Source organism: Ictidomys tridecemlineatus, chromosome 10, assembly GCF_052094955.1.
Source record: "Ictidomys tridecemlineatus isolate mIctTri1 chromosome 10, mIctTri1.hap1, whole genome shotgun sequence".
In the NCBI taxonomy this organism is placed as follows: Eukaryota; Metazoa; Chordata; class Mammalia; order Rodentia; family Sciuridae; genus Ictidomys; species Ictidomys tridecemlineatus.
This window is the reverse complement of record NC_135486.1, coordinates 29,967,129-30,505,104: the sequence shown is the minus strand read 5'-3', so window position 1 is coordinate 30,505,104 and position 537,976 is coordinate 29,967,129. Positions and strand designations below refer to the sequence as shown.

At 46.3% G+C, this 537,976-nt stretch overlaps 8 protein-coding genes, 1 long non-coding RNA gene and 1 pseudogene across 22 annotated transcripts; 4 read left to right on the top strand and 6 right to left on the bottom strand.

The window, feature by feature from the left end:
• Window positions 1-55,431: 55,431 nt before the first annotated feature.
• On the bottom strand, window positions 55,432-62,844 carry Elf3 (E74 like ETS transcription factor 3). Of its 2 annotated transcripts, none has more exons than XM_078022578.1 (9): window positions 60,277-62,844; window positions 59,710-59,876; window positions 58,964-59,185; window positions 58,721-58,816; window positions 58,408-58,527; window positions 58,204-58,293; window positions 57,970-58,086; window positions 56,883-57,078; window positions 55,432-56,208 (listed from the first exon to the last, which is right to left on the bottom strand). In XM_078022578.1, the coding sequence occupies exons 2-9, from the start codon at window positions 59,870-59,872 to the stop codon at window positions 56,094-56,096; spliced, it is 1,119 nt and encodes a 372-aa protein (XP_077878704.1). In that variant the 5' UTR covers window positions 59,873-59,876; window positions 60,277-62,844; the 3' UTR covers window positions 55,432-56,093. The 2 variants fall into 2 exon arrangements, with proteins under 2 accessions (XP_077878704.1, XP_005330402.1); XM_005330345.5 differs by having other exon boundaries at window positions 59,710-59,880; window positions 60,277-62,837.
• A 2,464-nt stretch (window positions 62,845-65,308) lies between these two features.
• Window positions 65,309-85,536, bottom strand: Rnpep (arginyl aminopeptidase). Its single transcript, XM_005330346.5, has 11 exons — window positions 84,935-85,536; window positions 81,023-81,163; window positions 80,304-80,452; window positions 76,271-76,387; window positions 75,385-75,620; window positions 72,042-72,155; window positions 70,817-70,929; window positions 70,557-70,665; window positions 68,856-69,080; window positions 67,073-67,215; window positions 65,309-65,773 (listed from the first exon to the last, which is right to left on the bottom strand). The coding sequence occupies exons 1-11, from the start codon at window positions 85,376-85,378 to the stop codon at window positions 65,615-65,617; spliced, it is 1,950 nt and encodes a 649-aa protein (XP_005330403.1). The 5' UTR covers window positions 85,379-85,536; the 3' UTR covers window positions 65,309-65,614.
• Window positions 85,537-97,132: 11,596 nt separating this feature from the next.
• Window positions 97,133-108,471, bottom strand: Timm17a (translocase of inner mitochondrial membrane 17A). Of its 2 annotated transcripts, XM_078022579.1 has the most exons (6): window positions 108,360-108,471; window positions 104,012-104,111; window positions 103,808-103,871; window positions 102,221-102,349; window positions 101,377-101,487; window positions 97,133-97,645 (listed from the first exon to the last, which is right to left on the bottom strand). In XM_078022579.1, the coding sequence occupies exons 1-6, from the start codon at window positions 108,383-108,385 to the stop codon at window positions 97,560-97,562; spliced, it is 516 nt and encodes a 171-aa protein (XP_077878705.1). In that variant the 5' UTR covers window positions 108,386-108,471; the 3' UTR covers window positions 97,133-97,559. The 2 variants fall into 2 exon arrangements, with proteins under 2 accessions (XP_077878705.1, XP_077878706.1); XM_078022580.1 differs by lacking the exons at window positions 103,808-103,871; window positions 104,012-104,111 and having other exon boundaries at window positions 108,360-108,428.
• Window positions 108,472-117,581: 9,110 nt separating this feature from the next.
• Lmod1 (leiomodin 1) lies at window positions 117,582-156,724 on the top strand. Of its 2 annotated transcripts, XM_005330349.5 has the most exons (3): window positions 117,582-118,078; window positions 153,304-154,830; window positions 156,007-156,724. In XM_005330349.5, exons 1-3 carry the CDS (start codon window positions 117,818-117,820, stop codon window positions 156,031-156,033), a joined length of 1,815 nt encoding a protein of 604 aa, XP_005330406.2. In that variant the 5' UTR covers window positions 117,582-117,817; the 3' UTR covers window positions 156,034-156,724. The 2 variants fall into 2 exon arrangements, with proteins under 2 accessions (XP_005330406.2, XP_040133169.2); XM_040277235.2 differs by having other exon boundaries at window positions 153,304-156,724.
• A 4,621-nt stretch (window positions 156,725-161,345) lies between these two features.
• On the bottom strand, window positions 161,346-164,943 carry Shisa4 (shisa family member 4). Its single transcript, XM_005330351.5, has 5 exons — window positions 164,580-164,943; window positions 164,053-164,224; window positions 163,026-163,159; window positions 162,084-162,251; window positions 161,346-161,861 (listed from the first exon to the last, which is right to left on the bottom strand). The coding sequence occupies exons 1-5, from the start codon at window positions 164,650-164,652 to the stop codon at window positions 161,815-161,817; spliced, it is 594 nt and encodes a 197-aa protein (XP_005330408.1). The 5' UTR covers window positions 164,653-164,943; the 3' UTR covers window positions 161,346-161,814.
• A 19-nt stretch (window positions 164,944-164,962) lies between these two features.
• Window positions 164,963-167,672, top strand: LOC120887288 (uncharacterized). Its single transcript, XR_005730459.2, has 2 exons — window positions 164,963-165,483; window positions 166,655-167,672. It is a non-coding gene; the product is annotated as an uncharacterized LOC120887288 (long non-coding RNA).
• A 6,371-nt stretch (window positions 167,673-174,043) lies between these two features.
• Ipo9 (importin 9) lies at window positions 174,044-222,817 on the bottom strand. 5 transcript variants are annotated; one of them, XM_013360807.4, is made up of 24 exons: window positions 222,597-222,816; window positions 212,108-212,169; window positions 211,822-211,908; window positions 210,661-210,862; window positions 206,630-206,718; window positions 205,145-205,231; window positions 203,872-203,991; window positions 203,678-203,778; window positions 203,437-203,495; window positions 202,584-202,735; window positions 201,758-201,856; window positions 200,011-200,117; window positions 199,486-199,625; window positions 196,686-196,845; window positions 183,193-183,419; window positions 180,931-181,079; window positions 180,321-180,449; window positions 178,669-178,944; window positions 178,225-178,391; window positions 177,509-177,642; window positions 176,250-176,372; window positions 175,758-175,865; window positions 175,476-175,552; window positions 174,044-175,059 (listed from the first exon to the last, which is right to left on the bottom strand). In XM_013360807.4, the coding sequence occupies exons 1-24, from the start codon at window positions 222,757-222,759 to the stop codon at window positions 174,949-174,951; spliced, it is 3,129 nt and encodes a 1,042-aa protein (XP_013216261.1). In that variant the 5' UTR covers window positions 222,760-222,816; the 3' UTR covers window positions 174,044-174,948. The 5 variants fall into 5 exon arrangements, with proteins under 5 accessions (XP_013216261.1, XP_005330409.1, XP_040133167.1 ...); XM_005330352.5 differs by having other exon boundaries at window positions 175,758-175,862; window positions 222,597-222,815; XM_040277233.2 differs by lacking the exon at window positions 175,476-175,552 and having other exon boundaries at window positions 222,597-222,817.
• A 2,332-nt stretch (window positions 222,818-225,149) lies between these two features.
• Nav1 (neuron navigator 1) lies at window positions 225,150-477,740 on the bottom strand. Of its 7 annotated transcripts, none has more exons than XM_021729867.3 (32): window positions 477,306-477,740; window positions 402,043-402,789; window positions 397,520-397,623; window positions 379,417-380,205; window positions 326,070-326,172; window positions 321,277-321,642; window positions 263,391-263,529; window positions 262,438-262,735; window positions 261,397-262,090; window positions 260,226-260,669; window positions 259,625-259,666; window positions 258,735-258,883; window positions 256,805-256,975; window positions 255,629-255,681; window positions 254,875-254,898; window positions 254,687-254,764; window positions 251,552-251,635; window positions 251,202-251,313; window positions 246,423-246,544; window positions 242,412-242,608; window positions 241,975-242,167; window positions 241,714-241,882; window positions 241,313-241,410; window positions 240,729-240,824; window positions 240,318-240,477; window positions 239,672-239,907; window positions 238,684-238,838; window positions 238,484-238,555; window positions 237,894-238,090; window positions 237,138-237,256; window positions 233,046-233,243; window positions 225,150-231,653 (listed from the first exon to the last, which is right to left on the bottom strand). In XM_021729867.3, exons 2-32 carry the CDS (start codon window positions 402,756-402,758, stop codon window positions 231,558-231,560), a joined length of 6,474 nt encoding a protein of 2,157 aa, XP_021585542.2. In that variant the 5' UTR covers window positions 402,759-402,789; window positions 477,306-477,740; the 3' UTR covers window positions 225,150-231,557. The 7 variants fall into 7 exon arrangements, with proteins under 7 accessions (XP_021585542.2, XP_077878700.1, XP_040133160.2 ...); XM_078022574.1 differs by having other exon boundaries at window positions 379,417-379,878; window positions 477,306-477,738; XM_040277226.2 differs by lacking the exon at window positions 254,875-254,898.
• A 14,553-nt stretch (window positions 477,741-492,293) lies between these two features.
• LOC101974012 (elongin-C pseudogene) lies at window positions 492,294-492,581 on the top strand (annotated as a pseudogene).
• Window positions 492,582-506,537: 13,956 nt separating this feature from the next.
• On the top strand, window positions 506,538-527,933 carry Csrp1 (cysteine and glycine rich protein 1). The gene is made up of 6 exons (XM_005330355.4): window positions 506,538-506,804; window positions 516,752-516,864; window positions 521,505-521,673; window positions 522,598-522,727; window positions 526,153-526,246; window positions 526,681-527,933. Exons 2-6 carry the CDS (start codon window positions 516,753-516,755, stop codon window positions 526,755-526,757), a joined length of 582 nt encoding a protein of 193 aa, XP_005330412.1. The 5' UTR covers window positions 506,538-506,804; window position 516,752; the 3' UTR covers window positions 526,758-527,933.
• Window positions 527,934-537,976: the final 10,043 nt, after the last annotated feature.

Genomic DNA, 537,976 nt, shown 5'->3' with positions numbered 1-537,976 from the left:
GATCTTGCCCCATCCCTACTGACCTCCTCAAGAAAGATGGCCCTTGGTTTTTCACAGGACCCAAGCTCTATATCACTCAGTCCAGGCCACTGAAAATAGAGTCTCCTGTCACAGGACAGAAAGGGCTCTTCTGGGTCGATCACCCCTTGAGCCCTATTGCCCAGAGCCCAGGGCACCCCAAAGGCCCAGCCCTGCCTGGCTTCCTCCCATGAGTACCTCTGACCCATTAGACTCCCTGCCCAGGTCCCTTATCAGCAAGGCAAAATTCCGGCCCGAGGAATACCTGTGGGCAGCAGGAGCTGGACATTAACTCCTCAGCCTGCCATCTCCACAGTAACAAGCTGGAGGGAGCAGGCCCGGAGGAGAAGACAGGGTGGTCAGCCATCTCCAGCACCCCACCCCATCTTTCTGGATGCCTCTATGGCCCTCCTCAACACAACCCCCATTGCCACCCTGTCCTTGCTCTTCTCTGTCCCTCACAGACTCTCTTAGGTTGCTGTTCCACCTGCTTTAATCTCTTTTTCGAAAAGGGTCAATAGAAAATTACTCTAAAATTTTGAAATGTTAGGGGTTGTGGATGTAACTTAGTGATAGCACTCTTGCCTAGCAGGCACCAGGCCCTGGGTTCAACCTCCAGCACCACAAAAAAAAAAAGGAAAAGAAACTGTTGGTATTAGTTTTGAACACATGCGTACACACATGGGTGCATTCATACATTCTCTGTCCCCCTGCTCTCCTTCCCATCTCTGTCTCTGCCCTTCTCTCTGAACTGGCTGCCTGTTTCTTCATCTCTCTCTCTCTTTCCTCCTCTTACGGATGGATGGTTGCCGCCTCATCTCTGCAGCAAAGATCGGATCTGAGCTTCCCTCTCAGCATGGGTAGGAATGAGATGCCTGGATAGCCCAAGGGGATGCTGCCAAGTGGCACAGCACAGTTGGTCTTTGAAGCTCTAGCCTTGACTTTGAATTACTTCCCATCTGTTCAGTGGAGGAAGCTCTCCAAGCCTGCTTCTTTTTTTGGGGGGGGAGGGGGCAGGGGGGTTACTGGAATTGAACCCAGGAGCTCTTCGTGGAGCCACATCCCTAGACATTTTTTTTTTTTGTATTTTATTTAGAGACAGGGTCCCACTGAGTTGCTTCTCACCTCTCTAAGTTGCTGAGGCTGACTTTGAACTCAAAATCCTCCTGCTTCAGCCTCCAGAGCTGCTGGAGTTACAGGCGTGCACCACCAAGCCTGTTTCCCAGCCCTTTTGAATTTTTGAGACAGGGCCGAGGCTGGCCTTGAACCTGGGATACTCCTGCCTCAGTCTCCTGAGGCATTGAGATGATGGCCACCCCACGTGCGCTTCATGCCCGTTTGTTTATCTATGAAATGGATGATTCAGCAGTGCATGTGTAGATCTCAGTACCTTGTAGCTGTACCATAAGAGAAGTTCATAGGATGAGAGTTGATCACCCAAAACTCATCTTCCCTCTCCCCCTGCCTTCTCTTTCTGGGTCTTCGGTCTGAGACCAAGAGGCCATTCATTCAGTCCTGTCCTCCGGCCCTGGCTCCTCCCGAAGAGTTCCAGATACTAGCCCTCTCTGGAGCAGCCTCCCTCCCCCAAACACTTGGCCAGCCCACTTCTCTGCCAGGGCCCAGCCTGTAGCAGCCAGCCTGAACAGGACTGGGCTGGGAACATCTCCAGCCCCCAGCAGGGCCCAGTGTCAGTTTCAAGCCCTTCTGGGGTAGGTGGAGGCTCTGGGTGGGGCTGCCAAAGTCAACAGGCAGCCAGTTTCCAAGGGCAGGGACCTGTTTGGCACCTGCAGGCCTGGTTTCCAGCCCACAAGCCTGGGTCTTGGCCTCTTTTGGGGTCAGCCCAAGTTCCTCTCCCTCTCTAAGTTCAAAGCTTCAAAGTCTCCCTTTTGCTGTCTGAATGCTCTGCGGGACCCCAGGCCTGTCCCTGCTCTCCATCCCAAGCCCCAGAGCAGCCCCCAGAAAGCTACCATCATACCCACTAAGCTTACACCTAAAACACCAACTACCTACCCCTCCCACAGTCAGGGTCACATCAACAGGACTTCAGTCTTCCCTTGTCTGCATTAGCATACTTTACCATACCCATAAACTCTCACCCAGGAGAAAGACTTTAGGAACTTTCCAAAAGGCACATCAATTCTTCAAATGGAGGATTCAGCAAAACTTTGGCTCCTTGGCATTCAAATCCCTTGCTGTTTGCTCTGACTCCTGACTGTTAAATCATGATCCTTACCCAATCCTAATCAAAGCACCTCCCATTGAAAGGTTTTATTTTATTTTAATTGATGTACTTGGGGTTGAACCCAGGGGCCTCACACATGCTGGGCAATCACTCTCGCCCTGAGCTACATCCCCAGTCCCTTTTTAAAATTTTTTAAAAATCTGAGACATGGGCTCTCTAAGTTGTCCAGGCTGACCAACTTGCAATCCTCCTGCCTCAGCCTCATGAGTAGCTTGGATTATAGCTGTGTATCACTAGACCTGGCTGAAAGGCCTGTTTTGCAACCAACTTTCGAGGTAGCATCTCCCTCACCAAGGCGGATGACAAACTGGTTGTACTGGTAATATCCGGGGAACCTGGGTTTAACACCTTCTACTTATCTTTATCCAAAATGAGTCATTCTGGTCTCCACGTGGGCCGCCCCAAAGATCCTAAGCCTAGTCCTCGTCCCCAAAACAGATGGGTTTCCTAAATCCCTTAGGGTCGCACCCAAGCTCCCTGTCCTCCAGCCACCTCTGACTGGGAGGCCCCTCTAGGGCTGACCCCGTGCCTCCTCACAGGTGCTTACAGACAGAAAGCATGGCAAGAAGTGAGAGGCTGAATTTAACTAACAAATGGGCGAGGGGTGTAGCTGGGGTTGGGCAGAAGCCTCACCAATACACACCTCTCTCCCTGGCTCTGGAAAGAGGGCAAAGCTCTCACCCTCTGCCACAGCCTGATTTGCTTTGCAAAATCTGAGGGTGTTCCATGGCCAGACCCCAGGGAAGCCTGTGAGAGCAGGTGCAGAAGGCAGGACAGCTCCAAACTGGTTGGATGCTGCTGCACCCCCCCCCCAGCGGCCCCCTCCTTCATTCCTAATCCCAAGTGTTCTCCGAGTTCTAATGCTGTGCCCCAAATCCCCCTCCCTATTCTGACACCTGTTTGCTTAGGTGTGGATTCTTGGCAATGAGGAGCCAGCCCTTCCCCCAAACTGAGGGGGGGGGGCAGCAGGATACCCCACCATGGGCCCTACCAGGGATAAAGACTGTGTATTTTGAGCTGGAGACTGGAGCGATTCAGAAGGGAGCCCCTTCCACCCCCATCAGAGCCTGGGCGTGCACCTTGGGCGGAGAACGGGGACGTCATTAGTGCCCTTTGCCCATGGGGAGCAGGCTCGGTGGGAGCCACGCAGGTGCCTCGCCCAGCACTGCCCTGCTCCAACACCCTCCCTGCCCCGGGCGAGGCTGTCCTTCCTCTCCCCCAGAGAGGCTCCCGGGGCGCAGGTCCCAGGGCTGTACAAAGAGTCCTTTGTCCGCTCTGGAAACAATTGTTCTCCCCTTTATGGAAACATGGGCTGTGTCTCATAATCAAGCGTTCAGAGGCTGGATCAAAGGGCACTGCAGCAGCTCGGGGTGCAGGGGATTATGGCAGTGTCCTCGGAGGGAGCCTCTGACAACCTGTCATCAGCCCCTAACCCTTACCTGTCCCAAGCCCGCTGAGAGCACCCTTTCTTCCCTGGCTTGGACCTGTGTGAGCCTTGGGGTGCGAAGGTAGCTGGGGGAGACCGGACAGGACGGGGTGGGTCTGTCCCCCTCCTGGCACCCAGGGCTCAGGTTACAGCCCCTGCCAGCGCGGCACTGGGTGTGAACGTGCAGAGAGGCACTAACTGGTGAGAAAGGGTGGTGTCTGGCTTGGCCCAGGGCCACCCCCCATCTTCCAGATCCTCAGTCAAGCTGGGACTGCCCCCCCCCCCATCGCAGGGGCCTCTTCTCCCCATTCGCCCAGGTTCCTGGGAGTCTCCGCCCAGACTCATGGGCCCAGGTTCCCCATTCTGCCCACAGCTCCCAACCCCTCTGCCTGTGGCCACCCCACCCCCTTCCCACATCCCCTGTTCCACTTCTCCTCCACCCACCTATGGCCCTCCCCACCCTCCCTGCATCTCCCACGTGAAAACAACTGGGTGGCCCCCAATTCTGGTGGGCCTCCCCTTCTCCATCATGCCCACGTCTCCAGGCCTGGAGGCTGAGGACATGCAGGTTCCAGACCACAAACTCCCTCTTTGCCTCCAGAAATGTATCCTACATGATTTTTTAAAGAACCCAACAAAAACATGTCCTAAATCACTCATGTGAAGATTAAAACCAATCTCTCCGGCAAGACTGCAACCTCTCTGGGCCAGAGCTATAATCAGAGCATAGAAAATCACATTATCAAAACTGGAAGAGTCCTTAGAGACAGATTTTGAGGCTTGTGATCCCGATTCTCCCAGTTGCATGCCAAATTTTGTGCACCTGTTCATTGTTGTGGAGAGAGCTGTAGGTATCATTGGTATTTCAAAATAATTTACAGAAGTCACTGATCTAGCCCAGTCCATACATATACGAAGCTACATCCTGAGCTACATCCCCAGTCCTTTTTATTTTATTTTTCTGTTCTGAGACAGAATCTCACTGAATTACCCAGGCTGGCCTCAAACATGTGCTCCTCCTGCCTCAGCCTCCCGAGTCACTGGGATTCCAGGTGTGCACCCCTCCACCCAGCTCCAATCCTAACTATTTTGCAGATGGGAAAACTGAGGTTCACAGTGTGGGAAATCATTCAGCAAGTTTAATGGTTCCACGGAGGCTAGAGGTGAAGTCCTGAGACTAGAGATGTGGATCCCTGTAAGGGTTTCCCATAAGGCTTATCTCCTTGTCAGTGGCCACAGGGACTTATGTGTCCTGTGGCCACTGACAAGGACACATAAGTCCTTTATAATTTTATTATAAAATAAAATTTAATATTTTTTAGTTGTCAATGGATCATTTTTATTTTATTTATTTATTTATATGTGGTGCTGGGGATCGAACTCAGGGCCTCACACATGCCAGGCAAGTGCTCTACCACTGAGCCACAAATCCAGTCCCAAAGGACTTATGAATTTTTAAAAGGATGAAGATGAAATGTTTGGGAGACCCAGCTCGCTCCCTGAGGAAGATTAGAATCAAGCAGAGACGGACTGGTGAGACTTGGCAGGCAGGGAAATGAATAAACACAGTGGTTCAACCCTTCGCCCTGAAATAACACCCAAAGACACTCACCACAAAGACACCAGTAAGCTGGTCCAGAAGAAGGAAGGCCACCAGGGCCTGTATGCTGTCCCCAAGAGGGTCAGGCTGATTGTGGGCATGTGAACAAGCGCAGCCCGGGCTCTGGTATATGGTCTGTGGTCCTGTCTCCAAGAAATTCAGCGTCCTGCCCAAGAGACAGACACAAGGGCCCTCCCTACACTCTGTGCCCCACACAGCAGCAGGACAGTTGAGACCCTCCGTGGCTCCCCATCTTACAAAGTAAAGGCCTCCCACCTGCCAAGGCCCTGTGGCCACGTTGCTGAGCCACACCTCCTCCCCGCCCTCCTCTGCTCTGTTCCAGCTGTGCATGTCACCTTGCTATTCCCCCAGGAGCCTCAGGTTCTGGCTCTGTAGCCCTGCAAGCGGCTCTCAGGCTGACCAGCTCTTCTCCGAGGCGGTCCCTGACTCACATCCTCAGCTTCTGATCCTTTCTGATTCCTTTAACCCAGAGCCCTTGTGTGCTGAGCCATCAGAGCTAACTGCACCCCAGCGGAGGGCTCCCCCTGCCTTTACATCAGTGCCTGACGTGATTGTCTGTGTACTTATTTTTAATTATATTTGCGTTGTCTGTCTCCCCAGGTAGAATATCAGCCCCGCGAGGATGGAATTTTTGTCCGTTTTATGCTCCGCTGTGTATTGAGTGTGTAAACAGCACATAGTAGGAGCTCAAGAAATATGGTAGTGACTATTCTTGAAAGAATATAGAAAAAGGGATATTAGATTAGGTAAACCACAAGGCTTCAGCTTCCCATAGGGCAGAGGGTAGGGGGTGGGGGCATTAAACTGGGTCTCTGGGACCCCATCGGCCTCCAGCAGGCAGGCTAAGCTGGGGTGGTCCAAGGGCGCTGTCAGGGAGTGACTGAGGAGGATGGGCCTGCAGGGTGTGGGCATGGCACGGCTGAGTGAGGAGGGACCAGAAGGACCCTGCTGAGGACGTATCCAGAAGACTCTAAAGTTCCTGAGAATGCAAGAGGGCACGAGACCCTTCCAGGCAACAGCAAAGCCTCAACAAATAGCAGCTCCCCAATCTTGTAGAGCCAAAGCCCTAGGAGACTTCTGGATTTCTCTTTTTCCCTCAGTCCCCACCTATGGTCAGCTTGCAAACCCAGTTCTTCCCAAGTCTCTCACAGTAGTGATCTTTAGGAACAGGGACGTCTGCTGAGCACTCGGTTACCCCTGACCGCCCTGTGAAACTGATCCCTCAAGCCCCTTCCCTCCTCAGCTGGGCTCTTCATAGCTGGAAGGTCCCTTTCTGTCACTGGGGTCTCCTCGGAGTGGTCTTCTCTAACCACACACAGTCATCTTCCAATAATCGGGTTTTTTTTTATTTTTTTAAAAATATTTTTATTTTTTGGTACTGGAGATGGAATTCAGGGTCTCCCGCTGAGCTGCATCCCTGGCCCTTTGGAATTTTTATTCTGCGGTAGGGTCTTCCCAAGCTGCTCAGGCTGGCCTAGAACTTGTGATCCTCCTGCCTCAGCCTGTCAAGCCTTAGGGGTTACAGGTGTGCCTCACGGTACCTGGTTTAAGCTATTTTTACCTATTTTAATTCCCCACATAACATTTAGCACTCCCTGTGGGTTTTCTGGTTAGATAGCTGGACTTTCCCCGTGAGAATGTAAATTCCAGCCAGGTGGGGGTGTGCTCCTGTAGTCCTAGTAAGTCAGGAGGCTGAGGCAGGAAGATCTCAAGTTCAAGGCCAGCTGTCTGGGCAACTTCCCAAAGCCCTATCTGAAAATTAAAAAGCAACAACAACCAACTGCTGTAACATAGTAGCATAAAACCCCTCAGTTCAATCCCCAGGACTACAAAAAAGTCCCACGAGGGGCACACTCCACCCAAAGAAGGATCAGAGCACAGCGGGCACTCAGCAAGCTTAACAAAGACAGGGTGAATAAAACCCCATTTAGAGCCATGAAGGCAAAAGCACAGAGAGGTTAAGCAACTGATCTGAGTTGTAACAGTAAACAGCAGAGGCTGGATTCACCTTCTACATCTGCTGTGTTTCCTGCGTATCAGCCTGTCCCTTCCATCCAGTCGCCACATAGTAGCCCAAGCGAAATGTTCAAAATAAAAGGAAAATTCCTCCTGACTCACCTTCCTGTGGCTTCCCTTGCTGCACTTATCTCTAAACTTCTCGTGGAGACGTAATTTTCTATTATTATTATTTTATTATCATTTTCTATTATTATTATTATTATTATATTATTATTATTATCATTTGCAGTACTGAGAATGGAATCACAGGTGCTCCGGCACCGAGCTATGCCTCCTTTATATTTTGAGACAGGGTCTCACTTAATTGAACTTGCTATCCTCCGGCCTCAGCCTCCGAAGTAGCTGGGATTACAGGTGTGCAGGGCCAAGTGCAGTGGCACACACCTGTGTGCTACTTGGTTTTCTTTTGTTATTGTTTTTTTTTTTTTTTTTTTTGCAGCACTGGAGACTGAACCCAGGAGTGTGTGCTCTTCCATTGAGATACATCCCTGGTCCTTTCTTTAATTTTTTATTTTGAGTCTGGGTAATTTGTCTAGGCTGGCCTCAGACTTGCACTCCTCTTTCTTCAGCAACCCCGGGTTGCTAGGAAGCCCGGCCCCACCATAATTTTCAACCACTCTCACCAACTCCCAGCCTCTGTTCTCCCCCAGGCAGTCCTCCCTCACTCCTACCCCAGGGCCTTTGCACTTGGTCTCTCCTCTCCAGAAACGTTTTGCCTTGGCTCATTTTTACTCACCAAGTCCCCTCGGAAAGGCCAGCCTGGGTAACTTTGCAAGACCCTCAGCAACTTAGCAAGATCTTGTCTCAAAAAAAAAGTGCTGGGAATGAAGGAAAAAGTCATCTGACCACTCTAAAGCCACCCAGCCTGCTCTGCCTAGTTACTTTCTACCGCATCCCCTTAGCATATCCTCACCACCTACTTGTCACCCATTACAATGACTCTTCTATTGTTTGTCCCCAGCTACCCAGATCATAAGCTTCATGAAAGCAAAGACTGTGCCTCCTGGCTTCCCTACCGTGTCTCGGGTGCCCAGAACAGTGCCTGGCATAAAGAGAACCCTTGTGGGGCTGGGGATGTGGCTCAAGCGGTAGCGCGCTTGCCTGGCATGCGTGCGGCCCAGGTTCGATCCTCAGCACCACATACCAACAAAGATGTTCTGTCCGCCGAGAACTAAAAAATAAATATTAAAAATTCTCTCGCTCTTTCTCTCTCCTCTCTCATTCTCTCTTTAAAAAAAAAAAAAAAAGAGAACCCTCGTAAAACATTGTTAACTGAATGAGCCCAGGAGCCAATGCACTGGGAAGAAGGTCTAAGGGGCAGGGAAGAAGTGGGGTTGGGAAGGCAGGGCGGGCTGCAGACAGCTGTCCGGGGGGCAGGAGCAGACCCCGCAGGCCCAGGCACTCATACCAAGAACCATGCCCAGACCACCTGTTAAAAGACTAATAACACGGAGCCCTCCCTGCTGGTGACTCGGGAGCAGAAGACTCTATTGAAACTGGCAAACAGCAAGGCACAGTGGTGTGCATCTGCAACCCCAGCTCCTTGGGAGGCTGAGGAGGGAGATCTGAGAATTGGAGCCCAGCCTGGGGAACTTTGCAAGAGCTCATCTCAAAAACAAATCAATGAATAAAAACTGGCAAAAGGCAGGCAGGCACCACTGGTGGCTGAACCCAGTGCATCCCGCTCCTCTTATCGACTTTCTCTGAAGCTGTTATCTCTCTGGACTTCAAACAGCTGCCTCTTATCTTTGGCCCAGCCCAGGCAGTTATCAGGTTCTAGAATAACAGCTTCCCGGGCTGCTAGGATCCCAGCGCCAGGTCTCCTGCCTGGCATGAGGAGGCCCTGGGTGTCTTTCTGCCCTGTGCTCACCAAGGTCCCCTTCATTCCCCTCAGGGGGGTGTCACAGCACAGAGGGAGGGGACAAAGTGCAGAGACAAATCTCCAGAAGCCACCTTGGGCAGGGTCAGAGCTAAAAAAAAATTAGCCCAGAGGTCCAGCTGGTCTCATCAGGGACGGGCACGAGGCCTCCTCTTACAACCTGAGCCGTGAGTTCACGTCTTAAATGAACCTTGGATGTTAGGCCTCCTCTGAGAACGTTCCAGTCTAGGCGCCCTCAGGACAAGAAGCTCACCAGAAAAGAAGTGGGGCAATGTGCCGCGCTGTACCCTCCCCCAGAAGCCACCTGTCACTCGCCCAGAGCCAAGTCACCTTCAGGACTTGGAAGACAGATGGGCAGGTCACTTTGCAGGATAGACCCGGACCTCAGGTTTCTGCCTCCTCACCCTCCCCAGGAGGGCACGGATGCTTCCAGGACTCAGTCAAATCCAGGAAGCCACAGGGTGACCCCCACCTCCCTTTACTTCACATCAGGTGGCCCACACCCCATTAAGCCAGAGAGCCAGGGCCATCCTGGAGGGTAGGGCACAGCATGCCCTGAAGGACTTGTGCCAACTGCTTTCCCCCTTGCCCCCTCTCTATTTGCTCCGTAGGTATACCGTGAGGGGCAGGGCGGGACTCCTAAGGAATATTTATTGATTTATCTTAATTTTTTATTTTCCATGTTTATTTTGAGATGCCACCTTGCTACGTTGCCCAGGCTAGTGCTGAACTCCTGGGCAAAAGCAATCTTCCTGCCTGAACCTCCCACGTGGCTGGGGCTTTCAAGCACGCACCACTGTGTCCAGCTCCTAAGGCATCTCTAAAAGTTGGCCAGGCCCCCACGGGTGCAGCTCAGCAGTTGAGCTATGAGGCCCTCCAGCTCCACTGGGGGCGGGGGGGGTTCAATGAAAAGTTGGCCAGACTCTCACCTCCTGCTCCGTTCTGCCTTGAAGATCAGCAGGATGCCAAGGAGGAAGAGGCACCTGGAGAGGTGGCACTGGGAGCAGCACGTGGGTGCCCAGGCAAAGCATTTGTCAATAAGGAAGGGCGACGGCAAGGCAGGGCGGAGAGGAGGCTGAAGGGTGGCAGGTTTCCCATCATGGACGGCCCCCTGAGCTGAATGACAGACCCTGGACTTAACCCCCAGGGACAAAGGGAAACTGCTGAGGGGCTTTAAGTAGGGGGTGGCCAGCATCAGATTCACAGGTTTGAAGACACCTGGCTGCATCTACAGGAAGCATCGGAACTCCTACCCAACCTGCCAAATCTCCCAGGCGGTGCCAGCCTCTATCTCCAACCTTGTGCATCTCAGTGACCAGCCCAGTGCCTCACCCGCAACCCCCACTCTCTGCTCCAGGGACCACCGCGCCCCAGATCTCCACACCGTGACACTGCTCCTCCACATAAGATGCCCCTCTCCCCTTGTGTGTTGTTTAACACCCAGGGCAGGTAGTGCCTGACTCGTGGTAACCCTCTCAATCGATGCATGTTTGTTTTACACACAGCAGAACTAATCCTCCCTCTTTCCCTCCCACTGGTCAGAGCACACACCTTTAATACAGCACTTAGGTCGCTCTGCAATAACCTGTTGACTTCACTTCTCCACCCAGACTGTGAAAATCCCTGAGTGTTTGGACTTTCGCATCTCTGTGTCCCCACCACGTGGTAGACAGTAAGTTCGACCCGTGCTCTGTATCCGCAGGCTCTGCATCCTCAGATTCTACCAACTGGGGATCAGAAATATGTTTTACAATATTACATGGCAACTGACATCTATCACAGACCCAGGATGGCCATGACTCTGCTGAACAGGTATAGCTTTTGTTTGTTTTTTCCCCTCACTGGGGATTGGACCCAGAGTCTCCAGCATGCTGGACGAGCGCCCCACCACAGGGTTTCATCCCCAGGCTTTTGTTTTGTTTGAGACAGGGCCTGGCTAAGTAACCCAGACTTGAACTTGGGATCCTCCTACCTCAGCCTCCTGAGTAGCTGGGATTAGACACCTGCATCACAGCACCTGGCTAAAATGATTTTTCTTGTCACTATTCCCTAAACAATACAGGTTAATACTATTTACATAGCAGTACACGGTATTAGGTATTATAAGTAATCTATACATGATTTTGAAGTATACGGGAGGATGTGTGTGGCTATGTGCAAATACCACACCGTGTATTATATATAAGGGATTTGAGCATCCATGGATTTTGGTATCCACAGGAGTCCCAGAGCCAATCCCCCGCAGATACCAAAGGGACACTCACTAAATGCTTATAAAATGAATGAATGCATGACACCTCTCTGAAACCTTCCCTAATTGTGTGTGTGAGTGTGTGTACGCTAGGAAGCAAGTCCAGGACCTCAAGCACCCGAAGCATGCACTTTATCACTGTATCACACTGCCCCACTGAATAACCATGGCACATTTACACTCCCTCTTCCATACCCCTCCCTCCACTCTTGCAGGCCCGTAGTTAATCCACAGCCCTCAGTCAAGTCCAGGTCCAAACCCTGGCTGCACCTTTTGAGGGCCTGGGGCACTCAGTTTCGACTTAGTAGGTAATTAATAACGGGGGCAAGATCTGTACCTATTCCTTTATGGAAGCAGAAGAACTCCATCAGGTAATTCATGATAAGAGTTGAGCAAATGTCAAATCAATGGCAACTGGGTTATTCTAGCATCAACATGGTTTTATCACTTCCAGAATCCCAAAGCCAGATGTGTGTGCCTCAGAGGTTCCTAGGGAATAAGACGCCTTAGCTGTGGCTGGAGAACAAGAAGACACAAAGTGAAGATAGTATTTGTAAAAGTTTGTAAAGTGACAGAATTAAAAAAAAAAAAAAAAGGAACAGAAAAGTAGAGGAAGGCTGGCCAGGGCAGTGACAGAGTCAGGAGGGATCTTGAGGCCCTGGGAGTGCCCGTCTGTATTGGTGTGGCAGGGCCAGATGACAGGCTGCCCGGCAGCTGGGCTCTGGAGCTCCTCTGGCCTGAGCCGGATGCAGCCCGCCACCACCAGTTCTCCTGGCGCTCCTGGTTCTCCCAAGGAGCCTGCTGAAATCTCCTGGAGTTGCTCTCCAGTTAGGCATGGGGGGGCCTGGGAAGCTAAAGACAAACTGACCTCAGCGGCTGGATGCGGCTCAGTGGTCGAGAGCTTGCCTAGTTTGCCTGGGTTGGATCCCTGGCACTGCAAAAACCCAACCACATCAAAATTGTCATCAGGAACCCTGACAGATCACCCTGCAAATTAACAGCATTCCCTGGGCCTCACAAGCCATAACTTGTACAAATATTATTTACAAATATTTGTATATTGGGATAGCATTATCTAGCTCATAGACTTTTTCTTGCAGTACTAGGGATGGAACCTGGGAACTCGGGCATGCTATGCAAGCACTCTCTCCCTGAGCCACATCCCTAGCCCCTCTTTATTTATTTATTTTTTATTTTGAGACAAGTCTTGTTAAGTTTCCCAGGCTGCCCTTGAACTTGAGATCCTCCTGCCTCAACCTCCTGATTAGCTGGATTACATGTGTTAGCCTGGTACTCATAGCATTTTAATGATTCAATTTGATAATGTTAGGGTGGCCATATAACTTATTATCCAAACTGTGGTACATTTGAAAGTGAAAGGGATCACTGGTAGTATTCACCCTGGGACAATAGGCTAAAACCAGGATTGTTCCAGGCAAACTGGGAGGTAAGGTCCCTGGTCCTGTATGTAAGCACCTTGCACTAGTAACAATGATAGTAGCTGGTGCTCACTGGCTCTGACTATGTGTGGTGTCTGGTTCTAAGGGATTTCCCTAATTTGATCCTCACAACGGAAGTGCCTATTTTACAGTTGGATATCCACCATTTTATAGGTGAATAATTCAAGACACAGAACAGTTAAGTAATAGCAATGACTGAACTAGAAATTGAACTTGGAGTCTATGTGCTAAATTACTGGACCATGTCTTTTTTTTTTTTTTTGGTATGAGGAATTGAACCCAGGGACACTCAACGGCTGAGCCACATCTCCAGCCCTTTTGATGTTTTATTTAGAGACAGGGTCTCACTGGGTTGCTTAGGGCTCGATAAGTTGCTCGGCTGCCTTTGAACTCATGATCCTCCTGTCTCAGTTCCCAAACTGCTGGGATTACAGGTGTGCGCCACTGCACCCAGCTCGACCATATCTGTTTTGATAAAAACTGTTACAGTTCCTCGCTTTCTTTTTTTCACTTTTAAGAGATAAGTTCTCTCTGTATTGTCCAGGCTGCCCCCAAACTCCTGGGCTTAAGGAATCCTTTGCTTTAGTTCTGGAACAGCTGGAACTATACATAGGTGTCCACCTCTGCTGCTGCTTCTTCTCCTTCTCCTTCTCCTCTTTGATTGCAGTGCTGGGGATTGAACCCAGGGCCTTAGGCATGCTAGGCAGGCGTTCTCCCACTAAGTTTATCCCCAGCCCTCTCCCTTCCTTTTTAAACCGTCCCACACTGATCCATGCACATGAGCCCCAGCTGGAGCAGAGGTGTCCTCTGTAGCATGGGCCCTCCCCTCACTGTCCACGCTCGTTCCCTGGGTGACCCTAACCCCACATGCTGAGCTATAGCTGTGGTCACCAGCCCACTGTCCTCTGCTGAGCTCCAAAACAGCAGAGTATATTCAAGAGCTGCCTGGACACCTCTGACAGGCATCATCTGAAACCCAAGCCCACTGAGAAGGAGCCAAGGTGACCTCCTGCAGGGCCCGGGGTGCTCCGGGGCCGGTTATCTAGACTAGAGAAATAGAGGAAGCCATGTGCTTGAAATAAAAATAAGTAAATAATTTAAGACCAGCTGGGCACACCTGTAATCCCAACCGTGTACGAGGCCGAGGCAGGAGGATCTCAAGTTAGAGGCCAGCCTGGGGAACTCAGTGAGACCCTGTCATGAAATAAAATAAAAAGGACTAAGGATGAAGCGGAGTGCTGACCTCCCATGTGCAAGGCCCTGAGCTCAGTCCCCGGGAGCACAGAAACAAAAGCCCTGCCTGTCGCTGGATGGCTGATAGCTCCTGGGCAGCCAGAGAAGGAAGCTGTTTTCTGACCACGCCCACGTCAGCACGTCACAGGTGGGGTTCTTCAGAAGCAGACGCTGAGTCAGAGTTTGGGGTGTAAGATGTTTCCCAATGACCAGAAAGGGAGGAAGCAGGACTGGTCACAGGGAGAGGCTGACCTGCAATGTAGGCCCAGCAAGGCCTCCACCCACCCAGCATGGAACCAGGATGAGTGGCCTGTGGGGGCTGAGGTGGTCAGGCCTTTATACCCAGCGTGCTCAGTTCCCAGATGTGGGCTGTCTTGCAAAAGTGTGAGCTCAGAGAAGTCCCTCTGCAGGTGGCTGACCCTTGGCAGCTCACAGTGGGAGCTGTCTGGTGTCTGTGCTCCCCACAGACGGGTGCCAGATCCTGCCCCCGAGGGAGATTTCACCCCCATGTCCCTCACAGCCCACCTGGTCTGCCTCTCCAACTGTGGGTCAGGTTCACAGCTCCACATCCGTCATCCTGCCTCTTTGATAGGAGTCCATCGAAGGGGACAGGGACAAACTGAAGACCTCACAGCTGTCACAAGCTTGTGTGTGTTGGAGGTCCTTATCTTCTCCCTACTCTGACATCCATTCTAGACTCCCTGCCCACTGTGACTCACCCGGTGGTGTGACCCCAGCTCCTCTAGACCTGGTGTGCTCCTGGCTGGGGTTGCTGTCCTTACTCGTGTATGTCAAACTTGGACAAAGGAACACCAAGAGGCACTCTCATTGATCACCAGGGTCCCACACAAATGTCTGTCTGTCTGTCTTAGCAGCAGGCCAATTTCCTCCTGATGACCAGAGTCAATTACCCCTGGAAGGTGGCGACTCCTCATCCTGCCTGCTGGGCCCTGGACACAGTGAGGCCAAAGCATGCAGCTCAGCCACAGCTTAGGGGTCAATGGAGGACTTGCTGGGTGTCCTCTAACAGCAGGGCCCTGAGAACTAGCTCATCTCCAGAAACGGGGCCATGGACGAGGACTTTTTATTTTGGCCACGACTCCCAGCCTTCTAGTCACCCTTGACTTCTTCCACTGTCACCTCCAAACATTATGTTACCGTCATCATTCATGCAACCCTCTGCAGGTCGGCCTTCCCCTCCCTGGCCGCCATTCTGACCTCCCCAGCATTGACCGTGCCTGCCACAGTCTGGTGTCTCGTCCTTAGTGCAGTCACCTGGTCTCCATGGTTCCTGGGTAGTCCCACCATCTCTACTGACCTCAACAAGTCTCTCTTACTGGGCCCTCCACCTAGAGGACAGCCACCACTGAGCTCCGGTGCTGCTGCCCCTCTTGACACTGCGGGTCATGGTATAAATGGCGTGTCCTCAGGGCCTCCCGCGGGGCCTGAACGCCTGGGGGTCTTCTGACAGCACACAGTGAACCAGGTCAGCCTTTTCCCTTCCCTGCCCATTCTGCAGCAGCCACTCTGCCTTTGCAACTTCATCGATGTGGTCAATCACTTTTGCCAGCTTCTGCAAGCACTGGCTATAGCAAGTTCCTACGCATCTCCTGGGGTCCTCACTTCAAATTCTAAATCCTGTACCTCAGATCTCACTCCAGTCAGAATGGCAGTCATTCAGAATATAAGCAACTGTAAGTGTTGGCGAGGATGTGGGGAAAACAGTCCACTCGTACATTGCTGGTGGGACTGCGAATGGGTGCAACCATCCTGGAAAGCAGAATGGAGATTCCTAAGAAAACTGGAATGGAACCACCATTTGACCCAGTTATCCTACTCCTAGGTTTATACCCTAGGACTTAAAATCAGCACACTACAGGGATGCAGCCACAGCAATGTTTATAGCAGCTCAATTCACAATAGTTATACAATGGAGCTAAACTAGGTGCCCTTCAACAGATGAATGGATGAAGAAAATGTGGTACATAGATACACAATGGAATATTACTCAGCCTTAAAAAAAGAATGAAATTATGGCATTTGCTGGTAAAATAAATGGAACTGGAGAATATTATTCTAAGAAAAATAAGTCAATCTCAAAGAACCAAAGGCCATGTGGAGTGTAGGCCCTTCTCTTCCTTGAGAAAGACAGAAAAATTAGACCCAGTACTTTCCCAGCTGGGTCACCGTGAGTACAGATGATGTGATGGGTCCCCTTGTGACCGGCTTCCCAGGGAAGGAGACAGAGCTGGACTGTAAGGAACGGATTAAGCACCAGCACTTCCTAAGGAAGGGCGAGGAAGCGAGAGTGGGTAGAGGGGAAGTCCAGGTGCGGCGTGGGCCTGGGAAGCCCAGCCCCAGCAGCCGAGAGCTCTGGAGTGAGTATTGCCGTCAGAGTTGTCCTGCATTAGGCCAAGATGTCCAGGTGGCCATACCCACATCTTGCTCAGTCCTTGTAGCCTGTGGTTTATGAAGCTAAGGCGGATGCTGACGGTGCTGATGACTGGAGCCGTGACCTCACTCCCCACACCTGGGCAGCAGGCCTTCCCCTGAAGAAGGCTCTAGGCAGCACATTACCACGCCTCCACTCACCTGCATTGCTCCTGGTAACAACCTAAGCCCTGTTCCAGGCGAGAGACTAAGTCTCTCTGAGCTGCAGGACTTAACACAGTGTTCATCTAGGGATCAGGCTGACGCTACCCTATGAACTTGAGGATTCAAATAAGGCCAGAGTCACATAGAGGACCATCCACTCAGAGGTGCTGAGGGGCAGCGTTCTTCTGAAGTCAACTGCCACGGGTCTGCTTTCATGTATAAATCATGGAATTAGGTGGGGTGGGGTGGGGTGGTGCACACCTGTAGTCCTAGCGGCTGGGGGATCACAAGTTCAAGGCCAACCTCAGCAACTTAGCAAGTCCCTGTCTCAAAATAAAAAATAAAAAGGGTTGGGGAGGGGCTGGGATTGTGGCTCAGAGGTAGAGCGCTCACCCAGCACGTGTGAGGCACTGAGTTTGATCCTCAGCATCACATACAAATAAATAAATAACAGTAATGTGTCCATCTACGACTAAAAAGGTGGGTGAGAGCTGGAGATGTAGCTCAGAGTTAGAGAGCCCCTGTGTTCAATCCCCAGTGTCAGAAAAATTTTATAAAGAAGGAATCAAGTTCTCAAAGTTATACTACATGCAGCATGGCCTTGGCCTTGATTTCTTTTTTTAAAGACAGGGTCTGTCTAGTTGCCTAGGCGGGCTTGAAACTTGAGCTCCTCCTGCCTCAGCCTCCTAAGTAGCTGGGATTACAGGTGTGTACCACTGTGCCCCAAAACAACAACAGCAACAAAACTTGACTAAAATTTAATTCAGATGCCACATAATTTACCTATTTAAAGTATACAATTCACGGGGCATGGTGGTGCACACCTGTAATCCCAGTGGCAGGAGGATCACAGTTTCAAAGCCAACCTTAGCAATTAGCCAGGCCCTGGGTTCAGAGCAACCTAAGCAACTTAGGGAAACCCTGTCTCTAATTAAAATATTAAAAGAGCTAGGGATGTGGCTCAGTGGTTAAGCACCCCTTAGTTCAACCTTTGGTACAAAAAACAATTTAAAAAAATAAGTTACACCACGGAGCTTTAGTGTATTCATAGAGCTCTGCAACATCACGACAATCCACTGCAGAACATTCTGACCATTCCGCAATGAAACCCTGTGCAGATTAGCCATGATGCTACTCTACCCCACCCTAGCCCTAGGCAAGCACTGACGTACTTTATGTCTCTTGCGTATTCTGAATATTCATAAAAATGAACATTTCATATGAGGACAATATACGGCCACTTGTGTTTGTATTTTGTGATGCTGGGTTGCTCACACTAGGCAAGCACTCTACCACTGAGCTTCATCCCCAGCCACTCTGTGATGGTTCCTTAGCATGAGACCTTCAAGGTTCATTCTGATTGTGACATGTATCAGAACTTTTTTTTTTGTATGTGTGTGTGTGTGTGTGTGTGTGTGTGTGTGTGTGTGTTTGTGTGTGGTGCTGGGGATTGAACCCAGGGACACTTTATTTTATTTTTTTTTTTAATATTTATTTTTTTTTTTAGCTGTAGTTGGACACAACACCTTTGTTTTATTTATTTATTTTTATGTGGTGCTGAGGATCAAATCCAGGGCCTCCCACGTGCTAGGCAAGCGCTCTACCCCTGAGCCACCATCCCAGCCCCCAGGGACACTTTAGTCTTGCCTCATCCTCTGGAGTCACTGGGATTACAGACATGCACTACCGGCCCAGCATTTCATTCATTCTTATAGCTGAATAATATTCCATTGTATGACTGTGCCACATTTTATTCTTTCATTCTTCAGGGGAAGGATTTGGGGGTTGCTTCTCGGTTTTGCCTATTATTCGTAATATTGCTGTGAACATTTGTGTACAATTTGCATGAGATCGTTTCTTTTTCATTTTTAGTCCTGGGAACTAAACCCAGAGCCTTGCGCATGCTAGCTGAGTGCTCTCCCACCGAGCTGCATCCCTTTTTATTTTTGTGTTTGAGATAGGGTCTCAGTAAATTGCCCGGGCTGGCCTCAGACCCGTAATCTTCCTGCCTCCGCCTCCTGAGCAGCTGGGATTACAGGTGGGTGTCACCAGGCCCAGCAAGAAGTGGCATTTACACCGAGAGCAGGAAGACTGGAAGGCAGAGGGACGAGCAGACGCAGGGGCCCAGGATGGAATAAGTGACGTGTTCACAGAGCTCCACGGAGACCGGAGCAGAGTGGCCAGGGACAGTCAAGGGAGCAGGACTGGGAAGGTCATGCGTAGCTAGGTTTCGTTGGCCTCTGTGGCCGGCACAAGGCGTGTAGATTTTATCATAAATGTGATGGAAAGTCATTGAGGTATTAAATGAGAAAGTGACGTAACTTATTTATCTTTCTTATTTTGTAATAAACTTATTTTAGTACTTGATAGTACTAAGAGTTCTCATATACCTCACACCTGGTTTCCTGTGATTTATTTATTTATGTATTTGTTTATTTATTGTGGTATTGGGGATTGAACCCAGAGGCGCACTGAACTGCACTTTACATTTTTTTTTTTTTTTAATTTTCAGACAGGGTCTCACTAAATTGCTCAGTCTGGCCTTGAAATTGCAATTATTATTCTCCTGCCTTAGCCTCCCAAGTACCTGGGATTATAGGTGTGCTCCACTGTGCCCAGCTTATTCTCTTCTTTGAACACCCCGTAGTTTTATTCATTTATTCATTCATTGTTTGTTCTTTATTTTTTCCTACTTAATGTTTATTGAGTAACCAGTATGCTCCAGGCCCTGGGATTTAATGGTGATTAATAAAGACACAAAATCTCTTACGGTACTTAGATGGTGTCGTATTGTCAATCATGCATCTAATTTATTCATTCAACAAACTTTCATTGAGCACTTACTAAGTGCCAAGCATGGTATTAAGTGCTGTGACTACAATGGTACCCATAATCCCTTATAATTTACGATGGAGGAGGCAGGTGCGCCAACCAAGAACGATGAAACAGTAGTTCAAGGGCTCTCTTAGCTTTACTCACCTCTAAGCTCCCTAAGGACAGAATCTGTGTCTGATTCAGATTTGCTTTACATATTAAGAAGCGCTCTGTAGGTGTTCACTGAATTCATGTAAATCCACAGCTTCTCTAGCGGTGACTAGATTCCCCAGGGTCTCCCCTTCAAGCTGCCCTGGCCCTGACCCAAATGACTTTGGGCTCCATGCTCCCCTCCACTTCTGCAGACCTCAGAAAGATGCGTCTCCCCCCAATCCTCCCCCCGACCCATGCCATCATCTTGCTCCTTGTGGAATTATCTGGACTGTCCAGATGTGGGGAGGGAGACCAGAAAAGCAGCTCCTCCCTCCCCCCTCCCTCCATCCCCCAGATGGGCTTCCAGGGAGGCTCCCAGGGACCCCAGTCTGCTCCCGCCAATCTTGCTCATCTGCCCTCACGGGGAGCCTTTCTCCTGGCATAACCCTGACCAGATCAGAGCAGAGCCGCTTTGGCCCCCAGCCCCGCCCTCTGCAGCTACGGTTGCCCTCCACGCTGTGGCCACAATGACAACCCAACCGAACGTTTTGTTGGGTTCGTGACTTGAGTCTGTTTGCAGAGTGCTGGCACCCGGGGCAGCTGACGAGTTGAAATTCTGCTCCACTCTCTGGCCCTGGGCCCACGCAACCACGCCCGCCCACACAGCACCGAGGCCAGCATCTCAGGTTACACCAGCGCACCCATGGTTACCCGGGGCAGGACTGGGCAGGAGGCCTCCCCCACCCCCCAGGTGGCTTGGGTGCCTGAGAAACACAGCAGGGCCCCATTGGACGTCTCCAGGACAGCAGAATGGGCATGCAGCAGCCCTGGTTGTCCTAGTCACCAGAATCAGGGGACAGCCCCACTTGCCTTTCCCTGGGGATTTTTTTTTCCTGTTGCTGTAGTAGGGACTGAATCCAGGGTGCTCTAACCCTGAGCCACACCTACAAACCCCTCCCCCCCTTTTTTTATTATTTTGAGACAGGGTCTCACTAAGTTGCCCAGGCTGGCCTCAACCTTGCAATCCTCCTGCCTCAGCCTCGCCATACCTAGGATGAGAGGTGTGCACCACCACCCCTGGGTTCCCAGGTTTCTCTGTGCGGAGCCTCACCAAGCCACTCTGGGCTTGTTCGTACTTGCCTGGGAAACCTGAGTCTAGCCTCCCTATCATGCCCCTGCTAGGCCTGAGAAAAGCGCTTCAGGTAATGGTAGGGACCACGTGTCACCTATGAGCGTGATGTTGCTCCCACCTGTGCTCATCACCATCCCCATCCCCCAAGCAAACACCTTGACACCTCGGCTGATTCCTTCACTTCTTGTGCCTCACGGCTAATTCATCAGCAGATCCTATCAGCTCTACCACCAGGTATAGTTCTAATCAGTCGGTTTTCACTATCTATGGCTGCTCCACCCTCGTCCAATGTACCATGATGTAAAACATTCCAAACAAGGGCTTCCCGTCACTCTTAATGTGACCCTCCAGCTCTCTGTTCTGACCTTTAAGACCCTGTGTGCTCTGGTCCCTGGGGTCTCCCTGCCCACCGCTTGTCTGGTTCCACCATGGATTTTGGCTTTAGCACACAGCTTTCTGCTTGTCCAAATCACCCAGTTGGCTCTCATTTCCAGGCCCTGCTGTTCCCTAATCCCATGGCTCACTACTTCCCATCAGCCAGGCCTTAGCTGTCATCGCATCTCTGCAGAGAGCCTTTGCCCAATGCCCCATTTAGAACAGGGCTCCTCCCAACCCCTGCTCTGCGCCAGCGCAGTATCCTGTCACCTGTCTTCAGAGCACATAGTGCCCTAAGATTTTTTGTCTTTCTTTACTAATTTACTGGTTTTACTGATTACTGTCCCTCGCCAGCTCCAATGCCAACACCTGAGGACAGGTATGTTGAACCCAGGGGCAGCTTAACTACTGAGCCACATCCTCAGCACTTTTTAATATTTTATTTAGAGACAGGGTCTCACTGAGTTGCTTAGTGCCTCATAGTTGCTGAGGCTGGCTTTGAACAGTTCTCCTGCCTCAGCCTCCCAAACAGCTGGGATCACAGGTATGCACCACCGTGCCCAGCCCCATCCCAGGATTTTATTTAGAGATAGGGTCTTGCTCAGTGCCTTAGGGCCTTGCTAAGTCACTGAGGCTGGCTTTGAACCAGTGATCCTCCTGCCTCAGCCCCCCAGAGCCACTGGGATGACAGGCGTGGGCCACCACCGTGCCCAGCTTTCCTGTTCTCTTGAGTGTCCTCAGCACCACTAACAAGAGATGCTCCATAGAAACATTTTTGAGGAATGAATGATGCTAACAATCTAGTTATCTACCCTAACACTTACACCAAACTCAAGGCCCATAAAAGTTTGTAGTAGTCCTGGTTTGAAGATAATTTGATGAAAAAAAAAAAAAAAAGTTGGAGTGCACACACCACCGTGGATGAACTCTGGAAAAGGTATCCAAGTGAAAGAACTCAGTCCTAAAAGGCTATGTGTTGTATGACTCCATTTATATGAAATGTCCAGAATGGACAGTCTGTAGAGACAGAAAATGAATCAATGGATGCCTGGGGCAGGGTGGGGGGTGGGAGCGTGACTGCCAATAGGTACTTTTTAAAATTTTTTATTTATTTGGTGTTGGGGATTGAACCTCTGGATGCTTTACCACTGAGCTACATCCCCTTACTTTTTGAGACAGGGTCTCACTAAATTGCTGAGGCTGGGTTTGAGGTTGAGATCCTCCAGCCTTAGCCTCCTGAGTAGCTGGGGTAACAGGCACGGTGCCCCCGTGAACACAGACTTTCTTCTTGGAGTGATGCAAATGTTCTGAGGTTGAGTAGTGGTGATCGTTGCACAATTCTGTGAACATACTAAAAACCACGCAATTATATTCTTTAGAAAGGTGAATTTTGTGGTGTGTGAATTAGATCTCAATATACCTGCTATTTTATAAAAGTTATTCTATGATTGAAATAGTGGCCAAACAGTAAAAAGAGGGATTAAAATGCATCTTAAATGGCAACCGACGAACTGCTGGTGGTTGACTTTCCAGATATGTGGTCACCAGGGAGCACATGTATAGACGGCTACTGTCAAACCTGAGATCAAATCACCTATAGACCATGACATTCTCCCTTGGGAACCTGGGATAAATTTTGGAGTAAGTCTTTCCAGGATCATGCTCTGCGAAGGTTATAGAGGGTGGTGAACACCAGAGCTCTACACCAACCCTTTAACCCTGCCTAAGAGTGCCTGTATAGACACTGCGTGCCTTGCTTAACAGTCCCCTGGGAGAGGCCGCCTCTTCTGGGAAGGTTTTGGCTCACCCACACCATGTGGACTACCCCCACCGCCTCTCTAAGTTCTTCATTGATTTTTTTTGGGGGGTGGATTAAACCCAGGGGTGCTTACCCACTGAGCCACATCTCTAGCCCATTTTTTATATTTTATCTAGAGACAGGGTCTGGCTGAGTTGCTTAGGGCCTTGCTAAATTGCTGAGGCTGGCTTTGAACTCACAATCCTCCTGCCTCAGCCTCCCAGGCCCCTAGGATTATAGGCATGTGCCACTGCACCCGACTCTTCCATTGATTTTTCTCAGTGGAAAGTACACCAAGGACAGTGGGACCCTAGTGTGCCTGTTCTGCTGCCTTTGCAACCTGAAACTCCAGGCTTGAGCAGAGAGCAAACACTATGAGATAAATATGTATGAAATCAAGTTTTAAAATAAAGAATTAGGAAATGATCTGCGTAGATAATGATCTGACCCTGGAGCCCCTGAGATTGTGAATAAGAAACACTCTTCCTTCTACATTCAGATATTTTAGGATTTGTAAAGCATTTTCCTGTGCACCACCATCTTTTTGATTTCTTAAACATCTACTGAACACCATAGGTAAGAAGGCATCATCATCCTGGGGCGGGGGCGCAAGGGCAGAGTGCTGGCCAGCATGCGCATGCCCAAGGCCTGGGTTGTATTCCCAGCTTAGGGGGGAAAGGTATCATTTACTCACTCTATTCATGCGTTGAATGGACTAAGACCTGAGCTCCTAAACCGTCTCCATAATGGTGTTTGCTTCAGGGAGCTCAAAGTGTGAAGATGGGTCTTTTATTCCCTGACATAATGCATCATGATCATCAAAGCACAAGTAATATGAGTCCTGGTTGTCCAGGTCCCATCCATCATGTCCCAGAAATGGGAAAGATCCCTAATGTGAGATAGCAGAGCCTCCCATGATTCCTCCCTCCCGCAGGCTCTGCTCTCCTCTGAGCCCCTGGCCCCTGGCATTACCCTGCAGCACTGCTGGTGCAGGACTGGGCTGAGGGCCTTGTCCCTCCGGCCTCTGACAAGGTCATTCCTGAGGGAACGGCTCCCTAAGTAAGGGACCCCTGGGAGATTCTCTTCAGGCAGTACATGATGGGGTCCATAGATAGGTGCAGGTCCATGTTAGAAATGGCTGGTATAGCAACGGCAGAAAACTCTTTTATTGAACCCAATAACAATAAGAAGAATGGCTTCTACTTTACGCATCTTTAGCAGTAATAGTAGTAGTAGTAGTAGTAGAAGTAGTAGTAGTAGTAGTAGTAGTAGTAAGTAGTAGTAGTAGTAAGTAGTAGTAGTAGTAAGTAGTAGTAGTAGTAGTAAGTAGTAGTAGTAGTAGTATTTTTATTTTTTTAGTCATTCGTTTTTATTGTTTTGAAACAGATTGGAAATTAAAAACAAAACAGAGCAAAGCCACCTCGGGCACAGTGGTACACTCCTGTAATCCCAGTGGCTCAGGAGGCTGAGGCAGGAGGATCACGAGTTCAAAGCCAGCCTCAGCAACAGTGTGGCACTAAACAACTCAGTGAGATCCTGACTATAATAGTGTTTGCCCTCTGCTCAAACCCAGAGTGCCCCTGAGTTCAATCCCCAGTACCCCCCACCAAAAAAAAAAAGAAAGAAAGAAAGAAAGAAAGAAAGAAAGAAAGAAAGAAAGAAAGAAAGAAAGAAAGAAAGAAAGAAAGAAAACAGAGCAAAGCAAAACAAAATTGGTCCTTGACACCAAGCTCTTGAAGCAGCTCTGGGCTGGAAGGGCTTGGCTGGTCATCAGACCCCACCCTACTGCATACGACTGGGCTCTGGGGGAGTGACCTAACCTGTGTGGCTCTTCAGTTCCTCATAAATAAAAAGGGATAATAATAGCTCCTACCTGAAAGGGTTGTTCCAAGAATTAGATGAGAGAACATATGTAAAACGCTTCTAGACTAAGAGCTGCTGGCTCTTCCCGCCCTGAAGTTCCCCTCCCGTCCCTTCTGCTGACTGTGGGATGACGTGTGCTAGAGACAAGGAGAAACCCAGGGGAGTCAGAGACGTGGGGCAATCATGCCTGCAGACAGGTGGAGCCGCGGGACTAGGGCATCAAAGGACAGTAAGGGAGTTGGAAAGTCCCCTCTAGAGAGAGCAATACGGACGGAGGAACTGGGTCTCCAGTGTGCCTTTGCTTAGAAATGCAATTAACCTGGGAAGGGGACCAGAATATCAGAATACGCTACCCCAAACCATGCCACTGTGGCTTAAGGAGTGTCTTGAGCTGAAGGAATTTGAGAAATGGCAGACCCAAGAGGAGGCTCCCCCTAATCTGCCTAGAAGCAGGGCATACATTTCCCTTGGCAAAAGTGACATAAATTTCCCTCACCAGGTGTCTACCAGTGGGAGGAGAGCGACACTTACCACCAGGGTCAGAGAAGGTACCAAGATGAGTCTGGATCAACAGGCCGTATTAAATCATTCTTCTCGGTCATGGGGTGTGACTCGGGGGGTAGAGCACTGGCCCAGCATGTGCAAGGCCCTGCGTTCAATCCCAGCACAGCAAAAACTAAATATGTAAACAAATAACCCCTATCTATTGTTAGTGTCCCCCACCCCAAATATTTACCTTCCCACAACTGACCAGCTCTAGGAACCCGAAGCTCATTTCTGTGTCCAGTCACTCCTGCACAATTTATTGCCCCTGTTAAAATGATACATAAACCCCTGAAACTAACTATAACTAATCTATTCTTTAGGTGTTCATGTCTTTTCTGTGTAGCCCCCATGCATGTAAATAAAATTTAAAACATCTATTAAATCCATGTGGCTTTTCTCCTGTTTATCTGTCTTTTGTCAGTTTAATCGGCAGTCCCCAGCAACAGAACGTAACTGGGTAGAGAAGTTTTGCATGCTGTACTCTTGTCTTTATTACATCCTGCCTCTCTTGAAGACAGAGACCCCACCCCTAGTCACCTCCTTGGCCTAGTGATTTGCCTGCCAGTCAGCATCCTTGGGCTCCTCCAGAGAGCCCTGCAGCTTACTCAGTGACTGCCAAACAACTGGGCTCCGGAGGAGCGGGCGATGGAGTAGGTGTGGGAGAGCCGCCGCCGCTCTAGGGGAACAGCTGAGGGCGGTGGATTCAGCAGGAGTGAGTCTGGAACACAGGAGGCTGGGGGGGGGGGCAACAGCAGGCTGTTTCCAGCTCTGGTGACATGCTCCACTAGACACTGGCACTGTGAGTTTGGGCAAAGTGGCAATAGGCAGTGGGCCATGGAGTTGGAAGACCTTGAACGATGCCTTCCACGGCCGACACAAACGGGCTTGGGGGCAAAAACCAGGGAGCTGGGAACCTAGACGGATAGTAAATGTCATGACCTGGGAAGGAGACTGGCAGCTGGGAGCTGGGGACCCTGCCACTTGGTTTAGTCAGGAAACCCCTGGCCCAGGCTGCCTAAGCACCAAGCCTCACTGTAGAGAAAACAGGAAAAGCCCCCCGACACTCACACACACACACACACACACACACACACACACACACACACACACACAGATCTGTTGAGGAAACCCACCGTGACAGGATCTATCGATGCCCATAAAGATGGAATGGAGTTGCCGTGTCCCAGGACATTCAGGGTGCAGTCGGGGCTACCCGGCCACGGCAGAGGCATCCCAGTGCAGCTGAGCCAGCCCTTCTCGGCTGGGGATCATGGCCCCTAAAGTAGGACACCCCTGGTGCTCAGAGCTGAACCTCTCTGGGTTAGCCCCTGGCCCTGAGGAGCTGGGCAGGGATGGGATCCCTGCTCAGGGCCTGGGTCAGTACCCCATCCACCCCGCTGGAGGGAAGGTGGGGTGGTGACAGCTCAGCAGGACAGGAACTGAAAGAATGTGCTGTTTGAGACCCTGACATCCTAGCAAGATGGTCAGCAAGGTGTGGATGTGGAGACGCAGGAGAGGAACTCAGGCGGATGGAAGGAAGAGGGACAGTGCCCTACCGAGAAGGAGGCCACGGACTGTGGTCACCAAGAGCCCAGCTGGGATCTGAGCACCCAGCCAAGGGCTGGGCACGTAGTAGGCAGTCAGTACATACTTGGTGACTGAGTGACCAGTCACCACTGTTGACAGAGACAGAGAAGAGACCAGGTGGAAAACAATTTGACATGAACTCGGTCAGCTAATCCTCTGGTGGAGGAAGAAACTTCTCCCCTGAGTCACACCTACCCACTCCTCCCACCCGGCGCAGTCCTGCCCAGAGGAAACCTGGGGCTGCAGATGCCCCGGGGGACGGACACCAGCACCCTCCTCCTCTGGGACAGAAGCTCTTCTCTGGCTCAGGCTGGCCAGCCCCGGCCCGCTGCTCCTCCCACCACACCTGCCCGCACCTGCCTTCTCCCCTGCTCCTGCCAGAGACCCTGTCTCTAGGTTCATCCTCTTCCTCACTGACTTAGCTATGGAACGAACGAAGGCCAGAGTCCCCCCACCCCGGGCACCAGGCAGGAGAGAGTCCAACCCCAGTGCAGCCACCTCACCCCACAGGTCACTATTAGGTCTCTCTCAAGGGGACATTGGCTCAAGAGCAGACCTGATCAGGGATGCAGCTCTCGGTCTCTAGGCAATGCCCACTGAGAGGGAAGAGTCTCGGTCCTCCCCGCTCTGGGGACTTGCCAGGAAGGCCCCCTGGGTGCATCCCATCCCATTGGAGTCAGCCAAGAATCCTTGGCCCACGGCACAGGAGCCTGGCACCAGTGCTGCCATGGGAAGGACCAGAGTTTGTTCCCCAAGGGCCTGAATCACCTGCCAGGTCTGCCACCAGCTCCCCACCCCCAAGCGCTCAGCCCAACCTGTCCTACAGGTGTGTCTGGCTGGCGGCCAGCGGGGCCCAGTGCCCAACTCATTTACGGGAAGGGAGGATGTAAACAAAGGACAAGGGGCGGGCAGAGGACAAAGGCAACCCCTGAGTCTTTTGTGAGCACCCAACTCAGCTCAGAGGCGCTTCATATCACACCACAGGGGGCTGGCACCCTGGGCCCTGCCCACCAAGGGGCAGCACACCTTGCCAGGAGCTGTCCTCGCTTGTCCCCCAAGACTCCCCTACCTGTTGACGGGGTGGGGGTGAGGCTGCCCTAGCCCACCTGTCCTCCCTCACGCCAGGGTTCCTGCCTCAGGCCACACCCAACCCGCCTGTGGCCAGGGCTCAACCCCAGAGCTGCAGGCACTGAGGGATTGGCCAGAGCCGGCCGCGTGGCTGCTCAGAGAGAAGGAGGCCCTTTAGGTTTCGTTTTCACACTTTGAGGTGTTGAGAGGTAGAGGCTGAAGGCCAAGGACATCTGCAGAGGCCTCCACTGTGGTGGAGGATCCCGCACAGAGTGAGAACAAAACCAGCTGCCTCAGGGCTGACCGCTCAGGAGACCCTCCCCAGCACCTGGTGCCTAGGAAAGTCAAACCTTCTGTGCACTCAGAGCAGGACTCTTGGCCCCCACCAGGTCCCAGGCACCCTCTAGGAGCTGAGATACGTCACAGAACAAGTGAGGACCATGCCTGCCACCTTAGCCTCCAGTCTAGGGCACAGACAGTCACCAAGATAAACACATGTCCAGTACCTGGGGCCATGGGAAGTCAGGGGGTGGGAGATGCAGCGAGGGCCTGCGAGGCTTCCCCGGACGGCCTTCCCCAGAGAGGTCACCTGAAGACAGCGAGGGAAGGACTGTTCCAGGCAGAGCAGAGACCATACAGGGGACCTAGGTGTGATCATGTGGACTGGGGGAGGACAGCGAGGAGGCCAGGCTCAGGGCGAGGGTGGACAGGAGCCAGGGCCCGGCAGAGAGATGCAAGTTTGGAGGTTGGGGCGGAGGAGAATCATGTTCCACTGGGATCCCCCTGGGTACTGGGGTGAATGATATGATTATTGAATATTAACTATTAGCTTCAAATTGTGGTAAGATATATATGACCTAAGATGTTTAAGTGTACCACGTTTGAGAGTACCATCTGGTGGTATAAAGGACAGTCACGTTGTGTGACCATCGCCATCCCGGTGAAATCATCCCAGGCTGAAACTCTGTGTCCATGGATCTCCCATCCCTCCCCCTCCCCCAGCCCCTGGCGACCACCATTCTACAGCCTGTTTCCATAGATTGGTGTCTACCTTGGGCAAGCGGAATCCTACAGTATGTGTCCTTTGGTGTCAACTTAATGACGTAGGCATTCTATTTTATTTATTTATTTATTTGGTACTGGGGATTGAACCCAGGAGAACTTGAACACTGAGCCACATCCCCAGTCATTTTTTTTTTTTTATTTAGAGACAGGCCTTGCTGGGTTGCTTAGGCCCTCCCTAAGATGCTGAGGCTGCGTTTGAACTTGCAATCCTCGTGCCTCAGCCTCCCTAGCACATTTTTTAAGAAGACTTGCTCTGACTACTTCAGAGTCGTGGTGTGAGGGTGATGACCGTGAAGGTATGCTGTAAATGCCTCAATTCAAACATTAGGAAGATCAACGTCATTCTTCCCACCCAGGTGGGTCTGCCCAGCTGGAGGTGAAAGGTCATGGGGCACTGAGGGGAATTCTGGCTTCCTTCTAGATATTACAAGGACAGTGGCAGGTCACCAAACGCTGGGCAAATGGTAGCTGCGGTCCCTGGGTCAAGTTGGGGTCTGGTAGAAAGGGTTCTCAGGCTGCTATCTGCTAACCGCTCTCCCAGGGCCTTACTTGGCTGGGGTGAGGCGGACCTTAACGATGGGCAGACATCTGGTGCCAAGCCTCCCTCGCCTGTTGAAGCTGTGTGGCTGAGCTCACCGTGAATTCCTGGGCCACTGCCATAGTGACAGAACTTCCCACTGCTCCCGTCTCTGAAGGAACTGGCCACCCTAGCGCCACGCCAGGGCAACAGCCCTGTGTGCGACTGTACCGGTCCCGTCGCCAATGTTCTGATAGAGGTGGGAGTTTGGGACCTCAGGGGAGAGGGATGTCAGAGAAGACTTCCGGGAGGAGGGGGCCAAGTTACTTCACCTTCTACTGGGAGACTCTCAGCACCCCACCTTCTATTGAACGAAGTGCTCAGAGAGGTGCAGCCACTTGCTCAAGGTTACACACCCCCATAAGGCCATGGCAGCATGGGATCCGAGGTCTACTGGCCTCCACACTCTGCACTTTGTCACAAGGTAGACTGCCTTTGGGGACGCAGGGCAGCCCAGGTGTGGAAAAGATCACTTACTATTGGTGGTTTGACGTCATTTACAAGGTGAACTTTGGTGGTCCAGGGACAAACATTTCTAAAACGTTCAGACATGAAAGTGTTTCAGGAACATGACAAGCGGCACGTCAAACTCTTGATGAGTGAGAGATGAAAAATCTTCGAATTGTAGTTTAGTAAAAAAGGGGAGTCTTTTGTGTAACTTATTTTTCTCCTGTTTTACTTTTGAGACAAGTTGTCGCTGTGACCCAGGCTGGCTCAACCTGCTGGCTCAGGTGATCTTTCTGCTTCAACACCCTGAGTAGCTGGGACAGCAGGTGCCCATACCACCATGCTTGGTTGGGATTCCCTTTTTAAGGTCTCAATGCACTTTTTAAAAAAATTTTGGCAATACTGGGGATGAACCTGGGGTCTTGCACCTGTCCGGCAAGCACTCTACCACTGAGCCACATCTTTGGTCCTTTTAATATTTTTATTTTCAGGGTCTTGCTAAGTTGCTGAGGCTGGCCTTGAACTTGCAATCCTCCTGCCTCAGCCTCCTGAGTAGCTGGGATCATAGGCTTGTGTCGCTGTGCTCCTCTGGTTGTTCTTTCTTTCTTTCTTTCTTTTTTTTATTTTTCATTGTAATAAGATTGCAATTTTTGCTGGGTGCCGTGGCACATGCCTGCAATCCCAGTGGCTCAGGAGGCTAAGGCAGGAGGATTGAGAATTCAAAGCCAGCCTCAGCAACTTAGTGAGACTCCAATCTCTGAATAAAATATAGAAAAGGGTTGGGGATGTAGCTCAGTGATTAAGTACCCCTGGGTCCTGGGTTCAATACCTGGTGTGTATATATATATATATATACATATATTGCAATTTTTATAATTATAAGTGCAATTTTACCATTTAACCGTTTGTAAGTGTACAGCTCTGTGCATTAAGTTCAGTGATCTTGTTGTACAACGAACACCAACAGAGGTCTCGTCATCCCAAGCTGAAACTCGCCCATTAAACAATAGCCTCATTCTCCCCTCCTCCATCCATAACCAATACTCTGCTTTCTGTCTCTATAAACTCGCCTAGTCTAGGTGCCACATATAAGTGGATCATATAATACTTGTCCTTTGGTGACTCACTCATGTCAGTTGTAATGCCAAGGGGAGCCTACTTAAATAGAAGAAATTAAAATAAATGATAGGCCAGGCGCAGTGGTGCACACCTGTAATCCTGGCGGCTTGGGAGGCTGAGGCAGGAGGATCGCAAGTTCAAAGCCAACCTCAGCAAAGATGAGGTGCTAAGCAACTCAGCGAGACCCTGTCTCTAAATAAAATACAAAATAGGGCTGGGGATGTGGCTCAGTGGTGAAGTGCCCCTGTGTTCAATCCCTGGTACCCCCCCCCAAAAATAATAATAAAAATTAAAAAGTAAATGACAGTTTAGGAGATCTGCGGATGTGGCAATGGTCTAGGGGTGACCAAAGATGGGAAATCTCAGAGCAGAGCACTTCCCACACTCCTGCCACTCCATCTGCCTTGCTGAGCAACTCGGGACACCTGTTGGGAGAACTGGGGATGAGAAGGAGGTAAGAAGGGGACAGGAGTCAACTGTAGTAAGCTCCTCACCCCCAAAAAACAACCAGGTGTGACTCTGCTACTCTGGGAGACTCTCTGGGCCCAGGGCTGGCTGTCCACTCTGCAATGTGCAATGGGCTGCAAGCTGGCCCTCTGGAAAGGATCCTGGCTCCATACCAAGGCTCCTGGTGCCATTTTCTCACACCTGTTTGACTGGGCAGTGTCCAGGCATCCAAGGGACTTCGCACTGCTGCTGGCCCAGATATGTCCCAGAAACCAATGACTAGACACCCCGTATCTCCAGGTTCTGAGTCAACAGGTGACATAATAATATTCAGGGCAGGACGTGAGCAGAAAGACGGAGGCTGGGAAATCCCCAGAGATGAGGGATTCTGGGATTGAAACAAAGAAAGGAATTTCCAGAATGGAGCGGGGAGACAGTCCTCTTCTGAGGATTGGAGTCCTAGCAGAGAATAAAGACTCCAGGCCACAGCAGGCAGGCTCCTGACACCCTGCTCTCCAGGCCCAAAGAACCAGAAAGGTCAGGGTATAGTTTCTTTCCAACCAGCACATTTGATGCCCAGCCTCTGCCCTGCCACCCCCACCACTCAGGATTGAACCCTCTTTATTTTTTAGACTGGCCTCTAACTTGCGATCGTCTGGCCTCAACCCACCGAGTAACCGGGATCACAGGTGTGTGCCACGGTACCAAGATCACGGTGTTCTTTCAAAGTTTATATTTATACTTACACATATGTACATGCGCATAAATGCTTTGTTAGCTTTATATGCTTATTTTTTTAAAAAAATCCCAAATCTTTTGACATTTCTTGAGGAAAAAAAATAGTTTTCTAATAGCTTTGCATCTCCATTGGTAGAGGATTATTTACCAACTCCTGAGGTCAGGACATTGATTTCTGAAAACAGAAAATATGTCCCATGATCACATAGAAATGTCCTAAAAAAAATTCTTTTTGAAATACAACAATCGCAAGACATTCTTTTGAGAAAGGGCACAATTCAAACATGAATGAGATCTTTATGGATATATATAGAATCATAGAATGTTTCTATGCAACATTCCCCTTAGCTGCACCTCTTATGGAGAGGAATTCAGGATTTTTTGTTTTGGTTTGGTTTGGGGTTTTTTTGGTACTGGGGATTAAAGCCAGGAGTGCTTAACCACTGAGACACATTTCCAGCCCTTTTTAATATTTTATGCTGAGACAAGGTCTCACTGAGTTTCTTTAGGACCTCACTAAGTCACCAAGGCTGGCTTTGAGCTTTTGACCCTCCTGCCTCAGCCTCAGAGCTGCTGGGATTACAGGTGTGTGCCACCATGCCTGGCCAAGGAGTTCATTATTCTCCTGTACTGGGGACTGAACTCAGGGGCACTTTACCACTGAACTAGACCCCAGCCTTTTAAAAAACAATTTTAATTTTCAGGCAGCAACTCACTAACTTCCTGAGAGTCTAAGTTGCCCAGGCTGGTCTCAAACCCTCCTGCTTCAGCCTCCTGAGTCACTAGGATTGTAGGCATGTGCCATTGTGCCAGGCTAAAGAGTAATTCTTTTTTGGGGGGGGGGGCGGGGCAGGGGTGTACCAGGGATTGAACTCAGGGGCATTTGACCACTGAGCCACATCCCCAGCCCTACTTTGTATTTTATTTAAGGACAGGGTCTCACTGAGTTGCTTAGGGCCTCACTTTTTGCTGAGGCTGGCTTTGAACACACGAGCCTTCTGCCTCAACCTCTTGAGCTGCTGGGATTACAGGCTTGCACCACCGTGCCCGGGGAGAGTAATTCATTTTTTTCCTCAATCAAGAATATGCTGCTGCAGGGTGCCATGGTACACACCTGTAATCCCAGTGACTAAGGAGGCTGAAGCAGGAGGATCCCGAGTTCAAGGCCAGCCCAGGAAAGTTAGCAAGATGCTGTCTCAAAATAAAAAATAAAAAGGACTGGGTATGTAGCTCACTGGTAGTGTAAGGGACCGGCGAAACGTCGGAAGAAGAGACCACAAGAGACTGGCTTCATGCAAAACACACAAGGGGATTTTTATTTAGGATCCAATTCAGCGCGCTGAGACTCTAGGCCCATTCAAGAAGCAAGAGCAGCCCAGAGCCCAGAGCAGGGGTTGAACAATGCTTAAGTACACCTTTGTGGGGGGGGGGGCTTTGCATACCTCACAGTCTCCTTTAACAAATCACCTTACACCGCGGGAAAATCAAACAATAATTCTTAGACTTGATTAGTACATTTATTGCTGGGAACAGGGCTGGCTGGAGTGATAGGTCTTTCCTAAGGAGGGGGTTACATTTAAACTGATTGGTTCGGACCCTGAATATCTACGAGAGGAATTGCACAGGACCCCAGGCCATAATTCGACTAAATGGCCAGTGGGGCCTTGTCCTAACTGCCTCAGGAATTTAACCCATGCTTTGCAGTTTAGAAGCAGGTTTACAATGCCTGGTCCTTTACATTTTAACTCAGGCTTTGCAGCTTAGAAGCTTTACCCTTTCAGTAGAGCCCCCCTGGGTTTAATCTCTAGCACTAAATAAACAAAACAAACAAATAATTCAAAACCAAAAAGAATAATCAATTCTTTAGTCCACTTCTGGCTTTGGAAATATTTTTAGCTTTTGGTGTTTTTATATGTATATGGTGCTGGGGTTTGAACCCAGGCCTTGTGCATGCAAGGCAAGCACTCTACCACCTGAACTATATCCCCAAAACTATATACTTTTGGTGTCTTGAGACTGATGAACATCTTAATTGGTAATAAGTGGTTTTTACTTATTTATTTACTTACTTACTTACTTTGTGGTGTAGGGATTGCATCCAGGGCTTCGTGCCTACTAGGCAAGTACTCTACTACCTAGCTGCATTTCCAGTCCTAAAAGATGGTTTTTAAATATATAACTTAGTTGAGATGCAAATAATACTTTTCAACAATGCTAGAGGAATAAAATCCACCCAAGATTGCACAAAATGTAAAATGTTGTTTTCCATCAAGAAGCCTTCTGGGCCAGGTCAGTGGTGCACGCCTGTGATCCTAGTGACTCAGGAGGCTGAGACCAGAGGATCAGGAGTTTAAAGCCAGCCTAAAGCAATTTAGCCAGGTCCTAAGCAACTCATGGAGACCCTGTCTCTAAGTAAATACAAAAAAGGGCTGGAAATGTGGCTCAGTAGTTGAGTGTCCCTGGTTCAATCCCTGATACCAAAAAAAAAAAAAAAAAAAAAAAGCCAAGCCTTCAACGTCACCTGTATGTTTATGCTATGGACAAATTTTTTTATGATACTTGTGAGCAGTAATGCAGATAATGAGGCAGTGACCAAGGACAGGGCCACCACACGCCCCAGCTCTGACCAGGGTCCACTCTACTCCCTGCCCTGAGGGTGTGCGCCCCAGGCTGGCCCTTGAGGCCCTGCGAGGAGGCTGGTTAACCATTCCCTCTGGTCGGGGTGAGGCAAGCCAGCCTCCCCAGGGAGAGGCAAGAACTTCCAGGTAAACCAGCCCAGCCTGCGGGGCAGGGCTGACGTCACCCGACCCCCAGAAGTTGCTGCCAGCCGGCCAGGCTGAGTGGGTGGGGAGCCAGGGTCCCGGCCTTCTCTGGAGCTAAGGGCACATTCCTGACTAAGTGTTTGCCCCTGGCTGTCCCTGTGGAAACCGCCAGCCAGAGCCAGAGCCCTGGGGCAGCAGGGAGACCCACAGGCTGAAGAAGAGCCATGAGAAGGAGCCTAGCAGACTAGTGTGGGGTACATGGAGGTGGGGACAGGCTGGGTGGCTGGAAAGTAACTCTGCAGCTGTCATGGGAGATCATCTGTTAGGACTCGCAGACCCTTAGACCTGGCCATGACACGCCACACCAGAGCCCAGCTGGCCTTCCTTTACCCTGCCCTCCATATAAGGACAAATGTAAGTTCCTTAGACCCTTCTCTCTGTCCCTCCTCCCAGCATATACTTTTGGGGACCAAACCCAGGGTCTTGCATATGCTTGGAAGCACTAACCACTGAGCAACACAACCAACCCCCACAATCACCTCCAATCCATCTGCCTTTAAGTGCCCACTATAAGCCAGAGTCTCTGGTAGATTATCTTATATGATTCTCTCTCTCTTTCTCTGTCTCTCTCTGTCTCTCTCTCTCTCCTCTCCCCCTTTCCGGGGTATGTGTGTATGTTACTGTGAATTGAACCTCCAGGGATGCTCTAACACTGAACTATACTCTTCGTCCTGTTTTATTTGTTATTATGAGACAGAATCTCACTAAGTTGCCCGGTCTGGCCTCAACTTTCAATCCTGCTGTGGAGATTGATTCAGTCCAAGCTTGAAACCAAGAAAAATCCATCAGTAGCAAAAGGTCAACCTTTTACCCACTGATAGGAGCTAAAGGTCCTCAGCCTTGCCTGAGGTCACCAATTAAGGGTTCAAAGATGATAAGCAGTGGCCATTCATTTATTTACAAAGTATGAAGTGAGTCCATTTGTTTGCTCAGTAAATGATATGTTGAATGTGCCGGGAGAGACATTGTGAACGAAATGGGCAACATGTCACACCTTCTTGGGGCTTGTATTTTACTGGGGGAGAAAACAATTTTTAAAAATTAAGACACATAGCCAGGTGCAGTGGTGCACTTTGTAACCCCAGTACTCAGGAGGCTGAGCAGAAGGATCGCAAGTTCAAAGCCAGCCTCAGCAACTTAGTGAGACCCTGTCTCTAAATAAAAAATGTAAAGGGCTAGAGATGTAGCTCCATAGTAAAGCACCCCTGGGTTCAATCCCCAGTACAAAAGGAGTACAAAACAATTAACATAAATACATCTTAATTTTAATTAATAGTATGTTTGATCATGATCAATACTGTAAGAACTTATAAAAAGGATGGAAGCCGGACGAAGTAACATACACCTGTTAATCCCAGCTGCTCAGGAAGCTGAGGCAGGAGAATCGCAAGTTCAGTCATTTTGTGAGAGATCTTGTCTCAAAACAAAAAAAGTAAAAGGGTCAAGATGTGGCTCAGAGGCGGAGGACTTGGCTAGCATGTGCAATGCCCTGGGTCTGTCAACAGATAGGAGTCCCACTAAGTCCCCCAGGAGAGAGAAGGGGACCTCAATGAAGCCCTGTCAGGCTCCTAACTTACACTACAGAAAGGAATTCAGGACACGTTCTAACAGGCACAAAGATTTATTTAAGGAAAACAAAAGATATATTCAGAAAAGCAAGCCATGGAGCAGGGTACACACTCCAAGAGAGGAGGGTGGGCACTTGAGTGGGCCGCGCTTGGGGGTCTTGGGCTGTTCTTTTAATGGCCACTAAATAGTGACCATGGGAAGTACATGGGGTGACCGGGGCCTGGTGAGCTCCGCTGTCTTAATGGTGGAGCACAGAGTGGGTCACGGTTGTCTGGTTCTTTGGATCTCCAGGTTGACATCACCCAGTCAATAGACCATGTTTGGAATATTCTCATATCCTAAGTCTCTAACAATATTGCCCCTTGGCTTTGTTGTGTAAACTAGCAACATATGTAGGCATTCATCATCTGAACTCACATGACTCCAAGAATCAAGGGCTTTTAAGAATTTAGGCCTGAAGGAAAACAGGGCTGGGGAGGGAAGGTTGGGGTGCTCATAAACCTCTTTTTTTCCTTTCTCTGTTGGTCTCTTCTCTACCTATCCTATGTCTTCTCTCCTACCTCCGTTTTGAACCTCAGTTCCAGAGGGCAGGTGGGAAAGACCAGGTGATAAATGGGCTGCAGTTAGGTAGATCCATGGTCAGCAAAGAGGAGGTGCTATTTAACAAAAGAGGTGAGAAATTAAAGCTTTTGTATCTGAGGAGGGTTCAAGGTGAAAGAAGTGCTTGTGTGATTTTTTCTTTCCCATCCAGTGCTAGGGCTGGAAGCCAGAGCCTTGGAGATGCTAGACAAGCAGTCTACCACCGAGCTACACCCCCAGCCCAGGGCTGAATATGTTTTGAGTGTAAAGACAACAGAACCTGCTGCCAGATGAGATACTCAACGTGAGAAACAGAAGAGCCAGGGATGACTCTGAGTTGCTTATCTTGAGCATTAGAAGGAAGAGATTTTAATTGGTGATGGGAGAACTGTCAGGAGGGAAGTGCAGAGTTGGCTTTGAGTGTATCAAGTGGGAGTTGCAAGGAGAGATGTTACAGAGGCAGTCAGACCCTCAAGTCTCTATGACAGGGCATCCCTCAGTTCTCAGGTGGCATTTAATGCCATGGAGCAAAGGAAGGTCACGGTAAAGGTGAGGGGAGATAGAACAGAGAGGGTGCTATGTGTTTGGAGCACTCGAACACAGAGAGCAGGGAGCTAGGAGGCACTGGCCAAGGAGTTTGAGAAACAGTGGTCCCCAGTAGTCGAGGGAAGAAGTATCCCAAGGCAAAGGACGTGGTCAGGGTTCCATGTCTATTGCTAGATCAAAGGCTGTTGAGAATCAGCAGGTGGATTTAATGTGATGGTCATCACTAACACACATGCAGAGTGGTGGCAGGCACCTCTGGGTGTGTGTGTTGAGGAAATCACTCACACAGACAGGACTTTGCCGTAAAGGGGAGTAGGGGAATGGGCAGTAGCTAAAAGGGAAGGAGGACCAAGAGAGGGTTATATTTTTTTCTTTTCTTTTTTTTTCCAAATGAGAAAAGTTGCCCTGGATGGTGGTACACACCTGTAACCCCAGCAACTCAGGAGGCTGAGGCAGCAGGATCTCAAGGCCAGTCTGGGCAACTTAGCAACTTGGCAAGACCCTGTTTCAAAATAAAAACTAAGGCTGCAAATGTGGCTCAGTGGTAGAGTACTTGTCTAGCATGTGTAGAGCCCAGGGTTCAATCCCCCAATAGAAAGAGAAGGAGAAGGAGAAAAATATGAAATAATCCTCTAGCAAAATAGGAGATTGAGCCGGGTACAACAGCATATATCTGTAATCCCAGTTATTCAGCAGGCTGAGGCAGGAGGATCACAAGTTCAGAGCCAGCCTAGGCAATTTAGCAAGACCCTTCCTCAATACAAAACAGAACAAGACAGAGAGAGGTGGCGGGGAGGGAGGGAGGGAAGAGAGGGAGGAAGAAAGGGAGGAAGGAAGGAAGGAAGAAAAGGAAGGTCTGGGATGTAGCTCATGTAGAGTGCTTGCCTAGTATGCCTGGGTTCAATTCCCAGGATCAAAAAATGAATTAAAAAAAAAATGGGGGCTGGGGATGTGGCTCAAGCGGTAGCGCGCTTGCCTGGCATGCGTGCGGCCCGGGTTCGATCCTCAGCACCACATACCAACAAAGATGTTGTGTCCTCCGAGAACTAAAATATAAATTAAAAAAAATATTTAAAAAAAATGGTAGTGTGAGCCAATAGAGAAAGGTCAAATGATTGTCAACTAACACTGCAGCCCAGTGGAGACTCATGGTTGTCATCTAAACCAGGGTTTATCAATCTTAGCTTGGTTGACATTTTAGGCCAGACTTCACTGTGGGGGTTACAGTGTATTGCAACGCTTGCCACCCTGTCTCCACCCACTGACAGCCAATAACAGCACCCTCTCCCAGTGGTGATGGTCATAATGTCTCCAGACACTGCCAAGTGCCGCGGGTGCAAAGTTGTTCCCCACTAAGAAACAAATTTAGGGGGCTGAGCTTGTGGCTCAGGGGTAGAAGGTTTGCCTAGCACATGTGAGGTGTTGGGTTCCATCCTTCGCACCTCATAAAAATAAAAACAAATAAAAATAAAGGTATTGTGTCCAACTACAACTAGAAAAATATTTAAAAGAAAGAAAGAAACAGATTTAGGGGCTGGGGCTATAGCTCAGTGGCAGAGTGCTTGCCTGGCACATGTGAGGCACTGGGTTTGATCCTCAGCACGACATTAAAATAAATAAATAAATAAGGGTATTGTGTCCATCTACAACTAAAAATATTTAAAAAACAAACAGATTTAGACTGAGAACCATCAGGACTGTGAATCTTTCCAGGCACCAGCTTGGAATGTCTGAAGGTTGGATTTTAATAAGATTGTGATTTTACCAAGAGAGTGGGACAAAGTAAAAAGAAGCGGGAGGGTCAAGGGTTTCTGAATGGAAGTGTCAATAAGACAGTCCATAGAATTTCAGCTGATGAGGAGGGAGGAGAACCGTTCGTCTTTTCTCTGACCCTTAGATGCCAGTGCTCAGGCATAGCGAAGGATTTAATGATCGACAAACCACTCAGCCCCATTTGTGCCCACCCCTTCTTGGACAATCGTACTCCTGTCCAACCCCATGTCTCCCCTTCTCTGAGTCAATGGTCCCGTGTCACGTACACTCACCTTTGCCTCTGACGGCCTTTCTGGCAGGATGACCTGCCTCTCTGCCCTGGTGAGTTCCTGCTCATCTTCCCAGAACCCTCCCACCCCTGGTTCCTGCCTCTGTGTCCTGCTCTGTGGTTTCAATGTCACTTTTCATGTACTTTCATCATACTACCAATCCCAGTGTGTGGTAAGCATCTGCTTAGCTCATGAGGGAGAGTCCTGTCTTGGCTTCCTTTACATCATCAAAGCCTGGCACAGAGCACATTCCTCAATGAATCACCATTTTTAAAGGATGCATAGTATTCTATATTATAAATACATGAGCCTACTTTAATTTATTCCAGAAATCAGCCATATTGTTTATTTCACTTATTTATTTGTTTGTTTGCTTATTTATTTATTTTGGTAGAGGGGTTTGAGCCTAGGGGTGCTTAACCATGAGCCACATACCCAGCCCTTCTTATTTTTTATTTATTTAGATAGAGACAGGGTCTCACTAAGTTGCTTAGGGCCTCACTAAGTTGCTGAGGCTGACTTAGAACTCACAATCCTCCTGCCTCAGCCTCCTGAGCCGCTGGGATTTCAGGCATGCACCACAGCACCTGGTGTACTTCACTTTTCTTGAATTACTAATATTTATTTTTCAAAATGGAGAAAGAAAGAATTTGTATTTTTTATTTTAAGAGAAGCAAAGGCTTATTACAAAAGAAAATTCAGATAATACAGAAAGGTATAAAAGCAAAAGTCAGAACTAGGGATGTAACTCAGGGGTAGAGCGCTTACCTAGCATGTGCAAGCCCTGGGTATGATTCCTAGAAACACACACACACACACACACACACACACACACACACACTCACACTCACACACAAAGGAAAAATTATATATAATCTCACTATCTGAAGTTGGTTACAGTAATCAAGCTGATATAAAGCTGGTACATGTCCTTTCAGTCTTTTTTTTTTTTGAGGAGGGGATGGAACCCAAGGCCTCACACTTGCTAAGCACCACTCCACCACTGAGCCACATTCCTATTCCCAGCCTTCTTTGTTTGACAAAAGGTCCCACTAAGTACCCAGGCTGTCCTTAAGCTTGCCATCCTCCTGCCTCAGCCTCCTGAGTTGCTGGGATTACGTGTGTGTGACACCATGCCTGGCTTCCAGGCTTTTTTCTGTAACTATATATAACCACGATTGTCATTGCATTTCTTTTTTCCTTTGAGGTACATACGATCAAACTCAGGCCCTGTGCATACCCAGCAAATGTTCTACCACTGAGCTACATCCCAGGCCTATCTCTACATTTTAAATCAAAATTGAAATACATTGTCCACCCTGTTATATAGCCAGCCTTTTCCTTTAATATATATACCATGATATCATGAACATTCCATGCCACAAATATTCCCATCTCATCATGTTTAATGAGTGTATGATATTACTTTTTTTTTTTTTTTGTACCAGGGATTAAACCCAGGGGAGCTTAACCACTCAGCCACATACCCAGCCCTTTTTATGTTTTATTTTGAGACAGGGTCTTGCTGAGTTACCAAGTCTGGCTTTGAACTTGTAATACTCCTTCCTCAATCTCCTGAGTGTCTGGAATTACAGGCATGCGCCACCGTGCCCAGCTGCATCATGTTTCATGGAATAAGTATAACAAGATATTTATTTTTATTATGTTTTGTTAGTACATCATAATTATATATAACAGAGGAGTTTATTGTGACATAATCATACATGAATATAATTTGCTCATTTCATTTCCCAGTACTACCCTTTCTCTTCCCTTCTCCCTTCTTCCCCTGATCCCTTTAATCTATTCTATTGATCTTGCATCTAGTATGATCTTGCCTAATTATACATGAAAGTAAGATTGTTTGTGATACATTCATACATGCACAAAGCCTAATTTGGTCAACTTTAATCCACAATTCCTCCTCTTTTCCTTCCCTCCTCACTCCCTAATAATATATTCAAGCAATCCCCTTTCTTTGGACATTTTGATTATTACCAATACACCTGAATCTCCTGATAGATACATCTCTGATCCCAACTAAGTTGTCTGATTATTTGCTAAAATTATATTCCTTGAAGTTGAATACTTCACTTAGGATGGGAACTTGCACGTTTTTAAAGCTTTGGCCAAATTGTTCTTCAGGAGGATTATACAATGTTATCTTCTGCTAGTCATGAAAGGTGTCTCCTGACACTCTTGACAGAGTTGGGTATTACTATGTTTCATCTCTGTCAACTGGGGAGGAGAAAGGTACAGTTTCTATTCCCTTTGAGAGAATGCTGAGCAGCTCTGAGGCCATTGTCTCTACAGATAATCACAGTTAGGTGCTTAGTAGGCATTTTATGAATGAAGAATGAATGAACAAAGACAAATATATGGAGAAAACTCATTGTACGGATAAGCTCTGGACCTGAGTCAGACACACTGGGTTCAAATCCCAGTTCTGCTGCCTAGAGTTTGTGCAATCATAGACAAGCTTGTGACTATTTTAGAACTTGATTTACCAAACTGTGAATTAGATATCACGATTCCTACCCAATATGATTATTGTGAGGTTAAGGAGACATAACGTGTCTTTAAAAATGCAAAAAGCTGGAGGATCTGTTGTTGTAGCTTAGTGACAGAGCACTTGCTTAGCAAGTGCAAGGCCCTGGGTTAGGTCCCAGCACCACAAAAAAAAAAAAAAATTAAATTAAATTAAAAGAAATATATGGTTAAAAATTCTAATAACATCATAGATTATATTATATAAAAGTTTCCTCACTCACTCTGACTCCCATCCCAGAGGTCGTCAATTTCTTTTGGGTCCTTCCAAAATTGTCTCTCCTCTCCTGCACTGGGGATTGAACTCACCGCCCCAGCCTTTTTAAAAAAAAATTTTTAATTTTCAGACAGCGTCTCATTAACCTCTTGAGAATCTCTCTAAGTTACCTAGGCTGGTCTCAAACCCTCCTGCCTCAGCCTCCTGAGTCACTGGAATTATAGGCATGTGCCACTGTGCCAGGTTAGAGAGTGATTCTTTTATTTTTTCTGGGGGGGACAGGATACTAGGGATTGAACTCAGGGGTACTCCACCTCTAAGCCACATCCCCAGCCCTATTTTGTATTTTATTTAGGGACAGGGTCTCACTGAGTTGCTTAGTACCTGACTTTTACAATCTCTACATACTATTCTGCCTCTGCTTTATCTGCTTAGATCTGCTTTGGAGATTGGTCCATATAGACTAATGCAGAATCACCTCATTCTTTATAATGAGCTGTGATTTATTCAACAACTTTAGATGGTGCCCCATTTAAGCACATAAACTCTGGAGTCAGGCTGCTTGGCTTTGAGTACTGGCTCCATAATTTACTAGTTGTGAAATCTTGAGCAATTGACCCAAATTCTTTGTGCCTTGGATTTCTCATCAATAAAATGGGGATGATCTAAACTCACTTGGCATAGTGCCAGCTCCTCAGAAGGCAGAGGAAAGGGCAGTGAACCGATTCAGAATTGGTACCTGTAAAATACTAACGACACATAATAATCATTCGGTAAATTAACTTATATTTGTTTCCAGCATGTTATTACTTTCCAGAAAATGCTGCAAGGATTATCCTTGCATTAATATAAAAGTATATCTGGAGACTAAATCACCAAAATCAAATAGCATATCTTTTTGTTGTTTATTTCATTTATTTTTGGGTTTTTATTTGGTTGGTTGGTTGGTTGGTTTTGGTTTGGGTACTGGGGATTGAATCCAGGGGCACTTAACCACTGAACCACATCCCAGCCCTTTTTTATATTTTATTTCAAGACAAGGTCTTGCTGAGTTGCTTAGGGCCTCGATAAATTGGTGAGGCTATCCTTGAACTCACAATCCTCCTGCCTCAGCCTCCCAAGCTGCTGGAATTACAGGTGTGTATGTTTTTGTTTGTTTTGTTTTGCTTTAATGCTGTGCTGGGGATCAACAGGGCATAGAGAATGCTAGGCAAGGGTTCTACCATTGAGCTGCGTCCCTCCTGAACATGCACTTTTTAAATTTTGGAGCCCTCCTAAGAGGCTGATCTAGTTAACCCGCCTATGAAAACTGTGGGAGAAGGAGTACATTTACTCCCATTTCTAGGCCAAAATCATGTGCTGTCCAACATTTTCTTCAACTGTGTCAGTACAATAAGACAAAACCAGTATCTCATGTGTGTTTAGTGCATATTTTTTTAATATTTAGTAAATTGGAGGGAGCTACTTTATCTTCAGCACTAAAAAAAAAGATGTTTTGGGGCACTAATGGAGAATTCATTGATTGGCAAAATTATATGCCTTTTGAAATAAGAATGGAGGAAATGTTTGTTTTTTAAGAATTTAACCTTTATTTGTTTTTATTTTTGTTTTTATGTGGTGAAGATGGAACCCAGTGCCTCACCCATGCTAGGCAAGCGCTCCACCACTGAGCGACAACCTGGAGGAAGAATTTTTATTCTTTTAATGCTGTCAGAGGGGTTGAGAACTCCCCTAAGAGAATCCATATACACACAATGTGACAGAGAGTAATCCTCCACGTAGATAAAGAATGAAAGGAGGTTGTGTTTCCACCACTTAGTCTATCCAAAGAGATCTGCTCTCAACCTAATAGCAAGAGGTCAGACAAACTACCAGTCATAGCCCCTGTTGAATCTGTCAGAGAGATGGGGTCACATCGCCAGCAGATAACCTAGAACTCAGCCACCAGGAGGGCGCCTCTGAGCACAGATGAGATGTGAACCAGTTCTGAAAGGCAGAGCAAGGAAGGAAAACACCCTGGGCAGGAAGAATTTTGCAAATATGTTTTCTTTGTGATGCTGGGGATGGAACCCAGGGCTTTGTACAAGCTAGGCAAGCGCGCTCAACCACTGTGCTACATCCCCAGCCCCTTTAACGTTTTTATTTTATTTTTGAGATGGGGTCTCACTAAGTTTCCCGGGCTTTTTGATCTTCCTGCCTCAATCTCCTGAGTTCCTGGGGTTACAGGCGTGCACTTCTATGACTGGCATTTGCTACTATTTTTCACAAACAGCTGAAGACTCGCTTGGCAGAAGATCCTCAAAAGCTGACACTCAAGGTGTCAGCATTCACTTGTGAACTCTTCCCGGACAGGCCTGTTAGGGGGCTCAGGAGGACAATGAGGTGGCTGGAGACAGCCTCCCTGGGTGGTGCCCTCTGGAGGAGTGCTGGATGCTGCTAAGGGAAGACAGGAAGCCTCACCTGGACCCTTCTCCCAGGAGAAGGACAAGGAGGGGGAGGAGGGGGAGGAGGAGAAAGAAGAGCAAACAACTGAAGCTACGGCGGGGGAGTAACTAACCCTGCCCGCCCCCCACCCAGAATAGGTGAAGATCCCTGCAGGAGGGAAGAAGTAAGAGATGAAGGCTTCTTACCTCCAGAAGGGCCACGAAAGTTCTGGATTCAGGATCCTGTTTCAGCCCTGGTTCTAGGGACAGGGAGTTTTGCCACCCAGGGGACATTTGACAATGTCTGGAGATATTTTTGGCTGTCACAACTGGAGGAAGTGTGAACTGTATACAAGACTCCATGGTAGAGACCAAGGCTGCTACTTGGCATCCTAACTAGCTGAGCGTGGAAGGAAGGCACAGAGAAGGGCTTTCTGTGGCCCAGGTGCATGGGAAGGTTGAATGCTTAGGGTAGAGCCTCCACATTGGAAAAACCCAGGACCAAGCAGAAGGTAATGCTAGAATGATCTGAAGCCAGGGGTACATGGAAGGTAACCAACCATAGCAACAGCAAAGCCCAAGCCCAGGCAAACTCCTGACCTGGCTGACCCCACCCTCCTCCACCCCACCACCCACACACAGAGCCAAGCACAAGAAAGAAAGACGTGTACCCATTTCTAACCACAAGTACTACTGTCTCCACTATTCTACCTAAGACAACTAGCATTTATTTTCTTTCCTTCTTTCTTTCTTTTTTTTTTTTTTTTTTTTTTTGCTGCTACTGGGGATTGAACCCAGGGGCACTTTACTTCAGCATCCCCAAACCTTTTCTTTTCTTTTTTTTTTTGACACAGGGCTCTCTCTAAGTTGCTGAGGCAGGCTTTAAACTGTGATCCTCCTTCCTCAGCCTCCCAAGTCCCTGGGATTACAGGTATGTGCCACTATGCCCAGTTAAGATCCCCAGAATTTGGGGCTGGGGTTGTGGCTTAGTGGTAGAGCGCTTGCCCGGCATGTGTGAGAGACTGGGTTCAATCCTCAGCACCACATAAAAATAAATAAATAGAATAAAGGTATGTGTCCATCTACAACCAAAATAAAAATTTAAAAAAATTTTTTTTTAAAAAAAGATACCCATGGGGTTGGGGATATGGCTCAAGCGGTAGCGCGCTTGCCTGGCATGTGTGCGGCCCAGGTTCAATCCTCAGCACCACATACAAACAAAGATGTTGTGTCCGCCCAGAACTAAAAAAATAAATAAATAAATATTAAAAATAAATAAAAAAATAAGAAATAAAAAAAGATACCCAGAATTTAATTTTAAAAAATTGTGAGAATTATTTTTTTTAAAAATTGAAGAAAAAGTAAAAACCATTACCCACTGTCAAGGAATGAAATAACCAGAGAAGGAGCAAAGATGACGGAATGAGGCATGCCTTGGCTGTCTGTCTGTCTGGCCTGTGGGCCTGGGGCAGGCGGCCCCTGGGAGGCTGATTGCATCTGCTGGATCATGTGAGGATCCTTAGCCAATAGGAAGAACATTTCCTGACATTTAGATGCTTTTATATTCATCTCAAAATAAAATTCTGAACTCAGGACGTGACAGGTAGAAATACCTGTCTTCTAGCGTGGGGAGCCCTGCTTTTATCCAGCCACTCTCCCTGTTGACATGTGTGTACCTTTCTATAATGACCTCCATGGTTTGGAAGGTGAGACTGTTTTTCTTGTGTTCCACCTTTCAGATCCAACACAGAGAGAAGCCCTTAGGATGCAGTTATCCTGCTGACTTCTCCAGGAAGAAAAGAGTAACTGATAGGCGTCTTATGATGCAATCTGCTTAATTATCAAGAAATCATTTGGCAACCTGAAAGCTGATGTTGAATTTGAAACAGGTGTTTGTTTAGGTCGTGATATTTGTGAATTCTTTGCCTTTTCTCCAAACAAGAAAACTAAATAAATGGCAGATACAGATGACTCCAGAGTTTTAAAAAAAATTTCTTCCAGTTTCAGCCACTATTATGATAAACCCATTCGAGACTGCAGCCGTAAGTTTCAAATATTTGTTGTGCTTGGAAAAGAAAGAGACGTTAAAAAGTTACATGTATCTCTAAATCCCGGTTCATCTTGTGACATAGAATTACTGGACAGAAACAAAGGCCCAATTTTGCAGTTAACTCTTTGATATGATAAAGAAGCATAAAGACAGATATCAGGATTGATTTCGTATCTGAATAAACCCTCAGGGTTTCTGTACAGATACACATTTTTTTAATGAAAGGAGGGATTTTTTTTTTCCTCCTGGAAAAAGAAACTTGTTGAATTTCTCAAAAGTCTTGGGATATCTGCTACTTTAATTTTTTTTTCATTCTTTTAGGGAGGGACCCACTGTGCAGCAGCTGACCCTGTGAACAAGGCTCATATTCAGTGGAAAGAATGGCAAAAGCAAACAACACAGTTCGAGTCCAGTGGTGGAACCTTGCCCACCTGTCTAGGTTGGGAGGCTGCTTATTACAGTTCTGTTCGTCCTGTTCTGTGGACTAAAGCATGTAAGACACTTCTCCATGTGACCAGGGCTTGGAAAAAGTAGCACGACTGTGATGGACATTTACTAAAAGTAAGAAGATGGGATGGATCCTACTGTATAATCTGCCTTCAACTTTGGACATAGGAGTGGAAGGAAAAAAATGAGAAATTTCCATATAGAGAGAGATTATATATGAGATTTCTCAGGCTGGGGTTGTGGCTCAGTGGTAGAGCATTTATCTTGCATGTGTGAGGCTCTGGATTCTATCCTCAGCACCATGTAAAAATAAAGATATTGTGTCCATATACAACTAAAAAATATTTTTAAAAAGATTCCTCTTAGGAGAAAGGAGTAATATCTATGTATATATATTAATTATTAAGAAATCATTTTGCAACCTGAAGGCTGATGTTGAATTTAAAACAGATGCTTAGGTCATGATATTTGTGAATTATTTGCCTGTTTTCCAAACAAGAAGAATAAATAAATGGCAGGTATAGATATTTATTATTTATAAATAATAAAATAATATATATTAATATATAATATTATATATATACATATATATATATATTTTTTTTTGCTCATCTCTCCTAAGAAACAAACATTTCTTATGAAGCACCTTCTGACTTCTTTGGAATTTCACATTCCATAGTTCCATTTTGTTAAAATCATAAATAACTTCCTTCAACTCCAGTGGGTACTTGGATTTGTTTTTCTAGGTCCCAGGTGTAAGGTTAAGCTGTAAAGGTTGGGACTCAGGTAAATTTCTCCAGTTGGAATTGGACTTTCTTCTCAGCAAATGGATCTTTCAAGAAATGTCACCAATCCTGTGGTTGGATTATTGCAGATTTAGAAGAAATTCGGGATCTGAAAAAAAAACTTAAATAAGAAAAATAGTCTTAATAAGAAGTGTGAATCTTGTGTTTGGTTCATTATAGATTTAAAAGATATTCAGAGCTTGAAAAAAACTCAAGAAAAATGGATCTTCCTTTAAAAGTTATATTAGATGATAAACAGACGAGCATGAAAACCTGTCCTTTCTTCCAAGTAAACAGAGGCCCATTGTATAAGAGCAAAAAGAAAGAAAGAAAGAAAAAAAAAACCAACAAACCATACTCATAGATAACGCCACTTTAAAGGCTATACTGGAAAATGTAGACAACCGGAGAAACAGAATTTTAGCACAGAGTTGAAAACTGTAAGACTCAAATGGGGATTCTAAAATAAAAAAAAAAAAAAATAACCTGGTAACAGAGATAAAGAATCTCTTCCATGATCTCATCAGTAGACCTGACATAGCTGAGGAAAGAAAGAATTAGAAAACCCCTACAATTTGTTGTGAATCTTTGGACATATTAATCTTTCAGAGCCAAAAGTTCTTATCAAACTGAAAAGAATAATTTTGTTGGGCAAGGTGGCACATGCCTGTAATCTCAGCCACTCGGAAGACTGAGGAAGGAGGATCACAAGTTCAAGGTGAGCCTGGGTAACTTAATAAGACCCAGTCTCAAAATAAAAATAATAAAAGGCTGGAGACGTAGTTCAGTGATAGTGTGCCCTTGGGTTCAATCACCAGGGCTGCAAAAAAATAAAACAAGTAAGTAAGTAAGTAAATAAATAAATAAATAAATAAAAGGGGCTAGCGATGGAATTCAATGACAAAGCACTTGTTGAGCATGCAGAAGACCCTGGATTTCATCCCATCATTCTTTCTTCCTTCCTTCCCTTCTTTTCCTCTCCTCCCCTCCCCTTCCCTCTCCTCCCCTCCCCTCCCCTCCCCTCCCCTCCCCTCCTCTTCTCTTCTCTTCTCTCTCTCTCAAGCACTTGACCACTAACCTACATCCCCAGTCCTCTTCATTTTTTATCTGGAGACAGGATTTTGCTAAGCTGCTCAGGCCCACCTCCAACTCTCTACCTTCCCGCCTCAGCCTCTTGGTCTCTGGGATTACAGGGGTGCCCAATCGCACCTTACTAGGGGGAATTCTCTTTATTCTTGACAGGTTTGGTATATGAAGAATAGTATTTCCCAAGGCCTTAAGCTGCTTGCACTTCACCGACATCAAGCGAGCCAGTACATGCACTCTCTGCATTAAGGTAGAGATTCGTTTTCCAGCCTTAGTGTTTGCTCTGGAACATCTTTCTGCAATCAGCCGGGGAACAGAACTTGAGATACAAGGACTCTAAATCCCAGCTTGCCTTGCAAACTCATGAGGATGGACCAAAGGGTGCTGGGACTTTCCCCTTGGCATTGTGGCCTGGGTCACTGAGGCTAGCAGGTGTGGAGGTGGGCAGGTGAGACTGAGTCATGCGGGACACTGGGCGTGGCTTCCTGGATCAGCTCCAGAGTTGACTTGCAGGTTCCAGTAACGGGCGGGCGGCTGAGCTGGGCTAATTGCTGCTGCTGCTGCTGCTGCTGTTGCTGCTGTTGCTGCTGTGCCGCCCCAGCCCAACCCTGCACGTAGCAGGAGAAGGAGGAGGAGGGGGTTCTGGGGCAGGGATGAGGAGGCCTTTCCCAAAGGGTGGAAACTTGAGGGTCTCATGATCTGAAAACTCAGTCCTCAACCTTCCCACAGGGTCAAGGAGTCCCTGGAAAGCAACACACTAATTGAATCCACCTTCACTCACCCCAGGTGTGTCTTTATGTCAATAGGGCAATTCTCAGCTGGAGAGGTGGCACATGCCTGTAATCCCAGCAACTCCAGAGGCTGGCACAGGAGGATGAAACTTAGCAAGACCTTTTTTTTTAAATAAAATAAGAAGGGCTGGGGGTATAGCTGAGTGGTAGAGCTTTTGCCTAGTGTGTGCAATTCAATCCCCAGCACCGCCAAAAAAAAAAAAAAAAAGACAGGGCTCTTCTCAAACTGCACCTCTGATGGTAGAATTTCAGGCGCCAGTGCAGCTGTAAGATGTGTAGGCTGCTTAGCACCTTTCAAAGGAGAGTCAGATGTGAGCTTGAGGAAAGAGGGAAGCCAGGTTCAAGTGCTGGTTTTCTAAACTTTCTAGCTCTGAAAACCTGAGCTGTTTCTTGAGCTTTCTAAAACCTCAGTCTCCTCATCTGTAAAATTAGGCACTTGCCTGGAACTAGCAGACTTGGTGGGAGGTTTTAGGTGATGTTTTTGGAATTTCTTAGGCTCCAGCCTAGGCCTTAGTTTCCCTGGGTGACTTCTTCCCTTCTGGGTCACCTGTCTCTACTATGGAGCCAGGTGCACAGCAGATAGTGAATGAACACTGAGAGAATGAATGAATGATGGGTGTAAATAGCTGGGCACAGTGGTGCACACTTGGAATTCCAGTATCTTGGGTGGCTGAGACAAAAAAAGATTACAAGTTCAAAGCCAAGTTTAAAGCCAGCCTGGGTAACTTAGACTCTGTGTCAAAAATAAAAAAATAAAAAAGGGTTGGGGATGTAACTCAGTGCTAGAGTTCAATTTCCAGTGCCACAAAAATAAATAGCAATAACTTGACACGTAGCCTATTACCTAATAGGTGCTCAATAACGGACCAGCTATCAATATTAAGCCCGGGCTCTGTATCAGCATTCTGAGTGATTTTGAATGAATCATCTTCCTTTAAGGAGACTCGTATTCCTCAACTACAAGATGAAGGTTGTTCTAGATCTAGTTCTCTGTTCTCCAAACTGTTGGTAAACGGTTATGATGTAGGGACTCATATAAGGTATTTGTTCTGCCTGACAAGAGATGAGGTAGGGGAAAAAATAACTGAAGAGCTATTGTGTAGACACATGAGGTTCGGCCAATTCTCCTCCATCAGCAGGCAGAGAGTTATAGAGACTGGACAGACTGCTGGACAGTGGTGCCATCTGTGGGCCCTCTCCTTAGGCAGTCTTGCCCAGTCCAGAAAGTCATACAGATGATCCACAGTGTCTGTAAGGGTCACAATATGCCAGGCACTGAACTGAGCTACAAATGGTCTTGCAGGTGAGAAAATGTAACACTTCCCAGCAAATATAGGGGGCCTCTGATCCCCACTGCAAACCTTCAGAGCAGAAGGAGCTGGCTGGGCTTCCAACCCACGAGCATCACTACTCCCAATTCCAGACCCCATCATCCATTTATTTATTAACATCCTCGACAAGCCATCATTTTCCAGGTAGAGAGGGAATCAAACATTCTCCCAGGAAGGAGCAGCGGTGGGAGGCAGGCACGCTCCCTGGGGCCACCCAGGTGTTGTGTGGTGGCAATGGTGGTGAACTCAAGACCCCATAGAGAAGGGCATGATTCCACCTCCGTCTTTTGTGACAGGGTCTCACTGTGTTGCCCAACATCAGGCTCAAGGGATCCTCCTGCCTCAGCCTCCCAAATAGCTGGGACGGCAGGTGCTACCACTGCCTTGGGCTTGGCCTGGTTCCCCCTCTGCAGACTGGCCCCGTGGAAAAACTCACTGGCCACGGCCAGGGCTCCTGAGCTTTTAAAGAGAACCACAAAGTTTTTTTTCATGAAAATTTTTTCCAATTTAAAAATGTCAGCAAGTTCCTCACTGTTTGGTGCTCATTGCTGACATATCTGTAGTAAAGGGCGTGGTGAGTGGCCAACAGCCCACAGGACACTAGCCAGTGTTCCCTTTGTCACACAGGGCCCTGCACTCAGGGGACAGAGCCCCGTGCTTGAGCTTATGCTCTGTTGAGGCAGTTTTGAAATTATAAATAACTTAAACAAGGGCTGAAGTTTCCTCTTTGTGCTGCAAATTATGTAGCTGGTCTCAACTAGAGGGAAGGGCTGAACCCACCTGTGGAGGAAGGGCAGAGTGGAGGCCACGCTTCAAAGACAAGGCCAGTTGTCTCCCAGCCCAGGGAGGACATGGACAGTGTAAACAAAAGGCTGGTCGCAGCAGGGGTTGAGTCTGGTTGTGAGTGGTGTAGTTGTGTGAGACTGGTGTATGTGTGTGTGTGGTGTGATTGTCACACAGAAGCATATATGCATATGTGGGTTAGAAGTGTGTTTTGGGCAGGGGTGTGTTATATGTAGCAGCGGGTGATGGTGCTTGAGTCATGTGTGAGTTTGGCACATGAGCGAGTGTGGGTGTGTTCTGGTGTGTGGTGTGAGTGTGTGGAAGGGGTGGCCAGGGCAGGGAGAGTCACAGGGCAGTTTGACAAATATTTATGGAGCACCTTCTGTGCGCGCCAGGCGCTGTGCGCTGTGCAAGGCGCGGAGTTGAGCAAGCCCAGCACTCGCCCCAAGGCGCTCAGGACCCAGTAAGGGAGGGAGATGTGTAAACAGATAACTGCAGCAAACTAGCAGACTGATACAAACCCCTTTATAAAAATTCCAGCTCTGCCCCCACTTTGTTGACCAGCCTTGTAAACTGGGTTTCTCCCAAGTGGTGAGAGGGGTGGAGCTTTGTGGGATTCTGGGCACCAACCCCGGGGAGGCCCAGGGCAGCAAACTCAGCCCCCCTGGGCCTGGACCCAGCCCCCTCTGGGCACACCCAAACACGGGAGGGGTGACCTCCCTCTGACCTGCCTAGCAACACACCCAACCCTGGAGAAGTCGATAAGAGGTGACCAGCAGCTCAGGGCAGGATATAAACAGCTCAGCCCCACCCCCAGTCCAGGACACACCTGAGGGGACCCAGGGCAGGTGGGCAAGAGACAGGGCCACCTCTGAGGGTGAGTCCATCCCAGGGCTCCCAGTTGGGTAAGGATAACTGGCTCCTAACACAGAGAGCTCTGGGGGAGGGGCCGAGAACAGCTGGCCAGGTGTATGCGGGCGCTCTGGTTTTCTGAGGATGGGAGGGCAGAGAGCAAGATATCTTGGGTAAGGGGAGAAAGATATCTTGGGTAAGAAACGTGTCCCTGGTCCAGGCTCTGCCCCAGGCACAGGCAAGCACATTGAGTTCTGGTCCCTACTCTCCTCTGGCCAGTGACCTTGTGCTAGGCTCTGGCTTCATCAGAGAAATGGGACGCCCAGTCTCCTCAGAGGCTGTGGGGCGGATCCAGTGAGATAATGGGATGAAGAAAGTGCCTCATAACAGAAGACAGCAGGACAGAGGTCAGCAGGCGGTGTGGGCCTCGCAGCTGCTCTCAAGCCCTTCTGGAGGGCTTGAAGGTACTGGGCGCCATATGCTCAGCCCTCCAGCCCTGCACATGCTCTCTGGTTGAAACTCATTGCTGGGATCTCCTTTGGGACCTGAAGAAATGGAGGATCTAGGGAGGCCTATCAAGTGTGTCTTGGTCACTTTTGGCTGGGTGATCTTAGGCAATTTTGGGTCACCTCTCTCAAGCTTGAAAAGGACCCTGGAGATAATATGGTAGAGCAAATAGCACAGGATAAACTGCCTATGAAATTTCGAGAAATGAGGTTGCTGTTATGCTAAGTGGTTACCAAAGTTCCCCAGCTAAGTGGCCTTCTCGTGGGAGCCAGGCCTGCCTGAACCGGAGCCCTCGCCCACCTCTTTCTTTGGCTAACTTGCTCACTATGGTCTCCAAGCTCCCCACTCTCCTTTCCACCACTTGCTGTTTCTCCAGAGCAAGCTCTGTGCTCACGAGCCCACCACCATGTCTAAGAGCCCTTCTTTGTCAACACCCCTTCAGCAAATAATGTGATATTTCCAAGACAACTGAGCAGTATTTCAAATTTATAGAATGGGTTATTCATGTGCCCTGTGGAATCCAAAGCCTTGAACTTAAGTAACTTTCCACCTGGAAAAGGATAAACTGCCTATGAAATTCTTCGTAAGTAGACCTATGGACAGTCCCATTAATGAAATGTTCTCCCTAACACCAGATACATGCTAGGCATGGGGAACTCAGGAAGCTAAGGCAGGAGGATCTCCATTTTGAGGTCAGCCTGGGCATTTATCAAGACCCTGTCTCAAAAAAAAAAAAAAAAAAAGACTGGGGATGTATTCAGTGGTAGAGTGCCCCTATGTTCAATCCCAATACCATAAATCAATAATCAATCCATCCAGAGTCATCATTGTGGAAACAGTAATGCAGTCCTGGAATCTGCTGAGGATTGGATTAGAAGTTAGTGAGGCTGGAGAAGCAACCTGGGGTAGGGTAAAGGACAGAACCCATGTGCATCGACCAAACCTTGTGCTCTGCAACTGTAAAATGAGAACCTTAAGTCTCTCTTCTTAGGAGAAGACGCAGAGTGGCTTTAGCTCAGTGCCTGGAAGAAGACTCAGTTGTCAATAAATCTCAATTCCTTCCCCTATTCTTTCTCAGCAAGCATCCTCTCCATTTTGCTTTGCTTTCTCCCCTTCACAAGATCTTAACTCTGATTTCATATCAGGCACAGAAGCTAGGATTCATGTTACAGACATTCAACTTGCAGCCAACTTAGCTGGAATGCAGAGGCCCCTCTTTATTCCACAAGGCTGGACATGCAATTCTCGATGTCTTGGAGAACATCAGGTCCAAACCCCTGTCCTTCAGGAGGAAGCAGCCCCAGAGGGCAGATGTGGCCGAGGTCACTGAGCACACATGTGGTGGTGGCAGCCTCTGAAGCTCATGTTCTTGATTGTGTGACCATCTTGCACACCTTCCCTGTCGTGAACGGCCTTACCTGTCCTCTTTGCCCCCAGTCAGGGTCTTATAAGCCCCACTCTCCTGCTTCCCAGCCCCCAGCTGCTCTGTCTTCCCCCTCTGTCCCTTAAGACCCCTTTCCCAGCTCAGGCCTATCTGATCCAGAGGCCTAGATGTCAGTACACAGAGAGCAGAGACAAAGGTTAGAAAAACCTAGAAGGCGCTTTATTGGAGGTCTCGGCCTCCATTCACAGGAGATAGGAGCCAGGACCCCCATCTTGAGGGGTCTGGCTGTAGCCCTCCTCTCACTGGCCAGGCAGGGTGACAAGTCTGGCCACAAGTGCTCAGTGAGAGAGGAGGGGGGAGGGGAATGCCTTAGAAAAAATAGATCTCTATGTACATCTGACGTATTTATAACACATAAATTAGGGATACTCTGACCCCCCGCCGTGGAGCCCAAGCACTGAGCAGAGAGGTGGAAGCCAGTCCAGAAAGGAGGGGCTGGAGGACACTGCCTGTCCCCTCTGTCCCAGGGCTCCCCAACAGTCTCCATGGCTGAGTCCAAGCATCTGCCAGGGAAGGTGTCATCGGCAGCAGCGTTGGGATTGGAAGCAGCCAACCAGCAGCTGTAGAGTCAGCGAGCAAGTCGCTTCAAACCCCAGGGCTTATAATTCCAGAAGGAGGAGAGAGGAGAGGCTGCAGGCCCCGCTCCAGGACAGGCCTGACCACACACCAGACTTCGGCTTCTCCACAGCTCCGCAGGGAGCACATCCAAATGGAGGGGCTTCCAAGCCTGCCTGGCCTCCAGGAGGGCTGCAGGCCTCAGTCCAAGTCCATGAGTTTGGTCCTGATCTAGTTCAGCTCCTCAGTTCCGACTCTGAACCACCTCTTCTTCCTTCCAGCCACTGGAGTTTTTGCCAAACTTGTAGACCAGTCGGCGGCCATCCACCCGTTCCAGGATCTCCCGTTTGTAGTAGTACCTGGACCAGAGGCAAGGTGGTCAGAGGTGCGCAGGCAGGAGACGTGGCCTGCGCTGCAGCACGTCCCAAATGGCCCAAGTCCTCGGCTGATCTGTCCCCTCCGGTCTGCAGCCAGACCCACCTGAGCCTGCCCCATACTTCCTGGACTGCTCTTTCCATCTGCTGAGGCCACACCGGCCTATCAATGTCTGCAGGGCACCTGCTTCTGCACTGGTTTGTTTATAGCTTAGGGCTACGTCCTGGGCCTTTTCATGAAGGCACATGGTGCAGGCTGAAGGGAGCCTAGACATGAGCGAGGCCATCATTGTGGCAACAGGAGGAAACTGAAGCCCAGAGACAAGCAAGCAGAGCCCTGGCCCAGGCACGGCCGTGGTCTTTCCAGAACTCTCCAGGTGCCTTTCTTAGGACCACCTTGCAAATAACACATATGTCAGCTGAAGTCACGGTGCCTGCAACGTGCCAGGCTAACACTTTCTCCGTGCTACCATTTGACCCCCCAGGTCAGTGGGCAACTTCACCGTCCTCACTCCACAGGATTAACACTTACTACATGGATCCCAGGGGTGACAGAGAGGGTGGGGAGGCGGGAGGGGAACACAAACAACCGGTCAGATCAACAAGTCCCCGGATGTCCAGCTCAGTCATGAGCCCCATGACTCTCATGAGCGTCTCACCTCATGGCCCGGCTCAGCTTCTCATAGGTCATGTTGCTGTTTTTTTTCTTTTGGCCCCACAGTTGGGCCACGGCCTCAGAGCGCAGGAACTTGAAGACACCCTCGTGCCGGTTCTCCCACTTCATGAGGCCTTCGTTGAGCTCAGGGTGGATGAGGATGTCCCGGATGAACTCCCACAGGTGGGTGCCTCTGGGGGCTACAAGGCCACATCCCTTCAGTCAGCAGGCCAGGGCAGCCCCTCTCACCAAGCTGGCTGACCTTAACCATAACCCTGCACACTGCTGACTAATGGCCAGAGCAGGAAACCAAACTTTCCAGAAACCGGCTACAGTGCCCTTGGAGTATGTATTGTAGCGAGCACTTTCCTCCTCATGTCCTCCTAGATGAGGTGCTCCAGGAAGACTGGACACCTCTTGCACAGCACAGATGTTTCACTCTTGACAATACTGATCAAACGTCTGGCTGGCATGGATGGTGACAAGGACCCCTATGGCCTCTGGGGGCTCATGGCTTGGTGGGGGGCCTACAGAGAAACCCATGGTAAGAGCTTGCTGAGTATGGGAACAGATAAGTAGCCCCAGGCTGGGGGACCAGGGGACAGCTTCCTGGAAAAATACACTCCCCCACAGAAACCAGCTATATGTGCATGCAAGCAAGCACGCAGGCAAGAGAGGCCTTCAGGGCAATCTCCCAGGGGCTCAAAGCTGCTGGAGCACACAATGCCTGAGGCCCCTTCCCCACCCTTAGCAGGCTGGTGTCCAGTGTCTCAGCCCAGTGGCTCTAGGGTCCCCCCCAGGCACCCACCAGCTGCCTCCACCCACCACCTAGGGTGTCCCAGCAGGCAGGACAATGGCTAAGTGCAGACAGAATTGGAGTGGGTGGACTGGAAACCTGAACACTCAAGCCACCGGCCTCCCTCTGGAGCCTCGGTTCCCCTCCTCATCAAGACCACATGGTAGTCCCTGCAGTGAGGGGTGGACCAGCGCCATATAGCCCTCCTCCTCCCCGGTGGCGCAGCAGCAGGGAAGCAGAGCAGAGGTGGCCTGCCGCCCACCAGCTGCCCGCCCGCAGGCCAGGGCTCACCCACCGTGCTTGCTCTTCTTGCCCTCCAGGCACTCCCAGTACTCCTTGCTCAGCTTCCGTGGGCGGCCCCGTTTCCGCTTTCCGTGCTTGCTTTCCCCCTTCTTATAGTCAGGAAATCCATCTATGGGGAGCAGGTGGAAGGTCAAGAGGGTGGTCATTGGGGAAGCAGCTCCTATCCAGAAAGCCCTGCAGGAGCAGGGAGGAGGGAACGGGACGCCCAGGGCCTCCCTCTGCTCACCTCTGGGGAAGAGCTTGCTGTCAGTGGGGTCCAGGTCCACATCACTTCCACCGGAGTCTGAGGAATGGAGGCTCTGGGAAGTACCGGTCCCTGGGTGGGGAGGATAGAGTGAGTGCCTGGCTGCCACACAGGACCCAGAGGCCTGGGTTCCAGTACTGGGACGGAGGCCCTGGGGGCCCTGGGGGAGGGAGGCTGCGCTCTCACCTGCGGTGGAGACGTCAGAGCTGCCAGGGGAGGGGGCTCCTGCGCCATAGCTGCCTGTGTAGTAGGGGCTGGCCTGGTGGCCGTCTTCCAGCAGCTCCTGGGTGAAGGGGCTTCCTTGATCTGAGGAGAAGAGGAGAGAGGGCTCAGGGGACCAGGCAAGGGCAGGTAAGGCTCCGGGGCCTGATGAGCTGCTGCCGGGACTTTTCTTGTTGGGGTAGGAGGCCTGGGGAGGGGCCGTTCCTCTCACTCTAGGTAGGGCCAGGGATGGGACAGGACAGGTAGACCTGGGCATGGGGGAGAAAAGGAGCCTCACCAAAGGGGCCGGGGTCTCCTAGGGTGTCCTGGAAAGCCATGCCGTCCTTCTCCAGCAGCTCTATGATCCAGCTGAGTTCGTCAGAAGAACTGGAAGCTGAGGAGAAGGAAAGAGGGGTCACTTCCCTTGCCCCTCCCTCAGGGCCCTCTCCGGCTGCGCCCTCCGGCCAGGCTCCAGGTCTTGCCCAGGGCTGACCCTCTCCTCCCCTCCAAGGCCCCTGTGGCACCAGTGGCCTGGACTCACTGAGGTCCCGCAGCTGGGCATGGAGGTGGTCCCCCAGAGGCCCAAAGACCAGACGCAGCTCGTCAAGGGCACAGTTGCAGAGGGTGGCCCCGTCCATGTCACACCGAGAGAAGTCAATGGAGCTGGCATCGTATTTGTTCTTCTCCACTTGGTAGCTGATCCAGTCCAGAACCTGGGCCTTCGACCAGAACTGGGGCTGCTCCCCCAACCAGCTGGCCTTCTCTGCAAGGGGCCCAGCACAGCAACCGGGTCAGCACAGGCCCCATTTCTGGTGCCCCTTTGGGATTCTTTTTTTTTTTTTGTACCAAGTATTGGACCCAGGGGTGCTTAACCGCTGAACCACATCCCCAGCCTCTCCACTTTTTTTTTTTTTTTTCTGAGACAGGATCTCACTAAATTGCTTAGGGCCTCAGTTGCTGAGTCTAGCCTTGAGCTTGTGATCCTCCTGCCTCAGCTTCCCAAGTTGCTGGGATTAAGGCCTGTGCCACAGCTCCCAGCCCCTTTGGGATCCTGTGTGCACTCCCACCTCATTTCTCAGGAAGCTTCCCCAGGAACAGGGGGAGAATGTGGCTTTCACAACACCCTGGTCCCAGTATCCTCTCTTGGCCCATCACGGTCCCCACAATCCCCACCACCTCAGCCCTGGAATTCACTTGGAAACCCTCCTCCCGGTCCGGTTCCCCATTTATCTAGCAGAGATCCGTGTCTCCTTCCGTCCCTGAAGGCACCCCATCCACGTCACACACCTGTCCCCTCCAGCGACATCTGTGGGTTGCTCAGGGTTAGCACCAAGTCATCAGCCCCAAAGGTGGCAGCAGGGGGAGCAGAGGCCAAGCTGGGGTCCTCGGAGCTGTACATAGCACTGAAGTAGTTGCTGAAAACGTTGCTAATCTCACAGGTTGCAGCCATGAGGCTACCTGGAGAGAGGGGACAAGGTTGGTGAAGGTTCCAGACTTCTCCCCTTACACCCTGGCTGCTCTCTTCTGGCCAAACCTGGGCAGGAGCCACCCAAAGGGGCAGCAAGGTCGGCAACTGTGTGCGCCCTCTCTTCAAAAAGGGCTTCTAGGTTCAGAGCAAAGTGTGGCTACTAGACCCTCCTGCTGGGGCTCCCTGCTCCGATGGCCCAGAGCCCTTAAGTGGGAGCTTCCAAGTCCTTGTCCCTCGTACAGACAGGATACTCTGACTCTCAGGACCCCCCTACTGCCGCACACTCCTGCTGGGAAATTCCAGGCTAGAGGGGGCAGGTTCAGAGCAGCAGATCCACTAAACCATCCCTGGTTTCCCGGATGGGAACGGACAGGTGGGGGTCCTACCGGGTGGCAAGGTACGGGCGTCAGGCAGGCAGGCAGGCTTCGGAGGTCACAGGTGGAAGAGAAATCCAGGTGGCCAACAGCTCGGCCAGGTAGCAGTGAGAAGTCTGGCCCCTATGCTCCCCCACCCGTCCTATATAGAGCCGCAGGAGCTCCTCCCCACACCAGGTCTTCGGAGTTTGTCCCAGCGGTAACCTGAGCTGGTGGCTCATTGGATGGAGGGGATTTCCTGGCCTTCAGACTGGGCTCCTGGCCCCAGGTGATTTGCATATTCTGTGCCACTTGGCCCGGATCCTAGCAGGCGGTGCTGGGAAATCAGGCCCGGCTGGTTTAATGATTGTCAGACTCTGTCATCCTGCACCCTCTGGGGTTGGGCCCAGGGCTCTGACCTGGGCAGGTGGCGGGAATGCCGCTGGGGTGGGCATCTGTGCTTCTGGCCACCCTTTGGCTCAAGAAATTCCTCCTGGGGGCCAGGCCAGGCTGGGAGGGGAAAAGGTAAGTGGGGAAACCAGAACCCCTGATTGAACCCTGGCCCTGCCTCTAACTGTCCAGAGAACTGGGGACAAAGGAGCCTAGGAGGAGAGAAGTTATTGAGGTTTAGGGATTTTCTCCACAACACCCAGGATTTGGAGTGAAGGAGGACTCTCCAGACTCCTTGCAAGGCAATATTCATGGGCTAATGGGTGTGGCCTGTCCTGCAGGTGTAGCCCCAGGCTCCAGGGTCCCTAGCCTCGGAACCCATTCACAGGGTCCACTTCATTTTTTGCCTGCCTAAGCCCCACCCAAGCATCAGGGTTTCTGCAGCCACTTATGGTGAGATGGGGCTGTACTTAACAGTCCTCCCTCCCTCAGCCGGGCATGGTGGCCAAAGCCTGTAATCCCACCCTACTCTGAAGGCTGAGGCCGGATTACAAAAGTTTGAGGCCAGCCTCAACAATTTACCTCAAAAAAAGTTAAAAGGCCAGGGGGATGTAACTCAGCGGTAGAGCACCCCTGGGTTCGATCCCCAGGACCACCATAAAACAAACAAGCAAGCCAAACACCTTCCTCAGGTGCCTAATTTAGTAGCCCTCCCTGTTTACCAGCACCTGTCTGCTGCCCTCTACTGGTCAGAAGCCTGACTCCTGGGTCATGTCATTCAGAGAAGGGAATCCTGTGGCATTAGTTTCCTATTTTGTCAAGCTCTTTGTTTTTGCAGTACGGAGATTGAACCCTGAGCACTCTGCCACAGAGCCACATCCTCAGCCCCTTTCATCTTTTATTTTGAAACAGGGTCTTCCTAAGTTGCTTAGAGCCTTACTAAATTGCTGAGGCTGGCCTCAAATTTTCCATCCTTCTGTCTCAGCCTTCCAGGTCACTGAGATTGCAGGCATGTGCCACCACACCCAGCTCTCCAATACTTTTTATTTTTTGAGTCAGGGTCCCACTAAGTTGCAGAGCCTGGCCTCAAACTTATGCTCTTCCTATCTTAGCCTTCAGAGAGGCTGGGATTATAGGTTTGTACCACTTGCCCAGCTTACCAAGCACTTTTAACAAAATCTTCACACACAAAAATCCAGTAAGTAATGTGCATCTTCTTTTATTTTATTTTGCAGTGCTGGGATTGAACCCAGGGTCTTGCACATGCACTGCGCTACCACTGAGTTACATCCCTAATTTTTTGAGACTCACTAAATTGCCCAGGCTGGCCTTGAACTTGCAATCTTCCCCCTCAGCCTCCCAAATAGTTGGGGTTATAGGTGCACACCACTGCACCTGGCTAGTTACCTTCATTTAAAGAAAAATCTATTTTTTAGTTGTAGGTTGACACAATACCTTTATTTATTTACTTATTTTTATGTGGTGCTGAGGATCGAAACCAGTGCTTCACAAATGCCAGGCATGCGTTCTACCTCTGAGCTACAACCCCAGCCCTACTTACCTTCATTTTATAGGTGAGAAAAATGCAGCTCAGAGGGGTGGAATGGCTTACCCAAGCCAATGAACTACATAGGCTGGGAAAGGAACCAGATCCCTACACTCTGAGCCTCTGGTTGCAGTTCTCCCCCTCAGTCTTGGATGGAACCCTAGCCTCCCCTGTGGCAGAGAGAGTCCCACATACCTGTGCTTCTATGAATTGAGCTCCAAATACAAGAGACTGGGTCCCACAGACCCACCCCTGGAGACCCTGAGCAGAAGTAACAGGATGGGAGGAGGTGGGAGATTAATGTTCTAGAGTCTGTACTAAGTGATCTTGGGCAAGGTGCATGGATTCTGCACATCTCCTTCTTTAAAAATAATGTTTGGGGGGGGCTAGGGATGTGGCTCATGCGGTAGCGCGCTCGCCTGGCATGTGTGCAGCCCGGGTTCGATCCTCAGCACCACATACAAAGATGTTGTGTCCGCCGAAAACTAAAAAATAAATATTAAAAAATTCTCTGTCTCTCTCTCTTTAAAAAAAAAAAATAATAATGTTTGGGGCTGGGGTTGTGGCTCAGTGGTAGAGCACTTGCCTCAGTAGTAAAGCACTTGTTTAGCATGCAGGAGGCACTGGTTTCTATCCTCAGCAGCACATTTAAAAAAAAAAAATTAAACTAAATAAACAAAATAAAGGTATTGTGTCCATCTACAACTAAAAATATTTTTAAAAATGATAATGTTTGGCTAAGTGAGGTGACACACGCCTGTAATCCCAGCGACTCTGGAGGCTGAGGCAGTAGGATGGTAAGTTTAAGGCCAAGCTGAGCAACTTAGCAAGACCATGTCTCAAAAAGCTGGGAAGGGGTTGGGGATGTAGCTCAGTGGTAGAGTGCTCCTGGGTTTAATCCCAAGTACCATGCCAAAAAGAAAGAGGTTGTTTGGAATAAATAATCCTTAAGGTCTCTTCTAGCTCTTTGTTTTGTGTGGTGCTGGGCCTGGAACCCAGGGCCTGGTGAGTATCCTACCACTCTACACCCTCAGCCTCAAACTTTATTCATGCATCTGAGATAGAGGGTGTGGCTCTCCTCCCCATTCCCTTAATTTACAATACAATAGTGGGGGAGGGGATATTTTCACAGGTCACTTTAACAGAAGGTGACTCATGATTCCACATCCAGGTACCCCTCTCTGACTTGATAGCTGGAGGATTTGCTTCTCATCTTTCTTGTCTCTGAAACTACTGGGTGCCTAGGAGAGAGGGTTCTTAATGTCCAGAGTCCCCTTCACTGGGCCAGGGGTGGCAGGAGAGCCAGGGGCTCTGGGCAGGATTATTTTCAGCCCTTCAGGGGGCCACCCCCAAGGAGCCCAAGGCAGGCACACCCTCTACCCAGTCACTCACCCTGGAATGTGGGAGAACCGGCTGCAGCCCCAGGGCTGTTCACATGCTCCCGCCTGAAGAGCACCTGGCCAGGGCTCCAGAGGCAGGGTGAGGAGGAGGCACAGAGCATAATGAGAAGGCCACCACAACCCTGCCTTCATGAGGCTTCTCCACAGAAGAAATGGAGCTGAGGAAATCCTGCAGGCTCGCACCTGTCCAACCATTAGTGCCTTCAATAACCAAATGAGGCAGGAAAATAGAAAAGACTTGGACTTGGGGTCAGTGCCTCAGAGGGCTGAGGAGGTTCCAGGACTGTGGTCAGACCAGCTATGGAGCAGGAAGCAAGGGGCCTTCCAAATACCACAGTGGCACAGCCTCACCCTCAGGACGGGAGGATGGCAAGAGGATAGCCCCCAGCCCTTTAAAGGACAGACACATTCAGCAAGACAGCAGGGAGCAAAGGTGGCGTGCCCAGACTATGAAACAGAAGGACTCACAAAGCCAGTGCGACAGAGAAGGCTGCAGAGGAAGCACTCCCAGCCTTGGCTTCCAGGACCCTTCGTATTTACTGGGCTCATCCATGTTACAGGGTTTTAATACAGAACAAGGCTACTGGTCTCAGCTGATATGCTAAACACTAGGCTGGGGATATGAGGAGGCATCTAGACAAGCCCTAAAATAGTGTTGGCCCGTAACATATTGCCAGGGGCATCCTGAAAGAGCTTGGGAAACAGTTTGGTATCAAGTTGCCAATGTCTAGGGCTGAGGCTAAAGCTCAGTGGTGGAGTGCTTGCCTAGCATGTGCAAGGCCCTGGGTTCAATCCCCAGTACTGCCAGGAAGGGGGGGAAAAAGTCAGTGCTCTGAGTAGCTGCCCCAATCCTGGACCTCCCAAGTCATTCTATGATCCACAACTGGCCCCCTCTTCGGGGGAGGCTCTGAGCTTGCCATGGGGAAGAGGTGCTCTCCTGCCAACGGTCGGTTATTACTATTCTCTTGCTTTGGCTAAGACTGAGAATAAATCAACCGAAGTACTCTTTCTCAATCCCTGTGCAGGGATGGCCACATGGATAACCTAAAGTAAGGGATAGAACCACAAATGGATATTGGTTCAGGGGTCCCTGTAGTTAAAAAAGGTAATCTAAATATAATTTTTCTTTCAATCCTCCTCTCACCTCACTCTCAAACCCAAGTTACTCACTGCTTAGCCTACAATGAAGCCAAGAAGTCAGAATTTAGTACCAAGTTTTGGTTTTGGAATGCTGGGGATAGAACCCAGGGCGTTGCACATGCTAGGCAAGGTTCTACCTCCCCGAGTCCAAGTGCCAAGTTTTGAACAGATTCGACCCATCACCACACCATTAAAATATAGTTATCGAAGAGCACAGGCAGGTGAGGCCCCGCAAAGGGCAGGGACAGGAAGGAAGGGGAGAGAGAGAGAGCACTAGATCAAACTTGAGTTTAAGAGGTGGAGGAGGAGAGCACTGGACTGAGGCTGCAGCTAGGGAACTGGGCTTCGCTCCCTCCCACAGAGCAGGATGGAAGGCTCTTCATCCCCATGCTGTCCCTGCAACAGCCCTGCCATGTGGCCAATCATTTTTTCATTGGCCTGTGTGGGCCCCACTCCTCAGTCTGGCAGTTCCCTAAAGACAGGGAGACAATGTCCCCCGCTGGCCCCGCAGTGATGTTCTCTTATCACTCACATTGCGAAGGTACACCTTGTAGAAGAAATTAACAGTTACTCAGTGAATCACTCCAACTTACCTTTTTGCTTAAAAACATTTATTTAAAAAAAGAAAGAAAAAAGAAAGGAAAACCTCTCTGCTTCTCCCCAGAAACTTAAGTGGGAAGGCAGGAGAAGACCGACTGCCCCCACCAATGCCAGCAGCCTGTATGGAGAGGAGCTCCTGCCAGAGCACAGGCCCAAAGTGACAGATACCTAAGGTCAGAAAAAAGATCATCCCGAGGGGACCAAAACTTCAGGATGTTGACTGGAAAACTAGAATTTGAGAACAATTATTCTGAAAGCCTGGGCAGTCCAAAGAGACAGGCCATGCACATGACCTCTAACTGCCCTTGGGCTCCAGGATTTGCTGGACGTAGTTGACAACATTGCTGTGGAGCTGGGAGGCAGTGGACGCAAAAGTCTCCTTGGCGAGGGTCTGGGCCACTTCACTGCCACTCATCATGGCGTGGTACAGCGGAAGGGTATACTTCTGCTTCCCCTGCAGAAACACATGCACGGGCTCTGAGCAGCTTGCTGTTGTCTTCCCAGCCCTCTTCCCCTGGAAGCAGTCTAACAGGGATCATGGTCAAGTGCCAAGAGGGATGTGGGACCAGAGTTGAAATAGAGAGCTTCCCAGTCAGAGGTGCTCTGATTCTGGCATCTTCTCAGGTGGCAAAGATCCATGGAGATAAATCTCAACATGTATCCAAAGCCAGGATAACATAGGGACCCCTACATCCACAGAACAAATGAGATGGGTTAACACAAAGGGATTGCCAACTTTTGGAGAGCTGGAGGTGGTCAGCTACCAAAGTAGTGACAGACATCAAAGGCGGCAGCACAGGGCTGGGGTGGGGCTCAGTGGTAAAGCATCCCTGGGCTCAATCCCTAGTACCATTAAAAAAGAAATAACTGGGCTGGGTTGTGGCTCAGTGGTACAGCGCTTGCCTAACACGTGTGAGGCCCTGAGTTTGATCCTCAGCACCACATAAACATAAATAAATAAAGGTACTGTATCTATCTACAACTAAAAGATTTTATATATATATATATATATATATATATATATATATATATATATATATTAAAGACTGTAGCACATAAAACTCAGGACCACATAAGGTCAACTACAATCAAGCAAAAGAAAACCCCTAAGTCAAATTTGCATAACTGTCTACCTCAGAAGAAGTGGTCAGAGGGCTCAGAACACCCCCAACAGACATGCAGCTCCTGCTTCATGCAGATCAGAGAAGCTGAGCATTGCTTTGTATCCAACCCACTCTTCCCTGCTCTGCAATCAATGACATTCAGTTCCTGGGGAAAGCCCCACCCTTACCCAGGAGGCAGATTTCATAGCTGATGGACAATCTTTCTGTCCATTCTAATCCCAAGTCCTGCAGCTTTCCCATGAGGCAGGGATCTATATAATCTAGCCTTTGCTCACCTTGCTTGTCCTCTGGCCCTCTCTCATTCTCCCCATGACCAGAACCATGCTATGTGTTACCCTCCTTACCAGTTTTGAGTGAGGGTTAGCTGACTACCTTTTATCCCTCAAGCTTCTACCAGATTATCTGCAAAAAACCCCCTAAGCTTGCAGGCTTTCTCTTTCCCTAGGACGATGTTTCCAGCGGCCACATTATCAACACAATGAGGAGTAAGATCCTCTGGAGGTCCCAGGCCCCTCATCCTCTGTAGCTCTGAGCTCAGACCATAAGACACTTTGCCCACAGGATGACTTCAAGTATGGTAGGTAGACCACATCCCACCTTCATGGGACAGGGAGGTGGGGGTCACCCACCTGGCTCTGCAGGAACTCTTTCACTTTCCAGAAATCCTCCTGATGGTCGTTCTTAAGTACAATTTGACCCCATCGTAGCCGCAGCTCTGCATTCCGGGCATTTGAGACCTTCGGGTATGCCTCTCCAAGTTTCTTCACATTCCCTAGAAAAGAGAAAGAAATGGATTGTTTTGTTTTTTTGGTACCAGGGATTGAACCCTGGGTGCTTAACCCTGAGTCACATCCTGAACCTTTTTTTTTGTATTTTACTTAAAGACAGGGTCTCACTCAGTTGCTTAGGGCATCGCTCAGTTGCTGAGGCTGGCTTTAAACTCGATCCTCCTATCTCAGCCTCCAGAGCTGCCGGGATGACAGGCATGTGCCTCCATACCCAATGGTATGCGTTGTTAATGACCAGCAGGGGAAGCCAAGAAGCCCCATTCTCAGGGACACTAAGTGCTTGCCTACTTTTTGCTTAAAAACTACTTTTTAAGTAATAAAACATAAAGTAATAAAACTTAAGTGGTGGCCACAACCACCCACTGTATCATTCATTCTTATGCTCCGGAATGGTAATATTCTATTATCACAGTTACTTGAACTTCTTTTTTTTTTTTTTTCCATTTTTTTGTAGTTGTAAATGGATAGCATGCCTTTATTTTATTACCTCATGCATGCTAGGCAAGCGCTCTACCACTGAGCCAGAGCCCCAGCCCAGTTACCTGAACTTCTAAGGCTCTGCTGTCCAATGTGCCTTACTGTCCAGTCACCTAACCCCAAACTAGTAATATGGGTGCAGGTCACAGACATGCTCTTTTCCTGTAATCATCCTATTTTCCTTTATGGATTATAACACATGTATACCCCCTAAATATGCTTCCCCACTTTTTTCCTACCATTAACCTGATCAATTCATCTGAACTTTACCTGCATCCCCCCAATATTGGAGACTAAACCCAGCATCACTTTACCACTGAGCTACACCCTAAGCCCTCTTTATTTTTAATTTTGAATTAGGGTTTCAATAAATTGCTGAGGTTGACCCTGAACTTATGCTCCTCCTTGCCTCAATCTCTTGAGTAGCTGAGATTACAGCCAAGCACCATTATGCTTTAGCTTTTTCTCACCCCTTGGTGAATATTATCTCTCTTTCTTTCTTTCTTTTTTTTTTTTCTTTTTCTTTTTGGTACCAGGCCACCAAGCCTGGGGAGCCTTTTTAATTTTTATTTTTTATTTAGAGACAGGGTCTTGCTAAATTGCTTAGGGCTGCCCTAAATTGCTGAGGCTGGCTTTGAACTCATGACCCTCCTGCCTCAGTCTCCCAAACTGCTAGGATTACAGGCATGCACCACCACACCCAGTGGTGAATATCATTTCGATCAAGCAGCAAGCATTAATGGCTAAAAGCTTTGGATGACTGTATTCAAATTCCAGTCCATTTATTGGCTGTATGAACGATGTGTGCCTCAAGTTCATTTTGTTACATAGGGATTAAAATCACAATTCCTCCTTCACAGACTAGTTGTAAGGATTAAGCCACCTCACAGATATGCAGAGCCTAAAAAAGTGGCCTGCAGCGCCTGAAGCATTGAGGAATGCCAGGCTTACTCTACTCCCCATGGCACCAGGGACTGTATTCTTCTGATGACAGGTTTCTCATGAAATACTTGCCTCCCTGATGTATCTGGCACTGCCTTGGGCCAAGATCTCAACTCCTCCTGACTCTCCTTCTGGACCAGGTTAAAAGCTGTTACCCAAGGAGACTTGATTCAGCATATTGAAGAAATAACCCACTTATTCTTACCAGGAGGGAGAGGGGATTTCTGGAGGATCTTATCTAGGAAGTAGATCAGCTGGTAGGTCTTCCAGGAAGAGATGGCCACAGCCTCAATGGCTGGCATGTTTAGCTCCTCAGTCACCCACAGCTGGGCCAGTTCTTCAGCTGGCTTCATGAGTGAGTCCCCAGGAGAGAGATCAGGAAGGTAGGGGGGCCAGCCAGGAGTATTCAGCCATCGATCAAACTCAAAACCTGTTGAACAAAAGGAGAGAAGATACCATCAGAATACTCTGGCCAGGTCAAGGTCAATTTTCCCAAGCAACTCCTAGAGACCTCAAGCCCTGCCTCTCTTCAACCCAAACTCCTTCTCCAGTACTTAATGTCACTTTCCCAAACAACAATTTGTCCAGCAAGGTTGCAGTTAGGTGATACCTGGAGAATATCATAGTAAGGCTGGACTGTGACTATTTCTTCTGTGAAAGTGTTCTGTGCATTTGTTTTTCAGTACTAGGGATTGGACACAGGAGCACTCTGTGAGCTCATCTCCATTCTATCTTTTATTTTGAGACAGGGTCTTGCTAAGTTGCTGAGGCTTGTTTTCAATTTGAGATTCTTGCTGCCTCAGCCTCTTGAGTGGCTGGGATTCTGGCAGTGAAAGTCTTTTGTTGTTTTGCTCTATAATTAACCTTATGTTGTCAGATGCTTTCCTAGCTGTATTCTTCTCTTGATCACTGCAACAGCACCGTGCTTAAACACCAGGGCTCCAAAACAGGGCTCCCTGGGTTACTGTCCCAACTCTTCCCTTAACTAGCTGGGAGACCACAGGCACATTACTTCATGTCTTGGCGCCTCAGTTTTATCTGTAAAACGGTGGTGACAGGCCCTACCTTGTTTGACAGCTGTGAAGATTAAATGAGCAAATACACATTAAAAGCTTAGCACACTGCCTGGTGCATAGTAAGCACTCAGGAATTGTCACCTAGTGATAGCTACAGAATCTCATGACCTTCAAATGCAGGCCTCTGTCTAGAGAGGAGGTGCTACCCAGGGCCTGACCAATCCAGCTGTCATAGGAGACTGACGTTAGCAGGCCCAAGAGAGTGACTCAGAGTTCACAGCAGGACCAGGGGGTGTGTCTAATGAACTATCTCACCCATAACAGGACATTCTCTCCTCTCTGAGGAGGCAGAACCTCCCAAGCAGATCAGCAGGACAGCTGCTGGCATTTTCCTTTGCTCAGAGGGCCATAGAAGGCCAAACCATGAAGTTAAGGCAGGGGCTGCCCCTGTCCTGCCCTGAGACTGTTCATATGGGCAGTGGCAGCAACTCTCTGGGGAGAGAGAAGGGAATGATCATGTATGTTCAGGTGTGAGGAAAACAAGACACAGAGGGAAGAGTAGAGAAGCAAAATAGTTGAAAACGAGGCCAAGTGGAATTGAGAGAAATCTTTTACAGTGGAATTGAGAGAGGTCTTTTTGCAGTCATTGCTAGTTCTGAGCTCAGGGCCTGGCACACACTAAGCATGTGCTCTCCCATTGAGCTGCATCTTACATCCAAGAGAATCACTTTTGTGGAACAGAGCTGGGACCTGGGCTTGCTCCCCACAAAGGGCCACTTATCAGATAACTTTTATCCACTGCCTTCCCACCCACCTTGGTCTTCCAAACATAAACTAGATATAACTCTCCATTATCTCCTAGAAGCCTGTGAGCCAGTTCCTCCACTTACCTGGGATGGAATCTACTCTCTTCTTCTTCAGCTCAGGGAAATATTCCAAGTAGAATTCCAGAAAGTCATCAGCTAAGATACTTTGGAATTTAAACTCATCCACATAGGCCTGTGGGAAGGGAGGTGCCTTTTAGCTTCTCTGGATGGCTTGGGCCTTCTCCAACCCCTTACCTCTTATGCCCTCTGCCTCTACCCTTGCATTCCTCCCAGCTTCTTTATCTGTTCCTTGTCCTTCTCCCCTCATTGAAAGTTGACTATACCTTGAGAAACTTGTCAAACTGATCCTGATCACCCACCAAGTGGGCCAAGTATGAGACAAAGCAGAAACCTTTCTCGTAGGGTGTCTCATTGTAGGTATCGTCTGGGTCAACACCTAGCAGAGGAGAAAGCAGACAGGATTTGAGCATCTATAATCTATTCCCCTCACTGTCCCCATTGCTCCAAATTCAAAGACTACTGTTGCAAAACATCAAACCACTTCCCCAGGGACAGGAAGACCAAGGTTTCTAGATCCATTCTGGCCTCTCCCAAAGCACTTCAAAGGAGATCTTAGAGGGTCAGAAACTATGGACTTAAGAAGAGGCAAAGGAAACCAGCCACCCAGAGGAACTGACACATTTCCTTGTTCCTGAGGTATGCTTTGCTTGGGCAGGAACCATCGATTCTTAGGATGGAACATGGAAACATGGAGCGCAGTCTTTTCCAGCCATATTGGTCACCACCTACCTACTCAACCTCCCCTCCCAGAATGCATCGTTTTCACAAATGTTCTAGACTAAAACTAATTTACCAATGTACAAGAAGTTCATTTCCATAGTTGGAGGGACCAAGGAACATGAGCTTCAGCTGAACAAAATGGTTTTACATTAGTCACCCATGGAACATTAAAAAAAAAAAAAAAGTAAAAGCCTCTGAACCTAAAAATGATTAGGTTCATGACCTTGGACAAGCCACTGAACTTGTCTAATTTGTCTAATGTTTCTCTGTTTACAAAAAAAAAAAAAAAAGGCTGTGTTCTATAGAATTCACAGGTGGCGCACGCCTCTAATCCCAAAGGCTCTGGAGACTGACGCAGGAGGATCACGAGTTCAAAGCCAGCCTCAGCAATCTAGGATAGCCCTAAGCAACTTAGTAAGACCCTTTCTCAAAATAAAAAGGATTGGGGATGTGGATCAGTGGTTAAGCACTCCTAGGTTAGATCCCTGGTACTTAAAAAAAAAGAAAAGAAAAGAAAGAAAGAAAAAAGAATAAGAAAACACCTCATAAAACAGCACGGACCTGTGAACTGCGCAGGGCTGGCCTGAACTCCAACCAGGCTGAAACGGTTGGGTTGTCAGTCTAGTGGCCAGGGACAGCTAGAAAGTACTCTGGAGGCTCCTCCCTCCCAAAAAAGCGATTCTAAGTGCACAATGATCAACATGAAATTCTAGCTTGGGGATACAGTGCAATTCAGGGGAGAGGGGAAGGCTGAGCAAGCTCCCAGACCTGGTTCAATCTTCACTCGCAGCTTGTTGAGCGGGTTTTCCTCTCCGGTGATGTCCATGTGCTGCCGCAGCAAAGCTCGCCCAGTAGCAGCTTCCAAACAGGTATAAGCAGCCCCTGGAATGGACAAAAATGGACAAATTTTTTGAAACCCAAAAGCTGGTCACCACTTCCAAGCGTATTTTCCTGGAGAAAGCACTGTGCTGCCCCCTTGTGGCGTGAATCCTAATAAGGTCCCTTCCTGGAGTTAGAAGGTAAATAGGGTCGCAGAGAACGTGACTCAGCTCTGAGCTCCCTGTTGCTCCAGGCTATAAGGACTAGGCTAATTAAGTTGTAGGTTTCTCCCAGGAGGACTGGGAGAACCACACCTTCTTCCTGACAGTTACCTTTTCCTATCAATCTATTTTCATTTTTAGATAGCAATTGGATCTTCTATGAAAATTTAAATATTTTTCGTTTGTTTGTCAAACAAGAGAAACAGTCACAAGATTTTTAAAGATCTCTGGGCTGGGAATGTAGCTGAGTGGTACAGCTCATGCACAGCATGTGCAAGGACATGGGCTTGATGTTCCACAAAAACAAAGCAAAATAATCCTAGGGACTTAGGAGGCTGAGGCAGAAGGATGGTAAGCTAGAGCCCAGTCTCAGCAAATTAGCAAGACCTTATCAAAATAAAAAATAAGAAGGACTGGGGATGTGGTTCAGAAGTAAAGTGCCCTTGGGTTCAATCCCCAATACACCCCCCCACACACACACACACACAAATTCTTTTAAAAATCTCTAACTCTCCTTATGGCTTTAAACATAACTGAGAGCCTAGTATAGTGGTGTACACCTATAATGCCAAGTACTTGGGACGCTAAGGCAGGAAAGTTGTAAGTTCAAGGCTGGCCTCAGCAATTTAGCTAAGATCCTGACTCAGAACAAAAATAAAAAAGGGCTGGGGATGTAGCTCAGTGTTACAATACCTGCGTAGGTTCAAGTGAACCCTGGGTTAAATCCCCAGTACCATAAAAACAAATGAAACAACACAAAAACGCTGAAGGAGTGGTGGAGAGGAGGGGACTGAGTGTTTCAATCAGCCAGCTCTGCCATTTACTAGGTACTCTGACTGGAAGCCTCTCTTAGCCTAGGTCTCTTCCTCTAAACAATGGGAAAGTATCATTTCCCTTAGGATTCTTAGAGGCTGATTAAGACATTCATAAACAGGCTTTTACTCTATCTACTCTGAATTGAAGTATAAATTTGTACTAACTTTCTGGGAGGTTAGGGACAATATGTACTAAAAAGTCTCTAAAATGTTCAAAACCAAGTGGTGCCTAGTAGTGCACATCTACATGTAATGCCAGCCACTCAAGAAGCTGAGGCAGGAGAATTCCAAGTTCAAGGCCAACCCAAACACTTTACCAAGACACTGTCTCAAAACAAAAATAAAAAAGGGCTGAGGATGTAGCGCAATGGTAGAGTGCTTGGTTGGCAAACAGGAGTCCCTGGGTTCAATCCCCAGTACTTCCCAGCACACACACACACACACACACACACACACACACACAGACACACACAGATTTCAGATCCAGAATTACATTTCTATGAATTTATCCTTATTGAAGTTGTATTAGATGTGCATCAACATTTCTACAATAATTTCCACAATATTTCAGTGGAGAGCTGGGGATATAGTTCAGCACCAGCACTTGCCAAGCATGCCCAAGGCCCTGGGTTTGATCCCCAGCACCACTAAAAACATATTTATAAAAATGTCAATAGATGTTATATAAACAATGGAATTTTAACAAGCAATTAAAAGAGAATAAAATCATGGCATTTGCAGGTAAATGGATGGCACTGGAGAAGATAATGCTAAGTGAAGTTAGCCAATCCCAAAAAAAACAAATGCCGATGATGTTTTCTCTGATATAAGGAGGCTGACTCATAGTGAGGTAGAGAGGGGGAGCATGGGAGGAATGTCCTCATTTGGATAATGAGAATATCATTATCCAAAGTACATGTATGAAGACATGAATTGGTGTCAACATACTTTATATATAACCAGAGATACGAAAAATTGTGCTGTACATGTGTAATAAGAATTGTAATGCATTCCACTGTCATTTATTTTTTTAAAAATTTAAAAAAAGAAATACAAAAAAATAAATAAATAATGAAGCATTTTTTAAAAATATCAATAGATAGGAATAACTTACCTAACAAGTGGAGATTGATAAATCATGAAACATCCACACTATACAGCCATGTGTGTATACATATATTTATATATTATACACACATGTATACACATACACACAGGCCTTCTGCATGCTAGGCAAGTACTATACTTCTAGGCTATATCCCTAGGCCCTTGGACAAAATTTAATGACTTAACAAGCTTTTAAGACTCTTTTAAATTTTAAGTTTAAATAGCAAGACAGCTGTAAAACCATGGAGAGTTTGATAACTCATACACACATACTACATATATACACATAAAAACAATTTGAAAGAATATACATTCATTAATCTTGAATAATGAGATTATAATTTTTTCTTCCTTTTTGTGTTTTTCCACATATACCAAATAGTTCTTCTTTTTGAGACAAAATCTCGCTAAGTTGCCCAGGGTAGCTTAAAACTTGTGGCCTGTGTCAGCCTCCTGAGTCACTGGGATTATAGGTGTGCTCCACTGCACACGGCAAATTATGGTTTCTTTCCTCCACTCTCCCCAGTACTGGGGATTGAACCGGGGCACTCCATCACTTAGCTACATTCCTAGCCCTTTTCATGTTTTTTATTTTGTGACTGAGTCTAAGTTACCCACGCTGGTCTTGAATTTGTAATCCTCCTGCCTCAGCCTCCTGAATAGCTAGAATTATAGGTGTGCATCACCATACCTGGCAAATTATTTTTTGCAAGGCATCCAGGACAAAGTTGGCATAAAGGTGATTAAGATAATGATGACAATGATTTTATGATTCATTCACAACTTAGCCAGCCACCTGGATGATCAACCCTGGGCAACTCTCCTTCAGGGGTTGCCTGGCTCAGGGAGGAGTGTGCCTGGTGTGTGGCTGCAGCTTAGATGGGGGAACTTTCATTGTGAGTTCACCTGTTAGTCCATTCGGTCAGTATAAACCACGGCTGCCACTGTCTCTGTGGCAGGCAGTGGAGCAGGGATTACCTACTTTAAATACAATGTTTATCCACTAGCCCTATATCATCTTTCACCTGAATTTTCTGCACTGTGCCCTCCTCTCCACGCCCACCTGTATCCTAAACCCCCAAAGGAGACAGCATTGGCCTCACAGTGGGGAATGGGGGCAGATTGCCTGGGGGGAGGGTGGCACCTTACCAAACAGGATGGTGGAGATCCTCCTCTGGGCATACATGGTGAAGCCTTCGTTAAGCCAGAACTCCCCCCAGTTGGCATTAGTGACCAGGTTCCCAAACCAACTGTGGGAGATCTCATGAATGATGACGTCAGCCAAGGAGCGGTCCCCTGCTAGTAGGCAGGGGGTGACGAAGGTCAGACAAGGGTTCTCCATTCCTCCAAATGGAAAGGATGGTGGCATGAAGAGCAAGTCATACCTGCCAAAAAACTGAAAGGTCACAGAGACGTCCTGGCTTCCTGCAACACATCTTACTTCCCTGAAGTGGCCTTCCCATCTCGCTGTAAGCCTTAAGGGTTGCGGTCGCTAGACAGGCAGAGCGCGATCTCAGGCAGAAATGAAGTCCAGCTCCTCAGTCTTCTCCAGAGGGCAGGGCTCCCGTGTCCTCGGCCTCCCCTTTCCTAGGGCTCCAAATCTCTCTCCTCCAAAGCATGGGGTGAACATACTCCTGGCCCTGTCACACTCAGCTCACACCCTCACTCCTCTAGGAGGCCAACTTGCAGTCTCAAATACCAGTGAATATCTAAGAAGCCTGTAGTCTAAAGATGTAAAAGGACAAAATGGCCAGTGGATAACTTCCCACCAGGATCAAAGGCCCTAGCTGAGTCTCCCCGTCTCTAACATGGCAGCAGATTTTTACCATCTAAGATCCTTCCCTCCTGGAGTCCCCTCCTCAGCCACTCCCAGGGGCCTGGCTCACCCCTTTCTCTTCTCTACCTCCTCTCCTTCACTTCTAGGATCAAGGAAACCTTGCTCTAGGAGACACAAGGAAGGGAAGTAGCCCCAGAAGGCAGAATGGAAAGCAAAGACTCAGTTTGACAAAACACACTTGTCAGTGTGATACCACACCTTCCCCAAACATAGGGTCCAAAAAGCTTCTCTCCTGTAGCCAAGAATTCTTCTATCACTCCGTCGTATTCCTCCTTGGCAGCGTCAATCAGGCAGGGTTCTGCCCACACCCGGCTCCTTAACGGTAAGAACACAGAAAAAGCAGAGGGTGTGTTGACACTCCTACAGAGACCAAGCCTTAAACCACCTGTAAAAACCAGTGTTGGTCCATATCTGAGTCAAATAAATGTGACCGTGTGGTCAGCCACAGAGTCAGAAGATGCAAGATCAGATCACCTGCACCTACTGCCTTGAGGTAATGGGAGGTAACCTGCAGTGCTGAAGTCTGTGGCTTCAACACTGTGATCTTGCAAAAGTTATTTGACCCCCCTGAGCCTCAGTTTTCTTGATCATCTATAAGAGATGAAGATTAGCTAAAGCAGCATACAAGCTGGACACAGTGGCCTATAATCCCAGCTACTCAGAAGGCTGAGGAAGGAGGATCACAAGTTCAAAGCCAGCCAAAGAGAATCTGGCAAGATCCTATCTCAAAATTAAAAATAAATAAATAAATAAAAAGGGCTGGGAGTATAGTTTGGTATTAGAGGGTCCTGGGTTCAATACCCAATGTGGGAGGGGGGAGGGAAGCAAAGCATGTGGGGCTGGGGTTGTGGCTCAGCGGTAGAGAGCTTGCCTCACATGTGTGAGGCCTTGGGTTCAATCCTCAGCACCACATAGAAATAAATAAATAAATAAATAAAGGTATTGTGTCCAACTACAACTAAAAAAAATAAATATTTTTTTTTAAAAAAAAAGCAAAGCATGGGCTGGAGATGTGGCTCAAGTGGTAGTGCGCTCGCCTGGCATGCGTGCGGCCTGGGTTCGATCCTCAGCACCACATACCAACAAAGATGTTGTGTCCGCCGAGAACTAAAAAATAATAAATATTTTTTTTAAAAAAATTCTCTCTCTCTCTCTCTCTCTCCTCTCTCACTCTCTCTTTAAAAAAAAAAAAAAGCAAAGCATGAGAAAGGTCTTCATACAGTGACATACAAATGTTAAGTTTCCTTTTTCCTATTTACAGGACAGATGAAGAAACGGTTCTTTTTTGTTTTAGTGCTACTGGGGATTGAACTCTGGGGCCTCCTCCACTGGGTTATATTCCCAGATCTTTTTATTTTTAAATTTTGAGATAGGGTCTTGCTAAATTGCTGAGGTTGGCCTCCAATTATGATCCTACTGCCTCAGCCTCCAGACTGGCTGGGATTACAGGCGTGCACTAGCAGGCTAAGAAAGAATTCTAATAATAGCATCTTTGGAAATGAAAGAAACCTTAAGAGATAAATTTATTAACGTTAATATAAAGTTGCTATTGTCCTAGGTGCGATAATGGTATGGTGCCTTTATTCTTCACAATTAAGGAAGAATGGTTTTACTCTTAACAGAGGCACTCTAATTTACTTTAAATGGTCTACAACAAATGAAAACAAACCCACACAGAAATAAAACTGATAATGACAAAATGAATGAGCATACAGATATTTAGTGCCTCATCCTTTCAATTTTCTGTACATTTAAAATTTTCATAATAAAAAATAGGAAAATAAAAGGAAAAGGCCAAGGCTGAGAGGTGACTGTCAGCACAAGACCATTTACTGAACCCAGGAAGAAGCTGACTCGAGAATCCAGGGCTCCTGTGCAAGTCAGTGTCCTAGAGCCTTGGTCTGCCTAGCTACAAACCAGACACGATAAGACCGTCCCCATGGAATCTGGGTGAGCACTACAAGAAGTCATGCACAAAAGGCCTTCTGGGGTATATCACCAACCCCTTTCTGGCTAGGACTCTCTTCCCAAGGTAACAAGACTGGGGACAGGTGGCACATTTTGCTAGACCTTCACATTTAATGTACTCCACGAGACCTTAAGATGTGACCCATGAGGCAGGGAGCATGCATCTGAGAAGGGAAGGAAAAAGTCACCACCAGAAGTTAAATAGATTCTGTCACCTAGTTTGATATACTGGTTGTAATTTTCTTACAAAGCTTCAAAAGATAAATAAAACGTTATCATTCCGTATGTTTAGAATTTGTTTTTCTCTCATTGCCCATTAATAGTTCACATTCAGCTAGGCACAGTGACACATGCCTGTAATCCCAGCTACCCAGGAGGTTGGGGCAAGAGTTCAAGGCCAGCCTTTGCAATTTTTCAACTCTGTAGAATGTTCTTGGGTTCAATCATTAAGTACCAAAAAACAACAAAAACAACAACAAAAAAAAACACCTCACACTTTTATTAATAGAAACTTAGTAAGGGTAAATACATTCTCAAAATGACATTCCTTTATTTATTTATTTATTTCCCTGTCTATTGCAAAGATGACATCCCTTAGGTTATCTTTTCTTTTTATCCCTTAGGTTATCTACGGCACTGCCTATTAGGAAGAGGATAAGACCTTGTCTTTTAAGGCTGACATTGTTTTGAGTGTGTTTATTAGAAGCAGACACCAACAGAATCCTATCTATTATTCCACCCGATACCCATGAGCCTGGCAGTGTTACCATGCCCAGTTACAAAGTCTGAGGCTTGTCATCACAATCTTGTTGAGGACACCACCACCTCCAGGAACTGAGAGCAGGGCCAGAGATAAAAAGCAGCAGCAGAGCTAGCAAAGGGCCTCAGCTTTGCAGTTCAATCTTTGATCCCGTCACAGCAAGAGCAAGCTGCTGTGGTAGATGATATAACATCCAGAAAACCTATACTCCTGGTAAAATTTCTTGTTTCAAGAAACCTTACAAAATCTGTCTCCACCAAATCCATTTAATTTCACGGAGGCATTGTGTCACCCTAAGTTTAGATACATGCATCTGCAGCAGTAGAGACCCCTCCCTCTCTAGAAGGAAATAATGAAATCAAAATTGTGTATTTTTAGGAATAAAGTGTTAAAGAAAAATGAGAAGATTTGATACAAAAATTATTTTTTTTTAATTACTACAGTAGCAGGATGCAGTGACACAACACACATCCATAATCTCAGCATCTAGGGAGGTTGAGGCAGAAGGATCATGAGTTCAAGGCCAGCAACTTAGCAAGGCAACTTAGCAAGGCCCTCAACAACTTAACAAGACCCTGCCTCAAAAAAAATAAAAAATAAAAAAGGGCTAGAGATGTGGCTTAGTGGTTGAGTGCCCCTTGGTTCAATTTCTGGTACCAAAAAAAAAAAAAAAAATTACTATAGTAGCTGGGCACTGTGACACAGGTCTGTAATCCCAGTGACTCAGGAAGCTGAGACACAAAGATTGCAAGTTAGAGGCCAACATTGAGAACCTGTCTAAAAATAAAAATTAAATTAAAACGACTGGGAGTAGCTCAGTGGTAGTGTGCCCTTTCCTAGTACTGCCAACAAATAGTGAATATAGTTGCTAGAAGACATTTAGAATTTAAAGACACTATTAAAGATTAATCTTCTAGCCTGACATGGAGGCGCATGCCTATAATTCCAGTGGCTTGGGAGGATGACAGGAGGATGGCGAGTTCAACGCCAGCCTCAGTAATGGCAAGACACTAAGCAACTCAGTGAGACCCTGTCTCTAAATAAAATGCAAAATAGGGCTAGGGATGTGGCTCAGTGGCCAAGTGCCCCTGAGTTCAATCCCTGCTACCAAAAAAACAAACAAACAAAAACAACAACAAAAAAAATAGGGCTGGGAATATGGCTCAGTAGTTGAGTGCCCCTGAATTCAATCCCCAGTACCAAAAAAAAAAAAAAAAAATCAATCTTCTAAAACTGTCACCTAAGTCTCAACATGACTCTAAAATGCAGCCTAGGACAACTGTTACTGCTAAGCAGGACTGTGATCTCATTCCAGACAGCAGGTTTAGAAGTAGAGAAAAGGGTGCCTCCCCCAGCTGTACTCTGCTTCTCCACTGCAGAAGGCTCTAGACGTAGATATAGGATCCCATGCTGTCCCAAGAACCATCCCAGTGGTACACTGGTCAGAGTCCTCCTTGACTCCAAGATCAAACCAACCTTGCCTGTAGCGTCTTTGTCTCCTACCTGGGTCCAACTTCAGCTGAAACCAGATCTCCGATGGCCAAAGCTATCAGATAGGAGGGGACAGGCTGACACATCTGGAAGAAGAACTTATTTGGACCTCTCTTCTCCCAGGTACTTGCACTCATCACAGCTGTGAAGCCATCTGGGACCTGGCAACAGAAAAAGCTTATAGGGCCAACCCAGAGTCTCCTGTGACTAGCTTGAAGAATAGTGTGTCCAGCGACCTGCATGGTGATACTAATGACCTAGAATCCATTTTAGAGAACACAAAGGCTTCAAGAAAGTAAACCTGTGCTAAATTTATGGGATTTAGAAAGCTATATAAAACTTCTGTAGGTAGAAGAGTTAAAGAGGATTCAATCTTTCAGAAGTACTACTGGATGGATAATAATTTGTCAACTAAAATGTAATCTGAAAGGTCTGAAATTATACATATATATACATATGTGTGTGTGTGTGTGTGTGTGTGTGTGTGTATATATATATATATATATATATATATATATATATATATTTTTTTTTTTTTTTTTTTTTTTTTTTTTAAACAGAGAGATCTCACTATGTTGCCCAGGCTGGCTTCTGCTTTGAACTCCAGTGTTCAAGCAATCCTCCTACCTCAGCCTCCCAAGTAGCTGCAACTACAGGTGCACATCACCATGCCAGGCTGAAATTATTTTCTGGTCCCTGAGGGCAGGTGCACCTAACCTTAATCTCCTTACCTCAACAAGAGCTGAATATTTGCATTTCACTGCAGGAGTGTCGAAGCAAGGGAAGAAAGCCCGATTTAGAACAGCTTGACCCTGGGTATAGACAAAAGGCTTCTTCTTTCCTGCTGTCTGCTCAGGAGACAACCAGCAAACCTAAAGGAACAGAAAAGCATTTTGGAACTGACATCCCTCAGAGGAACTCAGTCCAGCCAGACAAAAGAGCTGGCTGGCATGGGAAAATCTCAGGGAATTCTTCCAAGTAATTCAGGAGGCAAGAAGATTGTACATTTGAGGTCAGCCTTAGCAAGATCCAGACCAGCCTAGACAAATAAGTGAGAACTGGTCCCAATATTTAAAAAGGGGAAGGGGACAGGGCTGAGGATATAGCTCACCCCTGGGTTCAATCTCCAGTACACACATAAAAAAAAACCCTCAGGTAATTCTTAAAATCCTTCTGCCAGTTGATTGGGCTCTGACTGGAAAGTTCTCTTCTACTATGTATTTACTCTCTCCTAAAATCCACACCATGGTATGACATCCTCTTCACAGGGCAGAACTACCACAAAGGATTCATTTCTTATTGCATCCCGGGGGTCATCTCAGGAATCCTATACCTAGCCCCTGATCCTGTCACTTTGTCTTCTTCCTGTGTTCTTCTTACTGTAGTAGTCAACACTGAAGCAACTGTATTGGGACTTGTCATGACACGGGAAAGCAGAACCAAACTATGAATCTATGAATCGGTGATTAACATGTGCTCTCTATTGCTGAAGCTTATCTTTTCAGCATAAATATATTTTATAAATTTTATATTGTATGCATTGGTTGTATGATATTATTATTATTATTATTTTGAGATGAACTCTTGCTATGTCCCCAGGCTGGCCTTGAACTCCTGGAGTCAAGCAATTCTCCTGCCATAACTTCCCAAGTGCCAGGACTAAAAGTATGCACCACAGTGCCTGATGACTATTGCGAGACAAGCACTCTACCGCTGAACTACATCCTCAGCCCCTTTTTAAAACTGTGAGACAGGGTCTGGCTACAGTGTCTAAGTAGGCCTCAAATTTGTGACCCTTCTGCCTCAACCCCTGCAAGTAGCTGGGATTACAGGCCTACACCACTGTAACCAGCACTCTTGATTGTTTTCTGTTAGCTCTTAAACCAAGGAGAAATCTGAATAATGATAAACCTAATTTCTGCCCACAGTAAAAGGTCACTTACAACATAGATATATCTGGGTGGGTGGGAGGGAATGTACAGCCATCCCACTCCTGCTTGTCTTGGCAGTAGGCTTTGCTACAGAGTGGTAGGAGACAGGCCTGGGCAGGTATAATGAATGGTTTCAAATACAGAAGCATTTGAAACCTATTTTCAAGAAAGCCACATTGGGATGTCAGATTTTTTTCTCTGCTTGAGTTTTTATTTGTAAATGTGAAAAATTTAGTCTCCTTCTAACAAACACAGTATAGTATGGAAGTGGGGAGGTAACTTTGCAGTAGAGAAAACTGAGATATACTACTTCAGCTATGCAACGGAGGTCAACATCAATAGTCAGAAATCATGGCAGTACTATGCAACCTCAATATGATGTGAGGAAACAGCATCTTACCTATGTGAATTTCTGCTCAAAAACTCATGATCCTAATTTAATCATGAGAAAAACATCAGATAAATTCCAGTGGAGGGTCACTCTATAATATATCTGACCAACACTCCTCCAAACTGTCAAGGACATAAAAAACAAAGTTTGAAAAACTGTCCAGTGCCAAGAAAGATGTAAGGCTACACACCAGCTAACTATATGCGGTGTTCTGGATGGTGTTCCTAGAAGAGAAAAAGAAATTAAGAACTAAGGAGGGCTGGGGGTATAGCTCAGTTGGTAGAGTGCTTGCCTTGCCCTGGGTTCAATCCCCAGCACCACCAAAAAAAAAAAAAAATGAACTAAGGAAATGGAAAAAAACTATAGTTAATAATAATAATATACCAGTATTGGCTCATTAATTTTATCAGAAATGTCATACAAATGTAAAATGCTAATAGGAGAAATTGTGTGTATCGATGGGAACTCTGTACTATCTGCTCATTTTTTCTGTTTTAATCTATTTTTTAAAATAAAGTATATTAATTAAAAGATGAGTTAGCAATAAGAGTAAATACTCCTAAGAGTACTCACTATGTACCAGGTACTATACTGGTCTCTTATATAAAGACATCTCACTTAACTTTGTGAAGCAATTAGACTAGAGCCTGGCACATCTTAATAAGTACTGGCCATCATCCTCTTCTCCAAAATTCCTTTTTTATCATCTGCATGAGTTTTGGGGGTTTCTTTTTCTTTCTTTCTTTCTTTTTTTTTTTTTTTTGGTGACAGGGTCTTGCAATATTACACAGGATGAAAGGGTGACCTCAAACTTTCAATGCTCTTGCCTCGGCCCTCACTAATCAATGGTATTTCAGGCATGTTCCACTGTGCTGAGTTTTTGTTGTTGTTTTTTGTTTTTTTGGGTTTTTTGGCAATGGAATGAAGAAACCTAGCAGTTCATATATTATATAAAGTCATAAAGTCAGGGAGAGGGTCCTGGGGTGATTAATATGAGAACCTTCATCAGAATGATAGTGAGGATCAGAGGGGAAGGAATACATACAAGTGCCGTTAATGCAGAACTTCACAGTGCAAAGGATAGCTCCTTGTAAAGCACAGACCTCTGCCATTATGTCTTAAATGAAATTCAATTCTGCCACTTTTAGTAGGCAAATTCAGGAGGGTTTAATTTTTCCATTCATCCTGTTTAATTTTTTGTTCCTGCCAAAAAGCAAGGAACCAGGATATAACAGAGGAACCAAAGACACTAAATAAAGGTTACATTTCTCCACAGGGCACTGGGGTTTTCTTTCTCCTTCTAGGCTAGTTTGCATCAAGTGCTTTGGACTTTCATTTTTCAAACAAGTCCTATCACAAGATTAATTTTTTTCCTCCAGTTTTTAACCACAAGAACAGAACTTCTCTTTGGGCCAGTTCTAAGAGCAAAGGGGAACTGCTAGCTAGATGAATAAGTTTCAACTGCCCACTGTAAAACTTGTAACCCACCCTCAAAAATAACTAGCAGCCACAGCCTAAGGCCACCAAGGAATACCTGACTAAAAAAAAGGTACACCACATAACCTTCCATCCTCATATTTCCAATATTTGCTCCCCAAAATATAAGATTTGCGAGTCAACCAACAGTGAGAAGTCCAAGTTATTATAAAGCCTAGAACATTCTAATCCCACTTCTCACTTTCACTCAAACTCTTCTGTTAATCAAATCCAGAACTACGTAGGAGGAAACAAAACTAATTATCTGGGCTTCAAGCTTGTTCAGCCTGTGGAACTAGAAGAGCACACAGAATAAAGGACAGAGTCAGCATCTGGCTAACTAACCAGCACTGTCCAGGGTCCCATAACACAGAAATAAAGTCCCTAGCTGACAATAGGACATAAATCCAAAAGTCCTATAACAGCATTAAGTTCGGTGTATGAACAGTTCGTTATCCAGAAAGGCACATGGAATACTGGATGTGGGGTATGTGATGAGAGGGAATGTGGGGTGATCTAGACAAGCCTCTACCGGGCCAGGGAGGAGAGACAGGAAGGATAGTAGAAAGGCCAAGCGTAGTACACAGTGGCTGCAGACTCCAGGAGAGGAAAACCTGGGTCCAGGGAGTTCAGAGGGAACTGATGGTCACTAGGGGAACTGGGGGAGCTCCAGAGTAGCGCTGTGAAGCAATTAGACTACAGCCAACTTAACCAACTTATCTCTTCCTTTCCCCTCCCTTGGGTTTGCGTGAGTGTCTCCAGGCGCGGCTCCGAGGCCGGAAGAGCGGCAGGAAGACACCGGGCAAGGCCAGGGACCAGGGCTGGACACCGGGGGGCGCACTCACCCCGGGTCCCTCTCCGACGCGGTAGGTGAGCACCACCTGGAAGCGCTCGGCCGTGTGGCAGGGCTGCGGGAAGTCCAAGCACAGGGCTTGGCCGTAATGTGAAAAGGGCAGCGTGTGGAAGGGCACGGGTTCCGTGGGCAGCTCCTCCGATTCGGGCCGCTCTCGCCGCAGCATTGCCGCCGTCACTTCGAGGCAGGGGTGCGAGTCGAGCCGCAGCTCGGTGGCGCCCTCCGGAAGGAGGCAGCGCAGATCCAGGATCGCAGTGCCATTCAGCCCCCGGCTCCCCGGGCCCGGCCCCGGCGGCCCGAACTCTACCCGCAGGTCCAGGTGTAAGTGTAGTATCTCGAAGGCCCGGAAACTGGAGGCCGAGGCCACGTCCACTGCCTGGGCCGAGTGCAGCGGCCGCCGAGCTGCGCCGCCGGCCGGAGGCCCACAGCTAGCCATGGCCCAGTAGCGCCGTTGCTCGTTGCTCGACCGCGGGCAAAGCCGGCCGGCTCCGCTGGGGTCACGGGAAGGCACGCCTCGTGGCGACGCGCCGCCGCAGGCCACGCCCCCGCCCCTGTCACGCCCCCTGGATCCGGCCGGGCCACGCCCTCTCCATGCTCCTCATAGCCCACTCTAATAGCTTCACGCAGAGGCTTCAGCATTCTGGAAGGGAGTGGTGGGACCAACTTATCCCACTGGAATGTTACAGTTGTCCGCGGGAGACACCTGTCTCTGCTGACACTTCCTGGTTCCTCATTTTCCACACAGGCAGTGGGATATGGGGACAGAGTCCTGGGTTTAAGGTCTAGTTCAAAATCTCATGCTGTGTGCTTGCTCAGCCAGTTATTAGGACTATGTGTGTCACCTTGGGGAAATTGTCCACGAAAGGTAAATCTTTCCGAATGTCTTTCTGTCTGCATCTGTAAAATAGGAGTCAGAATAGCTTTCTATTTCACGAGGTAGTGGTGAGAACTCAATCAGGCAAGGCATCCAATACATTTGGTACAAACAGCAAACATCTATATAGCTGCAAGGAATTTCACAAAAGATCAAGGTTCGTCCCCTAGAGACATCAAGCACGCCTATCTCTCAGTCGTTGTGCAAAGGACAAGGAACCAGCACCGCACAGTTTGATGCTTGACTGTCCATTAAGTCACTTTTATTACTCTATATGGTACAATTTATAGAACTAGTTTATACTTTGTTTCTCTTCTATACCAGTGGGTTGCAGTGGCCCTTCTGTGAATAGGAGCCAATCAGTTGTTTTACTGATTAGCTAGAAAATCAGATTTTTAAAAAAAGAACAATGTAGGCAGTTTTTCATAAAAGGAAATAACCTTATGTGCTTTATCGGTTTTTTGTGGTGGTGGTGGTGCTAGATATGGAACCCAGGGCTTTGTGCATGCAAGGGAAGCACTCTACTGACTGAGCTATATTCCCAGCCCTGTGCTTTTTGTAGTTTTATAGAATTGAAATTTATCTTATGAAATGGTGCTTAAGGTAAATAATTTTAAAGTCCTCATCAATTCAATACAATTTCCTTCCTTCCTTCCTTCCTCCCTCCCTCCCTCCCTCCAAAACCTTGGGACACTGCTTTTCTATAGCTTTGAACACAGTGCTTGGTACTTGTTAGACATTCAATACACCTATCTTGAATTTACTCCATTTTGTTAAGTATCTACTCTATGCCAGCAGTTAGGCTGAGTGCTAGGAATACAACTGAGTGTGAAACACACCCATCCTTGTGGTGCTTACAGCCCAGATCATGCACAAGAGAGAGTCATGACAGCGGTGCGGCCCGGGTTCAATCCTCAGCACCACATACCAACAAAGATGTTGTGTCCACCGAGAACTAACAAATAAATATTAAAAAAAATTCTCTCCCCCCCCCACTCTCTCTTTAAAAAAAAAAAAGAATACATGGACATGAACAATAGTATCAACCAGCTAGACCTAATTGTTATCTGTAGAACAACATCAAGGGCTGGGGGTGTAGCTTCAGTGGTAAAGCACTTGCCAAGCATGTTCAAGACCCAGAGTTCAATACCCAGTATTGCCAAAAAAAAAAAAAAAAAAATCTCAATACCCATTCTTTTCAATCATATGTAGAACATTCATCAAATATACCATATTCTGGGTCATTAAAAAAAACTAACATATTAAAAAGAATAGAAATTATACAAAGTGTGTTTTTCAGACCATAATAGAATTAAGCCAGAAAACAAAAGCAGAGAGATATTTGAAAAGTTCTCATACATTTGAAGATTTTAAAACAATCCATGGATCAAATAGGATGGGTCAATGCATTTAAAGGATATTTTAAATTTTAAAAATATAAAAATTTGTGGACTACACTAGTACAGTGCTTGTGGGAAAATTTACAATAATAAATAGTTGTATTAGAAGAAAAAATTCTCAAATCAATAATCGAAACTTCCTTCTTAAGAAGCTAAATAAAGCTGGGCATGGTGGCACATCTGTAATCCCAGCTACTTGGTAGGATGAGGCAAGAGAACTGTTTGAGCCCATGAGTTTGAGACCAGCCTGGGCAACACAGATCCCATCCCAAAAAATAAATAAAATAAATTATATACAGAGAGAAGACACAAATTACCCATATCAGGAACAAGAGAGAATATTGGCATAAATCCATAAATATTAAAAGGATGCCCAAAAGGAAAATGACAGATAATTCTGTTCATAAATTTGACAACTTACACAAGTCCTCAAAGACAAAACCAAAACTCACTCAATTAGAAATTGATAATTAAAAGTCCTGCATCAATTAAAGAAATTGAGTTTGTACTTAAAAACCATTCAGTGAGGGGTTGGGGTTGTAGCTCAGCCATAGAGTGCTTGCTTAGCACATGCAAGATCCTGGGTTCAATCCTTAGCATTGCATAAAAATAAATAAATAAAATAAAGACATTGTGTCCAACTACAACTAAAAAAAAAAAAAAAAAAAAAAACATTCAGTGAAGATTGAACCCAGGGTCACTTTACCACTGAGCTACATTCCCCCAGCTCTTTCTATTGTTTATTTTAAAACAGGCTCTTGGGTTGGGGATGTGGCTCCAGTGGTACCGCACTCATCTGGCATGCGTGAGGCAATGGGTTCGATCCTTAGCACCACATAAAAATAAAGATATTGTGTCCACCTAAGAAAACTAAAAAAAAAATAAATATTTAAAAAATAAATAAATAAATAAACAGGCTTTTGATAAATTGCCCAGGTTGGCCTCAAACTTACCATCCTCTTTCCTCAGCCTCCTGAATCACTAGGATGACAGGCATGCCCAGCTCTGATGATTTCACTGATGAATAATGATGCCCACATGATTTATTTGATGAAGTCTATCAAACATTTAAGGAAGAAATGCCAATTACATACAATCTGTTCCAGAAAATAGAAGAGGTGAAAATTCATTTTAATGTCAGTATTATTCTAATACCAACACTAGACATTAAAAACTACAACCAATATCCTTCACAAATATAACTGTAAAAATCATCACCAAAATATTAACAAATCAAATCCAAAAACATATATGAAAGATAATACATTATTACTTAGTGGGGCATATTTGGGAATTTAAACCTGGTTCAGCCATTGAAAATCAATCATGTAATTTACCATGTTAACAAATTTAAGAAGAAAAACCAAGGGCTAGTATGTAGCTTAGCTCAGTGGTAGAGCACTTGTCTAGCATGTACAAGGCCTTGAATTTCACCCCCAGCTCTGCAAATAAAAAAAAGAAAGAAAAGAGAAAAATAATGCACTAATCTCAATTAATCTCAATAGATGCAGAAAAAGTATTTGAGAAAACCCATTCATGACCAAAACAAACAAATTGTTAAAATCCCTCAGCAAATTAGAAGGAAACTTCCTCAACCTTGTAAAGAGAATCTATAAAAATTCTATAAATATACTTAATGCTGAGGATGGAATACTCAATAATAGGAAATAAAGTTGGATGTTCTCTCTTACCACTCCTATTAATAATATACATGAAGTTCAGGGCCACAAGGACAAATAAATAAATAAATAAAAGACACATATACTAGAAATAAATTAACTGTTTCCATTCCATAATATGATTATTATAGATAAATAACCTCAAAGAATCTAGAAAAATCTCAATCTAAAAAAGCTACTATAACTACTAATTGATTTCACCAAAATCAATAACTAAAAATAAGTTGGGGGGCTGGCGATGTGGCTCAAGTGGTAGCGCGCTTGCCTGGCATGCGTGCAGCCGGGGTTCAATCCTCAGCACCACATACAAACAAAGATGTTGTGTCCGCCAAATACTAAAAGAAAAATAAATAATTCTCTCTCTCTCTCTCTCTCTCTCTCTCTCTCTCTCTCTCTCTCTCTCATTCTCTCTTTTAAAAAAAAAAATAAGTTGGGCTGTGGGTGTAATTCAATGGGAAAATGCTTTCCTAGCATATATGAGGCCCTGTGTTTGATCCCCAGCCCTGCAAAAAAAAAAAAAAAAAAAAAAATTAATTGTATTTGTATTTACTAGCACTGAATAATGGAATTATTCTCCTTAATGGAAGATGCTAGTTTATTTAGTGATGCTGGAATTGGGGCCTTGCACATGCTGGGCAAGCACTCTACCCCTGAGCTACACTCCAGCCCTTAACAATGGAATTGAAAATTTTAAAACCAACACTATTTACAGAAGCATGCCCCAAAATGAAATATCTAACAAATTACATGCAGGATCAGAATGCTAAAAATTACAAAACATGATGAAACTCAAACCCAGTAAAAATTCCATCAGGCTTTTTTTTTTTTTTTTTTTTGTAGATATCAACAAGTTCATTGTAAAATTTACAGGGAAAAGCGAAGGGACAAAGACGAACGAAATCAGAGGACTCATACTACCAATACCAAAATTTACTGTAAAGCTATAGTGTGATACTAATTATAGGCAGACACAAAGGTCAAAGCAACAGAATAGACACCCCAGAAAGACCGATTTTTGACAAAAAACATTTGCAAATCATATGGCTTCCGTGTTTGTAACACAGAGCAAGATGGAGCACACCAGTAATCCTAGCCACTCAGGAGGCTGAGGCAGGAGGACAGCAAATTCAAAGCCAGCCTCAGCAATTTAGTGAAGCCCTAAGCAATTTAGTGAAACCCTATCTCAAAAGTAAAAAATAAAGGGCTGGGATTGTGATTCAGAGGTAGAGCGCTCGCCTACCATCCGTGAGGAGCTGGGTTCGAGCTCAGCACCACATAAAAATAAAATAAAGATATCATGTCCACCTATAACTAAAAAATAAATTTAAAAAGTGAAAATGAAAAATAAAAAGGGCTTGGGTTGTGACTAAGTGGTTAAATACCCTGAGTTCAATTCTTTGTACCCCCCCAAAAAATAAGATTTGTATTCACAATATATAAAGAATTCTCAAAACTGAATGATAATAAAAAGAAATAATAGGTGATGTATTTGAACAGTCAGTTCAAAAAAGATAAATGGCAAAAAATACGAAAAGATGTTCCACATTAGTCATTAGAAAATATACAAATTAAAACCATAAGGAGATGTCCCTATGTATCTACTAGAACTGCTAAAATTAAAACAAACAAACAAAAATTGGCAACTACCAAGTGCTGATGAGGATAGAGAGCAGCTAGAACTCTCATATGTTGCTAGTGGAAATGCAAAATGATACAATAAGTTTGGAAAACATTAGGCAGTTTCTTGTAAACTTAAACATATAATTACCTTATAACTCAGCAACCCTATATATTTACCCAAGAGAAATGAAAATATGTTCACAAAGAGGCTGGGGTTGTGGCTCAGCGGTAGAATACTCACCTAGCACCTAATGTGAGACCCTGGGTTTGATTCTCAGCACCACATAAAAATAAATAAAATAAATGTATTGTGTCCAACTACAACCAAAAAACAAATATTTCTTAAAAGATGTTTACACAAAAATCAATAAGTGAATGTTTATAGCAAGTTATTCACAATTGCCAAAAATTGGATACAACTCCCATGTCTGGTGAACAGATGAAAAAACAATGGTACATTTGTATGATGGAATACTCAGCAATCAAAAAGAACAAACTTGGGCTGGGGTTGTGGCTCAGGAATAGAGCACTTGCCTCGCACCACATAAAAATAAGTAAAGGTATTGTGTCCAATTACAACTAAAAAAAATCAAAAAACTTAATCTATTTTTAAAAAAGAACAAACTATTTATTCACACAATATTATGAATGAATTCCAATTATTATATGTGGACTCAAATTGTATGATTCCATTTGAATGACATTCCTGAGAAGATAAAACCTAGAAAGTTTATAAGCAGTTGCCATGGGTTAGGAAGCTAAAGGGAGAGGTTGACTGTAAAGGGGCAATATGAGGAAATTTTGGGGGGATGCAACTAGTCTATATCAAACCGTGGTTGTGGATATCCCTCTCTATGCATTGTCAACATTTATAAAACTGTACTCTACAATGAACAAATTTTACTGATTGTAATTTCTAAAATATTGGCCAGAACATGGAGAAAAAATTGGAATCAAGACTGGGAAAATGAATACAACTGAATTACAAATGAATCACAAAACTAGATTGAATGGCCAGATGGAATGTGGGATGCTGGATTGGACTTGGAGGGACTCATTATTTTCATTTTATAAACACATGAATAGAGCCTGGCTCTGTGAGGAATGCTGCAGTCCCAGCTACTAAGGAAGCTGAGGCAAGAGGATCACTTGAACCCAGGAGTTTGAGGTCCAGGCAACATAGTAAGACCCTGACTCAGAGAAAATTAAAAAAAAAAAAAAAAGAATAATAAAAAGCTCACATGAATAGTTGCAGAAATAAATGTAAATATGTGAGTGTATGGATTAGATAGTATGTGAATTTCCTAGTTTTATATACTGAAAGGAACTAGAAGCAGTGGCTTCCAGTAGTGATGGACCTACCTAGCTTCCAGATTTTGGTATCTAAATACCATTCTTCAATAATCTTGCAGAGACAGATTCCAGGACTTGGACAGGGAAAATACAAGTTGAGCCTAGAGCATTTTGTGGTCTAGAAAGTCTAGAAGTGCTAAGATCCAAAAACCAAAATCAATGAGCAACACTGAAAGGGTAAAGGTCAATCAGAAAGAGTTTCCAATGGGAGTTAGAACAACCTGAGCAAATAAATAATGACAGTAATGGATTACAGCTCCAAATTAAATGAAAACTCATGAATCCATACTGATAAAAATAAGAAAATAAATAAACAAATTGGAGAGAAGATTCTTTCCAGCAGCTGAATTCCAATTAGTACATCTAGAAGGAATGAGATAAACAGAAAATTACTATTAGAACACCACATGTCAAAATTAGTGGGCAAAATTAAAGCAAAGACAAGGTATTTGAGCCAGACACAAGTGGCACATGGCTGTAATCCCAGTGACTCAGGAGGCTGAAGCAGAAGGATTGCAAGTTTGAGGCCAGACTGGGCAATTTAGAGTGAACCTGTTTCAAAATAAAAATGGCTGGATATATCTCAGCGCCTCCCCGCTAAAAAAGGATATTTTCAGTATTTCACCAAAACTATTTATTAATCACATAAGGAAAGTAGTAATTGTTCCACTACTAGAGAAAACCAGAAGATGCCACTGTAATTGAGAGGTCCAAGTTAAAATCACAGGGCTGGAGTTGTGGCTCAGCTGTAGAGCTGTTGTCTACCATATGTGAGTAGGGTTTAATCCTCAGCACCCCATAAAAACAAAATAAAGACATTGTATCCACCTATAACTAAAAAATATTTTTAAAAAGTTGAAATCACAAGTGATAAATGTAGATACCATCTATCCTTTGCTGTGATGTATTGAGAAGAGCATATTGTCTCCTTCCTGTCCAATGATGCATAATCTTAATTATGAGAACATAGCAAACTCAAACTGAGAAACACCTCAAAATAACAGAGCACTGGTCTTTAAAAAAGCATCAAGGTTGGACTGGGGGTGTAACTTAATGGTTGACCACTTGCATTGAGTGAGACCCTGGCTTCCATCCTCCATTAACACAAGTATCAAGGTCACAAAAGACAAAAAAACCGAGAAACTGTCAGACTAGAAACTAAGAAGACATGACAATTAATTGAATTTGGAATCCTGTATTTGATCCTAAAACAAACAAACAAAAAAGAATATTTTGGGAAAACCTGGAGATCCAAATAAATTCTGTAGTTAATGTATCCACTGTGAATGTCTTAGTTGTGAGATAGATAGATAGATAGATATTTGGTACTAGGGATTGAACTCAGGGTGCTTAATCACCGAGCTACAACTCAAGCCTTTTTTTTTTTTTTTTTTTTTGTATTTTGTATTTTGAGACAGGGTATCCCTAAGTTGTTGAGGCTGACCTCAAACTTGCCATTTTCCTGCCTCAGCCTCCCAAGTTGCTGGAATTATGGGCACACACCACCACACCCACCAGATTTGATAATTATTTTATGGATATGTAAAATATTAACACGCAAGGGAGCTGACTGAAACATGTACTAGAACTCAATTTTTGTAATTTTTCTGTAATTCTAAATTTACCTCAAAATGAAACAATTGGGGGGCTGGGGATGTGGCTCAAGCAGTAGCGTGCTCGCCTGGCATGCGTGCGGCCCGGGTTTGATTCTCAGCACCACATGCCGGCAGAGATGTTGTGTCTGCCAAGAACTAAAAAATAAGTATTAAAAAAAAATTTCTCTCTCTCTCCTCTCTCACTCTCTCGTTTAAAAAAAAAAAATGAAACAATTGGGGTGAGGGTATATAGCTCAGTGGCAGTGTGGTTACCTAGCATGTGAGAAGCCCTGGGTTGGAATCCCAGCACAAGAAAGAAGACAGGAAGTTAAACGAAGGGAAGAGAAAGGAATGAGGAAAGGGAAGGGTAGGGAGAAAGAAAAAAGGGAGAGAGAGAAAAAAATTCATAAAATAAAAGATACAAAGAAATACATGAGGGCTGGGGTTGTGGCTCAGTGGTAGAGCACTTGCCTAGCATGTGCGAGACCCTGGGTTCGATTCTCAGCACCACATAAAAATAAATAAGTGAAATAAAGATATTGTGTCCAAACTACACTAAAAAATAAACATTAAATAAAAGAAATACATGAGAATGATAAAAATCAAACTCAGGATAATAGTTAACTCTTATGGAAAGTAGGTGAATGAAATCAGAAACTTCAACTATAGGAGGAATGTTTATTTCTCATGCTGTGTAGAGGGCACGTTAGACATTTAGCATATTTTTGTTACATTTATATGCCTATCCGACTTTTGAATTGGTTGACACTTTCACCTATAATTTATTCATTCAGACAATATTTATCAAATACCTCTTTTAAAATGTGGTTCCTGACACCAGAAAATTCAATTTCGTCATCTCCTGAGATTCCAACTTACTTTTGTGTTGGCTGGGGACATAGAATCTCTGTGGCAAACTCTGCTATGGTGCTAAGAAAGCTGTGTACATGAATGGGTGTGTCTGAATTCCAACAAGTTATTTATAAAAACAAGTGTGAGTAGCCTTCTGACCTGGGGCCTAACAGAATCTAGACTGTGTTTTAACTACAACTAACAGACCACAGGATGGAGCTCTGAGTACATTTTCATTACTGGCGGATATTCCATATGTGAAATCAGATGCACTTCCAAGAGCAGGTGCAGCTGAACCCACTCTTCCAAACCCTCCCTCAAAAATCCACTATTACATGCTAATTTCACATTAGTCAGATGCTAGGAGAAAGGGAGAAACAGATGGGATCTTCTGATGAGTACTGAAACCCCAAAATTGAAAATCTTCACTATTCCAGGAAAAGATCTAGGGAAAACCTCCTTCCCACCTACTAGTTTCTCCAATTATTTATTTTAACATGATTTTGATGTTTATCACACACTCTACTAAACAACAGTTAGTTCTAGAATATTTACTAAATACTTCATATTAGTATTTTAATGGGTATTTCGTAGAATCTAAACTACCCAATTTCTCTCTGTAGAGCTCTAAAGTGGACCCTCTCTTGACCACAGGAGAAAAGGAAAGAGGCCCCAACTAGGTAGAGACAGGAAGCCTGGGAAACACAACTGGAAACGTTTCCATAGGAGTTCCCACCTATACCTACTGTCGTGCATGTGGTATGAGAAAATGTAAAGTCCCTTTCACCTCTTCCCATCTTCCTCTTTTCTACCCCATCCCTGATTCAAGAAAATTCACCTGTAATGAAGAATTGCCTTAGATATGCTGGGCTGAGGACACCAGAGTTAAATGGTAAAAACACACCAGCATCAAAGAACTAGAATTCATATGAAAGCCTCAAAGAAATAGAATTCATATGAAAGGAATTTTCCAAATTGTTGCACCATTTAAACAATGATAAGGAATTTAGGAAACCTTAAGTGTTTTCTTTTAAGAAAACACTGCTCTTCTGATACTGCATCTCCTTGAATTTATGACTAAAAATCGAAGAGGCATAGACTTAAAAACAAATTATCCCCAAACAAGATATATGTGGGTTAGGGCATAAGGCCTTGGGTGTGGTCCCTAGCATCACACACTCACACACACACACACACACAAAAAAAAAAGGAAGCCCATAAACACATGACAGTTCTCAGGATCATGTCTCTTGGGAAATGCAAATAAAAGCCATAATGAAATACCACATCACAAACATTAGAATGGCTAACTTAAAAGAAAAAGGGAGGACTGGGATATAGCTCAGTGGTAGTATGCTTTCCTGGCACGCGAGAAGCCTTGGGTTTGATCCCCAGCATCACATGCAAAAGAAAAGAACAAGTGTTGGCAAGGATTTAGAGAAACTGGAACCCTCATGCATTACTCTTGGGAATATAAAATGGTACAGCCCTTGTGGAAAGCAGTTTGGCATTTTCTCAGAGTTAAACATAGCACTATCATATGACCTAGCAATCTCACTCCCTAGGTAAAGATCCAAAAGAACTGAAAATATGGGGCTCAAATAGACTTCTGTACACCAACGTTTGTAGTGGTGTAACTCACCACAGCCAAAAGATGAAACAGCTTAAGTGATCAACAGATGAATGAATAAGCATTATGTGACACACGCATACAATGGAGTATTCGTCATTCGTAAAAATGCAATTGTTTTCTTGGTACCCAGGATTTAACCCAGAGGTGCTTCACCACTGTCACCTACCCAGCCTTTTTAAATTTTGAGACAGGATCTTGCTAAATTGCTGAGGTTGGCCTCGAACTTGCAATTCTCCTGCATTAGCCTCCTAAGTCACTGGATTACAGGCATGCACCACCAACCCAGCAATAAAAATTTTGACATATGCCACAATTATGGATGGACTTTGAAACATGCTAAGTGAACTAAGACACAGGACAAATACTGTATGATTCCACTTATAATAAGCTACCTGGAAAAGACAAATCCAGACAAAGCAGGATTGTGGTTACTAGGGGCTGGAGAGAGGGAAGAATGGGAAGTTACTGTATAAGGGGTACAGTTTGTTAGTGATGAATACACTTTGGGTATACATAGTAGTGATGGTTAAATACCACTATGCCCATATTTAGATGCCACGGAATTGTATACTTATAAATGGATAGAATCCAGCCAGGGCCTTGCGGCTAACAGGCTAGAGTCCTACTTTTTTTTTTTTTTTTCTTGAGATGCTAGCAATTGAACTTGGGAGCTTGTGCACACCAAGTGTTCTACCACTGTTATAATCTCCAGCCTGATAAATATTATGTATATTTTACCACAATTTAAAAAACCCTAAATCATCCACTGTAATTAGTAATTAAAAGCTCACTATTGTATGGCATTGCACTAAATAATAACTGTTTTCACAGTACCCACATGGGTTTGTCTTGTTTTGTGCAGATGTTTAAATAGGCAAATGGGCAATCACTAACATCATGCCTTCTAAAGGCCACATACCACTTCCAATAAAATCAGGAAAATTGCCTGTTCTGAAACTCTCATACATTTTCCAGGCCCAACCAGACCCCACAACACACCCCTTATGGAGATCAGCTTCAGGGGACTTGGAACACATTAAAAACAGCATATATTTTATTTTCAAGCACACAACACCAAAATTTTCTCTGCATGAATTCTTCTCATACAGATAATTCTTCTTATACATAATTCACTTCAAGTGAGATGAGGGACGAGTATAAAACATGCATTATTTGAAATATGCTCAGTATGAAAAGGCAGAACTTTATAATTTATCTTAAAAGAAAGAGTAAGTTCCAGGAGCTTTTTATTGTTTGAATAATAGAACACATAAAACCAGGCAGAGAAGTCCCTAAGGAAATGATGGTCATGTTCCACTGTTATTTGCCCTTTGGTCCTTCATCTTCTAAGCACTTATTATATTTTCTTTTAAGGACATTAGATATTTATTTTGATCACAAATGCAATCCGAGTGTGAATACATAAATGTGGCATCTTTTATTCCCCCCCTCCACGTTCCTTTAAATAGAAAAAAGTGCTAAATGTCTCTTCATAGCCTATTTGGCCACAGTTGTTCCACCTATGGTTTTAAAAACAGACTGCAACTTGATCTTCTGAAATCTTTCTTGAACTACAGCTCATTCTGTTAAAGAAATCCTGGGAAAAAAGTTCTACTGATATTGTCGATAGTCTCCAAAAGGTGAGGATGGTAACTGGGTGGAAGGCAACTGGGAGGGGTCTTCAGCAAACTGAGGACCTGCAATTAAGAAATAAAAATGATTCTTAAATAACCTGAATGTTATATAATTAAAAAAGAACAAGTCTCTGTATAAAGTAAACCAATCAACTAAAAAATTATGTGCTACACTAGAGCTGTAATCTGAATTTCTTTTTAGACCTGCCTATTTCCCTCAAGAGGTCTGGAAAACCTTCAAATTTGTTGTAACATAACAGATGTCTTCCATTTTTTTCCAGAATGAACAGCTCTCAAATGTTATGCCAGAAAAATCAGATGGATTCATTATAGCAAAAAGCAATACTCAAGATTTTATTTTGGTTGGGGAAGGTAGAGGTACAGGGGATTCAACTCAGGGGCACTTGACCACTGAGCCACATCCCCAACCCTATTTTGTATTTTATTTAGAGACAGGGTCTCACTGAGTTGCCTTAAGCCTCGCTTTTGCTGAGGCTGGCTTTGAACTTGTGATCCTTCGGCCTCAGCCTCCCAAGCCACTGGGGACTACAGGCATGCACCACTGTGCCCGGTAATACTCAAGTTTTTAAAGCAATTGTAATAACAAGCTGACATGTATCAATATTGGAAAAATCTCTCCCACCTCTTCACACATTTTTCAGTAGCTATTTAAAATTATTTTACAAACTGGGAGCAGTAATGCACGCCTATAATCCCAGAGATTCGGGAGGATGAGGCAGGAAGATCACAAGTTCAAGATCAGCCTGGGCGCCAATCCCAAAAAACCAAAGGCCAAATGTTTTCTCTGAGAAGTGGATGCTGATCCATAAGGGAGAAGAGGGGAGGGGATATTGGGAGAGAAAGATGGTGGAATGAGATGTGCATTATTACCCTAAATATGGGTATGATTGCACAAATGGTGTGACTCTACATCATGTACAACCAGAGAAATGAAAAGTTGTGCTCCATTTGTGTAAAAAAAAAGATCAGCCTGGGCAACTTAACAAGACCCGTCTCAAAATAAAAAATAAAAAGGGCTGGGGATGTAAAAAAATAAAAAGGGCTCAGTGGTAAAGCAGCCCTGGGTTCAATCCCCAATACCATACACACAAACACTCAGAATTATTTTCACCAAGTTTAAGTACTTAGCCATGTTTTAAAAGAATTCAGTAATCCAATTTATATAACCAATTAAGTATGGAATAAATGAAATAGGAAGCTATCCCCTAGCTTGCTATAGAACTAAGTCTTAGTTTAGTTTTCAAAGGATGAGGGGGCCTGGGAACTAAGAAAAAATGTGACACAGTGGCGCATGTCTGTAATCCCAGAGGCTCAGGAGGCTGAGGCAAGAGGATTGCGAGTTTAAAGCCAGCCTCAGCAAAAAGCGAGGGTCTGTGCAACTCAGTGAGACCCAGTCTCTAAATAAAATACAAAATAGGGCTGGGGATGTGGCTCAGTGGTCGAGTGCCCTGAGTTCAATCTCTGGTACCACTCTCCCCCCCCAAAAAAATATTTATAGAGGAATAAACAATCTTTTTTACTTTAGGGAAACTGAAACAGGCAAAAACATATCTAGGGGGGGAAAAAAGAAGTAAAATGGTAAAATTCCCTGAATCTTTCTAAGTACTTCTACTCTAATGATACATTTTTATTTCACTATAAAAGCAATATCTGTTCATATCCAAAAACCTGAGAAGACACTGGATGGAAAAAGACAAAAATAATCACTGTTATCATGTAGATACAGGTCTAGCTAATCTCTTTTTCATTATTTTAAGAATTTACTTTCTTTTTTGGTTTTGTTGTTTTGCAGTGTTGTGGGTTGAATAGCCAGGGATTTGTGCCTGTCGGGCAACTGCTCTACCACCGAGTTACATCCTCGGCCCCCGACCTTTTTAAAATTTTGACTTTGAGCCAGGGTCTTGTAAAGTTGCCCAAGCTGACCTTATACTTGCAATCCTCACAAGTTACTAAGATGTGTATTAGAAAAATATGATTACTTCTCAAAGATCTTCCCCCTATACAACATTTTAAAAACATATCTCTTGTCTAAAAATAAATGTGCCACTTTTAGGTTGCTTCTATATAAATGCTGAATTTTGATTACTCATGAGGAGATTCCCTCTGAGGAAAAAAGCTTAAAGCAAAGTAACCAAGGCTAATCTCTTATCTATAAGAGTTTTGTTATATCCACATCTGAATTTCTGAAAATATCAAATTCTCCTGATGTTTCATGTGAAGTCTTTTTTTTTTTTTAATCTTATTTTTTTAGTTGTAGGTGGACACATACCTTTGTTTTATTTTTATGCGGTGCTGAGGATCGAACCCAGTGTCTCACGCATGCCAGGCAAGCGCTCTACCTCTGAGCCACAACCCCAGCCCTCATGTGAAGTCTTTTACACACAAAAAAACTAAAAAGCAAAATTAGAACATGACCAACATAATAGAATGTTAAAACAGAAACATAAAGTGAGATGGTCATCTAGATCATCCCACTGGTAACTAATGAGCAGTGCTCTCAAAAACTGTGCCAAAAAGATACTAATCTCTCCCTCAGTGCTTCAGGGAAATCAAATCAAATTGGGAGGTATGATCTATTCCTGATTCTATGCTGATTCTTTTCCAAGCTCCAAAAATAATTTTCATCATGTCTCACTATTCTGCCCATTTCCTTCCCCAAATGCCAGGTCAAGTTTTTTACTATCACAACCCTCATATCTCTGCTTCCTTCCAATATCAAGGAATATTTCCATTTTGACCCTGAAATTTTTAACAGTTATAATAAACTGTACAAGTTAATGGCTGAGTAGATATTCCATGACCATGTAATGATCACTGAATCCACAATTTAACTTTTTCCCTATGCAACAGACAAGAGGAACAATCAGCAACAAATTACATGACCAATTTCTCAAAGAGACTTTCCTTACAATCCCAACGCTACCCTCCAAAATATAAGCTACCTTCTACTACTCTACATTTTATTTTCTTCAAAACAAGCAATATTGTTTTAAATAATCCATTGAACTGTTAATGTATCACCCCATGAGAATGTAAGTCTTCAAGAGTAGGTAAGGGCTGTCTTTTCTTTCTTTTCTTTTCTTTTTTTTTTTGTGTGGTACTGGGGATTGAACCCAAAGATGTTCTACCACTAAGATACATTCCCAGCACTTTATTTTTGTTTGTTTGAATGTTTTTTTGCAGTGCTGGGGATTGACCTTTTTTGATTTTTTGAGACAGGGTCCCACTAATTGCTGAGGCTCGCCTTGAACTTGTGATCTTCCTGCCTCAGCCTCCCATTGGTTCATGCTGGTATTACAGGCATGAACCAATGGATCCAGCTAAAATGACTAGAAATTTCTTAGAATAAGCAAAGAAGCACCGATAAAACCCAAGATCCATAAAGAAAGACCAACAGCAAATTAAAACGAAGAATTTTTGTCAATGTGGTTAACTAAACATCACCAAACTTAGATTATGTTCATGTTCACTTTTTTGACTAGAAATTGAGCCTATTATCATAGTCTTCATGAATTTCAGCATGTTAATACCTAATGTAGAAATCAAACTATCCCATTTTAGCAGACAAAATATTCTTTCTTAACATTAGGAAACCAGAGAATATAGCTCAGTTGGTAGAGTGCTTACCTCAAATACACAAGGCCCTGGGTTCAATCCCCAGCACCAATAAATAAAAAAAAAAAAAAGAAAAAAGCTCACTTTTTTAAAAAAATAAAATAAAATTTAGGAAACCATTCCAAAGAGATACGGGATTAAGAAGAAAGAAGACTCACCATTGGGAAACTGTGTAGAGGCAAATCTTGTCAACAAGATACCAGCTCCTTCAATTAAAGCTAGGAGAATGCCACCCATTGCAGCTGACCCAACCATGGCCACTGGACCATCTGAAGACAATAACAAAGAGATTACTTTAAACGAAAGTGCTATCTGTATGGCATTCCCATTCCCAAACTCTTTCTCATTGTCTAGGACCCACAGTCAGCAAATTATGGTCCACAGGTCTAATTCAGGCCACTGCCTACTTTTGAAAATAGGTTGTATTAGAACGTAGCCATGTTCTTTCACTTATAATTAGCTATGGATGCTTTCACACTATGACAGCAGAGCTAATTTGTTGTGGCAAGGATCACAAAGTCCACAAAGCTTAAAATAATTACTATCTATCTGGCCTTTTACAAAAAAAAAGTTTGCTCACCCCTAGGCTAAACCACAAAGTCCAAAGGAATTCTGGTTTGCTCTCTGTCTCAAAGATCCAGAAGTTGTTTTTAAGCTTTTTATTCAATGTGGCAGGTACTATTATTAATTCTAGAGTAATGATGAAATCATAGTACAAAAAGTTTGGCAGACTGCCTGGTCATACAGGTAATAAATGACCTGAGCAGGACCTGTAGTGCTCTTAACCATTCTCATGCACGGGTTAGGAATCCATGTTATATCCTCAAACATTCCAAATACATACCGTTACACTTTTTTTTTCCCCCTCAAATGACCACATATATTCATTAATGACCACATATATTCATCAAATTAAGCAATGTTCATTTTTTATCTTACAGATGTCACTAAATTAAGACAGGAGAGGGCTTCCCAAAAAGTCTGTCTATAATGATTGCTTACTTCTTGCTGCCAGTATAGCTCCTGTTAAGGCACCACTAGTGATGGAGTTCCAGGGATCTTCTTTTCCTCTGACTTGAACCATACTACAATCAATCATAGAGAACAGGCCTCCCCAAACTGCAAAACTACCTATTTCATCATAAAAACAAACAAATACACATAAAAATTTCTTTTAACCCTTAAACTGTTCATTTGAAACAACATTTACCACATTTGTGAAATTCTCACACTCCAAATATGTACAAACACTAAACAAAAGTCAGAATACTTTATCTTTTCTTTCTTTTTTTTTTTAAATATTTTATTTACATTTTAGTTTTCGGCAGACACAACATTTTTGTTTGTTTGTGGTGCTGAGGATTGAACCCGGGCTGCATGCATGCCAGGCGAGCGTGCTACCACTTGAGCCACATCCCCAGGCCCACTTTATCTTTTCTTTTTGGTGGTACTGTGGATCATTAGGCAAGGGATGACTTGCCACTCCAGTTACATCCTCAGCCCTAAATTTTTCCTTCTTTCTTTTTTTGGTACTATATATTGAACCCAGGGGTGTTCTTCCACTGAGCCACCTCCTTGGCACTTTTTATTTTGAGATACAGTCTAAGTTGCTGAGGGTTTTGCTAAATTGCTGAGGCTGGGCTCAAACTTGGGATCCTCCTGCCTCAGCCTCCCAAGTTGCTAAAATTACAAGTGTATGCCACCACACCTGCATTACAATTTTCACTTCTAAGTAATGACAAGTAAAAAGTTTTCTCATGTCTTAAGAAAACAGTTGTCTCCACTTGGCTATATCTTTTTTTTTTTTAAAGAGAGAGTGAGAGAGGAGAGAGAGAGAGAGAGAGAGAGAGAGAGAGAGAGAGAGAGAGAGGGAGGGAGGGAGGGAGAGAGGGAGAGAGAGGGAGAGAGAGAGAGAGAGAGAGAGAGAGAGAGAGAGAGAGAGAGAGAAAGAATTTTTAATATTTATTTTTTAGTTCTCGGCGGACACAACATCTTTGTTGGTATGTGGTGCTGAGGATCGAACCCGGGCCGCACGCATGCCAGGCGAGCACGCTACCGCTTGAGCCACATCCCCAGCCCCCCCCACTTGGCTATATCTTTGTATGTGAATATAATTTCCATTTTTCCATCTCCCTTTTCTCAGCTTCTGAATAACCAAGTTTTATAAGCACAATGCAAGCACCAATGCTTGCACAATGAGTAAAAGAGAAACTTGGAGAAAAACCCAACCAGCTTGATCAGTTTCTCTCTTATGAAATCCTAACCCTTCAGATCACATTCTCTTCAACTTTACATTACTCCAGAAACTATTACTGACTTGCCAACACACTGTTGTTGTTTTTTTTTCTGGAGCAGGAAAAGGGAAAAAAATTTTTAAACCCTGAACATCTGAAGGATAGACACAAGATTCTCAAGTATATGCAATAATTCAGTTAACTTTCCCACACATAAATCAAGAACTTATAGGGATCCTAGTTTGTGACAAGATGTTAAACTAAAATCCTCACTAACAAAAAAAAAATATAATAGTTTCATCATCAAATTAACAGAAAAAAACAGACTAGAGTACAAATGGAAAATACTGCTTACCTCCCAATTGTGGAGCCCTGGTTCTAATAGCTGTCAAACTCCCTCGTAGTCTGTGGTTTACTCCCTATCACAAAACAAAAGGAATTGGTCCAGATTACTACACATTAGATGTGTAAGACATTACTAACCTGCTAATGGGGATGCCAGAAATATTATCAAACTCCAGTTTCCAGGGAAGATATATAAGACCAATCCCCTACTTACCACTGGAGAATTTCGAAAACCTTTGATTGCTTGAAAGATACCACCACCTATGGTACCCATCGTAAAGGCCCCACCACAGTCATCCACAATTCGCCAGGGGCTAAGGACAGAGGAGGAAAAAAAAAAAATGACCTTATTTCTCATTCATAAGCCATAAAACTTTCTTTGCTAACACAATAAGGGATACAACAGATTCCAATTCAGGATCCACTGCAATCAGCAAACATGTGGTCTATAAAATATATATATATGTATGTATATATATATTTTATATATGTAGGTAGGCATGGTGGCCCACAACTGTAATCCCGGCTACTCAGGAGGATGAGGCAGAAGGACCATGAATTTAAGGCCAGCTTGGGCAACGTAGCAAGACTCTATCTCAAATAAAAAAATAAGAAAGGGCTGGGGGGACTGAGGATGTGGCTCAAGGATGTGGCTCAAGGATGTGGCATGCGCGGGGTACTGGGTTCAATCCTCAGCACCCCATAAAAAATAAAATAAAATAAAGATGTTGTGTCCACTAAAAACTAAAAAATAAATATATAAAAAAAAATTCTCTCAAAAAAAAAAAAAAAAAAAGGCTGGGGATATAGTTCAGTCATAGAGCAACTTGGGTTCAATCCCCAGTACAAATATTAATAATGTGTGTATATACAGAGAGAAAGAGACAGAGAGATATATACACACACAAAGATAAAGGACACTGATAATATCCATATCTATTCAACCCCAAGTCATTTAAGCTAGAAGTAACAGAATTGGCATTAATTTCGTATTTTTTTTTAATATTTATTTTCTAGCCGTAGTTGAACACAATACCTTTATTTTATTTATTTATTTATTTTTATGTGGTGTTGAGGGTCAAACCCAGGGCCTCTCACATGCTAGGCAAGTGCTCTACTGCTGAGCCACAACCCCAGCCCCTAATTCCCTATTTTTAACAGAACTTTATTCATTCACTTACAATTACCAAATGTATTGTAAATCAGGCACTGTGCAAAAGCAAATAAACAAATACTCGGGAAATTATGCTGTAATTAACAATGCTGATTCAGTCTCTTAGAGATCAGGGTTAAGTTCTCCAGCTGCAATAAATTTCAAAGCTGAAACTGAGTGAATAAAGATTTAGTAATTACAGACAAAAACAAATTTTAAAAGTGTGCAGTTCTCCCCAGGCTTATGGAATCTAACTAAGCATTTAAACTGTAGTCTACATGATATCCTTTTAACACACTGGAATAATATACAGTAATTTGAGGTTAAATTTGTAATCCAGCTTCTGAGTGTAGCACTCTAATTTATGCAAAACTAAAATCTGAGTAATTTGGTAAGTAGAACAGAACTATTATTCTAAGAACCTGGCTTATAAAATTCTATGAGTAGTTAAATTCATTTTCTTTTATCTAGTCTCAAGGGAAAAGCACTACAATGAGCTACCTGCTCTTAAACTTATAAATTCAAACAATACTTGCTGGTTGGAGACTGATAACTAGAATAGAACTAATATTCTAAGAATCTGGCTTATTAAAGTCTGTGAGTAGTTAAATTCACTTTCTAAGTCCAAGATTGTTTTTTTTACCCTATGTAACATTACAATTAGTTGAAGCTGAAATAAATCAGCATTTAAAAAAATGGATAAAGCCAGGCATGGTGGCAGACACCTATAACCCCAGCAATATGGGATGCTGAGACAGGAGATCACACGTTTCAGGCCAGCCTCAGCAATTTAGTGAGGCCCTAATCAAGTCAGCAAGACCCTATCTCAAAATAAAAAATTAAAAAAGGACTGAGGATAGCTCAATGGTAAAGCACCCCCAAGTTCAATCCCCAGTACTAAAAGAGAAAGAAAAAAAAAAAAGGATAAAAACAGCAGGCTTCAGATCAAAGAGCAGTTACAGTATTACAAGAGAATATCTGAAACAAAGGCAAGATGGAAACAGTTTGTGACTGTCTGGCTAAATCAAAAATGTTCCTACAGCAAAGTGATGGGCTGCAGAGGATAAAGCCGACTCCACAAGAATATAAATATCAGGTAAAGCAGGCAAGAGAGAACCAGTAAATGGACTGAAGTCCTAGTTCAGTGGTAGAGCACTTGCCCAGCATGTATGAGGCACTGGATTCGATTCTCAGCACCACATATAAATAAATAAAGGTCCATTAACTAAAAAAAAAAAAAAATTTAAAATAGAACCAGTAACTAACAATGATAAGATTAAAAGTATCATCCATATTTTAGGCAACCACTTATGCAAATACAATCAATGAATTCCAAAAATGCTAAGTTATTTTCCTTTAGAATCCATAATATTTAACTTCGTAAAAGAACATTCCTGTCTCCTCTGCATCTCAGATTTAAAAAGAGGTTCATAGAGAGATTAAGTAACTTGTTTAAGATCATATAAGCAGCAATTAGTAAAACCAATTAGAGTACAAAATCCAGTACCCTAAAGCCCCCCTATCTTTCCACTAGCCTAAAGGTTTGGTTTGGTTTTGATTTTGGTACTGGGGATTAAACTCAGGGGCACTATACCAATGAGCCACATCCCCAGTCCTTTTTATTTTTTTAAATTTTGAGACAGAGTCTCACTAAATTGATGAGGCTGGCTTTAAACTTAAAATTGTCCTGTCTTGCCTCCCTAGCCCCTGGTATTACAGGCTAGTGCTACCACACCTAGCAGCCTAAAAGTTTTTGAAAAAAGAACTATGATGATTAAGTCCAAATGCTATATTAGACAGTGCTGGAGATAAGGAAAGCAATTAGGAAGTTATTGTAAAAGGCCTTAAGGCATCAAATAATATCCTAACAATAAAAATTGAAAGAAAAGCAGAAATTTTGAAAGAATTCATACTGCACATGTGGAAGGTGGGCAGTGGAGGGAGGAAAAAAAATGCTAATAATTTAAGATTGGATGACTTGAGAGGTTGCTTCAGGACTATATTGCATGGTAGGCAAGTGCTCTACCACAGAGCCACACCCATAGCCCTGAATATCATTATTTTTATAAGATCATTAACTCAAGGAAATTACTATACCTGCCCCCAACCATATCCAACAGCAATTTACAATGTGCTGAGCTCTGCATATAGAAGCACAATACACAAAGGGGGATAACTGTCTTTGATGAGGTAAGTGAGGAGCCAGGCAGTGCTTAAATAAGGTAACAGGGTTATTGCTAGCAAGGTAATAATTTAAACTCCTGGGCACTTTCATAACTTGAGGATACTTTGGTTCTTGTTCTTACACAAGAACACACACACACACACACACACACACACACACACACACACACACACGTGCGCCGCGATTAACCCAAATATCAAGATATAATTTTTCACTTATGACCTCAAAATCCTTAAGCTCTGATAACTTGAGACCTCTAACAGGTACTACATAATTTTACAATGATCTATTTATGTGCTTGACTTATTCGTCCTTTTTTAAAAAATATAACCAATTGCTAAGCACAGAGTTTTCACTCAATAAAAGGTGAATGAATGAATTTCTGTTTATGGCTTTTTAGAGAACATCCAACCATCTTTTTCTACTTCCCAGATATTTTTTTCCTCAAGAGAGAATTCCAAGCAGGAAAACGATGCTCTGGCCTAATGAGAGCTTATCCAGACCCCGTGGTTGAAATCTATGTTCCACTCATTTGATATGCTTCACCTTGTGGACACGTCACGATACAAATAAGGACTCAAGAATGGCACTTCCAGAGGGCGTGGTGGTGCACGCCTGTAATCCCAGCGATTCGGGAGGCTGAGACAGGAGGGTCGCCAAACTCGAGAGCGGCCTCGGGGAACTTAGTGAGCCCCTCAACAACTTAGCGAGACCCTGTCTCAAAACAAAGTAAATAAAAAGGATTGGGGTGTACTACAGTTCAGTGGTAAAGCGCCCTGGGTTCAATCCTCAGTACCAAAACAGAAAGAAGAATGGCACTCGCTCAAAGGTCTATTTTTCCCTTCTTTCATGCAGGCACTGAACAAAACAAGGCGTCGGGAAGCGTCCAAGGTCACCTCAGTGGGTCAGCGGGCAGAGAGGATTACTGCTGACCCCGCACAAAGTCGACGCTCTCAGCCTCGGGGGGGCGGTTCCCAGGCTCCATCATGCCCAAGCCAGGACCCATCTCCTCACCATCCACCGCAAGGTCACTGGAGTCTTGGGGTGGGGGAGCACAGTACCGAGAAGCCAACAGGCTGCCCACGTCCGCACTGCCTGCGGTTATCAAGCCCACGTCGACGAGCTGCGCCTGGGTTCGGTTGGCACCTCGGGAGACTGAACAGGGGAAAACGAGGGCCGAGGGCAGAGGGGTAAAGAAAAGCAAGGGCAGCAGATGAAGCTCACCAAGGCTCTCTCGCATACTCCTCCATCTTGACTCCAGCCGCGCGGGCGAAGCCGGGCAAGCTGGGCGGAAACTGACCCCAGCGGCGGAAGTGATCCGAGAGGAGGGCGTTACGGTCTACGGGGATTGGTTTACCGCTTCCCTTCGCAGCCAATGGCAATCGGGGCTCCTGGGGGCAATGCGTGGGCGGGGCCGGGGCCAGGGCCCGGGCCCGGCTCAGTGGGACTAGCCCCGCCCAGGTCCTCGAAGGCTGTGGGTCTGGGTTGTGTAGGCGAAGAGCTGCCAAGTGACAGAGTTCAAATTACTCAGTCACTGAAGTTCTGTGGCCTGAGATAAACCTGATATTATTCCGCAAGCTTCGTAAATACTTTACGGTTCCTTTTTTTTTTCTTTTGAGATACTGGGGATGGAACCCAGGGCCGCGCACTTAATAGGCAAGCATTTTACCACTAAACAACATCCCTGATCCTTTTAATTTTTTTAAATTTTGATACAGGGTATCACTAAGTTGCCCAGACTAACCTCCTACTTGTGATCCTTCTGCCTCAGCCTCCCCAGTTGCGTCGCTGGGATTATAGGCATGAGCCACCAGACCCTTCTGATGCTGCCGCTGCTGCTTCTCCTTCTACTTCTTCTTCCTCTCCCTCCTCCTTCTCCTCTTCCTTCTCTTTCTTCTTCATTTTTTCTGTAAATTGTGAGTTAATGCTATCTAATTCATTGTGAACTGTGAATCTCTTAGCAGCTACACATAGCTCCTTTAGGGGAGACGTTGTCTCATTGCCTTATAATCACAGTGCCTGAAATGTAATAGATGCTCAATAGACGTTTCTGAAATTGAACTGCTTGAGCCTGCTGAAAAGCCATGACCAATTGGACCCTTGATTTGAGGGACTTGACTCCAGAGCCTCTTCTGAGCCTCCCCACTAATGATCACAAAAAGGCATGAGAAATTTTATCCCTGAGAAAAGAAACTAAAATGATGGGTAACCATTAGATTGTTTTAGCTAACAGTCAGCAAAAAATAATCATGCGATGGTTATGGAAGGAGTTCTGTATTTTTTTACTTTAAAATGTATACATTTTTTGTTTCATGGAAAAGTCAACGTAATAAATAGAAAACTTCAATGAAAAGTGAGGTTCCCTCCATTGGCTTGGAAATAACTTAAGCACATGGATTAAACCCTTAATAGAACTAAAGATTATCAGTGTCTTTTTTTTTTTTTTTTTTTTTTTTTTTAAAGAGAGAGTGAGAGAGGAGAGAGAGAGAGAGAGAGAATTTTTAATATTTATTTTTTAGTTCTCGGCGGACACAACATCTTTGTTGGTATGTGGTGCTGAGGATCGAACCCGGGCTGCACGCATGCCAGGCGAGCGCGCTACCGCTTGAGCCAAATCCCCAGCCCCTATCAGTGTCTTATATATGTGAGAAGAACAGTTCAGACTAGCCATCTGATATGGATATATACATTCCAAAGGAGGCCTGTTTGGATTGTGTGACTGTCATTAAGAATACTTAAATCTAATTTATTCTACAAGCTGGAGAGAATAAGGGAGAGAAACAGTATGAGACTAGAAGGAGGAATTCAGAGAGCAAGTATTTAATCAGCACTCCAGACATAAATATTTCAATGACTAGAGATTGGCACTCTCATGGGACAAGGATAATTTTTCTGGCCTCACAGTCAGGTGGGGTGGGGGAGACTAAGTTTCTTTTCTTTGCTTCCTAAAGGAGCCATGTGTAGTTGCTGAGACCTTCATAGTTCACAACCAATTAGGAGATGTTAATTCACAGTTGACAGAGATCTTTGCTCTTCCTTGGTCTCAATTTTCAAGCTCTTCCAACCTCTCTTATTCCTTATTCATTATGCAATCTTCTAATTATGATTTGGTTTCTGAATATATTTCCATATAGGAGTTAATTCCCGGGCCCATGCTTTTAACTATTCTTGTCTTTCTGGTAGTTAATATTGGTTTCTACATCTGCTTCTTTTGAACTTGATTCTTTTGACTCAGTCACCAGGAATAGTCCAGGTTCTCCAGAGATATAGAACCAATAGTAGATAGATAGATAGATAGATGATAAAAAAGAATGAGAAACTGAGTCATGCAATGATGGAAGATGAGAAGTCTCATGATCTGCATTTGTAAGATGAAGACTCAAGAAAGCTGGCAGGATAGATTCGCCCAAAGCCAAAGGCCCAAGAACCAGGGGAGTCAATGGTATAAATCCCAATTTGAAGGCAGGAAAAGATGAGATGAGGTATCCCAGATCAGCAGTAAGGCAGGAAAAGAACGGAGATTTCCTCCTCCTTCTCTGATTTTATTTAGGCTCTTAGTGGATGATGTCCAGTCCCATCAGGAAGAATAGTCTCCTGAGAGTCCACCAATTCAAATGCTGTTTCCCATGGGGAACAACCTAACAGACATACCCCCAAACAATGTTTAATCTGGACACCCTGTGGCATAAGATTAACCATCACAATGCTGGTGCTCAGAGTTTACAAAGCTGAAGTCCAGATTCTAGCCTGTGGTTTTTCCAGCTGATTATTTCCTTTAGAGTAGCTATCCCTAAAGGAAATTACTGTTCTGGGAGACCCTCCTTAAGTGACTTGTAAACACTCTTAGACTTTTCCCTCTCTGTTTTCTTTCATTTTCTTCCAGTGCTGGGAATCGAACCCAGGATCACCACCATGCTAGGCAAGTACTCTACCACGGAGCTACACTCCCAGCCCAGTTTTGTTTTTGTTTTTTTTGTTTTTTTTTGTGGTAGTGGGGTATCAGGGATTGAATTCAGGGGCACTTGGTCACTGGGCCACATCCCCAGCCCTATTTTGTATTTTATTTAGAGACAGATTGCTGAGAGCCATTGCCAAGTAGGAATGACGCATCGGAATCCTTGCCAGCGTACCCCATGTTAAATGGACTTGCCTTGGAAATTTGCTGTGACCTTGCTTGTGTGTTTGAGAAAGGTGACCCTGCTCATTGACCAGGGTGGATCCAGGATTAGGGTGTATCCTGCAGGAAGTATCCCCGTCCTTGGGTTTAGGGCGTGACAATAGGGGTTTTAGGGAAGTTGGAGGTTGAAGATTATTGCTGCTGGGAGTAGGGCGTGCCTGCTGCCTGAGTTCCCGCTGAGTTCTCCTGGAGAGAAAGTATTTAGGACGTGAATTGTGTGAGAGATTTTAGATTGCCCCTGAACCTGTGTGGAGGCGGTGTGAGATCGGGAATAAAGAATTGCTGTTTGAATCTACAAGCTGTGAGTGCCTCCTGATCTTGTGCCCAGCCAAGACTTTGGCAACAGGTCTCACTGAGTTTTTTAGTGCCTTGCTTTTGCTGATGCTGCTTTGAACTCTTGATATTCCTGCCTCAGCCTCCCATGCCACTGAGATTACAGGAGGGCGCCACCGCGCCCAGTTGTTTTTTTTGTTGTTGTTGTTATTTCCTTTATGGTATCTGGGATTGAACTCAGGGGCACTCCACCACTGAGCCACATCCCCAGCCTTATTCTTGTATATTATTTAGAGACAGGGTCTCCCAGAGTTGCTTAGTCCCTCACCATTGCTAAGGCTGGCTTTGAACTCATGATTGTCTTGTCTCAGCCTCCCATGCCACTGGGATTACAGGCAGGCATGTGCCACTGAGTCTGGCTCAGCTTGTTCATTTTTAACTGCAACAGGTGACAGGATTATTTTTGCCTGGGAAAGCCTGGGACTTAACGCTTTGTTGAAGAACATGTCACCTTTCCCTCAAAAATATCCTTGGTTCCAGGGTGTTGAATCAAGAAACCTTTTGGAATAAAAGATCTTGGTACTCTAATCTCTAAGCCTGAGGGATTTCAGTGGTCCTCAGTGAAGAAATAGTGATAAGAAGGGATGATGAAAGAAAGCAGTGGAGGTATTTGAGAGAAAACCCACCATGAATGTGGGGGGAGTTGGAGTTGGTGATTCTAAACACCAAGGTGAGTTTTGTTGAAAGTTTTCAAGTATAGATAGAACTCTTTCTAGAACCCTTTGTGATCAGATACTGGTGGGATGGACATTTTCAGAATCTGCCTCTCCTGACCACTCAGTACTTGAGTTGACTTAGAAGTTCCTGAACCTCAATAGATTGAGTTCTGTTGAACCAGAGGCTACTGTGGCCTAAAGAGTTCCACCTACATCCCAGGTCAGGTATGTGCCCCATCCCCAGTCTTGCCTGGTCAAGTCACCAAAAAACTAGCTTGGCACAGTTAAGTGAGACCTTTAAGCCACAGCCAGTTCTTGGGTTTGGGGTTCTAGTCTGTGTCTAGGGCCAATCCGATGGGCAGAGGGGTTTTAGCTTAGCCCAGGTAAAGGTGGGGAAAATAATCTCTTGTCCCTTTCCAGCCATTTTTCCTCTCTTGGTTCTCCTTTCAGGAAGCCTGTAGTAGGACTTGTATTAACTCAGAGCTCCCCTCCAACATTTCTGCTCATGTCAGGAGTGTTAGAACAGCCAAGTGGCCGGCTTCCAGACAAAGACTGCTGCTTCCTTCTAGAGAAACTACTCACAATCCCCAAAAGAGAACCCGTGTCACCAGGTGAGGTGGAACATACCTGTAATCCCAGTGACTCTGGAGACTGAAGCAGGAGACTCACAAGTTCAAGGTCAGCCTCAGCAATTTAGCAAGGCCCTCAGTAACTTAGTGAGACCCTGTCTCAAAAAATAAAAAGGGCTGGGGATGTCACTGGGTTCAATCACCAGTACCAAAAAAAAAAAAAAAAAAGAAAAGAAAGAAAGAAAGGAGAGAGAGAGAAACCAGTGAAAAAATTTCTCTTTTGTGACTTACTTTGGCTCCTGCTTTAGCTATTTACATCAGAGCATATCTATCCATCTGTATATCTATATCCTTATATGTAAATACATGTGTATGTATGAAAGAACTATGTAGCAAGAATTGTTGAGTGCTTACTTCATGCCTGATGCTGCTACTATTAGTACTTTGTATGTGTTATCTTATTTAACTTAATATCTCCATAACTCTACGAGACAGTATTAGGTAAATACTTTTAATATCCTAATTTTCCATTTCCTATGCCTCAAAAAGGTTAAATAACCTACCCAGGGTTACACAACTCATATTTGAACCCATGTAATTTGACTCCAGAGCCTGTGATCTTGTCCACTATACTATACTACCACCCTATATTCCAGAAGATGTGACTTTCCTGGGGAATTCTACTCTCATTAAGAGCCACCTAAGCCTTAGTTAAATGAGTCTGGATCCTCACTATCCCTCTCCCATCCCACCAAAATTTCCCTTTTGTTTTTGTAGTCCCATGGATTGAACTTAGGGCCTCACATGTACTAGGCAAGTGCTCTACCAGTGAGCTACATCCCCAGCCCCCACCGTATATTCAACTGGAACTTAAGAGTCTCTTTCTTCTTTTTTCCCTCTCCACACCTCTAGCAACAACATGCTTAATTTTCTGTGAGGAATAGGCCAAGCCAGAATCTCCTGACCCCCAGGATGAATTTGTTTCAGATGGAAGAGGATTCTGAGCCTGGGCAACCATGGCCACCATACCTGTGTGGCCCCTGGTGGCCTGGAGGAGGCTATACAGTCCCAGCTGTGGTGCCTTTCAAGGGAAGATATTCCAAGTCTAAAAACAGTCTCAGGGGTCCCTGGGAATGTCAGCTGTTTGGAACTACGGGATCTGAGGCAGAGAAGTTACCGGGGTTCATGTGTAGACACCTTTGGTTAGGAGACCATTGTTAGCAAAAATAACTGAAACAGGAGCAGACCTCAAGTGAATCGGCAAGCAGTCTTTATTAAGGATGGATGCAACAGCACATTTTCAGGGGAGAAAAATGGCAACTGTTTACAAGAGGGGAGGGGTCTGTTTTTATAAGTCTTAATGAGAGTTAATCCTAACAGACTGTTTAGTGTGACTTAATCATTAGAGACTTGGGACGTGCTGGTTGGGCAGTCTTTAAAAGGTTAAACTGCTCTGTACTAAATTTGGTCACGCAGCGCTCCTCATTGTGTAGGTTAAAAATCTAACTCAGGGAAACAGCTGTGAAAGCTTGAAATTCACTGTTACTGGGATGAAAATCCAGAGCTCAGAGCCCAGAGCCCATTTGTTTGCCTTCCCCTCCAGGACCTGTTGCTGGGAAAGGATGAAAGACTAAAGCCCAGAGCCTAATGATTACCTCCTTCCTCCCTGGCTCAGTGTCACTGGGAAGGGATGAAAGTCCAGGATCCAGGGCCAAATGTTTACCTTCTCTCTCCAGAGACCCATTGTCACCATTGTCCTCCCTTCTCCCTGGGGACTGTCGTTCCCCTTTTCTTGGGGGATGTTATTTTCCATATCCTTCAGCCATGGATTTTGCCCTTGTGTCTAGAAGCTGTCTAGACGTTTTTTTGTTTTTGTTTTTGTTTGTTTGTTTGTTTGTTTTAGTGTATTCTAGAACAGGGACCACTAGGCTCGGGGGAGAAGGCCACTGAAACCAAATGGTACAGAGGCTGATCCCGGGACTGAGATAGTTATGTGCATTCGGTCCCTGCTTCCTCTTCAGGGAACAATGAACATTACTGGCAAAAAGCCTGAGAGAGAAGAATCTCAGGAAGCTGAAGAGCTGCTCTCAGCTAATTGGGGATTAGAGGTTGGCTAGGGGGGCTTCACAGCCTGGGATCCCAGAAGATGATGCCTCTTCCAGGTAACAGTGAGAATAAATTAAAATTAATGCATCTTCCTTTTTAGGACTCCTAATAGTTCCTAATAGTATCTTTTGCTTTTTTTGTTTTTTTCCCTACAGAATAACTAATTTTTTTTGCCCCATTAAATTATACATTTTTGGCCAGGTACAATGACACATGCCTGTAATCCCAGCTACCTGGGAGGTTGAGGCAGGAAGATTGCAAGTTTGAGGCCAGCCTCAACAACTTAGTAACACCCTGTCTCAAAAAGTAAAAAGGGCTGTGAATTTAGCTCAGTAGTAGAGCATGCCTGGGTTCAATCCCCAGTACTGCAAAAAGAAAACAAAGGGAAATATATATACATTTTTAAGAGTGTTGTAATTATTTTGTATCCCTCTATCCATGGTGCCTAGCAGGGTGATATATATATTTAGTAGTATCTGAAAAATGCTTGAATGCATGAATGGGAACTAAGTGAGAAAATGTGTGTGCATGTGTGTGTATATGGGTGTGTACTGAGGAAAAGAGGAAAGAAGAGGTGGGTTGAACAAAAAGGACCTAGGATAAGAGTAAGTATAAATAATTCTAAAACTTCAAATTGGCTGGGCTCTGTGGCACATGCCTGTAATCAGAGCAGCCCAGGAGGCTGAGGCAGGAGAATTTCCAGTTCAAAGCCAGCCTCAGCAACTTAGTGAGGCCCTAAGCAACTTAGCAAGACCCTGTGTCTAAATAAAATATAAAAAGGGCTGGGGATGTGGCTCAATGATTAAGCAACCCTGCACCAATGTATCAGACAATTCCTGGTACTAAACAAAATAATACAAAACAATAAATAAATAAATACTATGTTTCTCTTGTATCAGCTAAATGTTTTCATAATAATGTCAATTTAGTGTCCATAACAATCCTACAAGGAGAGGGGGAAGTTGTTATTTTACTGACAGGAGAAGCTAAGTCTCAGAGGAGAGGAAAATTTTCCCAAAGTTATATGACCAGAAAACAGCAATACCAGGCCTATTTGTCCGAAGAGTGCAAGCTCGTATCTCTGCAACCACACTGCTGCCCAGCCTCGGTTGTGTGTTCCCATAGCCTCTGTACTTCTCTTTTGAGGCATTTTGCAGACTTTTAATTAGTTAAGGATTATTTGTTATTATTTGTTTAATTTAAGAAATAACTGTCTTCACTGGTAGATCTTAGGCTCCCAAAGGACAAGGACCAAATTGATTTACATCCTTATTTACATTCCCTGTTCTCAGAGCAGTCACCTGTCACATAATAGGCACTCAATAAATACATGTTTATCACGGCCAACCCCTAACTGTTGACTCTTATATGAAAACCCCTAGGGTTCTCTAGTCCTTTTCCATTCTCCCATCTACCTGCCTCACTTTTGTCCTCCATTCTCACCAGTCAGCACCTTTTTTGCCTAAGCTGGACTAGTGGGCATGAATGCCACAGCCAAGTTTTAGTCCCAGACGATCCCTGAACTCAGCAAACGCTGATCAAGTGACTGTCTCTCTCTGGCTTAGGATGGAAAGATGCCAGGAAAGATCGAAGCATCTACCCCGATGGTTTACACCAGGGCTTCTAGAAGGGATTTTGTGGCAGGAGGGAGGGGGGCAGGAGATTGAATGTCTGTGAGTTGCGCAGGGCAGCATGATGGATGAGTGGCGGAAAGCCCTTCGATGCGACATGCCAGAACCGTTGCAATAGTATCTCTCCCAATGGCCCAGAATTGTATTTCTCTGAAGACATGTTAAATTGTGCTCTGGATTTATATGTGGGTGGCAACCTGCTGGCTCCTCCTCAATGCTCCCCAAGGAGGTCTTTCTACAGATGCCCCAGCAGAGGAAGAAAGATGAGAATGGACAGAGGGTGGAACCCTCTTCCCTAGAGCCTGGGGGCTCATGGAAACTGACAGCTCTTTAAGAGTTTCCAGAGTCCAGTAGATCCCACGCTGTTCCTCAAACAGACTTCCAGTTTTCAGTTTGGGTGCACTGTGAAGGGGGCTTATTCCTACCCTCCACCCTCAACCCACACTGACCCCTGCCCTCTCTCTGGAGGTCAGATACAGCCTGTGATGCTCAGCATTCAGGTTCTCCTTGGTTTAAGAGAATGAGTAGGTGGAGCGTGGCGTGGTTCCTCGTTAAAATCGAGTGTCTTTCCTGGGGCTATAATCACTTGGGAGTCCCCCGCACATTACCAAATACAGTAGAAAGGAGTCAATGAGCCACACGCTGGCCACAGCAACATCCACCTGGCAACAGAGAAGCAAAGTGCGTTTGACCAGGGCATGCCTTGGCTGGCCAGTTCCTGAACTCGCATGTCCTCGTCCTGCTTTTCTGGCTCTCCAGGCTGCGGTCCACTTCTTCCAGACTCCGCATTTTTGTCTCTCTTTCTCATTGCATGGCCCCCTTGTCTTTAAAAGGCTAAACTGCTCTGTACTAAATTTGGTCACGCAGCGCTCCAAGATTCCCTGGAATGTCCTCAAGTTTCAAACAGCTCTGACAGAGAGGCAGGCCCGCCCCCAGCTTAGGGATTGGCTTCTCCTTTCAGGGCAGGCAATTGCCGGGTCTTATTGGCCACTGGTTAGACCAGGCAGGGTCCGCTAGCCCTAGGCTGCAGGGAGGCTGCTGTGTCCACTGAGTACCTGTGGCTCGGCGGGGCCAAGGAGCTGCAGTCCTTGACCAGCTGGAGGTTTGCTCCTAAGCCCCACTTGGCTCCATCCAGATCTGCTCCCCTGACCCTTCCCTGCCCACCAACACTCCCATAGCCCCGGCAAGAGCCATAGCCCACTTTGCCAATATGTCAAAGGTAGCCAAGTATCGCCGGCAGGTGAGTGAAGACCCTGACATCGACAGTCTGCTGTCCACCCTGTCCCCGGAGGAGATGGAGGAGCTGGAGAAAGAGCTAGACGTGGTGGACCCAGATGGGAGCATTCCCGTGGGGCTGCGACAGAGGAACCTGACGGACAAACAGTCCACAGGCACATACAACCGGGAAGCCATGCTCAACTTCTGTGAAAAGGAGACCAAGAAACTTATTCAGAGGGAGATGTCCATGGATGTGAGTGACATACCCTGGAGGGAAGAGGGAGGAGGGAGGGCTGGGAACCCTGATTCCTTGGCTAGCATGCATCTTTCCTCAGAGGAACTGCTCTCGATGGCAAAGGATTAAATGCTTTAGAACTATCATCACTAGACTAGCAGTGTAAATCTCCTACCCCTAATTTCTGTTGTATAAGCAGAAGTTGGTATGCTGCAGGAATACAGCCTCTCACAAAGCCAAACAGGGCTACCAGTAGAAAGGGAACTGGGAGGTGTCCTTGAAGTATTTGTTGTCCAGTTGACTTCATCCTGGTCCCTGACATCTGTTTTCTCCTTCATGTTCATCTCATCCTATAGAGAGGAGGGATGCAAGAATAGAATGCTTGCAGTTTCCTGCCAGCTACCAAAGAAGATAAGCTAAATCCTCCTTGTGAGACAAAGAGTCATCTTTTCCCCTGACCTATGAGCTCCTCATAGCATAGGAACTATTCAGAGAAGCTTGGGTTGGGGAAGATGGGCTTCCCAAAGCCAGGATCTATGGGCTGGCACATGGCTTAACCCGAAAGCTTCCCTTTTATTCCCAGGAAGGGTGAGGTGCTGTGTCTTCCTTCCTTCCTTCCTTTCTTCCTTCCTTTTTCCACTCTCTGGAGAAGCCCGTTGAGGGACCATTCCCCCCCTTTTGGCATTGAGCCCTTTATAAATTAATTAAGTTGCTTTGCTAGGAATGCAGGAGGGAACAGAGGAAAGAAAGTAGTAACTGTTTGGGAGCATCTACCCACATCTAGGATGAAATGAAGCACGGCTTGCTTTCTGTTTTCCTGCGTTGGCATGGAGGAATTATTTTTCTTCACCATTTCTTTCATATATGAGTTTCCTTTGGACAAACAAAAGTGGCCTCCAATTGAGTCTGACTTTATGGGATGGCTTGGTCCATGGGGAAAAGGGCGCTAAGACTTTGCACTAGTTCTCTTCTTCTACTCAGCTCCGTCTCTTGCACAGTATCCATTACTTGAGAATTCTTGCAGGAAAAAGTTCATTTTCAATCCTTGTCTTTTGTTTTACTTCTATGGACACTGAGGCACGCAACATCAAAATCACATTCATTCTCACAGAGAAACTGGGAATGTCTGCATGGAATGTCTGGCTGGATATGCAATTGTGTTGACTTCTTGTCAGAGTACCCTAGGGGACATGGTCCTCACTTCTCAAGAGTAGGAATAAGAAAGTAGGGAGGAGGAGAGAAGGGGTAGAGGTAAAATAAGTGAAGGAGGTGAGACTCTGTCTCTGTCCTGCCACCCACTGGGTCAGTGTTTAAGGCTCTGCCAAGAAGTGAGGAGAGTGTAGGAAGCCAGGGGATCCGGGTATTACCCTTGGGAGGGTGGTTGCCCCTGATGCAGTGTGATAATGAAGAGTAAATGCCAAATCACTTATAGAAAAAAATGACAGGATTTACTGCAAGGGCCTTCTGTCTCAGGACAGCTATCAGGAAACGTACAGAAAGAAATGAAATGCCACCAAAACTTTGGCAGCTCTGTGACTCCTGCCCTAGTCCCCAAACATTCTTTCTGGAGTTTGGCTCTGCTCTTCTCTCACTCTCAGTCCCTAGTCCCTGGGCCTATGGCTGCTTGTGTCCAGTGGCTTCTGGAGGCTAAGGTCAAAGAGAACTTTTTTCTTTTCTTTTCTTTCTTTCTTTCTTCTTCTTCTTCTTCTTCTTTTTTTTTTAACAATACTAGGGATCAAACACAGTGCCTTGTGCATGCTAGGCAAGCGCTCTACTATTGAACTATACTCCAAGCCCTGAACAGAACAGGGCTTAGTAATGAAGGACAATGTTTAGGCCACAGAGAAGGCAAGTGACTCTTGTGCTCCTAGAACTTTCATTCTCCAGCTTTTCTGCTCAGCCAGTTAATACCATGGCCTGCCTCCTCTCCCCTGCCCTGCTGCCCTCCCCCTTACCAGTTCCACACTTGATCCTGCAGACAGAGCCAGGGAATAAAGGAATAAAGGGTGGTGAATGTGTGTGTGTGTGTGTGAGTGTGTGTGTCCTCAGGTTAAGGAGCTGCCTTCAAGGGGTGGGGGTCGTGGCTTAGTGGCAGAGCACTTGCCTAGCATGTGTGAGGCACTGGGTTTGCATCTCAGCACCAATTATAAATAAATGAATAAAATAAAGGTCCATTAACAACAACAACAACAAAAAAGGAACTGCCTTCAGGATCATGGAGTTAGGCTGTTCTGATCCTCATACTCCTACACAGTTCAAGGGCATTCACTGGCATAAAGGCTGGCTGGAGTTCAGGATGTATGCTGAGCAGCGGGCAGAAGTCGCATCTGCAAATCTGGGTGAATGGGAATGAACCATAAAAAAAGTGACTTCTTTAACACCATTAGCAAAGTAGTGAGTGTGGGGTCAAGGACTTAGATTTAAATATCAGAGAAACCTGGTGTGACTACGAATGTCTCTCTCTCTTTTTATAATTTTTAAATTTTTCCCAGTGTTTCTTGAGAATAATAGCATCCACCTCATGGGACTGTTATGAAAACTGAGAGATGATAACAGAAAGCTCTTAGCACAGAGGCTGGCATATAATAAACAGTAAATGGCAGCTACGAACCATGGATTCAGTTAGGTCAATTAACCCAGAAATTGGCCAAGTGAGCCAAAAGCAATCTCTGCTCCTTCTAGCCTTCCCCTCCCTCAGTTCCCTGGAGGTTTTGCAGGCCACACCTGTTCCTCAGTGCCCATGGCAAATGAACAAAGCCTGGTGCTCAGGTTGAGGACCACTAGTGCCACAGCCTCAGAACGGTGGGGCAGCTCCAGACTGCTGGACTGACTGCAGCCCTCTCTCCTGAGATCTGCTGCAATGAGGAACCGGAAGATAGTGGAGCCAGAGAATGTGAGGCAGTCTCACTGGATCTGAGGAAGAGCAGCTAGTTGAGCATTTACCGAGAACCTTCTACCTGTTAAGCTCATTCATACTTTTTTCTTTAAGCCTCACAAGTCTTGGGAGATGGGTATTTTTACTCCCATTACACAGATGAAGAAAATAATTCTGAGGGAGTTTGAATAACTGCCCCAATAAATGGCCTGCCTGACTAAGATGTGTAACACCGGGGTACAAAAGGGCAATGGTGCCAAACCTTGCTCTGAAGAATTTATGGCCCAGAGTCACAAAACACATACACATAGAACCACCAGAGAGGAGTGACAGATGAGTGGCTGCGCAGTCATATATTGTCACAGGAGCAGTGGATGTCACATAGTCTCCTAACCCTAACCCTACCTTCGCAAGCAGGACCATGACTTATAAAACCAAGTATGGATGAGGGGAAGACAGCAGATGGTATTAAGGCGTTTTTGTTAATTCCTTTTAGTGTGATGATGGGTCTATTTATAAAAGACTGTTTATCTTTTAGACATAAATCCTGAAATATTTATGGAGAAAATTGGATTAGGGAATTTAAAATGTTCAGACCGGGAGTATAGATGGAACAAGATTGGTCACGAGTGTCTGATAGTTGAAGCTGGGTGATGGTCCACGGAGTTGTTCATTGTGTAGTTTTTCTCTACTTTGGTTGATATGTTTGAATTTTTCCATAATTAAAAAAGTGTAAATAGAAACCAAGAGGTGGGGGCTGGGGTTGTGGCTCAGTGGTGGAGTGATCGCCTAGCATTGAGGCACTGGATTCAATCCTCAGCACCACATAACAATGAAATAAAGATATTGTGTCCACCAACTACAACTAAAAAATAAATATTTAAAAAAAAGTGTGGGAGGGAGGCAAATTTAGGCCTTTCCTGGAGAGGGAGACCCTTAAGGTTCAGATCCTAGCTGGGGTAGGGAGGTGGGGCTAGACTATGGGAGGGACCTACCTGCTTCTGCCTCAGCTGAGGATCTTCAGGACTGCTAACCACCTCTGTTGTCTTTTGTCAATATTCCCCCAGCCTCTTCCAGGTCACCTCCTATTTTTCCTTCCTGTATCATATAACACTTCTTGCAGGTAGACTTCCCTGATCCCCCCAAGCAAGGCTGGGCACCTGCTCTGGGCACTCCAGTTTCACCCTCAGGACTACCTTTCTTTCTTTCTCTCTTTCTTTCTTTCTTTCTTTCTTTCTTTCTTTCTTTCTTTCTTTCTTTCTTTCTTTCTTTCTTTCTTTCTTATCTCTCTCTCTCTCTCTCTCTCTCTCTCTCTCTCTCTCTCTCTCTCTCTCTCTCTTTGGATTGAACTCAGGGACACTGGACCTCTGAGCCACATCCCCAGCCCTATTTTATATTTTATTAGAGACAGGGTCTCACTGAGTTGCTAAACACCTCACTGTTGCTTTGAACTTGCAATCCTCCTGCCTCAGCCTCCCACAGCAGTGTGGCCACCACTGCGCAGAACATCACTTTTATTTTTTATTTATTATGCTGGGAATTGAACCAAGGCCTTGAGCATGCTGAACTCTACCACTGACCAACACCCCCACTCCCTCTTTTCTGGAATTATTCATTTTATTGAGTATCTCCTTCTCCAATTTATGTGATTCCAAAGGGCAAATGCTATTGCAAGGTCCCATGGGTGCAGGCAAGGGGTGAGGGTGAGACTGAAGGTGGGCTTGGCAGAACTGACTGGGGACGTCTGCCCCCTTTAAAGGTACAGACAGCGGCTTCCACCGCAGTCCTCAGGGAGTTCTCTTTCAGCCCAGGTGGAAGACAAAGCCTCTGGGCAAGTGTGCAGTGGACGGTCCACTGAGACATCTAGCCTTGGCTCAGGTTTCAGGAACCAGATCCCAACAGGTCAACCCGTGCGTGTGTTTTCTTTCCTTCCAAAGTGGGAAAGAAAATCTCCAGCCTGCCTCTCCTTCCTTCTCTCTGGGGCTACGGGGGTGGAGGATTAGCACCTGCACACAGCCAGGGGCAGTGGCAGGGGCAGGGGCAGGGGCAGCTGAGCTACGGGCAGAGGAAGCTCTTAAGTTCTTCCTAGAAGTGAACTTGAGAAACAAACCTGAGGTTGGGCCTGAGCCTCTGGTTGCGTATACAGCCTCAGCAGCCCTCTCCCACAGTCCCTGTTCCCTGGGGAGCACCCTTTTATCCCTTGGGGTAGGAATGCCACTGCTGCCTGCTAACCCAAACCCTCAGCATGCCCTTTGCAGAGACAGGAATGGTCAGGAGCACACTGGGCAGCACGGCTCAACGCTTAAGGGGATTAACCCCGACTGGTACTCACCCAAAATAGCCCTGGAACCGGGGTGGAGAGGGCAGAAGAGGTGATGGGGACCTGTCCACCCCGGGGAGGCAAGAGCAGGCACCCAGAGAGGGCTGGATAAGTTTACATTCTCTCCCTGGAGTTTGAAAGCTGCCTCCATCCAGAGTTTGGCAAAGCAGCTGTTTTCTTAAACTAGGTGGTAGGATCCACAGATGTTTAAGTGTTATTCTTACTCATAGAAGTGTTCTGTGTGCTCATAATATTTAGTTAAAGGATTTGGGGTAAGTGAGCATCTCTTTGTCGGGACAACAGGTATGAAAACATGTCTGGGAGAAAAATGCCACAGGGAGGCAGGACAGGTGGACAGGACGGAGGAACACTTGGGAAAATGAAATGGCTCAACAGTGAAAGGGGGCTGGGAGATGGTTCCCAGCAGGGATGTGAGTGCCACTGGCCAAGGGGGAGGGTACACCAGCATCTTGGAGGCCTGGAGGCTTCCTGCTTTGTGAAGGGGAGGGGCATAGGGTCCCCAGGCTAGGACAGGAAGGGTTGGACAAAACCTTCTTCTGACCTGTCTCCCCTCCCACAACCTTTCTCCAAGAGACTGTGAGTTGGTGTCAGACCATGTCAGCATATCCACAGCTGGACCCCGAGTGGGCAAAGCCTTGAGTGAAGTGCACCAGGAGATATATGCAACCTATATGTATGTTTGCGCGCGCGCGCGCACACACACACACACACACACACACACACACACACACAGAGCACAGCAGGGATGCAACAAAGCACATAGCCCTGAGTGCAGGAAGAGAAGTTGATTTTAATATGCCTGCCAAGTTGGATAAACGGAACATCCTGAACTATAGTATACAACCCTTTCAGATTAGGTCATTTGTTAGACCACCCTCGGCATAACCAGCAAAAAGAAGTGGTCTGGATCCAGAGGATCAGTTCCCATTCCCACATCCTACACATCCTAGCATCAGGGCAGGGTGGTGAGATAGAAAGCCTGTGGTTCTTTGGAATCAGATAGGTCAGGTTTGAATTCTGCTTCAGCCCCTTGATGCACAAATGAACTAGAGTCAGTTGGGTAAGCTAGGAAGAACTTGAACTTTATTGACCACCTGGTGGTGCCAAGGGCCTTATCTGCGATCTCATTAGCATAACCTCATTAGCATTACCTGTCAAATGGCAAAGATAAAATCACCCTTGAAGAGTTACTGTGAGGATTAAAAGTATGAGGTATAGAAGTGTTAGCACATCAGGGGAGTGAGAATGTTCTTACTCAAAATTCTTCACCCTTTATACCGGCCTATATGCCAAATCAACATTTTTTTAAATCTCTCTTGAGGTTAAAAAAAATGCCATCAGTGGAAGGGAAGGAATGACAGAAAAGGAGAGGGGAAAGGGGAGGAAGAAAAGCAGAGTTAATTTTAAGGAAGAAGGCAAGGCTTATTTAATTACTTAGTGCTGAGCTCCAGGTCCCTGATTTCTTGAAGTCTCTGCCTAATTTATTTTATACCCCAACCTTGAGGGTCCAAACTGAGTGGCTGAATTGGAAAAAAAAAATGGCAGAGGAAAGGGAGATTAGGGGGAGATGTCAGGACTGGAGAATTCTTGTCTGCTCCCTTCCACCCCCAGCATGATCTCAGAAAAGCCAAGGCTGCTTTGGGAAACTTTGGCCTCAGCTATCTCTGGGGTCCTCTGCAGAAAGGCCAAGCCAGGTCGTCAGGACACTGTTTACAAACAGCTAGGAATAGAAAGGCCTCCTGCCCCACACCCTCCACCCTATCCTCCCCTCACCTACCTTCCCTCCCCCAGGACCCACAGGCTTAGTCAGGTTGTGGCCCTTCCTTCCAGATCAAATGATCAGGGACAGGAGGACCCCTGCCTCGTGAAACCAGCAGGTGAGAGGTAAAACATCCCTCCACCCCGACCCCCCATGCCTAATTCCAGGCTAAGCTCTGGGTGCAGAGTATATTGAGTCTGGTGGTTAGAATATCTCTTTAGAGGCCAGCCAGACCCAGATTCCCATTTTACTCTACCAGTTATTGACTATGTGTGCTGAATAAGTTGCTTCACCTCTCTGAGCCGGAGTTTTCCCATCTGGAAAAGGAAAATTGCAATGCCTAGGCAGATGATAGCAGGAGGTTTAAATTAAACAGTCTACATAAGACCCCAAGCAGTGTGCTGGGTCAGAAACCCAGTGCTAAGGGCCCATGAGCATTTGTTTCTTTCTTCCTTTCACTCCCATCCATTCCACTCATTCCAGTTGTCTTCCTCCTCTCCTCCTCCTTCTCTTCTCTTTCTCCTCCTTCTTCTGTCTTTTTGTGTGCTTGTGTGCTGGGGCTCAAATATACTAAGCACTGACTCTACCGCTTAGCTGGACCCCCAGCCTCTTTGTTCTTTTTGTGCACAGGATTCATGAGTCACGTTTTGTATTTATAAGGAGGGAGGAGGACTCCATTAAATCATTTCCTCAACTATTTAGTGAGCGTCTATTGCATTAAGCCACTTTCTAAATATTAGGACAGAGTAATGAGTAAGACAGACAAGGTCTTTGCCCTCTTAGAGATTATACATGCTCTTCTGGTCTGGACAGACAATACATGTGTTACTGGAGAGTTGCATTGTGTTCTTAGCTCTTGTGTCTTGGCAAGAGGAGATTTTGAGCAAGACAAGAGATGTAGTAAAATTATGGTAAAACTTATTAGATGAGAAAAAAGAAAGGGGAAAAGACACTCACAAGAGAGAGAGTAGATCATCTTTTTTAATATATATTTCTAGTAGATGTTCACAATACCTTTATTTATTTTATTTTTTTTTATGTGGTGCTGGAGGCTGAACCCAGTGCTTCACCCTGTGTGCTAGGCAAGCGCTCTACCATTGAGCCACAACCCCAGCCCCAAGAGAGGAGATCATCTTAAAGAGGAGATCCACAACTCACTTCTCTGTGTGCTCAGCTTTTATTGGGGTTAAGGGCAATTTTCAGAGGGTCCTGACTGATGACCATCTCCTAACTCTCGACGGTCAGTTGGATTGTATCATATTTCTAAATCCCTGTTGTGTGTGTTTCACTCATGACTATCTAAGTGAAACCCACAGGAGTAAAAAGATCATAATTACAACAAGATTAACTAATATGCCAAGGACCTAAAGGCAACCTAAAGGTCATCTTGGTTTGTGCTGTGTGGTTTTATCTGAAATTCAGTTTCACGACCTTGAGACCACTGAGTTTTCCAGTCTCTAGTCGGAACAATCTGTCTTTTTCTTATCAGAAGAGGAGTCTTGGGCAGCCGCTCCTCAGCCCTGTGAATAGTAGGTTGTAACGGACTATTAGAGCAGAGCTAGGATGATGTTTCTTTAAAATCACTTTGTGGGGACTGGGGTTGTGGCTCAGCGGTAGAGCACTCGCCTAGCACATGCGAGGTCCTGTGTTCGATCCTCAGCACCACATAAAAATAAAATAAAGATATTGTGTCTAACTACAACTAAAAAATAAAATATATAAAAAAAGAAAAATATCTCATTGAGAATTAGCACAGGGCTGGGGATGAGGCTCAAGTGGTAGCGTACTCGCCTGGCATGCCTCCGGCCTGGGTTCAATCCTCAGCACCACATAAAAACAAAGATGTTGTGTCCACCGAAAACTAAAAAATAAATATTAAAAATTCTCTCTCTCTCTCTCTCTCTCTTAAAAAAGAAAGAGAATTAGCACAGAGGCTCAGTCTGTAGAATTAACCCCTCATTTTCCATGCTCCCCCTGCTCATGTCCACCTGCCCCCATGGCACACATCTGCACACCCAGACCACACAGAGCACGCAGAGGCAAGGACCCCGTATGTAATTGACCATATTGGTGGGGGACCATTTTCCAATGGAGTTGTCAGTGTCTTTTTTACCAAAGAGGTGACATTTGAGCCGTGCCTGGAATGCAGCCAGCCTGGAGAGAGAGCTTTCGAAGCTGAGGGGACAGCTACACACAGCCCTGAGGTGGCAGCCATTTGATGCACCAGAGAAAAAGCAAAACCAGGGTAATGGAAGCAGAGGGAGCTGGGGTGTAGGGGCGGGGACTAGAGAAGATGAGGCCCCAGAAGGAAGCAGGGTTCCGATAATGTAGAGGTTTTAGGGCATCAGAGGAGTTTGGATTTACTTATTTTTGGTTATTTCTTTTTGGTGGAGCCCAGGGCCTCTCTCATACTATGCAATTGTTTTACCACTGAGCTGCTTCCCAGTCCAGAGTTTGGGTTTTTATTCAAAGTGTGGTGAGAAGTCTTTGGAGGGTTTACAGTGGGGGAGAGATGTGATAAGTTACATGGTTTTGAAAGGCTCATTCTGCCAACTTTCATATGAACAGACATAGAAGGATAAGAGAGGAGGAGCAAGACCCATTAGAAGGGTGCTGCAGCCACTCAGGAGTGAGATCAAGAAAAGTTGAGGCTGGGGATGTGGCTCAAGCGGTAGCGTGCTCGCCTGGCATGCGTGCGGCCCGGGTTCGATCCCCAGCACCACATACAAACAAAGATGTTGTGTCCGTCGAAAACTAAAAAATAAATATTAAAATTCTCTCTCTCTCTCTCTCTGTCTCTTAAAAAAGAAAAGTTGGATAAAAAATGAAAGCTTCTGGAAATACTTTAAAGGTAGCATAAAAAGACTGCCTAATGTATTGGGGCAAAGAGAGAAGTTGGGGTGACCAGTCCTGCCAGAGCTATTGGGTAAATTTGATGTCACTTACCAATATGGTAAACAGCAGAAAAGGAGTGGTTTGGGGGAGCTTAAAAATTCAAATTTGAACATGTTAAGTTCATTGTGCTAGCAGACACTCCCCAAGTGGAAATGCTGGGTGGACAGGGAGTTAAGGCTCAGCAGGGAGGTTAAACTGAAACTTCAACTTGGGAGTCATTAGGTGCTATGTAAAGCCATGAGCCTAGTAGAGATCACTCAGGGATGCAGATGGAGGAAAGCAGAGGACCAAGAACCCAGCCCTTCCTATACCAACACTGAGGAATTAGAAGAAGATAAGGAGTAAATGGAAGGACCTAGAGGTGGGAGGAAACAGTGGTTTTATAAAATCAAGTGGTAAAAGGGCTTCAAGGAATAAAGCACTTCACCATGTCCATTCTTGCTGAGAGGTTTAATAAGATGAGAACAGAGAATCAACCATAGAAAATCAACTGGTAAAATGGGAGCCTAAATAAGAATTACTTCACTGTAGTGAAGAGTGTACTCAGTAGAAAAGCAGATAAGGATTGAAGATAGAAGAATATAGACAAGTTCTCTCTCTCTCTCTCTCTTTCTCTCTTCTCCCCCCCCCCCCCTCTTTCTCCCTCTCTCCTCAACTTTGTTCTAGTGGAAAACAAAAACAGCTGGAGGCAAACATGTAATCAGGGAGGATTTTTTTGGTACCTGGGATTGAACCCAGAGGTGCTTAACCATTGAGCCACATCCCCAGCCTTTTTTTGAATTTTATTTTGAGACAAGGCCTCACTAAGTTGCTTAGGGCCTCAATAAGTTGCTGAGGCTGGCTTCGAACTTTTGATCCTCTTGCTTCAGCCTCCCCAAGTTGCTGGGATTACAGGCATGCACATTGCGCCTGGTTCAGAGAGGATTTTTTCAAGACAGGAAATATTACTGCATGACTGTATGCTGATGAGGGTAATTCAGTAGAGAGGAAATCTTTGATACCTCCAGGAAAGGAGACAAGGAGGGATGAATCGTGCTGGACTTAGCAGGTGGGGCTTAGCAGCAGGCTGTCATTTCTGCATGAGGAGGGGAGGCAGTGGGGTCGGGCAGGAAAGCAGTCTCGTGGAAAGCGTGGTGAGGGAAGGTAAGGTTTGGTCTCTGATCTGTTGCCATGTGGAAGTATGCTCTGGACAGGCAGCACTGTAGCCATATATATGCTCGGCTGAAGTGGGGAGGAAGTTTAGGAGGCTGTGACAATGGTCAGAGGTGAAGACTGAGGACACAAGAAAAATGCTTAGTGCTCACTGAGTGAGGGTAGAGAAGACATGAAAACACTTCTGGACATGAAATCTGGCATTGAACAGCCAACAGACAACATCCAGCTGCCAAAACGGCTTGAAAAGCCAGTAGATTTTCACCTCCTGTGCATTGATCTTCTGTCCCCAAGGCCACCCATGCCCAGGGAGAAGGAGGGAGCACACAGGTTCTTTCCCAGCCCCCAACTGACAACTGATGTAGTGGGACCAGCACTGGATTAGGGAGCCAACCTCAGGGCACACAGACATAGGACTAATTCCCAGATAGAATATTTGCCAGCTGTGTAGCCTCAGACAACAATTTATGTTTATAAGCTTTACTTTATTTTATTTTTATTCTTGTCTATTTTGTATTTGTACTCTATAAAAATAGATTTTTTTCTAATATGTGTTTTAATGAAATATAAAATACATACAGAAATGTGGACAAAATAGCTGGGGCCATGGCACACACCTGTAATTCCAGCAGTTCCAGAGGCTGAGGCAGGAGGATCGTAAGTTCAAAGCCAGCCTCAGCTATGGTGAGGTACTAAGCAACTAGATGAAATCCTGTCTCTAGATAAAATATAAAATAGGGCTGGGGATGTGGCTCAGTGGTTGAGTGCCCCTGAGTTCAGTCCCCTATATCCCCTCCTCCAAAAGAAAAGAAAGAAAGAAAGAAAAAAGAAATGTCCACAAAACCTAAGTGTAGAGTTTCATGAATGATCACAAAGTGAACAGGACATAGAGCATGGTCAGCATGGCAGGACTATAGCAGCCCCCAAGCAGCCTCTCCAGAGGTAACCCCCACCCTGACTCCTAACCTGATAGGTTAGCCTTGCCTATTTTCAGATTTTATAGACTCATGTAGTATGTGTTTTATCTGACTTCTTTCATTCTACCTTAGATTTGTGAGATTCAATTTTGTTGTTGTCTATAGCTTTTGGTTTGTTTTGCTTTTGCAGTACTGGGGATTGAACCCAGGGATGCCCTATCACTGAACTCTTTAAACTTTTTTTTTTAAATTTTGAGACAGGTTTTTGCTCAGTTGCTGAGGCTGGCCTTGAACTTGGCCTTGTGTCCTCTGCCTTAGCTCCAGAGTCACTGGGATTACAGGCATGCGCCACTGTGCCTGGCTGCTTACAGCATTTTTAAACCTTCATCGCTATGCAGTATTCCATTGTATGAACATGACGTGATTTATTTATCCATTTTACTGTTAATGGAAATTTGGGTTGTGTCCAGTCTGGGGCTATCACAAACAATGCTGCTAAGAACATTTTTGTACATGTTTTGGTGCACTTACTTCTGATCAGTATGTACCTAGGAGTGGAATCACTGGGTCACAGGGAATGCATAACAAACTCTACTTTCTCCATCCGTAAATAGGGATGATACTACTAATTTGAAGAGTCTCTACAAGGATCATATGCAAAAGTTGAAGAAAGTGTAATTAATGTAACATTGGCAAACAGTAGGCACTTAGTTGATAGCCATCATTACCATTTCTAGAGGAGTTCATCTTTGATTTGCCATCATATCCTTTAAACTCATTCTGCCTATCTGACCCATCCTGTTAAGATTTGAACACTTCACTAAAAGCCAGGCCAGATTCCTCTGCCTTGGAACTCTACCTTTCCCAAAGGTGGCAACATAAAAGCATGTTCTGCTTCATGGCCTCTTCTCACCCTTAACTTTACTTACTCCCGGTGTGGACTCATTCTCTTCCACTGAATTTTCAGGCCCTAACTGGCCTTATTTATTTTGCTCTGTAGTTTATATTTTACTTTGGTCATTCTCAATATCATCCTCCATTTTTATGCTCTGGTCTCTCCAACCTTTCATCACCGCCCCCCCGCCCAGGATGAGACCAATCATTTGGCATTTCTGTTCTGCACCAGGCTGTTGATCACACCTAGAGAAAACAGCACAGGTGCTTCTGTGGATTAAACCCCATGACCTCAGCTGATCCCAAAGGCCGCCCAGAAAACCTCTATAGGTACCTTTCACTCCCCTGAGAGGTTATTCCAAAATCAACTTTTCTCTAAATTCTTTATTATTATTATTATTGCTATTATTATTATTATTTGTGGTGGGAGTGTGAATGGAACCCAGGGCACTGTGCTTGCTAGGTAAGTGCTTTACCTCTGAGCTACACCTCAGCCCTAGATACCCTTTCCTCCCGCCATCTATCTGCACCCTTAACAGATGATCTAGGTTTGTATTTCACTGAGAAACTGGAAGCCATCAGGAGAGAATGCCTTCACATTTCTCTTCTGCCACCTGAAAATACATAAACGTGTGTATGCAAGCTTTCCGCCTTCTCTCTTTCTCACGGGAAAGATAACTTCCTCCTGCTCCAGATTAGTACCCCGACCCACTTTTTGGATTCCATACTCTACCTGCACAGGAAGCTTTGTTCCTTTAAACATCCCATCCTCCATCTTCAACATTCCTTTCTATTGTCTCCAGCTTCCCCCTCCCCTCCTTGGCTTTGTAGCCAAACTGGAGGAAATACCTTCTACACTCATGGTCCCCCAGCCAGTCTCCTAAGTGCCAACATCAGCCTTGGTGAGGTATCCAAGGACTTCCTTGTTGCTTAAGCTTAATCCATTGCACACTTTTTAGTTTCTTTTGTTGTTGTTGTTGTTGTTTTGTTTGGTACTGCAGATTGAACCCAGGGGCACTTAACCACTGAGATACATCCACAGTCCTCTGTGGCATTGGTAAGTTGCTAAGGCTGACCTTGACTTGCAATCCTCCTGCCACAGCCTGCTGAGTTGCTGGGATTCTAGGCGGGAGCCATTGGGCGTGGCCACTGTTTAGTCTTTATCCCATTTGCTTACCTTGTGGTATTGAGGCACCCTCTCATTCTTAAAACACTCATTTCTCTTGGCACCAGGACAACACATTTGCTGGCTTTCCTTTTCTCTCTCTAGCTATTCCTTCCTAGTCTCCTCTGAGAGCAGTCCTTCCTTTAGTGCTTAAATATGATTGTTCCCCAGGACCCTACCCTTCCCATGCAATCTTGCTAGGTGCCCTCATCCCACCCTGTGGACTCAGCTACCTACTGTTCGTATGCACTGTCTGATAGAGATATCACTGGCCTAGATCTCCATTTTGAGTTCTAGATCATTCCGTTGCCTTTTGGACACCTCAAGTGTCTCAAATTCAACCAGTCTAAAAATAATTAATCATTGTCACCCCACCCTACCCCTAAACCTGCTTTTCCTCCTGCATTCCACACATTGGTAACTAGAAGCCCCATCTAATGAGACACTTAGGTCATAACTCTAGGGATTAACCATCCCTCATCTCTCTCCCAATGTTTCCAAATTTCCTGGTGATAGAATCCTGCTGACTCTACCTCTGTGCTCTCTCTTGACTCTGCCCCTCCTCTCTATTCCACATCTATCACTTCCACCCATATCACTATCAACTAGAAAAGTGTCATGACCTCCTAACTGATCTCTTCTCGCACCATTGCAATCCATCTGCCCCACAGCTGCCAAGGTCTTATTATAAAATGAAATCATGATCTTGACACTCCCTGCATGAAAGCCTTCAATTGCTCAACATAGCTTCCACGATCAAATTTACACTCCTTAGCGTAGCATAGAGGGCCCTTGGCAACCCAGCGCCTCCTGATCTCTCAAGCTACTAATACTCTTCTCCTTGACATTTACTGTTTGCTGCAGTTATACTAGGCCATTGGTTCTTCAGAGGGGCCAAGCTTTGTCATGCTTCCTTGGTACCTTTGAACATACTGTTGCCCCTAAATGGGACATCAGACCTAGCTGACCCTTACTTTTCTTGCAAGTATGATGCCTTCTAGAAAGGTTTCTTATCTCCCCAGTTGTGATTCTATATCTACAAAGTACCATCTGCAGCTTCTGCCACTTCACCCACCATGTACACACAACACACCACTTTGGCATTGTTTGTTTCTGTGCTTTCCCAAATTTCTTGATGGTAAGAACTGACTCTTATTCATCTGCATGTCCCCAAGTGATGAATATGGTGCCTGGCTCAACCAATGCCAGTTAAATGAATGAAGGACAAAGAATTTACATATGCCATTCTTGTCCAATTTGACTGGATCTACAGAAGTTGTGAATCCATCTATACTCTTCTAAGACTGCTTATAAATCTGATTTGGGGTCCAAACCCTAAAATGGAGGGAAATTCAGCAGTGATCCCCCCTATCCCAGTTTCTGTAAACAATCAATGAAATCAGTTTGATATTTATACTCTAGGGTCTGAATTATTGGCATGGATTTCTATCATATTTTCCCTTTAGTTTGAACTTATCCCATTTCTTCTTTCTTCCATCTCTGTAGGGATCTGAGATTATAGGCTAACATTTTCAGACTGACTCAACCAAATCCACCCACGATCCCTGGGGCCCTTAACATACCCTAAAGAGCATATTAGTAATTTGTTCTATATTTAGCCAGCTAAGGTCTGCAGCTCCCATTATCTGGATTCTTCCCTACAATGTTGGGGGGAAGGGCAGTGTCTTTGCCTCTAGATCTAGAAAAATAATACAGCTCCCTCTAGAACTTGCTACAACCAGATTTCCCTTTGGATCCACACAGAGCAGGAGAGGAAGCTGCCTTCCTCATGGTACTCATTCAGCAAGCCACCCCTCTGAGGAGGCCCAGTGCCTGGATTGTGAATATGGTGATCCAAAAGGGTTTGCACATGCGAATTCTGTAGCCATGTAGACGGACTTAGACCTGCCCATCTGAAGCCAGAGTTGTAAAGCTGGAGAAAAAGAGGTGCACAACTGAGACTAGGTTCTTGTTGACAAGATTAGGTCCTTGTTGACAAATGATCATCTTTTCTCAGTCAGGTTCTACAAGTGAGAATTAAGTCCTACAGAAAATCACTTCCTCTGTCTTAATGTATTCTGTACTGCCACACAGAATACCAGCCTGGATAATAGATGATGATTAGAAACTTATTTGGCTGAGAGTTATGGCATCTGGGAAATCCAAAATCAAAAAGCTGGATTTTGCAAGGGCCTTCATACTATGTCATTCCACGCCAGGGGTTGTGGGATGGGGTGGGGTGGGTGGGGGTGGGGCAGAGAGGAAAAGCAAGCATGCACTCAAGAGAGGACTGAACCAGGCTTCATATAAGAAATCCACCGTACAATAATAGCATTAATCCATCCAGGAAAGCAGTGCTCCTGTGACCAAACACCTCCCATTAGGCCCCACCTCTTGATACCATCATATTGGGGATCAAGTTTCTTACACCTGAACACTGGGGAACACATTCCAACCATAGCACTGCTAAAGATGCCTACCAGCTGGTCCCATTTTCAATACATAGGGAAGAAATTAATTCCTTACATAATGGATGCCTTAGGGCATTAAAGATTTACATTTTCTCCTGGAATTCTGGTTGCTAAGGGCTGTCATTGGGAATTTGCTTGTACTAAATTTACTAAGTTTCTCCAAGATGGATCTCTCACCTAAACCAATGGCACCATCTCTTCTACTTAGTGTCCTCTACTGCGTTGAAAAGCCTAACTTAACCTTGAAATTACCAAGAAAATATCAATTATGACCCTAAAGTACTGAAGACTCAAAGGTTCCAATGGCCAAGAGTCTTTCTGTTTGGGAGGTTTTCAGATTTAAGACCAGTTCTTGTAGTCCTCACCTTAAGGGCAAGAGTGAGAGGAAGTCCTCAGAGCATAGGTGTGCTGTTTATAGATTGACTTTTAAAAAAAATAACTTATAATGAAATAAGGCTCATTACAGACAATGTGTAAAACATAGAGAAAAAGAGGAAAAATAACCAGGAATTCTTTGTCTTATTAGCTAAATGTTAGGTATTGTCAATTTTTCCCTTCATTTTATTTCTTATGTTAATTTTTCTCTTTCTGCATTTTCATTGGTGCCTTAGAGTTGTATATAAGAATGAGATTTTTTTGTTACATCTTCATACATGCACACAATACAATGATATAATTTGGCCATATCATTCCCCAACACTTCCCCCTCCCTCCCCTCCTCTTATCCTTACCTTTTCCTCTTTTGATCTACCTTTGATTTTCATGAGATCCCTGCCCTTGGCCCCAGCCTTTCTTTTCCTTTTTTCTCTTGAGCTTCCTCATAGGAGAGAAAATGTATGACCCTTGACCTTCTGAGTTTGGCTTGTTTTACTTAACATAATGGTCTCAAGTTCCATCCATTTCCCTGAAAATGACATAACTCTATTTTTCTTTATGGCTGAATAAAACTCTTATTGTGTATCTCCTATTGAGAGAGTCGTTGCCTGTGTCTATGTGTTGGAGTGATGACCCTATGTTTTCTTTTCGGAGTTGCAGTGTAATTCCTAGGTCTTTGACCCATTTTGAGTTGATTTTTGCACAGGGCGAGGGATAAGGGTCTAGTTCCATTCTTCTACATATGGACGTCCAGTTTTCCCAGCACCATTTGTTTAAAAGGTTGCCTTTTCTCCATTGTGTTTTTTAGCCATTGTCAATTTTTTTTCGGGTATAGTTCTATACTTGCGTTCCCTTTTGTAGTTAATTCTGTGCATGCACAAATATTCACATAAATTTTTCCCACTTTTTTTGCTTATCATAGTATACTCATTTTCCCATGTATTAAAAATTCTTCCTACACATCATTTCCAGTGGATGACATCATCATCCATCATATGGTTGTGTTGAACCATTTGCCTATATTTGGACATTTACACGGTTTCCATTAAATATACTTTCCAAGGCCCTAAACAGATCCCCAGAGTTTCAGCACGAACTCCTTCCCTTGGCCTTTGGCACCCTCCCCAGAGGGACAGAGCCAACCAAACAAGATGATAAATAGAACCATTAGCACTCTGTTCTTGCTGCTGAGTCTTAGGGCCAGACGGGTGAAATGAAACTCCAAACGAGAGACAAACTCCTTGGACACTGGAAAAGAGGGACTGATGGGCAGATCACAGGGCAGTCACTCCATAGCCTAGGGAAACATGAGGCCACATAAGTTATTTTTTAGAGGATCAAGTTCCTTACGTTGTAATATCCACCAAGCAGAGCACTTACCTTCTCTCTTTGACTCATAGGATAATGTGACAGTTTGTGTGTACCATGGGTAGAGCAGAGATACCTAGTTTCCCTTTGTCTCGGGAGGGAAAGGATTGCTATCACTTAAAAAAAAATGAAGTCTCCAGCTTTGGAAATTTTTTAGGTCTAGGAAGGGTGTCAAGAAGGGCAAGCAGTCCATTCTCCCACTCCCAGAGGGCCCTGCGACACAGATTCTGGAGTATCATACCAATCGCACAGCACCAGGTCATAAGGCAAGGTCGTCTCCCTTTCTATGAAAAATAGAAGGGGAGCACCTCACATCCAGAAGACCACAGGGGAGCACTTTGCTGCTGTCTTAGGACATCACACAATATGCTCAGGCACAAATAATTACAGAGCCTAAAGCCTGGTGTGTGTGGAGCTTTGCAGACGTCCATGTCCATCATTTCATTTGATCCTCCCATGGCCTTGTAAGGTAGATAAACTTCAATCTGATGGACAGATGAAAAACTGAGGCTTCATGAGGTCACCCAGTTGGTGGCTGAAGAAGGTCTTGAGCTTTTTCTTTTGAGCTCAAGTTGCAACAAATCATGCATAACTTAACATCAACAAAATCTGTCCCACCAGCCTTCACTGTGGATCTCCACTAGAACGGGAGACGCATTTATTCAGACGGCATTTAGGAAACATACACTGTGTGCCCAGTTCTAGGAGAGGGGCTGATCAGTTCTGGTGGCTGTGGCAGCCAACAGTTTTCCTGTCACTGTACTGCACCCTGGAAACTTGCTATGCTCTGAGATGGACACTGACCTGACTCCTATAGGGCCCTCTAAGAGACTGGGAATGGCTGTCAGGAAACACTCCAGGCCATTCTGTGGCAATTCCTTTTCCTGCCTGGAAGAATCCTGGTGTCCTGGCTTCCTTCCCCACTCTTCTCCCTCAGGGTCTGCCCCAGACTTTACTCACCTAGCTTCTCTCTCCTCTTCAAAGTAGCCTCCTCCACTCTCCTTTGAGGTTCTTCTCCCAAACCTAGCTATAGAACAGAGGGTTTCTCCAGCCTACCTCTGGCCAAAGACACTGGAGGCAACCACACAAGCCTAGGGCTTTTCTTGCTCACCACGAACAGAAATAAACAGAGGGAAATAAAACCGGCCTCCATGGCAATGGCAACCACCTTAGCATCGCCCAGAGGGAAATAAAACCGGCCTCCATGGCAATGGCAACCACCTTAGCATCGCCCTGTCTGATATGACAACCACTGGCCACATGTAGCTGTCAAACACTTGAAATGAAGCCAGTCTGAACTGAAATGTGCTACAAATGTAAAATACTGGATTCCAAAAACTTAGCAGGAAAACATCCTGGAAAATTTTATATTGTTTTCATGTTGAAATGGTAACATCTTGAATGAGTTCAAAACGTATTATTAAAACGAATTTCACCTGTTTCATTTTACTTTTCATAATATGGCTAATAGAACATTTCAAGTTACATATGTAGCTTGCATTATATTTCCTTTGGGCTGTGCTGTCTACAATATAATGTTTATAACTATGGTGCCTGGCATATTATTTGTTTGTTTGGTTGGTTGGATTTTGTTTTCATATTTTCAGTTCTTTTTTTTTTTTTGGCGGTGGTGGGGGGCTGTACGTGGGATTGAACTGAGGGGCACCCAGCCACTGAGCCACATCCACAGCCCTACTTTGTATTTTATTTAGAGACAGGGTCTCACTGAGCTGCTTAGCACCTTGCTATTGATGAAGCTGGCTTTGAACTCATGATCCTCATCTCAGCCTCCTGAGCCACTGGGATAACAGGTGTGCACCACTGCGCCCAGCTATATGTCAGTTCTTTATTTAATCTTCATCCTTTAGAAATTAAAGCAAGATTAATCTTAACTTCAAAGAGAAAAAATATTATTTATGCAAAAATTATATTGAATGGTTTTAATTTTTCCCTAATGCTCCAATAAATGTTTGAGAAGGCAGCATAACCACTGAATTGGGTCAGCCCTTATGCTAATTCATAACCTATGCAACAGTTGTTAGTTCATTATGAAATTAAATGTTGTTAATGTTCAGTAAAATAAAGTGTTATCGTGCTTATAAAAGTGAAAAAAAGAAATTAAAGCAAGAGAGAAAAAGAATGAGATTTTGTTTAATATAGCACTATCATTTTTATGTAATTAAGGTCAGGATATTTTAAAACTATCTTTAGGTTTTTAAATTTAGATGATTCACATACTATCTATCATCCATTTTTTTTTTTTTTTTGCTTTGTTTTGTTTTGGTCCTGGGGGTTAAACCCAAGGGCTCTTTACCCTTCCTTCCTTCCTTCCTTCCTTCCTTCCTTCCTTCCTTCCTTCCTTCCTTCCCTCCCTCCCTCCCTCCCTCCTTCCTTCCTTCCTTCCTTCCTTCCTTCCTTCCTTGACATGTCTCACTAAGTTGCTGAGGGTTTTGCCGAATTGCCCAGGCTGGCCTCATACTTGCCATCCTTCTGCGCCAGTGTCCTAACTTGCTAGAATTACGGGCCTGAGCCCCATGTCTGACTGTTTCACTCCTTTAAAGTATGCATTGGAGCTGGGCATAGTGGCTCATGTCAGCAATCCCAGCAACTCAGGCCATTAAGGCAGGAGGATGGCAAGTTCAAGGCCAGCTTGGGCAACCTAGCAAGAATCTGTCTCAAAATAAAGTATAAAGGCCTGGAGGTATTGCTCGGTGATAGTCGGCCTCTGGTTACAATACCCAGTACGGAAATAAATAGCAATTTGGTGCTGTTTTTTTTTAATATATTCACAAACTAATAATAAAAATTAAAATAAATAAATAAATATATTCACAAAGTTTGGTAATCATGACCACCTAATTCCGGAATATTTTCATTACCCACCCCAAAGAAACCCTGTATTCATCAGGATGAGAAATAAGGATACTCCTTAGTTCCCTCTCCCATCCCCCCCACCCCCAAGCAACCACTAATTTACTTTTTTCCTCTATGGATTTGCTATTCTGGATATTTCATATAAGTGAATCATACAAATTTGGACCTGGTTTCTTTCAATTATATTTTCAAGGTGCATCATGGTATAGCATGGTACTTTATTCATTTTTATGGCTGAATCTTTTTCTGTTGTATGGACATATATCACATTTGCTTATTCATGCATTCAGCAGTTAATGGATTTTGTTTTCCCATTCATCTGCTGGGTGGTTTCTGTTTTGGCCCTGCTGTGAACATTTGTGTGTAAGTTTTTGTGTGACATGTTTCGGTCCTCCTGTTTGTATATCTAGGTATAGAATTGCAAGATTGTAAGGTTTGCTTATCTTTTTGAGGACCTGTCAGACTGTTTTCCAAAGTGGCTGCACAATATATATATATATGGGTTCCAATTTCTCCGCATCCTTACGAACAGTTATTTTTGTCTGACTTTTTTTTTTTTTTTTTTTTTTTTAGAGACACTGATTGGTTGTGAAGCATAGCTCATTATGATTTTGCCAATTCAGGAGATACGGGCTTTATTTTATTAAATAATTGGACAACTTCCTTGCTCCTCTTCTGTACATCCCTTTCTTCTTCCTGAAGACACTCTTTTCAGTGTCACCTTACTTTTGTGGTTTTCCTTGCTATTTATACACTCGTAACTCACAAATCTACACCTCATGCCCAGACCTCTTTCCTAAGCCTCAGATCCTTATTTATTTATTTATTGGGGTACTGGGGATTGAACTCAGGGGCACCACCAATGAGCCACATCCCCAGCCCTATTTTATATTTTATTTAGAGACGGGGTCTCACTTAGCACCTTGCTTTTGCTGAGGCTGGCTTTGAACTTGTGATCCTCCTGCCTCAGCCTCCCGAGCCCCTGGGATTACAGGTGTGCACCACTGAACCTGGCTCAGATTCTTATTAATGCCAACTTGTTGGGCATTCAAACCTTGTCATGAGCAGAACAATTTATCATCCTAATTGTCATGTTCATCTGTTCCTCCATATTGCCTGTCATGGTTATAAGCATCACCCCGACCTCCATACTGGGGATTAAACCCAGGAGTGCTCTACCTCTAAGCTATATCCCCAGTCCTTTTTATTTTTTATTTTGAGACAGAGTCTTGTTAAGTTGCCCAGCGTGGCCTCAAACTTGGCACTCCTCCTATTTCAACCTCCTGAATCACTGGAATTATAGACGTGTGCCACCTTGCCCAGATAATAGCATCATTATCTATCCACTCAACCAAACTGAAAACTCCTCCTTGTCATTCCCCACTTCATTGAATCTCATCAACTGTACCCCAGATATGTCTATGGCGTGCACTTCCCTCTCTGTGCTCACTGCTCAACTTTAGTCCAGGATCTCATAATTTCTTGCCTATTGCAGTAGTTTCTATTGGACTATTGCAGTAGCTTCCTAATGTTCTCCTACTTGTTTCCTTCTGGTTTCTCCCAGTCTCAATTCCATCCTCCAAACAGCTGTCAGAGCTATCTTTCCAATATACAATGTTATTTCTCTGTAAAAATCTGTGTGCTTCTCCCCTGGCCACTGGGCAAAGCCCCCACTGCTTAGCACCATGTGTATTCCATCATGAACTGCCTCCAGAGCTCAATTCTGGGTTCATCTCCCACCACCACCTTCTTCCCCTGCTGCAGTTACAAAGAACTTCTCTACAATCCCTGCCAGGCTCCAGTGAATCCACGCCTTTGCCTATTTTGTTCCCTCTACTGAGGTACTTCTCTTATCTCTGATACCCAGATGACTTCTCTGAAGGAGGCTACTTCCAAAGCTTTACTTCCAGATTCCCACCACCCTTGTGGACTCACCAGGTTCTGCACTTAGAGGCCACTTGGCCTCCATGATGCAATGGCTTAGATCTTTGTTTGCTTCTCTTTCCTTCTAGATTCTGACTTCCTCCTTCCCTCACCCCCAGTGGCATGACCAGACCCACATCCAATTATCCTAGAGCTTAACGACTCAGCTAAATGGTTGACTTGTTCTTCAAGTGTGACGGACTCTCCCAGGGTATCTCAGAGGAAAAGACCCAGCCTCCCCTCTCAGATGGCAAGGGAAACTCCCATCTCATGACCATGGCTCATGAAGATCCTATGTCTCCTAGGGCTTCATCCATTGGAAGGGAACTGTGCTTGGGAGTTGCAATGCCTTTGCAGTCTGAAAGGAGAGACTTTCCAGAATTGGGCATGGGACATGGTGGCTCAAAGTTCATCCTTTTAGTGGGGTAAAAATTCTCCAGGAAGAGTCAGTGTGGAGTGGAGGTGGTGTTGTCCTGGACCCCTGTAGAGACTTCAGGAAATCATTGGCAAAGGCTTCTCACAATGGGTTAGAGGCAGACAGAGAGATGTCAAGTGGAAGGTGGTGCAGTTGGGTGCTGATGGGGGCTTCTTGGAGGTTTCTGGTAGGGTGCCAAGGAGTTCTACCCTGGATTCTGCCTTGTTCAGTGGGCACAAGGATCTAGAAGCCAAGGCTACCAGATTTGCAGATTATCTGAAGCTGAGAGGGACAATGAACTTTTTAAACAGCAAAACCAAGATCCAAAAAGTTCTGTTTGGATGGGTTGGGTTCAGTGAACTAGAACTTTTCTTCCCTAGAGAAGAGCAGCCTACAGAAGAGAAGGGGTGGCCTTGTTTTACATGGCCCCAGGAGGGCTTTCTGAGATAGCGCCTGTTTAGAAAAGAAAGAAAGAGCCGATTCGGGTATGGTGGCACTCACTTCAGGAGGCTAAAACAGAAAGATCTCCAAGTTCAAGGCCAACTTGGGCAATTTAGAAAGATCCTGTCTCAAAATAAAAATAAAGGGCTGGGGATGTAATTCAGTGGTGAAGTGCCCCTGGGTTCAATGTCTAGTCCTGGGGCAGGGGCTGGGGTGGGGAGAAAAGGAAGGAAAAGGAGGGAGGCAGTGTTTGTCGGCTTGTGTTCCTCAAAAAGAACTAAGCTCCCGGTCATTGGAATTATTCAGCACACACTGCTTAACAGGGACACTGTAGATAGGATTTAAATATTTGCAGTTCATTCCAGCAAATATTTATTTATTGCAAAGTGTTCTGCCAGGCCAGGGGCTAAGGATAGAAATAAAAGATGGGTCTCTTACATTTCAAGTCATTCACCGTCTAGTCCAGGGACAGGTGAGTAAACTAATTAGTGCTCAGAGAGCTGTGGGAGCTGGACCTGCTGTAGGGACACAGAGCAAGGACTCCTGTTCCAGAGGTTGGGAGGGCTACTGAAAGGGCCCTTGGTCAGTAGGCCATCAAGAGGCAAATGCTGTTATTAGTGGTTCACATAAGAAATGTTATCTCAACTATCTTAAAAAGTTTCTGTCTTCTAGAGATGTACACTGAAATATGTATGTATGAAATGATATACCTGGAATTTGCTTTAAAATAAGGATGGGGACTAGGGATGTCACTCACTGGTGGAGGACTTATAGCATACAAGAGACCCTGGGTTTTGTCCGCCATGACTCAAAAGTAAATAAATAAAATGATCTAAGGATGGGAGATGTGGGGCCTTGAACCCTCTTGTTCAAGAATCAAGACTTCCAAAATGGTCACAGCAGAGCATGAAACAAAGCCCAGCCCCCCCCACCCCAACATGGGGCCCTGCAGGACTGCTGAGGTCAAACACCCATGAAGCTGGGCCCAATTAGGCCATTGTAGCCTTTTCTGTTTAGAAAAAGAAGGAGGGTGTCTGGGTGAGAGCCAGGGCTCCTACTCACAGCTTCAGCAAGCAGCAAGAGGACAACATGTTCTTCTTGCTATCCCCCTGGGACCCAAGAGGGACCCAGCACTCAGGGAAAAATAGCTGACTTTTGAGTAGATCTTTACAATGTTTTCCAAACTCACTTGGGTTTTCATCTGGGCTGGGATGAAATGAAGATACAGAAAGTGGCAAGCAGGCATTTACACAGCAAAGCTCTCAAGTGTCTTATTTGTCTCTCCAAAGAGATTTCCTGGCTTCTCCAAAAATGGGGTTTACTATAAGCTTCCCAGCATGAGTCACCAGACCAGTTGGCAAAACATTTAGGTCTGCAGAAAGCAGTGGAGCTGACCCTTCCCTGGCAGAGAAATTCTGCCCTAAGCACCTCCAGGCCCCTGAGATGGGTTCTTCATAACCCAAGAGAAACCAGAATGGCCTGCCTAGGAGGTGTTGCCAGCCCAGCCTTAAGGCAATTGCCACCCCTCCCAGCTGGGTCTTCTCTTTGCAGTAGCATGCAGAGGCCTCTGGTGCAAGAAGTAAGGGTAGAAAGGGCATCCGGAGAAGTGATCGCTCCCACCAGGTCTTCTTTCTAGTGCCTGTGGCAGAACTGCTCCTCAAGGTCAGGTCACCTCCCCCATTCAACACCCCCTTCACTAGAAACTGGGCCCCTGCAAGACTCAAGCAACCAAGGATCCCCTTTCCCTTTGGCAGAGAGTTCGGTGATAGATTGCGTGCAAGAGCCCAGCACCCCCAAGTTTGCACATCATTCATTGTCTTTTCTGGAAGTTGCTTCTGCTCCCCATCGCTTCCAAGGGCAGAGCAGGCACAGAGATGGGTGCACTGCTCCCTGGTGGAGCAGGTCTCCTGCCCAACGGCATCAGGAAAGGCCCTTTTCCAGGGTACCACTGCACCCGCCAAAGTTCATCCTGGGAGAGAAAAATGAGCTGTGGAGTTGCTGTTTACACTAGAGCAGGAGGCCTGAGACCCTCCTGGTTTCTGCTCAGCACTAATATTTATCAGCAGAGATGACTGGTAAGTGCTGCAACAGGACCAGGAGAGGCCAGGCTGCATGGTGGTTCCCTGCGCAGCAGGGCCAGGCAGAGGCTGAGCAGCAGGAGGGGAATGACCACCAATCTCTGCCCCCTCCATGCATTCCATACCTTTTCCCCGGCCACTGACTTGAGGGATTTTACTTTTTTTTAATTTTTTAATGTTTTTTAATTTCTTTGTTTCTCAGGGCTAGGTATGGAACCCAAACCTCATATATGCTGGGCAAGAACTCTACCATTGGTCTATTCCCGCAGCCCAGGTCTTGCTTTTCTATTTTATTTTGTTTTTGCTATGAACTGAATTATTTTAAGATAATTTTCTCTTTCTCTTTTTTTTTTTTTTTTTTTTGGTACCAGAATTTAACCCAGGGGTGCTGAACCAACTGAGCCACATCCCCAGCCCTTTCTATTTTTTATTTTGAGACAGGGTCTCACTAAGTTGCTTAGGGCCTTGCTTTGTTGCTCAGGCTGGCTTTGAACTTGCAGTCCTCCTGCCTCAGAATCCTGAATTGCTGGGATTACAGCTGTGTGCCACTGCACCCAGTGGTAATTCTTTTTTTTTTTTTAATAAAAATTTTCTTCCTAATCATAGAAGTAGTTCAGATTTTAGATATGTCTTTGAAATGAAAACGTTAAATTGTTACCTTGCATTGTAACCAAAGTAAAAAGTCCAGACGGTCAATCTGAACCTCTAAGGACAGCAGGAAGAAAGGGAAGAGTTTTCCAAGGGATAGGAACATCTTTGCAAATGTGCCAAGGCCTAGCTGCCTCAGGCACTTAAGAGTTTTGCAGGATGGATGGAGACTGGGGTGGTGGGCTGGGGAGGCCAACTCATCAAGAGAGGACTTCAGCGGCCAGGTCAGGAGGGGCCTACAAGTCTGCACTTGTCCTGAGGGTGTTGGGGAACAACTGAGAGGTTTTAGGCCAAGAAATGAGTTGAGGGATGTGTGTGTGTGAGTGTGAGAAGGGCCCCAGGCTGCAGCGTGGAGATTCTCCTGGAGGACATCAACAAAATCAGCAGCTCAGGCAAGGGGTTGCAAGCTACAGGGTTGGGACTTTGGCCATCACTGGTGACCAGGCTGAGGGTATTGGCAAGTTGATGAATGACAGGGCTAGATAGGACAGGAGGTGACACAGTCAAGATGGCTGGAATAGAGAAGTCAGAATTTGGGCCTCATTCCTGCAGTTCCACTGATGAGCGGATACCCAAAGGAGTTGAGAATAATGACTCAGAAATTAGGACACATATGTTTGTAACAGCATTATTCAGAAGGGCCACAGCTAACCCGAGTGTCCCTCAACAGATGAATGAATCGACAAAATGTGGTATGTACATACAGTGGAATAGTATTCTGCCTTTAAAAGGAAAAGAATGCTTGAATTTGAATGTTTGAAATGTCTCCTTGCCCAGGTAGTATATTGCAGAACTTAAGTTGTGGCTCAAGCGGTAGCGCGCTCGCCTAGCATGCGTGCGGCCCGGGTTCGATCCTCAGCAGCACCACATACCAACAAAGATGTTGTGTCCACCGAGAACTAAGAAAAGATAAATAAATGTTAAAATTCTCTCTCTCTCTCTCTCTCTGTGCCCCTCTCTCTCACTCTCTCTTTAAAAAAAAAAAAAAAAAAAAAAAAAAAAAAAAAAGTTTCACTGTCCCTCACTATGTGAAAGGGGTGAGTGTTGGGATTGCTTCTTAGGTACTATGGTAATGTGAGAATCATTAGGTCATGAAGGAAAAATATTATGGGAAACAGTGGGAAAGGAAAACCACTCACAACACAGCTGAGGGTCCCTGAATGCGAAGGGCCCTGGCTCCCACCAGCCACCCTGGGCAGGCCCCTCCCCCCAGCTTCCTCCTGCTGAGACTAAAGCCTAGGGAGTCTCTGCCTGCTCTGTCTGGACTTGGGAGAAGCACTTAGCGTGGTGTCTGGCACCATGTAAGCACTACTAGGTGGTTGTGGAGATTAGTATCAGCATTCTTATTTAGTGTTGGGTGGCCGGGTAGAAGAGCTGTCTCTGGGGACTAGGTGTTCTGGGGAAAGAGTGGATTAGCTTGTGGCCCCACTCACACACCACAGTGTAATACAACTGGCCTCCTCACCCCCTGGTTCCACATCCGCAGATTCAACTAGCTGTGGATAGACTATACTAAAAAATTAAAAATAACAGTATAGCAGTCAAAATAATATGGATTTTAAAATACAGTATTAACTAGTTACATGTAGTTTACATTGCTTTACGTATTATACGTAATCTAGAGATGATTTAAAGCATTCGGAGGATGTGCCTAGGTTCGATGTGAACACTAGGCCATTTTTTATTAGGGACTTGAGCATCTACAGACTTTGGTGTCTGAAGGGCTCCTGGAGCCAATGCCCTATGGATACTGAGGAAGATGGTAGAGGGGTTCAAAGTCTGGAGCCTGAGAACCTGAACTTGAGTCCTTGCTTCAACATTATTAGCTGTGGGTTCCTGGGCTTCCATTTCTTCTTCTCTAAAATGAGGATGACATTACTCAGTCCCCGGTGGGCCACGGTAGGGAGCATGGGAGTTGGTTACCATCCAGGAACACATGGAACAGCATGTCAGGCAGCTCTGGAGAGGTCAGTCTTGTCAGGCTGGAGAGGGGAGGTGTTAAGAACCCGTGGGAGTGCTCCCTGGACTGAGGATTTGGGGAAAAGCGTTGAGCAAAGGTCCTGGACCTTTTCTCAGGTGGACTGGCAGCCCAGGGTGGAGGTCGTGCCCCTCAGACAAAGGGGCTTAAAGTTGGGAAGTGAGCTCCCCCAGCGCCAGGGTTTCTGTGGCTTCCTCACCCCGTAGAAGGAACAGTCTGACTTTTGCCATTCCCAGACCTGAGGCAGGACCATCTGCAGATGGGCATCTCTCTGCCAGGGGGCTGATCCTGTGTACTACCCTCGGGAGCTGACCCACTTGCTCACAAGTGGCTGGGCTGACCACTGGGGAGCCTGGGAAAGCCAGAGAGAGGCCAGGTAGGGTGAGGCTGGGCAGCAGGAGTCCCGGATGCTTGCGAGTGCAGCTGTTCTTAGCTCTGTGACTGCACCGGCCCTGGCTTCTCAGCCCAGAGCTCACCAGGTGCACGCCTCCCTTGGGGGTGCCCACATTACCCTCTCTGAAGCCCTGAGCCTTTGAGAGGTTGTGTCCAGATGGCCCGCATTCGTTTTGAGGATGCAGGGGAAAAGCCTCCAGGACTGGGTCATGTTTACTGAGTGTTCACTAGTAGGCTCCAGGTTGGGAGCAGGCCTCATGGGGACATCTGCACACCGCTGGTGTTGACGGGCCAGACTGGGGTGATGTGGGTGTCTCTGGGCCTGGCCCCTCTTTGTTGCAGACAGCCTCCATGTGGATTACTGGATGGTGCGCGTGGCTGTCCTGCCAACAAGCCTTCCCGGAGTACCAGGCTGTGCGAAGCCCTTGCAGGGCATCTTCCATGCTGTCCTGCTGTGGTCAGGGGCTGGGCGCTCCAGATGTGCAGAGTGGTCAGTGGTCTCAGAAAGCATGGGAGGAGGTGGCACTGCAGCCCCACATCATAGGACAAAGGCTCCCATCCCCAAATTAGGAATTCTATGTTAAGTCCCTATTTTTATGAGACTAACTGTACTCCAGCACGGGAGGAACTGAGTGTATGTGTGGTCGTGTGTACAAGCCCTTGAACATTCCGAAAAGTTTCTTTCCAGAGATGTTAGCTGAAGGGGAGGAAGGTTATGGGCTCACTCTCTCCTCGTTGCCTGTTTCCTCCCCACATCTCCAGCCCCATCTCTGAGGCTTCGGTTTCCTCATCAGCCTCTTACAATTAGGAGGGGTGAAGAGAGCTTCCCTCAGAACTTGTCCTCAAGGGCCAGTGGAGACGGTTTGTGTTTCCTAGAGTGGGGGACTTTGGAATAGGGGAGGCTGGCAGGGGATGCTGTGAGGTGCCCAGACGTTGTCTACTGCCAGGCAGGAGGTGAGAAAGGGGCTGCCTGACCTTTTTAGGGGGTTGCATAATCCAGTGTGGAGCCCCAGGGTGATCAGTCTTGTGCATATAAGACAAATTCAGAGGGCCTAAGTAACTTACCCAAGGTCACACAGCTAGCAGGGGGCAGAGCTGGGATTTGCACATGGGCCAACCAGGCAGTTGGGCTTCCATGCCGCCATGGTTAGACCTTTGCCAGAACAATCCCCAGTTTTCCTGATAGCTCTGAAGGGGACCTATGGCTCTCTAGGGGCAATGCCAGTTATTAAAAGATGTGTCTAATGAACTGGACAGAGCCTCAGTAGAGGAATGCTGTGTCACAGACCACATTTCCTGTGGTCCCTTCCCAGACTGCCAGCCCTGGCGATCCTATTTTCCCCAAACAGCCGTGGACCCTCCCAAAACTGCTTGCTAGGAGAATCTAGAAACTTTCTTCTTGGTGGTAAATAAAAGAGTCACATGGAGTGAGGCAGGAGACTGGGGGGACGACTCCCTTGATCCCCACCAGTCGGGCCCGTCTGCTTGCCTGCCCTTCACACCAGCCCTGAAAGCGAGCTGCTGTCCCAGGGGACCTGTGGCCAGTTCCTCCCAGCCCTCCCTTGTGTAGACAGATGACACTGGCAGCCGAAGTTCCTGAGACCAGGAGGTCACCAGGTGGCAGGAGGGAGTGCCCCCTGCTGGGACAGCTTCTTGAGAAGAGCAGGGGAGTGAGATCTTGTGCAAGACCAGGAAGGACAGGTGGCAAGGGGTCAGCACGTTGGGAGCAGGACTAGGAGATGTCCCATTTAAAAGTGACCTTGAACTGGGGGAAGCAAGAAGCAGGCCACTGCCAAGGTAGAAATGCATTTTCTAGTGAGTTCTGGATCCACACGCAGGAGCCTGTCAATGTCCTCAGGGACAATGGCAGCTAAGGCCTGGGAAGAGGGTCTACCAAAAGCCGAGCTGGGAACCTGAAGCCCTGCATCCAGCCTGGAGCTCCAGCTGGGGGCGTTCTGGATGCCTCCAGCCAGAAGCCCTTGGAGGTACTGAGCAGGACACAGCAAGAGGGCCAGTGCCATCTGAGTCAGCATAACCTCAGTCTTGCTTTAGGGAGAAACAAAGGTGCCTGACTTCACAACGGGGTTATCACACGTGAGGGGTACAGTCATGCAGGCGCCCCGCTCTCCATCACTCTGTCTCTCCCAGGCAAGTGGCTGGAAAGGGGACACAAGCAAAAGCAAAAGCAGAAGTCTTGTGCCTTCTGATCGCCTAGGGTCCTCCTGCAGACTCCTGGCAGCTGTCTGGGCTAGGATGGCTCTCAGAGGGGCAGACACCTCCTCCTCAGGTGCTGGGTCACAGGAAGGAAAGAGATGAGCTGGGAGGAGTTGGCATGAGCCAGCAGGGGTTCAGCGAGCGAGTGCTGAGCGCAGACTCAGAGGCTTTGACTCTTATATGCAGAAAGTTCTCACTTTTTAAGTTTAGACAATTGTCTGTCTTTATGTCTTTATATACAAATGTCTCTGGATAGACAATTCTCCTCTGCTCTTTTGGCAAGGGAGGTGGTAAATTGTTCTCTTCTCTGCAGTTAGATAAGACTCCACAGGGAATCCTATCAGAAGACCCCTGTGAGGAAAAAGATGGTGTGTTCTGCCCATTGACCCCACCAGGGGCATTGAAAATGGATCCAACTCATGTGACCATCCCAGTCCTTTTTATTTTTTATTTGCTTAAGGCCTTGTTAAGTTGCTGACGCTGGCCTCAAACTTCCAATCCTCTTGTCTCAGGCTCCCCAGTGGTGCACCACTGTGCCCAGCCCCACTAGAGGCTTTCCATTCCCCTGCTTATGGGCTTTCCCTACGCCTTCAGTTTTTCCCAAGGGGGAAAAGATATTGCTACTTAGGTCTCCCAACTAGAGGATACAAACTTTCATTCTATGGAAGTTCTTTGTCATGGCTAACTTAAAACCCCTTTTGCTATAAGGAACAAACTAAAGACTATGGACAGGAACACAAGCAAAAATAACCTCTGGAGGTCACCAGGATGCACCACTAGTTCTAGAAACAAAAAGAAGTCAGCCTGGACTCCTTCTCAGATAAGCTTGAAGGCGACGGCGTTGCTGTGGGCCGAGGAACTCGCCCCACAGAAATCCCAGGCCAGGGAGGACTCTGGGCTCCTTCTCCTTTTAAGGCAACATCTGAGCTCCCAGGGCTGCTCGAGCCGCAACAAGCCCCAGCCCCACTCATTCCTGGCTATTTGGAGGAAACTGATGATTAATCAGCCCTTTCCCCCTCCCCCACTCGGCCTGTTTTTCATTAGGTTCTTTTTAAAGGGTTGGCACACCTCCCCAGAACAGTCACTTGGCAGATCCTAGCCAAGCAGGACTGCAGCGGAGGGGAAGCACCTGAGAGGGAGTGGCAAGGAGTCCCCCGGAGGACAGAGGGCAGAGGTCAGGACCTGGGATGTCAAGGGCGAAAAGTGCTCAAATGTGGAAAACAAGCCCTGGTTAGGAACGGAGCAAAGGCTCTGAATGGGAGCCCGGAGCCTGATGAGGTTTACTGAGATCCCATGGACAGCAGGGGCACTCGGGGACCCAAGGGATCCTGGGCAGGCAGGGAGGGGGAGCCTTGGCCCCTAATAGGAAGGTCGGATGCAGTGACATTGACTTGGTGGCTGTTTTAGTCAGCTTTTTCACTGCTGTGACTAAGAGATCTGACCAGAACAATTGTAGAAGAGGAAAAGTTTATTTGAAGGCTCATAGTTTCAGAGATCTTAGTTCATAGACAGCAGGCTCCACTCCTCAGGGCTCAAGGTGAGGCAGAACATCATGGTAGAAGAGTGTGGTAGAGGGAAGCAGCTCACGTGGCGACCAGGGAGCAGAGAGAGCCCGCTATCCAGATACAAAACACATACCCCTTGGCCACGCTCCCAACTCCCACCTCCTCCAGCCACACTCACCTGCCTCCAGCCACCACCCAGTTAATCCCATCAGGGAATCAATCCACTGATTATTTAAGGCTCTCACAACCTGATCATTTCTTCTCTGCTCCTTCTTGGATTGTCTCACACGTGAGCTCTTGGGGGACAACTCACATCCAAACCATAACAGTGGCTGTTCGTGAGACAATCAAGCCTAACCCCCAGTTTTTCCTGAACCTGCTGGGTGGAATTGGCTGTCATCTCTCTCTGGGTCCCCAGCTTCTCTCAGTGCAGCCTGTGACTGAGAGGCATGGCAACTCTGCAGTGGACAGTTGGGCCGTGCCTGGTGGGCTCTGAGACATTCTGCTGTGGACACATTCTGGGAAGGGAAGGAGAGGGAGGCAGAAGTCTGCCCTGGGGCATGATGCCTAGGGGCCATGCCATCAGCTCTCACAGCCAAGCTCCAGGTGGATGGAACCACTCTGCATGTGGCATGGGAGGGGAGGAGATTCCCTGGTCACACTGAGGGCAGATCCTTATAAAAGTTCCCTAAAAGGAAACCCATTGGGTTTCCTCATTTACATCCTATTTGCATACTCCTTTACATACAGCAAAGTTATTATCACTTCCCATTCAGGGCAATCATAAGTGGCAAACTCAGTTCCTTGGGGGCCACGGTTGGGGGGGCTCTCGGTCCCCTGTTCCATCAGCACAGCTCCAGGCAGAATCCCATGCATTCTAGGAAGGAGGCAACAAGTGCCCTTTCCAAGGCTCTGTCCACCAGGCTCTGGGCCCCTGGGCTGCCTATCATGAGTCTAGCAGAAGAGCCGAGGACTTCTCTCCAAATACCCAGGGGCCGGTCTCCAATGGCATGTATTTGTGGTTCTGGTACAAACTGTCTCCAAAGGGCTAACCTTGCCCTCCGTTCCCTCTGGGACAAGGAGTGCCTTTCTTCCTTCCCCTCTTTCCACACCTCACTGGGCTCTCTTTAAAGAAACCCTCCATGCTCAGGCCATGCTCTCTCAATGCGCCTTTAAGGAAGGTCCTCCCAGCATCCCTTGGAGTCCCAGTTGGACAGTTAAATTTAATGCTGTATCGTAGGTAACCTGCTGCTTCCTCCGCTCCTGTGGTGGGGATGTGCACTAGGTCCTCTTGAAATGGCTCCTCGACTTCATGAAGCAAGAAATATCCCTCTCCCCCAGGGAGGTGCTGGGTGGCTGGTGGACACTCAAGCCTCCATTGTGTTCCCCTGACTCCATCCCACAGCCTCCCCAAGCAGCAGCCCACATTTGCATGGTCAAAGTGGAGTTGCAGAATCCTAGTGGACTCCAGGGCTACCTACAGGAGAGGCTTGACCTTAGCAAAATTTTTACTAAAAAATAAAGACTAGGGCTGGGAATGCAGCCCAGTGGAAGAGTACTACCCCAACATGCATCAAGCCCTGGGTCCATCCCCAGCATTGCAATAAATAAATAAATAAGTAAAAGACAACACTAGGAACTTCTGAAGAGACACACGTTTTGCAATTTGCTGTAAAAGTACATCTTTTGGTCTGTTACCTACTTTTTAATAATTAGCTCCTTGTTTCAATGAGATGATGATGCTAGGTAGAATTTATGAATATCCTTAATTGGTAAAATGTTAGCAACCCTGTCTCGATTCTTTCAATTTCTTTTTTCTTTGTAAATGTACTGGCTTATAACATTCCAGTATCTGAGAATTAGTGACCTCCCCTTGGCAGCAGGGCTGGGACTAGGTGTGAGGCAGTGTGAACCTGAGCACAGAACGCAGGGGCAGAAGCCACGTGAGATGGCGCACACCTATAATCCCAGCAACTTGGGAGGCTGAGACAGGAGGATTCCGAGTTCAAGACTAGCCTCCGCAGCTTAGCAAGAGCCTGTCTCAAAACAGAGGAAAAAGGACTGGGGATATAGCTCAGTAGCAGGAGCACTTGCCTCGCATGTGCAAGGTTCTGAGTTCAATCTACAGCACTGGAAAAAAAAAATTCAAAACAGGATCAGTGTTGGTGATTTTCACTTTTTCCTCAGGTGCTAGCATTGTTGGAAGCAGTCCTTCTAAGGGGGTCAGAGGTGCCATGGGTAAAGCATCCATGACAGGAAAGGCAAACCTGGGTCTGAAGATGCTCTGGGAGAGAAACTGCGCATAGTCCAAACCTCTGCAGGTGTTCTTTCTGGCATCTCATGACCCGTGGCGGAGTGTGACACTGGCCCGTTCTCTCCAGCTGGAATCCCGCAAAGCCCCACTTTGGCTATTCTCTCAGGGACATGCCCATCACTCTCCAAACACCCAGTGTCCTTCAGAGGCCCAAGGGCAGTTGTATAAGTGCTCCCTCGCTTGTCCTGTAACCCGCTCCTCTACTGAAGCCAGCTCTTCATGTTTATTTTTCTTTTCTGAATTCTTAGGAAAGCAAGCAAGTGGAGACCAGAGCTGATGCCAAGAATGGAGAGGAAAGGGGCAGAGATGCCAGCACCAAGGCCCTGGGCCCCAGACGGGACTCAGACCTGGGAAAGGAGCCAAAGAGGGGTGGACTAAAGAAAAGCTTCTCCAGAGACAAAGAGGAAGCTGATGGCAGGAGTGGGGAGAAGCCAAAGGAGGAGAAGGTGATCAGGGGCATCGACAAGGGCCGGGTCAGGGCTGTGGTGGACAAGAAGGAAGCAGGGAAGGACGGGAGAGGAGACGAGAAGACGGTGGCCGTCAGGAAGGAAGAGGAGAAGAGACGGAGTGACAGGAGTTCAGGCCTGATCAAGGACAAGGACAAGGACAAGGACAAGAAGAACGAGGAGGTGAAGGAGCTGGCCAAGAGAGGGGACAGTGAGAAGGTGAAGGGGGACAGCAGGAGCACAGATGCCAGACGGGAGGACGAGAAGACCAAAAGAGCCACTGGGGACACAGACAGGAAAAAGGAGGAGGAGGGGGCAAAAAGAAGAACCCAGGACAGGGACGTGAAAAAGGAGGTTGAGAAAGTCCAGAGGGAGGAGTCCCCAAGTGAGAAGGAGGCCCAGGAAGAGAGCAAGATCAAGACAGCCGAGAAACAGGCCGCTGGAGGCCCCAGCAAACCCTCGGAGGGGCCCCCCAGGGCGGAGGAGGAAGCGGCCCCCAGCATCTTTGACGAGCCTCTGGAGAGAGTGAAGAACAACGACCCGGAGATGACGGAAGTGAACGTCAACAACTCGGACTGCATCACCAACGAGATCCTGGTCAGGTTCACCGAGGCCCTGGAGTTCAACACCGTGGTCAAGGTGTTCGCCCTGGCCAACACGCGCGCGGACGACCACGTGGCCTTCGCCATCGCCATCATGCTCAAGGCCAACAAGACCATCACCAGCCTCAACCTGGACTCCAACCACATCACGGGCAAGGGCATCCTGGCCATCTTCCGAGCTCTCCTCCAGAACAACACGCTGACTGAGCTGCGCTTCCACAACCAGCGGCACATTTGCGGGGGCAAGACGGAGATGGAGATCGCCAAGCTGCTCAAGGAGAACACCACCCTGCTCAAGCTCGGCTACCATTTTGAGCTTGCCGGGCCCCGAATGACCGTCACCAACCTGCTGAGCCGCAACATGGACAAGCAGCGACAAAAGCGTCTGCAGGAGCAAAGGCAGGCCCAGGAAGCCAGCGGAGAGAAGAAGGACCTGCTGGAGGTGCCCAAGGGAGGGGCCCTGGCCAAGGGCTCCCCCAAACCTTCACCCCAGCCATCTCCCAAGCCTGCTCCAAAGAACTCCCCAAAGAAAGGGGGTGCTCCAGCTGCCCCTCCCCCTCCTCCCCCGCCCCTGGCTCCACCCCTTATCATGGAGAACCTGAAGAACTCCCTCTCCCCAGCCACTCAGAGGAAAATGGGAGACAAAGTCCTCCCTGCCCAGGAGAAGAACTCACGTGACCAGCTCCTGGCCGCCATCCGCTCCAGCAACCTTAAACAGCTGAAGAAGGCAAGTTGCTGTGGGCGTGGCCACAGGGCAGGGTGCCCAGGGGCTGACAGGAGAGGGCAGTTATAACAGGCCAGCATGCAGACACTCCTGCAGGTGCACCCAGACCCCGGGACCTGCAGGTCATCTCAGCCATGCTCCTGCCCCCAGGCAGGCCACATCTGTATCTCCCTTACAGGTGGGACTCTATGCTTCCTTTAGCCTCGCCCTCCACACCTGGAACTCCTTCACCAGCCATCAAACCTGTTGCTCCTGCTAATGGAGAGGCAGCCTCCACACATGGAGTGTAGCTGTGGCTCTTCCTCTAGGTTGTCTTCTCCTTCCCCTCCCCCTTAAAACTGGAGATATCGAACCCAGGGGCTCTTTGTCACTGAGCTATCTCCCCAGTCTTTTTTATTTTAAAAAGGTCTTGATAAATAGCTTAGGCTGGCCTCAAACTTAGGATCCTCCTGCCTCTCATCCTCTGGGCAGGAGGAATTATAGGCCTGTACCACTGCACCTGGCTTCTTCCTCCGAGTCTCCTTTTCTCCATTTCCCCAAACAAAAGTGATATTGGTTTTATGTAATCCCCTCTCAGGATCAGCCCAGTTCTATGGGTCAGTCTATCCCAAAGGTTTGCCCTCAGTATAGTTTACCTTTGACTAACCAGTGCAATGGACACATGGATCATCCCTGGGCACCCTACTTCTCATAGTCCTGCCTCCCTGGATGACAAAGTCCATCGTCATTTGCCTGTCTGAGTGAATATCCTACTCTCACATTATTTGCCACTGGACACCATGAGATAAAGGACAACCTCACTTATAATTCTAGTGGTCATCTGATGACATCCAGGTTTTTTGTTAACTTTTTGTGATACTGGGTATTGAACCTACCACTAAGCTACATCCCCAGCACACACAACCCCTTTTAAATTTGAAACAGGTCCTTGATGAATTGCTGAGGCTGGCCTTGAATTTTTGATCCTCCTGCCTCAGCCTCCCAATTTGCTGGGCTCTGATGTCTAGTTGTTACAGAACAGGAGAAATGCTCCTTCAGTGTCAATACCTCATACATTCATCCCACAGACACATATTGAGAGGTGTGGGATGGTGTACTTCCAGAAGGGAGGGAGGTGAGATGAATTCCAGAGGCCCAGTTGCCAAACTCCTTGCTCTAACCTGTCTCTCTGCCCTACAGGTGGAAGTGCCCAAGCTGCTTCAGTAGGACCAGGCTGCCGGGCTCTGGTGCCAAGGCCATGACAGCCCTGGCTCACATCCAGGGCTGCACAGACCCTGTCCACACCACTCTGGCTGACCTGCTGTGGCTGTCCCTGTTCTGCCATGGGAGAGCTCAAGGCCTGGGCCACACTCAAGGGAGGACGCTGCATCTCCTCTCACCTTCCTTTTCTTGTCTCTGGGGCTCTCCAAAAATTGCTTTGATGCCTGGAGCTGAGGTTTCTGGACAAGAAGAGTTTTTTTGTGTGTGCATCATGGAGAAGATGGCACTGCCCAGGCCCTTTGTAGTTGGCACGCTTCAAAAGGCCTATGATCCAGGAAAGATGTCCCCAGGGACCACATATCCAGCCCCACTGCCCTTCAGGGCCAGGATCCAGGCCACTGAGGAGCCCTTGGGGCAAAGCTGCTGGGCCAGTGGTACTCTGAGGGGCAATGGCAGAGGGAGCCAGGGCATGGGAGTCCAAGGGGAGAGTAGGAGGGGCTGAGGACACGGAGGGCAGCTGGCCTGGATGGTCAGTGCCCGGTGGGATTGGGCTCCAGAGGAGAGGAAAGGAACAGACCTGAAGGTTTGATGCCAAAGCAGACATTTTCCTCACACCCACCCGCTGTTGTAAAAATAGCTGTGTATCTGTTTTTCCATAAGATTTTGATAATATATACAAACCTTTAGCTGAGAGTCACTATGTCTCACCTCTGTCATATACTATAGGTCCTGATACCCAGGGCTCCCAGGAAAGCTCTAGAAGCTCAGGTTCCCTGCCTCACTGTACAAGTTGACCATAAACTCAGTTTACCACCACTAAAGGATCACATGGGGGGAAGCCTAAGCTCTGGGTGCAGGGCCCCCAAAGTAGTTGTCCTGGGTGTGCTTCTGAATAAGGCTTCCTGCCTGGACTCAGTTCCAGAGCTGGTCTCAGGGTAACAGGGCAGAGCCAAGCTTGGGGCCCTAGATGGCTATATTAGGCAAGTTCAGGGGATGCTCATTCCATGACTCTTCCCAACTTTGGGCTCACAGCCAGCTCCCTACAGCAGTCATAGGCCCAGGAAGAAAAGTGGAGGGACCATGCAGGGAGTAGCACCCACACCAGATTCCAGGGTACACTCTACCTCAGAAGGTATGAGCTGAAGCTAAGCCATTTCCCCCTATGCCTGCTGGGTTATGTTCACTAGCTAGATGCTTTTTATTTTTCCGGTTATCCTTCAACTCTGTGAGGTGGATACTAATGTTCTCTCCATTTTGCAGATAAAGTTTGAGACAGAGATTAACTGTCTATGATCACACAACTAGCAAAAGGCAGAGGGCGCAGGTCTTGAGCCTTCAGAGCTGCTTCTCATAACAGATCCTCCTGCTTACCCCCATCCCACTGAGATGAGACTGGTGATGGTGCTTCAGGAAAGCACTGAAACCTAACAGAACCAATCTCCAAATCTTCAGGCTTCAACAGAACCTGTCACCTTAGAGCCCTTTCTACCAAACTTGAACGCGGTTTAGCCAGAGGAGAAGCCTACTCCCTTCCTCCACCCTCCTGGGGGATCCTGCCTGGGCCTGGGATGATGTAATCATTTCTCTGGTGCCTCTGAACTTGATGCGGGGGCACAGCGCCATCTGGGGGTAGACAGCTTCCCGCGTTCTCCCGCTGCTCCTCTAGGTGCTCTGGGGACCTGGAGGAGGCTACCTGGGCCAGGAAAAGAAGGGCGGATGGGACTGGGAGCCTGTCGCACCCTAGGTGACTGTTTTGGGGGCTCTGCTCGAGGTCTTGGAGGGCCAAAGAAGAGGGCTAGGCACGCAGCGGACGCGGGCACTCACGACCTGTTCTGTTGTGGGAGAGGGTACGGTACTCGCCGGGACGCATTTCTGCAGGACCTGGTCGCACCGCTGCCCACCTGCTCCTCTCGCACTGGGAGTCAGGGGTTTGCTGGCTTCACAGGGAGTCAGGGGATTGCTGGCTTTCCCTTTCTGAAACCCAGGGGGAAAGAGCCAGAGATGTTTTATCCTAATCCAGAGTATGAGCTTCAAAGAAAGCATTGACTTGTCCAAGACGATGAATCCGGACTCAAACCCAGGTCTCCTGACAACCAGTCCATCATGCATACATCTAGAAGAAGCCACGACTCAGTTCTGCAGAGTCAGCCTGCAGTCCCAGTCGGAATACCCTGGACGACGCCGCCAGCCCCCAGCTCTCCCCGTCCCCATCAACTTCTGGCGGTTCCCTTTCCAGCTCTCCTGCTCCTCTGGCTTAGTCCTTACGGCCGGGGTCCCACCCTGTCTGGCCTCACCCCTGCAGGAAAAGTGCCCTTCCCACCTACCTTCGGTCCCCAGGAAACTCCAGAGCCTGGCCCTAGTCATGGACAGGCACTTGGGGCCTGCCGAGGCTCTTGCCAGACTTACTGTCACAGGAGCTCCAGAGGCTCCCGGCTCCAGTCTCACTCACTCCAGATCTCCTCCTCACTCACCCCTCTTCAAGAAACAAAAGTTCTGGGCAAGTTTCACTCAGGATCGTGCTTTTGGAAGACCAGGGGCTGGAGTGCTATACACACACTGTGGTTCCCGTTGGTAGCTCTCTGCGGGAGCCTCTGAAGTCAGCCTTAAGTAGGACCCTTGAGTGCCTCCCCGGCAGCCCCGCCTTGCCTGCGCAACTTCTCCTCTCTTGGCTCCCACCTCCAGCCCCCTAGATCCTCTTCCCTTACCGGCTCTGCCTTCCTTCACTACCAGCCCCCTTGAAGCTCTGCCTCCCTGATCAAGTTGTTCCTTTGTGGGATTTTGTGGTTTTGTTTTCTGCAGAGCTGGTGATCATATCCAGGGCTTCTTGCCACATTTTCTGTTTATTTTTTTATACTGGGGATTGAACCCTGGGGTATGCTAGATCCAGACCCGGTTTGTGTAAAAAAGCTTCATCTGGGCTTCCTAGACCTGCCCATCTTAGAATGCTCAGTGTTCCCTTGCAACCTAGCAAGATCCTATTTACACTATGGGGTTACCCCAATCCTTCTTGCCTTTCTAGGGTGCCTGACTGGTTTTCAGGGGTGCTAGCTGAAGAACAAGGTGACAGGAAGGGACAGTGACAGCTCCTGGCTTCACTCTGCCCTACTGGGCCTTCCCTACTCCCCTGATGGTGAGCCCCAGGAGATGGAGTCAGAGATTAGCATGCTTTGGGAGAGATGAAAGAGTATTGCCCTCATTTAAAGCATCCTGGTATGTGACAGGGTCCTCTGCTCAGAGTATGTAGAAGCCACTGTCAGGGCTTTTCCTTTTTTCTTAGAATTCTTACTTTTAGTGTGTTGCAAAGTTAACTATAAACTGGGGAGCTCCGCACCTTCTCCCTGCCTCGACTCTAGACCACAAAATAACTGCGCATTGTCCTGGGCTGTTGACTCAAGGATAATTAATTCTGTAATTATGGCCTACATAAATTACGCCAATTTCTCTTGGAAACTCAGAATACTTATCAGGCACATCTTTCTTCCTCCCAGCTTTGGAACAGAGGAATCTGGGCTCCAAACCTCAATGACCTGGTCATCTTCTCTCCTGAAGTATGAAGGCAGAACCACTCTGTGGACCCAGAGCCACCCTTTGGCCCCACTCTCAGAACAAAAGCAGATTTGCAGCTGTGGCCCCAGGTCTGTCCTCACCAGCATCAGGTGCTCCTCCCTGTCTGGGTCAGATCCAGGATCCTTGACTATTTCACTGAATGGGGAAGCTGCGAATGCAGTGGGGGCAGAATTCTGTCTCAGCAAATCTCAGACCCTGGCCCCAAAGCACTAGTTCAGGAACTCCTGCCTTTCAGGCTGTGTGACAAGAGGTAATTCCCCAGAGTATGTAGGTAGCAGAGGGCCTGCAGCATAGTCAGCACAAAGGCCCTATCCAGAACCCAGCTAGGTTGCAGGACCGGAGAGGTCCAATAGCCTGAGGGGCAAGGCAAGAGAGCAGGGCCTGTGGCTACACTGAGCTTCAGGAACTGGGAGAAAGGGACTGGGAAAAGGAGGGAACATTGGGTGGTGGTGGTGGTTTTGCCAAACTTAGCTGACACTATGCCCACTTGAATTAAAACCTATAAGCCAGGTTTGGTGGCATACGCCTGTAATACCAGGGAGGTTGAGGCAGGAGAATTTCCAGTTCAAGGCCAGCCTTGGTAACCTAGTGAGCCTGTCTCAAACTAGAAAGGACTGGGATGTAATTCAGTGGTTATGAGCTCCTGTGTTTAATTCCCAGCAAAAACAAAAACAAACAAAAAAACCCTATAAAACTAGGATGGCCAGTTTGGTAGTAGAGTACTTGCCTAGCAGGTATGAGGCCTTGGGTTCTACCTTTTTTTTTCCTATTTTGAAAAAAAACCAAAAAATTATAAATTTCCCTTCTCTAATTCTGTCACCAGAAAAGTCTTAAGAACACAAGGAGCCCCGGGGGCTCAGCAGTGGAAGATGGACAGCTCCAAGTACTTACTGCCCCTCCCAGGTTCCTTCTTATAAGCAGCCTTCATGGGAGAAGGAGAAATGAGGTCATATCCCTCACTGCTTAGGCTCAGTGGGGGCCCTGATATGGGCCTGGGGGCCAAAGAAGTAATCTGGTCAGGAAGGACTTCTGAGTCAGCATCTTCAAGTTTGCTGGGGGCTGTTCATTAATACTTTTTTGGGATGGGCTTTGGGCCTAGGGCTTTTCCCGGACTTCATTAACATTCCAAGAGTTGTTCAACTTTTCCCAGAATTCATTCTAAACATGGCCTCCATTTTGGATCTTACTCGATATTAGACCCAATTTACCTAACTACACTGACTACCTAACTTTAAATCTGGCTTCAGTATCTTCAGGGTCCCTTGATGACCAAGCAGTTGACAGAAGCACCCTGTACCAGCCCCATGGATGCCATCATCCCTCCATTTGGCTCCTAGTCCTAGGAGCTCTGATCATGAAGGAAGGACAGGACTTAGTTCCATTTACATAATATTTCACCCTTATGACAGCCATGCAGTCATAAGGTTTTATAGTTGAGGACACTGGGGCATGGAGACCTTCAGAGACATGCTCAAGGTTTGAGAGTGGTAGGGGTCTGAATTTCCATCTATGTGTACATGGATCGGGGAGGCGCCTTTGCAGCTGGTAGTGTCCTGATATTCCAGAAGCCTGACCCCAGACAGGGAATCTCTGCAACGCAAGTGATACCTTCTTCAAAGCTGCCACCAGATCCACCTCACTAGCTTTGGGACCCAGTCCAAGGAACCCTGCAGCCTGGGATGGCTCTGCCAGGGATGGCCCAGCAGTGCTAACGGAAGGTGTGGATGGGCCCAAGGATGCCATCGACGTGATTTACATCTTTACAGCTTTAATCCAATAGGCCAGAGCCCTAGCCAGCGGGGCAGCCATAGAGGAGGGCTACTACCAGCCACTGATGGAGCCTCCCATGGCCCCACCTCAGCCCAAAGTGGGCAAACCAGAGCGTCTCCACCTTTTCTGGTTGGGATTCTGGAAGCAGAGGGACTACTTGTAAGCAGGGGCTGTGACCCAGCTTGTCATTCATCTGTCTTCCTTGCCCCTGGTAAAAACAGTCCACCAATCCCAAGCCCTCCCCATTCACCCCCTCATTCATGGCTTAGAAAACTCAACTCCTGTTCCACTTCTCTGGGGCTCTGTCCTTGGTGGGGCCCAGGGTTTGGCTTGGTATGGGGCCTGGTGACTAGAAGACCTGTGCCATCCCCAGGGCTGGATGCAGGTACAGGATGGGGCATCTCCCAAAGTTGGTATCTTTGAAGGGGCAGCAGAGACATGGCTGGTTCTTCAGGCTCCTGGGTAAGAGGGCTGTGGTGGCATATAGGGGGGAGGGGCTGAAAAACCAAGAAGACAGGATGAGGGTCAGTGAGGTCATAGGAGGACAGGAAATAAACCTCCTCCCCCCGAGGCATGAGGATCCACAGGGAAGAGCTGGTCTGGAGGTTTCCAGCTAGATGTGGAGGAAATCTGGGAGAGGGAATCCTCAGTGAGAGGCTAGGGAGGTTCTGGAGAGAGCTCAGGGGCAGGCAGAGCAAGAGCTCCAGATTGTTACTTACCAGCAGGGTTGTAGATAGGGGGCCCAGCTGGGTAGAGTGGATACTGAGGAGCAGGACCACTAGGCGGGTACATGAAGCCAGGCTGTGGGGCTGCAGGGCCAGCTTTAGGGTCCGAAGGATATGGATATACTGGCTGCACTGGGATGCCTGTCATTGGGATCTCCTGCCCTAGATGGGGGACAAGGATCAGCATTCAGAGTTCTACCTCCCAAGAGAAGCCTCTGATCCCTGCCCGGGAAATCAAGATAAGCACCCCACCTGTGGCCTTTACCTCCCAAACCCTGCTTAACAAAGTTGAGTTGGGGGCTGAGTGCATGGCGCTGCTAGTCAACCTGTATTTTGCAAGATGACTCCCTAAGCAGGTGTCAGAGACCTCATGAACTGGGGAGCACAGGCAGGGAAATACCCCACTTGGGCAATGATCAGTTAGCTGCGGGGGCTGGCATCTGTAGCGCCACCAAGGGTGTCTTCCTCAAGTCCTTCCCTCCCACACCAATCTCCCATATGGTGTCACTGTCCCCATGTCATTCAGGATTAGGCAAACATGCAGTCACATGCAACACTTAGACATGTATACCACTGAACACTGGAGCACACCCAATTAATGCTCACCACTTATAGACCATACTCTGTGCACTTACTGAGTCACTCGCCTACAGAGACCCACTGTGCACTCCCCACTGTGACAGGCTGCACTTCTGTGCATAGCTGAATATTCATGTGTGTGCACAAACGTGGACACAGTCCCACATTTCCACATACTCCAGGCACATTCTAGAACTCATGAGTTTACAAGCATATTTTCAGGTTTACACGCTGCCAGGGGAATTCACACAGAAACATACACTCCCACAAAATTCACCAATCCTTGACCGCTCCAGTGCCCACCATGGGACTCAGCCCAGGCTACCTCAAGTCCATTTTGCCCAATACTGTGCATACCTTCAAATGGACTCTGGAGTTGCTGGCGCCGTCGGTAAAGGTAGCAACAGGAACAGAGGAAGCAGCAGATGGTGGTAGCAACCACAGCAACAAATAGGATCACAGCAGAGGCGATGCCTGCTATGGTCTTGGGACTTTAGACAAAGAACAGGCCTGCTCACTTTCCAACATTTGCAGGAGGAGGACAAGGCTCCAACTCCTGGCCAGCAGGGGGCTACAGCATGCTAAGATTTGGAGTTTCTTGTGGGATTCTGCCCAATCCTTGTGGAGCATATCTTAGGGACCTCCACTTCCCAGAAGGCAATGCTGCTTGGTTGGCTAATGTGAGGCATGCTGGGATTTGTAGTTTGCTCCTCCCCCAGGACTTTTATATCTACAGTTGATTAGACTTACATGTTAAGCTGTAAAAAAGGCCGTAGGATATAAGCTAGGACTGTTTTTTTCCCCCCTAACTGCACTTCAGACACTCTCCTTACATCTGTTCTATATTTTAGCAGCCACCTTCAAAAGGAAGTTTGAAAACCACTAATTTTGGAGCTGAGGAATAGCTCAGTGGTAGAGTGCTTTGGGCTCAAGGCTGGGTTTCATCTCCAGCATCACAAAAAAGAAAACCATTAATTTGGGCAATCCCCTTATTTTATGAAAAGGAAACAATGACCCATAGAGGGCAAGTGTCTTCCCCAAATCACATGGCTGGTAAGAAGTGGACCTGGGAATCAAACCCAAGCCTCCAGCCCTTTTGCCAGAGCTTCCACAAAGCTGCACTGCATTCTGGTGCTAATCCTGAACAGTCGCTCCGCAGGATCCGGCAGGACCAGAAGGAACCTGAAACACTCACCCCAGCCCAAGGCTGTGATGGTCACTAATATGCCTTTCTGGAGCTCCCACATCAGTACCACCCAATTGTGTCTCCAAGCTGAAGTCCTGGTGACTCCATTGAGCTAAGAATGTGGAGGTGCACAAAGGGAGGAGGCAGGAAGCCTGTTGAGAGGATGAAGGGGATCCGGGAGAGGTGGCAGGAGCTCACCTGAAGGCCAGGCAGTGCTTCTGTTGTCTCTCGGTGATAAGCAAGGTCAGGTCCCTGCAGCAGTATCGCTGGTAGCAAGTCCCGCAGCAGAAGGTGAAGAACTCGCAGTTAAAGCCCGGATGCCAGGAGCCATTCCGGTCCAGGTACCACAGGCAGTCCTCGCTGGCCAGCGCTGCGGGCAGGGGTCGGGGCGCCGCGGGCCACCAGGCCAGTTCAACTCCGCCGTCCTTAGCCCCACGCCCCTGAGGTTTCTAGCCCTCTGGCTCCCGGTTGACTCTTGTCCCCACCTGAGGGTTCCAACTTCGGAACCCCGGAGACCTTTCTCTAAAGCGGACCCAGGTGCCCAGGGCCAGCTGCCCAACGCCCAACTGCCCAGCGCTGTCTCCTCCCACTCGCTGGGGACCTCGCAGCATCCAGGGCGCGCAAGCCCGAGGGTCTCCCGGGAGCCCGGGCCGCGGCCCTCGGGTCGGCTCCTCCCCTTCCCCCGCCTCATCCCACCCACCCGCGCCTCGCCAGCCATGCCTTACCCAGGGGAGCCCCCAGCACCAGGAGGGCGATCGCGGCGAGCGGTGCGGCCCGGCGGAGCCCCGCGGGCGGCATTGCGGAGGTTGAGCGCAGCCAGAGCCGGGCCGCCCAGAAAAGGGACCCGAGGAGGAAAAGCCAGCCGGCGGGAGCTGCGGCGGGCCCTGCCCCCGGCCAGGCCCGGGCTCCTCTCCCACCTCCTCGGGGGCGGGCCCAGGCGCCCCGCCTGTGGTAACCCCACCCGCGCCGCTCGGCGCACAGCCCAGGCCCACCCACCAGCGACGCCCACTCAGCCCCGGCTGTAGAGTCGGGCGTCCCTCACCCTGTCCCTGGCACCGCAGTGGCTCCTCCCGTCGGAGCCACCATGGGCACAGCGCGCAGCTGGGCTCTACAGCCACGGAGGCCTGGCCTTGTCCTGGGCCCGCCCCCCGACTGGGTCCAATCATTATCCCGGAGCCTAGAAACCCTGATCCTGGTGCCACCTCCGAATGTCCAGCACATGGGCCAACCCTGGAGGGGCAGTGCCGGACCTTCCCTTGTGCGGGACGTCCTCTGCCCTAGTGTCCAGTCCGGGACGCCCTGCGGGCGGGGGAGAGGGGAAGAGGCTGGGAGCCACCCCGCCCCCGTTCTTGAACACAGGCGGTTATTGAAAGGCAGTTCAGAGAGGCTTTGTCTCCAACGGTGCCCACAAGCCTGGATACTGGCAGCTGCACTGGCTCCCTGAGATGGCCCTTCCCCCTCTGGGTGGACAGCGCTCACACCATGGCCTCACCAGCATGAATGGCAGGTCCATGGATGGGGCCTGTCAGTTAAACAGTCTTCACAGTGAAAACCCTTTTCTTCAGGGAGCAAGTCTGCAAAATCACTGCACTACCAGGAAAGTATGAGAAAGGCCACGGTTAATTACAGGTGAGGACAGTGTTCGGGTGGGGGAAGTCAATCTCACAGCACTAGTGACTGTGCTTAGTCCTTGCAAGAGCTTCCCTGTTTGGAAACTACCTATCAAACCAGGGATAGCATCAAACCTACTTAATCCTCCTCAGTATGGCCCTTCCACACTTGAACATCTAGTTTACTTCATTTGATCTTTCCACAACTCCATGAGCTAAGCCTGGTTGGTAGATGTTATTATCCATTCCATTTTATAAACAGAGAAAATAGGGCTAAATAAGTGAAAAGACTTTCTCCAGGTAATACAGCCAGTAAACGATAGAGGTAATATCAACACCCAAGTCTTCTAGACCAAGGTGGGTCCTTACCCTCAGTAGTACATTGTGCACTGTTTCTCATTTTCTGGGGTGAGGGCACCAGGCAGGTCATGGAAGGCTCAGAAGAATCTGAATGGATTAGGGAAGGCAGTTGGAAGAGGAGGGCCCATCCCTGGCCTCCATAGGTGCAGGTACATCACCTGGTAGAGATGGAATAAGAGAGAACAGCTTCCTGCCCTAGGAAGCTGTCAGCAGGCCAATAGGCTGGCATGAATATGAACTTACGTAGGATACCGTTATAATTGCAGTGGCCAGGGACAAAGAGACACGTTTTTAAATTCATTGCCACTTTCACAGTGTAGCCATTGCCGTCTGTCTCCTCTTTCCTATACCAGGAGCTCCGTGAATACAGGTACCATGTGGTTATGTTCACTTATTCCCCAGTCCTTGGCCACAGGTGCTTGGTCATTGGTTGAATGACCCTCAGATGAAAGGTGTCTCTCCTGTCCAAGGTTAACTCTGCAGGTGTGCTCCTGACCCCATTTGATGTGACTCTATAATATTTCTTCTTTGGGGGTCTTTAGTTTCTCCCTCCTTACTAGCTATTTTTCCTTAGGAAAATGAAATCTCAAGTCTTTTTGAAAAATCAAAATGAAACCCCATGCTTCCTGAAACTCATCCCTAACTACCACTTTTCTGCTTTTCTCCTTTTTCTCTCCAACTGGTCTTCCCCCAGATTGGATGGTACTGGTTGACACTCCAGCTCATAACAACCTCTAACTTTCACCAACATTATCAGTGACTTTCTAGCTGCAAAATTCTAGAGAATATAATTTAAAAGAACAAATAATTCTTTTTTTTTTTAATTGTAGGGAAAAAATTCAGTCCGTGAACTCATCTCATTGTACAGACAAGAAAACTGAACTGGAAGAAGTTAATTCTCCCAGCTCACACTGCTGTTGGACTTTCTGACTTCAAAGCTCAGGCCCTTGGGCTCCATAACCTGTCCTACTTTATTCAAGTCTCAAATGCTTAGGGTTGTGTATTTCTGAGCATGTACTCCAGGAAACTTCAATGCCCATCCTTATCCCTAGTAGGATGGGGTGAGAGGGTAGCCAGAATGTCTGGAATTGGGGAAACCAGGAGGAGGAGAAGGGCCGGGATCATACCTGTGATCCAATTTGGGCTGGCCTGGGGCTGTGCTCTGAGTGCTCTACCAAGTCACACCTCTCCTGGGTTGCATGACCAGTTCTGGGTCCCCCCATCTCCTTCCATGCTTCTCCTCATGGAGCCTGAGATCCAGCCTGAACTTTGCTGAGCTCTTCCTGACCATCCTTGGCCCGGGACCCTGGGGCCTCCATCCCTGAGGCTTCTGCCTCACCCTCCTATCTGGCCAGGGAGGCTCTTGTCCCACTTGTCTGGCTGTTATGTGGTTTGCACTGAGCTGCTCTGATAAGGAAATTCCCCTCCTCTGCTAATTCCTGCCTCTAGTCAGTTTGTGCTCTCTCCAGAAAAGCAACCAGGCTACCTTTCTTCTCCTCCTGGCTTGGACTCTGGCAACCCAACCTTTCAGACAGGTGATACACATTTTTTCCTCACCTGTAACAGAACCCTTGGGTCCTTCTGTTTAATTTAATCTGTCACGACCTCCCTAACAGACTTGGATATAGTCTCTTTGAGTACACAGCTGGGAGAGTCCCAGGAACTTGGTCAAGGTCTATGGCTGGGGCTGGGGTTGTGGCTCAGCGGTAGAGCACTCGCCTAGCCTTGTGCAAGGCCCTGGGCTCAATCCTCAGCACCACAAATAAATAAAGATCTTATGGCTGAGTTGGGGACTGAAGGTCTTCAGGCTTCCACTGCTCCAGAATAAACATTTCTCCTTAATCAGAACATTTTTTTTTCTGGTGTCTAATCTTTTTTATTTGTAGTTGGACACAATACCTTTATTTTGTTTATTTTTATGTGGTACTGAGGATCGAATCCAGGGCCTCACACATGCTAGGTGAGCGCTCAACCACTGAGCCACAACCCTTGCCCTGGTATCCAATCTTTCTTGCTATAAACTACTGGGTTTCTTGTGTTTGTCCTTTTGGTGGGAAGGACAGTGGCGGTCAGTCGCTGCCACCCAGCTACTGGTAAGAGGGGCCACTCTTTCCCCAGGAGTTTTTACCATGCCTTTGTAGGAGGGCCTCTCTGTATGCCAACTCTGGCTTTTTTGCAGCATGCCTAGCACAGTTTGGGCAGAACTAAGGCAGCAAGACAGAAGGGGGTGGCCAGGTTGGCTTGGGTGGCATGTGTGAACAGCCCCCTTCTCAGGCACACCTTGGTGGCTGTGGGAGCAGCAGTCCTAGGCAGCCAGAGGCTGGCCTCAGGAGTCTGGCTCAGGTGGTGGGGCGGATGGGGAAGGCCAGGTTATCTTTAAATGGTACCTTACTCAGCCTGTAGCTCTGCCAGCTGGGCAGGGTAGGGGCAGACAAATGTTATTTTGGGATTGGAGGGTAAGAGAGGAAGAAGGCTGTTTACAGCTCTCCTGTCTGTCCCTACTCCCTCTCCTGGGAAGTGTGTGTGGGGGGGCTCTAGGTCTCAATGCTCCAGCTGGCCCTTTTTACCCTAGAGCCTCTGTTTTTATGTGGTACTGTTTTAGGTGAGAACTGTTGAAATTTGCAGAGGCCCAGGGTCTGCCTTTGTCAGACCAGCTCTATAAAGACAGGCTTCCATGGTGAGAATTCTATTAGACGTGAAATTAGACTAATAGCTAAAATTACTACTTACTATGAGGCAATACTACAAAGTATTTTGTATTGTAGTGACTTTATTTAATCTTCACAATCACTCCATAAAACAGATATTAATATTATACCTGTTTTGTGGATTAGGAAGTGGAGACAGAAAATTTAAATACTCCCCAAATCACCTAGCTGGTAAATGACAAAGCCAGGATTTAAACCCAGTCCAGCTATAGAGCCCAAGCTCTGAACCACTACAGGTGAGTCCTGCTTTGCCACTTCCTGGCTCTGCAAGTTTGGTCAAACCACTCAACCCCTCTGGTCTTGGTCTCCTCATATGGAAATAAACTATTTCAACTGAATCTTCTAGAATCCCCAAATCAGAGTTAACAGAAGCTCTGGCCCATTCTCTCTCCCCCTGCTCAATGGAAAAGCTTATTCAAGGTCACGTAGCAGGGCACTGGCAACTGGCCTGGCTTCTGTGCTCTTGCTAGTGAAACTCTTTGTCAGGAATGAGGAAGGGACAGATATGAGATCAGGTGTGACTTTGCAATCAGTCAAGTGTGGAAGAAATAATTATTTTTTGACATACATCAGACTGATTCTATATCCTGTTACTACTAAGGACGAAAAATCTAGAAAACCCTCTAACTTCACTTGCTTAGTTGATTTTAAAATCACTCATTTTGGAGAACACACAGGTGGACAATACAGAGTTTTCTACTAGCTTTGCTGTAGATGACACTCCTCTGCATGTGAGTTTTGATAATGGTTGTCCAGGTTATGTTTCGTGTATCTGAAGGTTTTTGCTTCACTAGGGCCTGTAGAGGTCCAAAGTAACTGGGAATGGGATGAAAATGCTGGACATCTCTGTCTGCATGTTGTATCTGTCTCTTTGTTTTGCCTTAACCTTGGGTCAGATTCTATTCAGTTCTGCATGTAGACATATTCATCACTTGAGAAATGTTTCAGACAAAACTGTAACACAGGGTTAATTTGACCTAGGCCTGCCTTGACTTTTCTGCTTCAAGGCCAAAGACACCAGCTGCTATCATGGGAAAGATCACACCATGAATGAAGTGAAAAAAAGTGGCATCTGAGTTCCTAGAACTCTGCCTCCTCCCAGAAAAGACATGAATATTCCTCCCCTTTATTAGCCTAGTCCTCTCCCTCATTATTCCTATCCTATATTGTAACCCTCAACCCTCTTGGAGTTGAGAAACCGATTTGTGAGCAGTTCTCCCTCTTCTTCATTCCCTCATAAAACTCTTCTTTGATCACTGAATCAAGCCTTTCCTTCTCAGACATTCATCTCTTGGACACTGGTTTTTCCATGAGATGACCCTCTGAACCTGGACTTGGTAACACCACCTGTTGGGGAATTCAGTCTATTGTTACTATCATTTGCTCTCCCTTCCAGGATCCTGAGGAGGTCCTGGGGACCACCAAAATATAAAATACTGATCTGTCAAGGCCTCAGTCACACTGGTTTTGCTCATCAGCCTGCAGGCCCAGGGACAGGGGCCTTTTCAGGGACTGCTGCAGCCTTCTTCCCAGTTTCCTCATCCCCAGATGATCTGCCAGTATCAGAGCGGGGTCCTCACCACTCATAAGCCTCATAGATTTGCTCCCTTTGGTTTTCTCTCCCCATCTTCTTTCAGGAGCCTGAGCCCAATCTGAGTTCACAGGAGCTCTCACCAAGGGTCCAGAGTGTGGCTACCCTCATATTGTGCTGCTTGCTACCCTGAAAAAACAGCTAAAGCAAGGAACTGAAGAACTCACATGCTCTTGGGAGTGAGTAGAGGGGAAAAAGCCCAATGAAAGCAAATTAATACAATTATGTTTTATGTCACCAGATAACCACAGAAAAACGGTTTGAAAAGTGGGAGCTGGGGCTTCCACATTACTGTCCTGTTCCCTATGCAGTGCTGCAGTCTCTTCCTCAGAGTCAGCCTCCCAAAGGCTCACCAAGACCCTGATTTAGCAGCAATAGCAGCTGTGAAGCTGAACTGAGTCAGTCAAATTCAGCCAGAAAGTCTGAGTCAATGCAGCTCCTAGGACTGGGGGTGGAGGGTAGTAGGAGGGGATAACTTCTCACCATTTCAGTGCTTTTTCATCAAGTCAGCTTTAATTCTAACTATAATCCAGTGAGGTAGGTATTAATTCTTCATTTTACAGATGAAGAAACCAAGGCTTGGAGGGGATATCACCTGCTTCCATTCCCAGATACGTAATCATGCCAAGTTAAAACAACTTAAGCCTTGAAGGGACATCTTGGACCTTCTGCTCAGGCCTCATTGTTTTTCTCCCCACAATGATTTGCTACAAAATCACATATTCCACATACAGGCATGAGACCTTTTAAATTTTACGAAACTAGCACTAATGCCCTCCTTTTCTTTTTTTTTTAAAGAGAGAGTGATAGAGGGAGGGGGGGAGAGAGAGAGAGAGAGAGAGAGAGAGAGAGAGAGAGAGAGAGAGAGAGAAAGAATTTTTTTTTAATATTTTTTAGTTATTGGCGGACACAACATCATCGTTTGTATGTGGTGCTGAGGATCGAACCCAGGCCGCACGCACGCCAGACGAGCATGCTACCGCTTGAGCCACATCCCCAGCCCCTGCCCTCCTTTTCTTACCTCATCAAAAAAGTAAAAAATATTGAAGCGTGAAAGATGGTTGATGTTGACCTGTACCATTTGTCAGAAAAAAGGAAAAAAGGTCACAAAATTTGGAATTTTATTAACAATTACTTTTGGCTGCTTTGCTACTAGAATCCTGGCAAAGAATTGAGACCTAGTCTAAATCCCTGTGAGAATGAGAGCTTTTTCCATGAGATATGACAGCTCTCTCAATGTCCAGCCTCTGGTTGGGTACTTCCATGGATGGGGAGGAAATGTATTTTAAGACTGCAAGGCAACTCACTCCACAGCTGCCAGGTTTAAAACACTCTCCCTTATCAGTAAATAAGCTCCACTGATTCTCCTTTCTATTATTTCACTAATCCATTCCTTTCACTCCAGCTCTCTAGATACAGGCTCTGGGTTCTCCCATCTAGAGCTGCTTCCAGACTCCATTCCTACTTCCCATCTCCCTCCTCTTCAACTCAAGGTTCTAAATCATCCTTCTGGTCATGTTTGGAATGATACCAAAAACACTTATCACTTTTTCACCATCTGCCTCTCACTTGTCTTTCCAGTTTTACTTCTGGACAAGACCCCCATGAACCATATTTCTTATATATTTTATGCTGTCCTGTTGTGGTGCTGGGACTAGAATCCAGAGCCTTACACATGCTAGGCGAGTACTCCACCCTGTCATTCCAAAATGGGTTAACCTGTAGCTTGGTTAGTTGGTCTTCAGCCACCAACTTCTTTATCTTCCTAATTCTCCGACTTTCCTATGTCCAAGTTTTTTTTTTTTTTTTTTAATTAGTTGTAGATGGACATAATACCTTTATTTTTTATTTTTACGTGGTTCGGGGAATCGAACCCAGTGCCTCACACATGCTAGGCAAACGCTGTACCACTGAGCCACAACTCCGGCCCCAAGGTTTTTTTTTTGAATCCAGAGTCTGGCACAAGTGAGGTAAGAGCTCTGCCGGTTACACCCCCAGCCCTGTCCAGGTGATTTTATCTAGTTAACAAAACTAAAGGTTGCAAGACATCCCTTGCTCTTTAGCTCACAATGAACATCTATTAATGAAACTCACTGATTACTTTTTTATCACTGTTATTTATCTGCTTTTGAATTATTGGCTGTAGGTCATACTTCCCAATGACTAACTGTTTCTTTGTCAGACTTATGTTTTTCAGTCTTTTAGTGTTTTCATTTTCCCTTCTGTTTCCACCAACAGCTCAACCAACTCCTAGGAACCCCTTAGTGTCCTAGCTGCTGCTTCCCAGGCAGGAATCTGAGGCTTTTATTACTTTTAGTAATAAAAGAATAAGAAAATTATCCTTGATCTTCAGTTCCTCCTAACCAGGTAGTCCAGCCCTTTTCCGATTGAAAGCTAGGTCTGGCCAAAAGGCAGGATATAAAATAGGAGGTTAGAGTTCAGCTTCCTGTCACACCACTGGCCTCCAACAGAAATTCTTCTTGCTGGCACTAAACAGACTTTCCAATCTCTCTCTTTAACAGATTGGGAATATCTCTGTCCTTGTTGTAAAGATTAAATGATCTGGAAACACAAGGAAGTACCTGCACAAGGGGTTCAAAACCATCTACTCTCAACCAAAGCTGTCTCTTGGCGAGGGCTCCCTGCCAAGTGACACTAGTGCCCTTTTCTCAGAACTCATTTTCCTAAAAGTTCAGCCATTGCCCCCCCCCCCCACCAAATCAGCCTAAGAACAGAAAGAGGGGCCCTTGCCAAGGCAGTTATTATCACTTTTGGCAATAGACATAGATTATTATTATTTTGGTACTGAGAATTGAATTCAGGGAGTTTTACCATTGAATTATAACCCCAGTCCTTTTTGAAACTGGGTCTTGCTGAAGCTTCTCTCAAGCCTTATGAGTTGCTGGGATTATAGAAGTATGCTACCATGCATGGCTAATTTTTTAAATCATCAGGTTCAGAAGGGGTCTATCACTCTCAGTCTGTGTTGGAGCCCCAAGCCTCTCAAACCCAACAGTTCAATGTGCTGGCATGAGACCATTTTTTGTGCCCAAATCAACAATCAACTTTGTCTTCCACCAAATCTAGATCTACCTTGAGATCAGCCACAGAGTGAGTCTCCTAGGATCACACTGATGTTTTCTGGACACCATTGGCCAGACTTGCCATTGTTTTCCATTATCAGTGACTCCCCCAACTCTATAGAGGTAGCAGCAGCAGGGACAGAACATTAGCCTCAGAATCTGGTTGGCAGCAGACAACTGTGAACACACGCCCTCAGGCTTTTCAAATATAGAAACTTAACTAAAACACTTTCCAACTCATCATGGACGCTGAACACTAGGGACATCTAGTGGCATGAAGTCATCACCAGCCACAATATCCTTAGACTTCCATGAAAGTCCTATGGAGTAAATGCCCTACAATGGGGCTCTCCCCTTTAAGAATGGAGATGCAAACTCATATATTATTTCCTTATGACAACATCATCCTAAAGAAATATTGTGGCTTGTAAAAACGGGGCACCCAGATGCAGGCACTATCAAAAAGCAGGTGAATATTGGGCTTTACTCCCCTTCCCTTAATTTTTTTTTCATCTTCATTTACTCTCTGAACCCATAACCCACTAAAGCCCAATTAAGGCATTGTTAAGGCATTGACCTTAAAAGTTTTTTTTGGTGATGCTGGGAATGGAACCCAGGGCCTCAGGAAATTGCTGTACCACTGAGCTACATCCCAAGCCCTTTTTAACATCTGATTAAATAAGCCAGTTCTCTAAGAATTATTTTAAATTAAGTTTGACAAACAGACTAGAATGTCTAAATAGGCTCCATGCAACCCTTTTTCCTCCTCTATTTTACTTCCTTCTAAAGGGAATAGAAGGCAGAGGTGCTGAGATACCTTATACCATGCAGACTAAGTTCATTTGTAAAGATTACTTTACTGTCCTAGAAAAATACACGTTGCAAATTTGAGGGCTACAACTTAACCATTTTAAAGGATTCCTGAGGGACAGGGGATAACCTTTGAATATTATACTCTGTGGTAATGTGTGGTAGAGGCATATTAAATATAGTGGGGTCAGGTGGATTTTTTAAAAATCCTTTTTTTTCCAGTTTTTTTTTTTTCTAAAAAAGGAAAAACAAATTGCCATCTGGCTTATTTTGTGTGTGCATGTATATATAGGAACAGGTTGGGTGAGGGGTTGTGTCATGCAAGGAAGCAAAAACAAGATGATAACTTCCTTCAACAGAGGAGCCTCAGTGTTGCAGGAAGAAAGCAGGGAGGGAGACTGCTGGAAAGGGTGTAGATGTAGGTGCTCCTGCTTGTGCCTGCTGAGAACCAGGAGCATGAGTGGTCGAAGGCAGAGAGCTTAGTGATCTCTCAAGAGTATTCCTATTTGAACACATCAGATGTCCTATGAAAGTAGACAGGTCTGTTTCAGAATATAAATGGTAGTGACTTCCTGTGCTCCTGAGGTGGGGTAAAATAATCCATGAACACATAATCCTTCTGGGCACAAATGTTTCTGGACTGGCCAGCAGAGGACACTAGGAACAGAGGTGAGGGCAGAGTTAGGGAGAAAAATGTTCCAGATATGGGGTATCTTCATGGGAACTTTGAGAAATGTCCCTTGTTCCACTATTCCTAGGTGATGGCACTGGTGAACTTCATCAGAGTCATTATGAGTGTCACTCTGCAGAGGCCAAGAATCAAGGGTCAGGAAACCATTCTAGGTTGAGAAGAAAGTGCATCTCAAGGCCAGTGAGTACTGCAAAATTATTTGTGCCTGGGCCAAAAAAAAGCAAACGTGGAAAGGCCATTTTTAGATACCGATGGTCTGTAGAATCCGTCTCTCGTTGTCATTAAGGTGGCCTGAGAACATTATGTAGCACGGCTGTTGAGCAAACTGGCAAAGGAAGTCTGTGAGATATGCCTGGAGGGAAGAATAAGAGTGGTGTTACTGAGGGACCCCAGGATCACTCACCTACAGCAATGTAAGAACCACCACCAAGTGGGACAATGAGCGGCTGACTTTTTATATTCTTGGATCTAGTTTAGATACTGCCCAGGGACAAAATTCCATAGGGAACCAAAATATTTCCATGGCTATGATCTTATGTTTCACCCCAAGGACCTTCATAACATAGACTTAAGAAGCTGGATTATAATACTGGTATAAAAATACTTGTGAACTCTCCCAGTCTCCCCAAAGCCCTTGACCACTCAGCAAGATAGAACTCTCTCCCCAGAGGCTCCCAGGAAGAACTATGAATAGATCTGAGACCATATTTCTGCTTCCATGGATTAGGAAATTGTCACTTGCAAGACCTCTTCTCTGGACACCCTCACCTGCAGATCAATCTGATAGAGAGGATCCTTCAGGGCATCAGGGTCATCTTCCTCATCATCCTCGTAGTAATCCTCCTCTGTTAGACAGCCAACATAGGGCAGGTCAGGGCAGAGGCCCATGATCAGCCCTGGGTAGTGATGCACCACTGCACGGCTGAGGCAGGAGCCCAAGGAATATTCCTTGTAGGCCTGCCTCTCCCCTTTCCCGAGTACCCCATTCTTGGCACCAGTGTGCAAAGAAAAAGATATTTACCATGGCTGTTTTCTTCTCAAACTGCTTACCATATTTACTGGTAGCAAGAATGTCAGATAAAAGTTGGCCACCTAAACCATCCTCCTCTTCCTCATCTTCCTCCTCCTGGTCCTCCCACATATCATTGGAGTCATCTGCTGGGAAATGAAAAGAAGCTAAAGCACATTCATGCATTCTCCCTTCCCAAACCCAAACAGGTCATAAAAGAGGACCCTGAGAGTTCCTCTAAGGTGGCCTGCAGTCCCCAGTGGGAGAGAATCAAGGACGGACAAACCTTCCCAGTAAGTGTGAATGGAAGAACCAACTTCCAAGAAGTAAGGGTAAGACAGCTTGTCCCCTGGTTGCTCCCCATCCCCAACTTCAGAGATTTCACAAGGCAGACCTAAGAGTGTCAGCCACAGAGTAGCTCTAGCTCAATATATATTTTTTTCTTTCTAAACCAATGAGTCAATAAATCAAATTGACAATTTGTAACTTGATCTGCCAGGTAAAAGTCTCCTGGGAGTAAGAGCCTGGTGCACCTTGACTCCACTCTGCAGGAGTGGCCTGGCGTGCGGCATTGGCCTCCATGACGTTGGAGAGCTCGTTGATAATCAGCTTTAGGATCTTGACCAGCAAAGGAATATTTGTCCAGCGCTCTGGATCTGGGAAGGAAGGAAAAGGCTTCAAGTCAGACTGTTACTGGCTCACTTCTAGCAACGCCTCCATGCTCCCTATAGTGCCATTCAACACAGAGTTCACCAACACTCAACATCACTTTCTACCATCCCTAACTATATTGAGCCATCAAAGAATGACTTAAATAACTTTATTCTGCCTGGTGTTATAAAAGTTCTGAAGTTAGGAGAGATTAAGAGAGATTGAAGGAGAGAGTTTGTCAGTACTAAAGTTCTGAAGCCAAATAATTATACAGAGCACAGTACTAGAGTTCTTAGGACTTGCAAAATATCATGGTTATTATAAAGCTACATTTAAAGCAGTTCTACTTAAAAATCACTAGAGAAAACCTGGTAACAAAAACATGCTGAATATGTGTGTTGAAGTCCCAGAATGAACCTAGAAGTTGGGGATCTCTGGTAAATTACTATTTTTGTCAATTTTCAACAGAAAGGAACCATATATTCTAATCCATTGTTTGCCCATAGTTTTCTGCCTCCTCTTCTTTTTAATTTTTGGTATTAGAAATTAAACCCAGGGGTGCTTTACCACTGAGCCACATCCCCAGCACAGAGATAGGGTTTGGCTAAATTGCACAGGGCCTTGCTAAGCTGCTGAGGGTAACCTCGAACTTCTAATCTTTCTGCTCAGTCTCCTAAATCACACACATAGGCATGTACCACCACACCTGGATTGACTCTTCTTTATCAAACCCATCACTAGCAATTATGTGTGGTTTTTTTTTTTTTTTGGTAATTATGTGGACAGCATGCCTTTATTTATTCATTTATTTTTATGTGGTGCTGAGAATTGAACCCAGTGCCTCACATGTGCTAGGTAAGCACTCTGCCACTGAACTACAGCCCCAGCCACAATTATGTCTTAAAAATATAGATCACAGGTCAGCATGGTGGTGTACACCTATAAGCTCATGTTGAGGCAGGAGGATTGCAAGTTCAAGGCCAGCATGTGCAACTGGGTAAGAGCCTGTCTCAAAATAAAAAAGAGCTTGGTAGTAGAGTGCCCTTGGGTTAAATCCCCAGTATTATAAATAAAATAAATGAATAAAAAGTATTCTTAGCCTCTATGGAGAGGAAATCAGAGGGATGGCAGCATCACCCACTTTTGGCTGACTTAGAGCGGGTACGGATGCCCTCATCCATGCTGTAGATCTCTTCTCCCTTCACACGGATATCCTGTAGCCGTTTGTCATCTGCATTGATGCCATGCTGGAGCAGCTTACACAGTGCCACAGAGCTGACAAAGAAGAGTAAGAAAAGGTCAATCAACCACCTATCTAGAGTTCACTCTAAGGCGACCAGTCATTATAGCCTAAGACAATAAAAATTCTGTTCATAACTAATTAGGAGAGATAAAAGAGTTCAGCTAGAAATGGGATTAGAATTTATAAAATGGTCCAATGAGAGAACTGCTTTTCTTGAACAAAAACGGTGGGTAAGCATTGCAATGACTATCCGTGCTATATAGTCATTAGGGTAATGAGAACTAGTGGAATAAAAGTCCAGGCAAGAAAGTTGGCAAGCCAAGGTTAGAAGGCTTGGGTTATAAAGGAGAATAAGTTACTAGCAGTTCTTAGCTGGCTGAAGTCTGTGGCAGAGGAAGCTCTCTAGCCAGCAGACCTCAGAAAAATATTGTCTACCTGTGTTGACTGGGGGATTTCAAGATGGCAGCCATTCATATATGCAAGTTAACAAGACAGAGAAAAGGGAAAACAAGGGGTAATGGTAATCTGATATGTCAAACAAAAATCAATGGTGTAAGTCAGGGAAGGAAGAAATGTGAGTAGGAGAAGAATGCTCAAAGAAGATGAGGGTCTACCTGACTTTGCCTTCATACTGTCCATAGAACAGATGCTGTCGGCTTGTCCACTCAGCCATCACAAACTCTAGGGCAGGTTTTCCAGTAGGTCCTGGGAGACTACAGAGGAACTCCAAGAGAGGTTCCAGCTGAGTGTGCACCAGATGAGCGAATACCATGATCAGAGACTAGGATATAACAAGAAGGACATCTGCTTCAGAAAAACTGATTTCACAGAGATAGGAGATGGAATGGTCCATCAAGAAATAATCTATGTACTGCAGGGACCACCCACAAGGCAAGAGAACATGAAGATTTTCTTTTTCATGTTTCTTTGGCTATAAGAGACCTAATCTTACTTCTTTCTTGTTCTACAAGGATAGCAAGAGGGTAAAACAGTTCAGGGCCCACATAATAATTTGTAACTCCAGAGGATGGGAAAGACTAGTTCTCCACTGTCCTTACCTGCATGACACTGAGTGTCTCTGCCTGCTGCATCTTACTGAGGATGGCACGAAGAATCTGATCCAGATTTTCCCCGAGCTCCCGCCCTGCCTTGGAAATGAGGGTGGAGACAAGGCGGCCCACAAAGGCTGCAGTGAACTCTGAGGTGCGGGGGTCTAGGAGCTGGCTCACCACTTGCATCACATACCACAGTCCATTGTGGCCTTGTTCATCATGCCACTGGGCTACCTGCTCCAGCGTCACTGACACATAGGCCCGCAAGCACTCTCCACCATTCTGGGGAGATAGAAGTAACAATCAAGATTAGCAACTAGGGAAGAGATGACAGAAGCCCTCAATTTGTATGAGCAAGTATTACTCTGAGGTCTATGCCTTATAACAGTCGTGAAACTACAGGGTTTGTGGTGGGCTCATTCCACTAGAGTTAGGAATTTACTGTTATAGATAAAAATTTTCCCTTTACCCATTCAGTTATCTAAAAATGCATTTTTCTTTTTCCTGTGGTCCCAGGGATTGTACCCAGGGGTGTTCTCCCATAAAGCTACATCCCAAGACCTTTTAATTTTTCATTTGAGACAGGGTCTTGTCTAAGTTGTTAAGGCTGTCCTTGAATTTGTCATCTTCCTGCCTTAGTCTTCCGAGTAGCTGGGATTACAGATGTGCAACGCTACTAAGACTCAAAATGCATCTTTTTGACCACAAAGGACAATGACCAAGCAAACTGAGTTTTAACTATTAAGATCTCCCCCTGGTACTGGAAAAATTATTTCTGAGATATACCAATAATTAGATGTCTTGAAAGTCTTCATAGAAATACAGACAGACCTTACATATAATCTCCAAGCTGATGAATATCCACTGGTAAATTCTATAATCTTTATAATCAACTTTAGTAGTAAAGACAAGAAAAAGTAACCAACTAACCCAAGAAATACAGAAGAATATTTAGGCTTTCCTCACCTCTCCAGAGGCCTACAATTTTGCTAACTTCATCAATAAAAGAAAATATTCAGAAAGACTTTCTTTTCTTGTTTTTGGTGGTACTGGAGATTGACCCTAGGGGCACTCTAGCAACTAAGCCACATCTCCAGACCTTTTTATTTTTTATTTTGAAACAGGGTCTTGCTAATTTGCTGAGGCTAACTTCAAACTTGTAATTCTCCTGCTTCAGTCTCTCAAGTCTCTGAGATTACAGGTGTATACCACCATACCCAGCTCAGATTTTCTCAATGGCCCCAGATTTCGATGTCTATAATCTCTTACATAGAAGTAATACCCAGATGCAGATGGCCAGAATGCCTGGTTTCTAAACTCTTTAGGGTTATAACACATCCCAAAGTACAGTTTGTTAGTCTTTTGTAGCTTGAATCCTTTCTGCATCCTCTGGGTAAATATGAAATTGACAAACCTGTATTTTACTTTATTTTTTTTTTAGTTATAGATGGACACAATATCTTTGTTTGCTTATTTTTATGTGGTGCTGAGGATTGAACCCAATGTCTCACATGTGCGAGGCAAGTGCTTTGCCACTGAGCCACAACCCCAGCCCACAAACCTGTATTTTAAAAGCATGAAAGCATGTCAGATTTCTCAGCTTACTATAAGCCAATGGAAGGAAGCTACCGTTCTTCTAATCTCCATTTCTCAGATACCTGCATGGTGGCATTATCATCTGTGTGCAGGGTACACTGTGCTACAGCAGGAAAAGCTTGGCAGATGAGAAGCTGGGAAAGTGGAGGCTTTGTATTCCGAACTACTGTTGTCAGGATATCAATGGCTGTCTGAAGGGGAGAAGAGAGAAGAATGAGAATTGCCTCTAAGGTGGGAGGTACCCAATAATCAACTACTTACTGGGTGGATACAACAGAGCAACCCAGAGAAAACTCATTAATGAAACCAAATTTCAAAAAAAAAAAAAGCATCAGTAGACAGTACTCTCAGCCTCCTTATGATGGCTTATTACTTTATTAGATGTAGGAGGTGGGACACACAGCAGTGGGACTGCCAGGTGACATACTTAATGGTGCTGTGTAATGGTGGCACTCTAATCAATTAACCAAGAGTACCTCTGCAATAAGAGCCATTTTCTTAAAGCCTCAGATAATCACACACTGTCCTTAGAGACAGAGCAGACCAGTAAAATTACCCCATGAATCTTTGATGCTATTACTAGTTTTCTGTTAACTATGTGGGATCTGTGGATGGCACTTGCAGATCTCTCTTGTTCTCTTTCTCAAATACACAGGCCTTGTAGCTACTTACCGCACAGAGACCTGCAGGGATCTTGTCTGCTGGGGCCTGCATTATGCTGACCAGAGTGGGAATTAGCCGCATCTGCATTGGGCCCTGACAGGCTTCAATCTGAGACAGCTCCTTGAAGATGTCCTGAGCCAGTGAGGCGACGACAGGATCTAAAGTGGATAAGGCAATATGGAATCCCCCTGCCTGATGGTCTGCATCTGCTTCTGGCTTTAATGATGTCTATGTTTTGCCCTAATCTATGTTAACTTCTGCCCTGATTACATATCACGTACCTGGGACCTAATGGGGACAGACAAATAATCTCAAAGAACAGGAGAGATGCTAAATCTCCAAGAGGCAGGGTATGCATGTTTTCATTAAGACAAGGATTAGTCATTAATAGCTACTCCTAAAACAAAATCTGGCTTTTTTCCTGGGGTAAATCTTAAAGGATTTTTTGTTCTTGTGAAACCTGGGCTGATTGTAAAAACAAATGCTTAAAAAAAAAAAAAAAAAAAGCCCCACTGATACTTAGTTAGGACGACATGAAAATTTTAAAAACAGCTCAGTGTCTTCCCCTCAGGTTCTCATGTACTGAGGAGAAAACAACACAAAGCTTTTTGAAAAAATGGAACATTTGTAGTTCAATCTACTTTACCTATAAGTAAAAATATTTCCCTCAACCTAGGCTGCAAAAATATACGTGGTGTATGTTAAAAATCACAACAGCATTATTTGTAATAGAAAAGAATTGGGAATAAGCTAACTGTCCATTAATAAAATGGGTGAAAAAATTATCATATAGCCATTTTGTGAAATTCTATGTGATGACTGAAAAGAATGAGATATATTCAAGCATGCAAAACGGAAAGCTCTTTGGGACATAGCTTTAAGTGAAAAAGCAAAACAAAGAATATGATTACTATGGTATCATATAAGTAATTCTTATGCCTGTATATTTTTCTGAGCATCAATATTAGAGCTCTCTATTTTAGTTGCACTAGGGACTGAACTTAGGGGCACTTTATCACTGAACTACATCCTTAGTTCTTTTTGTTTGACCTCACAGTTGGGATCCTCCTCTTGAGTCACTGAGATTACAGGTGTATGCCACTTCACCCATCAGGAGATTCCTCTTTAAAACAAAGTATCTTTAATACTTTTCAAATAATAAAGTATTAATATACATATCCACTATAAAAAGCTTAAAATGAAGAAAAGTATTAAAGAAAAGAAAAACCTATACTGCTATTTACCTAATCACCATTAACATTTTGAGACTTTTTTTCATATCCTTATTGGAAACAAAACTGAAATTTGAGGTCATATATTTTTTTTGGAAGGGGTACCAGGGATTGAACTCAGGGGCACTCAAGCACTGAGCCACATCCCTATTCCTGTTTTGTATTGTGTTAGAGACAAGGTCTCATTGAATTGCTTAGCATCTTGCTGCTGCTGAGGCTGGACTGAACTCACCATCCTCCCTTCTCAGGCTCCTAAGCTGCTGGGATTCCAGGTGTGTGCCACTGTGCCTGGCTTGGGGTCATATTTTATGAATTTTTTGGGGATGACTATCTTTTCACTTAATATAATGTAAACATTTTCTCATGGTTTTAAATCAGTATGATGCTTGATTTTAATGGTTTTATAGTATTTCATTTTATGGATATAATTAAACTTCTGTTATTTCCAGCATTTGACTAGGATAAAAAACGTGGTGAACAACTGTGTTCATAGGCTTCTGCATGTTTCTTTCTTCAGCATCTCCTTTTCTAAATTATAGTTCAGGCCTCTTATAGAAAACTTTCATTTATTTGTTCAACTTCCTACTCTGTTATCCAAGTTCTGAATTATGCCTCCTGCCTATGAGTCTTTTATTCACTATCTTTGTTCCCCCAGTTCTTATCAGAGGAGAGTAAACAATACAGGAATAGGTAGTCTTTTTTTCTTGGGTGTGTGTGTGTCAAATAATGAACCCAAGGGTGCTTAACTAATAAGCCACATCCCAATCCATTTTTCATTTAGAAACAGGGTCTAACTAAATTGCTTAGGGCCTCACTAAGTTGCTGGCTTTTAACTTGCAATTCTCCTGCATCAGCCTCGGGCCACTGGGGAAGTATTTTTAATGCTGCTCTATCTACAGCATAATTCTATTCTTTGCTAATTGAAAGCTTTGCTTACAATTCTTAAGACCATCAGACCCTAGGGAAACTTTACCTAGATTTACCAGCCACCACGATTTTTTTAGTGCCTCTCATCAATATATCATCCCTGATTGCGTACCATTACTGTACTTTAGGAAAATGGCGATGGTGAAGGGGCAGATTTTGCTTTCCATGCTTGCTGTGAATTCTGGGTCTACAGTACAAACGATGCATAGAGTCTCCATCACCAGGTTGAGGACCTCTGAGCTGAACTGGGCTGCTAGGTGAATTAAGCCATCGAGGATGCTGGGGAGGAAGGGCTGAAGCACGTGGGTACTCTCTGAGACTTTCAGTTGGTCACAATAACTAGAGAGAGATAGATAAGCAAGAATTACAAGCAAATTCCCCAATTACTGGTTTCTCCAATCTTCTTCTACAATTATATATATATAAATGTTATGGCATTTATATTATGGCATTATGTTAGGGTTATACATATATAAATTATATATATATGTGTTATGGCATATATATCTATACACACACACACACACACACACATACAGCATTACAAGGCTACTTTTATAGTTAGGTAGGTTTTTACATCTCTGTGCTTATTACATAAATATCAGCACTATTATTTCCATGGTTGTTGACAATTTTTTTTTCTTTTGGTGATGGGGATTGAACTCAGGTCATCAACATACTAAATATAGTTGCATATTTATTTCTGCTTTGATCTTTGCTATTTCCTTTTTTTGGAGTAATGAAAAATTGAACTAGAAGTGGACTACCATTGAGCCACAACCTCAGCCTGTTTTATCTTTTGAGTTTGGGATCTCACTAAAATTCTCAGAGTGGCTTTGAACTTGTGATCCTCTTGTCTCAGCCTCTTCTCTTTTGTTTTGAAGTAAATCCAGCCAATCATTAAATCCAAATTGTTAACATATTAAGTTAAATGCTTTATGATTCCTTAAAATACTATCTTTTTAGATTATTTTTTTTTTTTGGTTAGACACATACCTTTATTTTATTTATTTATTTTTATGTGGTGCTGCAGATCAAACCCAGGGCCTCGCGCATACTAGGCGAGTGCTCTACCGCTGAGCCACAACCCCAGCCCCTAGACTACTACTTTAATCACAATCCTAAGACTTGAATATACATTCCACTATATTCCAAATATAGTGTTTCTTAAAGTCTTTTTAAAATTTATTTGTTTTAATTAGTTATACATGACAGCAGAATGCATTTTATTTCATTGTAAACAAACGAGGCACAACTTTTCTCTGGTTGCACACGATATGAAGTTGTACCATTTGTGCAAATATACATTTACCTAGGGTAATAATGTCCTTCTTATTCCATCATCTTTCCTACCCCACTCCCCACTCTCCCCTTTGCCCAATCAAAAGTTCCTCCATTTTTCCCATGCCCCCTCTCCACATTATGCATCAGTGTCCACTTATTGGCCTTTGTTTTTTTGGGATTGGCTTACTTTGCTTAATAGCTCCATCCATTACCTGCAAATGCCACAATTTTATTCTCTTTTAATGCTGAGTAATATTCCATTGTGTATATATAACACAGTTTTTTAATCTATTCATCTATTAGCTATTGTGAATTGAGCTGTTATAAACATTGATGTGGCTGTGTCACTATAGTGTGCTGATTTTAAGTCCTTTGGGTACAGACCAAGGAGTTGGATAGCTGGGTCAAACGGTGGTTCCATTCCGAGTTTTCTAAGTAATCTCCACACTGCTTTCCAGAGTGGGTGTGCCATCAGCAATGAGTGTACCTTTTTCTCCACATCCTTGCCAACACCTATTGTTGCTTATATTCTTGATAATTGCGATTCTGACTGGAGTGGGATGAAATTGTAGAGTAGTTTTCATTTGCATTTCTCTAATTACTAGAGACGTTGAACATTTTTTCATACATTTGTTGACTGATTATATATCTTCTTCTGAGAAGTGTCTGTTCAGTTCCTTAGCCCATTTGTTAATTGGGTTATTTGTTTATTATCTCTTGGGTGTTTTTTGAGTTCTTTATAATATCCTTGAAATTACCGCTCTATCTGATGTGCATGTAGTAAAGATGTTCTCCCACTCTGTGGGCTCTCTCTTCACGTTACCAATCATTTCCTTTGCTGAGAAATAGTTTTTTAGTTTGAATCCATCCTATTTATAAATTCTTAATTTTACTTCTTGTGTTTTAGGAGTCTGTTAAGGAACTCATGTCCTAAAATAATGAAGATTTGGGTCTACTTATTATTCTATCAGTCGCAGGGTCTCTGTTCACTAGAGGTTTAGTTTCATTTTTCTACATGTGGATTTCCAGTTTTCCTAGCACCATTTATTGAACAGGCAATCTTTTCACCAATGCATGTTTTTGGTGCCTTTGTCTAGTATAAGATAACTGTATTTATGTGGGTTTATCTCTGTCTTCTATTCTGTACCATTGGTCGACATGTCTATTCTGGCGCCACTACCATGCTGTTTTTGTTACTATAGCTTTGTAGTATAGTTGAAGGTCTGGTATTGTGATGTCTCCTGCTTTACTCTTCTTGCTTTGGCTATTCTGGGTCTCTTCTTTTTCCAAATGATTTTCCGAATTGCTTTTTCTATTTCTATGACGAATATAGTTGGGATTTTAATTGGAATTGCATTAAATCTGTACAACCTTTTGGTAGTATGGCCATTTTGACAATGTTAATTCTTCCTATCCAAGATCATGAGAGATCATGCTGTCAGCACAAATAGTGATAGTTTCAGTTCTTTTCCTATTCATATCCCTTTAATTTCCTTCGTCTAATTGCTCTGGCTAGAGTTTCAAGGACTATGTTGAACAGGAGTGATGAAAGAGGGCATCCTTGTATTATTCCAGTTCTTAGAGGAAATGCCTCCAATTTTCCTACATTTAGATGTTGGCTTTGGGCTTAGCAATAGATAGCTTTTACAATGTTGAGGTATATTCCTATTATCCCTAGTTTTTCTAGTGTTTTGAACATGAAAGGGTGTTGTATTTTGTCAAATGCTTTTTTTTGCATCTACCAAGATGAGATGATCATATGATTTTTATCTTTAAGTCTACTACTGTGATGAATTACGTTTATTGATTTCTGTGTGTTAAACCAACCTTGCATCCCTGGAATGAACCCCACTTGATCATGGTGAACTATCTTTTTAATATGTTTTTGTAAGTGATTTACCAGAATTTTATTGAGAATTTTTACATCTATGTTCAGGGATATTGTTCTGAAGTTTTCTTTCCTTGATGCCTCTTCATCTGGATGATACTAGCCTCATAGAATGAGTTTGGAAGGGTTCCTTTTCTATTTCATGAAATAATTTGAGGAGTATTGGTATTAATTCTTATTTGAAGGTCTTGTAGAATTTGTCTCAGAATCTATCTGGTCCTGGGCTTTTCTTGTTTAGTAGGCTTTTGATGGCTTCTTCTATTTCATTGCTCAAAATTGATCTGTTTAAATTATGTATGTCCCCTGATTCAGTTTGAGCAGATCATGTTTCTAGAAACTTGTTGGTGTCATTGAGATTTTCTACTTTATTGGAGTATAAACTTTCAAAAATTTATACTCCAATAAAGTAGTTTCTAATTATCTTATGTATTTCAATAGTATCTGTCATGATATATCCTTTTTCATCACAAATTTTAGTAACTTGAGTCTTCTCTCTCCTTTTTGTTAGGGTGGCTAAGGGTTTATTGATTTTATTTATTTTTCTAAAGAACCAGCTTTCTGTTCTGTCAATTTAAAAAAAAACATTAATTTTTTCGTTGTAGTTGGACACATTACCTTTATTTCACTTATTTATTTTTAAGTGCTGTTGAGGATCGAAACCAGGGTCTCTCACTTTATGTGGTGCTGAGGCGAGTGCTCTACCACTGAGCCACAACTCCAGCCCTGTTTTGTCAATTTTTTCAATTGTTTCAATTTCCTTAATTGCAACTTCGATTTTAATTATTTTCTGTCTTCTACTCCTTTTGGTGTTGATTATTTTCTAGGGCTTTGAGGTGTAATGTCGGGTCATTTATTTGTTGACTTTTTATTCTTTTTAATGAATGAGCTCAATGCAATGAACTTTCCTTAGCACTGCTTTCATAGTGTCCCAGAGATTTGAGTATGCTGTATTGGAGTTCTCATTTACCTCTAGGAATTTTTTTTTATCTCCTCCTTGATTCTTCTGCTATCCATGAGTCATTCGATAGAGTATTATTTAGTCTCCAGATGCTAGAGTAGCTTCTGTTTTTTACTTTATCATTGATTTCTAATTTCATTTCATTATGGTCTGACAGAATGCAGGGTAGTATCTCTCTCTCTCTCTTTTTTTGTATTTGCTAAGAGTTGCTTTGTGGCATAAGATATGGTTTATTTTAGAGAAGGATCCATGTGCTATTGAGAAAAAAGTATATTCACTCATTGATGGATGGGATATTCTGTCTATGCCTGTTAAGTTTAAATTATTGATTATATTATTAAGTTCTATAGTTTGTTTAGTTTTGTTTGAAAGATCTATCCAGAGGCGAAAAAAGTATGTTAAAGTCACCCACGGGGGGGGGCTGGGGTTGTGGCTCAGTGGTGTAGCCCTTGCCTAGCACATGTGAGACACGGGGGTCAATCCTCAGCACCACATAAATAAACAAACAAACAAATGAAGGTATTGTGTCCATCTGCAATTAAAAAATACTTAAAAACAAAGCTACCCAGGATTATTGTGCTGTGGTCTATTTGATTCTTGAAATTTAGAAGGGTTTATTTGATATATACAGATGCTTCATTGTTTCAGGCATAAATATTTACAGCTGTTATGTCTCGTTTATGTATGATTCCCTAAGTACTATGAAATGTCCTTCTTTATTCCTTCTAACTTTGGTTTGAAGTCCACTTTATCTGAGGATGGAAACTCCTGTTTCTTTACGTTGTCCATATGAGTGGTATTTTTTCCCCATCCTTTCACCTTCAGTCTGTGGATGTCTTTTCCTCTGAGTATCTTGAAGGCAGCATATTGTTGGGTCTTTTTTATTTTTATTTTTTAAATCCAATTTGCCAGTCTATAAATTTTAATTGATGAGTTTAGGCCATTAACATTCAGGGTTATTATTGAAATATGGCTTATATTCCTGGTCATTTTGTTTTGTTTTTTTACCTGACTTGGTTTCACCTTTGATTGGCTTTTCCTTTAGTGTATTTCTTCCCTTTGCTTATCTTCATTGTTGTTTTTCATTTCCTCCTCATAGAATATTTTGCTGAGAATATTCCATAGTGCAGGCTTTCTAGTTGTAAATTCTTTTAACTTTTGCTTATCATGGAAGGTTTTTATTCCATCATCAAATCTGAAGCTTAATTTTGCTGGACATAAAACTTTTGGTTGGTATTCATTTTCTTTCAGAGCTTGGTATATGTTGTTCCAGGATCTCCTAGCTTTGACAATCTGGGTTGATAAGTCTGCTAAGATCCAAATTGGTTCTCCCCTATAGGTAATCTGATACTTTTCTCCTGTGGCTTTTAAAGTTTTATCTTTACTCTTTATGCTTGGGATTTTCATTATAATGTATGTTGGTGTGGATCTGTTGTAATTTTGTATATTTGGTGTCCTATAAGCCTCTTGTATTTCTTTTTCCAATTAATTCTTCAGGTTTGGGAAATTATCTGATATTATTTCACTGAAAAGATTGTGCATTCCTTTGGTTTGAATCTCTGTGCCTTCCTCTATCCCAAAAAATCTTAAATTTGATCTTTTTATGATATCCCACAATTCTTGGACGTTCCATTCATGGTTTTTTTTATCATCTTCACTGTGTGGTCAACTTTATTTTAAAGACTATATATTCTGTTTTCATTGTCTGAGGTTCTGTCCAAGTGATCTAATCTGTTGGTGATGCTTTTTTCTTTTTTAATTGGACACACACCTTTATTTAATTTATTTACTTTTATGTGGTACTGAGGATTGAACCCAGGGCCTCGCACGTGCTCGGCAGGTGCTCTACCGATGAGCCACAACCCCAGCCCCCTGTTGGTGATACTTTCTATTGAATTTTTTAATTGGTTTATTGTTTCCTTCATTTCAAAGATTTGGTTATTTTCAGAATCTTTCTTTCTTGAAGTAATATTTTGTTGCCTGTATTTATTCTCTTATCTCTTTATTGGAGTGATCATTTGTTGCCTATATTTGCCCTCTTATCTCATTCTTTACTATGTAGATCATTTTAATTACATACATTCTGAACTCCTCTGAATATTTCTTCTACTGTGCTATCAATGGATTCTATCATTGTATCATCTTGATTTGTTTGGGGCACTTTCTTCCCTTGTCTTTCATGCTTTTTGTATGTCTTCTCTTCTAGCATCGTAGATCCAAGGTGTTACAGTTTCTTCCCTATAATCTTATAGTGTCCCTGCAGGTTTCTGATGTCTTACTTTTAAAGAGGAGATCAATATTAGCAGCATCCAATGCAAACAATATACAATGTAAAACAAATAGTTCCTATTTAGATGATTGCCATTTTGTCACAATAAACAGAAATGATATGTTTAATTATTATCTTCAAAATAAACAATAGGTTTGCAAAAGAGTCTACAGTTTCTACTGGTGGACAAGGAGAGAAGTAGGTAGGTGTGGAATGTGATGTTTATGAGGTAAGAGGTGAGAATACAGAGGTATTAGGTGTAGGAAGGGTGAAAGAGGAATCAAATAAAGTTAACTGTTAACAGGAGAAAAGAGAAGGGCGACCTGAAACAAGGCTCACTCCTGCATCTTCAACAAAATGGTAACTATTAGCACACCTAGAAGGGATACCTCTGGTGTAAACAAGCCCACAGGGACCTTAGTGATGATCTCTGGGTCCTGGCTGTTGTCCCTAGATGGAGGTGGTCACATCCCTAGTTCATGGCAGTGGTAGCATCAAACCTGTAAGTATCCTGGTGTTGGACTTTCAGTCCCCAGCCAGTGTCCCAAGATGGAGGTAACCATTTTTCAGAGATGGGGCTGAAAGGGTGGTCCATGTGATGGTGTTGGGCAGCCTGCTCAGGGATGCAGGGCTGTGGCACATGGTGCTATGGCGGTGGGCAGCTGCCTCCAGGCCCTGTCGTCCCAAGGTGGTGGCTACTGCATGGGGAGGGCTATGGCGGTGGCTGCAGTGTTCCAAGATTAAGGTGGGCTGTGTGTGTGCTGGTAAACAAGGAGCTGCAGGTCCCATCCTAGGTCTGCCTGGGCTGTGTGAGAGTAGGAAGGGCCTGCCTGGGATGCCCTATTTTAAATTTTTTTTTTTTTTTTTTTTTTTGGCAATGTTGAGGATTGAACCCAGGGCCTCACAAATGCAAGGAACGTACTTTACATTGAGTCACATCCCTGGCCCTTGAACACAACTGTTAAATTTGATCTTTTCATGTTATCCCTTACTCTTGAAGTTCTGTTCATGGTCTCTTAACATCTTTTCTCCATTTTCAACATTATATATTTTGTCTTCATTGCCTGAAACTTTGTCTTTAAAAAGTGGTCTAGTCTGCAGGTGATGCTTTCCTTTGAATTTTCAATTTGGTTTATTGATTCCTTCATTTCAAGGATTTCTCCTTGATTTTTTCTTTCAAAATATCTCTACTGAAATGATCTTTCACTTCATGTATTTTGTCTCTAACTTCACTGCTTGTATCACCCTTTACCTTGCAGATCAGTTTAACTATGTATTATACTGATTCTCTGAAATTTCTTCCATTCTGGGGTTGATGGATTGTTATTGAAGTATCTTGGTTTGTTTGCAGTGATTTGTTCCCTTGATTTATCATGTTGGTGTATCTACCCACCTAACAATATGGATAGGAGACAGTAGTGTTTCTACCCTGTGGACTTACAGTGTCCCTGAAGGTTCCCAGTACCTCACCATTTAAGAGGGTACAAATAATAACAACAACCACTGCAAACTACAGTTCCTGCTATGATATCTACAATGTTGTCATAATAAACAGAAATGATATGATCAATTATTGCCTTCAGTAAAAACAGTAAGTTTGCAAAAGAGTCTACAATTTTGAATGGTGGAGAGTGAGAAAACAGAAGTAGGATGTGCTGATTATGAGGGAGGAGGAGAGAAGACCTAGGTAAAACCTTAGAGGAAGAGTGAAAGATTAGAGATTGGCTGTTAGCAGAAGAGAAAGATAATCAAGGAAAACAGATAAGTGAGAGAAAAAAATGTATAAAGTAAAAAGATTCTAAAATATATATATATTTTTTAGTTGTTGATGGACCTTTATTTATTTGCTTATTTGTATGTCGGGCTGGGAATCTAATCCAGTGCCTCACATGTACGAGGCAAGCACTCTACTGCTTAGCTACATCTCCAGTCCCCCCAAATTAAAAAAAAAAGAAAACAAAACTGAAATATACTAATCAAACATCCTATTCCTCAAAATAATAAAAATAACTGGCTTCAAATATGCTAGAAAGAGAGAAAAAAGCATATGAATATGTGTAAATGTCCACAAACCATTAAGGTCATAATTAAACAGAGAGAGAGAAAAGTTCTTGATGAAAAGTTAAAGAACCATTTCTGTTGGAGTTAAAAAAAAATTCTCAGCTTCCCTTCTCAACAGTGGGGTGGGGTGGTCTGGAGTGAGAGAGGTAATCCTGTAGGTGGGGTTTAGCCTAAGTAGGCCCCAGTTTCTTTGCTAAATGCCAAGTGGTCTGGAGATTTTAAATCAGTGCACCTCCACGGCCCAGCAATTGCTGGTCTATGCTGGAAGACAGCATCCCAGGGATCTCCTCTGGGTTCCACTCATGCAGTGGAAGAGCCGATTCTTTGTCCATTCTTGGGTTCATTTTCCAAATGCAGTCTCTCCTGCCCTGCCCTTTTGAATTTCCAGCCAAGTATGTCTCTCCTAGCTGGTCTTGTGAGCAGTTAGAGTGGAGAGGTGGGGGAGAGCCAGGTGGGTTTCCACGACCAGTATTCCCCTGTGTAAAAAACCCCTCTCCATGTTTGATTCTCTCCTGGTCACTTAGGCACACTATGTCATGCAGTGTGGGTTTGCCAGGAATTGGCTCCCCCAGCCATCAGCACATGGCTGCAATATGGTTCTTTCTTCTGTCCTCTGCATGCAGCTGGGAGAGATGTGGCTTCTTTCCTGTATAAGGACATTGTGCCAAAGGTCTTTCAGTTTAGTTGTGTAGTGTTTTCAATCTCTAAACTCTCTGTACCCAGACATGCCTCAGGCCTCCTAAAAATGCTGTTTCCTATCATTTCCTCATCTCTCCACTGTGCTTATAGAGGGCTATTCTGGCTGGTGCCTTGGTGGCACTGGGGTTTTCTTCCTTATTTTACTATATCCAATCTCCTGAGTCCTCTATCTGCTTTCAGTGTCCAGTATTAAATCTTAGAAAGGCCTCCCTCTTTTTTCACCCTCCTTACTGAGAAGCTGCTTATCTGCTTTCTTGGTTTCACACCATGGAGCAGCTAGGAAAGTGACCTTCTCTATTCCACCATCTTGAAACCTCACACTACCAATATATATATATATATTTTTTGTGGTGCTGGGGATTGAACCCAGAGCCTTGTGCACGTGAAACAAGCATTCTACCAACTGAACTATATCCCCAGCCTAATAAATGGTTTTTAAAGTTTTTTTTCTTTGTATTGTTTTAGAGAAAAAATTATTTGTGTAGCTGACAAATAATGGGTTTTGATCTTAGATTTGGCCAGACTTTTTGACTGCTGATACAAAATACCTTGATTTTCAATACTACCTTGCTCAGACCTAACTTCTCCTGTAGACTAATGTGTCCTTTGGCTTTGGTCAGCTTTCAATTCCTTAGACATGGTTTTAGATTCCTCTTTACTAGTGATCTAGTGATCAGCTATGCCTTACTTGCCCTATAACAAATCTGAATCTGTATAGTTTGCTAGATCACAGAGAATACATAATCTAGCCATATCACATTAGCTGTTATATGCCACGTTACAAGTTTGGATGTTATTTTGGGAGTAAGTATTTCTGAAACTGTTTTTTTTTTTTTAATAAACAAATTACTCTTAATGCCTCAATTGCTCCTTATCCAACCCCAAAGTCTTTAAGGAAAACTGATACCCCAATAGGATGTTATATATTTGACTTACAGCTTTATGGACCACCTGGCATAATATGATTTTCTGCTGAGATACCTGTACCTCAGCTTGAATAGTACAACTGAAATCCAGGAAGGGCTTTTTTTTTTTTTTTTTTTTTTTAAAGAGAGAGTGAGAGAGGAGAGAGAGAGAGGGAGAGAGAATTTTTAATATTTATTTTTTAGCTCTCGGCAGACACAACATCTTTGTTGGTATGTGGTGCTGAGGATCGAACCCGGGCCGCACGCATGCCAGGCGAGCGCGCTACCGCTTGAGCCACATCCCCAGCCCCAGGAAGGGCTTTAATTATAAGAACAACAATATTAGTTTTCTTTTTTAGAAATCTCAGCTTGACAGTTCAAATAATATGGGTTGCAGTAGAGTAAGGTGGGAGGTAGACAGGTCAATTAGGAAGCTGTTCCAATAATTCAGGAAAGCGAATCTGAGAACATAATCTAGTGTAGTAGTAGTGTTGGAGAGAGGGAGAGAGAAATGAGAGGATAAGGAAACAAGATATAAAAGGCAAAAAGAACTGGGATCTTTATGAAATAGGAAATATAAAATATTTATCTTTAAGTTCAAAATGTAAGTAGATAAAATTTCTGCTTTTACTAAAGAGTATGAGTAGGGCAGGCTTGCAGATAGTAAATAGTAAGCATAGCAATCAATGTATTTATTTTCAAGTCCTTATAAGAAGTCCATGCTAATATGGATAGTAAGCAGTGAATATATTAAATTGGAGCTCAGAAGAAAGTCTGGAATAAATATTAAATTTGAGAAATGTGACACAAATATAATTATTTGTCAATAAATATCTTGTGTCAGAAATTATTTCAGGCAGTTTGCAATGATACATAAACTATGACACAGAGAAATAAGTTAAAGCTGGAGCAAAAGTAAAAAGAAAAGCAAGGGGAATTTGATCCTGTAATTCCAGGGGCTTGGGAGGGTAAGGCAGAGGATCAGAAGTTAAAGGACAGCCTCAGAAACTCAGTACCTATACAATTTAGGGGGGAAAAAAAGTTGTTACAACATTAGAAAGAAGTTTTAGTAATGTGATAAGGAAGGATATCAAGCCAGATTGTAACTGGCTTAGAATGTAAGAAATGACCAAATGGAGAATCTTGGCTGGGAAGAAAAGAAAACACTTCTCAGGACAGTACTAGGTACTGAACCTAGGGGTGCTTTACCTATGAGCCACATCCCCAGTCCTTTTTACTAAGCAACACTAAGTTGCTTAGGGCCTTGCTAAGTTGTAGACAGGCCTCAAACTTGCGATCTTCCTACCTCAGCCTCCTGAGTTGCTAGAATTATAGGTGTATGCCACCGTGCCTGGCCACAGGACAGTTCTTAACCTGGAATCCAGAGATAGTCTTAAAGGGATTCAGTGTCTGACATTGTATGTGCAATTCTGTAAATACGTAAGAGTGTCCATTTTACTGGCATGCATATCCACAACTTTTGTCACTTTTCAGAGACATGTTACACTTTTCATGAAATCACTAAACTGTTCACCCATGAAGATAATGAGATACATGTTTATCATTAAAAAATGTTTTCTTCATGCATTTTTTCTGATTATTAAAATAATATAAACTTATTGTGAACAAGTGAATAGAATATTATAAATATATAACAAGGAATGGAAGTTCTTTGTATTTTAATGCCTCCAAAGATAACCAATCTAAACACTTTATGCCTGATAGGTGCTGCCGCTCATCTAAAACACCCAAGAAATAATATACTTATTTTACCCTAAAAATCATCTTCATATTCACACCAAACTAAATCACAAATATTAAATTTGAGAAATGATACATTTTTGATATTCAAAATAGATACATCTCTATTACCCATTCACAATCTGTTTTTAAATTTACTACCATTTCGACCCCTAGCCCAATAACATGGGGTTTGAAGTTTTAATAGGTTTTAGTAGTTTTGTTCTTATTTTAACTTAATCTTATATCGACACTTATCACAAAGGACTTTTTTAATACCTCAAAAATAATTAATGAATATAAATGAAATCAAGTTTCATAAAGGTCAGAAGCAACACAGAAATAACCTTCAACATTCATGCCTTGACCAGGTCAGAGCTCTCTCTTCTGAGGTATTTAAGTGGCCTAAGAGCTTTCTAAAAAGTTCTAGTTTGTCTGTTTTTTAAAAAAAATATTTATTTTTTATTTGTAGGTGGACACTATTTCTTTATTTCATTTTTATGTGGTGCTGAGGATTGATCTCAAGGCCTCACGAGTGCTAGGTGAGCATTCTACCACTGAGCCACAACCTCAGCCCTAGTCTGTCTCTTAATTGATGACATTTTAAATTGTTTTAGAGTCAAAATTTTACCTTACGTAGATTGCACAGAAAAATATGGACCTCTGCTCATAGTTATAACATTATGCATTTAATTAATAAACATAGTCAGAATAGGCAGGTCCTCAGTGCTTTTAAAGATATGTAAAAAACAATGCATGAAATCTCAATTTCTGCCTCAAAAGGTTACAAAAACAGTGTAGGCAGGTGGAAGATGAATTTTGTGCTGGTTGTGTTTAGGATCTGATTGAGAGAGACATTCAAGTTTGGCCCTTGAAATATTTCCCAAAACAACAATGCTCCTTCTGGTATGGGTAGAAATAAACAACTATTATCGACTCTAGTCCCTTAGCTCTGAAAGAGACGGGCAAAATTGGAAAAAATAAGCCATGTATCTAGGCCACATTCTCCCAAATTTGGTTTCTAATATAGAGGAAATCATTGAACGAAATAACATGGACTCTAATCCTGCTTCTATCATTCATCAATTGTGCAACCTGTGCAAGTTATTCCTCTCTTCAAAGCCTTTTCACATTTGAAAGAAAGTTTTGTTAGCTTAGATTATTTCAGAGTTATGGTGTTTTTAAAGGAAATGAAGAACAACAGGGAACAGGACATTTGCTGGACTCATAAAAGCCTTTAGACCCAACAATTCAAACTCAGGGACTCTTATCACTGAGCTACACCCCCAGCCCTTTTAATTTTTTTTGTAGTACTGGGCATTGAATGTGGCCTTGTGTGTGCTAGGCAGGGGCTCTACTACTGAGCTACATCCTCAGCCCTAATTTATTATTTTGAGATAGGGTCTCCCTAAATTGCTGAAGATTACAAACTTCTTGATCCTCCTGCCTCAGTCTCCTGAGAAGCCCAACCCAACATTTATCTTCAAGGAGATCTACAGCAGAAATTTCCAAGCAACAAAATACACTGTATAACCATGGCTTAGGATATCTGAGTAATTTTCTCTTAAAGCAATTCTTATCAGGGCTGGGCATGGTGGTGCAGGCCTTAATCTCAGGGAGGCTAAAATGGGAGGACTAAATTCAAGGGCAACCTCAGCAATTTAACATAGCCCTAAGCAACTCAGTGAGACAAGTCTCAAATAAAATATAAAAAGACATGGGGATGTGGCTCAGTGGGTTAAATTCCCAGTACCAAAACAAACAAACAAACAGAAACCTCACCCTAGGGTAGTATACTTACCCCCAGATGGCTCTCACAGCAGAAATTCGAACTGATGGAGGTTGTGACTCATGAAGACCACTAACTGTTGCTTGTAGGAACTGCTGGATCAGTTCAGGAGACATAGCAACAGTGAACCGACTGGCAGCCCAAAGTGCCCGACCCAGGAGGAAAGGAGACACTGGGAAAAAGAGCAATTATGGGTTGGACAATGAAAGTTGGGGTTACATACCCTTGTGCCTCCCAACTCCACTCCTTGAATGTCCACAAATAACAGGATGCTACATAATATACACAACTTCTTTGAAAGAAAAAGCATGATCTCATAAAGTAAATGCAAATATGTGACCTATGTTGCGGAATCAATTTCCCAGTTTCACTTCTCACTATTGGCAAAGTAGATCTTGAATATTCTGAAATTTAAAAAAGACTTTACCATTCTAGTTCCCATCCCTAGCTCTCACTATTTATTACCTGCTCTACTCATTTTCTAAATACATTCTCCATTGCCATTTTCTTCCTACTATAACATTGTATCATTATATAGTTCTAATCAGGTCATTTTTCCATTTATAACCCGCCAGTAAATTCCGTACACCAAATAAGACCACCTCAGTCAGCATAGCATTCAAGTCTCCCTACCATCTCCCTTTATGCCTCCTAAACTCAAGCACACATCCTTCCCAGCAACTCACATCTTACTTTGCCACTTTGGTGCTTTACTTATATTATACCAAGCTGGCATATTTTTCTTGTATTCTCTCTTGGGCCAAGATAATCCTGTCTCTGAGCCACTGTGATTGTCCTCAGCTTTCTTACATGTTGTGTATTTTGTTTGGATTCCTATCACTGGGACAAAGATTATAACTTCCTGCCCATTATCACTGCTTGTAAAGACTACACTTATTCAGCCTGTAATAGGGCTTAACTTAGTTACTCATACAAAAATAACTGAGAGGAGCTATTGAAAATATCCTAAGAAATTAGTAAAAGAATTATATAATATTTTATTTACTATCAACCAGAAATTCTCAAAATACAGACGAGGAGCTCCTGGCAACTCCTAAAGTTAAAAACATTTTTTTTCAGCAATATTAAACATTAATTTACCTTTTCACTGTCATTCTTTGATAATGTACAGTGAAGTTTTCCATAGATTATATGATATGTGAGATCATAGGTCTGACAAATGATGAAATGTATACAAGCAGAACGTCCCTGTTTTAATTTTTGATGTATCAAAAAAAAAAATGTTTTCCTCATTATTATCCTTTTATTTGTCTACTTAGTAGTACACCAGAGCAGAATGCATTTCAATTCATCATACACAAATGGAGTGCCACAATTCAATTTTCTGGTTGAGTACTGTGTAGAGAGACACCATTTGTGCAATCATACATGTACCTAGGATAATGATGTCCATCTCCTCACACCATCTTTCCTACCCTTAAAACCCCTCCCCAACCTCCCCTTTGCACAATCCAAAGATCCTCCATTCTTCAAGCATGGGATTTTAATTAGGACCCCATTCTTGTGGGTGGGCATGATGGTAGGATTCATTTAAGTATTTTCATATGTGTACATAGGAAAATTATGTTAGATTTATTCTACTGTCTTTCCTATTCCTATCCCTCCTCTTTCTTTTGATCCCCTTTGTCTAATCTACTGAATTCTTGCCCTTCCCCACTTTATTGTGGTTTAGCTTCCACATTACCAGAAAAAAATTTGACCTTGGGTTATCAATAAAACCCACACAAAAATCTCTTGGGGACTGATAATTTTTCAGTATATAAAGGGGTACTGAGACCCAAAAGTTTGGCTAGTTATAGAAAATCTTTTAGCTATAGGCAGGATTCACAAAACGATAAATATCGAGCCTTTTTCAAATGCTGACTATGCTGATGTGTTTGAAAAATCCTGATACTTTCATTTAAATTAAGTCATGGAAAATGCTTACTTACTAGAATGCAAGGCATTCTAGGATACAATGATATATTAGATATGAGTTCTTCTCTCCTCATTAACTACAATATAACAGTGAGGAATGTTTTCAAATTATGTAAGCTATTCCCAGTGCTATCCTATGAACAACAGTCAAGTGATGGATTGAGAAAGGAGCAAATGGCTATGCCAATTATCTAGATATAGTCCAAGAAAATAGTTTGAGAAAAATGACAGGTAACAAACAGGAAGAATGAGCCTGACTGGCATTTTGGACTCATTATTAAATATTTTTTGCTGTAGATGGACACAATACCTTTATTTTATTTACTTTTCTTTCTTTCTTTAGTTGTAGCTGGACAAAATATCTTTATTTATTTATTTTTATGTGGTGCTGAGGATCGAACCCATTACCTCACATGTGCGAGGCAGGAGGTGCTGTACCACTGAGCTACAGCCCCAGCCCCCTATTTATTTATTTATACATGACTGAGCTACAACCCCAACCCCGCATTTGGGACTTATTATTAATGAGAGCAGAACTCAAGCCAGAGTTCTGAAGGCATAACAACCAGATTTGCATTCCATTCAAAATGCCAAAAGCAGCCATGAATGGAAGGGCTAATTTGGGAGGAAAAGCAGCAGTGAATGGAAGAGCTAATTCAAGGGAGGAAAAGCAATGGTAATTAGTCCCTTAGTATGTGAATCCTGAACTCATGTCTCTGGCCTATTTTAGGGGTATGAATTAGTTCAAACTCTAGGGTGCAAGATTTTCATCCAAAGGACATAAAAATGCTTGGCCTACCTATTTAAATAAAATATAAATGAATTGATGATAGGTCTAAAGAGCTTTCAGAATCCTAGACATATTGAAACATACCTGAGAGGTTGAGGTCAGCAAGGATGACATTGGTTAGGAACCCATGCATGTCAAAATGGATCCTGCCATTTTTCACACTGTCCGTGATAATGGACTTCACTGAGCCTAAGGCAAGCATGCAGGCCTCATGGATCTTCCACCTGTGAGAGTAATAGCAGAGCCTGGTAAAACAAACTGCTAAAACCCACAAATATTTGAGAAAGAAGATTCAGAAAAGGGCATTCCAGCAAAATCTGACCCAAAAGGGCAATTTACCTGCCCTTCCAATCTAAATGTTGTTATTAAATTATACTGAAAAGAAAATGAAATTTAATGACAGACCGCCCCCCCGTTAGAAACAATATAAAAGCCCTTCCCTTCAAGGATATTTAAATAGGGATAAAAAAACCAAAAAGCATTTTAACCAATTATTTTATGGTTGGGAAGATCTGCTTTAGAATAGATGACTCAAAGCAAGGATTTGTTTGTCTTGGATCTGAGGCCCCAAACAGGTCCTTAAATTACGTGTTTGTTGCTCACTCTTACCAGTGCTCAGTGCCACTGCTTTTGGTTTGCTCAGCTTCTTGTAAATGCCTAGTGGCTGCTGCAGCCAGAGCTGCTGCACTCTCATTCTGGAAATCTGTGGCCACAGCCTAGGGAAAGAAGAGAAGGGCTAATAAATCTGTGTGTGCAGTCCAAGCATTTTAACTGCAAACTGCTTTAATCAGGACTGTTAGAAATGAATGGTTCAAATTCTTTCACATGTACACACTAAACTCAGATTAGGTGTATTAAAAATGTGACTGCAAGCTGGGCAAAGTGGCGAATGCCTATAATTTCAGCAACTTGGAAGACTGAGGCAGGAGGTTTGAAAGTTTGAGGTCAGGCTGGGCAATTTAGTGAGACCCTGTTTCAAAAAAAAAAAAAAAAAAAAGTGTGTGTGGGGGGCCTGGGCTGGGGCTTTATTGTAGATCAGTGGTAAAGTGTCCCTGAGTTCAATCCTCCACACCAAAAAAAGTGACTCCATTAGTTTTAAGGGTCTCTAATGGAAATAAAAGAATTTTGTTTGTTTGTTTGATACTGGAGATTGAACCCAGGAGCATAGTAACCACTGAGTTATATATCCCTGGTCCTTTTCTTAAATCTTGAGACAGAGTCTTACTAAGTTGTTTAGGGAATCGCTAAATTGCTGAGGCTGCCTCAAACTTGTAGCCCTCCTAGCTAAGCTTCCAGATTGCTGGGATTACAGTGATTTGGCTAGGAATTCCTGACTAAGAATACTTATTTTTCTACAGTACATTTTAAGCCTAACTAGTTGCTTCCTTAGGCTATGTTCAGCAGAGCTAAAGTAAGAATGACAGATTCAGCTTTGGATGACAAAGGAGGAGATATTTATTCTCTAGGAACCTAATCACGGAAAGGTTACTCTATTAATTGAAAAAAAGTATAATCCTTCATAGGTGCCTTAAGAAATATTAAGTGTAGTGGCATATGCTTGTAATCTCAGCAACTTGGGATGCTGAGGCAGGAGGATTGCAAATTTGAGGCCAGCCTGGGCATCTTAGTAAGACCTTGTCTAAAAAAAGAAAAGAAGTAATTATAAAAAGAGATCTCACCAAGAAACCTCCTACCTAATAGGAAGCAAGTGGCAGTTTCTTCATAGTATTCCAGTCTAGAGAGAACTCCATGCTTTTAGTCAGTAGAGTAGAAGAAAACATAAACAGATGTTTGGATGTCCATCTCAGCATTTTTTGTTTGTTTGTTTGTCAACCTCTGGATTACACTATAGTTTTGACAAAGGCAGCTTAAAGTAAAATAATTTTCCTTATTTGACTACTCTTACTCACTTAGCATGTTATCCTCTACACAATTTTTTTTTCTTTTGTACTAGGGATTGAACCCAGGGACACTTCATCATTGAGTTACTTCTCAGCCCTTTTATTTTATTTTGGGACAAGGTCCTGCAAAGTGCCTAGGTTGGCCTTGAACTTGCCACCTTCCTGCTTCTGCCTCTTCCAGAGTTGCTGAGATTACTCGCATATGTCACTGCACCCAGCATCCTCTGCCAATTCTTATATCTAATATCTACTGGTGAATCAGAACTAGTAGAAACAATTTTGGAATTTCTGAGTCTCAAGCTTCATTTGAAAAGCTCTCTTGTATTCACAAAAATGTCTGAGATAAAGCTGCTCAACAGTACTGCTCACCTTGGGTTAGATGTCTAGGAAGAGGAGAAAACCCTCAAGTGACGGAGGAGGATTATTTGGTTGAAGTATCAAGGTGACTCTCTTACCAGCAATAGGTCTTGAGCTGCAATTCTAACAGTATAGGAGAAAGTATCATCATCTTCATCTTCTACAAACTGCTGGGGGTTGGCTGTCCACACTTTAATCTGAAAAGATAATAAAATTATGTTTTCGTTGGGCTACCAATCTGGTTCACATGTTCCTTCTTTTCATCAACAAACATATGAAGACTTTAGCCTATTACTTAACAAAATTATAAGCCTCAAAAAGTCTTTTTTTAAGAGAAACAAATTCTTACATTCAAGGTTTGTAGCAATGGCTACTGCTCTCTACCAGATCTCATTTTAGAATTTGGGAGATTACTTGCTGTTATTGCCACTTAGCTATTATTCTTTGATAAGTCAGTTTCTTGAATATAATAGGTCTGATGGGATATTGAATATAAAAATCATGTCAATTTTTGTGCTGTTTTCGATGAGAGGTATTATCTTATTCTTCAATGCTTCCCCCCCAACTCCCAGTTTTAAAGACCAACAGGTGAATAATCTGATTACTACTTTCTATTATTTATATTGAAAGAGCAGTTTCTCCTAGATACCAGGATCTTTGGTTTAGTGGTTTTTACAGAGATTTTCCTAATGCAAAAAGTGTTCAGAAAGCCCAATTACCTAATATAGGAATTGATTAAAAACTCCTCAATACCCAAGGATTTGGCAATAAAATGATGTCAAAACTTTCCCAGAACTTCACATGAAGTTATTCTCTTAGTGTCTATCTTTAGAAAGAAAGCATTTCCTTGATCAAGGCCTGCATTCACCAAAAAGCTGCACTTTCCAAATGCCTGCTGGTAACTTTCTTCCAAGTATTATTTACCTGCTCCTCAGTGATTTGCATGTATAGAATAATATAGTAAATCAACTCAGGCAAAGCTTTCTTAACAGTGCTTTTGAATTTGCTATTTTCTAGGAGGGCATGGACAAATTCAAAAATACTAAAGACGAGATTTTCAAAGCCCAGGACTTCACCTATAGGAAATACACAAGAGAAGAAGTTAGTGATAAGAAAGCAAAAGAAAAGCACATATACTGGAAATCAACTACATTATCTTTGTAAATTAAGAAATATTGCAAGCAGTTGCCAGTTCCTAAGGGAATTGGTAGAAGAGGCTAAAGAGTCAAAGAACTTTGAGGATTTCAAATATCCTTTGGTTTTTCAAGTAAAAAATACTGGTGAATCAAATATTTTTTTTTTAAATTTTTTTTAATATTTATTTTTTAGTTTTCGGTGGACACAACATCTTTCTTTGTATGTGGTGCTGAGGATCGGGCCGCACGCATGCCAGGCGAGCGTGCTACCTCCCAAGCCACCTCCCCAGCCCACGGTGAATCAAATATTAAAACAGAAATGAAAATATCATCATCTGGACTTCAAAATTAAACTAAACAAAACACCAGAAGTAGCTGGATTAAATGACTTTTAAGGTATCTCTTCCAAACTCAGAAATTCTATGACTTTATATGATTTTCGCAAATGCCTATGAAGAACAGATTAAAGATCGTCAATTTTTCAATTCTTCACATCTAAAAACTGAAAGGAAACTCTATTAGAAAACTCACTTAGAAGAGTGAAGCTTCTAAGTTACTGCTTTTTTCTTTCTCTTTTTTCTTTTTCCAGATCCCTTTTCTCAATAACTGATAATTCTGTCAAGATCAAATAAACTACATACCATCAGAATCCACGGGATCTTCTACTTCCTCTGTGTAATTCACTTCAGTCCTCACATAAGTATGATGAAGAGTAAAGAAATAGAATTTGGAGTCTGCTTTACATATATTCTACAAGAGAATGCTGTATATTCCAACACTAGGAGTGGACACTTAAAAGTAGAGCCCCATGAATATGAGACCCAAGGCTAGATTCCCAACTATAGGTGGTAGCGGGTTCCTTAAACTTTCATGAAAGGATATAAAGCTGCACTCTCCGTTAGGGTGTTCCAAACAATAGGCAGAATCTGCTGCATGGAGGACACCATGTGTTTTGGGAAGTTTTTTACCAGGGCTGTCACTGCCTGAAGTTAAGAGAAAACACCCAAGAGTGACATAGGAGAAATCAATGATTTCAGACTATCAAGCTCCAAATCTCATAGGCAGTAAATGCTTACCTTTAGGACCTCCATCTTAAACCCACTGTCTGATGTGGGGCCATCTGGTATCTGGAGGGCCTGAACAAAGGCCTCTGTGAACTGTTGCACCACTGGAAAGATCAGAACTTTGGCTGCACCCTGATAACAAAAATCAAAATCAATGCTGACAAACCTCTAATGGATGGTATCAATAACCACATCAAAAAGGGAGACTTAAGGTATCTAAAGCTCTAGTTAGGCTGAGGGAGGAGGATTGTAAGTTTGAGGCCAGGCTAGGCAACTCAGTGAGACCCTGTCTCAAAATGAAAAATAAAAGGGCTGTGTGTAGCTCAATGGTACAGCACACCTGGATTTGATCCCCAGTACCACTAATTAGAAAGGTATAGGTATCAAGTCATTGGAGGTTGTTTTTCAGTATTTCATGTTTTCTTAACTACTACTTGTAGTTCTTCCTCACATCCCTACTAAAAGCTATTATATAAGGCCACCTTTTCATAACAGCTTCTTTTTTAAAAAAAATTGTTCTTTTTAGTTATATATGACAGTACAATGTATTTTGATTTTTTTTTTTTTAAGAGAGGCAGGGGAGATTTTAATATTTATTTTTTAGTTTTCGGTGGACACAACATCTTTGTTTGTATGTGGTGCTGAGGATCAAACCCGGGCCGCACGCATGCCAGGCGAGCACGCTACTGCTTGAGCCACATGCTCAGCCCAGTACAATGTATTTTGAACTAGTGCTTTTTTAAAAAGATATTTTTAGTTGTAGATGAACACAATATTTTTATTTATTTTTATGTGGTGCTGAGGACTGATCCCAGTGCCTCAAACATGCTTGGCAAGTATTCTACCACTGAGCTACAACCCTAGCCCCGTAACTGCTTCTTGAATTCTCTTGATCAGTATTTACAGCTAGCTTTGTTTCATAAGAGGATCATTAAATGTAGAAAAGTTCTAGGATATCTAATATGAAAAGGATATAGGGTAAAGTATTTAAAGAAATAAGACTGAAACAAAAGGAAACTAATCTATAAATTTAAAAATTTAATTCAAATGTTAAATCTATCTAGCATATTGGTTAGTGTGCTTTCTAATTCTGGTATCATGAAATGAGACACTGCTTTGAAAGGCATTAACTAATTATGTTCTATCATCCTATACACAGAACACATATTAAATCGCTCAATTTAAGTTTTTATAGGTATCCTACATATAGGATGATGGGACACAATGGATTAATAAAAACTTAAACATAAGCATGAAATATGTTATTTACCAAAGGCTCACTTACCTTTTCTAGCTCCTCCATGTTACAGATCATATGGGCACAAGTGGTAAAAATCTCCACAGCTCGGGAACGGGTTCGAATACCATATACCTGGGAAAGCAGACATGAGATTGGAATATAATGAGGTGTGAACCTATGACTAGAAGTAAAACTATCAATCCTTACATCAGATTGGATCCCCTGGACAGATAGGAAATATTATTTTTCATATCTGAGACAGACATTTACAATTAAGAATCATAATGTTAGAACTTATTATAATTAACATTTTATGTAAGCCTCTGTGGACTGATCTGGTTAAAAATATCAAGCTGTATAATTTTAAAATCCTAACATGGCCAATATATTTCTTTTTTTAAATATTTATTTTTTAGTTTTAGGTGGACACAATGTGGTGCTGAGGATTGAACCCAGCGCCTCATGTATGCCAGGTGAACACTCGACCACTGAGCCACAATCCAAGCCCCACCAATGTATTCTTTCTTTCTTTTTTAAAAAATTAACTAATTAATTTTAAATTTTATTTATTTCTTACATACATGACAATAGTGGATTGCATTACACTCATAATTATCCATTCACAGCACAATTTTTTGTAACTCTGTATATAAAGTATGTTCACATCAAATTATGCCATTATACATGAGCTCTCTTTTTTTGCATTACAAATCTTGATACATTTTTATAACACAATTTATCAAGCCCCACCAAAGTATTTCTTTTTCCTTTTTTAAAAAAATATATATTTTTTAAGCTGTTGATAGACCTTTATTTTATTTATATATTTAATGTGGTGCTGAGAATCGAAGCCAGTGCCTCACACATGCCAGGCAAGTGCTCTACTGCTGAGCCCCAGCACCAGCCCCTCTTTGTTTTTTTGTTTTGTTTTGTTTTTAGTGGTGCTTGGGGATTGAGCCCAGAGCCTGGCACATGCTCTATCAACTGAGCTACATCCTTAGTCCTCAGTGTGTTAATATGCACACTGTGGTTGAGGGCAGGAGGACAGGGTTAAAACATTATACACTAGGCATTCAATCTTCCTGTGAATGAGTTACCATTCATATACACATTGATCAAATACACATACACACACACACACACACACACACACACACACACACACACCCTGAGTATATTAAGGACCTATTTATGCAGTGAAGTTATAAGACTACTTCTAAGTTCTTAGCTGAGGTAGGCAAACTTAGGTAGAATACCTCAATGGGAGGTATCAATAAAGATACTAAATACTTAGAAATGAGCTAAGTATTTAGTAAGTATTTCAGTGATTTCATTGTTTTATCAAAAGACTACCCTTGTAGTTGTGAGTGAAAAGTCTATGGTTAATCTAGATTCTGATCCAGATGGTTGTCAGTTCCAGTCTTCAGGTATATCAGTGAAATACACCATAAACTCCCATCTGAGAGGCAGAGCTGATCAGAGCCTGAACAGCCCCTTTTTTTCTGAAATCATGAAGCTGAGATTTCATACCTCAGCCATGGTGAAGATCTTATACATCTCTGGAAGAATGACAGGAGCAACCAGTGGCATTTGTGTGTCTGTCACCTCTCGAGTGAACTCTATAAAGAAAAAAGTACTGTAAAAAAAAAAAATTAACTGCTCATAAAGATATTAAGTGTGGAAATTTCCAAACTGTTTCCATATAGCGGTTCCTATTCAGCACACAAATAAGGACATTGGCCTGGTGGCCTTAACTAGGGAAGAAAAGCAGAGAGAATTACTGATTATTTGTTAGAAGAAGAAGAAAGAACAATATGGCCTTAAGGAAAATGAGATTAAGAAGGAAACCTTAATATAAATATTAAAAGGAAATCTGAAAGAGAACTGCATAAAAGTCTTTATGAAGTTAACCAGAAAATTCTGTATTAGTTTGTGTCCACCTGTCAACATTCAGGTGCACTTTGAGGTCTCTTTGTTTCTCTTTTTAGTTTTTTCCCTTGGCAAGTTGTTCTGATGCACATAATAAAGTATGTTCAGATTTACTAGGCTTCAACTCCATTCTTTTAAAACATATAGTAGAATAAGACTTGAAGAAGGTAAGGGAAGTATGAGTCAGCTTTTTCTTGACTTTGAAAAACAAAAACCAAAAAATTATAACATACACAATGCACTAAGACAGCATAAAGGACCCTGGATTTCATGTTACTAAGTGGTATAATAAAATATAAGCCCTTGAGTTCCAATAAATGTTCACTTTATCTGATGATTTTCCAAATTATTACTATTAAAATGAAGCTAATATTTGGAAAACATTTGAGAAGCCAGTTCAGGTAATTTAGTGAGACCTTGCCTCAAAATAAAAAAGAAAAAGGGGTGAGGGATATAGCTCAGTGATAGAGCACCCCTGGATTCAATCCCCAGTACAACATATACACACTAATAAGCTTTATGAAAAATGTAGTACGACTTAATCCTACTAATAAAGTGACTTACTACATTTTTTCTCTCCCAGTAGTCTCAATTTATTTATACTGTATAGGTTTAAGTTAAAAATAATTTTTTTCTGAGGTCATTCAGCAAGTCAGGAAAACTCTGGGACACCTACAACACCTTGATTTCCAAACTTACTTGAGACTAAAGAAAACGTTTTAGTTTGTTGATCAAATATTTCAATTCTTTGCCAATATGTTTGCATTTCCTTCAAACCATAAAACTTAGTTCTCTTCCTACTTTTTTGGTGGTACTATGATTGAACCCATGGGTGCTATACACTTGAGATACATCATATATATATATAGTTGTAGATAGACACAATACCTTTATATATTTATTTTCCATGTGGTGCTAAGGATCAAACCCAGTGCCTCACATGTGGTAGGCAAGTGTTCTACCACTGAGCTACAGCCCTAGACCTCCAGTCCTTTGTATTTTGAGACAAGTTTTCACTAAGTTGCACAGATGGGGCTAGAACGTAAGATTCTTCTAATTTGGCTCCCTGAGTAGCTGAGATTATAAGTGTGTACCACTGCACCTGAGATTAATTCTCTTTCATAAATGGATAAATTATTGAGAAGCCTGTTTGTAGTTCTACCTACTTGGAAGGCTAAAGGAGGAGGATTACTTGAGAACAGGGAAACAGAGCAAGACCCCACCTCAAAAAAATCCAAACCAAACCTAAACCAAACAGTACCAATAACAAGAAACAAACATCCTGAGAGAATCAGTCCCATTCTCTATCCATATACTAATGTCCTTCTATCTTTATGCATGCCTGAGTTTCTGCTGTTGGAACTTATACAGTCTACCCTCTTTTGCAAATATTTGGAGCACTGATTTGGGAATGAATATTGGCTGCAATCCATTCCATGTCTGATGACTCCATTTCAAAAGTATAAAAATTTCCCTACCAGTTCTTTCCCTTGGCCGATAGAAAAGTGATCTCATTGTACAGTAATTTCCTTAAAGTATAAGAAAGGCACTTCAGCATTCCAATCAGGATAAATGTAAAACCATCCTTTTTCTTTGGGTCTGTCAGAAGCTGAAATTTATGATGGAAAATTAGAAGGGAACAGTCTTCCTTTCCATGGTAGAAAATACATGTTAACTGATAACCTGATGTTATAAATAAAGAATCCTAAAAGTCTGCCACTGTGGCTCAGAGTGCTTGCCTAGCAATGTGTGAGGCACTGGGTTAGATTCTCAGCACCACTTATAAATAAATGAAATAAAGGTTCGTTGATTTAAAAAAAAAAAAGTCTAATTCCATGAGGAGGAGTGTGAGAAGTCACCTGAATAATGAATCATAAAGGACCAGCATGGGAAATAAGGGAAGTAAAAATCTGAGCAAGGAACATTTTGATCTTTTTGGTAAGTCTGTTTTGTATCTGAGCTAAAATCTAAAGCTTTGTTGCAAGCAATCAATAAGAATACAATGGGTAGTTCAAAAAGGCAGCTGGAAGCCAGTGGTGGGGGTGGCACAGGCCTATAATTATAGCTATTAGGGACATTGAGGCAGGAGGATCATCAGTTTAATGCCAGCCTGGGCAACATGGCAATTTTTTTCCCTTCCCCTTTCTCAACAAAGAAAGAAGGGGAGGGGGAAGGCAGCTGGAGCATGAGAAGAGGGAGTTTTGAAAATAGTTTTGAAATAGATTTGCCTTTGATATGGAATTGATATTATCTATTATCTACCATTAATATCACATGAAATAGTAAAATTCAGCTTAGATGCCATTTGTTAAACTGAGATTCAAAGGGTGAATCTGGCAATTATAACCAGGTAAGAATACATTTCAGGTAAGTTGGCAAGTCACAGAGAAACAGATAAGATATAGATGGGATTTCCACAAACTTGTAGAACAGGGGAAGGGCGATTTCTAACAGATGAGTACAAGATGGTGATAAGAATTTCTTTAAAGATTTCTAAGTGACTTCATTTAGTAAACTGGAAGCAGTGTAGAAATTGCAAAAGATTGAGAAACTTGAGCCACACCTTAGGATATATGAAAGTAGGTTCTGGGAGGAACTGACAGATTAATCAGAAGAGATATCCACCAAATCTCCCTGGAGTAAAAGCTGAAGATCAACCTCTTAGAAAGGAAAAAGGGAAGAGACTAAAGATTACATATTCTCTGAAATGGCTAACTGACAGGATTATATACACACATTTTTAAAAAATTTCTTAAATTTCTATAAGAAAATCCGATTTGACATGTCTTTTTTTTTTTTTCTTCTCTTTTTTTGGTAGTGCTGGGGATCAATCTGAGGCCTCACACATGCTAGGCAAAAAGTTCTATCACTAACCACATCCCTGGCCCTATTTGACTATTCTAAACTTTGTCTTGGCTGCACTAAGCAATAAAACATAAGCCCTTGAGTTCACTTTTACCTGATGGTTTTCCACATTATCACTATAAAAATGAAGTTAATCAATTGAGAATATACAATTGGCTAAATGGAAAATAATACATATTAATAATGATAAATCATAATGACTAAAACTTGCTGAGTGCTTACCACATGTTGGTTACTGTGCTAGACAATTTACAAAGATTAGTTCATTTAAACTACTAAATGCTCCTTCAGATAGACACTATTAGCCTCTTAATTTTATATACAAGGAGACTCAGGTTCAAAGAAGCTACATGCCATGTGAAGAGTAAAAGTCAAGGTGAAGCCAGAATATGAACCTCAAATCTGACTGCTTAATCACCATGCTATTCCTGTATCCTTTCTGACGGTTTCAAACTCAGGTCCTTGTGCATAGTAGGCAAGTGTTCTACCTCTGAGCTATACCTCCAGCTTCCTATATCCTTAAGTGGTAAGGTTTGGTAGTAGACATAGTACTATGCCAACTTAATTCTCTAGAAAGAACCAATGGAGCTGGAGGGTAGATGTAGAAATAAAAACTAAGAAAGGAATAGCACTCATAAAAAACTAGAGGAAAGTAGTAGCATTTGTAGCAAATTCTTCTGATCTTGGCTACTCTATCATATAGCTTCTTGTAAGTGTTCCTGTCACTTGGAATCCAAGTACCAATACCAGGAAAAGGCTTCTGGTACCTGTCAGCACACGCATGGCTCCATGGACGGCATTTAAGTCTCCGCTCACCAACATCTCCATGAGCAGGTTGAAGAGTTGGGGCCAGGCTTCCGGCCAGTCCCAGTGAGCAATGGCTGACACTGCATAGGCCACACTGGAGCGCACTTTGCTTATCGATTCTCTCAACCCATTGGGCAACAGCTCCCGGATAACAATTTTTGCCTGTAGAGGAGGAAAGTCCACTTGCAATTAGATCAGGTTATAGGTGATCAGCAGAGCCCAGTCCAGTTTGGAACTGTTAGAAAAAAATATAAAAACTGCATAGCTGTAGAAAACTCCAACACGTAAACTTGACAAATAATTCATTCAGAGAGTTCACCTGTGATTTCTAAACTTATGGTGTCCATTATAGTAGCCATTAGCTACATGTGGCCATTTCAATTAAAATTAAATAAAATTAAAAATTCAGTTTTTCACTTCAAGTAGGAAGTATTTAATTTTGTTTTATTTATTTATTTATGACCCTGGGGATTGAACCCAGGGGTGCTCTATCACTGAGCTACATCCCCATCCCTTTTTTTTTCTTTCGACACAGGGTCTCACTAAATTGCCCAGCCTGGAATCATACTTGTGATCCTCCTGCCTCAGCCTCTCAAGTTGCTGGGATTATAGGCCTGTGCCACCACACCTGTCAGCCATATTTGAAGTGCTCAGTAGCTAAGTAGCTCTTATGTTGGACATCACAGATAGAAAAACATTTCTATAACTGCAGAAGATTCCAGCAGCCTTTGTGTCTCTACAATTTGTATCTCAATACTTTTGGGGGCACAGAATATTTGCAGAGCACTACACAAAGCAGAAACATTATTTTATTTTCAAGCTCTCTGAAATTGGCATTATAATTCTAATTTTAGAGATTTAGTAAATTGAGGCTTAGTAGTTAAGTATGTTTCCAATTTTTTATCTCACAGATTGTAAAGGGCAAAACTGGCATTTGAACAAAGGCCAGCCTGATACTTGAGTTCTCTTATCTACAGCATTGTGGCCCCCCGAATGCCAGCCACCAATCTCCTTTTCTACTTAAGTCTTTTGATCACTCCATGTTGTCAACGAATGTTGACAATCTCTTATGATGGCTACTCAAATATCTGTCTACAGACTACTCAAGTAACTGTTCTTACCCTTTCTGTAGTTTCAGGAGGCCTAAACTTTTCTGATTGGGCACACCAGTGAGTTTCCACATATTGTTTCAAGATGACTGATGCTAGCTGTGAAGAGAATAAGCCAAGAAGTGCATTAAGAAAAAGACTTTTCATACATATCATATACATGGCTTTATACATTTGAATCATATCTAAATCTAAATCATAGATTATTTAAATTGGCCTTATTCTTTCTCTTTCCCATAAGAAAGTTTCATTACTAAGTAAAGGATGTTACTTGTAAATCATTTCAGTCTGGACTCACCTGACGGATTGCCAGTGCTCCCTGGGGATCTACAGTCAGCTCTGCCAAGTGAACACCAAATTCTGAAAGAGAAAACTTTAGTTTGAGTCTAAGAACATCCAAGAAAGCCACAGCAATTTACCAAGCTCTAATAGTGATACCAATAAGAAAGATTTCAGAAAGAAACTTGATCCATTGCTTCTGAAAGTGCTGATAATTGCTAAGACTGATTGCTTCAAATAAGAGAAACAAGTTGGCCTGTAGGTCATGGTTTGTTACAATTTAAAGTTCTAGTACCTTTTCATTTATTCCAATTATTGCACAGTAAAATCTAGCTATTCCCCCTACCCTGCCCTCAGGCACAAGGGACTGAACCCAGGAGCACTTTACTACTGAGCTACATCTTCATTCCTTTTAAATTTGATACAGGGTCTCACTATGATGTTGAGGCTGGTCTCAAACTTGTTCTCCTCCTGCTTCAGTCTCCTGAGTCGTTGGGGTTATAGGCATGTACCACTATAACTGACTCTTCTAGTTATCTTCCTTTTCAAAACCATAACATTTTTCTCTTGTCAAAGAACGTAGTAGCTAATTAAAAACTGTAATTTTCTAACCCCACCAACTTAAAAGGTGAGCTTTCAGGAGTTGTCCAGATATATTCTTTTTATAATTTAAAAAAGTTTTTTAGCTGTAGTCAGATGCAATACCTTTATTTATTTATTTTTATGTAGTGCTGAGGACTGAACCCAGGGACTTGCACGTGCTAGGTGAGTACTCTACTGCTGAGCCACAACATCAGTCCATGTCCAGATATATTCTACCAATACATTATCAAGTCCAAGAAAACCTGGCATCAAGAGCTTAGTCCTAAAAATATAAGTGCTGCAAATGAAGTTTCTAATAAGTATGTAAACAATAATCTTGAACTGCATATTGAGAGCCTCTAAACAACTTTTACTCCAAACCAAAATATAGATCTAATTTACACTGCAAAAGGAATAAACTATCAAATATTTATTTATGAAAAGAGGAAGAAGAATGTAATATAAAGAGCACATCATAATTTCCACATCTCACAATCTAGGACTGCACTATCCAATATAGTATCCATCAGTCATAAAGGTTAAGTACTTGAAATGGTGGCTGGTGAGAACTGAGATGGCTGTAAATGTAAAAATACACACGAGATTCCAAACTCAGCATAAAAATAAAAGCAAAATACCTTAATAATTTTTATATTGATTATATACTGAAATAATACTTTGCATACACCTGGTTAAATGAACATAGTATTAAGCATTAAGTTTATCTGTTTCTTTTTATCTATTTTAATATAGTTACTAGGAAATTTAAAATTTCACATTTGCCTTATATTTCTATTGGACAGCACTGGGCTAGATTGGATACATTAATCTATGGCTGCCATCAAATGGGAAAAAGGAGTCTGCTGTTACCTCTAATTTGGAGGAAGATATAGATTAGTGTAGTTAAGAGTATAAGCTCTGGATTTTGGCAAGTTTAGGTTCAAATCCTGAAACTACCTTGTTTGTCCTCAGTTTGCTTATCCACAAATTAAGAATAATGGTATCTAGCTGGGTACAGTGGTGCACACTGTAATCCCAGTAACATGGGAGGCTGAGGCAAGAGGATCATAAGTTTAAAGCCAGCCTCAGCAACTTAGCAAAAGCCTATCTCAAAATAAAAATAAAAGGCTATGGGTATAGCTTAGTGGTAGAATGCCTCTGGGTCCAATCCTGGTACCAAAAAAAAAAAAGTTTCTTTCTCTCTTTATATACATATATCAAGCAATTCTGTGAGAATTGAATGAGACCATGCATGTAAAATATTTAGCACAATACCTAAAACATAATAAAAACTTGAAGAAAAAGTTATCTTGCTATTATTTTTATTGCCCACCACTAGTACATTGTTTGACTTTCCTATGTGTAACTAAAGTTACTTTTCATGTAAAGTTCTATAGCTGGATTCTACTGGAATAGTCATCCAAAGGGCATTTATTCCAAAGAAAAGCTTAACATCAAAAAAGAGTTAGCTGGTGTGGTGGCATATGCCTGGGATCCCAGCAGCTTGGGAGGCCGAGGCAGGAGGATCCTGAATTTAAAGCCAGCCTCAGCAATGGTGAAGTAGACCCTGTCAGAGAGACCCTATCTCTGAATAAAACACAAAAAATAGTGCTGGGGATGTGGTTCAGTGGTTGAGTGCCCCTGAATTCAATTCCTGGAACCAAAAAGAGTTATTAGCCAGCCCTAGTGGCCACAGGTCTGTAATCTCAGTAATTTGGGAAGCTGAGGCAGAAGGACTGCCAAGTTTGAGACCAGCCTCAGCAAATAAGTGAGGCCCTAAGCAACTCAGCAAGACCCTGTCTCTAAATAAAAATAAAAAGAGCTGGGGATATGGTCAGTAGTACAAAAACAACAACAACAAAAAATTATTAGACACAATGTTTCATGTTCAAAATCTTATTAAGGAATCAGGTTAAAACTACTCAGTTGGGCTAGGAATGTAGCTCAGTTGGTAGAGTGCCTGCCTCACATGCACAAGACCCTGGGTTCAATCCCAAACACTGCCAAAAACAAAAACAAAAACAACCCACCACCACCAAAAAAAAAAAAAAAAACCAAACAATCTAACAACAACAACAAAAAAACTACTCAGTTATTTATGCCCATATTTTAAAAAGTGTTTTATTTTGAAATAATTTTAGATTCACAAAAAGCTAAAAGGTAACACACACAAGTTCATGAATAGTTCATTAATATTCTCTACCAATAAGCCCCTTATCTACCTGTGGATCAATGATTAAAACCTAGGAAACTAATACGGGTACAATATTATTAACTAAACTAGACTTTATACAAACTTCAAATTCCAGGATCCCACATTGTGTTTGGTTGTTAATGTCTCCTAAATTTCCTCAAAGAGTGCAACACTTCCCCATTTTCTTCTTTGTTCCTTATAACCCAGACACTTTCAATTAGTTACTTTGTAGAGAGTTGTCTCAATTTGGGTTTAACTGAAGTTTCCTCATATTTAGATTAAGATTATACATTTTTGGCAAGAATATCAGAAAGTGATGCTACTCTCAGTATTTCATATCAGGGAGTACATAATGTTATTACTGGTACTGTTCACTTTCATTACTTGGCAAGGTTGGGTCTGCCACATGAAGACCAGGCAAACTTTACACATAGATTCTGTCACAGCTTGGGCTCCCTTTGTCAGCAACCAGAGAACTTCAAGTCTAATTGCTCTTTGCAGAAGAAAAACTTTGCATGAATATAGTTTTTCCATGTAAGAAATTCAGAAATACTTAATCTATTCTAATACATAAGTCTATTTTAGTGCTACCAGAGGAAGGCAGAAGTTTGGTGATGATTACAGAGTTGAGATTTCTTTAATACAGTCATAAATTAATCATGTCTGATACCTATCAAAGACCACACACACGACAAATTTCGCTAACCATCTTGTTTCACACATCTCTTGAGACTGTGAAGGATGTGAGAATAGGAGAACATCATAAGATTAAGACCCACATGGGGGCCAGAAGCCTAAGTCAATTACAAGTCTGTACCTACAAGTAGTTTAAGATGACTTTTCTCCAAAAGTTTATTTTCTTTATATAAGAAAGAAGCTTGAAAGTTTAAATAACATGAATGTCTGCTTAAAAGCCTGACTGGGAAAAAAAAAAATCTTTGAAGAATATCATCACTGATAATTACAACGAATTTTAAGATAAAATGAACAGAGTAAACCAGGCTCAGTAGTGCATGCCTATAATCCTAGCAATTCAGGAAACCAAGACAGGAGGATTAAAAATTCAAGGCCAACTTCAGCAATTTACCAAGACGCTGTCTTGAAATTGAAAAGAAAAAGGGCTAGGACATAGTTCAGTGGCAAAAGTGACCCTGGGTTCAATCCCTTGTGTGTGTTCAATCATACACATACACACACACACATACACACACACACAGAAAATAGATTATCTACATTTTCTTCTCTACAGGTTTCTAGAGTTTCAAAAATGGTAATCCCAAAATTCAAAGAAAAAGAATTCATTTGTATTAAGCTATAAGGGGACTTAAGAGAGGAAACAAATTATTTAATGTGATTTATTCTGCCTAGACCACATATCCATAGAAATACAGGGACAGCTGGGCATGGTAGCACATGCTTGTAATCCTAGTGGCTTGGGAGGCTGAGACAGGAGGATCAAGAGTTCAAACTTAGCCTCAGCAATTAGCAAGGCCCAAGGCAACTCCCAAGACCCTGTCTTTAAGTAAAACATAAAAAAAGGCTGGGGATGTGGCCCAGTGGTAAAGTGCCCCTGGGTTCAATCCCTGGTACCTGTCCCAACCCCCTCAAAAAAGAAAGAAAATAAATACAGGGACATCAGTTACCACAGAAGAGTGGCACACTCACAAAATTTTAATTATATAAAGCTAATGAAGAACTGTTTCCAAGGAGTGATAGTGGTGTTATTCTGTTTGTGAACTCTGTTATTAGAGTATTTCAAAGAAGGAAAACACAAGAAAAATATCCTGAAGCTCTATACCATGTTTTAAATCTGATCCACAGAGTTATTCCTATTTTTTATCTGTTAAGTCATAAAAAATAAAAAATAAAAAAAGATTTTCACTTAAAAAGAGACTCTACAATTTTTTAAAATAAATACAACTAAATATATCTGAAAAAAAGTACTATTGTGTGTGTGTGTTTATTTATGTGTTGAGGGATTTCTAGTTTTATTGATTAGTGTCTTTAACATAACTTCTTTTTTAAGTTATAGGTAGACACAATATCTTTATTTTTATATGGTGCTGAGTATGGAACCTAGCGCTTCACGTATGCTAGGTGAGTGCGCTACCTCTGAGCCACAACCCCAGCTTCTTAACATAACTTCTTTAGGGAAAAAAAAAAAAGAACTCTGAGATGATTAAGGCAGGGAAAATACAAGAGACACAGATATACATAGCTGTTTAATTTTTCTTAGAGTGGGGTATTAGGAAGGATCAATTAAGATCGAACTAAGATCCAAACCATAAAGTTAAACCAGAGGGGTCATTCACAAGAGGGCTATATGAAATTAGCTTTCTAAAGCTATTTTTTTAAAGGAAATTTAATTTCTCTAGTTCCTGTTTCCTAGCTGAAAAAGACTATTTGGTTATTCTGGATTTTTAGGTTGAACCTAACTTTAGGTTCTCAATTATCATTTTATTTCAAACCAAAAGGGTATCTATCCTCTGACTTCCTCTCTAAGAAATCCTTTGCCCTCTTTCATTTTCTAGTCTCATTCTCTACACTGGATTTATTTTCCAGTCTTTTACTCTTCTCTCTCTCTCTCTCTCTCTCTCTCTCTCTGAGAGAGAGAATTTTTTAGTTTTCGGCGGACACAACATCTTTGTTTGTAGGTGGTGCTGAGGATCGAACCCGGGCTGCACGCATGTCAGGCGAGCGCGCTACAGCTTGAGCCACATCCCCAGCTCCTTACTCTTCTCTCTTGTTATCCTTGATCCTCTTTCTCTCCTTTTACCCCACCTGGCGAAACATTATCTGTTTAAACCTTGGCTGAAAAGGGAAAAATCCAGGGAGGATAAAGATTAATTAAGAAACACACTGGTCTTAAGAGTCTATTAGAGTCAAAGACTTAGCAGTGCCTTGACAGTCAATTATTAGGATGAACTGTCAACAGAGATTTTTTGGAGGACTGAGTTGCATATAGTGTTCTGGAGAAGCCCCCTATTTCTCATGGAGGTTGGTAAACTCCACAAAACCACAGTTGAAAGGAAAATGAAAAATTCCACCACTGGCCTTTATCCGAGCGTGGCCGCCTTCCGCTCGGCTCAGTGCCCGCCACATGCCCAGGAGTGCGTCTGGATCCTTGAGGGGCGCCCTTCGCAGGTGGACAGTGCTTACGCTATACTGCAAGAGAGCCAGAAAAGTGCCCATGAGAACCAGAAAGCAAACTTCCAGCCAGTGGGATCATCTCTCTAGGCATCTAAGATGGGGAAATCAACACAGATATCTGGGCAGCATCTGAATGCCAGGAAGTTAGGGAGTGACAAATCCTGCCCTCCCTGTCTTCAGATCAACATAATGGTGGTGGAAGGAAAGAAAAAATGTATTCTCTCTGACATATCTGGTGGGGACAAGACAAAAGCCTGGGCTTGGGGTACAGCTCAGTGGTAAAGTGTCTGCCTAATTGAACCCATGAGGTCCTAGGTTCAATTCCCAGCATTAGGGGAAAGAGAGAGAGAGAGAGAGAGAGAGAGAGAGAGAGAGAGAGAGAGAGAGAAAAAAAGACTAAGTCAAGGCCAAATGATGGGGGAGGAAACGTCTTCAAAAAAATTGAAATAACTAATAGAAGAAAATTTTCTATAGTCTAAATCTATATTAGAAAGTCTGTGCTATGCTGATATAGGGAATTAAAGGTTATAAATAAAAGCAATTCAGCCAAAAATTAGGTGATGCTCTTAGAGGAAAGTAAAAGAACTTCATTCTGAGATATAAAAAATACAGCATAAATATGCCAAAAATTAAGAAATTATCTTTTCACAAGTCATCATCTTACCATAAACTGGACCCTCTTCCACAAAAAGGTCAATGAAGCTAAATTGAGAATATTAAGATTTTATGGTAGGAGACTTTTGGTAGTTTATAATCTCTCCAGACTGTTTATAAAATGTTTCATATGACCCTATTAATTCATGGAACTCAAAGAACATGCTAACAAATCAAAAAACTTCTTATTTTTACCCTATTTAGGCAGAACTAAATTTCTAAACTCTGCTGATCCAACTCAAAATCTCAATCCTAAGAAAAATGCAAAAGTAACAATTATTTGCTGAAAATCATATAGCAAAGAAACTTCCAAACTTTCAAGTACTATTCTTTTCAATCCTTGATGGGAGTACTGTCTGAACAAAGTGGTAAATGGCACCACATTCTCTAATTAACCCTGTTAAATAGAATTTAACTATTCAGAGAGGTTTGCTGGGTTTCTCTGGATCCAAGTGACTAGGAAAAAATGGCAATCTCCTGGGTTCAAGAAAATCATCCTAGGACACCAGGCTGATGATGAAGCAAACTATGTTTGTTTGTTTTTGGTAACAGGGATTGAACCCAGGAGCATTTTATCACTAAACTACATCCCCAGCCAGCCCTTTTTATTTTTTACTTTGAGACAGCCAAGACTGACCTTGACAGTAAAGCAAACTATTGTGATCATTTTCAGATACACACACTAAATAAGTCAGGGTTCTAGCAACTCCATTTTCTAAGAAAACTGCTTCTTAAAATTCTATCTATGATGCAATCTGGCCAAAGCATGTCAACTTCTCTTGTCAATACTTTTCTTCTTCCTTTCTCTCTCTTCCTCCCTCTCCTGTCCCTTTCTTTCTTTCTTTTTTGGTACTGGGGATTGAACCCAGGGGCACTCTACCACTGAATCACATCCCCACCCCTTTTTATTTTGAGACAAGATCTCACTAAATTGCACAGACAGCCTTGAACTTATGATATTCCTGCTTGAGTCTCTAAAGTAACTGGGATTATAGGCATATAAGCCACTGCTTGTCTCTTTTTCTCTTTTTAAAATTTTTGTGGTACTGGAGATTGAACCCACAGCCTTGTCCATGCTAGGCAAGCACTCTACCATTTAGCTACTTCTTCAGCTCTCTTCTTGTTTGAGACAGGTCTCACCTTGGCTGGCCTTGAACTTTTAATTCTTTTGCCTCAGTCTCTCAAGTAGCTGGAATAACAGGCGTAGGGGACTGCACCTGATTTTTGTCTGTTCTTTTAAGATAAATTGACAAATGACCTGTGCTCTTTTCCCAAATTAAAGATTCTTCCACTTAAATCTTGAAGACTAGGGGGCATCAGCTGGCAGTCAAGGAAGGTGGCACTTCTTTTTGGCAAAAGGAATAGACTAGATGATCCTAAACAACTTGGTGGAACTAATATCCTAGGCGAGGCAACAATGAATGGCTCACAAAGACCTATGGTTATTTGAGAGGAATGAGGGACTATATCTGGTGGTCACCTGAACCTGTGCTCTATGGAAACCAAAAAGGATAAAAAGATGACAAGTACACAATAATATTAGACACCAACTCCCAGATTTCTCATTAATTTCAAGTTGTAAAGAAGAGTGTTTTCTAAGGCCAGAGGGAAAGTTTGTTACTAAGACACAACAAAATTGTGAAGCAATCTTGAGTAGAAAATCATCTATTCATTCAACTGCAAGAAAGCCTCCTCACCTTGGCTTGCAGGGCATTCTAATAGCAGGGGCAACTCCTCCCAGTTTCACCAGGCCATGTAGTTTGCTAAATCCTGGCTGGGAAGTCAGGTTCTACATTTTCATGTAAGGAAGATGGTGGAGAAGAAGCTATTAGACCATGTTCAGAAAATATCTGATGGATTTAGAGTATAAGATGGGAGAGACTGTGGAGCCAATAGCAAAGATAACTTGTTAAAGGTCATAAAAAGAGAGTATAGCGTATTTAAGGGATGAACCACCAGGTATGTCTATCTAAAAATATGTACAGAAGGGGATAAAACTATAGTTTTTTTTGATAAACACAAGGAACCAGACAATTGTAAAGACACAACCTTTAAAGGGCCTAAGACATATACTCAACCCCCCCCCAGACTTGATCCAGCCCTGTAACCACAACCTAAACCCTAGTCATATGCCTTATTACTAGACCACCAATATCAGGATAATTTCCATACCTCTCTCACAGCATGCACAACAGCACAACACCAGTAAGTTTTAGGGGAGGAAGAGCTGAGACGGAGAGTCCATCTATTTCCCACCAGTGGCCTGGATCAAATCTCTGTACTTTTGAAATTTAATTTTTGATTTCAAGACCCAAAAAGGCAAAGAAAGAGGGAGACCAGAACTTCAAAAAGATCTCAGGAAATTTACAATTGACTCTGGCTACGGCTACTGAGGCTATGGCTACTGAGGCCACGGCTTTTGGCTCCAGCTGTAGAAGAAATCAGAGCCAAAGAGGAGTTACTGGCAGTTTAAAACAAGCTAAGGTCTACCTTTTATGGAAAAGTGTCAGACATCCCTTTGGAGCACAAAGACCACTGGGTATCATTCAAAGAAGATTTAGTTGGGATCAATTTGTATCAAACCACCAACTTTATTCAAGTGGAAAATTAATTTGATGAGGTATCTGTTTTTTCACTCTTCCTTCTTCATATCCAAGAAAGGCAGAGACATTAATGTGAATAAAGGAATTTTACATAGGAGGCAATAAAATCCCCCCTCAGATTATTTTATACATGGCTTTCCAACAGCTTTCTCCTAGCCAGTGGTTCCTCCTTTTGTAGAGGCTAATATTTTACAGAACAATAACAACTACAAATGAACTTTCAGAATGGCTCTTAATCCCAAATCTCAATGTTTTCAATAGCCCTTTCATATTACAAGTAAACGTAAAACTAAATTTAAGGGAGATTTTTGTCTTCATTTCTTTTCAGGAAAAAGAAGTCTCGTGGGAGAGTTAACTCGAGGTTTTGAATGAAATCAATCAGATCATGGGCAATTTCTCTTTGCAGATGCCTAAATTTAAGGAGTGGAGGAAATATTCTCTTGAACTGGGAAATTCTGAGGACTTGTAGTTACAGTGAAGCTATGGCCAAATATATTTCTTACATAAAGACCAAGAAGATTTCCCCTTCTGTAGTAGATTAAACTCTTCTTTGTACAGTGGCTAAGCTGGGCCTGATGAAAAGTCCATAGCAGGAAACTAACAAAAAAATCTCTCAACTCAATAGTTTATTTTCTCCTCCATCACTTTAACACACATAATAGGAGGACTGGGACAAAGATCAAAAACAAAGGAAGATCGGTTCCTCCACACAGAAATCGTATTTAATAACTGCAAATGACTCCGAAAATACACGGGGAGTGTGATCAGAAAGGTGCAGCTGCATGTGCTTATAACTTATAAATTATGAGACAACATGACACGTACAAACAACCAGCCAGGTTTAAAGTCAGTGGCAGAAACTTGTTTGATGACATCCACTAGATTTGATAGCCACTGCCCTCTAGCCATTTCTAACAGCTCCCCCTACTCTAATCACAATACAATCAAGCTGATGAGAACAGCTAAAGACCCTGGTCCTGCAAGCAAAAATGATCTCCCAGAGCGCGCGGCACCAACACCACAAAGTCGATCTCCATCTCTGTCCTCGGCAGATCCCAGGCTCCATCTCTTTTCAAGTCTCCACCCTCCTTTCCCCGCGGAGGCTCCACCTCTCCGGCCCCGCTCTTTTCAGACGCGCCTCTGGTCTCTGGGACTTTCACAGCCTCCAGCGACATCAACCTCTCGCGCTTCCTACTCCACTCCCCGGCGCCCAGCTCTCCACTGGCACAGCTCCGTGTGTGCCTTGCCGGTCCCGAGCTGCAGTCAGCGGACTGTGAGGCCCGCACAGGTCCCAACCATCCTCGTGACGGTCCCACCTCACTCACCCTCCGTCACCTCCAGCACCTTAATCTGTTCCTCGGCAGCAGCCCGCACCTCCTGCACTGGGGACAGGATCCCAGTGAGAGTATCCACCAACGCCTCCTTTAATCCTTGTGCTACGGGACCTGGCAACCCGGAGGCCGCACCAGCTGCAGCTGCCGCCGCCATCTTTTCTCCCCTCAGTCCCCCAGCCCGGACCCGCCACTGAATGACGGCTCCCGCGCACGGCCAATCCACGAAGCCGCGCCTGCGCACCAGATTCCGCGGGAGCGGGCGGGAGGCGGGGAATGGATCTAAACCTCCAGAGACAGCGCCTCTTGCCGCTTAAACGAAAACTGCACCTTTGTCAGCAAGGATCGCTTCAGATTTATGTCGAAAGGGAATCCCAGAGAGATTAAGGGGCTTTTCTAAGTCGCACAGTAGGTGAGCCATCTCACTTAGAATAAAGGCTGTGGTGTACGCCTTTAGACTCAAGGGTCGTTCACATATTAGACACTGTGTTAGGAGAGAGGAGGTGGGGTGGAAATGGATGACGAGGGCTGAGTGTGGTGATGCATGTCGGTAATCCCAGAGAATGGGCAGGCTGAGGCAGGAGGATTGAAGTTCAAGACCAGCCTCAACAATTTAGCAAGACCTCTGTAAAATAAAAAGGGCTAGGTATGTAGCTCAATGGTGAAACGCCCCTGGTTCCAACTCCAATACCCACCCCACCCAAATGAAAAAGGAAAAGGATTCTTTTGAGGGCTTTAAAGAAAGGAGACTGAGTCAGAAAGACCACCCATTTTAAATCAATTTCTTTCTCCTCCACCCACCCACCACAGACGAAAAAAAAAATGGCTAAATTTAATTTCTTCATCGATTAGCCTTAGGAACCACAGATAGGGCGCTGGGAGAAACTGAAAGGAAGTGGGCAATGGGCGTGGGCCTGGGCGTGGGTAGGGTTACCTTCCAGCCTAGATGAACCCAACCTCAAAATGGGAAGGTGATGGAAGGGGAGAGTACCAACTTGTAAAAAAAAAAAGGGTATTTTCTCCAGATTGACACTTTATGTGAGAATTTGATAGCTGAGAATATATGCCACCTCCCTCAAGTGAAATTATGGCTGGACATCTCAAGAAGTGGGAACAGAAGTTATTTAATATACGAAATGGCCCAGGGTATATACTACTTAACAATGTAGATGGAAGAAATTAGAGAGGAGTTGAAAATACAGGCTGCAGCTCAGTGGTAGAGTGCCTGCCTTGCATGTGTGAGGCACTGGGTTCCATCCCAGCACCACATAAAAATAAAGATATTGTGTCCATCTACAACTAGAAAAGATATTTAAAAAATAAATAAATATTTAAAAAATAAATAGAAAAAGAAAATACAGGAGCCTGGCCGGTGAGGTAACCCGGGAAATGTAACCCCTGTGCTTCCTCTGGGGAGGCTGAGCCAGGATGACCAGGAGTTCAAAGCCAGCCTCAGCAAAAGCCGGGCACTAAGCAACTCAGTGAGACCATGTCTCAAAAACAAAATACAAAATAGGATTGGGATGTGGCTCAGTGGTTGGGTGCCCCTGAGTTCAATCCCCAGTACCAAAAAACCAAAAAGCCAAAGCCATGAAAACCAAACCAACCAACCAAACAAACAAAAACAACAAAAAATAAACCTGGGAGCCTGGCAAGTATGTAGTGGCTAAAGGAATGCAATTGCAATTGTATGTTATTGAAGCAAAAAGGAAGAGGTATTTCTTAGTAAGCTGTTCATAAGGTGGTTTCCAGGAATGTTTACTGTCATTTCCAAGTGGCAAAGGACACTAGTAATTTTTGTTTTTAATATTTTATTTTTTAGTTGTAGTTGGACACAATACCTTTATTTCATTTATTTTTATGTGGTGCTAAGGATTGAACCCATGGTCTTGTACATGCTAGGCGAGCACTCTTCCGCTGAGCCACATCCCCATCCCCAAAACTAGTAATTCTTAAGACAGTTCCAAGACTGTGGATGCTAAACTATTAACAACTGATGAAGATGAAGTCACCTCATCTGAGGATTCTTCCAGAAGAATGCTTCAGAATGCTTTCTTGATTTATTTTGAGGAGTACTCATTTATCACCTCCCATGTTAGGAGGGCAGAGGTGGTTTGTGTTACCACAATACTTTCATAGGGAGAAGATTGCTTCTTGGACCTGAATTCCACAATAGAGAATAGTTAAGACTTATTTTCCTTCTTCTAGTGGCCAGGAGGAGAAACTGAATTTCATTTTTAGAACAGTTACTTAAAGGTTAATTCACTTTTAACCCCCCCTCCAAAAAAAAAAATTCAGGGATGTCCAGCAGGTGGTATGTTTTCAAACTTTGTGGCAATGGATGGAGGACTCAGAGACATCCCCACCTCAACCAAAGGAGTCAAAAGAGATTCCATTTAGGATTTGGGGTTTGGGCATTTCCAGGCAGGTGGGTTTGCCTCTGGGTTTGGCAAATGACCACAACCAGACTTACTTTCCAGATCAAGTAATGGGTCATAAAATAAATGGAGACAGAAATCAGGCAGAGAAGGAGCTGGAGAACCAGTGGACAATACAGGAGATAACTTTATTGAAACGCAAATGGCATTGAACAGATGAATCTTGCTGAGAAGAGACATGCCTGAGAACAGAGGGCCCAGATGAGGGGGACCACCATGGTGAGGGAGGAAGGCCTCTTCAGCTGGCCCAGGCATGAATTTAATTTTTGACCAATTTGTACTTTAAAATGAATTACTGAGGGGACAGCCCAGCTCTCTTCATGATTGTTACCGCAACTATATACAACCATTTCCTTTCCAGATTCAATTTTGCTTTTTCTACATTAGCTATAAAAGGGAGTAGGTTGGAAGAGGCAAGGGTCAAATGAGAGAGGAAAAAAAAAAAAAAACAACAACAGATCAATCAAACACACACACACACACACACACACACACACACACACACACATACATAAACACACACATCCTGGTTTGAGGTTTTGTGCCCAATAAATTAAAAACAAAACAAAAACAAAAAACTGTTGTGAAAATTCCTGCCCACCCTCCACCTGAGGAACACCATGCACTTGAGAAACACAAACTCCATCACAGAGTGCTGACCCAAACAGGATGGGGTGGGGGTGGGGGGGAAGGAAGCTAGAGAATTCATTAAAAAAAAAAAATCTTTTTTTTTTTTTTTTAAACAAAAGAACATTAGGAAGTGGTGGCCCACTGCACAGCAGTAGCCCAGAGATTGGCAGCAACACAAGCCTGTTCCTTACTTTCTTCCTTCTCAGAAAAATGGCAGGGAAGCAGGGTGACCCCCTCAGAGTTGGCCAGAGGACGCATGGCAGGCTTTCTGGGGGACTAAGGGAGTGATTTTAGTGCAATTATTTGCCTTCCTTCGGCTTTAGTCCTTCCTCCAAGTGCTGAGTGCCAGGGCACAGGAGACCTGTCCTATTACGTTTCTTTGTGCTCAATCCTCAAGCTCTTTCACAGGGAAGAAAATCAACAAACTTGAAACAAAACCAGTTCCAAACAACCTTATCTCCCCCATGGCCCCATGAGTCTGTGAACTTTGAAATATATGAAGCTCTTTTCAGACTTTTTTTTTTTTTTTTTTTTAAGGATTTTATTCTATTGCCTTGGCTGAGTAGTTCTGTATCCACGACCTGGTGTGGGGAAAGCTTAAGTCCAAGGATTTAGGTGCCCAACAGAGCACAGAGAAGGGGTCTCCTTGGAATCCTGGAACCCTTAAGTTGTTAGCTGCCTTGGGGAAGAAGGTTCTGACCAGGTTCTCAGACCAGTAGTGCTCTTTGCAACTCAAATAAAGGAGAGGGTTGTTCCTGGGAGAACATTTTGTTATGGAAATACAAATTAATTTATTTTTATTTTTTTTTTACTTTTCCCATTTTATTACATAATTGGGAAAAGGTAAGAATAGACACAAATTGTCCACCAGAAGAGCAATCTGGAAGAGACCTCCAACCACTTTCCTCCGTGTAGATTGCCAAGTCGAAATTTCAGGTGACATTTTTCTCTGAAGGTTGCATTCAACTAGGAAAGCTGCAAACACTCCTCTAACTTCCACCTGGAAGCGCACATATTGTTTCCTTTGTTAAATTAAACATAAGGAAAACCGAAACATAAAGAAGTATGATAAAAGTGATGTTGAAACTAATAGTAACATCTGGATTATAACCTAGGACCTTCTTATTTTTGGTCCTAAAGCCCCTGAAAGTAGGCACTCTGATACTTAGCTTTCCCTTTAAAACAGTCAAATCTCCAAGTTCAGCGTGCATCAGATTCACTGCGGGGTTTCTTCACAGGAGTTGCTGGGCTCTACCCCTGGAGTTTCTGACTCATTAGGCCCAGGGTGGAGCCTGAGAATTTAATTTCTAATAAGTACCCAGATGCTGCTGCTGATTCTAGTAGTCTGGAACCATCCTTTTTGAGAACCATGGTCTTCATAATTGAAGGGCTGAACCAAGAAACTAGGGGTTCACTTTCATAATCACATGATAGAAAATTTTCCAAGTCATAAACATTAAGAAAAATGGTTAAAACATCTGTATCTGCCTTGGTCTCCCTGCAGCTTCTGAATTTCAAGAGGTTCCCTTACTTTAAGGCTATAATTCCATCCAGTTTGTTCTACCTTCTCTAGGATCTGTGGTGGCAGTACTTGCTTCTAGGGCTAGGCTGAGCAGACACACACACCTGCCCTCTGGGCAGTGAGATAGATCTCTGGAGATTGATTGATGTCATGAATATATAAAACTGATTCAGTTATAAAGGGCAATATCAGGCTTTGGGAACATAGTGCCCCATATGACCTTTTTTTTTTGTCCTATCATGGAAGGTGGCTTATGGGGTACAGGATTAAGGAAAGAAAAGTATGATGAAGAGCTGCATTTGCCAATGTGAACCCCGCTGAATGTATGAATGTGTAATTAAACATCTTTCCCTCGCAAACACATTGGAATAAAGAATCCTTAATGTCTCATTGTAAGCATCACTTTGATCTTGGTTTTGCAGGACGGAGTCCCATTCAGTCAGGCAAATTTCACCTACATGCTGGGTTGCTGCACACGGGTGCCCTTCCACATAAGGATGTTTGTTACTGCTTCTCTCTTCCCACTCTTTGGAATACTACAGGAAATAGAGTTCAGACCACTAGAAGTCATGGTATCCCTCTGAATAGTATGTCTTGGGGATCTAGAACTAACAGATAAGATTAGGTGCACTCATACTCTTGCAAACCAGGAAAACCAGAAGGCAAGAAATGAAAAGGAAAAAAAAAATCACTATTTGTCTTCAGTCCTTAAGGAGTATGGATGGATTAGTTGGAAGGTTGGTAACTCAAGACCAAAATGTAGTACATCGGTCTCTCCATGGACTTTTAGCCAATTCTTCTTTCCTGTCAGCCTCTACCTTCTCAATGGCTACACTACACGAAGAGCATTGGTATAGAATTTACATGAAGACAGAAATAAGCACCGTAAAGTGGCCACAAAGAATAGAATTCTTAAATATACTCTACGAAGCCTCAGGATAGGACATAGCAACAGCCATCTGCTTGTGTGTGTATGTGAGACACAACACACAAACACACACATGAACACACACACACACACACACACACACACACACACCAGGTCCCATATTAGCCTCCAATTTGCTAGTATTTTATTTTTAGTGCCTAGGCAGGGACTGAGAAAAAAATATATTGGACACATCTTGTTGGTCTTCCCCATCCAGAAATGAGAGGGACTCTGCCGAGGAACCTCTCTCTGAGTTGTGGCTCTCCCCATAGATTGATGTTAGGTATTGAACCATGTTCTATACTAGCTCGCTTTGGTAAGGGATGAAGTCAGGGGCTGGAGAGGAAGGAAGCAGTACAAATTCCAGAATTAGGCCAGATTCTTCCAAAGGTGCCTGGGGGTTGAGAATTTAGCTATGGGACCCGGTTTTCTCTTTTGAGGGATCCCAGTAGTCTCAACCAAGAAGCAGGTGTGTAGGTAGGAGAGAACGCTGCGGATTTGCTCCTTGCCGTTCATTCTTGCAGCAGGTCAGGGGAGCTTGGTGTTCTGCTTCAGAGAAGTCTGGATGAGCGTCCCAAGGGGTTATAGCACCATGAGGAGGCCCAACTTTCTTCTACAGTTGCCAAATACTCAGGATTCCTTTGTGAGATGATCAGTCCCCACCATGAGGGGCCCAGATGTGCAACTGTAAACAAGGTCCCAGGCTGCAGAGGGAAAGCTGAGGCTTCATTACCACTTCACAAAGTTGGGAACACACTTTCTGGAGGAAAGCAATTAGACACCTGGGCTAAATGCAGCAGTCAACCAAGAGCAGAGGGTGATGGATCCCAAGAATAGAAATGAAAAGTCAGAGCACGAGAAGCCTCCAGAAAAAAACCTGCTGAAGATCCACACAAAATTCATGGTGGTATCCATGGTTACCAGAGAGACCAGAATCTCTCTGCGGTCTGAGGCAGTTGGAATGGAAGAAGGGGCTCTCCCCTCTCCTTTTTCTCAAGTAGCCAGTAACATCCATGTCAGAAGGCACTGGCTGGGCAGCACCGGAAAGTAGAGTTAAGGGCTCAACCATCAGATTAAGATGGCATTAAAAGTCTAAGCCTTGCCATGGGACTGGAGCTTGGAATAGGGTACACAGAAGAGGCCTAGGTCCAAAGCAAGCCCATCTGGTCTTTCCTTCCTTCTAATTTGGAACACCCAGCTCTGGGGCCTCATTTTACGCATCAGAGACCTTAAGGCAGTGATTTCAGCACCATCCTTGGACAAACAGCTTCTTCCCACCACAGAATTGCATATTTTACAGCCAAGTTGGTTGGGGGATCTTCACAGCTCATGGAATTAGCAGCAATAGCAATAATAGTCTCCAGCACAGAGGACCCTGTCTTCCCTGGGAGCTACCATGTGAAAACAGAAGCTTTTCTTCGGGGTGGGGGGGGTGATAAACTAGACCATCTTGGGAGCTAAATGAAAATATTCTGATATGAAGATTCAGATGAATCTACTCCTCGGTTGGGTGGAACAGAGTGATCCAGAATGCCTGTAGAATCTGATAGTCTTGTGCTACTTAGGAATCTGAACAGCAAACTTTTAAACCCAAGCTCACCACATATCCCTGATTGGCAGAGCCCTGAAATTTCAGCCCACTTGGCAGTTCAGCCTGGAATCTGTTCCCTTAGGGCTTTCAGAAGTGGCAGGAAGTAGACTTGCCAACTCCAGACAAGCAAGATTCCATAGTCTTTCAGGTTCCACCTTAGTTGAACCCAGATCTTCTGCCCCCAATGTATTAGACATCTAATCAAAGGCTTCTTAGTTGACTTCTTGGATTTCAGCTACATTTCTTGGGTGATCCTGAAGGTCCAGATACAAGGTAGTATGCATTTAATGGGGTGTCAACATTTTCTACTAGACATGAGCTTACGGGCCCAAGTCTTGTCTCTTATTTTTTAAAATCTAGTAACTGGTACACAGTTAAGTACTCGGTATCCGTCAACCCAAGGAACATGGACCGGCAGACTTTCAGGACATCAGGAAAAGAGCAACTTCTTGCAAGATGTGGGATCTCCCCAGAAGGCAGATATTGGCCACCAAATCAAGCTCCTTGAACCTATAATTCTGATTTGGAGTGTCTCACGTGGCTGTTCAGTCTCTTACAAGTGAATACTCACCTGTAAAAAACAAATAGTAAGGGCTGGCTGGGGAATTTTGATTCAGTCAGGTGAAATGGCTACCATTAAATAGTGCAGTGAGAGGGACAAGCAAGCCACAAGATAGAAGAGTCTCTCCAATTTTTTGGTTTTCCTACAGTCGACAATGAAGCTCAAAGTTGCCAATTGAGCTCCTGGCCAGAACGTGTGCTTTTTGCGAAAGGGAAGTTAAAGGAACTGGGTTCCTCTTCTCCCACTACTGCTGATCCAGTGCTTCACGTCTTATATAGGCCCTAAGGATGCCACATAGAGTGGCATGACAGGTGTTTAGCTGGTACTAATTAGATGGCATCAGATTCTCCCAAGAAAATCCACTTGGAAAAGCCAAACTAACCCCTCAAAAAGCAACCCAGTATCTCATGGACATGTGAAGAAGTGGGGAAGCAGGGGAGGAAAATAAATAGGCAGATGGTAGGGGGAAAAAAAATCAATGCAAAATAAAAAAAATAAAAAATTAAAAAGTAGGGTTTATTGACTCTCATGCATGTTAAATTAGAGGGTAGAAAGACAGAGCTAGGAGTCTTTCTCTGAAGGCTGTAATGTTATTTTTGTGGTTTGGCGACTTCTTAGATTGGCAGGCATCTTGTCAACATCCCCTGTTATCCAGAAGGCAAGGGCTGGCAGTTTTCTTTCTTGCTTGGCAACTGGGTCCCCTCTCTCCAGATTCATCTTTTCCATTGCATTTTACCTTTTACAGGTTGATTTACACATTGTTTAAACCACATGCTTCTTTTCTGGGCTCCGGCCAGATTTCTGGGGGAAGAGTTGTTGGCAGTGGTGATGGAGTTGGGAAGGGTCTGCAAGAAAGTCTGCGGAGAGTCCTGCCTCCCTCAGGTCTCCCCACCTGTGACTGTCTCGGAGTTGTTTGTGAGAATCAGGAGCTGCTGCAGAGTTTTTTGATGTCTTCTGAACCCCTTTTCCCAGAAAGCCCAGGAATTTATAATTGAAATAAGAAATCAAGGAAAAGACCCAGAATCATCTTTTCCCCAAAATGGTGAGAGGAGGCCAGTAAATGTATTTAGGGGACACAAGTTCCCAAACTCTACCCCACCAATCCCTAGTAGGAAGTTCTCCAAGGTGCAGCACCAAGAACCTGCCCCTCTTCTTATCCTCCTCCTCCCTCCTGTTCTCCTCCTCGGCTGGAGAGCTAGCGCTCTGAAAGAAGAGGGGAGAGGAGGAGCTAAGGAAGCTGATGCCAGCCTTCTGTAGTCCGGGGTGACAGTGACTGCTGGGACCTCAGAGTGTTGCCTGGAGGTTGGGGTCCAGAATCGTCTCTCGATCTGGAGATTCAATGTAATTGGCAGCTTCTTGAAGTTTCAGCAGCATGGCCATCTAAAGAGGGGCAAAGGAATAGACTAATGAGAGTAGGGAGGCTGGGTCCTGCCTGCAGAAGGGAAACAGGAAAAACCTTGATCGTAAGTTTGATTCTTGGTTTGGAAATGATTAAGAGCTTGGAGTTAAGAGGTTATTTATGAAAAGCATGATGATCACTTCAACCCTGTTTGTAAATACATGCAAGGACGCGGTCACCTGGGGGTATCTCCGTTATACAGGGTGCCGTGTGTGATGTGTGGGGGAACCACCTCTGCCTGCATCATGAGTGCCCTTCAGGGGAGGGCAGAAGAAACACACATCCCACTAATACTGGGGGAAATGTGAGAAGTGTCATAAGAACACTTTTGTCTCTAACAATTCCCATTCCAGGAGATCATAAGCCAGCAGCGAGGCTCCATGTTATATGAATCTGTTTCTCCCCAGCTAATAAACCCTATGTCAGGTCTAAACATCTCAGGGTTTTCATCTCCTTTTCTTTATCTTCATCTGTTTTTGACAAGGTCAAAATTTAAATAAAAATGCATTATGACTTAACTGGAAGACTTCCTACTTGAGAGGTAAAACTGCAAGGCCATTGGATTTGTGCAAGTTTTTCTTTTTTCTTTTTGTACTGGAGATTGAACCCAGGGGCGTTTAACCACTGAGCCATATCCCCAAACCTTTTTTTGTATTTTATTTAGAAACAAGTTCTTGTTGAGTTGCTAAGATCTGCTGAGGCTGGCTTTGGACCTGTGATGCTCCTGCCTCAGCCTCCAGAGTTGCTAGGATTACAGACATATGCCACCGCGCCTAGCTAAATATGTTAAATTTTAATATAACCTGCTGAATGTCCTCTGGAATAGTTTTACCAATGAACACTCCCATGCAGAGTGTGAAGTCTATGTATGCTTCCACACATTAATTTTGCCAATGTGAAACACTATTCCCTTGTTTGAATTTGCCTTTCCTCATTAGAGTCTGAGGATCTAGATATGTCTGCCCAGTTTGTCATGCATCTCAGCCCGGTTTCTACAGGGGTTGCATGAAATCCATTTAGCTGAAGCAGTCCTCAGGATTGTAGCAGAAGAAAGGAAGAAGTAGAGAGTGCTAATATGTCATATTGCTCTACTTCTTTGGTTGGTATTTCTACATGGAATCTGCCTGAAAGTTGGGTCTTTACTTGAATGCATCTTGCTGGAATGTATTATTAATTAGCTTCAGCAAGGCTGTAAGCATGCAATCTCTAACTCAAGATTCTGTACTCAGGGCTCTGTACTGGCTACATTCTGGTCCTGGACTTGTTGAAACTTTTCAATTCCTTTAGCCCCCACCTCTGAATATGCATGAAGACAATGGAAAAATTCCATCCATCAGTACTTTTATTTTCACTTTAGTGTGGCTTATACTCACCAGAGGGTCCGAATCTAGAGAATTTGGAGTGCTGTCTTTGACTGTTCTGTCTTCTGGAGGTGAGGCAATGCTGTGAGGACCCACAGTGGGTGGAGGCAGGTGGTACAACTTTGATTGGTCTTGTTGGGCTGATGGCCAGGGAAGAGTATCCCGGACCCACTCCACTGGGTCCTCCCAAGCAGCTTTCTGCCCATGAACCTGGAGAAGAGAAATTAATGGGAGGGGAATCCACAGATTAGAGGCTTGTTTGTGTACTCTCTTATAGTTCCTGCACAAAATCATATTCCTTCAAAACATGCACTCCCTCAAATGTAAAGATTTAAGGCTCTGGCCAGGTGCAGTGACACACACTTATAATCCCACCAATTTGGGAGGCTGAGTCAGGAGGAATGCAAATTTAAGGCCAATTTGGGCAACTTAGCAAGATTCTCTCTCAAAATAAAAAGGACTGAAGATGTAGCTCAGTGGGAGATCTCCCATAGTTTACTCCATCACCACCACCAGAACAAAATTTGAGGCTCTTATTCCTGTGGAATTTTCCTGAGCTTCCCAACGAGGAAGATGTTTGTATAAACTGATATAAATCATTTTGATAATATAACAAACTGTAGTAAAGCTGTAAAAAATATCTTTCTTTAATTTTACTCTTTAAATTGACAAACAAAAATTACATCTATTTCATATGCCTGTAATCCCAGCAGCTTGGGAGGCGGAGGCAGGAGGATCATGAGTTCAAAACCAGCCTTAGAGAGGCCCTAAGCAACTCAGCCAGACCCTGACTCAAAATAAAATTTAAAAAAAGGGCTGGTTACTGAGTTCAGTCCACTGTGTTCAATCCCTGGAACCAAAACAAACAAACAAACAAACACCAAAAAGAAAACCCATGTTTGTGGAAATATGCATAAATTGTGGAGTAGCTAAATTGAACTAAATTAATATATGCATGTGAGATCACATACTTTTTTGTGTAAGGTGGGAACACAAATCTATTCTCTTTTCAAGTATGTAATACATTAATCACAGTTAACACATTATACTCTTGTATTTAATTTTCCTGTAGAACTGCAATTTTGTGTTCTTCGACTAACACAGCCCCAACTCCCACCTCCCCAGTCTCTGGCAACCCCCATTCTACTCTCTTTGAGTTCAGCTTTTTGGATCCCACATAAGATTGAGATCATGGGTTCTTTCTTTTCTGGACCCTGCTTGTTTCACTTCAGATCATGTCCCTCAGGTTCCTCCATGTCTTTGCAAATGACAGGACTCCTTTCTTTTTTAAGTAGGAATGGCTTTCTATTATGTATATATGAATACCACACTTTCTTTGTTCATCTGTTTATGGATCCAAGGGTGCATTGAAACATAATATAACACAAATTTTATGACCCTGTGATTTTGCTTTACAAGTAGGAAATTCTACATTACTCATAATACCTTTAATTTTTTTTAACTTTCTTGAAAACAGACATTATCTATGTGAAAATGTTTTTATTTTTTATTGGTGCATAATATTTATACATAATAGTAGAATCTGTTGTTACATGTTTGTACGTGCACACGATATAACAATATAATTGGATCCCAGGACCTCTCCTATCCTTCCCCTCCCTACTTTCCTGGACTCCTTCCTCTATTTTACTGGGCTCCCTTCTATTTTCATGAGACCCACCCCCCCTGCCCACCAACACACACAAACCTTTTTCCCCCTTTTTTCTCTCTAGCTTCCACATGTCAGAGAAAACATATGGCTCTTCATTTTCTGTTTGGTTTATTTCACTTAACATAATGCTCTCAAGTTCCATTTTCCTGCAAATGATATTTCATTCTTCTTTAGAATTATTATTTTTATTACGGGTGTGAGCCATCATGCCCAGCTCTAGATTTAGGTTTTTTTTTCCTTTGTTTGTCTGTTGTTTGTTTTGCTTTTTAGGCTATTGTGAATGGGACAGTTTTCCTGATTTCTTTTTCAGCAAATTTATTATTGGTGTATAGGAAAGCTATTGATTTTTGTCTATGAGTTTGTATCCTGCAATGCTGTTACTTTGCTGTGTTTGTTTCCTAGTTCTAGCAGTCTTCTGGTGGAGCTTTTTGGGTCTTCTAAGTAAAGGATCATATCATCTGCAAACAGTGATAATTTGACTTCTTCCTTTCTTCGCCCCCTGCCCCCCAGTACAAGGGATTAAACCCAGGGGTCTTTAACCTGAGCTGCATCCTCAGCCATTTTTATTTTTTGAGACAGCGTCTCACTGAGTTGCCTAGGCAAACCTCAAATTTGTGATCCTCTTGCCTCAGCCTCCCAAACAGCTGAGATTACACCTGTCTTCCTTTCCTATTGGTGTCCCTTTAATTTCCTTCTCTTGCCTAATTGCTCTGCGTAAAATTTCAAGAACTATGTTGAATAAGACTGGTGAAAGCAGACACACTGTCTTGTTCCTGATTTTAGAGGAACTGCACTCAGGTTTTTCCCATTCACTATGATGTTGGCTTTGTGATATATATATATATATATATATATATATATATATATGAAGTTAAGGTAAGTTCCTTCTTCCCCTACTTTCCTCAGTGTTTTTATCATGGTGCTGAATTTTGTCAAAGGTATTCTCTGCATTTTAGCAAGCCCTATCTAAAAATTTCTCTGTATTCAGCTATAAAAGAATAAAATCCTGACATTTGCAAAAATTGGATGGAACTGGAGATCATTATGTTAAATGAAATAAACCAGACACAAAAAGACAAATACTGCATTTATATCAATAAAAAAGTCAACTTTATACAGATGTTGAGAGTAGAATGGTAGTTACCAGAGGTGAGGGAGAGAAGAAGGGACAAAGATGGGGAAAAGTTGATCACGGGGTACTCAGTTGTAGTTAGTTAGAAGTCAGAGAAGTTCTGGTGTGCTACTGCATAGTAGGATAACTATAGATTACAATAATGTAAATTTCAAAAAGCAAGAAAAAGGATTTTAAGTGCAAGAGGATGTATTACTTACCAAAGAAATGATAAATGTTTGAGGAGGTAGGTATGTTTAATCTGACTTAAACATTACACGATGTACACGTGTATTGAATCATCACTTGGTACTCCATTAATTTGTATTTTGTGTTTTTAATTCATCACTTTAAAATAAATCTAAGGCTGGGTGTGGTGGCACCCTTCTGTAATCGCAGCGACTTGGGAGGCCGAGACAAGAGGATTGAGTTTGGAACCCTGTCTCTAAATAAAAAAAATACAAAATAGGGTGGGAGATGTGGCTTAGTGGTCGAGTGCCCCTGAATTCCATCCCTGGTATTTCCTCCATCAAAAACTCAAAATAAAATAAAAATAAATCTAAGCTGGGCGCAGTGGTGCATGCCTGTAATCTCAGTAGCTCCGGAGGCTGAGGCAGGAGGATCATGAGTTCAAAGCCAATCTCAGCAAAAGCAAGATGCTAAGCAACTCAGTGAGACCCTGTCTCTAAATAAAATATAAAATAGGGCTGGAATGTGGCTCAGTGGTCAAGTGCCCCTGAGTTCAATCCTTGTGCCAAATAATAATAATAATAATAATAATTATAATTATTATTATTATTATAATAAATAAATAAATCTAATAATAAAAAATAAAATGGCTCCTTTCTTATACAAAGTTTTTTGACTTAAAAATCTTTTTACTTATTTTGTTTGTCTTCAAAACAAGGTAGAGCAGAATTTATCTCTCTCTCTTTTTTATACATGAGGACATTTAAAAAGGTTAAGTAACTTTGGTCAATGTACCATACTGATTAGTAGTTAGTAAATAGCTAAGGCTATAATAGAGCTTTACTTAATTCCCAGCTCAATTACTTTTCTATTGCTCTGCCTTCTACAAAGTGGTGTGAACTGGGCTTAGAGCCAGAGGCCTAGGATTAGAGAGAGAGCCTTAGAGGCAGTGGCCATTGAGTCATCTGCCAAATGGAAAGCAGCTTAGTCTACACAGACCTTGCTCTATCTTTTTAAAGAGAACCTAACTAATCCCAATAGTTCCACGCTAAATATTGAAGAAATGTTTCTCCTTTACTAGGTGGGACAGCCTGATGGTGGAGTTTGAGAGGAGTCAGAGGGTGGGGCTTACCTTGATCCCATCTTTGGCTCCCTCCTGCAGATAGGGAATGATGGAGTTGTTCCACAAGTCAATGAACCAGGTCCGGAAGTCCTCAATGCCAATGGGACAGGACAGGAAGAAGCACGGGCCTAGGGAAAAAAATGAGATCATGCAGATGGCTGAGATACCTACACCTCCCCAGTCTTGTGCCTCCTTTATCTGTTAGTACCAAGCAGAAGGGCCTGACATCCAGACTATCAAAGGAAATTTAGAATTATCATGACTGGTAGGCACTGAGTGCCTGGGGGACAGTCTCATAAATCATGCCTCACAATGTAGAAGGGAGACAGGGAACAAAAGGAGCTTCCATTCCCTCCTATATATTTTCCCTCCTTAATTGTGGGGAAAGATGAGGGAGGAGTTAGTTTTGTTTTTCCAAAGCCTTGCACATCCTAAATAAGTCGTCTACCATTGAGCTATACCCCATCCCTCTTATTTTATTTTAATTTATTTGAATCAGGGGTCATGCTAATACGTAAAGGCTCTATGAGTTGTAGAATGTGGTTTCCAACAAATTTGATGTACCTGTGTCAATTTTGTTGAAACATTTACAGAATTGAAAACTTGGGACTCATGGTTTAATGGTTAAGTGGTTCTAAGTCTGCAGCCACAAGGCTTGCAACTCCTTTGCAGAATGAAGACTCCAGAAAGCAAAGGGAGCACCCGCCTGTGGTGCGCTATAAGAGGGAAGCTGTCTCTTGCCCCAGGGGAGCTGGAGTCCTGTACCGATGAGGAAGTCTGAGGTGCTGTGCTTCTCCAGGAAGGTGTGGAGGTGATACCACAGCTTAGGCACCCAGTCCAGCACCCGAAGCAGCTCTTCCTTGTTGGCGTTGATGTCACTGTCTGACTCTACCAACTTTCTCCGCAGGTAACGCACCAGGAAGCCATTGGCTGGCTCTACATTGTTGGAGAAGGTCAGCATCCTGCCACCAGGAATGGGGAGAGTGGGGTCAGAATGGCAATGGGGACACTGAGGATTCATCCCCTCCTGTAGAGCTGTTCTCAAATCAGTGACCCTCTTCAAATAACCACCTGACTTCTCTGATCTGGGTCAGGGTGGAAAGGCAGAGAATCCTATTACAGCAGCCTATCAGAGTCCCTCCTAGTTTTGCTATCCTTTCATCTCCTTAAAGGTCCCGCTCTGCCTTGTAGCTAACATGCAAATATATCTATTTTCTCTGCCCAGCCTGAGAGGCTCTGGCTACTTTTCTTTCCTTCTGGTACTTAGTGCCCCTCTGCTCTCAGAGCCCAGGATTTAATTAGTGTGTAGGCTCTTGGGTAGGGTTAGAAGGTTCTTCCAGTGCCAAGGTTCTTACCTGAAACTCAAGTGCAAGCCATGGTTGGGTGTCATTTTTACAGGCTGATTGGTGGTACCTATAATATAGGGACTGGGGAAAGAAAGGATTAAAGATTCAGTTAGATCTGTCTTAACACACGTACACACGATGGAAAGCTCATAGGTTGGTCTGGACTGGACCTCCTCTTCCCATTGTGATGAGTCCCCACCCCAGCTTACCATTTGTGATACTTGCAGGTGAGAGCCCCATTGACCAGCTCACTAATAGAGCCCGCTTCACTCAGGTCATCCAGTAGGATCACCAAGGGCACATCTCCAATTCCTGTTTCTCGATCTATCTGGTTGGCTAGGTTGGAGAGGTACAGTTGCAGATCCTGGAATCAAAGAAAATCGTGGGTTAACACTCAGGAGTTGGCACCCAGATTCGCACTGGAAGGAATTTTGGAGAAACTCTGCTAGTTCTGGATTTTCTTGGGGCCTTTGGCTCCTGTTTGTTGCACTTACACATTTGATTTCAGAACCAGATTTACCACAGACTGATAAACAGTGCTCCCAGAGGCTCTCAAGCAACCATCTTAAGCAGTTGCCTCTAAATCCCCAAAAGGTGGAGAATACGTTTTGTTCTCTAAGTGGCTTTTCTACCGTTAATGGATGTGCCTCCCCACAACAGCAGAGATCTAAGATTTGAATCAACTCCAAAGAATTAGAGTGGGCCCAAAAGACATCACTGAGGAGGGGGGGGGCCACAATATATAATATTTAATTCTGCATAATTCCTCCCAGAGAGCCCAAGGTTAGAGAGGAATACAGAAAAGGAAGGAAGAGGGAAGAAAGTAAGAGAAGGGATGGAACTAACAGAGTTGGCAGAGAGTGAGGTGGAGCCGAGGAGTCAGTTTCATCAATGATCAACTAAAGGGAAGGCAGCTTACTAGACCAAGTGTGGAGAAAGAACTATGGACAAAAGAAGAAGAGATGGAGGTGGAAGAAGTTAAGGACAAAAGTCTGGAAAGAAATTGGGGGGGGGCAGGGGAGGGAGAAGGCCAGAAAAGAAAGGAGGTAGGGAAGAAAGGAAAAGAATACTGAAGAAAGGGAAAATATTATGGCAGGTGGGGACGGAAGGAAAAGGGGGCTAGAAAGGAACCCAGAGAAGGTCCTGGGGAGACTGGGGTCTGAAGGAAGGCTGGCAGGGGATCTAGGGGGCAGCCACCTTGCAAGACTGCTGGTGCATGTTGAAGGTGCTGACGATGCCCTCGGTGACCTCGCGGCCAGAGCGCTCCACTAAGTATTCAGCCAAGCGATTGGTCAGGTAGGTCTTGCCAGTGCCGCTGGGGCCTGAGAGCACGAGGCGCCGGTGCTTGAGCAGGAGGCTAATGTAGTGCTGCATCATCGGTTTGGGGATCAGCGTCTCAAACACCAGGCTGTCCACGCACTTCTCCTTTAGACCTGAACCCCACCACGGAAAGCGTGAGTCTGGAACGTGGCCCTGAGGAGGGCAAGGGACCCCAAAGAGCTTTCCTTTCTTTATCTAGAAGCCCACTGAAGACACTCAAAGCCATGTGTCCCAGTTCCATAGGAATCCCCTTGCCCCTAATTCTGAAAACTTGGCCCTCGTTTCTAGGGACATACTCTGAGCTGGAGTTGAGTGGGCAGAGCAAGAAGCCCAGGCTTGGTTAAAAAATGTTCCTGAGAACAGAAGTTAGAACTTATCTTTATCTTATTTATCTTTTTCTACCTCTCATTACTCAAGCACCTTCAAGTTATAGCTTCTCAATAAATCCTTGCTGAACAAATGCATGATGGTCCCCTCCCTGACTTGATGCCACACCACCTTACCCCAAGAGATGAAGACTGACCTTTGAGGGACACCGAAATGTTATTGACACCTCGACGGCAAGGAGGCATCTCTGGAGGTTCAGCATCCAACACTCGTTTCACATGGCTGAGGCTGTAGCCGTGGATCGACTCAGTGCTTAGTCCCAGGGTGGAGGCTGGGTCCATTTTAGAAATATAGTCCTGAGAGAAGAGAGGGGATAACAAGAAGGAGATGGTGAGGGACACTGCAAAGATGCAACGCAGTTGACAAAACCACAAGGAAGAAAAAATATTAGAGGAAACAAAAGCAGGTGGAGAAAGAGAAGGGCACGTGCTCTTGTTATGTTCCCTTTCTCCATAGAGCATCCAAGGTCCCCAGGGTCCCAGTGCATAGATGGCTCAATATCCTGTGACAGGATGAGCATCCCTGATGAGAACATGTATTCCTTTACCTTGAACACTTGGAAAACAGCTTCATCCAGCATCTTCCAGTCAACTTTTCCACTGACTTTGCTACATCCCAAGAAGAATTCCTGCTGCTTCAAGTCCTGTAAGGTCAAAGCAGAAGCATGTGAGCTTCAGTGCAGATGACTCTAAGAAAGGAAGACCCTAGAAGGCTTGGGGATTTGAGTACTCTGGTATGGAGCATTCGGAACCCTGAATTTCTTACAACAATATGGCAGAACGGATGCTCTTCAACTGATAATGACGTCACATCCTGATACACTCATCAGGAATTGCAAATATCCTGAGCTGATGTTTAATACCCCTAAACTACTGAACATAGCTCAGCAATGCAGTCCACTGTAAAGCGAAGGTCATTTCCCCTGTGATCACCTGGCTGACTGAGAGCTGTGGTTTGCTGCCACTGTTCAATATCCCAATTAGAGTTTCATATTGCATACTGCTAGGCCAGGAGAAGTTCAAAATTCAAAGTATGGATTCCACTGACTGCACGTCACTTTTGTACATCATAAAACAGGGGACCGTCGGTGTTATGTGGGTTCCTACGCTGGCCCTTCCTGAAGTTCCTTACCCCTTTGATGATGTGCTGTGGGGGCATCCGTACTACCACTCGAAGGGTCACTTCCTCCTTTAGACCACAGGTGCTGATGCCATCCATGGGTGACAGGTCTGTGGGGTTTGAAAAGGACTAATTGGTTTGGGGGCACCACAGGCTTTCCTAAATTTTTTAGTCATAATCGCTTCCAAATAACTATTTGCCACAAAGAAGAAACTGGAGCCCCAAACTGAAAAGACAATAGGATCTAAAAACACACAACAACTCTTAATGTCTCCTGACACGGGCATCTGCTTGATTTTGGCATTGTTACCTCCCTGGCCCAAGGAAAATGCCATGGAGCAAGCGGAATGGAAACAGTGGAATGAACCCTGTTCTTCTCTCCACCCTTACAGGCTCGTCTCCCAAGCAGGTACCTGTGTCTGTGAGACTTGGGCTGAAGGAATGGGTGAGTGCGAGGCCCAGGGAGCGGCGAGGGGATGACAGAGTAGATGATCCAGGGACCTGCCCTGGAGTGGAGCCTGAGGAGGGGCCAGGGGCTACCTTCAGCCGGTCATTCTCTGCTTTCAGCAGGTCCACCTCCAACTACGGCAAGAACAGACAGGGAAGGGGGGCAGGGTTGGACGATCTCAGGCCTTGACTTCCCCATTCCTGTAGCTCTCGGCCCAGACACTGACCTGCATGTTGTGCATGGTCTCCCGAAGTTGGTCCAGCTGGTGGGCAGAGTTGAGGGCCTCCAAGCGGATGTCCGTGAGCTTCATCTCTTTTTCCCACAGCTCCGAGCGCAACTCAGATACCTCCTTCTTTTCTGGCTCCTCCTCCTCGTTGGTGTGGAACAGCCTGGGGTGGGGGGCTGAATGAGCAGGGGCCCTGTAAGAAAGCACGTGTCAGCCAGGCTACTGGGGAAGCACTAGTTACAGGGGTAGAGCCATGCGTGGCTAGTAGCCTTGTCTCCTCCTGCCCACGGAACCCAATCAGTAGGGGAGGAAGGGTCCCTCTGTGGTCTTCTATGCCCAAAGAGAGGCCCGCAGTTAGGCGTTGTTTGTCCAGGTCTATGGGCTCACTGCCCGTTCACACAGTGCCAGGCTGAGTGGCAGGTGGTGAGAGCACTTACTCGGTGACATCAATGCCCACAGAGGATGAGGTGGAGGACTTGATGGAGGGCGAAGCTGTCTCTGTGGAGCCATGTTGCAGTTTGGGTGACGAGGGGGCCGAGGAGTCTGGTGTGGCAATCTCCTCGATATCAGAGTATGAGGAGGCTGACTTGGGTCCCTTTTTTATGCTGAAGGCTTTGTTGAAGGAACTTCGAAGCTAGAAAAGAGCAGATCCAGGAAGAGAGATGTCAGGGATCCACTCTAAGGATGTGGGAGGGGGACTGATTTGGGACATCTGGGGCAGAGAGCTGTGGAGGCAGGGAATTTACTTGTTGTTCCTAGAGGCTTCCTTTGATTCATGGCACAGGGACAGAAGAGTGGCCAGAAACTGAGGCAGAGGAAAAGAGTGGAATCTTTCAGCTTGCCATTGTTATAGGTTATGGAAACTTCCTGAGTCCTCTCTCTCCCATGGGGGGAACTGTGCCCCTGATGAGGATGGAGAGATGTCCCCAGAAGTCACATGGTGTATACCTCTCAACAATCCAATCCCACCTTCTCCAGCAGACCAATTACGGCACAGTCTAGTTCATTTTGGGTCTCAGGATGCCACCTCTGACTTGGGCTTATCGGCCCTGAACCTGTTCATCTCTTTAGAAATCAATCAGAAACTGACAATATGATTCTGTGGAGACGGAGAAAAGGCAGTGGTATACTAAATTTCATTTAGTACTTTTGTGCCCAGCATATCACAGAATGGTTAAAACAACCAGACATAAGCACTTTTTTTTTTTTTTTTGCTATTTTGCAGTCCTGGGATAATGGTTATTTCCCAGCATGTACTTAGGTACTTGGGGCATTACAATCAGATCATAGCTTGTTTAATCTCGGTGTTGACGAGCTTGGGTGTTAGGGATGTGAGCTGAAGATGCAAACCAAGGTCCTGTCCCACACCCATTCACATGCATCCATACAGCATGCACACACACGCGGGGACACAGACACGGAATGGCAGCAAGAGACAGAGAGTAAAGGAGGGGTCGAAGGCTATGGGGGACAAAGGCAAACCAGATCTTTGGGACAGCGAGAAAGATGAAGGGAAAATTTGAGGATATCCTTTCTAAAAGTCTCTCCTGGGACACAAAGTCTGTTAGGCGAAGGATGGGGCTGGTGGGTGGTGTTGGGATTTCTACTAGGCAAGACATAAAGGATGACCAATCTGGCTGCGTGAGGATGAGTGACAGAGTATATATGCACATCTGGATAGTTCCAGGGACTTAATATCATTGAGCAATCAGGGCTCAAAAGCACCATAAAGCTTAGTTCTCTGAGGAGATAAAGACCCGAGGCTGATCAGGCCAGAGTTGATTTGCTTGACACAGCATCACTGAAGGAAGACATGGGACTAGAATTCAAGCTTGCTAATTTTCAATTTAGTGAGCTCTTCTCCACATCATTGCCTTAAGGGAAGCTCTGTGTGTCTCTGTACGTTTGTAGAAAGAAATTCTGTAACCAATCAGCCTGGGACAGAAGCCCTCTGAGATCTAAGATCTAAGATCTGAGATTCCAAGTGAGATTAGGGTGCGGTGGTGCACATCTGTAATCTCAGCAACTTTAAAGGCAGGAGCATCACAAGTTCAAGGCTAGTGCAGCAATTTAGTGAGGCCCTAATCAACTTAGCAAGACCCTTTCTCAAAATAAAAAATAAAAAGGCACGGGAGATGTGACTCAGTGGTAAAGCATGCCTGGGTTCAATCCCCAGTCCCCCACCACTAACAAAAAAAAAAAAAAAAAAAAGATTCTAAGTGAGAACAGTGGTCTATGTGTCATTCAGTATTCCAAAGCCAGAACTATTAGGGGATGTTTAGTGTTATGTGGTTCCATGGTTAAATGAGTTCAGGAAACAATGGATTATGAAGAAAGAAGATTCTTTACTGGATATCTCAGAGCTTCTCCTCTGCAGATGTGTCCTGCAGAAGATGTAGTGCTTCTCAAATTTATTTAATGATAATGTCACTTTTTAAGGAGCGCCCCAATGGATAGGTGACCTGTGGAACACACTTCAGGAAAGGCTAATCTAAAGAATCAGATTTAAAATCAGGCCTTCCCACCTGTGCTCTGTCTTACCCAGTCAGGGCCTTGGCTGCACTGGACTTTTTCTTGCCCCCTGCTTCCCTTCTGAGCAGACAGTGTCCATGTGCAAAGCATGCCAATGTGTTCCTCACCACCACAGCCCCACCTCAGTTTGACTTTGGGCGCCTCTGTGATGTCTGCCTGCCCGCTGTGACCACAGTCTCTCATCTGAGCTGTGTTAGCACTTATTGCCTGAATAAGTGTTGTGGCCACTGGACTGTTACACATTTTCTATGTACAATATTTTTGTGTGTGTGTCTCCAGCAATATTGCAGTCTCCTTCATGACTGAGATACTGGATCCAATTCTTCATATCTGCCACAACACCTAGTATGAAGTTGGAACAGGGTTAGAGTGAATCTTGATATCTGAATTGGAACCAGCATTTTGGGTTCACTTTCCATATATCTTAGATATACTCTAATCCCTGAAATGTCTTGGAAACTCTGTGAATGCTTAGAAGGTTTTAGGCTATGAGGTAACTTAAGTGTACCCTAGACTGGCACCTTCTCTGAATTATCTTACTCTAGAGCTAAATCTCCAGGTTAGACCCCAATTCAACTCTGGAAATTATGTGAAGATAACCATCATTCAGTAATTCTTTTATTTTGGGCTTCTAGGTTTAATGGAGCAAAAACAAAAAAGGCTCTGCTGGGTGATGTGCACACCTGTGATCCCAGCTCCTTGGGAGGCTGAGGTGGGAGGACTGTAAATCCGAGGCCAGCCTGGACAACTTAGCAGGACCTTGTCTCTAAATAAGTCAATAAAATTAGAAGGCTAATGTTCTGAACAGGGTGGGCTCAACTTGACTTCTTTTTAGAATAGTCCAATTTTGTAACAAGGGAAGGCAGTAGGGAACAGATTTGGATTTTGTCTGACTTTCCCATTTGACCCACGACCAGACCGCTCCTCTGTCCTCACGCGGGGCAGCTGTGGATGGACCATGCAGTGGAGTGAGTCGGGAACTCCAGGGCGGGTTGTTACGGTTAGTGTTATGAGTGGCCATTTTTATTTTCATGGGGAGAGAGTTGCTCTGGAAACAGGGAAGGTATGGCAGAGGGAAAGAGAAAATAAGGGGAGAGGAACCGGGTCTCTTACCTCATAGACCTGGAAAAAAATAGGGATTTGAAGTCAGCATTTTGAAAGGGGGGAAAAAAAAAAAAAGAAGCAACACTTAATCACTCATTGCACACGGCCGGCTCCTATCTGGACTACCTAAAGGTCTGTGGGCTACTTGTCCTGAATAGGGGACAGAGGACAAATGCCTCCATCCAGGGTGCTTTCCCTTCCACAGTGAGCTGGGGAAGCTAAAAATGGTCTAGACCTGACTAAAGAATCTCAGGAAGGTCATCCAAGGTCAATTAAGGGTTATGGGGAAGAGGATGCACACACATTAAAAAAACAAAACCAAACCCTGCCTCTGTACTAGCCATATGGAATAGCGAGAGTACTTTCAAAGTAACGAGAAAAGCTCCACAAATACCTCTCTCAAATGGAAGATGTGACCTCCCAAAGCATCTAGAATTAATTGCTTTGTTTATAAAAATCTTTTTTTTTTATAGTGAATAAGGTAGTCGGGGGTTGGTGGAAGGAAATGGTAATTCATTTCCTTCTGGGTATTTTCTCTGCTTCCTTCTGGAGTCTAACGCATCTGACCTAACAAGTAGGGAGAGCTGCAGGAAAGCAGGTGTGTATCAAGATCGCAGGGAGAGCTTTGGGACAAGTAGGGAATGGGGGCAGGGAGGGACAATTTAGCAGACCTTGCTCTGAGTGGATATCTGACTGAGGATTTTACTAGCAGGGCCACCTCTTGGTTAATCCTGGAAGGATCGGATCCCTACACTGAGGTGGAGGTGGTCCACCATGATTCTACGTAGTTCCGCCCCCAAACCTCTACCTACCCAACTCTTTTTCTTCTTCTTTTTCGCATCAGCGTCCTTGCCACTGCCAATGCTGGAATGGCTGGTGATGCTGTTGAGGCTTGAGATGCTATCTGAGGAGTTCTGTCTCTTGATCCGTAGTTCTAGGGGCCAAGTACAAACAGGAGGATCACAGAGGTAGATTTAGAGAAGATAGGAGACTTAAGGCAAATCTAGCCACAGAAGATAAGAGGGGAAGGGAATCAACTAACTCCCAGGTACACATTGTTCTTTTTTTTTTGGTACCGGGGATTGAACTCAGGGGCACTCGACCACTGAGCCATATCCCCAGCCCTATTTTGTATTTTATTTGGAGAGTTGCCTAGCACCTTGCTTGCTTTTGCTGAGGCTGGCTCTGAACTTGCGATTCTCCTATCTCAACCTCCTGAGCCTCTGGGATTAAAGGCATGCGGCTACCGTGCCAGGCTACATTGTTCATTTTTAAAATTACTTGTTCAACAAACAATTATGGAGTGTCAATCATGTTTCAATATAGAAAAAAATACTAAAGGTAAAAGTTCTCAAAATTTATTATTATTTATTTTTTATTTCAAAATAATTATAGATGTACAGAAAGTTGCAAAGAAATGTACACCACCTTTCACTCAGTGTCATCCAATGTTAACATCTTACTTAATTACAACGTCAGAAGAGTTTTAAAAAAATAGAGCTTTTATGTTAACAATGAGAAAGATGAAGAAAGAGGAAACTATTCTAGATGTTGAGAACTAGTTAGGTGGCAACTGTTCTAGAAATAAGAGCTGTAAAGTGAAAGAGATATGGATTGAATTTGGCTATTTTCGCACTCTCTCCATAACCAGAAATGGATCATTAAGCTATAATTTTCCCTTGATACTACGAGGAAATCAGAACCTAGAATCTGATGTTGGAACTACCAACACTCCCAAAACACTTGAAGACCCTCTGTTCAATAATTATTGAAACTAGTTTATGATACAACAGAATATTTCAGTTATTTTAAAAGATGTGGAAAGTCCTCAAGAGAATATGCTTATTTGAAGGATATAAATTTTCATTTTCATTGAAGGAATGGAATTATATTTGCTTTTTATGAATATTTCTGGAAAGATTTGTAAGATCTCTTGCAGTACTTACCTTTAGGGAGTGGTATTTGGAGGAGTAATTCAGAGACAGGTTTTTCTTGTGTGTGCGTGTGTGTGTGTGTGTGTGTGGTACTGGGGATTGAACCCAGGGCTGCGTGCATGTGATACAAGCACTCTACCAACTGAACTATATCCCCAACCCCTTAGAGATAGGTCTTTATATTTCACCACATAACCTTCGGTATTGTTCACCATTGTGGCTGGCAAACTTTTATTGCAAAGGGCCATACAGTAAATATCTTAGGCTTTGTGGCCATGGGATCTGTCTCCACTACTCAATTCTGCTGCTGTGGCTTTAAAACAGTTGTAGATGATATGTAAATTAATGATTGTGACTGTGTGTCACTAAAACTTTATTTAAAATCAAGAGGTGAGCCAGCTATGGTGGTGCATGCCTAGAATCTCAGACCTGGGAAGCTAAAGCAGAAGGATCGAAAGTTCAAGGCCAGCCTCAGCAACTTTTCGAGGCCCTAAACAAATTAGAACCTGTCTCAGAATTGAAAAATAAAAAAGGATTTGGGATGTGGCTCAGTGGCACAGCATCCTTTGGTTCAATCCCTAATACCAAAAAAAAAAAAAAAAAAAAAACCACCACCACCAACAAAAAAAAAAACTGGGGAGATGCATTCCAAACCTTTAGCATAGAGTTCTACTGAGTTACATTCCCAGTCCTTTTTTATTTTGAGACAGGGTCTTACTAAATTGCTTGGGGCCTTGCTAAATTGCTGAGGCTGCTGGTCTTGAATCTATGATCCTCTTGCCTCAGCCTCCTGAGTCACTGGGATTGTAGGAGTGCATCACTGTACCCAGCTATTCTTTCCTCCTTTTAACTTGGTTCTTTAAAATATTCCAAACAAAGAGAAAAAATTCAAAACATAGTACAATGGACACCCATATGCCCTCCACCCAATTCAACAAATTTTATATTTTATTTTATTTGCCCCCCCCCAACACACTCTTGAACAATTTGAAAATAAGTTGCTGACAACATGATATTTAACCACAAATTCTTCAGAATGCATCTTCTTTTTTTTCCAGGGAGTGAATCCTGGGTGCTTAACCACTGAGCCACATCCCTAGCCCTTTTTATTTTTTATTTTGAGATAGGGCCCCAATAAGTTGGTGAGGCTGGCCTCAAACTGGCCAGACTCCCAAACTACTGTGATTACAGGTGAGCATCACTATGCCTGGCTTCAGGACACATCTTCTAAGAATAAGACATTCCCCCACAATTTCTTTATCACACCAAAGAAAATTAACAATACTTCTTTTCGCCTAATATCTAGTTCATATTCAAATAAATGTGTTCTGGTCTTAACTGAATTACTCGGGGTAGTGTAAAGGAAGGCCCGGACCAAAAAAAGACCAGTTAGGGAATTACTGCAATGACCAAGGAGAATAAGAATGAAAATCGGAGCTAGGAGAGTGACAATACAGAGGAAGAATACAATTGAGATCTACACGGGGGAGTTAGAACTAACTTGCTGTACACCCATTGGAGGCTTGGGTGACCAGGCAGATGATAAGACGTGGGGTGGCCAGAACTGTAGAGGGGGAAAGAGTTGGCTTGTGTACTTACAAGTGGGGTGGAGGGGATGACTTCTAATTCTGGAAATGTTAAGTTAGAGAAAACCTATGAAGTCAACTAAATGGAAACGTCCAAAAATGGTTGAAAACAGAGGTCTGTTACTCAGGAGAATAATATTGAAAGAAACACACATTAAGAAGAGATTATGGGGCTGGGGTTGTGGCTCAGTGGTAGAGCGCTTGCCTAGCATGTGTGAGGCACTGGGTTCAATCCTCAGCACCACATAAAAATAAATAAATAAAGGTATTGTGTCCAACTACGACTAAAAGAAATATTTAAAAAAAGAGAGAAAAGGTTGTAAATATTGAGCTAACAAACGAGCTCAGCAAGTTTGTAGGATATAAGATCAATACATTATAAAAAAATTAGTTGTATTTCTATGCACTAGTCATGAATAACCCAAAAAGAAAATTAAGAAAACAATCCTATAACAGCATAAAAATAAGTTTAACAAAAGAAATACAAGACTTTTACAATAAAACTACAAAATATCACTGAAAGAACTGGAAAACTAAATAAGTGGGAAGGCACGCCAAGTTCACGGATGGAAAGATTTGACATTCTTTGTGTGTGTGTGTGTGTGTGTGTGTGTTGCTCAGGATGGAACCCAGAGCCTTGTGCATGGCCCTTTGATATTCTTACAGTGGCAATACTCTCCAAATGGATACACAGATTGAACACAATCTTTATCAAAATCTAACCGAATTTTTTTTTGTAAACAGAGATTGAGAAACCAATCTTAAAATTCACAGGGAAATGCAAAAGGCACAGAGTAGCCAAAGCAATAATGAAGAGGCACTAAGTCAGAGAACTTCCATTTCCTAATTTCAAAACTTTCTACAAAGCCACAGTAATTGATACAGTAATTGACCCTGTGGGCCCATAGTACAGTACTGGCTAAGGATAGGCATTTAAGATCAATGGAATAGAACCGAGTCCAGAAATTAACACTTAAATTTTTGGCCAATTGATTATCTAAAGATACCAAGACAATTCAATGAGGGAAAAAATAATAATCTTTTAAAGAAATATTGCTAGGACAACTGGATATTCACATGTAAAAGAATGGCGTTGGACCCTCTATCTATCAATCTTTTATTAAATATTATTCTAAATGGATCAAAGACCTAATTTAAAAGCTAATATCATAAAAACTTATAGAGGGAAACATAGGAATAAATCTTTGTGACCTTGGATTTGGATCACTTAGATTTATTCCTGTTTCCTCCTTCTCCCATGGATGGGGGAATCATTTCTTAGATACAACACAAAGCACACATAGCTGAAGAAAAAAAAATAGACGAACTTCATCAAAATGGAAAACCTTTGTTCTTCAAAAGATATTTTCAAGAAAGTGAAAAGACAACACACAGAATGAGAGAAAATATTTGCAAATCATTATCTGTTAAGGGTCTAGTGCTCAGAATATATGAACTTTAAAAGCTCAGCAATAAAACAAACTGATTAAAAAATAAGCCAAGAATTTGAAGGTTGAGGAGGGCACTCATGGAGATTAGAGGTTTCCTCTACTTGCCCCCATCCCCTAGGATGGGGATCAGTTCCCTGGCACTTCTCATTGATTAGTACAGATATCCCACTGAAAGGCACTTAAGGGACATCACCGTACAGAAAAAATTGCAGGGCGGGGATAGTGGGGAGTGAAGCCAAGGGCACCTTTCCACTGAGCTACAACCCCAATCCTTTTTATTTTTTTTATCTTGAGGCAGGCAGTATCTTGCTAAGCTGATGAGGATGGCCTTGAACTTGCAATCTTCCTGCCTCAGCCTCCTTCGTCAAAATTGGGATTATAGGTGTACAGCATCATGCCTGGTTCTCCTAGAAATTTGATATGGGAGCTGACCATTGTGGGCCCACATAAAAACCTGCAATTGGACACAGGGTGTAGCTCAGTGTTAGAGCACTTGCCTAGCATGCAATAGGCCCTGTGTCCCATCTCCAGGACTGCAAAATAAAACAAAAACAAAAACCTGCAGTCATCTTCTTTCCCCCCTTCCCTGTTCTCCCTCAATCTGTGGTTGGACCCCCTACCTTTGGGTGTGGTTTCTGAGGCATTCAGGGCTCCCTGAATGACTGCCTGAGCCTCAGAGTTCTTTTTCTTCAGAAAGTCTATGGTTTCTCGCAAATCCAGCAGCTCAGTGTCCTAATAAAGAATGAAAATGGTCATTAGTTGGGCTTAGTAGGAGCACTTACAATGAGCCAGGCAATGGGCTAGGCCCTGGAATTCTCCCTGACATGATAGAGAAGGGCAGGGAATTGGGGCAAGGAAGATGTTGACAGGGTGCCAAGGGGCAGCTGGAGAGTGCTGGGCCATGGTCAGGGAGGTAGAAACTGGTGATTGTGGGGGAGGGGAAGCTGGCCTCCCCACCTAGGCCTCTCACCTTCTCCTCTGCTGTCTCTGCCAGGTGTCGCAGGCGGGATGTCATACTCACAAGGCTCTGCTCGAAAGCGGCCACTAGATTAGCCTGAAACAAACACATCAGGGGATCTTATGTTGCAAAGTCTCAGTAGAGGGACACACTGACGTGGAAAGCAGTTTTAACTGATTTTCTGTGTATCAGAGGTGACCAAGGCCAACAAACTTCTTGGGGATTTAAAAATATTGACTTCCCTGAGCAGACAAGATGGAGATACAGCGATTCTCCGGCAGGTCCAGCCTCTTGAACAGTGGGGACCGCAGGAGGGTAGAGTAGGGATCTGGTACCTGGTGTCTACCAGGGATGGGACAGTTCCTCTGCTCTATGTGACATGTGGGTGGCAGGCTTGACATGAGGGTCATATTCTCTGGAGTAGGTCTTATTTTGGTTTAACTCCACTGTGTAGTGGTCTGGCCCCCAAGGGAGGGGTAACCTCCCAGGAGAATCTGTATGGTGCATATCTTTCATCTCTGCTTCTTAACCTGTTCTTATTTTGTTCTTATTTCTGGTTTCTTCTGACTCCACTTTGCAGGGCTAGAGGGAAGTAGCAAGAAACTTCCAGGGGCATTACACCATCTGGCCACTAGGTGTCAGGTCTGCTTCAAGAGGAGTGTAGGATACTGGAGGGCCAGCTGAGGAAGGTGCAGAGTGGCACCCAGGCCACAGTGGAGCATGGTTTGAACTCTCCCTGCCCAGCTGGAGCAAGATGTATAGGAAAGGGAAGGGAAGGAAGCGTGGGACCAGACCGGGAAACTCTGGAGGATGGGGAGAGAGCTTTCAGTGAGGGCATCTGAGCCAGCTGGTGACCCTAGCAGGAAGTGATGAACTTATTCTGGGCAGGACTTTTATCCCAGATCTCTAATATGTCTGGGATACCCACTGCTTTCTGTTGGCTTATAATTCTCCCTTCTGTTTTCACTCAGTGTCCTTGAAACCATGACTGGACCATGACTGGAGGTGATCACTTTGGTCCCATCTGAGCCTCATCTTCCACTTCTATAGTGAATTTGTCAAGGCCTGGGCTTGATGTATGTCATGACCTAAACAACTGCCCCCACCTCTTCTGTCTTCTGGGCCTTAGGTCTTATTTGCTTCTCTATATCCTGGCACATGTCTGAGATCCCAGAAAATCTACTCATGAGCCCTGAAGAAGCCCTGGCCTCTTGTGTGCTTTTCTGTGCTGGCCTCTCCTCATCTGGGGGACTTGCCTTCCCTCCCATGTCCTGCATTTCCTCCCCTACCCTAAATCCCAGTCAAGGGCTAAGGTGCCTGAGAAGCTCAAGGTTAAGCTATGGTGCTATCATGAGGTTAGCACTGGGAGCCTGCACTCCTTCCAATCCAGGGGGAGTCCTCCAGCTTCAGTGTCTTGGAAGTTCTATTCAACATGACAGTGTCTGATTCAGCATCAGGGCATCCCAGCTGTAGGACCTTTCCAGAATCCTGCCATCACATCTCCTGCTTGAGGGCAGGGCTCTGAGCTTCAGCAAAAATCTAAGATTCAGAACTCACCGTGTCTGGGTGTTTAGATTGTTCTCTCTTTTAGCCAAATGGAACTTCCTGTTCTAAGAAAAATCACCCTCTAAATTCATTTTCTTGGCTATAGCCCAGTCTTGACAACACGATGGCTGACAGACTGCAGTATAAATGAATGAGACATAATGTTCTCTGTCTCCCAGGCGCCTCTCCCCCAGCATCTCCCAGACATGAATTTCCTGGGGTGTGCAGGATGTGACCCAGGCCACTGGCCTTGATGGGTGTGGCATATAGGAGAGGAAAGCTGGTTCATGATTGTGTTATGATTCTTTTTTTTTTTGAGACAGGGTCTCGCTTGATTGCCAGACTGGACTTGAACTTGCAATCATCCTGCCTCAGCCTTCTGAGTCATTGGGATTACGGGCATTCAGTATCATGTCTGGCTTTGTTTGTCATAATTCTTTTGGGTCCTCAAGAGTGGGAAAAAGTGCTTGATATGAGCTTCAAACAAACTGGTAAGTGTGCGACTTATAAACTGGGGATTTGGGAAAAGAATAAGGACAATAACCAATGTGGTGAGGGAGCTATGCTATTGCAATAATTTGGAAACATGAAAAATCTTGGTGAAGATCCTACCTGATTCCAAAGAACAGACCTAGGCCCAACAGCTGGGTTCCCCAGAGAGGAAGGGAAGAGAGAAAACTACTGCGGAAATTGCAGACATGGTTACTTTTGTGCAAACACTTGGAACGCTCCTGCAGATCCGGCTCAGCTGTTGTTTATAGCTTTGGGGGAAAATGGCTCTTATGTTCTCTGTTTGCAACGTGGTCACAGGGGAGAAACTACAACAACCTAGTTAGATGAAGTGGCGTCTTTTCTCCCCATCTCACAGAGTAGAAAAACTAAGGCCTACAAGGAAGAAACTCTCTATAAGTGGGTGTACTGAGAGCAGAAACAAAGAATACTATTGCCAACTAAAAGCTCAAACTGCCAAGGAGATTACTTGCAGGGCAGATGTGAGTGAAGGATAATGGGAATGAGAGGCTAGGGATATAGCTCAGAGGTGGAGCACGAGTCCAGTGTGCGCAAAGCTTTGGGTCTGATCCATGCACTGAGCCCTCCCCCCGCCCCCCCCCCCCAAAATTCTGCCTAGAATTAGGCTTCGAATAGTGTGGTGGTCCCCAGACTGAATTCTAATGACCAGTTCTATGCCTGCCCAGTTACGTGGCATGAACAAACACATGAACACATCCAGGGAAGGATTCTCGGGGCTCCATAATTATAATTCATAACTATTTTAGTTCATGGCTAATGGCGAGATTGTTTCCATCCCCTGCAGGACCACTGGTACTCCTCTTATCTTTCTCCAAGAGAAAGACAAAAGTCTACCAGACACTAGTTTATCCACACCTACTCATTAGGGTGGGGGAAAAATAAATTTTTATAAAAACAGACTTAAAGAAGGTGAAGGACAATCCTCAGGTTCTCCACTGTAGGGTTGTGGGAACACCCCTCCCTGGAGCCTAGCCCAAGGCACACTTCTCAGCTAATTTTCCTCCCTTGGTTGATTTTATCTAACTTTGGCCAAAATAACTGCCCAGGTCTTTCTCTATTCCAGGCACTCACATTGGCAGAAAGCTGAGATGTCAGGGTGGCCACTTTTTCCTGGGATGATTCCAGTTCTCTACGAAGCTTCCGGATTTGCTGTGAAAGAAGAGAAAACACAAACTACTGGTGGCAGAAGAAACAGGGCACTTGGAAGGAAAATGGGCGCAGTGGTGTTAACAAGCAGAGACCAAGGCTTTGTACCCTACCTCAGACTGCATCCTCTCCTCAGCCTGAAGAAGGGAGCACAGAGGGAGAGAAAGAGAGAGAGCGGGTGTTACTACAGGGGTGAAGAAGCCAGGCCCCAGTGAGTAGCAGGGCAAAGACTTGAAGAAGCGGGATTCAGAGGTTCAAAGAGGTGGGATCTCTTGTTCCTTGGCCCTGGCTCCTGAGGTCTCAGCTCAGATCTATGCTAGGGTTTAAATAAAAGACTTCTCGGGCAGTCAACTCCAGCCAACTTTGTCACTGCTGAGAAGGTTAGGAAACGAAATTTTGGTCGTGCTGAAAGGTAACCCTTTCTGCTTAGCAACCTGAGGAGTGAAGAAATAGGGACACAACAAAACAGAGAATCAAAGAACACCGAAAAGCCAAATGCTCTGGGAGATGCCCCACAAGAAACATTTGGTCAATTCAATACATTGTTGGGGGTCTTAGAGCCTAAAGAAACCTACCCAGCTTGCCTTGCTATAAATGTTTTCCATTTATCAGGGGGAGAAAAGGGCTCTATATCAAGGAGAGTCTTCAAGGGGAACAGAAAGCATCAAAGGTGAGGACCTGAGGTGCCCAGGTGAGAGCTCCAAGCTGTAGGCACATTTCCCCATCCCCACCCAAGATCCATCAGGGGTAATGAAGAGATAGTAGTGCTCCCTGCTGCTCCCCACAGTGGCCCAACTGAAGGAGGTTTCAGGAAGCATGGGCTGGTAGGGACAGGAGTGAGCGAGGAAGGAAAGTTATTGCTCTTACTGAGGAGTATGTGGAGGAGGCACTGGAGGCCAGGGACAGCACCGAGCCGTGAACTGAAAGAGAAAGAGAACATGAGGGGTTAACAGGGGGTTCCAGGAACAGGGGTTTCTGGGAAGAGCCCTAAGATAGGAGGGTGGATACTGATTCTGGAGGGCATCTGGAGCAGACGGAAGGAACAGAGCAGGAAACTCAGTCGGCATCCCAAGAGCCCAAGGTAGGCAGGTGTCCAGGGAGACACAGTCCTGAGTAGAGATGGCGTCCTTGCTCATCTACCTTCTCTGCAACCCAGCCATGGTGGTCCCTTGCTCAGCCTGCTGCAAGGGGTGCAGGGTTTCAGAGAGAAGGAAATGAGATTCCTGTGGGTTGTCGTTATCTCTTCTTCCCAGCCAGGAAAGTGCTTTAGCTGCAGAAGGGGGGTGTTTCCCATCAGAGCTGCTCAGAACAGATTCTGCAATTCGGCCTGTGCCTCCTCTTCTTATCACTGGGGGACACTGGGGGAGCCTGGGTGACACTCAGATGAAACAGATATTTAGGTGGGACACTGGTCCTGATTATTCAATAGAGCCTGCTGTGAGAACCAAAGCATATCTGCAAGCAATCCCCTGTGACCTAAGCACCCCAAGAGCAATGGGGGTCAAACGTACACAAGGCCCCGGCTCCAGCCTCTGGTCCACCTTAACACCCAGATCACCATCATCCACCAGGTGCCCCTTCCCCTCCCCGCAGCTAATCTCTGGAACATTCTGAAATCAGGAATGAGATGTCTAATTCCTTGTAAGCGTTTTAAGAGCTACCATTGTATCCCTGTGTCTTTTCTAATACTCTGAGAGACTGTGAGGAGGAAAGACCACTAGCAGAATGAGGAGGACGGAAGCTCTGGTTTTCAGAGCACCTTGAGAGATAGCCTTAACCCTTTCCACTCTTGATTTTCCTCCCCCGGCCCTCAAGAGAGTAGCTCCATCCCAAAGTCCCAGTGCTAGATGGTGCCACCCAGGGTTTCTGGGCCCCCAGACCCTTCAAAGGTATGGGAAGAAAGAACTGAAATGGCCCAAGTCGATGTCCTGTGGATCATATACGTGTGTGTGGTGGTGGCAGTGGTGGCAGTGGAGGTGGTGGTGGGTGAGGGGACCCAGCAGAGCTGGAATGAGCGTGAACCGCGCTGGCATGAAGTCTCACCATCATCCGTGGGGTCTCGGAAGGATCCTGACCGAATCATTCCCTTGGGTCTCTCGGCCAGGGACAGGGTGCTCCCCATTTGGGAGCCGCTGTACAGCTCGAAGGCCGCTTCGTGGGTGGGGATGCTGTTGGAGCGGGTGATTCTTGGCGTGGTGGCCGCCGTGGGACTCACTGGAAGGACAGAGGGAAGGGGGACAGGAGAGGGAGGGGGAGGCAGGAGAAGAGGCAGGGTCATCAGCTCTCTTGTCCCTTGGGGGATGGAGCACCAGGAGCATGAGAGGCAACGGGGAGAGGGTGGGAGAGGAGGGGGCAGGTGGGCCGGGGGCGTGTGCAGAGGGCGAGCCCTAATGGAGAAGGACCCTGCTGTCTGGAATAAAATGGACATTCCCTCAAGCCTGCCTGCCTCGGCGTCATTGCTTTTGAAGGGGCCTGGCAGCTTATTGGAAACCTTCACATTGCTGGGATGTGACCATGAAAATGGGATGTTTCGTCCTCTACAACACAACCTGGAAGGACTGAGAATTCACACCACGACTCAGATCCAAGTGATGCGGGGGTCAGGCTGCGGATCCAATGGGCTCAGCATTAAGGAAGGACATGTCTCTCAACAAAGCAGTGTCACTCTAAGTCAGTTCTAAGGCATCAAAAATTAGGGCCACCTCTGCCCAGCATTGGCTGGCTTTCATGTAGGACAGACAGAGCAGGTGGATGTGTCAGTAGGGCTTGGAATCTGCTTTGAGGTTTGAACTTGCTTTGAATAATCTGCTGGCTCCTGCTCACCTGCAGAACCTGACCCCATCCATTTGCCCCTTGCTGGGACTACAGCCTTTTGGGGTTCACACCTTCATGGAACTCCCTCCACAGGCCGATGGATAGTGCGCCTGTCTGTAAGGACCTGTGCAGATCTCATGCCTCTCTCTTGGTGCTTTTGAATCCATAAGGCGAGTCCTACTTAGCCCAGGCCCTCATTCTGCAGCAGGAACACCTTTCCTCTTGTTTTATCCTCAACGGACATGGAAAACAAGCTGGCCCCATCCTCCTTTAAGAGCCCTTCAGAGGCCAGATGACCCTTAAGGCAAACATGATCCCGATTCCTAGTCTTTCCTCAAATTCCCCACCGTCACTGTACGGCAAGTCACAGGTCCTTGTCTTACATTAACTCCTTCCCTTCACTCAGCTGAAAGAAGACATGGGTTTAGAGAGAGACAGCAAGCAAACAACAGGCCCATCCCGGGCACTGTTTGAAAGGGTTCCTAGTAGGCCAAGCCTGGCCTAGTGCTTCTCAGAATCAGGGCTGGGCCCGGCCCTCGCCACCCCAGGCTTCTTCCCCTCCCTGCTTTCTGAGTCAACCGGCCACTTCCTTCTATCTCAGCTTTCCTTGCTTCTCAGGATCTAGAAAGGGTGTGTCCAGGATATGTTTTAGTCAGCTCTGCCTTCAGGGCGAGGAGGGCTTGCCCTCAGCCAGGCAGCTGAGGAATCTGAATTTTTCTGGGTTTGGATGCAGATTCCACTCTCCTCCATCCACTACTTTTCCCTCTTCCTCCCCTCCAGCCTCACATTTTAGTACTGCCCTTGCAGCGGCTGGCCCCAGCAGCCCTGGGTGTCACAGATCCTTTCTGGCTGATCTACGTGCCTGGCACTGCACTGGTTTGATCCCTGGGCTTTGGCTTATGGCTTTTCCATGCCATAGTTCTGAGTCTCTGATACTAACAGGACCCTACAACTTGTGCCCAGGGGCAACTTTTCAGTTGAGGATTTGCACACTTCGCCTTCCATCTTATTTTGAGTGGATAAACTGAGGCACTATGAAACCACCAATGTAGCATGAGTCGAATACTAGATGAAACCTCAAGTCCAGCTGCCTTGCCTCACCCTACAGGGTGACCCCCTGCTTCATTCCATACTACAGTGAGCGACCGCAAACACTGACCTATGTTGGTAAGCTGGCCTTTTGCACTCAGGGACATGGAGAGAGCAGGGGGAGAAGGCAGCTCTGACTGGTCATCGGATTCAGGCAGCCCACCAATGGTATGGGAATGCCGCCTCTCCTTGGTCTCCTCCTGGGACTGGAGCTGGTACCTGTAGAAGGCAGTAGAAGGACTTAGACTCAGCAACCACAAAGTGATACTAGACGCATAGTCGGTGTGGGTAATATCTAGGGGAATATCTCCCAGAATACCTATATCTGGGAGCTAGGAGCCAGGAGATCTGAAAGTTGGTCAAGAAAAAGGGGAGCATCCAGGGCTGCCAGGAGGGAGCAAAAGGAAGTGACTCAGCGTCCTCCCCCAGCCCCTCAGCTAATGTTAGAACACTAGCAGGTACTCTACACAGAGCTCCTGAAATAGAGTCAGATAGGACAGAGAAGGCACTAGAACTTCACCCCTATAGCTCAGGGCAGAGCCCCATGATTCTAAGAGTTGGCTCTCGGGTCACAGGAGTCCCCATCCAAATGAACAATTCAGTGCTGTGACAACAAAGATGTCCTGCCCTTTGCCCAACCAAGTGGCCCCAGAGGCACAGAGTAGGAAAGCAAAATTACAGAAAGGAAGTTCGGGGAGCCCTGGGATATTATAAGGGAGACAGAGGAACATGTGATTCCCATGCAAACTCCTTCTCCCCGTCACCAAAGACCACCTGCTGTAGACGCTGACTCACATGATGGTGAGCAGGTGCTGGATGGCACATATATGGGACCACATACAAATGATTTGGATAAAAGGGCCAAATTCATGCAGAGGGCCTGGGACAGGTCAAATATGGATTTTTTATATATACTAGGAGCACCAAGTATAGGGAGGAAAAGCTGTAATTAAGGGTTACCTGAGTCCTTTCTTGGGAAGGGTATTCCGATCCCGCTGATTACTGTGGAGATAAAAAAAGAGAAGTATGTGAGTCCGCCTTAGAAACGAGAGTGTGGGACCATAGGCTTGAGGTGAGGTCTGCAGACTCGGGACACGGAGCATCAAACTACCTCTATAAACAAAATAAGAAGACAGTCTCAGCCAAGTTCTTGGTGCAAACTTGGGAAATTTACCTGAAATGTTGAATGTTTTTCTCCAATTAGGAATTAGGGTATGGTTGGCTATTTAAAAGATACTGTGGGTAAAAAGAAGGACGTGATATATTAGGAATGATTGTGGATTAGGAAGCAAAAGCTCTGGAGAACGAGTCTAACCAATTATGAGATCTTGGTTAAGTCACTTAACTTTCTGCACACCAGTTTTTCCATTCATCAGATGAGCAAAAAAAAAAAAAAAAAAAAAAAAAAAAAATGCATCCTACCTATCTCATGGAGTTGTTTGAAGCATGTAAAATCACTTAAAATATGTGAAAAAGTTTTGAAAGTTACAGAGGCAATCAAATATAGGATGGTATTGCCAGTGGTCTGGGCTCAGTCTCAGCTCCGTCTCCACCCACCTACCTGTCCACTTGTCCAGCCCTGGGGCTTCCACTCCAGGTCAGCTCTTCGGTCTCTTCCTCTGTGGGGGCAGCAGGGGCCGCAGGAGGGGTGGGGATGGGGGAACTGCTGGGAAAGGCACTGGGCAGGCTCATTGGCATCTGAAGGGACTCCATGCTCCTGTGCAGGCTTGAGAGTTTGGGGTACATGCGGGTCTCCTTTGGGACACTGAAACCACTCATCAGCTCTAGGCCCTGGGAGAAGCTGGCTGAGTTAATATTGAGGATGGGTGCTGGACTGGGGGTGAAGCAAGAAGGGAGAGGGCCCCCAGTTGCTGAGCTTGTAGCATGCAGATCTGGGACCTTTGGAGTGTGGCTGTCACTGGACGATGGTAGATCCAGACTGTTGGAGTTGACCTTGTCTAGATTGGCTAGTGAAGGAGGCTTGACAAAGCTCTTAGCTGTGGCCCTGAGAGAAGTGAAGATAAAATAAAATATTTAAGATAACAGAATTACAGAGCAAGAGGCAATCATTCTTTAGTTTTCTTGTTTTCTGGCCATTCGCTAAGTACAGAGGCTGATTCTAATGCTGTTGAGCAACCAGTTGGAAGGAAAACCTGACTGAAGGCACCTGCAGTCTTAATAGGGGGGCAATACATGCCCATGGGAAACACAGGTGAAGTTATATGCAAATGGGTATATGTGTGCAAATTAACATTGAAAGACCACTTGTACAAGTGTTATGAAAACAGGTTAGGCATTGATAAGAAAATAGAATAAAGAGTAAGTTTTGAATAGTTTTTTTTTTGTACTAGGGATTGAACCCAGTGGTGCTTAAACATTGAGCCATATCCCCAGCCCTTTTTTGTATTTTATTTAGAGACATGGTCTTGCTGAGTTGCTAAATGCCTTGCTAAGTTGCTGAGGCTGGCTTTGAACTCAAGATCCTCCTGCCTGAGCCTCCAGAGTCGCTGGGATTACAGGGGTGCACAACGTTGCCCAGCTCTTGAATACAGTTTTGAAAGAGGGAAAAGAACTTGGCCTACAGGGGAAGCCAGAGGAGATTTTAGAAAGACCCATGCAAAGGCCTAGAGATCAAAGTAGACAGGACATGGCACTCCTAGTCTAAAGAGGACCAGAATATGCAAAAGAATGACCGAGCAAATAGACAAGGAGGAAATACCCAGTTTGGGTACCTGAGAGGGGTTGGTGGTAGCTCTGCTAACTTGGTGGCTGGCAGGTGGCTTGCTTGGTTCTTGGGAGTGCTCTCTGGGGAGCCAATGCTCTTTAAGGAGATGTTGTCTGAGTCCAAGGCCACTGCTTTGGCTTTGGCCTTTTCCTTTTCCCGGTCTGTCTGATTGACAGGAGCTGGAGTGTTCCGCCCACTGGCAACCTTGGAAGGCTCCTTCAGTCTGGTGGGTGTAAGGCCTCCTTGCTTGGTGCTGAGGACACTGGGGTCAATGCTGCTGCTCACAGGGCGAGGTCCACCCCGCCCACCTGTCACACTCATGGAACTGGACTTGGCTGGCCGAGGCAGGCTGCGGTACTGGATGTTGGAACGGGCTCCGGGAGCCAGGAATCCAGGCTCTGCGCTATTGGACACATCTAAGCTAGTTTTTCGCCCATTCACTGGCTTGACGGGGATGCCTGAGGACTTCTGGATCTTGCTGAGAGTGGCTGAGCCACCAGTCTGCATGACCGTGGCCGTGCCTGTGGCAGGAGGGGGTTTCTTGTAGCCAAAGGATCCCGAGGTGGAGGGGCGAGCAATGCCCGAGGGGGGCTTCTTAGCATCACTTAGGCGATCTCGACCAGCATCAGAAGAGGAGCGCTGCAGCCCGGTATTCTTTACAGCAAGCTTACCCTTGTCTGTAGCTTTGCCTTCGGGTTTGCCTGTGAGAGGGAAGGAAATGAGGTGAGAGTAGCTGACACTGACCAGGACCTCAGAAATCTTTTTCTTTCCCTACTCGGGAAAAGGAGAGGAAAGAAACAAATGGGAAGTGTTTGAAGGAGGTCAAACTAGTCTCTGAACATAACACACTGTTCCTCCTCTGCTACTTATTCATTGTGTGAGAGTAATACCTACCCCTCCTCACTCCGAGGACTGTCTGGAAGATCAGATGTGTGGATGTTAAAGCATTATGCAAATGTTTGCTATCATTCTATGGGTTAATGGCCATTCAGAGGGACAACCAAAGAAACAGATCCTCACTCTTTCCCTTCCTTTATTCCAGACTTACCTGCAACTTTGAGGGCACTCTGGGCTGTATGAGTGATGGGGGAAGTGACAGCCACTGGTGGGGTCTTGCCCTTCTTCAAGGAACCAGGATGTCCCAGACTGATGGGTTTTTTGAGTTCTCCGCCCTTGGAAGAATCATCACAGCTCTCAGGCCGTTCTCTCCGCCACTTAGAAGTCCCAGGTTCCATCTTCAGGCTACCACTGTCGTACTCCAGCTTTTTGGGGGCCTTCTCTTCTGATTCACTAAACCAGCTCAGCCCACTTTCTGCCAGAGAGCGCTTCTCTGAGTCTGTGCGCAGCTAAAGAAGAGAAGAGGAGACATTCCCATAGGGTTTGGGAATGGTTAGCTGAGGGGATTTATTTGGTTATTAGGTGGCCCTGCTCTTCCCAGAGTGCCTAGGCAACCCAGGACTCCTACTGTATCCTTAGGGTCTGGAGAGAGGATATCAGATCTAACTCTGGGAATCTTTTTCTTTTCCACTTGGATTAGCTAATTTTTTTTCTTTCCTGTTTTAGCACTGGGGATTGACTCCAAGGGTGTTCTACCACTGAGCTATATCCCAAGACCTTAGTTTTTTGTTTGTTTGTTTGTTTAATTTTGAGACAGGGTTTTGCTAAGTTGCTGAGACTGGCCTTGAACTTGAGATCCTCCTGCCTCAGTTGCTATGATTACAGGTGTGCACCACCAAGCCTAGCAAGCTTGGAATAGCTCTTACATGTTTCACTCTAGACACATGTGAGCCCAAAATATAGGCACTGTGACAACGTCTAATGTCTTAGGGGACTGCTAGGAAGATTTACTTTTGTTTTGTTTTGTTTTTTGGCCAGCTCTACAAGAACTTGGTCAATGGGAACCACTTCCATGAAGTGGGTGTGACTGGGCGTGCAAACCCAGGCACTGCCCAGTTGGGCTTATCTCGAGATGGTGGCCCAGGTGTTTGCAAACCCACATACCACTATTGTAGAGTTCCTGCGGGAGGCAGTGGGAGTAGATGGGAGGGAGTTGAGTGAGGAGCTGGCATTGAACTCTTCTGAGCTGAGGTTGTCGGAGGCATCACTGAGCCCACTGCTGATGGAGCTGCTTTCATCCCAGCTGCAGGATGGGAGAGAGAAAGATGAGCAGCTAAAACAGAAGCCAAGGCAGGAATAAATGTTTCCTATTAGTGGAAGGATGCCTTTATACATTCTTGACAAAGGAAAAGGCGTGGGGATTCGTCCTGACTTTGTCAGTAATTGGAAGTGTGACTTCGGCCCCTTTGTAATTTGATGGTATTCTTCTCTAAAAAGAAGGAACTTTGTCTTTATCCAGCAAGAAAAGATCTTATATCTCTTTTACAGGAAGGTATAATATAAAGACAAGGTAATTTTTGGATCCATCTAATTATACGAACCAGTTTCCTCTCCCTGTAAACAGCTTCCATTCTTATAATTACCGTATCTTTGTTCATTTTTAGATGTGTTCTCCAGGTATCTCCCTGCCTCTATCACCACCTTGCTGAAATTTCCCATACCTGGTGACAAGGCCGAGGGAAAGATTTATTTTTTCTGTTTTTTAGGACCCTCGAATTATCATTTCTCATTGCGCCCATTCATGGAGTTCACCCCATCCGGGGAACAGGTGCTGTTTCTAAACAGAATGTGCTGCTCTTTTGGTAAATAGGTCAAACTCGAGATGCTATGGCCATCAGAGGTGCCTGATTCCTGCTGAATTGTTTCATTTCTCTGCCAACTTCTTGCAAGATCAGGTTTATGGTATCAGGAGAGACTGCTGTTCAACATCTGTATCTATAAATATCCATTATATGAGGACCCTGACCATGTACCAAGGGAATTTACCACAGCCTCCAGAGCTCTGTAGCTTGGGGCTGTTCAATTTTGGAGTTTAACAAGTTTCACCAGTGAGAAAGTTTATTCTTTTTTGTACTGGCTATTGAACCCAGGGATGCTTTACTACTGAGCTACATCGCTAGCCCTTTTTAATTTTTTATTTTGAGACAGAGCCTCCCTAGGTTGTTGAGGCTGGCCTTAATCCTCCTGCCCCAGTCTACCAAGTCACTGGGATTACAGGCTTGCCCCAGCACACCCAGCAGAAAGTTTATCATTAAGATCTAACCAAACAGCCTCTTCTGCCATGGACACTACTTTATTTGAGTACTCTCCTGTTTGCTATTCACATATTTTCTTCTCTTTTGCTCAAATTCTGTCTCCTAGAACCTTCCCTCAAAGACCCAATGTTCTAAGTCTTTCCCAATTTCCCCAGACCCTAAAATGTTCTTCAGCCCTCATTCCAGTTTTAGAGCCTAACCTCACACACAGGAGTTCCGTGAGTCTGCCTCACATGAGTATCTGTTTGTGATTATAGAAATTAGTCTCTAAATACTTGTATCTGTGTGCAGGGCAGGTCTGTTTATCAGCCTTGTGTGTGTGCCAGGACGAAAGAAGATGGAGATTTTTTTTGTGTGTGAATTAGCTGGTATTTGGAACATGTTTTTCCTTTTTGATTTATTTTGAGTTCCAAATCATGGAACAAAAATCAGACATCACAAGTCATCTAAGTGCCTGGCCCAGATTTCAGCTGGCCTCCCTCTAATTCATGTGCTGGGAATCGGCAAGTGGGTGGTTTGGACTTAGCTGGCTTAATTGCTTTGTAGTGATTTATGCAAATACGTTGCAAAGGAGCAAAGAAAGCATGGGCGAATGGATAAAAAAAATGTGGCATTTATACACAATGGAGTATTACTCTGCATTAAGAAATGACAAAATCATAGAATTTGGAGGGAAATGGATGGCATTAGAGCAGATTATGCTCAGTGAAGCTAGCCAAGCCCTAAAAAACAAATGCCAAATGTCTTCTTTGATATAAGGAGAGTAATTAAGAACAGACTAGGGAAGAACAGCACAAGAAGAAGACCATCATTAAACAGGGTTGAGAGGTGGGAGGGAAAGGGAGAGAGAAGGGAAATAGCATGGAAATGGAACGAGACCCTCAGGTTTATACAAAATTACATACAAGAGGAAGTGAGGGGAAAGGGAAAAATAATACAAGGGGGAGGAATGAATTGCAGTAGTGGGGGTAGAGAGAGAAGAGGGGAGGGGAGGGGAGGGGAGGGGGGATAGTAGAGGATAGGAAAGGCAGCAGAATACAACAGACACTAGGATGGCAATATGTAAAGCAATGGAAGTGAAACTGATGTGAATCTGCAATCTGTATAAGGGGCAATATGGGAGTGCATAACCCACTTGAATCAAAATGTGAAATATGATATATCAAGAAATATGTAATGGAGGGGTAAGACAAGATAATACAAATGGAAGAAATGATTTACAGTAGAAGGGGTAGAGAGAAAAGGGGAGGGGAGGGGAGGGGAGGGGGGATAGTAGAGAATAGGACTGACAGCAGAATACATCAGACACTAGAAAGGCAATATGTGAATCAATGGAAGGGTAACTGATGTGATACAGCAATCTGTATACGGGGTAAAGTTGGGAGTTCATAACCCGCTTGAATCAAACTGTGAAATATGATGTATTAAGAACTGTGTAAGGTTTTGAACGACCAACAATAAAAAAAAAAAAAAAAAAAAAAAGAAAAAAAAAAAAAAAAAAAAAAAAAAAAAAAAAAAAAAAAAAAGAAAGCATGGGGGTTAGGATGCACCAGAGAGTTATCCAAATTTTATTACTATGAAATATAGCCAGTATTAAATGACAGCCACCCCCACATGACAATATTAAATCTCCCTTTTGTCCTGGGCTCAGTGCACCCGCCCCATTTTGTGGAGAAAGGACACTGGAAGAAGAGATCAATGCTGATTTTATGATCCTATCAGCTCTTCTGGGTGAAGATAAGATCTCTGGCAAGCAAACAAACAAACCATTCACAGCCTGTTCTCTTAGGTCAGAGACAGAGGAAGCCTGTAGCACTGAATCTTTCATCTGAGATTAATTATTGGTAATCAAGGTTTTGGAGCAGAGAAAGCTTTTATGGAAGGGCTCTTCCCAAAAGAAGTCTGCTGTAGTCCTGAAGCCCAGAAGAAACCTTCCTCTGCCCTCCATAATGGCGAGCCTAACGCTGAAGAGCAGGAGGGAGGATATCTTCTAGGAGAGAGTTCAGGCTCTTCTTGTCCAAAAGAAGTTCCTCCCTACCTCTTCTATCATGAGAAGTGTATGCCTAAAATCATCAGTAAAGATTGGCTAGAGGATTTAAAAATATCCTAGCAAAATTGCTTTCCAGTTTCTGAACAACAGAAAAATTCTGTTATCATTATCTAAGGGTTAAACAACATCTCCACTGGAGATGCGCTACTGGAGGGAGCATTTTCCCTTTCTCAAAAAAAAAAAAAAAAAAAAAAGTGTGATGGGGGCCAGGATTGTAGCTCAGTGGTGGAGTGATTCTGTAGCATGTGTAGCACTGCATATAAATAAATAAATAAATGGGGGTCTATCAACAACTAAAAATATGTGTATATATTTAAAAAAGAAAAAAGTAATATATGTAAAGGGAAATGCCCTTTCTCTGCCTTCCCATTTTTATTTACAAGATAACCATTATTGATTTTCTTGTGTCTCTTTCAAAAATATCCTATGCATTGCTCTGTCTTCTGGCTATTTGATCTCTGGCTATGCTGAGTAGTTGACACCAGGGACCACACTTCATCCACCCGGAGAGTCCCCTGCCTGACTTAAACTGGGACTTGGGTTTTCTTCTTTATTGGTTTATTGCTTTGCTTTAGTGAAGTATCTCTTCCTGGGAAAGGATGCTTTGGAAGTAAACTTGGTAAAGTCTTACATACCATAAAATATCTTTATTCTGTGTTTACATATGGAATTTTGCCTAGGCATAGATTTCTAAGATGAAAATAATCTCCTTTTGGGATTTAAAGGCATTGTTCCATTGACTAGCTAATATATTGCCAATCTGATCCCTTATCCTTATCCTTAGTATGTGACTATTTCTTTCATTTCTCTTTGGAATTTTTAGCTTCTTGGTGTTCTGAAATATCATTAATGACATGCCTTGAACTGATGCCCTACTCGGCACTTTGAATCCAAAAGTGCATGACTTTCAGTTCTGGGAAATTTCTAAAAAAAAAAATATGGGGGGGGGCAGGGCTCGGGTTGAACCAGGGGTGCTCTAACACTGAGCTACATCCCCAGCCCTTTTTATTTCCGGACAGCGTCTTGTAAGTTGCCCACGTTGGCCTCAAACTTGTGATCCTCCTGCCTCAGCCTCCTGAGTTGCTGGGATTATGGGTGGGTTTGGGGCACTCAAATTTTTTTTAATGACGTTTTCCTTTTCATTTCTCAGTTCTCTCTTCTAGAATGTCTATCATTCAAGATGACAGAATTTTAGGCTAACACCTGAGTTCTTTACTTTTCTCTTACATCCCCTTTTTGTTTTTTACTTTTTGGGCAATGATCTAAATTTTTATCTTCCCTTCCCTTTATTAAGTTTTTCATTTTTGTTATCATATTTTTAAGTAACTTCTTTATTTTTTAAATAGCAAATCATTCATTCCCCACCCCCATATGTGAATGAAGTCCACAGTAGTACTCTACCATGGAGCTATGTCTCCAGTCACCCCCGAACACACACCTTCCTAAAACAGGGTCTTAAAATACAAAATTTTAGGGCTGGGGATGTGGCTCAAGCGGTAGCATGCTTGCCTGGCATGCATGCAGCCCGGGTTCGATCCTTAGCACCACATACAAACAAAGATGTTCTGTCCGCTGAAAACTAAAAAATAAATATTAAAAAATTCTCTCTCTCTCTTTAAAAAAAATACAAAATTTTAAAAAGAGCTAGGATGTAGCTCAGTAGTAAGAGTGCTTGCCTAGGATGCACAAAGCCCTGGGTTCAATTCCCAGTACTGTGAACAAGACAAAACAAATTTCAACTCTCAGAGACATTCATCCTTTCGTTTGGAAAGGCTGGTTTATGATCTCTTTGCACAGTTTCTGGTTCCAAGTTGCTTTGTTCTGTTGTTTTGGGACACTTTAACATTTTAGACCTTCTCCTATGTCAGACAGTCCTTGGCTGTTTGCACATACTTAAGACAGGGACACTGGGTTATTTGAAAGCCCTGTGCACATAGGGTAGGACTTGCTAATTATGGCTCTGGATAGGGAGTTGTGATTGCGCTAGTTCATGTAAGTGTTTTTCTCTTGGGTTGGTCAGATTCCCCAGAGAGGAATCTTGCAAACTCCAGACTGAAGGCTATAAGACCAGAGTTCTGAAAGCAGAGCTGGAGAAGGACCCTGGAGAGTTCACATTCAATATGCAAAGGTCCACTTATTCTCCCCTGGTCTTGTTCAAACTCTATGCCCTCATGTGTACCAGCAATTAGGAGTCAACAATCCAGAAACAGCCTGATTTACACTCTTCAGAGACAAGTCCAGACCTCTGTCAATGAAGGGAAAAGACGGTTGTTTCTCTGGGAGCTGTTGAAGGAGAGGATCTGGGAGTCTGTTTCTTATACACATCTTTAACCAGTCCTCCAATTTCCAGTTTTATCTCCACCTCTACTAACAGAACCTGAAGCCTCTACTAAAGGTACCCGATGCCACCAATTATCAAGCTTTTTGAAGATTCTAGGATGTCGGTAGAGTTGTTGCTGAGTTCCCCACTGCTGGCCCAGGATTCAGTTTTAAGTCCCAAAATTTCATCACTACTATCCCTTCCTTCTATTATTCATCCTTGAGGTTTTATGAGTTAAGGTAAAGGTCTTTATTGTCACTTTACTTTTGTGGTAGTTGTGAAATATATTAAACTAATCTATCAGCAGCATAATGTCCCTAAATGACTTTTAACAAAGTTTGCTTTTTTTGGAATAGACATCCTGGTGGTGTGTAGCCTTCAAGTGGACTGAGGAGAAATCAGGTAGAATGTTCTACATCAAATCAAGTAGAGACATGGGGCTGGGGTTGTGGCTCAGCAGTAGAGTGATTGTCTAGCACGTGCGAGGCACTGGGTTCAATCCTCAGCACCACATAAAAATTCATAAATAAAATAAAGATATTGTTTTCAACTACAACTAAAAAATATTTTAAAAAAATCAAGTAGAGGCAGAAGGAACCATCTATATGTTGTTGTTTTTTTAAGATACAAAAACAGCTGTGCAGCCAGGTATGGTGGTACATACCTATAATGCCAGTGACTCACAAGGCTGAAACAGGAGGATCACAAGTTTAAGTCCAGCCTCAGCCACTTAGCAAGAACCTGTCTCTAAAAAAAAAATACTGAAACATATGACTACCTAGAGCAAGTGCCTAGCCATTCAAGACATGAGGGAGAAAGAAAGGCAGTTCCACATAGCACCAACAAGGATAAAGAGGAGGACAGGGATCAGAGTTAGGGAGGGCTACCGCATCTGTTTTTTGGCAGAAAGAATTTCTGTGCTCACTCTAAGCAGGATTTTGCTATCTCCCTCCTATTTCTCTCTAAATTTCTCACATAGATCTCAAGTGGAGATAAGAGAACTGGGTAACAAAAAGCTAGGCCTAAACTTTGGACAAGAAAACAAGGGAAATCACAGACCTTAATATTCTTCTATAATTGAATCTCTTCGTAAATCCAAACAATCAATAATGAGTTGCCAATGTATAAGAGAAACTGGGTAAGTTTTCATTCTGGGAGAGTTCATATAAGCACAATGACACTTTATCATTTTTATCTACCCTCAGAAGAGAAGAGGAAATGAGTCTGAATCAGCATATGAGAGGTTAGGTCAGATATAAACAGTGAAAATGAAGACCTTTGTCAGCAGATATTTCTAGAGTGCTGGAACAGGTTTCAGAAGTAAATTAAAGAATCTTCTCTACAGGAGACGGACTTTCCCACTGACTGTTCTCCTGATATTCATACTCAATCCACCCTCTAAAATTTACACTTCTCATTTCCTATTTCCACTAAAAGCATCCCTTTTTTTCTCCCTGTTGCTCATAGAGGAACTTAGGTATTCCTTCAATTTCTTTTTCTTTACCCTTCTCACCAAGAATTTTCACTGACTGTGTTACTACTTGCTTCTCAAACCTACACCTTACCTTTCATTTCTCCTGTCTTTGTTCTGGTTCAGAGTCTTATCCTCTCACTTGAACTGCTTCGAAAGCCTGCTTATTGGTCCTGTTCTTGAGTCTCCTTTCCTCCCACATACACCAAATATTATCAGAAGTCTAGCCAGGTGCAACGGTGCATACCTATAATCCTAGCAACTTGGAAGGATGAGCAGAAGCATTGAAAGTTTACAGGCAGCTTCAGCAACTTAGCGAGATCCTGACTTGAAATTAAATTAAAATGGCTGAGGATGAAGCTCAGTGGTAGACTGCCTCTGGGTTCATCCCCAGGGCTAGAAGAAGAAGGAGAAGGAGAAGGAAGAGAAGAAGAAGAGGAGAAGGAGGAAGAAGAGAAGGAGGAGGAGGAAGAAGAAGAGGAGGAAGAGGATAAAGAAGAAGAGGAAGAGGAGGCAGAGGAAGAAGAGGAGGAAGAGAAACAGCAGCAGCAAAACCTTCATTAGTTCCTCATCGCAGATAGAATAAAATAAAAATTCTACAGATCATTGGTCAAGATATCCATGAGTCATCATTAACATAGTGTAGTGATTAAGAGCCCAGAAGTTGACTACCTGGGAGTCCTATTAACTCTATCTGGGGTTAAATTTTACTTCAATTGGGCAGACATTCTCTGAGCTCCTAATATTTATTTATAAGGCACAATGCCAGTTTCTATGGTCATTCAGATATAAGTGGTTGTCCAGAAGGAGCTTATAACGCAGGTGGAGAAGGAGGTATAAATGATATAAATTCTATAATAGAGGTATAGACAACATACATAAGGGGATACAGAGGCAGAAGTGATTTAGTTCTCCAACAAAATCCAAAAATATGATTTTGCCATTTTAGAATACTGATAAATATAATTACTCCACTCTAATTCCTCTCTTCTGATGTCTCCTGGGATTCCTGTAAGGTGACCAACTCTCTGGTCTCCTTTTAGAAATACAGGAGGGGCCAATCCTATGCCGCATCACTGTGCAATCATTTGTGTGCTGCTGAAGATTCTGGAGTCCCAGCTTCGTCACAGGGTGATATCACAGGGATTTGACATCAATGGATCTGAGTCCTGTCTCTCTCACATAAGAATTTTACCTTTCCTTGAGGTCCTGACCAAATACCGAGCCTTTCATGATCCTCCTTGCACAAAGACATGTCAGTCACTCATGTTTCTAGAGATTTATCTTGAAATAGTTAATGCTCATACCTCTCTTCACTAGACTAAATTTCCCTGAGGGCTGTGATTGAAGCTCATGTGTCTCTGTACTCTTATTCCTCATACAATATCTCGAACATAGTGGTCACCCCCTCGTGGACTAGAATTCCTGGTTTATATGAAAGTAGGAATGTATAACCTTAGGGGAAGGGGTTATGACTTTGGGGCTGCTATTTATGCATTCTCCAAGAATGACTAGTAATTTGTTTCTAAATAATCCTTGCTTCAGGGAGGAATTTATAAACATTCTCTTTTTAGAACTTTCAGCTTTCTGCTGAAATTCCCCATCTATTCAAGAACAGATTTTGCTTTTTCTACAAGGTCCTTAAACACATTCATAGAAAGTATTTTGGAACCGTCATCTGCTAACTCTAACATCTAGGACATCTATAGGTCTGCTTCTATTGACTATTTTTTCCCCTCAGTCATATGCTTCTGCTTCTTCCTGAGTCTTTAAACTTTTCATTACATGGCAACACGTAGCCCTAGAGAAAGGATGTACCCCTTCCTCTGTCAGGCTGCTAGGATTGAGAGCCGAGTCAGTCTAGCCCATAGCACAACTTGGTCTGGGTTTTGCTGTAGCTTTGGTTAAAGTCAGTTCTCTATTGGTTTTACTGGTGTTGAGGGTACAATCAGGATTGTCCTTTCAGCAGGACTTGGGATATGAGGATAGTGAGACTCCAGAGATCTCTTCCTCTGACATACAACCTAGCCACCAGCTTTGTGTCCTTCTGTGGAGTTCTCTTTGCTCTTGATGGGCCACTTCTGTACATTCAGTGAAGGGTCCTTGTGCTTTGGAGGGTCTTTCACTCAGATCTCACTGTACCACGCAGCTGCTGCGCAGCTTGGCCCTGGGCAAGCTGGGTAAGGGTGAGTCTTAGTTTTCAACTTTCAGCTCACTGCTACAGGCAACTGAAGTGTACTTGGGAAAGGCTGCATGGGGAAGATTTAAGGGTGGGTGGGCATGTATTTGCTCTATGATTAAAGCTCCTTGTAGCCAGCCCAGGTAGCCTTCCAAATTTTGTATAAAGTTTGTCTCTTCTCTATCCTCCGTGGTAGTTTGCTCTTTCTTCTGCCACACCCCTAGGATGAAAACAGTTACGCCGTCCTTTCTCTCCTAGGAACAGCTCACCGCCTTCTGGAATTTACTGCAACAGGTTATTTTGTACACACACACACACACACACACACAAAGTACAATATTTGTTGCTTATTCCTGTCATTATCGTAAGAATGACAGTGTACTGTGACCCTATACCTTCCCTCGCCTAGGGCTGTAAGAACGGCAACTGATTGCCCTTCTTGTTTTCTTGCCCATTTCCTAGCACTGATACCACAGTCTAAGGAACACTCTGGTGCACCCATTTCTGTAGGATGAAAAGAAGGACTGTGAAGAGGCCAGCTCAACTGAACACTGCTCTGTTTGTGTCTGTGCAGACACGTGGCAATGCACGGGGCAGGCAACACTCCTCCCCTCTGGGAAAAGCACCAACACTAACATAGCTCTTGGCTAGGACTGGCCACTCCTCCCAGATTTCTCTCATACGGTCTGCTCCCCACAACTTGGGCCCACTATTCCATGGAAATGGAATGGCCAAGGGAACCTGAAGGCAGCCAGAGGACCAAGGGTGTGGACTCATTAACTGAAAGGGTGGACTAGCTTGTGACTGCACAGGAAAAAATCCTTACTGCCTCTCTGTCCCAGCGTAATTCTCCAAAGTCAGACTTGAACACTGAATTTATTCTCCTTCTTCCCACAATACATATGCCTGGTGAATCAGTAACCCAGTTTCTCGAATTATTCAATACTTATTGAATAAGAGTGGTATATATGGAACCCGCTCTGAGAGTGAGGAATTATCTGCAGTATAATAGGCTGGTTATAAGAGCTGCTTTGGGGCTAGGAATGCACTTCAGTGGTAGAGCACTTGCCTAGTGTGCAAGAAGCCCTGGATCCATCCCCAGCACCCAGCACTGGGGCTAAGGGGTGGTAGAAAAGAGCAATTATTGTTTTCCTAAAATTATTTTTACTTCTGTAGAGTCTATGGAATTGGAAACCTACTGCTTTGTCTCCAGAGGTACCTCAGACTTCTTTCTTTCCTATCCAGGAAAGAGAAGAGGAAGCCTTACTATCCAAACTGCAAACAAGCTCCTAAAAATCTGACCACACCATGTACTCAACTTTAGGGAAGCGAATCCCCAAACCAATCAAGAAAAGAAGCCAGAGTTGGAGTTGGAGGGTTTTTCAGTCCCTGTCACTGTGCCAATAAGGTATGTACAAATATACAAAAGTCAGATGGGGCAGATAGGTCAAAGATCACCAGTCACCACAATGCTTGATATTGTCTCATTTGCTGGAGTTGACGGATGGTGGCCTGGGCTAGGCAATTAAATAGGCAACAGTGACAAAGTGTGAATCAGAGACTGAGAGCATCTGCTAGCAGAGATGAACAGGAAGCTATCCAGTCTGATAAGCCTGGCTCTAGATTGCTTCAAGGGTCAGAATATCTAAGGATCAAAGTAACAGAATCATTTTCATGATGGGTGTGTTGTAGATAAGGCTGTCAGCTAGGGGTGTCTCATGACATCTGTCCTGGAACTCACTAGTTTTGATACTTTAAGAGAACAAGGCAAAAAGTCCATAAAGCTAGATATGGGGATGGCCAAGTTAATGAAGTACATAGAGTAAAAAATAAATCTGTCCCCTTGAGGAGGCTAACCTTATTGGCTAGAAGTGGACTAGGCTGACTTCAGTAAATGTGCTTCTACAGGTCAGAATACATTCTTTTTCCCCTGGTACTGGAAATACAACCCAGGGTTGCTTTAGCTACATCTATATATATATATATATATATATATATTTTTTTTTTTTTTTAAAGTTTTAAGACAGGGTCTCACTAAGTTGCTTAGGACCTCACTAAATTGCTGAGGCTAGCCTCAAACCTGTGATCCTCCTGCCTCAGCTTCCTGAGTTGCCGAGATTGTCATGTGCACCATTGTGCCTGACACACATTCTGATACTTGCTCTGCTCTTGAAAATTTCCATAACCTGGGAGGATGGGAAAGACAGTAGAATGAATCAGACATAACTTTCCTCCGTTCATATATGAATACACGACCAGTGTAACTACACATCGTGTATAACTTCTAAAATGGGAAGTTATACTCCATGTATGTAAGATATGTGAAAATAGTTCTACTGTCATGTATAACTAAAAAGAACAAATAAAAAATTTTAAAAAATTCTATAATTTTCTTGGAACTACAACTTCTAAAATGGGAAGTTATACTCCATGTATGTATGATATGTCAAAATACATTCTACTGTCATGTATAACTAAAAAAAACAAATAAAAAAATTTTAAAAATTCTATAATCTTCTTGGAACTACACCAGGTTAAAATTAATATACAGCATTTCCTTGTTCACTGCTTCAAGAATATTCTTGCCATGTTTGATGGATGGAACAGGTTAAATCATAAAAAATTGCCAGTCTTGTAGGTCAAAAATGGTTCAAGATCAAATATGTCTATTTTCATGTCTGTTTTATGCTTCAGCACTTGTTTGCTGCAAAACCATAGCGATGGATTCTTTTTTTTTTAATTTTTATATTAGAGATTGAACCAGAGGCGTTTAACCACACCCTCAGCTCCCTACACTTTTTAATTTTTTTATTAGAGACAGGGTTTCACTAAGTTGCTTAGGTCCTTGCTAACATGCTGAGGCTGGCTTTGAGCTTGTAATTCTTCTGCCTCGGCCTCCTGAGCTACTGGGATTACAGGCGGGCGCCATCATGCTCAGCTACAGTGAGAGAGTCCAGACTCAACAGAAAGAGACCAAGTTCTAAAATCTGAGACAAATGACAGAAATGACAGCCTACACCTGGTCTGAACCATCTGAACAAGGGAAAATGCCTGGGACTCCCCGCAGTCCAAAGTTCAGAGATACTCCACTCTTCATGTATCCTCAAGACAGTTCAGGTCCCCTTCTGGAGGTGAGTCACTTGTTTGCAGTGCAGAATGCAGGTGTCCTCAAGCGTACTCAGTCACGGAGATGTGCATTTCCAGTTAGAAAACTAGTATTGTTCCATCTCTGGTTCCTGCAGCAAGCAGACCAAGTGGACTCCCTTGTTCTCCATATTTATTTATTTATTTATTTGGGTACCAGGATTGAACTCAGAGGCACTTAACCACTGAGCCATATCCCCCAGCCCTTTTATTTATTTATTTATTTATTTATTTTATTTTGGGCAGGGTCTTCCTAAGTTGCTGAAGTTGGCTTCAAATTTGCAATCCTCCTGCCTCAGCCTCCTAAGCCACTGCTATTACAAGCATACGCCACTGTGCCTGGCTCCTTGTTATCCTTTTAAAATAAGGTGATAACCTGGATAAGTGTTAACATTGTGGCCACAAGTCATATTTGGCTAGTGAGTACTTGAAATGTAGCTAGTTCCAATTGAGATTGCAGCAAATTCAAAGACTTAGTAGGAAAAGGAAAATGCAAAATATCTTATTAATAATTTATATATTCATTCAATATTAGAAAATCTATTTTAAATAAATTGGGCTAAATGAGACAATGTTCAAATTAATTTACTTGTTTTCCTTTTAAAAATGTCTCCACTAGAAAATTTAAAATTACATATGTGGCTTGCATTGCATTTCTATGGGAAAGCACGGACCTAAACAGGAAACTTTTGGTCAATACAATGTCAGTTTTGAAAAGCCGAAATTCATTGACTTCTACAATCTTTACACTTGACTCTTGACCTGAAAAAGTTATGGTCTACAGTTGAACTCATCGGATCCTCTTTATGGAACCAAATGTGATAGAATTTTTACATGCATATATTGAGTTATTAGCCACCGTTTTCAGAAAGCATTCAGGAGATTAAAGAGGATTAGTGCTTTTAAAAAAAAGATAATGGAAGAATGAGAGTGAAATTGGGCAATTTTGTGATGCTCAGTTTTGAAAATGCATTAAGCCCATCCAGAGATACTGCCAAAGTTCTTCAAATCAGTAACCTCACTGGCTATCCACCCCCAAGTGGCCTCAGAGAACTCAGGGGAATAGAGTGTCTGCTTCATTACATGTCTGTGGTTTGGCGGGCAGCAGTCACCAGCTTGATCTGGCCAACAGAGCCCGAGCGATGGGAGGAAAGGATGAAATACATAGTGAGAGGCTGAGAGGAAGAGTGGGTGGAGCGCAGAAGACGCCAGTGTAAATTTTTTTGAGCTAAGAGTTTGCCAAGTCTTAAGCAAGGGTGAAGATCACCAAGAAGAAGGGACTCTCACGAACAAGGTAACCAGAGTCTTCTATGAAATTGGAGATTATGTATAATTAGAAAAATGTATTTGGTGCTCAATATTGTCAGTAAGCTTATACTACTGCAGTCCGTCCAGAAAACAAATGTTTTCAGGAACTTCTTAAAGATACTCCCTAAGCTCCAGTTTTGAGTAACTATCTGATTAATTGGTTCAACATTCAAATGTGGAGGCTAACTTTGTGAATGGACGATGGGCCAAAGATCTCCAAATTCAGATTTAAATCCTGAAGACTGATTACTTGGTACTGCTGGCACTAGTAAAAAATCAGAGTTAACGGTCATTACAGATTGCGGTCCTACCATCACAGGTACCTGTCCCAACATCTACAGATGAATTCTTACTCGGACCCCAATGGGAAGATGACAACAATTAATTCCAGCCGAAGAGAAGGGCCCAAAGTCCAACAGCACTTTGGTTTTTCCATTCAGTTCTGAACTCAGGTTGCCTTTTTCTTTTTCTTTTAAGTCACTCAGCTCTGATTTCTACAGAGACTACCAAAGGTCCCTGTGGCATTTAGAAAGGAGGCAGTGTAAATAAACACCATGAGTCTTTCTTTGTAGAAAGCCACCCCAGGGTACATATGGAGCACTTCTACTGTCATTTCTGACGATGCTCCATGTAACAAAAAAGTGAGGAAAGTTCTTCTGTTTGGTCCCAGCTTTTAGTCTGACTGTTCTTTGCTCAAGTCCTAATCACCTCAGCACGCCCACTTCAGCTCATTCTTCTTTCCTCAAAGGCCCAAGAATTTTTAGAAGTGTCATCAGGGCCACAGACTCAGTCTTAGGTGGAATTCTACTCAGTTAATATAAAGCCACAAGTTTCTGAAACCTGTTCTAGTGGCAACCAGTGGCAGAAGAAAGTTTTATTTTTTGAGAATCAGCCTACTAGCATAGGGTACATGATAGGTTTGGAGAACTGGATGCCCTTTAAGTTATTTAGAAAATCCTGTGGATGTTCCATTTTATGGTATCTGGTGATATCTTCAGATTCTGAAATATCTATGACCCAGGATACTTTCTTTCAAACTATCCACTTGCCCTGTTAACCCCCTGCCTCAAACACTGCCCTGTTGACTCTGGGGATAGAGACCAGGGCCTCGTGTCTACTAAGCATACACTCTATCACCGAGCTACATCCCAGCCCAAACGTAGACCACTCTTATGGACTGAATTGTGTTGTCCCCAAATTGATATGCTGGAGCCCTAACTCCCAATGGCTCTCCAGTATTTGGAAATAAGTCCCTTAGGGAGGTAGTTACGGTTAAGTGAGGTCATAAGGGTGGGGCTCTGATCTGTTAGGAATGGTACCCTTAGAGAAGAGGAAGAGATGCCAGCGAGCTCTTTCAGTGCAAGCCAGAGGAAGGGCCATGTAAGGACACAGTGACTGCATACAAGCCAGGTCTCACCGGAAACCAACTTTGATGGCGCCTTGATCTTGGACTTCTAGTTTCCAGAATTGTAGCAAAATTAATTTTTTGTTGTTTAAGTCATCTGGCTGTGGCATTTTGTTATGGAAACTCAAGTAGACTCCCATAATCATTAAGTGACAAAAATTAGCTTATTTATTTACACATTAATATCCCCATTGGGTCACACTGGACATTGACCACCTTCCTGATTCAGACTTGTTAACACCAGGCTTTTGATCCCGATAGCACAGGTGAAATAAAATGCCCAATTCCATCAGCTAGAAAAGTAGAAGCTATGGATTAAGAAAACCAAGGAGTCAAGCAAAGTAGAGGGAATTATCATTGCTGCTTTGACTTGGCAGCAAAATAATCCCAAAGAAATCTCATCTTTCTATGATGAAATCAGGTTTATGTGTGCTCCCCCTAATGACATGATCCACAATTATTCAGCCTTTGCAAACAGCTTGGATAGCACTTTCTGGAACGAGATGGATGTAATTGGATTAGAGGTATCAATATATTTTATTGGGATCTTAATGTGGGAAAGGGTAATTGCAGGGTAGTGGGAGAGACACAGAGAAGTGAGAATCCAAGGGGAAGACATGAGGAGGCTGTTTCCGAGATGTGGGCTAAAGCTTTGCCATGTCAGCTGGCAGGGAAAAGAATAAAGAGCAGAAAGTTGAGCTGTTGAACGGGAGACTCCTTAATTAGGACCAACTGTGGGTGCAGAATGCTGACTCCGCTGGCCACAATTTGTTTGAGTTTTCTCTAGTTTCAGAGATTTCCCTTTTTGCCTGCCCCCAAACCTTTCCCCTCCTCTCCTTCTTTCACAGGGGCAGGAATGAAAAAAAAAAAAAAAAAAAAAAAAAAGCACCTTCCTCTCTTGTTTAGATGTTCCTAAGCCAGGAAACTGAAATCCTTCGAAGACGAAAAGATAACTGAGAAGCTCTCTCAAGAAATGAGAAAAATTCTCAGGGATCCCAGCAAATTCACCTTCAAGTGATAAAAAGCAGCTCTTGAAGCAGATTACTGAAACTGTGCTTCTATGGCCACCATCCATCCTTCCTTCCTTCCCTCAATCCCTCCCTTCTTCTCCTTCTTCTTTTATCGGTGCTTGTAATAAAAAGCCACATCCCCAGCCTTTTTCCTTTTTGTTTTGACACAAGGACTTGCTATGTTGCTTAGGGCCTCATTAAATTGCTAAGGCTGGCTTTGTACTTGAGATACTCCTGCCTCAGCCTCCTGAGTTGCTGGGATTACAGGCATGCACCGCCACAGCCGGCTTCCTTCTCTTTTTAAAACAATAGAGATGCCCCATTTTATAGATTTTTGAAAATGGTATTTGACCTAAAACTTCATGAGCTGCTTCCTGCTTCCTCCGCCATGTCTTACCCACATTCTTCCTGGGATGCTGCTTCCTTAGGAGTCTACTGCACAATTCCAAACCCATGACTAGGGGAAAGAAAATGATACCACAGTGTTTGCATTTCTGCCTCTCTTCCAAACTAATAAAGAAATAAAAGGCAATTAATAATACTCTGAAAAGCAGGAAAGGTCTAAGTTAAGGGCCTAGAGCAGGGGTTGTAATTTTTTTTACATGTAGGACAAGATGGTAAATATTTCAGGTTTTGCAGACCGTAGGATCTCTGTCACAATTAACCAACTTTACACAGCATGAATGCAGCCATAGCTAAAATGTAAACAAGTAAATGCAGCTATGTTTCTTCCAACAGAATTTTATTTATAGGCACTGAAATTTGAATTTCATATAATTTTCATGCGTCACAAAACATTTTTCTTTTAATTTTTTTAAAAACCATTTTTAGCTTGTGGGTCATATAAAAAAACAGGCAGTGGACTAGAGTTGGCCCGACCCAGGACTAGATCAATAAAAGATCTCTAAAAATGAAAAGAAATAACAACTCCTCAACTGACAAGTCCTGGCTGAAACAGCAACTCTGGACTAAAGGTGACCTCTTGGATTTCCACCTTTATACCTCTTCCAGTGCCTTTGTGAGCTAACCTGCTCAGTTTACAAGTCAAAACAAGACTTTTCTGCTCACAGTAAGACTGGCTCAGTTTTGACTCAGGAGGGGAAATAAGGGGAAGGGGGTGTGGCAGAGAAAGCAAAGCACCTCACTGCCAATCCTCCCTCCCAGGAGCAGGCAATGCCTTAAAGTAGCATGAGATTCAAACATATTTATAGCTTTTAGAATGATTTATGTAGGGCTGACAGAAGCAAAAATCCTTTTTAGTTAGAAACACGAATCCTGCTTCCCAGACAGGCTGGAAGAAGTCACAAAGAATGCGTGTGTCCTGCATAGGTTCCTCTTACACAAAAGGTGACAAGTTAAAGTGCTTGATGTGAACAAGATGCCCTTCATCTTCAGATCTCAAGTCACACTGTTAGCTCACTGTGTATACGGAAAGAAGTGAAAGGGACAGGAATCAGGTCCTCCATTCAAACTCCTCAGCTAAAGAATCTGTGCAACTTGGGGCAGTTTCTGGCAGCTCCAAAAGCTTCGGGCCAGACGACTGGTGCGAAATGCTGATCTAGCAATAAACACCTCCAGCCTGTGAGCTCCTCTTCAGGAATGGAGCTCCCACCACAAACCATACGACGTGCCAATGGAGAACCTTTTGAAAACATCGCTCCCCTTTTTTTGACTTCTTTGTATCACGGTCAGTCTTCTCACATTCACCAGAATCCCTGGACTTCCATTATCGCCTTCTTTCCCTTTTTAGTCTATTAAATAGGAAGCCCACTTCCCAACTTCTACTTTGGCATTCCCACATCAGTCCATTTCATCTTTTTCTGTGCACTGAGCCTTTCTTGTTCAGTTAAAAGTTTACATCTTGACTCCAAATAGAAGGCTCGTGAGCCGCCCAAGTTTTTCGGCCCATAATTACCCTAATGCTGTCCACATTCAATCTACCAAAGAAAAACAAAGCAGGCAACATCAAAAGGATCTAAGCCAGCAAAACAGACACAAACACAAATTCCAAATGCTAGAACATAAACAGAAAAATATTGATGTGAACTCCCTGAGTCTGAGTGTTTGCACACCACCGCACCGGAGGGCACGGCAGTGAGAGAGGTGAGAGAGGCTGAAGAACCTCAGGTCCAGAGCCTTGAGCAAAAGCAGGGGGTAGGTGGGATTTGACAGGATGGTATTTTGTAGTGTACATAAAGGGAATGTCATCCAAATCCAGGGATTCACCACAGCCAATCAGTTATTGGAGTGTATTTCGCAAGTTAGGCTACTTATTTTCCATTTTAAAAATACACAGGGAGTGGGGGACCAATCCATTTCTCTCAGGAATTTACACCTTCCAGAGATCCCCAAGGAGAATATAATGAAGTTCCTCTAATACAAGTCAATGCAGGGTCACAGGAAAAATAGCCGTTATCCTTTCACTAAATATAGAGGAAAACAACTAATCTCAGGCTGGTGGGAGAAGAGTAAGTAAAATAAAAAATGAGGCCATTTTCCAGATTATATAAGCTTTCTGATAACATTCTCTGCAAACCCTACTAGAATTACTTCAAGATTCTGACCTTAATGACTTTGGCTCCATGTCTACATTCTTATAACCTCTGCAACTTCTTTTTCATACCCTGTCCTCCTTTAAATTCCAAGCTAAAAATATCAATCATATATGATGGCAGTGGCCACATGGGTAGGACAGTTCTTTCTTTTTACCTGTCTACAGGAAACTATAACCTGACATTTTGAAAAAGCTTTATTGTGACGCCAGGGAGGTTTATCAATTTGTTACTGGGGGAGCTCACTGAATCTCTCAGTGAATGCTCCGATATCGTGATTTCCAAAGAAGCAGCCGTGAGAAGGTAGGAGAACTTAAGGACACGTTTTACTTTGTTATTGAACATTTTTAATTTATGTGGATTCAACTGTCAAGATTTCCATTGTAGCAAAGCAATCCACGTAAAAGTCTGAGACTGCTTTGTGGGAAGTGGCTGTTCACTTAATCATCAGGCAGCCTGGGATCTGACTCAACATTAGCTATTACTTACACCCACCCAGTCAAGCCGAACCAATGTAACCTCTGCGCTGCTGGACAAACACGCAGCAATGTCCTGCATTTCACCAGGCTGAAGTCCTCATCATTACTAAAAACTGACAGCTTTCTGGAAGACCACCCTATTAAATAATTTACGAACTTGAGAAGACAACCAAATGATAAAAATGAACACTCAAGATCTTTGCATCAATCATCCAACATCAGAAATGCTGAAGTTTGGGTCAGGGTCCCCTGAGGCTGTGAAGTCTACACAGTCGTCTAGTTCACCTATTTGTTACCTTTCCATAAGTCTGTGTCACATTAGTTTCCCTATTTCTCTGTGAACAGTGATGTGCTTTGGGAACTCAGTATTTCTTAAGTACTCACTGTGAAAGGCATCTTTAATATGCTGTCTTTTGTAATAATCTATGGCATTTGATTTTGTCAAAAGGGTATGAATTTTACATTTCTAGAGGAGTTTCCAGGTTTATGGTAATCAATGCAGATGTTCTAATCTTTTTTCTTTGTGAACATCACCAGATATCATTATTAAAACTATAGTTATATGTTCAACATTTAAATATGTATATCAAGCATTTTGCTGGGTACTTATTCATACATGTACAATCTCATTTCATCTTCATATTGATCCTGGGATAGATATTTTACCTATAAGAGAGCTGAAATTTAAGACGGGTAACATTCCATGTCTAAGATCCCATGGCTAGTAAGAAACAGAGCCAATTTAATATAAAATTTGTGGGTGTTTTTTTTTTTTTTATACCAGGGGTTAAACCCAGTGGAACTTAATCACAAAACCATATCCACCTTTTTATTTTTTTCATTTTAAGACAGGGACTCTCCAAGTTGCTGAGATTGGCCTTGAACTTGTGATCCTCCTGCCTCAGCCTCCCAAGTCACTCGGGTTACAGAAGTGTACCACTATGTCCAGCAAAATTTGCCTTTTTTAAAACCACCTCATAGACTCATAGACTATAAATACTCCTATTATGAGATAGATAACTGAAGTTAAGGGTGAACACAGAATAGCAAGATTAAATTAGGTATTTACTTGGATCACGAGGGGACCATTTGACATTACTTCTGCAGTGCATTATTTGGCTGCTTTCCAAATGGTGTTCCACTGGAGAGCAAAGACCACTTATGCATCTCTAGGGGCTCTTTGTACCAAAAGGTGGTCTCCAGGTCAAATTTAATTTGTGTCTGCTCTGTCACTTTTACACTGAACCTCAGTAGTTACTGACACTTGGGATTTAGATCATGAAAAAGAAATGAAGTTAATTCCCAGACTTCAAAAGCCTGTAAACCAAAACAACATGCTTGAAGGAGTGACATTCTCTTAGCTAACTACAGGAATGGCATTAGCAGGTAGAAGTTGTAACAGCTCTGTAACGGACAGAAACCTTCCACAGTTGCTCAGACTGATTCCCACGGTTTGCAAAGACTGATCAGCATGCACTTTCTTCTTCTTCTCTTTCTTCCCTCTCTCTCTTCCTTCCCAGAACTGGGAATTGAACACAGGACCTTGCCCGTGGTAGCAAAGTACTCTACCACTGACCTACATCCTCAGTCCCCTAGTCCCTTTTTATAAATTATATTTTGAGACAAGGTCTCACTAAGTTGCCCAGGCTGGTTGTTATGCTTTGTTGTCTCCAAAAAGCTCATGTGTTAGACAATGCAAGAAGGTTCAAAGGAGAAATGATTGGGTTGTAAGAGTCTTAACCCAATCAGTGATTTAATCCCCTGATAGGGATTAGCTGGGTGCTAACTGGAGTGTGGGTGTGACTGCAGGAAGTAGGAGTTGGGACATGGCTTTGGGGTTTTATATCTGGAGAATGGACTCTCTCTGCTTTCTGAACATGATGTGAGCTGCTTTCCTCTGCCACACTCTTGCACCATGACGTTCTGCCTCACCTCAAGTCCTGAGGAACGGAGCTGGCCTTCTATGGACTAAGACCACTGAAACTGTGAGCCCTCAAATAAACTTTTCCTCCTCTATAGTTGTGCTGGCTGGGTCATTTTGTCACAGGAGCAAAACAGCCAGCTAAAACATTGGTAACGAAGTTGGGGATCCTCCTGCCTCAGCTTCCTGAGTAGCTAAGATCATGAGGTTTGTGCCATTTGGTCCAGCAGTGGTTTTTTTTTTTTTTTTTTTTTGGTACTAGGGGTTGAATCCAGGGATCCGGGGGGCACTTAACAACTGAGCAACATCCCTAACCTTTTTACTTTTTTTTTTTTTTTTTTAAGAGGGGCTCACCAAGTTGCTGAGGCTGGTCTCCAACTTGCAATTCTCCTGCCTCAGCCTGCAGAGCTGCTGGATGCCAGCAGCAATACACATTTTAAACATTATCACTACCCTATAAAAATCTCACACCACAGGTTTGCACTAGAATGGGTAGAAAACCAACCGATGCTGATGAGTCAGCAGGAGAGAAGCTGCTGATAATGTTCACTGTTTTAGCATTTGGTGGGTAGATTATTCTTTATGGATTGTCCCACTCTAGTACCTTTCCCTCTAGGAAAAACCTATGAAGAACCCTACCTGGCTCGTGAATATCAAGTCCACCCTTCTGAACCTTGCTCTACAAAGAAAGTATTTGCAATTCATGGGCAAAAATCCAAACACCACTGTTTTGATGGGAAGAGTAGGAAATGCTGAATGAGTCCACCTGTGGTCACTATATTAAGGCCTTTGGCCCGGGGCTAGGTGCCCTGAGGTCCCTGGGTGGGGGTGGGCAGTGCTGCTGTGGACTGACAGGGGTTGCTCTGCACGTGGGTGCAACTAAGCCCTCCATGACCACCAGGAAAGCGGCTGCGGCATCTATACGAAGTCTCACTCCACCATGTCTAGGCCAGCCAAGTAATACCTGTGATGCTTTGCTTCCAACAGCCTTGTCATTTTGGGTGGAACCCGTTGTTTTTCAGAGTCCAAGTTTTTGATGCCCTGGTTCCCCACATTTTAGGCTTTAGCTGTCAAGATGAAAATGCTCAACCATAGAAAGCCCCGCCCACTGCTTCCTCTCCCCTTGTCTATCAACATCCCAAGCGATTGCCCATTGGTCTTTTTGGAGCTGGATGTCTGTGCCAAGATGCTCTCCTGGATGTTCTCAGGGAAGTTCTCCTTTACACCCTCACCTCGGAAGGTGGTGCAAAATCCAGAGGCTTATTAGGGAGTGGCTACATCTGGCCACAAAGGAAGTCTTTGCAACTCATGGGCAAGAATCCAAACACCACACTTTTTGAATGAATCTGTGCCAAAAAGCAAATAGCTCTGGAGTTGGGCCCTGGGTTAGCCATGGATATGAAGGACCTCTGTAGACTCCCTTTCCCATGCAGAAGCGGTTGTTTGCCCAATCCTGCCAAGAACCAGAGCGCAAGAGGAAATGTGCTGTTCTCGTGCCTTGCTGGATGAAAATAAATTCGGAATAGTTTCCCAGGTTGATGGCAGGTGTGACTGGTCAGCTGATTGGGGCAAATATCATTTGATGATACCCCTGGAGATGTGGTTTATGGTATGAACTACAGTGTGTGATCTTGCTGAATCAAGGCAGAATATCAAACAAGGAAACTGACATCAGCTTCTAAACTCTTTCCCTTCCGGGATCTCGAGGAAAGTTGCGTTTTCAGTTGTTCAATGGCATGTATGACACAAAAGGTCAAGTTACAGGGGCAGATTGTTGAACAGAGATTATGGAGCTTGCTTCTTTGTCAGAACAATGTGACATTATGGAGAGGTTAAGAACCAGAAGTGCTGGATTGGTCAGCTTAACAGCTGTGTCTTTGTGGAGAGCTTGCTCTAACACACTTGTGTGCCAGACCTGCTACTATTATTGTAACCAGAGAAGAAAAAATTTGCAGTCAAGAAAGAATCATTTTCTGATCAATCACAAAGATAGCCAGAGTAGGGGTCAGGAGAGAAAGAAAGAAAGAAATTGCTCATTGGTTCTGTGTCCTTTTCCAGACCCCTGGAGAAAGAAGAAGTATTAAAAAAAAAAATGTTGGATGTATTAGAGGAGAAAACCTATTGGTCTGGAGAAGGAATTTTTCTCCAGGGTGAAAATGCAGAGAATTTCTACATATTGAGTCAAGTAAAGGCAAAATACTGACTAAAAAGCTAAGCAGCAAGGAAATGGGGATTTGGAAGCATTATTAAGGAGACCGTTTGGCGAGTTTTCCCTGCTTGGCAGCAACCCAGGATATTATCAGCCTATTTGGCCAGAGAGGTCAAATGTTTAAGTTATCAAATGTAAAGGCCCCTGAGACACTTCTTGGGTTCTGTGTGGACATTTGGCAGAGAGAGATGAAACCATATGGAGAGTGGGTAAAATGGTTTTGTTCCAGAATTAATAAGGAAGTATGAAGTGTTTAGGGAACTAAGCTTTTAAAATATGATTATGTGCTACAGAGTAGGTCGACTCTAGAAAAACACATGAGAACTGAAGGTTTATATACTTTTATATAAGCTCTGCATTGTGCTCACATTTGTTTATTTTTCCTTTGTTTTCAATCTGTTTCTTAGAACACTGCTCCTTAGCAGTATTTAAACCATTATGAGGCAATTTCCTCATGCTGGAGCTATTCTGCCCACCCTCCATAATTAAACAAAAAAAAAATTTTTTTTCCCCTTCCTCTTAGGGATCATCTTTTCCATTTCAGATACAGAGTTCTCTTTAATGATTTTCACCTTTTGGTCTTTCCCCACATTAGTTGGCAAATCTCACAAGTCATACCACCACGAACCTTGTGTTACGGCCTCTCAATAAAATCAGCCTACATCTGGTCATGAAAGACAGTTTAGTTCCCACCCTATACCAAGGCTGATAGGCAATCATTTAATTGCCTCTTCAAGTAACAATAACAACAAAATCTTTCATGTCACTTTTTAAATGTTTTTATGTGAAACATTTAATTTTTATTTTGCAGTGGCAAAAGTTTTGTTGATTCTTTCTAATGTTGCTGAAGACAGAAATCTGTCATATGTGAAGTGTCACCTGGGCAATATTTAAGACAAGGTATTAATAACATGTTGCCTTTACTCTGAATTCTCATGACTGGTAGTTAAAGGCATTAATTTTTCTAAAGTAGTATCTCAAATTATTTAAAATTATTCCTCTATTAATTACTGACATTAGAAAAACCATATTCAATATTATATTTTCAATACTTTTGTATAATTTTACTGTATATAACATACGTGTTTATATACATATTGAATGAAATGAGTTATTTCTCTACTAAAAAAACAATAAAACAGGACAAAATAAAATTGTGGTACAAATAACAAAAAATGTAACTCTCTAACAAAGATCATAGGTTTAAAAGGGTAGGGGCTGGGGTTGTGGCTCGGTGGTAGAGCACTTGCCTAGCATGCATGAGACACTGGGTTTGATTCTCAGCACCACATATAAATAAATAAAATAAAGGTCCATTGACAAAAATATTTAAAAAGGTAAAAGTAGAGCGGGGCACGGTGGTACATGCCCTAATCCCAGTGACTGGGGAGGCTGAGGCAGGAGGATCACTAGTTTGAGGTTAGCCTGGGTGACTTAGTGAGACTCTGCCCCAAAATAGAAAATAAAAAGGGCTGGAGATGTAGCTCAGTGATAAAATGGCCCTGGGTTCAATACTTAGTAATGCAAAAAAAAAAAAAAAATAGTGAAAGCAGATAGAGCAAGTGATGCTGTTTCATTGCTCATAAGGCCTGTGGCAAGCATAGTCTACCTGCATTTGTAAGCTGGTCTCTGTCCTTTCAACTACCACCTCCACCTTACCTCATTTACTCCTGTACTCACTGGAACTTGACTTTCATTTCCACTGCTAGCGCAGCAAATATCTCTGGCAATAGCAGCCAAATTAGGATTTTTTAGACCTATCTTTCTGACTCTGAGTTTGACCCTGTCAGTTGCTCCTTCAAATTCTTCCCTCAGTGATAGCGTCATCTTCCTGTTCCTCCCTATCCAGATTCCTTTCTCTTCCTCTGCTCATGCCTTCAACCTTGGTCTTTCATTTTATGTGGCTCTTGACATAATGGTATTCTTCTCTTACCTATTCCCTGGGGGCTCTGATGGGGAGTGTCTTTCTGTACTGGGTGAGAAAGTTTGAGTATAAAGGTCTGGCTCACAGTAAATCCTCAATAAATGCCTGCTGAATGACTGAATCAAGGGGCCACCTGGGAATATCTTCCCCAGTATAGACATGGTGACATGGTTAGAGAAGACCACAGAGTCTTGTGTCAGTTAAGAAAGCAATATGAAAAACCAACATTTGCTGAGTGTTTTTCTTCAAAAGAACTTGATGCCAACTTCTAGCTTTCCCCTTCTTTAGGCATGCATCCCCCATCAAATGTACTATATACCTGCTTCTGGCAAAGAGTTTCATAGTTTCATCATGGGATCCATAATGGGCAAAAGTCACACTAGGGCCTTTAGTAACCCCATCTTTAGTTTAAAAACAATACAACTCTTTACCCACCAAACAGAAGCCAATCCTTTATGTAGCACCTGATGTGTTTCTGGAAAGTCTTCCTACACTGAGTTTGCCCAGACCAGACAAAAAATGGCAAGGTAGAAGCAGAACTGGATGTAAGACTCTGTGTAAAATGTTTAACCCATCATAAAAGGCTGAAGCCTCATCATTTTTGTGGGAAACCCTTAGTGATCAAGCTGAGCACTGTCACTTTGAAAACACCCCTGGAGAAGCATCGCTGAGGCTAAGCACTTCCCATTCTAACAAGGGAATTTGAAAGATGCACTTTCAAATGTACTTTTAACTCCTAGATAGTAGCCAAACTTAAGGCCACTAAATTTTCCTGCCACACAATGGATAGTGGAATTTAATTAAATAAGAGGCTTCTCTAGTTACCCAATTACGGGCTGAAATTTAATATAGCACAATTGCTTCTGCTTTTACATTCACAAAATACGCCATGTAGTCCTTACGGGAGTCTCATCAATTCTGTACCCTAAGATGAACTGTAGTACTTACGCTATAGTGGCTCTGAAATAAGCCATTTGAAAAGCATTTACATGATCATCTTTTCCCATGAAGTAGTCACTTCTCCTTAGATCATGAACGCACTTCATTTGGAAGATAGTCATGAGGGACGAAGAGAACTTTTGTTGCTTGGGGGATGTGGGTTTCCAATTCATTCTCATATCCTCGACAAATCTGAGATACTATACAAGGTAACCTTTAATTTGAGCCTCCCTTCCCCAGAACACAACCCATACATTCTTTCCTAATGTAAAGATCTCCAATAACAGCATAAAACTAGCAGTTAATAATAGGTCCCAGCATGTAAATTACAGTGGTCTCCAAAAATAAAGCTTCATGGGGGAAAAATTTGCAAGTTACCACTGTGAGGTAGATGCAGCAAAAGAACAGTTTCCTCACACCACGGAAATCTGGATGTCTCTGCACAACTGGCATACAAGTATTCTGAACAGTCCTTAGAAATGATTTTGTTTGTGTGTCAACCAAGCTATGACTTTTCCCTACCTCGCCTCCCTGTCTCCCTGTCCTCAACCAACCTTGCAATTAAGCACCCAAAACTTGTTCATCAGTCTGTCTGAAAATTTTTAGAGAGCAGTAAGCGGATGGCGGGGCGTGGGGGGGGGGGAGCTGTAATCTGCTACCTTCTTAGCACTTTGTCTAAGGTGACTGGAACCATGTGTTATTTGTGAAGTTTTTTTTCTTGCCAAACAGCTTATAAGTGCTTACATCCTTGAGACCCTCAGAGTAAGAGTGCTTGTTAAGGATTTCAAAAGAAGTGCTCCCAAGAGGCCCTCTAGAGTCCTGCATTCTGAATAGCTTCTTCCCCCATAAGATTCTCCACTCTTCCATGGAATAGAAGGTTCACTTGTTTCTTTCATCCAGGTCTTAAGGAAGGTTGAGTCATCAGGGCTCCCATGGGGGAGGGGGAAATCAGTGCTCTGGCCTCCGAGGGCATTGTAATTTTTATAGACCTCTTGCCTTCATCTTTATTTTGAAATCAACTGCCTTCTTATCTTAAGTCATTTAGTTCATGGACTGCTTACTCTTGGTGACATATCTTTGTTGAGGGCTCTGAAGGTTTTCACTTCAGAGAACAGGACAGCTGAATACCACATTGTGCATGGGGCCAAAGGTCAGCACTGCAGAGAAAGCCCAGCTAATGCATTGTGAAAGACCTTCATTTTTATGGGTGAGTTTTCTATGCATGTGAAAGTAAGCACATCTCTCACCAATTACAAAGCTTTGAACAAAAAGAATGAGAACAAAAAGCGATCTTAATTCTTAACCAATAAGTGGATGAAGTAAAGACCTAATTCCAGAGAAACAAACCACACACAGGTGTTCAGGCAAGGTAAAAAGGCACTTATATGCCTCAGGCATGACATTCTGCCTGCTTACAGATGAGGAATGAATGGGGGAAAGCATAATAGGCAACTGAAAACATTTAAACTTCTCAAACCCTCACCTGCAAATGTCAGAGTCACCAGACATTTTTGAAAGGCAGATGTTCTACCCAGTTTTTACAGAATCAGGTATTGAGGTATCTGTAGTGCTTGGCAAGTATGGACACCAGACAATTTTTGTTACAGGGTAGGCTTTCAACACCCCAGAAGAATGGATTGCATATTTCTGTAACAAATCCTTACTGATGCACTTTGAATTCAGACAAAATTCCATTCCTTCCATATCATCTCCCACCCATTATAGGCCTCTCACTGCTGGTGGCCTTCCTTCTCCTTCAAAGATGGGAAAACTAAGGCTGAAAGCTTTGCCTTGGATCATGGAACAAGTCAGTGGTGAAGTCAGTATTAGATCTCTGGGTGCTTCATCTCTTCACTTCAGTATATATATAAAAAAAAAAGGTACTCCAATATGGGTTGGATATAAAACATGCTTAGCAAGACATCAACCCTTTTCCCAGCTTCTCTAAAGGGTCTTTTTATTACGCTGTCTTCAAAATGCCTCCTGCCACATCACCTCCCCCAGGATAAGAGAGAGAACAGTTTTTGTTATCTAAAGATATATATCTTAGGAAAAAATAACAAGTTTGAGAACACAGGAAATGACTGGCTAGGAAATTACTTTTGGTATTAACATGCTTTTCTTGGGCAACTATGAGTGAAATCTGTTCTGAGACTTTAGGATCAGTCTGGGGCTTCTGGCATAATCCTTAAAAAAGTCAAACGAAGGAAGACTGAAATTAAAAGAAGAGAAGGTTAATCAAAATCAAACTGGTTGTTTCTGGAGAAGCTGCCTTCAGGCCACAGACAGAACAAAAACATCCTGCTCTTTCCTCCATTCTGTTCTGATTCAGGGTAGATGCAGACCACTTGACAGTTCAGAAAAGAGGTCCTCACAATTCCACCCTAGGCTCCAGGTCTCTTCCAAAAGCAGTCTGTGCCAAAAATTCCTGTCTGCCTGTCTGAGATTTGGAAGAAAAAAGCCCTAATGGGGCATCTCTTAGAGGTGACAGCCCCCAGGGCATTAACCAAGTGTCAGGTTTGAGAAAATATAAAATTCACCAATTATCACTCCAAAGGAGTTGAAAATATATGGGGACACAAGATATGACTTGGACACTAAAAATACATTCTCTGTTCTCACTGGGGAGAGCTTAGTTCAGTCTTGCATAGATGTGGAGAAAGAGAGAAAAGACCTCATCTTGTAGCTTTCGAGCCCATTTTAAAGAAAAGGAACCTTTTTATTCTCCCTCTAACACATTTACCAGAAGCCTTCGATATATAAAGCACATACACACAGGGCTGCTCTGGCAGACAGGGAGGCAGAGGCTCAGGGGCCACCTGTACCCTCTGTTCCTCCCCCCCACTTGGTTGCCCCTCAAACCATGAACCATTTGATCTCAGCCATTCTGCCCCCCCACACACACCAATATACCAAGTCATCCAGGCTAATGGATGCTTTTCTTCTTTTGAAAGACTTCCAGGGAAGGACCTTCTACATCTTCCTCATTAACATGTAAAATCCTTACGACAGTAAGTCCTTGTTACAGAAAATTATATAGCAAGACGCCAGTGAACCTCAGTGCCTTGGAAAGTCCTAGAACCCACAGAGTTTTCCCTGACACACTTCTGCTTTCCCAGCCCCTCTCTTTACGCCCATCCCCACAGTACATGATTATCCCCAGCATCCGTTTCTTGAAAGTGGAACAAAATTTTAATGATACATGACAATCTGCAAGTAAAATCTTTCTAGTTTTCTAATCTCCTCTAACAGTTAAGTCCAAACATTTACTTCAAGTTTTCTTAGCCATTTGCCTTTTCAAGCTTTCTAAAACCTTCAATGTAGTTTTGAGAGAAACAACTTTCTTTTTATGTTCCTATAGCATCAACTGATGTGATGACTAAATTAAACAAGTTCCACTGGCATCAACAGATTTGGGAACACAACACAAGTCTTGGAAAGCACTCAGTGTGACTGGTGGTCACAGACGGTATAGGTACACCAGAGAGCTGGCCACTGGCAGCTCATGCTCCCTGGGCAGAAGACACCTGCCTGGGGGGTAGAGAGAACAAGTCAGGGAGAGGGTTCTGCTGCATTGGATGCCCAGAACCATTTTAGGAAGATAAGAGTGATATCCACGAGGCTAAAGGCACATCACAGCTCCATTCTAACCTTTGTTGCTCTTCAACATATCTCACCTGTTTCACCTCTGAATTTCTTTGCTAAATATAGAGATTAGACATGGGAATGAGGAAGCTGGGATGACAGAAATAAAAATTAAGGTTACTTCTGAATCTTTGGGCTCAGGTCATGTGACCAGCATTATTTTCCTTGGATGGCATTATTTTACTGGTAGAACTGTTCTGAGTTTGAGTTAGAGCTCAAGCTTTTATGAAAGAAACATGGAGTAGTTAAAAGGCTGGTCAGAGCTGTTATTTGAAAACCAGACACTGAACCCAGGAATTCTGACTTCTTTGGGGGGCTCCTACAGGCTCCATGGCCTCCCTGGCACAGCTAATTTTTTTCCAAGGGCTTTTGGACACTCTGGGGGTCAAAGTTGCTTTCACAATGAACAGCTCTGTGCAAATTCCCAGAATTCGTTTCTCAGATAGCAGGAGAGCTCCCAAACCAGGCTGCGCATGAGTAAGCAATGATTTCCTCCCTTCTGCAAGAGGCACAGGGTTACTTTCTCAGATAGAGGGACACGCTGCTCTCTTTCACCCCCTGGGGTTCTGAGGCAGGCGGAGCCTGGTGGGGACTCCTAAGTTCCCTGCTGAGGTAACTGAAGTGCAGCTGCACAGACTCCAGATTCCAGCTCCTTTCTCAACACCCCACACATGGCAAGCTCTGGCACCACAACTTTGCCAGGTATTCCCATAGAGGACCCAGAAAAGGAAACCATCTGAAAGATTAGGGCAGATGTGAAGTGCACCAGTAAAGGATGAAAAAAATGGGGTTTTTATTATACCTTCTCCCTCACATTTAATTTATAAGAGTGGGGGAGGGGAGTTATTAGTAAATGGAACAAGGCAAATTAATTAATTAACATATTGCTCATTATTGCTGAAATGTAATCATTCTAAAATGTACTATGACACTGAGAGAGTGGCTTTTATGAGCTCTCAGACAGCCACCCTTCCAGGACAAGGTGACTCACCATCTGCTCAAGATCTGCTCAATGCTAGCCTAGAAGGTACCTACCTACAAAGTTGTTAAGTCCCCAATATACAGGACCCACTCATGTGGGGTTGTAGAAGGGTCCTGGATGAAGGATCCAAGGATAAGCACTCCATAGCCACAAGCATGGGAATGGGTTGAGAGCCCAGGGCAGGAAGTTACAAGGATGATTACCTAGGGCTGGGGCTGGGGCTGGGGCTGGGGCTGAGCAGTAGAGCGCTTGCCTAGCATGTGGGAGGCCCTGGGTTCCATCCTCAGCACCACATAAAAATAAGTAAATAAAGTAAAGGTATTGTGTCCAAGTACAACTAAAAAATAAATATTTTTTTTTAAAAAAGACTGATTACCTAGAATTTATGAGAGCAGATTAAGGGGGGGCAACAGTACAAATTATGGGAACCAAATACATATATGATATAGGAAATAAGAAGAAATGGCACAGACTTCAAGACTGTAGAAGTATATCACAATATAACACAGGATTTTGAGGGAATTTGTCCCAGAGAAGAGCAAAGCATTCATTTCCAGGGTTCTGATAACCAATCGCGCATTGCTTTCCAACCGCATATCACAGACAAGAAGCAGCAGGGTCTAGGACTGTCCCCAAGAAGACAGCTACTGTCTAAGCCATGCATCTGCAGGTACTATTCCAAATATCCATGATACCCAGGAGTAATCCCAAGTATCTGTTTTCCTTGAGGGCCTTTGAGCCACAATTCCGACCACTGGTACGTGTGCTATTTTTGTTGAACGCTGTTGAAAACCTACTTTTAAAATTATATCATTAAAAATAAATAAGTAAAAGTAAAAACAATTTTCTAAAAAATTAAAAACATATAAAACCACATAGTTGGCAGATCCCAGAGCTGAAAACCTGACAGTCTAGTGTAGTCTTATAGAAGAATTGAAAATAATCCATGGGAAAATGTTTCAAGCCTGAAAAATAACTTTCTCACACAGAAAGCATGAAGGCCAGCAGTACAGAGCTGCCACATGGCCTCAAGAATGGGGCCTAGATGGGCATGAAAGAGTGGGAAGGACTTTATGTAGCAGTTTCTTTACTCATTGCCTGTGGATTCCAAGGCCACATAAATTCTTTTCAAGGTGCATCAGGCTCTCCAGTTTCTCTGCAGTCACCTTTTGAACTCCCAGAATTCTGCCACACTCACTGTCCTCCTACCTAATGTGCTGCTTCTTGTCCAGATGCCAATCTTTCTTTTTGTGTTTGACTTGATGGCCTCCTCTTTCCAGTGACTGTTATTCCTGGGTCAGGACTCTACACCTAACTTCAACACAAGTTAGTCATATCATAATGTGGACTAGAATAGGTTGTCTTATTTTTTTTTTTTTTGTGGTGACTGACACCTAATAAACAGTATTATTAGTAATTAGTATTATTTAATTAATAAATATTTACTTGGTGGATTTGCTTCTATCTCATTTACCTGTTATATTTCAGGAAGCATGATTTAACTCAACCTGAAGAGTTCTAAGTGAGAGGACACAGGATCAATATAATACATACAATGCTGTACTGCTAGATAAGCCATTTATTTATTTATTTATTTATTTATTTGCAGTGCTGGGTGTTGAACCCAGGGGCATTCTACCCCTGAGGTACATCCCAGCCCTTTTTATTTTTCACCTTGAGATAGTATCTCCCTAAGGTGCCTAGGCTGGCCTCCAATTTGCAATCCTGCCTCGGCCTCCCAAGTAGCTGGGATTACAGGTGTGCACCATCACATCTGGTAATGTAAGCTCTTATAGTAGTAGTCTATTGGATTTTTCTGATCTTCATTACAAGACCATTTTTGCATTCTACTGTCATATATAGTTAATTAGAACAAATAAAAAAGTAAATAAAATATATAAAAAAAAAGATCATTATTAAATTCCACATATACATCACTTGAATAAAAGTTCCCGGCCTCTAAGATTTTACAATTTGACCAAACTACCAGCATATAATGAAAGAAAAATATATAGATAGATATAGATGTAGATATAGATATGTTGGAAAGCAACTCCCCAGAAGGTTAGGAAACTTCATTAGCAGCTCTCCTTATAGAATGACCATCCCAGCCATACATGGTAGCACAAGTTTGAGGTCAGCCTGGGCAACTTAGTAATACCCTGTCTCAAAATATAAATAAATAAAACTGCTGAGTGAGCTGGGGATGCAGCTCAGAACAAAGCACCCCAGTACTGCAAAAACAAAGAATAAAAAAAAGAAGAAAATGATCATCTCAAATGGAAAGGTATTCTCAAGTTTGCAGAAGCACCAAGATTCTCAGACTTACACATTCTAGAGAGCAATGTTCACCGAGCCAGAGCTGAGTTTGTATTTCTGCTCCACTACTTACTGGCTGTGACAGGGAACAGGCACTTTCCCTCCCTGAACATATGCTCACAGCGCAAAAAATGGTCATATCACCATCAGCCTTTCAGGGTAGCTGGAGGAGTAAACAAGACATTAAAGTACCCAGTTCGGTGCCAGCAGACTGTAAGTAGGTGCACACTCATCTCTGCTCACCCCTTTTTGAATAAACAACCCATCTACTACTTAAGTGGAACTTGCATTAATATGCTATTGGAAAACTAGTTTATAAGGAATTTCTTACTTGCTCTATCCTCTGTAAGTCCATGGATTCTATCAACCCTTTCTTGGTGTGCTCAGCACTAAGGACCAGGCTGTTGTGTATATACAGGAGGTGGGGGTGGCTTGATGTTTCTTTTCCAATGATGAGTCAAAGTCTTCATGGGAAAGGGGGTTTCAGATTTAAAATGTCCAGTCATGTCCAAGAATTAAACATTTCTAGGAAATTCCTGGAGCATTCCAAAGAAGATTGACAATGAATTTTCATAACCTACACATTCTCCATCTGGCTAGAATTAATGGCAAGGGCAAGGACAATTTAAGGACATTTTATGATATCATGAACTTAACTTGAAATGACACTAACACCCAGGTCCTGGGGACACAAGCCAGCACCACTATCAAAGGCTTCCAGATAGGAATTCTGGCGGTAGTGGGTGATGACAAATTCATTCAATTATCATTCAATTATTATTCATTCAATTATCTCAGAAGATTCTATCTCAGACACGGAGTCAACATGACTGAAGAAGTGACATTGCTGGTGGGTCTGGGCAGAGAATCTGGAGGATGATTCAGAACTTCTCAATCGGGGAAAGTTCCCTCTTTTCTAAAATGAACTCTTGTCCCTCTGGGAAACTTATTTTTCTTCCAGGCCCATCATCTCCCCTGTGAAGTCTTCCGCGACCACTCTAAGTAGGAGCCCTCCCTGCCCGCACCCACACACTGCACATGGGATCTGATTTCACAGTTATTTGCTTCCTTCAGTCTCCTCCAACAGACTGTATTCTCCTGCAGTGATTTGCTCTTATAGTTCTCATGATGTGAAATTATATTCATTAACTTTTATTTCCTGTTTTCATTGTTAAGATTATAAGATCTGAACACAGAGTCTATGCCTGTCTTGCTGATCAGTATTGTATTTCCAGTGTCCAGCACTGGGCCTGGCATCTGAGATGCTCACTAGAGTTTGTTGAATAAGTGAATTAATAAGTATATAAATGTCAGTCTTAGGGTTCAGCTCTGCGCCTCCGTTACCCAGCACAGTTGATGGGCACAACGCTACCACATAATAAAAGTTGAATGAATATGGCTGCTTTTTGAAAAAAAAAAAAAAAGGTTAAGTTTTAAAAAATGGTTTATATTTATGTAAATTACTATAAATAGCATATATAAATATACCATCCTAATTAGTATAGATTTTGGACTGAACAGAAATCTGAAGACGGGTAATTATGAACATAAGTAAAAATCAAAGACAGATTCTGAGCCAGAGAGCTCTAGACTATTATACTGATAGGTACCCTCATTAGATCCTAGCAAGATGGAAGAATGCCAAGGGAAAAAGGCAATCTAAAGAGTACAGGAGACTCCTGAGGCTGAGTGGGACTTCAATAGGTCATAAAAGTTCAAATGTTCAAAGCTCTCTGCTCTTTATATTATCTCATTGTCATTGCTCCATCCTAGTAAGGTACACAGGTTAGGTATCATGCTCATTCCATAAAGGGGGAAACTGAGTCCGCAGACTAAATAACCTCTGTAAAGTCACAAAGCTAAATAGGAGTGGAGTATGTTCCAAATTTGGTCAGCCTACCCCAAGTTTAGTAACCTTCCCACTACATTCCCACTAGAGTCCCAGACCAACCCTAAACCTTTGCTGAGGCATCAAATTACCCTCCACCTCTCCCACTTCACCATCCAACATTCCCAAGCTCTGAGTAGACTGATGTCAATGAGAAATCTCCTTATCACACAATAGTTAGTGTTAGCTTTAAAGTCAAACAGACCTAGGTGTGAGAACAAATTCCTCTACTGTGATTTTAAGTATTTTTACTTAATCTCTATGCCTCCATTTCTTCATCTGTTAAATGGGATGATAACAAACTATCTCTCATAGGGTTGTTGTGAAGATTAAATGAAAGAACACATATAAAGGCCCTTAGCACATGGAGTGTTTTAGAGTGACATGGTATAGTGAGAAAAGGTGACTGGTTCAGATGCTGGGCAGACTGCTATACACTAAGCCCTCCTTATTAAGATGCTTCTTGCTTAGCACCTCTCCCCAGAGACTTGTCGGGAAGGTTAAGTCAGCAAGTGTGGTTTGCCTGTGGGGTGTGTGCCTAGTCCCATAAACCCCTCTAACGAGAAGCAGCTCATTGGCTTTACAGTCCCTAGGTATTTGTCTTCTCATAGAGGTTGAGTCTGTGCCAAGCCAAAGCCCTCTAACCTAGGAAGTCTCTCTGTAGGTCAGGCAAATGCAGTAAGCAGGTCTTGTTCTCATGGATCCCCAGGCTTTACCTGATGGTCCTTTCCCGGTGGTGTGTAGGAGAGAGGGCAGAGTGGTTGGGATGCCTGGACTCCACACTTACTGGGGCAGAAGGAGAGAGAAGAGGTCTCCAGGTGAGACCATAATGCTTGAAGTATGCAAGAATGGTGTTTACAGATAGAGCCTTCCATGGCAGAGACAATAAGCCCAGGCATCTGAGATGATGGGCATCTTCTCTAGGGCAAATAGGTGGAGGCACTGGGAACAGATCTCAGCTCACTCATCAAAAGCTGCTTATGGAGACACTTGAGGGCCAATTAAGTGATTCACCCTATACCCCCACATCCTCCCAGTGCTGCCTCCTTTGGAGATTAAGGGGAACCTGAGCCTGTAGAGAAGTTTCTTTGATCCCCCTGATCCCCCGCTGGCCCCAACCAAACATCATTTACAGGGAAGGTTTCAAGCTGTCCCCAGAGCAAAGGGTTGAGTTAGGCTCCCCCTCTGTAGACTAGAGCCAGGCTTGTTAAATTTTATAATTGAAGTGTGGCAATTCCAGGACTGACCTGCACTTTACAACATCCCTTCTCTCTTTGCCTGCAACTCTTGGGCTAGGATGGAAAAAAAACCACAGGCCCAACCCCGCCCCACCCCAGCAGGCAGCAGGCTGGGTAGGTGTAATGTGACCTGCTTCTCTCCCAGGGCTATGGCAGACAGGTCCCCACCCTGGCACACCTGCCCAGAAAATGTTTCTGGTAAAAATCTAGACAAGTTCTCAACAGCTGTGCCCCCAGGATAGGACACTAAGATCATTACAAAGGCCAGGTTTCCCCGGGAAGGGTGGGGCTGAGGAAGAGTGCAGGGAGAACACCAATTCAAAAAAAAAAAAAAAAAACAAAAAACCAAAAAACCACAACAAACATATTCTCCCTGGAGCAGCCTAGAAAAGGCTGTTGAATAGGAAGAAGTAATAATGGGCTCAAGGAAAGGGTTCAGGAGTCACACAGAGGATTTTTGTGCCTCTCAGCCGCAGAGTAGGGCAGTACAAATCTTGGTTGGGTGACAATTTTCCTTGCACAGCATGAGTGAATTCTAAGTAGGTTCTAACTGGATTGGCAGTGATGGAAGGGGGGCTGGTGGTTTGAACAACCCCTTTTCTCTACTTCTTCAAGCTTTGAGACTCAGCCCAAGATCTCACCTGAAGAAAGAATCCCTAAGGGTCCCTAAATGGATCTATTCTCTATGCACAAACTGCTTCATTTTATGACAGCCGCACCAGTCATCTTAGCAATCTTACCAGTCATCACATTCCAGATGGGCTGCAAGGCTGCAGACTGTGTATTGTGGTAGGGGACAAAAAGTTCCGGCCCAGCAGGTCTCTGGCTTCCAAGGGGCCTGGTGTCTCCATCCTGTAGTAGGAAGGCACTGAGGCAGATGCCTCTCCCTTCCCTAGCTTTGCCCAATTCTTTGCTCTTAACCAGGCCTTTGTGTAGTGAGTTGCTACTGAGTCCCAGGAGAGTACTTGGGGTTCTCTCCAAGGAAACAGGAGGCAACAGGAGCGAGTTACAGGGTGCAAGTCTGGGCTGTTGGGGCTCAGAGGGCTCAGCGGTTTGGGGTGGGCGTGGCTTCCCATGCCTCTCCCGGACCTCCAACTTCCCAGAGGCTGCAAGGTCTGAACAAGGCAGAGAGGATGGAGTATGGCACAGGGGTTCCAGCCATGAGGTGGGAAGTTCCCCAAAAACCCAGAAAGCCTCAGCCCTCTTTCTCAGGCGGCTGGAATTTCCTAATCCTCCCCTGGAAGCCAGTTTCCAAGTCAGCTCAGAGGGTCCTGGGGCTGGCTGAGGTCATATTTACTTCCCTTTTATGAAGGAGCCTCTGTGCACGTCCTCACCTTACAGGACTGAATCTGCTGTCCCTCATAGTGGGACTCCCCAAATCATCCAAGCTCTCAGATTTTTACCCCTTCCCAGGCTAAAGTCCCAAGCTTCACTCCTGGAGGGATCCAACCAGGGGTGGGGTCACAAATACTACTACGCCCTTTCCCTTACTCACGCCCCCCCCCATTCTTCGCCATCCCACCACCTCCTTTCACCCCAAAACGATTCCTACTCCCGAGCTTCGGAGATCAGCGAGAACCTTGGCTGAGTCGGCTTGCGCTGCAGGTCCCTCGCCATATGCCCGCCTGGTCCCCGAGGACCCCGACCCTCACACGCTGCAGTGGCGATCATCGAAGTTCCATCAAGTTGTGCTATTGTTTCAGTCCCTCCAGGTCTCCCGAGAGTCTCGGCGCCTTTCTAGACCCCTCTATAGCTCACCCCCGGCCCCAATACCCACAAGCCAAATGGTGGGCAGCCAGAAGGTTCCAGCATGTTGAGGAGCCAGAAGGCTCGGGCGGCGCTGGCACTCCTTCTGGCAGAAGGAGCCCGGCCAAGACCCTCCTTCTTGCGGACCCCACACCCATCGCCCCCGAAGCTGCAGCTGCGATGGGGCCGGGGTGCTGGGGCAGCGCGCGGTGCCGCAAACCCCACCCCGGCTCGGTCGGCTGCGGGCGGGCCGGGGGCGCTTACCTGCGGGGGAAATTGACTGTCCTTCCCGACCTGGGCAAGGGCAGATGAAGCATCTTTCCCCGGCTCAGGCGGCCGTTCACCAGGAGGGCACCTAGCGACCCTCGGGACTGCCCTCGCTCGACACGCGGTGGACACCCGACAAGATGTGAGCCTCCAACCACGAGGAGGGCCAGAAACCGAACCCTCGCCGGCCCTCCGCTCCCTTTTCTCCCCGCAGCCGGGCTCGTACTTACGGCTCCAGCTGTACTTAAAGCGACAGAGCCCTATTTCCCCGTCGCTGACTTCTGTCCCGAGCCCCAGCGATGCAGGCTGCGAGCGGGCTCTTTAATGCCCAGAGCAGGTAGACAAAGAGCCACCGCAGCCTCCACCGTTCCGGTGGCCTCGGAAGCCTGAAGGTTTAGAAAAGGGCTGGGGGCCTCGACCTCCACCTGGGCTGCTCTGGAGTTAACCCCTGGGATGCCAGCTGCGGTCTGGTCCCTTGGGCACTCTCAGTGCAGGCAGAAGGGGGCGTGAGCAGCGGGGCACTTGCAGGTCTCTCCAGCCAAGGTGCACCGGTGGGTACAAGGCTGGGGAGGCCTGGGCAGAACTCTCTCCGCAGAGGGCTTCTGCTCAGCCTCTTCCTGGCCCCTTTCTATGTTTTTAGAAATTAGTTAAAATTGGAACATAGCATCACTGCATCCATCGCCTACAACAAGGCTTAGGGAGCGTGTGGTGGGGGTGAAGGTCAGAGGGGACCTACATATTGCCAGAGGTTGACTCAGGATCCTTCTGGTTGGGAGGGGGGCGGTATGGCAGGCTAGTGTAACCTCTGCCGGAAGTATTGATACCCTCAGGGGGCGGGACCTAACATCCCTCCAACATTCAGCAGACCGCAGCTAAGGTGATAAGTGTGCTTGTCCCTGGTCGAAAGAGCAGTTCACATCACTCAAGGGTCTGTCCCAGAGGCATTTGCAGCTAAATAGTTAGGAAGAAAAGGATCCCAAGACATAAAGGTTTTAGTGTAGGGTTAAAAAGAAAAAGTGCGATCAGTAGTAGGTCCCTTCAATTAGGACCCTCTCCCTCTCCCCTTAGGGCCCACATAGCCCTGTAAAAGAGAAAAGAGAGTTGCAGAGGGCAGAATTGCTGCCTCCCTCCAGATTCCTGTAGTCCTCACTCTGCTCCTGGAAGGGTCCCCATTCCCAATGTGAACTAGGCAAGCTGAAAAGACTGTTTTAGAAATGGATAGATTGCATCTGCAGTTCTTTTAAGCAAGGAAAGCAACTGTGGTAATTACTTCATTTAAAGCAGCCACGCCCCCAGCACCCCCCCCCAGTAGCCCCCCAATACTAAACTAAGATGACTACTAATCTCAAAGTGTTGTCTCTGGTGTTTGGGAAGCTTGGATAGATTGGGCCACATGTGTTCCCTTAGTCTTGGCACCCCCTTTTGCTTTCTGGACCTCAGTTTTTACAAATGTAAAGGGAGCAAAGATTTGCACTCCTGGATTCCTTCCTATGCTCCAGCCTTTAAGGTGTGGATGGTGCTCTGTATCCTAGGGCTGACCCTTTCCCCTTCACATCACCCAGTCCTCTGATTCCAGCAGCACTGGCCAAGGCTGCAGCTCTACAGGGATGAACCCCATTTTTCTGGTATGTTTGGAAACTGGGGATTGAACCCATGAGCACCACTCTACCACTGAACCACATCCCCAGCTTTTTTTTTTTTTTTTTTAAGACAGTTCTCATTAAATTTTCAAGGCTGGCCTCAAAATTCCCCTTCCTTAGCCTCCTGAGTAGGTTTTTTAGGTATGTGCCACTGCATCTGGCAAATCTCAGTTAAAGGGTGGAAACCTCGGCAGAGGGACCGGGTCTCTGATTTCCTGAACAGTCTGACTGGGGAAGGTTGGTTTTTGTATCAGAGGGTACACACCAGGACCCAGTTTTCCAAATATGCTTTGAGATCAAAGATGTGTCAAAAGCTACAGTGATCCTAGCACAGACCCCTCAGACTACACCTTGACACGGGGCAGAGGTGGGAATAGCATGGGGGAAATAGACTTTTATGCCCCTTTCTCCATCCTGAGTGGTAAGAAGAAGTACCAGCTGCCAAGCAGATTGATTTTGAGGGGCATCAGAGCAAGGTGGGTGGTTCTCCTAGTACCTTTATTCTTCTATCTCAGTCCAGGATGCTATCCCTGGACCAAGCCCCTATCCTGTCTCTCCATTCCCATGCTGTCCTGGGCCTTCCATCCTCATCATCACCCTAAATAGAGGGAGAGTGCAATTCCTCCCCTAGGGAGCTCTGTCCTAGCAGCTGTGTTGGAGCGAGCTTGGGTCATCTGGGGAACAGCTTACAGCAACAGCCATAAGGGATTCTCTTTAGTCTCAGTCTAAGTAAAATGACTGTCTCAGCCAGAGGAATGTCCTCAGCAGGGGATGTTGTTCTCCAGATCTGGCTGTAGGTTTTCCATAAGCTTTCCTCCTTTGTGGCTTTCTGGGCAGAGGTGGGGGAAAGAGATTTGAGGCCTGGAAGGGGTAAGGCACGGAGAGTTTACTTGAAGGGAGGGGGTGTCCTGCAGGGAACTGAGCTCAACACTCCCTCACATCCCCCAGAGCCTTGTCCCTCTTCCAGTACCTGGCCACCTGTCTACCTTTCCATCCACCCTCCCCTCCCCACTCCCCCCCCCCAGTGGTTGGGGGACCTCTCGATTGTGAAGCAAAGTCTCAGCCAGTTCTAAGCCCAGGGGAGGTGCGCTCTGAGGAGTCTGGACTGAGGATCTCTAATCTTCAATTTTGGGATTGGTTCCTGAGCTGCCAGAACCCAACAGAAACTGAGGTTCTTCCATTTGCCACTCTTTCCATCCTCATGAGATGAGTCTCCGGGTAGTGTCCACCTTCCTGCTTGGCAGAAGCTAGTGGGGGCTTTTACAGGGAAGGGGCAGGGACCCAAAGGCTTTGCTACTTAAACAAATAGCATGCAAATTAGCACCTGCTATTTTCAGCCCACAGGTCGAGGCATTTTAGGAAATTGGGCAGCAGCACTGAAGAGAAAGGCTGTCTGGGGGCTTTTGTGAAGACTGGAAAACAGACTTCCTGTCAACAGCCCTGCTCTTGTGCTTGAGGAGGCCCTGACCTTGCCCATCACGGGGGTGCGGCAGACAGGGGGTGATATGGTGGCCTTGACTACAGTGATGGGGAGCATGCAGAGTGACTTTGAGCTCTTCTGAGTCCCATGATTGAAGCCTGCAGCAGAGGGAGTGGGGGACAGCTGAGGCGCACATGGTGGAGGGGGAAGACACCTGCTGAAAGGGAGCTGGGAGTCAGGCACTTTTCCAGATAGAAAACCCAGCCAAGAGGGCAAGAAGAAAAAGGCCCATCTATCTCAGATAGGGCTCCTCTGTGCTACTCTGGTGCTTCTCTTCAAAGAGCCTTTGGGAGCCATGATCTCATTTTTCTCCCCTGCCAGCACCATCAGAACAACTCTTTACTAGGGAGAAACTGAGGCACAGAAAAGCCACGAAATGTCCAAAGCAAGGGCAGGACTTAGTGCCTGAGGTCCCTCAGCAAGTTCCTGTGCAGGGGGTGATTCCTTCTCCCTGCCCCCTACTACCCTACCTCAGAAGATCTCTGGAGTCACCTAAATCCAATCCCAAATTCCTCTCAGTCAAGGTTCCATTTCCATTTTTGGTACTGGGGTACTGAAGACTGAACCCAGGGGCACTTTACCACTGAGCTATATCCCCAGCTCTTTTTACTTTTATTTTAAGAGAGGTCTCACTGAGTTGCTAAGGCTGTTCTTGAACATGCCATCTTTCCGCCTCAGTCACCCCACCCTTCCCTCTCAACTCAGTTGATGGAATTACAGGTATATACCACTATGCCTGGCAAAGGTTCGTGTTCAACAAACAAAACATCCAAAGATAATTTCTGGGGGGCTCTGGTTGTCTCCCTAACAATAACCTCAAAAGATTAATGTGGTTGGTTAGAGGTGGGCAAAAAAAAAAAGAGAAAGAGAGAGAAAGAGAAAAAACAAACTTGCCAGGTACTTTGCTATGCTCTTAATCCCAGTGTCATTTGCTTGGGCATGTCTGGGGCCTGGCTACACACTTGATTTCCTGGTGAGCCTCTGAAATGAGACCCTTGAAAAGATGAGGGTCTCAGGATGGGCATCCACCACTCTGTCCCTTGAACTGCCCTCATTCTTCTCTCCTATCAACTATGAAGCAATTTAACTCCTCAAATGAAAAGCTCCCGCCCCTGCAAAAGTCCCAGCCAGTCAGAGAACATTCCTCTGGACCCGTGGGTGGAAGCTTGACTCAGGGACCCTTGTGCACCCTGGACAGGCTAAGCTGGTAGCATCTGAGCAGAGGCAGGCATGACGTGAAAAGAAAGAATTAAACCAGAATGGAAGGGCAAAGAAGGAGGAGACAGGATTTGAGAGAGGGACTGTGGTGAATTAACCCTTACCATGGTGGGATGGATGGGGAATTACCTGGCCACATCCTCTGACCCCAGCTTTCTAAAACCTACCCCACATCCCCAATGATCCCACTGAGTTCTTAGGGAATCATTTTTTTGCGAACTTAATAGAAGTGTCTAAAACAATGATCCCTACCCTCTAGGTAGCATTAGTTTTTAAAGCATGTGGATAAATTTTATTCTATTCAACCCAGGGATCTAAAGTGAGGCAGGTATTATTATATTTGCTTCAGCACAGTAAAAGCTAGAAAAGTTCAAAGAGTAGCTTAAGGTAGCCAGTCAGTCTGGAAGCCATGATGATGACTCCCAAGTCAGGAGTCACCATCCTAGTTTCACTCTATTGCCCAGTCTGGGCCCAAATGATCCTCCTGCCTTAGCCTCCTGAGCATATGGGACTACATGTGTGCTACCACGCCCAGCTCCCAGTGGATTTCCTGACCTGACAGCATTTCTGGGTCTTCCAGAGCTTCTTGCTTGTGAGCGTGGTGAGCTTCCCTCCTTTCCTCTCCTGACCCAGCCAGGCTCTACCTCTCCTCACCAACCTCCAGGCCCTTTGAGGAGGGATATCAGGTAGCCTGGACCAGACCCAGTTCATTCAGTCGGAGAGTCTCACACATCAGAATTGAAAAGGACTTTAGGGATCTTCTGGTTCAACTCCCTCTTTTCCACAGAGGACGAAACGTGCAAGTGATGTGCTCAAGATCCCTCCGCGTTACTCAGGCCTCCTGATTCCTGAGCCAGGAATCTCTCTAACAGACAGCAGTACCACTTCTTGTGAACCCCCTCCCTGGAGCCAGCGGGAGGCTCAGACTGGAAGGTTTTGAAGGTTGGTGGATGGGACAGTCTGAATCAGGGGCATTGAGCGTCAGCAGATGCACCGTGGAGTGTTCCAAAGCCCAGCCCTCATCCCAGCTGAGATTTCTCTGGGGTGGCAAATGAACCAGCTGGAGGAAGGGGCCCTGCTCCCAGCTGTGTTACTGCTCAGCAAATATTTATATAACCTTTGAGGAGACCTGCCTTTCCCACCACCCCTGCAGCTAGGAGCGGCAGCAGAGAGGGGAGCCCCTACCAGATCTTCTATAGTGAGCTACCGTCTTAGGCTAGCTTACCATCCTGCCTCAGCCACGCCAACGCCATCAGTGTGCCTTTGAGAGCAGGGGACAGGACAATGGGATGGGAAGGGAAGTGAGAGAGGCTGCCATGCCAACAAGAGGGAGAGTCACTGAGCAGATACCAGCCTGTGTGCGCGGGTGCACGCATGTGTGTATGCTGGCACATTTGCACATGCACACCTACTGCCTCTCCCTCTTGCCCTGTGATCTCTTCTCATAGCAGCCAGATTGACCCTCTGAATACATGGTGGATTGCATTACCCTCTTCCCTGAAGTCCTTAATGGCTTCTCCTCTCACTGAGAAGCAAAGCCACTGTCTTCAGCCCTGCGTGTCCTCCTGACCTCATTTTTGACCACTCTTCCCTTTGTTTACTCTGTGTCTGACACACTGACCTCCTAGTGGTTCCTTGAACATATGCCCATTCTTGCCTCAGGCTCTTTGCACAGACTCTGCCGTCTGCTGGATGGCTGTAACCCCAGTTATCTGCATCACTGACCAAACAAGCCTTCTCTTCACCCTATCACGTCGTCCCCTCCCCCCATCACTCTCTGCCTTTTATTGAGCTTTACTTTAGATACACAGCACCACTTAAACTATGATATACTTTTATATATCCATTTGCTTGCTTAGTGCCATTTCTTATTTCATATATGAGTTTAATAAAAAAAATACTCATTTTTTTCCTTGGTATATCCACAGCATCTGGTATACAGATGGTACTCTATAACTACTTACTGAATGTATGAATGAATATCATGAGGGGGCATTAGCATCATCTTTCCTTTTGAACAATAAGATGAAGTACAACGATGCTATGTAATACTGAGGTCACGTAGGTGGTGAGAGGCGAACTGAAAATGCAGAAAGTTCCATATACTTTGCCTTCAAGAAGAGGAAACTACCACAGGGACAGATAGGGACATAGACATGGTATAGCTACTGCCTCCCAGACTTCAATGAGATCTCTCAGCTGGATACTCACACAGGGAGATCCTTGCCCTTTTCTGAATTTCTGGCTCAATTCAGAAAACAGGGAACATCTGGGGCAAGTTCACCCCTGCATGTGCCTGGAACGAATGGCTATCCCCCAGAGCCCTGCTTTAGAAACTCGTGGCTTGGAAAGGGGCAGTGACAACCAGATAAACTCTGTCCCTCATCTTATAATTATGCTCAGCAGAATGTCAGCAGTCCTGGGAACCCCTGCTGCGAGAAGTCCCACCACCAGAGCCTGTCCACATGGCCATGCATGCATACATAGATAGTGTCATTCCTGAACCGCCCCTTGTCATCAAAACCACGGGGGCCAGGACAGAAACCAGACATGGAAGTAGAGGAAGACTGAGAGATTGAGGTAGGTGACCAGGGAGAGGAGAAGCCGAGGAAAGGGGCCAGAGGAGGGAGCAGTCAAGGGAAGAGGACAGGAACCAGATCAAAGATTTGTCCTTATCTCCCAGGCTGGAGATGCCCCACAAGAAAGAACACAAGCCAGGGCACTCCAAGTATCAATTGGCTAAGGGAGAAGAGGAGGTCGGCTGGTGAGAATCCATTTGTCCTGCTCTGAGTCAGGCCCCCAGGCTGGGTTCAGGGTCACTCACCCCTCTCTGGAAGTCCCTCCACCTTTCAGCCACCCTCTGTGTCTCTCTGGCAGCATAACAGCAGGCATATCCTCAACTGATCTTGTGCACACACAGCCTCTTTGTATCCAGCCACCTCTCACACATGTGTTCAGATGGATTTTACAATGTCTGTCTCTCATTCCCACTCCTTGGCCCATATCACGGACATGCTGGCTCTGTTTACCTATGGCACATGCCCTCCATCTTCCTATCTTCCATGACCCTCTTCCCTATCCTCCCTATCCTCTCTCTCCATGACCAGCATATTCAGTGAATGTTGACCTGTTTCAGGTAGCTACATGCTTTAGGTCTTTGGGGGCCGGACTCCTTTCTATTTGCTTCTCAAATCCATATTTTGATGCATCTGCCTGTATCGTTCCTTTGTTGCCCCAATATACAGGAAGGACAATGCAGTGGGCATCTCTTTGGGTACCCCGGTAAGTCCCCTGCCTGGAATGCTGGCTTTTCTTTGACTGTAGTGAATGGTCTTTTGCTGCCTGGCCAGGGACTTCTGATAGCCCAGAAGCCAGAGCTGGCCCCTCATGAACATCCCGGGACAGCTCAGCCTTTGAGCTGAAGTCAAACAAGGACTTGTATTCACAGAGGTTTGGGTTGCTCTTTCTGCTATTGGCCCAGAGCTCCTGGCTGTGGCCACATTTGTGGCTTTCCAAAGCAAGGAAGATGGGAAGGTCAATTAGGGGCATTCCAGAAGGGGGTCTCTAACAATGATTCACTCGTCAGTCAACAGCATGGCCTAAGAACCCAAGCTGCTAGATTGAGTGAAAAGAGTAGATAGGATATTTGTCCTTGGGAAGCCTCTACTCAGTGGAAAGCATATAATCCCCGCCCCTGACATGCTCCCAGGCTTCAGGGACCCAGGGGGTACACACAGCAAGGAGTGTGTCTACTGGAAGGAGCACAGGACATGAGAGTCGGGTTCCAGGACCTGGGTTCTGCTCTGATGCTGCCACTTTCAAGTTATGCAAATCTGTCACATCAGTTAAGCTGAATTCCAATTCCTTCACTTATAATTAGGGAAAAGAAGATTTAATTCATTACTGTTAAGATTAAATAAGATAATGCCACATTAGTATTTTGTAAAACTTATGTGCTAGACAATTGTTAGAAAAATCATAAAAGCACAAGTTATTGTACTTTTATTGTACTAACAATGCACCCAAGTTCCAGGACAACCCTGAGTTAGATAGCAACCATACTGCAGTGGATGAACTGGGAAAGCCTCTCTGAAGGGAGAGGATTTGGCAAAGATGAGTGGGCAACTGGGCTTCACCATCCAGGCAGAAAAACTCCATTGCACAGATGGCCTTCATAGCTTCAATGTTCTACAAACCAACCAAAAGGCAGGGATTTAACATCGACTGAGCACCTACTATATACCAAGTATACCATAGACATTATATACCATTACATCCTAAGAGCAAACCTACTCCCATATTACTAGTCTTCCTTTGAATAAACAGCTTTCCTGAAGCCACAGAGATGGGATCTGAATAGTCTGTCATAGTTCTAAACTTGTGCCTTTTTGATGACATCAAATAGCATGGGATTTCCAGGCATCGCATGAGCCCAGATGGCTTATCACAGAACACAAGGGCATGGAGCAAAGGAGGAGGCTGACAGTCAGAAAGGAAAGACAAAAGGACAGGTAGACAGGCGGACAGGGCTAGTAGGGAAAAGTCAATCCCATTTCAACAGCTTCCTCAGCCCCAATCCATTCCGGTTGTCAACCAAATTGTATGTCATCATGCTCAGTGAAAATTTCAGCAGCTCAGTTGTAGGTTAGTAGGACACTCAGAGGAGGGGGCCCCTGCTCTTCCACTGGCATCAGTTGCTATGGCAACTAGCATACATCCAGCAGTCCCTTTGGAACACCTGGCTTACTCTATCCTTCCCCCAACCTTGTTGGGTGTGAACAGACACTGGGACACGTATTAACTCTGCGCAGACTCAGAAGTACTGTCTGATACTTTGTTAAGAATTAAGGGGAGGAGCTAAGGATGTAGCTCAGTAGTAGAGCACCTGCCTAGCATGTGAAAGACCCTGGGTTCAATCCCTAGGACCACCCGAATCCCTAAGCTCCGGGTGCCTGCAGCAGTAACCCTCAGATTCATGCCTCCCTCTCCTCCCTGTCCTATTCCCCACCCCTCTTCAGTGCTTTCTGAGATCACCTCCCAAATAAGCCACTTGCACTCAAATCCTTGCCTCACATTCCTCTAAAGGGAGGTCAGCAGGGCACGGTGGCACATGTCTATGATCCCATCCTCTCAGGAGGCTGAAGCAGGAGAATCACAGTTTAAAGCCAGTCTCAGCAACTTAGTGAGGTCCTAAGCAACTCTTCGAGACCCTTTCTCTAAATAAAATACAAAAAGGATCCAAGGTTTTAGCTCAGTGGTTAAGCATCCCTGGGTTCAATACCCAATACCAACAACAACAACAACAACAAAACAGGGGGTGGAGAGACATGTATTGTTGAGGACTCCAGTGCCACAGGGCTGAGAAATAGGACTTTTTTTTTTTTTCTTTTGTAGTGCTGGGGATTGAACCCAAGGCCTTATGCATGTGAGGCAAGCACTCTACCAACTGAGCTATATCCCCAACTCTCAGATATAGGATGTTTAAGGGGTAATTAGGGGAGCTGGGTTGTGGCTCAGGGGTAGAGCCCTTGCCTGGCATGTGCAAGACCCTGGGTTTAACCCTTAGCACTGCCAAGAAACAAAGGGTGATAATGAGGTCATGTGGGCTCTGCCCTTATGAATGGATTAATGCGGTTACCGTGGGAGTGAGTAAGTTACTGTGGGAGTGGTTCCTAAGAAAAGGATGAATTAGGCCTGCTTTGCCCTCCTGTGCATACTCTCTTGTCTTTCCACTTTCCACCACGGGATGATGCAACAAGAAGACCCTCATCAGATGTGGCCCTGCCATCTTGGACTTCCCAGCTGTCAGAACCATAAGAAAGAAATCTCCATTCTTCATCAATTATCTAGTCTGTGTACTGTGTTACAGAAGGGGGAAAATGGATTAAGTCACCAGCCCGAGACACTTTTCACATAAGAAACATATGTCAGAGTAAGGCACACACAGCCCAACTAGCTAGGTCATGATGGGAAAGCGGTCATGGCCACTTGTGTGATCCTGTGCACAATTAACTTAGCTGACTGCACAACCTCATGCTGTACTCACAGCCCAGATCCCGAGCCACAGATGGGCACACATAAAAACACTGCATGAGCCGGACGCGGTGACGCACTCCTGAAATCCCAGTAGCCTGAGACGCTGAGGCAGGAACTCATTAAGCATGAGTTCAAAGCCAGCCTCAGCAATTTAGTGAGGCCCTAAGCAACTCAGTGAGACCCATCTCTAAATAAAATACAAAAAAGGGCTGAGGATGTAGCTCTGTGGTTGAGTGCCCCTGAGTTCAATTCCTAGTACAAAATAAAACAAAACAAAACAAAACAAAAAAAAAAACACAAAACAAACAAACAAACAAAAAAACAACACTGCACAAACAGGTAAAAACAGGTCAGAATATCCACTTTGCTCGGCAAATGTGCAAGTTTGTCATCCTTCGAGTGAAGAGCAGAAATACTATTTTCAAGCATGAACATGAACACACACTTTTTCAAATACTATATTATCATTTAAAATGTGCATTTAGAATGTGTCACCTTGCTAATGTCTGTCATCCAATGGCTAACAACAGCTAACATTTATTGAGCACCCGTGACATCTAAAGTAGATTTAGTAACTGCTGTAACCCTCACATGGATCTTAACAGAGTATGTGCCGTAACCCTGCACATTTTCCAGCCGAGGACACTGAAACAGAGAGGCAAAGAACTCGGGAGAGGAAGAGCCAGGATTGAAACCCAGGCAGTCTAGCTCTGGGCCTCTACTGTAACCACACTACTGTTCTGCCAATCTGTGGTACGCCTGTGCGAATAAGCCTGCTCTCAAAAGTCGATTGAAGCAACTGCACACTTGCAGGATTAAATACCAAGACAGTGTGACAAAGCAAAACAAGATTATTCTTTGGGACAGAAGTCAAGGCCCAAATTCAGTATAGTCATCTGCCAAGTTTAAGAAACCTTATTTTGACACTTTAACAATTCCCTAAGACAGAGGCCATCAGGTAAATGAACAAAACATCAGGTTGAAATTGGAATTATAGTTTTCAAACCAACAGCCTTATATACTTTTCAGGGCACTCTTCCCTATTCTCTTCCACTTGATTCTCACAAGGCAAAAATAATCACTTTTTTATAAAGACCCAAAGTGATTAGATAACTTGCTAGTGCCACACAGCAAGCAAGAGGTATGCTTAGGACTGAACTCCAGATCCTGATATTAGACCCATGCTCCTTTCACTGCACCACAAAGACGTATCAATCAGAGCTTTTGGGTATGAATCTGTGAATCAGCGCTGTAATTTTAAACATTATCCTCAAACAAGGCAACAATCGTGTGTCCCTTCCTTTACTGTGGGTCCATTGAGCATCTTTCCTTCCTTTTCCATCTGAAGTTCTTTAAGGGCAGAATCCAAATTTCTTTTCTGGACTTGAGCCTTGGGTCCTCGCCAGGACATCCCCCTATCACTCCCTGCCCCTGTCCTTGTGTTTCAGGGGCAAAAATACAGACCTGGTCCATCTGCCTACCAGGCGGGATGCTGAAGAACTGGCAGGAAAGAGAGAAGTCAAAGGCAGAAGAAGAAACAACTCTTTCCTGTCCATTCACACGCAGAAGGGTTCTCTTCATACAAACTGTGCAAACCCAGTGTTCATGCAAGACAATTCTCATCCCTGAAAGTGGCTGGTCAGGGCATCCTGGGGTCTGGGAGTCAGATATGGCCAAGCGGAAGAGCAGTGAGTGGGCTCTTTTTCCCAAGAGGAGCTGCAGAGGCAGAGGCTTCACTACCAGGTTGAAGTGTCTCTTTAAGGCTTGAGCTTACTGCCTCTGGGAGTCCAAGAGCCAGCCTGGGAGAAGGCAGAGTCCTACAGTTTATTTTATTTGACATTTTTCAACGTCAAGACACTTGAGAGCCAAGGAGGAAACGAATCCCATCTGTCCCTGAGCCCCCAAGCACAGTTCAAGAGGACAGGCTGGAGGAGCAGGGGGGAAGCAAGGAGGAGACAGAAGCCTGGAACGCCCAGCCACACACAGAGGGCAGGGAACCACCTGAGAGCCACAGGCCTGGCAGACAGTCTCCAAGCAAGCCCGCTGTGCCCGGGACACACACACAGAGCCCCCCCAAGATGGGGCCTGCTGACATTGGCTGAGGTTCCGTGGTCCTTGGCATGGGTCACTGGACAGCCATCCTGCGGGGACTGCAGCGGGCACACCTCTGTCCAGTGTGAACAGCACTCTCTGGAGTCGTGGGACTTGGCGGGATGGCTGCTCACTTGGCCTGCAAGCTCCCACCCGTCACTGCCTCAGAGCCTCATCTCAGCCCATCCAGACCACCTCCACCACAGACAGAAAGGGAGCTGCTCAGAGGCAGACCCACTCATGGCTGGGGGAGACGGGAGGGTCTCCGAGCTCCTGGCCACCTGGGAGCCTGTGGCTCCATCCCCAACATCTGCACCACCTCTGCAGACTCCTGGCCTTGACTCCCTCCCGCCAACCCTGGATGCCAGGGATGGGGAGGACAGATGGCTAGGAGACTTATCTTCTTACTTAGATTAAATTCCAGACCTTCCTATTTTTAGAAAAACAAATTCCTTTTCTTTTTTTTTTTCAAGTGGTAAAAATGGCCCGAGCTGTCATCTAGGACAGTCAGCAGCCAACTCGAAGTTGTCTGCAGTGTCATGATTTGAGAATTACCCTGGCAGGACTACTTCTAGTGTCAAGCAGGGGATCAGTCTAGGTGCCAGCATTTAAGAGGACAGTTGACAACTTGAGAGCTTCCAGAGAAGGGTGACCAGGACCATGAGGGGTCTGGAAAACTGGGTCATTTTACAAAGTACTGAAATAAGCTGGGGACTTTTTTTTTTTTAAATGGGGGGGGTGTTTAAAAAATATCTGAGCAATTGTTAAGTATGTGTTGACATATTTGGATGAGGAGTTACACTTATTCTATTTTCCCCAGTGATGGTGTTTGAATTCATAGGCAAAAGTGGAGCAGATTTCAACTGGATATTTAAAAACTTTCTTAGAACTTAATTCCACGTGAAATGGAATAATTCCCTGTCACTGTGCCCATGCAAGCTAAAGTCGAAAGACTGGCTGTCAGGGACACTACAGGGATGTTTGTACTAGATAGAAGGCAGACTAGTCCAAAACCACTGAGAAGCTTTAGAAAAATATGGCTTCCTAGGGGAGCAGAAATTCCACACTGGTGGGTCTGAGATTAGGCTTGGAATCTGTATTATTATTATTATTTTTTAAGTTCCATCAGCTATAAAGTTCAGAAGAAAACGGAAGAAAGCTGCATGACATTGGATTTGGCAATGACTTCCTGGATATGACACGCAGAGAACTGGTAATGAAAGGAAAAAGAAGAAAAAAAACAAAAAAAACCCCAGAAAAACCGCACTTCACCAAAATGAAAAACTTTAGCCAGATGCACACATCTGTAGTCCCAGCTACTTGAGAGGCTGAAGCAGGAGGATCACTTGAGCCCAAGACACAACCTGGCAGCTTGTTTTCAAAAAATAAAACCCCAGACCAAAAAAAAAAAAAAAAAAAAAAAAACAAAAAACAGAGAGCCTTTTTTTGTGAATGAAAGAATACTATCAACAGGATGAAAGGCAACCCACAGTATGGAAGAAAGTGTTTGCAAATTACATATCTCATGACGGATTAATATCCAGAATATATAAAGAACTCCCACACCTCGACAACACAAACCAAATAATCTTAAAAAATGGGCAAAGGATTCAAACAGATATTTCTCCAAAGAAGATATACAAATGGCTAACAACCATGAAGATGCTAAATATTATTGGTCAGCAGGGAAATGCAAATCCAGACCACTCCTATTAGGATGGTTATTTTCAAAAAGACAAAAAGTAACGAACACTGGTGAGGATGTGGTGGGAATGAAAATTAGTACAGTCATTATGGAAAACAATATGGAGTTTCCTCAGAAAAAGAACTACCATATGATCCGACCATCCCTCTACTTGATGTCTGCATTTGTATTTTTATTGCAGCACAAGTAATAATAGCCAACATATGGAATCAACCTAGGTATCACTAATGGATGAATGGGCAAAGAAAATGTGGAATATATACATGTACACATATGTGTGTGTGTGTTTGTGTGTGTGTGTGTCACTATATACACAAATAAGGTAACATTATTTAGCCATAAAAAATGAGATTTTGCTATTTGCAGTGACATGAATGAAAAATTATATTCTAACTTATATGTCAAAGCTAAAATATTGATCTCATAGAAGAAGAGAACAGAATAGTGGTTATCAGAGGCTAAGGAGGAGGGAGGGAGGGATGGAGAGAGAATGCAATTGGAAAGAGAAATAACTTCTTTTTTTCTGAGGTGTTGGAGATTGAACCCACGATAGACAGGGACTCTAGCACTGTGTCATGTTCTGTGCTACAACAGGATAGGAGGAATAACTTCTAATATTCTACAGTTACCAATAACTAATTGTAATTTTCAAAATAGGTATTAAATAGAATTTTGAACGTTCCCAACATAAAGAAATGATAGAAGTCTTAGGTGATGGATATACCAATTACTTGATTTGATCACTACACATTGTATATGTGCACTGAAATACCACACCACACTCCATAAATATGTAAAATTGCTATATGTCAATTAAAAATTATGTGTGTGTGTGTACATTTGCAGTGCTGGGGATTGAACCAAGGGCCTCAGGCATGCCAGGCAAGTGTTCTACCACTGAGCCACATCCCCAGCCAAAAATAAAATTATAGTTTTTTTTAAAAACACAACAAAATACTACTACACATACTTTAGTGCTATATTTTGAATCCTAAATGTTCTCCAAATGCCCATGGGCTGCAGGATTGGTCCTGGTGGAGCCTTTAAGAGGTGGGAGCAGTGGGAGGCCCTAGGTCTTTGGGGTGTGCCTTCAAAGGGGGTTGTGGGATCTTGGTGTCTTCTGCCTCCCTTTTGCCAGACAGCCAGCAGTGAATAGTTTCCCCATGCACTCCCACCATGATGCACCACCCTTGCCAAAATAGGCCCCCAAACTCTAAAACTGTAAGACCAATAAACCTTTCCTCTTTTAAAGTCAGTTATCTCAGGCATTTTGTTACATGAAGGGGAAAGCTGACTAATTCAGTTAGGATGGCCATTATTTTATCAAAAAAAAAAAAAAAGCAGAAATTAGTAAGCAGCAAGGATGTAAAAAAAAATTAGAACTGGAGGAAATGTAAAATGATGAAGTCTCTGTGGAAAACAGTCTTTATGGTTCCTCAAAAAATTAAACAGAATTACCAGACAATCCACAATGCCACTTCTAGGTATATACCCCAAAGAATTGAAAGCAGGGACTTGAATAGATATTTGTACATCAATGTTCCTAACAGTATTATTTCCAATAGTCAAAAGGTAATACAATCCATGAATGCATGAGTCGGTAAATGAAATGTGCTATACACCTGTAACAGAATATTATTCAACCTTCAAAAAGAAAATTCTGATACATCCTACCTCATGGGTGAATTAGATGACATTATGCTAGTTAAAATAAGCCAGTCATAAAAAAAAGACAAATATGGTCTGATTCCACTTATAGGAGTTACCTAGAATAGTCAAATCCAAAGAAACAAAAAGTGGAACAGAGGTGGCCAGGGGCTGGAGGGGGTGGGGAAGGGAAGGCATTGTTTAATGAGTGTGTGGAGTTTCAGTCTGGGTAGATAAAAAAGCTCTGGAGATGGGTGGCCTTGATGGTGGCATCACAGCGTGAATGTACTCGGTGCCACTTTAAAACGATAAACATTGGGTATACTTCACTTTTTTTTTTTGGTGGTGTTAGGGATTGAACCCAGGGCCTTGTACATGCCAGGCAAGCACCACATTTTTTAATATTAAACTTTTGAAAATGTGTGATTCTCAGGGCAGCTGGCGTCGCCCTCTTCATTCTAGTTTGTGAACTTGTCTGGAGAATTTGTCTTGTGAGTGGCAAGCAAGCTGGGAAGAGGCGTGGTGTCTGGATGGAGTAGGGGCTGGTCAGGAGCTGACAGTGGCATGGGCACCCTCCCCCAGCAGATAACTGAGAGCAGAGTCACTGTCATCCTTCCCGGCTCAGCAGGATCGCTTGGCGCCCACTGTGTCACCCAGTGGAGAAGGAGGGAGCCCAGCAATCAGCGCCTGCACTCTGTCTGGTGGCCCAGCCCTGGGAGCGCCTGGGAATGGCAGCTGGCAGGGGGCCCTGGCCTACAGCAGAGGACCAGGGGTGTCACCATGTGAGGGAGTGTCACCATGTGGGTGAGAAGGGAAGTGCTGAAGGCGGCCCCTCCAGGGACCAGCCCAACCCATTTTCTGAATGGGAAAAACAGTTTTCTTAGGAAGAGGACATTCTCTAAGTGACAAAATCTGGATAAAGACCAGGGTGGGGAGAGGAGGGCCCTGAGAAGTCTGAGCGAGGGCAGCTCAGGTTTGCAGAGTTTAAGATTTGCTGCAATCCAGGATGCTCAGTCTCTCATCAAAAACCAAAAATCAACCAAACAACAAAAAAAGCAAGCAAAAACAACAGGTAACCATGAAAACACAGGATCCAGGAGGGACTGTTTCCACTATAATTACTGACTAATATAAATTGATTCCCTTCCACTGTGATTTCCTAAGCACTGTTAAGGGTGGTCATGTTTACAGCTCTGGCAGGAAATTGAATGACAAACCTTAAAACTGGGATTACGAGTTCTTGCTAACTGAAGATGGACCATAAAAAAAAAATAGATGGGAAATTATCGGGGGCACTAGCACTGCAGTTTACAGTGTGGGCCACTTTGTGTGTATGGTTGTGCTAACAATTTATCCTGTGCTCCTCGTGCAAACTCCAGGCATCCCTGGGCTTCCGACAGGTGGGTGTGCAGGGAGGGCAAGTTCTTATTCATGCCAGCCTCAAGAACTCTTGATGATGATGATTATTATTATTATTATTATTATTATTATTATTTTACTGATTTAGAGGTACCACACACACGGTCCAGAGGAGGCAAATAAAGAAAAGGAACTAAGCTGGGCACAGTGGCGCACGCCTGTAATTCCAGTAACTCGGGACTGCGAGTTCAAGGCCAGTCTGGCCACTTAGTGAGACCCTGCCTCAAAAGAAAAAATAAAAAAGGGCTGGCCACGTAGCTCTGTGATAGAACACCACTGGGTACAATCCCTGGTACTGCATCCCACCACTCCAAAAAAAAAAAAAAAAAAAAAAGGAGGAAGAAAGAAAGAAAAGAAAGGGTGCTAGCATATGGATAGAGTCTTTCCTTTCCTGTTCTCCCTGTGGCATCCCATACCCTACACCCTGCTCTAGATGGCCCTGGATTGGTGAACTGCTACTGAATCTGACTTTGCTGCTGATTCTAAGTGGCGCTCTGGTGAGACTGTTCGCTACCTGAGGACCAGGACTGTGTTTCCCCATCTGTCTGGGACTCTAATAATAACAGTAGTTAACACTGAGAGAGTAATTACAAGGAGTCAAGAATTATTCTGAGTGCTTTTCATGTGTGAATTCTTTTAATCCTCATCATGGGCCATGACCTTGGGGCTAGTGGTACTCTTATGGTCTGCACTGAGCAAATGAAAGCCTGGGGAAGTGACTAATGTGTCAAGCTCACACAGCTAGTTAAATGCCAGCAGTCCTGCCACCTCCCTCAGACCAGGGTCTGTCCATGGCAGGGGTGAGGTGCTCTCTTCTCACACATGGGGAGTTGTCTGCCATGACACAGGGGAAGGTGGGGGTTGGGACTCTCAGAGGGCTCTCACCTCCATCGGTCTGGGGGACTCCCCTGAGGACAGGGGTCCCATTACCTTCACCATTCTGGGAGCCCCGTAGGGCTCAGGCCACAGTCCTTCCCACACATGGAGAGATTTCTGAGCCCCTAGTCCCACAGCGTTGTGCTTCCCTCTGCCCTGCCCAGCTGGAAACTCTCAGAGGAAGGGAACCTGACGCTTCCCCGGGCAGAGGCTGTGTACAGCAGCTCCTCCAAGGCACCTCGCTCTCCTTCCTGCCAGCACAGGATGCTGAGCACAGCCCAGCTCAGGGCCATATGCTGGCGGATCTGAGCGTGAGGTCTGGCTGGCCCCTGGGATTTAACAAGCAGTAAACAACCCCATTCATGCGTCAGTTGTTTTGCTCCAGAGCAGCCTCATCAGCTGGACAGGCCCTGACCAGACCCCGCCAAGTTTATTCCCAGGGGTCGGAATGCAGCAGGAACAGCGGATTGCCTGGAGCTTGGCTCTCAGTCTTTTCTGAGGGGCTACTTTCCATTCCCTTCAAGTAGGAGATTTTTACTGGTTAAGATATTAAGTCCCTGAGAGGTAAAGGGAGAGAGATACTGGTGTGGCTTTTTGGGGGTCCCAGCAAGCCAAGAAGGAGGAATGGAAATGACAGTCAGCTGAGAGATGCCCCAGGGAAACTTGCAGGACCTCAACAGCTTCCTGGTCTCCAGGGCTTGGAAGGTTGGCCAGGACAGCAGAGGCCCCCAGCACTTCATTCTTCCTGTCCTGTCCCCTCAGATCCCAGACTGCTACTTCTGCCCTGCTTGTTTCCAAAGGCCCAACCCTGATGATTTAGACAGAAAAAGATAAGAAGAAGGAGGTCCATGTGGGGCAAAGCTCAGGAAAGAAGCTACCCATTTCTAGCCTGGGGTGGGGACGAGGAAGCTATGGGTACAAGATCTGCAGAGGCAGAAACCCAAGGGGACCAGAGGTCACAGGGTAAGGAAGGGGACTGGAGATTGCAAAGGAAGAAGCCTTACTGTTACCACTTTCTGCTTGACTCCTGCTTCTCCACAAGCTCATTTTCAGACTGTTTTGCAAACAGGCAAGCAGACTGGCATGTCCTGGATCTACAAAGTTTGCAGAAGAACTGGTACTAAGAGTTTTCCCTACTCGCTGGTATTAAGGACCCAACCCAGGGGTGCTCTACCATAGACTACATCCCCAACTCTTTTTATTTGTTTATTTTGAGATAGGGTCTCACTAAGTTGCCCAGCTGGCCTTGAGATCTTCCTGCCTCAACCTCCAGGTTGCTGGAATTACAGGCATGTGCAGGGGCCCCACACTTCCAGAACTGATCCAGATTTGCCTGCAGAGGACCCAGGGAAGTAGGTGGGGCCTTCCACAGAATGGCAGGCATAGGGGCCAATAAGGAAGAGGCATCTTTACTGACCAATCAGGCCCTCATATGCCGGCCCCAGGCACCACCCTCAGGTCTAGAATAAATGCATCAGAACACAGCGGCTGAGGCGGTCGCAACCTGTACACAGAAGCCCTACGCAGACCCCTTTGGTCAACAGCACCACAAATCTTCCACTCTACTTTGAAGACATCCCCTTCCACTGCCTCTCACTCCAGCTGGCGAAGGGGCTCCTGTGCTTACCCAGTAGTGATGTCGTCGTCCTCTGTCATGGTCTTGCCCATGAGGTCACTGTCGCTCATGTAGCCGGACTTGAGATCCACCTCATCCGAGTCCAGGGACTCAACCAGCTCCAGGCGGGAGATGTGGCTGAGCTTGCTGGGACTGCGCATGGGCATGGTGTGGGAGTAGTGGGCTCGCTCTCCGTGCATGTACCAGGCAGGAGTCCCCTCCGACCGGCAGCTCCCGCCCACCGAAGGTGCATCACCAGCCTGCAGCCGCGGGCTGGACTGGCCATAGCGCCAAGACAGAGGGGAGGAGCGGTTGGAGAGGCTGGACACGCTGCGCGGGTTGGCATCATCGCTGTCGTAGCAGGTCATCTCCAGGGAGCTGGGCAGAGAGCAAAAGGGCACTCCTTTAGTGAGCGCAGCGCTGTGCCCTGTCTCCTCGCTGCATCCCCGTGATGCCTTCTCTCACATGCGAGATTCTTGCTTTTCCTTGAGGTCCCTGGGTCACCCTGGTCACAAGGCATCTCAGGTGATCAAGGGGAAATGAGTTTAAGCAGCTGGTGAGGCACTCCAGCGTATTCCTAAGAGCCTGTGCTTGTAATGTGGATTTGGCCATTTATTGGCAAGTGAACCCAAGGAAAGTAACTGTGCAAACCCTCTATTTCCTCATCTGTGCAGTGGGGATAACAGCCTAAGACCTGGTGGAGTTGGGAGGACCACAGATGACCAGATCTGACAGTGCTTGGTACATAGAAGGTGCTCCCCCAGTGAGAAGAGGCCAAATGAGACCTTCCAGGTGAAGTAGGAGGGACAAGTCACCTGAGCTCAGAGTCTTGACTATTCATTTTATACAGGTTATAGCCATCCCCTCTTTTCTATCAATGAGCTGAGGACTAGCAGGTCCCCAGACAGCAGATCTTTTAGGAAAGCCTGGCGTGTGAAGAGCCTAGGAAAAGCTTCAGACATGCAGCAGGTCCCCAGGAAGACTGGGCCCAGCCGCAGGCCTAGGGCAGCAGAGGAAGAAACAGAGCCTCCCTGGGGAACAGACACAGCGTCCACTGGTTAGGAGAGGAAAGGGGAAGTGGGCCAGGGGTGAAGCAGGATGCCCAGGGTCCCAAGCCTCAGGCCCTGCAAGGCCAGGTCAAGGAAGTGATGCCCAGGTAGTACCAGAGGCCTGAGGTTGGAGAGGTCAAGGGGCTTGAGGAGCGGGGAATGTCTCCTCAGGGGCTAGGGAATCTGCAGAGAGGAAATACAATTGGGATCTGGCTGCAGAGGTGGCCTGGACTTGGGTTCAGACTGAGACGAATCATTCCCAGCCTCACAGTGGTGCCAGCTCAAGGCAACCTTAGGTAGGGTCTCTCTCCCTTGGCTTAGCTAAAGTCAAGACAGGATTGAGAAAATGAAATGGGGTTTGAGGCAACCTATGGGGGCACATAAAGCAAAGAATTTGCTTGGTGAATGCATCCATTTCTTCACCGATCTCATGGTTGGGATTGGAGGAGGACACTGATTTTCTATTCTTGTTTTTAAAAGTTCCTTGAAAAAAAATGAAAATCCCTAAAATCATTTTTATTGGACCTGAAAATAGCAGGATTTTATTTTTTTCCTCAATAGAACTGGAGGGAGCCAATGCCCCTTCAAAACAGCACAATGCAAGGGGGGTGGGGCAAGCACATTGGTACATGCCTGTAATCCCAGAGGTTCTGGAAGCTGAGGCAGGAGGATCACAAGTTCAAAGCCAGCCTCAGCAATAGCGAGGCACTAAGCAACTCAGTGAGACCCTATCTCTAAATAAAAAAATTAAAAAAAAAAAAACACAGCACAATGAATGGGGTCCTGTGGGTAGGACAATTAGTGACTGCCATATCTGACCCTCTTGAATGTTCCTGGCCTGTTCACATCTGGATTCTCCCCACCAGATCCCCAGCAGCGCTTAGGCTCATTGTGTTCTGCAGTCCTATGTCACACACTGTGTTGTTTTAGCTTCTGGTTACTGTGGACCTGGATACCTCATCTCCTTGGAGAGAATGGAAGCTCCCTGAAGCCAAAGACTGTGGCTGTGATGTGACCGTCTCCCTTGCTTACTGCTGTATTTCAGCACTTGGCATGAGCCTCGGTGTAGTTGGTGACCAGCTGTGGGTCGATGAGGAGCAGCCCCACAATAGGACTGCTGAATAAGAAGTGGGATGTTCTCATCACAAGACTCAGCCCAGGACCTTGCAAAGTAAATGCTTAATAAACACAAGCTGACCATGACCACTGGGGGGAGGGAAGGAGGACGAGGATGGTGGTGACCATGCTGACGGATGGGAAGTTCTCCAGGGCAGTGGGCTTGGGTAGTTAGCTTACACTGTGGTAAGAGGTTTGTGCAGAGGTGAGGTGTTGCATGGACATCCGGGTTCCTCAGTTCTGTTCCTGGCCTGCCTTTTGTTTAGCTCTCTGCACAGTAAGTCTCTCTTCCTGTCTTTCATGGTTCTGTTGTAACCTCCAAACACACCTCTAGACCTCAGCCAGCAGGGGGCACTCTAGCCCAGACCCTCAGTTCCTGACTTCCAGCCCAACAACCAGCCCAGACTTGCCTCCCTGCAGGGAACAGAGTTTCATTTCCTCTCCAGCCATGGCCCCTGACCTACACTCTCTCCAGTAGAAACACAGGAAGCAGCAAGGGGATAAAGGTTTCTGGAAGAGTCCAGAGTTACCTTGGGAGTGCCTGGCTGAAAGCAACTTTGCTGGCAGCACCCTCTGGACAGAGAGACCCTCAGGGATGAGGCTGCATTTGCTCTGAAGGCCAATGCCCAGTGCCACGTGGGCCCACAGCTGCTCCCAGCCTGGGCTACCCAGCAGGTGCCTTCCCTTTCAGCCTCAGTTGGTCCTTCTCTAGTCAGGAAATATGCATAAGTCCTGTGTACCCCAGGGCAGAGGGACTGGCTGACTGATGGAAAGCACTTTAAAAACTAAAGGAGCCACAAAAAGTCAGGGAATTGGTGTCTGGGCTAACCAAGTATGGAACCGGAATAATATAAATCAATGGCTAAGAGAGGAAGTGGCTCTGGGTCCATGGTAAACAGAGAATCCAGCCTCAGGCTGGTGGTTCCCTTTCCTATAAAGGGAGACAAGAGCCAGAGGCCCCTCAACACCCTGCCAAACCAGTCAGCTTTGCACAAAGGCTTCAGCCCCCCTCAGCTATACCAAAGCAGAAGCTGGGGCTGGAGGCTGGGGCACAGGGAGGCTGGCGTGACTGCCTCTGCCCTGCGTCTGTGAGTGAGTCATTTGGGGTGTGACCCTTTCAGCAACTAAGCACTTTCTAGCTTCTTTGGCATGAGGCTGGCGGGTGACTTGGTGCTGAGAGATGTTCCAGCAACTTCCCAGGATAGGGGAAGGAACATGTCCAAGATTTTACCCTGAGTTTCTAAACTCATGAGCCCACTTTAGGTTCTAGCTCTGGGCTAGAGGGAGGGTGACGGGAGATAGACATAAGGGGGCCTGAGTCCCAGTGCCCCTGGAGACTCTCATCCACATTTTTCCTAGGTCTCCACGAGAATCACCTCCCTTTCAGGAGTCAGAGTCTTGCTGGCCTGAGCAGAAGCGTAACCCCAGAAAGTGGATGCTTTGATTGCTTTTATCATTTAAAGTATTTTAGATGTCTGAGAGGAAAGGTCTAGAACTTTCCAGCGGGGAACTGGAGTGGGGATGGGGAAGGTAGTAGAAAGAAGACGGAAGAACTAGGCCAGTGGGTGGCAGCTCCTGAGGATGAAGTTCAGTTCCATGACAGTCGCAGCAAACCCACCGTGGACTAGAATGCTTACAAAATTCTCTGTCACTGAGGGGACATAAGTGTGCATTTGGATACTTGGGCTGGCCACACACTGGGCTAAGGAAAGCTCTTTACCCGTTGACCCTATGTCCCAACTTTGCTGTCAGTTTTCCAATCCCAGGAGATGGGGAGGAACCCTCTTCCAGGCCAATCGGGGAGGCTTCCGACCCTCATGCAGCTTCCAGGTCCACCCTCCAGGACTTCCCAACCTCGGCTGCCTACTCTCCCTCCCTCACCCCCAGAGCTTAGCCCAGCCCTCTGCCCTCCTTGGAGCTGACAACATGAGCTCATCTGGGCAGCCCAGAGGAGCCCAGAGGAAAATCTGAATCACTTGGAGGCCACAGCCAGGACTCTGCTCCAGGGAGAGGTGCGATGGGAGGGGTGCATGCCCCACACAGCTGGAGGGACTGAGGTCTCTCTGAGGGCTGGACCAGGGGTGCACCCATGGGGCATGAATGACATTGTGTGGATCCTATGGAGCACTCAGGCCTCCCTCAGGGGTGATGGAAGAGACTAGAGGGCACCTAATGGAGGAGCCTCAAATGTTGGGAGGGTGAGGAGCCCCAGATGTTGGGAGGGCATGGATTCTGGAATTGTGGAACGGGGGGACCTGGGGAACACGAGGGATATTTGGTAAACAAAGCCCCCTTTGACAGATGAGGAAATTGAGGTCTAAGAAGGGAGAGTGAGCACCAGGCCACACTCTGAACACCCCATTCCCTACCTAGCCATTTTGAAACTACTTTGTCTAAGCAAAATCTAGGCTCAAACTCAAGCAGAGATAAGACAAAGCTGAGCCGCTTCTGCCACGATGCTGGACACCCCGTTCCCGGCAGGGCTAGCTCTGCGGGGCTCTGAAAACTGTGCACATAGCAGGCCGTGTGGCTGGCCTGTGATACCTAATGGAGATATGCAGACCCCCGGAGCCCTGTCCACCAGACCCCGGGAGCAGATGAGGATGACCGAGAGCATGATCCTCTAAAGTTTGAGCTTACCTGTGAGTCACCTGGGAGCCTCGCAGGCTGGACATGGTCTCTTCCAGGTTCTGGCGAAGATCCAGGACATTTTGCACTGTCCTCTTTCTCTGGGACTCTGGGTCTGGCAGAGAGAGCAGAAAGAGCTGGGTGAGTGGAAAGGGCTTCTCCTGAGTGCAGGGGCCCAGGAAAGGGGAGACTGACCGTGTACCCATACTCCCTGGGCATGTTAGTCACCTGTTTTTTGTCTTCCTTAAAGATGGCCCGCCAAGCAGGTCCTCTGAAAGGCCCTGGACATGTGCCCTTGGGCCCTCTGAAGCCCTGACCTTGGCAGGAGCTGCAGATGTGGCCTCTGTTGGTGTACTGCCCTCAGATTCCTTAGGTGGTCGGATCTGTCTCTGGCTCTGTTTTGGAGAGGCCCTGCTTCTCACGGCAGAAGTCATGGGCAAGGTTTCCCATGGTTGAGGTCAGCAAGAACATCTGCCTGAAAACCCTCTCCAGCAATTCTCAGGTAAGTGTTAAACAGGCTCCTGGAGGAGGTGCCTCCGTGACTGTCATATTTGCCAACTGCTCTGGTGTAACTACTCCTACCAGATTTCAATCTACCAACGTGTCACCCATCACACAGTTAGGAAGAGATGCTAACAGTTAGCTGCAAACTGGAGCCCCAGGCCTTGACTGGGAACATTTGAGGTCCTCCGTGGGGTTCAAGGAAGATGGTTCCCACAGAGCATCCTAAAGGCAAGGTGGCTGGAGGGGAGACGCAAGAGAGGAGCAGTGATTTTCTGGAGCAGGAACTAAGTTCCAGGCAATGCAGAGCCCACAGAAGTGGTGGAATCCTGAATGAGGAGGTGGCATGTGCGGGGCCTCAGAATCCTAAAGGATCAGGGGCATTCGGTTCCACCCTTGGTTTCCAGGCAGGATGACACTAGCCTGCACAGATGAGATTCTACAACAGCAATCAGAAATTTATCTCCTCTCCTTTCCAGGGTGAATATCAACTCCAAATGCCTGAGGAGTACCTGAGCACTAAGGAACCTGAAAAACCTTCTCCATTCCATTGACCTATCCAACAAATCTGTATCAAACATACGCTTGGTATCATGCCCCATGCTAGGCCCCGAGGCCACTAACCAAGAGGACCTGCCCCTGCTCCATGTGGTTTATCTGTTACTTTGGGGTCTAGAGTCACTGAATGGAATCCACCCACCACGCCAATGCCTCCTTGGTGTGGGGGGCGCAAACTGACATTCACATTTATGATCTCCCAAGGCTACTGGAGGAAGATCTGACTGCACCAGGAGCATCAAAGACTGAGACAGATGAAGGTGAAACAACGGAGAAAACAGGGGGATTCTGTCTCTCTGGGGACTTCCCCTCCATTCATATTGCCTCCTGAGCCCTCTGCAAGAGCCATCTTGCCCCTCTGTCCCTCCCTGACCCACGGAATCAGTTGGAGAGCCAGCTCCTTTTGGTGGCCAGAGGACACGTTTCTGAATCCCTTGAACGGTATTTTTCCTCGAGACTGAGCTCAGGTCACTGGCAACTGGCTGCCATGATTGTTGGCCAAGGGAAGCCGCGTGCGGTGGGCAGGGTGCATGCTGTGCCACCCTCTCCAGAGCCTTTGAGGTACCTTCTCTAGGACAAGCTCCACACCCTGGCCCAGCCATCTCTCATTTCCCAGTTTGGGGGATCTGCTCTGCCCCCCTACCCCATATTCTCATGGCCAGTGCCAAGTATCCAGCCCTCCATGTTGGTGGCAAGGAACAGGGACAAATGGCAGGCCTCTGTGCCAGCAGTCTGCACTCTGTCCAGTATTGGTGTCACCTCTTTGGCTGCCAATGCCTATTTATCCTGGCGAGCATCACCTTGTGAGCTGCTCCGTGGTTTCAACTGATGGCTTGGCATGGAACCCAGACAGGGTCAGAAAGTGTATACATATATATTTTAAGGTTTAATTCTAAAAATGCCTATGTGGGGACCACGAAGCTGCTGCCAAGACACGGGTTTCTGGGTCAGGATGATGCCTTCTATGGGCTTGGCAAGATGAGGGACAGGCGCACATATGTCCAAGGGGTGTGTCTTTCCAAAGGGGAAGGGGACCAAGTTTACTCTGAGACTTGTGTGTGTGCCCAATCGCTGGCATACATCATCTAGTTGAATCCTTACAACATTTCTGGGAGATGTGTGACGATGTCCTGTTTTACAAAGAGAAAACTGAGACTCACAGAGATCAAGTAAATTGCCTAATGTCACGCAGCCAACATGAAGCATGGGGCAGAGTTGAACCCAGAAAGAAACTTAATATTTTTTCAGTATATAACAGAGCATCTCTTCACCAGCAGCATCAAGCACGGTGACTGCACATAGTAAGTGCTTAATGAATATTTCAAGAATGGCTGGATACTATCAGGAATGGTGGCACACGTCTGTGATCACAGCAATTTAGGAGGCTGAAGCAGGAGGGTTAGGGTTCAAGGTGAGCCTCAGCAGTACAGTGAGATTCTCTCTCAAAATAAAAAAATAAATAGGTCTGGGATGAAACTCAGTGATAAGGCGCCCCTGGGTTCAATCCCCAGTACAGGGGGAAAAAATGGAGATTGTGACACTAGAAAGATATTTCTCTCCTCTCTGTCCTCTCTCTCTCTTTAAGGGGAAAACTGTTGAAGTCACACAAAGGCCAGGTTCAAGAAGGTCACTCTGCATTCTGTAATGCTCTAGGACCGAGGGCCTGGAGGAGGGGTGGTAGGAATCTAGAACTTAACGTCCTAGTAGTGACCAAGAATGGGACACTGCCCTCTGTCCGTCTTCTCACTGCAGCAGTCACAAGTGCCCTCTTTCCCCGTGTCTCTTCCCTCAAAGACCCTCCCTCTAGTCCCCACCTCATTTCACGTCCACAGAGTGGGGCAGGAGTACCCCATGATATTCCGGACCTGCCAAAAACTAGAGTCCCAAAGATGCCTGGAACTGATGCAGTCACTGGACCTCAGAGATGGCTGAGGTCCAGGGAGGTGGCTAGCTATGATGGCAGAGAGATGCTAATGGAGGAAGATCTGACTGTGGGCAGCCTCCCCACAGGTGGAGGTCTGTGGCCCGCATCGGGAATTACGACAGGGCTTCATTTGCTAGGGGAGTGACCAGGATCCGCTCTCTCAACTCCCAGGCCAGGACTGGCCAGGGCTTCCTTGTGCCCTGGCAGTGCCGCCTGGTGGTCATCCTGGGTACACCACCCTGCATCTCCAAGGCTCTGCTCAAGGGGTGTGTGAGCTCCTGAGAAGTCCAGCTGTCCTCTACATTCCTGGGTGACAGACACAACCCTAAGCAGGAAGGATTGTGCAGCTTCAGCCCAAGGATGAGAGGACTTGCAAGCATACGAAGGGCAGGCCTCAGGGCTCAAGAGACTGCAGGTGCTTTGCTCAGGTTTGGGGTGGGGGGCGCAAACTGACATTCACATTCATGATCCCCCAAGGCATTTTTTTTTACATTTTTAGCTTTTAAACATGAGTAAGTTGCATTTGCAAGGAATTCACCCCACCTTTCACCCTCACCCATACCCAACCCTCACCCTGCTCCACCCCTGATCCCCAACCGATGACTAAATTTTAGCACTTTCTCACGAGTCCCATGAGGGGGTGGCCCAGGGACAGAGTGGAAGACCACAGAAACCTCCAAGTGCAATGGTGTGTTTTATTGGCTATGCCAAGATGCCCTGGAGGCTGCTGCCACATGTCCCCATCAACTGTTTGGTCAGGGTGTGGGGTGGGCCTCAGGGTCACCTAAGACACAGCAAAGATGGAGGAATCTGGTGGCCCACCTTCCCTGGTGTCCCACATTATGGGAAGTGCTCAGGACACTGTCTACGTGGCACCTTTGTGCCCGTGAGATCAAGCTCCTGTCCAAGCCAACCCAGTTCTTGCCAGGTCCAGGCCTCGGCCAGCAAGCTACCCCATTCTTCTTCATTGCAGCAGGTCAGGACACTACCTACCCTGATACTTTGAGGGCCTGGGAGTGGCCCATGCTCTTAGCTCTTGCAGAATAGATTCCAGCTTCAAGAGTGGGCCAGGGAGAGAGAGAAAGAGAGAGAGAGAGGGAAGCAAACACTCCCTCCAGTGTTGGAGGGAGGCCACGTAGGGCTCCAACCAATCCTGGGGTGACACTAATGTCTGTGGGGTGAAGGGAGGCTCATGATGTGATCCCAGCTGCCTCTCCAAGCCTTTCCCTGCAAATGGAGCAACTGGGGAGGATATACATGCTCTTCAGGCTCACAAGAGAAATAAGAGTCTCCCCCAACCAACCATCCCCAGGGTAACTCCCAGTGGCCACAGTCAGCAGCATCCTCCCAACATGCCCTGGGGCATGTGCAGGCTGTGGTGGTATTTCTTTCTACCCACTAGTGGCTCTTATGCAAGACCACAGAGTGTATACTGCCCATGTTAAAAATCAAATACATCTGACATGCAGGTGCAGGAACACAGGTGCAAATAACCCCGGCTGCTGAATGTTTTACCACATGCTAGGCGTGACATCAGGCAGGTTATTCCTTATTGTTTAATTTGATTTAAAAAAAAAAACAGGTCTAGGATGTAACTCAGTGATAAAGCACCTCTGGGTTCAATCTTCAGTACCAGGAATAAAATGGATGTTGTGTCACTAGAAAGTCTTTCTTTCTCTTTAAAGGGAAACCTGTTTAAGCCACTATAATATGGTGCCTTGGATTACATGCACATGCCTCCAGACACACACACACACACACACCTATTTGTGGTCCAGACAACGGTTTGTGGGAACCCTCACCAAGTTCTGCAATTTTGCAGACATCTGCATGGAGAGATTTGGGTGGACATGTGACCCATTGTAGAAGAAGGAGAAAGATGACTACGAGAAGCTACAGGGAGAAGGGAAGGCCCAGGGTGCCATGGGAGGATGATGTAAATATGGTTCTTCCAGTTGCCCCGATGTCAGAGAGGGGAAATGGGCTTCCTCTGGAAGGCAGGACCTGGAAGTTGCTAACCAAGAAATTGGCTCTATAAAGTTTCAATTATTAGCTGAGAATTAAGAGATTGAGATACCCAAGCAAGCTGGCCTGCAGTGTAGTGATAAGAACATAGTTCTTAGAGTCAGAAAGTCTTGAGTTTCAGGTCCTGGCACTGCCTCCTTCCAGCTGGGCTGACCTTGAACAGTCACCTTTCCTTGCTGCAGTTTTGTTTTCTGCAAATGGGGAGGGTAAGAACACCCTCATGGTAAGGTCCCTGTGAGGCTTAAAGGGCTAATCCTCCAATGTGCTTAGCATGGTGCCTGGCACACAGTAGGTACTCTACAGATGTCTGGATGACAATGGGCACAGACTTGTGCTGGGGCTGGTTCCCTGCTTTTCCTTCACAAATGGGTAGGACCTCGCTCTGGCTGGGTGAGGCCCGAATACCTGGAACTGGGGGACAGAGGGGTTAGCAATGAGATCTTGTCTCTGCACTGTTAGGTCTGACTACCCACTTCTCTGGGAGCCGGTCTCAGCTGGAGGATGGGCTGGGCCTCAGGGGCCCCAGAGACCAGCACTCCAAAAATATGGGGTAGCAATAGATGGGGAAGCCTCCAACTGTGGCAAGAGCCCTGGCAGAGGCAGGGAAGTTTGGGAAGGAGGAGGCTCCAGGGGATCCATCACCCAGCAGTCAGATTTCCCCACGTTCTATAAAGTTTTAATTATTAGCTGACAATTAAGTAAACCGCAATAACTGGTAAAAACTTAATTACTTCCACCAATGTTCGCGAACCCACATGAGCAGTTTAGCCCAGGGCAGAGGCCACAGAGGACTGGATTTGCACCTGACTTCTAGGCTGGCTTTTGCTGTGAGAGGCTGGACACGGTGGGGACCAACAGGAGGAGCAGAAGTGAACCAAGAGGGAGAATGTTAAGTCATACCATTCCAGGGCTTGAAAGCATCACCGTACTGGGAACTGAACCCAGGGCCTTGAGGCCTTGAACATGCTAGGCAAGTGCTCTTCCACAGTTACGTCTCCAGCTTTTTTGTTTTTTGAGACAGGGTCTTCTTACGTTGCCCATGATGGCATCCCACTTTCTATCCTCCTGCCTCAGCTTCCTGAGCAGCTGGGATTATAGGAATGAGCCACCAAGCTCGTCTCGCCCTTTCAATTTTACAGACTTACATGGATTTATGGGTAATGGAGAAGCAAGCTGCAGGGGCCTGCAGAGCCCTTTCTCTCTGGCTGGAGTTTGAAGGTTTGTGTCCTTGAGTGGAGGAGAGGGATAAAAGTGATTCAGCTTCCCAAAGACTTCTCACTCCCTGCAAACACAAAATGGTTACCAACGAACACTGGTGGTGATGTGTTCAAATAAGTTCCCGAGAATCTTTTGCAGTTGCTGTATGAACTGTTCCTGAGAGAAAGTGACCTGCTGGCTAGGGCTGGAAATTTTTGTGTTAGAGAGACATTTGGGTTTGGGGCGGCTTAGAAACAACCTATCCCTCAGGCCCAGAGAGGGAACCTAGGCAGTGAGTGAGTGGCAGGGCAGGAGTGACTCCTGACGCAGGGCTCATTCCACCATTGTCTGTGCAGCTCAGCACTATGGGCCTGAGATGTATCTGCAGAGGAGATGAACTGCAATGTGAATTAACCATGGCACTAGGTCCCTTTAGACATCCAGGCGAGGGTAAGTGATCTGAAAACAGGAAGGATTAAGCATATCTCTGTCTCTGTCTCTGTGTGTATGTGCGCGCGCGCGCACACACACGTTCTCAACAATTCTCAAGAAAAGATGGCATGGTGGCTTATGCTGTTACTAATCCTATAATCCCCGCAACTCTGGAAGCTGAGGCAGGAGGATCACAAGTTCAAGGCCAGCCTCAGCAACTTAGGGAGATCCAAAGCAATTTAGTGAGACCCTGTGTCAAAATAATAATAATAATAATAATAATAATAATAAAGGCTAGGGATGTGGCTTAGTAGTAAAACTCCTCTGGGGTCAATCCCTGGTATTAAAAAAAAAAACCAAAAAACCCTGACCCTATTTTATCTCCAAGACAGTGTTCAGGTCTCTCCCTTAAATTCTGAAATTTGTCACACTTTGGGGCTTCTTGTACACACATGTCAAATATCATTTTAATAGAAGCCGCCCCAAAGACAAACGTCTCTTTAACAGAAAGATTTCCATCCCTCGCCAATGGGCCACTTTCTCCCAGGAATAGTTCATACAGCAAGTGCAAAAGATTCTCGGGAGCTTATTTGAACACATCACCACCAGTGTCCATTGATAACCATTTTGTGTTTGCAGGGAGTCTGAAGTCTTTGGGAAGCTGAATCATCTTTATCCCTCTCCTTCGTTCAAGGACACAAACCTTCAAACTCCAGCCAGAAAGAGAGGGCAACGCAGGCCCCTGCAGCTCGCTCCTCTACTACCCACAAATCCCAGGTCTCCGCCCACCGCTCAGGTCCTGCCACCAGAGGCCTCAGGCTGGCTTCCTTCCCACCCTGAAGTCTGTGCAGGTCCGGCTCTGCAGTGGAGCTGGGACAGGTTGGAAATCTGGCAGGTGACCCAGCAGACAGGTCTCCTCCGACTTCAGGAAGAGCACAGCAACTTGCCCCTAGGGTAACTCCACCCCTCTGTCCACTGCTTTCCCTCACCATCTGTTGAACTCCCAGGCCCCGACGCTGGGTGGGTAAGCCTCCATGCCAGAGGCACCCCATTTCCATGGAGCGTGCAGGCAGAGGACTATTTATGCTGTTACTAATCCTATCATTCCACTTATCCCCCCACTTAAGTCACAATATTGGCAGAGGCGGCTGTCACAGAACCCTGCAGCGCAGCAGATCACAAGCTTGTATCTGCTCAGTGCTCTTGCTCCTTAGAGCAGCTCCCAGGGATTTTATCCTTGTCCCCAAGGATCCCAGACCTGCTCAATCAGTGAGAGAGTCAAGCTGGAGCCAAGGGTCCCGAGGACCTCCTGTTGTGTGATGCTGCCCAGGTCGCGTACCCAGAGAACACCAGGGCCAAAGAAATCATGAACTGGCCATGTGGATGCGTGAGACGGGCAAAGGAAAATTAGGATCTAGAAGCAAATCTGGGGCCAGAGAGAGGGGCACGCATTGCCACCCTGGCCTGGAACCACCAGGCAGGATCTTTCCAGGTCACCAACAGTTCTGATTTTCACTGAATGAAAAGGCTCAGATTGGGGCTAAGTGGAACTGTGAAGAAAGAAATGTGGGCAAAGCAACTTAGGGCACGTGGGAAGAGTTCTAGCTTGATTTTCCCCAGGGCACATACTAATTGGCTGCGAGGCCTTGGGGTAAATTACTTTCCCTCTCTGAGCCTCAGTTTGCAAATCTGTAAATGAGATGTTGGGTAGAGGACACCCAAGCCCCTACCCAGTCTGGCCCTATGGCTTTGTACTTGGCTAAAATCCATGTGAATATGTTTCTTCCCTGAGTGTCTTAAAAACACAAATGCCAGAATGTCACTCCCAGAGATTTTGATTCAGCAGTTAGAGATGGGTTCCAGGAAGCCGAAGCTTTACCAGTTCCCACAGCATATGATGTGATCAGAAGTTCATATTTTGGGAAATCCTCACTTCTTATTGCATACCACTAGACTAGAATGTCCATCACAAAACCAGGTCTTAACTTCCCAATGCCAGGTGGCCAGGAAAAATGTCCCTGGTCTTAAGGCCAAATCCAGTCTCTGGGCACAAGCCCACTGTCTGTTCTCTGGCAAAGCCCACTGCTACATCTCCAGACCTTAGATAAAAATTCACCTAAATTCTGCTCCTTAATCTTACAGCCAGAGGACGCCATCCCACTCCAGTCCCCGAAAGGGTCTCTGAGGCTCATTGCTAAGAAGGGCCACAAGGGGGCGCTGCGGTCCTCAGCCGCTTGTGGCCTTGAAGTTGCCGCAGTGCTGCAGGACCCGCAGCTGTCTGGCTCCCAGGCTCCAGAAAAGGGCACAAAGCTCTTTTCCTCAGCATTCGGCTTGGCCCCTTTCCTCCCAGGCTCTGCACGGCACATCCTCCCCTGGACCCCCAGCCTGTGGGTGGGATGGGGCGTTCTGTGGTCCTCGGAGGAGAGTCAAGGGCTGCAGTGCCTATGCCCGGGCCTGCCTTATTCTTGGGGAAGGAATTAGCCAACCAGCCCTGGGCATGTGAGAGGGCTCTGGGGACCCACGTGGCAAGTTCCGATTGGGGGCCAAAGTTCCAGAGAGACTCCAGCTGACCCTGAGGCACCCCAATGCCTGAGGAAGTAGATCGGAGTTCAAATCTGTGCTGCGGAGACCTCATCTCTGTTCCTCTACAATGCTCTTGATGCAGGTAGCCTGCCTGATGAGGAGAGAGGACATTCATCCCCTCTCCCCCGCCATAGTGTTCTCTCTCTCTCTCTCTCTCTCTCTCTCTCTCCACTGGCGGGGATTGAACCCAGGATTCACACATGCCAGGCAAGTGATCTGCTACTGAGCTACATGCCCAGCCCTTTTTATTTTCTATTTTGAGACATAGAAAAATTTAGGGTCTCACTAAATTTTCTAGGGCTGACTTTGAACTTGTGATCCTCCTGACTGCAGGATTACAGGCATGCACCTCCATGCCTGGCTCACCATGGCCCTTTCTAGGAAGAGTGATCCTCTCTCTGCAGTGAGCTGAGGGCAGGAAGTGAACCAGAGGGCACAGCACATGGTTGACCGGTCAGGACACAGCTCTCTTGGGCCCTTGGGAGCAGCTCAGTCTTGCTCAGCCTTGTGCAGAGAACTTTCGGTGTAAACTTTAAGTTCCAGGGGAAAGCCATTCATTGATTTTCTTTATTTTCTTTCTTTCTTTCTTTTTTTTTTTTTTGCACTGATGATTAAACCCAAGGTGCTTTGCCGTTGAGCTACAACCTCATTTCTTTTTATTTTTTGAGACAGGGTCTCACTAAGTTGCTGAAATTGGCATTGAATTTGAGATCGTCCTGCCTTCCAAGTCACTGGGATTGCCAGTGTTACAGCGCCCAGGCAGCTGACACTTCTTAATATCTTACCTAGCACGGATATCGCCTTAGGGAAGGACTTGTTAGGTCAAAGGCAGTCAATGCTGAGGGCTGTGGACCAGGAGAGGCCCTGGCCTGCAGCCCTGTTTGGAAAGAGTCCTAGTTTTGTCAATTCTGTCTTCTTTGCTTCCAGAGAAACACCTCCTGCCCCATTTCCCCCTGAATGTCAGGTCAAGCACATTCAGCCTTCTCTCCTTTAAAGCCTTGAAACTCTGGGCTGGGCTTACAGAACAGGCCCCAAGCAAAGCATGACCTGCCTGCCTGCCTGAGCCTGGAGACACAGACAGACAGACCCCTGTTCCCTGACAGGCCCTGACTCTTCTGCCCAGGGAGCCTCAGGCTTTACTGAAAAGGTTTTCCATTATCAATGTCGCTCAGACCCTTCATGTGACACCCTGCTCCAATGACGTCACTGCTGCTGGGAGCTGGGAGTGGTTGTTATAGCAACAGTTTACACAGTGGAGACAACCATCTGCAGGCAGAGGGGCGGGGAAAGTGGAGGAGAGTGGGGAGGGGTGGGGCCCAAGTGTACAGGACAATTGGAAGAGGGGGTGGGATTTCTGGTTTTGAAACTAGTGGCGGATGACTCCGCTGTGGGCCAAGCACTGCTCAATAGCTTTATGTATATGAGCCCTTTCCATCCTCATGACAAGCCTGAGGTGGCCGAGTCATTCTCCCCATTCTGTAGTTGAAAAATCCAAAGCCCAGAGATACGACGTACCCTGTCCAAGACGACATAACAGCAAATGGCACAGCCAGAACCGTAACCCGGATGCCGACTCCTGATACTGATACTGAGCTGCCTTGTCTGATACTGGAGCCACTAGCCAAGAAGGTGAGATATACAAAAACCTATATGTGAATTGAGATAAAATTCACCCCTTCAAAATACGTAATTCAAGCTGGGCTTGGGAGGCTGAGGCAGGAGGATTGTGAGTTCAAAGTCAGCCTCAGCAACTTAGCAAGGCCCTAAGCAATTCAGTGAGACCCTATCTCTAAATAAAAAATATAAAAAGGGCTGAGGATATGGCTCAGTGATTAAGTACCTCTAAGTTCAATCCCTGGTACCAAAAATAAATATAAATATAAATATACACACACACATATATAAAATTCAGTGATTTTTAATACATTTGCAAAGTGCACCCATCACACTACCTAATTCCAGAATATTTTTTCACCCTTAAAATAAACCCTGTACTCATCGGCAATCTCTGACCATTTTTCCCTTACTTCAAACTCTGGTGACCACCAATCTGACTCTACAGATTTGCCTATTCTGGATGGTTTGAATAAATGGAATCATGCACCATGTGGCCTTTTGTGACTGGTTCCTCTCACTTAGCACTGTTTTTTTTTTTTTAATATTTATTTTTCAGTTTTCGGCGGACACAACATCTTTGTTGGTATGTGGTGCTGAGGATTGAACCCGGGCCGCACGCATGCCAGGCGAGTGCGCTACCGCTTGAGCCACATCCCCAGCCCTCACTTAGCACTGTTTTCAAAGCTCCTTCATATTGTGGTGTCCATCAGCCCTGTGATCCTTTTCATGGCTGAATAATATTCTATTGTATCAATATCCTATTGTATCGATGGCCATGTTTTGCTTATCCATTCATCATTCAATGGGCACTTGGCTCGTCTCCATTTTTGCCTATTATGAATAATGCTACTATGAAAATTCATGGACAAGTTTTTTATATGGACATCTGTTTTTATTTCTCTTGGATATATGCCTAGGAGTGCAACGCTGGGTCATATGGTAACTTGTGCTTAACATTTTGAGGGATTGCCAGACTGTTCTCCAAAGTGTCTGCACCATTTCTCATTCCCAGCAGCTGAGCATGAGAGTTCCGACTTCTCCACATCCTCACCAACACACAGTATTGTCATTTTTAGGACAGTCATCCTTGTGGGTGTGAAGGGATCTCACTGTAGATTTCATCTGCATTTTCCTAATGATTAATGATGCTGAGCATCTTTGATATTTAAAATTAATTAAAATTAAATAGAAAGCTGAGCGGCTCAGTTACATTAGGTTACACCAGCCCCATTTTAAGTGCTGGATAGCCACCTGGCTCCTTTGGCTAGGAGCTCCCGCAGCATGGAGAGAGAGCCTTCCGGAGAGCAGTTCGGGCTAGGCTGCCTGCTGGAGCCCTCTGGGGTTGGTGTGTTCCAGTATTACCAGCTCTCTTTCTGGAAGGTGACTGTCTTCAGTGCATTAAGCCCATTCTCCAGGTAGGGCCGAGGCTGAGGCCCAGCGTGGGTTAGGCAGAGGTTTGCTGGAGAACATGACTCAAGTCAGTGGCAGAGCAGAACCAGCTGCCCAGGTGAGCGAGGCTGGTGAGGGGTGTCTCTGCCTTTTGTTTCCATTCCTGCTGTCCACTCTGACTCCCCGTCCAGGCCTCCACCCTCACGCCTGCCCCTCCATCCCTGACGGCCCCTCCTTTTCCAGAATTGACCAGGGGCAGTGACTGAATCAAGATGACCGTGCCCGCTGGCTCAGAGGCAAGCTGTGAGGACTGTGAGGGAAGGAGCTCAGGGCAGTGTCTGGGCCAGGTGGGGCTGCCCCAGGTCATCTAAGGAGACCGCCCACACCTCCTTGTTCCCCAACCTCTGCATCCGCTCCGACATCCACCTGGAATGGCTGCCTCCCTGGAGGGTTCCGGGGTTACCAACCCCCCTCAACTCTCTGCTGTCCACCACGGGGGATCCTCAGCCTTCGCCCCAAGGCCCAAGAACTCCCCCAACAGCTTGGGACAAATCGAAGCAGGAAGCCATGTCAGCTTGAAGGAAGGCAGAGAAATCCTCCAGTGACACTTGATAAGGCTTGCTGACGTGGGCTGTTCTCAATGACGGAAAAAGAAAGGAAAGGAGACGGTATTTCCTGAGTGTCCTCCATGTGCTGAGCGCGGAGCTAAATACTGAAAGGCATTCTGTCCTTGGAACAAAAAATAACTCTAAGAGGGTAAGTATAATCGCCCCCATTTCACAGATCTCTCGCTCAGAGAGGCGGGTTTACATCCTAAGGTCACACAGCTTGTGGAAATGGTATGGTAGAGATCTGAACACCAGCCTAGCTCTGAAATCCTTGCTTTTTCCAAAATAAATTCAAAATGACAACAAAGACAATCTGGCTGGACACCAGGAGGCCCTTCTTGACTGACATGCTGGAATCGTCGTTCCCACAGATCACAGGATGAGGCCTGTCCTCCGCTCCACGGAATGAATGAGATAGAGAATTGCCAGGACACAGGGGAGTAGCGGGCCACCGGCCAGGCCAAGCATTTCTCTACCTCCAAGACCGGGGCTGCCAGCCAGGCCGGGCCTTGCTGGCAGTCACCACTCCTGTCCAATACTTCCTCGAGGGAGCCCTTTCTCCCCACTGGGCTCTGTCCCAGCTCTGGAACCTGCAAAGCTTCTGGCCTCTGAAGAACCTTCCTAGAGCGTCTGGCAGGCGGGCCGCACAGCCTGTTGGCCGAGACCAATGGTACTCACACTCCACCGCCTAATCCGAGCGCTCCGAGTTCTCTCCTGTCCTGTTCCAGGCAGGAGCCTGGGAACCGGCTGCCAGCAAAGCAGAGCTTCAGCCCTCTCCTCCTTCCTGTCACCAGCCACCCTCTCCTTCATGGGGAACACCCGTGAGAGTGGAGGGTCCGGCTCCCACCTCCTGCCCTGCGCCCTAGCTGGCCTCTCCCTGGAGAAGTCAGGGGGACCAACACACCGTGACACAGTGCCTGTGGCTCAGTGCCTGGGTGGAACCTGAGACCCCTGAGTCCTGGCCCCAGCATCCTCTGACGCCCGGGATTAGGCTGCTCAGCCTCTCTGGGTCTCGGTTTCCCCTTCTGTGAGACAGCATCAGCCCCATAGTCCCCTGCTGACAGTGGGGGAGGGGGATGGAGGGGAGAGGGAAGGGGTGAACAGCAGCACATGTCCTGGGCCTTCTCCAGAATCAGAGGGGCAGCCTGAGCTGGACCAGAGCAGAGAATCTCTCCACCTCCACTGAAGGGAGGCCTAGGAAGGGTCAGGAAGGGGCAGTGGGGTGGAGGGGGAGATTGGGAGGTACCCAGGCCTTCTCGAAGCCCCTGCCCCAGCAACATCAAAGCCACCGTGAGATCAGTAACAACTCGTCCTGCAGTACCAAGTGCCAACCCCTTCCCCACACCTCCTTCCCCATATCCTCCTTCCCCCTGGCTGGCCAGATGTGGTTTCTTTTCTTTTAAATATAATGACTTACTGATTGGCGGATGGTTTGTTTTGGCTACTAGGGATTGAACCCAGGGGCTCCCTATCATTGAGTTACACCCTCAATCCATTTTTTTTCTTCTTTTTTGGACAGGGTCTCACTAAGTTGCCCAGGCTGGCCTTAGACTTAGGATCCTCCTGCCTCAGGCTCCCAAGTCACTAGGATTACAGGCATGTGCCACCATGTCCAGCTCAGATGTGGCTTCTTTTCTTCTGGTGACCGCTAAAATGAAGGCAGAGGAAAAGGCGTGCTCTGTGCTCAAGAATGTCCGTTTGAACCAGAAACGGGACATAGGGCAAAAGTGCAGTGACAGCCCTACACTAAGGGCCTCGGAAAGGAGGTGACCAAGAGTACCCCTGGGGAGGCAAGGAAGACACTGCCCTGGATGGACAAGGAAAAGCCACCAGATGTCATGTGCTCTTTATTTCCCCCCCCCTCCCCGAATGCATCCAGGTTGGGGCAAGAGGCCCAGGCAGGGAAGAGGCTGGCCTGGGGACCGGTTCAGAGTTGGGGAGGGCTGGGCCAGAAGCAGGTGCTCTGGGGCACTGGGTGAACAAAACAGGTACAGTCCTCAGGCCTGGCCACCTCGATTCTTGGAACTACATAGACCTCCCCGCAGAACTGATCTCATCCCTTCTATGTGCAGAGACAAACTAGCACCTACTAAATGCCTACTGTGTGCCGGGTCTTTTCACATTCATGATGTCAGTTAAGCCCTGCATAATCCTGTGAAGCAGGCACTGAGAATTCCCCTTGCAGTTAAAGAGACTGATCAGCAATTTGCTTTTGGTTTCAGCAATGAGGCTGGGATTTGAACCCAGCCTCTCTGACTCCAACTCCTGTGCTGATGGTTCTGTGCCTCTCAGGACTACATCTCACCTGCCTCTCATTTCTCAATGAATATGCAACCTAAGAGAATGGAGCCCAGAGAACAGACTCTAGCTATTTATGGCTCTCCTGACTCACTTCTAATACTCGTCAATAGGACGTACCTAGTCTTGAGAACGTGCTGCTGACCACTCACTAGGCCAGCTTCCGGAGATGCCCCACCCCCACCCCAGTAGCCAGGGCGGGTGGTCCTGGCCACATTCTCCCTGTAAATGATCCCCAGCCCATCTCAGGGCAAGAAGCCCTAGCAGCTGGTGACCCCTGCCCCCAGCCTCCCCAGGGTCATCTATCTTTAATGAGCAGGATGCAAAGGGGACACCCCAGGCTCAGAAGGAGGGATGGGAGAAAAGATGGGCAATCAGTGCCTGGGCCTAGCTGCGGCTCCTTCAGTGAACAAAGGGAGTCCCTTGGCCCTCCAGGTCTCCTGGCCATGGCTCCTACTTCCCCTGTATCCTTACACACCAACTGGGGGAGTCCCCAGTGATGTGGAGGGGGCTGCTGGTTTCCTTCAGCTCCCTGTGCTCTGCACCCTCCTATGCTAGGCACTGACAGGCGGTTGCCATGGGAACAGCAGGCCAAGGCTTTGCTCCTGGGGACAGGCGTGAGCAGAGTCTGGACTGAATTGATGACTGTGTGTGTCCCCTCCCCCACTGAGAAGCCAAACTGGGAGACACACTGGGAAAAGGGAATTTTGCACATGACACCAAGCCCTGGCTGGAGGCTGGGGGATGGCCCAGATGGCTTCAGACAGGCCCTTCCCCCAGTCCCCAAGTCCCAGCTAAGGAGTACAAGAGCACACCCCATCCACAGAACCTTGAGCCTCTGCAACATGAGACCTCAGCATCTCTCAGATGACACAGGGCTGGTGGCCTGCACTCAAGGCTTTCTATGGTAATCTGTTGGCCTGGTCTTTATTTCTTCACATGCCCCCTCCCCCCACACCCATCCAGGCCCCCCATCATTGCTCGCCCCTCTCTCCAACTGTTCCCATCTGAAGGGCCTTTCTTGCTGGGACATGCCCTCCAGCCCTGAAGGCCCCAAGTTTAAGTCACATCTTCTCCCAGAGCCCTCCACGGCCACTCCAGAGATCACTTCCCCTTCAGGCTCCAGAACACTGGTTCTCTGAGTCCCTGTCTAAGAGCACACACTTTGCAGTGACAGCTCCTGGTCTCTGCTGCTCTTGTCTCGCCCACCCCACATCAGCAGCACTGGGCAGCGGCCTGTGTCCAGGAAATGTAGCTTGAGGAATGCAGACCACCCTTCCTCTGAGCCCTCCTCTTGGTAGAAATCACACTATTCCTTTCTCAGGGTCCTGGCTGACGCATGTGATGGACATCCACCACAGCCGCTTGACCACCCAGGCCTCTTCACACGGCTGTCTGCCTCATATAGAGGCCCTATGCAATCTGTCTTTGAACACGGGGCACCTGGCCTAAACCCGGGGTGCAGTAGGTCCTCAGTAAAGACCTTTGAGTCAAGACATCCCTTAGCACACAGTCAGATGGCACCTGCCCTTCCATTCACCCACCTCCTAACGTCCTTCTCCACAGGCCTTTGTGGTCAAGAGATGGGCAGGGAGACAACCTCATGTGCCCATTTGCTACCTTATGTCCTCCTCTCTGATGGACCACCCATCACATCCCTCTCCCCAGCTCACTTCCTCCAGGAAACTTTCATGCAATCCCTCCCCTCCCAATTGCCTGACCTATTGTCCCAACCCTTGCTTTCTGCCTCTCCAGCACCAGCAGCTCCTCTCTCTGCCAGTTTCTCTTGGCAGTGTGGCTGCCTTGACTTCCCAGAAGCAGAGACCAGATTCCCCTCTCTGCTCTTTCCACGTGCCTCATCCGGGGCCTGCCTGCACGGAGACTCAGAGGCAGTCCTGCTCATGCTCCCAGTGAACAACTGCCCTGTCCAGCCACACACGTGAGCCTCTGTCCTCCTGCCTGACACCTCAGCCTGTGTTCCATTGTCAGACACAAGTCAGAGGGAAATGGCTCCCCAGACACATAAATGCTTTTAATGGAGACCAGAAACTCACTCTAAAGATTTTCCTGCATTTTCTAGGCCATTACAAACTCCTGTTACCCGGGAGCCTCAGTGATTTTCCCTGGGCAGGCAGACATATATATTTTACTGGACATGCAACTCTTTAACACACTGGGGAAAGAAAAAAAATGACAATAAAACTCACTGCCTCAGATTTATAACCCTGAGCTACCTGTCACTCCACCTGGTATCCAGCTTTCAGTGGTCCTTTCCCTAAAAGGGCCCACAGAGCCTCACTCAGCCTGCCCTTAGGCCACGCTCCTCTGGGCTCCCACAGCCCCCGCCCTTTTCCACAACCAGTGCAGCGCTCACCACGTCACAAGGCAGCCACCTGCCTGCTCCCCTCCATCCGAATGAGGAACAGCCACTCTGTGTGTCCACAGCAGTGTCTCAGGGAGGTAACACAGGCTCGTTAAATGTTTGTGAACAGATGAATCCAACAGCTGGGAGAAAAGAACTCAAGACACAGAGCTCATCAGCTCAGAAGGAAAGGAGTGGGGTAGAGAGACAGGACACAATGACCATGTCGGGCTCCTGTCCCCTGTGTGCGCGGGCTTCAAGCAAAACAATCTTCCCTGAGTCTGATATTAGTCCCCTGGCCCACAGTCAGGGAGGTTCAGGTTACTTCTGGTGTCCCTCCTGCAAACGCTTGGAGAGCAGATTGGAGAATTTCAATGCCAAGTCCAGGTTTACCAGGATGGAGGGCTGTGATCAACTAGTGGGAAGCTCTGTAAGCCATTCCCTTTCCTTTTCTTGGGCTCAACTATATTTGCAGCCTCCAGCCCCAACACCACCACATCATTTCTTAAGGATCTGCAGAAAAGGAAGCTCCACATCTGGCTGAGCCAGAGTCACACAAGTCACAACCTTGATCTCTCCCATGGACGAGGGGCTAGGCCGCCTGAGATCCTAGAGACGCCTGCCCCTCGGTACCCTGTGCCTTTGCCCACGTTCTTCTCCCGGGAATGCCTTGTTTTGCTTTTTTCCTGCACTTTCAAGCCTTCCTCATTCAGCTCTCTGGTGTTGTTTGTCCACACAGTGAGCACATTCCCAGCACTGTCTGTGCCAAGCTCTGTGCCACACTCTAGGGCTACAAAGTGAGCAGGCAAAACAAAACAAGAAAAGGCTGCCTTCTCCATGTGGTTCCCAAACCCCAACCACTTCTCCCAGGAAGCCTTCTCTGGTCCTCCCACCCAGAATTAGCCACACTTTCCTTTGGGGCCAAGCTTATTGCTGGGCCTCTGTGCTAGTGGATCTCAGCAGAGAACAGAGATTTTTGCCCTCCAGGGAACATATGGCAATGTCTAGAGAAATTTTTGATTGTCATGACTTGGGCCAGGGAGGGGTGCTACTGGCATCTAGTAGGTAGTAGTCAAGGATGCTATTAAATATTCTTCAGTGCACAGGACAGCCTCTTTCACAAAGTCAATAATGCCTAGGTTGACTCCATCACCACGTCAACTCTTTATTGTCATGTACTACCATTGACCTTGACAACCACCTCCCCAAATCTCTACTTTGAAGTTTAGTTTTCCCAACATAGGGTTTTGCTAAGTTGCTCGGGCTGGCCTCAAACTCATAATCCCCCTCCCTCTGCCTCTGCAGTAGCTGGGATTGCAGATGTGCACCACCACACCTGGAGCACTCCAGAAATTTTAAATTCCTTGAGGACAGAATCCATGTACTGCTATATCTGGAGCTGCGCATGCCATGCCACAGAAGGTCTAGGAATTCCTTGAAATTACACACAAAGTCATGTACTCATGCATGACGGTCATTTTTCTGGAAAGAAGGATTTGAGACCAGGAAAATTAAAAGCCTCAGGATCCCAGCACTGTGCCTTGAACAGGGTGCTTAGGAAACATTATCCATACACTGGGGGTGCAGAGCCCTTAATCCTTAGTTGCTCCAAAACCCCCAGCAGATCTTCTACCACAGTCTCCCATAACTGCTCTCCAAACTTAGGGTAGATTGAACCCACGGGCAATTAACATCTGAGCTACATCCCCAGTTCTTTTTATTTTTTATTTAGAAACAGGTTTTCACTAAGTTGTTTAGAAGATCTGCAGAAAAGGAAGCTCCACATCTGGCTGAGCCAGAGTCACACAAGACACACATCCTTGGTCTCTCCCATGGACGAGGGGCTGGGCCACCTGAGATCCTAGAGACACCTACCCCTCAGTACCCTGTGCCTTTGCCCATGCTCTCCACTAAGTTGCTGAGGCTGCCTTTGAACTCGTGATCCTCCTGCCTCAGCCTCCAAAGTCTCTGGGATTACAGGCGTGGGCCACAGTGCCTGGCCCTAGGGTGGATTTTGATGGAAAAGGTGAGCTCACAGCAGGGTGCCCTTTTTTGGAGTCTACTTACCATCTTTCCTATTAGTGCCTTCAAGATGGGGAGATTATATCAGTTCCTACAAAAAGAGGACTTTCGCCTTAGAGTTCCTTGAGGACGTCTGAGCAGAAAAGGGCACTTGGTCTCAGTGGGTGTGCTTGGATTAATCGTCTCAGACGCGCATGAAGGTACCTGGTTAATCTCAAATTGATCACAAAGCTTGCCCTCAATTCTCCCCATGTTGCCCCTGGATAAACTGAGGCCTCAAACTCAAGGTCAAGTGTTCTTGTGGAGCGGGCAACACATCTAGTTACGCAGGTCCCAGCCTCTGCCGCTCTCTTAACCAACCTCCTTTTTAAGGGAGTTAGAATTTATCAACATGAGAGGCAATTTCATTCTATCATGTCAGGGACAGGGAAGAGAGATAAAAGGACATTTGACTCCCTGCTGTCAGCCAGAGACGCTAATGAATCCTTTGCTTCCGAAGACGATTATCGGACAGAATAATTCATCGCTAGAGATTAATTGGACTAATTACATTGGCTCTCAGAATCCTCAGAATAATTATTTTCTATCGGGCGGGTGTCAGTGATAATCGTGTGATATCTGAGCCTCTACCCCTGAGTGTGCAGGCCGCCGAAAGGGATCCCGGGGTTTGAACAGTGGGCAGGTGTAAATACCACGGACAGCTAGTTTCCGCTCTGATCTGGTTCTGTGGTGTCTTGTGTTGTGTGTGTTCATCTTTTATTCAGGAAGACAGATCACTTCTAAAATCCCGAATCACCTTCTTCATTCAACAAATTCTTTAAAACATTGTCATGTTCCCCAGGAAGTCCTCCTCCATTCCATAGGAGTGGGGACCAAAAACACATTGCTCCTGGGAATAGGTTTACCTGCTCCATGCACCTGACCAGCCTGGTCCCTGATCTTGCCCACCACCCTCATCCCACCAGTGAGCCAAAGGCCAACACGGGGCATGTGTGGAGAATGAGGAGGGTCCTCCCCTGTACCAGGCCTGTGGTGGCCCCTCTGCAGCCTCCCTGCTTAAATGAGAAGCCTGCTGCTTGCCTACCAAGGTCTAATGTGCTGGGTAAGAATGTAGCTTTTAAACAAGACTTTCAACCAAGTTCAACTGACACATGCAATAATCTGCACTGTCACTTCCACGTTCTGTGGCAATTATATGTAAAATGCTGGGCGGTCACTCCTCTTTAATTAGATACAGCGGAATCAGGAACATTTGGGATCACACTGCTAAAGGTGGTTGGGCGGGAGGTCCCCATCACTCTCCACCTGAAAGTGGGCCTTGGAGAAACTGACTTTTCTCTTAACTACCCCATTAGCTCCCAGTCCACAAATGAAACTGGGTTTCAGGAAAGACTGCCTCTCCCCCAAGTCTATTCTGAACCACAAGTGGGTGGAAGCTTTCAAAACAGGTGTGAGCTGGAAGACTGGCTCCACCATGACAGTCTTTATATTCAAGTCTTGCTTTTGACCTATAATATGAAGGTAATTACTGCTTAGGATTATTAGAAAAAATCCAATTAGATAGTATAAGTTAAGTACTAGCACAGAGCCTGGTACATGGTAGGCATTCAAATGGGTAGTCATTGCTGTTCTTGTTATTTTAAGTAGGAAAGCTTATCCACCTGGGTCCCCTTTGGTTATGAACCCAGAGGGGCCTCAGCTTTAAGTTCTTGCTCATCTTCCCTCTCACTGGAAGAAAGGAGCTGGGGGGATGGTCATATATATGATAAACGTACCCCAGATTGAATGGTGGTATGATTTGAGAGAGGACATCGCTCTCTGACCTTCCAACCACTTCCCCCTGGCAGAGGGGATCCATCCATGAAACCCGCCCCCCATGGCAGCTGCCCAGACCGCAGCAGTGTCATACACTCGAGCTTAATAGTAAAATCCTCAGAGGGAGGATTTTGGTTGGTCATTCCATGTTGTCCTTTATGTAACACTGGATATCCTGGCCAATGAGCCTTTCCTAAATATTGTACAGTTATAATAATTTCTGAAGGGAGAAAGGGAAAGGCATTTAAGAAGCTTATGAGGAGCTGAAAGGTTTCTGTTAATGGGTAACTAGGCAAAATGACAAAATATCTTGCTCACCAGGAAGGTGCCTGGGCACTGAGTGACAGAGCAGCTGGTGCTGGAGCTTTGTGCAGTGACAGCAGAAGTGAGCTGCCTTCTGCCATCGGTTCTCCCTGCTGTGGACGGGGGCAGGGGTGGGGGGCAGTCCCAGGCTGGCAGGAGAGGGAGATGCAGGGGTTGGGCAGTTCTCCAGAAAGAAAAGGACACTTTGCTGCCCAGAAGCCAATTTAAGGGCTCTTTAGGAGGCAGAGGTGGCCAGATAAGTAGCCGGAGGAGAGCCAACTTGAAGAAGCTATTTAAGTAGGACAATATGGTGGGGGACAAGCATCTTGTGATGAAATCTTGAGACTTTTAGTTCAGCATAAAGGAATGTGGGGTGGGGGTGACTATATTAAAGACATTAAAGACCAAGTGTCCGCTGTGGCTCACAATAGGGCTTCCAAATGCCTAAAGCCTGGAACTTGCTCCCCAAATATTCAAAATGGGATGACAAATCTCTGGATTTCTAAAGTATCTTGTCCTTTAGTTTCATCAGTCTGCTTGTCCAGCATCTGGATTAAAGAAAACGGGTGGGTAAAAACAAATAAATTAAAATTAAAAAATAAAAAGATATGGGTGGGTTGCTGGGGACCTGGGAAGGTGTGAGAGGGAATAAGGGCACATGTGCCCTTGAAAAAGGACTGGACTAGATGAGACGAGAAGTGGGCAGAGATGTGGCAGCAATACTGATAGGACAGGGGATCCGGGGAATGAGAAGAGGGGTTTACACAGGCTTGGGGAGAGGGGAGGTGCTAAAGACAAATGTCTCCCTTTTGCCTAGGACCAACATGACTCTTTCCCTTCCAGGAGGGCAGGAGAACATCTTATCCTATTGATCTGCAGAAAAGTCCCAAACCCCCTTTCTAGGGACATTCTGTAGAAAGCAAACCAAGAATGCCTTCAGGGGTATTTGGATTCATAGTGGCCTTCAAGACATGCAGCCTTTGGTTCCCCACAAATGCATCAATGGTCCTCAGCCTTCTGGCCCCAGGCATTGAGAAGGATGGGCTGGGGACACAGCAGACTTGAGGAGCACAAGGCCTGGGTTCTACCTTGTGTTCTGCCACCACCTATGATTCCTGGACCTGGTCCTCAAATTGTAAAATGATCTGTAAGTCATCTCAAGCATTGTGGATCTGACTTACATGCCTAGCTTATTGCCACAGGGAAAAGAAGTACTGGCTACAAGGCCAAGGGGGACAGGCAGGGATTGTCATCAGGTTTCTGCCACAGGCAGTAATGGATCCCAGACAGTCTGGCCTCACACCAGGAAGTATCAGGTGTTTGGGGAGCCGGATAGAGAAGGAAATGAGCAGAAAACACCCAAACGTGGGGTAATGGACACCTTGGCAGGATTACAGGCCATTTCCCACTGAGCATCACCTGGGGGAAGGTGAAAAGCTCATTTGCTTCGGAGCCCCAGGGGTAGGAGATGCACTAAGGCGGCTGTAAATCCTGCACATCTGTGATGGGGCAGCTCTGGGTTTCTCTAAACTCAACCAAATTTAACAAACATGAGTACTTGCTATAATATTTCTCTGCATTTGGAGGATAATCTTTGGCCTGGCCTCAAAAGACTGTGATTCATAAGAACTGGGATTTCAAAAAGCTGCATAAAGGAAAGAAGATTAAAATGTACCATGTGGTACTCGATCAGAGTTGGAGACATCAGTATTAACTAATGTTTAGTTATTTATATATGTAATATTTATGAGATTAGATACATATACACTTATTATATATATGAATATAGATGTATATATCTATATATCTGTATCTATATCTATATAGCTATATTTATAGAGAGATATATCATATATATATATATATGTATATACATATATAATCAGAGAGAGATGTGTGCATACATGGATTAAAATAGATACATGTATTCATAGCCTTGCCATCTGAGAAGGACTAAAAGCAGTGATACCCTAATAGCAATGAGCACACCCAGCACCCTGATCTCAGTTTCCAACACCTCCTCAGTTGAAGCAGTAGGGTTCCTTGGAGAAGAGGATAAGGACAGGGAACATGTCAGACGAGCCTGGAGCCTCTTATTCAGCCAAAAAAGCAAAATAAAAAAATATATATATCAGGTATGTCAAAGTGACACAGGTACCAACTGAAAATACTTCTCTAATGGCCAAAGCTGAAACAATTTGAGCAACAAAATACAAAATGAAGCATTGAATTATAACTCAACGTGTAAAAGAAACATCCAAGAGTACACACTGATTTAAATGAATGGATGATGGTTAATGAATGGGTTAATGAATGAGGAGAACAGACAGATCTCCCAGAGGATTTATGCAGCTCCCCACCTCTGGAGTCAGAGCCCTCTTGGAACGTGGGCTGCACACTGTGGCTTCCTCCTAAAGAGCATGCTCTGAAAAGAGGGTCAGGGAGGGATAGTAACTGCAGTGGAGAAACTCGACAATACTACCTTAGCCAGATGACCAAGGTCAACATCAACAGTGATAAGTCGTATGCTGGCCTGAGATTAGTACTTTACTTCTGTGGTCTTTCTTCCCCAAACACATAACTCCTGTTGAACCAAGAGATAAATGTCAGATAAACCCATATAGAAGGACAATATGTAAACCATCTGACCAATACTCTTCAAAACTGTCAAGGTGATGAACAACAAGGGAAGTCTTAAGAAACTCACAATCTAGAAGAGCCTAGGGAGCCTGATGACTAAAGGTTACCTTAGACAAGATTCTGGAACAAAACAAGGGCATTGGGCAAAAAACAAAGAAACCCAAAGAGAGAATAATAATAACAGTCTATCTTCAGCAGCTCAGGAGGCTGAGGCAGGAGGGTTGTGAGTTCAAAGCCAGCCTCAGAAGTGAGGCACTGAGCCAACTGAGTGAGACTCTGTCTCTAAATAAAATGCAAAATAAGGCTGGGAATGTGGCTCAGCGTTTGAGTGCCCCTGAGTTCAATCCCCAGTACCAAATAATTATAACAATAATGACAATATATCAATATTGGTTCATTAGTTGCCAAATGGACTCTAATCATAGACAATGTTTAGGAGAAAGTTGGGCATGAGGTAGGTATATGGCAACTCTCTGCAATATCCCAATATCCTTGCAACTTTCTTATAAATCTAAAACTATTCTAAAATTAAGAGTTTACTAAGGAATAAAAAGAGGCAAAGATGGTTCTGAGGCACAGCCAGGGTGATATAATACTTAGGAGATACTAAAGGAGACAGAATGTGTGGCTCAGCCCCTACCATTGAGGTGCACAGACTCTAATGGTCACAGTGGGAATTCCTGCCAGAAGAGTAGACAAAAAGCTAAAATTAACAGTCTCAATCAATGAGAGCAATTAGAAGTACTGCCGCGGAAGTTTAAAAGAACTTCAGAAGAGGTTCATGGTTGGGGCAGGGTTGAAGGGCAATCTAGAAAAATACAGTCCATGTTCCATGTCCGCAAACTCCACATCTGTGGATTCAACCAACTACAGGTCGAAAATATTTGAAACACAATTTTGTGTCTACTGAACACGGACAGATTTTATTTCTTGTCACCATGCTCTAAATAATAGAGTATAATAATAATTTACATAGCAATTACATTGTACTAGGTATTATAAATAACCTAGAGATGACTTAAAGTATATGGGATCGGGGCTGGGGATGTAGTTCAGTGGCAGAGCACTTGCCTAGCATATGCAAAGTCCTGGGTTCCATCCCCAGTACAGGAAAACAAAAATACATACTATAAAAAAATACACACACACACACACACACACACACACACGTGTATATATACATACATGTATATATGTGTGCGTATATATGTATATGTATATATATATGTGTGTATATGTATATATATGTATGTGTGTATATGTATATGTATATATGTGTGTGTGTACATATTTATATATATATATATATATATATATATATATATATAAAACACATACATGGAGATTACACCATTTTATAGAAGGAACTGGGGTTCTGGAACCATCCCTATGGATACAGGGGGACAACTGTGTTCTTAAAGGATGGTCCAGGTGTTTATAAGTGAGGATGGAGAAAGTAGGCATTCCAGGCTGGGAATATGCTCAACTCAAGAGGCAGAGGCCAGAAAATTTGGTGCAGATTCTGAGAAGAGCCCAGCCCATCTGAACACTAGGAGCACTGGCCCTACAGAATATTCTGCCAAGACAGAATCCTTGGACAGAACCATCGGGGAAATTCTGCATCTCTTTAACCTACTCCTGGGAAGTCACAAAGTCCACTGTATATAAAGACTCTGAAAACCCGTGAACCTTTTCAACTCAAGAGTTTCCTAGATCTGTTTGACCTCAGAGCCTTTCATTTCTAGGTAAGGTTAATTAACAGGTTTCATAGAAATCCCTCGGGGAAATGCCAGCAGATGGTCTGAGTAGGGAAGGGACAGGGGCATCTAGAAAGGTAGAGCAAGGTGCAGATGTGCAGGCCTGCCACGTCAGGGTAAGGAATCAGGACGTGACACTGTGGAGAGCCACCAAAGGCCACTGTGCTGGGGAGGGGGGCGCGACACGGCCTCAGCTGTGCATCAGGGGGGCACCCAGAGCAGGGAATGGGGATGATCAGAAGGAGGGGAGGCGGGAAAAGTTCACGATGAAAACGATGGAATGAATCAAGACAGTGGCTGGAAGAAAAAGAAAAAGATGTTCAGTTTTCAGAGGTAGAAGCTGTAAGACTCAGTGAGCAACTGAACCAAGGGTGGAGTCAGGTGCAAGACAGAGGGAGATGAAGAGGAGGGGGTAGGCGAAGAGTGGGGGCATCACAGCTGGGGGACAGGCCAGTCCCCTGTCTGTGTGTCTACTGAACACGGGCAGATTTTATTTCTTGTCACCATACTCTAAATAATAGCATATAACAAATCTCAAAAAAAAAAAGAAAAAATCTCAAATAACTTATGTAAATTCTACTCTATATAAAGATGAGAACCTGCACCCAGGCTCCCAACGCCCTCTCTGCACCACTGCAAAGCCTTTCTGAGAAGCACGGGTTCAAATCCTCTTTCCACCGCTTTGCAGCTCAGTGACTTCAGCCAAATTACTCCATCTTTCTGCTTCAATTCCTCTGTTAGCAGGAGGATGAAAATAATTCCAACTCTGTCAGCTCATCAGGGGTTAAAATGTGCTCATTGCTTAGGATGGTTAAGTTATATAGTAAGCACTTCGTTTGGCTTGGTGTGGGTCAGGGCTCAGTGTTGAGAGGAAGGAAGGGAGGAGGGGTCTATGGAAGCCCTGGAGGCTAAATTCTAAAGTCTCTGAGCAGAGCAGGTCCTCAGGGGTGGCAGCCCAGGTGTGAGATGGGAAAGCAGGGCCCCGGCTTTCCTTGCCCTCTGGGCTGCCCTCCCGCATATGGTGGCTTCCTTTTCCCAGATGCACACCGGTAATTAGAGGACCAGGATTTCTGTTCTCAAACACCTCCAGGCCCTTTGGGAGACAAGTTGTGAATGAGACCACTACCCAGCTTCACGAAGGGGACCTCAGAGGGCCAGCTGGTCTCCCTGTGCCTCAATTACAGCCTCTGTCCACCCGCAGGCTCTGAGCGTGGCCCCTGCTGCAGTCTGGCAGGGGAGGGGGCTTCATCTGGGTGAGAATTCTGGAGGCAGAGGCACACTGCTGTGTCCCCCTAACTAAGCCCCCTCCCTCCTGGGCTCCCCTCACCTTTGTCTCCAGAACAGCCTCCCCCACCCCAGCATTCTGTGCTTCTGCTGGAAGCAGATGGAGGGGAGGGGCTGCCAACCCCCTCCCCACGGCCCTGGCTCTCTCCCCCTCCTCCGTCCTTTCAAGCTTTTCCCTCTGAGCTAAAGCTGTGGAGTTGGGAGGAAAGGACAGACAGAGGGGAGGTGTGTCCTTGAGTCTGAGCTTGTGGTGAGACTATGAGTGGGTGGTGGAGGCAATGAATTCTCCGGGATGAATGGAGCCCCGAGTCTGGAAAGCAGCCTCTTTTGTTGGAAGCTGGGAGAAGTCTGAAAGCTAAACAAAACCACAGCTGAAGTTACTTCCTCCTTTCTCACTCCATTCCTCTGCCTTAAAGGTGCTGAAGTCATCAATAGACCCGCGGAAGCACAGGCGTTAAGAAGGCAGGGTTCAAATCCTGGCTGCATCAAGGACCAACTCTGTGGCTTCCAGCTGAGTTGAGGCCTTCTCTGTGCCTCAACTTGCTCATTTGTTAAGTGGGAGCAAGAGAACCTACCTGAAAGAGCCGAATGAGACTTTAACAAACCATGTGTGAAGGGCTCGGGACAGAAGCACTCGAAACCTACCAGCCACAGCTGGCTCTAGTCAAAGGCCTGCTTCAGCGGCAGGGACTTCAGCCCAGAGGCAAGAGGCCTGGCTTCGTGTCCTGGGGTTGTCACAAACTCAGTGCTTCATCAGCACAGGGCACAGCTCCCTCACCTGCCTGCTGGGGAGATGGACGCTTATCCTGCGTACGCGTCGTAGGTTTGGTGTGAGAATAATGAGATCACATTTGGGCAGGAGGCATTTCTGAGATACTTAATTCTCTTTGTATTCTACTCTCCTGCCCCCAATTTGAGCTGGTCACCAGGTTTCAAATTCCTAACTTCAATGACATCAGGTAGGGCAGAAAGCAGAACCAGTGGCATTATTAGTAAAAGCCTCAGGCTGCTAAGAAGGTGATTTTAACCAAGTGCGGAGGGTAATCCCAGAGAGTTGGGAGGCTGAGGCAGGAAGACTGTCAGTTGGAGGCCAGCTTCAGCAACTTAGGGAGGTGCTATCTCTAAATAAAATCAAAAGGGCTGGGGATGTGACTCCATGGTAGAGCACCGCTCGGTTCAATCCCCAGTACTGAAAATAAATAAGTAAATAAATAAATAACAAGAACGTTTGTTGAATGTCCAAATTTGTGGGTTGACATTCCCATCATCTATTATACACAGGTTCCAAAGTTTACGAAGTGCAGAGTGCCAGAAACACAGTCCATGACATGACTATTAATTACCTAATTATTTTGGTATAAAAATGCTTGGCAAGAGAGGGATGGGGAGGTTCGACAGGGCCAGAAAAGGTTTAGGCTAGAGTCCTGGAGAGACGGTGCCTGTTTGGGTGCTGGCGGGGAGAATGGCAGAGGACTATCTGGGGCCCTGGACTTGACCTCAGGGAAACCGTTTCCTTGCATGTCACTCGCCCAGCCGCTTCCCTCCTGGGTGGTCCACTTTGCCTCCTTGAGATGCCCCCGATTCCTTTCTCCCCTGAGGTTCCAGCAAGAGACACCAAGCATGGAGGGGACAGAGTTGGGCCTGTGCCCAGGAAGCCTACTCTGTGGCCTCCTCAGCATTTCTGGGAGCTGCATTTCAGTCTTGGGAAGAAAAAAGGGAGAGAGAAAGAGCCAGAGAGAGTCCCTGAGCCCTGAAACCCGAGCCGAGCCTGGCTTAAGGAAGTGCAGCTTCCAGGAGGGAGTCTGACTTTCTCAGGCTACACCTTCCTCTCTAGTGCTGGGGAGGGAGCGGCTGGGAGGCCAGGGCCTCCAGGGTAGGCCCTCCTGTCCTCCCTGGCCACCTCCCCACACAGCACTCCTATGAGTTCCTCTCACTGGCCCCGGAGGAGACCCTGAAAGTCACCAGGACTCATCAACAGCCCATCTCAAAAAAAGGGCCTGGAATCACTCCTTCTAGTAAAGGAAGAACTGAGACCCAGAATGGCGACCAGGGAATAAATTCTTATGATTATGAATGATAACCAATGGGCCAGGCCACCGGGTTGATGAAATGCTTATCTCTTCTCTCCTCTTAAGGTTCTTCTCCTGCCATCAAGCTTCAGAAAACAGTTCCACACAGGCAGCCCTCATTGCCCCAAGCAGAACTCCAAGCCCAGGAGGCTGGGGTGGGGGCGGGGGAGTGGAGGATGTGCTGTGAACTTAGAGAAATGAACTTGGAGCCAGCACGGTGGTGCACACCTATGATCCCAACAACTGGGGAGGCTGAGACATGAGGATCGAAAGCCTGAGGCCAGCCTCCACAACTCAGCAAGACCCTGTCTCCATATAACAAATACAAAGGGTGGGGGGTGGAGTTCACTGGTAGAATATCCTGGGCTCAGACCTAGAAATGGGTAGGGGGAGAACTTGGGCAGAAGCAAAGGGACCTCACACCTCACATGTCATTGCTTTGTCTTAAACATCATCTGACTTAAGGACAGGTAGCTGCGGGAAATGATGACAGAAAGAGATCATGAAATGTGTACACTCCTCTGAGATGGGTAAAAGACAACTACCTTGGCAGGTGCCGCGCTTGGTCTTTATTGCTAACCAACAGGAAGTGGGTGCGGCGCAGTTCCTCTGAGCTAAGTGCCTATGGAGTTCTCCCAACCACCCCCATGCAGCAGGGACCTCCATCTCTCCACCAGGGGATGAGAAAGCGGAGACTACAAGAGGCCTGCCTTGTGACAAAAGGACCCTGTCAGAAAGGAGACTCTAAGTGTGAGCGGGGCCAGGCCACGGACCTCAGGGGCAGGGGACAGACAGCAGTGGAACATCAACTCTGCTGCTTCCATGGTTTTGCCAACAGGCAGAAGTGGCACTGAAAGGGACCGTGTGGCATTCGCTCTCCCAGAGCCCCGTACCCCCACCCGCTCCAAGAGGAACCTGAGGAGGGTTCAAACAGAGTCGTGGGCAGCATGGCACGGCTGCCCACGGGCCCCACCACTCTTCCTCTCCACTGCAACCCCTCCCCCAAAATACTTTTTGATTTTAGACAAGTTTCCATGGCAACCCAAGTCCCCATCAGCCAGAAGGTTACCATGGTGACTCAACTTGGCGGTGCGTCCACAGCTAAGGAGGGCCCTGTACCTTAGCTGGCAAGCAGGGCCCATGGGAAATCAAGTGAAGGGCGGACTGAGGACCGAGGTTTGGGATGGCCTCCTGCCAGGCCTGGTGGGGAGGTCTCCGAGCAGCCATCAGCCCCGTCCCCTCTAGAAGTGAGAAATGTGGGCTCGGGCTCTCCCTGTTCTTCAGTTCTCCCTCGGAGGCACTGACCGGCCTGGACCCTCAGATGATGCTCCTTTCCATGAATGCCGACAATGCTGCATCTCCCGGGCCCTTCCTTCCCTGGGTCTTACTCTCTGAAGCATCCTTCCCTAACTCTAGCTGGCTTCCACAACTCAGCTCCTCAACCATCTCTCCGGGTTTCCAGGCTCGGTTCACAGTGTTCAGACAACTCTCGAGCCATCTCCCAGGCCTAGGCTCTGGGGGGCTGGTATCCTTCACCCTGAGCCACGGCTGTATCCATCCTAACTGTCCTGTGCCTTCTCTCCTTAATGCTCTGGCTCTTGACCTCTGGGTCCTTTCTCCCCATCAGGCTGGAGGCTCTCTGTGGGTAGGGCCTGCTTGCTTTCTTTGAATTTCTGTATTGAGCTCAGCTAAGGAAGCAGAGGTTAGGAAATTGAGAATGGCCAATACTAGGAGTGGCCGATACTAATGGGCTGGGCACTCTCAATTGCGAAAATGAAGAGAGAGCTGAAAGGTCAATTCTCACTTTGGAGGAGGCTGTAGATAATTGAGGCTTCTACTTCAGCCATTTCACTGTCTCCCAATCTCCCTTCCATCTTACCGCTCCCCGGCTACTATGCCAAAAGACGAGAACAGAAATGAAATCTGCTGTGTGAGCCTCCCACCACCACCCCTTACAAATGCACTCTCGCTTTGCTTGTATATGCCACGGCCCATCTGTGGGGCCCTGCCTGCCCACGTGCTGGAAGCCTTGGACTCAGAATCTTAAAAGCAATCCATCAAATGCGGGGACACATTCTTACTGTGTTCCGAAATAAAATTTTAAAACTTCTATTGCATTCTCACAGAACCTAAAACAATACAGTCATTAAAAAAACAGTGAGAGTGTAGGATTAAGTTCGCTCATATTTTTTTTTTTAGCCTGTGAAAAGTGTTATGTTTAAAATTAACAGCAGTACCTTTGTATAGACTCGAGCCAGATTTTTCTTTGACTCGAGTCTGAGAAAAATTGGCCAGTGGGCAAAGTTCTGCACTTGGACCTAACAGGTGCTCCAGAAGAGCTGCCGTTGTCCCACTGGCATCCCCATTGGACTATGGGATCCACAGGGCAGCCATGCCTGGGTCTGCTGGGCTGTGAGTTCCCAGAGCTCAGTCTGTTTTGTAGGTTCTTTAAAGAATGCAAACTAGGCCTGTTTCCAGAAGCATCTGAGTCCAACGCTGACCTCAGAGACCCAGGCTGCTGGCTTTAAAGCATCATGACTGTCCCTTTGCAGGTTCACTTTTTCCTGTGTCCTCCAGGCAGCCAGCCGAGTCTATGGTGTCTGGAGTTCTGTCACTTAATAGCAGTAGAAGCTTAAGACAAATAATATAACCTCTCTGTGCCTCTGTTTCATTCCCGTCCACTGTGGGTAATGATGACATTACCTACTCCTAAAGTGGTTGTGAGGGTTACCTGAACTATTATACATAAGGTGTCCAGAACAGACCCTGAAGCAAGGAAAATGCCCTGCTAGGCAAAGTCTGGGTAATTCTTCCTCACAACCAGCTCCCGGAGACCTTCTGCTGAAAAAGAATGTCCATTTAGGCCAGGGCTTTTCAAATTGCAAGCTGTTAGCTCATTTGTGGATCACGAAATCAATTTAGTGGATTGCAACCAACAATTAAAAAAAAAACAAACATGCCTATAGACTCAGCTACCTGGGAGGCTGAGACAGGAGGATTGCAAGTTCAAGGCCTGCCTGGGCAACTTTACAAGACACTGTCTCAAAATAATTTTTTTAAAAAAGGGCTGGCAGAGGTAGAGTACTTCTGGCTTCAATCCCCAGTACCACAAAAAAGAAGAAAGAAAAAAACAAAACAGATACGATAAAACAGAAAATCAAGTACATTCCATATAGTATTGTTTCATCAAAATTTAGACTCGATATGGTTCTGGTTGGCCGGAAAAAGCATTTCTGATTGAGGTGGGGAAGGGCGGGGGGTCAAGGTTAAAAAAAAAGTTTTAGATACACTTCTGTAGGCTGCTGTCAAGTAGTGACAACCTTGGGGTGAATGAGGTCTTGGTTCTGCCCTGAGAGAAAGCAGGAAAGGAAGAAGAGACAGGGGTGCCCTAGCAGGCCGAGAGGAGGGAGAGAACCCTGTGGACAGCGTGGGAAACAAAGAAGGGTGCAAAGGACCAGGATGGCAGAGACAGTCTTGTACCTCATGTTTTTGCCTAAGCCGAGCCTGCTCCTATGGCGAACCTGAGAGCCTCTTTTGAGGGATTACCTCCAGACCACCTGACATCACTCATTAGGGATAAAGGCCAGCGTTGGTGTTGCAACCAGGACCATGATTCCCCATGGGAATCCCCAGACAAGGGCCCCTCTGTGGCCAGGTCTGCTGACCAGACAGCAGGGAGGGGCAGAGTGCCTACAGAGACCTCTGCCTGTTTCCCTCGGTGTGTGACTCCCAGGGACCTCAAGGAGTTTTCCCACCTGTGACCTCATTTGGTCCTCCCAACAGCTCTATGAGCAAATATTATCCTCTGCTTAGAAGAGATAGCAGATGAGAACCCAGGAGGTTAATAACTTGTTCAAGGTCACACACCGCCCTGTTGGCCCAACAAAGGTCCACGCGCCCGCCTAACCTGTATCCTGCCTGCCTACATGTCTATGCAGGTGGGGTGGGGGGAGGTAGGCAAGGGAGTTGTCAGCCTTGAAGCGGGCTCCCCAGTTCATCCTGTCAAGGAGAGGGAGGAGGGTAAACCCCAGCACTGTGAGATGGGACACCAAGGTTTAGTGTGGGCTACAATCTAGGGAAGATGGCAACCTCTCTGACATCAGGGACCATTTCTATTCTTCTGCTGTGACCCCAGCATGTCCTGGGCTCAGTCATATGTGTTGCCTAAGGGAATAAACAAAGGAGGTCATCTGTTACTCTTAGAATTAGGCACACTTAGGGCAGCAACAGTCACAGCGACCTAACACTGAACGCCCTGTACTAACCTTGCCTCTGAGGTTGCAGATGGGATGGCTGCCTAGCCATCCCCATGATCATTCCCATCACACCAATGCCATCGCAATCACCACTGCCAAAACCATCACCACCATCACCTCCATTACCACCACCTTCACTCTAAAACCTTCCCTAAGACCATCACCATCGTCTCTACTACCATCACCAAACATCCCCATCATCTCTACCACCCATCACAACCACCACCCCCCTGACCAAAACCATCCCCATCACCTTGACCACCATCACCATGACCAGTCTCATGACCACCACCATCACCAAAACCATCATTGTCATCTTGACCACCAGCACCAAACCATCGCCATTATCTTGACTACTATTACCCAAATTATCACCATCACCAAAACTGTCACTGTCATCTCAACTACCATAAGGATCATCATTACCACCACCATCATCATCATCACCACCATCAACAAAAGCAGCAGCAGCATCTCTGCCACTATCACCATTATTGCCATTACCACATCTGCCTGCTCTGGACACTGTCCTGCCCCTTTTTTCCTGAGTTTGGTTTGTATGAATCTCACGTGTCTTAAGATGAGCTGAGCTGAGTTGACCTTTTTTTTTTTTTTTGGCGGTACTGAAGATCAAACCCAGGACTTCACAAATTCTAGGCAAGCACTACCACTCTGCTACATCCCCAGCCCCCTGAGTTGTTGACTTTTCCAAAAGAAGGCATCTTTACTAGAAAATGAGAGGGTCTGTGGCTTTTAATTAAATTTATGTGCTTTACGCATAAGAAACTTATGTAAAGGCAAAATAAAGTGTGGTATTTTTTTTCAAAACTGAAAACAAAAACCAGATTATATGTGTAAGAAAACATGAAGGCCCAGGAGCAGAAAGGCTTATGGGGTCCAGAATCCTTATCCTGGTATCACCAGAAACCTCGCTGTCTGGGCTCAAGGGATGCAGTCCACTATGCTCTCAAGCTCCTGTCCCTTCCCCCAGGGCGTCCCTGGTCCACTCTTCTGCCTCTCCACTTTGGCTCTCTCCCAGGAGCCTGCTGGGGCTAGTTGCAGGCAGAGCCCTAGAAGGAAAGCCAGGGCTTGGAGTGGATGAGAAGTGAAAGGCAGACGGGCAGCAGGGTCAGTGCAGGGTCAGCACATGGCTCTCCAGGTCAAGGCTTGTGAAGTGCCCAGTAACAAACATCCATTTCATCTTTAAAAATGCCCCCATGCAGGGGCTGGGGTGGCGGCTCAGTGGTAGAGCACTTGCCTGGCATGTGTTGAGGCACTGGGTTCGACTCTCAGCACATCCATAAATAAATAATAGAGGTCCATTGACTTTTTTTTTTTTTTTTGGTGGTACTGGGGATTGAACTCAGGGCCTTGTGCATGCAAGGGAAGCACTCTATCAACTGAGCCCCTAAAATTTTTTTTTTAAATGCCCCCATGCGTTTTCGTGACGAAGCTCCCTCAGCTCACTTCCACCTGAGAACAGAGCCTGTGAAAGCCACCAGCAAAGGCCATCAGGGTGGGGGAAGGTGGTAGGGGAACGTGAGCCCCCTGGCTCTGGGGCTGAAATACCAAGCCCTCACCCGTCTGCTCTATGCAGAGTTTGGTCTGCTGCAGACATGACCTCATGCTCCTGCCTCCTGCTGTTAACCACCCTGACTTTTTTGCAGAGGGAAACTGAGGCAGTCTCCAAACCCCAGGAAACCTCAGCAGGGGGAGGGCATGGGTTCTAGCTTTTAAGTGCCTCAAGCCGAGACCAACACACTTAGAATTTCCTGGGCCTGAGGCCAAGGCCTGTGATAGGTCGCTGACCAGTCAAACTGGCCCACCCAAGGCCTGTGGGAGCCTCGGTCCTCAAGGGAATGTCTTTCCCTACACGTAGAGTGGCTGCCAGAGCAGGCTTCCTCGGCCAACACCCACAGCCTTGGAGGCCACCTTGGACTGGCCCTCGGGTTTCACTGAGCTATTATATGAGCCTCCACGGGAGGCAGGAACTGCAGAATACATTTTAAAAGCTTATTTATGAGGTTTAAAAGACACAGGGAAGGAGAGGTATACTTGTTACTTGACCCTGAAACCTCAGCAGATACAGTTTTTAAAATTCATGGGTCAGGCCAGTAGCAGCTATTTGCTGAGGTGCCACTGTGACAGGCATCATGTCCTCTCCCCACCAGGTCGCCTGGTTAAAATAAGAAGGATCATGGGACAGGAATAGAAGTTGAGAGACCTGGATCTGGGTCCTCAATCTGCCACTGATGCATTGGGTGACCTTGGGAAAATTTTGTTTCTCGGGACTTCGGCTTCCTCATCTGTTAAATAGGGGATGAGGCTAGGATGTAGCTCAGTACAAGTGGTGCAGTACTTGTCTCGTAGGTGTGAGGCCCTGAGTTTGATCCCCAGCCCCACATACACAAACAAACAAAAAAGGGCTTGGGTTCTGGGCACTGAGGTCCCACCCAACTTGACATTCTAAGGTGAGCCTGGGTCCCACTTTCTTCCTCTCACTGTAAGGAGCACACATCTGCTGGAGGGTGGGGGTGGGGTGGGGAGTTTATCTCAGTCCTTCATTTCAAGGACCTGCTGCGACCAAGACAACACACAACACCAGAAGTGGGAAGGAGATCACTAGATTAAGGAGTTGGGTGCAGTGGCACGCACCTGTAATCCCAGCAACTCAAGAGGCTAAGGCAGGAGGACTGCAAGTTCTAGGCCAGCCTTAGAACCTTAGCAAGACCCTGTCTCAAAGTAAAAAAATAAAATAAAAAAGAGTGTGGGTGTAGCTTAGTAGCAGAGCACCCCTGAGTTCAATCAACAAACAAACAAAACTTCTAGGGGAGAGAAAAAACATCACTGTACCAGGAGGTGAGGGAGCTCTGCATGATCCTGAGCCAACTCCTGATCCTATCTGAGCCTGGATTTCCTCATCTGCAGAATGAAGGGTTTGCATTTCATCTTCAGGCCACTCCGACTGGGACACTGTGATGCTGTGTCTTACCACCATGTCAGGGGTCAGTGCCCGTGCCTCAGGTGAACTGCTGGCTGTTCATGTGGATGGAGAGACGTCCCTTGACCTCACCTGGGAGCCTGGCTTCCTGGAGAGGAGCCAGGTGCCCTCACCCTCGTCCGAGACTCTCATTTTTTTAACTCCATTCAGAGAAATCTTGACAAGGAACAAGCCAGAGGGCGGCTGCCTGCTGGCTCCAGAGGGAACCCTATACTGTTCTGCTTCCCAGAAACTCTGGATCCTGGAATCCACAGGCCCTCAAAATCTCAAGGGAGGAGGCATGGAGAGGGAGAGCGGGCCAGTCCCTGCCCAGGAGAAAGGCGGTGTCCAGCAGCCCTGCCCCACTTGCCTTCCCTCCAGGTTCAGGCAGGAGGAATCTTCCAAGCGGGCAAGGAGCCAAGGATGTCAGCTGCCCAGGGATGGGCACGGAGGAGGTGCCCTGGGCTTCCTTCCCTCGAAATTCCCAGGACTCATTTATGACAAAGGCAAGCCCTTAAAGTCTGACCTCTGTCCTGCTCCTACCATGTTCTCCTGATTTCTCCTCAATGAATAGAATGGATAGGGGCTCCACCACCCCCAGAAACCATCCCCCACCCCATCTGGGTTCCCCCCAGATTTGTTTCCTCCATACAGAGCTGCTGAAGATAACGTAGGATTTTTTTTTTTTTTTTTTTTGTAAGGAGGAGGCAAGACAGGAGTGGGGTGGAGACAGGTTCCCTTTCCAGTGCTGTCTGGCTCAGGCTGACGCTCGCCCGTGTCAGTTTGCATTCCCTGAACAGATGGAAACCAAGGAGCAAGGGACAGGCAAGAGATAAGGGTGGGAGGCTGGCCTCCCCAGTGCCCCCAGGGGCATCTCACAGGACTCAGTGTGGCTGGGAAGGGGGGCGTTGGAAAGGTGTTGTGTCCAAAGTTGGTGGGACTTTGAAGCCCCACTGCCTCAACCCTGGTAACCTGCTCCCCCGACCTCAGATGCCCATCCACTGGGACTTACCTGTCACTCACAGGTCCCTGCTGCCCCACTTCCAGGGAATCAAAATGGATACCAGTCTTAGTCAAAATGACCAGAAATCAAAAAAGGAAAAAGTGCTTCCCTCAAAATCTCAAGAAGAGTGGTTTAAGACAGATGGAATGGCTTCCCCCGCCCCTTTTACACTAACCCAGTTAATGGAGAGATGAGGTATTTGTAATATGGATGCAGAAACTCCAAAAAGCAGCAGGTTTGCTGTCAGGCTGGGAATGGGCAAGAGGCAGGGGCAATTCTGGCTTCTTAATGAGGATTCTCCCACAGTGAGACTCAGAAAAGGAACAAGGAATTCTGAGCATCCTGGTCACCCATCCTCCTTGTCTCTCAGTTAAGGGAAGACCAACAGGGACCCAGAAACCCCTGGGAGAAGGCCTCTATCTGTCCACCTGTGCTCTGCTCTGGGCTCTGCAGACAGGGCAAGAAGGAAGCTTTCCCAAGGTCGTCCCACACCTGGTGACTTCCTACACCTGGTAGTGCTAGTGATGAGTGGGGCAGAGACAGAGGGGGGGAAAGAGAATGAGCCCCACTTCTGGGCCAGCAGCTGGACTCTTAACCATGAGCACCAGGAAGACAGGGTTGGAGGCCCAAGGAGAGCAGACTGTACTCAGGCAAAATCTGCACCTCTGGTCCCAGAAAGGAGGGGAGAAACAGAGAATGCAGAGCAGTTCCAGCCAGCAGGAGTGGCCAGGCCTCTAAGGGAGGATTTCTTGAGTGTGGCAAAAGAGGTGGGGTGGGAGAATGGGATGCTCCTCAAAGAGAAGGTTGGAAAGGAAGAATGGAGGGTGGGAGGATGCTGTCGCTTGTCAAGCAAATGCAGATCTCAGGCAGACGCACGCAGGCGCACCGACATGTCTGGCTTTTGCGTGTGCAGTCTGGGTGGCTTCTATAAAGAAGCTAGCATCCTGGTGGCGACACTTCTTGAGCACACACAGGCAGGGGCTGATGAACCAGTCACCTGGTGGACGCGGACGTGATGAGACAGCAGGACAGGGATGGCGGAGACAGAAGGGGATGAGTGAGCTGGGGGCAGGCTGGTGACAAAGGGACAGGTTAAAGGCAGTTAGGGCTCAAGAGGAAGGGTCCAGGAAAACACAGGACTCTGCATAAAGAGGCTGAGGGCTGCTGAGTCCAGGGGTCATGTCTCTGTCACCAGAAGGGGAGAGCCCTGAGACAAGACCTGTGTGTCCCTGTCTGGCTAGTGGATGCCTCAGTGCAGAGCCGTCTTCCTCATCAGGACAGGCAGCGCCTGAGGGCCGGGTCTCCCACCTTAGACTCAGGTGGGGTCCCCTGAGGGCAGGAGCCATGTCCCTTTCCTCTACCACCTAGCATAAAGGGGCAACTAGATAACAACAAAATGACAATGCCAAAATCTCCTGAATGGGCTGCTTTTCAATGAGCTCAGGCTTGTGCTCAGTGCATTACAAGCATTATCTCATTTAATCATCATAGCAATCCTGTAAGGTAGATTGGGGCTACACCTCTGGCCCTTATAACTTAGACGGTTATTGAACCCATTTAACAGATGAGGAAAATGAAGCTCTGAGAAATTTAATGGCCCAGGGTCTCAAAGCTAGTTAATACAGAACAAAGATTGGAATTCAGGTCTGTTCTGACCCCACATAGCCTGTGCATTTGGCCATTATATTCTGTGTTCTCCCTCCCAAGATCCCAAAAGAACAAGAGCAGTGACTTGGATTGCTGCAAACAGCTTGAGTTGAGAGGCTGAGAACTTTACAACTGTGATCCAGTGATACAATTTCAAGGGGAAACCCAATCTCTGCAGAGTGTGGGAAGATGGCAAGAATCCATCCTCTGCCCAGGCACAGGCTGGGCTCCTCCAGCTCAGAAGCGGGGCTAGATCCTCTGTGGCTGGTTTCTTCCCATCTGCCATTGGACACCCCACCCGTTAAGGCAAAGCCAGGGGCCCTCCCTCCAGCCCCACATCCTGACTGTAACCCTAGCCCCAGCCTCATGCTTGCAGGAAATAAGGGGTCTGCACCAAGCCCATCCATCCACCTGTTCCCCCATGAGAGAAGGAAAGCCAGGATGTCTTGGCATTGGTCCTCCCCAGATGTCTTCCCAGCTGTGTGATAACAGGCCACTGGGGTGGATTTTATGTCTCAGTCTTGAGAAGAGCCTACAAAGACCATCAAGGGGGTTGTTCCCATCACCCACTGGAGGGGCAGACAAGACCACAGTAAAGCCGTGGATCAGGCCCGAGTGCCCATCCCTACCCAGAAATGAGGACGTTGCCAGTTTTTACCCTGATCTAGCTGGGAACCAGGCTTGTTAAGGGCTGGGAATGAGTAATAAACTTGAACCAAAAGTTCTGTCCCTTGACAATCTTCCACACACCATGGTCTGCACACTTTCTTCATAATTTCTGCTATTTTCTTTTCATTGTATGTAAATAACCCCTGGGCTGACATGTAACCCTAAAAAACCTTCAGCAGAACAAACTTCCTCTCTCCTCGCGATGGGTCCATCAGAGCATCCTCCCGGTCCCCTTGGGTAAACTGGGTGATCTATGGGACAGAGGAGGCACAGAACTGTGGGCCTCCTTGTTCTGTCAGGTGGATGGACCAGGGGCAGAAGAAGTCAGCCTGTGGTACAAAAGGAGATGAATCAGATGCGTAGGGAAAAACCAAAGAGCAAAAGCTAATATGCCAAAGAGGTGAAGATGCTCAATAAAAATTAGCTCCTTTCCCCTAGAAACCTGTCTGATTCCTGAACTCCAGCCCTGTAAAATAACTCTGTGTTCTATGATGATCTTTTTTCTTGTGTGTGTGTGTCAAAGCTGGCCCCAGGGCTGGGGATGTGGTTCAAGCGGTAACGCACTCACCTGGCATGCGCGGGGCGCTGGGTTCGATCCTCAGCACCACATAAAATAAAATAAAGATGCTGTGTCCACTGAAAACCGAAAAATAAATATTAAAAAATTCTCTTTCTCAAAAAAAAAAAGCTGACCCCAATAGGGTTCAAAATACATATTTAAGAGCCTGAACAAGATATCAGAGCTGAATTGAAATAGGGTCAATGACCAGAGCTAAGCTGTGAATGAAATCCACTGGGATTACTGGTCACCACTGACGGGGGTTGGAACAGCCATAGTGGTTAGGAGGAGGAAGGACAAGATGACTTCAGGCCTGTGGGGAAGATGGGAAGGGAACTTCTTATTGATCACTATGGTGTGTCAGGTGTTGTATTTCTATTCTTCTATGGGATCCTCACAATTACCCACAGTGCAGTTAGCCCCAATCTACAGATGAGACATAGGGTCAAACAGGGCCACAGCCAGCCAATGAGTGAGCGTTAGAGTTTATATAGCCCTTCATATGCATGACTCCACCTATCACCCCAGATAATCAGGGACCCAGAGACGCATGGGGCTCCAGGCCAAGGGCAGATTCCAAAGTCTTGGTACACATCCATCCCCTGTAGCAGACATGCTGGCCATTCTGGAACCACCAGAAAGGTTCCCAGGGTGGAAACGTGCATGCAGATGGTGTGAAAGTATATCAGCCACAGACCCCACAAAATGTCCTCAGCCTTGCAGTAGGTTACCCAAGTGGGTCCTAGGAATGTGCTAGGCTCCCAGTTCCCAGAGCCACAAAATTCTAACAGGAGACCTCAGCATGGGACCCCCACCCCCTGTTTATAATAAAGGGTCCAGTAGCTGCCCAGGAGGGTTTGCCATGACTGAGGGACACTACAAGGCCAGCTCTCTCCATGTGTGGGCAGTATGACCCACTGGTTAAGGAAGCAGGTGCTCCAGGCCAGCTGTCATACCCAGGCCCCTACACTTCCTGGCTGTGTGACCTTGGGGAATTTACTTCATCTCTCAGTTTCCTCACTGGTAAAATGGGGGAGGGGATAGTATCTAATTCTGTTGTTCTAGCAGTTAAATGAATTATCTGGTGCATAACACAAAAAATGATAAATAATGTAAATCTCGGATATTCTATGAAACCAACATCTCCCTTAGATGCAACTTCAGGGAAAATCTAGAAATCAGGGGCTGCTGACACAGGGGGGAGTAGGAGGGAAACGAAAGGGTAGCTGGTCCCGGAAATGGCAGAGGGACTGACATCTGCAGCACCAGCCATGTGCCAGCCTTCTCCCAAGCGAGGTCATGTCCAGTCCTTGCAGATCTGGAAGCTGGTGCGTCTAATCTCTATTTTACCAATAAGGAGGCTGAGGATCCGGCAGTTAAGTGGCTTATTCAAGATCCACAGTTAGTGAGCGACAGATTCGGGATTCACAGTCAGGGAGCGAGAGGAACAGTCGGCCCTAGGCTGACACTCCAGGCTCCCACTCTCCCCGACCTCGAGTCACCCTCATTCAGGCCACCCTGGTTATCATCTTCTTTTGCGTCCACCTGGGAAACCTCTGAGAGCCTTTCTGCCGCTCCAGGTCCCTGCTGTGTCCAGCACGAGCCATGACTGGGCCAGAATTTCCCACCTGTGCTTCCCACAATGGACAGGGACAGCTTGGGGAGCAGGGTCCCTGGCAAATAGTCAGCACTGAGGAACGTTTGCAGAGGGCAGGAGAGAACTGATTCGTTTACACCTGGGCTCTCAGGACCGCGGCAAGCCTGACTGAGCCTAAGTTCTAGAACATGGAGAGAGCAAGGGCTTTCCTTCTCTCACACTGTTTCATGCAAGAGACAGTAGAGCCTAGTGGCTCGATCAGGATGCTGATTTGAGCCTTGTTCAAATGCTGGTACAGAGCTGTGGATATCTTTGTTCTACCACGTAGATCAGGGGCAGAAGTCAGTTCATGGTGACACTTGTCACGTGATTTGGGGCAAGCTGCTTGGCATTCCTTAGGCTCCAATCAGTTTTCTTGTATCTAAATCTTGTATTATAGTGGGGTTACCAGCCAGAAGGAATGCACCAGTAGGGCCACCCGGTTATTAAATACTGTGAACACTCTTTTACAGTAGGTAGGTGCATGCTTCTTTGAGCTCTTCCCTTGCCACTTGGGCCACCTGGGGCCTTGCTCTAGAACCACCACAGTCCACCAATCACACTATTTTTTTTTTAATACTGTGGATTAAACTGAGGGGTGCTTAACCATTTAGCCACATCCCCAGCCCTTATTCTATATTTTATTTAGAGACAGGGCCTCACTAAGTTGCTTAGGGCCTCACTAAGTTGCTGAGGCTGGCTTTGAACTCAAGATCCTCCTGCCTCAGCCTCCCAACACAGGTACAACACCTGATATAGTAGGACCCTCGCTCCCAGGGTGGAATCCAGCATTACAGCCTCCCAAGGTTGTTAAATATTTCACATGTGACCCTTGAATAATATCTCATTATGAGGACGACATGGGATTATACAAACCAAGCATCCAATGCAAACAGTGAGTGCTCAATAAATATTAGTCACTATTGTGACTGATCTCCGGGCTGTGAGCATTAAATGGTGGCCCTGGGACCTGAGGATGAAGGTGCATGACTTATCCACAAACTGCACAGCCTCGATTAGAGTCTCAGGGTTGAGTGTTTTCTTCCAGGAAGCCCAAACTCCTCAGCCAGACCCTTGCTCCCCAACTTCCTGTTCTTTCAGGAGGACTTCCTGGATTGAACAAGTAATTCAAGAGCTAAATTGTGGCTCCCACACTTCTTGTGTCTGCTTCAAAATTGCAAGTAAGCCAGGTGCAGTGGCACATGCCCGTAATCCCAGCAGCTCAGGAGGCTGAGGCAGGAGGATCAAGAATTCAAAGCGAAAGTGAGGTGCTAAGCAACTCAGCAAGACTGTATTATAACTAAAATACAAAATAGGGCTGGGGATGTGGCTTAGTGGTCAAGTACACCTGAAACTAAGAGAGGGTTGAGGGACCTCTTAAAGGCTGGGGGTGCCCAGCAGGCCTCCCTCCTTGGAGGCCTGCTCCTGGGAGTCCAGTGGATCCCTTGATGTCGGCAGCAGGAGCAGCACCAGCCTCCCATGCTGTCTGTTGAGCAAAGAGCAAATGCCACTGGCTGGGTGATGTCAGGCAGCACAGGGACTGGGCCCCGTTCCTGCAGCTGAGGAAGGCCACCCCTCATTGGTGCTGCTGTGCACTGTGGCAGAAGGAGCAGTAGCGGCCCTGGCTGCAGGGCTCCCTGCCCTGGACAGGCGTTGCTGCTTTCCCTGTTATCCACTCCCTCTCCCCGGACCTGGACACTGTGTCATCATCATCCAGGTCCCGTGGAAACATTAAAACAGTGGGGCAGTAGGGAGCGGGGCCCCAACTGCAATCCCAGCTACTCAAGAGGCTGAGGAAAGATCCTGAGTTTGAGACCAGCTTGAGTAATTCAGCAAGACCCAGTCTCAAAATAAAAATTTTAAAGTGCTGGGGATGTAGCTCAGTGGTGAGCACTCCTGGGTTCAATCCCCTGTACCAAATAATAATAATAATAATAATAATAATAATAATAATAATAATAAAATTAAATAAAGACAATAGGACAGTGCCTACACCCTGTAGCAAACTCTGAACCTGTCCCCTGTGGACACCTTCTGGGGACACCTAGACTCCATAATAAAATCTAATCCTCTATGGCAAACACACTGGTTCCTATAACAACGGAACCTCCTGATAAAACCTGGTATGGCAACTGGAATAACCTGGTGGCATCCCAAAGGAACAGAGGCAGAGGAAGGCTTGAGCTTAGGGTAAGAGCACCCCCAATCCCTTTGGGCCCTCCTGCCCAGGGCGGTCTCCTTCTTCTGCTCCCTGAAACACCATCTGCTCTGAGGGCTCCTAGCCAGCCACACCCCAGCCTGCCTTCCTCCATCCTTCAAACAAAATCTGAAGTGCCTGCCCCCAGTGCCAAGACCCGATTCCCTTCAACCGCTCCCCAACTTCCTCTTCTTTCAGGAAGACTTCTCTCATTGAACAAGTAATTTAGGAGCTAAAATGTGGCTCCCACACTACTTGAGTCTGCTTCAAAATTGCAAGCAAGCTAGGTGCAGTGGCTCATGCCTGTAATCCCAGCAGCTCAGGAGGCTGAGGCAGGAGGATTGCAAATTCAAAGCAAAAGTGAGGTGCTAAGCAACTCAGCAAGACTTGGTCTATAACTAAAATACAAAATAGGGCTGGGGATGTGGCTTAACGGTCAAGTGCCCCTGAGTTTAATCTCCAGTAACCACCTTCCCCACCCAAAAAATTGCAAGCAATTGAACAATTCCACTGCCTAGTCCCAAACTGGCTTCACATCTGGGTTCTGCTATGTCTGGGTCATGCGTGGTGGGCTGCAGGTCTGCCTTCAGCAGGGCACTTGCAGAGCTAAAGCGGTGGAGGACCAATCTCCAGTCAGGGAAGAACACTGTATCTTGGGCAGAGAGTCTCATCAGAGCTGCTGCTAATGAGGGGAAACCTTGGAGCACAGAGGTGTCCTCTCCCTAGGAACCTCCATGGGCACACAGCAGGGGCTGCAAGAGCCATCTTCCCTGCAGTGAAGAACCACAGGCTGGCTTAGCTCTTCACTCAGCCACTGCTCCAAGCAGGAAGGAGACGCAGGACTGTTGGGTAAACCCTCATTGTGTTCCTCCATTTAACTGTCTGCCCAGAGCCACGACCCTCTCCAGCCTGCCTTTGCAGTCTTGTCTCTTCTGCTGCCTTCCAGCCTCACTGCCTACCATGAAGCCCCACATTTATCTCCTCCTTTCCTTTTCTAGGCCCTTCCATCTCTGCTGCCACAATCTCATGCTCCTTTCAACACTTTTTCAACAATACGTTAATCCTGGGGGAAATGGGAATGGAAATCAAATTCCTTGCAAACATGATTTTGTCCAAATGTACCCAGCTACTATGCATAACTATAATGCTCTAATAAAAAAAGATTTTTTTTTTTAAACAAGTCAACCCTTCATCTGTGGTTGCAGCTCAGCGGTAGAGCACTTGCCTAGCATGTGTGAAGCACTGGGTTCAATTCTCAGCACCACATAACAATAAATAAATCAAATCAAGGTATTATGTCCATCTACAACTAAAAAAGGGCATTTCCAGAAGTGCCCTGCTGCACGTCTCCCACCCCCACCTGTACTCTAGCTCTAGGTGGCCTCACCCTCCTCAGTCACCTTTTCTCTTTTTCATAGCACAGGCCACATTCTACCTTGTCCGAGAATGAGCACGTCTTTTCTCCTCCTCTCACCTGTCAAACTAGCACTCTGGCCCCAAACCTCGAGCTCAGGAGCACGGTGGTTTGCCCCTACCCACTCTTGACAAGCTGCTCCTGAATTAAATGAAATCAAACAATGTTTGGGGGAATCTTGAGGCTCCTGGGAGCACCACATCCCCAGGATTATGCTCCAATCCTGGCTCTGCTTGCTGTTCACTTGCTTTGGGCAGATTACCTAAATTTCAGTGCCTCGGTTTCTTCAATTGTAATTGGAGGCATGAGATTACTGTGAACATTAAGTTGCTTAGGATACATAAGGAATAAGTACAATGCCTGGCCAGGTGTAGTGACACACACCTGTAATCCCTGCAACTCAGGAGGCTGAGGCAGGAGGATTGCAAGTTCAAGGTCAGCCTCAGCAACTTAGTGAGGCCTTAGCAATGGAGTGAGACCCAGTCTCAAAATTTAAAAAAAATAAAATAAAATAAAAGGGCTTCGATGTGGTTCAAGTGGTAAAGTGCCCTTGGATTCAATCCCCAGTGCCAAAACAATACAAGACAAACAGAATGAAACATTGCCTCTGGTATGCCAAGTGATTGGTAAATAATAGTATTAGATTATTGTAGAGATTTTTTTCTGTGTGGGGGGAGGCAGAAGACTTGAGTACCAGTGCTCCTAGGAGGCCATCCTCAGTTGTTGGGTATCAGAATCCTTTGCCCCATAGCACTTCAGGGACTTTGCAGAGAGAAGGTGGGGCCTCCTAGCTGGTTGTCGGCATACCCCTAAAGGCAGGGCTTGTTTAGGGTCACCAAGGGCAGAGAGAGTCTATATCTTTAGAGTCCAGGGAGTAACCAGCACTTATAGTGCTTTTCTGGGAAAGGAGCCAGAAGTCTGAGCCTCTGCAGCCTCTTCCTGGTCTGTTTGGGGGAAGTTGTTCCACCATGGCTGTATTTCAGACTCTTTTAAACCTGTCCAGTTCTTATACACACACACACACACACACACACACACACACACACACACACGTAAGCGCACCTTTAGTGTGTGCATATATGCTGGAAACCAGTGAGTGTGCAAGTGTTTACCTGCACTGATCCATGTGAACACACACCATCCACTGCACACCCTGTGTTCACATCCTGACACCCAAACTCACGCAAGCTGCAGGGGTTTCTGCCGCATGCTATACAACCTAGTCGCCCAGTTGCTCCTACCACACCTGCCCGAGTCTAACTCTGTCAGCCTTCCTATCCCTCCACTCAGCCCAGGATTATAGCTTACAACCCCGGCTCTCCATGGAAACACCTGGAGCTTATGACATCCAACCTCCTAGACCAGATTACATCAATCAATAGTCAGGCCCCAGAAGGACAGCCCTCGGACAACTCTAGGACCCCACAGGGACCAGTGGCAGGAGTATCCACAGCACTTCCAGGCTTGGACCTGCCCTTGTTCTTGGTTTCCACATTCCCCCAAGTCACAGAAGTTAGTACCTTGAGAAGCCCAGAGGAAGAGCTGCCACCCAGAAATTACAAGACACTGGAGGAAACGCCCACTCCAGTGGCCCTGAAATGTATCATTGAGATGTCTAAAATAGATGCTGATGGCTCAGGGCAAGGGTCCACCCTGGCCCAGCCCTGACTGCCGTGCTGAGGTTTGCCTGGAGAAGAACAGGATGTCAAACTCAAGTGTACAACAGTGTTGACAGCAAGCGCCTGGAACCTAGAACCAAAGCCCTTAGGGTGAACCTGTGACCTGCAGATGGGCCACGCTCCACCCTCTCCTTCCCTGGCTCAGCACGCGACTAGGCTCCCACCCTTGCAATTTGTACTTACATATGCCACAGTCATAAAATCTCAGCCAAAAAGTTGCATATAAAAGATGATAAGCCTCCCAGCCAACCCTGCTTATCTCAGCTATGCCCACACTGAACAGCCACCCTGGACACACCCTGGGTTGGCACAACTCTACTCTTGGCTCAGCCTCTGTTGGAAGATATAAACAGTTCCTGGGCATCTTCTTGGTCTGTGCCCTCATCTCTGCTGCTCAGAAGGAAACAGAAACTATTTTCATTGAAGGAGGTGGAACGGATCCCAGGAGGTTCTGCGGCCCTGCTTCCTAGGCCCCAGTGTGGGGGAAGGTGTAGGAGGTGGTGTCTGCTTCAGGGCTGGCCCAGCTCTCAAGGGTCTCCTATCAGAGGGCGCCTGCCCACGCAGGGTAGTGAGCTGGGCCTGGCCCCTGGCCCTTCCTGTGCATGAGAGGGAAGGCTGCAGGCTTCCAGGACATCAAAAACATCTGGGTAATCCAAACAAGGTGTGGAGGGAGGTCAGCCAGTGCAAATGAGAAACATGTGGCTCCATTTCCCCTCTGCTGGCTGCCTAGCACAGGGTTTCCAGGCTGAGAGAGAAGGCTGTGAGGAGCACAGCTTCCGGGTTGGGCCAGGAGAAAATTCAGCCAGGTGCTGTGGGTCCCCTGCGGGAAGCCACCCTGAGATGCAGACATTATGAGGAGGTGGGAATGTGATCCAGCTGAGGGGGCTGGACTTCACTGGGCCTGAGAACCAGGTGAATAGGTCAGGCTCCTCCCCCATCAGGTCTCATTGAAAAAAAAAAAAAGACAAATGAAAGAAAATGAAGGGAGAGGTATAAGGAGAAAAGATGAGATAGAGCTTGCCTAAGTATCTGACTTCAAATATAAGAAATCTAAAATGCAGACTAAATTAATCTGTAAAGATCCAGAGAGCAAATCTGGACCACGGGTGGAAATTATTAGGAAACAGAATCTTGGTTCAACAGAAAAAAAAGAGCTTTCTCATAATGAATGCTTTTCAGGAAAATAAGGTAGTGAGTCCTCTGTCACTAGGAGTGTGTAAACAGAACACCCACCTGCCTATGATGGGATTAGTTTCAGCTTAAGTGGGTGGCTCAACCAGACAATTTCTATTCTGTGGTTCTATGAAATCCCAGGGAAGGCTGAGGGAGGTGGAGTGCTCTGCAGAGAGGAGGGGACTTCTCTCTCACGGGTTGTCCAGGGAGACACTGCAGTGTGCTGCAGCGGTGGCTGGTGGAGCAGCAGGATGCTGAGCTGCAGTTAAGGTCCCTGAGGCCTCTGCTCAATGCAAGACAGGTTCTCCTTCAAGCCCATTGAAACCACCTGCACCTTGAGCCTTGGGTCAGAGGCTGCCAGGTGTGGGTGTGGGTGTGGAGGGACAGCTGCAGGCAAGGGCAAGACTGGAGGTTAGCAAGCAGAAGAGGATGCCCAGGTAGGGGCCAGGTAGGGGACAGGCAGGAGGTGGGTGGTGGTAGCACCAAAAGCAGATAGGGCAGGCAGGTGAGGAGGACTGAAACAAGAGGGAAGTGTCAGGAAATACCCAAGGGTTCCTGGTGACTTGGCTCTGTTATGTATTCACTCTAGGTCTAGAAGGGGCCCGTGGTCTGGGGACAGAGCCATCAGTAAAGGGCATCTCCCTGAATTGGTTTATGCTTTGGGGAATGACAGCAGCTTTGGACACGTCTGTTCAATCTGGACCTTCTCCCCAGAATGGAGGGTCTGTCCCCTACTCATCCTCCCATGTGTCACTCTCAGAAGCAGAGCCTGGGCTGCCTTGGGATGGCAGCTTTGGAGGAGGCAATCTGAAGAAGCCAAGGCCCAGAGCAGAGGAGCAGGACCTCTTGGCCACCTCTTGGGTAAGGGCCCAAGCCTGGCCCTGGAAGAAAACATCCTGACAAGGTAGAAAAAGAAATGCTCTCAGCACCAAACTTGAGGAAGGAGGGAGGCCTCACAGCTCCACGGTTCTGCACCAATTCCTGATTCATACAGTCCCTGCTCACCTGCAGGAAACACCAGAGCATTCTCCAGCACCACTACTGCTGCCCAGGGGAGGGGCAGAAGTGAACTTTGTCACACTCTCCTGCCAGGCCTTGGGGAAGCCCTGGAAGCATCTAAAATGGCTCTGGGTGGAGCCTCTGACACTGAGGTGCATGGTGAATTTGCACACACACCTGTCTGCTCTCAGCAGCCATTCTTTGGAGAATTAACAACATCTCTTCTACCCTCCTGCCCCCTAAAGAACTGAATATGAAGGACATTTCATCCCCCCCACGACTCAGAGCATCCAAGAGCACATTTTCTGGAGTAACTCTCTCCTTCTGCCCAACCCCCCACAAAAAAACCCATGGCAACCAAGTGGCTTAGAAATGGGTAGCTTCCTGCCTTTCTTCCTCAATCCTATTTGTCCTGTGCTTCTGAGGACCTAAATGTTGTCATGGTAACCCTGGGGTGGGTGCCAGACACCTTCTGTGGGGAAGTACGACTAGGAACTCCAAGTTCCTAGGCTCTTTCACACCTAACCTTGGGCAGTCTTAACTGCTCCACCTGTCCCTTTCTCTAGGAGGACAAAATGGAAAAACGCTGAACTTTCCGGGGAGTCCACAGGCAGATTTCACTTGAGATCCTTGGGGCCAATGAGGAGGAAGAGTGTGGTCTGGGGACGTTTCTTTGTGCACTAATTCAGCTGTGCACTAATCTAAGTTCTCTTGAAGCCACCTAGGACATTTTCAAAGTTTAATCGCCACCACCCCCCATCCCTAAAGGGTATGATTGAGCCAAGCAAGGCTCTCTTTCACTCGCAAATGGGGAAACTGAGTCCCAGAAGAGAACTGAGAGCTTAAGACTTCTGGACAGGCAAATGTGGAATGCAGCTTCCTGGCCTGCCCTAGATGCAGGCCTGGTGGCCTTCTGGGAGACAAATTGCCTGATGTGTAAGATCGGCCAGGTTCCAGAGGCATCTGATTTCCTGGAATTGGTCTCTTTTCTCTGGGATCTACCCCTCAGTCTTCTTAGTTTCTACAGTTCCCCAGGGGACCCTGGTTACTTGGCAGCTTCCAAGGCTGGAGAAGGGACAGGGAACCTGCTTAGACCATCTGGGCCCCAGCTGATTTCTGGAAAGAGGATGATCAGGTTTCATTTTTTTCCCCTTTATTCCAGAAAGGCTCTTTTTTGGGGTTACCTCACCTCCCCACACCCTCTGCCTCAGAAATTGGATCTAGGTACCTTCTTAGGTCTGAGATAGTCTCAGGGAATGAGCATAACCTGACACTGAGACTCATGGGTGGGGACAAATACCCTTATCTCCAGCAACAGGGAAATAGCCATTCCCTCCAGAGGCCACACTGCCCTCCAACAAGGGCCTATCCCCACACTGGGAACACCCTCACAGGCCCTGCAAAGTTCATTGGGTATATTGTCCCCTTCACCCTCATCTGATCAGTCCATCCTCCAGGTCCACCTTCACACAGAAGTTGGCCTGGAGTTACCAGCTGCACCCATAGCTGATGCCAAGCACAGTTCTAGGGCCTGGGCCCATACCCTACCTCTTAGCTGATGACAGTCCGGCAAGCTCCTCAGACTTTCTACCCCTGAATCTCCACCTGTGAGAAGCCCCTCAGCTCTCCATGGGGTCATCAGGACAACTTTGGTGGCCCATGCACAGCACACATAAGGAACTACAGTTCAGCTTCCCCTGCCACCCTCAACCAGCTCTAGGCCGATTTGTTAGGGTTTCCATGGTTACCCCTTTTGAGAAGCAATTAACAGCCCAGCTCCTGGGGGTAGTGTGGGGACTGCCAGGTCTAGGAAGGGCCAGATCAGCTAAGCCAACCAAACAGGGGAAGCCCTGACCTTGAAAGTGGGTTTGTGCCTTCTGCTATTCCATGCCCCTATCCACTTCCCCTGCCCAAATCACAGTGAAGGTCCGCCCCCACTCCTTTTAGTCCTTCAGGCAACATTCATCCCAGTCAGCCTGGTGCCTCCTTCTCAAGCTTCAGTCACAATTGGATTATCACTTCCTTAGAGAGGCCTCAGCAGGCCTGCCCAGTATCTCTCCAGCACACAATCCAGTTTCATCTTCTTCATCACCTGGAATTATTTTATTCATTAGCGACTATCTTGTCCCATTGGACTACAAGCTCCTTGAGGGCAGGGCCTCTGGCCGACTCAGCAGGCAGTGAGCACAGGTGAGGCTGCCTTGTCACTGATGCACCCCCATCCCCCACCTCTACTCCTCCCTGCTGAGGCCTGAGCTTTCAGGGGCTCTCCAGGGACAAGACTGCTCTTCCCCTTTTGCCCTTGCCCAGTTTCCTGATTGCCTCTGTAAAACCCATCTGCAGCCTCCTTCGAGAGGATCCATTCTCAGAAAGGCCAAATCCTTGTCCCTGGTCAAGGGATCCTTATCCTGGTCCACACTGGAGTTGGGGGGGGGCAGGAGTGGGGGCAGGAAACCTGCAGCAGGCCAAACCCATCTCCCTCAGCTTCTCATTCTCCTGGCAGCCAGGCAAGTTCTTCCTTCCATCCATCCGGCCATCCATCCATCCAGCCATCCATCCCCACCGGCCCGCCCATCACTCGACTCCGCCCCTTCACACGCGCACAGGCACGCCCCTTCCCAGCCCCCAGCGGGGCAGCCAGCCTGCAGGGTACTTGGGAAGGGTCCCTAGGCGCCCGGGCCTGGGGATCCACTTTCTAGGCACCGCAACAAGTCTGTTCAACCAAGGCGGTTAGCCTGGGCTCCAAGCCTTGCCGCCGTCCGCGCGTGGCCCCAGCACCGCCCATATGGGCTCCCAAGGCACCGCAGCCTTATGTCCTGCACATCCTGGATCTGTCCCTCTGTGAGGGCACCGGCCCTAGGGAAAGCAAGAGCACTTCCCCGGCCTGCTCCGGGTTTTTTTGCATGAACTCTTCAGGCTCAGAGAACAATGGAGCAGCTCTCTGTGCTTCCTCCACTCCAGCAAGCTTTGTTCTTCCCTTCCCGCCTGCTCGGCTTCCATTAGCCAAAGGGCAAAGGCTGCCCTGTCAAACAGAGGTCTGGGTGCAAAAGCCTAGACCTTCCACTAAACGACCTGGGGTGGGAGTGGGGGTAGGGTCTGGAGCTAGAGCCTGGGCTGAGGTATAGGAGGCGCATCCAGATGCGCGCAGCTGGCTGTCCGCCCGCCCCTTGGCCCCAGACACTTCTCCTTGCCAGAACCCCCACACCCGGGAAATCCGACTCGAGCTTCCACCCGGGATCCAGAGGAAGTGGAGCCTCAGCTCTGCTTCAGGGCCAACAGGCCTTCACATCTGCTGTCTTCACATCTGTCCTCTAGATCTAGGCTCTCCCTGGACGCTTCCCTACCGGTGCTGGTTGCTATCTGGCACAGTGCAGACCACTCCACAGCTGTAGTCTCCACCAGCCCCAGATATTGTCTCTTTAGGATTCCGGACTTTAAAATTCGAGGAAAACAATGGAAACCAATGGGCTCTATGTCTGAGAATCTAAGTCCTTCACCCCATTGTCCGGGTTCACCTCCCGCAGGCCAGAGTAGGGCCTGGACTCCAGCCAGGTAACATCTTTAAGACGTACTTTGTGCACATCTAGAGGTGGGTCTGCACATCTGGGCTCAATACCCCCTCTAATCTGACCAGTGATCAGGAGAGCCCTACGGAGCTGGGGCAAGGGAGGAAGCTCCGACCGTACCCACCTCGCTCGCACCTTCCCCTGCAGCTGGCCAGAAGAGCTCCAGGGGCGGGGTGGGGCGGGGCGGCAGGACTTACCCAGCATCTGGCTGAAGAGCAGCTGCTCCAGGTCGCCCAGTACAGTTACCACGAGCTCGGGGTCCACCTTGAGGAAAGCGCGCTCCTCCTGGCCCTTGGCGGAGGGCACAGGCCCAGAACCCTTTTGCGCCTTGGCCTTGCTGGAGAGCAACTCATCATCCGATTTGCCGTCGTCGCTGACCGCCGCCTCTGGCGCCTTGCTGAGCGGCTTGACCTCCGCATAAGGTCCGCGTGGGATCCGGCTGGGTTTTCCCAGGCTGGGCGCTAGAGGAGCTAGGGGGGTCTTGGCGCCGCCCGCCGGGCCGCCTTTGGCCTGGAAGAGTGAATGCTCGGACTTGGACAGCGTCTTGGACATCAGCGGAGTCTCGCGGCCCTTGGACCCCATCTTGCCTAAACCCTTGGGTGCCTTGGCCATATCGTCGCTCCACTCGGGCTCATAGAGCTGCAGCTTCTTCTCTGAGTCTGTGAGGAACGAGAGGTTGGTGAGCGACTTCTGTTTGCGCAGGTTGGAGGCCGGTGGACCGCCGGGAACACGGCTGTCCACGCTACCGGACTTGAAGACCTTCAGCTCAGCAGCGCTGGCCTTGGCCATGCTGCCACCGCCGCCCGGCGCCTTGGCGCGCTTGGGCAGCATGCCTCTGCCGTCCACCGCGGCCGCCTTCCTGCCGGCTCCTCGCGGCTCGTCCGCGCCCTCGTCGCCGCCGCCGCTCAGCTCCACCTCGGGCTGCGCGCTCTTGACGCTGCTGCCCAGCATTCTGCCCGCGAGGAGCGCATGGACGATCCGCGCGTCTGCAGGCACGGGGCGGGGGGAGGGGGCGGGGGCGCAGGGAGGAGGAGGCGGCAGAAGAGGAGGGGGAGGGAAAGGACGGAAGAAACCGAGGAAGAAGGGAAGAGGAAGGGGGAGGGAGCAAGGGAGGAGTGGGGCAGGCGAGCGGAGGGAGCGGGGAAAGAAACGCGGGGAAGGGAGACCGGGAAAAGGAAAGAGCAGGGAAACCGTGAAGCGATGGGGCGGGGTCGGAGGAAAAGGGGGCGGGGCGGGAAAAATACAAATTAAAAAATTTAAATCAGTCAAAGAAAAGATGGAAACCCCGCTGCTCCATCGAAGCCTGGAGCGGGATCTTGGCCGCCCTGGCCGGCCTGTCAGTCCCGCGGGCAGTGCACTGCCCGGCAGCGCCCTCGCCGCACTCCGCCCGCCTTGCTCCAGTAGAGGCTGCAGGCTGCAGCTCCGAGCCCGGGAAGGAGGGGAGGCGAAGGCGGGGAGCAAACAGGAGGAGGGGAGGAGTGAGCGCGAAGGGAGGGAGGTGGGGGAGAGAGAGTGTGTCTATTTCTGGCTCGGGAGGGGGAGGTATCTGCAAGCAGGCGCTCCAGGGGCGGATGAGTGGGGGGTAGGGGGCACATAAAGGATCCCACTAGGTTTTCTTCTCGCTTTCCGCGCCGTGGCAAGGCAGGTTCTTGGAGGGCACGGGTGGTCCCCTGCCGCATCCGGAAGAAAGGATTGATTGAGGAAATGTGGGGGTGCAGGTAAAAGGGACTGAAGAGGGCAGCTCGGGATAAAAGGGCAGAGAGTGGGACCTGAAAAGACATTGGGAAGGTCCCTGCCCCCTACCCAAACCATCCTTGGTTTTCCCACAGGAAATTCCCATCCTACCTTACTTTAGTCTATGAGGCACAAGGTTGCCTTCCTGAACCCAGAAGGTAGGGGACAGGAGATAGGACAGGGGAGGCTTGGAGAAGACAGGGCCAGGGGTTTGCTGGGGAGCCGACTGAGCTCTTTGGAGGAAGGGACTGACCCTTCGGATGAGAAGACTGGGTTCCGTTTCTGATTGACTGCATGACCTTGTCAAAGTCATTGAACCCCTCTGGTTGTCTGTCCCTCTCACAATGATTATAATACCAGCTTCTTAGGTAAAAGAGCTTTAGAACTTAAAGCCCTCTGTCAAACCAGGGGGAGGATGAGCCCTGGTCCCTTACCTGCCAGAGCTGAATCAGTGCTGCAGAACCATTTAAAAAGACACTTATCCAACCCATCTCTCTCCCCTCCGCACCTCCTGGGCCCAGGGAAGAGGGAGCAAGAACCAAATGGTAGGCAGCATTTTGCCTAGGACAGTAGAGGGCCACACTGCTAGTCTTCCCAGGTCCTCCCAAGACCAGGTTGCCTGAGCAAAAGGCTCTCAGGAGAGGTGAGGGACAGCAGAAAGTGGAGGGGAATTCTGAATGCAAAGCTTGCTTCAGAAGGGGCAGGCTCCAGCTGGAGCTGTGGGCTGGGGATTGTAAAGCCCTAAGAACTCTACCAGAATGTGGTAACTATCAATTACTCTCCATCCCCACCACCCCCAGGATCTTCTAGCTTCTCCCTTTCTTCCTGCTAGATTTGAAGACCCCTGGGTCTACTGAGTCTTCTGGTTCATTCACTCTCCTAGTACTAAGCATCAAGCCCTACCTAGTGAGAGGGGTACTTCTGTATGCATCTGTCTCCCTACAGCATAGGAGCTCTCCCAGCATGGAGCTGTCTCTCCAGCATTTATGTGGCGCAGGTATCTCAGCAGTGTTGGTTAAATGGATCCCAAGGCCTGCCTGGTAGATACCGGGTTGGTATCCTGCATGATCTTTTGGTCCTGGCGGTAGCCCAAGACTCCCTGCCTTCCATGATCAAAGGGTTGAACTGAGATACCACAAAGTCTTCATGTACAGGAATCTTGGCCAAGAGAATGTGCCTACCCAATACTGAGAATATAGAATTCTCAAGCAGAAAGGTGTTTGGTAAGAAGCATGGACCCTTGGCTGACCTTGGAGATACAGAGAAAGAGGGAGATTCTAGCCTCAAGGAACTCAATGTCTGGCAGGGAAATGCAAGATAGACAATACAACACTTAGGGAAATAGTAGTCTGGTCCCTATGAAAAAGCAATGTCACACATTCATCACAGGTAAGCAGGAACGATAAGAGGCACCACCTCAAAGCAGTAGAGGAAAGGAGTCCGGTAAAAGAATTTGCCAGATAGTCCTAAGGCAGGGGCATGAGGCACACCATTCTCAGAGGCCCGAGTCCAAATCTCAGGAAACTCAGGGTGGAGCTAGGGCTTATGAGTCCAGATAGGAAATGACCAGCAATAAGGAGCTGGTTAAAGGGATGTAAGTGGTATCACGCCAGAACTTGGCCAGGCTCCGAGCCAAGGGATGAGGCCAGTCATGGGACACACGAGATACTCAGGCTTCTGCATGAACATGAGATCCCAGTTCAAGCACGGGATCAAGCCCCAACTTTGATGCCAAATCTTTGAGTAAACATGACCACTCCCTTCCTCCCCATCCCACAGGCCACTTGTAATAAAATTGCAAACCATCACTTCCAAAGTCCTCATCCTTGTGCACTCATTCTCTAATTCATACAAGATGCCCCTGATTCAATCACATGGAACCTCACCTTTCCTAAAAATAGCTATTTGAGAATCTGAGGATGCCTATTGTATGATTGACTAGGTTACACTAGCTCTTGATCATTGTCTGCAGGTTTCTTCCTGCACATAAATTCATCTCCTCCTTAGCAAAGAGAAATTTACGGGTAATAATCCTGGTTGAAAACCATCATGTGCCCTGTGACCTATTCCACCCAGTGTACTCTGCTGCAGCCCCTTTCCTTGCTGAATTTGGCCCCTCATCTCTGGTATCCACGTCTCTAAATGAAAGTCTTCAGAGTTGCTATGAAACACTCGTCCATTTATTGCTCTGTTCATCTGCACTTCCTTGACACTGGATGCCCACTGCCCCTGGGACCTGGCCTGCTTGCCTTCCTTTCTGGTTACCTCACTCCCTCATCTGATGCGTACGTAGTTCATCCTAGTGGCTCTTTCTTTGTTCCTTTGTCCCTCCTCTCATAGGATGGCATATTTCCCAAATCCCTTAATAAACACCTACTGAAATTCTCCTTATTGAGAGGGGAAGAACAAGTTGCCCAGAAAAAGGCACAGCCTCCTCCACACTATCAAAACCTGCTGCCCCGGGGCGGGGGGGCGGAGGGGGGCTGGGGTTATGGCTCAGTGGTAGAGTGCTCGCCTAGCATGCATGAGGCACTGGGTTCGATCCTCAGCACCACATAAAATAAAGATATTGTGTCCACCTAAAACTAAAAAATAAATTAAAAAAAAAACCTACTGCCCCAGTCCCTCCTTTGTGACACATCACCTGACAGATCCAAGATGGAAATCACCAGTGCATCTCCTCTGTCCACACAGTATGCTTTCCTTCTGTCATTTTTTAAAAGGGTTTTGCTATGACCAGGTAATGGTTTCTTTAAATAGTCATCTTGGCATCTTGGAACTTTCTGACACTCCCTAACGGGACCTCTCCCTCGGTCAGTCTCTTTTTTGATTCCTTTCACATCCCCTGAGTTTCCCACCATCCTCTTCTGCAGTGGGAGAGCTCTGCTGCTGTGGCAACAGTCATTCGGCATCAGTCGATAACGCCAATATGATAAAGCCAATATGTGCAGAGCGTTTCCTCGAGTCATTCCTAAAAAGAGAGGGACCTGCCCTGTCACACTATCTCCAAGCCCAGCCCCAAGCCCTCCCACTTGGCCATTTTCCCCTTTCTCACAAAGAGCCATCAAAGATCAACGAAGGGGCTATGTGACCAGGGAAAGGCCGGGCTGGGCCGGCAGTGGGCGCTGGTGATGTCAGTAACCTGATTCAGGGGGTTGGATCCTGCCCAGTTTCTAAAGGGAGGTATGGAAATAGGAATCCTGAAAGTCTCCAATCCCCAGCTCCCCAAAGACAGGCTTATCACCCCACTCCTCTCTTTCTGAAGGCATTGGCAGATTCTGGGCTGGAAATAGGATGAGTGATTTGACCACATCTGTTGACCAATAACTTAATGCAATTTGAGGAATGAAGATGTAGGCTTATGGCCAAGGAGAGGCCTGCTGGGTGATTTTACATTCTCACACTCCTGTGATTGGAAACGGATGTAATCCAGGGAGTCTGTGGGGGGTCTGAGTCCAGTGCCTGTTAGAGAGGGGTTAGGGGGAGCTGGGGGAGGCAGTGAAAGAGAAAATAGGGTGGGAGGGAAGACTAGACTGCTCCCCACACTGTTAACCTTGCAAGGTGACTTGGGAGCAGAGGGGATCTGGGGGAGGGAGGAGTGGGCAAAGGAGTCCACACTTGGCTCCCTCCAGGAGTAAGGGCAGAGCAGGGCTGAGGGAAGGTGTCCTTGATTTCTGTCCCCACAGTCCAGATCTGGGGAGCGAGGACTAGGAATCCAGACACGGCTCTGAACCTAGCCCACCCACCCTGAGTCAAGGTGTCACCAGCCCCATAGAGCTTTCCCTGCTCAGACCCCATGATATGGTGTGTTCATCATGGTCCTAGCAGATACCAACATCTCAGCCCGTATAGAAAGCCTTCCAGGGCTGGGATTGTGGCTCAGTGGTAGAGCGCTTACCTAGCACATGCAGGGCCCTGGGTTTGATCCTCAGCACCACATAAAAATAAATAAACAAAATAAAGGTATTGTGCCCAACTACAACTAAAAAAATTATTTTTTAAAAAAAAGCCCTCCAGCCATTGGTCCCATTTCCTTCTGCCCTTTTCTCCACCATGCCATTTTCCCATGTCATTCTACCTTTCAGCAGGGACTTCTTAAGCACCCCAAATGTGTGCAAGGCCAGACTAGATAGAGGCTGCTGACACAGCTGATGTTTGAGCACAATCTCATCTGCACCCAGACAACCAGTTTCCCCTGCTCGTGCCTTGCTCAGGGCCCACTACAAGCGCCAGAGGATATGGCAAGTGATGAAGCAGACCAAATTCTTATCGTCATGGGACTTATATTCTCATGGGGAAAATAGACAATAAACCAGACAGAGATGTTAGATGAGTGCTAAGGAGAAAGAAGGGGACTATGAAATATCCAGCAGCAGTAGTTGACTTTTCCATACTGTGGCCAAAGAAGGTTTCACTGAGGGTGACATTTAGGTGAAGATCTGAAGGAAGTCCATCTACATGGACATCTGGGAGAGAAGAGACTTCCAGATTGAACAGCCCAAGCAATGGCCCCAAGGGGGGATATGCCTGGCATGTTTGAAGGTCAGCAGGGACCTCAGCAGGACTAGAGAGGAAAGAAGGGAGGGGTAAGGTCAGTGATGTGGGGTCCGTGTGTGGAGGGCCTTTTAGGTCACTACAAGGACTTGGCCTTTCACTTGGGAGGGAGCCACTGGCAGGTTTGGAACAGAGAGTGATATGACCTGGCTTCCCCCTTGGAAAGGTCACTTTGGTTCCTGTGTGGAGACAAATGGCTGGGTTCCTGGGCAGAAGCTGTTGCAACAATTCAGTTGAGCGATGCCGGTGGCTGTAGTGATCGTGAGAAATGGTCAGACTCTGGATATATTTTGCAGCCATTAGAATTTGCTGATAGGCCAAATGTGGGTGTGTGGGAAAGAGAGGAATCAAGAACATCCCCAAGGATTTTGGCCTGGACTCAAAGTTGCTGTCCATTGAGATACAGAAGGATTTAGGAGGAGCTGGTTTTGGAGAAAGGATTAGAGCTCTCTCTTCTCCCCAGGCCATACGTATGAGGACATACGTATGTCCTTTACGGATGCATTCCCCGAGTCTTCACGGGGTTCACTGCAGCGACTTTTAATAATTTCCTAACATCTGTAGCTATCGTTCATCATGCACTGACTCGTGTTTCCCAAGACCCAACTTTGGTTGACCTTGCTCTCGAAAGCCATCAAAGCCCTGTGCACATAGTGGGCTCTCAAAAATATTTTGTGAATGACGACTGATTAAATGAATGAATGCGTGACTCAGAACAGATGTGTAGGGGATTGTAAACAGCAGTGACCTCTCGATACCCTGTGGCGAGAGACGGTGCAGCTGGCGTGTGGAATGGAAGCCAGGCTTGTGGGATGCCGTCCCAGAGGCATCTTTTCTCCCTTTCCTGCAGCCCTGGGCTGGGGAAAGGCCACCCGACCCTCTCCTTGCCTCTTCAAAGCAAAGTCCTATTCTTCAGAGCAATGACCTTGGGACATTCAGGGATGAAACTCTCCTGCCCCCAAATTTCTGCTCTGCTCTGAGAAACAGGGGCTTGAGTGGGTGAGGTATCCTCCCAACCCAGTCTGCCTGGCTCATGTAGTCCCCGCTGAACTTGAACCTCAGCCTCCCATTTGCAGAAGAAAAGAGGACAGTGGACACAGTTGACCAACATGAATGCTCCAGCAGCTGCAGCTCCAGGAAACCCTTCTAGATTGGTCCACTTGCTTCCTCCCAGCCCGGTCGCTACCTTTGCTTTAATAGGGCATCAGCAGCTGAGATGGTTCTGTGGATCACCCTTCCTAGCCCTAGAAGTCTCCCTGTGTTCAGGGATTGGGGATTTTTATTCTGGGTCAGAAGATCAGATGTGTGAGCTCTGACAATAAATTTGTTGTCTGTCTGTCTGTCTGCTGGGGAAAACGAGGCTCAGCAAACAGAAGGCTGGGAGTGGAGCCAGGGTCATGGGCTCTGTCTGCCCTCTGGCTCGACAGTCCCAGAGGGAGCTTCTTGAAGGATAAAAATGCCAAGAAATACTAAGCTACACGGCACATCGCTCACAGCCGCAGGGACACATCTCCCTCTGACCAGCGGGGCAGGGGTGGGCCGGCCCACAGTGTGAAAGGAAGGGGCGGAAATGAGGCCCAGAGAAGAAAACACTGTCACTTCTGGTCATATAGGAGACAAGAGCAGAGCCTGAAGCCCAGCATCCCTGGCTCGAGGAATGGGACCTTCAGAGCCCTTCAGAGAGAAGTTGCCCCTGGCTGCGTAGCCCCACAGGGAGCAGGGACTGTAGATGAGGCTTATTCAGAGGGTCTGCTCCAGACCTAAGTGAGGACAGGAGCTGGAGCTCAAAGGACTGACCACTCCTTCACCCAGGGATCTCAGCTGGCCCCAGAGCTAAAAAGTCCAAGGCTGGAAAATGCAGGGCGAGGGACATGTGGTCTTGGACTGGGCTGCTGCTCCTCGCTCTGCTAAGTGTTCCTCAAGACCCAGGCTCTTAGGAGGCAGCCCCAGAGAGGCAGGACCAGGCACCAGGCCTCTCTTGCTCTTCTGAAGGGAGTGAACCGGGACCCCCCAGGATTGAGACCCTTCTTCTCCTTTTATAGCGAGAACTCCATGATCTCCTGGAGGAGGGTACATCTCTGAGACAATGACCTGGATTGCCTCCAAGAAAAGGAAAGTCCCCCGTTTTCTGATCTTGGCTTCCATCATGTCCAGTGCTAACCAACACGCAGGACTAATATCTTCACCCCTCCAACTTCACCCCCTTGGCAACAATGCCCTCTACTGCTGTCCTCCCTGCCCCTGGTCCAGGCCTAACCCTTCCTACTGTATACCTTTGCTTTGCCCTGCCCTTTTCCTGAATGAATACCTTTTATATGAATTCAAGTCCAAAGCATGCTTCAAGGCATGCCTCACGGTCCCCTCCTCCAGAAAGCCCTCTCTGCCTGCCCCATCCACACTGCCTTTCTTATTCACTGATTATAGTCAGGGAGGCATGTGGTCACATTCTGCCTTGTTATATCCTAGGGAGATATCCTCTCCTTCCAGCTAAATTGTAAGCCCCTGCAGGAGAGTTACTAAGGGTGCACAGATACTTGCTGGACTGAAGGCAGGATTCCTACAATCACCAAACCCCGACTCTTGCCAGGAACTCTCTTAGATACGTCATGTGCATTATTTCATAAAACTATATGAAGCAGGGGCCATCATTGTCTTCATTTTATAAATAAATACACTTTCCCAAGAACACACAGGAGGCTGCTAGTGGAATCAGAATTTGAATCCAGGTCTGTTGGGGTCCTACGTCTTTCCCTAAGGATGACTTTCACTATGCAGCTGTTTCCAGGGACTTGCTTGGTAATTGCATGTGATACCAAGAAGTATGGAGCTCCTGTAACAGGAAACTCTAGGGTCCTGGCAGAGAAAGGGGGACTGCATCCTGCAGGGTGAGTGGAGAGTAGGAAGGAGGGCCTGCCTCTCCTGTCTGACCCACTGAGGAGCTGCTATGGCCCAGAGCCTGCTACAGCAGAGTCTGCATGGGTCTAGGACTGACTACGCCAGGACTGGCCCACAGAACAGGGATTAACTGAAGAATTATCCTCTGGATATAGCTGGTATTCCATAGCACCATCAGTTCCTTCCTAGCACAGCCTCATAACCTCTGTCCTAGGGTCCTGGGTCACTTACAGTGGACAAGTCCTAGATTCCTTGTGATCTTCCCCCATCTTCAATCTTGGGAGCCCTGGATTCTCTTCTTGACTTCCTATGTGGCCTTAGGAGAATGCCTACCTTCAGTTGGTCATATAAGAAATAGGGTAGGAGCTGGCTATGGTGGCGCATACCTATAATCTTAATGACTCAGGAGGCTGAGGTAGGAGATCTCAATTTTGAGGCCAGCCTCAGCAATTTAGAAAAACCCTTTCTCAAAAAATTGAAAGGGCTGGGTGTGGTGGCACACACTTGTAATCCCAGAGGCTCAGGAGGCTGAGACAAAGCCAGTTCAAAGCCAGCCTCAGCAAAAGTGAGGTGTTAAGCAATTTAGTAAGACCCTGTCTCTAAATAAAATACAAAATAGGGCTGGGGATGTGGCTCAATGATGAGTGTTCCTGAGTTCAATCTCTAGCACCCACCCCCCTCCAAAAATTGAAAGGGCTGGTTATGTAGCTCAAAGATAGAGTGCCCTTGGGTTCAATCCCCAATACAAAAAAAAAAAAAAAATTAAAGAAAGAAATTAGATGAGGAAGGGAGGGTATAGAATCTCTATTCTTTCCAGCAGGGAAAAGCAGGAGGAAAATACCTAACCTAGAGCTCTCTCTCTCTCTCTCTCTCTCTCTCTCTCTCTCTCTCTCTCTCCCTCGTTCTGAAATTGGACTCATTTAAAATCACATCTCCCTGTTCTACTGCCCAATAAAAAGCCCAGGGTAGGAAGTCCAGATGTTTCCCACATGTGCTTATCCTGTATGCTACCATGGCAACTGTCCCATATACACAGCTGGGGTGGCCATTGCACATTGAGCCCCAGATGAGCTCTGCACACCCAGGTACATCACCCTTAGACCAAGACCAGCCCAGATTAGTTGCCTAGGCAACCACAGGCCTGGCAGAGGGAACTGCAGGCAGGCAGTGGAAAAGGAGAGTAAAGTGGGTACATGCGTGCGAGAGACGGTGCCCCTGTGTTGGATGGAAACACACATCCTGTTTATGTGAGCAGGCACCCTTTGGTGTTGTCAAACCTAGAGTCAAAGCGGACCCATCCATGCGGAGTTGGTTGTTTCAATGTCACTGAATTATAAGGCTAACTTTGACCTTAAAGATAATCTTACTCAGCATCTCCCTTAGGGCAGAACTGACCCATTTGTAACAAATCCTATTACCTCACAGAGGGCCAAGTAAACCCCCCAAATGGGAAGGAAATAAAAAACACAAGGCCCAGACCTTGGCTGCCTTGCCAACCCAGTGATGATATCCTGCCCCAGATTAGAACTTCTTAATCTGTGTCCACAGACTGCATTCAGGAGGTCGGTAGAACCAACCATCACTATCAGCCAAACGCTGTGAAGGTGGCCATTTGTCTCTGGACACATATTATAATATCCCTCAGGTTCTTAGAGAGGGTTTTTTCTTTTTCTTTTTTCTTTTTTTTAAATGAGGGATTGAACCCAGGGGCACTTAATCACTGAACCTCATCCCCAGCCCCTTTTTATATTTCAATTAAAGACAAGAGTCTTGCTGAGTTGCTGAGGGCTTCGCTAAGATGCCAATGCTGGCTTTGAACTTGTGATCCTTCTGCCTCAGCCTCCCGAGCTGCTGGGATTACAGGTGTATGCCACCGTGCCTGGCTTCGAGAGGTTCTTGACTCCAAAAAGTTAAAGACAACTGTGAGAGTAAGAGGAACTTTTTGCCAACTTCACTAGAAGCAGAAGGGACAGCTCTTTAGAGAAACCTGGCCTTCTTACTGCCCTGCAGAATGTGTTTCTCCACCAAAAAACTCTCATTTTGTGGAAGTACTCACGTGCCCCGTTGGTACCTCTGTGCTTTATTAGAGTTTTTGCTAGGTTTTTCAATGAGGCATTAAACTTCACAGAGGTATGCCATGGATTCATATTTCAATGAATTTTAATAGAATAATCACTGGCAATTACTTGGCATATAAAAATGGCTCTGCAAATGCTAAGAATACTCATTGGCATGGTGGGCGGGAGTATCAGTGCCATGAGGAGAACTTTGCCTGATTTCCTCACTGGGAGCTTGCCTCCTACCTCTGTGCAAAGGGATTCTTCAGCAGGAAGGATGTGATGAGCTCACGGGGTCAGATCCCACCCCTGGACTGGGCCAGTCTCAGTGTGGACTAGGCTGCTCTCTCCCTCCACTTCCACTGGGGCTGAGCTCTCTGATTCGGAAGTTCTTTTAGCTGTCTGACCTCAATCACTCATACCCCAGAACACTCTCATTTCCTTCTCCCATTCTCTGTGGAGGGGGAATGACTTCCCTGAGTGAAGAGACCCCTAGGCAGTTCTGTGCTCTCCCCTCCCCCAGGGCTTCTCCTGCTCTGGGGTAGATGATCCCAAGCTTGCAGACCCTTCCTGCAACCTGATCTTCAATGATTGGCTGCCTCTCAAGCCCTGAGAGTCCCACTACTGGGAGCCGTGCACAGGCAGGCAGGGTTTTTACTCTTAAGGACCTTAACGGAGGGACACTATGCCTGGCAGCAGCTCTCAGAACACCCTCTCTCTGGTTCTGTGTCTGCATCACCTCAATCTTCTTCTGCCTCCCCAGAGCTCCTTCCATGTAACCCTACTGGGCAGCCTGGGGGGTCTGTCAGCAGGGCCCCCGATCCTCTTACCACTAGGGCCAGCTCTGGAGGGAAGGCTGCAACTTTGGACAAGAGTGGCTTCAGAGCCAGCATCCTTGACACAGCTCCTGCAGGCTCTCCATCTGCCCAGGGCCTCCCAGAAAGATCCTATTTCAGAGGAGAAGGGCTGGCCAACCTTCACCCAGGCTTGGGGCAAAGGCCTGAGGAACCAAGTGTTCAGGCTGCCATTGAGGTGGGAGTCCTTGGGATGGCCACAGAAGGGGAGAGCCCCAGTGGTGGAAATCTGACAAATAATTCCCTGGTCGACCACCCCAGGGTAGTCTAGTTGGGGAGATTCCTATTAGCCAGGCCACTCTCTATAACCATCTTTACCCTCAGGGTCCTTCCATGGCCCACAGGCACATGAGGACTAAACACGGGGTTGGGATTTCCTAGGAAGGAGTAACTGAAGCTTCTTGGGTTGGAGAGCTTCATCTCTAAAAACTTGCCAGAAAGAAGTCAAATCCAGGACAGATGGGTACTGGGTACAGGGGACAATTCTGTAGGAGAACCATAGGGGGAAGTTCATCACCTTCTCCATCTGCACATCTTTCCCAGTACAGAGGACTCTGAGAGAAGGCAGCTGGCCCTAGATTGCCGTTACTTATAGTCTCCAGGAGTGTCATGAGGACAGAGCTCTGCTCTCATTCTCCAGGGTGGGAGGCATGTTCCAGGATTGAAGGCTTCTCCAGGGTCACTATAGGTCAAGTATAGCTGCACAGGCTGCATGGATCCAAACAGTATCATATATCCCACCAGGGCAGAGTCCTTTACCTATTTGGTCCCTGGATGTATCCCATGCTTCTAGAGTAGCACCTGGCACATAGTAAGTGCTTAATAAAAATCAGCAAATGAATATGAATCCCTCTGGAGTTGAGCAGTGCAGAGGCCCTGGTTTTCCAGTGCAGCAGAAAAACAGGGAAGTCAGGCCTTGCCAATCCCATGTATCCTACTTCAATCACTCAGAGTTGCATACACCATATAGAACCACTCTCACACCTTCCGGAATAGGATCAGTCGGGGGAGGACCAGGAGAGTCATGGGGAAGGGGGCTCCAGGCTGTCTGGCCTCCACTATTCTTGATGCTCCACTAAAATGGCTCCTATTGGATCCAATTTGCTGCCTGGAGATAAATCACATTCCCAGCCAAATGCTGTCATGAGAAGTCACTCCATCTTCTCCCTCTCCCTCCCTCCTCCACAGCAACACAATCCAGATCCCTCCCATTTCTATTTCAAACCCCTCCAACAGGGAACCTCAGATGACCTTGCTTCTCTGGTCTCCTTCTTCCCCCCTCTCAGAGCCAGGCTCTGTCATGCTGGTCATTCCACTCACTGCCTCTCCCGGCCTCCCTGGGGCAGCCCTGGATTTGTGGCTCTTCTCCTCCAGTGAGGTCATGCATAAATGGTGAAGGGCATGACTTCTGAAGACTGGCTGCCTGGGATCAAATCCTGGCTGGACCACCTTGGGCAAGTCACTTAACCCCTCTGTCAGTTTTCTCATCTGTAAAGTAATAATAGCACTTTCCTCAATCACAAATAATGCTGAACATGTATTAAACACTACTGTGCATCAGACTGTCTTCTAAGAAATTGACCTATATTAATGCATTTAATTTCCACAAAACCTTTACAGAAAGGTCCAATTATCAACTCCAATTACAACCAAGGAAACAGGCACAGAGAGATTAAGCAACTTTTCCAACACTGCACAGCTAGCTTGTGAGGCAGCTGCAGTGCAATTGGGAAATTAGGTTCCAGCCCTTAGATAGTTGTTAGAAGAATTAACGGTAGGACCAATGCCCGGGCTCACAGAAAACCACAATTAAGTGTCAGCTACTACTACCAGTATTATTATGACATCCCATCCAAATTCCTAGAAGCCTATTTGCTCTGTTTACCCAAAAAGGGTCTTCAGAGACCCCCACACTCACAGCCTCCTCTGCCCCACAGTGGCACTGAGCAGCTCAAGCCTTAAGATCTTGGCTAATGTCATTGTCCCTGAACTTGTTCTGTTTCCTAGTCAATTGTCTGCATGTCCTCTCTCCACGGATGGCTGGGACATCAGGCTTGTCTTGGCTAGGAAGTCCCCAGAGGGAAGGGAACTGCAGCAGTGTGAACTCAGCATGAAATGACACAGGTTGGGAGTGACAGAAATGCCAGTGACATCCTGGGGCTTACTCAGGTTGAGGGAGATGTCAGCAGGGACTGTGGCTCACTGACCCCATTTCCTTCCCAACCACTTGGCAGTGGTTTAGGGAGACTGAGTTGAGCTTGGACAGTGTGTAATTACCACAGTGAGTACTGGTGGCAGATGGGAAGGCAGGGGAGGAGAAGAGAACTTGACCTTCAGACAGGCTGGGCTCAGATCCTGGCATAACCCCGAGCTATCTGTCCTCAGACAATTTTCAGAGCCTCTCAGAGCCCGAGTTTCCTCATCTATAACAGAAATACCACCTTCAAAGGGTTGCATAAGGCATTTGTATAAAGCATCTAGCAGTTTGTCTTGTACATAGTCCTGAGCACACAGTAGGTGTTCAGTAAATGGTCATCATTATTACTATTTGGTGATTTCAGTGTTTGGGGAGTCAAAGGGGAGTGAGTGGTACTGGTTTCAATTCACCTGCTTTTAGCTCGACATCAATCTTGAGCAGGACACTTCTTCTGAGTATCATCTTTCCCCATAGAAAATGAGGCCAAATTTGAGTGATCTATAGAATTTGTAAGAGCTGTGACTTCCTGTGTCCTTGGATTCCAAGTCCTTTGTCGTTCTGCGATACTTAGATTTGACTTGAAACTCCCCCAAACACCTCCGAGCTGCAGCCTGCCTAGAAGCCACAACAAACTCTTCTCCCAGAACAAACTCTTCTCCCAGAGAGCCTGCTCTTGCCCTGGCCGAGGGCACACCAGATGTGCAAGTTTTCTTAGAATAAGCACTCTATCCGTGCTCCCAAATCCATAGAACATGAACAACTTAATTGTGGCTTAAAGATGAAGTCAGCTTAACAAGGGAAAAGAGAAGAAGAAGAGTAAAACAACCCCAGGCTGAGGCCCAACTCCGCTCTGCCCCTCCCATTCTATATATACCACCCCTTGTGCTAGAAGGGGCAAGCGGAGGCGCTGGCTTCTTCCTCGGTGACACATGTTATGACGAGAAAAGATCCCTTCATTATGTGTCCACTTAGCGCTCATTCAAACATGCCACAAAGTGGAAGTAATTAAGGAATCTGTGTAAACCCCAGGGCGACCTTTCCCAGTCCTCCTGCACACAGCCTCACACATGTGGGCACGTGGCAGCGCCAGCCCTGGCTTCCCTGGGCTGTCCAAATTAAGATCTGATGGTGGCCGGTGCACTGCCTGGCACTGGCCATGAGCAGATGGAACCATCAGGGCCAGGCGGCGGAGGGGAGGGTCAGAGCACATGTACAAACACCTGTGGGTTGGATTCTTCCACACCTGCCCCAGGGCAGAGGCAGAAGGAACAGCTGATTGCGGACAGCCCTTGGGACCTAGGAAGGCCAGTCCCAGCACCTCAGCTTGGAGGCAAGTCAGCCTGGGAGATCCCGTTCCTGCTGTAGAAAGACTGTAAGCCTTATTTGGACTCCTGGCACAATAAGAAAGTGGTACAAGGTGGAGAAAGCTCTTTGGCCTTCCCCTGATCCCCTCAGAGACTCTCCCCCATGCAGTGAGCCTAGAGGCCAGAGAGGACCATATTGGAAAGAGAGCAGAGAAAGACTGGTTGCTCCTTCTCAGCTGCCCAGCAAAAACAGGCTGACAGAGGACATGAGCATCACTGACCACTTATACATGCACCAGCACGGATAAGCTCATGGACAGGGAGTGGAATATTTGAGCTTCAAGAAAAGCCCTCTGCTTCCTGTCGTCTGTAGATTGGTATGGAAATGACAGGATCAATAACTGAAATAACTGCGAGGTGTTCTTTAAGTGATAAAATTATGTAATATAATACTCTCCAAGGCACCCAGTTCTCCTTCCAGAAGAAGAAGAGAAAAATCCTAGAACCTCTTCGTGCTTCAGGGCCCAGTGAGGGTGGTAGGACTGATTGGCTGCCTGGTCAACCTGTAAGGGCCACTGGGTGGGCCACTGGGTGGGAAGCCAAGGAATTCTCCAGGTGAGTTTAACTGGAGTGAATCCCTGTACTGTGAACTCCTTAAAGGCAGGTCAAAGTCTTTTTCACCTTTTACTTCAGTGTCAAACACAGGTTTTGGTACAAGACAATCACTGATGGTTTGCTGATTAAATAAAAGAATGCATGAATGAATGGGTCATGTCATGTCGTATCATGTGATGTCCTGAGTGAGTTTGGGAGTGGGAGAGCAAGCCATAAAATAGAGCCCTTCAGTTGTCCCTTCTCTTCCCCACATCTTTGTTTTCTTCAAGTTCAGAGGAGTGGGGGCTCCCCCACAAAGAAGGCAAATCCTACATCGCTCTCCCCATCCAGCCCATCAAAGAGCTCAGTGTGTCCTTAGTAAAGATGGATCACCATGACAACCAGCAAGCACCAGAGCAGAGACAGCGCTGTGAACCTTGCTCCCCTTCCCTAGGAGCCTTGGAGGAAGCGGGTGCTCCTCACTGTTCTGTGTGAAGTTCACCTCCAACATGCCCCTGGCTCAATGCCCCGCAGAGCACCCAACCTGTGATCTATCAGCCACTTTCAGGGCTAGCTGGCGAGGGTGGTCTTCCAGCTGAGAAGCCTGGGGGATTCCTAGTGCCAGTCTGCCACAGATGTTTAAAAGCAAAAGTCCTCTCATCAGCTCATGGGATAATAATTAGGAACAAGTGCCTGGTTAGGAGAATGGAGATCATTAGACTAACAATGTGGCACACACACACACATGGAAGCCATTACACTAACAAAACTGCAAATGTAAAAATAGAGCTCCACATAGTTTCCTGGTTACCACATTCTAATTCTGATGGTTTGTTAGTGCCAGTGAAATTTGGTTTCCTTTTGTCCCCTGCCATGCCCTGATCCCCCTGCGTGTGTGCTTATTGTGTCAGGAGATGGATCATCCTTTAACTACCCAGGCCCCACCCCAGGGCCTTCCTTCACGGGACTTGCCAGGGAGCAGTGAATGTGGCTGCTGTTTCCAGGGTCCAAGTGGCTCCAATATCACTGCTGTCATCCTCTCCAAAGATGGCTCACAGGCTAAGGAGACACCTGACCACCTGCCTAGCAGGGCCCAGAGATAACAAGGATGGCAATGCCATTGCTGTCAAATGACGCCAGGGTAAGCTGAGTTCTAAGCCTTAGCTTTGCCCCCTTGAAAAGGGTACTGCAGTGAAACTGTAAAACAAACCCTCTGGACAATCTTAGATCTTCCAAAGTCAAGTTTATTACTTTTCTGGAATAAGTTTTCCTTTGTCTGAGAAACTAAAGGGCAGAGCTGTTCCCCACAGTGAGCAGTCTTAAGTGCCCCTTGTGTGCATCATTGCCAGATTCTAGATATATATATTTTTTAATGCTGCAAGAAAATCAACAAATTACCCCTAAACACTGCTGAAAGTGTAGAATCTGACCTGCTCAGGACGCAAGCTATAGGTACACAAAGAGCTCACTCATCTCTTGTCATTAATTCACTCATTCATTCAGAGACTCTGAGGACCTGAGGATGCACCTAGACCAAGAGAGGTCTCTGTCCTTAAGGAATGTCACAGTATTTGAGTTTCAAAGGTCTTGTCAATCTCAGGTTCTGGAGGTTGTTATAAATAATGTGCACCAGGTGAGATGTTGTAAGTACAGGATGACACTGGGAAGGGGACAGGTGGGAGACAATGGTCCCGAGAGGAAGAGGGTATCAGACAGCTAGCCAAGTGGCTCTGGACTCCCTCCCTGGCTCCCGCACTTCCACTTTTAAGCTTGGCTTCACCCAGAACTTGGATCCCACTCTCCCAGCTTGATACTGTTTTGTTATGACCTCAAACCAGGCACACACAGTGACCGCCACAACCCGAGCATCCCACAGCACCCCTATGCCACTCCTCTATCCTGACCCTGACGTTCTCCTGGATTGGACGGACCAAGCCTGAGTTGAGTCATGTGTGGTAAAAACTCCAAGTGCATGCGGTTCACAAGCTGTTGTTGCATTGTTAAGTGACGGACTCATTTGGCCCAGGTCACTTCTTCCATGTGGGCAATGAGGAGAGTTCTAGACCAGTGGCCCCCAGCCCAGGAGGAAGTCTTTTCCAAAGAGCACTTACCCATACAGGAGAAGCTGTCCTCAGTCCTGCTGGGGGGACTGGAGTAGCCATCGAGGGCCCAGCTGCTTTGGGGGAGGGGACCTGGCTCCTGGTCTGTCTGTAACCTGCAGGACCAAGAAGCATAGTTCATGCATGGCCTCAAAACCCCTCTATGGACAAAGAAATCTTCCTTTGAGCTTGGTTCTTTCCCTTTGCTAGTGCTTTGAACCCTTCTGGGCCAGCTGGGCCTCTCTGAAGGGTATGTGCACAGGCACAGCCTCTAGCAGGTGACAGGCATTTGTGCAAAGCTGGGCCAGCAGGAATCAGACACTGAGATGTCCAATGCTTGTAGCCTTTTAGTGTTCTACCCAGTCCCAGGAACGTGGTTCACCACAGGGCAAAAGAGTTCCCGGCAACTCCAGGCCTTGTTCCTTTCTTTTGCCATGGTCTTTGCCCTCAGTATGTGCACGCATACAGCTGTGTGCATGCTCAGGGGGTACACCAGTCTCTGTGGGCTCGCTCACCACCCAGGCACGGGGAGGTCAGGAAAGAAGGAGGAGTAGGCTCAACGTGGGTCACAGTGACTCCTGGGAGGCCAAGTCCATGCTGGGCCAGTTGTGGCAACAGGAAGGAAGGGTGAGGTCTCTGGGCATCAGCTCCCAAGCACACAGAAACCTCTGAGCACAACCCCAACCGTACAATCGCTCCCAGGAACAAAGGCTGTGGGAGCTTTCATTACAGGCAATTACTCTGGGCTCTTGGAGCTGGCCCGCCCACCATCCTCCCGCTGTCGCCAGCTAAATGGACCCTTTGGCAGCTTGGCAGGAGGGGGAGGGGAGGACTACAGGCAGGAGGAGAAACTGACAGGCTGGGCCAGGGGACCCTGGGAGTCTCTGATGCTGCTGAGATTTGTCTTTCTTCAGGTTTTACTTATTTCAACACTGAGATGACTGGGACTCTGGGGCCAGCTCTGTCATGGATTCAACTGTGCAACCTGGAAGGAATCTTTTCTCTCTGGATCTGGCTTCCATCACAAGGTGAAGGGATGACCTTCAAGGCCCAGACCAGTAGGACAATCTGGAGTTGCTTGAAGTGTCTGTGGCTACTACTTGGCTTTCTCCAAGCCTTTCAAGGCAGCGTGATGCTCTCCTGTGTCTGCAGGCCCCTTGGATGGGTGCTGGGGATCAGGTGGGATGGGGTGAACTCAGAGAAAGCAGGATACCTCATCCTGGCTTTTGAGAGTGCTTGGCATGATGAGAACATCAGTTTGCCCAGGTACACAAATTACCAAGGGGATAAAGAAAAACTGGAGTTGATTGATTTATTGGAAGAAATTACTGTGGACTTATGAACTTGGGTTTTTGAACTAAGAAACGCATCATATTGGTGAGAAAGTAATATAGAACATTCTACCAGGGGAAGGGAATTCTCTATCACGTATCAAAGTGATCTGTCAGGGAAAGAAAATCTTTGGTAAGTGGAAGAATGTAACGACCGTGGAGAAGCTGCCATAGCCTTTTTTCCAGAAGTTTGAAGGGAAGGGAAGTGAGAGATGTGACAGAATCAGGTGAGACCAGAGGGTGGCCTCAGGGGCATTCCCCTTCCTCCTGTCCAGGGAGGGGGGTGTTGAGAGGAGGTGGTGCACACAGAGATCAGCTTCACTGAGAAGATCATGCCCAGATCTTCAAAAAGAGCTTGTTGGGAGGATGGGGCAGAGATTTGACCTCTGGAGAAGCAGGTCAGACTCAACCGGGCTAAAGATGGGGAAGGGAGCCCAGGAATCTCTGCTTCTGTATTCACCTGGGGCTTTGAAAAAGGCCAAAGAGCTGGGGACAGGGGCAAATTTCCACGAAAACAGGCTGTCTGTGGATGCTCGGGAGCAGATGGCACTCCCTTGGCTACGAAGCTTGGAGGGGTGGCCCAGCCAGGTTCCCAGCAGAGCTGCCTGTGGCAGAGGCTCTCAGTCCTGCAGGGTGTGCTGGGCCCCAGCCCATCTTTCCTTCACTGTCTCAGGTACCTCTGATCCTAATCTCACTCTTGCCTGAGCCATGACCCTCTAACCCGAACCCATGGCGTGAAATGGGAATAGTCTGGGGCAGGAGAGTGGCAAAGAAAACCCCTCTTGGGAAGATGTGATGTATTTCCATTTCTGTTTAAAATGCAAACATACAATGAATGTTTGCGGAATGAAGGCAACACGGTTCTGTTTAAGTTACACTGAAATGTTCAGAGGGAAATATTCTGACCTCTTCAGAAAATGCCAGATTCTAAATATACCATGGGACTTGTCGAGTGGATAATGTAAAAATCTGAAACAATTTAATACCTCGACACTTTTTCCCAGAGAATGAATTCAAAATGAAGGGAATCAGGAGAGGAAAGTCAAAATATCATCAGAGAAATATTAAACTGAGAAAAATGCCCGTCAAAGGAAGGTCAGGGCTAGGGGCGCTTGCCTAACATGCCTGGGACCCTGGGAGGAGGAGGAGGAGGAGAAAGAAGAAGGAGAAGGAGAAGAAGAAGGTCTGTCCTGCATTTCTTGAGTTTCTTGAATTTTCGCTTCAGCTTCAGAATCTGAATCAAAAAAGTCACAAGGGACAGAAGTAAGTTGTTCCTTAAAGAAAGGGACATTTTTGCACTTCATGGACAGTACAGTCAGGCCGAAGGGATGATTTGAGAGCCAGGGATTGCCGGAGAAGAACTCCCTTTGGCCACAGAATCAGATGGAATCCCTGCAGGGAGTTCACGCCTTACAGTCAAATTGTACTCCCCTCCCGTTGCTGGAAAGTTCTTTCTATGGAGCCTCAAATCTGTTTCGAACGAATGTCTCCCCACCATGACGCTGAGTCAGTCCTTTGGAGCTGCACCAAGTAAATCTAATTTATCTTGCGACATGACAGCTCTCAAATATTTGAGAACAGTTCTCGAGCCCTCCTAAGCCTTCCCTTTCCAAAACAAACTTCTTCAGTTCTTCTAATCACCCTCATAACACCTTTTTTGGATCCTTCACTAACCTGCCAGTCTTTCTCTAAATGTGTTTTTCGTGCGTCAACGTCTTTGTAAAATGTGGTGTTCGTAACTGAACGTAGCACTCTAAAAGAGGCCTGAGCCCATGCAGAACAGATTGGGACTATTCACTTCCTTGTCCAGGACCCCAAGTCACCTTTACTGGAAGGTACGAAAAACTGAACTTGACTTTTCAGAGATCAAGGCATGCGAGTTGGCTTCCACTGAAGGCTGATGTGCCTAGTAGTTCTCTGCCCCCACTCCCAACCATGCTGATGCCTCAGAGGCTCCAGTATCTAGGGAACGATGTACAAGCTTTTCTATACCCAAAATATAAATGAGAGCACTCCTTACATTAGCATAGGAAGAAAAAAAAAACATAGGAAGCAAGTTTAGTCATGAAGGTACTTAGTTTGCATTTGGGCATTTCTAAACTGTATAATAAAGAGTAATTAAAATTTAGTTTATTTAATGTAGTTATTTTAGTAAAGAGTTATTTTTTTATTTTAAAATCATAGTTGGGGGCTAGGGATGTAGCTCAGTGGTGGAGTTCTTGCCTGGTATGCACAAAGCCTTGTGACACCCTAGTGACACCAAAATCAATAAGCAAAAAGATAAACTGGGTACAGTGACACATGCCTGTAACTCTAGCAATTGGGAGGCTGAGTCAGAGGATGGCAAGTTTGAGGCCAGCCTCAGCAACTTAGCTGGACCCTGTATCAAAATGAAGAGAGGCGGAGGGGGGCAGGGAACGAACTGGGGATGTAGCTCAGTTGTAAAGCATCAGTATCAAAAAAATAAATAAAAATCACAGTTGACTGTTTTTCTGTACACTTAACTCATGAAGAAGGTTAGAGATACTGACTTACTGACCACATTGTTATAAATACTGGTCAGCCACCGCCACTACCAGTGGTGACAACACTTAGTTTTTATCTATTTGAGAACATTATTGACTGCGATACGCCATGCGCATACAGATGTACACAGGACAATGTAATCAGTGGAGCCAAGAAGCAAGTGAGAGAGGAAGAGAGACCTATAAACAGACAGAAGATATTATGAGATCAACGCAGAGTTTTACTCACCCTGAACTGGAAGCTCAGTGCCCAAGACAATGTGACTTGTCTTATGTGTAGTGGGCAAGTGTCCTCTATGAGTCAGGCCAGGCTAACCCACCTACCACCCACCTGAGTATGGGTCTAGCTGCCCAGGTATCCACAATACCCTGATATATTGTTTCATTTCCCAGACAGCAGGAGAAGGGAACATTTTAGGGATATCCTTCTTATCAGTCTCTGTTGTAGAGTCCTCAGAGTTCAGAGAGACCAGAGCTTGGATTAGGGTCCCCTTTTGTGTCCTCCATTCATCTCAGCTTGCCAAACCCCCAGGTTTTTAGGCCTCCACCTGCCTATACACTGGGGCCCTCTGGTCTCCACCAATCACTGGTCATCAAAGCCCCTCTCCTCTTTGGCCTTGTTCCTGGGTCCCTGCACCTTTCTTCCCTCCTTCCTTCCCTGCCTCTTCCCCCAGCTCACCTGTACTGGAAGGGGGCCACGGTGGCTGTGACCGGCTGGCTCTGCTGATGGACGGAGGAGAAGCTAATGGCTGGGGTCGGGGAGGGGCGCTTGCTCTGCATGGGACTGCAGACTGGAGAGGAAGCCCCTGAAGATGCTCTGTCGTCGGGCTCCAAAGACCTGAGGATCCCAGAAGTTTTGTAGTTTATGTCTCTTTGATCTTTTTCTGGGCAGCTAGGAGGCTTTCGACCTTCAGAAGTCCCTGGTATGTGGGTTTCTCCATGACAGCTTGTCCGGGACGGGCTCCTGCCCCGGGTCTGGCGGGTTGGAATCCCTTCCTGGGCCTTCTTCTTCCCATGAGTGCCTTGAGCCTCTCTGACTCTTCTGGACCCTGCCTGGCTGGAGAGGGCTGCTTTGGGGGTTACCCTGGGACTGCTCCAGGGAGAGCTGGGGAGGCTTTCTCCATCCTCTGCTGATTCCTTCGCTGCCCCAGCAGCCCTGGGGGTGCCTCTGCCCCGGGAGACCTTGGGGGAGGAGTTTCTGGAAGGACCTGCAGCCTTGCCCAGTCTTGCAGAGGCTGCTCTTTGGGGGCTCAGGGCCAGGCCAGCCTGGCGGGGCCGCAGCTGGGGAGAGGCACCGGGTGTATGGATCCTGGTCTGGGAAGACGCTCGAGGCACAGGAATGGAGGAGGCATAGTGCGGGCGGCTGGCAGAATTCACGTTGGCCATCCCATTCATGGTCAGCGAAGCTTCAGGGTGGACTACTGTCCTGCGGGGAGAGGGGAGAGAAGATCATTAGGTCCTGGCCCAAGCACCACCTACCCCCAGGGACAGAAGCTTGAGCATGGAGACTGCTGGATTCATATCCTGACCAGGCCACATCCCTGAACCTCTCTGCTCCAAAGGAAGAGTTGTTGCAAAGCACTCATGCAAACTCACATGTGAAAGTGCTTTGCGAACTGCTATGCACTCTACAAATGGGCTTTGTTTAACTTTCCTTGACTTCCTCCCAAGGACTGGGGACAGAATATCTTTCCCACAGCCCCCTCCCTCTCAGATCTTTCATGGTACCCTGAATCTAGAAAGCCCTGCCCACAGTAAACAAACTCCCTCATGCCCTCAGCCATTTCTTGGTCTGTTCCTTCTACTCACACCTAGCTGGTCCCTGGCTCTCCCCTGCAACGTCTCTCCAGTGGAGCGCGGTCTTCTTCCACAGGACACTGGGCTCAGAGCTAGAACAGCCAGTCTCACGGTTCCCCATCATAAACCTGTAACTGGTAAATCTCTCCTTGAGGCTCCTGCCACCTGGCTCCTACCATTCTCTGGTCCTCCTCATTGAGGCCTTCTCTCCTGGCTCCACCCTGCTGTCCCCTGTCCCACAGTCAGTCCCACAGGATTTGGGCACCCTGTTCACAGTCTTCAACTCTACCCATTCCCTGTTGAACTCCTGCCCTGGCAAAATACTTCTGCTGCCTCCTGTCCCCTTGGTCTAGTCTCAGAGACTGTCTCACTTTTGTTTTGTGAAAGTTCCCTCTAAATACCTTCTACCAATAGCACTAGATCCCTTCTCTTCCAAACCTTGATCCATTAATTATTCTGTCTCTCTCCCAGATCTCAACCCCTTCCCCTCTGCTAATTTCCCCCATCCTGTCATATTAATTAATGAATGACTCACACTCATTTAAAAGGTTTTTGCAGCAGTTCACAAAGACACATGCAATCGTTTCCAGACAGATTGAAGAGTCAAATGTAAAAAATGAAGCTATAAAAGAGTTTTCAGAACACATGCGTGAATATTTCCATAGTTTTGTTATGGACAAGCCCTTTCTAAGCACCAGATCAAAGACAGAAACCATAAAGGAAAATACTGATAGATTTTTGAGTACATAAAAATGAAAACTTCTGTATGGACAAAAAAAAAAGAAACCCCTTTAAAGAGGTTTAAAGTATTAGAAAACCATAAAAATATTTGAAACAGGTACGAAGAACCAGGAGTTCAGACCTTTACAGATGGGGAATATTACTAAATCAATTTTAAGAAGCAAACACTCTAATGAATATAGCAAAGGACACCCAGAAACTCATGAACTAGTAAACATAATTGGCCAGAACAATACAAGGACAAAGGGTTCCATTAGAAATTTAAGAAATGGAAATTAAATAGGTTATTATTTGTTGCTATCAGATTTACTGTCTTACAGAAAGGAAAGTATAATATTGAGTGTTGATAAGAGTCTGGGCCCTCACACACTGCTGTGGGATCAATGCCAGATCTAGAAATTTATCCTAGGAAAATGATTAAAGATGTGGGCAAAGATTTACATGCAATGAAAATATTCAATTTGCCTCTTGCAGGGTAAACTCTTTATTAAGTGAAGATGGAGAGGAAGGACATCTAGACATTAAAGAGACCACCAAAGCACAGCCGTCCACCTCAGCCCAGTGGGACTCTCTCTCTCATATTGTGGATGAAGCTGTCACCAACAGCATGGGATTGTTTATGGCTGTTGCTGACCTTTCCCTTACCTTTGACCCTGCGCACTGGGACCAGCTACAGGCTAAACCGTAAGCAGTCAATGCAGAGTCTTGAACATTGATGGATTTATAGAACCACAGGGAGAGTCGGAGCTTCTAGGATGGCTCTATACAAAGGTGAAATAATCTCCACAAGAAAGAAGTACTGTGACCTCCCTCCTCCGTTCCTCCAATTTGTACTTTAATGATTTGATGCCATTACTGGATGACGTAAAGCAACCCTCGTCTCCTCCAGCAGAGGAGGGTGGCAAAGGCATGGGTGTTCAGGAACCACGAGCAGCTCACTTCTGTCTCTCCAGTGGCTGCCCATTGCCTAGACCTGGAGGACTATGTCCAGGGCTTGCCTGACTTCTACTTCCTCCCCATCTATCCATGCTGCTCCCCGACCACCCACCAGACTGAAGGGATGCTTTGAGTCACCCTCTGCCTTCCCAGTCTCCCATGTAGGCATCCTGCCTTGTTCTCAGCCCCAGCATAACCAAGAATGGCCCAATGATGGGGACCGAGAAGTACTTTCATAAAGAGATCTCAGAGGAGGTCAAGCAGTTACCACCTGAAGCTGTGAGAATTTGGAAAATTATTTAACCTCTTTGTGCCTGTTATGTAAAATGAGGGCAAGATGGTATCTAGAAACTGCAGACAGGCAGAGACCGGAAGTCTTTAAGATAAGAAGAAAACACCATGCTTTAGCTTATGGACCTGTAGTCTGAATTCTTCCCCAGTAGAGGTGACAGTGGATTTACTTTGTCTTCCTCCTTCTATGACCCCTTAGCAGTCAGCTTTGTACATCTGTGAAGATGCTGAGCAGGACCAGAAACATACATGCAGACGTATTCAGATGTTCATGTGAGTCGGAGCTGACCTTGGCTTTCAGCAGAGCTGGGCTATGCACTGCCCAGCAAAGACAATCATATGAATTCCTAAAAGAAGGGTCTTAGGACACTGACCTGTCGCATCATCTCTGAGATGTTAGCATTCCCAGATTCGGTCCCCTCTCCAATAAGGTGCCATGTGGCCCACTTCTTATAATTTTTTTTTTTTGATACTGGAGCTATATCACCAGTCCTTTATTTTTAATTTTCACATAGGTCTCACTAAATTACCAAGGCTGGCCTTGAACTTGGGATCCTTCTGCCTCAATCTCCTGAGTTGCTGGGATTACAGGGGTGTACCATCAGTGTGCCATCATGCCTGACCCACTTCTGCTTCTGCCTTCAGCCCCAAGCCCCACCAAGTCCCAGCATGGGTTCCAAATCCAATTAAACACTCCTTCTGGAAGAACAGCATCTTGGCTCTGCCTGAGACTCTTTTGGGAGCTACTCCCCAACTTGGCTTTTATTGCCAGGGAACCAAACTCCCAGGAGCCCGACTCACCTACCTTGTCCTCCATGCATCCCCAGCTCCACGATCTGCAGGGACAAGCCTGGACTCCCGTGGCTCAGACCTCCCCAGGCTCTCTGCCTAGGACTGACTAGATTTTCAGCTAAGAGAGCCAAAAGGCCGAAGGCTGCGCCTACCTCATTCGCTAATGGATCACACACCATCGCTGCTCTTACTGGATCATCATTTTTTCAAAAGCTCAATGGGGGAGGATTGTAAAACATTTCTGTGGTAGGTCCCAGGAGCCCCAACCTCCCTTTCCACTGCAATTGGGGCCCTGCTCTCTCATCTTCCCTGGATAACAGGCCCTAGGGGGCTGGGGCTAGGATGTATATAGAAAGTGAAAACCACTGTCCCAGGTAAAGCCTGGGAGAATCAGATCTGGTTTGGGATGGTAGAGGGCTCCCCAAATGGGATGAGTCCTTCTGGCATGGTGGTAAAGGGGTCACAATGACTGTTCCAGGTATATTTTCAGAGTGGGAACACAAAGGTACTCAGCGTCTTTAAGGGCATCTCTGAGGACACTGAGCCCTAGGCCCGGGGAACAGGCTCCTTTGTTGAGACATTATTTTTAGTTTTTTATAACAACCTGAGATGGTGAGTTTTATTATCTCTGTTTCACAGGTAAGGAACATGACGCTGAGATTTTTGTGAGTTGCCCAAGGATGCACAAGGATGGAAAGTGGGAGAGCTGTGTGATTTGAATGCAGATAGGCAGGATGCCCAGGTTCTTGGATGGATCCTCTGGGCACACAAAAATGTGTCCAAGCTGGGCACAGTGGTGCAAGCCTGTGATGCCAGCAGCTTGGGAGGCGGAGATAAGATTGCAAGTTCAAAGCCAACCTCAGGGTTGGGGTTGTGGCTCAGTAGTAGAGCACTTGCCTAGCATGTGTGAGGCACTGGGTTTGATTCTCAGTACCACATATAAATAAATAAAGTTCCATTGACAACTATATATAATAAAGCCAGCCTCAGCAACTTAGAAAGGCCCTAAGCAACTCAGCAAGATCTTATCTCCGTATAAAATATTAAAGAAAGGGCTGTGGCTCAGTGGTTAGGTACCCCTGGGTTCAGTCCCCAGTACCAAAAAATGTGTCCCCCCCAAAAAAGTATCTGGCTCTCTCTTTGCTTGGATGGCTGGTCTGGGCCTTCCAGAGATGGAGTTTCAAGTGAGGGGTAGGGAGGCTGAATCTTGTTTACAGAGCAGAAAATCCAATGTAGGTAGCACCAAAGGAGGCCTTTTTCTTTTCTTTCTTCCCCAACACCTCAGATCTTGCCCATTTTTCCTGCCCTTCTCATAGTGTTTGCCTTGGGTAGTGCTGGGGGTACGGGTGGTACAGGGAGGGGCGTTGTCCCTTGTGAGATTGTAAGTAACATGGAGGGAAGGAAATGATGGGCCTAATCCAGCCTGGCACAGGTTTAATATCGCCTGGTTGGTGGCAGGTGGCCTGGGCTAGGGACTTAGGAGGAAGGTTCTGGGGTTACAGGTCTCTGACAGTGGAGGGTGGAGAAAATGGGGAAGGAAGGGAAGAGAATGCATGGGGAGGGTGGGCTCTGAGACCTGTAAACAATGGTGGCCCCAGAGATCAAGGGTGAAGCCTCTGCCCAGGTGATTTCTCCTGGGCTGCAGACAGATGCCTGCAGATGGCTGTGGCATCCAATCTGTGTTATTCATGGACCAAATGATTTGGGAGACAACAGGCTTGCTCTGGGACTTAGTTTCTTTCTGACTCCATCCCTACTCCCCAATGTCTCAAGTCCTAAGCAGGATGAACAAGGTAATGTTGGCTTCCTGAGATGAGCATGGTTAGCTGTAATGGCCCCCAAGTCCTGGACTGGCTTCTGTTCAAATCAAAGAGCTTGGATATCAACACCCAATATCCTTTATGACACCTTTGCAATGTCTAAAGGAGGGTCAAGGGCAGGTTAGGGTTGAATCTGGAAGGGGAAGCAAGGTAATATTTAATGTGTGTGTGTGTGGGGGGTGTATGTACTTGGGAGATTCTATCAGATCCCCTACCCCCAAATATGTTCTCCTCCTAAGCACTGAAATTTCACTTATCCTCAGTGAATAACACGAGGGTCTCAGGAATTCCTTAATTCCCTCATCGTGAGGATCCTTGTCCTCAGCAAATTACACTAAAGTGTTAGTACTTCACATGACAAAGAGCTTCCCATTTATTAAAGGATTTGTGGCAGGATCCCTTTGTTCAACAACTACACACCCTGGTTGGGCACTTTCCATATGCCAGGTGCTTTTCCAGGTGCCCTGGCAATCACAATGGCTGAGGCCCAACTTCTGCTCTCAAGGATCCAGAAATCTGGTGGGGAAGAAACACATGCACAGCAAGCAGCATGTGCAGTGTGCATCAGGAGAGGAAAACAGCCAGGCACCTCGGCGAATTCCTAGAATCCCAGCTACCTAGGAGGTTGAGGTGGGAGGATCACAAGTTCAAGGCTAGCCTTACAACTTAGCAAGACCCTGTCTCATTTGATGATAGGATTCCCCCATGCCCCTGGGTCTATCCATTAGTTCCAAAATACAGAATCTGCTCCTCAAGGAGACTGTGTGGTATAATGGTTAGAGAGTAAAACTCTGGAGCTAGAGTTCCTGGGTTCAAAACTTGTCTCTACCATTTGCTGATGGTTTGACCTCAGGAAAATTCCAGAACTTCTGAGTTTTGTGATATTTAAAATGAGACTAAGACCAAGACCTGCTTAGTATGGTTACTTGGAAAAAACGTATCAGTTAAATAAACATGAAATGCTTAATATGGTAAAGAAGCCAATAGATGTTTTTGCTATTATGATCACAAGGACAAATGACCTTCTTTTCCAAGTAACCCTCCATCCCATGTACCCAGGGATAGAGGATGAGCTGCCTGCAGCCTTCAGCAGAGCAGAGGAAGATAGACCACTAGCCTGGCCAGGAACAGAAACCTGTAGCATCAATAGGTTCAAATTCTAGCTCTGCTACTTCTTGCTATGTGGCTTAACAAGTTAAGTTTTCTGGGCCCAGAGCCCTGTGCACTAACTTAGTCATGGGGATTTCATAAATATTAAGTAAAGTGAATAAAAATAAGGCATTTAGCATAGAGATAGGCAAATAGAAGGTGCTCAAGAAATGGCAGAAATTATGTTAAGGAGAACAGCTGTCCCTGCCCTCAGAAGGAAAGGAATTAAATTCCGATATCAAATGGGACTGTCAGGTGAATGGCAGTTGAGTGGAGAAGCTGGTGGCTTCCTCCAGGAAGTAGAACAATCCTAGGATCTGAGCATGGTGTACAGACCACCCCCAACACTCACTTCCAGCCTGTCCCACTCCTCTCCTTTCAGTCCACACCCCTGCTGTCTGCTCGCCTCCTCACCCTGGTGCTTTATTTTTAAACCAAATTCTTTTTCATTGCATTAACTGACTGCGTGCCAGGCTCCGTGGGAAGTGCTCTACCTGTATTAAACTGTCCTTTGATTGGCTGCCATTATTAACATCCCTACCTCAGAGGCTCTGATGCTGAAGCACAGAGAAGAAGCTAAAGAACTTGCTCACCATCACACAGCTAGTAAATGCAAAGCCAAGGTTAGACCCAGATGGACCAGCTCCAGAGGCTGCATGTGCTGCTCGCCCTCCAGTCTCCGTTCCATCCCCAGCCTCCAGATCTTTCAGCCTCCACTCATTCTGGACCCAGGCCCCATCAGGACAAATGGAGGCTCCTGGCTTAATGCTCTCCAAGCCCCAGAGCCAGTAAGTATTTGGGGGCTTTAAATATTTAACTTCAGCTCAGAAGGTGGTGAGGGCCTAAGTGCCAGCTCCCTCTGATCTGCGGGGCCAAAGGCGGGGCTCGGGGAGGAAGAACGTTCCTCCCAGGCCCAGAGAACTCTTCAGGTGGCAAGTTCGGGGCCAGCTCGCCGCAGCCCTTTCTGCCCTTGAAGCGGCGCCTGCGGCAGCGTCGGGTGGGCGGGGCGCGCGGGGCGGCGGCCGTGGTGCTGATAGGACAGCTCCTCCTGCAGCGGCCCTGTTAAAGGGGCCGCGACTGCGTTTGGGGAATCCAGTTATGATGTCGGTTCCAAGAGGTCAGGACTTTTAAACCACAGCAACGAAAAGGTACGCTATATTAAGAGAGGGAGAGAGGGAAGGAGAGAAGGAAGGAAGGAAAGAAGGAAGGAAGGGAGTAGAGAGGAGGGGAAAGGGGGAGATGGGGGAGGGAAAAAGGAAAAATAGAAGAAAGACAGTGGACTTATTCTTGTTGAAGGGTTAGAGCATCTCTGAACTCAAGCACTGAAGCACAGACCTTGCACAGTACAGAGTGGTAGCCCAAAACAGAGGTCTGGAACCTGGCCACCCCCTCTCTATTTGCCCTGTCCTCATCTTCCCACTCTCCTACTTATCCACTCACCAGTGCAAATTTGTAGGGCTTCCTGCCTGAGGTCAAGAGCAAGGTACTTGACCTCCATGGGCTTCCTCATCTGTAACATGCACATGATGATAAGACCTTCCTAATGGAGTTGTTATATTTGGTGAGTTCGAGGAAAATCCTTCAGATTGTGCCTTGATCATAATAGACACTGAATACATGCTAGTTATTATTAAGTCAAGTCATCAGCACAGAATTTATCTCCTTTCTCTGTTTGACCCCCAAATTTACTTTTTGTCAACCATTCTAGTCAGAAAAACATAAACATTGTCACCAGAATATTTCACTTTTAACCTAAATTTCTGTTTTCTTATTTGATTATGAATGGAGCAACCAATTTATATGAGATTGGAGTGGGGTGGGTAAACAAATCCAAAGATTAGGCTGAGTTTCCAATCTAAGCACTTTTAAGACCCTGGCGTGGGTTCATGAAGGAAGAGGAGGGGTCTCTTTTCATGGAGACCCTTCTGAAGTTGAGGCACTCTGACTATAGGAAGATGGCTTAGGTGTAATGTATTCAGAGACCAGAAAGTGGATAGAATGACCTTGGGGTCCAGATGCCACAGAGGAACTCCTAGACCACACAGGCCTCCTCACAAGCTTCCCCATTCCATCTGCTACATGCTTTCTTCTGCCCTTGAAATCCTGATCAGGCCAAGTATGGTGGTGCATGCTTGAAATCCCTCTGACTTTGGAGGTAGAGGCAGAAGGGTCGAGAGTTCAAAGCCAGCCTCGCAAAAGCAAGGTGCTAAGCAACTCAGTCTCTAGAGCTGTGGATATAGCTCAGTTGGTAGAGTGCTTGCCTCACATACACAAAGCCCTGGGTTCAATCCTCAGCACCACCAAATAAAAAACAAAATAGAGCTGAGGATGTGGCTCAATGACCGAGTGCCCCTGACTGAGTTCAATCCCCACCCCAACAAAATTATATATATATATAAACATATATATATAAACTTATATATATATATAAACTTATATATATATATATAAACTTATATATATAAAATAAAAAGAGCTGAGGATGTAGCTCAAGTCCCTGGGTTTATCTCTAGCACTGCAAAAATTTAAATTAAAAAAAAATGGCTGAGCACGTAACTCAGTGGTAAAGCACCTCTAGGTTTAATCCACACACACACCACATGCGTGTGCATACATGAAGAAAGAAAGAACAGGAAAAAAAAATCCTGATCAGTCTTCCCATGCAATCCTCAACTCAGGCTTCACTTCTAGTTGGAGGCCCAGTCTGGTCTCAAGGAACAGAAAGTTGTGTCCTTTGGTGCCACAGCAAAGGGATGACTTGTGCTACTGCTTGCCTCAGACAAATACCACATGCAGAGTAATACTCACACACACAGACGTACTACCCACAATGCTCACTCACACTCACGCAAGGTATGTACTTCCATGATCTAAATGTTTGGTTCCTCCAAATTCACATGTTGACACCTAATCTTCAATGCAATAAAATTAGGAGGTGGGATGTTTGGGTATAGATTAGGTCATGAGGGCTCCGCTTTCATGAATGGGATTAATGCCCTTATAAACGATACTTAAAAGCCAGGCTTGATGGCACATGCCTGTAATCCCAGCTACTCAGGAGGCTGAGGCAGGCAGATTGCAAGTTTGAGGCCAGCCTCAGTGACTTCAATTGTTTCAAAAATAAAAAGGGTTAGGGATGTAGCTCAGTGGTAGGGCACTCCTGGCTTCCTCCCCATGCCAATAATAATGATGATGATGATAAAAATAAATAAAAGAGGTTTAAGAAAGCACATTTGTCCCTTTCTTCCACCATGTGAGGACATACAGAAGGCACCAGCTATGAGGAATTGTCCCTTCCCAGATACTGAATCTGCTGGTGCTGTGGGCTTCTCAGCTCCCAGAACTGTGATCAACACATTTCTGGTTTATAAACGTCCCAAAATGAGGTATTTTGTTATAGCAACCTTTATGGACTAACACACACACACACACACTTACACATACCTATACTCAGGTGGACGTAGAAATGGACATAGTCGCACACATCCTCCCTAACACATACACACAGATACACAGAGAAACACACTGACATAGAGAGATGCACACCTGCATATAGACATGGGGTTGCACACACTCTTACACATACACATTTGTCATAAACACTCACTCTCAAGTTCTTTTTTTTTTTTTTTTCTTGTGGTTCTGGGGATTGAGCCCGGACCTCATACATGCTAGGCATGTGATCTACTTCTAAGCTAACCCCCAGCCTCACACACAGATTCTTAAACATACACACCTTGTACTTGACTCCTGCTATTCCTCCTGTCCCTTACTGTCCTTCCCCTTTGGTTCACTTCATGTCCAGCCCTGAGATGAGGAAACACCTGTGTCTTCTCTCTGGGAGTGTGCTCACAGACTTTCGCTGGAAAAACAGGCCCCAACGCCTCCACTGTGGGTACAACACTTGCACTCACCACCTGTGGGTTAGGGGCCTTGTACAGCTCTTGCGTGGCACCAGAGGTGAGGTTACACGGGCACGTGAGAACATCCGTGTGCTTGAAAGGAAGTAACCTGCCCCAGGTCACACTGCTGAGTAGCAGTAGCCTGGTGACTCCTGGGCTGTGCTCCTCCCCTCACACCTCCCTGTGTTCCTCAGCCTGAGCATCCTGAAGAGGCCCTCAGGGCTGAGGACAGGGTTGCAATAGTCACTTGCTGCAGGTCTCGCCTTCTTTCCAGTCTCTAACCTCTGCCAACCTCTCAGGACAGAGAGGATGGAAGATCTGAGCTGTGGGCAGTCCAGGGGCCTTGCATAGGAGAGCCGAGCCCATCCCCCATGTCCACACCACTCAGAGAGCCATTCAGCTGCCTGGTCCTTGGCAGAGAAGGCAGTCACCCCAGGCTGTGTGGAGAGGAGGACAAAGATGGGCAGCCAGTGGTTTTCACTTGAGAGTGGGTAGAGCATTGGCAGGAAGCGGAGGAAGCTGGGGTCTGCTGGCCAGGGCTTGGCAGGGAAGCCGGTGGGGGCTCTGCATCCCCCGAGCGCCCGCCTGGCTGGCTCCTGGCTCAGAATAGGGATTAGGATTGTTCATAGCAGTGGGACTCATCGTTCCTCTCCCATCTTCACCCCCAGAGCCCAGGGCTCTGCCAACTCTCTCAGGGATTCCCTTATCCTACGGTGGCATGGTCTCCTTTTTGGCCAGATGGTGGTTGTGTTCTTATGGAGGAAAGATGGGGCTGGCGGTGGCGATCGCAGGTAATGCTGGGTGTTCAGCTTCCTGGCATTTACAGTTAAGTGATCCAGCAGGAGCCCAGACCCTACTTTTCACACCCGGCCCAGCCCAGCCCAGCCCAGCCCTCTTCCCAGAAGAGGCTTCTGAGTTCTATAATATCAAGACTTGATGTTCCCAGGCCACTCCATCACCAGCTTCCCCCAACAGTGCTTCCTGGCCATAGGCCATTCTGTCTATGCCCAAGCTGACAGAGGCAGGACACATGGAAACTTCAAACAGCTACACAGAAGAAATGGCCACTGCATTCTTCCACCTCTTTCAGAATCTCTCATCCCATCTCCCTAGGCTGGAAGTTCTTTCAAATGTCTAACCTCCATCCCTGCTAAAAGCCAAGCTCATTTCCTAATTCTCCATTCTGGGGGCTTGTTTCTCACAGCCTCTGGCTTTTTGAGAGAAAAGTGGATTTTGAACTTCAGGGAGGGGCCCCAGAACCATCCCAGCTGAAGTCTTACGCTGTATCAGCATATTGGCTTTTTTTTTTTTTTTTTTTTTTTTTTGCTGATTTGATCCATTCAGATGGGCTCCACTCTTGGTTCCTTTTCAATTAGCCAAGAGAAATGATTTAGTGCTAATGAAATCAGTGGTTTAAAACTGTCCCACAAATCACTGGGGGCTGAAAGTCAGTTATAAATACCTCCCAGGAAGTTGAGCTGGCACCGGAAGTTCGTGCAGCCGGCACACAGCTTCCTTCATCCCCAGTGGAGCAAAAAAGCTGCCCTTCCTCCCTCCTCCCAGCTCCCAGGCACCTTCCTTTCATCCAGAATACCTCCTGCTCTGCAGTTCCCAGCTCCCAACACTCCAGCATTTGGGAGGCTTTCTGTAATGCGTATTAGAACCCAGAGTTTTAAGTCACAAGTGTACAAATGCCTAGGTCCCTGGGGGAAAATGTCCTGAAGACAATCTATACCTCCCCTACTCCCCACTGCCTCACTCCCCCATCCCAGCCATACACCTTCCTTCCAGGGCAGAGTTACTAGAGGTCCTGCTTCCCAAGCAATGGCTTAGATTCCAGACGGACCCAGGAGCTGCCGAGTGGGGGAGGGGCAGGGGTAAGCGGAGCCCTGGGGTGGAGGAGCCCCATTCAGACAGAAACCTGAGCCTGCACAAACCCCCAGGCAGCTGGCCAGAAGACCACGTCTCCCACCAGAGCTGTCAGCTCCGGACTTCTCACACTCACTTCATTATTATTTTTCTCCCCCAACTTAAAGCTTCCAGCATTTCTCCATGGATGGGTTTTCCAGCCAGGCAGATGAAAGTGGTGTCACTCAACAAATCCCACATACTTCCCTGGCCTCAAAGACCAGCACCACTGGAGCTGGGATAGGGGAGGGAGGTTCCTTGGTGCTGGGGCAGGGGAGGTCTGGTGGATTCGGGACCATTCTTAAAGGCCTCATCCCAGAAGACCAAACCACTTTGTAAGCGTGTGGGCTGCTTCTCAGCCTGGTGTTTGAAGAGGGTTGGGACTCACAGTCTGACTCTGGACCCGTTGATGGGAGTGGGCTGTGAGGAGCAGACCAGACTGGCTGCACTGGTCTCTAATGAGCTCTGCCTTCCCCAGTGGCTGTGACCGTGCGAAGAGTGGCGTGGGAGATAAGAGGCTTGAGTTGAGTTGTGGACCCAATAGTCATTGGCAGCCTGGGAGTCAGGGCACTGGACTGGATTCTGGCACTAGTGTCTCCCTGGGTTATTCAGGCTCTGGGCCTTTGCTTTCCCATCTGAAAAGTGGGGCAAGCAATTCCAGTATGAATAGAATTCAAGTCTCCTTGCCTCTCATTCCAGAGCAGAGAGATCATCAATTTCCTTAATGTCTGTGTGTCCTAAGCGAAGCCAAGTTCCCCTGTCCTGCTGGCTCCAACAGCCTCCCTCAGAGCCAGGCTATGACCACGTTCAGCCCTGTTCCTACCAGCCTGTGCTGCCAAGCCAGGGCGACTCCCCACTTCCAGCAGCACATTAGTGTGGCAGTCATGCATGGAGGGAGGCGCCTGGCCTGGCTGGTGCCCGAGCTGCAGGAGAGAAACTTTCCCCCACTGATCCCAGGCTCAGAAAAAAGTTCCATGAGCAATGAGGCTCCCAAAGCATACCTCCCCAAGGCCCAGTGAACTTCCAGATACCAGGCAGCGGACAGGTGATGTATGGGAGATGCCCGGGGGTGGTCGACTCCCCCATTCTGCTGGCAAACCCCAGATGCAACTGTTCTCCCAGCCCACACTTAGGGCCTCACTGCCCTGGAATTGTGTTACAGGACTCTGAACAGAGTCATTTTCTGCCCGAGGGATTCCATCAGGAGTTTTGGCCGGACTGCCTGACAGCATACCTCAAGCAAGAGGATCCCGAGTTGGGAAGCAGTGGCATTTATACACTTGGAGCAGAAACCCACAGGCCATGCAGATTGGCACTACTTACTTGCCCACACCCATACCACTACACTGCATGACAGTATTAATCTTTCACAACTTTGTGGGCTCTGTTTAGAGTCTGCTTTTATTTATAAGCTGTGTAGCTGTAGGAAAGTTACTTAGCCTCTCTAAGCTTTGGCTGGTTCATCTGAAAATCAAGGGGATTGACATCACTGGGACGATGTGTAAGCATGAAATAAGATAATGTATGGACCATGCTTAGCATAGGAGTGCTTAAAACAGTAGTTCTTAGCCAGGCATGGTGCTGCATGCCTGTAATCCCAGCAGCTCGGGAAGCTGAGGCAGGAGGATCACAAGTTCAAAGCCAACCTCAGGGCTGGGGCTGGAGCTTAGTGGCAGAGCGCCTGCCTAGCATGTGAAGGCACTGGGTTCCATCCTTATCACTGCATAAAATAAATAAAATAAAAGCATTCTGTTCATCTACAACTACAAAATTAAAAAAGAAAAAGCCAACATCAGCAATTTAGTGAGAACCTAAGCAATATAGCAAAAACCTGTCTCAAAATAAAAAATAAAAAGGGCTGGGGATGTGGCTGCATGGTAAGAACCCCTGGGTTCAATTCCTAATACCAAAAAAAGAAAAGAAGAAAGGGGGTAGTTCTTATTACTCATAAAAATAATAACATGAATGTTAGAAAAAAAAATCTAGGAAAATATCTATCAACTAAGAGCCCACCATCCTACTGGATATTGTTTCCTGTAGGCTTTTTGCTGTACACACTCATGCACAAGTCTGCACACACACACACACACACACACACACACAAATTAAAGTTATACTACATATACATTTTATATCTTTTCATGTACTGTGTATTAATCATTTTTACTTTTCATTTAAAAAATCTCCAAAAGTTGCCAGACATGGTGGTCTATTCCTATAATCCCAGCTCTTCTAGAGGCTGAGGCAGGAGAATGACAGGTTCAAGGTCAGCACAGGCAATTTAGCAAGGCTCTTCTTCAACGTAAAATAAAAAAAGCTGGGGATGTAGTTCAGTGGTAGAGTGCTTTCCTAGTATATGCTAGGTCCTGGGTTCAATTTCTAGTATTGTAAGAAATTAAAGTCTCCAAGAGTTATTTTAAAATATACTTAATAGATAATAAACTATTATGTGAATGCATTCTATAAAAATGATTCAACCTTTCCACCTCATTAGCTATTAACATTGTTTCCACTATTATGAATGATTATATGATAAACTTCCAAACAAGTTTTGCTGAAGTCAGAGATTCTTTCCTCAGGCTATGTTCTTAGAAGGAGAATCATTTGGTCCAAGAGGAGAATCTTATAAAGACTCTCAGTTCCAAACTGGAAATTGCTGTTCAGAAAGATCAGCCAGCTCCTTCCTACAGCAGCGGCTGGGAGCGAAAGACTCACAACCTCCGTCTCAGCAGTGAGAATCTTGCTTCTAAGCTGCCTTGTTGGGCAGTGGGGCTGTAGCCCGCTGGGGGCCTGGCCTTCCTTTTGGCCACACATACCTAGAGCAGGAACAGGTTCTGGAAGAGTCAGGCCAGGTAGGGGAACAGAGCTGGAGGAGAAGACGCATGGGGTGGCCCCATGGTCAGCAGGCCCCGCTCTTGTGTGGTCTCTCCCACTGAACACAGTAAGAACATGGACTGCTGTTTGAAGATTGACCTGAGAGGTGAGGAAGAATTTTCTGTCCATGATGATCACTAAATGCTGGGACTGGGTTTTTATTTTGGGGGGGTCCTGTTTAGAATTTGGAGGGACAGAGACATTCTTCTGGAATGCTCAGGGCCAGGATGACAGGATGACCCTCGGCCTTAGGAAAGCTTTGAAATTGACATGCTGTACCAGGGACCAAATTACCAACAAAATGGGAGGGTTTGTTGAGTCCTCGTGAGTGCAGGGTGCTGGATTGGGGGGTCTCCCATGCATCATCTGCCTTGATCAATCAATTCAACTCAAGCAGTCCCCGTGTGCCCACAGGCCAGGAGACTTACAATACGAAGGTCCTTGCCTTCCTGAGGGTCCTGGCTGGTCCCCGGCCACATAAGAATAGAGTGCCTGGCCAGCTGTTTCTTTTTTAGTTCTCCTTTCTAAGACATCACCCAATGTCTCCATCCCAGGTAGGTCCCATAGGCACCTGGTGAACGTCTGTCAGGTGCTCAGAGACAGTGGCCGGAATAGGGTGCCTCTGTGAACTCCAGCCTGGGCACCAGGAAATCCGGAGCTGTTCTCACTTCCTTCCCTACCTCCTCTTCCCCTGGTCCTCCCTGCAGCCTTCCTCCAGGCCTTTGTGGAAGGGAAGCAGAGGTGCAGAGGCCACCCACTACCCAGAGCCAGACAGACCAGGACTCATACAGGGCTCATCCCCACCCACAGTACTCGGGCAGGAGCCTGTGTGGCCCAGAATCTTGTTCATGACATCCTTTGTCCTCTATCTATCTCTAATGCTGCTGGCTAGGCCAGGTCTGGCTCGGATAGATCCCAACTTGCATCTTACTGGAAAACATTCTCCACTGTCTCACTATTGAAAAGTCCTCCCTCATCCGGGTTGCCTTCTCAGATGACTCACAGGAAGGTCATCACATGGCCCAGTTCATCTGTCTAAAGAAAAAGTGTGCATGGCTCTCATCCTTGTCCTCCTATGAGTACCCTTAAGCTACGGTCCTCCCTCCATGAAGACTCTCAGTCTCATGATTTGCTCTCTCAGGAGGTTTGGGTTATGCAGTTTGTGATACCCTCTGGGGACCCTGAAAAAGAGCTGGCAAAACTGCATGAATGTCCTGAAATACAAGGTCTCAACACCTCCTCCCACCACAATCTAACTTTCTCTCTCTCTCTCTCTCTCTCTCTCTCTCTCTCTCTCTCTCTCTCTCTCTCTCTCTCTCCCCCCCCCCCCTTTTTGGTAGTCTTGTTGTCATGGAGATCCTAACACAATGGGGCAGGTAGGAAGCCTGTTGCTTGGCAACAGGAAGAGTTGGAGGTGCAGGATTGGCTGTCAAGGTCTAAAGGAGCAGAAAAGGATGGTGAGGGAAAGTGGGAAAGTAGAGGAACACCCCGGGGGGACAGAAAGGCACAGGAGAGAAGCCCAAGACAGCTCCAGAATGAAGAGAAAATAAAACAGAAGCGAGTACATGTAACCTCCCCGGGGCTCGGTCATCACTTGTGTATTTGCTGCAGTGCCCTGAGTAAAAACAACAAAGAAAAACAAACACACATTAATGTATTTTCATAGCTGTGGTTACACTGTAGTAGGAGGAATGAAGACAAAAAAGAGGCTCCTAATATCAGGGCAGAAAAATTCTACAAAAATTCTACAAAGGACACAGTATAGAGCTTCAGGATCAAACTTGTGTTTAAATTTTTACTCTACCACTTCCTTGAAGCAGGGCCCAGTCAAGGCATGGCCTTTTTGAGCTTCAATTTTACCATCTGTAAGGTGAGACTAAACAAGTATCTCACAGTGTTGTTACAAGAATAAAGGAGAGGAGGCCGGGCGCGGTGATGGGTGCCTGTGATCTTGACAACTTGGGAAGAAGCTAAAGCAGGAGGATCACAAGTTTGATGCCAGGCTCAGCAACTTCATGAGGCCTTAAGCAACTTAGCAAGACCCCGTCTCAAAATTAAAAATGCAAAGGTCTGGGAATGTGGCTCCGTGGTTAAGCACCCCTGAGTTCAACTCCCAATACAAATAAATAAATAAATAAATGAGAGGCAGAGGTGAGCTCTGGCACATAGCAGGGGCTTGGGAAGTGGTCAGCTGCATGGTGTCCCTGGCCTTTTGCAACTAACCATGTGTTATCTTAATTACAGCAATGTGTGGAGTGGAAAGAGCCTTCTTCCTGCTGGGTTGTGGCTCAGTGGTAGAGCGCTGGCCTAGCATGTGTGAGGCACTGGGTTCGATTCTCAGCACTGCATATAAATGAACAAAATAAAGGTCCATCAACAACTAAACAACTAAATATATATATATTTTTTTTTTCTTTTTTTCTTTTTTTTTTTTTTAAAGAGTCTTTTTCCCAATGCTCAAAGACTTGCCTCCATTCAGACTGAAACACCTACGGTCTATAAGACTTGGGAAAACTATTAACCCGAGTAGCTCATCTGTAAAACAGGTATAATAATCTCTCCCTCATAGGGTCTAGGAGGATTGGATTTAAACAGGCTGATAAAGCACAATCCCAATGCCCGATATTCAGTGGATGTCTTAAATGCTGAGCACTAACCCCTGCCTGCCTGCTTTCTGTGCTAGAGACCCATAATTCTAAACTGGGGCTAGTTCCAACCTTCCTTCAAGGATGGGAAGGTCCCAGTATTGCCCTGCCAAGCAGCCAGTCTACGTGACGGTGGAGAAGACAGCGGGTGATAGAAGGCAGGCACCTGGATGACAAAGCAAAGGCGGGCCCTCCACACTAGTTTTCAAGCAAATTAATTTTGCCAAGGTGATGACTTCTATCTCCAGAAGCAGTGGTGACAGAAGAGAGCACTCAACAACCATTTCCGTGTATTTTGCAGTGAGATGGCAATTCTGGGTTGTCACCATATGCCATCCATTCATGAATAGGGACACACCAAGACAAGAGCTGTTCAAGGCAGACAGAGCTGCTCAAATTACCTTGGGCAGGTGGAGCTTTGGCAAGCTACTGCCTGCCTCCCAGGAAACTGGAACATCTTTGGGGGCCCATAAAGTTCAAGGAATCATTTTTGACATCTAACCTAAATCCTTCCTGCTGTCATTCTCAGCTGGGTCCTCCTGGTTCTGCCTCGGAGAACAATGCAACAGGCTGAGAAGGTAACTGTCTCCCAGCTTCTAGGTTCATGCCAGGACTGGGGCGGCAGGCAGAAGAGCAGTGACTCACGCAGACGCTGTTTCATTCAGCTGTCTCACTGTCTGCACCGCTTCCCCAGCTCTCGCCCCAACACTCTAAACCCCTCTGTGGTTTCCAAGCTGACTTTTCCAATAATGCCAACAGGCATCAGGGGGCTGCTGTTACTGTTTCTGCCTGGCCTGAGCCCAGCTTACCAAGATGGGGGAGACTGAACTGGGAGAACTGGGGGAGCCAAGGCGGAGGAACGTGAGTAAGAGCTGGTGGGAAGCTGCTTTCCAGCGCTGCCATACTGGAATACCCGCCAGCCTACAGCACCCTCAGGGGCTCAGAAGGCCTAGCCCTATGGTCAAGACCAAAGGACTCTGTAAAAAAAGAGAACAATGCAACAGGCTGAGAAGATAACTGTAAAAAAAGGTAATTATGATCCAGGTGCGGTGGCACACACCTGTAATCCCAGTGGCTCAGGAGGCTGAGGCAGGAAGATTGCGAGTTCAAAGCCAGCCTCAGCAAAAGCAAGGTGCTAAGCAACTCATTGAGACCCTGTCTCTAAATAAAATACAAAATAGGGCTGGGGATGTGGCTCAGTGGTCAAGTACCCCTGAGTTCAATCCCTGGTACCAAAAAAAAAAAAAAAAAAGGTGATTATGAGATGGACTTAACCACAGCTTTAAAAACCTTTACTTAAGGCCCAGTGAGGTCTGGTTTTTTCCCTCCTGTGCTAGGAGGAAAAGATGAAATTGCAGAAACAAAAGAGATTTAAGGACAACTGTAGGAGGTGGTCTTGACAATGAGTGTGTGGGGATATTTCTGGCCTGTGTCAATTATTTGGGTCAAATATATTTTCCTCTTGGAGACTTAGAAGGTGGGCTTCTGCACAACCATCCTCTCTGGGGGTCAGCAGAGGGGTGAATATGGGGGACATCCAAGAGGAGCCCATCTTGAGAGGACCCATAGGGGGGTGTTTAGAATGCGTGATGACCCAGAGGTTTCCCAAGGGCTCATGGAGCCCCCTTTGTGGCTGCCATAAGGGAGTAGAAAGGGGTGCTGGAGTGGGGTGGGGGAGACGCCCCTGCTTTAACTAGCTTCAAGATGATCTGTTTCAAAGATTGGCTCTTCTCTTCATCCATTCTGGCTGCGGTAATGAAATTTCATAGACGGAGTGGTTTATAAACAACAAATACATATTGCCCACAATTCTGAATGCCAGAAGCCCCAACTCCAGGCACTGGAAGATTCAGAGTGGAAGGCGGAGGGTGTCTTGGGGCCTATTTTTTTAAAAATAAACCTTTTATTTTATTTATTTATGTATGTATGTTGAGGATTGATCCCAGGGCCTTGAACATGCTACCACTGAGCCACAACCCCAGCCCCTTGGGGCCTATTTTCTAAGGGCGCTAATCCCACTCATAAAGGCTCCCCGCTAACATCTCCTAAAGGCCCCACATCCTAACCTTTACATGAAGTCGGGGGTTAGGACTTTAACATATGAATGTTGGTGGGGGGCACATGTTCGGCCCACTGCTGCTGTCCATGCTAGATTTCATTTAGGCCGTGGATTCCCTAGCTAAAATAATTTTGAAGACTCCTCCAATTGAGTTGCTCCCTGGAGCTGGATGAGGATGAGTGGGGCTTTGATCAGTTAGTCATGGACCAGAAGCTAGGAGTAGGAGACACCCTGGGGGTCTGAGAGCCTAGAAAGAGGAAAAGAAAAAAGCAAGGTTACTGACCAGCATTTGCAGAGACTGTGGGAAGGGCAAACCTCCCAGGAGCTGACTTCCAAGAATCAGACTTCAGATGGGAAATCTGTCAGGCACTGGAGGGCATCCTGATAAACTTGATCCTAATCCCTTTTGGCTCAAGAGAGCCCTTTGCTCTTCTGCTAGGATTGGGGGAATTTTATGGCTTGTCTTTGTGTTTTTGTTTTTTTTTTTAACCCTCCCTCCTTTATTTTTTGAAGCCGAGGAGCAAGCCCGGGCCTGCATTTGCTAGGCAAGTGCTCTACCACTGAGCTACAACCTCAGTGCTTCCACCTTTAAAAAAAAATTAATTTTAGCAGTGCATGGTGGCATATGCCTGTCATCTTAGTGGCTTTGTTGATGAGGCAGGAGGATCTCAAGTTCAAAGACAGTCTCAGCAACTTCGCAAGGCCCTAAGCAACTCAGTGAGACCCAATTTCTAATAAAAATATAAAAAGGGGCTTGGGATGTGGCTCAAGGGTTAAGTACCCCTGGGTTCAATCCCTAGTATACACACACACACACACACACACACACACACACACACACACAAAGTTAATTTTAAAGTAAGTTTAGATTTACAAAAAATGTCGCAAAGATAGTACAGACTTCCCATCTGTCCTTCACCAGTTTTCCCTCATGGTAGAAGTAACATTGGCACATGACTAGTAACCAAGCTGTGGGATTTCTTTGGAGTTCACCAATTTTTCCTCTATTGCCCCATGGCATTTAGCTTCCCTCCACTTTTTTAAATTATAAGCTTCCTTCGCCTGTCTCCACCAGGAGAAAAGAAGGTACTTGGGTAATTGTCCACCCTGGTTCGGAGCAGGAAACTCTGCGCAGGGCAGAGACAGGCATAAATGGAAGGGAAAGTCCTGGAGAAAGCGAGCCAAGGGGAGGCTCATTTATTTAGTTTCACCCTCCACCTGGAGATTGTCATGCGGGAGATCTTCTGGGCCCTCTCCTTGGGGATCCCTCCTACAGCAGTCACTCCATGGTACAAAGGCTTTCGGAGTTGCCTGTGAGATCTGTGTCCCCAGAGCCCTAAGAATGAGGTGACCAGAGTCACAGAAGAGTTGCTCTTCCTCAGATCATTCCCCCTAGAACAACCTGTCCCGTGCTGCCCTGGGATTCAGAGCCCAGAACTCGGCCTGTGACTTTAAGATCCAGCCCCTATTTTTGAGCACATAGCACTTCATAAACAGCAGGGAACCAGAAGCCGAGATGAGACTGTATCTCAGCAGAATTGTTTCCAAATAAAGTGTTGTTTCTTTCCCCCTCATACTGTCCCTGGAGATGCCTACGGTGCTTGAAAACCACTAAATATCTTTCCTTGTTTATGACACACACACCCCCCTCCTCCCTGTCCCTCAGCCTGGTCTCTTTTATAGCAATGACGTGAGTGGTGCTGATCAGGAATCAGAGCAGGCTCCAGGAAGCCGGCTTGGTGGCTCCCCCTCCTAGTGAGAGGGGCTCATGACAAAGCCTTTGGTTTCTTAGAGAGTCAGGGAGAGAAGCTCTGGGACCTGAGCATGGAGTGGGCCCTGGGTCCTGGGGTGGGTTGGCGGGCTGCCGTGGGCACAGAGCTCCACGCACCCATCCTCCTGTCCCAAGCATGGCTCCGGAGCTCATGAAACTCTCAACACATTCATTTTGTGCCCCGTGGTTTACGAGGGGCACAGGGAACTGGAATTGCTTCCGGAACAGGGGGTGGAGGGAGAGCCAGCCAGGGAGAGGTTAATGGATTAGGGTGACTCTATCCCAGAGTGAGGGTCAAGGGGAGGCTGGCTAATGGGCTCTGCAGAGACAAAGCCTTTGTTCCCCATTCCCACTAAAAACGGGGCCTCAGAAAGGGGAGTCTCCTTCCAACCATTAAAATCGGGGTTGGACAGGAGAAAATGACAAGCGGAAGATCTGGATGACCCTGAATCACGTGAGACGGGGAGTCGGGGATCTGCTGAGGGCTTGGGGATCTTCTGTAGGATTCTGCTTCCTGGGGGCTTCCTGCTGGCCACCTAAGTCCAGGGTGCTGACTGGCAGGGAAGAGGTGACTGCCGCCAGCAAGCAGAGAGGGGACCTTACTCTTCCTTGTGTGTTAAGTGGAACCAACAAAAGCCATGACCCTGTGATCATTTCCTGATGAAGAGTGAATCTCTCCTCATTCCATTACCTCCTCAGTCACGGTCATCTGTCCAAGGCAGGGAACAACATAATGACCTCTGTAAGACTTGACCAGCTTCAGGATCAGCCCCAGACAGGACAGCTCTGTCCTCTCACCTACCCTGTCCCTGTACTTTAGAATCAGACTCCTGGTGGCTGGAATTCAACCAAGCTGAAATGCCACTGCCTTCACAGATCACAGAATGGCAGCACGGTGCCTGCCCTCACCCATGGCTCTTATTTCCATGACCTTGGCTTCTTCTGGCTCCTTCTAGGAGATGGAAAAGGTATTTTATAGATGAACTTGAAGTTCAGAGCGTGTGAGAAACAGTCCCAGTCACAGAGCTGCCTGGCACAACTCAGGTCCTTCTTATTTCTCACCAGGATCTTGTTCTCCTGGCCCCACCTTGGCCAGCTGAATCACACCATTTCTGCACCGAGGCTGGAGGACCTGGTCAAATGTTTATACATCCTCAGGTTCCCCTTGGATGTCCTCCCAGGAAGGCCTCCTTGACCTTCCATGAGCTGCTGAGTGGCCTCAGCGTACTCTGCACTGGGGCCTTGCTTGTGACGTATCCTGAGCTGCTCTCCAAAACCTCCTGCTTGGAGAGCACTTGGCTTCGAACCCTTGGCTCCTGGGCCCGCACCGGGCACAGACTGGACAGTCAATATGTGAGGGAGGCGCAGGACGACTCCTGGACTCCTCGGCGCCTGCAGGTAGATTTGCTCCTGCTCCCCTCCCTCTGCTCTCTCCAGGAGATGGCCCTGCTTGAAGGGGACACGACAGCCTGACCTCATCTCACTCAGCCAGGACGCCACAAGGCCAAGAGGAGGACCTGAAGCCGGAGTGGCAAGGAAACAGATCAGGAAATCATCCCTGCGAAACAGGAAGAGGGTGGAGCGTGGGTGCAAGCTTCCTGAGGAGGGGGAGGGAGGAAACGTGGCCCGTCCCCTGGTGCTGGGCATGGCTGTGGGATCAACCCAGCTTGGACCTCAGCCAAGTGGAGCAGGGGCTCCGCAGCCTGCAGGAAGGTGTCTTTGCAGAGCGTCTCCTCAGGCACTAACCAGAGGGCCCTGGGGGCACGTTAGGAGGTTACTTGATAGTCTGCGGTTTGCACAGTGAGCCCTGACCATTCCCCCACTCAAAACAGTAGAGCCAGCTGGGCGGCCTTCCTGATGGGAGGGGGAGTGTGGGGAGCTGTCTGGCCAGGTGTGTGTGAATCCTGGAAGATGCCGGGTGCGCTGGTAGGGTGGGCTGCAGGGAACCTACAACACCCCTCTCATCTTCGCTGATTCCCTTCCTTGTTCTAAACCTCTCATCGTGAGGTCACCTCCTGGGACTGGGCATTGCTCAGCGAGAGCACTTGCCTGGTGTGTGGGAGGCCCTGGATTTAACCCCCAGCACCAAAAAAACAAAAACAAAAACAAAAATGAGTTCACTTCCTCAGTGATCATTTCCCTCTGCCCTATGCTGGACCAGTGTTCCCGTTGTGTCCCCCTTGCTGAAACCCACTTGTTCTGTATCTTCCAACTGAGCTGAGAGCTCCATTGGGGCAGGGACTGTATTTTCTTCACCATTTTCTCTCCTACAGTCTGTATATAGTGTCGATGTTCAATGAATGTGACTGAGCCAGGTGTGGCGGTGCGCGCGCCTGTAATCCCAGCCACTTGGGAGGCTGAGGTTAGAGGGTTGCAAGTTTGAGGCCAGCCTCAGCAATTTAATGAGACCCTGTCTCAAAATAAATTTTAAAAAGAGCTGGGGATGTAGGTCAGAGATAGAGCATCTCTGGGTTCCATCCCCAGTACTGCATAAAAAAGTCAAAATATTAAAAATAAGTGTGTGGGGAGCTCAGTGGTAGAGCACTTGCCTGGTATGTGTGCTGCACTGGGTTCGATTCTCAGCACCACATAAAAATAAAGGTACTGTGTCCACCTACAGGTAAAAAAAATATTAAAAAAATAAGAGTGGTTGTGGGGCTGGGGCTGTAGCTCAGTGGCAGAATACTTGCGATGTATGTGTGAGGCATTGGGTTCAATCCCTAGCACCACATAAAAATAAACAAAATGAAGGCATGCTGTCCATCTACAACTACAAAAAATATTAAAAAATATATCCCCAGCCCTTCACACCAGGGTCAGGGTACCCCAAAGAAAGGAAGACAGTCTCTGTCATCAGGAAGCTCTTTGGAAGCTGGAAGGTACATGAAGAGGTATTCATGGCAGTTTTCTAGCCTGTTGGGAAAGATGGGGCTCACAAGGGAGACAGAGGCTTCAAGAGACGTAATAACGACAGCTGCCACTCATGGGACATTCACCCGTGCCAGGCATTGCTGCCAGCATTTCACTGTATCAGCTGATTTCATTTTCGTAAAACTGTGTGAGAGATAGACAAAGGCATTGTTCTCGTTTAATAGGTGGGAAAACGGAGGCAGAGCAAGGTGAAGGCGCTGGCCTTAATCAGGCTGCTGAGAAGGGGGAAAGCTAATGGTCAAGCACAGGCTGAGGGTTGCAGAGCCTGTTTTCCCGACCACTGCCAATGGCATGCAGGCACAGGTGATTTGCATAACTGCTGAGGCAGTCCCTAAGGTGCCAGCCAGAGCCAGTGGATGAGTGTCCTAGAGAGGAGAGTGCTGGTTCTGGGGGGGATGTGGCTCAGTGGAGGAGAAAGAGAAGGACACACATAAGCAATGACGGAGACAGTTTTCAACTTTGCCAAAGAGCAGTGGGAAGGAATTTCTTCCTCCTTCCCTTGGTTGGAAGACTGTGGCTATGCTGGAGGGCAGGGCTCTGATCCTAAGTCTAACCTCTCAGATCAGCCTCCTGGCTGTGACAGTGCGTGCAGCTGCTCCAGCCTGTTTCTTCCCAGTCCCCAACCTGTCCCCAAATTCATCAAAAGCCTGATATGGTTTGGAGACGAGGAATCTGCTGAGTGGACATGACCCTCTTGGCACCTGGGAGAGGGAGCCAGAGAATGGAGCAGGGAGGGCAGGTGGGGCCTCTGTAGTTACTGAGAAAGCTTCGGTGGGATGGAAGAGGTTCACGGTTAGGAGAGAGAAGCAAAAAGTGTTTGGTTTGAAGTGTGAGTCGGGACAAGTTGCCTAATATGACTCTTACAGGTCCTTACAAAGCACCTTGCCTTTGACTGCTGTTTAACTTTGAACACAGTCCCTCCTCCCGTGGACTTCACCATACAGAAGACTCACATATTCCCTGCTCAGCGTCCCTTTCCCAGGCTGACCCTCTAGGTCAGCCTCACAATCCCTGAAGCAGAGAGGGCGCAGTGAACTGCAGAAGGGCGCCGGCTCTTCCCCTGGGCCTCCTTCAGGCTGGGACCCTGCTGGTTTCAGCAGGTCCCTGTGCTGGACAGCTCCCAGCCCGCCAGTTCCAGGGTGTAGGCATCCCATTGCTTTGCCTCAGGCTCTCCCAGGCAAGGTTGGCTGAAGAAAGGGCCAGTCCCCCTCCCTGCTGCCCCTGCTCACCTTGCCTTACTCCACACCCATGTAGAGAGAAACCACTTCTGCTTCCCAAGGGACGATGCCCACCTCCCAGACTGCGCCTGAGGACTCCATCTGGGTTCTGCCAACAGTCTGTACTACTCTGCCTCTGGCTACTGGCCCTGGTGCCCTCACAGCCCTCTCTGCAAGCTCATGCTCCCTTCCTGAAGCCTCCTATGGAACTCTCTACAAGCTTTGCACTCTAGCCTCACCTCCTCCTCTGCCTTCTCCTATGTCATCCTGAGACTCCAACCCTGTCTTGACTGGGAGGCTCTGAAGTGAACCAAGGAGGCAGAAATGAACCCCTGCCTGCATGAGGCATGTCTCCAGCAGGGGGCTAAGAGCCACCCTGGCCCAGAATGGCCCTGGGAGCCACGGATGGGGCTGGGAAGCAACACTCCCTCCCCCACTGTCAGACTCCTTGACTCTGCTCTTGGCAGAAGCTGCTCTTAGGACCTCCTGGTGCACTAGGCCTGTTCCCACCTGCACTGATGACACTCCCTCCGCCCTGACCCTCAGCACCTGCAGTCAACGTCTTGACACCTGCTCTTAACTCGTCACCTTGCCAGTGAGCCTTCTGGGGTCCCAGGTCCATCCAGGCTCCTTGCAGCTGCAGCTGAAGCAAAGGCAGACAGGATAGTCTTCAAGGAGGAAATGAGTTGGGGAGGAGCCTGCACTGAGACCACTAGGCAGCCCCAATCTGTTAGTTAGGGGGAGACAGACTATGTTCCCAGACACAGGCTAAACTGTCTCCTTCCCAGTGGTATCAGTGCAGATAATGACAAAGAAACATGCAAATGACTACAAATTTGGTGCAGGCCCAGGACACAGACTATCAGAGAATGCTGAGAAGAGGAAGAGAATGGGGCCAGCAGAGAAAGGCCGCTGGCACCTGGGTAAACGCTTGGTTCTGGATTTGGTTCTGCTGTTCTCTGACTCATCTGTCGTCTAGCCACTGCCTCAGGGCCTGACTAATTGGAGGAAAGTTAAATAGGGCCAAAGAAAACAGGGTGGGTATAACAGAGCCCCAGGTTCCCAGGTCGGGGAGGGAGAGCAGATGTCTTAATTTATGGGCCTGCATTAGCCTCCCCTCGGGGAGAGGAAGTTGTCTCTGGCCTGGATGGCTTGAGACCTGAGGACCAAAGTGCCCCCCCCAGCCACCTGCTGACAAGCTCGTGGGGCTGATGGATGAAGGAGGGCTACTGCTGGAGTCGGGCTGGACAGGGAAAGGCATCCATCACCCGAGGCCTCCCTTTCCCCGCCCCACACCCCAGCCTCCTGGTTGCTGTTCCCACTCAGCTCCAGATGTTTAGACATTTCCACCTTCCGGGTGGGCACAGTGCCAGAGGTCATTTAAGGCAGCCTTGGGGAGGTTTTTGATGACGGGGACCTTGTGCAAGTTAGACAATGTCCACAGAGGTGCCTAGAATCAGGAAAAGGGAATAAGAAAATGTGACTAGGAGGAGCCATGGCCCCAAACTGAGGATGGCAGCATCTGAGAGTGGCAGGAGGCGACCGCCCGCTGTATTCCAGTTACTCCTGGACTCCTTCCTGCTCTGACAGGTGGTCTGAGCTGGGAGGTGAGGGGTGGGTCCTCATCCCATTGGTGATGGGGCCTCCTGTCCCTTCCTACAAGGAGCTTCCATTTTGCTACCTGGACCACAAAACCTGTGCTTTCCTCACATTCTTTGCAGGGTACGACTGGTCAGCTCAACCCTAGCTACTCTCTGTGTTCAGCCTTTAGAGCACAATCTGAAGACTACCTCCTCCAGGAAGCCTTTGGGTGAGGTCACTCATCCTTCAATTCCTGACCTCCCCTCTCACTCCCATTCAATGGCTAAGTCAACAAGGGGTGGAGGACAGAGCACCACCTGGAAACCAGGAGACCCTGTTAGAGTCACAGTACTACCACCTGGCTGTGTGGCTCTAGGAAGACTGCTTGCACTGTCTAGGTCTATTTTACCACCAACAAAATGAGGGATAGAGCTAGGAGCTCTCAGACTCCAGTGTGGGCCTCCAAAGTGATGAAGGGCCTTTGTCGCCTGGCACCACCCTTTGCAGTAGACTGTGAGCTTTTTCAGGCAGGGACTGTATGTCTTTCCCTCAACTCTGGTTGAGGATTGTGTTTGCTCTTGTTGGTTCCAGAAAGATTTGCTGATGGCAAGTGGGAGGATGTGTGTGCTCGCTGAAGGCAGACAGAGCAGAGGCAGACAGCTGTGAGAACACGAAGGCCCAGACCAAGAGAGGAGAGCTGGTCCCTCCCACCCAGGTGGGGCAGCGTCTGCACCTCAGGAGGCCTGCTTTGGAAGAGTGGAGGGTGGAAGGTTGAGAGGGGGTAGAGGAGGCCCCATTTGCAGACTGTCTTCGCATTGCTTACACTGCACGGGCCCTCCACACCAAAGACACTGCCAAGCTCTGCCTTGGACTGTTCCAGATGCAGGGCAGTGGTCCCCCATCTGAAAGGTAGCAATTTTGACACCTGGGGCCAAAGAAGGGCCTGCAACCAAGAAGTAGGTGTGGGGTGGCTCTCTTCTCACTGGTTGCAGTCATTCTCAGTTGGAGGCCATGTCCCTTCCCTCCCCTACCCTGTGACTCAGCTTTCTCACCTTTTCAGACCCCTGGGGGGCTAAGGGGAGGATGCCACTGAGAAGGAGCAGATGCTCTTGGGAGGGAGAAGCAGGAAGAAGGGATTCACAGGGCCAGAAGGAGATGTCGCACACAGGGTGGGGTCCAGGCTGGGCTGTGGGGCTCCTACTCAGAGAGCCGGCTTGGCAGACTGCAGAGCTGCAGAGATTTGCATATATCTGCATACATTTACACATACTTATTTTCTGTCCCAGAGCCAACCTAGCTCCCCACACCCTTTCTGGCTGTACTAGGCCTGCTGGGCTCCTGCAACAGGCAGGACCGATCCCTGGCTGGACCAATACCAGCCAGGGCCACTTAAGTGCAGCTGAGCCCAGGGCAGGGGGCCTAAGTCAGAGAGATTGTGCAAACAGCACTTTCCCTGCTCACTTGTGAACAAAGAGACTCTCTAGGCACATATGTCCATATCAGACCAAAGTCATAGCTGAGCAGCGACAACTACTATAGCCTCCCTCCTCAGCCTCTTCTCTCCCAGAGGACCCTATTGTACATTAAGAGTGATAAGAAGATCAGAGTGCAAAGGGCCAGGAATGGGCAGGGAACACGGTAGCTCCCAGTCAACCCTCAGTCTCATAGAACTATGAAGAACAAAGGCCATGGGGTAGATGATGTTAAGGACCCAAGAAAATAAAGCCAGCAGAGGGGTGGGAGTGTCAGGTGGGGTGAAGTGGCCGTTAGGAAGACAAGTTCCTGTCTTCAAACTTCCATGAGTCAGGCCTGGAATTGGAGGTGCAGTTGGCTCTCCTGGTGTCTAGCTCTGACTCCTGGCTTCCCCATCCACCAAATAGCAGCTTCCCCTGCAGCTCCTCCTCGGCTGGGCGTGGGCTCAGTTTCATGCATCATTAACACCTGTGTTAAAAAAAGCAAGGCAGAGGGTGCCAGGAACCAGGAAGCTGGGGATTGACTGGGAATGTTTTGGGGAGATGTAAATGTTCTTAATTATGATTGTGATGGTAGTTAAACAACTGTATGCACTTGTTAAAAACTCACTAAATTTCATTATACCTCAATAGTATACCTCAATAAAGCTTACCCCCCTCCACACACACACACACACACACACACACACACACACACACACACACACACACATACTAGCTAGGGACTGCCTAGCTAGGGAAATCTTAGCGTGGGATGGAGAGGTGGTGTGGGGCCTTGGGGAGAGAGCAGGCCTTGCAGTCAGAGGGACCTGATTACACTTCCTCTCCCACTCCTTATTAGCATCAGGGTGTTAGGTGCTTACTAACTGTATTCCTCCTCCAAACTCACTTTCTGGATCTGTGAAATGGAGACAATAATGACTTCCTTACTGAGTAGTGGTGAGGATCAAGCTATACAACCTATCCTCAGGACCATCCCATAATATATGCTGTATTTCTTCCTTTAAGAGGTGTCTTTTAATTAATTTACCCAGTTATTAATTGGGTTATTTGGGTTTTTTTTATGTTAAGTTTTTAGAGTTCTTTACATATTCTGGATATTCTGTTAGAGTAGTAGCTAGCAAAGATTGCCCCCATTCTGTAGGTTCTCTCTTCACATTCCTAATTGTTTCCTTTGCTGTGCAGAAGCTTTTTCATTTGACGCCATTCCTTTGATGAACTCTTGGCATTATTTCCTGAGTTTTAAGGGTCCTGTTGAGAACTTCGATGCCTGTACTTAGCTAGGTGCTCAGAGCTGTACGCTTTCCTCTTAGAATGGGCCTCCTAGTGTTCTGCTATGTTGTATCACTGTTCTCATCCGAGTCTAAGAATTTTGAAATTTCTTCTCTGATTTCATTCCATTATGAGTTACTAACCAAAATCAAGGCACAGATGTCAAATTTCTTCTCCTTTCCCTATCTGTAAAATGTGAAATTTCTCCATTTTTAACTGTTTCCACTGGAAGTTAATGGGTCCTCTAAGCTAAAAAGGGTTTATATTTTTATTTAGTTAGAGAAATACTGAGTTTGGACTATGACTGTTGCTCAGTGACAGAGCTCGTGCTTGGCAAGCGTGAGACACTGGGCTTGATCCCCAGCACGGCTGAGTTTGAATAGACTTCTTTTTTTTTTTTCCATGAATTGAAATAAATTTGTATACAATGAAATTCATTGTTTTAAGGCGTACCATCAATGTATTGTTTTTTAGTGTACTCACAAAATTGTGCAACCATCACTACTCCGTAATTTCAAAACATCTCACCATCTCCCCCAAAACCCATACCTAATAGTAATCACCTCCTAGTTCCCCTGCCCCAGCCCCTGGCAAATGCAAATTTATTTTCTGTCTCTATGGATTTGCCCGTTCTAAAAATTCACATCCATGGAATCAATACAAAGCAGCCCTTTGTGTGTGGCTTCTCTCACGTGGCGTATTTTCAAGGTTCACCATGTTGGAGCCTATGTCAGGACTTCAGTTCCTTTTCATGTATGAATAATATGCCATTGTAGGAACATACTACCACATTTTATCTGTCTGTCCATCAGTCATTGGGTTATTTCCACGTTTTTGGCTATCATGAAAATTGCTGCTATGAACATCTGTGTACAAGTTTCTGTACAGACATATGTCTTCAGTTCTCCCGGGTACATACCTAGAACTGGTATTTCTGGGCCAAATCATATTTTTATGTTTTAAGAAGTGCCAGCTCAGGCTGGGGTTTTGGATCAGTGGTAAAGCACTTGCCTTGCATGTGTGAGATACTGGGTTTGAGGTCCTCAGCACCATATAAAATAAATAAATAAAGATATTATAACCATCTACAACTAAAAAAAATTAAAAAAAAAAAAGTGCCAGCCCAACCTGGCTCAGTGGCGTGCATCTGTAATCCCAACAGCTCAGGAGGCTGAGCTAGGAGGATCGCCAGTTCAAAGCCAGCCTCAGCAAAAAGCGAAGTGCTAAGCAACTCAGTGAGACCCTGTCTCTAAATAAAATACAAAATAGGGCTGGGGATATGGCTCAGTGGTAAGCATTCCTGGGTTCAATCCCCCGGTACCAAAAAAAAAAAAAGCGGGGGTGGGGGGTGGGGGGCAAAATGTTTCTAAAGAGACTGCACCATTTTACATTCCCATTAGTTATATAGGAAGGTTCCAGTTTTCCCACCTTCTTGCTTATGCTTTTTATTGTCTGTCTTTCTGATAATAGCCATCAACGTGGGTGAGAAGTGGTGTTCCATGTTTAGATCTACATTTCCCTGTTGACTAATGATGTTGAGCATCTCTTCATGTGCCTGTTTGCCTTTTGTGTATATTCTTTGGAGAAATGTCTATTCAAATCTTTTGTCTATTTTTAAATTGAGTTTATGTGTCTTTCTGTTGTTTCATTTTAAGAATTCTTTGTATTCTCTGGATATTAGACCCTTCTTAGACATCTGATTCACCAATATTATACCATCCTACAGGTCGTCTATTCACTTACTTGATAGTGTCATTTGAAAAACAAGCATTTAAAAAAAATGTGGTAGAATACACATAACATAAAATTACCATCTTACTCATTCTTAGATGTACAGTTCAATGGTGCCATGAACTGAATTGTGTGTCCTCCACCTTCCAAATTTAAACGTTGAAAGTCTATCCTAAAATGTGAATGTATTTGGCATAGGGCCTTAAAGAATATAGCCAACATGGGTGGGGTCTTAAACCAAAAAGGCTGGTGTTTTTATAAGAAGAGAAAGAACTATCAGGGATCCTCCTCCCTGGTGCTTGCCTGCACAGAGAAAGGCTACTTGAGGACCCGTGAGAGGCTGCCCTCTGCAAGCCAGGAAGAAGAGGTCTCACCAGACACCAACCCTGTCATCCTAATCTTGGATTTTCAGAACTGTGAGAAACTGTTTTTAGAACAGTGAGGAAAAAAAATTAAGCCACCTAGACTTTGACACTTAACTGTTATGGCAGTCTAGGCAGATGAACGCAAATGGTATTAAGTAAGTTCCCACTGTTCTGCAACCGTTACTACCATCGATCGTCAAAATTTTTTCACCTTGCAAAATTTAAACTGTGTACCTGTTATGGTTTGGATGTGAGGTATCTCCCAAAAGCTCACGTGTGCAAGAAGTTTCAGAGGAGAAATGATTGGATTGTGAGAGTTTTAACCCAATCAGTGTATTAATCCCTGATGGGATTAACTGAGTGGTGGCTAGAGGCAGATGGGCTGTGACTGGAGGAAGTGGTTAATTGGGGCGCGTGGCTTTGGGTATATGATGGTATCTGGAGTGTGGAGTCTCTCTCTCTCTCTGCTTCCTGATATGAGCTGCTACCCTCTGCCACACTCTTCCGCCATGATGTTCAGCCTAACCTTGAGCCCCAAGGAATGGAGCCGGCCTTCTGTGGACTAAGACCTCTGGAACTGTGAGCCCTCAAATAAACTTTTCCTCCTTACGGTGTTCTGGTCAGATCCTTTAGTCGCAGCAGTGAAAAAGCTGACTAAAACACTACCCATTAAAAAATAACTCCCTCTCCACCCCCAGCCCCTGGCAACTACCATTCTACTTTCTTTCTGTAGGAATCAAACTACAGGAACTCCGAAAAGTGGAATCATACAGTATTTGGCTTTTCGTAGCCATTTATTGACTTATCAAGTTCTTATTTCACATAGCACGTCGTCAAGATTTATGTGTGTTAGAGCACGTGTCAGAATTTCCTTCTTTTTAAGGCTGAATAATATTCCATTGTAAGTATCTACCACACTGTGTTGATCCATCCATCTGTTGATGGACACTTGAGTTGTTTCCACTTTGGGGCTATTGTGAATACTGCTGCTATGAACATGGTACACAAATATCTCAAAATTCTGCTCTCAATCCTTTTGGGTGTATACCCAGAATTGCTGGATCATATGGTGATTCTATTTTTAATTTGTTGAGGAAGCATTGTACTGTTTTCCAAATGATTGCACCAATTTACATTCCTGCAACAGAGTCCCAGAGTTTTGTTCCAATTTCTCCACATCCTTGCCAAATTTTTGTTTTCTGTGGGGGTTTTTTTGGGGGAGAGGTCATTGTTTGTTTTGCTTTTTCACAGTTTTAAGGATGAAACTCAGAGCTTCATGTATGGTAGGCAAGGGCTCTGTCATTGAGCTCCAGCCCCCAAACTTTTCCATGTTTTTGATAATGGCCATCCTATTAGTTTGAAGTTTTCTTTAAATTTTTTTTTTCTCTTTTCCCTAGCCCTACCTCCCTTGGTGTGAATTAGCATCCACATGTGGCAGAAGGGAGTGAAGGGAAGGGAGTGGGTATTGGGGTAAAAAGATAGTAGAATGCATCAGACATTATTACCCTACGTGCATATGTGATTACATGACTGGTGTGATTCTACATCATGTACAATCGGAAGAATGAGAGGTTATACTTCATTTATGTATGATGTGTCAAAAAGCGTTCTACTGTCATGTGTAACTAATTAGAACAACAACAACAAAAAGGAACCCCCAGGCCCTCTTGGGAGTGTTATAAAAGAGATAACTTATGTATTAGTCTCTGATTTGGTGCTTGTTCATTATGAGCAAGTCTGAAAAAGATAAAATTTCACTAATCAGAAAAACAAACAAACAAACAAAACACCACCAACAACCAAAAAAAAAAAAAAAACTCTTTCTTTTTATTTTGGGGTACTGGGGATCAAACCCAGGGCCTCATGCATGCCAGGCAAGTGCTCTACCACCGAGCTTCATCCTCAACCCATCATCTTATTAGTTTGTATCTCATTTGGGTTTGATTTGCACATCCCTAGTAATTAGTGATGTTGAACGTCTTGTCATATGTTTGTTGGCTGTTAATATATATTTTTTGAAGAAATGGCTATTGAAGTGTCATTTGCCCTTTCCTGCTTTTTTAGTACTGGGGATTGCACCTTGAGCCTTGCATATGTTAGGCAAATGCTCTACCATTGAGGTACATCCCAGCCCTCATTTTCTTTATAGTGTCCTTTGAAGCCCAATCTCTTAACTTTGATGAAGCCTAATTGGTCTATTTTTTTCCCCTTGGTGTTTGTGAATGAAGAACTTCTCAGAGACTTTCCTATGTTGATGTAGATCAGGATTCCAAAAGACAGATGGATTTCACTGCATTTTCCAAACTTAGCTGTCAATAATAACCTATCTCTGTGCCTCCCCCACCATCCTATTCCTCCTTGCAGAATATCTTGAAAGAAGCCACAGAACACACTGAGATTTCCTGCTTTAGGAATTTTCAGTACTCTATAAAAAACCCTCCACGGAGGAGGCACCCCTAATACAGAATCCTAAAACCAGGAGAGATCCAGCCTAAGGTCTGATATGAGATCAGACCCCTGGGACAACTATTCAAACAGGAACCCAAGACAGGAAGCATCTGTCTCATCAGTCTTGTGTGGGACAGGGGCTAGGTGGAGCCACCTTAGTTAGTTACTTCTAGGTTAAGGGTTTTAGGCCTATTTTCTAGTTCTTGTGGAAATGCAGTGGCTCTTCTCCCCTTCTGTGGGATGCCAGGATCTAGGTTCTCGACCAGCTGCTAGTCAAGACCTTTACTGCTCTCCCTCATGTCTGCTCCAGACAGGCCCCTGTCTCTAGATGACTCAGGAGAAGATTAGTGAACGGTCCAGCATCCAGCAGCCCTTGGTGGAGCATCTGGATTATCCCAGCCTGTCAGCTGGACAGACAGGCTAGGCCTCGGGCAGTTTCTGCAGACTCAGAGGAAATTCTAGAAATAGGCTTGGGAGGGCTCTGCTGCATACAAGCACATCCCAGGCTGGGTTGGCTGCTGAACTAGCATCTGTGTTCCAGGCCTCAGTTTACCCAGATGGCAACAAGAGTTCAATGCCCAAAGATTATGCAAATTTTGGGGGGGAAGGTACCAGGGATTGAACCCAAGGGTGCTTAACCACTAAGCCAAATCCCCAGCCCTTTTTATCTTTTATTTTGAGACAGGGTCTCTGTAGGTTGCTTATAGCCTCATTAAATTGCTGAGGCTGGCTTCAAACCTTCAATCCTCCTGCCTCAACTTCCCAAGTTGCTGGGATTACAGGTATGCCCCACTACACTCCGCCACAAACTTTTTTCTTTTCTTTTAGGTCAGGATTCCAAAAGACAGATGGATTTCACTGCATTTCCAAAACTTAGCTGTCAATAATAACCTATCTCTGTGCCTCCCCCCTACCATCTTATCCCTCCTCAAAGAATATCTTGCACACACATCGCAAGTATTCTCTTGTCACATAGGAAGACCAAAGGGAAGATTCCTTTTCGTTCGCTCTATCCCAAACACATTATGACTCCAGAGAGTTAAAGGGTCACAATTCATCTTCATTCTTAGTTCGGTTTACTGTTTTCCTCTCTATGTAGTTTTATCTCCTAAGGAAGCATGAGATGTGCAGACTCTTAAAACATAGTATCATGGACAGAGCAAGGTTTCAAAGCCTCACAGACATGGATTTGAGACCAGAGTCTTCTGAGTGCTGGATGTTTGACCTTGGGCAACTTACATAACCTCTCTGAACCTTATTTTTTTAATCACACTTAAAAGGGAAATATTGATAAACAGGAAAGATCTGGCACACATTGGAGGTTCAATAAATGCTATTTTCCTTCTCAAATTGTATTGTACAGAAGATCATCGTTGGTAATGGGATTTCTCAATTACAAAGTATCTTGGAGATTATCTAATTGGACTGTAATTTTTCAGAGAAGGAATCTAGAGCGCAGAGAGATTAAGTGACTTGCTGAAGGACACCCTGCAAAGTGGGATTGCTAAATCCAGTTCCCTTGGGGCAGTTCAGAACCTGGATGGTTCCTCTTCCCCAGGCGCAGACACCACTGCTTATTAGGCTGTTTATTTCCATGCTTAAACTGAAGGCTCAAATTTTGACTATGGGAGGCGAGATTAGTCATGATAATAGAAGGCTGGGGATTTACACAGTTGCTCAAGGGAGCAAGCAACTTAAACAGTGTCTTACTCATTTCCATAGGTTCCCTGGGCAGAAGAGAGGAGCGAGAGGATTTAGAAGGCCAGAGGTCACCCATTGAGTCTGAGCAGAACCATGCTAGGGTCCCATGTGCTGCCCTCTCTCCCAGAGCCTCTGCCAGTCTCAGCAGCCTTCCTCACCCCTTTCCTTTGGCTCTGAGGCTCCAGCAGGGAAGGAGTTAATGCCAACCTCTGTTGGCCTCTGCAGGTGCTGCTCTTGAGAGAAAGCTCCTTAGCAGAGTCTGCAGATAATGGGAGCAGAAGAGATAATGAGCGTTCTGTCTTAATTGCAGACGGAAAACAGGGTCGGCTTGTTGGAGGGCTTGGACAATTAACACAGCTGGGGCGCAGGGGTTGATGAGCCCTGGATGGGGCCTTGCCCCTGCTGTCTCCTCTCCGACAAGCACAGCGATCAGGGCTATTATACCCGTGCAGCGGGCTGGCGCCGCGGGAGCCCGGCCAAGGCACACAAAGAAATCAGCCAGGCAGGGAGCAGGCCCAGAAGCCACCAAATGGGCTGAGCCCAAGGGGGTACAGAGCCACCGTGCTTGGCCTTGTTTACGCACTGGGCTGTCAGAGGATAGGCTGAGATGCACAATGCCAGGCGTTGGCCCAGGTCTTAGGACAAGGCAGGGGTCGCTGAGAGATTTTGCACAGTCTCCTGAGGCTGGGGGAATTGGCAGCAGCACGAAGAGCTAAGACCAGAAAGTGGCAGTGAGTCTAGACATCAGAGGGCAGCAATCGGCTCGGGCATGTGGAAGGGTGTCACAGGCGGCAGATCTGCAGTCAGCAAGCCAGGGCGACTGACCTGCCTGGAACTAGACCTCAGCACCATGTTGTCCTCATCTCTCAATCCCAGGGACACGTCTCCTCAGGCTGGCTGACCTCTCTGACACCTGGACACTGCAGGGTAAAGCTGAACTTCCTGGCTCTGTGGTGTCTGACAGTCCTGCCACTTGTCCTCACACCCACTCCTCAGGGCTCCGGCCTATTCCTGTGGGAGCAGGCTAGCTGTCCCTGCAGCCCTGCATCAACTGGGCTTCTGCCAACAAGGAACGGTATCCCCTGGAAGGTGAGAGGAAGGGAGAGTTCTCTCTTCCCTTTTCAAAGAGGTGTCTCCAGTAGGATCGAAGACTCCCTGGTGGCCCCAACCCCTCCCAGGCTGGCCCTTTGTGGTTCCAGATCCACAGGACCCAGGCCTCTACACAGTAGCGATGGCCACCTCCTCCTTGTTGGATTCTTCAGCTCTTCTCTCTCTGGTGTAGCCAGTTGTCTGCATCAAAGCTCCTCTTGTAAAAATATGAAGTGGCTTCTAATAAGACACATAAGACGCTCCATGACTCTTCTGCTGACCATCTCTTAATCATGATGGTTCTCTTCTTGTTTTTTGTTTTTTTGGCAGTGCTAGGGATTGAACCCAGGACCCTAGGCATGCCAGACAAGTGCTGTACCACTGAGCTACATCACCAAACATTTTTATTTATTTTATTTTGAGACAGAGTCTCACTAGATTGCCCAGGCTGGCCTCAGATGTGCAATCCTCCTGCCTTAGTCTCCCAAGTTGCTGGGATCACAGGTGTGTACCACCAGCTCGGATCTTTTTGAATTCTTAAAGCCCTCTCAAGGAGCTTTATGTTTTAAACTATCAATTCTATGTGATGACTCCCAAATCTGTCTCTCTGCCTTTAACTTCTCCACTGAGATACTTATCCATCTGGCATCCTCACTGGGCTGTTTCCAGATGATCCAAACTCTACATGTCCAAAGCAGAACTCGTTTTCTTTCTTCCTTTCTCAAAAGCTGAGACTGTTTCCTTAGTTGGAGCTGCAGAGCCAAGTGGCTGTGCTCTTTCTTGCTCCCTCATCCACCCAGTCCTGTGAATCTTGTCTCCTAAGCATCTCTCAGATTCACCCTTGCAATTCACCTCCACCGTCTCTGTCTATGCCCAACTCACCCGAGCCATAATGAAAACTTGCTGGCTGTTGTCTTCCTGCATTGACCGTCTCAGGCTCACCACTCAGAAATGCCAATCTAACCATATCACTTCATGCTTAAAAGCTTTAAGGTTTAGCAGAGCAAACAATTCTCCCTATGATCTGGTCTCCTCCCACTTCCCTACCTCCACTGACTTCTCTGGTTTTATCAGACGATCACACCTCCCACAATGAGCAGCCTCAGCTTGCTGTTCAATGCCCTTTCCCCAGCTGTTTTCCCCTGGGGAGTGTCCTCGACACTAGCTTCCATACAGAAATCTGTGTATCTGCAAAGTTTGCTTCAAAGGCAAAAAGGTATTTCTGCTCCTGCCCCATACATCCCAGGTAGGGTGGCAAACCTACCTCCTTCAAGCCCCCAGAATATCTCAACATCTCCCACTGAAGTACTTCAACATGATATTTGATCTTCAATACATCTCTCTCCTCTGCCAGGCTTTGGACTCTTTGAAAACAAAACCAGTGGCTGGAGAGGCTGAGGCAGGAGAATCAGGAGTATAAAACCAGCCTCAGCCACTTAGTGAGGTTTTAAAGCAACTCAGCAAGACCCTGTCTCTAAATAAAATATTTAAAAGAGCTGGGGTGTTGCTCAGTGGTTAAGCACCACAGGGTTCAATCCCTGGTACCCAAACCAACCAACCAACCATTTTTCCCCATTGTTTTTTAATAGAATGAGTGTCCAAAAATTAATTCCAGGAAAATGGAGTAATGTGATTATTAACTTTAGGTGTCAACTTGATTGGACTAAGGGTTAGCTTGGTAAAGCATTATTTTGGGGTAAGTTTGTGAGAGTGTTTCTGGAAGAGACTAACATTTGAATCAGTGGACTGGGTGAGGAAGGGGGCACCAGCCAATCAACTGAGGGCCCGGCCAGAACAAAGAGTCAGAGAACAAAGGAACTTGCTTGTTCCCTCTACTGGAGCTGGGACACCTTCTCCTTCTACCCTGGGACATCAGGACTTCAGGTTCTCTGACCTCTGGACTCTGGGACATATACCAGTGGTCCCCAGAGGTTCTCAGGCCTTTGGTTTTGGACTGAGAGTTACACCATCAACGTTCCTGGTCCTGAAGCCTTTGGACTTTGACTGAGCCATGCTACAACTCCCCCGTTCTCGGGTCTACAGATGGCTTATGGTGGGACTTCGCAGCCTCCTCAATTTCATGAGCCAATTTCTCTAATAGACCTCTCTCTCTCTCTCTCTTTCTCTCCTCTAATCATCATCATCCTTATCATCATCATCATCATCTCTTCTTTCTGTTTTTCTGCAGAACCCTAATACAAGTACAAATAACAACCCTGGGCCTTATACAGAAAGCAAAGGTGGAGAGACACAGGCAGGGGCTAGGCACTTTGGGACAGGAGAAAAGACATGGTGGTGAGTCCCCTGGGCTTTCTTTTGCTTCCACGTCTAGATGTGGAACTAAAGAGGCTGGCAACCAAGAAACACCAGGGGCACAAAATGTCAAAAGCTTCAACAAAAGCCTGCTCTCTCTAGCCAAAGACCAGGAAGATGGCAGCCCAGTAAGACAGAAAACTTCTAGACAATAACTCCTTACTCCTGCCAAATGCCAAAGAAAAACGGTGGCCCCACAACACCCACATCACCAGCGGTCAAGTGGGGAGACTAGAGCCCACCCTCATCAGGCTATGACAAGGCACCCCTATAGCCCTTCTGGGGCCCATGTCAGGGAAGGCTAAGTAGGCCAAGCTTTCACCCCCACCCTGCTCAGCTGAGGCCACACGGCCCCCTTCATTGTCAGTGAAGACCACAGGGAGCCCTGACTCCCACCCCCATCTAGCAGGAACAAGCGCCTACCCCTTTCCCAGGGGTGGTGTCTGGGGAGGCCTAGTGGGGAGCTGGAACCTCACCTCAAGCCAAGCAGTAATGAAGAACAAAGAATAGAAGCTATAAAGAAGAACTAAATGGGACATTTTAAACTAAAAAACACCATCACTGAAATACAATGCTTGGGACCAATAGAGGAAAGAGTCAACTGGAAGGTAGAACAATAGAAATCATACAGTATGAACAACAAAAGGAAAATAGGCTGAGACAATGGAGCAGGCCCTCGGGGACTTGTGGGACTATGGCAATAGAGCTAACTTTTATGTTACTGGAGTCCTGGTAAGACAGGGGAAAGAGGATAATGCTGGGAAAGCATTCTCAAAAAATGGCTCCAATGGGCCGGGGTCGTGGCTCAGTGGTAGCGCACATGCCCAGCATGTGTGGGCACTGGGTTCAATTCTCAGCATCCATATAAATAAATAAATAAAATAAAGGTCCATCAACATCCAAAAATGTATTTTTAAAAAATGGCTCCAAAATTCCCAAAGTTAGCAAAAGACATAAACCTACAGATTCAAGAAAGCAAGCAAATGACAGACACAAATTGACCTAAAACAAGTGTTGTGGTTTGTATTTGAAGTATCCCTCAAAGGCGCATGTATTGAAGAGTTGGTTGTCAATGCAGCAAGGTCAGAGGTGGGGCTCTTGGGATTCATCCACTGATGGGATTGTAGTTGATGGCACCACAGAAAAGGGTGGAAACCTCAGGAGGGGGGACCTAGTTGGAGAAATTAGTTCACTGGGGTTGTGCCCTGGAATAGCATATCACATCCCTGACGTCTTGTATTCTCTCTCTCTCTCTCTCTCTCTCTCCTTCCTGGCATGAGGAAGCAGCTTCCGTCCTCCATGACCTTCTATCATATTCTTCTGACTTGCCTCAGGCCCAAAATGATAGAGCCCGCGCAGTGTGGACTGAAATCCCCAAAACTAGGAGCCAAAATAAATCTTTAGGTTGTTGAGGTTTTCAAGTACTTTGTCACAGTGATGGAAATATGACTAACACAACAAGATACATCACAATTAAGCATCAGCAAATTAAAGACAGAGAAAAAAAATCTTGAAAGCTGTTACAGACACAGAAAGAAAGACCTAATCTATAGAGGGAAGACTATTAAAACGACAGCAGATTTTCATCACAAACCAGTGGAGGCCAAAAGGAAATAGCACAACATTTTTCAAGTGCTGAAGAATGAACTGTGAACTTACAATTCTATACCAGTAAAAATGTCCTTTGGGAATAAATTTTTAAAAATCAATATTTTCAAATGAAGGGAAATTAGGAGAATTTATTGCTACAAGCTGAACACTGAAAGAATGACTAAGGAAGTTCTCTAAACAGAAAGGAACTGTGTGAGAGGTCCCCAGCGAGAGACCTACATGAATGTGCCTCACTGATTTTTATTTATTTTTGTACTAGAGAGTGAGCCCAGGGCCGTGTGTGTGGTAGGCAAATGCTCTGCTGCTGAGCCACACCGAGCCTAGTGGATTTTTGACAAAGGTGCAAAAGTAGTTCAATGTAAGAAAGAACTTTTCCAACACCATGGTGCTAAAGCAATTGGGCATCCATAGGCAAAACAAAACAAAAAACAAAAAGAACCTCAGTCTCAGTCTAAGTCTTACACATCATTCAAAAGTGAACTCTAAATGGATCATAAAGTTGGGCACAGCAGTGCACGCCTATAATCCCAGTGGCAGGAGGATCTCAAGTTCAAAGCCAGCCTCAGCAACATAGCAAGGCCATAAGCAACTTAGCATCTGGCTCAGTAGTTAGGCGCCCCTGGGTTTAATCCCTGGTACCAAAAGAAAAAAAAAGATGAAAAGAAAGGCTACAGAGGAAGAGAAAATATTTGCCAGCCACACAGTCAACAAAGAACTAGCATACAGAATTTCGTATAGAATTGATAAGAAACTCAACAGCCAACTGATTCAATTAGGAAATAAGGAAAAGACATAAAGAGTCATTTCACCAAAGAGGATACACAGATGGCTAAATAAGCACATGAAAAGAAATTCAAAACCATTAGCCATTAGGGAAATGCAAATCAAAACCGTGATGAGAGATCACTACACACACATCAGAATGGCTAAGATTTTACAACAGCGATGACACCAGAAGTCTTTACAACAGCGATGACACCAGAAGTCGGTCAGGATGCAGAGAAACTAGATCACTCAGATGTTGCCGGTGGAAATGTACAACGGCATCCTTGCTTTGGAAAATGATTTGTCGGATTCTTAAAAATAAACACACTAGTCAACAAATGTCTGTCCCATAGAAATAAAGACTTCACAAATTCTCTAATCTTGAAATGACTAAAGTATAGAAATGGAGAACAAATTAGTCAAAGGAGTCAAAGATGGGGAGGAGCTACAGAGAAAGGGGTGTGGCTATGCAAAGTCAGGGGAGGGATCCTGTGGTGGAGGGAATGTTCTGCACCTTCACCGTATCCATGCCCATCTTAATTTTGTAAGATGTTACTATTGGGAGAAACTGGGTAAAACGCACACTGGATCCTTTTGTATTATTATTTTTTTTTTACAACTGCACGTGAGTCTACAATTATCTTAGAATAAAAAGCTTAATAAAGCCAGGTGCAGTGATGCATGTCTGTAATTCCAGTGACTCCGGAGGCTGAGGCAGGAAGATCACAAGTTTGAGGCCAGCTTCAGTAACTTAGCAAGATCCCGCTTGAAAATAAAAAATAAAAAGGGCTGGGGATGTAGCTCAGTGATAGAACACCCTGGGGTTCAATCTCCAGCACACATACAAAAATAAGTAAGTAAGTAAATAAATAAATAAATAAATAAAAATATCAAGTGTAAAATGCATGGAATGAGAAAATGAATATGAAAATATGAAATTAAGAAGTATCCCAAGTCTGGTGACCAAGAACCAAGATGCAAATAGATGCTTCAGAATTTCTTTCCCTTACTGCTTGCCCACTCTGCTTCTCTTGCCTTTATAATACACTCAAAGAAAACTTGATCCAATAAACAGTTCGTTCTTGACCTTGGATTTGGAAATGTCAACACTCTGACTGCCTCCACCATTAATTTTCAGTTTTAACATGAAGTATTTTGTTTGGTTTTGGATTCTTCTTCCAAAAAGAGATGTCTGTGAAAGTTTCCCCCATCAGACGGGGGCAACCTAGGGGCAGACACCTTCATCATCCCAATGCACATCCCCCCTCAAAAAAAAAATCCAGTAGAAGATCTGCCGACTCCAGTGGTTTCCGTGTTTCCAAAGGTAGATGTCAATAAATTCTGGCTGACTTGAATTGAATGTGCTATAAATTCCTTAATGGATAGAACTAGATCCTAGAGCTCAGCAATTAACGGGCAAAAAAGCTAAGAGACAGAGGGACTAGGAGACAGAGGGTGGCAAGGGTGCAGGGATGTAAGGACAAGGTTGAGAGGGGCTCTGGAGTCTACCAGGAACCCTGGAAAAGACACATCGATTCTCAGTTTGGGTTCTCTCCCCACCTGCTTCCCCAATCGATATGAAAAAAGAAGCCCAGAGCTCCGGGGGTTGGAACAGAGTTCCTTTCAGACAGCCAACTCTGTATCAGGACTTTAAAGGACTAAGCACCATGGAGGGGGAAGACGGGCTCTCTTTGCTGTGCAGCCTGGAAGTCTGGGGTTTTTCCAGGTAGGGATTAAGACAAAGGCTTGGATGCTTTACAGCTTTCCGAGCCTCTAAGCAGAGTGATGTGGCCCCCAGGCCCCCTGCCTTCCATGTCCCCTGCCATGTGTGGGACTAGCAACAACCCCGTCAGTGGGGACTAGCAACAACCCCGTCAGCTCTGTCTCCTTCCACCCACAATACAAAATCCACACAGATGATAAAAACGGGCAGGGAATGGGCAGAGCTCACACCACTGCCTGGTGGTGGTGGAGGTGGTGACAGGTGCAAATGGTGGCTCTGTTTAGTTTCCAACAGTGGCAGCAGAGTTGATCTGAGCAGTCTTCCTGTGGCATGACTCAGGCAGTGAATCTGCAACCAGCTTCCTTTGGAAGCTCCAAGTTTTCCAAGCCTTGTTCCTCAGCCTTCTCACTAGCTCAGGAAGTTACCAGGATCCCAGACAGGCAAGTTTTCTGTGAAGTTAAGCAGGACTGGGTTCCACTGTTGGCTAACAGGAATCCTGAGGATCTGGGGCAGGACTGGCCAATAGAGCCACCGAGGTTGCCCACTGCAACCAGAAGCACTGGGCTCAGGCTGCTGCTGGGTGGCCACTCTCTAGCTACAGCCAGTGGCCCAAACCTGTCTTCCTGCAAATCCCAGTTCTCATACCACCTCCTCCGTGGAGTCTTCTTGGATCTCTCCAGGGAAAGAGTGCCCTTCCTTGAAACTCCCCAGAGCTTCATCTGACACTCTCTCTCTTAACACCTCCTGCATCAGGTTATAGAGAGCAAATGAGAAAATTGTCTTCTTTGCCAGATGGTGGTCCCTTCTCACTTCCTCCCAGAGCCCAGCCCAATCCTCTGCACCAAAGAGTGCTCAATAAATGCTCAGAAATAGAACTCCACAGTTTGTCCAAACTGGATTCTTTTTTCCTCCCTTAAGACTGGATTCTTTTTATTTGTGTATTTATGTATTTATTTATTTGTTGTCAATGGATCTTAATTTTATTTATTGATACTTGGTGGTGAAAAATCGAACCCAGTGCCTCACACAAGCTAGGCAAGTGCTCTGCCACTGAGCCACACCCCCAGCCCAAGACTGAGTTCTTCACTTGGGATCCAGATACCCCATGAACTGCATGTAATGTGTGTTTTTTGGACATAATACCCATAGCTTTCATCATATTCCCAAAACAGGACCATGACCCCAAACAGTTAATGATAGATATTTGTTGAGTGTTTACTGTGTACCTGGCACGGTCTACATACTTCCCACCTATTAAGATATTTTCATGAGCAAAAGAACCCTGGGAGAAAGTCACTATTATTCTCATTTTATAAAGATCTCAGGGGTTAAATAACTTGCTCAAGGTTACATAGCTGATAAGTGGAGACACCAGAATTTGAACCCGGCCAATCTGACCAGTGTCCACTCTCTGAACTGCTGTACTATAGTGGCCTCTCTGTACAATCTCCTAAACAGAGACTACTGTGGGCTGAGATAGAGGCTCCAAGATGGATCTGGGCAGCTGGAGTCTGGGATAAGTCTGGTGGTTCTGACTCCACTGTGCGCCTACTGCCTTCTGGGAAATGTGAGTTCTCGGAGTCAGTGGAGGACATGCAAAGCCACAGGCAACCGCTTCGGGAACTGACCACAGGGGAAGGAAGAGCAGCAGGCGGGCCTGAAGCAGAAGATAACTTGGGCCTTCCTCTATCATTATGGAAGGTTCTAGCTGCAAGGCAGTGAGGGGGGTTGGTGTGACAGAGAGGTGAGGGAAGGGACAAGTACTCCATGTCAGAGACTGCTCTAGGAAGAGTTGGTCCAGAGGAGGAGCAGGACAGCACCCAGGCACCCCAGGGGCCACATAAGCCCTCCTCAAAGGTCTTCCTTCCTTGATTTTTCCTTCCTCTCTCCCTTCCTCCTTCCTTCCCTCTGTGCCTCCTTCCCCTCCTCCTTTGGTGTTAACACACATAAACTCTCTCTCATCAGGAGACAAAAATTTCTCTGGGTTTGGCAGCCATATTTTGGGAAATCAGTACTCCCGAGTGGCTCCCTGTGGTCTCCTCTGGCTGGATGTCCTGCTGTCAATGTGTCCTCCAAATTAGAGTGTCTGGCCTAGGTGGTAAATTCCTCAGGGACAGGCCCTACACCCTGCAATTCAAACTGTGTTTGACCAACACAAATAAACACTATATCGGGGCTTGAAATGGAGTTTGATTATTTGCTTCCAAGACAGAGTGGGGGTTAGCCAGACGCAGGGGTAGAGGTCATTTTCAAGAAAAGCACAGCTGGCTGGACACAGTGGCGCACGCCTGTAATCCCAGCAACTTGGGAGGCTGAGGCAGGAGGATCACAAGTTCAAAGCCAGCTTCGAGGCACTAAGCAACTCAGTGAGACCCTGTCTCTAAATAAAGTACAAAATAGGGCTGGGGATGTGGCTCAGTGGTTGAGTGCCCCTGAGTTCAATCCCCAGTACCAAAGAAAAGAAAAGAAAAGAAAAGCACAGCTGGACACTAACCCATGCCCCAGAGGATCTACTTGAGCAATGAGGATTGTATTGTTCTGAGAAAACAAAACAATCCAAAAACAAATCTCTGTGTATTCACTTCTACACAGTTCAGAGAGGGCCACTTAACTGCCGCTATTTGTCTTATAATGACTTGTCGGGTAGTAGGTCAGACTGTATTGCTGTGCCCATTTCACTGATGGGGGCGGTGGTGAAGCTCAGAGAAATTAGAACCTGGGTCTCCTGAGTTCAAATCTTGAACTTGCCTGACCACACAACACTGCTCTCAGGGAGCTGTGGAAACCAGGTTGGATCCAGGATCCTGCAAGCGGGAGATGTTCTGGCCCTTGAAGAGGCCTGTCACATGCCTCAGCCATGAGGTGTCCAAAAATCCCTGCTTGCCCAGTTTTCTCACCATCCCATCGCGAATCCTGTTCTTTTCTCCCTTAATCTCTGATCACACTCTCATCCGCAAACAACTTGAATAAAACACTGTTTGCCTGGAAAGTGCTCTAGGAACATGAGTTAAATGATTAACCAGATGAATTAAAGACTGAACATATGAACTGTCAACATCTCCCTATGTGTGCATTAGGCACTTTAGATATTACCCCTTCCGCTAGGTGGCTGTGCCACTAACACATCTGGCATTGTTACCCACTCAAATTGTCCCCTTCCACTGTAATGAATGATCCTGCAAGGAACATTTTTATAGCTAGACCTTCGTATACACTGATGATCATTTACTTGGGGTAAACTCCTAAGTAATCCCACTTTAATAGTGGGATAAACAAAACCAAATTAGGAAAGGAAATTTTTTTGGGGAAAAAAAATCAGCCTGTAATAAGCAATTCTAGGCAAAATAGAAAGCCTAGTCAGGCTCCTATGTCTTGACGGTAGAAACCAAGGAGCCTCTGTAGTTCTATGTCTGGGCTCCCATAGCCAGAGACTAAGGACAGGCCCAGAGAGCTCACTCTGTGGTCCACTCTGTCTGTGATCTCACCGTGGCAGGGGCCTGGCTCCCCAGCTGAGCTACAAACTTCCTGACAGCAGGACTGCATCCGCCAGTGCTCGAAGCTGGCAGGACCCAAAACGTGGAGGATGTTCTCTGGCTGCCTGATACTTGGCCCTTGGCATATTAAGCCATGGAAGCGAGGGAAAGGGGGCTATCATCTGTTTATTGGGCATCTGTTATGTGGTGGACAGGCGCTGTGCTAGGAACCTTGTATACATGCTCACATCCACTATCTCATCTAAATTAGGTTCATGGATGTGGGTCTGATTCCCACTTTGCCACCCTGCAATGGCTTAGTCCCACTCCTCCTCCAGAGACCCAGGAACCAGTGCCCCGAGGCCTCCCAGCTTGCAGTGCACACTGACCACCCTGCTCTTCTGAAATCCATGGCTTCCAGACCTGGCAGGACTGACAGGGCCCTTAGCATGGACAGAAACAATTGCAGGGCACCTCTACCCTGGAGGGGGTGGATGCGGACACAGCGGAAATGGGTGCCGAGATTCTATGAAGCTCAGGAAATGAGAGGGCTTTGTTGCCTTAGCAACGGGCAGCCAGGGTCAGCAGCAGAGCGGAGGCAGCCGCAGGGCTGATGGTAGAAAATAGGCCATGTTGTCAGGTCTGAGGTTCTAGGATGGAGACCCTCCAGAAGAGGGAGACCCCTCTTCCTACGCCTAGGCTTCCTGCACAGGGCAGGCTGTCAGCCAGGAGAAAAAGCTTTATACCTGCAAAAGTCCCGAGGGCCCCTGGGTTGATTCTACCCCACACAGCCCTGAAGACTTACTCCTCTTCCTCTCTGAAGACAGATACTCTGAAAGCATAAGGGCAGGTGGGCTGGAAGGGCCCTTCCCTTCTGCAGACCTGTGCTCACAGGCTGGAACTGCAGAGGCGAGACGCAAATGAGGGTTTGTGATCAATACCCCTGGAGCTACAGAGGGACAGAGTTCAGGGCTGTCTTGCCAGGCATTTCCACAGTGGCAAGGAAGAGGGGCCTGGCCCTGGCAGTGGTTGGATCTTTGGATGTGCTGAATCTGCTCTGCAAGGGAAGGAGGGGTAGCCATGGGCAAAGCCTGTATATGGGCCATGGTCACCTACCAGGAGGGGAGAAAACCTACTTCCTTCCACCTGCTCTGGTTTCTCTGTTAGTGTTTTCCAGGTCACCTAACCAGGGCACACAAGAGGCCAGGGGAACTCCCACCCAGGATGGCTAGGGTACCTTTTCTTAATCATAATCAATAAAATGAACACAGTGTTTTGTAGTTAAATCATTTTCACATATGCTCTGTCATTTTATAGTCATAATAAACCTGTGAGCTAGGCAGGCAGGTGATATTTCTCTCTTCTGATATTTCTTTTCTTTTTTAAATCACAGATAAAATAGCAAGTGATAAGTAAATTAACTGTCCAAGATCACACCACTGGGCTGAAACCAGGGATCTGTGTTTCTGCCTCCAGTGCCCCTCCTCTCTCTATACTGCCATCCCAGGTGTCCCAGGGAGCTGTGAGAGAGAACTAGAGCAGGGGACATGCAAGGGGCATCCTAACTTGGAGGTAAGTATATGTCTTCATCTGAGATTCCCTCTCAAACCTATAGTGTCAGTGTCCCTCTCTGTGAGTGGCCTCAGGGAGGCAGGGCAGAGACATGGGCAGCTGCCAGCATCCTGTACCTTCCCTAGATGGTGCTTTACATGTACCTGGAACAATCTAGAGTGTCTTATGTGATGTCAGCTCAGAAAAATAGCAGAAGGATGTCTTGGGTGACCTCTCAAGTAAAGGGAGGGTTGACTGACCTGCCTCAGGGGTCCATGGCACCCTGTGAGTACCTGTGGGCTGGGGAAACTAGTGTGCTTTGGGATCTTGGAGCCGTTTGCTCCAAGAACTGGATATCCAATCCCTCATCAATCAACTCTAGCTCAGTACAGGTGCTGGCATCAGAGGACTCCACACCCCAGCCATGAACCACTGCAGCTGCCAGTTGCCTCAGGGAACCAAGAGACGGCCTGGCCAACTCCCACTGGCACCAAGTTGCCAAGGAGCCAGCCAATATCAGCCACAGATATGGAGAGGGCTGGCTGCCGAAACCTGGGCAAGTCTCTGACCGACTCTATATACAGTCCTCAGGGCTGCTGGACCGCCTCAGTTCTGATGGCGGCCCTAGAAGCTGGGGGAACTGCCTACCTTGGCCCAGAGCAGGGAGGAAACATGCTTCTCCCTGCATGTCCTGCTAACAGGAAGCAGCTGGGAGGGGGTGGTACTGAGGAGGCCTCACCCTGCACAGCTGCCTGGGCTCCTAGCCCACCTCTCCTGACCTTTCCAGTTTGACCTTCCTCCCCAGTGCCTGTCACTCAAGCCCACTGACCTAGGGGAAACCCCAGAAACTTCTGTGTGTGCTTAAGGCAGATCTTGACTTTCAGACCAGACAAGCTGGGGAAGAAGAGGGGCCGGTCAGGGAGCAGCCTGAAGACCCAGAGATTGTTGTAATGGAGCCCCATTCCCTTTAGCACAAACTCTGGTAACTGGTTTGTTTTTTGTGGTACTGGGGATCAAACCTAGGGCTTCCTATATTGTAGGCAAGCTCTGGACAACGGAGCTACATCCCAGCCCTCTAAGCAAACTCTGGAATCGGCACTGTACAAACATGTATAGCTTGTGTTATTTTACTGAATCACTTCAATGGAGCATATCTGATTAATGTTTGTGTTTACAGATGAGGAAACTGAGGCCAAAGAAAGAAAAACAAAATCCCAGCAGCTCAGGAGGAGCACAAGTTCAATGCCAGCATCAGCAACTTAGCTAGGCCCTAAGCAACTTAGTGAGATCTTGTCTCAAAATAATAATAATAATAGGGCTAGAGATGGACTTCATGGTTAAGCACCCCTGGGTTCAATCCCCAATACAAAACAAAATTAAAAAAAAAAAAAAAGAAAGAAAAGAAGGTAAAACAAAATGCCTAATTGCCACGGGCCAGTATCTAACCCACATCTTCCTGAGCCTGCTCTGCAGCCAGTGTGTACATTCAGCCATAAAGCACTCACAGGAACTACACAGCCCCATGGTAGCCAGACACACCACTACCAACCCTCGGAAGGATCACACAGAGTAGCTAACAGGGATTTCAGATGCGCCCTTGGGAAGCGTGCTGGGCTGCTGATGCTGTGTTGAGAGGTGGGTCTTGAACATTATGGGAAATAGGTCCAGGTTCCAGGAATCTGGGTTGGCAGCCCCGACCTTCCCATAGGAAACTGTCAGCTAGGGCCAAGGAGAGCTGCCTCAAAGCTACAACTGGGCAAGGGGCTCGCTCTGGGCTTTAGAGGAGCAGCGTGAGGCTCTCTGTGGCAGTCCCCCACTGCCTCTTCGCCCCCAGCCTCACTGTTTCCTTTCTCTCTGCCCATCCAGGAGGCCCACACTCCAGTTACTTCTTTGTACACAGCCCAGGTAGCCCACGATGGGTGACTTCTAGACACTCAAGAGACAAAGTATAAAGTACAAAGTATACTTTGATGAAGGGAAGATGGTTGGACACAGCTGGACTGTACAACTGCTTGAAGCACTCAGTGAGGCTCTGTCTCCCAGGCTGACCCCCATGTGGTGAGTTACCTCTGCTCTGGCCACATAGAGAAAGGACGTTCTAGCTGTGAGGTCTGGGGCTGCATAGGCAGGATGCACACCAGGCCTTGGAAACGTACATGACTGGCAAAGCAGTGTCCAGGGATTGGGAGGAAGCCACAGTCTCTCCAGGGACACACATCTCTGTGGAGAGTCAGTTGCCACCTTCCTACGCAAAGCAGTGGCACATAGACCCTGGCCGAGCTGGATATGAACACGCGTCACCGGGAGCCGGAAGTTCCATCTCCCCGCACTTGCGACAGACAGCCTGGAGACATCAATACTGTCTCCACACAGAGGAGATCCTCATAACTTGTTGAGTTAGACCATCTGGATCCCTGAGACGCCTCTCTGAGCAATGCTGTCAGGAGGACTAACAGGTGGCAGAGCCCTGGCTCCCTTGGCCTGGGTCTTCCTGCTGAGTGTTGGACAGGCTCCATCCGGAAGCATCTAGGCCCTTCAGTCAGTGGTCCATCTCCTGAACCCCCATTAATCTCTGCAGGACAGGGTCCCTCTGGCCTGATCTGTGCCCTTGAGTCTGTGGACAGCCCCACCAGGACAAACAAAAAAAAAAAAAAAGGAAAGAAAGAAAGAAAAAACAAAAAGCAGAGATAACCTCCTAAACTAACAGAAGCCCATTCCCCAGGGACAGGGTGGGGATGTTTGTTGCTCCCCAGCTCCCCCCCACCCATCCACCGACCTCTAACTGGTGGCTTTTTCAGCTTGTGGACAGGAAGGAGTAGGGTGTGGAGAGGGTGAGAGGGTGTGATACTGATTTCCAATTGCCACCCAGTTTGAGATCCTAATCAGTCCTGTGCAGGGCAGCTGGTGCAGGGCAGCTGGTCATTGCTTTTGTCTCCCAGAGATAAGTAAGGGAGGGGGCAAAAGGATTCCAAAAACACTAATGAAGTCACCATCCTGTGGCCTGGGGATTATTAGTGAGGAAGGATCATTCATAGATGAGCACATCATGGCATAGACAGGTGAGGGATGTTCCGGTGATGTGCATAGAGATCTGATGGATATGGAAAAATGCCTGAGATCATATTAAGAAAAAAAGAAAAAAAAAACCAGAAAACCATGTGCAGAGAATGATGCCAATTGTGTAGAGACAAATGTGACTTTAAACACACACACACACACACACACACACACACACACACACTGAAAATTAGAAAGAAATATTAACAGAGTTCACTTCTGGAGTAGGGAATTCTAGCTACTTAAAACTTTTCTATTTTTCTATGAGTTTTGTTAAACAGAAAAAAATTAAAAACCAACACTAGTTAAAATTTAGAGGGCTTATGCCCTCTGTGATCCAAGGGACAGAGAGGCTGTGTGTGACTGTGGGTGGGTAGGGAAGAAAGCGCTCTGTAAGTTCTCGCATGGCCAGGGGCCTGGACGGGTGGGTGGCACAGAGCTAGTGGAGGTCAGCTCCAACAGGAGCTTCCCCGGGAAGAGAGCCCACAAGGAACACAGGTACAAGGGACAGGGATACAGCCCTGTAAGAGCTGAGGTTCTGTCCCTGGGCACAGGGGGAACTCTGCAGCTGGACAGGGGTGAGGGCAGTGGTGGGCTCAGAGGTGAAGTGAGGGCCTGTGGGTCCACAGGCAAGAAGAGAAGTGGTCTCAGAACAGAGGGCTGGGGTGCCAGGAGAGGCAGTCTGCCCTTGACGGAGAGGAGCCAGCCAGTGAGCCTCATGGTGAGAGCAGTGCATGCTGGGAGGCTGCTGGGGCAGGCACCACATTGGGGGTAGGGGGCTGGAGCCACAGGAAGGGGTGTGAGTGGGATGGGGAGAGAGCAGGGCTGCAGAGGAAGGAAGAGCAGCCAGGATCTGAAAGAAAGGACCAGCCGGAGCCTGAACATGTAAGAAGGTGGCTGCATTTCAAATTGGTCTTTTGAAGAAAAGTCTAAGAGAAAGGTACCCAGCGGCCATTTGGGTGTTAATTTTTAGTTCAGTCAGTGGCTGGGGGTTTGGGGGATGTCTGGCGCCTCCAGGGATAAAATGATAGCCTGAAGCCACAAAGCCCCTGGAGGTCAAATCCACCTCGTCCTGTGGCCTGGGGTCCTGCCTCCCACTGTGTGGGCCTCAGTTTCTCCCAGAGCGGCAGGGGGTGGACGACAGCCTTCCTATTATCCTCAGGTCTCAGGGGCTCTGCTAGTAAAAATGATTGTAAAATGCTTTGCAAATAGCGCCGCTGCCTCACAACAGAGGCAATTCTTTCCCACAGAGAGGGTTCAGTTCTTGCAGGGATCCGCTTGGAACCTCTCTGCCCTCCAAAGAAGGGACCCTTCTGTTCCCTTGTGATCTCAGTGAATGCCCAGTCCCTGGGATAGCCATGGGCCGGGCCCCGTGCCCGCTGCTGGCAGCCGCCATCACCCAGCACAAGGGAAACTTTGTGTGCCTCCCAGGGCTGGCGCGTGAGCTGCCAAGTGCAGGCCCGGCCTCTCCTCTGACAGTGGAGGAAACTGAGGCACAGGGAGGAAGAGGGTCAGTGGGGCCGACAGAAAGCAGAACCGGTACCTCGTGATTTGAACACTGGCATGAACAACTAGCATTTAAAAAGTCTTGCATGGTTTATATAGTATGAGGATAGCAATAACCAAATATTTACTGGGCACTTAGTATATGACAGTCACTTCACATTGATTGCCTTTATTTATTTATTTATTCTGCCAACCCATTAGACAGGGACCATTAGTTTTCTCCATGGTGGGCGGAGTGGTGGACCCCAAATGGTACACCAGCCTAATACTCAAAGTTGTGGAGGTCACCAGAAAGGGCCAAAGGGCCTTTGCAGATGTGATTGACGTCAAGTCCTTTGCGGTGGGGACAGCATTTGGGATTACCCAAGTGGGCCCAATCTAATCACATGAGTCCTGAGAAGCAAGCTCCTTTCCTGGTTGCAAAGAGCCAGAGAGCGGCAGCTGGGGGACTTGACCTGCTGTTGGCTCTCCACACCCAGGAGTTCCAGCGGCCCCTAGAAATGAGAAGAGGCAAGGAACAGGTTCCCCCTGGAGCTTCCAGAAGCAGCACACCCTGCAGGCAGCTCGATTTTAGCCCAGTGACATCCCGTGGAGCTTGTGACCAACTGAGCTGTAAGAGAACGTGCTTGTGTGGTCTTAAGTCTCTCAGATGGTGGCCGTTTGTTACAGCAGCACGGGAAAGGGGTCCATTCCCTGACGTGGGCGAGTGCCCGGGGGCGAGCGAGGTCCAAGAAAGCCACGGGTCCCTGGCTGGACTAGTCCTCTCACCTATACGAACTGACTCCCCTCCAAGCACCAGGCCCTGCGCTGAGGCTGAGGAATTCATGACGCTGAAGACAAACGGGTCCCCACTGGATCTGTGCAGGTAGAGCATCTGCTGCCACCGCCCCAGCACTCTGCCATCCACAGCCCTCTTACGTGTTGCCTCGGTCAATCCCAAGAAACCCCCTGAAACTGAATGGACGCCTGCATTCTGAGGTGAGGAAACTGAGGCTAGAAGAAGAGGGTGTCAGTCACAGCATCCCCAGCTGGCCACACCAGGCACGGAGGACATGTTCCTGGCATCCTACTCCAGGTTCTGAGCTCCTCTTTACCTCAGGTATGGAGGGGCTTGGGGTGCACTCTGCTGCATCCCCTGTGGTACTTGAAACAGAGATTTAGGGTCCTACCACCCCAACAAGCAGCATCTTGGCATTAGGAATCTCATATGTTTTTCCCCAGCCCAGTTCTAGGCTACACCATGGAAAATCATGTCAGGCCAATGAAAACCTGTGGGGGTGGGTTAACACCCCTTCTGCCATCCAGGCTGGGTGCTCTGTCCAGAAGCTCTTTGAGGGGCTGTCTCCCAGGGACAGCGTTTCCTGCTGCTGCAGACACACAGGAGGGGTGCAACCAGGGACAGCAGGCCTGGGCTCACACTGCTGGCTTGCTAAGCATGTCTATACCCGCTGACTCTGCTGTCACCTCCTAATTAGTCTGTCACTCCCTCACATGTCCTCTTAGGGCTTCATCACCAGACCAGGAGAACTCAAGTCAGGGGCCCCCACCATTCCTAGTGGTCAAAAGCATGCATTCTGGAAAAACCTGTTTCCTAGGGGTTGAGGTGTAGCTCAGTGGTAGAGCACTGGGCAAGGTCCTGAGTTTGCTCCCCAGCATTGCAAAAAAAATAAAAATTTAAAAATTAAAAAAAAAAAAAGAAAACTGATGTTCAGACAGATAGCCCACACTGTGTCACAATATCACCCAGGACCTCCCACTTCAGAGCCCACCTCCCTTCCCGTCCACTTGCTGTTCTCTAGAGACAAACACTATAGGAAGGACCTTGGACCTGTCCCTGTCTGCTCACCTTCATCCCCCCACCACGGAGACAGCAGAAACAGCCTGTGAGCCCCCCACCCTCCCCTGAGCTCAGCTAGAGATGGCCCTCTGCTGCCTTCCCACGTCTCCAGGATGGCCTGCTCAAGATGGTGCCTTACACTGTACCCAGAGGGAAGCTTGGACCTTTCAGGAGACAGCAGCCCCTGGTAGGATTCCTCAGTCCTTTCCTGCTGAGAGGCAGCTGTGTCCAATGCCAGGGGCCACTGTCCCCCAAGGGCCTGGCTCACAACTCCACGTAGCCCAGGCTCTGGCCCTAGGCACCCAGCTGCTGTGGTGGAGGGTGAGTCACCGGGCCTGGAATCTCAAGTGTTCCAGAGCTTCACCCCTCCCAGCCAGCTCCACATCTGCCCTCCAGATGTTGCCGCTTTAGAAACACTTCTGCCAACAGAGATCCAAGGTCAGGGGCATACCCGACCTTAGAAAAATACCTTCAGACTCCCACCAAGTGCCTGCCTTGGCTGATTAGGGATTCTCAAACCTAACTGGCCATACCTCTTGGGTACCTTTTTCCTCCATTGAAAATCTTATTGCCTAAGGGCGCTGGAGAGGTGGGAGTCTGGTGGGAGAAACAGCCCTTTCCTTCAGAGAGCTCCCAGTCAGATGGGCTCTTGAGTCAATTCCAAAATGATGGAAGAGACACAGCCCTGCCCTGAGGTAGCCTACACTCTGATAGAAGAGACCATCTCTGTCTCTGGGGAGCTTCCAATGTCTGGGAGTAAAGGACCCAGAAGAAAGGCCTATGAAAACTATGATTTTAAAAAAAAAAGAAAGAAACCAAAGTTCATCAAGTGCCTACCAAGTGTCCTCTTCAGGTTCAGCCTTCTGAAATCCTCACCATCACCTCATATACTCACTATACTCAAGGAAATGAAAGCACCACGGTTGGCTCCCAGCTAGTCAGGAACACCTAGGATTCACACTCAGGTTGGAGTAGCTCATACTTTGGTGTCACACTACATTGGTGGGACAAATCCCCTTGCTTTCTTTTCCCACTCTACCCTCTAGGCTTACAGCAAGCTTTCTCTCCCATCTGCATATTAAATAGTCCTACATTTAGGACAACCTCATGCACCAACAATGTCCCACTGTCCCAGCAGCAAGAGGGACTATCAAGCTAGAGAAGGATCACAGATGGGCTCTCATCCTCTGTTAGTGGAGGTCCCGCGCCAAGGCAAGCTGTGATCCAGGCAGGGGCTCTTTGGGGTCTCAGGGACAGAAGGCTCAGAGTGCTGAGCCTCCCCACCCCCAGGCTGGCCCCAAGCCAGTCACTGGGTGAACAAACTGCCCAGGACCTCTGGAAAGAATAATGCCTGAGGCACACATCAGGAGGGCCTGTGGTAGTGGAAAATGCAGTGGAAACGCTGAATATATGTTCCCTGAGCTCTCTGTCTGCTTTGTGGCACCCAGGGTGGAACAAAAGGCTGGCCTTCCTGTCATTGTGCCAGAGCCCTAGGAGGCCTCTGCTCAGGGTACAGATTCATGGAGCTCAAAGCTCTCTGAGGCTCCTTCATCCCCAGGAAGAGGCTCTGCAAAGAGGGGAGACAGAAATGCTGCCCTGAACAACAGAGATCCAGGTTGGAGAGAGACAGTTTCTTTCCGTGGGAACAGGAGTTTGGGCCTTGCAGGATCTCATTAAATCTTTGCTCATGGGCCTGTTATGGGGTGGGGGCCCTGGCAAGGAATCCAGAATCTAATGCTGATTCCAGCTCCTTCTCTTTTCTCTGGCCCCCCAAAGCACCCCAGATTCAGAGGCTCTCACCTGTTGGTTACTAGCTTAGTATGGCCAAGGCTAGGTTTCTGCCCACATTGTCCTGGCCTGACAAGAGGGTTGCACTGATAGAGGAGGCAAGGCCGGTTCAGCCCCATAATCCATAAAAGAGAAGATTCCAAGAGAAGCTGGAAAACCAATGACCTTTCGATTTTGCCAACCAATAGCATCCTAGCCTGCTCCATATCCTGTCACCCAAGACACTGGGCTTTACATTCTGAACAATAAAGCCTAAGAGGAAGAAAGCAAGAATCTTATTTTTTGACAGGGAGCAGTTAGTTTATATTAGCTGGAACTAAGCTCAAGCAAAGAAGGACTTTTTAGGATACACCCAGCAAGCTGGAGGCAATAGCAATGGAGGGTGACAGAGCGCTACTCTCCCTGGTCACTGAGCTTCCTCAGCTCTCCACCCTTTCCAGTCTTCCTACAGGATGCTCCAGACCAAGGCTCCCACCCTAGACTTTCTTCTAGTCTGGAGAGGAGGAGATATGCTCTGGGCCTGCTTTCTCAGCCCAAAAGATGCTGAGCTGCGGGTTGCTAGACCGAGAGGAGGGCGTGGGGATGGGGCTGAGTTTTGCTGGGCAATTGTGCCCCCTTGTGGCAACAACAGGAAGCTGCAAGGACATGCAGACAAAGGGTGAAACAGATTCTTTTCTCCCTTTCCCAGAATCCTTCTATGGGGCCTTTATTATGCACCTATTGGTAGATAGCACTGGACCCTGCCCCAAAGGAAGAGGGGAGACACTGGCTTCTAAATGAAACCTTCCCTGGAGGAGGAGACCAGTCCTTCCACATTCCAGCTACAGGCCTTCCCTGCCCACACACTCTATCAATAAGTCCTTGAATGGACAAAGCCACTCTCATCTGACCACATGTGTAGCAGGCGCCTCTTCTGGGTCAAAGCCTGCTCCTGGCCTTCCTGAAAGCCCTGCTCTAAGAGGCCAACTCTGGCGAAGGCCCTGAGCCCTCTGCAGAGGCTGAAAACTTCAGCTACAGGAACAGTCACTGTTCATGATGGTTTATGTCCAGTGCCGGATTCTCCAGGGCACACTTCCAATTGTTCCAAATGGACTGGGAGCCTCCCAAGGGCAGGAGTATTGCCTGAGAACCTAATTCATGCCACCCCTTTACAACCAAGCCTCTTTCTGGCTTCTCAGCAGGACTGTAAGAGCCATAAATAAATCTCGATTTATAGAGTGGGAACTCAGGCCCTGGAAGATCAAGTGATTTGCACAAGAGCTGCCATTTGTCTCATGCCCACAGCTTTCCACCCACCTGGGGCCATGTGAAATGTGCTATATGCATTATCTTTTCAGTCTTTATGAGTGAGATTGTCCAGGGAGCTACGTTATAATTATCCCCATTTTACAGATGAAGGCATGGAGTCGTTGAGAGGATAAATAAAAAGCTCAAAGTCATACAGAAAGTGGTAGAAGCATAGGAACCCAGCCTGTCTCACCCTTACTCAATCCTGTTTGGTTTTTGAAGGGCCAGGCCTCCTCCTTCCTGCCCCTCCAAGGGCCTCATACAGGGCTCCACACCTACTTCCAACACTGCCCACCACATAGACAAGCTTCTTTTTATGGTCCTGGAGGAGTCTTTTATCCTTCTACAGAAAATCCCAGAAATGACATTTAGATGCTTCAACTCCTATTGGAACAAAACCTACATCTGACATTTCTCACCATTATTCCAGTAAAGGGATTGGATGCCGGTGAGTGATTCCTAGGCCTTAATTACTCTTGCTTTCCAGTCTAAGCAGTGTGGGGTCCTCGGTTAACCCATCTAAAATCTGGGAAGATTGAGAAATATTAGCAGCGGAGGAAGGTGCTCATGGGGAGGCTGGAGTTAAGCACCCTGCGGGTGGCTGGGTGGTTTTTTATGTTAGTTCTCCCTGAGAAAACAGTGAGTCCTTGAGGCCACAGGGCAGCTTTGGAAGTGATCTCCCCATGGAGGATAAATGTCCTGAAATCAAGCCCCAGCAGAGACCCACTAAGTCACTACGTGTGTGTGGGCACGCAATCACCAGGACATGCCTAATTACTGTCTGATTGGGGCTGGACTGAGGGACACTGGTCAAGTACATATGCTAACTTTTGTCTTTCTTCCAAAATCACTATGCACTGTTCTGCAGAGGGAAATGCAGGGGCTGGGATTTTTACTGGCCCCTCAGAGGCCTGGGATCCGGTCTTGGATACTAATTGCAAACCGCCCTGGTTGAATGACGGGGGTTGAAATGTGGCATTTCAACATCACTGTTGGTGGCGTGGGAATGCAAAGGAATCTTAACTTGACACCAAAGCAGACTTCTCTGGGGCTTCCTAACAGGAACAGCAGCCCATTTTCATCTCAGGCCCCTCCAGCTATAAAGGAGGGCCCTGTGGTTTGGCAGGATCATAGAGGCCTGGGGAACATGGAGTCAGGGCTGCTGGGTCTCTGGCTGACTCACTGTCACCCTAGATGTACCCACCCGCATAAGCTTTTGCCTGTGATGCACACCACTGCAGAAAGCTCATTAGAAGCAAGCTCCTGATTTTATAGGGGACCTTTTCCAGTAGGCGCTCTCATAGGGTTCTTGAGTGGCAGACTCCAGACAGAACTATACACCAGCCTCAGAAGCTGGCATTACACCCACCCATGGACCACCCCCCCCCAGCTGCCTCCTCCAGTACCTAGGAACTCAGTTGGCTCCAGAATCCCCAATCCCCTCTCGCCTTTCTTGGCTTCTCTTTCGGAAACACCTTTTTCCTGCCCCATTAGGCTATTGGGTTTCCTGCAGGGGAAGAGGGCCTGTTAACCAGGTACTATTTATAGCAGGTCTCCCTCCTTCTAGATCTCACCAAGGTGAGGGGCCATGGTGCAGGAAGTGGGATGGAGACTGCTTGGGGCTTTCCAGGATCCTGGCCACCAGGAGAAGCAAATTGAGGCCCAAATGAGGGGCGGAACCCAGAGGAAGCATCAACACATTTTCTGATCCCTAAACTGGTTCTTCCTCCTGACTCACCCATGCCTATTAGGAGTCCCACAGTTATTGGAGGCCCTCCGGGTCCAGAACTTAGGGAAAAGGCCACAGGCTTTACATCTGAAGAAAACCTGAGGTCACATTTTGTAGATGAGGAAACAGACCAAGAGAGGAGAGATATGATCAAGGTCACCTAGGAAATTAAAAACAGATCCCTGGGCTAAAATCATCTGACCCTGGTCTAACACATAACAACTCCAAAGGATGACCTCATTCAATCCCATGAGCAGGTGAGGTGGCTCCTCGGGGGTTGAAATGACACCAATGAGGACAGCTGATATTCTAATTCCAAGTGTCTCAGAATGTGGCCTTATTTGGAACAGGGTCGTTGCAGATGTAATTCTTTAAGATGAGGTTTGTTGGACTTGGCCCCAAATCCAATACCACTGGTGTCCTTCTAAGAAAAAAAGAAATCTGGAAACATATAGAGGGAAGATGATACGAAGACCTCAGATGGTCTTGCAAAGATGGAGAGAGATTAGAGCAGTGGGTGTACAAGCCAAGGATTACAAGCCAAGGAGTGTCAGCAATCATCAGAAGCTACGGGAGGCACAGATGGATACACCTGGACAGGGTTTAGAGGGAGGGTAGCCTTAGAGATGCTTGCAATTTGGGCTTCTGGCCTCTAGAACTGAGACAATAAATTTCTGTTGTTTTAAACCATGTAGTTTGAGGAACTTTGTTACAGCAGCCATAACAAACTGATACGTGGTATCATACGCACTTGACAGATGAGGACTCTAAGACTAAAGCAAGTTAAGTGAGTTACACACTCCAAGGAGCAGGACCAACTCGACTCCCAGTCCAATCCTCTTCCAAACAGGCTGCACACCTTTTTGATTCTCCACTCTGTGGCCCTCCCATGTTCCAAATCCTGTTGGATTTCCTTTGTAAAAATGTCTCACCCACTCACCCTTCCTTTCCTTTCACTGCAGGGCCACCATAGCTCAGACATTCCACACCAGGAGGGTGACAGTTGATCTGCTAGTCCAGTTCTCTCTTTCCTAACCATTATTCATCAACACAACTTCATCCAATGCTTTCAGTGCACCAGGTCCTGTGCTAGGCCCTGAGCTCCCATCAATCAACAAAACTGACCTGGTCTCTGTCACTCGGACTGTAATCCCAATAAACACTGCCTCTACATATCACCTCCCAGCTCTCTGGTGTCTTCCCACCACTGAATGACTCGGGTCCTGCATAGGACCCTCTGTTTCTCAGATGCAGGGTCATAGGGTCCTGCTTGTCAACACGTGCCAGCTCAATTCAGGCCAGAGGACAACACTGGGTCCTGTGGGGAAATCAGGGTCCCTCTACCAATACTAAGAACTTTCAGCCCTAGGAGGCAAAGGAGGCACCAGTCCATGAAGTAAAGAAAGACATCGAAGGCTGGGGTTGTGGCTCAGAGGTAGAGCGCTCGCCTAGCCTGTGTGAGGCACTGGGTTCTATCCTCAGCACCACATAAAATAAAATAAAGATATTGTGTCCACCTATAACTAAAAAATAAATATTAAAAAGAACGACTCTGAAGCCACAGAAATGAGACTTGGTCTGAGTCAAAGAAGGGGACACTGTGAAGACAAAATCCAGAGGACATACTAGCTTATCTTTTTTTAAAATATTTTTTAGTTGTCAATGGATCTTTATTTAAATGTGGTGCTGAGAATCCAACCCAGTGCCTGACACATGCTAGACAAGCGCTCTACCTCTGAGCCACCACCCCAGCCCCCTCGCAGCATATCTAAAATTTCGAAATGCCGTCAGATTCTCCAGCGCTGCTTGACAGATGGGAAACCCAGAGTGACTACAAGGATTCTCCAGAAACCAACTGTGGTGACCTTCATACATCAGAACGTACAAGGAATAAACTACCACATTGAACATGGATAAATCTCAAAAAACATTATGTTGAGCCAAGAGTCCAGACAGAAAATAGAACCTACCACACGATTCCACTTATATGAAGTTCAAGAACAGGCAAAGCTAATGGATGGTGACCCAAATCAGCACAGCGCAACAGAGGCTGGCGGGGTGAGGCTCTGATAAAAGGGACAGGAAGGAAACTGCAGGCGGGTGGAATGTTCTATATCTGGATTAGGGTGTGGGGTACCTGTATGTGTGTGTGTGTGTGTGTGTGTGTGTGTGTGTGTGTGTGTGTGTGTGTGTGTGCTTGTCGAAATGCATCAAGATGGACACAAGATCTGTGCATTTCTCTGTAAATCATACTTTAGTTAAGACAGAATAGAACAAGAGCAGAGGAAAGGGTTCCCTGACTCTCAGTTGGAGGGGAAGCCTGGCCCACAGCATGGGGTCAGAGAAGGCTGCTACAGGTGAACGGACACCCGCATTTTCTCCACTTCCCTCCCTAGGCCTGACATCTTGCTCAGACTCTGTTCTGTCCCCCAGCTGGGTTCCGGCAGCAGCCCAGGTCTCTCTACAAAGAGGCAGATGGAAGTAAATAGAGCAGGCAGCCTTGGCCCATGGGCCACTAAACCCAGGCTCTCTCTGGATTTGTGAGCCAGGCCTTTGCCTCCGAGGGGTCCAGGCTGGGCCCTCCCCGGTGTCCTATTGCCATGGAGACTGCCCCCCTGCCTGTCTTTTGGCCCATAAGCCTTGAGTTCAGCATCTCAAATCTCTCACCTTCCCATATACTTTGCCTTAGCCACATCTGTGACTCCTCCTCCCAAAGCCAATGCTATTTATAATGCCCTGAAACAGCTTGGGCCAGATAATAGGCAGCCTTTGCCAAACAAAACCCCAGGCCACTCCACTCCCCATCACCGCACCCCCCCCCCAAGAGGCCTGCAATCTGGAGCCCACTGGGACCCGCAGGGACTATATATCTTCGAACCGGCACCAGAGACGGTCCTCCCACTCATCCCTCTGACCCCCAGACGGGGAGACATCCCCCCGCCTGTATATAAACACCCCTTTGGGGATAAATCCACCCGGAAGCGTTGTCTGCAGGGCTGGGAACTGAATGTTTCAGGCATCTTTGGCTTTGTTCTGTCACTCTGCCTGTCCCACAGACTGCAGTGGACCAAGTGTTTATGCATGCGGGTGCAGCCAGCTCCGGGCAGCCAGACCAAGCAAGCACGTCTTGGTAATGGCCACTTTTAGCTCTATGCCAGAGGGTGTTTAACACCTTCTCGAATGTTCCTCACAATGCTGTGAGTTATTATCATCTCCATTTTATACATGAGGAAATTGAAGCCCAGGAGGGTTGTAGGAACCCAAATGAGGCTGACTTAAAAACCTGTGTTTTCCATCGCGCCACCTGCTTGAAGCAGGTGCCAGGGAGAGACCAAGGAAGCAGGGAGGTGGCCTCTAGGCTGGCCAGGGAAATTCAGGACTGAAGGTACTGCTATGGGCGGGAGAAAGAAGAGAGGCATCCATTCCTGCCTGCCCCTCAGCAAGGCTTAAGCTTAACCACATCCCTTACCCCTGAGTAATCAATCTTCAAATATTTCCTGAGTTCCTACTATGTGCCAGGACCCAGCTAGGCCACTGGCCTATTTTAAGCCCCGCTGTGCCGCCCTTACTGGCTTTTCTCTGCCTTGGGCCTCCTCTCCCAGACTTGATCAGCTTGCCAGCCCCCACCCAACATCTGGCCCCAGCCCTGCCATCTTCAACACAGAGGCCTTTGTCTGGGACTGGATGTGATACAGGACTGTCACAGTCTCAGTGGCCAGCTCAGCAGCAGCCCTTCCCACCCACTTCCCACAGCCACCCAATCCTGCGGTCACTCTTTGGGCCTCTCTTCTATCCTCTGATTTTCTGGCCAGGGCTAACGAGAAGACGAGAAGACGTGGGAGATGACTCAGAGGTGTGATGTGGTGTCTTTGTGATGACATTCAGTCCGGAGACTGGTAAAGAGTGACAGAGACTGGGATTTCACAGGACATGTGTAAATTGGGAGGGGGCAAGTTTATTAGCTCCAGATGAGCTAAAAAATTTAGCAAAGGAATTTAATGGGTTGTTAGCCTAAGTTCATATAAAAGTTATTTCTAACTAATGAGAAAAGGAGAAAGAGAACTCAAAATACAAGACTTCTTTATTGTTTCTTTGACGAAGTGGGTAAAAATGATCTAATAATAAAATTAGTGATAAATTTTCAAATAGTTTTTATTGTTGCTGGGTATAGTGGCACACACACATAATCCCAGCAGTTTGGGAGGCTGAGGCAGGAGGTTTGCAAGTTCAAAGCCAGCCTCAGCAAATAAATGAGGTCCTTAGCAACTTAGATCCTGTCTCAAAATGAAAATAAAATAAAATAAAAATAAAAATGAACTAGAGATGTGGCTCAGTGGTTAAGCACCCCTAGGATCAATCCCTGGTACCAAATAAAAATTTTTTTATTATAAAATAAATTTTGGGGTAAGGGTGTGGCTCAGTGATATAGCACATGCTTAGCATGTTTAAAGCCCTGGGTTTGATCCCCAGCACTCTCTCCCATATAATAATAATAAATCAAAGCTGGACATGGTGGCACATGCCTGTAATCCCAGCAACTTGGGAGGTTGAGGCAGGAGGATTGCAAGTTCAAAGCCAGCCTCAGCAAAATCAAGGTGCTAAGCAACTCAGTGAGATCCTGTCTCTAAATAAAATACAAAGTAGGGCTGGGGATGTGGCTCAGTGGTTGAATGCCCTTGAGTTCAATCCCTGATACCAAATAATAATAAATAATAAGTCAAAGTAAATCTTAAGGACTTGTAAAATAAATGCAATATCAAAATTAATAATAAAAATCTAATGATTTCTGCATTAGTATAACAGGCATAATGTCTGTGGTTAAGTTCCATCGCCCATTAAGGATGCTGCCCACCTCTGCCATCCATGACCCTGGAGCGTATTGGAAAGGACAAAGAGCAGGAGTCAGAGGACCTAAGTTCGCCACTTGATTCCCTGAAGCTATGTCCCTTTGGGCCAGTCATATAGCATCTCTGAGTCCCGTTTTCACCATCAGTAGAAACGGAAATCCTTGTCCTGACCAGATCACAAGGCTGCTGTGATAAGCAAGTGTGTGCTGCCCAGGGAGTCCCTGGGCTTAGATCACACATTAGCGAGGGACTTCTGCAGTGAAGCCCGAGGACAGCCGATGACAGCAGGGTGGGACTGGGTCAGGGGATGTCAATCGAGGTTTGCTCTGTCCTCAGGGTCAGGCTATGACCTGGACCCTGAGTGGAGTGGGTCTCAAACGCTCACCCAGATGTACCTCAGGACCTACACCTGCGCCTATCAGCTGTCCCACCTGTTCCCAGAAAGAAGGCCCACGGGCAAGGAACTCAGAGGCCGGTGGTAGAAAATATCAAGGGTTCCAAATTACAAAAATAAAAGGGCAACATTGGAATAAATCAGGATGTAATTAAACATCTGTAAAATGTATCATTGTGTCAACTTTATTCATATTTAATGTTAGTTTTTTCCAAAAATGCATTATATTTGAAAATAATTTTTAGGTAAAGTTTTTGTTGCAGTAATTTCTGTATATATTCAAGGTTACCAAGAAATAGACAATTCAAAATGACTAATAAATGAATTGTTGATATCCAAATACTTTTTTTTTTTTTTCAGTACTAGGGATTGAGCCTAGAGGTGTCTACTACTGAGCTACATTTCCTTCCTGGAATTTGTAATCCTCCACTGTCAGCCTTCTGAATAACAGGGATTATAGGCATGCTTCCCCACAACCAACTTTCCAAATACTTTTAAAAAGTGAAATTATACAAATCCTTCAAACATTTTCCAACAAAAACATGAACTCTGAATATGGGCCATTGGGGTGCGGCTGCATCTCGCTGGGCATACTCTTTTGGCTCTCTGGGGGGTCGGGGCGGTGAGAGCTATGGCACCCCCAGGGGTCTGGCACCCTCTCTGACCCAGGTCAACATTTCAGGGAAGCTTCCCCAGGCCAGGCCTTGGGTCCTGCTCCCCTGTCTGTGCCTAGAAACCAGGATATTGAATTCAAAGCCTACCACTGTCATGGCTATTATGGGTGGTCCCACCGGAAGGTACAGAAGGTGTTAGGATAATAAGCAACACTTTCTGTCCCACCCAAACCCTAGATAACACACTAATAGCTCTCCTCCCTGTTTTGACATCTCTGTCAATGACAATCACCGTCATTGCCTTTAAAATAGATGAGGATAGACCACTTACACCAAATACAGTTCTCACTCTCCTGTCCTTCAGGTATTTGATTTTAGTTCCTTTATCTATCTATCTATCTATTTATTTATTGTACTTTAAAAAAATTTATCAGTTGTTGATAGACCTTTATTTTATTTATTTATTTATATGTGGTACTGAGAATCGAACCCAGTGCCTCACACATGCTACGCAAGCGCTCTACCACTGAGCCACAACCCCAGCCCCTATTTATTGTACTTTTAATTTTAGAATTTGGTTTCTTGTTTCATGACACTTGACAAACTCCTGAAGTCCTCTGTGTGAGATGAGGGTGTTGGAGGCCCTACTCTTCCTCCTCCTCTCCTACCTTCAGTCAGCCCACCCACTGCAATGGAGCATATGGAGCTTTGCTCATTGATTCCCAGTAAATGTCATTTTTATGTGATCTCGACTATGTAGATGTTGTTTAATCCCAGCCTCAGAGGGTCTCGATCTCACTTTCCTCATCTGTGAAATGCAGAAACCATAGCATGTCCTTACACCTCATCAGACCTGGTGAAGAGGGTAAGAAATGTGAATGACAGCCAGCTTTTCACAAATAGAATATCTTATTTTTCTATATTTATAACATGACACCCAGAATGAACGGTAATAATGGCTCATACTATTTGGGCAATTTGTATAACTTTCCAAACTGATTTCTCATTTATAAAATGGAGAGAATACGAGCACCTATCTCAGTTATCATAAAGATATAAATAGATGATATAAATTAAAGTGCTTCTCAGCTTGATACGATGCTGCTTGCCTGCAGTTCCAGATACTCAAAGAGACAGAAGCAGGAGAATCACTTGAGCCCAGAAGTTCAAAACCAGCCTGGGCAACACAGTGAGACTGCATCTCAAAAATAAATAAATAAACAAATAAAGTGCATTAATTTTAATTTTATTTATTTGTTTATTCACTCATTTATTTTTCATTCAGTGCATCACTATCCCAATTTAAGGGATGATCAGGATCTTATTTCCTTCTTTCTAGGAGAGATAACTTCAATCCTCAACACAGAAGGCTATGGATTAAGAAGTGCATAGCATCTGGGCATGGTGGCGCATGCCTACAAACCTAGTGACTGAGGAGGTCAAGGCAGGAGTATTGTGAGTTAAAAGGCAGCCTCAGCCACTTAGTGAGACCCTGTATCTAAATTTAAAAAGTGGGGGGAGTGCGGGGGATGTGGCTCAGTGGTTGAGTGTCCCTGGATTCAATCCCTGGTACCAAAAAAAATAAAAGTAAAAAAATTTTCACAGCCCTCTTTAAAGGGCACTTAGAAAACAACTGGGGATGGGCTAGAATGTGGCTCAAGCGGTAGCGCGCTCGCCTGGCATGCGTGTGGCCCAGGTTGGATCCTCAGCACCACATACAAACAAAGATGTTGTGTCTGCCAAAAATAAAAAAAAATTTAAAAAAAAAACTGGGGAATTTGAGTATGGCCTACATATTAAACAATTCTCTTAAACCAATTTTACTGGGTGGTATTAAGGGTATGTAGGAGAATTGTCCTTGTTTTTTAGGAAATAGGTGCATAAGTATTTAGAGGATGAATGTCATGATGTCAAGAAATTATTTTCAGGGCTGGGGTTGTGGCTCAGCGGTAGAGTGCTCGCCTAGCACAAGGCACTGGGTTCGATCCTCAGAACCACATAAATATAAAATAAAGATATGTGTCCACCTAAAACTTAAGAATAAATATTTAAAAAACAACAACAAAAAAGAAATTATTTTCAAATGGTTCAGAATAAAAAATTTTATCATCTGTAGGCCTATATAGAGATAATGAATGTCTAGATTCACTAATATCTTGCTATACTGTGCTTTAAAGAGAGTCAGCAGTAGAGTCAAATGTTAACAATCAGTGGATCAAGATATTCATTGTAGTAGTCTTTTTCACCTTTTCTACTGATTTGATAGCTTTCAAAATAAAACCTTGTGGAGGGAAACTTGCAACACTGGAAAGCAACTTATCAGCTCACGTCTCACTGTCCCTGGACATTGGGTGTGAGCACTGACAAGCAGCTTCCAAATTCCTCCCAGGGAGACACAGGTGCCATTTCTTTCTTTCTCTCTCTCTCCCTTTCTTTCTTTCTTTTTCTTTTTTTTTTTGGGGGGGGGGTACTGGGGTTTAAACCCCAGGGGCGCTTAACCACTGAGCCACATCCCCAGTCCTTTTTATTTTGAGTCAGGTTCTCGGGAAGTTGTTAAGGGCTTTGCTAAGTTCCTACAGCTGGCCTTGAACTTTCAATCTTCCTGTCTCAGCCTTTCAAGTCGCTGTGATAACGGTATGCGCCATAGTGCTCAGCTTGCTGATGCCCTCTTAAAGCTCCTGGGTAAAGCTGATGGTGCCCAGGTGGCAATGGATGGCACCAAGGTCTGGGGGCCGACATTCACACATGGCAGTGTGGATCGCCCTGTGAAACTGAGACCCTCTGAAGCTTGGGAGAGGGAGAGCCCCATGTCCTTATAGAATCACAGGACAAGGCAAGGCAGGCAGCTGCTGAGTTGGGGTCCTGGCGGTGGCTCCTTAACCGTGTGTCTCATCAGCTGTCTCTCCTTTGTTCAAGGCAAGCAGGAAGAGAACAGTTGGTGTCTTGGCACTGCCCAGAACCCAGTTACTCCTTTTCAGTCTACTTAATTATCTGCACCAATGAGCTGGGAAAGAGCATTGGAAATTGACTTTAGTAATAATTTATTGAGGACCTATGTTTGAAGTCTACAAAAAAAATGTAGATAATACCAAAAACAAAGTGAAATGACTCGAAAACCAGTGGTGAAAGGTAAATGATATAGTCAGATTCATTCCTTTCAGCCTTCATTTATCCCTCCCCAGACAGTTCTCAGGTTTTCAATCTACAAATGGAAAACAAAAAAATCTGCTTTGCTTAACTGATTCTAGGTGATCTGCCTGTGGATAATCTGTGCCAGGGAGCTCGGAACTGGAGTGTGGCACTTCTGCACACATATGGAGATAAACTGTTTGTTGTTATGATGACTAGAGAGAAGAAACGGCTGGCATTGATTAAGCATATACCTTTAGCATCCCAGGGACCCGGTCAGGTCTTTCACAATCTCACTTGATTCATGCAATCATACTCTGACTGAATTTCCCAAACTTGCCATATTTTTGGAATCAGTGTGGTGTGGGTGCGTACTCATGCAGAATGGGGGATGTGGGGATCAAGATCAGGCAAGTAGGGAACCACTGTCCTATGAGAAAAGGCATTTTTTGTTTCACTTTTCCTGGGGAAGAAGCTGAGTCTCTAAGAGTTTTCCTAAACTGCCTAAGGTCACACTGACAGCAGCAATAATGCTAACGTGGAAGGTATATAACTTAATTGCCAATGTTTGGCTAATACTCAGAATGTACTAGACTTTACATGGGAGGTCAAGATTTGAAACTTGACTCCAAGTCTGACTCATTTCATGATTCAAAATCTTGCTAGTGTATCACACATCTTCCCTTGAAGTCTATGATAACATATCAAGGACTATCTGAAGGAAACCGGGCTGCTGAGACCAAGGAGGAAGAGATGGGGTCAGATGCGTGACAGCTGTTTCCAAACAGTGAAAGACTGACATTTTGAAGGCAATTACACTTGTTCTGCCCGGCTTGTTCTGCACATCCCCCACTTTATTTGGGAATGCATTTTGGTGAAGCCCACTAATCTTTTGGTGTCTTTCACCGATGGGTGGAAGTTACACCCATGGCAGATTAATACAAGAGAAACTCTAAAAGAACAGTCCAAATAGGGAATAAAATGATTTCAACACACTGTTAAGAGTCCCCAGCAACAGATGTAGCTGAGCTGCATGCCCCTGGAAGGGGAGGGGAGAAGGAGGAGAGGAGTCCTTTCCAACTCTGAAAGTTAAATTCTCCGGAAGTTGCCATTTACTCTATTTACAAATGGATTTTAAAATCAGGGAAGGGATGTAAAGTGGGTCAGTATTACTGACCAGATGGGGAGGGAGTTGCGTCACTAAAAGCTGTGACCAGTCAAGGGGTCCAGGGAATAAATCAGCTCAGCCATGGAGTGTTTCTAACCCTCACAGCGCATCAGCATAACCAAGGGAGATTTTTTTTTTTTTTTTTTTTTTTAACGACAGCTACAGGAGCTGCATTCTAAACCAAATGAAGCTGTATCTCTGGGGATGGGCCCAGGAATCAGAAAGGCTTAAAAAATCCCCAGGTACGGCTAATTCTCAAACAAGATGGAGAAGCACTGAGCTAGAGGAAATGGAGTTCCCCCTGAGGCCCTTTTGTTGTGCTCTCTGAGCCTCACGATGACCAATGACCAGAAACTAAGATGACCAGATGACCAGTCTCATCCTGGCAGGGGGACTTATTGGGAGATTGTTTGGGAGACCAGAAGCTAAGGCTCTTTAACCCTGTAATTCTTGAAGCCTTGACCTTTCTAGGTATTACAAAGTGTTTGCAAATTTATAGACAGGAGGTAGAATGGTGGCTGCTAGGGACTGGGGGGAGGGACAGGGAGTAATTCTATAATGGATACAAGGTCTAATTTGGAAAGATTTAAGACATTCTGAAGATAGTTGGTGGTGATGATTCCACAACAATGAGAACATATTTAATGCCACTGAACATCAGTACCCTTAAAAGCATTTAAAACAGTAAATTCTATGTTATATATGCATTTTACCACAACATAAAGATTTTAAATGTTTCAATGATAATAATTATACAGAAAAATGTAATTACATGCATCAACTCATCCCACTGAAGGTTGAAGCTTTACTATTGCTTTGGTGACATAAAACTTTGAAGATAAAAAAAAAGAAAAAGAAAGAACAAAATACAAAAACTATCTTTCAGAGGGATTTATCCCAGGAATGCAAGGGTGGTTCAACATAAGAAAAATAACCAATTAACAAAAATAATCACATTAACAAAATTAAAGAAAAAAGCTAACCACATGATTATCTCAAGTGATGTAGGAAAAAGCATTTGACAAAATCCAACATCCTTTCACTATAGAAACACTTAGAAAACTAGAAATAGAAAGGAATTTCCTCAAGATGATAAAGGGCATCTATGAGAAACCCACAGCTAACATCACACGCAATGGAGAAAGACAATTTCAATCTTTCCCACTAAGATGGGGAACAAGAGGGGCAGGCTGGCTTTCACTGCTGCTACTCAACACTGTACTGAAAGTTCTAGCCAGAGCAATTAGGCCAGGAACTAGAAAAATAAAGAGAATCTAAATTAGAAAGGAAGCAGTAAAACTATCTCTATTCATAATTGACCTGATCCCATATATAGGAAATCCCAAATAATCCACATACAAAAAAGCTTCTCGAGGTAATAAACAAATTCAGCAGGGAACAAGATCAACATGCAAAAATCATTTGGGAATCTATACCCCAGCAATGGAGAATCCAAAAAGGAAATTCAGAACAATTCCATTTTGGAAAGCTTTCAGAGTATCTGAGGATTGGACATCAGAAGAGTCTTGTCATCCTTTGAAGTGGAAACATCTTGTTATTAACGGTGCTTTGTGGAGGCATATGCATCAGCGCCTTTAATTTTTCATGCATATTAGTGCATCTCATATTAAAATTAAGTAGAGCAAATAGATTTGATGAGGCTGGTAGCGCAGCATAGGACATGCGTAAGAAGTTGAACCTCATCCGTGGCCTGATGAGCGTAGGCTGAGTCTCAGCCATCCTGCCTCCCTTTGCGTCTCAAGAGTCTTAGGAAGCTGGGAAGCAAAATCCCAGGCCCCCTGGAGGAAATCAAGTCTGAGTCAGTCTTCCTAGGAGGTGGAGGGAATAGATTAGGCCCAGGAAACTGTTCACTGAGAAAAGTGTTTTGTTTTTTTTTTCACTTGAAAAGTTGATGTTTTTCTTTTTCTTTGTTTAATCGAAGAAGGAACTAAAAGTGTTTTTAATTATTGTGTGTGTGTCTTACCCACACACACTAGGGGTCAGAAAGAGGAAGGGCTTGCCAAGTATTGCCACATTTCTCAGATCTCTGTGTTCTAGAGACTGAAAGCTGGTAGGTGGTTCCATCATAATGATAGCTCTTTGTACCCCTTGCTGTTTCTGTTCCTCTCTCTAACAGCTAAGTAACATCTCCTCAGATCTGTGGATGGAAATGCTGGAGGCAGAAAAATTCTGAGTACAAGGAAGAAATTTGCTAGAAGAGAATGAACTCTGGTCAGGGAGCCAGAAGACCTGTGCTCTAGGCTGTCCTCAGCAGCGCCACAGCTGTGTGGCCAGGAGCCCATCCCTTCCTTTAGGAGGCCCTGATTCTTGTCTGTGAAGGGAAGAAGGGGAGGACCACAGCTGGGAGAGGCTGAGATCCTTTTGACTTTAACATTCTAGTTGTTCAAAAACATATTCTTTAGGAATCAAGAGAATTTTGAAAGAAGGGGGAAGTGACATTGATTGAAAATGACATTGAAATGAAAAGAGACACACATTTGAAAAGATGGGCAGGAACTTTTTCTACTGCAGGCCACTCTTTTCTACTGAACTAAAAGCTGAGTCAATAGGGAAGGCTCACAAAGACTTGGGTGCGGGGAGTAGATGAGGCCAGGGAAGGACAAACAGCATATCTCCACTTTCAGTTTTCCCAAGCCAAGGCTCACCAGGACAGCTGGGCCTCACAAATCAGCCTCATCGTGGGCCATGATTTTTTTACTTGTTTTAGTTGAGGGGATGGGGGGACCATGAGGAGGCATATCAAATAACTCCCAAAGATGAATAAATGGGCACTTGAGTGAGATAGGAGACCTCTGTGGTACTTAGATTCCCCTCCCAATTTTATCAATTCAGCAAATGTTTATAAGGTACCTACTGTGTACTGGGGGTTGCAGAGGGTCAGAAAGGGTGTTTGGTTGGAAGACATTCACACAGAAGTCAGGCATGTGCACAAATACCCAAATGTCTAAAATGCAAAGCAGAATGTGAGACTTGCTCCAAGGGAATTCAGATAAATTTCTGGAAGAGTTCAGATTAAGGGCTGCTATCTATTTATGATATGTACTAGTACCTGGAATGTTCAGGAAATGGACCCTAGAGGCTGGAGCACAAATTTGAAAAATCTTATTCTTCCAGCAGTAGCTATATTCTCTGGTTCAATTTTACAAAAATGAAAACCAGAGCAGAAAGGTGAGGAATTATTTGCACTGGGATCATCCAGAGAGTTGGCAATGTAGCCAGATACAGAACTATAAACTGAATCCAGCAGTGAAACCATGTACCAGTATAAAGCTCATCTCAAAAGAGGAAGCCCAAAGTTACAGCCACTCCCTCCACAACCTTCCCAGGGTAAAACCAAAGAGTACCAACCAAAATTCAAAGCAAGATAAAAATAATCATAAGCAAGCTGGAGTCACTGGGTATCTTTGGCCCCCAATAAGCCAATGTCTCCAGAGTGACAACTCCACCTTCTTGGGGACGGCATTCTTTGTTGAAGCCCTCCTGCCCGTTCATAAGTGAGTTGTAGGGACCTAAATTGAGGAGAGGCTAGAAAAAAGATAGCCCCCAAAAACCCTGGCAAGCTCACTGCTTTTGCAGAGCTTACTGGCCACAGGGTCTCAGCATTGAATTTGAACGAGCCAATGGTATCCCAATGGCTGAAACAGGAAGCCAGATAAACAGCATGTTATCAAGGGGCGATCCAGCGCTTCCCTTAAGCCGGCGCCAGCTGCGCCCTGTGACTATCCTAACAAAGTCCCATTGACTCACCAGCTGATTTTCCTGTGTTGGGCTCTGGGCACAAGGAACCCTCTCTGCTGGGTGGATGTCACCCTAGCTCACTACCCCTGGCCACCCACTGCTCATGTCCTCCCCAGCTCCTGTCTCTTCTCTGCTCCCTCAGATGTGGCTTGGGCTCAATCCTATGATCAGTTTTGCCAGGTTCTGAGGATTTGAAGGGACCTCAAGGACCAGGCACCGGACACCCTAGGATGAGCGTCTCACCTGATGTTCACCCAACCTCTCCCTTTTCTTCCCTCTCATATCCTCCGGGAGCACTTTTCTGCTCCCAAACTCTCTGGATTGGCGCCAGAAAAGACAGCTTCAGAGAGAAGCGCATCCTGGGGGCCTTGCAAGGTCACCTGTCCCAGCTATTCTGCAGGCTCCTGCTGGGTTGGGAGAAGAGTTAACTAAGCGCTTCAAAACAAGGGAAATGTGGGTTACTGGTGTGTGTGTGTGTGTGTGTGTGTGTGTGTGTGTGAGAGAGAGAGAGAGAGAGAGAGAGAGAGAGAGAGAGAGAGAGAGCGCGAGCGCTTGGTGCCTCCGGTTTTAGGAACGCAACGCACTTTAAATCCCAGATATTTCACAGAAAGGGAACCTGGGATCAGAAGGATTGGAGTTGGGTAGCCCTGGAGAGCCGACCCCCAGAGTCAGCGGCACAGTTGGGGAGCGACGTCTGGGGACACACCTTCCAAACAAGCTGCTAGCATCTGCGTTGTTATTCCAAAGCGTCTCCCGAGCCCAAGCCACAGCACCCCTCTGGCACCAGGCTCCCCTCTCTGGAGGCTGGCTCGGGGCCTCGCAGGACCCGCCAGCCAAGCCGCGCAAAGTGCGGAGCTTCAGACCCTCCGCCCGGCTCCCGCCCCGCACGGGTCACTTACCGGCGCGCCTGTCCTCCGGGGCTTGGGGTCCACGCCGCCGCCACCACCGCAGCGCAGAGTCGCGCATCTCCTAGCAGCGCCGGTCCGGGCGTCCTCTCCTCGCACACAGAAACTTTTCTGGGGGCTCCGCGACCCGGGTCGGCCCCTCTCACTAGTCTCAGCCGGCGCAGCGCGATCCGGCCTCGGGCCTCGCACTAGGGCCGCCGCCGGCCCCGGCCCCACAATGAGGAGGAGGCGGCATCCTGAACAAAGTGCCGTCCCCCCGGGCCAGGCGGTCGGGGGCGGAGCCTCGTGACCCGCTGCCCCAGGCACACGCCGGCTGCCTCCACCGCGGGCCCCGGGAGGGGAGTGCCCGGGCCGGGGGGCGGGCGGCAGGGGAGGCTTGGCTCCGGATCGCCCTCGCTTTCCGCTTCTGCACTGTGCCAGTTTAACCCGCAGAGGGGCGGAGGCATGGGTCCCTTCCAGACTTTGTCATTGGAAAGCTATTCCCGTAACCCTTTCCTGCCTTCGCCTTCCCGCCCCGCCTCCCCAGCCCGCCGCAGAACAGCGGCTGCTCGGTGGCGGAGCTGAGGCTGCGAGCTGTCAGGACAGGAAGCCTTTGCACAATTGAGCTTTTCCTTTGCCCAGGAACCCGCCACCACCACTTCCAGGCCGAGGTTCCTTCCTCCCCCACACCGTCCCCCGGCTGCCTTTGATTTTGCGGTTTTTTCAGAGAAGGGGACACAGATGGACCATTGAACATCCCTACCCCGCATCCGACTCCCGCCACCCCTTTCCTCCCTCTCTGTGCACCTCTAAAAGTCATACTGTCTGAGACGGGACTTTGGGGTGCAAAACAAATAAGTGACTTTTCCCCACCTTCCAGACCTTGTCGCAGCCCCTCCTTCTTTCTGGGACTTGGGAAAAGGGGAAGAGGGGAGAGGAAATGACAGGACCTGAGAAGAGTGTATAAAGTGCATTCAGCTGAGCCTGGCACAACTAGTCTGTAGTGCCAGGAGGCTACCGCTTCTTCTGCTCTGGGGGCTTCCAGGCTCTGAGGTCAGAAGGAAGGAGGAAATCAGGTGGCATGTGCTCCTGGAGTAGGTTTTGATCTATATGGGAGAAAGGAAATAACTGGGGCCAAGGACCTAGCAGATTGTGATCAGACACTTCCCCAACAAACACCAGAACTGATTTATAGGGAGGTTGGAGGAAAGCAAAATACTTACTCCCTAGGAGGTCACAGAGCTCTTTGCTGCCAAATCAGTCAGTGGGAGCAGAGTCAGGATTAAAGCTCCTGAGTCCTGGTTACACCACCAACCGAATCAGCATAGTAGCCATGGACATAGCGGGAGATAGGGACCACTAGACAAGGAACAGTGACATTCAAGACATTCCTGGTTCATCATAGAAAAGAATGAATTGTCTTTTGGCAGTGTGAGGGGAATGTAGAGTGACAGCTGAGATGAGCCTCTTACCCTGTGTATAAGTGGTTAAAAGTGAGGATTTTTAAAAAATATTTTTATTAGTTGTTCATGGACATCTATTTATTTATTTATTTATCTATCTATTTATTTCTTTATATGTGGTGCTGAGAATTGAACATGCTAGAAAAACTCTCTGTCACTGAGCTACAAACCCATCCCCAAAGTGGGGATTTTTAATGCAGATTGCATGGGTCTACTGCTTATTAGCCATAGAAACTTGAACAAATTCTTCTTGAACAAAAACTTCTGACATCCTCAGATTCTTCATCTGTAAGATGGGATAAAAATAGTTCCTGTCTTAAAAGTTTGCTGGAAGGATAAAATGAAGTATTATAGATGAAACACTTAAAATAGTGCCTGACACATAGTTTTTACTTAGTAAACACTGGCTATTATTTTGATCTCCAAGTCTACAAACTTGCATCCAATTTAACATTCAATGATGTGCTAGCCGCAGTCTTTTCTTGCTTTTCACAGTCCCCTTAGCATAAATAAGAAATCCGGTCCTTTAAGAAGAAGTCCTGTCCTTTTTTCAAGTGTTCAAGGATGGGTCTGGCTGAGTTTCTTGGCCCTTCTAGGCCCAGGGACAAGAGACCATGCAGGTGGCATGCAAATGTGCATCGAGAAGGAATTGTACCTATCCATTGTAAGGCTGCATGAGGACCCCATCCCTCCACACTGGTAATGCTGGCCTGATGCTGTTCCTTGGGTACTACTCAGGGTGGAAAAGAAGGCCATAGCTCTAACTTAACTAAGGGTTAAGTCTCTTCCATTTGTGCATAGGATCAATATTTCTCTCCAATGCATGAGTGACTCATGTACAAGTCCTCCCTTGCTCTGCTCTAAATGTCCCAATCACAGACTTCTAGCTGTGAACTTGTGGCAAACAAGTGGATGGTTTGGGGGAGGGTGGGAGTGAGGGGGCCAGTCTGGTTGGAATGATTAGTAGAGGATATGAAGGCTACAGAGCAGGTGGCTGGGACAAAGTGACAGAGGAGAGAAGATAGAAATTAGTATGTATGGAGGGATATTTGGGTAAGAAACTGGGTCTCCGCCCATCTCTTAGTGGCCTCTGCCAAGTGCCTACCTAATGAGTGGTTTTCATCTGAACACTGATGACTCAGTTGCTCTGAATCAAGCAAATGGATTTTCCTTAAATATGAAAATCAATAAGAGGTAAAGGCAAGGAGGGGAGGGAGGGGCGAGCCAAAAGACAGCTGGAGAGTGAAATGGTTGGAAAGTAATGGACAGAGAGGGACTTAGGCTCCCTGCAGGGGATCTTTGGTATGATCACTGTGCCCCACCCCACCCCCATCAGAGAAGGTGACCTTACTGAAGGATCTTCAAATCTAACAGCTTACTGGACATGATGGTGCTTGCCTGTAATCGCAGCAACTCAGGAGGCTGAGGCAGGAGGATTGCAAGTTCAAGGCCAGTCTGGGCAATTTAGAGAGACCCTGTCTCAAAATAAAAGGGCTGGAGCTCAGGATAGAGTATCCTGGGGTTCAAAAAAAATAAAAAAACTCCACAGCTCCCCTGCTCCCTCCTCCCCACTTAGAGCCAATCCTGCTTCAGGGCAGGAGATTATTAACAAGAAGGTCAATGTCAATGTGACAAAAAGGTTTTAAAATATCAGTGCAGAAAGCCTGTTGTCACCCACATAGCCTCAGATCTGGCCTGGATACAGTGAGAGCTTTGGAAGCCCGGGGAAGCACAACAAATGCTTTTTCAGTCATAGCCTGATTTCTTTGGGGTCTCTGCCTGTTTTCTGCCACCTTGAGCTCTGTGGACCAGTGCTGATTTGTTTTGTAGCTTGAGTTATCTGACGTGGGATTTGGGGAGTGTGAACAGAATCATAACTCCTACGTTCCTTGTGGTCCACAGGCTCAGGGCAGGGCAGGGGGACAGTCTTGACCCTCCTGACTCTTGCTCAGGGCTGCCAGAGCAGTTTGTAAGGCCCTTGCAGGGATGTGGAGATTGTACATTGCTTGATTTTCTTGAGCATTTAATAAAGGTTATTAGCACCCTGAGGTGGAGTCCTAGGAGCTTCTGACTTCCTCCTCTGAAGCCAGTGGAAAAACACTGGGCCTGGCCGCAGAGGACCTGACTCCATGCTTTGCTTGTGCTGTTTGCTAAAGTACCTCAGTTTGCTTGTGGGTAAAAGGGGGTGTTGATACCCAGGGAGCAGCAATAGCCACCTAAGAGGAGGCTGTGATGAGTATTTGGTGAGATAATGGGAGAGTGCTCCCATTATCTCACCAAAGTGCAAGTGCTCCTGTCCCTTGCATTGTCCCCCCTCTCCCCCCAGTGGTGGGCTCTGTGCTTGACAGCCCATTTTTGAGCGCTAGAAATCTGACTGTCCATTCATTATCCTTGTCATTTTTAGTTGAGGAATTAGCCTGCAAGGGGCTTCCTCTGCTGGTGGCATGGGGTGGAGTGGGGTGGGGGTAAAGCTGTGACCCCATCCTTAACCACTATGGCCTCACGGCTGGCCTGGGGTAGGGGGAGCTTAAGAAGGGCCCTCTATTGACAGCTTAAGACCCAGGAGAAAGAGTCCCTAGGGAAATGCTGGCTCTGTAATGAGTGTTTTACAGAGCCAGCGAGTCACTCCTTATCGGGAAGATGCAGTTTCTCTGTTACCAGGAAGTGAGATGAGCTGGGAGCCAGCACAGTGTTTTTCCAAAGATGGACTTCGAAGAGGAGTGTTTCTTTAAGGAGCCAGGAGAGCAGGGGCGGGGTTGCCAGGGAGAAGCGGGCCCCTTTAAGAGACCCAGCTGGCTGCAAAGCCAGAGATGATGGTCCATATATAGCACCAGTGTGCCTCAGCGGCAGTTCTAACCTATATTAACATATTGAATCCTCACAAGAAGTCTATGTCATAGGTATCATTTTTTTGTCTTTTATTAAACTTTTTTTTTTTTTTTTTTTTAATGCCAGGGATTGAACTCAGGGGCACTTGACCACTGAGCCACATCTCCAGCTCTATTTTTGCATTTTGTTTAGAGACAGGGTCTTACTGAGTTGCTTATCGCCTTGCTTTGCTGAGGTTGGCTTTGAACTTGTGATCCTCCTGCCTCAGCCTCCTGAGCCACACTGGGATTATAGGCATGCACCACTGCACCAGGATATTAAACGTTTTTAAAGAGAGAAGTGTCTATGTTGTACAGGCTGGTCTCAAATTCCTGGGCTCAAGTAATTCTTCTGCCTCAGCCTCCTGAGTAGTCATGACTACAGACACACACCTCCATGCCTGGCCATATTTATCATTTTATGGTGAAGAAATTGAGGTCAAGTATCTTGTTTGGGTTTCAGAGCTGTTAAGTGCAAGAGCTTGGATTTGAATCCGAGCAGTCTGGCTTCTGAGTCTATTGCTTTCAAGGACAATACATAGAAACTAACAGAAGATGACAGTCCAGTGCATTATGGGATGGTGGAAAAGGGCCCTATCATTTACTGGATTCAGTGGGTTTCTTTATTTCTTTTCAACAGCTTCATTGAAGTATAATTTACATATCTCAACTTTAACCCATCATAAAATGTACAACTCTGTAGCAAATCTGCCGAGTTGTACTGTCATCACCATAAGCAAGTTTTAGACCATTTCCAAGTTTTCTCACTTATGGTTTAATCTGAGTCTCAATTTTCCTCATCTGAAAAATGGGATTAACAGTATCTGCCACATAGAATTGTTATGAGCATAAAATAAGCTTGTAAATGGTATATGGTAAGTGCTCAGAAACTTTAGTTAGGGCTGGGGATATGGCTCAGTGGTAGGTTAATTGCCTAGCATGAAGGTCCTGGGTTCAGTTCCCAGCACTGCAACAAGACAAAACTATTATTATAGTCTCTGAATCATTTAAATACAGACTTTTAGAACTGGGAGTGGTTTTGTTTGGTTTGGGAGTTTAACCCAGGGTGCTTTACATTGAGCTATGTCCCCAGTCATTTTTATTTTTTATTTTGAGACAGGGTCTTTCTAAGTTGCTTCTTAGGGCCTCATTAAGTTGCTGAGCATGGCATTGAGCTTGCGATCCTCCTACCTTAGCTTCCTGAGTTGCCAGGATTACAGGTGTGTGCTGTCATACCCAGAGAAAGAGAGAGAGAGAGAGAGAGAGAGAGAGAGAATTTTAATATATATATATATATTTTTTTTTAGTTTTCGGTGGACACAACATCTTTGTTTGTATGTGGTGCTGAGGATCGAACCCGGGCCGCACGCATGCCAAGCGAGCGTGCTACTGCTTGAGCCACATCCCCAGCCCTGGAAGTGGTTTTAAAGACTATCTAATCCCATCCTCTCCAAACAGATATGAAACTAAAGTGCCAACATGTTCAACAACTTGTCAATTAATGACACACAGAAAAATCAGCGGCAAGGCTGTAACTGGGCCCAGGTCTCGTGGTTGGTATTTCTGTGCTTTCTTATCTCCAGAGAGACTTTCCACCCAAGGCATAGGAATGTGATTGTTCAACACTTTTATCTTTGTGGGTTCCTCCAGAGCATGGACCCTGTGAGTTTACACGTGTTGAAATGCCCAACAGTCTGGCGTTAACAGAGAATGAGGCTGGGTGCAGAATCAGGGGACAAGATCCAGTGTGGAGGCTGAGACAGGAATGTTCATTGTCAGAACAGGGGATGCATTGACTCGAAGAATCCAGGATATAGCCAGTGCAACAGTCAGCAGGTCTCTGTAGAGTCCCGGCAGGGCCAGCCAGCATCATGGGCATGTGATCTGTGCAGTCATGTGGTGCCCTGTGTTTAAAAGGGCTCTCTGCTTGGTTTAGTGCTGATAATCTTTAAACTCTTGATAATTTTAAACAAACAAAATAAAATCTCACAGTTTTGGTTTGCATTGGATCCTGTAAAGTATATAACCATTTTTGCCCAGGAGATAGAGAGTAGAGCCCAAGCTAGATTCTCTCTCTCTCTCTCTCTCTCTCTCTCTCTCTCTCTGTGTGTGTGTGTGTGTGTGTGTGTGTGTGTGTTTTGCAGGGGATTGAACCCAGAAGCATTCTGCCTCTGAGCTACACCCTCAGCCCTTTTTAAAATTTTATTTTGAGGCTGGACTTGTTAAGTTGTCCAGGCAGCCCTTGAATTTACGATCCTTTGCTCCAGCTTTCTGAGAAGCTGGGATTACAGGACTGTGCCACCACACCTGGCTTATAAACACATTTTTAAAGTCTGTAAAGACACTCCAAGCTGATAGCAGTTGTCTCTTCTGGGGAAAGTCATCTAGGGAGCTGTTAATTTTTTTCTGTGAGTTTATTTATTACATGGAGATTGTACTCAGGTATTACATAAATTACAAATACAATTGTATCAATAGATATTCTTAAAACACTAAAAGAGAAGCAGCTCAGTTTGGGATTGTGACTCAGTGGCAGAGCACTTGCTTAGCCTGTGCAAGGCCCTGAGTTCAAATCCCAGGATAGAATCCCATGGGGAAAAAAAAATCTTGAGAGAGGAGAAAAAAAAAAAAAAAAAAACAGGGCATGAAGCACAGACACTGAAGATTGGTGGAGGCTCAGGGCCTGATGAGGGTAGGTGTGAACAGAGGAAGGGAATATTGGAAGAAGGAGCCCAGAGGCAGTGGGCAAAGTGAGTGTGGGTATTAGTTCTATGAGAATTCAGAGTTTGTATGTCCCCTTGAGTGGGGTGGTGGAGGGTGATAGGAATTGTCAAAGGAGCTGTCAAGACTCTAATTGTCGAGGTTCATGGTGGCATATACCTGTGATCCCAGTGACTCTGGAGACTGAGGCTGGAGGATCACAAGTTCAAAACCAGCCTCAGCTACTTAGCAAGACCCTAAGCAACTCAGCAAGACCCTGTCTCTAAGTAAAATATAAAAAGGCTGGAGATGTGGCTCAGCAGTTAAGCACCCCTGGGTTCAACCCTTAGTACAAAAAAAAAAAAAAAAGAATGAATTATCAAAGGAGATGAAATAGGCTGCAGAGGTGAGCACAGATGGATGAGGTGGGACTAGGTGGGAGTGTGCATACACAGGAAAGAATGGGACCCAGAGGTCAGATTTATCAGGTCTGGGAAACTAGAGGCAGTGTGGACCAGTGGACAGTGTTCAGGCTTTGGAGTCAGGGGTGCAACCAAGCTCCAAATTTGTGACATCTTAATTGTGCATCTATAACCTTGCTTTCTCCCCTGAGAAATAGAAAGAAGCCTGGCAAGGCTTGTGTGGCAGAGCTGCTAGGAGGATTTGATGAGATGATGTAGGTAAAGCCTTAGATCAGTGCCTAGCTCAGTCTGGGATCCCCAAATATTCCCTTCTCTTTTCGATTGATTCTGTAGTTTGAAACTTACATGCCAAGAATCATTTGCAAGTGTAGAGAGTCCTTCTTCCAAGCACTTCCCTCCCTGCTTTCTGGGAGGGCCAGGATCCCGAGTTCCACCCTGCAAAGCTAAGCCAATCAGGAAGGAAGAGAAGCTGGCTGCAGCCCAAGGGCTGGGGAGTCAGGGAGAAGAGAAACCAACCCTCCTAGTCCAGGTTGGTGGGGCTGCCAGGCTGACTCTGGGCAACCTTGTCAGGAGCCCTCCCTTTGGGATTTTCAGAAGAAAGGTGCTCTGTGAACTCTGATCCCGGTTTCCTCAAGTTTCTCTCAGCTTAGCTTTTTCAGGACACCCTCCCCCCAGCTCTGAGAACTGTGACTGATGGGCCCTGCTGCAGCTGCCCTCCTCCTCCTTGTGAATACAGATGTGCTCAGCAGCAGCTGTAACCCAGAGCCCACACCTGTTCCCTAGATCAGCTGCTGTAACTCTACTCCTGGGGAAGCAGGCCAGGTGCCCAGGCCTCGCCAAAGTCCTCCTTTCCAAAAGCAGGTGGAAAGGCGGACATCTGCCTGTCACAGCAACAGAGGGTGGAAAGCCTCAGTCAGGGAGTCTCAGCTACAGATCCTCTTCCAGGCTAGCCACGCTCCCAGCAGTACATGTCTCACGGGTTCTGCCCCTCGTACCTCCGTAGTGGAGTGGGAAGATTGAGGAGCAAGAACGAAGACAGGACATGCTGAACCCGGTGTCTCCAGCCCTCCAGACCCTCTTGGGGACCTTCAAAGTTTTCAAGTCAGGCTGATCTACCCTGGGCAGTGGGGGGCGCTGTGGGGCTCGCAATGTGATCCAGAGGAGACCAAAAGAACTGGAGCTAGGAGAGGCCAGGCTGAGAACGAGTTTAGAATCCGAGCAGGGCTTTCTCCTGAGAGGCATCGGCTGCGGATCCATTGGTCGCTGACCTTGGGCCACCACGCGAGAATTCCATCCCCCAGCATCCTTGAGAGTGCTCCGAGGGCGAGAGAGCAAAACGCCCTTCGCGGAGAGCCTGGAGGGTGGGGAACCCAGAAATCGCAAGTCTGTGGGAAATTTTTACCAAGGCAAATCCAAGGCACACGGCGTCTGACAACCGGACCTACACAATAAGTTGCACGTGCCAATGCACATAAAAACCTGCCGGTAGAAAACCAGATGGTGAGTTGGCATTGCTGATGTCTGCATCGTACACCCACACCCACATCAGGGCTGTTGCCGAGCATGCGCCCACTCCACGTTCGGGGAAGGGAATCTTGAGGCTGCGTGCTCAGCAATGCCAAGGTCTCAGTGGGAAGGTGCTCTCCAATTCCCAGGCCGCTCTGGCAGCGCCAGGAGAAACAGCACATGTGGCAGGCGGCTCGCCGCCAGGTGCGGGACACGGCTGACCCCTGCTGGCGCTTGTGGCTCTGCGGCAACCAGGGAGAGCCCCAGGGAGAATGGAGTATTGGAAAAACCGTGCAATCCGTCTGGGAGGGGTAGGAAGAAATATACCCCAGCTCAGAATCTCCTCATCTGGAGCTCTTTTGATGAGACCAAGAAGAAATTAGAATAAAACCCAGACTGAGTTTTTGGGAGGAGTGAGACAGACTAACAGCGTGTCCCCTTCAGCCTCTGTGGCCTGGAAAGCCCTGCTGCCAATCCTCTTGAAACTAAATTGGGAAGCCATTAGTAACACTTCATTGCAAGCTCAACCATTAGAGGACAAAAGGAAAAAAAAAAAAAGAAAAAGAAAAAAGAAAAAAACTACCCTCAAGTAGCACAATATTTTTCAATCATAATTTGATCTCTCTCCCTCTCCCCTTATTTCAAGGCAGAGAGAGCATTTGTGAAGTTTTAGCTTGATTTATTGAGGGTTTCACTTTCCTCTTAGACCTGCAGCTAAGATTTATTATCACGATTTTAATGCCTTCCCTTCCCCAAGGGATTGGTATTGTAGTCTTTGCAAAACCACTATTAAGAAATGAGATATCTAGTCTGGTGCTGTGGTGCAGGACTTGGGAGGCTGAGGTAGGAGGATGGCAGGATCAAGGCCAGCCTCAACAACTTGGCAAGGACCTAAGCAGCTTAGTGAGACCTTGTCTCAAAATAAAAACAAACAAACAAATAAATAAATAGAAAGGACTAGGGATGTGGTTCAGTGTTAAGTGTCCCTGGTTAAGTGTCACTTTGAATAACCTTCCAATTTACAGTCCAAAAAAAATTTTTAAAAGCTGATGTAGAGTATTTGCACTTACTTTCACTTCAGCCTAAACTCTATTAAGGGTGTCTGTGCTTCTGGTTATTCCACTGACTTTCAGCATGAGGTCTCCTCTACACAGCTGTTTCCCCCTCCCCTTTGGTAGTATTGAGGATTGAAACCAGGAGTGCTCTACCACTGAGTTATACCTCCCCACAACCCTTTTTATTTTTTATTGTGAGACAAGGTCTCCCTAAGTTTCTGAGGCTGGTCTGGAACTTGGGATCCTACTCAGCTTCCTGAAGTTGCTGGAATTACCAATGTGCCTGGTTCATCCAAAAATACTCTCATGGAAACACCCAGAATAATGTTTGACCAAGTATCTGGACACTGCAGGCCCCAAAAGTTGATGTATACCATTTAAACAAGTGACATGCAGTTTAAGAAATAAAGTACTACAAGCATGGTTTAGGCTGGTTCTTCATTGCATTCCTATCTGCAGAGGAAATACTAGTCTGAATTGGAAGTTAATCATTCCCAGCAACATTTATACTTTTGCTACATTATATGCTACATATGCACCACATATTTTAACTCTATGAAGGGCATTGTTTGAAGGGCAAAGTATATTCTATACTTTTCTTGGATGTGTGTGTATGTGTGTATGTGTGTGTGTGTGTGTGTGGTGATGGTGGTAGGGATTTAATACAGGGCTTCGTGCACACTAGGCAAATGTGCTTCCTCAGTTCTATAACTTTTTTTTTGACACAACATTATTCTTTGTAAGGTTTATTCTGTGCTGCTGTATAATATCTCATTGTATGACTATGCTATAACTTCTCAGTTTTATTTTATATAGCTTTTTTTCTTTCTTTCTTTTTTTTTTTTTTTTTTTTTGGTGTATGTGTACGTGTGTGTACGTGTGTTTGGTGGTGGTGCTGGGGATTGAACCCAGGGCTTTGCGCATGCTAGGCAAGCACTCTACCAACTGAGCTATATCCCCAGCCTTAACTTTTTTTGGTTATGATAAGCTGTTTGCTACGTATAGAAATTCTTATACATACCTTATTGAACATATTTGTATTTCTCCAGTAGTCAAACCAAGAGTGAAATTGATGGTTATAGAGTCTGGACACTTTTAACTTGACTACATCCATGCCAATACTTGGTATTGTCAGACTTTTTTTTGACAGATAAGTTTACACATCATTGTGATTTTAACTTGTTTTTCACCAGCTATTATTCAGGTGAAGTATCTTTCCCTAAATTTGTTGGTCATCAGGATCACTTCTATTCCTATCGTCTAATCTTTTTCCAATTGGACTGTTGTGCTTTTCCTCTTTGATTGGTAATAATTACTATTGTGGCTAATAATACTTTTTCAGTTAGATGCTTTTCACTTATCTTTTCTAAATCAGTAGCTTCTTTTACCTCCTTAGTCGTTTTATTGAGATGTAGTTTGCATCTCTAAAGTTCACTCATTTTAAGTGTAAGATTCAGTGATTTTTTTAAAGTAAATTTAAAGAATTGTGTAACTTTTACCACAGTCCAGTTTTAGAACATTTCCAACACCACATGCAATTCCTCCTACCCGTTTGTAATCAATCCCAATTCCCACCCCTAGCCACAGGCAACCACTAATGTGCTCCCTGTCTCTACAATTCTGCTTTTCTAGACATTTCATATAAATGAAATCATGCACTATGTGGTCTTTTGTATCTGACTCTTTTCACTTAGAATAACCTTCTAAAGGTTCATTCGGGCTGAAACTGTACTAGTTATTTCTTTTTACTGCCAAGTAGTATTCCATTGTTCAAATATAGCACGTTGTACTTATTCACCATTTAATGGATATTTAGCTAAAGTTATATCTGATGAGAAGCATCTCATATTTATTTATATTTTTCCTCCTATGTGTAATGTACCTTTATTTTTCCCTCTGGCTGCTTTTAAGATTTTTTGCTTAATCTTTAGTCTTTATTCATTTTACTACAACATGTTAAGTATGATTTTGTTTGCATTTATCCTGCTTGGTATTGCTTAAATATTTGGACCTGCAGATTATTATTTTTTCATCCAAATTTTAGCCACTGAATGCCTTCCTTCCTTCCTTCCTTCCTTCCTTCCTTCTTTCCTTCCTTTCTTCTTCCACAGTATTGGAGATTGGACACAGGCCTTACCCATGTAGGAAAGTGCTCTACCACTGAGCTACATCCCCAGCCCTTTTTGTTTTGAGACAGGGTCTTGCTAAATTGCCCAGGCTGGCCTCAAACTCTCAATCCTCCTGCCTCAGCCTCCCTAGTAGCTGAGATTACAGGTGTGTACCACCATGCTTACTATAATTTTCTTAAAGTCTTTATCTGCTGATTTCCTTGATTAGCTCATCTGAGGGTCTAGTTTTCTTATGGTTATGGGTCATATAAAATTTGTATTCTATATATTTATATGAAAGAGCAGTAGAGATTTAAGCATAATATTTTCTTTTGTTTTGTTTATTTGCCAAGGAGAGCTTGCTCTTTCCTCTCTTTGGCAATTAAGCTATATAAGCATAAGATCATTGCATCCTTCTGGACGAAGTAGTCCCTTTATTTTTTATGAAATTATGCTCCTTATCCCTGGTGATAGTCTGCTGTGAAATCAGCTGTGTCTGGGATTAATACAGCAATACTGACTTTCTTTTGACTAGCATTAGCATAGTACATGCTTTCCCATCCTTTTTTTTTTTTTCAATATTTATTTTTCAGTTCTCAGCAGACACAACATCCTTGTTGGTATGTGGTGCTGAGGATCGAACCCTGGCCGCACGCATGCCAGGCGAGCGCACTACCACCTGAGCCACATCCCCAGCCCGCTTTCCCATCCTTTCCTTGTTTTTATATAAAGTTCATTTCTATGGGTAGCAAATAATTGCGTCTTACTGTATTTCACTGCATAACTATTGCAGATTTTATGACAACTTTTTATTTTGCAAAAAAGTGGGGTGCAACCATTATGTGAAGCTTATTTTTTGTTGCCTGGTATTACTTACAAATTACCACACTGTCTTTGATGTAAGATTAGGATGCACAAAATATTCATGAATACATGTTGAAATTGTATAGTCCAAATCAATGCACAACATTCTTTATGACAATTTAGCAAACATTTTTCTGGTCTGAAAAAATTAACAAATGAATTGTTATTGATTTGTGCATTATAGACAAAATATTAAACTTGAGAAATTTACTACAGTGTTATGAAAGTTTGGACTTGCAAAATTTAACCTTCTGTGTCCAAACATTTTGTGCAGATTTGGTTATTTGGTGCACTGTCCTTAGCACCACACATATAAGATGAGTTTACTGTTAGGATGGCAGCCCCCTAAACAGATGACCCAAGTCAGCTTTTGGAAATATTCTCACAATGTGCTAGCATGGAGAATTCTAGGCTCTCAGTACAGGAGGAGACAAATGTTCATCCATATGTCAGTGGTAAATACATTGCTGCTGTTTACATTTTAAGTGGTGTAAGGAACAGAATTATACCATGCGGTGATTATGCAATGAAAGGTCATAAACCAATTTTTGAACTAAAAAAAAAAAAATAGGTGCCATGATTATGCAGTGGTGACAATTACATGGAGAAATACAGTCCTTGAAAACAACAACAACAACAACAACAAACAGCCCAACTCTCTCTCCTTTGTAAAATGCGAAGTTTAGACCACTTACATTTAATATAAATGTCGACATGGCTGGGTTTGAGCCTGCTGCCTTACTACTTGTTTTCTATCTGTCCCGTGTGTTCTAATGTTCTTCTATCCCCCCACCTTTTTTTTTTTCATGCTCTTAGATTGACTACTAGCTGTACTTTGTTATTTTGTTATCTCAGTGGTTGCTTTAGGATTTATACCATATGTCTTTAGCCTTCCCAAATCTGCCTTCAAGTGATAGTATATGATTTCATGCATCCATATAAAAACCTTGGAGTGATGCATGTCTGTTTTTCCCCTCCTGGCAGTTATACTATCACAGTTGTGCATTTGTTTTTATAAATGTTATAAACCCTGAAATGTATTGTTATTGATTTTGTTCTGATTAAACAGTCAATTTTTCTTTCTTTCTTTTTTTTTTTTTTTTTTTTTTTTTTTTACAATACTAGGGATCCAACCCAGGGTTTCAGGAATGCTTGACAATCATTCTACCCTTGAACCACATTCCCAGTCCTTAAACATCTTTTTAAAAAAAGTTTTAGGGCTGGGGATGTGGCTCAAGCGGTAGCGCGCTCGCCTGGCATGCGTGCGGCCCAGGTTCAATCCTCAGCACCACATACCAACAAAGATGTTGTGTCCGCCGAGAACTAAAAAATAAATATTAAAAAAATTCTCTCTCTCTCTCTCTCCTCTTTCACTCTCTCTTTAAAAAGAATAAATAAAAATTTTAAAAAAAAGTTTTAAACAGTATTTTAAGACCTTACAGGGCTGGGGATATAGTTCAGTTGGTAGAGTGCTTGCCTTGCATACATGAGGCCCTGGGTTCAATCCCCAGCACCACAAAAATAAATTTAAAAAGTCTTACATTTTTATCCAGGTAGTTAACATTTTTGGTACTCTTCATTTCTGAAAGATATTTTTCTGGATACAGAATTCTGCATGGACTAGCAGGGCATGGTGGCACACCTCTGATCTCAGCTAAAGCAGGTAGACCAAGAGTTTGAAGCCAACTTAGCAAGACCCTGTCTCAGAATTAAAAATAAAAAGGACAGGGGAGGTCGCTCAGTGGCAAAGCACTCCTAGGTTCAATCCACAGTACTGCAAAACAACAATAAAACCCCCAGAGTTCTATGTTGATAGTTCTTTTCTTTTAGTACCTAAAAAAATGTTGTTCCTCTGTCTTCTTGCTTGCATTATATCCACTGAGAAATAAAACCTGATTCTGACAGACTCTGTCTCTCAGCCTCACCAGGAAACTACTTCAGCTCCTATGAAACCAAAGCAGAATTTTATAAGAGCATTAAGGATGGAGAGTCCAAGGTGGCTGTGAAAGTCCCAGGCAATGTATGTCTGATTGACATCTTCTGCTGGTTGTGAATGGATTGTAAAAAGAGAACATGCACTCACATCAGGAACAACAAACACCATGTTGAGTGGCTTGGTCAGTTTGCAGAAAATGACACTAACAAGCCAATTTTAAAGAGGGCCCTTCACATGTGCTATCAAAAGTGTGCCTGTATTTTACCTAGAAGGCTGATTACCCTCACCGATCAATGGGATTCCCAAGTCACCAATTGCATCTGAACTTGCACTAGAACTGCTGATAGCTGTAAGCTTCCTAGATTGTTAAAGAAAATAATTATAATAATTTACTCTTTCCAGTTACAAAAACATCCTTAATCTTTATCTTTGTTCCTTTTTTTTTACTTCTATCTTAGCACTTCCTTTAACATTTTTTTATATTGTAGATCTGCTGGTTATGAATTACTTGACCTTTCCTACATCTGAAAATGTCATTATTTCACTTAAAAAATGTGTAGTTCTATTGAAATAAAATTTACATACCATGCAAATCACCCACTGAAAAATGTACACTTCAACTTCTTTTTTTTTTTTTAACATTTATTTATTTTTTTTTAGTTTTCGGCAGACACATCCTTGTTTTGTATGTGGTGCTGAGAATTGAACCTGGGCCGCACGCATGCCAGGCAAGCGCGCTACCACTTGAGCCACATCCCCAGCCCGCAGTTCAACTTCTTAAGGACCACTCTATTGGGCTGGGGCTGTAGCTTAGTGGCAGAGCACTTGCCTAGCATGTGTGAGGTGTTCGATCCTTAGAACCACATAAAAATAAACAAATAAAATAAAGGTATGCTGTCCATACACAACTACAAAAATTAAAAAATCAAAAAGCCACTTTTTTAAGGTATGATTGACATATTTTAAAAAGTACATACTTAATGTATATGACCTAATGAATTTCAAGGCTTTTAGTATATTCAGAGTTCTGTAACCATCATTACAATCTAATTTTAGAATATTTTATCCCTCCCCAAAGAAACCTGGAGTACCCATTACAAGTCACTCTCCATTCTTCCATGCCTCCACCCCCACCCTAACAACTGCTGATTTACTTTTCATCCCTGTAGATTTGCCTGTTTTGGACATTTCATGTATATAAATGAAATCATATAATATATGTGGTCTTTTAGGGCTGAACTCTTAGCATAATGTTTTTGAGGTCTATCCTGGTAGCATATAACAGTATCCAGCCAGATGCAACGGTGCAGGCCTGTAATCCCAGTAGCTTGAGAGGCTGAGGAAGGTGGATAGAGTTTAAAGCCAGCCTCAGCAACAGTGAGGCCCTAAGCAACTCAGTGAGATCCTGTCTCTTAATAAAATACAAAATAGGGCTGAGGATGTGGCTCAGTGGTCTAGTGCCCCTGAGTTCAATCTCTAGTACCGAAAAACATACAAACAAACAAACAAAAAACAGTATCCACTCTTCTCTATTGCTGAATAACATGGCCTTGATTGTTAGGAGACTTTTGTGAGTTTTTTTGGCATGGGGGAGGGGGCTTTGTACAAAATTCAAGTTTTTGCTTTTTGTATTTTAAAGATGCTGCTCCACTCCCCTCTTCCTTGCATAATTATCAGTGAGAACTCTCCTCTATATCTTTACTCTTCTCTATTTACTGTGTCTTTTTTCCTCTAGGTGCTTTGAAGACTTTTTATCACTGGTTTTAGACAATTCAATATGTTTGGAATTCAGTATGTTTGGAACCTCTTCTCCCTGCCTGCCTGCTTTCTTTTCTTAATTCCTTCCTTGTCCCTCCTTCTTTCTCTCTCTTCCCTTATCTTGCCTTTTCTTGTCTTTTGGTACTAGAGATTGAACCCAGTGCCTCTCTGCCACTGAGCTATATCATTTTCCACTTTGAGACAGGGTCTTGCTAAGTTGTTGAGGCTGGCCTCAAACTTGTGATCCTCTTGCTTCAGTCTCCCGAGTAGCTCGAATTACAGGTGTGGGACTCTGTGCCTGACTTCTCCTCATGTTTCTTTTATTTGGTCTTTATTGAGCTTCTTGAATGGGTATGTTCACAGTTTTCATCAAATGTGGGAAAATTTTAGCTATTTATTCTTCAGATATTTCTTCTGCATTTAGGGAATACAATTATGTGTATATTAGGTTGGGGTTGTCAATTCATTTTACTGATACTTTCTTTATTTTAAAAATTTATCTTTTCTCTCTGCATTTCATTTTGGCCAGTTTTCATTGCTGCCTTTGAGTTTGCTAATTTTTTTCTTCTGCCGTGTCTAATCTGCTGTTAACCTCAATCTGTGTATTTTTCATACATTACAGTCTTAATCTCCAGAAGTGAAATTTGGGTCTTTTATTTCTTTAATCTGTCATGTGTCTGCTGATATTTTGAACACATAAGATCCCTAGTATCTGTTTTAATATCCTTGTGCGTTAATTCCAGTCTCTGTGTCAATTCTGAGTCATTTTCAATGGATTGGTATTTTTTTTCCTCTTTGTGGGTCACATTTTCCTGCTACTTTGTCTGCCTGGCACTTCTTTTTTAAATGGATGCCAGACATTGTGAATTTTACCTTATAGGGCAATGGACATTTTTGTCTTCCTATATAAATGCTTGAGCTTGGTTCTGGGATGTGGTTATGTTTGGGGAAATAGCTGATCCTTTCAGGCCTTGCTTTTTAAGATTTGTAAGGGGAGTGTACTCAGTCTGGGGTTAATTTTTCATTAAGACAGCCCTCTTCCCATTTACTCTCCTGGATGCCCCATGACTCATGAGGTTCCATTCCTGCTGAGAACAGGCCCTGCTTCTGACCCTGTAGGACCTCTGGGTACTGTTTCCTCTAATTCTTTGCAGTGGTTCCCCCCAACCCCCATCGTTCCTCCCAGGAATATCAGATACCTGTTCCTCCCCACTGAATGCTCCCTGAATCTCCTGGAGATCTCTGCAGGGAGCTTTTGCATAGGCCCTTTTCTCTCCTTTGCCTGGTGAATTCTAGCAAAATTTTCCGACTCTCAGCTCCTTCACCTCCACTCAGGAAATCTGTTGAGCTCTGCTGGGGTTCACCTTACAGTGCTACTGTCTGGAAACTCCCTAGGAGGCTCACCTTGTTTGTTTCTCATTTATTAAGGGTCACTCTGCTCTGCTATCTGATTTCCAGTGTCTTGAAAAATGTTGTCTGATGTATTTTGCCTTTTGTTGTTGTGGTTTGAAGCAGGAAGACCCCTGATAGTCCATCTGGGCCAGAAGTAGAAGCGCATTAAAATGGAAGCACCTAATCAAACAAGCCTGACAGGAAACACGCAGGTCCCTAGACACAACATTTATGGAACTTCAGTTTAAGAAATGTTAACTGGGTGTGGTGGCACAGGCCTGTACTCAGGAGGTTGAGGCAGGAGGATCACAAGTTTGAGGCCAGCCTTGAAAGTTTAGTGAGATCCTCAACAACTTAGTGAGAGTCTATGTCTCAAAATTAAAAAATAAAAAGGACTGGGGATGTAGGTCAATGGTAAACACCCAGTTTAAAAGAAGAAAGAAAGAAAGAAAGAAAGAAAGGTTGTTTAATAATCCAAAGGTAAGTGATTTAAAAATGAGCAAAGGATTTGAATAGGCATTTCTCCAAAGAAGACATACAAATAACCAAAGCACAGGAAAGAATGTGCAATATCATCAGTCATCAGGGAAATGCATGTGGATACCTTAGTGAGATACCACCCGTACCCATTAGGATGACTGTGATCAGAAGACTGATAATAACAAGTCTTAGCAAGGACTGGAGAAACAAGAGCCTTCATACGTTTAGGCTGTGAATGTTAAATGGGGCAACTGCTTTGGAACATAGTCTGGCGGTTTCTCAAGGTCTAAGGAACAGTTACCATATGATCCAGCCATTCCACTCCTCAATATGTTCCCAAAAGAGATAAAATATACATCCTTACAGAAAACATACAAATATCCATAACACCATCATTATTATTATTATTATTATTATTTTGAGAAAAAGGAAGAAGAAAGTTTATTGCTTTGCTAGCAAAGGAGAAACACAGGGGACTTCCTGTGTCAGAGGCTGTGATTCTGCCCATCAGCAGGAACAGGGGGCTTTTAAAGAGGTGACTCAAAGACTACATGCTACAAGTTCTCTGTTGAAGTTGTAATTCACTTGTTAATTTGGGAGACAGTCGTCATAACAGCATTATTGAAGATGGTCAAAAAGCAAAAAGCACCTAAATGTCCATCAAAGTACTGATACATGCTACAACATAGATGAACCCTGAAAACTTTGTGCTAAATGAAATAAACCACACATAAAAGGTCACATATCAAGGGCTAGGGATGTGGCTCAGTGGTCGAGTGCCCCTGAGTTCAATCCCCAGTACTACCCAAAAAAGGCCACATATTGCCCAATTCCATGCATAGGAAATATTCAGAACAGGTAAATTAATAGAAACAGAAAGTAGAATAGTGGATGCGTAGGGCTGGGGAGATTGCTGGGAAAATGGGAAGTGACTGCTAATGGGTGCAGGTTTCTTATTAGGGTGACAGGATGTTCTGAAATTGATTGTGGTGATGGTTGTCAAACTGTGAATAGCCAGGCTTGAGGGTGCACACCTGAAATTCACCCCGGAAGCTGAGGTGGGAGGATCACAAGTTCAAGATCAGCCTGGGCAACTTAGAGAGGCTCTGTCTCAAAACAAAATAAGAAAGTGTGTGGATGTAGCTCAGTGGTAGAGCACTTGTACTAGGCCCTGCGTCAATACCCAGGACTGGCAAGAAGGAAAACAAAAAACAAACAAACAAAAAACCTTGTGAATACATTAAATGTCTACTGAAAACTGCTGAAATGTATACTTCAAGTTGGAAAATTATATGGTAGATGAACTAATATCTATAAAGTTGCTTTTGATTATTTATTTATTTGGGTACAGGGGATTGAACCCAGGGATATTTTATACCAAGCTACATCTCTAGTCCTTTTTATTTTTTAATTTTGAAACGGAGTCCCCCTAAATTGTTGATGTTGGCCTTGAACTTGAGATCTTCCTGTCTCAGCCTCCAGAGTCATTGGGATTATAGGTGTGCATCCTCTAGCCCAGCTGTTTTTGCTTTTTAAAAGAAATGCTCTTATATGCTGCATGTCCATAAAAAACTAGATGCTTCCAGCAACACTCTCAAGCTCTCCTGGAGAGTCCAGATCAGGTATGATTAAGAAACCATGATATCGTTTTTTATATCATCTGGACTGCTAAGTCCCTCCCTCCTTCCTTTCTTCCTTCCTTCCCTTCCTTCTCAGACATTTAGTATGAGCTAGATATGTCCGAGGACTCAGTTTATCCAAGTTGACCAAGATCCAATCCTGTCCTCCAAGTATTTAAACCTCTTGTTGTTTCTTAGTTCTTTGTAGCAAAGGACCACAGCTAAAAAGGAAAGTTCTGTTAGTATCACTTCTGTATGTCCTGAACCAGGAAGAGAAACCTAATCTTCTGAGTCACATAAATCTGCACTTAGGGGAACTCAGACGAAGGAGCTCCAATGCTCATAAGCAATGAAAAACACTGTAGATAGACTTTAATATCTTGCAGCCATTTAGCCCTTGTTTTAATCCATTTTATGTTGCCAATAATATAATACCAGGCACTAAGTAAGTTATAAAGAAAGCAGATTTACATCAGCTTCCAGGAATGCAAGACCCAGAGGCCACATCTGGTGATGGCCTTCTTGCTGACAGAGAGTCCCAAAGCAGTACAGGACATTACAGGGCAAGAGACAGGGAGCAGGTGTGCATGTGTGTGTGTGTGTGTGTGTGTGTGTGTGTGTGTGTGTATGTGTGTGTCTTTTCTGGTCTGTCTCCTTTTCTTATAAAACCACCAGAATTCTAACATGGGGACTTCACCCTAATGACTTTAATTCTATCACCTTCCAGAGACGGCACCGGTGAACCCTATAGTCAGATTAAATTTCCATCCTCTTAAATGGGGTTAAATTTCAACTCACAAAGATTTGTGGGACACAGTTCATTCATATCTGAGCAAGCAAAGCAAGTTCTCCTCTCCAAGCTGGGTCATGGAATGCCCATAGGGAAGGAAGCTCATGAGTCCTTGCACTTGGGTCTCTGGGCCCAGACAGCCGGAGCTCACTATGGAGCAAGGGATTGGGGGAAAGCATCTCACTTCTCCAGCCACACTGGATTCCTCACACTCCTGGCCTTTACACCAAGTTTGTGCATCTTTTTTTATAAGGCCAGCAGTTGATAGGGAGCATCCTGAACACTGGAGTCTTGGTTCCACCACAGGCCTTGAACCTCAACCTCAGCTGTTGTCCTTGAGCCCACTCCCTCCGTGGTCATCTCAACACCAACCTGCCTTCCTACCTAAAGGCTCTGTCTTGTCTCTGCTCCAGATCTTGCTCTAGCCCTTGCCTGATAACTGCTGTCTGCTTCTGTTTTACCTCAAACTGACATCTGCCTTGTGTTGTGGTTGTTGGGGACATATCTTATCCATCTTGCTGCACTATGACTTCTTGTTAACTGCTGCTTCCTTGTTCTGCCCTGTCCACTTCGGCTCTCAGTTTGGCAATAGCCTCTGGCTCTTCCTGGCTACTTGCTGTAATGACCCCCCCCCCCCGAACTTCCCCCACCACAATAACCAGTCTAGTCAGAGCTTTGGGTGATGGCCTCCTCTGTCACTACTCCACGGCCTCAGCCAGCTGGTACTGGCCATCGCTCTCAGCCTCCTGCCTCCCCCACTTCAGTATGCCTCTCCCCTTTCTTAGCGTTTTTTCGTAGGAGAAATGTCTTAGGGCCGATGGCTCAGTGGATACTTCACTGGTGATGCTCAGTCTATGAAAGCTGCTTCCTCTCAGAACATGTACCTTCAGAAGTCACATCAGTGGAAAGGCCACCTGAAATGGTTTTTCTGCCTGTGGCAACTTGTGTTTTCCAAAGATGGTTGCTGCAGTACTTCCAGAACCTTGCTATGCAGACACCAAGAGGTGGTGTCTATGTCCTAGGTTTCAAAAAGCAAGCCAGCTTCCTCCAGGCTCTCTCTGGGGTGTGCCCTTGTAATTCCAGCTGCCATAATGCGGGAGGGTCCAGGTCTTGTGGGGAAACATCAGCTCCTGCTGATGGTCCTGCTGACAGCCAGCCTCAGCCTCCAGCCAGAAGCAAGGAATCCTTCATGATGACTCCAGGCAGCAATCATCTGACTGCAGTCCCAGGGGAGATGCTAAGAGCTATATAGGCGAGCTCAGTAAAACCCCAGAACCAGGAGATGCTAAAATAAATAAATGATTGCTGTAAAAAAAAAAATCCCTAAGTTTGGTGTGTGTGTGTGTAGCTGGGGATGGAACCCAAGGCCTCTGGCATGATAGGCAAGCTCTCTGCCATTTGGCCACGCCCCCAACTCTTCTAACCATCCTTTATAGCCAGCTCATTAGCATGGCACCTCTCCTAGAAGCCTCTGGCTTCCCACAGTGAAGTTCTTCTCCTCTCTCAATTCCCAGTGCCCTGCTCTGCCAGCCCTTCTCTGCCACGTCCTGATCCTCCTGGCACCTAGCTCAATGCCCTCTATATACTAGGTGCTCAGTACCAGTTTTCTGTCTGGATGGATGATGGGAAATTGATTTCAGGGAGAGAACATTTGCAATGGAGAGAAGAGTATCTTGAATTGCAAAACTTAGCTTCTACTACCTTGGAAGACCTTTTCTCTGACCAGTGTCTCCAGGACATTTTTTTGGCTTAGTACAATCACAAGAATAGGAATTTATACTCCTTGTCTACATAATATGTCAAAATACATACTACTGTCATGTATAACTAAAAAGAACAACAACAAAATAAGTACCAAGTAATCCTGGTCAAAAATGATTCGTCGAAGCCTAGGCTGCCTTCCTAAATTCACCAGCAGGTGGCAACCTTGTTCACAGGTCTTATCCTTTGAACTGTGGATTCCTTCTGCACACTATCATAAAGCATCAACCAACACCACCTAAAGCAACCCGTGAGGACAGTCAGCTGCGATTCCTGACCCCCACCAGAGCTGCCAGCCTGGTAAACTCCATATTTCTTAAGCTTGTCTTTTGAATGAAATCCTTCCCCCGCAAAAGTCATCCAATCTTCTCCTCTCTTTCAGAGTGCCACGTGGACCCTGATGGAACAAGCGTGTGGCTTAACGCCAGGTCATTTCCAATCCACTTTGCTGCTTGAGGCAGATTAGCAGATGATCACGGAGAAGCCCCAGCAGCTGTGGTTGGGTGTCCTGACCCCGGAATGGGGAGAAGGGAGGTTTAAAGCAGGAGGGGAGCAAACTGATCAGGAGCAAGGGAAAGCTGGAGCGACTGGGCTGGGGGCTGACGGAAAAGTCCTCCTGAGCCTTCAGCCAAGCTCCCTGGCTACACACTCCCTAGAGAAGCTCTCTTGCTTACCAGCCCTGGGACTCCCTGTCCCCCCTCTTGTTCTGGCCTCTGAGGAAGAACCTTCTCCTCCTTCCCTGCTCCTCCTGCCTTTCCCTCCCCCGCTGACTGAGAGCCACCACACGCAGTCTATTGCCTATTTTGGACAGAGGCTACTGAGGGAGCAGGAGGGCAGTGGCCCTACATAGCTGTCAGGTCCCAGGGCTGAGGGAAGGAGAAGAGGAAGTGGTCATTTAAAGAGCTATTTGGACTGTTTCACAATGTCTTTGAGGACCCAGCCGTGAGCCACCCCTGTGAGTTTCTGAATCACCTTCCAAGCTCCCCTGGAACATTCTTTGTGCTTCACAGTATCAACTTCAACTTGAAAATCAGCTTTCCCTGATCGGGAGCCCCCTGGAGTCTATCCATTTTGTTCTTTTCCACATGTTTTCCCCCTTTTCTTGCCTCCAGGTATTTTATCTTTATGACAGCCACACACTGCCTTTTCTTTTGACAACTGCTGTGGTTTGGATATGATTTGCCCCTGGAAGTTTCACGTGCCAGAAGCTTGGACCCAATGCTATGGTGTTGAAAGGCGGGAGGACCTTTAAGAGGTGGAGCTTAGTGGGAGGTAACTGAATCCCAAGTGTCCTCTGAAAGGTGTCAATGCTGGTCTCACAAGATGGATTAGGTCTCCCAGGAGTGGGATAGGTTCTTATAAAAGAGCAAGCCTGGCCCCTTCCCATCATCCTCCTCTCTGACTATATAACCTCCGTCTCTCACAACCCCCTACCAGGTGTTATCTGCCATGAGATCCTCACCAGAAGCCAGTTTTGGTAGCATGTTCTTGAATGTTCAGAGCTGTGAGCAAAACAGACCTCTCTTCCTTATAAAGTATCTAACCTCAGGTATTTTTTTTCAGAGCAACAGGAAATTGACTAAGATAGCAACTGAGCTCATTTCTCCAGTAAACCCTGAGAGATTTTAGGAATGCTGAATGCAGAGACTGAGAGAATGCAGATCAAGAATGCTGGGCCCCATTCTACAGCTCCCTTTGACTTGCCTTATCACCTTACATACCACCCACATGGCCAGGGATGCTACATAATAAGCTTATACATTTTCCAAAAATTTCTACATATGGTCAATAAGTATTTTTTCTTTTGCTTGTTTCTTTCTTTCCTTCTTTCTTTTTGGTACTCGGGATTTAACACAGGGTGCTTTACCACTGAGCCATATCCACAACTCTTTTTATTTTTTATTTTTTGAGACAGTGTCTCACTGCATTGCTTAGGGTCTCACTACATTACGAGGCTGGCTTCAAACCTGTGATCCTCCTGCCTCAGCCTTCCAAGTTGATGGCATTATAGGCATGTGCCACCATGCATAAGTAGCAATAAGAAATTTTAAACATCATCTTTTTATTAAGATTCGGTACTAGTGTCTAAGAATATTGAGGTGGTCTGAGCTCTTATTTCATGCCAGAGGAGAACTGATGTCTAGATCATGGTTACACGGCCACTAAGTTAGTTACTTACTGCTCAATCCCTTGGTTTTCTCACATGCAAAAATAGTCCTTAAATCACTCAGTGACTATGAAGATTAAAGGAGATGATTGTGTAAGTGCTCAATAATTTTTCATTATTATCAATATTATTATTATTGAGTACCCAGGATTGAACTCTGGGATGCTTAACTCTGAGCCACATCCCCAGCCTTTTTTATGTTTTATTTAGAGACAGGGTTTCACTGAGTTGCTTAGGGCTTCACTAAATTGCTGAGGCTGACTTTAGTACTTGTGATCCTCCTGTCTCAGTCTCCCTAGTGGCTGGGATTATAGGCATGAGCCTCCTGCCTCAGACTCCCTAGTGGCTGGGATTATAGGCTTATTATTCTTAATAGTATTTTTTAAAATTATTTATTTTTTTTAGTCATACATGACAGTAGAATGTATTTTGATATATAATACATACATGGAATGTATATACATCAATCATATTGTCTATTCTATTCTTAATAGTATTTTTAATGAGTGACGATAAAGCTGAGATGCAAACTGCAAATTTAACACTGGACCTTTGAAAGTGTACTGGTTCCTGGCGATCTCAGGGCTCTTACTTTTTTTTGGATCCACGTTAGCTGTGAAATGGGTCTGAATGCCCCCTGGGAAACATGGAAGGCAATGAGTGTTTAAGGAAAATATTCTAATCTGTGCAGTGAGGCCTTCGCTCCCGAAGCCATCAGGTTTCCAAAATTCATTTTTTTAGCTCTCAAGAATCCTAAAGCCTCCCAAGAAGAAACTGAGGGGACAACTCACACATTTTCCAGGATGTATAGAAGGGGAGGGACTACTAAATGGCTTGGTAATAAAGGGACAAATACCCCTGTAGTAAGAGCACTAGAAGCCTCAATCTACCACTTACCCTCCTTGACTCCTCCGTTCATTTTCTTCCCAGGCATCTCCACACTTCCTAGGTCTCCCCTGGCACAGCACAAAATGAGTGCCACCCTCAAATATCAGTGTCCCTTGAGATTTTTTTTTTTCCTGAGCCATATCTCCAGCCCTTTTTATCTTGAGACAGGGTATTACTAAGTTGTTTAGGGCCTTGCTAAATTGCTGAGGTTGGCTTTGAATTTGCAATTCTCCTGCCTCGGTCTCCTAAATTGCTGGGATTACAGGCATACACCCCTGTGCCCTTTTTTTTTTTTTTTTTTTTTGTGTGTGTGTGTGGTGCTGGGGATTGAACCCAGGGCCTTGTGCATGAAAGGCTAGCACTCTACCAACTAAGCTATATCCCCAGCCCCTGCCATCTGAAACTCTTGTCTTTTCATCCTAGGTGTCAGATGTGCTGATGAACTTCAATTCCTTAGTTGACCAATTCTGTTCCAAGATCTTGCCCCTTCTCTTTGTCTCCTATCCAATTCTGAATCACCTCTTTTTCCTCCAGGGGGAAAAAAAAGTGTTCATCCTTTGTCCACTCACTGTCCCCTATGTCCCTTCTCTTGTGCCCCTGAAAGACTTTGGAGCCATACTAGTGGTTTATCCATTAGGTTTTAAACTCCTTGATGTTCAGATCTAAGTTATATTCTTCTTTATATTCTTAGCACTGGTGGTACTTAACCAGCACAGAGTGGGACCTTAGTAAATATCTTCTGAATGAATGGAAGGATGGAGGGATGGAGGGATGGATGGAAAGACAGAGAGATAGGTTGCTGGCTGTATGGATAGACAGATGAGTAAATGAACAGGTGGATGGATAGATGGATGGATGGACATGCAAGAAATCTCCGGCCCAGTCTGGACCTCTGAGCTCTTTAGGCTGATGTGCAGAGATAAATCAGCCACATGTCCCCATTTTCCTTCACCCTTACACTCAAGTCTCTTTCATTTGTGTTCAGTGGGGAAAAGGAAGACTTTGCAGCAGGAAGGGAGAGAGAAGATGTGACATCAGGATGGTGATGGGGGAGGAAGTAGCATAGAGGACTCCAGGGAAGGGAAGGGCCTGCCTACCTGACATGCCTGACTTCATCCCCAGGAGCTCTTAAAGTATCAACCCAGGTGGATTAGATAGTAGAGCTCATGGAGAAGAGCAGAAGATACTGTAAAGATTAGACATTTTTAAGAGTCCTGAGGAGCAACCAAGCCCTTGTGATATGCCATATTCCATCTTAGAACCCCCTATAGAAATGAGCTCTGACTGCATTGTCTCTGCAGATGTGGGTGCTGCTGGTTGGGTAGAGGCATTCTGGGTACAGTTATGTAACTGAGGTCAGCCAGAATGACTTTCCCTGCTCTGAGAAAATTTAGGCATCATAGTGTCCCATTACTGGCCTGTGGTTTCAACATCAGGCTCATGCCTGTTGGCCTGGTGGATAACCCCAATATCATCTTCATCTCAACTAGATCACAAAAGTGTTTTTTTTTTTTTGTACTAGGGATTAAACCCAGGGGCACTCAAACACTGAGCCATATCCCCAGCCCTTTTTTTTGTATTTTGTTTAAAGACAGGATCTCACTGAGTTGCTTAGGGCCTTGCTAAGTTGCTGGGGCTGGCTTTGAACTCCTGTCTCAGCCTCCTGAGCCACTGGGATTATAGGCATGTGCCATCATGCCTGGCCCCAAAGTGTTTTTAATCACAAATGGGCTAAGACCAAGCTCACATGCTTGGCAGCATACAGGGAAGCCAGTGGTGTGAGGTACTGGAAAACCAGCAGAGAGGGCAGAACCTGCTTGGCTTCCTTTATCTCCAATGCTGCCTCGCTAGCACCTAAGACACATGCACTCACTAAGTCACAAGCAGGGTGACAAAAACACTTACATACATACTGGATTGTCTCAGACAGCCATGCTACCTTAGTGAAGTTGGGAATACTGTCACCATATTAGTCACTATCAAAACCACTCTAGTTTGGATGACACATTGTTTGGCCACTTTATTTACATGGTGCTTTAAGATCCTCTGGAAGAAATCCAAGTGTGACTACCTTTCCCACTTTCCTTTTCCTCAACCATCTCTAAGAGCATTCCACAGAACAGGTTGACATATCCCCAGTGAAATCTATCAACTGATCCACAACTCCAGAGGAGAAAAGTCCAGACCAAAGAAGGAAATACAGGCATTTGCTCATTTTGTAAAGTCTTGGGCAGAACACCAAGGCTCATCTCTACAGGGTATTGAATACTGAAGAGACAGAGGAAACCCTCCAGAGATCCGCATAGTTGTGCAGGAACCCCATGGTCTCTAACACTGATCGCAGTTCTGCAATTTAATGTACCTCTTTATCTGATACTTGCTCAGGGCAAGAAAGACCAGGATTCTCCAGGTTTCTTCTTCTACAATTTGGTGGAGTCAGATGAGGATGGCAAATTTCTGCAAGACACACTGACTGGTTTCTTATCTCAGTCTTGGAGGGTCTTCATTACATATGATGGGCCTTGATGGAGGAAAGATGTTTCTTATGGGAGCAGACAAGAAAAAGATTTCATTTTCTGGATCACAACATTCTTAACTATATTCTTGAAAGAAAGTAAATTCAGCAACCCAAGGTTATAAATGAAGCCTGAGGGCTTGCCCAGGGTAGAAGATCTGCAGGACCTGGGGCATTTTGGGGTCAGAAAAGTTCCAATGCACCTGTAAAGCTGCCACTGGGCCAGATAAAACCTTGCCTGACAACCTGACATGAAAACCCCCTGAAACAGTTCTGAAAAGTGAGATTTTTCTTCAGGCCTTTAACCTTCAGGATGACACATACAGGCCCAGGCTACCAAGAGCTTCCTCTGGGGCAGTTCCCATGCCACCCCCCCCCCTCTCCTTACCCAGTTCCCTGACTTTCCAACTGCTTTTTAAAAAAATTTTTAAAATTTATAGATGGACACAATATCTTTATTTTGTTTATTTATTTTTATGTGGTGCTGAGGCAAGCGCTCTGCCACTGAATCACCGCCCCAGGCCTCCAATTGCTTTTGGAGGTGGCAGGGCAATCTCCTTTGGGATGGTTGGGTAAGCTGAGGGGACAAGAGACGTGTTCCTGAAGGTTGACTGGTCCTACACGGTCTCATTTAATCCTCCTCCCCCCAACATCCCTAGGGCTTATACCCCATGCACAGATGAACCTGAAGCCAACGGACTGCCGAGGCCACGGCTCAGCTAGTGGGTTGAAGGGTAAGGACCAGATGTGCCCTGTGTCTTACAGTCTGCCACAGGGACACGCAAATTTGAGCACCCCCACTCTTCCCCAGGTCCCCAGTTTATCTCGGGTCTGATCTCTCTGGTTACACCCCCGCCTTCCTGTGTTGCTGATAGGGAAACCCTGAGAAGTCCCTCCCACATGCAAGACTTTTCTCCCGCGACTGCGGCGGCCACTGGGCGCCCAGTGGGATCGCAGCGCGGGCGGCAGGCGCGCCTGGAGTCGGCGTCTCTTCCCCGGCTCCCGCCAGCCGGCGGGGCTGCTGGTGTCTTGGGGGGGGGCAGAGCCTCGGGGCTTCGCTCCGTGACATCAGCCCTGCTGTGGTGCTGTGTGCAAAGCCTACTGGTTGGCGTGGCGAGGGACACGCCTTCCCCGAGCGGAACAAAACGGCGCGCAGACTGGGCGCACCCAGCCGTCGCTTCCGACAGTGCCTGCCGCCCGCGCCCGCCGCCGACCGCTGCCAGGTGAGTGCGCCCAGCCACCCTCCCGATCGTCGCCCGCCTCTGTCCCCTGCAGCCACCCCCCGCAGGGGCTCCTGGGACGCACCCTGATCTTTCCTGCCCGCGGCGGCCCTGGCGGCTGCAAGGAAACTTTGGAGGAAAAGTGACGCGAGCGGGGACCCTAGCGGGCGAGTTGTGAGAAGTGACCGCAGTTAGCTAGGGCTGTTTTTCTTTTTTCCTGGAGACACTGGGGCTCCACTCAATCCGGGGCTTCCTGGACACAGTTGGCTTTCCCATGCCCCTGACCTAGGGCGACCCGGCTCCCCCCGCCGCCTGCAGGTCGGGCAGAACAATTGGCAATTCTGCGGGTCACTGACGCTCATTGTATAGCAGAGAGATGAGGGCATCCGTGCCACCCCCTCCCACCGCCTCCTCCTCTGGGACAAAGTGCTGGCGGGTGGGATGGGGAAGACATCTGGCTTCATGGGCCTGGTCTTGGACATCTGTGCCCCTGAACGCAGGTGTTTTCCTTTTTCTGAAACAGCACCCCCTACCCCGCACCGCCCCAAGTCGTGGTTAGTGCTCTGCGGAAGGGAGTACTGAAGCCTGAAAGCCTACCCTAAGTGTTTTGTGGTCTCAGACCTTGAAAACTCGTTTGTGAGAAAGGGGCTGATACTAAGCACACTTAAACAAATTGCAATATGTTACCCAAGACGCAGACCACAGAGGCAGGTATCTTTATCTAGAGGCACAGACCTGAGCATATTCTGCAAGTTTCTGGTCCGTGTGCTCTTGTAAGGCAGTCCAGTCTGTGTCTAGCTGGGAGCAACAGTGAGGCCCTGGGCTCCTGCCACTCACTGCTTCTCCTGGGGGAGAATGAATAGGCAGGCCTTCCCCATAGTGAGAGGTCACTGCCTTGGGATATTGTCACGGTGGCATGGAGGAAGTCCACCTGGCTCTGGTAGAAAGTTTACCATGAAGAAGTAGCCAGGAATCTTGATCAGCAATTGGAAAGCAGACAGACTGAGTTTTGACTCCTGGATCTGCCACTTACTACAAAAGTGACTTTGGACAAGGGACAACGTCTTGATGCCTCAGTTTCTTTCAGGACCTCCAACAGAGCAGCATTTGTGTGCTGCCCTCTCCCCACCCACACCCCCTTCCTCTCAGAAACAAAGTTGGCTGGAGCTGTGAGCTGCCTCTCTGTCATCTCAGAGTCAGATTGGGGATTCGACCCAGGCATGATTTGGAGACTGGGTGCTGAGCTTCTAGGCTCTTGCTAGCTGATGCCTTCTGATTCTGCAGCCAGTCTCCAGCTCAAGAAGCCAGGGCCATGCCTTCTGAGAGACGACCGGAGTCTGCAGCTGCTCTTACCCTGTATTACATTACTGCCAACCCAGACTTGCTGCTCAATCTCCCAGTGAAGGACCCTTTGCCTTGCTGTGGATATCCGGGGCGGGAACAATCAGAGGGGAAGGAAGTTTATCCTGCAGAGGGTGTGGTGTGGCCCAGAGAAGGGGGAGGGGAGAACTGAACCAAGGTCTCCCATGCTTGGTGTTGGGGGTCAGGGAGGATGTAGGCTCAACAGCTCAGCCACTGACCTGCTAACAAAGTGCAAAAGACAGGGGTGCCCCAGCCTCTTTGCCTCTGCTCTCTCCTAGCACCTGCCTTTGGGCCCAGGTGTTTTCTAATTGCACATCTGCCTCTGGAGCCAGCCAGTCCTCCCAGGGCCTGGATGGTGGGATGGCGGTGGGGGTTATGTTGACACTTGGTATGTGATCAGTAAACATGAATGTGGGTAGGAATGGGCTTTCAGGGGAGTTGTCCTACTAGAATTCATAAACCTTGATAGTTACCAACCAGTTTTTCCCTGCAGGTAGTGTTGACAAGCAGGTGTGGGAAAAGAAGCACTCTGGATCTCCTGGAGAGGAAAGCAAATTAGGCAGGCTTTCTGGTGGACTACTAAAGTTTTAAGTATTGATGTAAACCCAGCTCGGCTCACTGTGAGAAGCTGGCCTGCTAGAGGCCTGGGAAGAGGCACGTATTGAACATTTTGAGATCCAAAGAGGTACAAATAAGAAAAAGACTTTTTCTCCAAGCAAACCAGCTGTTTGCCATTATGCAGGCATATGGCGAATACCTAGAGGCTCAAAGCAATGAGTGTTAGAATTGGCCTTTTCTTAAGATAACAGTAAGCAGAGCTCTATACTTGCTGTGTACCAGCCCTGTGTTAAGTATTGTATTAAGTATTATCTTGGACAATTTATCAGGTAGGTGCTGACGCTTGCCATTTTACAAATGGAGAAACTGAGGCTGAGAGATGAAAAGGAACTTGTTCAGAATTGCAGCTGGTCCCCCGAAGAGTTGTCATCAGGCCGACACTTCTCTTTCCAGATTAACTCACCAGGGAAATAGCTGCCATTTGTGAAACACATTAACTTTACAAGACACTTAAGACTTATAAACAATATAAAGGCAGATAGGACTTTTGCCGCTTATAACGTGGATGGGGTCAGGGTCAGAGCTCCTGACCTCTAGATTTTCACTCCGCTGCATGGCTGGGGTGGGGGTAGGGGGAGCCCTGCACTTGAGTTGCCAGATATGCTTTCACCAGCTCTGATGCATGTTTGTGTTTTGGGACCAGGACTGCAGGAAATAAAAGAAGCCTGGCTAAGAGCCAGCTTGAGGGAGGGAGGGAGGGAGGGAGGGAGGGAGGGAGGGAGAGAGAACCCTGCAAGCAGGCTGCCCCAGGGAAGGGGAGGGGAGGGTCCTGAGTTCTGACAGGAGCTTTGCCTGCAGTTGCCACTTGTCAGGAATTTATATGGTAATGACGTGGCTGGGACTACGTAGGTCCCCAGGAATTTGTCTGACGCCAGCATTAATTCCCATGTATGGTAAAGTGTGTAAATACGGAGGCAGCTAGTGTTTCCAGACTCTGGTATTTCCAGTGCTTCCCAGAGGCCAGAGGCAGCGTCTGGCTCCTGTGTTGACAAGGAAGGAAGAAATGGAAGGTCTGCAGCTGGAGGAACCAAGTCAACCTGGGATGTGTGTGTGTGTGGGGGATACTCTTTATACAGGGGCGTCCATAGTGGGATGGAGCTGCCTGAAATGTCAGCTGCGAGAAACCTGTGTTTATGAGGCCTAAGTGCTCATTTGTTTTTCCTTTTCAAAAATGAGTACAAGCCAAATCATTCAGACCTTTTTGTTCAGCGCTTGGGATAACCAACTGTTACCACTCTACGTTGACATCATTCCAGACAAAGTCAAGACGCTCCATCTGTTAATGAGTCTTCGAAGCCTTATCATGCTATAGCATTTCCTGGACTGGTTTTGAAATACTTCAAAGAAGCCAGAGACTCCTATTTTACCTCAATATGACCTTCAGATTTCTGAACTCCCCAAGTGGAGAACTCTGCTATAAAAGGGCCTTAGGGGACACGTGGGGAAGGGGAGACACATAGCATTACCCTATGGCAGCTCACAGTCCCCCAAGGCCCATGGGGTATGGATTTGAAAAGAGAGAACTCATGCCCCAGAAGGAGGGAGAGGGCTGAGTGGTTCCACTCATGTTCTGGGGTGCCTGGGCTTGGAGCCGTGAGCTTGGAGAGGTGAATCGTGGACCTGCTTCCAAAGAAATCATGTAGGGGGACATATAATCATGGCCAAGCCAGTCCCCTTCTCCTGTTGGCCATCCCTCTCCAACCAGTGACCCTTACCTTCAGTGAGGTCTACTTCCTAAGCTCGCAGGTGTCATTTCTAATATACAGGCTCTATGAACTCTGAACCAGTGGGTCCCCTCCTTCCCTTTCTGTCCTTGGCTGTTCTCTGGATGTGGGGGCATGCAGGAAGAGGCTGAGCTGCGGGGTTGGAAAGGATGGCAGCACTCCTCTGTACCTGGCAGATACCAAACAGATTACCTAATGTGAGCAGCACTTTTCTAACTAGATAAACACTTGACAGGTCTCTACTGGACCAGGAGGGTGGGGACTTAAGCCCTGGGCCTGTCAGTCCCTCTTTGGCCTTAGGGAACAAGTAATTATGAAATGGGAGAGAAGGGATTTTTCCATAGGAGAATTAAAGATGTGGGATGGTTTGTCAAGGGTTTGATGTGAAGGAACCTCCTTCAGGCATTGGTGGCTGGCAGTCAAGGATTCTACCTCCCTGAGATGATTTCTTAAACTCGAAACATGACGCACTGAACATATGACCTTTGCTGACTTTCATGAGATCTGGGGTAAGCACCCGAGTCTGCGTCCTGGTCTACCCGCTGCTCTGCTGCTGTGTGAGCTGCCATCTTGGATTTCTCCTCTCAAGATCGAGGATCTGGGTACAGCTCTTACTGGAACAACTAGACAGGGCAGCAGGCTGGAGCTGGTGGCTTACAAGAAGAGGTCAATTCTTGAGTTCTGTTCTTCAGCCAGCCCCGAGGATCCTGACATTTCAGGCGAACAGCTGACTGGCTATTTCCAGTTATTCAGCAGCAAATTAAAGTTCTGTTCTCTGTTGAGATTATGAACACAGTGAAGTAGTACAAACCAGAACACAGACAGCAATTCCCAGTGAGGATATAACTCTCTGAAGGGAAAACACTGGATAGTGTGGTCACAGAAGATAGTACTGATCCTTGATGATCCAGGGCTATACACAAGAGGTCCCTGCTGTGGTCTCAGGTTGCCCAAGGAATTGAACCACACAGGAGGGCAATAGCTTGTTGCAGACTCATTAGCTGGGCTGACAGACAAGTCAAACTCCTGGTCCCTATTTATATGTTGCTTTCCAAGCTTTTTTCCTTTAAGATGGGGGCTAGCTGGGAAGGAAGGTATTCATCTGGACCCACACCTGGCAGGATGTTGTTAAGGCTTGTTTGGGCCAATCCTGTTAGCGGGAATCAAAGGTGTGAGCCCTTATGGGGTGCCAGGAGCAGTGCATTTACTTTTATACTTTCTCATTTAATCCTCAGAATAGGATTTGGGGTAGTCAGTCCCCCCAAGCACCCCCTCACAGCACCCCCACCTCGTTTTGGTACCAGGAATTAAACCCAGGGGTGCTTAACCCCTGAGCCACATCTCCAGCCCTTTTTAAAATGTTTTATTTAGAGACAAGGTCTCACCGAGTTGCTTAGCATCACATTTTGCTGAGACTGGCTTTGAACTTGTGATCCTCCTGCCTCAGCCTCCCTAGCCGCTGGGATTACACCATGTTTGGCTGTCAGTGTTTCATTTTAGAGACAAGCAAATTAAGCCCAGAGCAGAAAGTAACTTGACCCCAGATCACTGAGCTAGGAAGGGTTGCATCTGATCTTTTTAACCCCAGCTCCCATTTTTCTAACCATGGAACTCTGACCTAGAGAATTTTCTTTACGATACCCTCCCTCCCACGGGTCTGCTGTCCCCCAGAACAGGGAAGGCCATTGAAAAGGAGCCAAATGGCCCTCGGTGGCACTCCACACTCCAGGAACTGAGAAACAGCTTTCCTTTTAAGGCAACTCAGCCTCCCCTCAGGCAGAAATTGGCTATTGGAAAGAGGGGGCTGGGCAGAAGGAGCAGCTCCAGCCCTTACTGCAGAGCAGATAACCCCGGGCTCCTCCAGCCAGGACTCTTCCCCAGGTGCAGGGTCTCCTGGAGGGTCCTCATCTGATCCCAGGGGCAGGGAGCCCATTCACAAGGGCCATGAAACCCCTCCTGGCTAGGGTCCCCATCACTGCTTTTCTTCTCAAGTTCTACAGCCATGCCCCATCTCTGGGCTCCTAAGGGAAGCACCCCCCCCCCCCGGCCCTGCGCCACCAACCAAATGCCAGGCTCAAAGAAAAGGCCCGGCCAAGAGGCATCCTGGGCAGATTTTCCTCCCTGACAGGTCCTTGGGCTTCACCCATTTCTCCGCCCATGTTCCTGATTCCCTGGGGCCCTGCTGGATATGGGCCCCTGACATGGGGCCAGGGAGAACAAGGAGAGGCCTGTATGGAACTGTGGGTCTCCCCCAGGAGGAGAAGGGCTTTTGTGTCTAGAACAAAACACTGCTTGGAACTGACTCCCCATCTCGTGGTTAGGGGAACTTTCCTCCCTTAGGGGTGTTCCTAGGGGTATGAGTGTGTCCCCTGCTGGTTCAGGGGGTTGGAAAGGGAGAAGAGGGACAAGGGAGAGAGCCAGCATTGAAGAACTGCATGCCCACCACGTGCAGCCAGTCTCAGATACGCTAGGCCTGCAGCATGGTGACTGGGGTCACGGAGGACACAGAAATGCATTCAAACCTCCAGTTCTCTCTCTTCCAGCTGTGTGACTACAAGCAAGTTGCCTCACTCTCTGAGCTTTGTTTTTCTTGTCTGTGAAGTGGGCCTATATTCTCCATCTTCAGGCAATGAGAGGGAAATGGGATGATGCAAATAAATGATCTGGTACATGGCAGATGATCAGCAGCAGCCTGGTGGCCTTGGCTGGGTCACATTGAGGCACCTCATCAGGCTTAAGGAAGCCAGTGTGGCTCCGTAGGACTGAGCCTTTCCCCCAGAGGCTTCCCAGGCAGTTTCTGTCTCCTATCTCATTGGCCAGAAATGGTCCTGGCTGTTCCTGAATCAGCCACTGTCAGGGGAATGGGATCACCATAGGTGACTCAGGCTCTGTCCCTAGATCTGGGGTGGGACTTGTCCCCTGATGCACTTATTGTAGGGGCAGCTGCCTGAATAGAATCAGGGCTCCCACTCTAAGGAAGGCGGGGCCAGTGGCTGCTGTTTAGATGGCCAGTAATAGGCCTTGCTGTTCTTGTTGATTGTCCTCCACCGTGTGTGCTTTGGCAGCTCCGAGTCCTTGTTCCACAAGTGTAGTTAGCTCCAGAGTCCTCAGGACAGGACAGGGCTGAAGGACTGATCATCAGAGGCTGCGAATGGGCACCAGCCCCAGGATCTGGGAGCTCAGGCACTGCGGTTATCTAAGGAGGCAGAGAGGCCATGTGTGATTAGAGGAATCCTGTCTGTGGCCTGTGTCAATGAAGCGCAGGAGCCTGAGGACCTGAGGTGGAGACAGATCTTGGAGGCAGTGGTCCTTCCAGACCCTGGAGGAGGACAATGGGTCCCAGCCTCAGCCCTCTGCCTCTGCACAGCTTCCCCCAAAGCTTTGTGCACAGGGTTGGCTGGAGGGCTTCCTACTTGCTGGGCCCTTTGCTGAACACAGGTCAAGTGGCTATCCTGGTGACTGAGATGGAGTACTGGGGACAGCTGGGAGCGGCAGGACTGACTGCTGGGGAGACTCTAACACCAGGGGGAGGGTGCGGTCATTCACAGACAGTGGGAGGACCTCATGGTTTTCTTTCTTATTATTTTTTTTGTACTAGGGATTGAACACAGGGACACTTAATCACCCAGCCACATCCCTATCCCTTGTTGATATTTTATTCAGAGACAGAGTCTTGCTGAGTTGCTTAGGGCTTCGCTAAATTGCTGAGGCTGGCTTTGAACTCACAATCCTCTTGCCTCAGCCTCCTGAGCTGCTGGCATTATGCCACCTTGCCCAGAACCTCATGATTTCTGAGCAGGGAAATGCTCCATGAGACAGCTCTGGGGGCCATGGGCCAGGATGGACTAGGAAGGAGACTTCAGAAGCAGCCTGGCCGTCAGGGTTGTCACTCTGAATGTGCCCCATGCTGCTGTTAAATAACTGGCTTAAAGGGAGAGGGAGTTTGTGGCTTTGCTTAACTAGAGTTCTGAGATGGAAGGACCTTCAGGCTTGGCTTAATGATGTTATAAAGACTCAGTTTCCTTTGCATCTCAGCTCTGTTCCCCAGCTATCCACTGTATGCTAGGACTGCCTGTCCCCTCTTACGACAACAGGGCCAGAGCCCCCTGCTCCCTTTCTTTGCTCCAAGTGGGGGTTAGGGGAACTTACTCCCTGGAAACCCTCCCAGAAGACAGAGCCAGAAACCCCTGTGTCTCCCTGGCTGGCCCATCCTAGAGCTGATAACCCCGGTGGATGAGGTGAGTCCAGGCCACGTGCCATGGCTGGAAACAGGGAGAGTTACCAAGAAAAGGGAGAATGTATCAGACAGAGGTCCTCTTCAGGGGGCTGCTGTGACCTCCTGGGGAAGGTGAGAGGACATCAGGCTTGCAGAGGGTAGTGGGAAGGACAGAGAGGACAGGCACCAAGAGGTGGAAGAACCCAAGGGACCTGACTTGTGGCCTTAGGAGTGCATCAAAGGGAGCAGAGTGAGCTGCGGCTGGGGAAGGGTGCGGAGCCCATTTTCTTCCGGGTCTGAGATGAGATCCTTAGTGGAGGGGAGGATGGTCCTGGTACCACAAGCAAAAATGGAGGAGTCCGGAGAAGAATGAGGTTGAGAAAAAGGTAGAGAGATCAGGTGGCTCAAGTGCAAATCTGTGTCCCTGTGTACTGTCCAGGTGGAGATGCCCACCTGAAGCTGGTGTGTGAGCCTGGACTTAGCAGAGAGACCAGGGTCATAGGTATATGGGAGTCCTTGCAATGAGGTGCCAGCAGGTAGATGGCAATGCCAGAGACTGGGGAGGGAGGGACTAGAGGGAACCCCAACTTTGAGGATCTGGGAGTGAAAATCTCTCTCTCTCCTCTGCTCCAACCAAACCTTGCTGAAGACCCTGTCCTCCGGGTAACATTCAGCTGGCCTCACCCAAACCACTTCTCCACCTTAAGCCCAGCTCCCAGCCTGTGCACCTTTCCAGAGCGTTCCCCCAGGTCCCAGGCTCTGCAGCAGAGGTACACTTGTACAGAGTCTAGGGCCCCAGCTGTGGCTCTCAGTCCCTGGGCATCCTTCACTCCTTCCTCAACTATCTGTTGAATACCACTATGCCAGGTATGGAAATCAAGGTTTGGAAGAGCAACTACTTCACCCAGGGTCACACAGCCAGTGAGTGGCAGGATCCAGATTGGACAAAATTATCTGGCATCAGGACCCCAGCTCCGAACCAAAACCTAGGGTATCTCAAGTTTGGTCCAGGCCACCTATTTAGTCTCACCTAGGGTACTTACTAGAAATTTATATCCCTAATTCTCAGAGATTATGATTCATCAGGTTTGGGGCAGTGCTGCTAAATTTCGTTTTGCAAAAGCCCATTACCTTGTTCTAAAGCCTAAGAACAGTGTCTCTATTTGCCTGTCTCCTGTGGCTCCTGGTGAGCTATATCTTACATATAAAAGAATGTCTCAAAACCTACACATACAGTTCAAAGAGTAATGACAAAGGGAGCCCTCATGTGACATTCCCCCCAAGTTAAGAAAAAGAACTTTGGCCTAGTGCGGTGGCACATGTCTGTAATCCCAGCAGCTGGGGAGGCTGAGGCAGGAGGATGATGAATTCAAAGCCAGCCTCAGCAATTTAGTGAGGCCCTGAGCAACTTAGTGAGACCTTGTATCTAAATAAAATTTTTTCAAAAAGGGGGTGCTGTCTGTGGCTCAGTGGTTAAGTGCCCTGGTTAAATCCCTGGTACCAAAGTGGGAGGGAAAGAACTTTGCCAACACCCCACAGCCTGTCTGATAGCCCTTGACCCACAGTGTCCCGCTCCCTGTTTTAGGCATAACTCATCTAAGACAGTAGTTGGTGACCATCCTTTGCTTTCCTGTAATACATTTCTCCCCATACCTTCCTCTGTCAACAATATGAGTTTTGCCCCTCTGTGAACTTTGCCTGATTGGATTTGGGTTTAGGAACTCTGGGCTCTTTCGTGGCCTGCTCTTTTGGTTCCCATGAGGCCATGTACAATGGCAGCCACCTCGTTCACATTGCTCCTGCAGCCTCCTTCAGTGTGCCCTACTCAGGGCCAGAAACAGCAGCCTAAGAGGCAGCTGGAGGGTGCTGGGGGAACCAGGATGCTGGATGACCCACGGGGACAGGTGGCCTCCACGGGAGTCCTGCCTCGGCCTTTGCTCCTCCGTCTCTGCCTGTTGCTTCTTGGTCACGGTTAGTCTGTGTCTCCGGCTCTCTGGGAACCTGATTCCCATTTTGGTGTCCCTTTTCAGAATGCCGAACTGGGGAGGAGGCAAGAAGTGCGGGGTGTGCCAGAAGACGGTCTACTTTGCAGAGGAGGTCCAGTGCGAGGGCAACAGCTTCCACAAGTCCTGCTTCCTGTGCAGTGAGTACCGGGCCGGGACCCGCAGGCTGGCCTGTCTGCACCCCAGGGATCGGGTCCCACGGGATGTAAATAACTTGACATTTGGCTGAAGCGCAGCTGGGGAGGGACGCCCTTAAGGGCCTCTTTGTTCCCTTCAGAAGTTGCTTTCTGAGGGGGTGACCAGCCCAGTGCTCGCGGGTGGCGGGTGGCGGGTGTGCGGGGCAGACGGCCAAGCTGGAAAGACTGGGGGAGGAAAACTTTCCACCCGGCTTCCTCCTCTCTTTCTCCCCGCCACGGTCCTGTCATTTCAGAGGGAGACCTTTTAGCCCAAAGTCTCACTAGCCTTCAGACCCAAATTATCCCGGGGTGAAAAGCCACGGAGGCCTCAACCTCACGGTGAAGGTCAGTGTGGAGGAGGAGCTGGGCTCTCCAGGGCACTCTTCCAGGTCAGCACGTCTGCCTCTCCCACTCCCCACTCTACTCGGCCTGCGAGGAGAGGAGGAAGAAGGGGTGCGCCATCACTGTCATCCATTCTGAAAAATCCAGAGTGACGGTTGCTGCAGTCATGGGACTGCAGGAGTAGGAAGCCAGGCCCAAGACACCAGGAGACATCAGGCTGACCCAGGGGCCTTGGCTCTGGGAGGCTCTACTGGCTGGTCCTGGGCCAGGTGATGTGTCCAGGAAGTGGTGACTTGGAGACACCTCTTCTTGGATTCCTAAATGTTTGATTCCTGTGATCAGAGCAGAAATCTGCATTAGAAGAGGCAGCTATTACACCACATGCACACACCTGTCATACCAGTGACTTGGGAGGCTGAGGAAGGAGGATCACAAATTTGAGGCCAGTCTGTACAACTTAGCCAGACCTTGTCTCAAAATATAAAACATAAAGGGCTGGGAATGCAGCTCAGTGGTAGAGCACCCCTGGGCTCAATCCCTGGCATGGCAAAGGGGTGTAGAGGACGGGACGAAGAGGCAACTACAGTAAAGTCTGTTTCCTTGAGGACCAGCTGAGTGGGAGACCGTGGAGTGTCCTGGTTAAGCCCCAGGTTTCATCAGGGATAGAATCAGAATTCAGTTTCTATTATCCATGTGATGATGGACAAGTTACCCACTTTCTCTCTGGCTGAGTGTTCTCATTCGTACCTACCTCTTGGGGTCATTGAGAGAGTTGAAATAAAAGGAGCTTATAGAATGAATGAAGCACTTCAAGCAATTGTGAGGTTCAATAAACAATAGGCAAATGCATGTGTGTGTGTGTGTGTATGCACACGTACCCACTGCTCAGGGGTCCATAGCAAAATGGTGTGATAAAAGGAGAGCCGCCGGGAGTTGGAGTCCCAGCCCATCTGATAGGCCCAGGAAGTGGGGTCCTGTCCATCCTGCCTCACATGAGATCAGTTGAGAGATCTGAGTTTCCTTTGTTCTCAGGGAATTTGGGCTCCAAAGTAGGAACTAGGCAGGCCAAGGGCCACCTACCTGTTCATTGGATGTAATCCAGATCTGTTGCTGGGCGGGCCAGTGCAGGGCCACACTCTCCCTGGTGGACCTGGAGTGACAGCCCCAGGGCTCACTGATGAATGGGGAGGCGACAGGCTTCAGTGGAGCCCTGCTGGCTTCCAGCCTGTGGAGGAGGAGGCCACATGCAGCAGCATTTTGTTATCAGCAGTTCATCATTTAGCCATTTTTCAAGCTATTTTTTTTTCTTTCTTTTCTTTTTTTCTTTCCCAGAGGGAATAAGAGAGGGCTTGGCACTGGCTGAGAAGAGGGCTCAAGCTGCTGAGGTCCCAAAGACCCTTCTCTTTGCTCTCAAATGTTGCTTAATCATTGACTAAGAGGGACCATCTGTGGCTGAAAGCTCCTGCCTGCGGTCCTGCCTGTGGAGGAGTAGCTGTTGGTCAGGCGTGGGGGGAAGTCAGGAATTCAGGGGGTGGCATAGGAAGGAAGGAGCAGGGCCTGAGGCAGGGTGTGAGGGGGTGTTGGGGATTAGAAACAGTTGCGGGAAGCCTGGCTGGGGAGCAGGGCAGCTGGGGAACGCGAGTTATGCAACTAGCAGCCCTAGGAACTGGCATGTGTTCCTCTGGGGTCTCTGGCCTGTGCGCTTCCTGGGCCTAGAGCAACACCTGGCACCTGTGGGTTCTCCACGAAGATGTGTTTAGGAATGAAAAGGGCATTGTTTCTCTTTTTCAGCCAACACGTCCAGGTTTTGTTTTGGTTTTTTGCTTAACATGATTTGGTGGAAGTTTAGTCAGGTCTTCCTTGAATAAGGAATATATTTGAAATTCCCCTTGACTGACTCTTTGGTGGACCTTACAAAGGAGCTGAGACCCTGACTACATCTTCTGGATGGAGGGGAGGGGCAGAGGGTTGCCTGGGGTGGGGAGGGTGGCCTGCAGGGAGGAGTTCTCTCCTTCCTTCCTTCCTTCCTTCCTTCCTTCCTTCCTTCCTTCCTTCCTTCCTTCCTTCCTTCCTTCCTTCCTTCCTTCCTTCTTTCTTTCTGTTGTAGATGGACACAACACCTTTATTTTGTTTATTTACTTTTACGAAGCTCTGAGGATCGAACCTAGTGCCCTACACATGTTAGGCAAGTGCTCTACCACTGAGCCACAACCCCCCCCCCCACACACACACACACAACCAGTCTTATCTCTGCTTTGTGCCTTCCCTCTCTGGTCTTGGAATTCCCAGTTCAATTTAGGTCTTACAGGAAACAATTCCAGGCCAATTCCTGACTTCCCGCCCTAGAAGGGAATGTTGGAGCCTTTGGCCTGTTGTTCCCTGGCCCTCCTCAGGAGCCAAGCCCCAGGGGAGGTGGTGGGAGGTTCCATATTTGGGTGGCCCAGAGTGCTGGAATGAGGTGGAGATCTGGAGGGCAGGACAAGAGGGTCCTTATTTAGTCTGAAGTCTCCAATCTGGAGCTGAGAGAGAGAGAGGTGGGGGGAGCTGGTGGAGGGCTCTGGACCCTTTAAAGGCAAGAGAGAGCCAGTTGCTGGGAGCCTTCTCAGAGGGAGGTGAGAGGCGTGGCTTGTCAGTGGTGACTTCTAGCTCCAGAGGGGGTGTTTGAGGTTGCAGTTCATTTGGGCACACTGAACTCCAAAATTTAAGAACTACTGTAAAACCAAATTAGGCTTCCAGGACGAGACCTAAAGAAATAGGGTGAAGTTGAGCCTCGTGAGGGAAGTAGCTAGAAGTTAGAAGCATATGATCTCTTGAGGCCCAGACCTGCTCCTCCCCCTCTCTGTCTCCCTATGGAGCCAACTTTATGTAATGCTCATCAGAGTAGCCAACTTATATTATGCACCTATTGTGTGCAGGGTATTGTGCTAAGTGTGTCACATATAAGTTCTCATTTGATTCTCACAATTACTTGTTGGGGCAGAAGTTATGTGCAGTTCTAACTGAGGCTAGAAAAGCCAAGGTAGGAGCCCAAGCCACACAACTGGAAAGGGAGAGGGCTGGGATTCGACTCCAGGCTCTCTACCTTTTTATGCTTGATAGCTTGCACAACTCACCTGTGAGATCCACGGGACTGAAGGATGTAGGAAGCCCGTCCAGGTGGCCCCATTCCAATCTCTCTCACCGCAGGACTCAGGACAGTCTTCCCAGTGCCCAGCCTCACATCTCCCTGTTATTTCTGAGACTGGAAACTTCAGTGCTACTGTGATTAGCATGGCCTACATGGCATTTCAAAGCCCACCACGTTGGGCTTTTCTTCAGGGCATATCCCTTCACCTGCACCCTTCTCCCCAGTTCTACCCCCACACCTCTCACTCCCACCAGCATGGGCAGACTGTCTCCTTGGAATTCCAAGGTTGCAGGCAGGAAAACCCTGCCCTTCCTCCTTCCTTTCTTTATTCTTCTCTCCTGTTGGGCCACGTGGTCTCTGTTAAGGGCAGAGTGAAGAACTTCCCTTGGCATCGTGTGGTCTGGAGTCAGCATAGGCTGTTGCCTCTGAACTATGGGATGCATCACAGCCTGGGGAGGTTCAAGGGTACAGAGGACCAAGGGAGACACCCACAGATTCCTGGAGGTGTCAGACATGGCCACCTAGAGTCATACTTGCAGATCCCATCCCTCTGTCCTCCAGTTATTGGCCACCCCATGGCACCCACACCATTCCTGAAAGGTCAGGATAATTTGTATGCAAACTGCCACCAGATACAGTGGCACATGCCAGTAATCCCAGCTACTCCAGAGACTGAGGCAGGAGGATCACGAGTTCAAAGCCAGCCTCAGCAACTCACAGAGACCCTGTCTCAAAATAAAAATATTAAAAAAGGGCTGGGGGCTGGGGTTGGGGCTCAGTGGTAGAGCACTCGCCTAGCATGTGTGAGGCCCTGGGTTCGATCCTCAGCACCACATAAAAATAATAAAATAAAGGTATTGTGTCCACCCACAACTAAAAAAAAAAATTTAAAAAAGAGGGGTATTGGGGATGTGGCTCAGTGGTTAAATACCCCTGGATTCAATCCCTGTACAAAAAAAAAAAAAGAAAGACTGGGAATGAAGCTCAGTGGCAAGGCACCTCTGGGTTCAATCCAAGTATCAAAAAATAACAACCCCCCCCCCCAAAGTGTCCAGAAAACTTGAACTGCAGAGGGCTGCAGGGAGCAAGCTGCTCACTCCAGCTGTGACTCACCATTCCTATGCTCCCCTCACAGTGGTCTGCAAGAAGAATCTGGACAGCACCACTGTGGCCGTGCATGGGGAGGAGATCTACTGCAAGTCCTGCTATGGCAAGAAGTATGGGCCAAAAGGCTACGGCTATGGGCAGGGCGCAGGCACGCTGAGCACTGACAAGGGGGAGTCCCTGGGCATCAAGCATGAGGAGTGAGTACAAGATCTTCTCCCACTTTGTCTCGAATTTCTCTCCCTGCCCTGGTATTGGGCATGTTTTCAACCACAGTTGGTTAAACAGTGGAAGGCTCAGAGAGCCATTTATTTCAAAGGGAGTCATAGAGCAGGCTACTGGAGCTGCTGGGAACCCAGCTAGGAATGCAGTAGGCCCAGGTCCTCCCTGCATGCTATATTTTTATAAGCATCAGAGCTGGGAAGGACCCCAAGAATTCCTTAGTCCAATTTCCTCATTATATAGATGAGAAAGCCCCGGGGGTCCCCTGCAAGTGTCTGAGCCAGACCAAGGATTTGAGCAGCACACAGCCAACCAGCCTCACTTGGCCCAGCCATCTCTCCTGCTGAGGAGAAATCATGTCCTTGCCTTGGAAATGCCACAGAGTGTTATGGGGTTCCTACCTTCACCCTAAAACACTCCCTGGCCTCCAAGCCGCTGGCGAACATGGCTGTTGGCAGCAGGCCTGGCTAGTTCCTCGGCTCCAAGGGGATGGGTGGAAATGATGGATGAGTTACTGCATTTCAGCCAAGGTCACTGACCCAACAGGAATGACTTTTCAGCAGATTTCCTCTGGAAAGTATCTGATGATAGACCAACTGCAGAAATGAGGGGCAGAAGAGGGTGACTCTTAGCAAATGAGGTGTGAAGTGATTCCAGGGTTTTAACTGAGTGACCAAGGCAAGTTTGATGTCTCCATAAAAATAACATTGTGCTTAGCCTTGGTTTGTCCCTAGGTATCATGGGAGATGACACTAGAGGCCCCGGTGGCCCTAGCTCTTGTAACTTCTGCTGGGAGAGCTGCTCCTGCCCTGTCATGAGGGGAGGGTGAGTCCTGCCCTGCAGGGCCAGCCCCGCCTGTATTTGTCACTGTGTCATATCCCTTCTTGTCCTTCTCCATGCAGAGCTCCTGGCCACAGACCTACCACCAACCCTAATGCCTCCAAGTTTGCCCAGAAGATTGGAGGCTCTGAGCGCTGTCCCCGATGCAGCCAGGCAGTCTACGCGGCAGAGAAGGTGATTGGTGCCGGGAAGGTAAGGCGACTGCTGGGCACCTTGAGAGGGGCAAGGGACAACCTTCCTGAAATAAGGACCCTAGAACTTTGCAAGTGGTGACCCTAGCTCTGCTCAGGGCAGCCTGACCCTGGCCTTTAAACCCCTTCCCTTCTAGGGAAGGAATAACCTTCATCCCTGTGGGTTGCTTATCCCAGACTCCAAGGAGCTCACATCATCCACGCACAGCAACATTCCCAGCATTGGTGGGTGTCTATTAATAATTTATAGGGAGGTGCAGAGATCAATCTGTACTCTGGAGTTGAGGACCACAGTATCTAGGAGTACATGGCTGAATTTCAGAGGTCCTGCAAGCCCCCTAAAAGTACATGCAAAGATTTGTGGGAATGTGTCTCTGGGAAGAAGATCCATAACTGTCATCAGATTTTCAAAAGGATTTGTGATTCCCAAAGTGTCAGAAACCACCTAAAGACCAAACCCCGAAGAGCTGGAGATGGGCTGTAGGCCCAGCTGGTCCGTCAACATACTGTGTGATCTTGGCCAAAGTTGGGCGCTGTGGCTCATGCTTATAAATCCCAGGCTTGGGAGGCTGAGGCAGGAGGGTCACAAGTTCAAAGCCAGCCTCAGCAACTTAGTGAGGCCCTAAGAAACTCATTGAGATCCTGTCTCTAAGTTAAAAAAAAGAAAGGAAAAAATACAAAAGAGCCATCCAAAAATATATGTTCTATTTCATGGGTATGTACTCCCAGAAACCCACCCATATACCCCCAGGGTGGAGATTTTTCAAGGTTCAGATCCTATCAGAATCTCCTGGGAAGCTGTTTGTAATTGCCTGCCATTCCTCCATGAGATTCTAACCATAGCCCCCCAGCCACAGTGCACAGTAGGAATCCCCTTAGGGGCCTACTGTTCAAACTTTGCTGATCTTATCCCTCACTCAGGGTGTAGTGGGCAAGGGGAATTCATGCCCTGGGGATAGGCAGCCTAGACTAATAGTCGGAAAACCACAGACAAGGAATCTCTAAACTGTGTGGTCAGAGTGGATTTCTGGATCCTCACATGAAGCTTGGGAGGAGTGACTTGGCCAAGATCACACAGCATCTGATGGACCAGCTGGGCCTAGAGCCCATCTCCAGCTCTTCTGGGTTTGGTATTGGTTTCACGGCCTTTTGACTTTGAGTAAGGGGGCCAAGAGGAAGGGACTGAGGAACTAACACTTATGCCAAGTCTAGACTGTAGCAGGCTCTCAACTCTCACAATTACCGTTGAAGATGGAAATCATTATTCCTATCTTTAAAAGAAAAGGGTACAGCATAGTGCCTGGAATGTTGCTCAATACAGGTCAGCTATTATTGTTATTATTATTATTATTTACGTTTTCCGATTGTTATGAAGTCAAAATGAAGATTCCTGCATTGATTAAAAGATATGAAAACAGGAGACTTTACTTTTACTTTCAAGTTCGATTTTTCTTGTTTTGTCCCACTATGAGAATGGAAACTTATCAAAAAGTCCTTAAGACACTGGGCATAGTGGTGCATGCCTGTAATCCCAGCAGCTTGGGAGGCTGAGGCAGGAGGATTGCAAGTTTGAAGCCAGCCTCAGCAACAGTGGGGCGATAAGCAACTCAGTGAGACCCTGTCTCTAAGTAGGGCTGAGAATGTGGCTCAGTGGTCCAGTGCCCCTGAGTTCAATCCCTGGTACCCCCACCTCCCCCAAACAAAGTACCTAAGAGCCAAGCACAGACACAGTGGCTCATGCCTGTAGTCCCAGCAGCTTGGGAGGCTGAGGCAGAATTGCAAGTTCCTAGCCTCAGCAACTCAGCACGGCCTTAAGCAACTCAGTGAGACCCTATCTCTATAAAACATAAAAAGAGCTGGAGATGTGGCTCAGTGGTTAAGTGCCTCTGGGTTCAATCCCTGTACAAAAAGAAAAAAAAAACACTATGAATTAATATTCCTATCACTTAGATTCTAAGGAAAGTTAAAGTTGTACTAAGCCGTAGGATAAAAGAATTTTGCATTCAAGAGGAACAGGCAGGGATAAACCCCCTCTTTGCCTGGGTGAGGAAAGAAACATCAAGGAGCAGGAGTACTTTCAGGTGTGGTATGAATGAACAAATAGATTGAGCTTAGTTTTGGGGGGTGGTTGGAACATGGGAGGGTGACAGAGGCTAGGTGCCATCCAGTCTCGTCCAGCTGGGAAGCTGAGGCAGGGCCTCTGCCTTACAGAGGAGAAAACCAAGGCTGGAGACTGTTGAGGTTGCAGAGGGCCCCGAGGGGAGGACGGAGATCTATGTCCCCCCACTCCAGCTCCTTGAACCCCACTGCAATCCCAGGAGGTAGGAGTGAGTGAGGTTCAGCAGCCAGAAAGTCTGAGAGGACATCTTCCTTTTTCACCCTCCAGTCTGGGCACCGAGTGGCTGTGCTGCGGAAGTCTCTCTGCCCTTAAAAGGCATTGTTCTGTCCTGTCTGGCTGCCGCCAGTCCCTTGCTTTTCCTGGGTTTAGCAGAGCTGTCCACACATCAGCCTCTGAGGCTGCTCAGCTGTTGCTAATGGGAGCCGGCTGCCGCCCAGGAGTCTAGCTGTGTGGGGCAGGGGTGGTTGCTGTGCACATACGGAGGCCCTGCCCCTTCCCTGGGAGGTTGTTTGCCCTGTACTACCTTAGGACACCTCTCAGAACCACAAAGGGCCTTCTGGGGCCCCTGGAGCAACTGCATTCCTCTGGCTTGTTCCTGCTCCGTGGAATGCATTTCACAGACCCATTCTCCTTTCAAAGTAATACAGACAGCCCTGGCCTGGGATCTGCTGTGTTCCAGCCTCTGTCAGGCTCTGGACACTGATGAAGTTATTAAGTGCTGACAGCTGTCTGATGAGGGAGAGGCCATGCCATTTTCCAGGTGGAAAAATTGTCTTTGGACAAATGAGGCAATGAGTTCTAGAATTTTTGAGGCAGGGCAATGCCTGCTCTGTGGCTAGACACTGGATGTTTAAATATCAAGTCCTCACATCCATTCTGTGATAGGCAGGGAGGTCTCCAGAGGAGGACATTAGGGAGGCTGGCTGTTCAACTAGTGGCTGTTCCAAGAGGCATCTGGAGCCTTTGCTCACACCACTGATCTGCAGGCGGAATGGATGTGGACAAAGGTTGTCTGACCCCACCTCTGGGGGCAGCAGCTACCCGGCTGATAATTTCACCCCTTCACTCCCCTTTTGTGGTATAGATGGTGCCACTAACCACAGAATCATTGTGATACTTTATTGCAACACACTATTGAAGGCGCCATGAGGTGGTGTGTTGGAAAGCTCCCACCTGCTGTCTGACAGCAGCCCTAGCCTAGCAGGCGACAGGAAGGTGCCTTCCACCATCTTGTGTGAAGGGGATGGGCTGGGGCTAGGGCAGCCAAGTCACTGGTGGCAGCATTAACAATTTTCTTCTTTACCTAGTCTTGGCATAAGTCCTGCTTCCGATGTGCCAAGTGTGGCAAAGGGCTGGAGTCAACCACTCTGGCTGACAAGGATGGTGAGATATACTGCAAAGGTGGGTAGTTTCATTTCCAGTTGAGTAGCGGGAGGCCTGAGGGGTGGGGAGACCCTGCAGTTATGCTATTGCTGAGTGTGAACCAACTCCTGGCCTTGAAATCCAAAAGTCAGAGCATCAGAGGGGGAAACGACCCGAGGGAGACAGTAGAGAAAGCCAGAGTCAGGTGGAATATTAGGGCAAGGACAGGCCTACAGCCTGGGAACCTAACTCCCTGCCCAGGGCTCTAAGCAGATAATGCTCCTTTTCTCCTTTAAACGGTAAAGGAAATGGGTGCAGAGTGGTGTCTAGAACCTCCTCATGTTGAGATTGGAGGTACAGTAAAGGTGAAGGGCATTGATGGACTTTCTCTTTGTGGAGGTCAGTCCCCAGGGGTGGCAGGAGGGTCTGCTTGGGGTAAGGAGCATGTTCTCATCCTTCTTCTTTCTCTGCAGGATGCTATGCTAAAAACTTCGGGCCCAAGGGCTTTGGCTTTGGACAAGGAGCTGGGGCCTTGGTCCACTCTGAGTGAGGTCACCACTGCCTGTCACACCCTGCCCACTCCTGAGCTTCTCATCGCCATCCCCTTCCCAGCAGCCTTGGGGACCTCCAGGATTCTTTCTCACCCAGCCTAGCCGCACATCACTAATGACTTGAACTTGGGCCTCTGGCTCCCTTTGGTTGGGGGTCTGCCTGAGCTCCCGCCCCACTAAGGAGCTACCCCTGCCTGGCATCTCACACTATCACCAGTAGGAGATGTCTGTCTTTATAGTCTGTGTGGGACCAGATCCTGTCTCCCTACACCTCTCTCCACAGACCTGGTCTTAACCTCTTAGGCTGAGCCTCCATCTTCATTGGCCAAGACACCTGGGCCACGTGGTGGTGCCCTAAGCAGCAGCAACAGGCCAGGAGGGAGAGGGAAACACGACCAAGATGGAGAGGGGGAAGGCTGTGGTTTATTTGACTCAGAGATTCTCTTAGGGAAAGAGGGTGGGATTCTTGGTGTTTCTCAGAATAAGCCTAAGGAGTCCCAGCTCAGGGAGTCACTATGAGGAGGCAAAGAGGCATGCAGACAGGGTCATGGCCACAAAAAGGAACCACTCAGTTCTCTAGGCCTCTTGCCTGTGAGTCTCTGTGGAACTGGAGTCTTCCCACCTGGGATTGGAGGGTAACAACCCAGATCCAAGGACCCCAAAGTCAGAACACCTTAAGCTTCTAGTTCCCTGTTCCATGCGGGGCGGGGGGTTCCTAGAGAAATACTTCCAACACACATTCGCAGGAGCCAGTGGTCCAAATATCAGGGCAGCTAGATCTGGCCCTATTCGTGGATCCTAAGGGTGCCGTGGGCGGCTCCTCCCCATCCCAGCACAGCGCAGGCTAGCCCTCTGCTGTCACCAGGCCTGGTTGTTCATCTGATTGAAGGGAGGCAGACACATCCTCAGCCTGTATCCAACACCCTGTCCTTCTGTTTCCAGTCCTCAGGGCCTCCCCCAACCCAAGACCTGCCCCTTCCACACCACCCTTCTCCAGGGATTCTTCTCTGGCCACATCACCCAACCCTTCCAGAACCCCAGGTCAGGAACAGCAGAAAGAAGGGGGAGGGACCAGACTTTGCTGCTCCCAGTGACTGAAAGGACCACACTGTCTGCAGCACAGGCTGTATTCAAGCTGATTTCTTATCTGGTTAATAAAGCTGTTTAGAACAAAACTCTGGTGTCCCAATCCTGTGTCTGTGTGTCTGTGCACCACACTCTGGGAACTGGAAGGGAACTGTATTGGAGCCATCACAATTAGCAGGAGGCCTGGTGGGAATGAATCAAAGACCATTCCTTCCTGCTTTTTCTAAGAAAAACTTGCTTTTTCACTATTAGTTCTAACAGAACCATACTACCTGGAGTAACAATCAACAGGGTGTCACTGCCTTGTGCCATTTGGCCTCCACTGCCACATCTGGGTATAGGGACTGCATGAAGTTGGGCATTAGAGGGCCCCAGCTAGGTCCTCAAAGTGTGCTCAGAACATCTCCCCAGTTGGTAAACTCCAATGTGAAAGGGAACTCAGCCAGAGGTAACTTCGTGTCAAAGCTCGAAAGTTTAATTCTGTAAACTTGTATTGTTCAGGTCCCCACAGCCACTTCCCATGAAAGGCCAGACTCTTTGGAAATAGGCTTCTCTGGAGGGTTGTAATGTTCTCCTGTTTTACAGATAACTATGTGATGCTTTTCTGCTGGATTTTTTATTTTAGCCCTTTTGGGAAATGTGTCCACACTGAATATTCAAAACCAAAAGCAGATGCTTTAACAAGGCCTCCTCTGCTTAGTATTCAGATGACCCATCCAGCAGTGGCCTTGACAACCCTCAGCACCCAGAAGAGGACCTATATTTGTATAGGATCCATCGATGGTGCAGCAGTGGGAAAGGCAAGTCTCCAGGTGAAAGTGCCAGAGATCAGAGGAGATGGCTGGTCAGCGTGGGCACTGACAGTTAGCTTCCCAGGTAGGGTCAAGGTCTCTCTCACCTTTGCAGCCCCTCTATCCAGCACAGGGTATGTCTTCCGGGGAAATGCTTGGGGAGGTTTATGTAGGGAGGAGAATGGATGGTTCCACAGATACAAGTAAGTCCTCCTGTTTGGGGAGCGACCCACGAAACGGCTAGGAGGGAGCCTTTGGGGCCCAAAGCTGGAGACAGGCTGCCCTCTGCCGGCCGCGCGGGCGCTCCTCCCTGCACCCCAGCACCGCACCGAGCTCCCGGCCCTGCTACTGGGATCTTCCCGCTGCGGGATCACAAGTCGTCCTGGGAAAGCCGTGACAAAGAAGGAGCCGCGGTCGGCACACACTTCTTGGGAAATAAAAGCAGGGGGCTGCGAGACAGGCGGGGAAACGCCCACAGGACTGGGCGGGAGGCGCCCGGAGACGGGTGCGCCCGCGCGGAGAGGGCCTGGAATCGCAGGCACCGTGCTAGGAGACACAAGGTGGTGCTGTGAGGTCAGGGCAAAAGGCAGGCGCGCCCCTTCTGCGCCGCCATACCCTCTTCCTCTCTCCGCGTGTCCTTAGGACCCTTGCTCCTGCGACACAGTTTACGCCTGTAACCCCCAGGCTAGCTTCTCCCTGGGCGGATTTGTGCGCTAAAAGCGCCGGGTGGTGCCCCAACCCGTGGGATTGATCAAGGAAGAGGGTGAGCAAGGATCTTTATGTCCCTTCAGGTATTGCCTTTCCCCTTTCTGCGCTTTGAGCAGAGTCGGTCCGGGGCGCCCCCAGGTGAATGCATGGTGGGAGTCCAGCACAGAAGTGGCCCTGGGCTTTTAGGGTGCGTTGAGAAAGAGTGGCTCCTCCTGATACCAGGCAGGCTCAGCCAGCCACTTCCTCCAAGACCCTTAGCAATCTCTTTGGGTCACCGAGAGGCTGAGGAGGATCTCAGACGGAGCCAGACTGCAGGGTAAAGACAGAGTTGAAGGAAGGGTGGGGATAGATCTGTTGTTAGATGTATGGGTGATCCCCGAATCTAGCGCCTAGCAACTTTTTGGGAGGGGCAGAAACCCAGGAAGGCCAGGTCCCTAGATTTGCTTTCAGTGAAGGTGGCGGTGGTCAGCTGATCAGGGAGGAACTTTCCAGATCAATGCTGTATGGTTCTGGCTCCCTCCCACTCATCCCCTGGCCCAGCCTTCAAACCCACCCCCTTATTATGAGGATCATTGAGGGAGAGGCTTTTAAAATGGATTCTCAGCCTTACACCTAGAGATTCTGATCCGGTTGGCCTGAGTGATGACTGGGAATCTGTATTTGAAAAGCTCCTAAGGTGATTCTGATACTCAAGACCAGTCAGGCCTGGGGATATATGGACTAGCCCTGCTCCACAGCCTGGGAGACCTTCACCCTATAACTGGGGCCTCCTAGGGCAACCCTGGGCTGCTCATCTTAGTGCCCCACTGGAGGTGCCTCTGAACACTTTTCAATGATTTGAGAAGACTTCCTGGAACTTCCTTGTTATGGTGTGACAATGAGGCATTCCCCCAAAGCTTCCGTCTTAATGCAAGAATGTTCAGAGATGAAATAATGAGATTATGAGAACTATAACCTAATAAGTCCACCCTAGTTTGAATGGACTAACTGTAATTGTAGGAAGGTGGGACCTGGCTTGAGTAGGTGGGTCGGTGGGTTGTGCCCCGGAAGGGCTCATCTTCCCTCTGACCCCTTCCCCTTTCTTTCTCTTGGGCACAGAGCAATGGAGTTGGCCAATCATAGACTGAACCTCTGAAACTCTGAATCAAAGTAAACTTTTTGTCCTCTAACTTGTTCTCTTCAGGTATTTTGGTAACAGCATTGAAAGCCTAATTAACACATTCCTGTTTCTGTCCCTTAGAGTCATCCTGAATAGGTGCAATTCCTTTCCTTTGTGATGGTTCTTCAGAGACTGGCAGACAGCTGCCCTCTTGCTTGAGTCTGCCCCTCTTCCGCACCAACATTCCCTGGCCTTTCAGTGGTTCCTCATCAGCTGAGGAAGAAAGAGGAGACTTGGGGTGCTGTGGATGTAGCTCAGGGGTATAGCACTTGTCTTATAGGCATGAGGTCCTGGGTTCCATCCCCAGCATTAAAGGAAAGAAAAGAAAGCAGGGAGTAGGTCCTAGACCCGGCAAAGCAGAAGCAGCTTCCCCTGGGAAAGACCTGCCTGGGCCACTAGTCCCCCACCCTTGCCTCCTTCATTTGGAAATTTTGGAAACATTAGTCCATCATCTCATGGGTTTACTCTGCCACACTGTTCAAAGGCCTGAAATAGTTTAGTTCATTTGATCCTCACACTAATCCTATGGGGCAGGTTTAATCAAAGTAAAACAGGAACCAAAGAATAATTCAGAAACTAGCTTGAGGTCCAGTGGCAGAGCAGGATGTGCACGTAGGCAGCTGGGTCAGGTCTTATCCTTGTACTGTGGTATACCTGACCCTGAAAGAAACTGGGAGGGAGGGGAGGGGAGGCCTTAGTACAGTAAGCTAGGGCCATAGTACTAGCTAATGTTTATTAAGCACATACTCTAATTGCTATCTTATTTGAAGCCCACGTAAGCTCTAGGAGGTGGTTTTGGCACACTGTAACACCAAAGAGGGAACTGAGAATCAGTGAATATTTAAGTGACTTACTCAAAGCCACTGGCAAGTGGTCGAGCGAGGATTGGAACCAGCTGTGTGACTTTGGGCCGGCCTCCTCTCCTCTGGGTGTCAGCTCCTCATTTGTGAAATGAAAATGCTGGCCTCAGTGCGTTCTAGGGAAGTGCTCTTCAAATTGCAATGTGCCCACACATCTCTTGAGGATCTTGTAAAATGCAGATTCTAATTCAGTAGTTGGGGTGGGGCCTGAGACTGGATGTGTCTCATGAGCTCCCAGGGGACGGTGTGCTGATGCCGCGATCCTGGGACCACACTGGAGCAGCCAGGCTCCTGGGGACCCGCCCGACTCTGATGTTCTGAGTTTATGGGCCTAGGACGACTCACCCCAAAGGCCATGAAAATTCAGGAAGCCGATTATGGCCAACGCTGCCCTCAGTGTGCCTTTTCCAGGCGCACACAAGACCTTGGTGGTTTTCTGAAGTATTTGTCCCTGAACCTTCTGCAATCCCACCCTGATGCAGCCTGACCTCCCCAGAGGGCTCAAGGACTCGGTCCGGGCCACTGGGTGGGGTGGGGGGATATTTCTCCCTATCAGAGGAGTGAAGAGGAGTCCCTGTGGTCTTGTCTTCTGGGACACCTACAGTCCCATGGTAGCCACACTGTCTGCTCCTTTAGGGCTGTTCTCGGATATCCACTATCTTCTGGGCACATGGTTAGGTTACATTTCTCCTCCTCCCTGGCAGTAGGACATACATACATACCATGTGGCTTGCTCTGGTGTCTAAATTGAGATCAAAGCAATTTATGTCTCATCGGTACAGAACCCTTTAAGAGCCACCAGGTAAGTCTTTACTTCCCTTTCTGCCTTGCAGACAGGGTGGGACCTTCATCCGCCTGAATCTGTGACGCAATGAGCAGAACCTCCCAGACAGCCTGAGCTGGGAACGTAAGATGAGTGGTGTGGCCTTCGCTGGGCTAAGCTGTTGGGTCTAGGGGAGTTCATTAGTAGAGCATAACCTAGCCCGTGCTAATAAGCATACCAGCATCAACCATGACACGGGGATGTCATTTTAGATAGACAGTCCAGTCCTGGGAGACCATATTTCTAATCAGGATTGTGGGCTGTCAAAGCTCTAATACTTACTTCTGTGACCCTCTTCAGTAGGTGGGAGTGTTTTGTGCCCTGTTTTACCAGTTTCCATGAAGAGAACTCTTATTCACCCATTCACCTAGAGTTTAGTCCAGAGCCTGGCTCACAGAACACTTAATGCACACGTGCTACAACGTTCCTATCTGTGGATCACATCTTTGTCCATCATATCCACGAATGTGCTGTGAGCCTGCTCTCTGCCTCCACCTTGAGCCACCTGTTAAATTCCTCCTTGTCTTTGGTCTCAGGATGGACAACTCACAGCCTCCTTCTCTGCTAATCTTGGCAATGACACTGCATAGGAATTTCCTTATTATCAATGTAACATTCATGAAAATTCATAATTCTCACTATGAAACATTTGAACCTCAGAGGCAGGAAGAATATTCATAATCACCTGTTGTTGACACCGACACTGTTCTCCTTTCTTTCATTTTTCTCCCTCCACCCCTGTAATTTTAGGGTGATCCTATGAAGGTTTGTTCTTTAAGAAGAGTGGGAAAAGCCACACACCGGTGTAGAAAATGTCAAAGCTGGAAGGGGACTTGCGAATCTTCCCACCAATCATCACATTACCAATTAGAATCTTGCTTTATATGGTTCTGGGTGCAAATGGGTGAAACTTAAAGACAAACATCTGGTAAGATCCACAACATTGGCTCTGGGACTGGAGGGGACCAGAAGGATGGTGAGAAGACATATTTTGTCACATTTTGAATCTTTGTCAGTAAAAATTCATTCAAGTGGTCATATGCCAAGTGACCTGTCAGTCAATGTTGGAACATAGCAGACCGTGGTCTCAGGATTATTATGGAGTTGCAAATTCCTGTTGCCTAGTTTCGATGCCAAGTTATCACAGTGTTGTGCACACTGCGTTCCTCACGTATTTGTGGCAATGCTGGTGTAAACAAACCTATGCATGTAAAGAGTGTAGCATATACAAGTCTGTGCAGTATGTACTACCTGATAATGACAAATACATTACTGGTTTACATATTTACTAAATCATACTTTTTTTTCCCCCTGTGGTGCTGGGGATTGAACCCAAGACCTTGTGCATGCAAGGCAAGCACTCTACCAACTGAGCTATATCCCCAGCCCATATACTATACTTTTAATTGTTATTTTAGAGTGTATTCCTTCTACTTATTTTTTTTTAAAAGTTTACTGTAAAACAGTATGCCATGTTTTGCCCGAAGAGCTCTCATGCATCTCATGTTTACAGTGGCTTCCAATTGCATTGAGGGGCTGTATCAGTGATCAACCTGTACCGTGTACATGCTGATGCTGGCATGATGACAGACTCATGTAATAACTCAGTTTTCAGCATGTCTCTCTTGTTAAGTGACACATGACTGTATTACTTGCATTTAACACGTATTATTATTACTAAAAGAAAAGAAGCCAGGGGCAGTGATGCATGCCTGTAATCCCAGCAACTCGGGAGGACAAAGAAGTAGGATCCCAAGTTCTAGACCAACCTAGGCGACTTGGAGAGCTGTGTCTCAAGAACTAGGAATGAAACTCAGTGATAGAGACAGCTTGCCTAGCATGCTTGAGGCTTTGGGTTCCTCCCCAATACTGGAGAGAGAGAGAGAGAGAGAGAGAGAGAGAGAGAGAACAGAAAGCAGCTCTGTGCAGAGGATTGCATGCCTCCTGGCAGGTAGGTGAAGGCCCCTGGTTCTCTGAGTGTCAATCAGTTTCTTTCTGGTGTTCTTGCTCCTTGGTCCAATGTTTCTGAGGGTCATTCTGAGGCAGCCCCTTTGCTCCAACAACATGGTGACCCAGATGCCAAGATGGCATGGGAAATGGGAAAAGTTTGCAGGCCCCAGCCTGAAACCCCGAGCCCACAAATCCAATCTCCGTCAGCCCCAAGCTGGGATCAAATGCCTTCAAGTCCAGACTCAGCCCCATCAGAGAGGGCAGTGGGCGCTCTCAAGACGAAAGGGATCCCTGGTGAATCAGGAAAGTTATTGGGCTGGAAAGTGATTAAAGGGCTGAGCGTGGGAGGGGATTTCCACGGAGAGAGCCAGGCCCGGGAGCAAGCCTGGGCGGGTTGGCTGCAGGGTTGCTGCCCACTTGAGGTCTGTCGCAATGGTGCCCATAAAACTCAAGTCATTAGAGACTTGAAACCTGGGTTGGTTTTTAGAAAAACAGAGATTGGAGGAAACCCCAAAGCCTTGGAACAAAGGGCAGTACATCAAAGGGGTGCAGGTAGATCAGGAGGAGTCTGAGGGAGAGGTCAGCTGGGGGCTGGGAGGGGAGAACTGGGAGGAACCTGTGGACTGGAGGGTGGTGAGCAAGCTGGGAGAGGGAGGGGCGGAGCAGGGCTGGGAGCAGACCCATTCTCCATTCTCTGGCCCTATTTGTGGAGGAGGGGCTACCTGGCCTGATGAATCTGGAACGTGGAATTAGCTAAAGAGGGAGCAGCAATGTGCCTCTTTTCTTGGCTGTGTGTGGGGTTTTGTAGCTGCCTCCCTGCCCATGAACTAGTCAGGCTTTCCTGGAAATCTGTACTAGATTTTCAAGATAAAGCTTTACAAGTCTCCCTTTTGCAGGTGAGGAAACGGAGATTGGAACTCAGAAGTGACTGTCCAACGTGTCACTGAACTGGAGCTATTTCGTGGTGTCGGGTCTCCTAGCTGGGTGTTCCTTCCCCTACATTAGCGGTTTGCACATGTGCATGTGCCTCATTGTCACCTCGAGGGCTTGTTAAGGCACAGATCACTGGGTCCCAAAGCCAGGGTTTCTGACTCAGTAGGTTGGGGTGGAGCCTAGAGTTTGCATTTTTAATGCTGCTGGTCCCAGATGACATTTTGAGAAACACTGCTCAAGAGTCTTCTTATCGAAAGTATATGGACTAGCTGCAACAGTGTTCCACAGAAGCTACTAGAAATGCAGAATCCTAGGTCCTACCCAGACCTACCGAATCAGAATCTGCATTTACACAATCCCCAGGGGACGTTTGCATAGTAGGGTCTAAGAAGCACTTGTCTACACCACACAGTCTCTTCCTGGACTGGTACCCTGTGTAAACCTTCCAAGCCCACTTGCCAGGGGACAGGGGAGCAGGTATCCAAGGGTCAGTGGGAGAACCTGCCCCTTTCTGTGTTTCCTGAGGTTGGGGATGGGGGAAAGCACTGTGGATGGGAGAGGCTCAGACCTGGGGTCTGCTTGCTCCGAAGCCTTTACCCCACACCCAGGAGGCTCTGCCATGCCCACCTAGGGGAATGTCACGAATGCCTGAGGCCAGCAATTTACATCCCTAAATCAACCCTTACTGGCAAGTCAGCCCCCATGTTTTAAATTTTATTTAAAAAATACATGTAATGTATGTGAGCTCATTTTATTTTATTTTTGTGGCAGGCAGGCACTCCTTTATTGAGCAATTCATCTCCTTCCCTGGGCTCTGGCTCCTGACAGGTGCTGGGTCCCTGCAGGAGGTCAGGTTGTTTCCTGCTCATGAGCAGATAGTGTGTCCACTGGCGCAGCCAGCACGCAGACCCAGCCTGGGACATAGCTGTGCCCCCACCTATGCATGAGTTTGAACCCTGCTTTAGAATCAGCTCTTGCACGCTAAGATTTGCAATAAAAAATAAAATAATTTGATCTGTAACTACAGTAAAAAGTTTCAAATGTCTTAAAAACTGTGTTCCATACAATGGAAAGGCCTTTGTTCTTTTTGGGTGAAAGAAGACCCCAAGATGCTGAGGCGGGCAGAGCGTTGTTGGGCGGGGCGATGCTGGATGCACCTCCCTGCTGAGAACAGAGCTGATTTCTTCCCTTGGACACCAGGCTGCTCTGTGGCCGCCTGGTCCTTGGCAGCAGCCACCTTGTGTGACATGAGTATGCTATTCAAGCATGTAGATGTATGCATATATTGTAGACCACATATTGGTGTGAATCCTTCTAGATATAACCTTATAACAGAGGTGGACTTTTGCTCATATGGGTTATACTACTTTTACTATACTGAAATATTTCCCACAAAACCATCTATTCCAGACACCTCTCCCTATTAAGACTTATAGATTGTTTTATTATTTTCAACTACTCTTTTGCATGAATATGGATGTGCTATGCACCTAACTAGGTGTTTTAAAGAAGCAATGCTGGTGTAGGATTAAGAATATTCAAGTACTACAGAATGATGAATCATAAATAAATAAATATATATCTCTATCTTCCCTCTTCACCCTTGCCCAGAAGACTACATTGTTAATTACAGAATTAATACACTTAATTTTGGTAATAGTTTTAGATTTGTAGAAAAATTGAGCAGATAGTACAGCATTCCCACATACCTCGTCCCCAACTGAAGTTGTCTATGTTAATATCTTGCATTAGTGTTGTTCATTTGTTACAACTAAGAATGGCACATGCCTATGATTCCAGTGGCTCCAGGAGGCTGAGACAAGAGGATAATGAGTTCAAAGCCAGCAACTTAGCAAGGCCCTAAGCAACTCAGGGAGACCCTGTCTCTAAATAAAACATAAAATAGGGCTCGGATATGGTGCAGTAGTTGAGTGCCCATGAGTTCAATCCCCAGTATAAGTAAGTAAATAAATAAATATTGATACATTTATTTATTTTTAAAAAATATTTTTTAGTTATAGATGGATGCAATATCTTTATTTTGTTTATTCATTTTTATGTGGTGCTGAGGATTGAATCCAGTGCCTCACATGTGCAAGGCAAGTGCTCTGTCACCGAGCCACAACCTGATATATTTATTTTTAACTAAAATCTACAGATTATTTTTACTCCTTCCCCCCCCCCCCTTATGGAGGGGGAAACAGGAGATTGAACCCAGAGGCACTTTACCATGAGCTACATTCCCAGACCTTTTTATCTTTTTAAAAAATTTTATTTGGGCTGGGGATGTGGCTCAAGCGGTAGCGCGCTCGCCTGACATGCGTGCGGCCCGGGTTCGATCCTCAGCACCACATACCATCAAAGATGTTGTGTCCGCCGAGAACTAAAAAATAAATATTAAAAAAAATATTTATTTTGAGACATGGTTTTGCTAATTTGCCCAGGCTGGCCTCTATAACTTGTGATCCTCATGCTTCAGCCTCCTGAGTGGCTTGTGTCACTGAGCCAAGCTATGTTTACTCTAGATGTTGCACAACTGTGTGGGCTTGGACAAATGCATAATGTCCCATCCACCATTATCATATTAAACAGAACAGTCTCCTGTAACCATCTTTGGTTTCCATTATTGTTATAAATAATAGACCTCTTGATTAGTTGGTTAGATCTAGATAGCATTTATTGACTCTCCATAATGAAAGAAGAGAAAACTATTGCATTATCCTCTTCCACCTCCCAATCTGAGTCAGGTCCATTACCAATTCATTTACTCATTCAATAGTTATTTATTGAAGTCCTACTGTGTACCAGGCAACATTTTAGGAGTTGGAGCTACAGAAGTGAAGAAAACAGATAAGATCCCTGTCACCACAGAGCCTACAAGAGGAGATAGATAATAAATAGGGAAAGA

What these genes read in the sequence shown, in the direction of transcription:
- Csrp1 (XM_005330355.4), top strand. Translation starts at nt 516,753, where the DNA reads ATGCCGAACTGGGGAGGAGGCAAGAAGTGCGGGGTGTGCCAGAAGACG. An exon ending in CTGGGCATCAAGCATGAGGA is followed by an intron (nt 521,674 to 522,597) that starts GTGAGTACAAGA and finishes TTCTCCATGCAG; the next exon opens with AGCTCCTGGCCACAGACCTA. An exon ending in AGGTGATTGGTGCCGGGAAG is followed by an intron (nt 522,728 to 526,152) that starts GTAAGGCGACTG and finishes TTCTTTACCTAG; the next exon opens with TCTTGGCATAAGTCCTGCTT.
- Ipo9 (XM_013360807.4), bottom strand. Translation starts at nt 222,759, where the DNA reads ATGGCGGCGGCAGCTGCAGCTGGTGCGGCCTCCGGGTTGCCAGGTCCC. An exon ending in AGATCTTCACCATGGCTGAG is followed by an intron (nt 205,232 to 206,629) that starts GTATGAAATCTC and finishes CTGCTTTCCCAG; the next exon opens with GTATATGGTATTCGAACCCG. An exon ending in ATGATAATGCCACCATGCAG is followed by an intron (nt 178,945 to 180,320) that starts GTATCTGAGAAA and finishes CTATCTCCCCAG; the next exon opens with AATGGTGGAGAGTGCTTGCG.
- Lmod1 (XM_040277235.2), top strand. Translation starts at nt 117,818, where the DNA reads ATGTCAAAGGTAGCCAAGTATCGCCGGCAGGTGAGTGAAGACCCTGAC. An exon ending in AGAGGGAGATGTCCATGGAT is followed by an intron (nt 118,079 to 153,303) that starts GTGAGTGACATA and finishes CTGAATTCTTAG; the next exon opens with GAAAGCAAGCAAGTGGAGAC.
- Elf3 (XM_078022578.1), bottom strand. Translation starts at nt 59,872, where the DNA reads ATGGCTGCAACCTGTGAGATTAGCAACGTTTTCAGCAACTACTTCAGT. An exon ending in GATGTCGCTGGAGGGGACAG is followed by an intron (nt 59,186 to 59,709) that starts GTGTGTGACGTG and finishes GGCCCCTTGCAG; the next exon opens with AGAAGGCCAGCTGGTTGGGG. An exon ending in CTCTGACGTCTCCACCGCAG is followed by an intron (nt 58,294 to 58,407) that starts GTGAGAGCGCAG and finishes CTCCCCACCCAG; the next exon opens with GGACCGGTACTTCCCAGAGC.
- Shisa4 (XM_005330351.5), bottom strand. Translation starts at nt 164,652, where the DNA reads ATGCCGCCCGCGGGGCTCCGCCGGGCCGCACCGCTCGCCGCGATCGCC. An exon ending in GGTGCTGGGGGCTCCCCTGG is followed by an intron (nt 164,225 to 164,579) that starts GTAAGGCATGGC and finishes CCCTGCCCGCAG; the next exon opens with CGCTGGCCAGCGAGGACTGC. An exon ending in AAGCACTGCCTGGCCTTCAG is followed by an intron (nt 163,160 to 164,052) that starts GTGAGCTCCTGC and finishes CTTTGTCTAAAG; the next exon opens with TCCCAAGACCATAGCAGGCA.
- Timm17a (XM_078022579.1), bottom strand. Translation starts at nt 108,385, where the DNA reads ATGGAGGAGTATGCGAGAGAGCCTTG. An exon ending in GTTTTCGAAATTCTCCAGTG is followed by an intron (nt 103,872 to 104,011) that starts GTAAGTAGGGGA and finishes GTTTTGTGATAG; the next exon opens with GGAGTAAACCACAGACTACG. An exon ending in AGCTATACTGGCAGCAAGAA is followed by an intron (nt 101,488 to 102,220) that starts GTAAGCAATCAT and finishes TATTGTCTTCAG; the next exon opens with ATGGTCCAGTGGCCATGGTT.
- Nav1 (XM_021729867.3), bottom strand. Translation starts at nt 402,758, where the DNA reads ATGAATGGGATGGCCAACGTGAATTCTGCCAGCCGCCCGCACTATGCC. An exon ending in GAGTGCCCTCAAAGTTGCAG is followed by an intron (nt 262,091 to 262,437) that starts GTAAGTCTGGAA and finishes TCCCTCTCACAG; the next exon opens with GCAAACCCGAAGGCAAAGCT. An exon ending in CTGTTTTCCAAGTGTTCAAG is followed by an intron (nt 240,478 to 240,728) that starts GTAAAGGAATAC and finishes CTCTTCTCTCAG; the next exon opens with GACTATATTTCTAAAATGGA.
- Rnpep (XM_005330346.5), bottom strand. Translation starts at nt 85,378, where the DNA reads ATGGCTAGCTGTGGGCCTCCGGCCGGCGGCGCAGCTCGGCGGCCGCTG. An exon ending in GGACCCTATGTTTGGGGAAG is followed by an intron (nt 75,621 to 76,270) that starts GTGTGGTATCAC and finishes GTTTTTTGGCAG; the next exon opens with GTATGACTTGCTCTTCATGC. An exon ending in AAGAGTTCCTGCAGAGCCAG is followed by an intron (nt 65,774 to 67,072) that starts GTGGGTGACCCC and finishes GTGTTTCTGCAG; the next exon opens with GGGAAGCAGAAGTATACCCT.